Below are 576,716 nucleotides of genomic sequence, written 5' to 3' on the forward strand. Positions count from 1 at the left end.
AGGAAGGAATCCCTTCAAATTATGATCATTTTTTCATCTGTTGATAACAAATAAGGTGCCCATGGCCTTCCAGGAAACATTGTATCTGTAAATCTGACTGTGTATGTATCAAATGGGTAAATGATACATTATTAAGCAGGATGGACACGTTCACATCGGCATGACACCATTGTTGTATTTCCAAACGTATTCGCTGAGTTTGGTACCCATAAGACCATCTGAGTATCTATGCAAATACAATGGCCTGCTTAAACAGAAGATACATTTCTCCAGTATGTTCAGTAACTTTCAACAATGTATTCTGCAGCTTAATGCAGAACAGGCAGCAGTCACAATACTTTCATCCAAAGGCAATCACCTATACTGGGCATCTTTGAAAGTGATGTGTCACTGACAGCAAAACCTGGGTGTGGAGTTTCCATGTTCCAGGAATTTGTGAGTGCTATCCCCTACTCTTGTCTTGTTGACAATAATGAAGCCATGTAAATAGATGCAGAGCCCATTTAAATTCTGGTCAACTGCTTCCATGTTCAAGGGCTCCTTCAAACCATTGTCCAAGAAAACACTCGCAATGAGCAGGTAATTTATCTCGATTCCAAATACGAGAAGGAAGTGGCTGAGCAAGTGTACTTGCGTAGCACACACATTTCACTTCCTTCTGATTCAGATATAATTGGGAATTCATTCCTTAAAGTGTATATACCTTTTTAATAAGATTGTCAAATAATTGTAAAATCCAGTTTGTGTATCTGAGTGCTGTATAGACTAATTCACCATTCTGATAGATCATTCAGTAAAGAAAGACTGATTTTATTTTCTGTAAACTAGAATCTGCATACCTCAGATTTAATGAGTGGCTTTCAATCTATACTTATCTGAAAGGACATCAGTATAAATGGTTGTGCTATCCTTTCTTTGGAGACACAGAATTTTAGTTTAATTCTGTGTGTTGCTCTGTTTAGGATAAGTAATGAGACCTGGGCCGTGGCAACCTGCGGTATGTTTGCTGGTGTGGCAACATTCCTGATTCCTTGCAAAGTTACAGCAAGATTCATGTTGGAGTATTTTTGCTTAGCTTGGTCAAAAGTTCAGTGTCTTGTAACAGTAGGGCTTTTAAACTGTTGCAATGAGGATAGAAAATATTTGCACAGCAATTAATTATTGGCTTGTTTCAAAGTCCTGCCAGATTATGCCTGAAAACTGCTACTTTTACATTAACAAAATATAGTCTATGGATTTTAAACAAAGAAATTCAGTTATGCAGTGTACTTTGTGTCATTTTGAAAGTTTGCAAGAATTTCAATTTTTCAATAATATATGGAGAAGAAATATTTTTTTGACTGCCACAAAGAACAGTGCAAAGGGAAGGGATTGAACAAATTTTACTTTAATAATTCTCTCTTTTCTTCCTCAACTTTCCTACTTCTGCAAAGTATATGGTATTGGTAGATGCAAATGCAAGATCCAAAAGTGTCAGTTTTGTCTGAAGTAAAATCACACACGGTAGAATTTATTGTGAAATGTCTCATTGTTAGTGTGGCTTTGAGCTGACAAATGTCTAACTTCCTGCAGGGAATGTAACATAAAGCAAACCAGAACTGGGACCAAAAATCAACTCGTAGCTGTTGAGTCCAAAGAATTATTTCTTTGATGATCATCTAATTTGCAAAATGTGCCAGACTTGAAAGAATTATACGTTGCACTAGCAGCAGAAAGTCAGTGGATGGGATTTTCTGGCCACGCTCACCCCAAAACCGGAAAATCCCGCCCAAAGTCAACGGACCTTTCCATGGTCCGCCCATCGCCCGCTCCGATTCCTGCGGCGAGCAGAATGGGAAAATTCACCCCATTAGATATAAAATATTTATTGGGTTCATGTTTCTTGAGCTTCTTTAGATTAATTCTTATTAATGTAATTACTTTATAATTATAGAATCCCTACAGTGCAGAAGGAGATCATTCAGCCCATTGAGTCTGTACCGACTCTCTCTGACAAAGTACTCACCTTACCCAGGACCTTTCCCCCACCCTATCCCCATCACTCCACACATTTCCCATGGCTAATCCATCTAAACTACACAAGGATATAATTAATGGTATCTGTTTATAGTTTATGTTGGCCTGAGTGTTATGCAATTTGTATAGTTTTGCAGAGTTTCATAATCTACTTTTTAATTATCTAACCTTGCTGACACCATATTATAACTCAGTTATTCATTGAAGGTCAAACTTCATCACAAGAATCATGGGCTGATTTTCTGCCTGGGTTCGAGGTAAGTCTTCTCCCTGGGACCCAGACCTTCACTGATTTCAACAGGTCAGGCTCATTTGAATTATTTTGAATGGGCATTCAGATGCCCATCTCTATCAGGGAGCACACCTTGAGGAACAAAGGGACATTACCACTACAGGCAATGGAATCTGGAAAGAAAGACTTGCATTTGTATCATGATTTTTTACTACCACCAGACATTACAAAGCAATTTAGCAAAGTTTTTGAAGTATTGTAACTACTGTAACAAAGGAAATGCAGCAGCCAATTGTGCACACAACAAACTCCCACAAATAGTAATGTGATAACAACTAAATAATCTGTTTATTGAGATACTAATTGACTGAAATATACACATTAGCCAGGACACTGGGATCTCTCCCTGCTCTTCTTCCAAATAGTGCCAGGGGTAATCTTTTACATCCACCAGAGCAGGCTTATGGGGCTCCAGTTAACTTCTTGTCTGAAAGACAGCACCTTCCACAGTGCAGTACTCTTTCAGCATTGCACTGAAGACTCAGCCTGGAACCTCGTAATTCAGAGATGAAACTGCTACCAATTGTTGCCACATAACCTAGTAAACTGTCGCTGCAGCAGCCTGGAAGTTATTTTTCACTGACTATATTCCACTGACAAATTGAAATTTTAATTCATTTTTGGCTTTAATAGTGTTCATTTTTGTAATTATATCATTTTTAAAAATTGTAATTTGCCTGCCTTAATTCCAACAAAGCTACTGAATGCCTTGGGTCTCTTGATGAATGACAGCAGCTCCCAGCCCAGTTTTTCTGCTGCTATTTGTGGGCATGTCCCATAGTCAACGTAACCCCTGAGGAAGAACTACTTTGGCTATGACTGCTTACATTTCAGAAATGGGGAGTGTTGGTTGTTCTGTTATATGAAAAACCTTTAAGTAACCACCCAGATAACAGGTGCTCCAAATGGAAATTGTATTTATGAGAAAGAAGTTAAACTTACGGGCACCTCTTTTGTGCATAAAAAGAAATTAATCTTACACCCAATCTGGACTAGAATCGAGTCACTGTCATATTGGCTCAGGTGATTTTTAATCGCCCAGGGCACCATCTGAAACGAGCATTTGGCAACTTAACCATGCAATTTAGGATTCTAAACTGATTGTATCTGAACTTTTCGGGTTCTAGAAAGGGATGAAGCTTGTACCACCCATGTGCCACCAAATTGTACTGGGTCTCGAGTGGCCTAATTAATGGTTCCGAAAGGAACTACTGGAAGCAACTCAAAAAGGCCCAAATTTGTCCGTTTTTATTGCTGTGGATCACTCAGCAATTAACTTGTATTTGGCCTCAGTCTCTGTCCTTTTATACCACTAAGATTTTTAGCCTTGAAGTGTCAGGTAAAGTTTTTCATATAAGAAAATGTTTTGCGCTTTGTATGAAGTAACACTCCAGTATTTTTCCCCTCTGAAATTTTAACTTAATGCAGGTGCATCTTTTATACACCAAGCTGATTGGTTTTGCAATTGCCCTTGTGGAATAATGATATAGTATAATATTGGGGAGGCGATAATATAGTGGTGTTGTTTAGTAATCCAGAGACTCAATGTGATCAGGACCTGGGTTCAAATTCTGCCATGGCAGATAGTGAAGTTTGAATTCAATAAAACTCTGGAATGAAAAGTCTACTGATGACCATGAAACCATTGCTGATTGTCATTAAAAACTCATCTGATTCACTAATGTTCTTTAGAGAATGAAATCTGCCATCCTTACCTGGTCTGGCCTATTTGTAACTCCAGACCCACAATGTGGTTGACTCTTAAATGGCCTATCAAGCCATTCAGTCCAAGGGCTAAGGCATTCAGGATGAACAATAAATGCTGGCCTGGCCAGTGACACCAATACCCCATGTAAGAATAATTTTTTTAAATCCCCAGTCTATCCAGCCTCCTTTTGCACCCAAAATGTTGAAACTAAACTAAATAATAAAACAAATTATAGTGTTATAGCATTCTGCATAAAGAGATGTTTGTGAGATGTGCAAAGTATTTGGGTCTTAATGACAATTTTCATTGTTTGTGAGGAGACAGTGACAAACTGTGAGCAAGTCATTGGCCGAAAGTCTCCCGTCTTGCCCTCCGTGGTGATTGTAGTGGATGAGACAGAAAATACGGCAGACTATTTAAAGGTCCATTGAGCTCAGGTGGGAATTTCCAGTCTTGGGGCGCAGGCAGCCGGAGAATCCACCCATTATTACCCACATTAATAGTGTTCGTTAGACATTAATTAGTGTCATTGCCTACTAATACATGATATGATTGCAACATTAATAAAAATGACCTCTCCAGCTACAAAGGTTCTTCTCCCTTCTTCCTGTTCATTAAGGAATGGCCTGTTTAGAACAAAGAAAATTACAGCACAGGAACAGGCCCTTCGGGCCCTCCAAGCCTGCACCGACCATGCTGCCCAACTTAACTAAAACCCCCTACCCTTCTGGGGACCATATCCCTCTATTCCCATCTCGTTCACGTACTTGTCAAGACGCCCCTTAAAAGTCACTACCGTATCCGCTTCCACTACTTCCCCCGGCAATGAGTTCCAGGCAACCACCACTCTCTGTGTAAAAAAAAATCTGCCTCGTACATCTCTTTTAAACCTTGCTCCTCACACCTTAAACCTATGCCCCCTAGTAATTGACTCTTCCACCTGGGAAAAAGCTTCTGACTATCCACTCTGTCCATGCCTCTCATAATCTTGTAGACTTCTATCAGCTCTCCCCTCAAACTCCGTCACTCCAGTGAGAACAAACCAAGTTTCTCCAACCTCTCCTCATAGCTAATGCCCTCCATACCAGGCAACATCCTGGTAAATCTTTTCTGTACCCTCTCCAAAGCCTCCACATCCTTCTGGTAGTGTGACGACTAGAATTGAACACTATATTCCAAGTGCGGCCTAACTAAGGTTCTATAAAGCTGCAACATGACTTGCCAATTTTTAAACTCAATGCTCCGGCCGATGAAGGCAAGCATGCCATATGCCTTCTTGACTACCTTCTCCACCAGCATTGCCACTTTCAGTGACCTGTGTACCTGTACACCCAGATCTCTTTGCCTATCAATACTCTTGAGGGTTCTGCCATTTACTGTATATTTCCTATCTGTATTAGACCTTCCAAAATGCATTACCTCACATTTGTCCGGATTAAACTCCATCTGCCATCTCTCCGCCCAAGTCTCCAACTGATCTATATCCTGTTGTATCCTCTGATGGTCCTCATCGCTATCAGCAAATCCACCAACCTTTGTGTCGTCCGCAAACTTAATAATCAATACAGTTACATTTTCCTCCAAATCATTTATATATATTACAAATAGCAGTTTAATCCTGAAGTTTCTTCTTAAAACCAATAATATGTATTAATCCAAGATTCAAAGGTAGAAATCGGGAAAGGAGTTGCAACTTCATTTAAACCTTACAAAGAGCAATACTACAGAGAGTAACATATTTCTGTAAAATCGCATACCGGTGTAATATGACTTTGTACATATTCTGGTTGAATAATAATGCTAATTATTTTCTAGTTATGGGATTGCTGGAAGTGGAGTCAATGTAACAGGGGATATAGTGAAGAAGCTCGATGTACTTACCAATGACATGATGGTCAACATGTTAAAATCCTCCTTCAGTACATGTGTGCTTGTGTCTGAAGAAGAAAAAAATGCCATCATTGTGGACCCAGACCAACAGGTCAGTTGTTAGGCTACCATACCTATTGTAAAAGGCAACATTTTGCCTTAAAATTGGAATTCATGTATTTTTGGGTAAGTACTACTGTAATATAAAATACATGATTAAGAAATGCATAGGGTGGAAGAGGAATCAATTCTGTTATATTGACAATCCTATTATTAATTTTCAGGGGAAGTATATTGTCTGCTTTGATCCACTAGATGGCTCTTCCAATATTGACTGCCTTGTTTCCATTGGAACAATTTTTGCCATCTATAAAAAGGTAACATTTTACTTATTGTAGAATTCTTTACCGTTAACCTTTTTAAAAAGATAAAGGTCAAGTTTAACTGGGAATTCTGTTTTATTTCTGAAAGATTAAACTTATTTTCCTCTGGACTGGTTTGATTTATTGCAGTGGTGTAGGGTGAGGGGTTCACACTTTCAAACTCAGAGTAGTGGTAACCCCAGGAAAACACTTGATCAACTGAGTACACAACATCAACTGTAATTATTGGCCAGAATAATCTGCATCTTGTTTTTTTTCCTTCATTTGCTTGGAACATTCAGGCCATTCTAGCCAACTAGACAATTTGTTACCAATGTTGTTTACCTGCTACTACTTTTAAGGGTAAAAATTCTAATCAATAAAATTTAAGTCAACGGGGTAGTGGTAATATGAAAGCATCTAGAGGAATGCAACATGAGTGCATTAATGTTAAAACATGGATTTTGCTGATTAGAATTACGTGACATCTTCTACCAAACTACCAATGTCAGGGTCAGTATGACTCAATCACTGTCATTGACATAAAAGGTTTTGAAATGGGGGCTTAGTCCACGTTCTGTTATTTCAGTTCTTTCTCAAATCCAACCCTTTAGCTTCTTTAATGAATGATCCTAATCGGTGTCTTATCCCCCATTAATGTATTGCAGGAAACATAAATTGTCAAGAAATATTGTTCAGTCAGCCTTCTATTCTATTCCATTCCATCCTTTATATTCTAATGAATATGACCAAGGCCCTTATTACTTTCTCATGCTCTTGAGGATGATATATTTTACTTTTCAGTTGGGTGGTTAGCACTGCTGCCTCATAGCACCAAGGACCCAGGTTTGATTCCCAGCTCGGGTCACTGTGCGGAGTCTGCATGTTCTCCCATGTCTGCGTGAGTTTCCTCTGGGTGATCTGATTTCTCTCTCTTCTGTGACATGAACTTTACTTCTTTTGTTTTGAAGGGGATTGCAGCATTCCTCAATGGGGAATCCCAGTGTGAGCTGTAGTGGTGTTATCAAGTTGTCTGAGCAGCCAATCACATTAAAGAATTCTCATCTAACCAGAAAATGAAAAACACCAATCATCAAATCACTTTATAGAGAGCGAAATAAGGATTGAGACATTCACATGGGGTTAAAGTAGAAGCTGAAATATATATTTTTAAATGACCATTAATTAATCATAATTGGTACATTTAATAATGCTCCAAAAGTATGGAATTATATTTTCAATGCCAGTTTGGCCTGTAGCAGATATTACTTGGATCACTATTTAAAAACTTATTTGCACCTCATTAAACAAAGTTTATCTTTTTAACAAGGTTTTTAACGGTGATATGGAACAGAAAAGGAATTCTTTTCAGATCAATTGGTTGCAGCTTCTGGGAGATGAGGTCCACAGCGCACCATGTGGCAGAGCAGTGTATGACAGATCACAACTGCCTCACCTCTGCTTATAGTTTGCTGTCAAAAACACTGCAGATTCCAAGCCAACTTAATGTTTATACTGTAACTTGTAGCATTTTAGTTCACCTTTGCAATAATTCAATCTAATAACCACCCTTCTTTTCTATATTCAGACTTCGAGTGGCAAGCCAAGCGAAAAGGATGCTTTGCAGCCAGGACGTAACATCGTAGCAGCTGGTTATGCTTTGTATGGCAGTGCCACAATGCTGGTATTATCCACAGGAAATGGAGTGAACTGCTTCATGCTGGATCCAGTAAGATCTTGTAATGTTCATTTTTATTGTCAAAAGCCACTGCATTATAAATTAATTTTGGTGATGACTGTCAAATTTTCTTGTGACTTGTAAACTAGCAAACTCTGTACTCAATAGCATTCTCCCCTCCAATTCATGCAATCACATTTAGTCCATTACGTTTTCGTATTTCAACAAGGAGAGATTGGTGTATAATCACTGACCGATTGGCATTCCTCTGAGGTTTTACAGCATTATAAATCAGTACTAACAAAGATTTCTGGACTTCAAGGAAAGTTCTAATTTTCATATTGATATTGAGGAAGATCCATAAAGATCATGGACTGCTGAGCCCATAGTCTGCCTGCAGCCAGTAAATGACAGGCCTATGTTGATGTTGTTGGAGACAGCCATTGAGGTTTACTGGTGGTAGCTTCATGTCTCTGGCGGCAACTTGAGGAGGACAAACCAGCTTGTGGCTCTCTGCATTTTATTCATGTTATAACACTGGTTTCCAGGTGAGGCCAAAAGCATGTAATTATAAATTCAAAGTTAAATTTTTTTTAAAGTCTGCATTTTAAACAATTATATTCTCATTTACATATATACTATCTTTAAAAGAATGATTTTTGTTATTAAGGCCTGAATGGTTACCCACACGAAATTCACGATAGGTGGTGATTGTTACTCTGCCACTGTTCCTCCAACAGCACTGGGATGTAGGGCCCAGATTTTCAGAGTCGCGGAGACTTCAAGGATTTTCCAAAATGGCAGGTGGTCTTGGATCGAGAAGGCCCTTCCCTATTTCTGATTTAACCCATTTTTCATATGTCAGTAGGGGAAAGGGAGAGAAGCGTAACTCTCACGTGAGGGAAACCTGAACTAGATCCCACTTACTAGAGCAAGGGTCTTATCCCACGTTGTGGGCATTGTGAATCTGCAGAGAAGTCTCAAATGTTCTTAAAGAGCAGATAAGATCTATAGAACTGTCAAGCTGGGAAGATATTTAAATGCCCAGCCTTTTAAAAATTGAAAAAACTGACAGCTAGTGTGTTATAGTTGAAAAAGATTGTTCCAGCAGTTTCAATAGCTGTTGTAGACATTACTCTAAGTGCTAGCATTACAACATTATTAATGTTTAGCTGCTTTTCACAACAGATTATCACAGTAATTATCATTATCCTAAGATCAAAGTTTGATTGACAGCTCAAATAGGTTATTCAAGGATTAGCGGTCTCTGATTTAGGATTATGAATACAACTACTTGTTTTTAGAAGAGATTAAGTTATTGAGGGAATTTAACTGTTTTGAATAACGTTCATGATTTTGTTTTATAAAGTAAAGCAAATAATAAATATTTAGAACCTTTATTTAATCTTAACATGGCTCCTTAAGTCTGACCATGGATGGTTAATATGTATGGTGGAAAGATAAAGAGTGGGGGATATGGGTTTGCATGAATTGTCATGCATGGGCATGGGGAGTGAGTGGAGTGATGGTGAGAGAGCATGTGAGGGGTGAGAGATAGAGAATCTGATGTTGAAGGAAACAATTGGAATAATGTACCAGAGAAACTAGGTGAACCTTTTAAACAGCCTGCTTCATCACTCCGTAGCCCCTGTGGCCACTTCTGTTCTGCATCCTGGGGTTCTCTATCTTACACCATCCCCCACCCCCACCGCATCACACACCCCAACCCTAGAGGATCCATCATCTGAGGCAGAGAGCAGTGAATCCCACTACCTAATTCAGGAGCAAAAATCTAGGCTTAGATGTTGCCGCTGCCTTCTGTGCCATTCTCTGATATGCAGGCAAACTAATTATTTAGGTTTAGCTTGCCTTGAAAACTACAGGACATGACTACAAAAATTCTGCGAATGAAATTTATAAATCCAAATTTGCCATCTGTCGTTGTCAACTGTCCAAATTAAAATGCTGTCAAAGTACATCATAAGTTCACGAATATTGTGTAGTATAAATGCTTTGCAATGAAGTGTTACTAAATTTTCGAATGTCAGTCCATCCTTAGCTTTAAATGGTATGTTTATCACTTGCACTGACTTCAATAATTTGTGTCATTAGGCTATTGGGGAATTCATTTTGGTGAACAAGAATGTAACCATGAAGAAGAAGGGGAATATTTACAGTATTAATGAAGGTTATGCAAAGTACTTTGACAATACAGTCACAGAGTACTTGGCAAAGAAGAAATACCCTGAGGTATGGTCAAGAATATCACCTTAATTTACAGAGAGTGAACAGCCTCCTTTGTTCTGGAAATCACTTTGCCTGTCTTTAACCCACAGGATGGTAACTCTCCCTACGGTGCAAGATATATTGGATCAATGGTTGCGGATGTGCATAGGACTCTAGTGTATGGAGGAATCTTCCTGTACCCAGCAAATTCAAAAAGTCCTAAAGGAAAGGTATGAAAGAAACCGTCCAAACTCTAGTTCTACCAAATTATCCGACAAAATGCTGAAATCTTCTGCACAAGTCTGGTCACTATCTCAGAAGTTAATTGTAGACTTTCAAAAGCATGTCTGTTTGCTATATCTCAGTAATTCACTCTTTGAATGGAATCTTGATGCAGGTGTATACTTATCATTCAAAATTGTGTGTTTGTAATGTTTTCAACAGAAAACTGTAATAGCTGTAGGGCTCGTAGTTGCCAACTGTGATGCCCAACATTGATAAATATACACCGATATAAAAGTAAAGTTACCATTGTCCCACATGACCAGAGGCTGCGCTCGTTTTTGAGGGGGAAAGCCGACTGGTGGTGATTTAACCTGAAGATCACCACACCTCAGACAAGGGGCAAGGTTGAGGAGATAAATAACCACCGATATAAGCTTTATAGTCTCATTGAGTGTTGATTTTCCTGGTAATTTAGGATTATTTCTTTAGAAACCAATCGTGAAACCTCTTGTGATACAAATATCTTCAGTTGCTCTATAGTGTGGATGAACAATGGCAGTTTACATTCATGGAATCTTATTGCTGAGCCAAAGCTAAATGAGATTGTGTGCATTACAAATGTGGATGCCTAGGAGTTAATATGCAAAGAAACTGAGCTTTATGTTCTCAATGTCAGATTTGAGTTGTTTGGGACTGCAGTTCTAATGCGATTGGAAAAGTAATTTGGAGACCTGGACAAATGAACTAGATGTGGAGATGCCGGCCAGGAGACAAATTCCACCGTGGTAACTGAGGAAGTAAAGGCTAGCATTGGCAATGATGACTATGTAACGACCGGATTGACATTAAAAACCCATCTGATTCACTAATATCCTTCAGGGAAGGAAAACTGCCAGCCTTACCAAGTCTGGATACAAGCAAATTACTGCGGATGCTGGAATCTAAGAAAATGCTGGAAAATCTCAGCAGGTCTGGCAGCATCTGTAAGGAGAGGAAAGAGCTGATGCTTTGAGTCCTCAGCTTTTTTCTCTCCTTACAGATGCTACCAGACCTGCTGAGAGTTTCCAGCATTTTCTCTTTTAGTTACCAAGTCTGGCCTGTATATGATTCCAGACCCTCAACAATGTGGTTGACTTTTAACTGTCCTCTGAAGTAAGCCATTCAGTTGTTAAATAGGCAGTTCATAACCACCTTCTCACTAGCAATTAGGGATAGGTAATTACTATTGATCTTGCCAGCAATGCCTGCATCTTAGTTTCTGTTAAAGTTAAAATGTAAATATATTTTAAGGGAACATTTAAAAACCTTCATTCTATTGAAATTTCTATGGGATCAGAATTTACTGTCAAAGTAACAGTGAGGCTGACAGTGCTCAATATTTATGCAGCAACTTCAGGTGAAAGTTGATATAAAGTTAAGTGAGAAAATTCGGAGATTGCTGTCCAAGTTGTGACATTCAACTGTAAGCTTCTTAAATTGACCTCTAATCTGCCTCACAAAAACATTCAACAACATGAAGTTCTTGAACTTGGGTGATAGATATGAAGCAAAATTACCACTTGGTGTTTATCCAATTCAGTCTAGGAACTGTTTTTAACAGCATAGAATCATAGGATTCCTACAGTGCAGAAGGAGGCCATTCAGCCCACCGAGCCTGCACTGACAACAATCCCACACAGACCCTAGTCCTGTAACCCCACTCTATTAATCCCCCGGCACTAAGGGACAATTTAACATGGTCAATCATCCTAACCCACTCATCTTTGGACTATGGGAGGAAATCAGAGCACCCAGAGGAAACCCACACAGACATGGGGAGAATGTGCAAACTTATACAGACAGTCACCTGAGGCCGGAATCGAACCTGGGTTCCTGGCACTGTGAGGCAGCAGTGCTAAACACTTTGCCACCATGCTGCCCATGGTAAATCTTAATTACTGTGAAACAACTTACCTGGAACTGAAAATTAGCTTTTACCTGTGGAGTCTCATTTCTACATTTTCAATTGTTGGAAATTTTAAAATAATTTTTGTTTAGAAACACAGAAAATTGGAACAAGAGTAGTCCATTCAGCCTTTTGAGCCTGCTCTGCCATTCCATATGATCATGATTGGTCCTCTATCTCAACACCATACTGCCGCGTTCTCCCCGTACCCTTTGAACTTTTATTGTCTCGAAATCTATTTCTTTCTTAAGTATATTCAGTGATTTAGCCTCCACAACCTTCTGTGGTAGAGAATTCCACAGGTTCATCACCTTCCAAGTGAAGAAGTTTCTGCTCATCTCGGATCTAAATGGGCTACCCCATATCCTGAATCTGTGACCCCTTGCTCTAGACTGCCCCACTCCCAGCCAGAGGAAACAATATCCCTGGATCCAGTCTGTCCAGCCCTGTCAGAAGTTTGTGTTTCAATTAGATCCCTTCTCATTCTTCTAAATTCCAGTGAAATCAGGCCCAGTTGACCTAATGCAACAATCCTGCCATCCCAGAAATCAGTCTGGTGGACCTTGCTGTGCTCCCTCAATGACAAGTATATCCTTTCTTAGACAAAGACTAAAATTGCACACAACATTCCAGATGTGGTCTCTCCAAGGCCCTCTCCAGCTGCAATACTTGTCCTTTCTGTCAATTCAATCTTTTTCTTCTGTACATTTAGAGTTCACTTTCCTTATAATATAGTGAGGACTAGTTTGCTCCTTTTCTGTGCTCTGTTCTGCTAACTGATCGCAGACCTGTGACGAGACACTAGGCTAGGGAGGGGATAAATCAGCTAGAGATTTTGGATCACCACTCAACAGTGACCTCTATTGGAAATAAATTTGTGCTCACTGTGTGACCATCAATGCCTTCTGTGCTCATTGAGCTGCACAAGTGGGATTGCTGATGATGCGAGGAGAGTTAACTCAACAAACATATATTGGAGGTTTTCACATGTCAAAACAATCTGCTGAATGTTTTCTTTACAGCTTCGACTTTTGTATGAAGGCAACCCCATGGCATACATTGTAGAACAAGCAGGAGGCATGGCTACAACGGGTACGGAGGCAGTGCTGGACATTCAACCGGAATCCATTCACCAGCGGGTACCAATTGTAATGGGATCCACAGACGATGTTCAAGAATACATTGACATTGTAAATAAATACAATTGTAAATAACTACAATGACAATGACAAACTCCGACCAAATACCTGGACCAAACATTGTTTTTTAGTGCAAAGAAAGATTTCAACTTGATAATCCAAATCGTATCAATCATAAATGTAATTTTAATTACTGAAGCTCTTGATGAGGTGTGTCTGGGATCAGCATTAATTTTTGTGTCTTTATGTAACTATCTGCACAAAGTCTGTACAACATACATTGATGAAGGAATCCAAATAAATACTAGGATTGGTAACTCTTCCAGTCCATCTTTTCCTTTGTGGCTATGTTCCTTGTTCATGTAGATTAGGTGAAAATATGTGTATTTAAACTTACAAGTTATTTATAAAATAATTAACAGTAACAGGATTTAGCTGCAGTGATATTTTAGTAGAAGGGAACAAAGAACAGTACAGCATAGGAAACAGGCCCTTCGGCCCTCCAAGCCTGTGCCGCTCCTTGGTCCAACTAGACCAATCGTTTGTATCCCTCCATTCCCAGGCTGCTCATGTGACTATCCAGGTAAGTCTTAAACTATGTCAGCTTGTCTGCCTCCACCACCCTACTTGACAGCGCATTCAAGGCCCCACCACACTCTGTGTAAAAAAGAAAAACCCTCTAATATCTGAGTTATACTTTGCCCGTCTCACCTTGAGCCCGTGACCCCTCGTGATCGTCACTTCTGATCTGGGAAAAAGCTTCCCACCGTTCACCCTATCTATCCCCTTCATAATCTTGTACACCTCTATTAGATCTCCCCTCATTCTCCGTCTTTCCAGGGAGAACAAGCCCAGTTTACCCAATCTCTCCTCATAGCTAAGACCCTCCATACCAGGCAACATCATGGTAAACCTTCTCTGCACTCTCTCTAACGCCTCCATGTTCTTCTGGTAGTGTGGCGACCAGAACTGGACGCAGTACTCCAAATGTGGCCTAACCAGCGTTCTATACAGCTGCATCATCAGACTCCAGCTTTTATACTCTATACCCCGTCCTATAAAGGCAAGCATACCATATGCCTTCTTCACCACCTTCTCCACCTGTGTTGCCACCTTCAAGGATTTGTGGACTTGCACACCTAGGTCCCTCTGTGTTTCTATACTCTTGATGGCTCTGCCATTTATTGTATAACTCCTCCCTACATTATTTCTTCCAAAATGCATCACTTCGCATTTATCTGGATTAAATTCCATCTGTCACCTCTCCGCCCAATTTTCCAGCCTATCTATATCTTGCTGTATTGCCCGACGATGCTCATCGCTATCCGCAAGTCCAGCCATCTTTGTGTCACCCGCAAACTTGCTGATAACACCAGTTACACCTTCTTCCAAATCATTTTTATTATATCACAAATAGCAGAGGTCCCAGTACAGAGCCCTGCGGAACACCACTGGTCACAGACCTCCAGCCGGAAAAAGACCCTTCGACCGCTACCCTCTGTCTCCTATGGCCAAGCCAATTCTCCACCCATCTAGCCACTTCTCTTTGTATCCCATGAGCCTTAACCTTTTTAACCAACCTGCCATGTGGGACCTTGTCAAATGTCTTACTGAAATCCATATAGACAACATCCACGGCCCTTCCTTCGTCAACCGTTTTTGTCACTTCCTCAAAAAATTCCACCAAATTTGTAAGGCACAACCTCCCTCTTACAAAACCATGTTGTCTGTCACTAATGAGATTGTTCTGTTCTAAATGCACATACATCCTATCTCTAAGAATCCTCTCCAACAACTTCCCTATCACGGACGTCAAGCTTACCGGCCTATAATTTCCCGGGTTATCCCTGCTACCCTTCTTAAACAATGGGACCACATTCGCTATCCTCCAATCCTCAGGGACCTCATCTGTGTCCAAAGAAGTGACAAAGATTTCCGTCAGAGGCCCAGCAATTTTATCTCTCGTCTCCCTGAGCAGCCTTGGATAGATTCCATCAGGCCCTGGTGATTTGTCAGTCTTTATATTCCCTAAAGAACCTAACACTTCCTCCCTTGTAATGGAGATTTTCTCTAATGGGTCAACACTCCCCTCTGAGACACTCCCAGTCAACACATCCCTCTCCTTTGTGAATACCGACGCAACGTATTCATTTAGGATCTTTGGGCTCCAAGCATAATTCCCCACTTTTGTCCCTGAGAGGTCCGATTTTTTTTCCCTGACACCCCTTTTGTTCCTAACGTATGAATAAAATGCCTTGGGATTCTCCTTAATCCTGTCTGCCAAGGACATTTCGAGACCCCTTTTTGCCCTTCTAATTCCTCGTTTGAGTTCTTTCCTACTTTCTTTGTATTCCTCCAGAGCTCCCTCCGTTTTTAGCTGCCTGGACCTAACATACGCCTCGCTTTTCTTTTTGACCAATCCCTCAATTTCCCTGGTTATCCACGGTTCTCGAATTCTACCCTTCCTATCCTTTTTTACAGGCACATGCCTATCCTGCAGCCCTAACAACTGTTCCTTAAAAGACTCCCACATGCCAGATGTGGATTTACCCTCAAACAGCCTCTCCCAATCAAGAGCTGCCAATTTCTGCCTAATCCCACTAAAGTTAGCCTTCCCCCAATCCAACACCTTACCCTTGGGACACCACTCATCCTTTTCCATCACTATCCTAAAGCTAACAGAATTGTGGTCACTATTTGCCACATGTTCCCCTACCGAAACTTTGAAGACCTGACCGGGCTCATTCCCCAGTACTAGGTCCAGTATAGCCCCCTCTCTAGTCGGGCTGTCTACATATTGTTCCAAAGAACCTTCCTGTACGCATTTTACAAATTCCTCCCCATTCAGACTCCCAGCCCTACGCGATTTCCAGTCTATACCAGGGAAATTGAAGACTTCTACTACAACAACTCTATTTTTCCTGCACCTATCCATTATCTCCTGACATATCCGTTCTTCCACTTCCCTTGGGCTGTTGGGGGGCCTGTAGTATACCCCCAACATAGTGACTGCGCCCTTCCTGTTTCTGAGCTCCACCCACAGTGACTCGTTGCATGACCCCTCTGAATTGTCCTCCCTCTGCACCGCTGTAATATGCTCTCCAACTAATACCGCTACTCCCCCACCGCTTTTGGTCCCTCCTCTGTCTACATGTTAACATTTATGAGATGCAAACCATGGACCGAATTTTTCTAGCCAGTAGAGGTGGCTTTGGAAATGACAAGTAAATCAGAAAAAATGCCCAACATTTCACCACTATCTTTGCCCTTTTCCCAGGTTTTGCAGTAGTGATGGCAACTCATTCGGTAGCAATGGTGTCACAAGTGGATAAATCTGATCCCAGTGTGGAACCCGGCTTAATAGATCCTAATTTTTATTCTTTGTTTAAAGACGTGGATGAACAGAGTTGCAGGACTGCCAACGAATTTTTAACAGAACAAAACATTTATTAAACAAGACGGTGGCACTTTGGTTAGCACTGCTGCTTCACAGCACCAGGGACCTGGGTTCGATTCCTGACTTGGGTCACTGTCTGTGAGTTTACATGTTCTCCCCGTGTTTGCATGGGTTTCCTCCTGGTGCTCCGGTTTCCTCCCACAAGTCCGAAAGATGTGCTGGTTGGGTGCATTGGCTATGCTAAATTTTCCCTCCGTGTACCCGAATAGGCACAGGAGTGTGGCAACTAGGGGATTTTCACAGTAACTTCATTGCAGTGTTAATGTAAGTCTACTTGTGACACTAATAAATAAAGACTACCCCTCAACCCAGCTATACCTTTTACAGATATATACATGTACAGATATATGTAAAGATAGCAGAAGTTACAAGAAATATCTTATTGTCTAATGCTGTCAGTAGAGACACAGTCTATGTAAATCAATAGGCAAACTGTGGTCAGACACACGGCATTCTGAAACCGCGTGGCAGACATAATCTAATACAACTGTGGATTTTTCATCAATTCCCCCAAGATGCTTGTCACGCTGAGCCAACTGGTCTCACTGTCTTTCACACTCAGGTTTCCAAACTCCAGTCTCGAAGAACATACTTTGGAATTTTCTCCCACACAATGCTTCCTGTCGGATGCTTTCACCAAGGACCTCCATCCAGGATTTCAACCACTCCATTCAGCATTCCTCTGCCCTGGATTGTCATGTGCATTCAAGCTTCGACACAGTCTGTCGGATACCCAACCATGCCAACAGAACACCACTGATTTACAGGCTGTATTAAGATGCCACTAACCTTAGGATTACCACAGGTGTCTGGCTTCCCGCTAACCGATGCTTCCAAGTCTTCACCTTGTGGTCCTGTCTTTAAATAGGAGCCTCCCTCTGCCCCTTGTAACTTCAGTGAACAGTAACTTATTCAGTTCTGGTTCTTTGTCCCCTTGACTTCAGTCTTCCTGGGACTTTCTCCTTTAGTTTCGGGGACTTGCTTCATGTCTCTCTGTATTGTCCTGCCTAATTTGGCAGTGGAAAGTTTCCTTCCTCTGGAATGCCTCGTTTCAACTGAAAATTCAAGTACTTCTGCTTTCAGTGTGAGCCTCTGTTTGCTAAGCAAGATATTGTTTTTATTTTCCCTGGTAATTGCTTTTAAGTTATAAAACCTTTAAACTGTACCAGTTTAAAGTGGGCTTGTAGGCACGCGTGTTTAACATGAAGCTAAATTCATGTTTTAACATGGTACATATCACTCACCTTAGCACACAAATACAAAAGACAAATTCCACTTACTTGAATTTGTACCTTATTTTTAATACACATAATACAAGTAAAAATTACTTGCACAATTTCTATTTTTTAACAGTGGGAATCCAATGAATCTATATGAACCAATCTGCACCAGTTTAACCAAAGCAATGCAATCTTGTGAGTGTCACAAGGGTCCCTAGCTGTGTCAGCAGCCAGAAATTTACAGGAGGCAGCTGCACAATAGGAGGTTCAGGCTGTAATTGATTTGAGGGATTTTAAATGTGCATTTGCCAAGAAAATGGCAAGGATGCTGTCTTCCCGAGTCAGAGCTTGGCATTGCACCAGGATCTCCTGGAAACTGATGTCTCCAACATTTTGAGAGCTGGTGTTGTGGCAGCTGCTCCTGTGATAAAGGTGGCATCTCTATTGACTGCTGCTTAGGCCATGGCAATGCTCCCATTGGAGAGGTACTGAAGGCTGCTAGTTACACAAACAATGGTCTGTGTGTGTTAAACCCATGCATCTGGAATCCGTCAATTGTCCCAAATTGGGTGGTGAATTTAAGATTAAACCAGCATTGCTGCATCAAACGGGGCCTGGACCCGGAAATAATCCCAGCTCTTAAAACATTACCAAATGCAGAAGATTCAAGTCAATGAGTCATTCATTGCTTGTGGGTAATTGCATCTGAAATTTGGTTGGAATGCTACAAGCGAAGAAAGTGCCAGGCTTCAACCAACAGGGGCTCCCGCTTGTGTAGAATTGTCCCGGCAGGAATGCATTACTTCAGAAGATGAAGAGGACGGAAAAGAATCTGGGGGTGATCTTGAGCCCATGTCCGCCATCTGCGAGAATGCAAGCAGGGGCACAAGATCTGGCAAAACCCAGAAATCGCAAATCTCACTGCACAACCTGATTTACATTTTAATATATTTACATTTGATTAAAGACCCCCCACCAGATATTGAGCCCCCGCCATATTTTCAAACCTCGTCAATGGGTTCACCTGGATGTTAACCTGATGTGGGGATCCCCCCAGGGCGTAAAGAAGAATATAGCCCTTGGGGGAGAGGGACATGGCCAGGCAGAAGCCTAGCAATGCCCCCTGGCACTGCCCTCTGGCACAGGTTAGCACTGCCAGGTGGGCACCATAAAGGGCTATGCTTAAGTGACACTCACTGAGATTTCCCCCATTGCCGTATTGGAAGAAGAAACACAAGATTAAATAATTTCAGGTTTTCCTTTGCATTATCCTTTAGTTGCTCCTTGTAATGTTTCCTTGCAGATGGACATATCACTCACCTAAATGCTATCAGCAGATTTAATTACAGTCTGTCACCGAAGAACTCTGGCATTTTCATACAGGGGAAATTCCTTTTATATGCCATAGTTTTCTATTGCACCCACGACCTTTCAAAAGAGCATAACATTACTAAGTTCTGTAGTCTGTTGAGAGTTCCACATCGAGACAATTATATCTATTTGCACCTTTAGTTTTTAAGCTCAAAGCAGCTGGTATACAAGTAGGCTCACATTAGCCCCTTCTGTACCGTGATGCAGTACAATTTTTGTGAGTCATAGCTTGCATGTTTAAAATCTACCTATTGGGCAGTGACAAATGAATTTCCATCAAAGGTCCTGAATCAAAGTCTAATTTGACAAAACATCCAAAACTTTGCCCTTTTACCAGCCACTGGAGATATTATAGGAGTCACGTCTGCTTAAATAGCATGCATGTACTGGCCTCTTATAGGCTTCAATCACATAGTCCATGCAGCTGTTCGATTTATTTGGCTCCCCGACCTGTACTTTAAATAGCCAGTCTGGTCACGCTGCGTCCACTCAACTTCACTAACTCCACTGTGAAAGAGCAAGAAATTCAGCCACAATGTCGGACCAAACACCTTTCGATACTGATGTCCAAACAATGACCCGATTTGTCATGGAACAAGGAAGAAAAGCAAAAGGGACGGGGGAATTCACGCAGCTGCTAAATTCTCTGTTAACAGCAATCAAGGCCATCTCCTGCGCTGTGAGAAAAGCAGGCCTTGCCCATTTGTGAGTTCAAGATATTTATTAGCTTCACAGATGTAGTGTGCCGCAAAGTTGACAATTGCGTGCAATTTGCTTTATGCAAGATTTGCTTTGGATCAGAATTATTTTAACAGGTTTTCTAGCATTTCTTTAATATTCACAACATGAGTTTAGTTGAAATTCTCATTGAAGTTTTTAAGAGTTGAAATCCTCCACTATAAATCTCTACTGCGTAACATGCTGTGTGGCTGTGCATCAAGCTGAAATTTTCCATGAAGACCCCTTTCCGTTACCATGCTTGTCCATCCCTGCAGAAAGGTTTAAAGGGGATGCATACTTAAAGAAATTACCTAGGGATGCCAAAAAAATTTAGCAGGTGCGTTGATATTATGTGTGTTTCTACTGACTGCTGTAGTTTAAAAGTAGAAACTTTGAACATGGGCTTATTGGATAGATATAATCTAACCCACCCTCCTGCTATCAACAGGAGCCAAACAAATAAGATCCCCTTCCTTCCCAGAATATTGCGGAGATTAATTGATTAGATATTGTAATGTCTAAATGCAGCACAGTGAACTGTAATATCTGTGTTCCAATTGTTTCTCAAAACTATGAAGAAAAATGAGTCACATCAGCGAGTCTATCTTTCAGTTAGTCACTTTGCAGCCCTTGTTTTTCCTGTTTTTGTTCATGGCAGCTGTTCATTATTCTTCCATTCACACCTCCTCTGCACACATCTTTTGTTTCTTTAACAAAAACAGAAAATGCTGGAAAATCTCAGCAGGTCTGACAGCATCTGTGGAGAGAGAATAGAGCCAATGTTTCGAATCAGGACTGACTCTATTCTCTCTCCACAAATGTTGTCAGACCTGCTGAGATTTTTCAGCATTTTCTGTTTTTGTTTCAGATTCCAGCATCTGCAGTATTTTGTTTCTTTATCATTCCCTGCAAATCAACTCTTGTCTTCTTCACTTTTACTGGCCTTCACTTTTGTCCTTTTTCCGACCCACCTCCATTTCACCTACTTAAAACCTATTACATTTCCAACTTTTACCATTGCTACGTATGCGTCCATATACTTTAGAGCTTCCCAAACGTTTCCAGCCGTGGAACCCTTCAACTTCCCAAGAATATTGACAGACCCCTGAGAAACCACGAAAAATGGATTGTTTTGCGTTATAGGTACAAAAATAAATTTGTAAAAGTCTTTTCTGTTTCTTATATATTTATTATAATTCAAAAGTCCTCTTAGTCAATAAAGTACTTAAGTCTAACCTTTTTGTCATTTTTAATGGGAGGAGTGATGGTGTTTCTTTTGCTCACAAATTGCTTTCCCTCCTGTCCTCCATGCCCACTGGCCCTCCCACCCACCATGCCCACTGCCCATCTCATCCTCCCTGGCAACTTCCTCTCCTGCCCTCCGTGGCTGCTTCTCCTCCTGCCCTCTGTGCCTGCTGCCCATCGCGTCCTCTGTGGCTGCTTCCTCTCCTGTCCTCCATGCCCACTGCCCATCCCATCCTCCATGGCCACTTCCCCTTCTGCCTCCATGGCCACTGCCCACCTCACCTTGCGACCCATTCTGCCACCTGGTCGCTTTCACTCTCACCCCATTGCTTAGGACTTTGAATACTGACTTTACTGCCATTTCCAGCTTGTCCAATCAGAGGCTGGGTTCACAATGCATTTGCTGCTGATAGGCCGACTAATGCACTTATTAGCTGACACAGTGTGAAAACCTTCTCCGATTGGACAAGCTAGAAGGTTAGCTGGACAGACCTACTGTGGAAGCCCGGGATGTCTCCTCTGGAACCCAAGGTTTCCGCGGAACACCGTTTGGGAAATACTGTTTTAAAGGTATAGTTTTTTAGTTTTAGAAATTGAATTTTAAATATGTTCAATGGGGAAATAAACCTGGTAAATATCTAGAGGCTGGCAACCACACAGATTTAAGTTTATACAGTTCAAAAAGTAGTTTGTGTTCACTTGATAAAGTTAGAGTAAAAGGGTAACAGTATTAAATGGCAGGCACTTTTACTTAGCTAAAGAACTGGAGACATGGCGGGGGGTGAAATCTTCAGCCCATGCTCGCCATCCGAGGGAATGACGCAGGGGCCCAAGATTCGGTGAAACCCCTTAGTGGGCACGGTTTACAACAAGTTCACCCAGACGTCTACCTGTCGTGGGGACTTCCTCAGGGGCGTAAAGGTGAGTATAGCCCCCGGGGGAGAGGGACATGGCCAGGCAGTATCCCCTGGTACTGCCCCTTGGTACAGGTTGGCACTGCTAGATTGGCACCATGCCAACCTGGCAGTGTCAATTGGCAATGCCCAGCTGGCAGTGCCAACCTTTGTCAAGGGACAGTGCCAGGGTCAGACTCCAGTGGGTACCAGATGGGGGGGATTAATTTATGAGGCGCGAAACACACCAACCTGTTTTTTGTGGCAGACCGTGGTAAGGTCTGGAGAGAAGACCGGTGTGTTTCTCAGGAGGGAAACATGCTGTTTTTTTCGCCGGAACCAACACTGCCATTTTTGGTAAGATGTCGCCCATGACGTTGGCAGTTATTCGAGGAAAGGGTAAGTTATTTATGTGGTTTCCCAGAATTAAGGAAATCTATGGAATTAAATTGTATTTCTACTGGGAGCAGGCAATGCGAGTCACGTTGCCATGTAGATGGGTAGAGTTTAGAGAAATTCTTCTGAGTTTATTTTGGTGAATCCAGTTAGGGCATTGTCAGCAGGCAGGACATGCTTTTTTCTGAATAACAACTTAGAAACTTTGGGTCTTAAAGCTCCTTAAAGATTGAGAGGTAAAGCCAAGTTTACATCCAAAATACAGTAAAATGTTCAATCTAGGTTCATGAAGGAGTTTTGAGGTTGGGAGTTGGTATTCAGTATAAGACAGACTTGGAAAGAGGAATAAGATTTGTTTAGGTGAAAGGTAAAGAAATAAATCTACAGTAATCTTCTCAATTAGAAGCAGTTCACCTTCGAGCAGTTTAAGCCTGGAGGTAATCAGCGTGGTTATGGTTTGAAACCACAACAGCCGGCAATCAGTGATGTTTCAAGTCACTGCAGAGGAGTCGCTAGAGCTGTGGAAACCAGGGTCACGAGGTTGGTAAAGTAATTGGAGGGTTGCTTAGCCGGAAACTAACGGAAGAACCCCTCTGAAATGTTGTACCTTGGTGATTAGCTAGAACGGTGAGAAGTCAGGGTGAATTCCATAAGGCAGAGATATACCTTGTGAGCTGGTCCCAGGAAAAGTGAATGGATCTTCAAGGTTTTGTAAAATAAGGGAAACTTGAGGGAAATAGAAAGAAGTTTATAGAGTAACTCTTTATAAGCTATAGTGCTTACTTTTCTTAATTCGTTTTGATATACAATAAAGCTGGTTTTTGTTTAAAAAGGTGAAATCTTGTGGTGGAATTCTGTTGGTCAATTGTCAGATTTCTTAATTAAATGTTAAAAGTTCCTAACTGGATCAGAACACAATTCTGACGTGAGGTCATCGACCCAAAATGTTAATTTGCTTATTTCTTTCCACTAACGCTGCCTTACATGTTGAGTATCATCAACATATTTCAGAAAGTTTAGTTGGACAAAGATTAAATAGAAAGATTGTGTTATTTTAGGTTTTTAAGGATGCAATTAGAATTGATATACAAAAGCCTTATCATTGAAACTTTAGCAGGGTGTTTATAAATACGCTACAAATTTAATATTGTAATCATAAACCTGACCCCAGTTTCTAATGTGCTTTTGGTAAGTAAGTAGATCATATTGACGTTTTATTGAGTTGGCACAGTGGTTAGCACTGTTGCCTTACAGCACCAAGGACCCGGGTTTGATTCCCAGCTTGGGTCACTGTCTGTGTGGAGTTTGCACGTTCTCCCTGTGTCTGCGTGGGTTTCCTCTGGGTGCTCCGGTTTCCTCCCACAGTCTGAAAGACGTGCTGGTTAGGTGCATTGACCCGAACAGGTGGTGTGGTGACTAGGGGAATTTCACAGTAACTTCATTGCAGTGTTAATGTAAGCCTTACTTGTGACTAATAAATCAACTTTACTTTTACTTTAGGTGGTTAGAGGATGGCTAATTGTGTTAATTTTGTGGCAGAGACACGTTTAGGTCACTCCTCAATTTCTGAATAGTAGCCCTTGTTCTGCTATTATCTCACACATGTGGACTACATTTTATACTGTGTGTAACTGCCATTACAAGCAATTATCACATTGTGGAACAAATGTAACCAATAATACAGTGTGATAATCTCTCTTCAACACAAACACTTTGCCCTGGCTGCTTGCCCGGGTGCCTTCCATCCATTCCTTGGATAATAAATGCAAAAGCCTTCTACATTTTTTTCTATCTAAGCTTGAGGTTGGATTTGCCTCAACTGATCTCTCCTACCTAACCTTATTTTTGTCTTGCAGCCTCTCCCTTGAGCCCTCAACAAACTCACTGCGTGGAAATTAATGTTCCCGCAAGGGGGGAGGAGGGGGGGGGGGGGGGGTGATGGGAAACAAGTATCATCGGGCAGGAATGTGCAGGGTGGAAACTCCGTGAGTCACATCCCCTGATTTACTCTTGGGGCCATAACTTCCTCGGAGTGGCTATCAAAAGCAGATTGCATCTCCACTCTGACTTATCAGCGTTTATATTCTGAAGTACCTGTCTGGTCAGGTTGGTTGGGTCAGAGGGGGCATCCGGTTAAGGGGGTGGGAATCCCGTGTGGGTGGGGAATACTGTGGGGGGTGGAGTGCTTAGCTAGGACGGTGGGGGTCGGGGTGTCCCATGTAGGGCTTGATCACGGTATTTAAGATAACCACGCTGAAGCGAGAAGTTCTTTTATTTCTTCTAACTCTTTCAGGGTAGCTATTAGTGTAACACTGGCAGAACCATCCGAAGTTAGTGATTTAAATCACTTTGTTGGATGGTTCCCAGTACAGCGCAATTGTCCAGGGGAACTTAATGTTTCTGGACAATTGCCGGGTAAACCCTTACCTGAGAACTTCCAGGAGGGTTTCCCCAGCGCATCTTTGGGATACATCCCAATTTTGACTCTGGGAAGTTATGGGGTTTTAGTCCTGATTCAGCACCCTGTCTTGTGCATGTTGACGCACGTACACAGAGACAGGATAGAAACATATTACTGCGGAAGCTGGAATCTGAAACCAAAAGAGAAATTGCTGGAAAATCTCAGCAAGTCTGGCAGCATCTGTAAGGAGAGGAAAGTGCTGACGTTTCGAGTCCAGATGACACTTTGTCACAGCTTTGACAACAGGTCATATGGACTCGAAATGTCAGCTCTTTTCTCTCGCCACAGATGCTGCCAGAGCTGCTGGGATTTTCCAGCATTTTCCCTTTTGGGTACACGGAGGCAGCCTATAGCAATAAGAACATTAAAAACAAGTACAAAAGAACAAAGCCCAAATGAAATGGATAGCAGCAATTAACTGAGAAGTAAACGACAATAAAAAGATAAATGGTGTATACATGAAGCAGGAAAAGGGCCACTGGGAAAATTTGTTTAGCTATCCAGCAGATGGCAGCAATGCACATTGAAATTACTGAATTTTGAAATCTGATTTACAGTAGAGAAAAATCAACTAGCCTTGCCCCTCCGTATGTCTGTAATCACTACCTGCCGCGTAAAGCTCCAAGATATCCATAATTTTGGTCTTTTGTGCACTCCCAATCATAATTGCTCCACCATTGTTGTCCATGCCTTCAGTTGCCTTGGGCCAAGCTTTGGAATACTATCCCTACCCTTTCTCCACCCACTCCACCTTGCTTTTATTTAAATGGATGCCGTTTGCTAAATGCTCAGATGTTCATCACATATTATTTTATTCAGGTATGGAATTGCAGGAACTGTGAATGTGACTGGAGATGAAGTCAAGAAATTGGATATCCTGTCTAATGACCTCGTCATTAATCTGCTAAAATCATCCTACAGTACTTCCGTGCTAGTGACAGAGGAGAATAAAGATGCTATCATTGTTGAGCCTGAGAAAAGGGTGAGTGTATAATGAATGTGGTCCATGAGTGGCTCCATAATTGCACTCTGTGTGGGCCTCTGCTGGTTCTCTCAATGATGTGGAGATGCCGGCGTTGGACTGGGGTAAACACAGTAAGAAGTTTAACAACACCAGGTTAAAGTCCAACAGGTTTATTTGGTAGCAAAAGCCACACAAGCTTTCGGAGCTCCAAGCCCCTTCTTCAGGTGAGTGGGAATTCTGTTCACAAACAGGGCATATAAAGACACAGACTCAATTTACATGAATAATGGTTGGAATGCGAATACTTACAACTAATCAAGTCTTTAAGATACAAACAACGTGAGTGGAGAGAGCATCAAGACAGGCTAAAAAGATGTGTATTGTCTCCAGACAAGACAGCCAGTGAAACTCTGCAGGTCCAGGCAAGCTGTGGGGGTTACAAATAGTGTGACATGAACCCAATATCCCGATTTGAGGCCGTCCTCGTGTGTGCGGAGCTTGGCTATCAGTTTCTGCTCAGCAACTCTGCGCCATCGTGTGTCGTGAAGGCCGCCTTGGAGAACGCTTACCTGAAGATCCAAGGCTGAATGCCTGTGACCGCTGAAGTGCTCCCCAACAGGAAGAGAACAGTCTTGCCTGGTGATTGTCGAGCGGTGTTCATTCATCCGATGTCGCAGCATCTGCATAGTTTCCCCAATGTACCATGCCTCGGGACATCCTTTCCTGCAGTGTATCAGGTAGACAACGTTGGCCGAGTTGCAAGAGTATGTACCGTGTACCTGGTGGATGGTGTTCTCACGTTGTTTGTATCTTCATATACCAAGTCTTCAATCTATGTATATCCACTCGTATCCTCTGACAATCCTCGGCACTATCAGCAAATCCACCAATCTTGGCATCATTCCCAAACTTACTAATCAGACCACCCACATCTTCCTCCTGATCATTTATATTTACTACAAACAACAGAGGTCCCAGCACTGATCCCTGCGGCACACTACTAGCTACAGATCTCCATTCTGAAAAACACCCTTGCACCACTATTCTCTGTCTTCTATGACCAAGACAGTTCTGTATCCATCTAACCAGCCCATCCTGAATCCCATGTGATTTTAGTTTTTGTACTATTCTGCCATGAGGGACCCTGTCAAATACCTTACTAAAGTCCATATAAGCGTCATCCACAGCCCTTCCCTCATCAATTATCTTTGTCACCTCTTTAAAACACTCAGTCAAGTTGGTGAGACATGTCCTCCCCTGTACAAAACCATGTTGCCGGTCACTAACCAGTCCATTTTTTCTCCAAATGTGCAGGAAAATAAGTGTTTGACTAAAAATATCTTGAAATGAATTCCACGATAACGATTTATATTGAATGGAAGAATGCCTGTAATTCTTCAGTGGATAAGTGCACTTTCCAATTGGCATGAGTCTGATGTTTGATTCCTGATGGATGTGGTGGTGGTGGGCGAGTCTCCAATTAGCTTTTGTGTCCCCACTATTCTACATATTTACATTTATCATTGTTAATTCTTAATGACAAATCCCAAATTTATAATGTGCTCAGGACAGTCAAGCCTTGATTAGTTTACTGGAGGGCTTGTTCATTAAAAATCTAGAGAATTTACTTCCATTATCTCAAAATGGCTGCCTCCCAGTTAAGGTATTGCAGCTGCATAACCCATGGCCCAGATCTTCCTGTCAGTGGTGAAGCTGTGGCTTACGTCAGTCAATGCATTGCAAATTATTTTCTGACTTGTTATGTTGGCTCCTATGGGAACTTGCTCAGCAGCAGTGTGGATCCAATGTCACACTGAGGAGGGAGGCCTGGAGGTGAGGTCCAGCTGAAGCAAAACCACACCTTTGTTGTTATCACGAACTGAAGTCACGCCCCTGAAGATCTGCCTTTGATTCTGTTTTTTCAAGTTTTTTTTAAAGATCTTAATTCCAGCTTGTCCCCATTCCCGATGCCACTGATTCCACTCCTGTCACCCCACCCAGTGCTGCCCTCTACCCCCAATGCCCCCTCTCCAGTGGCCCTGCCCCCCGCATCTCTTGACTCACCCGCACACCTCTCATTCTCCCCATTGCCACTCGCCACTGTGCTCGGGTCTGCCATCGTCAGAACCTAGGAGCCAGAATGCTGGGGACAGAGGAGGAGAGGTGACATGGCAGTGTTGGGGTTTAGTGAGGGGGGGTGGCAGGGGTTTGTCTGTCGGTGCAGGGGGGAGGGGAGTGTGAGGGAGATTCTGAGCCGGTATGGGGGGGGTTTCACATGGTGGTCAGTGTGTAGCAGTACCTCTGGATTTAATGGGCTATGTTCCTGGAACAGGCTTTACTCCTGCTGGGAACAGTGCTAATGGCTCAAATCTTCTGATCAGGAATAGAACCCCCTTTCTGATCAGACAAAAAATGTTTTTTTTATTCGTAATGTGGGTGCCACTGGCTGGGCCAGCATTTATTGCCCATCCCTAATTGCCCTTGAACTGAGCGAATTATTCAGCCATTTCAAAGTCAACCACATTGCTGTGGGTCTAGAGTCACATGTACCAGACCAGGTATGGGCGGCAAATCTCCTACCCTAAAGGACATTCGTATACCAGGTGGGTTTTAACAAGAATCAGCAATGGTTTCATGGTAATCGTTAGACCTTCAATCCAGATTTTTATTGAACTCAAATTTCACCATTTGCCTTGGTGGGATTCGAACCCAGGTCTCCAGAACTTTACTCTGGGTCTCTGGATTCTAGTCCAGTGACAATACCACTACATCTCTGCCTCCCCATAATACCCACTTACATTCCTCCCAATTCTTTTGGGTTAGGTGGGGGTGGGGGAGCCTGGGTGTAGGGGAAGTTAGGGAGTGAGGTCAGGTCACATTGGGTAGGGAGGGGGTCAGTTGGTAGTCGGGGTGTCAGTAGTGTCAGGGATATATGTAGTCAGTTGGTCTTGGGGGAGCAAGTCAAGTGGGGAAGTCAGGTCAGGATGGTCAGAGGGAATTGGGGGTTATGTGGCCATTGGGGATAGTCATGTCTGAGGGGAGTGCGTGTTCAGTTGTATAGTTACCCAGGAGTTGGACTAGCATTTCTATGTTACTTAAATGTTCTCAGGAAAGTAAATTGAAATGAACTCTAACTCAAGAATTGGTGACTTTTTCGGAATGGTTTGGAGAGCAGGGGAGTAACCGACCAGAAGTTCAAACATCCTGAGCAATTCTCACAAATTTAGTGCGGTGGGACTTCCGAGGCTCTCACAGCGCATGTGGGGTACATACATCTGGAGACCAGAAGATCTGATTTAATAGACCAGAAGATCTGGCCTATTAAATCAGAGTAGGTAAGTTCTGGATAAACATCCTACACTGACCCACTGCCATCTCTTGGTGGGACCATCAGTGTGAACTCCCACAGAAACATTCCTGGCCAATATGAAATTTGGGGTTTCCAGTGTAAGTCTAATTCTGTTGTGACCCTCAATAGCCACAAACGTCTCAGCGTTCGGCAGCAGTGAGAGGGAAAATCTGGCCCAATAATTATATTTTTAATACAGTACAGACATTGCTATGAAGAAGGAAAATTCCTCACGGTTATTTAAGATGTTTTAATTAGTCATTAGTTTAATCTGTCTCGAGTGTGAGGCAAAATAGAGCCTTAAAATACAGCAATAATTCACATTTTCTACTTAGGCTAACATGTACTGCAAAGCGCTTAACATTGGGAGAATTAAACAACAGACACCATTAAACTGGAGAGGGGAAATGGACCGTAGGGAGGGGAAACTCAAAGGCAAGGTTGAAAAGAAGGCTTTTGAATAACTTTTGAAAAGCAGTTTATGTACACATGGATATTAGTCAATTTAATTTATGTTTATTTCTTTGCAGGGTAAATATGTAGTTTGTTTTGATCCATTGGATGGTTCTTCTAACATCGATTGCTTGGTGTCTATCGGAACTATTTTTGGCATTTTCAGGAATGTAAGTGCTTCTCTTTGTTACACAGAAGTAAATCTGATTCATTAGTGGTACTCAGCTGGAACAGCTCAAGTTTGTGGTGATTTAATTATAATTGATATTGGCCGGAATTCTCTGGTCTTGTACGCCCCACTACCGCTGCCAGTGAGAATGCAGAATAGGCGCTCAGACCAGCGAATCCCAGCCGTGGGCGAGGTCAAAGAATTCCAGCCATTATTAAATTATTTAAGAGATTTGTTGCAAAAGTTTTATTTTTCACATATTTTTGTATTTCTTGATAACTAAAGCCCTCTTGTGTTCTGGGCCACTTAGTATATGAACAAAAGTCAACCCTGTTCTTTATAATTAGATTTAAGAAAAGCACTGTTGCTTTTTTATACAAGTAAAACATCTGTTTAGTCAGGCAAAGCTTTCTCCATGTCCTGCTTTCTTTCCTGCTTCTTTCCCAATATAAATGCGTTACCAGGTGTGCAGCTAATCCACATAGGCCAGGAGGATCCACCGTGGGCGCAGAGTTCAGTTATTTTGTGCACTGTTGTGTTAGTGCCACCATTTCAACAATCACGGGTCTCCGTATAGTTGGCAGCAATCCAAAAATAAACTTTTTAAAAACTTGACCATCCCAGCAGCTGACCTCAGCTAATCAAGTTTGAGAGCCAATCTGACTTCGGCAAGCATCCTGTGGCCATAAACTTTGAGGCAGGCACATTCTGTTAAAGTTTTGCTTTGGCAATCTTCCAAAGGCCTGAGAGCTCTTTAATCACTTCTGCACTCACGAGCCTGGGAAATTGTGCTGCCACTGCAATCCGGTCATTTCGGAGGCTGACCCTGATCCCCTCAGCTTTGACCCCTTTTGCTGCAACTTCTGAAGCATCTTCAAAAGGGGCAGCATTCCACTCCTGCCTTTCTCGATGGATGAATGCTGTTCCACAGGACACCTCCCTTTTAACTGCAGGAGCCTCTCTTTGCCTCTGAGGATATCCTGACTTCTTTCAGTGAACACCTGCACCTGCGGCAACCAGACCGGGAGCCCTTGAAAAAGCTTAGTAACATGGCCTCAAGCACTCACACAAGACCAACTTTCCAGGTTATGTGCTGAGGCACAATATATTTGTCTCATTTTTGATTTCTTGTGAGTTTTTTTCTGTCAACCCTCCATGTTAATCCAGGTAGGTATGGAGCAGACTGCTGCAGGGAAGTGTAACGCAGCTAATGTGTAGCAATGGCTTGATAATGACTGCTGAAGGGAAGGGTACCACAGCTAATGTACAGGAATGGCTGATAATGACAATCAGTTTGATAAAGCAGTGAGTTTTTGGTGTTATAGAGTCATAGAGGTTTACAGCATGGAAACAGGCCCTTCGGCCCAATTTGTCCATGCTGCCCTTTTTTTTTTAAACCCCTAAGCTAGTCCAAATTGCCCACATTTGGCCCATATCCCTCTATACCCATCTTACCCATGTAACTGTCTAAACGCTTTTTAAAAGACAACATTGTATCCGCCTCTACTACTACCTCTGGCAGCTTGTTCCAGACACCCACCACCCTCTGTCAAAAAATTGCCCCTCTGGACCCTTTTGTATCTCTCCCCTCTCACCTTTAAACCTATGCCCTTTAGTTTTAGACTCCCCTACCTTTGGGAAAAGATATTGACGATCTAGCTGATCTATGCCCCTCATTATTTTATAGACCTCTATAAGATCGCCCCTCAGCCTCCTATGCTCTAGAGGAAAAAGTCCCAGTTTGTCCAGCTATCACACCTGTCTTCTGAGCAGGTCTGGCAGCAGCTGTGGAGAGTGAAACAGAATGAATGTTTTGAGTCCATATGACTTCTAACTGAATAATCCTATTGGGCGCAAAACAGTAACTCTGTTTTTGTCTCTCACAAATGTTGGGAGGCTGGCTGCATTTTTCCAGCACTTCCTGTTTTTATTTCAGATTTCCAGAATCTGTAGTATTTTGCTTTTATTTTAAACCTTTCTTCTTCCATGTGGAAGATGGTGCTTATGGATCTCTGAGTGAGCTGGATCTAGGTTAGCTCAGAGTTGTGAACTCATTAGGAATAGTTTCGTTTATAGAAGATTAGGTGTTTCCAAACTTGTACATAAAACCAAAACCCATTATTTATTTAATAAACTAATCAGAATATAAACATATCGATCATACTTAATTTCCGAAGCTAAACTTGATTCGTAGCTTGTATTTGACACTGTGACCATTTTACTTAGTGTCATGTGTACCTCCGAACAGTCTTGTCCTGCAATATGTAATATTTATACTTTAATAGACATTTAGAGCAGTGAGTTCTAGGAAATATGTCTTCTACTGCCAGCTGTTTTTTAATTAATTCATGAGATGTGGGCATCATTGGCACGGCCAGCATTTACTGCCCATCCCTAATTGCCCTTGAACAGAGGGCATTTAAGAGTCAGCCACATTGCTGTGGATCTGGAGTCACATGTAGACCAAACTAGGTAAGGACAACAGATTTCCTTCCCTTAAAGGACATTAAGTTTCTTGGTCATCATTAGACTTCTAATTCCAAATTTTTATTGAATTCGAATTTCACCATTTGCCATGGTGGGACTTGAACCGGGATCCCCAGAGTGTTACCTTAGGTCTCTGGATTACTTAGTCTAGTGATAATACCTTTATGGTACTGCTTCATTTAAGAGCTCAGAATTTCTGTATCTTGCCACACAAATTGACCTACATTTCACACGTATATAGGTGTGCAGTGATGTGAAGGGAGATTACAACATTCAAACCTGCTTTGCCTATTGATAAATATTTTCCAGACAATAACATCCCAAACCTAAAAGGAAAACAAGCTTGTTCCCACATTACAGTGCAGAAGGAGGCCATTCAGCCCATCAAGTCTGCACCGACCATAACCCCACACAAGCCCTACCCCCATAATCCCATGCATTTACCCTAGCTAGTCTCCCTGACACTAAAGGGCAATGTAGCATGGCCAATCCACCTAACTCACACATTTGGACTGTGGTCGAAACCGGAGCGCCCGGATGAAACCCACGCAGACACAGGGAGAACGTGCAAACTCCACACAGACAGTGACCCAAGCCAGGAATCGAACCTAGGTCCCTGGCGCTGTGAGGCAGTAGTGCTAACCACTGTGCCACCACAAAGATCGGTAGGAAAGTAATTTGTGAAGAGGACATTAAAAGGCTACAAAAGGACAGGTATAGTGAATGGACAAAGATCTAGCAGATGGAGCATAATGCGGAAAAATAAAAAGTCCATTTAGGCAGGAAGAATAAAAGAGAAGTATAATATCTAAATGATGAGATATTGCAGAACTTTGAGGTGCAGAGGGATCTGGGTGTTTTGGTGCATGAGTCGCAGAAGGTTAGTGTGCAGGTATAAAAGTAATTGGATCTGGAGTACAGTGTGCAGTATTGTTCACCTAATTTAAGTAAGGATGTACATGTATTGGAAGCAGTTCAGAGATGATTTAGCAGACTGATACCTGGAATGGGTGGGCTCTTTTATGAGGAAAGGTTAGACAAGCTAGAATTGCATCCACTCGAGTTTAGAAGAGGAAGAAATGACTTGATTGAAATGTATAAGACCCTGAAGGGTCTTGACAGGGTAGATGTGGTGAGGATGTTTCCTCTTGTGACAGAATCTAAAATGAGGGGTTACTGTTTAAAAGTAAGGTGTCCCCATTTAAAATGGAGATGTGATAAAACTCTTTCCTTCAGAGGGTCATGAATCTCTGGACCTCTCTTCCTGAAAAGGCTATGGAATCAGAGTCTTTGGATATTTTTGAGTTCATGGCGGATATATTCTTGGTAAACAGGCAGTGATCAGCCATTTGGGGGGTTGGTGGGATGCAGATTTGAGGTTATGACCAGATCAGCCATGATCTTATTAAATGGCACAGCAGATTCAAGGGGCTGAATGGCCTACTCCTGCTCCTTGCTTTTATGTTCATATGTGGTGTAGGCACACCCACAATGCTGTTTAGGAAGGGAGTTCCAGGACATTTGACCCAGCAACAGCAAAGCAACAAAATCAGTTTAGTGTGACCTGGATAGTGTTTAGCTTCTTGAGAGTTGTTGGAGCTGCACTCATCCAGGGAAGTTGGTTAAGTCCAGAAGCTGGATAAGTTCATAAAAATAGCCCAGATTTTGCAAAGATAATGAAGGCAAAAAGTGTCAATGCCCCAATGAAACTGGCCACTTCTGGAGTCTGCACATGCATTGTGAAATACACAAATCCAGATGTTGTCAGTGATTCCACATTCCTCCTAGGGGAGAACTGTTGAAGTATCCCTCCCCCCAGGCTGCAATTAATGAATTCGGAATTATTTGACGGTGAGTACCACTGTTTCAACACCGACTCCAAAACCTACTTCAAAGCTGCCAACTCAGATGTTTGCAACCAGTAGCCACAAGGACTCTTCAACTTTACCCAGTGAGTAGCTAAACTTTAAAAGCTGGAAAGGGATTTGTTTCAATCCCAGAACTCAGCAGAGTTAGTTAATCTAATTATTTTCAGCCTCAGCAGCTCTTGTTTTAGGAGGGGATAAAATAATCCAGTGTTTCTGCTAACAATGCCCAGAAAGTCGTCTTTACAATGCATTCCTATGCATTTTGGTGGGAATTGGATTGGCTTTCTAGTCCTCTCAAATAGTGCATTGGCAAGGTTCGCAAGGTAATAACCTCATTTAGTGAGGGTTCAGGGGATGGTATTTGCAGAACTGTAAACCAGCAAGACTTCAGGGGAATGGTAAACACATGACAGGAGGAGGAGCAATGATGAGGAAAAATCTGAGTCAGCACAAGCTGGTGACAGGAAGCAGGAGTCATGGGCAATAAATGCTGGCCCGCCAGCGATGCCCATATCCCATGACTGAATTTTTAAAAAGTCATTATAACTGGGCAATTTCCACACAATTAGCAGTGGACTCTAGCTGAACATTTCTATTGTTTCATAATCATATGAGGGCTGATGTCAGCTATACCATTAGAGGCAGGAAGCTTGTAGAAGTCAGGCGCAGGCGATGAGGGAATATGATAGCGTTGATGTTGCTTTATGTTACTTTTGCAAATCTCTTACCGGCTAACTGAAGAATGTCAGTAGCAGAAGCCTGAGAATTGGTCTTCTCACCAAGGGAGAAACTGTGTTGTAAACGGCAAGACGCAAACAGATTTAAAAAAAAATTAAAATGGCACATTATTATAAAATCTGGAAGAATTTTTCGGAGGGACCCCTGAAGTCAGTGCTTTCCCTCCAAATAGGCCCTGGTGGAAAACACTGTCCTGGAGCAACCCTCAGTGAAATAGTTTGAGTTTCTGAGAGGGAAGCAGAACTGTACAGGACAACATGAACTTTGGTTTAAGGGCAAAGTCAACTTACTGTAAAAACAGCAGAACGTAACATACAGGGCCTGATTTTACCATTTTGAGTCTAAGTGCTGAATCTGGGCGTCAAATAGACCCGTGCCTGGAATCCTCTTTCCAGCGCATCCATTCGCGTTTTGCCGGCTCCGGTCCAATTCGCGCTGTGGGTGGGGCTTAGCACTGCCGGAACGATCGGAGCTCTGAACTGCGCATGCGCAGTTCGAAAAAAATTTGAAGCAGCGCACCCGGGCGTGAAAGAAAAAAGCAGAGAGAGCGGCTCGCTGATACAGACCATCTGGGGGGAGGGGGCGGGAGGAGAGGGGGTGCGACGTATCATCCTCTTGGGGGGGGCGGGGGGCGCTGCCACTCTGCGGCCGATCGGTGGGGAGGGAGGGGGCAGGGTGTTCCGCGGAACACTGAGGTGAATAATGACAGTCGTGGTGTTTGAAGTATGCGGCCACTCCGAAGAGGAGGGATTCGTTCCTCCGGTGGGGAGGAGGGATCGGCCGCAGAGTGGCAGTGGAACCCCCTGCCCCCCCCCCCCCCCCCCCCCCCCCCCGCCCCCCCCAAGGGGATGATCGGTCACACCCCCTTTCTCCCCCCCCCTCCCCCCCCAGAGGATGATACATCACACCCCCTCCCCCCCCGCCTCCCCCAGAGGAGGAGCTGGGTCAGAGAGTCGTTGCAGTCTCTGACCCCGCTCTTCGGAGGCTGCAGCGGCAACTTTGGACTTTTATTCGGCAGGTCGATTAGAGCGCGGATCCGCATCGGACCAGAAGACGGTAAAGTGGGATTTGGCGGTAGAGTTGGGCGTGCGGTTCATTAAGTCGATTTAAATGCATGCAAATGCATTTAAATCGTCGGACTGCCCGATTCGGGTGCGGGCTGGACCCGCGCCCGAATCGGGTGTCGGTAAAGCCGCGATCTGCTCGGAATTGGGTGCACATCGCGGTATAGGCCTGACGCCCAACTTTACCGCAATTGCGCACCCAAGTTTTGGTAAAATTGGGTCGACAGACTTGCTGCAAAATCAGCAAAAATATCATGAACAAAGATCTGAGAATGTGAAAGACTGCAGAGATCATTGAGGGAAGATTGTGTAAAGAGCAGGGACTCAGATTGAGGCACGGGAATGGAAGTCCATTTCCATTAGTTATTTAAAATAATAAAACATGATAAAGTAAATTAATTTACAACTTATTGAATGTAATTCATGTGCAGCTCTATGTTAGGGTCCCTTCAATTGGGTTTCTCCTCTGTTACCAAAACGGCTCTTATCAAAGTCACAGCTTACTGTGTAACTGTAACAAAGTTACACTTTCCCCCCTCGCGCTTCTGCCTTTGACAGGGTTCACCACACCATGGTCCTTCCATACCTCTCCATTGTCGTTCAGCTTGGTGGGACTTCTCTCTGGTCCCATCCTTTATATATCTAATTGTAACGAGAGAACCGTTTGCAATATCTTCTCTTCTTCCTCTCACACTGTTACCTTTGGTGTCCCCTGAGGATTGATCCTATTTCCCATCTATATGCTGCCCTTTGGAAACATCATCTAAAGACACAGCATCACTTTTCACATGTCTGCTTAATACACCCATCTCAGCCACTGGACTCCTGTTGAGAAATTATCAGACTTCATATCTGATATCCAGCACTGGATGAACAGAAATTAAATATTGGGAAGACTGAAGCCATTGTTTTTGGTTCCCTGCTCCAAACTTCAAACTCTAGCCACTGACATTATCCCTCTCCCTGGCAATAGCTTGAATTTAAGCCAGCCTGCTGCGCCCATAGTGTCACACTTGATCCCAAGATGAGTTTCTGACCTCATAACCATGCCATCACTAAGTCTGGTTATTTTCATCACCATAATGTCCCCAGCTTCACCTCTGTCTCAGCTCATCTGCTGCTGAACCCCTCACTCATGCCTTCATTACCTCGAGGCTTGATTATTCCAATGTACACCTGGCTGGTTTCCCACATTCTACTTGATTTAAAAATTCTCACTCTTGTTTTCAAATCTTCCATGGCCTCGCTCACCTCTCACTCACCCACCCTGATCTGTCATCTCCTCCAGCCTCAACCTCCTCCAAGATATTTGCATTCTTCCAATTCTGGTCTTTTGTGCATCCCCAATTTGAATTTCTCCAGTATTGGTGGCCGTGCCTTCAGTTGCCTAGGCCCCAAGCTCTGGAATACCCCCCCCTCACACCTCTCTATCCCACTCTCCCCTTCTAAAACACTCCTTAAAACCTACTGCTTCTGGTCATCTGACCTAAAAGCTCTTTATGTGGCTTGGTGCCATTCTTTGTTTTCTAATGCTCCTGTGAAGCATCGTGAGACATTTCATAATGATAAAGTCATTTTATAAATATAAGTTGTTACCATTGTTTCAGCAAGCAAAAGCAAGAGGAAATATTCACTATTTACCCAGTCAGTAAATTCCACTGTGTGAAACCAAAATCTGTTGAACCATAGTTTTACCTCAACCCCTCTAATTCTTTAAAAATGGTTCACTAGGATGGATAAGACAAACATTTCCTCAGTCTTTTCCCTGTGCAATCTTCCTTTAAACCCCTTAAAAAGAAGTGAGACCTTGTGGCGTAGTGTTAATGCCCAAACTCTGGTCCAGAAGCTCTGGTTTAAGTCCCATTGCAGGATTTAATAGCTATGGAAGGTATGTTCATAATGTGGCTCGATTCCCGGCTTGGGTCACTGTCTGTGTGGAGTTTGCACGTTCTCCCCATGTCTGCGTGTGTTTCCTCCGGGTGCTCCGGTTACCTCCCACAGTCTGAAAGACATGTTGGTTAGATGCATTGGCCATTCTAAATTCTCCCTCAGTGTACCCGAACAGGCACTGGAGTGCGGCGACTAGGGGATTTTCATTGCAATGTTAATGTAAGCCTACTTGTGACACTAATAAATAAACTTAACTTAAATCCTTCCAAGACACCTGATGGCAAGCAGTTGGAGTGGCAGGGTTTCCTGGTCAGGGATAGTGCAGAAGGCAATGGCAAACAACGACAGTACTTTGCCAAGCATAACCACAGACCAATCCAGCGGAAGCCCATGTTTGCTAACGCCCTCTTAGGGCATAGTACCTGATGGAGAGAAGGAAAAGGAAAAGAGAATCAACAGAACCTGCCACTGCTTCAATTCTCTCAGTATGTGCATGGAACTTTGAATGACAACGTTCAGAGAATCCCTGAGGAAGTTTGGGGAACTAGCATAAATTTTCTCTGCTAAATCAACATGAAAACACAGCAAACTAGGTGAGCGGGGACAGAAGTTGGAGCAATCTCAAATTATTCTGAGAGGTCACATGACACCAGGTTATAGTCCAACAGGCTTATTTGAAATCACAAGCTTTTGCAGTGCTCCTCCTTCGAAAGGTGGAGCTTGTGATTTCAAATAAACCTGTTGGACTATAACCTGGTGTCGTGTGACCTCTCATCTTGTCCCACCCCAGTCCAACACCGGCATCTCCACATCATGGTCAATTATTCTGGTTATCTGCCCCTTTTCACTTATCAAAATTTATATTTATCATGGGGTAGGATAGGATAACAATATGCAAATAGAGGAAATACATCACCCTCCCGAGCAATGATGTTGGGGGGAAATAGCTGTTTATTTGCCCATGGTTTCCCTTGTTGCTCAGGCCCTTGGGGGAGTGGCTGTGTAAAATGCATGATGTGGAGATGCCGGTGTTGGACTGGGGTGGGACAAGATGAGAGGTCACACGACACCAGGTTATAGTCCAACAGGTTTATTTGAAATCACAAGCTCCACCTTTCGAAGGAGGAGCTCTGCAAAAGCTTGTGATTTCAAATAAGCCTGTTGGACTATAACCTGGTGTCATGTGACCTCTCAGAAGGTTTTATTTCCTACAGCAGTTGATTGTAAAATGATTGATTTGCACAACAAGTCCTGGTCTGTTAAAATATGAGACAATTTATACAAATCTTCAGTTGGGCAATGTATCCAGTTGCACTGTGGGGAAGAACCAGTGAGCTTTCTGCTCCCATCAATGATACAGTCCGAAAAAATCATCCCTGAAAGTGTGAAGGGCCAAGTTGTGAATGGATAAATATCCCACTTGCTGCCCCAAGGAAAGATAAGTCCAGAAATTCAGTTAGAATTCTGAAGCTCTTTGTTAATACAATAGCTTGACAAATTTGGCATGGCATTACTAATAAAATTAAAAAATGACACAGAAAGGCATGTGATGCTCATGTAAGAATTATTAGTCTTGGTTATTCAGTCACTGCTCCTCATCCTTCGTTCACTGGTTTTCTGCAAAATGATTGCTTGTAGAATCGGTAGATACCATTATAACTGACCATTTGTTTTGCCTTTGACAGGATGCTGGCCTGGAGCCTTCTGAGCAACTTGCCCTTCAACCAGGGAGAACCATGGTGGCCGCTGGGTACGCACTCTATGGCAGTGCTACCCTCGTGGCACTCTCCACAGGACAAGGTGTCAATTTCTTCATGTTGGATCCAGTAAGTAGTTGATGTTATTCATAAAATGATCGCCATATCTGATCTGATGCACTCCCTGCAAGTAATTGTGCCAGTAGAATAAGCCAAAATGATATATAGCATCATAATTGTCTTTGCATCAATTTGATAATGGGTTTTAGGATAAGCATATCTGAATACAAGTTACTTGTGAGATTAAGACTTCAATTCTGGCCCTAACAGAACTTTAATAACAAATTTAGTGAAAGAACATTGCCTATTTTCAGGATGGGGTGCCAGTGTCATGGGGGCATGAAACAATATTTGGACCTTAAATCATCCATACAACCATTAACTGAAACAGGAACAACAAAATAAGATATACTTGGTTAAACCAGGAAGTTTTTTTTCTGTTTCACTCCCTTTGCATTCTGAAATGCTTCCCTTGCTGGTGCTCCCAGCATGTACTTTTTGCTGCCAAAAGTGCAGCTACTGCCTGGCCACCAGGAGACACACAAGGGCGCGCAAGGAAACCTCCAGCTGATATGTGGGTGGAGGTGGGCCTGTGACTGGATGCAAACTATCTCCTACCCAGGTAACTGATTGAGACTGAAACACATTAGACTGCTTGTTGTGGGATGCACTGGCACTATGTTATTCTCGTTCGGCACTTGGCCTCTTTGTGTTTTATAAGTTTATTAGGAGGGATCAAAACTTCCACTTGCCATTATTTCCAAACTGCTTACAGCATACTTCTTACTGAAACAAACAACAGTGGGATTTAAAATTTTTGACTCGCTGGGAATGGTGGGGGAGGGGGTGTCTGTCATCATGTGGGAAACTCTAAATTCAAGGTTTTTCTGGCATGCTGTGGTGTTTTGTGAGAGAGAGTGTTGCCCAGGAGTCAGCATCAAAACTCAGTTCCAAGTTAGACTCCGGATTAAATCTGTAATCGTATATAAATATGAGACATGCAGTCTTGTTTTAATATTTGAATTGCCAGTCTACTTCTTGGGAATGGCTTCGCTGACTGCCCATTCACCAAATCCTCTGTTAAGACCGGAAGTGGTTGCTTTATGCTGGGATTCAGATTTCCAGCTCTTTAACCTTCCATCCAATCCAAAACTGCCCATCTAGGAGTTAAATTTCCCCCTTACCTACCCTTCTGCCCCACACCTACCATCTCCTTAGGCAAATACCTAAAACTCACTTTAAAAGGCTGAAACAAAAAGTTTAAAGTTTATTTATTAGTGTCACAAATAGGTTTACATTAACACCGTAATGAAGTTACTGTGAAAATCCCCTAGTCGCCACACTCCAGTACCTGTTTGGGTACACTGAGGGAGAATTTAGCATGGCCAATGCACCTAACCTGCACATCTTTCGGATTGTGGGAGGAAACCGGAGCACCCGGAGGAAACCTACGCAGACACGGGGAGAATGTGCAGACTCCGCACAGATAGTGATCCAAGCAAGAAATCAAACCCAGGTCCCTGGCACTGTGTGGCAGCAGTGCTAACCACTGTGCCACCATGTCGCCCACTAAACAGTGAACATTTGACAAGGCAGTGGAGGATGCAGGTACCCTAGGAATGGAATCACAACCAAGAACTCAACACCTTTTGGGAAAGAAAGAGGGAAATGGATGAGATAAAAAGAATTGCATTTTAATAATCACTCTGCTCTCTGTAAATTTGTGGTTTACTTTGTCAGCTATGAGTGAGTATTAGCAGAGGCATTCTGACACCACATCCTCATTACCATTTCATCCCTGGTATTATAGATCTATTCAAACTGAACTCTAGAAATGTTAAAGTTATTAAAACATATAAAATTAATTAATTTGCTGAATTTCATGTGATAATTATTAGTTCTGTGAATCGTAAAATTAATTTAACATAAACACTTTTCAGGTTAATTGCAGTTATTCAAACCTAAATTAACACATTAAACCTCAATTGTAGCAATTACCACAAGCTGTAAGGCTATAATTCTAATCATCTAAAATTTGTATTGCTTGACCACTGTTATAATCATCTTTCTTTACGTAGGCTGTGGGTGAATTTATTCTTGTGGAAAGGGATGTTCAGATAAAGAAGAAGGGAAAAATCTACAGTCTGAATGAGGGTTATGCCAAATACTTCGATCCTGCACTCACGGAATATATCCAAAAGAAAAAGTTCCCTGAGGTATGAACTTCTATTATATTAAAACAGAATTTCGGTAATTTTATAAAAAATACAAAGCTAATAAATTCAAATCAGTGAGGTCTGCTCAGTGATTTGCATTAACATTCACTGCCTCAGGGCAAAAGATGTGTCATGTAAGCTTGAAAGTAACTCCTCTCGAATCAGGTATAGCATGGTTAGATTCAGAGGTTCCCTTACTCTGAAACTGGAAGGTTGACTTTCACTCTTAGTGCTTCCCACATATAGCTTGGCATGTCAGGAGTGCATATCGGGAACATGGGTACGCACCCCACAATTTCCTGTCATCAACTGGAAATCACAATCTATGCGATCAGCATACAAATCTCTGTGTTGAGAGAGCTAAGGGAAAAATTGTCCCCCTGCTGTCAAATCGAGGATAGTGATATGCAATGCACTCCATGCCTGTGTACGAAAACACATTTTATATGGGTACCTTACTTGGAGTGCCACAGGGTTCAGTCCTATTTACAGTCTATATGAATGACTTGGATTCAGGGTACTATGGCCAACTTTGCAGATAACACTAAAATAGGTGGGAAAGTACATTGCAACGAAGAAATAAGAAGTTTACTAATGGATTTGGATAGGTTAGGTAACTGGGCCAAAATGTGGCAGATGGAGTTTAGCGTGGAAAAGTGTGAGGTTATCCATTTTGATAGGAAAAATAGAAAGGCAACTTATTAACTAAATGGAGAGAAACTTCAGAGTGCTTCGATACAGAGGGATCTGGGTGTCCTCGTGCGTGAATCACAGAAAACTAGCAAGCAGGTACAGCAAATAATAAGGCAAATGGAATTATGGCATTTCTAGCGAAAGAAATAGAGTATAAAAGTAGGGAAGTGTAGCTACAACTGTACAAGGCATTTGTGAAGCTGTACCTGAAGTACTGTGTACAGTCTTGGTTCGCTTTAGGGTTGTAGTTGCATTGGAGCCAGTTCAGAGGAGGTTCACTAGATTGATTCCAGAGATAAAGGGTTTGTCTTATGAAGAGAGATTGAGCAGTTTAGGCCTATACTCTCTGGTATTTAGAAGAATGAGGGGAAATCTAATTGAGGTATATAATATGATAAAGGGGATTGACAAATGTAGATGTAGAGAGGATGTTTCCTCTTGTGGGGCGATCTAGAATGAGAGGTCGTAGTTAGGATAAGACGTAGCAGATTTAAAGTGGAGAAAGTGGAGTTCAGGTCAAGATAAGATCAGCCATGATCGTATTGAATGGCAGAGCAGACTCAAGGGGTTGAATTGCCTACTCCTCCTAGTTCTTATGTTCTTAATTGGGACCCAGATAGCGGAGCCGAAAACCAGAGCTGGATTTTCATGTAGTTGGGCCAATTCTAGAGGCCTTTAATTCCATTCTTGCAGACAGGGCGAAGGGATGAATCACACAGGCAGGAAACCCAAACTTAGCAGAGTCATTTGAACTTAATGCTGAATTCAAATAGATCCCATTTTCACTGTTCCAAGAACTTTAACCCACATTGTGTGAGTCATGAATTGATGGCAGAGACATAAATGTTCTTAAAGTGGATAAAGTCTGTTTATGTGTCATAATCTGAAGTTATTTAAATTCCCAGCCCTTTAAACATGAAAAATGAAGTTGCGCCTGTCAGTTAGAGAAAAGAAACAAATATCAGTTATTGACATTGACATTGTTATTGACATTGATTGACAAGCTATCTGATGTAGCTTAGAAGAAAACATTATCATCTGTTCCTGCAGTTTTAATGGACTTTATTGTTAATACAACTGAGCCTATTATGCGTGTTTGACTGAGTTTCAAGCTCCAAAACCACTTACCTCAGTCTGGGACTGAGTTAACAATCTGATTGACAGTTTTAAGAGGCTACTAAAGGATTAACAATCTTTGATGTAGTTACTGAATAGAAGCTTGTTTTTTACAACAGATTGACTACTTGAGGGGATTTAAAATCTTTGAGTGGGTTTCATGAATTAAGAGTATTGAGTGAGAGCTCTCAGATTGTTAGAATTTTTAAAAATTTCCACATGGTTCCAGAGGTCTGCTAATAGTGGATACTGGTAAGTGGCATGGGGATATGAGGTGGCATGGGGATATGAGGTGGCATCGGGATATGAGGTGGCGTAGGTGGGGGCTGAGGGGTAAATACCAGAAAGCCCAACAATCTTTTATCAAACTGGGCCGAAGTCTCAGAGAACTGAAGCAGGCCATCACTGTAGCTGCTTCTGAACTGCTTCCAGAGGCGACCGGCTCAATGTAATCACACCTCTGTTCCTGCCCTCCCAGAGTGAATGTTGTCTTTTCCAGGGCAACTTTTCAGACGGGTAACAAATGGCCTCTGCATTGAAGAACTGGAAAGTGTGGCCACTATTACTGCTATTGTTTACCATCCCTCATTTGTTTCAACTTTTGCCCTATAAAATTTAACTTAAAATAATTTCATAGCTTTAGGATGAATGTGTGATGGTGTTGTCTCAAGATACAGACAGATGTTGAGGTAATCAGAGAAACCTCACTGGGAATGACTCCTATTGATAATTCCTCCAAAAGATGAAGAACTGCAATAGGTTCGCTTTGATAATGTGTATGTGTAAGAACTGCATAATCAAAAATTATGCCTTGTATTTTGATCTGAGAAATTATGTCAATTCTTGTACAACTGAATTCTTATAATAAATTATTAAAAGTTATATGCAGGTGACAACTTGTTGAGTGCTGGCCACATGTGGGTGGCACATTGGTTGGTGCTGCTGCCTCACAGCACCAGGGTTCAATTCCCGGTTTGGGTCACTGTCTGTGTGGAGTTTGCACGTTCTCCCCATGTCTGCGTGGGTTTCCTTCGGGTGCTCCAGTTTCCTCCCACAGTCTGAAGATGTGCGGGTTAGGCTGATTGGCCATGCTAAATTGACCCTTGTGTCAGGGGGATTAGCAGGGTAAATACGTGGGGTTACAGGGATAGGGGCTGGGTGGGATTGTGGTTGGTGCAGACCCGATGGGCTGAATGGCCTCCTTCTCCACTGTAGGGATTCTATGATTCTAAAAAAAACACATCCTGGGGTGGTCTGTCTGTTACATACACCCATTTTAATTATGAACAGGATTGGGCCACTCAACCCCTTGAGCTTGCTCCACCATTCAATAAGATCATGGTTGATCTACTTGTCACCTCAACCCCACATTCCTGCCTACCCTTGATAACCTTTCACCCCCTTGTTAATCAAGAATCCATCTAGCTCTGCCTTAAAAATATTCAAAGATTCTGCTTCCATTGCCTTTTCAGTAAGAGAGCTCCAAAGATTCCCGAACCCTCTGAGAGAGAGAAATTCTCCCCACCTCGGTCTTAAATGACTGACCCTTTAATTTTAAATAGTGACCCCCTAAAACTAGATTCTCCGGCAAGGGAATTACCCTCTCCACATCCATCCTGTTAATCCCACTCAGGATCTTAAGGTTTCGATCAAATCGCCTCTTGTCCTTTTAAATTCTAGTGGATACCTAACATCTCCAACCTTTCCTCATAAGACAACCCACCCATTCCTGATATTAGTGCAGTAAACCCTCTCTGAACTGCTTCTAACACATTTACATCTTTCCTTACACAATACTCCAGATGTGGTCTCAACAATGCACTATATGACTGAAGCATAACCTCCCAATTTTTATAATCAATTCCCCTCACAATAAATCATAACATTCTATTAGCTTTCTTAATTACTTGCTGCACCTTTTGAGATTCATGCACTAAAACACCCAGATCCCTCTCTACCTCGGAGCTCTGCAATCTCTCACCATTTAGATAATAAGCTTCTTTTATATTCTTCCAACCAAATGGAAAATTTCACATTTTCCCACAATATACTCTGCCAGATTTTTGCCCACTCACTTAACCTATCTATGTCCCTTTGTGGCCTCCTTATTTCTTCTTCACAATGTACTTTCTTACCTATCTTTGTGTCATCAACAAATTTAGCAACCATAATTTGAGTCCCTTCATCCAAGTCATTTGTATAAATTGTAAAAGGTTCAGGCCCCAACGCTGATCCCTATGGCACACTGTGTATCACATCCTGTCAACCTAAAAAATACTCAATTATGCTCGCTCTCTGTTTCCTGTTAGCTAGCCAATTTTCAATCCATGTAAACATGTTATCCCCTAAACCATGAACTTTTGTTTTCTGCGATAACCTTTGATATAGCACCTCATCAAATGCCTTCTGGAAAACTAAGTGCAGTACATCCACCAGTTCCTCTTTATCCACAGCACATGACTTCTTCAAAGAACTCCAATATATTGTTAAACATTATTTCCCTTTCACAAAACCATGTTGACTCTGCCAGATTGCCTTGAATTTTTCCAAGTGCTCTACTATGACATCTTTAACAATGGCTTCTAACATTGTCCCAATGACAGATGTTAGGCTAACTGGCCTGTAATTTCCTGCTATCTGTCTCCCTCCCTTTTTTGAATAAAGGAGTTACATCTGCTATCTTCCAATCTAATCGAATCTTTCCCAAATCTATGAAATTTTGGAAAATTAAAATCAACTTATCAAATATCTCCCTAGCCACTTCTATCAAGACCTTAAGGTGAAGTCCATTCAGACCCGGGTATTGTCAGCCCACAGACCCAAGAATTTGCACAATACCACTTACCTCCTTGTGGATTGCTATGTTCCTGAGTTTCACCCGCCCTTTCATTTCCTGATTTACAGCTATTTCTGGGATTTTACTTTTGTCCTCTATAATGAAGACCCAATCAAAATGCCTGTTCAATTCATTTGTCATAGCCCTACTTCTCATTATCAATTCCCTGGAGACACTTTTTATGAGACCAACACTTATTTTGTTAACTTTTTAAAAATTTAAGTATCTATAGAAACTGTTATTATCCATCTTTATATTATTAGCTAGCTTTCTCTTTTCCCGCCGTAACAATCTATTTGTCATTCTTTGGTGTTCTTTATATTCTTTCCAATCTTCTGACTTGCCACCCATCCTTGCACAAACATATGCTTTTTCTTTAAATTTAATACTGTCTCTAACCTTTTAAGTTCACCATTTCTTTCTCATTAGAATGTGCATTCTGAAATGTCCCTTTAAATGTTTGTGACTGAACCTCCATTCTTCTACCCCTTAAGCACATTTGCCAGTTCACTTTAGCTAGCTCTGCTTTATTGCCCTCATAATTGCACTTATTTAAGTTTAAAATACTAGAATTGGACGCACACTTCTCTCCCTCAGACTGAATGTAAAATTCAATCATATTATGATCATCGCTACTGTTGTACTTTCAACCAGTTTACTTACTCCAAGGTTTTACCCCGGTGCCCTTATTTGCAAGGTGGACAAAGGACAAACACAAGTAAAGGTTCAACAAGTTTATTAATAATAACACTATTAACCCTTAAATTACCCACATAAAACAAGAGGATACCCCAGATTCAAGTATACTACCCGTAAAGGTGGTTTGGTTAAACTGCAGGCCCGATTCTCTGAGTCCCTCTGGTCTGTCGTCACGAAGGTGAGTCTCGATGGCCGCTTCTTCCTTCCTTCCTTCTCTGGTCAGTCTTCCGAATGGTCACGGCCGCCTCCCCTGTCGAGTCTTCGCTGCAGTGTGCCTCTGAGTGTGTCCCTTTATCCCCAGCCTGCTTGCCTTTCCAGAAACTTCTCTGGCTTCTGGCCAATGAGGTCCCAGGAGGGGGTTCCAATACCCAGTGGGTTTCTTGATGTCTGCCTGACAGGACACCAGGGTCCGCCCCCCAGGTGTCCACCTCCATGTTGTTGAACTTGTTATCAGGTAAGGTATCTACAGGATCTCTTGGTGACAGAAAGTCTAGCCCGATCTGGGCTTCTAACAATAGACCAATGCATTTCAATGAGGTGCCATGATCTCCTGCTAAGTCTCAAGTAGAGTGTAACGACCTTTGATGGGTGGTTGATGGGTCAGGCCCAGACACGCTTGTGTATTGTACAATTGGCCTGCCTGAGGTGTGACTGTGTTTGATTTCAAAATGCCCAATTCTTTAATTTAGGATATCCAATTTTATCAGCCTTAAAACTAGGCCCTGTTTATATCACCACACTACCTAGGTGTGCCTTCACTTGGAGGTTATCAATTAACCTAACCTCATTTCACAATACCTGGTCAAGTATAACGTGCTCTCTGGTTTGCTCCAAAACATTCTATGAACTCCTCATCTACGCTACCTTTGCCCATCTGATTTTTCCAATCTATATATTGATTAAAATCCCCCATGATCATTGCTGCACCTTTCTGACAAGCTCTCATTACCTCTTCTTTTACACTCTGTACTAATGTGTAGTTGCAATTAGGGGGCCTGTACATCACTCCCACACGTGACTTCTTGCCTTTATCATTGCTCATGTTAACTTCATGTTACAGGTGTTAGTAACTATAATATGCTTTTGTTATCTTGGCAAAATGGCAATCATTCTGCGCAAGCAATGTCCATAAATATGAAGGATCTGTTATTTTTTATCTTGACCATTCACTGAACAGGTAGTCTGGATTTCCATTCCATGTCTCATGGGAGAGTGCAACGAGAAATGGTGGGATTTTGGAAACCCAGAAGAACAAGTTTCAGAATGGTCTGCAGTTTTTCATTGTGGGTTCTTTTCAAAAACATTCAGGGAGCCTGAGGTCTTTTGGGTGAGAAGCTTGCTTCAGAAGGCCACAGTCTACAAGAGCTGATTAGTGGGGGAATGAGAGAGATCACTGATGGTGGAAGGGAGTTCCCAATTGAAGGATTGATCCCAATCACTGGAGCGGTCCTCATCGGGGTCATGTAGAGTTCCAGATTGTGGAAAAGGGATCCAGAAATGACGTGTCTCCAGATCATGGAGAAAGGTCTGATAGTGGTCAGGGATGTCAAATGTGGTCAGGGTGGGGAGCAGATGGTCATCAGGGTCACCATATCTGCATCTTTTTGTAGTAATGATGTGGAGATGCCGGTGTTGGACTGGGGTAAACACAGTAAGAAGTCTCACTATACCAAGTTGAAGTCCGACAGGTTTATTTGGTAGCAAAAGCCACTAGCTTTCGTAGCGCTGCTCCTTCGTCAGGTAAGTGGGAGTTCTGTTCACAAACAGGGCATATAAAAACACAAACTCAATTTACAAAATAATGGCTGGAATGCCACATTCCAACCATTATTTTGTAAATTGAGTTTGTGGACAGAACTCCCACTTACCTGACGAAGGAGCAGCGCTCCGAAAGCTAGTGGCTTTTGATACCAAATAAACCTGTTGGACTTTAATCTGGTGTTGTGAGACTTCTTATTCTTTTGGTAGTATACAGCCAAGTCGTTTAGGTGAGCATGTCCTTTAATTTTTTTTTGCGGCCGCGCAACTTAAAGGGGAAAACTTGTGCTTGCCTGGCAGGGGAATTCAAATGGCCAGCAGCTGTATCTAGGCCAAGTAGTGCTGTTGAGAGCAGTGACCACTGCTGGGACAACATCCCATCTCCAATGGCGATTGTCAGTGCAGCTAGATACAAAATGAAACAAAGTGGGGAGAGGATGAAGGGGGCTTGGGAGGGCGGGGGGGGGGGAAGGGGGGGGGGGTAAAATGACGCAGAGTGAAGGGAAGGAAAATGTGGGAGTGGGTAGACCATGGATGGATCCTTAGAATTTCCTGTGGGCTTGGGGAGGTAACTCCAAGCAGGGAAAGTTGCCACGCTGTACTCCTGGCATGGTTCCTTTCCGCATGTTAAACCCTAGTGGCAGTGGGAATTGGCCTTTAAGTGAACATCAATTGGCCACTTATGGGCCTCAATTGGCCCAAAGGCAAGCAGGCCCCAGATACCTATGTTCGCTGACATAATCATGACGGGTTCAGTCGGTGGCAGGAATGGAGCCCCATGACATGGTGCCAAATTTTAATGCCTTCCTCCCCCCACCTGACCCAGGTAGCCATAAAACCCAGTCCCTAGTAAAGAAAAATATTTTAAAATCATACACAAAATGCTTCTGCAAAAATAGCTTTCAGTGTTGTTATCAGATTAAGAAAAGGAGTATCTTCCATCTTCAGTATGGCTTTCTAAAAACCCGCTGAAAGTAAGAAACATAGTAAAGAAAAATATTTTTAAAAATCAGGGATGAAATATTTTTGTCATAGCTTTCAGCTACCAATCTAAGAAGTGGGTGTTTCTCAGAAAAAAACACTATTTATTCCATCAATATCTCAAAAAAAGTTCAATTTTATCAAATTGTCTCCAAATCAAAAATTACAACTTCCAAAAAAGGTAAAGTAAAAATATTTGCCATTCTTTACATCTTCTTTCATGTATGAGAATGAGTTCTTATCACTTTCCTATGGTTTAGTCTAGTATCACAATGTTCATTTATTGAACATGATCATAAGACTAGGAGTTAGTTTGACATGACCTAATTCTCTGTTTTTCACTCTCATCCAGAGGAAAGTGGTTAAACCAACATTTACAAATAAGTTATTCACATTGCTCTCTTTTATTACATTAAAATGTTGCATTCATTTAAATACTTCTGAAATGCAATTGTTTATGCCAACTTAATGACAACTCATGCCAAACCATGATTCCCCCATCCCCATAGTCCTTTATATCCCATGCCAACTCATTGCAACCAACTTTGCCCTTATACTCTCCATGCCAACTTGCCCAGACCTTAGGAGCCATACTGAGGTGAAATAAAATGAGAAGCATCTCCTAACAGGTTTTTCCTTAAATTTACTATTTCCACGAGTCATGTTATGATGAACCATGAGCTTTGATGCCAAAAATTGCTTCTGGTCAAAGCTTTAAATATTTTTTGATTTGATTTATTATTGTCACATGTATTAACATAGTGAAAAGTATTGTTTCTTGTGCGCTATACAGACAAAACATACCGTTCATAGAGAAGGAAACTAGAGAGTGCAGAATGTAGTGTTACAGTCATAGCTAGGGTGTAGAGAAAGATCAGCTTAATGCAAGGTAAGTCCATTCAAAAGTCTGACAGCAGCAGGGAAGAAGCTGTTCTTGAGTCGGTTGGTATGTGACCTCAGACTTTCGTATCTTTTTCCCGAAGAAAGAAGGTGGAAGAGAGAATGTCCGGGGGGCGTGGGGTCCTTAATTATGCTGGCTGCTTTGGCGAGGCAGCGGGAAGTGTAGACAGAGTCAGTGGATGGGAGGCTGGTTTGGGTGATGGATTGGGCTACATTCACCATCTTTTGTAGTTTTTTGCGGTCTTGGGCAGATTGTGCGGCTGTCTCCATGAACCACAGATTTGTAAAGTGAATCCCACCCCTGCTCCTTCCACCAGTGAACAGGATAGGTGCTGGGTTCGAGGACTGGACTTCCAGAATGGGAGTTCCAGCACCCATTTGGCTAAGGTTCCGAGCCTTTCCACTCCCATGAGAACTCAGCCAAAGCCTCTAGAATGGGACATCCAATCACAACCTTCTGACTCAGAGACACGAGTGATACACTGATTTTGTGTGGATATTAGTGAGGCAATTACTGGACCAAGCCCAAAGTGATTCGCTGATTTGCAAAGCTTACCAACTCTCACTATATCTTGGTTCATGCCGTTGCCAGTACCTATTGCATAATACTGTGGAAGCTGAGTGACACCTTGATTGCTCCTTAGCTTAGGTTCCATAATCTGATGGAGGTGGACATAAAATGGGGCTTTGGTATGCCAAGCTTCCATAAGAGAAACAGAAACCATCAAACATTTTCACTGAATACTTGTTCTCCACTCTCAATTACTAAATGTTGATATTGAATGTTGTTGAGCTACTTGTGGAAGTGCAGTGATAATCGGTGGCCTGTCACATATTCTGTATGTTAATATCCACTCGGGTAGAGTGTAAACCTGGATATGATTGTTTGCATCCACAGTTTAGGTTTCTAATATTGGTAACAACAGATGATTATTAAGTTCTAATTATTCAGCTAACCAAAGCAAATATCTGCAGAAAGAAAATAGATCCGATCAATTTCCATCAGGCTTTTAAAAGTATTCAGAAGAACCCCCCACTTATGCCCAAGTTACTTTTTATTCTGTGGTTTTAAACCATGTGGACCAGAACGATCCCAGGATAATCATTCATCTGTGTTAGGTTAATGTTAATTGAAACACTCCAATTGGCCTGAACATCCATAGCTAGCTAGGGAGTGAGTTCGCATAGTTTCCATTACTGATCACCATCCTTTGATTTGATTTAATTTATTATTGTCACATGTATTAGTATACAGTGAAAAGTATCGTTTCTTGCACGCTATACAGACAAAGCATACCGTACATTGGGAAGGAAGGGTGATTGCAATGCCGGGGGAAGGCCAGAAGGGGAGAGGACCTTCAGAGTGAGGCACCCCATCTGAGATGGGAAAAAAAATGTGTAAATGTCACTTTCCCACACCTGCACATGCCAGCCTAAAAATTGAGGCTGAGTGGGTAAGGCCACTTGAGGGCCTTAATAGGTGAATGGGCAGGTTTGTGAGCTTCAAAAAGCCTGCATGTTTTGCTTATTATTTTCTGTTATGTGGAAATATCTTTTCAACACAAGTCAGTCCACCTGAAGATTTCTTTGCCTCCATAATTCTGTTCAAATGTAATAAAAATACAGGGTTATTGATAAGGTGAAGGAAGAGGGAAATGGACTATTTCAGCCTTATGAGTTTGGCCTGCAATTTTTGACCGAAGAACATATTGATTTTACACCAGTTTTACATCAACATCACAACCAATAGGGATGCAAAGGAACTTCCCCTGTCTCTCCCTCCACAGTGTTACTACACTTATTTAAAAATCCCATATAAATCACTTTGAGGAAGTTCTGGGACTCATTGTTTAGGTTCCTAAATTAGGGTCGTTTGGATGAGATACTGAAGAGAGTTCAGCACTTGTGAATTGGTTCCTGAAAAGTTATTGTGTTTTGATGAAAATTGGGAGGTTACAGGATGGGAACTTAACTAAGTGGAATTTACAGTGTATTTCACTGTTTTTTGGACTAGTTACATTGATCTACATTATCTGTTCTCTGTGCAGGATGGCAGTGCTCCGTACAGTTCAAGATATGTCGGCTCTATGGTGGCAGATGTTCATCGTACATTGAAGTATGGAGGAATCTTCATGTATCCTGCAAACAAGAAAAGCCCAAATGGAAAGGTATGTTTTCACCTGCTGTGATTGCATGTTCTCATGTCTACACTTTATTTGGCTTGTAAACACCTCACAATCATTATATCATAAGTAAGCAGAAATCTGCCTCTTTGTGGTGTTTGTGTGGTAGAGGGTGTCCAGTTGATAAATGCAGTGTAAGGTGTTACTGAATGAGGAAGATAGTTTCAGTTGCTGGCCTGTGCTGAGCTATTTGACCTTAAGCAGGATATCATCATCATGGAAAAATATATGTTTTGGCCTCAACTGCTTTCTGTGGTAGAGAATTCCACAGGCTGGGTGAGGAAATTTCTCCTCATCTCAGTCCTAAATAGTTTATCCTGTATTCTTAAACTGTGACGCCTGGTTCTCATCAAGGGAGTGATCAGAAGCAGGAATCCTGGCTGAAAATGTCCCTCCACAACTAGGATACTGTGCCGATTATACTACAGTAAGAGGTTTAACAACACCAGGTCAAAGTCCAACAGGTTTATTTGGTAGCAAAAGCCACACAAGCTTTCGGAGCTCTAAGTCCCTTCTTCAGGTGAGTGGGAATTCTGTTCACAAACAGAGCATATAAAGACACAAACTCAATTTACATGAATAATGGTTGGAATGCGAATACTTACAACTAATCAAGTCTTTAAGAAACAAAACAGCTTAAAGACTTGATTAGTTGTAAGTATTCGCATTCTAACCATTATTCATGTAAATTGAGTTTGTGTCTTTATATGCTCTGTTTGTGAACAGAATTCCCACTCACCTGAAGAAGGGGCTTGCAGCTCCGAAAGCTTGTGTGGCTTTTGCTACCAAATAAACCTGTTGGACTTTAACCTGGTGTTGTTAAACTTCTTACTGTGTTTACCCCAGTCCAACGCCGGCATCTCCACATCCCGATTATACTATCCCTACTGCTGCCTGTCAGAGATGAGTCAACTCAGCACAGATCATGAACCAGCAGCCTTTCTGATCTGTGTGGTTCCTTACAGCATTAGATGGTTAGCTACTGGAACAGCTAGTGCTAGTGTTATACTGTTGTTATAATTCTTATTCCAAACCTTATTCAAACTGCCAATGGCAGCCCTGCCTTTGTTGGCAGATGCCTATTATAAGCCAGTGCCACTGCTACTGTTGCTCCAGCAACAGAGAGCTATCTCTGGAAGGATGGAGGAATGTAATGTGAATGTAACATTCAGCTGTTGCTATTGTTATTACAGAGCCACTTCAACCTGCTACTGATAGTAACTCTGACTTTACCAACAATGCTGTTATAAAAGAGCTGGATACATTACATCAGGAAGCCATGAACAACTAGAGAAGGTGGTTTGCCTGAGGTTTCTGTGGAGGCAACTGTACAAGAAAAAAACGAAGTTTGTCAAAGACAACGTTGCTGTGGTTGAATTTGGGTTCTGTGATGTGAACGTAGATTTATTTTTATTAGGTAAATAGTATCAAGGAACAAAGTAAGTAAATGAAATTGATGTATAGACATGCAGGCTTGATAGACTGAATGGCCTCTCCTTTTCCCATGCACCCAGGGAATGAGTAGGTTGCCACTTACTAGGAGTAATCTGTCCTTCTACTGATGTAAATTACGTGCCTCCAGCTTGCTGCCAATTATCATAAATATTGATGTCAGTATTCTGGTAAATATTTTTATAATTATTTTAAGTATCTTATTTTTTAACCACAGCTTCGTCTTCTGTATGAGGGCAATCCAATGGCCTTCATAATGGAACAGGCAGGTGGAAAAGCCACCACAGGAACCCAGCTGGTACTTGACGTGAAACCAGAATCCATTCATCAACGGATACCGCTCATCATGGGATCACCTGATGATGTTGACGAATACCTTTCCTTTGTAAAGAAACATCAAGCTAGTGCGTGAACTCTCACACCCTCTGTAACTTGCCAAATGAATTACTGTAAAAGAAGCAATGTTAACAGATAAATGTATGGGATTTAAGTAAAGAGGATTGTGATCAGTAGAAGATTGTAAACTGTATGAAAGACCCATTTGAAGTAGATGTCAGTGCGTATTGCAACATTATCATTCTTGCTTGATTAGATTCTACATTTTGTTTTAATTCTCATTTTTGTGAAATCAGTTTTTTAATGACTCATATGAAATTGATAATGAGAGAATGATCAGATATTTGCTTCTAAAATTATTTCACCATCTCCTTGTATGTGCGTTTTAGTAAAATGAAGTAAGAATTACAGTAATGCCATTTTTATTAGTGACAAATCTTTAAGAATCTGGGGCTTGAAATTGGTCTCCAGCGGTCAGGCAAAAGGAACAAAGGCAAGTTCACATCAATGAAGAAGAATCTCGGGCAGGATGTAAACCAATTCACTATCTGTCAAAGACCAATTTCACCCTTGTAGGCATTCAAGCTAGAACTATTTAAAAAAAATAAATACAAAAGGCCCTGATTTTTACCGGCACGGCCGCCCCGAACTCGGGACAGGCGAGGCTGCATTCCCCATTGGTCTCGGGCGTGATCTTACGAACCTCGGGCAGGCGGCTGGTAAAATTCTGGCCAAAATCATTACAAGGAACAAAGGAGTTTAAGAGCTTCTCCACACTTCATGCAAAACGTCCCCACTACCCTCACTGTCCATTCTAACATAAATATGAGGTTGAAGAAATTGTCCCCTAGAATATTTAATAAAGTAAATTGTTTCAAAATATACTTTGTTTAAACTGCTGCAGCAGTTTATAGTTTTCCTGCATAACGGTGAGTTTAGCCAGAGGCAATTTACATCAATGACTTAGATAAGGGGAAACGAGGGCGGGGTAGCTAAATTTGCAGGTGACACAAAGATAGATGGGAAAGTATGTCATGAAGAAGATGTATGGAATTTGCAGATGGATATAAATGGGTTGAGTGAGTGGGCAAAAATATTGCCGAGGTGCAGCATGTAATCGGTCACAGAAAGTTAGAATGCAGGTACAGCATGTAATTAGGAAGGCTAATGGAACATTATCCTTTATGTTCAAGTCCTGTCATAATAAAGGTAAGGATGTTATGCTTCAATTGTGCAGCACATTGCTGAGATCGCATTTTGAATACTGTGTGCAGTTTTGGTCTCCTTGTTTGTGGAAGGATACAAATACAGTTTAAAAGAGATTTACTTGATTGATTCCTGAAATGAGCAAGATGTCCTTTTGAGGAGAGGTTGGACAGGCTGGGCTTGTCTCCTCTAGAGTTTAGAAGAGTGAGGGGATGACTTGATTTATTTGTAAGATCCTGAATGGTATTGACAAGATGGACATGGAAAGGTGATTTCCTCATGTGGATGAGTCCAGAACTAGAACAAAATTAGTGGTCGCCTTTTTAGGGCAGAGATTACAGGATTTCTTTCTCACAGAGGGTTGCGCAACTTTGGAACTCTCTACCTCCAGAAGGTGGTGGAAGCGAGGATCACTGAATACCTTTCAGGCAGACGTAGATTTTTGTTAGGCAAGAGAATCAAAGGCTATTGGGGGTAGATGGGAATGTGCAACTCAACACAAACTGATCAGCCATGACCTTATTGAATAGCAGAGCAGGCAGAGGCCTACCTCTGCTCCAACATTGTATGTTCGCATGCTACCTAACCCCTCACATGTAACCACCCTGAGTTCAAGTAAATTAATAGAATGCTAATAACCAGCAAGATTAAAAGACTTAGATGGACTAGGAAGGCCATATTTCTGATTTTAGCTCATCAATCTAGAATCCATACCACAATACCCAATCATTTTTATGGCATCTGTCACTAAAGCTTGTACAAAGAACAAATAGCTGGTTCACCCACTATCAGCTGTGCTTATAAGTATAAATGTTCTGTGTTTGAGTGACAGTGAAGGCCCACCATTTAGGTGTTGTGAACTGCCCGCAGGTTTACCAGTTGATAATGTGGAGCTGTATCTGTCATCATTACTACCAACAAAACTAACCAGCTAAAAACATTTAGATTGGAATAGAATGCCATTGTTACATCAGTACACTGTTGCATATGCAGAAATCGGACCTTCATATTTCCAATCCATGTTCTTTAAGTCTATAGGAATTTTAAAAAATATATATTTTCTTCATGAAATTTATAAAGGTACATTGCATAAGTTCAAATTTGACATTGCATAAAGAGCAGTGCTGTTAAATTTCTGAAACAAAGATGAAAATGTAAATGCCTCTCACCACATTAATGTTTAAAAGTCCACATTTACAACATGCATCTCATGCCAAAGATTCTCTGGTTCATACAGCATGAGGGGTTTTACATGGATTCCAGATCCTCAGTATGCTATGGTATGAGACTGTGGCATTTCCCCATTGAGCCTTTACGGTGGCTGTCTGAATATTAATGCATTTCTTAGCACATAGCTCTGGACCTTGGAATATATCAGTCAGTAACACTGTCATATTCAGCTCTTTGTACTGGAAGACCAAAAAGCTTTGGTGGACCAAAGAGCATCTATCATTGAGTCAATGGTCCTCCAGCAGCCTTTGATGTTTGTTCCAGTGTGCGTTCCTGGGAACAGCTCATGTCGAGTTCAGTGTTATGGAGTTTCTTGTGAACTTTGACAAAACTATTGCATTTCTTCTCAGAGCTACTTTGCAAAGGCACATTCCAGAAGTGTAAGGGAGGGGAGCATCACAGCCACCTTGAGGGCAGTATACAGTGGCACTCAGACTCCAGATATGTAGGAAGAATCTGATACAGAGGGCCCTTCTCACTATCAACCAAGCTATTTCATGGTGGTCAGTTGAAAATTCTGGAGATGAGGCATTTGACAGTCGGGGAAATCTCCGACAGGATCCACAATCTCCTGTTTCTATAGGGTCGCTGGGAGATAACGTGACTACAGCTTCAGGGACTTGTGGGCAAAGATGTTTTTTTCTGAACAAACATTACTATCAGGGATGGGTGGTAAGGCACAGTCCAACTCACTGGAAATGGCAAAGTGGGCAGACCCATCCTTTGCAACACAGGACAGATAAAACATTAGCAAGTGGTGATACTTGTTTGTGTATTGAGGAGCTCTGCAGTTTGATATTGCCACACACAAAAATGGCCATCAGGATAGGGTGACATTTGCTGCCTTTACCTACATTTGTACATGGGGTTCCTGTGGAAACGGTTCAATTCAATTTCCAGTTGAAATGACCACTGTGGTTCAGGAACAGACCTACACCACATGAGCAACACATGACCTGCACTTGATGACCAGGTCCTTACCCACAATGGAGAGGGATTGTCGCTCTGGGATGCTCAGTTTCTTTTTGACCTTGGCTATATGCTCCTTAAAGTTTTTGGCACACTCTTTGGTCCCTCTGAACCACATCCCTTGCTCCTAACAGGTAAGTCTGACCTGCTGTGAAGGGAACAAAGGATAGGCCAGCTCAGTTCCCAAAGAACGTGGCCTTGCTCTTGCTGCAATTTACTTTCGTTCCCAAGTTTAAACTGGTTGCAGAACAAACAGTGGATCTGAGCAGAAGATGGCAACACTGTCCATGTACAATAAGGCTTTGTCCTGAGTGCCTCCACTGCCTGCGATAATCACCACTCTAATACTCATGTCTTTCTGTATGGACTCAGCCAAAGGTTTGATACAGCACATGAACAAGGCAGAAGAGAGAGGACAGTCTTGCCTGACTCCAGAGTGCAGTGGTAAATGGAATAAAATAAAGAGAAAGTGACACATAGAGATCAGTATAACATTACGCTCTTGAAGCCACAAAGTAAAAACAGCTTTAACATTTTGACCTCTGCAACCAGCAGGGAGTTTACACTTGTGAACCCTATTCTACTTTGAAGCAGAGCTTTTGTGGGATGGGAAGGAAGGATGAATGGAAAAACAACAGGCAGGGAAAAAAAAGGAACTTGCAGGTCCTCAACAGATCTTTTCAAGATAATAGAATATCCTAAAGCACTTTACAGACAATGAAGGGCTCGGTAAGGTTCTTTTCAAAGCCAAAGGGCCCAGGTTTTTTTCAAACTTTTTGCATTATTAAATTCTCTGACTCCAGGAACCATTCATATGTATGTTCTATGAAAAGGGCCTGAAACTTTCCTTTTTGTCTCAGTAACCAGAACTGAATAGAGTACACACTGTGGCCACGATCCAGGGGCTGGGCTGTGCTAGTCACGGGCGCAATTCCTATAACGGCCATTACATTTTGCGAATGGCCCAAAACGGGATTGGTTAGAGTGAGATTTCAATTTGGTATCTTCCCCACCTCTGCTCCATTGACACGATCAGGTTCGCATGCAGGAAGGGCGTGAGCCTAATTAGCATATTTAAAAATAAATGTGATTATTTTTAATGTCACTACTTCTGCCCTCGCCATATCCTCTCATCCAGCTGTGGCATCAGCCAGGCGCAAAACACCACTGCTTTTCATAAACTAAAACCAGCCGTGATGACCACACCGGGGGGCACAGAAGTGTAACCTCAGGCTGGTGAGGGACATGGCCGGGCCCCCTAGCAATGCCACTTAAAGTGGGAGATGCCCCATTGCACATTTGGGGGAGGAAATGTGCCTTTAAAGATGGCACCCCGATCTCTGTAGAGCTGACCCTGCCGGCTCTATCAGGCTCCGTCCCACCAGAGTGACGGCACACAATGCTAGAAAATTTGGAGTGAAAATTCGCCTGTGCTTCTGGAGAGATACGTACCAGTTTTCAGTCTGAACCTGACACTGATTCTGGGAAAATTACACCCTGTGCCTTTTACTGAGAAGTGTTTCAGAATGGCACCTTCGGAATTATATTCCACTGATTTATAAAATCAGATCTTTTGTTAAGAACGAAGATTAGTGTTTGATATGACACTTGCTGTTTCTAGTGGTTGAGGTGTCTAGAACAAGAGGCAATTAGAACAGAAAACAAGGGCAAGTTCTCAGTTGCAAGGACGTAATTCATGTCCAAGGTTAGTGATTGAGGCAGAATATCGAGACAAGGTGACTGTTTCTGCTATGTACCATCTCTGTATCGTTGAGTTCTTTTCAAGCAGCAAGCCACAATATCCAAGGCGATGGGTGCCTAGCTTTATTTTTGCAAAAATGTAAATAAGAGTCTGTGAACTCGTGATGATCTGGATGTTGTACATTATGGCATTTGCTACTGATACTGTCAGCTGCTCATATTACAGTTTATCATGCTGCTGTAAAATTAAACTGTAACTGTATATTATTTTTGCTCTTAAAAGTTTAGCACGAGTAACTACAAGCGGTGAGATGCACCCAGCACAATAAACGAATGTGCAATTCTTAAAGGGGCACAGGAGCAGAGGGACCTGGGTGTATATATTTTAAATTCATTTGTAGGACACAGGCGTCACTGGCTGACCAGCGTTTATTGCCCATCCCTGCCAGAGGGCAGTTGAGAGTCAACCACATTGCTGTGGCTCTGGAGTCACATGTAGGCTGGATCAGTTATGGTCAGATTTCCCTAAAGGACATTACTGAACCAGGTGGGTTTTTCTGACAATCAACAATGGTTGCACGGTCATTAGTAGATTATTTCCAGATCAGAGCAACCGGAGGAAACCCACACAGACACGGGGAGAACGTGCAAACTCTACACAGACAGTGACCCAAGTCGGGAATTGAACCCAGGTCCCCGGTGCTGAGGCAGTAGTGTGAACTATTGTGCTACCGGCAAAGCTCAGTGAAGTCCCTCTTCTGCACCCATATTGCAATCAGCTCATCTTTCCTACCCCACATCCTCCCCCAAAAACAACCCTTTTCCTAATCTGTCTTCTCCACATATTCCCTCCCTCCACATTTAGTCCCAACCATCCCCCAACGTCACCATGTAATGATAGAAATATAAAAGAGCGAAGGTCAAGGATTCTAGAGACAGCAGTCATTAAAACCTAGCTACAAGGTGCTAACGGCTTGTTGACTTCATCACAATTGCAAGGGCGACTGTAATTAAAATAAATGGCAATTGGGAGTACATAACTCAGTCAGCTTCACACAAAAACTAATGGTCAGGAATGTAGAGACTTGATAAACTGATGAAATGTTGGGGGGGGAGGGGGAGGAGGGAAGAACATCTCAGATTAGAAATAAACTTGTGCTAGTCCAGAAAAAAACCTCAAAAAAGTGCAAGTTTCATAGCTGATGCATTCTATAGCTAGTGCAATTAAAAGCATTTGAAAAGGAATAATATTGGAAAACAAAGGATATTTAGGGTATTCTAACTGGAATAGATTTCATGGTAAACAACAATGTATACAATTAGACAAGCTGCCGAACTACAGATCAGCTGTTCTGTACCACTGCAACAGAAAACCTGGACTAGATGTAACAAAGCAACAGTATTGATTTGGAGAGCAAAGATTTGAAAGTGAGTGACAATAGTTCATGCACAAAAACGGTTTTGTTACGGATCAAAAATCCCACTGGTTGTATTTATTACTCCATAAGCACGAACAGTACATTAGAGTCATGATAAGGTGTGGATTTAAGTATTTGATATAGAGCAAAGTAGACATAAAAGTGACATTTTATTGCGCATTGCACAGCAATTACACAGTTTAATACCAATAAAGCAAGACACTCAGGTAAGTGGAAACATTTCTTATTATGGTAGAAGAAAAATTTGGCATCAAGTATTTCATAAAACAGCTTACTTAAAAAGTATTGTAACATGTATTACTTTAAAATAGTTCATGGCTAACAATATTTATGATGTTGCTTAGAACAAAACAACATTATGTAGTTACAACTACGAGGCCATTCAAACTAGTCTTAGATCAATTGTGATTTTGCTAGTTTGACAACAGAACTCCAATAGCAGTACTCGAGCAACTTCTGATAAAAAGGAAAACTTAGTCCTGTGGGGAAATAACAGAACCTGTCCAGAGGCACCATGTCAGCCATAGTACCTTGGTACACTTCAAATTATTTGAATTAGGGTATTCAATATTTATACTAGAGGGTAACTAGATGCTGTGGCAATCCCACAATTGTTGTGTCTACCTCTGGCCATCAGTACATATCCTTGGTCACCCCACTGGTCACTCCAGCTAAGAAAAAAAGACAATAGTATTAAAAGATGTTCACACAAGAGACGAGTTAAATTTGAAACTTATAGTCAATAAGTGCACCTGTTTTTAACAATCCAATATTTCTTTCCATCCACATCTTCTCTTTCAAAGCCATATCCTACTACTAGCACACCATGGTCCAGATCTGTGGAGCTACAGTCAGCTTCATAGTAGATACCTTTAAATAAAACAAATGGTTTGACAGAAACTAATCACTCATGGAAGACCATATACAGTGTTCAGCGTCAGTTTCCATTCCCACTGACCATTTTGCCTTAAAACTTTGTTTAAAAGTTAATCCAGCTGTCCCAATTGTCAGGCATTGGTGAGTCCACATCTGGGGTATTGTGTACAGTATTTGTTTCCTTTTCAAGGAAATATGTAGTTATGTGAAATAGTTCACAGGTTTACTAAATACCAGGAATGGGCAAGTTAGCTCATGAGGTTGCCAAGGTTCTGTTTCTATTCAGTAGAGTTTAGAAGAGCAAGAGATGACTTGATCAAAACCTTTAAAATCCTGAGGGTGGATGTGCAGAGGTTGTTTCCTCTTGTCAGAGAATCTAGAACTAGGGGTCACTATTTTCTCTCAGTGGGTTCTGTGCTTGGAGCTTTTCCTAAGGGGGGGGGGGGGGGGGGGAGTGGCGGCTGCGAATCTGGCCGCAGTAGAGGGAGAGACAAACAACCCACTCGGTCACCCGATGCCTGGACCTGTTAATGGCACGTTTGGCTAGGCCCAAGAACAGGCTCACGAGGAGATCACGAAAATGATCAGTGAAGCAGCTGTAACAGGTCTCAAATGAAAAGGTACCAGGGATTCCTGATCAGCTACAACACACCTCACCATTCATCAGCCCCACCAAGTTGCAGAGGAGCTGTATCTTATCACAACGTGAAAAATGAGATGCAGGATAGGATGTTTACATACCACTGCCAACCTGGGTGTGTGTGTCTTTATTGCCTAGCCATTCATTGGATATCAAGGAAAGTGTCATTCCCACATTAAGAAAAGCCCCATTCCTGCCCCAAAAATTGCCCAAGAAATATCAACCGATTGTCTCATCTCTGAATTTGATCTGCTTCCTTCCCAAAAACCTTCATCTTTGGCATACAAACATCAAAGTGCGCAGAATACAAAGTTTTTGACTTTTAAAGGACTCCATTATCTAAACAGATTAGTCACATTTAGCAATGCAGAACAAAAAGCAAAATGGGAAAAAAAAAGAAAAACCCCAACTTTTCTATTTGGAGTCCAAGTTAAATTAGAGTCTGCTTGCTCCCTCCCCACAGTAGGCCACTTAAAATCTAGAATGTGTAAAAGGCATACTGATACTGGCAAGTTTCTCCCATTGGTGCATCCAATTTGCGAATCCTCACCCCAAAAACCAGCAGTGCAGATACAGTACGCTACAGGTTCAGCTGCAGCCTACTTGATAACAAAATACAAGAGAGACGCCATGAAATTGTGTCTCTCTTTAGATGCTGTGCGTTTCCAGCATTGTTTTTATTTCAGATTTCTTGTACCTGCAGTATTTGTGTGTGGTAGGTAACAAATCCTGGATGCATAGGATCTAGGTGATGTCTTTCAGCATCATCGACAAATGACAAATACTCAAATTCTTACCAGATTCATAGAATTGGAATGACTGGTGGCTAGCATCAATGGCAACAGAAACTGGTCCAACAGAAGCAACAGCTTTCATCATGGCTCTCTCTTTACCACTGGGAATATCTACAAACCCAGTATCATTAGCTGAATTGTATGTGGGATCATAGTGACAAGGATGATCATCCTGGAATAGAAAAACAAATTCAGTGCTTCAAAGGGCAGTCGTTTACAATGTTTTTTAAAAAAGAAAAATCACTGAACCTAGCTACTAAGCAACACAAAACTCCTTTAGAAAATTTCCCCTTCACCCGTTATAGAAAAGGACTATTACTTGGCCATCATGCTGTCATATATCCTAGTCTGAACTGTTGAAGATATAGAAGCTAACAGCAATACAAGTTATTACTACCAAATTAGTTCATTTTGGCAGCCACAATTGAAGAGAGCAGGGCTCTATTTTCATAGAACGTTACAGCACAGCCACTTCGGCCCTCGATGTTGCGCCGACCTGTGAAACCAATCTAAAGACCATCTAACCTACACTATTCCAATATCATCCATATGTTTAGCCAATGACCATTTAAATGCCCTTAATGTTGGAGAGTCCACTACTGTTGCAGGCAGGGCAACATGTCCTTACTACTCTGAGTAAAGAACCTACCTCTGACATCTGTCCTATATCTATCATGATGTGGAGATGCCGGCGTTGGACTGGGGTAAACACAGTAAGAAGTTTAACAACACCAGGTTAAAGTCCAACAGGTTTATTTGGTAGCAAAAGCCACACAAGCTTTCGAGGCTCTGAGCCCCTGGCTGTCTTGTCTGGAGACAATACACATCTTTTTAGCCTGTCTTGATGCTCTCTCCACTCCCATTGTTTTGTTTCTTAAAGACTGGATTAGTTGTAAGTATTCGCATTCCAACCATTATTCATGTAAATTGAGTCTGTGTCTTATAAGTTCTGTTTGTGAACAGAATTCCCACTCACCTGAAGAAGGGGCTCAGAGCCTCGAAAGCTTGTGTGGCTTTTGCTACCAAATAAACCTGTTGGACTTTAACCTGGTGTTGTTAAACTTCTTACTATATCTATCACCCCTCAACTTAAAGCTATGTCCCCTCGTGCTAGCCATCACCATCCGAGGAAAAAGGCCCTCACTGTCCACCCCATCTAATCCTCTGATCATCTTGTATGCCTCTATTAAGTCACCTCTTAACCTTCTTCTCTCTAACAAAAACAGCCTCAAGTCCCTCAGCCTTTCCTCAAGACCTTCCCACCATACCAGGCAACATCCTGGTAAATCTCCTCTGCACCCTTTCCAATGCTTCCACATCCTTCCTATAATGCGGCGACCAGAACTGTACGCAATACTCCAAGTGCGGCCGCACCAGAGTTTTGTACAGCTGCAATATGACCTCCTGGCTCCAAAACTCAATACCTCTACCAATAAAAGCTAACACTGTACGCCTTCTCAACAACCCTGTCAACCTGGGTGCCAACTTTCAGGGATCTATGCACATGGACACTGAGATCTCTCTGCTCATCCACACTACCAAGTATCTTACCATTAGCCCAGTACTCTGTATTCCTGTTACTCCTTCCAAAGTGAATCACCTCTCACTTTTCCACATTAAACTCCATTTGCCACCTCTCAGCCCAGCTCTGCAGCTTATCCATGTCCCTCTGTAACCTGCAACATCCTTCTGCACTGTCCACAACTCCACCGACTTTAGTGTCATCCGCAAATTTACTAACCCACCCTTCTACGCCCTCATCCAGGTCATTTATAAAAATGACAAACAGCAGTGGCCCCAAAACAGATACTTGCGGTACACCACTAGTAACTGAACTCCAGGATGAACATTTCCCATCAACCACCGCCCTCTGTTTTCTTACAGCTAGCCAATTTCTGATCCAAACCGCTAAATCACCCTCAATCCCATGCCTCCGTATCTTCTGCAATAGCTTACCATGGGGAACCTTATCAAACGCTTTACTGAAATCCATATACACCACATCAACTGCTTTACCCTCATCTACCTCTTTGGTCACCTTCTCAAATAACTCAATAAGCTTTGTGAGGCACGACCTACCCTTCACAAAACCGTATTGACTATCCCTAATCAAATTATTCCTTTCCAGATGATTATAAATCCTATCTCTTATAATCCTTTCCAAAACTTTGCCCACAACAGAAGCAAGGCTCACTGGTCTATAATTACCAGGGTTGTCTCTACTCCTTCTTGAACAAGGGGACAACATTTGCTATCCTCCAGTCTTCTGGCACTATTCCTGTAGACAGTGATGACAAAGATCAAAGCCAAAGGCTCTGCAATCTCCTCCCTAGCCTCCCAGAGAATCCTAGGATAAATCCCATCTGGCCCAGGGGACTTATCTATTTTCACACTTTCCAGAACTGCTGACACCTCCTCCTTATGAACCTCAATCCCGTCTAGTCTAATAGCCTATATCTCAGTATCCTCCTCGACAACATAGTCAGTATTCACACAGGACAAAGACAAAAAATATTCATTTAGCAACTCTCCTATCTCTTTGGACTCCACGCACAACTTTCCACTACTGTCCTTGACTGGCTCTAATCTTACCCTAGTCATTCTTTTATTCCTGACATACCTATAGAAAGCTTTAGGGTTTTCCTTGATCCTACCTGCCAAAGACTTCTTATGTCCCCTCCTGGCTCTTAACTCTCTTTAGGTCCTTCCTGGCTAACTTGTAACTCTCAAGCACCCTAACTGAGCCTTCATGTCTCATCTTTACATAAGTCTCCTTCTTCCTCTTCACAAGAGATTCAACTTCTTTAGTAAACCATGGTTCCCTCGCTCGACCACTTCCTCCCTGCCTGACAGGTACATACTTATCAAGGACACACAGTAGCTGTTCCTTGAACAAGCTCCACATTTCAATTGTGCCCATCCCCTGCAGTTTCCTTCCACATCCTAAATCATGCCTAATCGCATCATAATTTCCTTTCCCCCAGCTATAATTCTTGCCCTGCGGTATATACCTATCCCTTTCCATCGCTAAAGTAAACGTAACCGAATTGTGGTCACTATCACCAAAGTGTTCACCTACCTCCAAATCTAACCTGGCCTGGTTCATTACCCAGTACCAAATCCAATGTGGCCTCGCCTCTTGTTGGCCTATCTACATACTGTGTCGGTATTTTCACATCATGTTTATCTGAAGGAAGCAGCTAGTACACTTGGCGATTCACAGAAATGCTAGATCAAGTTGCCAGTAAATAGTTGTGCAATTAGTCATCAGACCTACAAAGTATTATAGTTTGTTAAGTATCCTTTGTCACAAGTGTTATGTACAATAATTTCAAAGAGCTAACACCAAATCTCTCCGCCAATATAGGTGTGCTAATAAATAGCATTTAAAGTAGAAAAGTTGCCTGGCTTAGTGACCATTCCAATGTTCAGTCAAACTCAATACTGTCAAGCACACTTGCAAAAAGCCAGCTGAATGATTACAACACAGGAGGCTCAAATAAATAATCCAAGTACTTAGTGGCAAGAGAATTAAAAAAACTTCCACAAGTGTTTTTTCAAATGATAAGTTTTAACACGATGAGACACGATAAGTCAATTGTCCTCTTTTTAGGACTTAATTACAAAGACATGTTTCAGAGTTGTCACCTCATCAGGTGCAAGAACTTAAAAAGCACTTTTTGGGAATGAATGTCATGAGTTATTTTGTTTAGATACTTCATTGTTTCGCTTCTTGTTCTGCATTGCTAAATGTGATTAATCTGTTTAGATAACGGAGTCCTTTAAAAGATTTGTTGTATTGTCATGCATCTTGCAATGAAGCAAAACATGTGGCAAGAATAATTTTTCATTGCATAAAAATAAATGGTCTTGTCATCTCCCAAATCCATGCCCATTTTACCCAGCAATCTATGTTTGGACCCCCCCCCCCCCAAGCAACAAATCAGATTCCCACCTCTGCCATGGTAGCAGTGGTTAGCACTGCTGCCTCACAGCTCCAACGACCTGGGTTTGATTCCCGGCTTGGGTCACTGTCTGCACATTCTCCCCATGTCTGCGTGGGTTTCCTCCCACACTCAGTGGGTGTGTTTGGGGCAATTTAGCATAGCAAATCAACCTTAGTATTCTGGGATGCGTAGGTTAATGGGTTTAGCAGGGTAATTATGTGGGGTGACGAGGATAGGGCCTGGGTGGGATTGTTGTTGCAGATCTGATGGGTCCAATGGCCTCATTCTGCACTGGATTTTATGATAACTCAAATGTGGCAAAAATAAACACCATCTATCCATCTCAACCTGATCTACTGTGGTTATAGGTGAAACATCTTAAATTTAAATACTTATTTTCAAATCCCTCATGGGTCTCCTCCTCCCCATCTCCAATGCCCTCCAACTTCAGGCCCCTCTCTGATATCTGCACTCTAATTCTGGCCTCTATGAATCATTCCTTCACTTGCTGGGACCCAAGCACTGGAATACATTCTCTATTTCCCTTTAAGGCACTTCACTTCTAAAAGAAAACTATCCATTTGGCCAAGCTTCTGGCTATCTGACCACATCTGAAGTTGCTTGCTGTCATACAGTTTTGTAATGCTCCTTTTGAAACACCTTAGGATGTCTCATTAAGGTAAAAGGTGCTTTGCAAATGCAGGTTGTTGTAGTAGTAATAAGAGTGTGGGGCAAGGAGGAAAATGAAGATAAAAATACACCGTCAAAATCTGGAAATAAGTTAGTAAATTACCGTTCCAAGATAAGGATAGGAGTCCTCAGAATCAATTCCACCATTATCTTGCACGTACTGGAATGCCTGGTCCATCAGCCCACCATCGCATCCTTCATTTCCTTCAGGTTTTGAACAGTCTACAAGATTCTGCTCACTAAGCGAGACCAGCTTACCAGTCTTTCTAAAGTGTTGACCTTCAAGGGCTCCAGTGGTACTAAATGCCCAACATGAGCCACATTGTCCCTGTGAAAAAGAATGCATTATTATATTGCTTTCAGTTGGTAGGAATTATTGTATTTGGACGGATTATTTACAATTATATACCTGGTCTTTAACTGGGGTGACATATCCATCTTCACGCCAATCAACCTTCCTGGGTACCTCTAGAAAGTTGGGCTCCAAAAAGAGAGAGCCTCGAGTCTTCTTTACAGCTGGTTTCATCTTGTATCCATTCATAATCTGTCTAAATTCTTCATTTGTCTACAAATACAAAGTGTTAATTATGTTAAGAAATCTCAAGCTAACATGAGTCAGCAGTTATTGTTCAGGAAAGCTTTGCATGCACTAGGAGTTCCTAAAGTGAACTTATTTAACAGACAAAGAGCACACTTCACTTAAAAATCCTAAGCCTTTACAGGTCACTCACTCTACACAGCTGTGTTTCCTGTTCAAAAAGTTTGTTACAGAATAATTGGATTATTTTAACACTGCTACACTAACCATCTGATTTATTTTCAGATGCGCAAGTAGGGATCAGGCCACAATGAACATTTCCAACAGAATGTTTAACCCACCATGTCTCCAAAGTGGTTCATTCCCATTTTGAATGAATGCTTCCCAAGAGAGTGTTCCAAGTTGTGAAGTTCAATTTTTCGAAGGTTCTTTTCCCACACCATTCGCCTCCAACCTTCTTCTTTCTGAAAAGACACGCTTTTAAAATACCATAACCTGTATTTATATAACAGCCTTAACAGATGCTTCACAGGAATAAAGCAAAAGTTCCATACAAAGCCACAGGAGGAGATATAAAAAGGCAGATGGACAAAGATAGAGTCAAAGAAGTAGGTTTCATGGAGGAATGCAAGGTAAAGGCATATAAGGGAGTTCTAAAACTTTAAAAAGCCAGTGATGGGAGTTATTAGAACAAAGAACAGTACAGCACAGAAACAGGCCCTTCAGGCCTGTGCCAATCATGATGCCTTAACTAAACTAAAAAAACCTTATTTGGTCCATATCCCTCTATGTACCCATTCAGATGCCTCTTAAGTGTTGCTAATGTGTCTGCTTCCACCACCTCCTCTGGCAGCGCGTTCCAGCACCCACCATTCTGTGTGTGAAAACCTTTCCCCGCTGGAATTGACACTTCCATCTTGAGAAAAAGCCTCCGACTGCCTCAATTTTGTAGACCCCTCTCAGGGCTCCCCTCAGCCTCTGTCTTTCCAGTGAAAACAATTCTAGTTTATTCAACGTCTCCTCATAGGCAACACCCGCAAGACCAGACAACATCCCTGGTGAATCTTCTTTGCACTCTCTCCAAAGCTTCCACGTCCTTCTGGTAGTCTGGTGATCAGAACTGCACACAATACTCCAAATGCAGCCTGATAGCACTGCTGCGTCACAGCATCAGGGACCCGGGTTCGATTCCCATCTCGGATGACTGGAATTTATACGTTCCCCCTGCCCCCAACCGTGCCTGCGCGGGTTTCCTCCAGGTGCTCCGGTTTGCTCCCACAGTCCGAAAGACGTGCTGGTTAGGTGCTTTGGCTATGGGTGGGCGTGGTTCAGTTGTATGGAGAATTAGAAAATCAAAGTTAAAAGAGAGGGTAGAAGTGCAGGTTAATGGGGCCGAGAGCTCAAGAGGTTAGTAAAGTTTCCAGACCACGCAAGAGAACAGAATATTGAAGGTGGCAGGAATCTAACTTAGGCAGAGCAAAAAAAGTGACAAGTATGAGAGGGAGGTGGTCAATGCAGGACTGAGGGTGTTGTACCTAAATGCACGCAGAATACAGACCAAGGTAAATGAGCTTGTTGCGCACATTGAAATTGGCCAGTACCATGTTGTGGGCATCAGAGACGTGACTGCAAGGGGATCAGGGTTGGGATCTAAATATCCAAGCATGTGTCCCTTATCAGAAGGGCAGGCAGATGGAAAAAGGGGGTGCGGTTGCATTGTTAGTAAGGAATGAAGTTAAATCGATAGCAAGTGATATAGGATCAGAAGGCACAGAACCTTCTAGTAGAGTTGAGGAATCGCAAAGGTAAAAAGACCCTGATGGGAGTTATGTACAGGCTCCCTAGCAGTAGTCAGGATGTGGGGCAGAAAATAAATCAGGAGATAGAAAAGGCGTATAAAAAAGGCAATATTACAATAATCATGGGGGACTTCAATATGCAGGTGGACTGGGAGTATCAGGTAGGTAGTGGATCCCAAGAAAAGGAATTTGTGGAATGTCTAAGAGATGTTTTTTGGAGCAGCTTGTGACAAAGCCTATTCGGGAACTGGCAATTCTGGATTTGGTGATGTGTAATGAGGCAGACTTGATTGGGGAATTTAAGGTGAAGGAACCCTTAGGGAGCAGTGACCACAATATGATAGAATTTACCCTGCAGTTTGAGTGGGCGAAGCTGGAGTCAGATGTAACGGTATTACAATTAAATAAAGGTAACTACAAAGACATGGAGGAAGGAGCTGGCCAGAGTTGATTGGAAAGGGAGCCTAGCAGGGAAGACAGTGGAAGAGCAATGGCAGGAGTTTTTGAGACTTATTTGGGAGGCACAACAGAAATTCATCCCAAGGAGGAGGAAACATGTGAAGGGGAGGACAAGGCATCCATGGCTGACGAGGGAAGTCAAGGACAGCATAAAAAGCAAATAGAAAAAACATACAAAGTGGCAAGCCTTTAAAAGCGAGCAGAGGACATCTAAAAAAAGCAATAAGGGGGCAGATGATGAAATAGGAGTGTAAGCTAGTAATATAAAAGATAGGAAGAGTTTTTTTCAATATATAAAAAGGTAGGAGGAGCAAAGATAGCTGTTGGACCACTGGAAAAATGAGGCTGGAGAAGTAATAATAGGAAACAAAGCAATGGCAGAGGAACTGAATAGTTAATTTGCATCGGTCTTCACAGTGGAAGGCACCAGTGGGATGCCAGAGCTCCAGGAGAGTCAGGGACCACAGGTGAGTGTAGTGGCCATCATTGAGAAGGTACTGGGGAAATTGAAAGGTCTGAAGGTGGATAAATCACCTGGACTGGATGGACTACACCCCAGGGTTCTAAAAGAGATAGCTGAGGAAATTGTGGAGGCATTGGTGGTGATCTTTCAGGAATCACTGGAGGCAGGGAGGCTAGAGGACTGGAAAGTAGCAAATGTAACACCGCTGTTTGAGGAGGGGAGGCAGGCAGCAGACGGGAAATTGTAGGCCAGTTAGCCTGACTTCAGGTCATTGGCAAGATTTTAGAGTCCATTATTAAAGATGAGATTGCAGAGTACTTAGAAGTGCATGATAAAATAGGTTTTGTCAAGGGGAGGTCATGTCTGACCAATCTGTTAGCGTTCTTTGAGGTAACAAGAAAGTTAGATAAAGGAGAGCTTGTGGACGTGATTTATTTAGATTTCTAGAAGGCCTTTGACAAGGTGCCGCATAGGAGACTGTTAAATAAGTTAAGTGCCCATAGTGTTAAGGGCAAGATCCTAGCATGGATAGAGGATTGGTTGACTAGCAGAAGGCAGAGAGAATGGGAATAAAGGAGTCTCAGGATGGCAGCTGGCGACTAATGGTGTGCCTCAGGAGTCAGTGCTGGGACCACAACTTTTCACAATATACATTAACGATTTGGAGGAAGACACTGTTGCTAAGTTTACAGATGATACAGATATGTAAAGGGACAGGTAGTATTGAGAAAGCGGGGGGGGGCTGCAGAAGGACTTGGACAGATTAGGAGAGTGGGCAAAGAAGTGGAGATGGAATACAATGTGGAAAAGTGTGAGGTTATGCATTTTGGAAGGAAGAATGGAGGCATAGACTAAATGGGAAAATGCTTAGGAAATCAGAAACACAAAGGGACTTGCGAGTCATTGTTCAAGATTCTCTTAAGGTTAACGTGCAGGTTCAGTCAGCAGTTAGGAAGGCAAATGCAATATTAACATTCATGTCGAGAGGGCTAGAATACAAGAGCAGGGATGTACTTCTCAGGCTGTATAAGGCTCTGGTCAGACCCCATTTGGAGTATTGTGAGCAGCTTTGGGCTCCATATCTAAAGGAAGGATGTGCTGGCCTTGGAAAGGATCCAGAGGAGGTCCACAAGAACGATCCCTGGAATGAAGAGTTGTCATATGAGGAACGGTTGAGGACTCGGGGTCTGTACTCGGAGCTTAGAAGGATAAGGGGGGGGATCTTATTGAAACTTACAGGATACTGCGAGGCCTGGATAGAGTGGACATGGAGAGGGTGTTTCCACTCCGAATAGAAATCATAGAAACCCTACAGCACAGAAAGAGGCCATTCGGCCCATCGAGTCTGCACCGACCACAATCCCACCCACCCCCATATCCCTATATATTTTACCCACTAATCCCTCTAACCTACGCATCCCAGGACACTAAGGGGCAATTTTAGCATGGCCAATCAACCTAACCCGCACATCTTTGGACTGTGGGAGGAAACCGGAGCACCCGGAGGAAACCCACGCAGACACGAGAAGAATGTGCAAACTCCACACAGACAGTGACCCAAGCCGGGAATCGAACTCGGGTCCCTGGAGCTGTGAAGCAGCAGTGCTAACCACTGTGCTACCGTGCCACCCTAGTAGGAAACTAGAACCAGAGGGCACAACCTCAGGCTAAAAGGGACAATCCTTTAAAACAGAGGAGAATTTCTTCAGCCAGAGAATGATTTTGATTTGATTTATTGTCACATGTATTAACATAGTGAAAAGTATTGTTTCTTGTGCGTTTTACGGACAAACATACTGTTCATAGAGAAGGAAATGAGAGAGTGCAGAATGTAGTGTTACAGTCATAGCTAGGGTGTAGAGAAAGATCAACTTAATGCAAGTTAAGTCCATTCAAAAGTCTGACAGCAGCAGGGAAGAAGCTGTTCTGAGTTGGTTGGTGAATGGTAAATCTGTGGAACTCTGCCGCAGAAGGCTGTGGAGGCCAGGTCATTGAGTGCCTTTAAGACAGAGATGGATTGGTTCTTGATTAATAAGGGGATCAGGGGTTATGAGGAAAAAGGCAGGAGAATGGGGGGGATGAGAAAAATATCAGCTGAGATTGAATGGCGGAGCAGACTCGATGGGCCGAGTGGCCTAATTCTGCTCCTATGTCTTATGGTCTTAAGCACGCCCAGATCCCTCTGTATGTTAATGTTCCCAAGGGTTCCACCTAATTCACACCCAAATTTGATCCTCCAAAATGCATCACATTGCATTTGTCCGGATAAACTCCATCTGCCATTTCAGTGCCCAAGACTCCAGTCTACATCTTGTTGTATCCTCTAACAATTCTTGGCACTATCAACAACTCCACCAATGTATATGTCATCCACAAACTTAATAATCAGATCTGATCCCCACCCCGATCATTCATATACACTACAAGTGGTCCCAGCACAGATCCCTGCAGAACACCAATAGCTACACATCTCCATTCTGATCCATAGCCCTTCCTCAATTATCTTTGTCACTTCTTCAAAAAAAACTCACCAAGTTGGTGTGATATGGCCTTCTCCATAGAAAACCATGCTGCCCGTCACTAACTAGTCCATTTCCTTCCAATGTGCATTTATCTTACCGCTCAGTAGCTTCCCTGAAAGCTTCCCCACCACTGACCACTATTTTTCCTTGTCGAATAACGATATAAAGCACACTAAGGATTTCACCCACTTCCTGTGGTTCCACGCACAACTTCCCTCCATTGTTCTCGAGTGGACCTACTTTCCCTCTCGCTACCCCCTGCTCCTAATATACATAAAAAGCCTTTGATTCTCCTTGACCCGGTTTGCTAAAGACATTTCATGGTCCCTTTTGGGAACCATGGATGACAAGGAAAATTGTAAGCTTAGTCAAAAGGAAACATGATAGATCTAGGCATCTAAAAACTGATGAAGCCCTCAAGCATAGCAAAAGTAGGCAGGACCTTAAACGTGGAATGAGGGCGGCTACTCCCAGTTCCACTTTTAATAAAAAGTCATGAGGGGTCTGCAACGAGTAGATACAGAGAAGCTGTCCCTTTTGGTCAAAGAATGGAGAACAAAAGGAGTTTAAGTTCCTTCCTACTTTCACCATATTCCCTCAAGGGCTTTGTCAGTTTTTAGATGCCTAGACCGACCATATGCTTCCTTTTTCCTATTGACTAAGCTTACAATTTCCCTCATCATCCATGGTTCCCAAATTCTGCCATTTCTAGCCTTCATTTTTGTGGGGGCATGCCTGTCCTGCACTTCAAATCAACTGGCCTTTAAAAGTCTCCCACATGCCAGACATGGATTTGCCCTCAAATAGCCGCTCCCAATCCACATTCCCCAGTTCCTGTCTAATTTGAATGCAATTGGCCTTCGCCCAATTAAGCACCCTCACCTGAGGGCCACTCTTGAGCTTATCCATGACTACCTGAAATCTTATGGAATTATGGTCACTATGCCCAAAATGCTCTCCCAATGAAACATTGATCACCTGGCCCAGCTATTCCCCAATTCCAAGTCCAGTATGGCCCCCTCCCTGGTTGGGCTGTGAACATACTGTATCAAAAAGCCCTCCTGGACACATCTAACAAATTGCTCTCCATCCAAGGCCCTGGCAGTAAGGGAGTCCCAGTCAATATGGGGGAAGTTAAAGTCATCAACCACAACTGCCCTGCTTTTTCCCCCTCCACACCTTTTCAGTATCAGACTGCACAACTGTTCCCGTCTCCTGCAGGATACAGTACACTCCAAACATTTTGATTTCACCCTCCCTATTCCCGAGTTCCACCTATAATGCGTCACAAGATCCCTCCAAAATGTTTCATCCCTCACAGCTGTGATGTGCTCCCTGATCAGCACTGCAACTCCCCCACCCCTTCTGTCCCATTTAAACAACGATATCCCAGAAAGTTACGTTGCCAGTCCTGTCCCTCCTTTAACCATGTCTCCATAATTGCAGTAATATAATTCCATGCAGTAATCTAGGCTCTCAGTTCATCTGAGTTACCAGTTATACTTCTTGCATTGAACCAAACGCACCGCAGACCTCCAGTCCCGCTGAACCACGCAGCTTCCCTCTGTGCTATGTTTATCTCAGTCCCTACACTTACTGTCCTGAAATCCTTAGAATCAGGATGTTCATGAGGCTAGAAAGTATAAGGGTTGCAGAGCTGGGGAAGATTAGAAGAGAGAAAGGGAGGCATGGGGCCTGAGAGATTTGAAAACAATTAAAGATTGCTTGATCAGGAGTCAATGTAGATCTGCAAGTAAGGAGCTGTAGCAGGGGTGGAGTTAAAGCTGGAGGAGAGATGCAGACATAGTTAGAAGCTCATCTCAGGGTCACAGATGCCAACATAGTCTGGTTCAGCCTTAGATAGTTGCCAGGAGCTAGGGGTAAAGTGGTGGCAGTAGCAACCTCAGACAATGGCTTTGATTTTCCTCAATGCAATATTTAATTGGAGGATCTTTCTGCCTACCCATGATTGGACGTGGACAGTCAGTACTAACAGTAATGAGTTGAGGCAGATGGTGGTGACATAGAACCGTGTCTTTAGCATACATATTGAAACTAATGCTGTATTTCTTTTTGATGATGTCATGGGGGGGGGGGGGGGTGGGGGGAAAGAGAGAGAGAGAGAGAGAGAGAGAGAGAGAAAAACAACAGAAGCCATTGCAAGGGATTCCCTGGTTACAATCAAGATATGTTGAGATGCTGGCATTGGACTGGGGTGGGCACAGTAAGAAGTCTCAACACCAGGTTAAAGTCCAACAGGTTTATTTGGAATCGTGAGCTTTCATAGAAATCATAGAAACCCTACAGTGCAGAAGGAGGCCATTTGGCCCATCGAGTCTGCACCGACCACAATCACACCCAGGCCCTACCCCCACATATTTACCCGCTAATCCCGTTAACCTACGCATCGCAGGACTTTAAGGGGCAATTTTTTAAACCTGGCCAATAAACCTAACCCGCACATCTTTGGATTGCTGCTCCTTTATCAGGTGAAGCTCAACTCTGCAACCCTTATATTTTCTGCTGCAGCTCCTGATTCCAAATAAACCTGTTGGACTTTAACCTGGTGTTGTTAAAACTCTTACTGTACAATCAAGATACCCAAGAAAGGGACAAGTGAAAGCAGTCCCACCCAGCTGGGCGGCAATGGTGATGCTAGGAGGTCCACCATGCCAAAGGCTGTAAATTTGTTGAGAAAAACAAGGCAAGATAGTTTACCTTTGTCAGTCACAAGTAAGAAGTCTCACAATACCAATATGCAGAGGTCGAGCTTCACCTGATAAAGGAGCAGCACTCCAAAAGCTCACGATTCCAAATAAACCCGTTGGACTTTAACCTGGTGTTGAGACTTCTTACTGTGCCCACCCCAGTCCAATGCCAGCATCTCCACATCACAGTCACATGTGACCAACATAGGTGGAAACTCACCCAATAAGTATCAAATTAGACAACAATTTATCATAAGCACATTACCTGTGCATAGCTTTTGTGATGCCAACTCTTCCACTGATTCCAGGGTTCATTCAATTCCGGATCTAATCCTGGGGCTGCAAAGACTCCAACCAGGCAGAAAGAAATTGTATAGAAAATCTTCATCCTAGGAAAACAAGAGACAAAAGTTCAATCCATCCATGATTCAGACTGATGTAATCAGTTCACAGATTTTTCTCCAACACCCCGATAGAGAGAACTTTAAAACAACAGCATGTTACATTCCAATTATACGAGTCATACACTTTTATAAAACGAAAAGCACGCACTGAAGATCTGGCCAACGGCTGGATAAGAATCGGGGAACAATCGAGAATCAACCAATAAAAGGCAATAAAGGCGCTTTCCCTTGTTCTAGGCAGGGAATTCAATCGGTAAACATTTTCACAACAACGACGGTCAAACGAGTTGAGGGTCGGGGTTTCTCATTCCCGGATAATACGAATGAACAAATCCCATGAGTCATATAAAAGCTGTGCCTGGAAAGGGATGGGGTAGTATTTCATAAGGATTGTTGGAAATCCGCCCAAAATCCCATCGATCAGTCTATTATTCAAAGAGCGATTGCCAAACCCAAGACGTGTTTGCATCGTCAATGTACTAGCGTGCCGAGGGAGAAGGCTGCAAAACACTCCATTATATTCGTTCAGATCACAACAAGAGCCGAATCATTTCTACCTCAAATGTTTTGCTCAGCAGTAGTTTGAAGACAACATACTGACGACCACCAACCCCCCTTCAAAAGTAATGGATTTTTAAACAAGCAAATAGCTAATTCATGCTATTGCAACTGAAATGGAAAAAAAGGACTTTCTCACCTTCCTGAACAAACTGTAGAGCGTTAATGTGGAGACAATATCCAGCAGCAGTACAAAGGTCTACTCCCTTTCTCTGTGCTCCGGGGCCACCCTGCAAACGACTCGCGAGCGCCGCCTCTTCTTATAGAGCGCGTCACCCGCATTGATACACTCCCAACACTGATTGGCTGGTGTTGGGCCATCACGTGATACCATGTTGCAGTCACGAGCCGCAGGGATCACATGACAGAACTGAACTTGGAGGAGGGGGATCTTATCAGGAATGTTCCTGAGGGTGGGGAACAGTGCGGATGAGTCTACATGCTGAACAAGCATAAAAACGCAGATCCCATTCATAAATAGTTTTCAGCCATGAACTTTTGTGTTTGTTGCTTTCTTCCCACCTCTCAAGAGGTAAGATACATGCAACATGTGAGCCAGGCACAAAAAAGCCACTTGTGTTATCACGTCTAAGACAGATACAAAAAGCCTCTGGCCTCGGGTAGAGCCAATAGGGGCAATAGTTGTCTCATTATCTTAGCTCAGCATATGCAGAGGAAAGGGCGTGAGACTTGGTGAACTCTGACTCAGTATCATGTTCACTGGAATAAATCATATAGTCGTGTGCTTTTACATGTAGTATCAATCAATTAAACAATTTTTAATGTCTAAAGGTACACTACTAAAGTTATTACACAACAGCAAAATAGTTTTGATATGTAATTCCAGGATATTTAGAATCAAAATGTACATTTTTTATAATTGTAAAGTGATTTCAAAGCATAGAGAATAGGTAAAACCGAATAAAGTGGTTGTATTTTGTAGGATTTTAAATGCACAAATTTCAGCAGTAGCAGAATTCAATATTTGCAAAGGTTTCCATTCATACGGAGTTGAAAGTACCTTAGCAAAACACTAAATTAGAACATTCACACATCCTTTACAAATTTGAACATATCACTCCTGATCTCCAGCCAAGTAATGTGGTAAGTTTATCATTTTCAGATTTGAGCAGAACCTCCAAGTTTGGAATAAAGAAAATATTGAAAATAATACTATATTATTGCTGTATTATTACAGCAATAATATTGCTGTAAGTTAATTGTTAAAGATTTTGGTACAGTTATGCAACCTCAAAATCTTATAGTTCCCAGTAGCTTTTCTCGATCATCTGCATCACATATTTGGGAATGCAAGTTAATTACTATAATATTATTTTAATTTAACAATCTAAATTGTTAGTTCAAAGAAATCAATCAGATTGTAGGAACATTATTTTCCAATTCTCTCAGTGTACAGGTGTGGTGTTGGAAGACTGCTAATGTTGTACCATTGTCTAAAGGAAGAAATGGACAGTGTGAATAATGACAGGCCAGTCAATCTAACCTCAATGATGGACAAATTATTAGAGAAAAGACAACATAAATCATCATTTAGAAAGGGATGGATTAATCAGGTACAGTCAGCATAGATCTGTTAAGGGAAGATTGTTTCTGACTAAATTGATTTTTTGAAGAGATAAGGAGGGTCCATCAGAGCACCGAGTTTAATGTGCATGGATGTTGGCAGACTTTTGACAAACTGCAGACTAGTCAGAAAAGTAAAAACCTCAGGCAATTCAAGGAAAGTGGCAAGTTAGATCCAAAACTGGCTCGGTGGCTGAAAGCAAAGGATAATAATCAATGAGTGCTTCAGAAGGCTGTTTCTTTCTTCAAGGTCAGTACTCGGTCCCTTATGACTCATGGTATACATCAATGAGCTTGACAATGAGTTGGAGCATAATTAAGAGGTTTCCAGGTAATATGAAAATGTGATAGTTGATAGTGAAGAAGAGGATATCAATGGACTAGTCAAGTGGACAGAAAAGTGGCAAGTCGAATTCATTTTGGAGAAGTTTGAGGTAATGGATTTGGACAGGAAAAACAAGGCAAGGGAACACCCAATAAATGGTAGGATTCAAAGAAGTGTGGAGGAACAGAGGGACCTTGAATATCCACAGATTCCTGAAGGTAATAGGGTAGGTAGGTAAGGGGTTGCAAAGGTTCATGGGATATTTTCCTTCATTGTCCTTGACCTAGATTATATAAGAGCAGGATGACCAAGCTAGAACTATATAAAACATTAGTTCAACCACAGCTAGAATACTGCATACAGTTCTAGTCATCGCAGTATGGAAGGATATGATTTTTAAAAATTCATTTTTAAAAATTTATTCGTGGGACATAAGCATCGCTGGTTGGCCAGCATTTATTGCCCATCCCTAGTTGCCCAAGGTCAGTTGAGAGTCAATCACATTGCTGTGGTTCTGGAGACACATGCAGGTCAGACCAGGTAAGGATGTCAGATTTCCTTTCCTAAAGGATATTAGTGAACCAGATGGGTTTTTCTGACAATCGACAGTGGTTTCATGGTCATCAACAGGTTCCAGATATTTTTCATTGAATTCAAATTCCACCATCTGCCGTGGTGGGATTCAAACCTGCTGCCCAGAACATTAGCTGAGTTTCTGGATCAATAGTCTAGTGATAATACTACTAGGCCAGGACATTGTCTCACCCTCATACTTGAGAGATCATGGAAGAGAATTACGAGGTTTTGCCAGGAATGGAGAATTTTAGCTGTGAGGCAAGGTTGGATAGGCTGGAGTAATTTTCTTTGAAAGACAGGAGATTTGAGGGGATACTTAATCGTGAGAGACATTGGTAAGAGTTCATGGGAAAGACCTACTCTGGATGGTTTTGGTCAGACAACACTTTGAATATTGCATTCACTTCTGTTCACTGATAAACAATAAAGATGTTCAAATACTGGAGCCAGTGCAAAGAAGAGCCATGAGGTTGATCCCTTGTATTAGGGCCCTGGACAATGAGAAAAGACTGGAGGAACTAAAACCATTCAGCATGGAAAGGGGGGCAGCATCTGAGATTTGATCTTAGAAATCATAGAAACCCTACAGTGCAGAAGGAGGCCATTTGGCCCATCGAGTCTACACTGACCACAATCCCACCCAGGCCCTACCCCCACATATTTACCCACTAATCCCTCTAACCTACGCATTTTAGGATTCTAAGGGGCAATTTTTAACCTGGCCAATCAACCTAACCTGCACATCTTTGGACTGTGGGAGGAAACCGGAGCACCCGGAGGAAACCCACGCAGACACGAGGAGAATGTGCAAACTCCACACAGACAGTGACCCAAGACAGGGACCCTGGAGCTGTGAAGCAATAAGGTACACAAGAAAGGTACACAAGAAAAATACACAAGAACACAAGAAAAATAAGGGAAAGATAAATCCAGAATAAGTTTATTAAAGTTTATTTATTAATTAGTCACAAGTAAGGCTTATATTAACACTGCAATGAAGTTATGATGAAATTCCCCTAGTCGTCACAGTCCAGCGCCTGTTTGGGTCAATGCATCAAACCAGCACGTCTTTCAGAATGTGGGAGGAAACCAGAGCACCTGGAGGAAACCCACATAGAAACGGGGTGAACTTGCAAACGCCACACAGACAGTAACCCAAGCCGGAAATCGAGCCCGGGTCCCTGGCACTGTGAAGCAGCAGTGCTAACCACTGTGCTACGGTGCCACCCCAAACCTAAACTGTGGGAGTGGATCAAGGAGACAAAGATTCTAAGTAACTAAATCTGATGTTTAAGGAGTTGGCTTCATGCACAATGGCAGAGTACCCTGGTATTGTGCATGAAGCACGGTAGCACAGTGGTTAGCACTGCTGCTTCACAGCTCCAGGGTCCCGGGTTCGATTCCCGGCTCGGGTCACTGTCTGTGTGGAGTTTGCACATTCTCCTCGTGTCTGCGTGGGTTTCCTTCGGGTGCTCCGGTTTCCTCCCACAGTCCAAAGATGTGCGGGTTAGGTTGATTGGCCAGGTTAAAAATTGCCCCTGAGATGCGTACATTAGCGGGTAAAATATGTGGGGGTAGGGCCTGGGTGGGATTGTGGTCGGTGCAGACTCGATGGGCCGAATGGCCTCCTTCTGCACTGTAGGATTTCTATGATTTCAATGGGAGGATATTAGGTTATTCTGAATGGATGAATTAACATAGGCCTAATGCCCTTCCTTATCTGTAAATATGAGATCTTGTGAAGTGGTGACATGAAACAATCCAAAGCTGTTTGGTGAGGTCAATTTGATGTGTAGACCATCTGGAATAATAAAATAACTAAAATAAAAGGGAATCCCAAGGCCTTTTAAATGCATATAAATACCAACAGTGTGGTAAAAGAAAGAGTAGGGCCAATTAGGGATAAAAAGGAGGACTTGTACATGGAGGTTGGAGAAATAACAGAGGTGTTAAAATAGTAGTTTAGGTCTATCTTTACAAAGGAAGATAATGCTACCCAGGATGAGGTGAAAGAGGAGGCAACTGGTACACTTAAGCAATTTACAATTGAGAAGGTGGAGGTGTTAGAAAGGCTATCTTTACCTAAAATTGATAAAGTACCAAGACCAAGTGAGATGCATTCAAGGGAAGTAAGAGTAGAAATTGCAGACACACTCGTGATAATCTTCCAGTTTTCCTTGGACACAGGGTCTCCAGAGGACTAGAGAATTGTGAATCTTACACAAAAAATGGTGCAAGGTTAAAGCTGGCAACTTACATACCAGTAAGTTTGACTTCAGTGGTAGGGAAACCTCTGGAAACTGTATTTCAGGACAACAGCAATAGTCACATGTGCAGGATAATTAAGGAAAACCTTTAAGAGAAAATCACATATAATTAACTTGTTGATGTTTTTTGTGGAGGTAACAAAGAAGGTTGATAAGGGAAATGCTGTTTATGCATTTATGTTTATGCATTATGGTGTTTATGCATTTCCAAACACATAACAGACTTGTGAGCAAAATTCAATCTTGTGGAATAAAAGGGCAAGTAGGCAATTACTTGAGGAGAGATGTAGTTGCATTGGAAGCGGTTCAGAAGACGTTCACTAGATCGATTCCAAAGATGAGGGGTTTGTCTTACGAAGTGAGATTGGGCAGTTTAGGTCTATACTTCCTGGAGTTTAAAAGGATGAGCGGAGATCTAATTGAGGTGTATGAGATGATAAGGGGAATTGACAAAGTAGATGTGGAGAGCTATTTCCTCTTGTAGGGCAATCTAGAACAAGAGGTCATAGTTTTAGGATAAGGGGTGGCCAATTTAAAACAGAGATGAGGAGAAATTACTTCTCTCAAAGGGTTGTGAGTCTGTGGAGTTCACCACCCCAGAGTGTGGTGCATATCAAACTGAGTAAATTTAAGGAAGAGGTGGACTAATTTTTAATTAGTAAGGGTTTGAAGGGCAATGGTGAATGGGCGGGCAAGTGGAGTTGAGGCTGAGAATGAGATCAACTATGATCATATTAAATGGTGGAGCAAGCTTGAGGGGCTAAATTGCCTACTCCTCCTCCTAGTACTTATGATTATCATTCTTATGAATTGGATAAAACATTGGCTGAGTGACAGTAAAGAGAAAATAGTGATAAATGGTAGATTTTCAGATTGAAGGAAAGTTTGTAGTGGAGTTCCCCAGGGTTTTCTGTTGGGATCCTTACTCTTCCTGGTATGTATGAATGACTTGGACTGTAGTGTTCAGGGCATGGTTGTTAGAATTTGCAGATGATACAAAGATTGGAAACTGCGATGAGGATGGTTTTGAACTTCAAACGGACATGGACATGTTTGTAGATTGGGTAGACAAGTGGCAGATGAAAATCAAGTAACAGTTTAACAACACCAGGTTAAAGTCCAACAGGTTTATTTGGTAGCAAATACCATTAGCTTTTGGAGCGCTGCTCCTTTGTCAGATGGAGTGGAAATTTGCTCTCAAACAGGCCACAGAGACACAAAATCAAGTTACAGAATACTGATTAGAATGCAAATCTCTACAGCCAACCAGTTCTTAAAGATACAGACAATGTGAGTGGAGGAGGGAGCATTAAGCACAGGTTAAAGAGATGTGTATTGTCTCCAGACAGGACAGCCAGCAAGTCCAGGAGGCAAGCTGTGGGGGTTACTGATAGTGTGACATAAAGCCAACATCTCGGTTTAGGCCGTCCTCATGTGTGCGAACACAATGAGACAGCCAATGAATCGGAACAGCCGACAGAGAGTACAGACAAGATGAAAATCAATACAGAGAAGTGTGAGGTGATTCATTTTGACAGGAAGAATATGGAGAGGCAATACAAAATAAAGGGAGAAACTCTAAAGGAGGCTCAAAAATAGAGGGACCTCGATGTATATGTGTATAAGTCATTGAAGATGGCAGGGCACGCTGAGAGAGCAGTTAATAAAACATAAGGCTTTACTAATAGGAGAATTGAGTTTGAAAAGTAAAACGGATATGTTGAACTCTTATAAGGCACTATAGCTGGACCTCATCTGGAGTAGTGTGTTCAGTTCTGGGTGCCATACATGAGGAAGGATGTGAAAGCATTGAGAGAGTACAGAGGGCATCACAAGAATAATTCCAGGGATAAAAAACTGTAGCTATGAGAATTGATTCGAGGGATTGGGATAGTTTTCCTCAGAAAAAAGGCGGCTCAGAGCGAAGTTGATAGCAGTATTGAAGGTAACTTGAGGGTATACAGACAGGGTAAACAGCGAGAAACTATTCTTGTTCAAGACAGCATCAAGAACTAGAGGGCACACATTCAAAATACTTGACAAAAGGAGCACAAATGATATGATGAAAAGATTGGAGCCTTAAACAAATTTTCTGAGAGGGTGGTGGAAGCAGGTTTGATTGAGGTATTGTATTGCTATCTGAAAAGAAAGAATGTGCAAGATTATGGAGATAAGGCAGGGAAGTGGGACTAGGTAGAATGCTTTTTCAGAGAGCCACTGCAGACTCAATGGGCTGAATGGCCTCTGCCTGCATTGTAAACATTGTGTGAATAACCTGTATCTTCTTCTCACAAAATAAAAGTACATTAAAAGAGTAATATCCAAGACATGTATTGTAGATGTTAAGACATTTATTACATTTAGAATTTTACTTATGGTTTAGTTTAGATAAAAACAAAATCTGTTGTGCTTGTTTTCAACTGTACATTTGTATGAACAATTGGCATTTTGGGCATGAATTTCCATAGGGATGCTCCTGTTCTTCCACTAAGTTCAATGGAAACCCAGATACACCATTTTTAGGTTAATGTGTTTCTGCCAAAGTTTTTTTAAGTCTATTTATTAGTGTCACAAGTAGGCTTACATTAACAATGCAATGATGTTACTGTGAGTGTCTGCTTTTTGTGACAAAATAAAATAGCCTGGAAATGATGCAAGATTCCATTCATAAAAGAGAGTCATACAGAAATAGACCCTTCGGCCCAACTCGTCCATGCCGACCAGGTTTCCAAAACTGAACTGGTCCCAACTGCCTGCATTTGGCCCGTATCCCCCTAAACCTTTCCTATCCATGTACCTGTCCAAATGTCGTTTAAATGTTGTAATTGTCCGGCCTCTACCACATTCTCTGGCAACTCATTCCATATCTAGCACCACCCTTTGTGTGGAAAAGTTGTCCCTTTAAATCTTTCCCCTCTCACCGTAAACCTATGCCACCTAGTTATGGACTCCCCTACCCTGGGAAAAAGACCTTGGCTATTCATCTTATCGATGCCCTTCATGATTTTATAAATTTCTATAAGGCCACCCTTCATCTTGCTATGCTCCGGGGAAAAAGTCCTAGTGTATCCTGCTCGCCTTATAATTCAAACCTTCCAGTCCCAGTAACGTCCTTGTAAATTTCTTTTGCACCATTCCAGTTTAATAACATCCGTCCTATAGCAGGCCAACCAGAATTGTATGCAGTACTCCAAATGTGGCCTCACCAATGTCTTGTACAGTTGTAACATAACGCCCTAACTCCTGTACTCAATGCTCTGATCAATGAAGGCAAGTGTGCCAAATGCCTTCTTCACCACCCTGTCCACCTGTGACCCCAGAGCCCTACCATTAACTCTAAGTCCTGCCCTTTGTCTTACCAAAATGCAACACCTTGCATTTACCTGAATTAAACTCCATTCCTCGGTCTACTGGCCCAATTGGTCAAGACCCCATCGTAGTCTTAGATAACCTTCTTCACTATCTACGACACCACCAATTTTAGTTTCATCCACAAACTTACTAACCATGTTTCCTATATTCTCATCCAAATCATTAATATAAATGACAAAACAACAGTGGAACCAGCACCGATCCTTAAGGCACATTGCTGGTCACAGGCCTCCACTCTGAAAAAAAACCTCTACCACCACCCTCTGTCTCCTACTTGCAAGCCATTTTTGTATCCAATTGCCTAGTTCTCCCTGGATCCCACATGATCTAACTTTACTGACCTGTCTGCCATGCAGTAGCTTGTTGAAGGCCTTGCTAAAGTCCATGTAGACAATTTAGACTGCTATAGTTCAAACAGGGAAATTTAAACTTCAACAAGAATAAGGAAAGGCTTTTTAAACTCAGTCATTGTGCTAGCTGAGATCTTGTGAGTTGGCAAAGTGGCTCATGTCACATGATTCTTTATAATTCAGCTAACAGTAAATAACTGAAAATGAAGCAAGATTGCATTCGCTAAATAGTATCCACTCTAGTTAAAACAGGGAAATTGAAACTTAACAAGGATAAGGAAAGTTTTTTTTTACTCAGTCATTATGCCGGCTAAGGTCTTAATGTGAGTTGGCAGTGCAGCTGATGTGTCACATGGTTGTTTATAATTCAGTCAGCTGCAAATAACAGTTAAAGATGCCAAGAAAAGACTGCTCATGTGTTTCTCAACTGGACTATTAAACAAGCAGCAGCTTCCTAACATTACACAATATTTTGGATTGTTTCATTCTTAAAATCAGTTTCTATCTGTCACCTCGTCAGTGAAGACAGAAATACCATATATGCTTCAATTCCAGTCGAATCCAAACATTGTACCCACCAGAGAGACAAACAAGATGAGTGAGCGCTTTCGCTGCGGAGCTTGGTGCAATATCTGGTAATGGGCGACAGCTGGGAGACTGATAAATGAGCCACCTGGGCTACTCTGCTCACATTGGGCTGGAGGATTAAGATTTTTCAGAATTAAAAGGCAATTTGCTGGAAATTGATGGAAAATAAACCAGTGTGGTGTTGCCGTGTAACAGTGAGGCATTGCATATGCATGCTTTATATTAGCAGTTACAGTAGTCTGTGTCAAGACTGTGTTTTGGAGAATAGATCTTTTGTCAGCAATATTTTGAAAAATTAATCAAGGAAATGGGACATTTATATTAGAAAATTGCAACCAAGAATTGCTGACTTTGCTTCGAGGCGAGATGGGTGAAGGCTTTGACGCTAATAATAATACAACATGGAAACAGCCTGTCCATGTTTACAATCCGTGTGAACAAATGGCTCTCAGCTCCTGATAGGTTGCAGGCAGAAGGGATCAGAAACTCCTCTGGACTAGCCCAGCTATCCTCTGCTGTGTCATCAATGACCCTCCATCCATCATAAGGTCAGGAGTGGGGATGTTCGCTGATGACTGCACAATGTTCAGCACCATTCGTGGCTCCTCAGATATTGAAGTAGTCCATGTCCAAATGCAACAAGACTTGGACAATATCCAGGCTTGTCAGCAGGCAATGACCATCTCCAACAAGAGAGGATCTAACCATCACCCCATGACATTCAATGGCATTACCTTGGCAGAATCCCCCACTATCAACATCCTGGGGGTTACCATTGATCAGAAACTCCTCTGGACTAGCCAGTTAAATATTGTGGCTACCAAAGCAGGTCAAAGGCTAGGAATCCTGCACCTGCTTAGATAGGATGGACGTAGGGAAGTTGTTTCCATTAACAGGGGAGACTAGGACGCGGGGGCACAGCCTTAGAATAAAAGGGAGTCACTTTAGAACAGAGATGAGGAGAAATTTCTTCAGCCAGAGAGTGGTGGGTCTGTGGAATTCATTGCCACAGAGGGCTGTGGAGGCCGAGACGTTGAGCGTCTTCAAGACAGAAATTGATAAATTCTTGATTTCTCGAGGAATTAAGGGCTATGGGGAGAGAGCGGGTAAATGGAGTTGAAATCAACCATGATTGAATGGTGGAGTGGACTCGATGGGCCGAATGGCCTTACTTCCGCTCCTATGTCTTATGGTCTTATGGTCTTAACTCACGGAGTGCAATGAGGTGTAAATAGGAAGAACGGAAAAGGTTTCAAAAAGCAGTAGCGACCAAGAAGATGGAGGTTTTTGTGGACAAGAAAGAAGGTTTTGAAGTAGATGTGCCAAGGAATGGGGAGGAGTTAGAGGTTGGTAAGGATGCTGGTGATAGATGAATGAGATTAATTGTGGGATAGGAGACGTGCAGAGATCTGGGTTAATTTGAATTATGTGGAGCTAAGAAGCTTTGGAGTAGTGAAACATGGAGGTGCAAAAGACTTGGAGAAAGGTTTCAGTGTCTGGGGGGAGGTGGTTTATTGGGGCAGGGTGAAGAGAAATGGTGATAGAAAATTTAATTGTGTTTATTACACTCCAAGTTTTACAGCAATCTGGCCTCAGTGCAGTGTTCCATTGTCAGCTAACAGGTTGTTGTTCACCATTTGTGGTTTCTTCCACTCAGAGTTTTCAGTTCAAAGAAGCAGAGATAAAAGCTGTTTAAGAGGATAGTTGGCACGTGAACAGTTTAGGATTCAAGAATTTCTTCACATTCCAACCCCCTCCACCACCTTGTTTCACAAATTAAACAAATCAGCAACAAATCACTGATGTTAGCAACAGCACATTGATGCCAAGATCCAAACACAAAGCTCATGAGCTAGTGTTTAAAGTTGGTTCATTCGAGTTTGCATCTGTGACTACTATTCCGTTTTATTTAGTCTTCCTTAGTGCTATTACATATTATTCATAAAGTAAACAGTAAAATTTTAAAGGCGGTACACTAAATCTTTGAAGGCGGTAGGACTAGTTGAGAAGACAATTTTTAAGAAAAGGTGGTGGAATCCTTGACTTTATGAATAGAAGCGAAAGGCTGCATTTTCCAAAGTTTACCAACATCCAACTGCCAAGAACAGTTTGGATCCAGATTCCAGGGACTGTCGTGCACTGAACATCAGCATTTTGCAGAAGCTGACTAATTATTGGGTGGCCTCCATGATAGCTGTCCATATACAGAGAGCAGGCGGCGAGCAGTGGGTGGAAGATGGAAATGGTGGGCCCGGGGCTCCCATCTGGATTCAAAGTGCAAGCAGCCAAAGACATTCAGCTCTGAGGGAAGAGTCTTCCAAAGCAGTGATCTAGCAGTCTGTTAAAGACAGGGTAGCCCCATGCTTCAGTGACACATTCCCAGTTGGTGAGGGGATTTGAGCCAGTGGAAACATTTTGTTTCTGGTCAGCAGCAGCATGAGGCCCAGACAAAGGATACTTGGCTGGAGGTCAGAGGTCAGCAGCTGCAAAGTGGTTAACAGGACTTGGGTCTTGCAATGACCTTCTCCATTCTGGCGTTGGTGTGAAGCTAAGCCAAGTTGTCAGCAATGTCTTAAAGGGATGGAATGCCTCTGAGCAGGAGGCCCTCAAGGCCGGCTTTGTATAGGGTCACTGAGGAAATGAGTACCAATGCCAAACTGAGGGAAGGGATCAAAGCTAGGAAAAGTTGGAAGGATGTAATATAAGCACAGGGTCACTGCAATGATAGGATTTTCATTTCTGATTACTGAGTATGATGGGAAAATGGGAACTGTAGCTGAACCCCTCATCCTCACACTACAGGAGAAACAAGCAGACAACATCCACGAGAGGAGAAATTCAGGGGGTGGAGTGGCCATTCTGGCAACATTGACTGGCGTGGAGCAAGAGGAACTTGACGTTGTAAGGATGGCAGCAGTGCAGGCAATTGGCAATGGCAAGATTGGCATCTGACAAAGAGAGGGTAAAGGTTTATTGAATAAAGCATAAATCACCTTGGAGCAGCGTCTGATTCTGTGAAGTCATTTCCAGTAGTTACCACTTGATAATCTGATTAGAAAAACTGGAGTCAATGGGAATCATACCGAGCACAAAGGAAGATGGTTGGAGGTCAATCATCTCAGTTCCAGGACATCACTGCAGGAGTTCCTCAGGCGAATGTCCTAAGCCCAGCTATCCTCTGCTGTGTCATCAATGACCCTCCATCCATCATAAGGTCAGGAGTGGGGATGTTCGCTGATGACTGCACAATGTTCAGCACCATTCGTGGCTCCTCAGATATTGAAGTAGTCCATGTCCAAATGCAACAAGACCTGGACAATATCCAGGCTTGTCAGCAGGCAATGACCATCTCCAACAAGAGAGGATCTAACCATCACCCCATGACATTCAATGGCATTACCTTGGCAGAATCCCCCACTATCAACATCCTGGGGGTTACCATTGATCAGAAACTCCTCTGGACTAGCCAGTTAAATACTGTGGCTACCAAAGCAGGTCAAAGGCTAGGAATCCTGCACCTTGTGGCATAAGTCTGTCTTCCAGGAGTGTGCAGAACCCAAACACCATCAGCCTCAATAGGTGAAACCTTCAGCAGCATTGCTACTCTAACATGCTCAGGAAGTCCATCCTCCTGCTGTACACTTAATTCTGCAGATATAATCTTTTGGCCCCTCCTGCCCCTCAACTAATGTCTCTGCATTCATCTAAACCATGAGACTACCGATGTCGATGGGGCCACTTCTCCCCACAGCTTCAGCCCAACTCTAAGTCGGTGGCCCGAGTAAAATGTGGAGACTCAGGTATGAGGACCTTAGCTGCCAACTTTCCCCAAATGCACATTTCTCCAAGACCTTCTGTGTCAGTCAGCAATCACAATCTTGCAGCGCTGCTTAAACCACGGCCAGTCAATGGCTGTACATGAGTTTCTGGTTGCTGATGCTGATTTTATATGGAATTTTGAGTGGCTGCCTCGTCAGTCAAGGCGTTTCCACATTGCAGCCATATCATTTGCTTGGACGAGCTGCTAACACATCATAGGGTCCATGAGACTCTTATAAAATTGCTAGCCTACCTGCAAGTATCTCTTCATTACCTGATTATTGACCCTAATCACCTTGCCACTACTATCAGGTGGGAAAAAAGATGTGGAGATGCCGACGTTGGACTGGGGTAAACACAATAAGAAGTCTCACAACACCAGGTTAAAGTCCAACAGGTTTATTTGGTAGCAAAAGCCACTAGCTTTCGAAGAAGCAGCGCTTCGGAAGCTAGTGGCTTTTGCTACCAAATAAACCTGTTGGACTTTAACCTGGTGTGGTGAGACTTCTTACCAGGTCGGAAAGCTATATCCTACTGGAGAAGCCACCTCCAGAAAGATCATGGGGAAATAGATACAGGTCAGACAACCAAAATAATGCAGTGTGACGCAGAATTGTTAGCACACATTGCTCTCAAACCCACCTCCACCTCTGCAAAAAATTCAGCCCAAAGAGTACAAGAGCTGGGAAGTTATGATAAACCTTTATAAATACTGGTTAGGCTTCAACTCAACAAAGCTAATTGCACATATTAGTGGTGCAGTGGTTAAGGTCATTAACTCTGATTGAAGTTAAAGATTGAGGTTTGATCATGTGATGTCTGCAAATGTTATTTCTTTTATCTTCTGAAAGGTCAGTCTATCTTTGCCCATGGTTTTGGGCCTGCAAATATTGTGTGAATAGTTCTGAGATCAAGGTTGTTACCCATGAGCCGGGAAAGGCAAGAAACTGAAGCAATTCACAGAGCAGAAACCAGAAGTATGAAGAAATTTTGATTTCAACAGTAACTCACTGAAGTTGCATAGATAACTAATAGTAGTACTGGTAACACTCATATTCCCTTCATAACCAATAATAACAAAATCATTCTCTGATAGCCTATCAGTGACTGGAAATAACATCTGTAAATTATAGTAATTCTCTGATAGTCACCCTGAAACCATAGCCAGAGCTCCCTGCATTTCACAAGGTATGGTCTAACATATTAATTAGGAACAGAAACAGGCCAGTCGGCTCCCTATATGTTTCAATAAGATCACCTCTCATTCTTCTAAACTCCAGTGGACACAAACAGCCAGTCCAACCTTTCCTCATTAGATACACACCCCCATCCCAGGTATCAGTTGAGTGAACCTTCTCTGAACTGCTCCTAACACATATATAACCTTTCTTAAATGAGACACTATTCCAGCTGCAATAAAACTTTCCTACTTGATATTGCATTCCTCTTGCAATAAATGATAATATTCAATTTTCCTTCCTAATCAACTGCATACTAATGTTTTTGTGATTCATGTACCAGAACACCCAGCTCCCTCTGCACTCAAGAGTTCTGTAATCTCTCCATTTAAATATGCCGCTTTTCTATTCTTCCTGCCAAAGGGGACATATTCACATTTTCCCTTAAGTATACTTCATCTGCCAAATTTCTGTCAACTCACTTGACCTTTGTCCCTTTGCAGACTCAATTGCATCCTCTTCACAATTTATTTTCCTAACTGTCTTTGTGTCATCAGCAAATCTAGCAACCATACATGTTTGACTACCTTGTCAATGCCACTTTTAAGTGGCTAAATCTATCTTCCCTTCATCTAAGACTCTGATTTGACCACTGGCTCTGAATAAAGGTGAATCTGAATCTCAGTCGGAACTGATCTAGCTGCACTGGGACTTCACACATCGAAACTGGCTGATATTATCTGTCCTGAACCAAACTGAGCACAAAAGTCAGCAAGCTTAATATTTGGGGCACTTCTCACAAAGCACATCAGCTCAGCACCAACAAAATCACTCCGAGCTCAGACTTAATAAAGGAGGGTTTACATTGAATGATAGAAACAGTACAGGAGGAGGTCATTAAGCCTCCAATGGTGTCTGCAGAAACCCCATTCCCTCAGACCATCTCTTTATTTTTTTTAACAATCCTGGAGAAAAATCATCAGTGCATTAAAACAAAATGGGGGGTTAATTTTTTTTGAACATTTCTCTTTACTGATGTAAAATTATTGGAAATGGGAAAATAAGGTGGTTTGGTTGACAGTCAAGCATCAACCAATGGGATAATGAATCTTTTTAGTTTTCCAATTAATGTCAGAAGACTACGCATCACAAGGGTGGATGTGTCAGCTGACTAATGGCAAGCATGTGAGGGCAGGTCATGTGATGAAACCTCCAGGGATACATTTCATTGCAGCAGCTGGCAACATTAAGTTCAAAAATACTAATAAAAAGCAAAACAAAATTGTAAATACTGGAACTCAAAAACAAAAATCTGAGAGCACTCAGTAGATCAGTTAGCTTCTGTGTAAAGGTAGAAATGTTAACATTTTGGTTGCAACCTTTTTTTGTTTCCGCGATGCCTAATTTATTTTGAATACTGATTGCGTTACTGCCCTGAATAAAATACATCAAGTAAATCATTGTCTGCTCACTCAGATTGTTTGGTCATCAATTAATGCAGGAGATTAGGATCATTGACACCCAAAACATTTGATGGCTTGTGGATATCTCCACATTGTCTTTTTAAGGGAAAATACTTGGTTCCAATTATATGATGTTTGTAGAAACCTTTTTTTCATTTGTTTACCAAGTAGCACACATTCTGTAAACCACATTAGTAGCTCATCTAATTTTGTTAAAAAGATAAATGACCATTTTAAATTATTCATCCAACTCAGTCTGCCCCCATTGCTATAGTTTACTGGTTGCAGGAATTTAAATGATTCCAGGAATTTCTGTTTTTTTAAATTCAGACCTTTAAAGTCTAGCATCTTTGAGCTGGTTCCTGGTACTTACCTTATCAAATGCTTTAAATTAGTAGATCTCTATATCCAAAATGGTATCTGAATTCAAAATACTATTAAAGTGGTTATCACATAATCTGTGTAATGTATCCACGGTAAAGTTGTTGTTTGCAGACTTTATCCCAGGAAGTATGATTTCTCAATCAAAGTAAGCCTGGTTCTCAATCTTTCCAAGAGGGCTCTGAAATATTGGGAATTTTCATAGGTAGTCCAAACAAAATTTTCATTGATCGCTAGTTCTTGTTCTTCAGTTGGATTTGTGGAGTTGGATCACCAACATTGGGCAGCATGGTGGCACAGTGGTTAGCACTGCTGCCTCACAGCTCCAGGGACCTGGGTTTGATTCCTGGCTTGGGTCATTGTCTGAGTGGAGTTTGCACATTCTCCTCATGTCTGCATGGGTTTCCTCCCACAGTAAGAAGTTTAACAACACCAGGTTAAAGTCCAACAGGTTTATTTGGTAGCAAAAGCCACACAAGCTTTCGAGGCTCTGAGCCCCTTCTTCAGGTGAGTGGGAATTCTGTTCACAAACAGAACTTATAAGACACAGACTCAATTTACATGAGAAACTCGGCATCACCACCAGCAGCAACCAAGCCTCCCCCGGTACCACAGTAGGAAACAGTCCCACTGCAGGGAAGTCCATTGTCAACACATTATTCATGTAAATTGAGTCTGTGTCTTATAAGTTCTGTTTGTGAACAGAATTCCCACTCACCTGAAGAAGGGGCTCAGAGCCTCGAAAGCTTGTGTGGCTTTTGCTACCAAATAAACCTGTTGGACTTTAACCTGGTGTTGTTAAACTTCTTACTGTGTTTACCCCAGTCCAACGCCGGCATCTCCACATCATTTCCTCCCACAGTCCAAAGATGTGCAGGTTAGGTTGATTGGCTATGCTAAATTGACCGTTAGTGTCCCAGAATCATAGGTTAGAGGGACAGAGCCTGGGTGGGATTGCTTTCGGTGCAGCCTCGATAGGCCGAATGGCCTCCTTCTGCACTGTAGGGATTCTAATGATTCATCAGTTTGCTGCAGGTTGCAAAGTTTACAAATATAGACTTGGTGTACTGGGCCAAGCGTCTGCAATGTGGTTTTTGATTGGATTTATTGTCACATGTATAACATGCAGTGAAAAATCTTGTTTCTTCGCGCTATACAGACAAAGCATACCATACATAGAGAAGGAAAGGAGAGAGTGCAGAATGTAGTGTTACAGTCATAGCCAGGATGTAGAGAAAGATCAACTTAATGCAAGGTAAGTCCATTCAAAAGTCTGACAGCAGCAGGGAAGAAGCTATTCTTGAGTCAGTTGGTACGTGACTTTAGACTTCTGTATCTTTTTCCCCGACGGAAGAAGGTGGAAGAGAGAATGTCTGAGGTGCGTGGGGTCCTTAATTATGTTGGCTACTTTGCCGAGGCAGCGGGAAGTGTAGACAGTCAATGGATGGGAGGCTAGTTTGTGTGATGGATTGGGCTACATTCATGACCTTTTGTAGTTCCTTGCAGTCTTGGGCAGTGCAGGGGCCATACCAAGCTGTGATGCAACCCGAAAGAATGCTTTCTACGGTGCATCTGTAAAAGTTGGTGAGAGTTGTAGCTGACATGCCAAATTTCCTTCGTCTTCTGAGAAAGTAGACGCGTTGGTGGGCTTTCTTAACAATAGTGTCGGCATGGGGAACCAGGACAGGTTGGTGGTGATCTGGACACCTAAAACCTTGAAGCTCTTGATTCTTTCTACTTTGTCCCCGTTGATGTAGACATGTTCTCCTTTACGTTTCCTGAAGTCGATGGCAATCTCCTTTGTTTTGTTGCAAAGTTTACAAATATAGACTTAGTGTACTGGGCCAAGCGTCTGCGATGTGGTTTTTGTGGTTATCTCATTCCTGTACTCTGTCTCGTCATTGTTTGAGATCTGACCCACTACGGTGGTGTCGTCAGCAAACTTGAAAATCGAATTGGAGGGGAACTTGGCCACACAGTCATAGGTGCATAAGGAATATAGTAGGGGGCTGAGAACACAGCCTTGTGGGGCATCGGTGTTGAGGATGATCATGGAGGTGGTGTTGTTGCCCATCATTGATTGTGGTCTGTGAGTTAGGAGGTTCAGATTTGTGCAAGATCCCATTGCTACTGCCAGCAGAGTTTCAGGGTAACCAGTAGTAGGATGAGTGGTGGCCATTGGCCCAAGCACCAGCTGGGGACTGTCTCATTGCACACTGTCTGAGGCATAGCTAGCCCTGGGGGCACGGTAAAGCAGACACCAATTGTTAAATCCTAGATCAGCTGACTCCAGAGCAATGTTTGCACCTTTATACTGGGTTGGAATTGATATGCTAATAAACTAGATTACTCACTCCACATTTCCCAGAGTTTGTCTTTCAATTGCTGCTGCCATTTGCTTGAGGTGCCATTCAGACTGGCTTGCCGACCCTCCTCTGTCTGTTGGTTAGCAAATTGGTTGCACAGAGAAGCTCTTCTAGGCTCCAAAGCTGCCACTGGCTATTTTTTATGTTGCACTCAGCTTGACTGGTTCCTACAAAATAATATATTATCACTTTTAAAGAGGTATGCTGCTGTGTTAATTCTTGGGGAAACATGTCAACGACCATGAAGATAGTCTTCAAAAAGACATGGATAAATTGGTGGATTGAGCAGACAAGTAGCAGATAAAGTTCAATGCAGAGAAGTGTGAGGTGATTCATTTAGGCAGGAAGAATATGGAGAGGCAATATAAAATGAAGGGAGAAACTCTAAAGGAGGTGCAGGAACAGAGGGACCTCAGTATATATGTGTATAATCAAAAGTCATTTTGATTATACACATATATACTGTGAGAGAGCAGTATTTTGAGAGAGCAGTTAATAAAGTTAATAAAGTATTTCAGACTGCAACCTGCAGTTGATGCCAAAACATTCAATGTATTCAAGAGGTAGCTGGATATAGCACTTGGGGCAAATGGGATCAAAGGTTATGGGGTAAAAGCAGGATTAGGCTATTGAGTTGGATGATCAGCCATGATCTTAATGAATGGCGGAGCAGGTTCGAAGGGCCAAATGGCCTCCTCCTGCTCCCATGTTTCTATCTCAGGCTTTATTAATAGGGACAGAGAGTCTAAGAAGTTCATGTTGAAATTGTGTAAGATACTATAGATAGCCCTCATCTGGAGTACTGCATATGGCTCTGGGTGCCATGCTTGAGGATTAGAGAGAGTACCAAAGAGATTCACAAGATTTATTCCAGGGATGAAGATATGTAGCTATGAGGATAGATTGGAAAGATTAGGATTGTTTTCCTCGGAGAAAAGGCTGAAAAGAAAGTTGATAGAGGTATTTAAGATCCCGTGGGGTACGGACAGATTAAATAGAGCGAAACTGTTCCCACTCAAGAGAGCATCAACAACTAGAGGGCACACATTCAAAATAATTGGCAAAAGGAGTAAAAGTGACACGAGGAAAAGATTTTTCATCAAGAGGGCAGTTGGAGTCTTGAACAAAATTCCTGAGGGAGTGGTAGAGGTAGGTTCAATTGAGGTGTCCAAAAGGGAATTGGATTGCTGTCTGAAAAGAAGGAATGTGAAAGGTTTTGGGGATCAGGCAAGAGAAATCTGTGCTGGAAGTTCTTAATCAACCCATATCCTCTCCTCCCCCTCCACCCCCCACCCAAATTATCTAGAACTTTTCCCAGCATTGAAGTTAAACTGAGTGGCCTGTAATTGCTGGACTTACCTTTACATCCTTCTTTGAACAAGGGTGTAACATTAGCAATTCTTCATTTCTCTGGCACCATTCCAGAATGTAAGGAAGACTGAAAAATTATGGTCAGTGCCTCCAGTTTCCACTCGCACTTCCCTCAATATCCTTCGATGCATTGCATCTGATCCTGGAGCCTTATCAACTTGAGGTACAAACAGCCTATCCAAACCTCCTCCCCATCAGCATCAAACCCTTTGAGTGTCTGAATTACCTCCTCTCTCACAAGGTGTGGATAGCATCTTGTTCTTTGGTAAGGACAGATGCAAAGTATTCATTTAACAGCTCAGTGCACACTTGCCTTCATACATTGTTCTCCTTTCGATCCCTAATTGTATCCACTCCTCCTTTTACAAATTAGATGCCTGTAACATATTTTTGGATTATCATTTATATTAGCTGGTAATGTCTTTTCATACTCTCCCACTTTCTCTTTCTTGTTTTTGCTTGGGTTTTGGTTATCTTGTTCACGTGACATGTCATTGACACACTTTTTCTTCTTCCTCTGAATCTCTATATAATCCAGGAACCTTTTCTTTCTTTTCCCCCTGCCTGTTCACTTTGTGAGAAAATACTTTGCCTGTTCCTGAACTCTCTCTTCTCTAAAGGGTGCCCAGTGTTCAGATACCATTTTCCCTGCCAATCTTTGATTCCAATTGATCTGGGCCAGATCTGCTTTCACCCTCACTGAAGTCCTAGTTAATTATCTTACTTTGGATTGTTCCTGGTTTCCAAACCTTATGATATATTGATCGATCACCGTCCCCCGAATGTTCCACTCCTGACACTTACATCTACTTGGATCACCTGATTCCCAAGAACCAGTGCTAGAAGTGCCTCCTTCCTCTTTGGAGTGGAGACAGACGACTGTCAAATATTTTCCTGAAAACACTCTAGGAACTCCTGTTTCTCTCTTCCCTTTATACTCCTACTGTCCCAGTCTATACTCGGATTATCAAAGTCTCCCATTATAACTACTCTATACTTCTTACACCTCTCTCTAATTTCCTTTAAAGGATTTTTGAGCACTACACACTCTAGGTCTGCTTTCATAACCATATGCAAACTAAATGTAGTTGCATGTGACCAGTTAGTTTACAAATCAATTGGAAATCTATGTTGTACTTTGCAAAAAAACAGCAACTCATGATTTTTATACCAAACAACTTGAATTTTAAGTGTTTGTCTTGTGAAATGGTGGGGGTGACATATCTTTTCTACCCTAAATAGTAATTGTGAACTACTTGGTCATTAAGTCATAATTCCAAAGAGAAGAATCAATTGTTCGGATGTGATTACAATGCAGCAATATTTTAATATTGTTTCTCACCCCTCATGAAAGCAATCACTCCGTGCTGAGTTAGTTGTCAGTATTGCTTGGCCAGAGTACATGAGCTTTGACTGCGAGGGCAGATAGGGAGCTTTGTAGCGAAGCCCATTCTTACCCTGGATACTGTGCTCCTCCTTAATTCAGTTATCTACATCAATATTATATATTTTTTACATGATTAAAAATATTTCACTTAAAACACTGGGGTGTAACCCAAGAACTGTAAATCATTCTCTAATGGCACTATTCAATGAGGAGCTCTCCTCAGGCTCTGGGCAATATACATTCCTCAACTAACTGCACTAAAACAGATTATTTGCTTATTCATATCATTGCCCTTGTGAGAGACCTTAGTTGTTACATTTGCCTACAATATACTTCATTAGAGGCAAGTGCTTTTTGGAGCGGCATCTCGGCCTTTTGGCTGGGGTGCGGGTGGGATCGTGCCTTGGAGGAGGAGGACCTGCGCCTCCTCCAATCAGCTTGGCTCATGTAGATCAGGCCCAAGACAGGGGTTGCATACCCTGTCTTGTCAGCTTGGATGGGAAATGTCTCAACTTGTTGAGACTCTGAATTGGAATTGATTTGATTGAATTGGAAAAGTATATTTTAAAAAAAGTGCTTTGATTGGTAGAAATTTCACACCATTAATTTGACTTGTACATCTTGCCAAGACATCCTTTTAGGCAAATACAGAAAATGCTGGAAAATCTCAGCAGGTCTGACGGCATCTGTGGAGAGGGAAAAAGCCAGTGTGGAGTCTGGATAAACCTTCTTCAGAGCCCGAAACGTTGGCTCTATTCTCTCTCCACAGATGCTGTCAGACCTGCTGAGATTTTCCAGCACTTCCTGTTTTTGTTTCAGATTCCAGCATCCACCAATCTACCTGTTGCAGATGCATCTAGTGTTAGTAGTAATGACCACCCACAGTTCTTGAAGGGATGGAGTATGACAGGCGTGCAAAGGAGTGGAGGCAGAGTCAGAGGCAGTTGGGAACTGCAAAGAGGGGAGCAGGCTTCTGCAGTTAAACTTTGAAGAGGCCACATCTCCAAGTGCAAATGCAATTCTATGTTTGTACAAGTAATCTCTGCCAGGTTATTCTGTTCAACATTATGCAAATCCAGTCAGTGCAAGGTTCTCAGTATTTATATCCGAGTAGGAGTGCGAGGTGTTATTTCTGCTGTTTATTGCCGATGTTTGTTTGCTGCAATGGGATTGGAAATTTCCAGTTTCTCAGTAGCTATTTTATGGCTTTATCTTTTAACACCTTTTTATTGTCTCCCTAGATTATCCTTGTACATTTTCCACCAGTTTTTATAATACTACTAAAATTAGAGTCACTGCATTACCGGCCTTTAAAAAAAATTTTCATTAAATAATTCACATAGCATCCAGGTCCAATTCCAAAGGTGAATCCACACTATCTAATTTACTTTAACCTGTTGCTTTCTCACCGATAAACTGACCGTATATTTCCAGCATTGCCCGTTTTAATGTAAAGGGTTTTTAATAATTGAGTGCAGTATTTTATTGCCTATAGCCTTTGACGTGGTTGATTGGACCATTCTCAGCCAATACCCCATCTCCATCGTCCAACTGGGTGGGGCTCAACTCACCTGGTTCTACTCCAGTCACAGCCAGAGATTCACCTATAATGGCTTTTCTTCCTGTTTCCACACCAATGTCCACCAAAAATCTATACTTGGCCCCCTCTATTTCTCATTTATGTTCTGTCTCTTGGTGACAACATCTGAAACACGTCAGGTTTCATATGTATACTGATGGTATCTAGTTCAACTTCGCCAACTTTATTTTTCCACAGTCTCTAAATTGTCAAGCTCATCCATAAGCAGAAGTGTCCTCCAACTAAATATTGGGAAGACCAAAGTTCTCCTGATCCTTAACCACAGAAAACAACCAATTCTCTGGCAGCGGACTGAGGTTAAACTAGATTATTTGCAATCTGAGTGTTGGATATGACCCTGCAAAGAGCTTCTGACCATCAAGGGCACTTATTTCCATCTTTGTAACATTGCATTGACTCCAACCCTGTCTCAGTTCAGCTGTTGCTGAAATCCTCATCCATGTCTTTGATATCTCTAGACTTGGATTTTAAAACACTCTCCTGGTGGCCTCTCACCTTCCACCCTTTGTAAACTCATCAAACATACTGCTGCTTGTACCTGAACTTTTACCAAATCCTCTATGTTTCTTCACCTCTATAATGATTTACACTGGCTTCCAGTCTGACAATGGCTCAAGCCGAGTGTTCCTATACCTGCTTTCAAATCCCTCCCCATCTCTGTAACCTCCTCCAATCTTACAATCCTCCAAGATCTCCATGTTCTTCAATTTTGGCCTCTAGTGCATCTCCTTTCTTAATCATTCCATCATTGACAGCCATGTTTTCAGATGTAAAGGCCTCAACCTCTAGAATTCCCTACACCTCTCTGCCCTATCTCTCTCCTCATTTAAGTCACTCCCAAAGCTTCCCTCTTTCAACTAGCTTTTGGTCCTCTGCCTCATACCTCCTTATGTGATTCAGGGTCAAATCTTTTGTTTGGTAACGTTTCCATGAAACACCTTGGGATTTTTTTTAAACTACGTGAAAGGGACTAAATAATTGCAAGTATCATGAACAAATGCATAGGGAATGATCTCTGCAATGTAACGTTTCCATGAAACACCTTGGGATTTTAAAAAAACTATGTGAAAGGGACTAAATAATTGCAAGTATAATGAACAAATGCATAGGGAATGATCTCTGCAATGAAACAGGTAGGCCAAGGCTGATGTCTGCGGTCAACCTCCAGGCAGCTAACTGCTGAGGAGGATTTCAATTTTGAGCTACTGCCTCACCAGGTCCAGGAGATGGGGCGTAGGAAACTGGGGGAAGTGATCAGAATGGAGGAGGAGGAGGACAGCCCACTTTTGCATAGCCAACCTCAAACAGGTGCTGGATCTGGGACCTAACTGTCTTAGGAGCAAGCCTTAGTTACCCTTTTCTCATATATTGGACAGTGGACCTCTGGCACAAAATGAACAAATGTGCCCTCCTCTACAGGATGCTTAAGCTCTCATGTTCATAGCATCATAGAATAGAATCATAGATTCCCTACAGTGCAGGAGGCGGCCATTTGGCCCATCGAGTCTGCACCGACCACAATCCCACCCAGGCCCTATTCCCGTAACTCCGCTAATCCCCCTGACGCTAGGGTCAATTTTGCATGGCCAATCAACCTAACCCGTACATCTTTGAACTGTGGGAGGAAACCGGAGCACCTGCAGACACGGGGAGAAGGTGCAAACTCCACACAGATAGTGACCTGAAGCCGGAATTGAACCCGGGTCCCTGGAGCTGTGAGGCAGCAGCGCTAACCACTGTGCCACCGTGCCGCACCCGATATGTTGTGCCTGAAAAACATGTGCCACTGTATTACTCGGTTTTTAGCTTCCCACAGCATTAAAAAGTAACAAGTAACTTTCAAAATGCAAAAAGTAATTGGGTTTTTAAAAGCTTAATATTTCATAAGTTGTTTATTAAAAATACTTCATGTTATAATACTACACTAAAAAGCAAGTAGGTAACTGTGTAGATTATGTCGCAATGTTAAAATTACATGCTTCCTATCAGAGCAAAGGTCAAAAAATGGAAGAAATTCCCACCATTAAATTTCACTGTACATCACTATTTTATTGTCAATGCACATGAAACTACCACATAACGTTGTTCCCTTTTAAACTGTGGATAAACCACGTCAATATGAATAGAAGTTGACCAAAATTGAAAAATCTATACAAAAAGGAAGTACAAATGTCTTGTATGGTAAATGATATGCATGGTCCTCAAGAGGAGAGAAATGGGGAGGTAGAAGATTCTTATGCAAAGGTTTTAACAAATATTGGTCTACTTACAACAGGAAACCCTTTCCTGAAAAAGGCACTAGCATTTGGTTGTCGACGTTACATATCAAATTTAATATTGTCAATAGCAAACAAACATTCGCCTTTTCCCCACCATTATAGAAAATTGAGAGAGTAAATGGGTTGAGATGGTGAAAAACATGTTATAAAAAGTTCACATTCCTGCAGACAGCTTCTTTTGAACTTACTTCCACAAATGACATTACAAAGAGATGAAGATATTCCTTACAAATTGGATAACTTGCACACGGCAGCTTTGTAAAGTGTAACTGCATAAGTGGCAAATCCGCTTCAATTTAAGATCGCAACTATCTGTTTTTTTTTGTTAAAAACTTACTGCCTCTTACAGAAAGCAGTAAATAATCCATTGAAATGGTAAGTACCAAGGAATCGTGGTCTAATGTATGGAAGTAAAAATGTTAAGTGTATAACAGTACATTTTGCTATTGTCTCCTTGTTGAAGGAAGCAGGTTACACAGTTATCTTGAGCACTATCTGTACACAATGAATGCATTTTATTAAGTCAGGGATTCAGTTAAAATTGCACCTCTCACCAGCTTCACAGTACTTGTATTTTTTTTATCTTGAAACTACAGAGCTGATTGAATTATAAGATGTTCCCCCATTGCAACTGGATATGTAGGTTTCATGTCCATTGGTATCTAAATTAACTTTGAAAACAGCTGAGGCCTTTAAAAGAAAGTCTGCAGCATCCCGACGGCCCAGTCCTCTTAGTTTTGACATTAAAAGGCCCACAGAGTTCTCTGGTGAGGCTGCCCACTCAGTCAATACAGCACCAGTTGGACTTGTAGAAAGTTTCCCTTCTTTTAAAGTTCCGTTTTGAGCATTGAGTTTTGCAACAAGATCATCAAGTCCTAAGTTTGTAGCCAAAAGGCACCAGTCTTTGCCCATGGGATCCGGCAGGTCCAGTAGGCGGCTAAGTTTCCTTCTTGCAAGAAGATTCAGTTCGGATACTGGAATATCCATTCCTAGGTGACCTTGAGAATAGACATCGAGGCAACCAAAGCACAGAATGCTACTAAAACTCTCTTTGTAGCCCCCTATGGTATTGGTGAGTGAAGTCTCTTTTTGAGCTTGAGCTCTGAAGAAGTCTCTAGGCTGATAAACCATAACAAGTTCACTGTGCTCCCTAAGCTGCTGGGGGCTCAAGTAATGCTTGACAGTTAGAATTCCAGGCAAAGTAGTCGCCAATAGATTATCAATGACACTACAAATGGAATCCAGAAACATGAAACATCTTATTTTTTCAGTTTCTGATCCTCTCACTTGTACCTCCACACCCTGCCCATGGTTGACCAGCAACACCAAGACTTCCGTTCCCTTGTTGGATATTTTTGACCCATTGGTCCATAACCTTACATCTAGCTCTCCTTCGGAGTTCTGCTGATGTATCCATCTGCAGAGATTCACCTGCACTTTGTGGAAAATGCCACAAGGATATGGGGTGTGGTGTTCAACAGGCACAAAGCGGACCCCACCATAAACCATCATTTCATCATCTTCATCAGTCCAGGATCTGTGTAGACCATCCACTTTAATTAAAGCGGGAATATCTACCATTGATCCACTCGTTAAGTCCCGAGCACAGATGTCCATTGCGTCTAGAATTTGCAACAGCTCCTCCACATCCTTCTCGGATACCAGGCGCAGGATGTCATCTATTGTGTATCGACCCCTGTAGTGGTGCAAAGCCTTTTGATTCTCATTGGACAAAAGTCTTCCGAGTACATTGGTGCATAGCCACCGAGGATCCAGAAGCACCACATCTTGGATAGTTTCACTTTGTAAAATATTGATCTGTGTGGCAAAGGACATTGAGGGGAGATTATTAGTGGATTGGAAATAATTACTCTTAGCTTCAGTAATAAATCATTTCAATTATTTGGGTGTAACACTTATTTTCAGTTTAAATCTGTTACCAAGGAGCAAGGATGTATCTCAACCAAATCAATCGACTGGAGAAATGTATAATTTCAAGTATGTTAAGACAAGGTGATTTTATTCGAGTCACTACTGACATTGTACATAACTATTCACTTAAATTATGTAACACCGATTATACTTCAAAAGTAATTAATTGGATACAAACAACCTTGGGATACTCTGATGCAAAAGGCATTTTCTGAATGCAAAGTAATTCTTCATATTTTCTAAACTTTCCCTCTTTACGATTTTGTTTTAAACATTGTTTAATTAGCTTTCCCCAGAGATTCAATTGAGCAAAGTCGGCATCAAACAACCACAAAGACCTGAAGGTCCCGAGTTCCAGCACTAATACAAGGTGATGCTTTGTCCTCAGCATCTCTTGGGCTACAAAGACGGCAAGACAAAATTCCTGCCGGAAAATGACCCTTATGTAAACAGTAAGGAAACAATCAGACTGGTATGGGATTGGGATTACATTCCACTCCCCCCAACCCCAGAGCTCAGTCAGATCCCAACTTCCCCTACTGCGACTTGCATATGAAGCATATCTAATTTAAGATAATGAAAGATACCAAAGAGGAGTCAACATGCTTAGGTTCTGAGGGGGAAAAGGTGAAGGAAAAATTGAATAATTGATGCTTTCAACAAATGAGCGGTACCCACTCATACGCCAAGATGAAGCTTGCCTTTTTTAAAATGCACGGCCTGTTCAGAATAGTGTATAGAAGAAAAATCCATTAGAGAGAGACAATTGGTCATAAATGTTGAGGGGAACTATTCAGTATCAAGTGTGGTGAAAGGCTAGTCTGCCTTCTCACTTGGGTAAAACCATTTTTGAATGGTAATTATTGGGCTGAGGAGTTGGTGGGACCTCCCTCTTGTTAGGGGAGGCCATTCTAATGGCACCTCTGTTCCTTCTCCCTAATCCGATAATGTATAGCTATGCATTCATCTAGTGTTCAGTTTGCTTTTTCATAATAAAGGTAAGGAGACAGACCTCCACAAACTATCACTGCCAGTATGAGGATTGAACCTGCACCCTTGGCATTATTCGGCACTCTGGCATCCAGCCAATTGAGCTAACTGACCCCCACATTTGGAGCTTACCACCATAATAATCTCCAGATCATCAGTCACCGGCAAGCTGTTGTCTGAGTACCTTGCGATGCACCTGACAATTCAAGACAGCTGCATTCCTTCAAAGAGAAACTCTGTTCTTGTGGTTTGTGTTTTAGTTCAAGCTTGCAAACTACACCCTTCAATTTAATTTTGTTCCAAATAACAACATGCAACAGGAAGAGAGATACATAACCAAGGACATTTGTTACAAAACTGTATCAGTATTGCAAGAAGTGGGAGTTGTTTTTGCAATATATTATGCGATTATATACGCAAATCACCAAATGCGCAGCTGAATTTGATCAAAAGGCACTGGTCTCACTGAGACATTCAGATGATAAACTGTAAAACTGAAATCCTGGTGGTTTGTGACAAATCATTTGAATTCTTAAAAAATTACATTTTCTTTCGTGTAGGTTTTCTTTGGGCTCACAGGTGTTGAGTTTAGTAATCAAAAGGCAGGATACTCTATACACTAGACACCAGAGTTAAAAAAAAACTGCTGACCGATGTATTTCACCACAAAAGCAAATTGAATACTGCAACTTCATCACTAAATAAAGAGACAATTACATTTTAAGAAAGGGAAGAACTTACTTTTATACAGCCTTTTTTTGCTTCAGTCTGTGAAACACTTAGAAAATATAGTCAGTTATAATATTGGAAAATGCAGCGCCAATTTGCACATGTGAAGGTGTCACCCACAAATAATTTGTTTTTGTTAGTATTGATTTACCCAAATAAGAAATAAACGTTTTCCACAGCATCAGGAGAAATTTCTTTGAAAATTTACATCCAGTTGAGAGGGTAAACTACACCTTATGGTTTAATGTCTCATCTGAAAGTGACACCACTCAGTGGCTGCAGATTTAGCAGACGTATTGGTTATAATCTCCTAAAATTCCTTAGATTCTGGAAGAGTTCCAATGGATTGGAAAATAGCAAACGTAACACTTCTATTCAAGAAAGGAGGGAAACAGAAAACAGGATACTCTAGGCCAGTTAGGCCAACATTTGTCACAGGGAAATTGCAAGAAACCATTATTAAGGTGGTTATAGCAGGATGCTTAGGATCAGATAGTCAAAAAGGTTTCTTGAAAGCAAGATAGCGCTTCACCAACTTAATAGAGTTCTTTGAGGAACTAACAAGCATGATGGTTAAATAGGAAATTGCAGACGTGATATACTTGGATAGCTAAAAAGCATTCGAGAAGGTGCCACATCAAAGGTTACCACACAAAGTAAGAACTCAAGGTATGTAATGATAACATATTAGCATGGATAAAAGATTGATTAGCTACCGGAAAGCAGAGAGCAAGATTGGCGAGCTGTAACTTATGCAGTGCCACTGGGATCAGCGCTGCAGCCTCAACTATTTATAATCTATATCAATAACTTAGATGAAGGGACTGAATACATGGTAGTTAAATTTGCCAAGACATCAAGCTAGCAGGTTTAATGAATGGGCAAAAACTTGGCAGTTGGAGTATGATATGGGAAAATGTGAACTTGCCCATTTTGCCAGGCAGGTAGAATAGGGAAGTGGTTTAGTATTTAGAGGGAGAGAGACTGCAGAATTTGGTGGTACAGAGGGATCTGGGTGTCTTAGCACATGAATCAAAAAGTTAGTATGCAGGCAGAGCAGGTGAAGAGGAAGGTAATGGCATGCTAGCTCTATTGTAAGGGGAATGGAATATTAAAATAGGGAATTTCTACTGTTCTACTCCAGCTGTATAGAACCTTGGAAAGAATACATCTGGAGTATACAGTTTTGGTTTCCTTATTTGAAAAAGGATTTAATTGAGTTAGAAACTGTTCAAAGAATGTTCACTCAACTCATCCCTGGTATGAAGGACTTATCTTAGGAAGGAAGATTGAACAGGTCTTTACCCTTTGAAGTTTAGCACAATGAGGGGTGATCTTATTGAAACACTTAAGATCACGAGGGGATTAGTTAGGGTGGACACCAGGAAAATGCTTCCACTTATGAGACTAGAACAAGAGGACACAGTTTAAAAATAAGTCGTATCCCATCTTAGATGGAGATGATGAGAATTCTTTTCTCCCAGACAGTTATTAGTCTGTGGAACTTGCTTCCCCAGAAAGAAAGAGAGGCTGGGTCATATTTTCAAGCTGGAGTCAGATAGATTTTTGATAGACGAGGAAAGTGGAGTTGAAACCACAGTCAGATCAACCTTATCCTTATTGAATCAGAGGGCTGAATCCTGTTCCTAAATCCAACGTTCCAATGAAAATCTAGATTGTATGCTATTGTCCCTGGATTGGGGCTTGAACCCACGATCTTCTGATTCTGAGGTAATGATTTGGCTCTTTAGCTGCAAGTGACACCTTGGCTCAGTGGTAGCTCACTTCTGGAGTCAGAAGTTTGACTAATTCAGTGAGTAACTCAACATTTGACTGAATCCCTTCTTTTCTCCAGAATTTTACATCATCAAAAGAGGACGTTTACCGAGAAATTCATACTGATAAATGTGGTTTGCCTTGTGTCTTTCTTTAGCCCTGATTAAAGAATCATGCCATGTAGCCTTTATTTTAAATTGTGAATCATTTACATGAAACTCTAGCAATTATCTTCTCTCCTTTCCTGAAAGCACAGACTAATGCCTTCACAAGTTACAGCTGCAATTTAGTTCCTGGTCATATAATTCCTAGAGTGCAGAAGCAAGTCATTCGGCCCATCGAGCCTGTACTAACAACAATCCCACCCAGGCCCTGTAACCCCACATATTTACCCTGCTAATCCTGCTGACACTAAGGGGCAGCTTAGCATGGCCAATCAACCTAACCCGCACATCCTTGGACTGTGGGAGGAAACCGGAGCACCCGGAGGAAACCCACGCAGACACAGGAAGAACATGCAAACTCCACACAGAGAGTGACCCGAGGCTGGAATTGAACCCGGGTCCCTGGCGCTGCAAGGCAGCAGTGCTAACCATTGTGCCACCATGTCGCCCAAATAACTATTTACACAAGTGCCTAGAGGCTAACTTCATAGATCGCTAACTTAGCAGCCCAAATCTATTTTTAAAGGGAAAGGTTACAGCAGATTACTTTAGAAATAGTGGACTGTGCACTCAAGTCCACTATTGTGGAGCCCAAGATATTGGGTTACTGGATCAGTTTCAGAGGATTGACTAAAATCCAATCTCCCAAGAATAGGCTCATCATTTTGGAGAAAACTTGACTCCAAAGAGATTTTGCTCATCTACTCTCCAAAAAGATATATTTCTTAATTGGTCATTAAGCAATAGGCAAGTGAGAGTTTTAGCCTAATTAAGATAGTAGTTCTGTAGCATGTAATCAGTGCAATTCACCACAAAGTGTGGGTGCATTTCCACATTTCCCCTGGACCATAGCAGGAACATAAGTCCCAATGAGGGCAGTTCTTCTTTCAACTAATCTTTCTTATCTGTTCAATGATCGTAAAAATCCCAATGCATGGAAAACTTGTGATGGAAAAGGTGCGTCAAAACAGTCCTCCAAGTCTTGCCCTGTAATGACTAGGCAAGCAACATGTGAAACCTAGGACAAAGCCGTGCTGTTGTGTGGGCAGCATGGTGGCACAGTGGTTAGCACTGCTGCCTCACAGTGCCAGGGACCCGGGTTTAATTCCGGCTTGGGTCACTGTCTGTGTGGAGTCTGCATGTTCGCCCCATGTCTGTGTGAGTTTCCCCCGGGTGCTCCAGTTTCCTCCCACAATCCAAAGATGTGCGGGTTAGGTTGATTGGCCATGCTAAATTGCCCTTAGTGTGAGGGGGATTAGCAGCCTAAATATATGGGGTTGTGAGAGTGGGGCCTGGATGGGATTGTTGTCAGTGCAGGCTCGATGGGCTGAATGGCCTCCTTCTGCACTGTAGGGATTCTATAAAGCTATGAGGTGGAATGTACCTGGCATAGACAACATCAGGGTGGTTGGATCTTGGTAAGTTATTCTGCATCATGCAGAAGGCGAATATCCATCAAACAACAAGTGGAATACCTAGGGTCAGCACAATAGCTGCTGGAAAACATGAACTGGACATGAAACACATGACCTTACACTTGCATATCCAACTTTAATACAGCGTACTTTGCCCTTCGCTAACGTGAAGAACTGTACACATGCTAAAGCTGTCATGCACCAGAACTTCAGGCACAGATGCAAAGCAGGCTGACCCTTGCCTCCTATAATTAGTCATTTGAAGATTCCCTCTGGAGCTACACAGAACAATATTAATGGACTCTGTGGCACACAAATCTTACTAATTAAATTAACCCACTGTTCAGCACACGAGCTCCCCAGCTGAACATCATCTGTCAAAGGCACTGCTGCAATACTTTTAAAGTTTATTTATTAGTGTCACAAGTAGGTTTACATTAACACTGCAATGAAGTTACTGTGAAAATCCCATAGTCGCCACACTCCAGCTTCTGTTCGGGTACAGAGGGGGAATTTAGCATGGCCAATGTGGGTAACCAGCATGTCTTTGGAGTACCTGGAGGAAACCCACGCAGACACGGAGAACATGCAAACGTCGCAGAGACAGTGACCCAAGCTAGGAATTTAACCCTCGTCCCTGGTACTGTGAAGCAACCAGCATGTCTTCATACTGTGCCGCCCCCGATTCCAGAAATGACTGGAATCGGTATTGCAAAACTGTTCCTTCTGATGTCATCTAATACAATACTGATGAAGATATTAAATGTCATGGGTGACGGCAGGAAAGCTTACTCCACTTCTCATAAAAATACAGCTCAGCGATTGTGCAGACTGCCGTTCATGTATCTTAGGCTGGCGTGTGGATTTCAGATCAAATCTAAAATTTGATCATTCCTATGCCATAAAATTACTTTTCAGGTGATAATGAACCAATTTGAAAGCCTTATGAAAACTGATGAGAGGCCTACAAGTAGATTCCTCAAGCCTAGTAACAATGTTCCACGATCAAGCAAAAAGAATGACCTTTTCCACATATTCCTCACAAAAACAAAATTCATTCAGTTTCTCCTTGATTAGGCCAAATGAAAATATTTATTAAATAATGACTGAGAAAGCTTTTGGATTCAAGACCCTTCATTAGTTGTACCAAGTGAAGACGACTCTCTGCCAACTCAATATTAACTCAACTAAATTATAGCAATTATGCGCTGTCAAGTAATCTTTTATCCCATGAAACAAAACTGTAAAAAGAAACCTTTTTATTAAGAATTTCCATACTGAGCAGGCTTTAGGCCAATCCAACAACCTGCCTTGAAAACTCTGCTCATATACTGACAGCAGTGCCAAATTCTACCACAACAGCTGAGAAAACCTACATCATTCTAAATAAAACAATCCACAACATTCTAAAAAAAATTAATTCACCCCATCTCCTAATGTTAACAGATCCTTCAAAAAACTCCAGGATCCAGATTCGTATCTTCTCCAAAAACAAACCAGTTCTTTTTTGGACCATATCCTATCTGCGTACCAAGCTTCGTGGAAATCCGTCCATTAATTTTTGAGTTATATTATATACAGACGCAGTCTAATGGGCAAAAACTTTACCTCTATCCACCTTCAATGGCAGAGGTAATAAACTGCACCACTGTATACAGGTTCACATTCTCTGTTGGTTTGCTTATTCCATACTAATTTCATTCTGTGTGTTGAGTGTCACAACCTAATAAGCACATAAAATTGTAGTAAGATATAGGCTGCGATTCTCAAGGCTTGTTTGCCCTGGACACTAAATCCATTATGGCTGCAAACACTTGCAAGAGAACCATAACGGGATTTGCAGCGGCAAAGTATCAGTTTAAGATCCTCCCTGCGACCCCCCCCCTCCCCGCCAGCAACGGAATCAGTTTCATGCCCAGACAGGACTATTGAGTGCTGGGAGTGGGTGTGTGTGTGTGTGTGGAGCTTGGTTTGGGGGATGCTTCCCTTGTCTGCCAGAGGTCCCGATGTTCTCTTGGTTGGGGGCATGTTGCTTACTTTGAGATTGGGGTACCCTTTAAAAAGAGCAGCCCGATGTCTGGGGAGCCGGCCTTGCCACCAGAATGATAGTACAAAGCAAGCCCCCCTACTTATTATTTGACAAAGTGTCAGAAAATCTGGAATGAAACCTGGCTGTGTTTCTGTGGAGAAACATGCCAGTTTTCAGTCAGAACCTGACACTGACATTTTTTTAGGAAAATTCCACCCATAAAGTTAGACAACGATTAAATTATGAAATTAAAATATTACTCAAGCAGATTCTTCATTAGAAATCATAATTCTCATTTAAACAAAAATGTGTTTTCTTTATTGCTACGTGACAAAATAGTAAGGTCAACAATGTTATAAACAACATACAGCCTTTCAGAAAGAATGGTCAACATTAGATAGCAATCAATATTATCACATCTTTCTCCTTCACTAGCCCTGCTGTCCTGACTTGAGATCAATGGATATCATGTCCAGTGATTCCTACTTGGATTGTGTGTGGTGACAGGATTGGGCTCAATTGTAATATTCCCTAGTCATATGCTGCAATACATGAAGAATGGGCAAAGAGTACGTGTTTCATAGCATGAATCACGAATCACATGTCTTCAGATGAGGGAGAAAATACCTTCCAGCAACTGAGCTGTGAGGATATCTGGGCCGTTCCTGAAATTTTATACCTTGCCTGCATGCACACATGCAGTCAAAAGTTTTATATGGAAATATTATTTACCAGGCTTATGTAATTGCCACAGCACTGAAACCACCTAATCAAAATCGTAAAATACACCATCTGTGACTGCCAATAGCCCCCATCTTTCTCTCACCATCAACCACACCATCCTCGTCCAAAATCTTTCTACCAACGTCCTGATCGGTGAATCTGCCCTCTCTAGGTTTCACTTTTACCTGTCAATCGTAGACACAGCAATGACCTCTCCTCCTGCCTCCTTAGTGTTCGAGTTCTCGAAGGATCAGGGTAAGAAGTTAAAAGGATACAGACAGACTAAATGAGTATGTCAATGGAGTTCAATGTGGGGAATTATTAAGTCATCGACTTTGAATCCAAGAAAAACAAGTCAAAACATTTTCTCAACGGTGAGATTTTAGGAGCTCTGGAGCAGCAAAGGGATCTAGGTGTTCATGTATAGAAATCTCCAGTGGCTAGTGTACAGGTATTAAAAGCAAATCAAAAGAAGTGTATCATAAGAGCTGTAATGCTTCAGTTGTAGAGTCTTGGTCAGATCCCATCTGGAGTACTGCATTCAGCTTTGGAGACCACACCTCAGGAAAGATATACTGACCCGGAAAAACACCACAGTGCAGATACACAAGATGATGCCAGGGCTTGTTATGAGAAGAGGTTGCTTTCACTTGGTTTGTACTCTCTTGAGTTTCCAAGGTTATTGGTGATACTGCCAGAAACTTCAGCTCATTGAACTCTGGTGCCAGGATCCTTTTCCGCACCAAATCCCATCCTTCACATGTGCTCAATGATTAAATGGACTCCGGTCTTCTAACATCTCAAATTTTAAAATTTTTATCCTATTGTTTAATTCCTATTATGGTCTCGTCCTTCCCAATCTGTTACCTCCTCCTGCTCCACAACCTTCCGATGATTCTGCATTCCTTCAACTCTGGTCTTGTTTATACCTCAGTTCCTTTGCCCCACCATTTACGGCTGTGCCTTCAGCCATCTAGAACCTAGGCTCTGAAATTATCTCTCTCGCTTCATAGAATCCCAACAGTACAGAAGGAGGCCATTTGGCCCATTGAAGCCTGCACCAACAACAGCCCCACCCAGGCCCTATTCCCGTAACCCCAAACATTCACCCTGCTTGTCCCCCTGACACTAGGGTCAATTTAGCATAGCCAATCCACCTAACCCGCACATCTTTGGACTGTGGGAGGAAACCGGAACACCTGGAGAAAACCCACGCAGACATGGGGACAAAGTGCAAACTCCGCACAGACAGTGACCCGAGGCCGGAATCGTGAGGCAGCAGTGCTAACCACTGTGTCACCATGCCACCCTATTGCCTCACTTTCTGTGCCGAGTGTTTCATTTTTGTGGTTCTATGTGCTTAATACAGGCCATAGAAAAGTCACGATGCATATAAAACTAAATGTTGCAACATTCTTTGGTGCAATCTCAGACTCATCTCTTCATTCTGAAGTACGTAGAATTGTCATTTCAGTTCTAGTGAGGTAGCTTCAACTGGCTGCATGTTGTGCATGCATCAAGTGACATTGTGTTATGAGAATGCACAAGTAAAACGCCTACAGAGGCACATTGTTCAGAAATAAGAAAAAACAGTTTATAAGATGTAAACAATCACATTTTATTTACATTGGGGTCTGGGATCTCCAAGCTTCTCAGTAACCAGTGCAAACCAGCAACGTGCTGCTACTGCGCTTTAATAATCAACTCAAAACACTTACTTTTAATCTGTGAAACCCATGTTAAAATTCACTTACGATAATCCACAATTATATTTTTCTTGGTAAAACTAACTTTGTTAGACTAGGTATGGAAAAATATTTTGTGATACATCAAAATATATCAGTTACAATCCAAAGAATAACTAACTCTTGGGTTAGTCACTAACCCAACTAGCCCTGTTGGTGTTCATTGTCCACATAGGTAAACAGTTCTAACCATGCTTACCTAACCTGCTCCCATATCTCAATGTTCTGCTTTTGTTATTTACAGCAGTCACAGTGCAAGACTGATGGATTGCCAAGCGTCGTACGAGGTCAGCTGAGACTGACTAAAGATGCAGTTAATAATTAACTTCACAATTATTGCAACACTACTTTTCCTTTGAACTGGTCAGCATGCTGACACTCCCATTGTTCCAATGCAGAAAAAGAGCACAAGACAGTAGATCAGTCTTAAGACAATGACACATTCATTACTCAGGATACTGGGATATTTGGACCAGGTTTTATGAAATCAAAGTGACACAAAGCCCAGATTTTTCCACAAGAGCATTTTCAGCAATCCAAACTGTAAATGTAGTTGTCTAGCACACTCAGTTCACTGTCTGGTAAGCTCCCTGTATTTTGATTACAGATGCAACAGATTATATTTCATAATTTGATGGTAGTGAATGAGAAGCCCCCCCCCCGAGAGTCCACAAATACATCAATTGGATGGCAATTTTTTGCTTTAAATTTGCTTTGATGCAAATCTGAAGTATGGCACTCATCTAAAGTGCTCCTGAGCAGCCATCCGCCCTACACTGATAATGGAATTAGTCAACTTACTTCCAGTTAGAATATACAATGAATCTCACTATTCTCTCGCCCAAGGGCAGTTCATGTTTAATTGTTTGAGTGATTGTTGCATTTTAAATCATTCAAACAATCTATTGACTATAAACACACATTGTTGACAGGTCAGTAATGGTGTTGCGAAAATGGTAGGAATGCAGCAAAACCACAATTATCATCCTAGCCCTGAAAACAATTGAGCTTTGAAAATTAGTCTCCAACTGTTGTTAACATAGGATAATGGTAGAACCACCCAAAGACTAGGAAAATTATGTGGTACAAACAACCATAACCACGTGGGAATACAATAATGGAGACATGACTCCATAAAGGGCAGGAATAGATGAGAGGCGGCACGGTGGCACAGTGGTTAGCACTGCTGCTTCACAGCGCCAGGGACCACAGGGTTCCATTCCTGGCTTGGGTCACTGTCTGTGTGGAGTTTGCACATTCTCCCTGTGTCTGTGTGGGTTTCCTCTTGCAAAATCTCACTAACTGTCTTGGCTGGAGACAATACACATCTCTTTAACCTGTGCTTAACCCTCTCTCCACTCACATTGTCTGTATCTTTAAGACTTGATTACTTGTAAAGACTCGCATTCCAGCCATTATCTTGTAAATTGAGTTTGTGTCTATCTATGCCTGTTTGTGAACACAACTCCCATTCACCTGATGAAGGGGCAGTGCTCCGCAAGCTTGTGGCTTGTACTACCAAATAAACCTGTTGGACTTTAACCTGGTGTTGTGAGACTTCTTACTGGGTTTCCTCCCACAGTCTGAAAGACATGCTGGTTAGGTGCATTGACCCGACCAGGTGCCGGACTGTGGTGACCAGGGGAATTTCACAGCAACTTCATTGCAGTGTTAATGTAAGACTTACTTGTGACTAATAAATAAACTTTACTTTAAGCATTCCTGGATAGAGGATGTTCAGGAAAGATAGTTTAGGAAACACGGAGAAGAAAAGAAAGCAGGAGAGGTGGAAGTATTGATTAATATCATAGTGATAGAGTGGATGACCTGGAGAGGTCAAGGACAGAATATATTTGGTTAGATATACAATGAAGGTGCCATTACACTGTTGGATGTATTCCCAAGGCTACAGAATATTGGGAATGAAAAGGTCCGAGATCACATACCAACTGACTCAAGAACAGCTTCTTCCTCACTGCCATCGGCCTTCTGAATGGACTTACCTCGCACTAAGTTGATCTTTCTCTACACCCTAGCTATGACTGTAACACTACATTCTGCACTCTCTCGTTTCCTTCTCTATGGACAGTATGCTTTGTCTGTATAGCGTGAAAGAAACAATATTTTTCATTGTATGCTAATACATGTGACAATAATAAATCAAATCAAAATGGTGGAGAAAATTTAGAGAGAGGGAAAAGAACTAAAGAGTAGCGATAATGGGAAACTTCAATTAGGCTAATATGGACCGGAATAGTAACATTGTCAAGGGCAGAGAGTGGAAAATATTTCTGAGGCATGTTCAGAGAACTTTATTGATCAGTATGTTTCCAGCCCAATGAGGAAGGAGGCATTGCTAGATTGGATTCTGTGGAACAAGGTGGGTCTAGTGGATCAAGTGTCAGGAGGGGAACATTTTTGTGATCATTGTTTGAGGAGGGAGAATTCAAGTGCAGTCAGATTTGTCCCCGGTAAATTGGAATCAAAGATTGGCAGGCAAAACCGTAATGGAATAAAGGCTGCCCTTAAAGAGATGGTTTGAGTACAGGCAAGGTACATTCCAAAGAGGGGTAAAAGGTAGGGCAACAATGCCAAAGATCCCTGGATGGCAAGAGAGATAGAGGCCGTAATTTTACCGGAATCGGGGTGGGTACGGCTCGCAGAATGGAATTCTCCGTTGGCCTTGGGCGGGATTTTACGACCAGAGAGTAGGATGAAGGAGGTAAGGAACATGCATGACAGATGTCAGAATGATTGTTCAAGTGAAACATAGGCTGAAAATAGACAGTTTAGAAGGGAAGTGGAAAAAAAAGAAATTTGAAAGGCAAAAAGACAGTATGAGAAGATGCTGCAAGTTAACATGAAAAGGAATCCAAAAGTCTTCTATTGGCATATGAAAAGCAACAGGGTAAAGAGAGGGACTGGGGCTGATTAGGGACTCAAAAGGGGATGTACACATGGAGGCAGAGGCTAATGTGCTAAAGTGAGTATATTGTGTTTGTCTTTACCAAGGAAGAACATGCTGCCAACGTCACAGTCAAGCAGCAGGTAGCTAAGGCACTGCATGGACTAACATCGATAAAGAGGATCTATCAGATTTCATAAGATTGTTTCTACTTATGGTTGATAAGTCACCAGGATCAGATGGAATGCATCCAAGGAAGCTGAAGGAAGGAAGGGTGGAAATTGTGGTGGCACTGGCCAGTCATAATTTTTCAATCCTCATTAGATGCCAGGATGGTGCCAGAGGATTGCAGTATTGCTGTTCAAACGCTGTTTGAAAAATGATCCAAGGTTAAACTACAATCTAACCTTGAGGTTGGGAAAGTTTTTAGAAGCAATAAACTGATAGTCACTTGGACAAGTGTGGATTAATTAAGGAAAGCCAGCACTTCGTTAAAGGCAAATTGTTAAACACAATTAAAATGGCAACATGAACCAATTTCCTACACTTAATTTCACAAGCAGTATAAATAATGAAGACGGTGCAGTAGGTGTCATTTACAATCACAATGTAATTAGTGTAGTGAGAAATAAGCTATTTATCAAGCATGGAGAAACAACCATCAAGGTAGTTGTTTCTAGACTTAACTCCTTATAACTAACTAAAACACTTACCTCTCCCAAACTGTGCAATTGTTGAGCCACTTCCCTCAGGTCCTCTTCACTCACCAAGGGATTAATCTGGTCCTGAACATCATAAACAAATTGTTGCCATGACATAAACTGGTTGGGTCCATTTTGCTTTCTCCAGGAAGGCAGTGTTGAGATGATTTTCTCACAGAGGAATGTCATGGGTAGACAAGCCTAAGAGAGTTCAGGACATACATATGTTGTTTGGTTATTAGTTTACAGGATAATAGAAACATGTTAGCTGATTTTCCAAAACTATATTGTATTAACTATATCAAGATTATGACTTCTACATGGCCAATTAAGCTAGATATTAACATAACGTCTCCTAAATTGCATTTTCCCAATTTCACCCTCTTTTGAAGGTGATGGGGCACTACCCCATAGGCACTTTTGGACACTTCCTGAAGCCAAGTTATCATTTACTTCACAAGCCAGTGAATTTATCTGACTATTTTTCCGTTGACCCCAAGTGGGATTTTCTGGTTTCGGGGTGTGTGCGCCCGGAAAATTCCACCCACTGTTTTGCACTGAGTGACAATGAGGCTAACTATTATGATCACAGAGCACATCCCATTTCAGCCCAATCACAACACAGTTAACTCCTGCAGTACTCATGAACAGTGAGCAAGAACCTTGGGTGATGCTTCCATTCTCTAACCTAAGGGTACTGAGTCCAATTGTAATGTCCTGTGGTCACACCGGGAGAACACAGCTAACACTATGCACAAGCTCTTGTGTACAAACAATTATCTAAGTGTTGCATAAGCAGGGTAGATGTGGTTCAAATTTCTAAACGTGTTTCCACTGCAAACAGTTCCGTACTATAACTGGAGAAGGAGCATCCATATCAGCTGCTAGGGAAGCCAAAGGGAAGACAAAAGAAAATGAAAAGGTAGAAGGATGGAGATTAGAGTGAGATAAATGGAAAGAGATGTAAAAGAACCAGAAAACAACAGGAGGAAAAGAGAAACCAGGAGTAAACACAGAGTGCTATAAAATAAAATATCACAGTTGAACAAATTCTATATACAAGCAATAACAACACAAAACCGCGCAAGCTGTTTTATTGTTTCAATAATTGGTGTGCCCGCAATTGCGTCCACACAAGAAGAATAGAAGAAAAACCCACTGTAGGTGAACACTGCAAAAAAGTCCAAAATATATTCTTTGAACTCCACAGAATACTGTTGATTTTTAACTCGGGCATTGAGCAAATACATTCAGAAGATAAACAGACTAAAGCTGAAAGGTCTGGGGAAATTAGATACGATGTGGAGATGCCGGCGTTGGACTGGGGTAAACACAGTAAGAAGTTTAACAACACCAGGTTAAAGTCCAACAGGTTTATTTGGTAGCAAAAGCCACACAAGCTTTCGAGGCTCTGAGCCCCTTCTTCAGGTGAGTGGGAATTCTGTTCACAAACAGAACTTATAAGACACAGACTCAATTTACATGAATAATGGTTGGAATGCGAATACTTACAACTAATCCAGTCTTTAAGAAACAAAACAATGGGAGTGGAGAGAGCATCAAGACAGGCTAAAAAGATGTGTATTGTCTCCAGACAAGACAGCCAGTGAAACTCTGCAGGTCCACGCAACTGTGGGAGTTACAAATAGTGTGACATAAATTCTGATTCTAGGATCGCATGATAAAGACTCAGGAGGAAAAAAGCAGAAATATTTATGTGAAATAGTGTGACATAAACCCAATATCCCGGTTGAGGCCGTCCTTGTGTGTGCGGAACCTGGCTATCAGTTTCTGCTCCGCGACTCTGCGCTGTCGTGTGTCGCGAAGGCCGCCTTGGAGAACGCTTACCCGAATATCAGAGGCCGAATGCCCGTGACCGCTGAAGTGCTCCCCAACAGGAAGAGAACAGTCTTGCCTGGTGATTGTCGAGCGGTGTTCATTCATCCGTTGTCGCAGCGTCTGCATAGTTTCCCCAATGTACCATGCCTCATACACATCTTTTTAGCCTGTCTTGATGCTCTCTCCACTCCCATTGTTTTGTTTCTTAAAGACTGGATTAGTTGTAAGTATTCGCATTCCAACCATTATTCATGTAAATTGAGTCTGTGTCTTATAAGTTCTGTTTGTGAACAGAATTCCCACTCACCTGAAGAAGGGGCTCAGAGCCTCGAAAGCTTGTGTGGCTTTTGCTACCAAATAAACCTGTTGGACTTTAACCTGGTGTTGTTAAACTTCTTACTGAAATTAGATACAACAGTGTTGGTGTTTGAACACAGCCTTTGGAACACGCTGTTCTTGGTTTATAGCGCAATGTTCATATTCCTGTCATTGCAAACAGGATGCCAAAATGTACAGAAATGTAGGTACTGAGATAAGTGAAGACTGTGGTTTTGCACTCACGTTTGTTGTGATCGCACCAATCTGAACTAGCTTTCACACTGGCAACAGCAGGACATGTGAGATGCTGATTCCTGAAATTCAGATTAGCAATGCCAACAAAAATACCAACAGAAATTGTTGGCGTGTTCAGGAAGACGCCTGTGCTGACAGTGCACATCATCCATTATATGTCACAGTCTGCTACAACATTACTGTTTGTGCTTGCCTATCAGACGAAGAAGCTGTTTGGTCCAATGATATAAAGCGAGATTAGTCAGTGTGCACAGTATAACTCGAGCATTCAGCAACATTTCCCTTCAAGCACCCCTGCGTGGAGTAAGGATTTGTGCCACATAGTGTATTGAAGTAAAGCAAACGGGATAGCTTTGTGGAAAGGAAGGAGGCCACTTGGTCCTACACCCCAGTTCTGCCATTCACCAAGATCAGAGCAGATCTTCCACCTTAGTTACATCCCACATTTCATTAGTACTCAAAAATCTATTGACCTCGGTCTTGAACATGTTTGAAAGCCAAGGGTGGGATTTTATGGTCTCGCTAGTCCCGAGACCATAAAATCCCGCCTGAGGTCAACGAACCTTTCCATGGTCTGCCCCTCACCTGTTCCAATGCCTGTGGTAGGCGGGACAGTAAAATTCCAGCCAAAACATTCACAGTTCTCTGGGGTAGAGAATTCCAAACATTGACAACCCTTTGAGGAAGTTTCTCTTCATCTCAGTCCTAAACAGCCAATGCATCCTCTCAACATCCACCTTGTCAAGTCTCTTAAAGAATGTTACATGTTTTGATGAGATCATCATTCTTCTAAACTCTAGGGAATATACGTCATGTCAGCTCGATCTTGCTGTGATGGGCAATTAACTCCTTCATTCCAGGAATTAGTTGAGTGAACATTCATTGCACTCCCCTGAGGGTAAGTGCACCTTTCCTTCAGCTTTTACAAGAGAAAATTGCATTAAAAAACATTGCGTCCAAGGATAAAATGGTGCACGAGTTTGCAGAAATGTTTTCAATCATTTTCTGAGACTAAGAACATCCCAAAAATCAGGAAGACTTATAAGAATGAGTAAATCGGAAATTGTGACATGTGAACTTTATCTCCTGGATATTTTGTTACTCCTTTCCCAATCCATTTAATTAGACAGTCATCATGGCATAGGAGGCTATTTGGCCCATCAAGTCGATGTCAGCTCTCTATTCAGAGCAACCAGTCAGTCCCATTCCCCAGCTCTATCCCATAGCCCTGCAAGTTGTTTTTTCCCCCTCGGTGCTTATCCAACTTCCTTTTCAAACCTCTGATCGTGTTCTCTCTGCTTCCAGCATTCCCATAACCAATGAGTTCCAGGTCACTACCACGCGCTGCGTAAAAAGGCTTTTCCTCACGTCCTCCATGTACCTCTTTTTCAAAATTTAAAAACCTGTGTCCACACGCACGTCCTTGAAACATCAGCTCACGGGAACAGCTTTTCCTGGTCGACACTATCTAAACCTGCCATAAGCTTGTGCACCTCTTATTAAATGTCCCATTAATCTTTTTGATTCCAAGGAGAACAAACTCAGCTTCTTCAACTTAATCTTGTAGCTAAAATTGCTCAGCTGTGGAATTACTCTGGTAAATCTCCTCTGCACCCTCGCAAAGACCATCAAATCCTCCCTAAAGTGTGGAAAGCAGAACTGGATTCTAGTTGTGGCCTAACCAGGGTTTTATAATGTTCAGCATCATTTCCCTGCCTTTTTACTCAATACCTCTATTTGTTAAGCTTTAGGTTGCATATGCTTTGTTAATTACTGCCAATATGTCATGTCACCTTCAAAGATATATGTTCATGTGACTTTAGAACTGTGCTATTAAGTTTATATTGCTTCTCTCTATCCCTCTGCCAAAACTATCAAACTTATCTGCATTAAATTCCTTCTGCCACTTGTTTACTCATTCTGCTAACGTGTCCCGTTGCAGTTGATTGGTATCAGGTTAAGTAAATGGGCAAAAAGTTGCCAAATGGAATATAATGTGGGAAATGTGAAATGTTCATTTTGGAAGGGAGAACGAAAGAACAGAGTATTATTTAAATGGAGAAAAACTGCATAAAGTTGCAACACAAAGGAACTTGGGGGAACTTGCGCATGGATCACAGGAAGCTGGCACACAGGAAGGCTAATGGAATGTTGGCCCTTATTTCAAGGGGGTTGGAGTATAAGAGTAGGGAAGTCTTGCTTCAACTGTACAAGGTACTGGTGAAACCACATCTGGATGACTGTGAGCAGTTTTAGTTCCCTTATTGAAGGAAATATATCGGGTGGGATTCTACCAAAAAAATTCTAAGTGTCGAATTTGCGTAAAAACAAGTAAATCCTGCTGTTTTTTTCTGTGGGATTTTCAAAATGAATCTCCCATGCTCTGTACACTGCAGGAGAGGCTGGCAGCATTGCGCTGAGTGGGCCACTGCGCATACGGCGATCTGTCAGCGCCGGGATCAGCGCATGATAAGTGGCCTGCACTGCCGGCCTCCTGATCGCCGACCAGTCCCATGACCCCTACATCACTCCGACCCTCCCATGGCCTGATCGCTGGCCTCCCGGACGTGTCCTGGCTAGCCTCATCCACCCCAACCCACGGCAATCCCGATCTCCCGACCTCCTCCATAGTGCCGACCCCCAAAGCCCCCAGGGCAGGCCAACCCTCCACCCCGAAGGCCAGTTTCCCTCCCTCTGTCACTGCCAAGTGCACGGTGGCAGTGGGACACCCCCCACCCGCACCGATCTGACCCTCCAGTGGCCCCACCCCCCCCCCCCCAATAGGCCTGACCTCCTTGGCACTGCCCGATGCCCAGTGCCCATGGTGCACCTTGGGTATTGCCACTTTGCCCCGTGGGCAGTGCCAGGGGGCCAGGCTGTCAAGGCCAGGCTGGAAAAGCCCAGGGGCACCCCCCCTTACCCACGACCTCCTGGGGACTTCCAGGGCCCTCCTTCGTTCCAACGAGGTCAGGCCGCCAGCTCCCCGTTAGTGGGTAGTGGGGAGCTATTATAAACCCAGCTGGAGTGAAACCCCCTTGGGGAGTGGCCCGGGCCCACTAATGGTATTAAAATCTTCATTTGCATAATTTATACAGCTCCGCAACGATTTCTGACGCAGAGTTGACAATGTCGGAAATCCGGCGGCTGGAGACTCGTGAAGGCTGTGGTGCCCAGTGAGAAGCCCACTAAACAGCCTCCGCTCAAGTCACCCAGCCCACTGCGCCTCTAAAGCCGCTACATTGGGCTGGGAGAATCGACCCATTATTTCATTGGAGGCAGTTCAGAGAAGGTTCACTAGGATGATCCCCAGTATGGAGGAATTGTCTTATGAGGAAAGGTTAAATAGGTTGAGGCTCTACTCATTGGAATTTAGAAAAATGAGAGGTGATCTCATTGAAACATATCAGATTCTCAGGGGGTTTGACAGGGTAAATGCTGAGAGGATGTTTCCCCTTATGGAGTGTCTAAGACCAGAGGACATAATCTCAGAATAAGGGGGTGCCAATTTAAGACTGAGATGAGGAGGAATTTCTTCTCTCAGAGGATTGTATGTGTTTGGAACTCCTTGCCACAGAGAGACGTGTGGGCAGAGGCCTTCTTGTGTATATTTAAGGCTGAGATAGATTTTTGATCAGTAAGGGAATCAAGGGTTAAGGGGAAAGGGCAACAAAGTGAATGCCAGGAATGTCGGATCAGCCATGATCTTATTGAATGACGGAGCAGACTCAAGGGGCCAAATGGCCTATTCCTATCTCTTATGGTCTTATCCTCACTATTTGTCACTCCTCAGAGTTTGGTATTGTTTTGAAATTTTGCTCATGCTTCAACATCCAAGTCACCTGCATACATACAAAAAGCAATGGTCTCAGCTGAGCCTTGGGAAACACCACTGTCTACCGTCTGCCAATCAGAAAAACAACCACTTTTAACATGACTGTTTTCTGTCCTTAAGCCTTTTTGTAAGTCCAAACAGGGATTGATCCTCCAATTCCATGAACCTCAGTTTTGCATTTATGTAATACTTTATCCAATGCTTCCTTAAAAATTCATTTGGATCCGATTTCCCTCCTCCACCTTCTCCATAACTTCAAAAGAAATTCAATGATGAGTCAAACGTATTCTGCCTTTTACAAATTAGCGCCGTCTCTTCTTAATCAACTCAAACCTCTCCAAATGCCCGTTTATTCTTTGGTCAATTATTATTCCTTAAAACCTAACCTGCCACTGATGTTAAACTGATCAGTCTGTAGTTACTAGAAATCTCCTCGCCCCTTTCTTAAAACATTTTTAGGGGCCTGTTTCCATGCTGTAAACCTCAATGACTCCATTACTATTTCCCATTTATACAGTACACAGTACAGCTTACTTACAGAAAGAATGCAATTCCGTAACTCAAGCAGGTGATTTCGCAGCAGCTTCATGTCCTTAGATCCAGATGCACCAGCATCCAGCACAAATAATCTATCAGATATCTGCATATCGTTTCCAAACCTAGGAATGTACAAAGCAGTTATAAAAATGACAGCATTGGCATAGTACAATTTATCAGCAAATTTTAGAAGAAGGTTTCGTGCTACTGGCAGCAATACTGAAATAACAGGACCCCAGCTCCCACCCAGGACAATCAAATATAAATACACTTCGAACAAAATTACACAGCTAAGATGTTTAGTGCCACCACGACACAATGGCACAGTGGTTAGCATTGCGGCCTCAGAGTGCCAGGCACCTGGGTTTGATTCTAGCCTTGGGTGACTGTCTGTGTGGAGTTTGCACGTTCCCCCAATGTCTGCGTGGGTTTCCTCCAGGTGCTCCGAAGATGTGTAGGTTAGGTGGATTGGCCATGCCAAGTTGCCCCTTTGTGTCCAAAGATGTGTAGGTTAGGGGGATTAGTAGGGTAAATTAATGAAACTACGGGGATAGGATGGGGAAGGGGGGGGCTGGGTAAGATGCTGTCAGAGTTGATGGAGACTCGATGGGCCGAATGGCCTCCTTCTGCAATGTAGGGATTCTAATTAAATATGATAAATGTTTTAAAAAAGCAAAAACAAACTGGCTGTTAGTGAGAAACTCTGGATAGTAATTCTTGGATTCGAGCAGTCACAACGTTTTGTTCAAGACTAAATATTGTTACTGCCACCAGTCATCACTGAGATTGCTTTGATGGTGCTGGCCTGTTCCAAGCTTTTTCACCATGGCACCGTACCTCCAAAAGTGAAACAATTTCTCATTTTTATAATTAGTAGCGGCTCCAGTCATAGTTTATGCAGTTACCACCATAACAGTGGAGGTTTCCACTGGAAAAGTACGAACAAAAGGTTCTCATTGCCAATTCCAGGGAAATCATCTTCCTGTAGCAGGTCACTACTAAGCAACTTTTGCAGGCCATTCTCCAGTGATTATTATTACAGTTCTCAGAGCACTTCAAAGGAATTTGATTGTATGTATGGCGGCACGGTAGCACAGTGGTTAGCACTGCTGCTTCACAGCTCCAGGGTCCCAGGTTCGATTCCCGGCACGGGTCACTGTCTGTGTGGAGTTTGCACATTCTCCTCGTGTCTGCGTGGGTTTCCTCCGGGTGTTCCGGTTTCCTCCCACAGTCCAAAGATGTGCGGGTTAGGTTGATTGGTCAGGTTAAAAAAAAAAAAATTGCCCCTTAGAGTCCTGGGATGTGTAGGTTAGCGGGTAAATATGTGGGCGTAGGGCCTGGGTGGGATTGTGGTCGGTGCAGACTCGATGGGCCGAATGGCCTCCTTCTGCACTGTAGGGTTTCTATGATTTCTATGATTTCTTCTTTCTATGAATTACAGACACTTGAGTAGGCAAATGCAACAGATGCTTTGAGCACAGCAAGATTCCACAAAGAGCAGGCAGATAAATGAATATTTAATTTTTTTTGTGGTGTTGGTCCGGGGACAAAGGTTGATTTGGACACAAGGAGGAGAGTTGCTTGTGAACTCTTCTTCGAACAGTACCTGGGATCAGATGGGTGCTTCTGCTTATGCCTTCTCTTATAAATGCCGCCTCCAATAATACAGAACTCCCACAGTACTAATCGGAGTGCTGGCCTGGATTCTGTGCTCAAATCCTGCACTGGGGCTGAAACCTACAAATTTGCCGGTGAAAGTGACTGAACCAAGCTGGAAATCGATGGAGCACCAAAGGAAAGCGGAATCTTTAAAAGGCCGTTCAGACGACTTTGACTACTTACCTACTTTTTATTTCTTTTAGGAGGGTTAGATCTTTGTCATAATCAAATTCCCCTCCAAATGAACGGGGACAGTTTACAATATCTGCATGGGTGGCAACAAGAATAACCTGCAAAGGATTTTTCAGCTTTCCGCCAAATGCTATCGGGAAAAGAAATCACTGTCAGAATAAACATAAAGCAGATTGATCATTCATTTTACGTTTATTTCAAGTTCAACCCATTTTTTAATGCATCATGTGTACTATTCATTCCACACAGATGAGCTACCCACTGGAGCCACAGTGTAAGACTTTTACCAAGGAAACAGCGTTAGTTCCCAGTGACAGTATTTCCAAGTTGAGGTGAAAAGTTCAAGGTTTATCATCAAAGAAAGAATCGACATGTAAAAAGTAAATACTCTAGAGGTTTGGATTTTACCGTAACAAAATATTGGAACCTTTGAAAATGTTTGCCAGAGCTCAGCAGGGAAAAGAAAAAAGCAAAAAATGTTCAAATCCCAGTAAAATCAGTAGTACTGACACCGTGAATATGGGAGTTACATTTTAAGGTCTAGACGACCAGTTTTACTGTTACCTTTCATTTCCAAATTTCCCAAGGGCAGCTTTCAACTTTCCTTCAGTCGTTAGTACTTTTCAGCCAGGAAATATTTAGAAATCTCGATGTGAGGAACATGCGGATGTCTAAAGCCAGTGATATTTAAGGAGAAGTATATCATTTTATTAAACATTAAGGCCTGAATTTTACCGTGAATCGGAGCGGGCGAGGGGCAGACTATGGGGAGATCCATTGATCTCGGATGGGAGTTTACGGTTTTGGGACGGGCAAGGCTGTAAAATCCCACCCCAAGTGTCTAGACTTGTCTTACAGTCACCTCTGCACAGATTTTACAAAAAAAAGCATGAGTTTGTAGACACAATGGTTAAATGGTTGCAATTTAGTTTTGTTAATTGGAAATCTATTAATTTGAAGAACAAGCTAGGTGTAACTGATTAACAACATTACCAAAATAATGGCTGTGGTATAGAAAGACTCAAACTTTTCTGGCAATCTGGTCCATAAAGTCTCAGTCAATCAGTTCTCTTCATTATTAACTTTTCTATTTCAATTCCAAGGTTTGAAAGGATTGGAAGGATTGATAGGGTGGCACGGTGGTTAGCACTGCCACCTCACCGCCAGGGACTCGGGTTCAATTCTGGCCTTGGATCACTGCCCGTGTGGAGTTTGCACTTTCTCCCTGTGTTTGTGGGGGTTTCCTCTGGGTGATCCGGTTTCCTCCCACAGTGTGGGTTAGATGTGTGGGTATCATGATTGGCCATGATAAATTGACCCTAGAGTCAGGGGATTAGCAGGATAAATACGTGGGGTAAAGGGAATAGGGCCTGAGTGGGACTGTGGTCGGTACAGACTCAATGGGCCGAATGGCCTCTTCTGTGTTGTAAGAATTCTATGATTAATGCAAATTTGGAAACGGCAGTTGTAAATCCCAAAATGAGACGCATGTAAAATGATTCCCGGCTCGGGTCACTGTCTGTGTGGAGTTTGCACATTCTCCTCGTGTCTGCGTGGGTTTCCTCCGGGTGCTCCGGTTTCCTCCCACAGTCCAAAGACGTGCGGGTTAGGTTGATTGGCCAGGTTAAAAATTGCCCCTTAGAGTCCTGAGATGCGTAGGTTAGAGGGATTAGCAGGTAAAATATGTGGGGTAGGGCCTGGGTGGGATTGTGGTCGGTGCAGACTCGATGGGCCGAATGGCCTCCTTCTGCACTGTAGGGTTTCTATAAAATGTTGGTAATGATTTACATGTGTCTCACAAAGGCATAGAGCTTTGACACTATATGGCATATAACATGATTCATTTTAATGGCTCTTTAGTGCCATCTGCTGGGGATGGTATGAAATTTCTATGTTGGAACATAGATGTAATCAAACTGTGAATCCAGTTTACAGCTTGGCTCTATAGGTATTAGGTGATTAGAAAGAATATTTCTCCCCAACACGAATTTTTCTTTCGAAATGCTCTACCTCTCTGCTGTCCTGCTTGTCCCACACAGTCTACAACTTCCTGCAGTTTCAAGACAAATCCATCTTGTAAAATTACTACGCACTCTCTGTACGGCTGTAATCTCAGGCTGACTGGAGCCTGTGCCACATTCATTATCTGTGACCAACACTTCTACTTCTGCAAAATTACCTACCTGTGCCCTTCTTTCATCCCACTTGTTGCTGATACCCTTAACCAGTCTTTTTTATTAATTCATGGGATGTGGGTATTGTTAGCGAGGGTGAGGTGGTGGTGAGCTCCTTTCTTCAACTGCTGCAGTCCAGGTAGACGCATCATGGTGCTGTTCAGTAGGGAGTGCCAGGATTTGGACTGAAATCATAGAATCCCTACAGTGCAGGACGCGGCCATTCAGCCCATCGAGCCTGAACCAACCATAATCCCACCCAGGTCCTATCCCCGTAACCCCATGCATTTACCCTGCTAATCCTCCTGACACGAATGGTCAATTTAGCATGGCCAATCAACCTAACCTGCACATCTTTGGACTGTGGGAGGAAACTGGAGCACCCGGAGGAAACCCACGCAGATACGGGGAGAATGTACAAATTCCACGCAATCACCCGAGGCCGGAACTGAACCTGGGTCCCTGGCGCTGTGAGGCAACAGTGCTAACCACTGTGCCACCGTGCCGCTCCTGAACTAATAATGATATATTTCCAAATCAGGAGTGGATGTGAATTGGAGGGAAACTCTTGAGATATTGGCATTCTTATGCACCTGCTACCCTTGTCCATTTTAGATGGTAGCGTTTGTATGTTTGGAAAGAGCTGTTGAAGGAGCCTTGGCTAGTAGCCACAGTGCATCTTATAGATGGTACACACTGCTGTCACTGTGCGCAGATAGTGGAGGAAAACTAATTGGGTGCCAATCAAGCAGGCTGTTTTGTCCTGGATGGTGTTGAGCTTCATTTATCTCGGCTTATTGAAAGTATTCCATCACACTCCTGACTTGTGCCTAGTAGATGATGGACAGATTTTAGAAGATGAGTTATTCACCGCCGACCCTCTGAGCTCCTCTTGTAGTCAGTATTTATATGGCGGATCCTGTTAACTTTCCGGTTAATGGTGACCCACAGGATACTGATGGTGGGGGAATGCAGTGATGTTAATGCTATGAATGTCAAGGAGAGGTAGTGAGATTGTATCATTGGGGGTGTTAATTGTCGGTCACTTGTGTAGCATGAATATCACCTGACAGTTATCAGTCCCAAGTCTGAATGTTGGCCAAGTCATGTTTTATAGCAGCATCGACTGCTTGATTTTTGAAGGAATTGAAAATCCAACTGAACATCAGCGAACATTCCCACTTCTGACCTTATGCTGGATGGGGGAGGGGGATGTGGAGATGCCGGCGTTGGACTGGGGTAAACACAGTAAGAAGTTTAACAACACCAGGTTAAAGTCCAACAGGTTTATTTGGTAGCAAAAGCCACACAAGCTTTCGGAGCTCTTAGCCCCTTCTTAGCCAAGGGGCTAAGAGCTCCGAAAGCTTGTGTGGCTTTTGCTACCAAATAAACCTGTTGGACTTTAACCTGGTGTTGTTAAACTTCTTACTGGGGGAGGGGGCACAGCCATTCCCTTCAAGTTTGACTTCTCCAAAACTCACCATCCCAAGAACCACCTAAGTTAACTTCACTCAAAGATATATCGCTCACAACTTGTCCTGCAGTTCCATTCATTTATCTTCTTAGTCATAACCGACCTCCACTGCTGCTGACCTCCAAATCTACTGGAATCAGAATTCTTGTCCTCATTAACAAATCTCTCCCTGGATCTCCCCTGCTCATTCTTTCAACCTCTTTCAACAATGTCATCTAGTCATCTGCTGCAGGCCTCCTGTGGATCTCTTCCACCTGTCATTAGCATCATAAGTGTACTCACTCCAACTCTCTCCCTGAACTCTGTTTCACTTTGCTAACTCTCTACCCACTTTCAACAGTCTCTTACCTATCATTTCAACAATGCTTTTAAACAATTGTTTCTGTCTGATATTTGCACCTTCCCTGTGAAGTGGGGAGATAGACTCTCTGCATTAAAAGACATTATATAAATGCAAGTTGTTGCAGTTTATCCCTTGTAGGGGTTTTGGTCAGTTGCCCTCCAGTAGCCGATACAAGGAGTTATTATTCACATCAGGGTCGACACACCTCACCAGGGGAAGGAAGTATTGCAGCCAATGCCAATTCCCTGCCTATTCAATATCTACGTATTACTTATTTTGTTAGTCACAAGTGGACTTACATTCACACTGCAGTGAAGTTACTGTGAAAATCTCCTAGTTGCCACACTCCGGCGCCTGTTCGGGTTACACTGAGGGAGAATTTAGCATGGCCAATGCACCTAACCAGCACGTCTTTGGGACTGTGGGAGGAAACCGGAGTACCCTGAGGAAACCCATGCAGATACGGGGAGAATGTGCAGACCAAGCCGGGAATCAAACCCGGATCCCTGGCACTGTGAGGCAGCAGTGCTAACCACTGTACCACCCCATTCTGTCAACAGAGCTCACTGAATGGTGATTCGGAATATAAACCATGGCTGGCTTTGCCTCATCTATCAGAGTGCTACGTCCAACTGTAACATATCATTGAAGGGAGAAGTTCACACTGCAGCTAGATGGTATAAAGGGAGAGTTGGTTTTCTACAGAAATGAATTTGATGGGCCAAATAATGCTGTTACGGTAAATCCTTCATGTGAGGCTGGAAAAATGATCAAATATATTATTATTTCTCTATTTGGTCCATTCCCTTTCTTATTAATATAAAGGAAAAAGAAGACAGATGCTGGAAATCTGAAATAAAAACAGAAGATGCCGGGAAAAGCTCAGCAGGTCTGGGTTCTGATGAGTTATTTTAGATTTGAAATGTTAACTCTGTTCGGTTCTCCACAGATGCTGCCACACATGCTGAGGTTTTCCAGCGGTTTCTGCTTTAATGTCCTTTCTTAGTGTCCACACCGATTTATTACCAGTAGTTGGCTGCAAGAGGAAATCCTAATTGATTTCAATTTACTGCTGTTTCCCCTCTGGATGGGTCAAAGGACAATTACATTAAATGACAAACCATACCTATTTACACCATCACACTCTGATACAAGTTAAACATCCAATCAAGTACCATCAGCTTTTCCACTTCATATTTTTAAACCTTCACAATAGTGAAATAATTGACAAAAGAAGCAATGGCAATTTAAGAAAAACCTTATTATTTTCACAATGTGTGGTTAGGATTTGGAAAGCACTACTTGATAGGGTGGTGGATATAGATTCACTAGTAGCCTTCAAAAAGGTCATTGGTCAAATACTTGCAGGAGAAACATTGCAGGAATATGGGGAAAGAGCAGAAGCGTGGACCCAAATGGCTTCCTCTTTGTGTCTGTGCCTGCTCTCAATGGGCTGAATGGCCTTCCTCTGTGCAGTACTTTTCCATGATTTATTTTTATTCATTTGTGGAACATGGGCATCGCTGGCTGGCCAGCATTTAGTGTCCATTTCTAGTTGCCTTGGAGGGTATTTGAGAGTCAACCGCATTGCTATGGCTCTGGAGTTACATGTGGGCCAGGCCAGGTAAGGATGGCAGATTTCCTTCCCTAAAGGACATTCCGAAGGCCATTAAGCTTTGAATTCAGTGTAACTTTAGACAAAGACCATATGGCCAGCAACAGGACTACTTTACATCTTGAGAAGAGGTACACAAGTTTAACTTGAACGTAGCAAAGCAAAACACAAAGTTTTCCCTTGATACATTGACATTCCTTTCATAATTTAAATCCAGCTTTTGAAATCTGAAGAAACAAATAAAAAACTTCAAGTTTGCTGCTTCACAGGAATTATTTTTTTATTTATTGGAAAAGAGCCAAAATAGTGAAGGTTTTAAAAGATTTTATAGGGAGTAATTGCTGATATTTGTAACACTTATTCAGAATACATAAGATTTTCACAGTGTAGCTGTAGCAATGTCACAGCAGGGGAGGGCGATGAACCATGTCGCTGCTGAACTCTGTCAAATCGGCATAAATTCTCCCTCTCTCAGAAAAAGCTTGTGCTGAAAATTTGGTCGCGTTAATATCACACAACACGAGCATGTAAAATAGGAGCAGAGGTAGGCCATTTGGCCCCTCGAGCCTGCTCTGTCATTCAATAAAATGTTGAGTTCTACATTCCCATCTAGTCCCGACAACCTTTGATTTGTGTACAGTTCTAGTCACCCTATTATAGAAAGGATATTATTAAACTAGAAAGAGTGCAGAAAAGATTTACTAGGATGCTACCGGGACTTGATGGTTTGAGTTATAAGGAAAGGCTGGATAGACTGGGACTTCTTTCCTTGGAGTGTAGCTGACTTGGTGGGGATCTTATAGAGGTCTATAAAATAATGAGTGGCATAGACAAGGTAGATAGTCAATATCTTTTCCCAAAGGTAGCGGAGTCTAAAACTAGAGGACATAGGTTTAAGGTGAAGGGGAGAGATACAAAAGGATCCAGAGGGGCAATTTTTTCATGCAGAGGGTGGTGAGTGTCTGGAACGAGCTGCCAGAGGCAGTAGTAGAGGCGGGTACAATTTTGTCTTTTAAAAAGCAGTTAGACAGTTACATGGATAAGTTGGGTATAGAGGGATAAGGACTAAACGTGGGAAACTGGGACTAGCTTAGTAGTTTAAAAAAAAGGGTGGCATGGACAAGTTGGGTTGAAGGGCCTGTTTCCATGCTGTAAACCTCTTTGATCCTTGACAAACAAGAATTTATCAACCTCTGCCTGAAAAATATTCAGTGATCCCCGTTTCCACCACCTTCTGAGGTCGAGTTCCAAATTTGCACAACTCAGAGAAAAAAAATCTCCTTATCTTTGACCTATAAGGGTGGACCCTTAATTTTAAAACAGTGTCCTCTAGCTCTGAACTCACCCACAAGAGGAATTATCCTTTCCACATCTACCTTGTCAAGACCATTTAGGATCTTGTACTTCAATCAAGTCACCCCTCACTCTTCTAAACTCGAGTGGAAACCAGCCCAGTCTTTCCAACCTATCCTCAATGGACAACCAACTCATTCCAGGTATCAATCTAGTAAACCTCCTTTGAACCACCTCCTAAGCATTTACATCCTTCCTTCAATAAGGAGACCAAAACTGCACACACAATTCAAGATGCGGTCTCACCATTGCCCTGTATAACTGAAGCGTAACACCCTTACTTTTGTGCATCTGTGAGATCAGCAACATGAGGTGTATACATTTCGGGAGACCAATTATCACAAAGTGGCCACAGAACATTCAGCATTTGAAGTTATAACATTTGGAAAACTTTTTTTTAAACTCACTCATCAGTCCTACAAGTACATAAATTCATAGTGGAAATTTGTTAATAAAATCTTGAACAACATTGTTCAGACATAGGAATATGGGAAATAGGAGCAGGATTAGGCCATCTGGCTCCTCGAGCCTGCTTCAACCATTCAACTAAGGCGGCACGATGGCGCAGTGGTTAGCACTGCTGCCTCACAGCGCCAGGGACCCGGGTTCAATTCCGGCCTCGGGTCAGTGTGTGTGTGGAGTTTGCACAGTCTCCCAGTGTCTGCGTGGGTTTCCTCCTCCGGGTGCTCCGGTTTCCTCCCATAGTCCAAAGATGTGTGGGTTAGATTGGTTGGCCATCTAAATTAACCCTAGTGTCAGCAGGATAAATATGTGGGGTTACGGGATAGGGCTGGGTGGGATTGCGGTTGCTGCGCTCGCTGGGCCGAATGGCCTCCTTCTGCATTGTAGGGAGTCTAGATCATGGCTAATCGTCTACCTCAGTGTCATTTTCTCACACTATCTCGCATATCCCTTGTCGTCCTTATTATTTAGACATCTACTGATGTCTATCTTGAACATATTCAATAGGTGAGCTGCCATAGCCTTCTGGGATACAGAATTTGAAAGATTCACTGCCTCCTGAATGAAGAAATTCTTCCTCATCTCAGTCTTAAATGGTTAACAACCCCCACACCCTCCTGTTTTTCATACCAACGTGGATAACTTCATATTTTCCACATTGTATCACAGAATCACACAATTGTTACGGCACAGAAGGAGGCCATTCGGCCCATTGTGTTTGCACCAGCTCTCCAAATGAGCATTATGACTTGGTGCCATTCTCCTGTCGTTTCCCCATATCCTCGCACATTGTTTCCATTCAAATAATTATCTAATGCCCTCTTTAATGCCTCCATCACCTTTCCAGGCAGTGCGTTCCAGATCTGAAATACTCAGTGTGTGAAAAGGTTTTTTCTCAAATCACATTTGCTTCTTTTGCAAATCACTTTAAATCTGTGCTCTCTGGTTCATGATCCTTTTATGAGCGAGAACAGCATTTCCCATTCTAATCTGTCCAAACGCCCCACCACCACCCCCCATGATTTTGAACACCTCCATCAAATCTTCTCTTAGCCTTCTTCGCTCCAAGGAGTCCAACCTCTCCAATCTATCTTCATAACTGATGTTTCTCATCCCTGGAACATTTCTTGTAAATCTCTTCTGCACACTCTCAAATGCGTTCAGATCATTCCTATAGGGTGGTGCCCAGAACTGTACACAATATTCCAGCTGAAGTCTAACTAGTGTCCTTCAACATAACCTCCTTGCTCTTGTACTCTATGGCCGTATTAATAAAGCACAGGCTTTATTGCTTTATTTTCTGTTCTCTCCACCTGTCTTGTCAACTTCACTGATCTATGCACAGAGACACGCAGGTCCCTCTGCTCCTGCATCCACTTAAAAATTGTACCCCTTATTTTATATTGTCCCTCCATGTTCTTCCTACCAAATGCACCACTTCACACCTCTGCACTGAATTTCATCTGCCACCTAGCTGTCCACTCCACCAACTTGTCTGCATCCTTTTAAAGTTCTACACTGTCCTCTTCACAGTTTACAATACTTCCAAGTTTTGCATTATCCCCAAACTTCAAAATTGCAGCCTGTACACAAAAATTTAGATCATTAATATATATCAGGAAAAACAAGGGTCCCAATAGCGACCACTGGGGAAACTCCACTACCAACCACTCCACTTCCTCCAGCTGGAAAAATATCCATTGACCATTATTACCCTAGTAAGAAGTCTCACAACACCAGGTTAAAGTCCAACAGGTTTATCTGGAATCACGAGCATTCAGTGCGCTGCTCCTTCAACAGGTGAACGATGAACCTGAGCAGCGCTTCGAAAGCTCGTGATTCCAAATAAACCTGTTGGACTCTAACCTGGTGTTGAGAGACTTCTTACTGTGCCCACCCCAGTCCAACGCCGGCATCTCCACATCATTATTACCGTTTCCTATTACTTAGCCATTTTCTGTCCATGTTGCTACTGTCTCTTTTATCTCATGAGCTGTAACTTTTGACAGAAGTCTGTTGTGTGGCACTATATTGAATGCCATCTGCCAGAAAATGAAAAGCGGTGTATATTATCTCCGTGATATGTATATTATCTCCAACTTCAAAGTCTCTCTAGAGTAATTCCGTGTGAGTACTTTACAATTGGAAATTTTAAATTTAATTTTACCACCTGTGGTAATATTTACAAACTGATCCAACTGCTCTGCAAAAAAAAACACATCCTGTTTAGGTTCCCTCATCACTGAGGTTGGAGATATTTGTGGAGCCTCCACCTCCACTAAGTTGTTTAATTGCCCACGACCATTCAGAATTGAATGTGGCAGGACTGCAGAGCTTAGATCTGATCTATTGGTTGTGGAATCGCTTAATTTTGTCTATTATTTGCTGCTCTTGCTATTTGGCAAGCAAGCAGTCCTGTGTTGTTATTCACCAGGTTGATGCTTCACTTTTAGGTATGCCTGGTGTTGCTCCTGGCATGCCCTCTTACGCTTTTCATTGAACTAGGGTTGATCCCCTGGCTTAGTGGTAATGGTAGAGTGGGGATTATGCTAGGCCATGAGGTTACAGATTGTGATCGAGTCCAATTTTGCAGCAGCTGGTGGCCTACAGCGCCTCATGGATGCCCAGTCGAGTTGCTAGATCTGTTCAAAATCTATCCCATTCAGCACGATGGGAGTGCCACACAACACAGTGAAGGTCATCCCCAACTGAAGATGGGACTTTGTCTCAACAAAGATTCCGAGGTGGTCATTCCTACCAACACTGCCATGGGCAAATGTATCTGCAGCAGGCAGGTTGGCTAGGATGCGGCCAAGGATGTTTTTCCCTCTTGTTGGTTCCCTCACCAACTGTCACGGACCCAATCTAGCAGCTTAATCAGAAATGGTGTTACCAAGCCATTCTTGACGATGGGACTTTGAAGTCTCCACCCAGAGTACATTCTGAACATTTGCCACCCTCATTGCTTCCTCCAAGTGGTGGTCAACATGAAGGAATACTGATTCTTCAGCTGGGGGAGAGGGGGGGTGCGTGTGACATGTGGTAGTCAACAGGAGGTTTCATTCCCTATGTTTAACCTGATGCCATGCAACTCCTTGGAGTCTGGCGACGAAGTTGAGGACTTCCAGGGCAACTGCCTCCCGACTGTATATCACTGTGCCGACACCTCTGCTGGGTCAGTCCTTTTTTTCTCATTCTTTCAAACTCTTTCTTCTCAATCTCTCCCTCTACAACCCTCTCATCCTCAGAATCACGCTAATGAACCTTTATGCACCCTCTGTAAAGAAAATATTTCCTTCCAAAACTGTAAACAGTACTTAACAAATTGTATCATTGCAGCAGGACTTCTTTATACTTATAGTCAAATCCCATTGCAATAAAGGCCAACATACCATTTGTCTTCCTACTTGCTCATTGTACCTGCATGTTAACTCTGATTCTGGGGCATTGATACCCAAACCCTTTCAACACCAACATTTAATAGTTGCTCACTTTTTAAATTATAGATTCAGTGTAAAAAGGAGGCCGTTCAGTCCATCAAACCTGCATTGGCAACAATCCCATCCAGGCCCTATTCCCATAACCCCATGTATTTACCCTAATAATCTCCCTGACACTAAGGGATGATTTAGCATGGTCAACCCACCTAACCCACACATCTCTGGACTGTGGGAGGAAACCGGAGTACCCAGAGGAAACCCACGCAGACACAGGGAGAATGTGCAAATTTCACACAAAGTGACCCAAGGCCAGAATTGAACCCGGGTCCCTGGTGCTGCGAGACAGCAGTGCTAACCACTGTGCCACCGTGCTGCCCATTTTTGTTTTTCTACTCTTTAAACCAAAATGAATAAATGCATTATATTGCACCTACCATCTTCTGTCCAACTCACTTAATCTATCTAAATCCCTTTTCAGGTTCTTGTGCCCTGCTCACAGCTTACTTTGCTACCCAGCTTTGTATCAGCAGGTACATGACACTCGGTCCCTTCATCTAAGCTATCGCTGTAGATTGTGAATGGCTGGGAACTTGAACTCGAAACAGAAAATCTATATCGGTACAATTGCTTTTTTCCACATCAATGCAACTTCACTGCTAGCTGAGGGTCTTTTCATCCCTGTATCCTCTGAACTATAGATATTCCTCCAGCACCCAAGGAGACATGCTATCCGCCCAGTGGTTCTGCTAGTTTTCAGGTTAAAACATATTCAGTATATTTTAGGTGTACACAGCAAGGAGAAAAATAAACCTACTCTTACCTTTTATTGAAGACTGTATAAGGAAACATTAAGGAAATCAGTAGCTTATACACTTAACCAAAGTGTGATTTTAAAAAAAAATCTAAAGAAACTTCAAGGATAAGAAAAAACCATTTGACCATCATTAAAATGTATTTCTAGTTAACTAAACTTCCACCTAAAGATGTAAACGTATTTTGAATGGTTCTGATGCTTCCTTTCTCTACGATCATAATTGGCTAGTGAAAGTGTTCCTTGAATAGTGCATTGCTGAAAACTTACCTAAAGGCTCTTCTGCTGGGATAAGAGATTTGAGGGAATTGAGCCAAAAGGTCACTTGATTCAGTTGCGTTTCATACGGTTCCTCTAGACTGAAAAGCACCATGTGGATAGCAGTGGAATCATTTGCAGCAAAATAGTCATAACAGCAGTAATAAGCAGGATTGCCAGAGAACTCCCAGACGTTAAAATCACCAACACCTAAAAAAGATATTCAAATGCTTCAATTATTCTGAGATCGTCAATAAGTTTTAAAAAGACACATGGGTCTTACAATCCAACTTACTTTACTCTTTAAAATTGATGGAAAACAGGTTCCAGTAATCGGGCTCAGGTGTTGGGGTCCTTGCTATTTGATGTGTATATTAACGATTTAGATTTAAATGTGGGTGACATGATTGGGAAGTTTGCAGATGACACAAAAATTGGCTGTGTTAGTGAAGAGGATAAGTTATCAACTCCAGAATGATATCAATGGTTTGGCTGAGTGTGCAGAGAAGTGGCTAATGGAATTCGATCTGGAAAAGTGTGAGCTAATATATTTGGGGAGGGCAAGCAAAGCAATGGAATAATCAATAAACTGGAAGATATTGAGAGGAAGTGAGAGAACTTGGAGTATGTGTCCATGGGTCTTTGAAGGGGGCAGGGCAGGTGGACAAGGTAGTCAAAAAAGCACGTGGAATGCTTTTGTTCATTAGATCACGTATTGAATATAAAAGCAGGATGTAATGATGAAACGGTATAAAATGCTGGTTAGGCCACAGCTGGAGTTTTATGCACAGTTCTGGTCACCGCATTACAGGAAGGACATAACTGCTCTGGAAAGAGGGTAGAGGAGATTTTCAAGAATGTTGCCAGGGCTTGGAAATTACAGCTCTAGAAGAAATTGGATCGGCTAGAATTGCTTTCCTGAGAACAGAGGAGACGAAGGGGTGACCTTATTGCGGAGCACAAAATTATGAGGGGCCTAGATAGGGTTGACAAGACTAGTTTTCCCCTGGCTGAGGGGTCAGTTACCACGGAGCACAGATTTAAGGTGGTTGGTAGAAGGATTAGAGGGACATGAGGAAAAACCTTTTCACCCAGAGGGTGATGGTTGTCTGGAATTCACTGCCTAGGCTTGTGGTTGAAGCTGAAACACTTGATTCATTGGGGATGTGTTGGGAGCTGCAGTCTCTCTGGAGCTCTGGAACTTCCAGTACCTCCTTCCCAGCCTCTCCCTCTCACCTCAACTGTCCAATTACAGCTTCATCTCCTCCGTTATGCTTGCCGATCCGTCAAATCACATCGTTACAACCCCATTCTCTGTGCTCATTGGCCCTGTAATCACAGTCTCGCCAACCCTCTGGATCCTGTGTGCTCGTTGATCTTACAAACAGTTTGCTTCCCTTTCTCACTCTCTGTCATCGCTTGCTCTTTTTTCCTAGATTTGTGTGGGGTTGGGGCCTGGGGTGGGGTTGTGGTCGGTGCAGACTCAATGGGCTGAATGGCCTCTTTCTGCACTGTCGGGTCTCTATGATTTTGATGCTCAGCTTGTGGTCGATCTTCACTGAAAGGACCTGGCGCTCCCCTGTTCTGTACCTCAACAGCCTTCGGAAGAATGGAGATCTGAGTGTAAAAGATGGAGCAAAGAAATGGAAAAGCCGAGAGGGCTTCAGCTGACATATAGGGACAAGGAAATGGTGGAGAGAGAGAGAGCTTCCTCTCACACCACGGGGCACTTACACTGTACCTGGAAAAGGGAATTTTGAGAAATTGTGTTGGAACATGTATGTTCTCATTAAAACAACATTTTTACAAAGTACTTCCACATTTATATATTGTACAGTATTGTGTGTTGATTTTAATATGTAACCTTTAATGATTATGCATGGAATGTAACAGTGCTGCTTTACTGTTTTGGTTGGAATCTGGGGTCAAGTTAATTTTCAAGTGTTAAAATGGAATAACAGCGGAAAGTAGTTTGGAGGTGCCGAATTAAGCAGTGGTCTATGAACTCACATACAGGAAAGCACAGTGTTGAGAAACCATCAAGAAAAACTCATAAGGCAATTGTATGGACTGAAGCACTGGCATACTGTTTCCAAAGTTGATGTATTTGTTCATTCTCTTGAAGGTTCGGATTCTTGCTGGGATGGTTTGCCTGACCTCGGACAACATATTCAAGCAACTACTTTCCTGTGAGTTTTGATGACAATTGCCTGTAGGTTTACTTGATTGTTGATTACATCACACCCAAGCCATGACATATCTGTACCAGTTTTGCAAACATGCTTGCTTCCAACAGGGATCATTGCACAACCATCCTAAATAATGGTTGATTTCCCTCTCCCTAAACTATCTCTACCGACAATCACTGAAAGATCCCATGAGTTATGCTGGCTAAGGTCAGCTAACTCAGTCTGTGTGGGAATTAGTTTAGTTTCTTGCTGATTAAATGGTTTAGCTATTCACCATCAGGGGAGCATTTACTTAATAAATGCTACAACATTTTAAAATAAACTGTCACTGTAATTGCTGCACTTGCATCACAAATTGGTTTACTGTGGACTTGACAAGTGTTGAATTAACCTCAAATTAGTGATGTACTGCAAACGCAATTAATGCTTTCAAAATGCAGCTTCATCCATTCAATTTTATGCACCAACAATGCGGTTCAAAAGCTAAAAAGCAGGAGTTCAAAAAGAAGCCTCATTAAATAAGCATCTTTTGTATAAAAATTGCTTCACGTTCAATAGCAGGGGAGGTAAGCAGCCAGTTAAAGGATTATGAGTTCTGAGTCTTCCATTCTGGTGTAAAGTAGTCAGTTCTTACCATTAACATTAGCATGTTGTATGTCTATAGCTTTAGTGGACTGGTCATCAGTTGCATAATGTAGATTGTGCGCTGGTGAAACAAAAGCTTGCAGCACTCCTTTGGTTAGACTTGGTTCAAACATCATGCTGCGGCTCCTTACACTGACATTTTCACAGCCAGGGTATAGATTTGTAATACTCACTGAAACTGAAGAATGAGAGGTTCATCAAATAGGCTGTTTATAAATTTAATGTTTCTTAGTCCAAGGTCACAATCTAATAAAAGCAGCAAAATTTGTTAAATATTATCCACATTTTATTTAACCTTTAAAAAAAATATAAAGGATACTCTAGTGGCCCAGTGAATGAAAGGTACCAAGTTGGACTGAACTGATCTCAGCTGGAACAGCAGTTCAAGGGCTACACAATTGCCACATCAGCTTTCGGATAGGGAAAGGAGGAGTTGAACAGTCTGACAAAGCTCTTTCCCACAATCACTATCCAGTGACTCCGGAATTACTTTTTAAGTGTATTTACTGTTTACAAATATGACAGCCAATTTACATACAACAATGAGATGAATGACCAATCAATTTATTTGTTGGTGGAGTTCATTGAGGAATAAATAATAGCCAGGACGTATTATAAATAATGCTTTGGCGTATTGTTCATCCAAGTGAGGGAACCTCAGTTTATATATGTTTCATCTGAAAGGCAGAACCTCCAAAATTGCAACACCTTCTTAGAAACTGTAATAAAGGTTATATTCTGGACCTGAAATGGGCTTGAACTCACGGTCTTCTGATTCAGAGACAATAATGTACCAGTGATCCAATGCTGACACTTCAGTACAGTACCGAGCAGTGGCACTCCCAAGTTCCCTGTGATTTTAAATCACTGTTCCAAACCCACTCTGTGTTCACTATTGTTGTGTACCAACCATGGCTCAGCTTGTAGCATTCTCACCTCTGAGTCACAAGGTTCCTGTTTCAAGTCTCTATCCAACTCCATGGATAGAATTCTCCGGCTGCGCTGGTCTAAAAGTCAGAAATTCCCGCCTGACATTCTCCACAACCCGCCCACTAAAATTCCAGTGGCGGGCAGGATGGGAGAATTCCGGCTCAGGTCTTTAGCACAAATATCAAAGCTGAGACGCCAGAACATTACAGAGGGAATGCTGCACTGCCTTTTGCAGTGCCCTCTTGGGTGGCAGCAAGAGATCCCAAGGCACTTGTTACTGGAGGTGGAGCTGAGCTATCCCTGTTGTCCAGTCAATCAGCATGACAGAAGTAGAATACCTGGTCACTGTAACACTGCTTCTTGTGGGAGCTTGCTGAGTGCAAATTGACTGCTGCATTTCCTATAGCAGTGACTACACTTGCAAATTACTTAATTTGCTGTCAAGCACTTTGAGATGTCCTGTGGTTGTGAAAAGCGCTAAGTAAATGCGATACCTTTTTTTTTTGACTTCCTAATAATTCTAATCGAGCACAATGGAAGCTCTGGAAACATTTGAAATTTCAGACCTTAACTGGGGCAGGGGAGGCAATTTCCTTATGAAGGGTCTATTGGTGCCCAGGGGTTGGGACAGTGCCTGAATGACTCCTGGCATTTTCACAGAAATTTGGTCCCCTTACCCCAGTGGCAGGCTTGTAGACCCATATAAAACTGCTTTGGCAAATCTGCCTCCAAAGATGAGGGAAGCTGCTTTGGCAGGAAGAACACTGGGAACTGGCTCACAGAATAAAAATACTGCCAATATGGAAGTAATTCTCAAATGATACCCTCAGGCACTTTAGATTGCACATTTTATTAACATAAAATTAAGCTATTAGTGTAAAAAATATTATAAAATCTGTTACAGCAGACTGCAGCACAAATAATTAGCTTAAAACTGGAATCACGAGACTGCCTTTTTATTGGTGATATTTAGTTTGGTTTCTGACAGATTGGTGACGACAACCCAAAATCTGGTGGTGTTGCTGCCAATTCCATCCCCATGAACAGGTTTTAAAGTCTGTTGGTGGGATAAGGGTGTCAGACTGCAGCGTAAACAATGGGAATCGAGTAATAGATGCTCATGTCCTGCAATGCTAAATGACGTCAACTTATAAAAGCATCTTCTGACTCATCAAAACAGAGGTCTGTTGCTTCAATTAGCTCTGTCCTCTTCTCTGCTCCTCTCTTCTCCGGTATGGCACATTGTGTGAGCTAAAGATAATCGGGGCTCTGGTTAAAACCTCCTTGCTCATGGGTGGCATGGTGACACAGTGGTTAGCACTGGACCCAGGTTCAATTCCCGGCTTGGGTCACTGTCTGTGTGGAGTTTGCACATTCTTCCCGTGTTGCGTGGGTTTCCTCCCACAGTTCAAAGATGTGTGGGTTAGGTGGATTGGCATGCTAAATTGACCCTTTTGTGTTCAAAGATGTGCAGGTTAGGTGGATTAGCCAGCCATGTATGTGTGGGGTTACTTTTGATTTGATTTAATATTGTGAAATGTATTGATATATAGCAAAAAGTATTATTTCTTGCGCACTATACAGACAAAGCATACTATTCATAGGTAAGGAAAGGAGAGAGTGCAGAATGTAGTGCTACAGTTATAGGGTATAGAGAAAGATCAACTTAGTGCGAGGTAGACCCATTCAAAAGTCTGATGGCAGCAGAGGAAGAAGCTGCTCGAGTCAGTTGGTACATGTCCTTACGGTTATGGTTATGGGGATAGGGTGGAGGAAAGGGCCTGGGTAAGGTATTCTGACAGAGAGCGTTGGTGCAGACTCAATGGGCTGAATGGCCTCCTTCTGCACTGTAGGGCTTCGATGGCTCAGTGAGTTTACCCAGTTGGCTCATGAATCACAAAGACCAGGAAGATCCAGTTTCAAGGTTAGCCTGTGCTGAGTTGTTAACAGATTATTATGAACTCTGATGGTTTTAGAGGCTAAAAATCAGTCAGGGTTTCCCTTCCTTTCATCAACTCAAGTGCACTTGCATGCAGGTTGCGGAGGAAGGATTAGACTTGGTTGTGAAGTATTCTACAACTGAATCAGTTGTCAACACTGATCAACCAGACTCGCATGTGAGAATTGGCCATGTTGTTGAGATACTCGAGGGTAACTAATGGCGGGACATGATTCCACAGGCAGTGGGTGAACATCTGCAGAAAGGAAGGAAGGAAGGAAGGAAAGGAGTTAAGAGAATGAACAGAACAAAAATTGTTTGTAAAAAGGTATAATTCAAATCTGCCTCCCAGGCTTGCCTCCCTATGGCATAGGTCTATGTGGAATTGTACACAAATGTGCATGCGCCAGCATGCAGGGCGGCAGTTCAAGAATAATATTTCTTTGACATTCTTATGTGAGAAGTACTTTGAAGGAGTGTGTGGATCTGAGGCATGCGTAGATTTAGTTTTTTTTGATCCTCCTAGAAGTTTCCTCTCCCTGTTTTTGTGAACGGCACCAGTTTAACAGGATAAGGTCACCCAGCAGCTGTAATGCTCAGTGCCCACTTCCCAAGGCCAAATCAATCCCTCAGTCTAAGGACGACTGAATTCAATTTGCATTAATTATGCTTGTATCGGTCTTCATGGCTACTATATAAAGAATGATGGCTACCCAGCCATGGTTACGACATCAAGTAATCCAGCAAGTTGCAAATTCCCACTGTGTTAAATTGAGAACCTAAGAAATCTCATGCTCAAGTGTAAGAAAGCAATGCAACGCAGAGAGCCAGGCTCAGAGGGCCAGGCCCAGAGGGCCAGGCCCAGAGAGCCAGGCCCAGAGAGCCAGGCCCAGAGAGCCAGGCCCAGAGAGCCAGGCCCAGAGAGCCAGGCCCAGAGAGCCAGGCCCAGAGAGCCAGGCCCAGAGAGCCAGGTTCAGAGAGCGACGCAGAGAGCCAGGCCCAGAGAGCCAGGCCCAGAGAGCCAGGCCCAGAGGGCCAGGCCCAGAGAGCCAGGCCCAGAGAGCCAGGCCCAGAGAGCCAGGCCCAGAGAGCCAGGCCCAGAGAGCCAGGCCCAGAGAGCCAGGCCCAGAGAGCCAGGCCCAGAGAGCCAGGCCCAGAGAGCCAGGCCCAGAGAGCCAGGCCCAGAGAGCCAGGTCCAGAGAGCCAGGCCCAGAGAGCCAGGCCCAGAGAGCCAGGCCCAGAGAGCCAGGCTCAGAGAGCCAGGCTCAGAGAGCCAGGTTCAGAGAGCCAGGTTCAGAGAGCAACGCAGAGAGCCAGGCTCAGAGAGCAACGCAGAGAGCCAGGCTCAGAGAGCAACGCAGAGAGCCAGGCTCAGAGAGCAACGCAGAGAGCCAGGTTCAGAGCAATGCATTCAGAGAGCCAGGCTCAGAGTCTAGTTTTGTCAATGTTCACAGAAGCTATTCCCAGATGGAGGCAGGTAGTCTTACTGATTTTGACCACGTCTTCAGGCAAACCAGTCACTCTTCAGTCAGCTAACTGATAGGAAGCAGAAACAGCACTGAAAATTGACTTCAGATTGGATTTAGTCCTCCATTGAGGGATTGGACAATGTACAATACCAGTGGTTACAATGGGGGAAAGCCATGCAAACGCATGTCAGGAAGGTAGAAATTTATAAATAGACAAAAAAAATTATACTGAAGATTTTGATTTTCCGACAGGTACAACGGCATCATCAATTTACATCCCAAAATAGTAAAGTCTTGGCTGCATTGTTCAAGTTATTTAGCCGAGTGAAACAGACAATATTCACTTTCAGCCAGTCACCGGGAGACAGCTGTTTTGACAGGTTCCAAAATATGACATCTTATAGTTGCAGCTGGAGGGAGCAGTATAATTATAAAGCCACAATATAAATCACCGTCAGATTGACGTTAAGGATACCTGTTGGTTTTGATGATAATGGGGAAGGAGGATAACGAGTCGAGTTGGTAGATGACAACCTTGGTCTACGTCTCCTGAAAAAACTTCGCAGAAGCCCACACTTGAGAGATTCCACAAGCGTCGTTTTTCCCGTTCCCGAATTTCCAAACAGCTTGAGTTTTATTCGGGATTGGGAGTTCTGAGAAAGCCGAAGCTGCTGAATGAAAATTCCTCTGTATGTATCCTGAAGCAAAACAAAGCAACAAAATTAACTGAGGCTCACTGCCCGAGCGGGTGTCAGTGGGTGTGTCACCTGGGGCACTAAGGCGCTGAAAGGGGCTATTTTTAGCAACTGGTTAATGTGCTCATTTTAAATTCCCATGTGCATTATTTAAACAAAGTCAACAACTTTGTTAAAATAGCAGAGGAATTTGATACAAACGTCAACAACAGTGGATTCAGAAATTTCAATGTATAAATGTAGACCACAATAAATTAAACACAATCTGAAACCCTGCCGTTTATGCATCCATGTACATCGGCTCATAATGCAGTAACAGACAATGACATTTGGGTAAATCTGAAACGGATAAATATTTATAAGCAGTTCAGTATTCCTTCAGTAGGTGTCAGCAGAGAAGAACGAAAGCGTGCTTGAACTCAAGAGGTACACAAAACCTTATAACCTTTATTGTAGGTTTTGTGCATGGTAACTACCAATTAGCATGATGCATAAAAATACTTCATTTGGGGAAAAATAAGTGAGCTTTTTTAATGATGGTATTAGAATATATTAGGTGAAGCAGTGTGACTCTCTCGCACGCTCTGCAATAATATCCTCGGGGTCAATATAAACTCTGCCACTGGAGGGAGTGTATCCTCCTTTCCAAGTATGGGTGGGTTGTTTGCTCAGGCTTGTAAGGCACTTTAATCAGACTATATAAACCTGTCGGAAATCTGGAAGTTCCGAACTACCACTTTCAAATAAGTGCACAGAGCTACCTGCTGTTTTATAAAAACAGAACCTGCTGGAAATATTCAGCAAGTCTGGGAGCATCTGTGGAGAGAGAAACAAAAGTAAGATGTCAAGTCAAATATGACTTCTTCAAAACTGCCGGTAGAAGTGTGATGGGCTTTATGCCATTGAACACAGGGAGGGAGAGAAATAACAAAAGGAAAGGTCTGAGATAGGGTAGAGGGTGGGAGAGATTCAATAACAGGGATGTCTTAAGGCAAAGGAAGTTGTACTGTTGCAGTAAAGAAACAAACCATTTCATAGAAGCCTTACAGCACAGAAGGAGGCCATTCGGCCCATCAAGTCTGTACCGACCACAATCCGTCCCAGCCCCTATCGCCATAGCCCCACATATTTACCCTGCTAGTCCCCCTGACACTAGGGAGCAATTTAGCATGGCCAATCAACCTAACCCGCACACCTTTGGACTGTGGGAAGAAACTGGAGCACCCGGAGGAAACCCTCACAGACACGGGGAGAACGTGAAAACTCCATACAGACAGTGACCCGAGCCGGGAATCGAACCCTGCGGGAATCGAATCAGGTCCCTGGCGCTGTGAGGCAGCAGTGCTAATCACTGCGCCACCCTATTTGTCCAGAGTGAGTGTGAATTGCAGAATAATGGACAGCTCTGTCCAAAAGCAAAAATATAAATAACAAGATTTGGGCCAACATATGGCAAAAAAAAGAGACTATCAAAACGGGAGAACAGTTCATGGTCTGAAATTGTTGAACTCAACGTTGAGTCCAGAGACTGTGAAATAATCAGTAGGTGAGGTGCTGTTCCTGGAGCTTGTGTGAAACTCGATTAGAACACTGGGAAAGGCCGAGGACAGAAATGTAATAGAGAGATGAAGATGGTGAATTAAAACAGGAAGTAACATGAAGCTCAGGATTATACTTGCAGCAGAGGCGTTCCACAAAATGGTCAGCCAATCAGCATTTGATCTTCTCAATGTAGAGGAGACTGTGTTGTGCACAGCGAATACTAAACTGAATGTTCAAGTAAATCGCTACTTCACCTGCATGAAAAATTTGGGGCCCTGGATAGGGAGAGGGGGGGGGGAAAGAGATAAAAGGCAGGTTTTATACCTCCTGTGATTACTTGGGACGGTGCCAAGGGAAGAGCTCGGGGTTTTGGGTGTGAATGAGGAGTGGACCAGGGTGTTGCGGAGGGAACAGTCCCTTTGGAATTTGGACAGGGGAGGGGAGAGGAGAGAGAGAGAGATATGTTTGGTGGTGGCAGAAATGGTGGAAGCTGATGGATAGCGAGGACAATGGGAGGCCTTCCGTGGTTCTTAGAGGGAAGGAACAGAAATGTGGGAAATAGGTCAGACATGGTTGAGAGTGCAGTCAGCACAGTGAGGGGAGGTGGGGAGGGGGAGGGGGACAAGCCTCAGTTGAGAAACTGCTCCCTTTGCCTTTCGTTCCATGAAATATTTGTCAGTTAATCTCTCCCATTCTCTATCCTATCTCATATCTTCTATTTTGTTTTTCTTTCCCCTTCCAACAGCATAAAACTCATCACTTCTATCTTCCATTAGTCACATTTGATTCGAAACATTAATTTTGCTTCTCTCTCCACAGATACTGCCAGACCCGCTGAGCTTTTCCAGCACCTTGTTTTGATTTCAGTTTTCCAGCATCCAGAGTATTTTGCATTAATGTTTGTTGTTTCACTTCTCTTCAATGAATTACGGAGTGCTGCAAACAATAGAAGCAAAATATCCCACGGCACTTGTTGAAGAACAGCACGAGCTCTCCTGGCATTTTGGCCATCAACCCATATGTCTAAAACAGGATTTACTGACCACTTTAACTCATTGCTATTTGTGGGACATCGTGACTTCTTTGTCTACAGCACTGAACCTCAGTGACTACACTTCAAAAGCTCTTTACCAGCTGTGAACCACTTTGTCCTGCGAATATGAAAGGTACTGCATAAATGCAAATAATTTCTTTCCGTAAAGTGCTTCTCTAATATGAAGAGAAGCATAATCACTGGAACCACACTGGTCCATTAAACTAACAAGAAAATCCTCCAATTATTGAGAGCTCCCCAAGCTTTCCTGGTGTTTAGAAATGGTGTTTATTTCCAATAATTTGAGCTACAAGAACATGGTTATATTATATACTTTATCATATCACAGTTTTCAACTTATTGACCAGGTGATCAATAAGGTGGTTGTTTTTATTTTCCTGTTAAAACTTTGTATCAAGGAAGCCTATTAAAAATAGAAATGATGGGATTGGCGTTGTTGCAAGACTTGAGATAGGCATTGCAATTTGTGTTTTAGCCAAAATAAATTACTGAAAACTTGACAGAACTGGGATGACTCTCCGAGCCAGATATATGCGATCCAACAAAAAGGATCTTTGAGTGGGAATGTGGCCAATAACAGTTCTCATTAGCAGCTGATAAGGTAACCTGTGGAATTGCTGAATGTGCAGGTAAAAGGTGATTAGATAAACTCTCAGAACACTGCATTGTGATAGATGGAATTATACTAATGCTGCGTTTATATTGCAAAATTGACACTGTAATGTCACTGCTGTGACATTATTTATAACGAAGGGTTCCAGACTCGAAACGTTGGCTCGATTCCCTATCCACAGATGCTGTCAGACCTGCTGAGATTTTCCAGCATTTTCTGTGTTTTTCAGATTCCAGCATCCGCAGTCATTTGCCTTTAAGTTGTTCATATTTGGTTAGTTTGACAGTTCCGTCAGATCTACTTAAAAATCTATTTGCAGATGCATCATTGTTTAAATCACTATTCCAAGAGTTACTTCGCTACAAATGCACACTGGCTAAATAAGAGAAAACTCATTTTGGCTTGTTTTTGAACGAATGTGCTTGTGACTTCAACTGGTTGCACTGCATTGCTGCAGTGTTGGCCTACAATGGTTAAGTTGCTTCACATTTATGCTGGAAGCCGCAGTGCCAGCAATGTAGGTCAAAAACACCTATTTTGGAATGAGACTTCTATGAGATAGAAGTATCGAGGGATACGGAGCTAAAATGGATAAATGGAGTTGAGCTGTACATTAACTATGATCCAACTGAATGGCTGAGCAGCTTCGAGGCTGAATAGCCTACACCCGTTCTTATGTTTTGCTGGTGCATTCCACCTCTGGTAACACAAATTCAGCAGCACTTACGTTACTGATCGGCTGGAAACCTTACTGTTGCTGGAGATGGCCATGTATAAAAGTCTGTTTACTGGTATAGTGTTTACAGTAGTTATGGTCGTAGAGTAGTTATTCTCTTCACCCAGAAATCATCACAAGTACATAATGTTCAAACTGCATCAGGAACATTCCTTTCTGACAAATTTTAAACCTAACATTTGTAGCTTAATTGCCTGACCAATTCATGGCAGCACTGTGGGAGGAGAAAGCACAAGTTGCCAAAATTGTTGTTGGAAAGGTATTTTAACATATGTCCACTGTTAAGATCCCCCCCATTTATACAGACGCGTTACCTTTTTAAGCCTGGAAAGTAAGTTGGCAACTTGTTCATGCTGTTCTGCTCTAGCAAGATCTTCTGCGGTTCTTCCATCCTGTTAAACAACCAGCAATCAATCCAATTAGCATGGTTTCCGCTTAATTTCATATTTAACCTGTGAAAAGTCACACTTGGCAATCTGTGTATTTTAATTTCACACTCTTGCGCTGGAATATGAAAGTTAGCAAACTGTGTAACCAGACGCTCAGCCAAGAGCTGCTTAACAATTCACTCAGGGAGATTTTGAAATGAACCAGATTCACTACATTGATTGCATAATAATTAGTTCTTGCTATAATCACATTTAAATACTGGGTGAATTATATAAGTAAATGCCTACTGAAAACAAAGAGGAAGAAAAAAACTTCACAAAACATCTCCTCCGGCTCACATTACAAATTGGCAAGAATATTAGCGGTCTTACCTTGAACAGTAGTAATTTCAGGTGAAAAGTTTTCCAGTTTTCTATGCCACTTTCAGATAATTTGGCGTGGCACCAATAAACATGCTATCCTCAAACTCCAATTTTAAAAAACCTTGCCCTGTTCTTCCTTGAATCATTAAATCATACAGCACAGGTGGCAGCCATTTGGCCCATTGCGCCTGTGCTGACTCTTTGAAAGAGTTATCCAATTATTGCCACTTCCCCATCTCTTTCCCCAACACCTGACTGTTCCTTCACCTCCTAGTTCATGTTGCCTCTTGGCATTCTTCCTTCTAAATTGCATCACTTCACATTTCTCTGCATTAAATTTTATCGAACATTTCATGCAGTCCATCTCCAGTTCTATGGAGGAAACAGTCCTTCAGCACCTCACACAAAGGCCCAAATGTCAGCTTGGACACAGTACCGGACTAGTCAATTGTTCCAGCCAAATGTGGCCCTATCTCCACACACTGCTCACACAAATACATTTTGCAACAAGTCTGACTGGTTACTAGGAACCTCAGCTGATTTGTCTCCATACTCAACTAATGGCAGTTGTCTCAGTTTAACTTAACACATGCCAGGACCCGTTGATGTATGAATTAGTACCACACAAATTAGTGTCTTTTTCAGCTGGCATTCTCTGCAGTTGTGTTAATGTTTCAAAAACTTGTTGAAACAGGCAGCAGCCCTATCGTTGCACTCAGTTACAAATGTCTCTTGCCGCAGGTATTTCTATTTGGATTATATCACTCCTGAAACCTCTTCATACTTCAATTAGAATCACCACATGAGCAATCACTACTCCAAACTATAAATCATGGTAATTGTTTTTGTTAGAACACCAAAACTTCTAACAGGTTTAACAAATTGAATTCCTATACCATCACCTTAGGGAGACAGGTACCAAATTTATGCATTTCGCGACTGAAATTTAATTAGTTCCATTTCAAATTTTTGCAGAAAACAACATCAATAAGTATAAATGCCATAAGTTTACATGTGCATCACACTGACATCTTTGCATTGCTTTTATCCAATGTATTATTCTTGTTAGGAGGAAGAAGTGGAGAATGCTTTACAACCTTCCCAGCTCCATCCTTGCTCATGTCTTTTCACTCTTTGATTTTTATTTCTCTTGCTGTTCAGTGACTGGTTTTCAGCCAATTGTACATGACTAGTGTCAAATGATTTTATTGGAACAGGATCTAATGAGGATCATGCTTTGTTTGTGTTGTGTATAATTATAACGCAACTGCAGTACATTCGTCAATGTTTATTGGGTGGGGGGGAAAAGAGTTTAATATTTATTCCTCAAGTTAACTGAAAGCATTGCAATTGTGTTGAAAAAGGGCCGGTTTTAACTGGTGTACACGTATAGAAGATGATTTTCAGAACTGGTGCTACTAACATGAAGCCTTGCCTGCTGTCTGTATATATTAATTCGCGGGTGACCCTGCAGGATTTTCCATTTGTTATAAATAATGTAAACAAAATTCAGGGCCATGTTGCTGCATATTAACCAATATGTGTGATGAGGCATTTTGCCACGGCACAAACTCAAAACATTCATTTGTGCTGAACATACAGATAGTGGTGAAGAGGTCAAAGCTACTTCAACAAAGGCACAAATATTATACTTTACACATCGATTTTTTTTTTAAGGAGTTTAACCCGATTAGTTGTTTTATAGACTTCCTTCTAAATTACAATTATATTTCCATTGATTCTTATAAACAAAGTGTATAAAATACAAAATTCAGATTTTCTGTCACTGTGGTTACAAATCTTTTCAGAGCTCACTAGCATTTATAGCTGCACTGTTCAATACGAGACATAGGTTCTTGGTTCCTGTTAACAGTGTTACAATCCTATAAGGGACCGTTAGTGTTTAAAGAAGAAAGCTGAATGCCCAGCAATTTGCTGACAGAACTTCACGTTTTTTAAAAACAAAACAAAAGTTATTGTATTCATAAAGTAAAATTAAACCAAACAAACACCACCATCTTAACACTAACTTACCAAGACTTACGCTATAAACTCAGTTCTACCTTTCACTCCCCCCACCCCTCTCCCCCGCCCAAGCGTTCCCTGTTTTTAAAGAATCTTGAAGGTTCATTCACTTTTCCTGGAACCCACCCAAAAGGTATACCACAGCCCTCTGGAATTTAACCTCAATCCTCCTTAGTCATCCAGCAATTCCTCCTGGTAGATATTACATAGAAACCAGAGAAAAGTTACAGCATAGAAGGAGGCCATTCATCCCATCCTGTCCATGTCAGGCCATGGGGATCCTCCGATTAGCTTCCGGCTAAACAACCTTACAACTTTCTTTCAAGACCTCATAACTGTTGACTGTTCAGCTCCTGGTCCCGGCTTTGGGCTTACATAGATTGGCATTTCCCAGACCGTTCTCACATAGCTGGGAAAGAGCTGTCCAGAAGCCAACTCTTCAAGCTGATCACTTTCAGCCACAAGGCTGAGCAGATTTCTTCCACTCGCTGCAACCCACAGCCAATTTTCCAGCTGCCTTTCCCTCACATAATCCAAACTCAGCTGTCTGCTCCTATCAGCAAACACACACACACAGATTAAACAAAAGAACCTTCTCACAAAGGCTCTACCGTGTATCACTCATTTCTATGGCAACTTAAGGCCTGTTCGTAGGTGGAAGTGCAAATTAATCACTTTTTCATTCTAAAATTTTCCTGGATTCTTCTGGAAAATCAAATCAATAACCTGTATTTCTCTCAAAGACAGGACATACTTCTCAGACTTATTGGAACCACTACGAAGCAAAGAGCTGCTCTGCTGTTTATAATCTTATCTTTCTACCTCTGACCTCGCAAGTCAACATGGCCCCCAATCTTTTGATTACTAATTGCCTTAGGATTGTTTACTATTTAACTTGCATTGAAAAGTTCCAATTCCTAAACCAAAAGTTATATTACTAAAACTAAACAAGTTACATTCTAAAGCGCGTGAATCAAATTTTCACAACACAATAGTGTTACCAGCAAGAAATCATTTGTGAAAGTTTTGATAGTTATTAATAGACAATTACAAAATAATATTTAATAATGTGTAGAACTTCACCCCTTTCCGCAAATGACATCATTCCCTGATCAACAAACCGTCAAGGCCCTCGAAGTAGCAACCAAGAATAGGGCCTGAGTGGGATCGTGGTCGGTGCAGACTCAATGGGCCGAATGGCCTCCTTCTGCACTGTAGAGATTCTATGAAGAAGTGTATTTGTGAGATCACGGACTTACCTACCCAGCTTTCCTTACCATAAGATAAGAATCAGGAGAAGTAGATAATTCAGCCCATCAAGCCTGCTCTGCCAATCAATAAGATCATAGCTGGTCTGATTGTGGCCTTAACTCCACTTTCCTGTTAGAGCCCATAACCCCTGTATTTCGGTCTTCCTTCAAGCTTCCTTGTATTTCGGTCTATCTCTGCCTTGAACACATTCAGTCAGCCAGTCTCCACTGCTGTCTGAGAAATAGAGTTCCAAAGATGAACAACCCATCGAGGGACAAAATTCTTCCTCACCTCCATTTTAAGTTTGAGACTCTTTATTTTTAAACGATATCTCCTAGTTTTAGATTCATAGAACATAGAACATAGAACATTACAGCGCAGAACAGGCCCTTCGGCCCACGATGTTGCACCGACCAGTTAAAAAAAAAACTGTGACCCTCCAACCTAAACCAATTTCTTTTCGTCCATGAACCTATCTACGGATCTCTTAAACGCCCCCAAACTAGGCGCATTTACTACTGATGCTGGCAGGGCATTCCAATCCCTCACCACCCTCTGGGTAAAGAACCTACCCCTGACATCGGTTCTATAACTACCCCCCCTCAATTTAAAGCCATGCCCCCTCGTGCTGGATTTCTCCATCAGAGGAAAAAGGCTATCACTATCCACCCTATCTAAACCTCTAATCATCTTATATGTTTCAATAAGATCCCCTCTTAGCCGCCGCCTTTCCAGCGAAAACAATCCCAAATCCCTCAGCCTCTCCTCATAGGATCTCCCCTCCATACCAGGCAACATCCTGGTAAACCTCCTCTGCACCCTCTCCAAAGCCTCCACATCCTTCCTGTAATGTGGGGACCAGAACTGCACACAGTACTCCAAGTGCGGCCGCACCAGAGTTGTGTACAGTTGCAACATAACGCTACGACTCCTAAATTCAATCCCCCTACCAATAAACGCCAAGACACCATATGCCTTCTTAACAACCTTATCTACTTGATTCCCAACTTTCAGGGATCTATGCACACATACACCTAGATCCCTCTGCTCCTCCACACTATTCAAAGTCCTCCCGTTAGCCCTATACTCAACACATCTGTTATTCCTACCAAAGTGAATTACCTCACACTTCTCCGCATTAAACTCCATCCGCCACCTCTCGGCCCAACTTTGCAACCTGTCTAAGTCTTCCTGCAAACTACGACACCCTTCCTCACTGTCTACCACACCACCGACTTTGGTGTCATCAGCAAATTTGCTAATCCACCCAACTATACCCTCATCCAGATCATTAATAAATATTACAAACAGCAGTGGCCCCAAAACAGATCCCTGAGGTACACCACTTGTAACCGCACTCCATGATGAATATTTACTATCAACCACCACCCTCTGTTTCCTATCCGCTAGCCAATTCCTGATCCAATTTCCTAGATCACCCCCAATCCCATACATCTGCATTTTCTGCAGAAGCCTACCATGGTGAACCTTATCAAACGCCTTACTAAAATCCATATATACCACGTCCACTGCCTTGCCCCCATCCACCTCCTTGGTCACTTTCTCAAAAAACTCAATAAGGTTTCCACCAGGAAACATCCTCAACTGCATTTACTATAGAATCACAGAATCCCTACACTGCAGAAGAGGTCATTCGGCCCACATTGATTTTGCACTGACTCTCCATAACAGCATTCCAACCAGGCCTTCCCCTCCGCTCTATCCCTGTAACCCCATGAATTTACCATGGCTATTCCAACTGACACATCTTTGGACATTAAGGGGCAAGCTAGCATGGCCAATCCACCTAACCCACACATCTTTGGACTGAGACGTTGTCAACTTCTTCAGAATGTTATACATTTCAATAAGATCCCCTCTCATCCTTTTAAATTCCCATGAGTGTAGGCCCAATATGCTCAACCTTCCTCATAAGACAACCTCTGCATCTCAGGAATCGGCCTAAATCAACCTTCCAATGCGACTAAGCAAGAAGACCAAAACTGTTCACAGTTGTCCAGGTGTGGTGTCACCAAAGCCCCACACAGTTGTAGCAAGACTTCCTACTTTTATACTCCAACCCCTTTGCAATAGCCTGAAGTAAGTACCTAGACCTTTTCAGTATCTTTTCTGCTTAAGGTGATCCTGGAAACTTGACACCTGTGCTGTGCACCCCTTTCTGCATACAGTAAAATACTGCATCAGCTACAATTTGTTAACTCCAATCACAAGTTAACTGCTGAGAATAGAGGTGGACTTGGAGAAAATGAATTTCGGTCCCAGCAAGCAACACAAATTTCTAATTGTTTAATATGTGATCTTTTGGAACAATAGTCTGCTAGACACGTGGTTCCCATTCTCCACTCTCCATGTATCACCAGTTTCTTTTCTCCCTCCGAGACTGGTTAATGGTGCTATGAATGACATATGCTCGTTGCCACCACAGCCCATTATTTGACAGCGAGTGTCTGCAGGTTATTCACCTGCAGGTGCGCAGTCGTCTTTACAACATGTACAAACACACCTGCATCAGCTGCTGCTGTGTATCAATTGGCAGTGGGAACCTGGGACAAACTATCCTTCTTTAACCAGAGGCCAAAGCCAATTTGGTGTCACACCGTCACCCTGGCTGACATCCACACAAGAGGGATTGAGGCTGGGTTCATCCTGAGCTGTTGTGTGTAAACACAGTTACAGAATACTGCACTGACAGATTTCCGAGTGTTTGCTTTTCTCAGGACTCAGATTTGCTTTCGTTTTGCTAGTATTTCCTGCTTTAATTTTAAATCCACTGAATTGGCATGGCTTTTTATTCCTTTCTCATCTCTATTTGCTCACCTTTTCACTAGGTTCATCCTCCCCTATTCACAGGATACTACAATGCAGAAGAGACCCTTCGGCCCCTTGAGTCTGCACCAACGCATGAAATGCCCTGACTTGCCCACCTCATCCCACTTGCCAGCACTTGGCCCATAGCCTTGAATGTTATGCCAAGTACTCATCCAGGTACTTTTTAAAGGATGTGAGGCATCTCACCTCCACCATCCTCCCAGGCAGTGCATTCCAGACTGTCACCACCCTCTGCGGCGGCATGGGCGGCACGGTAGCACAGTGGTTAGCACTGCTGCTTCACAGCTCCAGGGACCCGGGTTCGATTCGTGGCTTGGGTGACTGTCTGTGTGGAGTTTGCACATTCTCCTCATGTCTGCGTGGGTTTCCTCCGGGTGCTCCGGTTCCTCCCACAGTCCAAAGATGTGCGGGTTAGGTTGATTGGCCACGCTAAAATTGCCCTTAGTGTCCTGGGATGCGAAAATGAGAGGGATTAGCGGGTAAAATATGTAGGGATATGGGGGTAGGGCCTGGGTGGGATTGTGGTCGGTGCAGACTCTATGGGCCGAATAGCCTCTTTCTGTACTGTAGGGTTTCTATGATTTCTGAGTAAAAAAGTTTTTCCTCAAATCCCCCTAAACCTCCCACCCCTCACTTTTAACTTGTGCCCCCTCATAGCTGACCCTTCAACTAAGGGGAACAGCTGCTCCTTATTCACACTGCCCATGCCCCTCAATACCTTGAACTCCTCAATCAGGTCGCTCCTCAGTCTTCTCTGCTCCAATGAAAACAACCTAAACCTACCCAACCTCTCTTCATAACTTAAATGTTCCATCCCAGGCAGCATCCTGGTGAATCTCCTCTGAACCCCCTCCACTGCGTTCACATCCTTCCTATAATGTGGCGACCAGAACTGCACACAGTACTCCAGCTGTAACCTCACCAAAGTGCTATACAACTCCATCATGACCTCTCTGCTTTTGTAATCAATACCCCGATTGATAAAGGCAAGTGTGCCATATGCCTTTTTCACCACCCTATTTACCTGCCTTACTGCGTTCAAAGATCTATGAACAAACACGCCAAGGTCCCCGTTTGTCGGAACTTCCAGCGTCAGACCTTTCATAGTATACTTCCTTGCCAAATTATTCCTTCCAAAGTGCATCATCTCTCACTTTTCAGGATTAAATTCCATCTGCCACTTATCCGCCCATTTGACCATCTCATCTATATCTTCCTGTAACCCAAGACACTCCGCCTCACTGTTAACCATCTGGCAAATCTTTGTGTCATCGGCAAACTTACTGATCCTACCACACCACACAGTCATCTATGTCATTTATATAAATGACGAACAATAGGGGGCTTAGCACGGATCCCTGTGGTACACCATGGTCACTGGCCTCCAGTCACTAAAGCTGTCACCACCCTCTGTCTCCTACTGCTCAGCCTATTATGAATCCACCTTGTCAGATCACCCTGTATCCCATGTGCATCAGCCTTCTTAATAAGTCTCCCACATGGGCCTTTGTCAAAGGCTTTGCTGAAATCCATGTAAACTACATCAACCACACTACCCTCATCCACACACACTTGGTTACACGCTCAAAAAATTCAATCAAATTTGTTAGACATGACCTCCCTCTGACAAAACTATCCCTGATCAAGGCTTGCCTCTCCAAATGGAGATAGATTCTCTCCTTCAGAATCTTCTCCAGTAGTTTCCCAACCACAGACGTGAGATTTGCTGGTCTGTATTTCCCTGGCTTGTCTCTACAACCTTTCTTAAATACTGGGACCACATCAGCTGTTCTGCAGTCCTCTAGCACCTCCCTGGTGGCCAGAGAGAAATTAAAAATTTGGGTCAGAGCCTCTACAGTTTCCTCCCTTGCCTCCCTCAACAGCCTGCGACACAATTCATCCGGACCTGGAGATTTGTCCACTTTTAAGCCCGCCAATACTTCCAATACCTTTCCACTCCCTATGATAATTTTCTCTAGAGCCTCACAGTTTCTCTTCCCAAGTTCCATAACTACCTCCTCATTCGCATGGGTGAAGACATGAGACATGACATTCCTCTTAACATATTGACATTTGCATTCTTTAGCCCTTTTCATGCCTCATAACCTCTATGATGATTTATATTATACCACAATAGTTTTTCATTAATAATTGCATAACAGTACAGAACTTGACTATTGCATCTAGAGAGGCATATTCCTGAAACTTTTCATAGAGTTGTACAGAGCAGCAAAGGTCCTTTGGCCCATCAAGTCTGCACCAACAATAACTACCATTAAAGTCATGCTAATCCCGTTTGATATTTGCACAAATGCAAGAATGCCAGATGCCAATCACAACAATTCATACTACAGGAGAAAAGGGTGCTAACTAGTTGGCATGTCGGCTCTGATTGGCCAAGACATTTCCATGCAGAAAGCAATGGGCAGCTATAGGTTTCCCAAGCTCCCAGTTAACTCAAAAAAGCAGCATGGCCTAAACATATTCATTTGTTTGCAGAGAATAAGTTCCTGCAAATGAATGAGTGTTGTTTCCAGCAAGTGTAAATGAGCCACATTATCAGCTCAACTGGCTATCTTAGTCTAGCTATTAGCACACTTGGAATTGTTCAACAAGTGCTGCCTAATTGCAGAATCACAATTAACAGTGGACATTTTGTTTTGGGTTTTGTAAGTGGGGGGTGGTTGAATATTATCCGTACTTTGTTAATTACGAGCAACCTCAGGAACATGCCATTATTTTTGTTCAGCCAATTGTCAGGACAAACAGCCTATGTATGTGGCATTGCACCAGTGCTGAAATTCATACACAGCGTTGCTCAGATGTGTGACAAACAGAATGTCTTTTTGCACTGATGACAGCATTCTGTTAGTGCTGTCGGTGGAAAATACTACTTGCGTAGCCACTGCATTGTAGCAGTGTGAAATGGCTTGCTTAACCTGTTGTTCAAATTTTTGAGACACTTTGTCTTTCCAGGGTAATCTGAGGAGATCAGGCACGTCAGGGCTGAAAGTGGCAGCCTCTGGCTCATGTGTGAGCTGTAGGGTACTATGATCAGATCCTGAGGCTATTTAACCTACTCCGCAAATGGCAAAAATGTTTTTCTTTTTAATTCTACTTTTCCAACATTGCTAAAATGCCTTTAGCTTTCAGTTCTAATGATAGGCTGTGTACCAGATAGATCAATAACCCAACTTTGTTTTGCTGGCTAATCTTGCTGCGGACTTCCAACATATCCGACGTATTGACAAAGAATTGGTATGGCAAGTAAGCTGTTAAAATAAAGGGCCTTAGTCTCAGCATGTAACCAAACAAGTCTAAATATACATTATAGCAAGGACGCAAGCAGTCTGTAATAATAGAAGAATCTGCAGCACCTGTAGATTTAAAGTATACTACAGAAGTTCATTAAAGCAATTACCATTTAAATGTGTCAAAAAATTTATAATTCCAATACTAGTCAATTAACCAACAAGAATCGGAAAATCTGTTGCAAGCACCATATAAAATGCACAAATCAATACAGTATATCACAAATCAACAATGAAATCACTCAGTTAAAAGTAAATAAGGAAGTTAAGGTTTCAGTCCAGTTGGTAAGTGTGGTTCAAAAAACATTAGGTGGATCCCTGGCCGATGCTGAATTGTCTGTCCATCAGGGGAGTGCTATAGTTTCCATCACCTCTCTCTGGACTGTAGAGTAAAATAATAGGCAAGGTTCCCATTCCTATTCAATATCTAGTGATCACTGTGAAGGGATGTGCATGCGCTTATATCAGTACAGCTACTACTGTATATAAAATTAGGCCATTAATTTACAGCTGCTATTGATGGACTCAGAGGGATAGATAGAAGCAAAGTACATGTCAATCAACTTACCGAACTAACAGCTTCTACATTAGCACCAGCAAGGCAGAGGTGGCGGACGACATCAAGGCTCCCGGTGTTAGCAGCTAAGTGCAAAGGTGTTCTTCCATACTGTATCAAGAGAAAAACATACTTAATGCGGGTAAGACACCAATACACTTTTTCTGGAAATGGGAAATGTTTACATTGCTTAGCCACTCCCTTTCTATCCTCCTAGACCTGCAGACCAGACATGCTTCAACTAGACTTGGCTCGGAAGACGGGGTGACAATCAGCTGGGGCTTCCTTCATTGACGCTATCCATGTGTAGAGGCTGGTTGAGGTATCCCTGTGGTCCAACAGTCCACCAACACTCACGGCCCAGCCTCACTCTCGAATGGTCAGGTTCAGTTAATGGAAGGGCACTGACATTTGTGGAGTGGCATTCAGTCACTTGACAAGAAAAGGAGCCATGGCAAAAAGGAGGGAAACAAAGATGTGCCCAGCTGCGACTTATTTTCATATATTCAACCCTTGATAAATTGGGCTAATCAGAAATAGTGCACCTGTAGATGCACAAAAGCCGCTAAAAAAAAGGCCAACAACATTTTGGGTTTCATAAAAAGGGATAGAGTACAGAAAAAGTAATGGTCATTTTTGAAAAATTAGTTATTCAGTAGTTAAAAGTACTGCGTGGAGTTCTGGGAAATCTATGTTGGAAAACACAAAATCAGCTCACTAAGATGATGTCAGTGATGGGAAACTATAATTATGAGAGACTTGATACTAGACTATTTACACAGCAGTAAATAAAGGCTAAAGGAGGTCAGTGATAAGTGGTCATTAATGCAAGATTGTCAATGAGAGAGTGGAGAGAGGGGTTAACAGAAATCTCTTTATACAGAAGATGGAACAGTACAAGACTGATTGAATAACAGACCATTACATTTTAAGGGACAATTGGATAAATGTTTCAAGCAAAGACGATAGGATGCGAGGTCAGTGGGGATAAAGTTGCATTACTTTTGCAAAGAGCTGGCAGAGATATAATGGGCCGAATGGAAGTGTTGTAAACTTTTATGGTTCAATTACTCTTTGGAACAAAACTTAATCACTAAAAACTGAAGGTACAAAAGTAACATCATTATCTTTGTGTTTAAGATGTAAAATAACTCCAGCGAACGTTAACTACTGTTTACTACAGCAAAGTCATTTAATGCTTTGTGTATTCAGGCATTAGAACACATCGTAAAGTCAGGCCTGATGTTACACCTATGGCTTTTACAACTGTTTGGAGAAAAACACATCCAAACAAGTTGTAGACCAAACATCTGTCACAGAGTCATGTAAGAGGTGAATGAGCAGTTGGGAGAGGGACATCACCTGAGGGAGACAACCAGAATGAGAACATTTGGGTATTTGGAGCAAAATAATGTCGAGAGGAGGCGATGGCCTAGTGGTATTATCGTTAGACTAGTAATCCAGAAACTCAGCTAACGCTCTGGGGACCTGGGTTTGAATCCCGCCACAGCAGATAGTGGAATTTGAATTCAATGGGCTACAGGTGGAATAGTGTGTAGCTCTGGTTGCCAGACCAAAAGGAGGATCTGACTGCCCTTGAAAAGATGCAGAGAGAATTCACCAGGATGTTGCCTGGCCTGGAGTGTTTCAGCTATGAAGAGAGGTTGGTTAGGCTGGAGTTATTTTCCTTACTGCAGAGAAGGCAGAGGGGGGACCTAATTGAGGTGTACACAATTACGAGGGACATTGGTAGAGTAGATAGGAAGAAACATTTCCTCTTATTAGACAGATCAATAACCAGGGGACATAGATTTAAGAGATTTAGAGGGGATTTGAGGGAAAATGTTTTCACCCACAAGGTTGTGGGAATCTGGAACTCTCAGCCAGAAAGAATCCTACAGTGCAGAAGGAGGCCATTTGGCCCATTGAGTCTGCACCCACCACAATCCCACTCAGACCTTATCCCCATAACCCCATGCATTTACCCTAGCTAGCCCCCCTGACACTAAGGGGTAATCCACCTAACCCACACATCTTTGGACTGTGGGAGGAAACCCACGCAGACAAGGGGAGAATGTACAAACGCCACACAGACAGTGACCCAAGCCGGGAATCGAACCCGGGTCCCTGGTGCTGAGAGACAGCAATGCTAACCACCGTGCCGATGTGTTAAAAAGCATTTAGATGAGCACTTGAAACAGGATAACATACAAGGCTGCAGACCAAGTGCTGAGAAATAGGATTAGAATAGATAGGTGCTTGATGGCCGGTGCAGACACAATGGGCCAAAGGGCCGCTTTCTGTGCTGTAAAACTCTGACGTCTTGACAGTACGAAAGGATAGCACTCTTGTCTAACAAAAATCTATCAATCTCAGGTTTGAAATTTTCAATTGACCCAACTTCAATAAACATTTGGGAGAGATTTCCAGATTTTCACCACTCTGTGTGAAGGAGTGCCTTCTAACATCAGCACTGAAAGGCTTAATTCTAATTTTAAGGGTCATGTTAAACTCAAAATGCGAACTCTGTTTCTCTCTCCATCGTGGCTGCCAGACCTGTTGGTTTTTTCCAGTTTTTCGGTTTTTATTTCTAATTTTAAGATTCTGGACTCCTGGACTCTCTTGTCAGAAGAAATAGTTTCTCCTCACCTGTTCTATCAAATTATTTTAATTACATTAAACAAACACCCCTAAATGTTCTATACAAGCCTAATCTATGCAACCTGTGACTGATTCCTGTGATTAGGGGCTTACAAATGAGAAGCAACTAGATCTACATACCTTAAGAGTTAAGAAGAATGAGAGGCGGCTTCATTGAAACAGACAACATTCCTAACAGACCTGATATGGCAGAGGCTGGGAAGTTGATTTTGGGAGAGGGCGCCTACTGGCTGAAGAATCTGGGACGAGGGGGTCACAGTCTCAGAATAAAGAGTCAGCCATTTATAACCAAGATGAGGAGAAATGTCCTTACTTAAAAGGTTCCGAGTCTGTGGAATTTTCTACCCAAGGGAGCAGCGGATATTCAGTTGTTCAGTATATTTAAGACCGAAATCGATAGATTTTGGAGTTGAGGTAGATAATAAACCATAATCATACTTAATGGCAAAACAGGCTTGAAATGGTCTACTCCTGCTCCTATTTCTTATATCCTGACCTATCCTCATTATTTAACCCTTATATCAGTCTGGCGGTGGGCAACATGGCAGAGTCTCTGTATCCTTAATTTATAGGTCTTAACCATGCAATCACCTACATATGAGCAGGCAATTTGCCCAAACAAAATAAGTCTGCAGGATATAGTGGGGTGATGATGGACCAGACTGTATCTTGAGGTCACCTTAAGATCTGACAAAAAAAACCCAATCAGGAACTAAGGTGAAGTGTCATATGCTGACCAAGGGTAAAATAATAAGATTCCATGATTCTGTCAGAACCGTTTATATACCATTTAACAAAATTAGGATCACTTTATGTTATGTGGAGGTGGGTGACCGAAAAGTAGAAAATCTTATTCTCAGAACCTAGTTAACAGCAGCTTGCATTTATACAGCCACGTTGAGTCGTAAAATACACCAAGGTGCTTCAGGAATGTTATTAAACAAAAAGCAGAGGGATATCATGACATGTGACAAATCGGTATATTTAAGAAATGGCATAAGGAGGAGACAGTAACAGAGAGGAAGAGGGGAAGAGCCGAGGGCCGAGAGACAATGGCATGACTGGGAATGGTGGAGTGAAGAAAACTGGGAATGCAGGAGTCCCTATTGGGAGGAGCACAGAAATCTCAGCGAGTTGTAGGATGGTATTTATCACAGAATAAGGCCTGCAGAATAAGGTTCCAGGCTGCTGCTGCGCAGTTTAGCGTGAACACAGTGCTGTTAAGGATTAAAGGAGAAAGGATTTCTATTGCTGCCTGCATCCAATGCCAAACATGCCTGATCAAATGGGTTTTGCCCATCCAGTGACGAATAGATTTTCCTTTGTGAAGGATGTTCATCATAAGAAGGCTCAGTTAGCAGTACAAGATTTTCTCCCACAAGAAGCTGCAAGACTTATCTGGTTAGGAATAAAATAGCAAAATCTCGTAGTAATGACAATGTATTGTACAATTGCCATAGAATCCCTACGGTGCAAAAGGAGGCCATTCAGCCCATCGAGTCTGCACTGACTCTCCGAAAGAGCAACTTACCCAGGCCACTCCCTCTGCCCTAACCCTGCAACTACCATGACCAATCCACCTAACCTGCACATCTTTGGACTGTGGGAGGAAACCGGAACTTCTGGAGAAAACCCATGCAGACACGGGGAACATACAAACACCACACAGTTATCTAAGGCTGGAATCAAACCCAGGTCCCTGGCGCTGTGAGGCAGCAGTGCTAACCACTGTGCCACCGTGCCCCCCTCTCATAATTTGTGCTATTATAGTATAAATTCACAGAAGGGATGCACAAATACAAAACAAGGCGCACATTAAAATAGAAAAACTTTAAAGGTGATAGTATTACCTTATTAGTTACATCTAGGTTGCAGTTTGCATCACACAGGGCCATAACGATAGCTATGTTGCCGTCCTTGCAGGCTACATGCAGAGCTGAATTACCATGTAGATCCTGTACGTCGATGAAACATCCTTGGCTTAGTAGGTACTTCACCACTTCTATTTGACATCTTCGCACTGCTAAATGCAAGGCTGTGTGACCATCCTAAAAAAAAATTAAATATAAGCATATACTTCTCTGTGACAAAACACATTGGGGTAAAAATTACTGTTTGTCGTGTAATTTTTGAGATGCAAAATGAGTGCAAAGAATTTTGATTTAGCAGTGGGATGACCTGTGTCCAATTTGAGGAGACCCTGGTCCTACCAACAGATTTTAAAATGCCTTAAAAAAAAAGCACAGTAAGAAGTCTCACCACACCAGGTTAAAGTCCAACAGGTTTATTTGGTAGCATAAGCCACAAGCTTTCGGAGCGCTGCTCCTTCATCAGGTGAGCGGGAGTTCTGTTCACAAACAGGGCATATAAAGACACAAACTAATAATGGTTGGAATGCGAGTCTTTACAGATAATCAAGTCTTAAAGGTACAGACAATGTGAGTGGAGAGAGGTTAAGCACAGGTTAAAGAAATATGTCTCCAGCCAGGACAGTTAGTGAGATTTTGCAAGCCCAGGCACGTCGTGGGGGTTACAGGTAGTGTGACATGAACCCAAGATCCCGGTTGAGGCCGTTCTCATGTGTGCGGAACTTGGCTATCAGTTTCTGCTCAGTGATTCTGCATTGTGTCTTATGAAGGCCGCCTTGGAGAACGCTTATCCGAAGATTAGAGGCTGAGTGCCCGTGACTACTGAAGTGTTCCCCAACAGGAAGAGAACATTCCTGCCTGGTGATTGTCGAGCGGTGTTCATTCATCCATTGTCGCAGCGTCTGCATGATCTCCCCAATGTACCATGCCTCGGGACATCCTTTCCTGCAGCGTATCAGGTAGACAACGTTGGCCAAGTTGCAAGAGTATGTACCGTGTACCTGGTGGATGGTGTTCTCATGTGAGATGATGGCCTCCATGTCGATGATCCGGCATGTGTTGCAGAGGTTGCTGTGGCAGGGTTGTGTGGTGTCGTGGTCACTGTTCTCCTGAAGGCTGGGTAGTTTGCTGCGGACAATGGTCTGTTTGAGGTTGTGCGGTTGTTTGAAGGCAAGAAGTGGGGTGTGGGGATGGCCCTGGCGAGATGTTCATCTTCATCGATGACATGTTGAAGGCTCTGGAAAAGATGTCGTAGCTTCTCCGCTCCGGGGAAGTACTGGACGACGAAGGTTACTCTGTCTGCCGTGTCCCGTGTTTGTCTTCTGAGGAGGTCGGTGCAGTTTTTCGCTGTGGCGCATTGGAACTGTCGATCGATGAGTCGAGCGCCATATCCTGTTCTTATGAGGGCATCTTTCAATGTCTGGAGGTGTTTGTTAAATCTCACTAACTGTCCTGGCTGGAGACAACACACATCTCTTTAACCTGTGCTTAACCCTCTCTCCACTCACATTGTCTGTACCTTTAAGACTTGATTACCTGTAAAGACTCGCATTCCAACCATTATTTTGTAAATTGAGTTTGTGTCTTTATATGTCCTGTTTGGGAACAGAAATCCCACTCACCTGATGAAGGAGCAGTGCTCCGAAAGCTTGTGGCTTTTGCTACCAAATAAACCTGTTGGACTTTAACCTGGTGTTGTGAGACTTCTTACTGTGTTTACCCCAGTCCAACGCTGGCATCTCCACATCTTTAAAAAAAAGCACCAGACCCCTTTGATATGCAAATTAGGGCAGTGACATTGATTCAAGAATCTTTTTGACAAACCTGTTACCTTGCAAGTGGAGTAGCAGACAAGTTTGCACCATTCACGATTCTTGAGTGGCTCCTGCCTACAAGGTGAATTCTTTCCCTGTATCCTGCAAGAGTCTTCCCTCAGCTCAGTAGAGGACGTGCCTCCACATCCTCAGTTTTGTGTTTAAAAATGGACTCGGAACAATTTTACCCAACGTGAAGTCGTAAATAGTTAGTAAAAGGATAATTCTAACATAGAAAAATGTCTCTTGTTCGGGAAAGATCTAGGAAGAACCCAAATGGCAGCCTAACTCCCATCAACTCCAGCTCTCAAGCAGCTTACAGTTAATGATGCACTTGATAGAAGTTTAAGAAACTTGCTACAAAGAATGCTCTGAACATGGCAGCTGCGTGTGAGGAAACAAGTCACGCCATTGGAACGCCACATCATATTCAGCATTAGATGATTATTTTAACTGATGTGCCATTTGCTAAAACCATGGGAATTAATTTCATACAATTGGGAAATTCTGAAGCAAAAGCAAGAATCATAGAAACCCTATGGTGCAGAAAGAGGCCATTCGGCCCATCGAGTCTGCACCGACCACAATCCCACCCAGGCCTTGCCCTCTTATCCCTACATATTTACCCACTAATCCCTCTAACCTACGCATCTCAGGACACTAAGGGGCAATTTTAGCATGGCCAATCATCCTAACTCACACATCTTTGGACTGTGGGAGGAAACCGGAGCACCCGGAGGAAACCCACGCAGACACGAGGAGAATGTGCAAACTCCACACAGACAGTGACCCAAGCCGAGAACGTCTTGCAAACATAACCCAAGTGTTACTTTAGAAACTTAGTGGAAATAGCAATTGGGAAGCAAATTCAGGCTCAATTTTCAAATAAAGATCCTATGTCTGTGTCTCTAATCTCCGTGCGGAATCTTTGTGATTTAATTTCATTTTTCGTCCTCGAGGACAAAGACTTCAAAGCATCCATATGCACCAGTTTCCCTTCCCAACTTACTCCATTTCTTTTTCCAGCTCAGTAACTTTTCTTCCCTCCAACCCCCTTTGCAGATTTCTCCTGATGATGGGTCATGGTTCCAGAGTTTTTGCTTTGCTTTCTGCCCAAGCTCCAGCTATTAGCAACAGGAATGCTGGCTGATTTTCCACACCGTGACCAGATCTGCTACAACCAATTGTAGCACTACGACTCCAGCACATGGAGATCAGCACAGATCAGTGATTAAATTTAGCATCTTGCTGATTTGACAGCGTGAACTAGTCAAAAGCAGCGATATATCATCTGGGCTCGGATTCCAGCTGCCTGCTCCATCTGTCATAGATGAGGTTCGACGGAAAGTACCGGTGGCCATACGTGTGCATATTCACACGCACATTGGGAAGGAGTCAGTAGTCTCACAGCGGAACCTGGTCATATCCTAATGCAACTTCTGCTTTGCAAGGATTGTTACCAAGTTCTTCTCCATCTATGTGGTTCACAGCCATAGCTTGCTTTTATATCTTAAGGTGTCACATGCACGTTTGGAAGAAAGGAAACATGGTTACATTTTAAATTACATTTACAACAAGTCTTTTCTTTTTCACTGCTGCAGTAAACATCGCAAGGATTTGTTTTAATTCCTCCATCTGAAGCGTGACAAAGAATCTAAAACTGTCCTCTTGGTTCCTCAGTGGTTTGATGACCTGTACTTGCTCACTGGGTGTGAAGGTTTCAAAATCCAAATGTCCTATTTGGCAAACTAAGACTTCTGCAATTTTTAAGTCATTTCTGCTTACTTTGGAAGCTGTGGCAATTAATGTCATGTGCTTTCAACCCATATACATACATTTGTGTGGAATAGAACAAAGAACAATACAGCACAGGAACAGGCCCTTCGGCCCTCCAAGCCTGCGCCGCTCATGTGCGCATTAGACCATTCTTTTGTATCCCTCTATTCCCAGTCTGTTCATGTGGCTATCTGGATAAGTCTTAAACGGTTCCAGCGTGTCCGCCTCAATCACCTTGCTTGGCAGTGCATTCCAGGCCCCCACCACCCTGTGTAAAATACGTCCCCCTGACATCTGTGTTGAACCTTGCCCCCCCCTCACCTTGAACCCGTGACCCCTTGTGTTCGTCACCTCCGACCTGGGAAAAAGCTTCCCACTGTTCACTCTGTCTATGCCCTTCAGAATTTTATACACCTCTATTAGGTCGCCCCTCATCCTCCGTCTTTCCAGGGAGAACAACCCCAGTTTACCCAATCTCTCCTCATAGCTAAGACCCTCCATACCAGGCAACATGCCAGTAAACCTTCTCTGTACTCTCTCCAAAGCCTCCACGTCCTTCTGGTAGTGTGGCGACCAGAACTGGACGCAGTATTCCAAATGTGGCCTAACCATCGTTCTATACAGCTGCAACATCATATGCCAACTTTTATATTCTATGCCCCGTCCAATAAAGGCAAGCATGCCATATGCCTTCTTCACCACCCTCTCCACCTGTGTTGCCACCTTTAAGGATCTGTGGACTTGTACACCCAGGTCCCTCTGTGTGTCTATACTCCTGATGGTTCTGCCATTTATTGTATAGCTCCCCCTTACATGAGATCTACTGAAATGCATCACTTCGCATTTATCTGGATTAAATTCTACCTGCCATTTCTCCGCCCAATGTTCCAGCCTATCTATATCCTGCTGTATTCTCTGACAATGTTCATCACTATCCGCAACTCCAGCAATCTTCGTGTCGTCCGCAAACTTACTGATCACACCAGCTACATCTTCCTCCAAATCACTTATATATATCACAAACAGCAGAGGTCCCAGTACAGAGCCCTGCGGAACACCACTAGTCACAGACCTCCAACCGGAAAAAGACCCCTCCACTGCTACCCTCTGTCTTCTATGGCTAAGCTAGTTCTCCATCCATCTAGCTAGCTCACCTTTTATCCCATGAGATTTAACCTTTTGCACCAGCCTGCCATGCGGGACCTTGTCAAACGCTTTACTAAAATCCATATAGACGACATCCACTGCCCTTCTCTCGTCAATCGTTTTTGTCACCTCCTCAAAAAACTCAACCAAATTTGTGAGGCATGACCTCCCTCATACAAAACCATGCTGTCTATCGCTAATGAGATTATTCAGTTCTAAATGCGCATATATCCTATCTCTAAGAATCTTCTCCAACAACTTCCCTACCACGGACGTCAAGCTCACCGGCCTATAATTACCCAGGTTATCCTTGCTACCCTTCTTAAATAACGGGACCACATTTGCTATCCTCCAAACCCCTGGGACCTCACCTGTGTCCAGTGAAGAGACAAAGATTTCTGTTAGAGGCCCAGCAATTGCATCTCTCGCCTCCCTGAGGAGTCTAGGATAGGTGCCATCTGGCCCTGGGGATTTGTCTGTCTTAATGTTTCCTAAAAAACATAACACTTCCTAGAATAACTCAATGTTTGCAGAAATGTCAAATTCAGTGCATTGTGTTACACTTGCATTGTCCATTTTCTGAAAATCTGGCACATTCTCAATCATCGCTAGCTACTTCGTGATGTTAGCAGAGAGCAGAACCAAAGCATGCTCTTACAATGTCAGTTATTCACTTTGGATTGCAGGATATCAGCATCTACCACCACTCCATGTATTTTTGTAGTAATTTTGCCTTCGCCCTGTAAATGTAAATCCACTTTTTTGCGCATTTACATTCTGCTGCTGGAATGAGCCCCTGATTTAACAATGTAAACATGGGAACCTGCACTATGGTTGCTAGTCTCCAGCTAAACAAGTGTCAATGTAAATGTGCTTATCATCCTTAAGCAGAAATTTCGCTTGAAGTAATCATAATTGCATCTTAATCATCCGGGAAAAATAGGTCTGTTCTCACAGAATGATATCCAGCACGGGAAATGACTCATGTGCTTAAATCCTGCATGTGTCAAGAACAGAGCAACGTGACTAATGTTGTAATATCACTTTTGCAAGATATAGGGCTATTGGGATACTGAAAAAAAGAGCATTATAAGCTCGCAGTCACTTGTGGCAATGGAGATCTTTCCTGGCTTTGCTGCTAAAATAGCAATTATACATAATTAAGATTCCAATCAACTAGCTCCAAAGCCAGCAGAAAAGCATATAGATAGACACATCAAGTACACAGTGCACGTGCGAATCAAACATCCCTGAAAGGAAATGATTTGCAATATTGTGAAGCTGGAAATTTGAACATATTCCAATCTTACCGTGTCAACTTCATCCACGTCGGCATTGTGTTCTATCAGACACTCCACAATATCCACATAGCCTCTTGCTGCTGCTGTCAGGAGGGGAGTCTCTCCTTCTTTGTTTTTCACGTGAACAGAGCAGTCAGCTTCACAGAGTGCTTTGGCCACAGCATAGTAACCATGCCAAGCTGCACAATGCAAAGGAGTCTCTTGGTCCTAGAACAATGAAAAATAAAAAGGGTTAAAATTTTAAAAATAATGAACATATTAACAAAAATAAAATATTAAGAGGTAACACAACTACAAATGCTGCACCAGAGTGCCGGGATGATGCAACTGTGCAATTGAATTGGGCTGTCTAGTATAGGGGCAGAAACTGAAGCGCTACCTGGGGCTCCTGTAATGCAACCAGCACCTCTGACTTGTTCACATGTTACAGTGCCAACTAACGGGCTGGCTGAATGACTAGAAAATGAAGTAGTCTGTTAAACGTCTAGTATAAATTGTCGATTGCATTGAACCTCATTGCATTGGGGCAGCACGGCGGCACAGTGGTTAGCACTGCTGCCTCACAGTGTCAGCCAGGGACCTGGGTTCGATTCCCGGCTTGGGTCACTGTCTGTGCGGAGTTTGCACGTTCTCCCTGTGTCTGCATGGATTTCCCCCGGGTGCTTCACTTTCCTCCCACAGTCTGAAAGACATGCTGGATAGGTGCATTGGCCATGCTAAATTCTCCCTCGGTGTACCCGAACAGGTGCTGGAGTGTGGCAACTAGAGGATTTTCACAGTAACTTCATTGCAGTGTTAATATAAGTCTACTTGTATCACTAATAAATAACTTAAAAAACCTCTCCAGTACAGTATTGCAAGTTCATCAATCTTATTCAAGTATTGATATGAGAAATTTTCTAAGGCAATGAATCGACATTTATTTTTTATTCGTTTATGGAATGTGGGCATCGCTGGCTGGGCCAGCATTTTTTGTCCATCCGTGAGGGCACTTAAGAGTTAATCACATTGTGGGTCAGGGGTCACATGTAGGCCAGACCAGGTAAGGCTGGCAGATTTCCTTCCCTAAAGGACATTAGTGAACCAGCTGGGTTAATGCAACAATCGACAGTGGTTTCATGGTCATCATTAGATTTTAAATTCCAGATTTTCGTTGAATTCAAATCTCACCATCTGCTGTGGTGGGATTTGAACCCGGGTCCCCAGAGTAATACCCTAGGTCTCTGGATTACTTGTCCAGTACTGCCTCCCCAAAATGTACTCGCCAACTGTGTGAATGCAGCCAAAGTTAGTTATAATCAGATCATATCTAAATAGCAGAAACAATTGAGTACTTCAGGTCCTAAAACGCAGAGAAATAAACAGATTAAAGCAACTATAGCTCAGATTTTGTGATCACAAATGATGGCATTTGCCAATGACCTTGAAGGAAACTGCTCACAAAGATTTAGTATGGATTTCCCCTTTTTTGATGTTACTCTTAACTTGGTGTCAATTCAAGGGGATCTCCAGTCATCCAGCAATGTCATCAGACAAGGTAAACAGCCAATCACAGTGAAGTGTCCTCACAGACAACAAATCAGGAAGTAAGATGCACTGAATATCCTTCAGATTTAATTAAATTTTACAGAGAACAAAATAAATAATCACATGCAAAAGGAATCAAGGTACAAACTGAAACATCATGTACGTTCTAAAAGGTATTAAAAACTTGGAATTCACCACAATTAAAATTATTTTCCACAATTATAAAATTAGTCTTTCAGGGTCAGTGAGGCTGTTAGCAGAATTATGAATTCAATAATGTGTTTCATGGAACCAAGCAGTCTGACTGGTTGACAAATTGGTTTAATATACAAAATCTTGCAATGCTATTAAGTAGCACTGATTCACCGTTTTCAGAAGTGAGATGTGATTGTTCTTAAATAGATGCCAGAATGTTCCTAATCACACAAGCAATCCAAGCAATGGATTTAACAGTTGGTTGTTGTGTTGGTGGAATTCTGGGTGGATCAGTTACGGTGAGCTGAAAAGGCCCAGACTGCCCACCTGTATCCGATGGTGATATTGTACTGTCAAGTTTCTGATTTATTTTCAAAGAATGGGAAAATAACAGCGTGAACGAGCTCCTCCAGTGACTGAACTAGCAACTGCATGGTGTGATGCGTGGCTCCAGAGTTCTAGGTTGGATTCTGGCTCTCTGTTCAGATAGCTGCTCTCAGCCAAGGCCACTGCAATGGGAAGAACATATCACCCAGAATCTCCTCTCCTTTTATGTATCTAGTGACCCTTTCTCACGTGCGAGTATGTGGATATTGCTCAGGGACAGAATCAGGTTTGGGTGTGGTGGTCCCTACAGGCCAACAGCCTGCTGACAAACGTTAAGGGGGTTGCACACAAATACACCATTCCTGATATTTCAGCACCAAGAGTAATTAGGGGAAGGAAACAACCTCCAACAAGAACATTCATTCACACTGTTACTGAATGACACACTGAAAAATTTCTGCAAGATTATTTAACCTGCTCTTACATATCTGAGCTGCAACTGCTCATAATTAATATGATTGTGAACTCTGAAACTGCAATAGCAAAGTACAGAGCCTTTATGTTCTGTTAAGTGTTCCATAAATGTTGAGGGCCTCTGCTGACATTTATCATTCTTTATTTTTATTTCCCATGGGCTAAATAATCAGCACTGGCTAAATCTGCATTGTTCAAACCCTATCAGTGGATGTCTTTATGGTTACAGGCAAATTAATATCACATATCACTTTTAGAGGGCTCTATCCCCTTACTGATACTGCTGTAAATCAACTTGTGGACTTCTAACAGGATTGCTTGGCGCAAGTTTAAGCATACTTGAATCATCGACTGCAAGTAGTTTGAAGGGAAAGTAATTTTGTATTATTTCTATAAAAGGCCAACCACCGTTTGTCATTTATAATACCTCATTTTGACACTGTTCTCTTCATTGATGTTGGAAGCTTCACACAATTTTGTCATTGAGAGATGTATGGAAAGTTTCCAGGCTGTTCTGCATCCGTCCTAACAGGAAACTATTGCCCTTAGGTTTAATCCCTCTCTTGTACCGTACACCCAAGATTGAGAACATGTATAGGGAATCATGGGTGTGAATAAGGTTCCTACCAGTCAACGATAGAACACATTTAGTGTTGCTGCAGCAGAGAGCATACTACATACAGAAAAACATACATACATAATGGAGGATGGTGGGATCTGGAACTCTCTGTCCGAAAAGGGTGGTATAAATGCTCATTGCATTTACAAAAAACACTTGGATATGCACCAAAAGGTCGGAACTAACAGGACTACGGACCAAGAGCTGGAAAGTGGGATTAGGCTAGATATCTCATTTGACAGGCAGGAACACGACTGCTCTCCTTTTGTACCATAAATCTATATATTTTTTGTACATCCCTTGTAGATGTTAAGTGCATTCTTTGCTAAAAAACACAAAATAGTGTACATTCTAACACAAGGTATTGAATTCATTTCCTGTAAACAAGTAACATTGGTGGGAATTCGCCTAACAGGTAGCATGAATAATCGAAAAGCAGAATACTGATATGGTGGAAGATTGTCATTCCCAACATTTGTCCTCTTCCCATCCAAATGTAGGATAGGTAACACTTGCCCTTTTACCTCCTATTGCTAATCATTCAAGGCCCAAAACACTCCTATGTGAAGCAGCGAGTTATGGGTTCCATGGATGTTGACGTACAAGTTGGCCTTTGAAGCCTCGAAAAATCCCTCCAAAAATTGCGTTCGACTTATTCACCAAGTACAAAAGTGAACTGTCTGCCAGATTGGGTGTGGGTGGTCGCAATTTTGAAATGCCATCAGTATCCAGTGCAAAGTGGGTGTGAATTAAACTCCCACATATAGAATCACAGAATCCCTATAGTGCAGGAGGAGGCCATTTCGCCCATCGGGTCTACACCGACTCTCTGAAAGAGCATCTTACCGAGGCCCAGAGCCCTACCCTGTCCCCGTAACCCCATGGCTAAGCCATCCAATCTACACATCTTTGTACTGTAGGAGGAAACCGGAGGACCCAGACAAAACCTACACGGACACAGGGAAAAGATGCAAACTCCACACACACAGTTACGCAAGGCCGGAAACAAACCTGGGTCCCTGGCACAGTGAGGCAGCAGTGCTAACCACTGGTATCTCCACAACACGGCCTGTATTGTCTACTTGATACCTTCAACCCAATTATAAAGGTACTGGTGAGTAAAATATACATTTGTGGATTGAAGAATGGAGACCGATTGCTAACGGGAGTACAGTATACTCTTTCAGAAAAGCAGGAGATTGGCAACTTGTACACTTAATGTATACAAAAAATATGATTTTTGGGACCAAAAAAAAGCAGTGTCTTTGTATATCGCAATTTAGGTATAAAGTGGTCTTCTCCACTATAGGGAGAGCAAGCGTAGACTAGGTGACAATTTTGTGGAGCACCTCTGTTCTGTCTGCAAGCATGACCCCAAACTTCTGGTGGCCTGTCATTATAATTCACATCTTTCTCACAGGCTGGTTGAGTACAGAAGAACTCAGTATGTAGTGTCCAACATTAGATGTGACTCCGCGATTGGACAGCACTTGGTAAACAATCCTGAGTGTGCTAAGAATTACACTAACAACCAATTTAAGATTATCAGTGGAGCTCGCAAGGCAGTTCATTTATGCTTGCTAGAAGCTATATACATTCATATGCTTGGGTCTGTCCTCGGCAAACAGGAAGATTATATCCAGACATTATGCTTTTTTTCCAATCAAACAAAGCATAAGGGACAAACTATTGTTTGGTGCATTCTCCATGGCAACATCATCACTGGAGTCCACTTGACAACCAAACAGCACTCTTTTCCCATGTAGTAGAAGTTGCTGTTCACCAAGTTTTGTATCATCAGCGAACTTGGAAATATTATATTTGGTCCCCACATCCAAATCATCGATATATATTGTGAATAGCTGAAGTCTAAGCACTGATCCTTGCAGTATCCCACTGGTAACAACCTGGGAATGACCCGTTTGTTCTTATCCTCTGCTTTCTGTCCTTTAAGCAACCCTCAATCCATGCCAGTATATTACACCCAACCCCACATGTTCTAATTTTGCTTATTAACCTCATCGAAAGCTTCTGAAAATCCAAATATACTACATCCACTGGTTCTCCCTTATCTAGCCTGCAAAGTGACATCCTTCAACAAGTTTGTCAAACATGATTTACCTTTCATAAATCCATTTTGACTCTGCCCATTCCTACCATCATTTTCTAAATACCCAGTTATCTCATCTTTTCTAATATTTTCCCTACTATAGATGCCAGGCTAACAGTGCTGTTGTTCCCTATTTTCTCTCTCCGTCCTTTCTTAAAGAGTCAGATTCTATTTGCTACCCTTCAATACACAGAATTTTGAAAGGTGGTCACCAGTGCATCCGCTATCTCTACAGCCATCTCGTTCAACACTCTGGCATGTTGATCGTCAGATCCAGGGATTTATCAAGTTTAGTCCTAGTCCATATTCACTGTGATCATCACTTACCTGATTACGTGTAAGTACCAGTACAACAGATGACTCAAAAAATCCAAACTGAATTGTTTGGTAACGGTATTGAATTGTGATTTAATTGAAATGTAAATTTTATAAGCCTTACCCTATCTTGAAGGTTTGGGTTAATCCCAACGTTGCAGAGGTACTGTACCACTTCCACATTACCATAGCGAGCTGCCACATGGAGGGCAGTTTCACCAGACTGCAGTGAAATAAACAAAACTAAGATTTCAAAACACTCCACACAAATTAAAATGCATTATAAACAAATCTCAACTCTGAATAATAATATAAAGGACACATTTTACAAGGGCACTTACAGTCTTGCTTTCAGAATGCAAAGCATTTCAAAGCATCCCAGTATTTAGCTACTAAAACATTAAAGCAGAAACAGAATATCTTTGGACAAGTGAAAAATTAGTTCAGCAGTCATCCGGCATTTTTTATTGAATGTAGTTTAAAGTGCAGGAAGTCAAAATGAAGATCGGAAAGATCCTAAAATGTAGGGAGGGAGTGTGGGGGATATAGGTAGGGGAGGGGAAAGCAGAGAAGAGCAGAAAATTGGGTATCCTGGAGAATGTTTTCGCACAGGAAAACAGACCTTCCGACAGGAGGTGACTGGCTGATTGGTGAAGTCTTGATATGAAAACCTAAACAAGTGCAACAGTTTGTGCAAGTGGGTTTGTAAATACATTTCTACAGGGTGAATAATTCGCAATTATTTGAGATCACCGTCCTACCTTGGCATATATTTTGTATATATGCAGTTTCGTATTGTCCACATTTTGAATTTAACTTTGTGTAACTCAACTGACAGACAGGCAGGAAAATCTCCAGTTACAGTAAAGGTGATGGCTTTGGTGCTTAAGAATATCAGTGCAGCCGAAACTGAAATGTTCAACTCAGAGGCAAATCTGGATTTTGGTTTAAACATCTGCATTTTGTTCGTTACCACATGTCCCATCATTTGTTCAGTGGTTTGTAAATATATTTTTCCCCCGACTATTTCTTCGCATTCCTTTGTTGAGATAAGCAAAGCACGAAACAGCTAACCACCTCCCACAAAAGGGTCAATTTTCCTAAGAGAAAATATTTTCCAAGATACAATGGCCTTGACAGCTTTCTATTCGATCTCCACTCCCGTTGCAACAAAAGCAGAAAAACAAAATGCCAAGCTTTAACAAACCATAACGGATATTGATGTATTGAATGTGCTAACTCAGCTAGTAAACAACATCTCACCATGACAACAGGAGATTTCAATTTTTTTTAAAAATCTGGAAATAAAAAGTGGACAACAGTAAAACTAGCCAAAGCCATCAGATTGTCATACAAACTGATGTTGGAGAGGAAACCTTACCATCCTTACTCAGTCTGGCCTATCTGGCCAATAACAAACTGGACAAATATAAAAAAACCACAATGCTTCTTGATAGCTTCAGCATTATACCTCTTCGCTTTACTCCACCTTCCTGACAACACAAGCATGGCCCCAAATTGCTCCTTTCTCCTGATCAGTAACTTAACCCTATCCCTTCTGCTAAACCTCTTCCCTCCCCAGATTCATTATTAGAAACACATCTCCCCTACGCTACAAAACTGATCCCATTCGGAGCTAACTGCACACTACCAGCCCATTGCTCTTATATACACTGTTCGGCTTTCTATCTCCTCCGCAGTATCTTCTTGCCATCAACCTGCTCCGTCAGATTAGCTTTAAGCTGTATTGTGGATGTACTAATTAGAGGCAACCACAATGATTTACAGTCTGGTTCTATGAATATAAAGGATTTAAAAAGGCACTAATACTCATCTATTTAAAAGACTAAAGCAGAAATAGAATACTTGTGGACAAGAAATTAAAGCATTTGGAATCCTCAAATTTATAAACAGCAGCACTGATTGCAAAATAAGTAGTCTCACAACACCAGGTTAAAGTCCAACAGGTTTATTTGGTAGCACGCGCTTTCGGAGTGTTGCCCCTTCATCAGCTCGGAAAGCTCGTGCTATCAAATAAACCTGTTGGACTTTAACCTGGTGCTGTGAGACTACTTACTGTGCCTACCCCAGTCCAACGCCGGCAACTCCACATCTTGATTGCAAAAGTAAGGAAACTGTGCAAAACCTTTACAAAACTCGGGTTAGGCCCCAACAGGAGTATTGTGGCCAATGCTGAGCACAACACAACAGAGAGGATATTCATGGCCTCAGAGAGGATGGAGATTCACTCAAATGGTACCAGGGATGAAAGACTTCAATTATGTGGAGGAACCAGAGAAACTGGGGCTGTTCTCCTCAGCTTGAGGGGAGATTTGATAGAAGTGCTCAAAATCACGAAGGGTAAATAACAAGGAACTGCGTATAGTGACAGTAACCAGAGGACACAGATTTATTGTCACTGATAAAAGGATCAGAGGTGACATGAGCAAACATAATAAGCTGGCATGATCTAGAATGCACCGCCTGAAAGGATGGCGAAAGCAGTACAATAAAAACACTCCAAAGGGAGCTGGATAAATGACTGAAGTGGGAAAACCTGCAAGGCAATGGGGAAAGAGTAGAGCTGCTGGACTTATTGTAAGTTTCACTGGGACTAACATGTTAGAAGTGACAGCATTATCCTGATGGGCTGATTAGTCTCCTGTGTTGTATTTTTCTAATTCTAAGAATAATGCAGAATCACTTTATCCATCAATTAAGATCAATCTTGCCTCCCAACCCAGATAAAGGCGGATATGTTCAAGGCACAATGATTATGACGAAGAATCACAAGAAAGAACGAGGAACATACATTTATATATTCCCATCAACGTAGAAAAATATTCCAAGGCACTTAACAGTGACATGCGGGAAATAGCCACCGAGACACTGGAGCAGATATTATTATGGAAAGATGACCAGCAGTTTGATTAAACATGTGGGTTTTAAGGAGAGTCTTAAAGGAGTAAAACATAGAAAGATTATGGAGGAAATTCCAGACAACGTGGGGAGATGGCAGTTGAACACAGAGTTATCAGTAATGGAGCGGAGGAAGGAGACATGCACGAGAGACTGACTCAGGAACAGAATGATTGAAGGCTGAAAGCTTGGAGAGTTGCAGGAAATTAGTTCAATCAGACCATTTAGAAATTTAAAGAGACCCATGAAAAATGGGATCTGAAACAAAATTGAAGTTATTGGGGATGTGGGAGTCAATGCGTGCAGCCAGATGGGGATGATGGGATGGGTGAGTGGGACTTGGTGAAAGATAGAACATAAGTGCAGAGTTTCGGATAAATTAGATTTCAATGGCATATGGAGGATGAGGATGCAAAAGAAGCACTGGAACGATTGAATCTGAAGGTGGCAAAGTCATGGACAGGGTGGATGGGACTGAGGTGGTAACATGGATGAGGGTACAAGGTGAAAAATAACTTGAGGTTGAACAGAATGCTGAGATTATGAAGAATTGGACTCATCCTGGAACAGTGGCTGTGGAGGGAGAAGGAGTCAATGACAAGGAGTGGAGTTTGTCACGGGCAAAAAAAAAAAAATCAATGGTTTAAGTCTTCATTGGCAGAGTTTTAGAGTCCTGCCAGCAGGTTTGTAGGCAGTGGGGAGATGCCGCTTTAAAATTCCTCATCACCCTCTCCCAACCTGTTCCCTATCTATTTGGGCAGGTGAGGCCTAGGGCGGCCTGTCAGCCCTTGCCCCAAATGAGACCCTCAAGCAGCCAATCATGAGTTACCAATAGGCTGCTTCCAGCCCAGTCTCAATTTTCAGCCTGCCAGGAGTTCAGGGGCAGGAAGGATGCTCACTGGCCACCCAGCACGAGCCTCGGGTATGTAGGGCCTTCCTTAAGGACCCCCTTTTCAGACCTAGTCCCCTCCCCAGCCCCAACCTCTCCATCACGCTTCTCTCCCCACTTGCCAGGTCTCCGGGACTGGGGACTGGTTGTAGTCCTCGTCCTGGCCACTGCTGCCACTGGCGTTGCTGAGACTTCAGAGCTACTGGCCAATCAGATTGACTGGCACCACTGAGGCTGGACTTTGCCCGAGTGGGGGATGGAAATCTCATCTCCAGCCAATTAACATTCCTTGGAGGAAATGCTTCCTCCGTGAACTCAAGTGGCAAGGTGAGAAATCCTGCCAACTGAAAATCCCTACCCCACAACCTTTAGCTGGATGAAGTTGAGACTCATCCAAAATTGGATGCCAGGCAAGTAGTCTGACAGCATATAGGCAGTGGAGGGACTACAAAGGGCAAGAAGAGCTGGGTGACTGTATATCGGGATTGCAACCCCTCATTCTTAGATAATCACCAAGGAACAGGATGTACATTACAGTGGGAGAGCCATGGATAAATCCTTGATAAACTTCCAGAGTGACGGTTTAGAGGTAAGGACAGGTATCATTACTGAAGGTGTTCTGCCCACTATCAGAGGGTTAGTGTGGAACTAAATGATGGTAGTCAAAGCTAGGCAAGAGGATGGCATTGTTGAACATTTCGGTGGTTACGTCACAATAAATATTGACTCACAGCTAACTATGAAACATATTTGTTACCCAGCAGTAATTTTTAAAATCTGAGATTGCAATGGAGATGCTGCCAAAGCTGGCTATTTCCCTGAAATCACAACTTATACTTTTTCAGTTGAATTTTATGATTCTAAGTACTTTGCAAATTTGATTGAACCAACAGGCAAGACAAAAGTTCTAGAGCCCCTCGCCACCAATTCAATCACAAAAAATATAACTCCTTCCAAATAAACCCATTTCTAAATAATCTAATTTAAGACTATTTGCTTATATCACGAAGATAACATTAGCATTAATTTTACATTTTGCTTACCTTATCTTGTACACTCAGTGGACATTCTTTCTGATGTAAGAACTTTAATGTTTCAGTATGGCCATGTCTTGCTGCCCAATAAAGTGCATTTGAGCCAGACTAGGGGCAAATGAGATTAATTCTGTGAAAAGCCATCTCAAGCGCGTGACGCACAAAGAACATCATAGTTTTCACCTAACCGTTTGAAGTGAACTTTATTGGTCTCAATAACAACCATCTGAATTCCCAGGCAATTAAATAAACATTTATTTGAACATGTCTGCATAAACAGCAGCTTTTTAAAAAAACTTAAAATTGCAGTAGCTTTTGGAAAATTATATGGATACCAAATGGCCACTTTTATTTTCTATAGCTTATGACAAAATGAGACTTTCCAGTTAAATAACGCATATACGCGACGAATATCCATTACATATGGCAATTCAGTGACAAGAAATCAAATATTTTCAGTTATAAACATTGCTTTTGGAGCAGTTCAGTACAAACCTTGTCCTGTACGTCAATCCTTGCTCCCTTCAGGATGAGCAAGTTCAGAATCTGGATGTTTCCACAGCCAGCTGCAATCATCAGGGGTGGTGTTCCATGCTGCAAGAAGATTAAATAAATTCAAGAACCGTGGTGGGAAATGGAAACTCAAGTGTCTTAATTTTCCTCTTTTGTTTAAATTGAATACTTATTGAAGGATGCTCAGCTCTCAGCTCAAGGGCCAATTGTGCAATCCATGGCAACTACATCTGCAGTAAGTGTCTGCAGCTCGAGGAGCTTTCATTTAGAGTGGATGAGCTGGAGTCTGAGCTTCAACACTGCGATATATCCACAAGGCAGTCACAACTCTTAGGCTAGGTAAATCACGTGAGGGACAGGAGGGTAGTGGCACAGTGGTTAGCACTGCTGCCTCACAGCTCCAGGGAGCCGGGTTCAATTCCAGCTTTGGGTGACTGTGTGGAGTTTGCACGTTCTCCCCTTGTCTGCGTGGGTTTTTTCCAGGTGCTCCGGTTTCCTCCCACAGTCCAAAGATGCGCAGGTTAGGTGGATTGGCCAGGCTAAATTGCACCTTAGCAATGGTAAATGTGGCATTACAGGGATGGGGTGGGGGAAAGGCCCTGGGTAGGGTACTCTGTCAGAGAGTTGGTGCAGACGCGATGGGAAAAAGGGAGTGGGATTAGGAGAGTTGCTTTGGCAAAGCCAGCATGGGGAGAATGGGCCGAATGGCCTCCTGTTGTGTTGCATCTATTCTATGATTGATCCTATGAAATTTGCGTTTACTTCATATGTGTGACATTACAAAATTAGGTGAAATAATTCACCTCTGTTAAAACAAGTTTGAAAGACTGTTGCGCTTTTCATTATATCTTATGGGCGGCACTTTGGCACAGTGGTTAGCACTGCTGCATCACAGTGCCAGGGACCCGGGTTCGATTCCTGGTTTGGGTCACCGTGCAGAGTTTGCACGTTCTCCCCGTGGGTTTCCTCTGGGTGCTCCAGTTTCCTCCCACAGTCCAAAGATGTGCAGGTTAGGTGGCCATGCTAAATTGCCGCTTAGTGTCAGGGGGACTTGCTAGGGTAACTGCATGGGGTTATGGGGATAGGGCCTGGGTGGGATTGCGGTCGGTGCAGACTTGATGGATCGAATGGCCTCCCTCTTCACTGTAGGATTCTATGATTCACTGTAGGATTTATATGAGAACAATCATGAACATGATTGGAAAGTCACACATCTGTCTGCTTAGTCCACTGCTCAAATATTGGTTTAATTTTATGCTACTGAGCAGTCATCAAACACCTAGAAGATAAATGCTTTTTAAAAAAAAATATTGAGACAAATATAAAATTGTTCTTATAAAATAATGTTCTTATTAATAAAGCACCTTAGAGCCCAGTATACAGGAAACAGCAGATTGAAAATCTAAAGCAGCTTGAGCAAGGACTTGTGCTCTCACCATTTCCTACTTTGAACTCTCACGAAACTCGACCTTATGATGGATGTCTTTGTGGGGGTGGGGGAGGATTAAGAGAGACCACTAATTTTGTAAAATTTCCCTCCTGCAATACTAAGGATTTATTTGTTTCAATCTGCTCAATTGCCTGACGATAACAATCCACTAGAAACTCGACATCTACAGCAGACAGGGTTTCCTCTGTCAGCAATATAAAATTTGCCCTATGCTTTATGTTAATGAATCAGTCAACTGACATCATTGTACCAATTTTGATTACCTTGATAACATGAAATTACTTACAACTATCATTATCACGCTTCAGAAGACATACATATCTTGGTTATGCAAGTGTACAAGGTGATATAATTTTGTGTAACATATACTGTAATATGGTGACTTTAATTCATCATCTTGCATAGTCTGCCTATTATTCAATTGTTGGATTATGTGAGGGTGAACATATTAGCCATTCGTTATTCTGAAATCTAGGCAGGAAATAATTCTCAATTCATTAACAAAACATACTAAAGGATGCAAAAAAGGTTACCTTGTTAGGCTGGTTTATGTCATAATTGGCAAGGGATCCAAGAAGGTGCTGTAGACCGGGAACATTATCATCATTGATGGCGTGAATAATTGCTTTCATTACAAAAGAATCCTCTTCATCCTTATTAAAAGAAGACAAAAAATAAACTAATCACTTTTGGAAGTTAACCAACAAATGGCTGGTCAAAGACTACTGAACATATGGATAGGAGGAGGAAAGACTATTTACGCTATTTTCAAAAATAGTATAATTTATACATAGGTAAAACACTGTCAACTATTCTGAATTCTCCGGAAATCTTGTTTTAAATTTTATTTTAAAATAGTGCATTTTAAGTAATGGTGACAGAACTACGTCCAGCTATAGCTCTTGGGAGCTACACTGAAATTAAAATTCAAGAGCTCTAGAGGTTGATTAGTAAGTTAATTCAGTGAGCAGTTACACCATACAGACAAGGCTGTATTCAACCCTGCTTCATGCTGAACTAGCTGATATCAGCCAAGGCAATAGTTAGGCCACAACAATTTTTTTTTTGATTCGTTCATGGGACGTGGGCGTCACTGGCTGGGTCAGCATTTATTACCCATCTGAGCGCATTTAAGAGTCAACTGCAATACTGTGGAATTATATGTAGGCCAGGCCAGGCAAGGATGGCAGATTTCCTTCCTTAAAGGACATTAGCGAGCCAGATGGGTTTTGATAACAATCAACAATGGTTTCATGGTCATCAGCAGATTCTTAATTCCAGATATTTTTTATTGAATTCAAATTTCATCATCCGCTGTGGTGGGTTTCAAAAACCTGGGTCCTCAGAACATTACTCTTGGTCTCTGGATTACGACTCCAGTGACAATTCCACTAGGTCACCGCCTCTCCCAACAACAAGGTAATGTTGCAAGGTTCTTCATGGAGTATAATCAGACAAAATAATCAACACTCAGATGAAAATTGTGATCAAAGGGGAGAGTTTTAAGAAATGGAATAGCAGACTGGCTCCTTTCTTTGTCCTGACTGTGCACAGAACAGGCTGCAATGTAATCAGTTAAAATAGCCCTGTTGAATGACAGAAGATGAGGAGCACACAGGGAGTCAATACCACAGTAGGAATCCTCCCCTTTGGAGGAGAAAATTGGTGCAAATCTAAAATTAAAGAGTGATTATCTTTTTAAAAAATTCTTCTTCCATCCCTTTTTACGTGAAGGTTCAGACTTGATAGTGCTTACCAAGTGAGCCACAGTGCAACAGTAAGCTACTTTATTATGAGGGAAGGGGTTACGATGGCCAAGTTTTACTCAGTCCACAGCCAGCATGTATTTATACAAACACACACAACTCTTCCAATTTCTCACCATCAGGAATGGACATAAAATTCTTTAGCTGTTGAGTGGATTTTTATTCAGATACTTACCAAAGTGTCCTCACTTCTAGCAACACTCATGTTGCTCCGAGAAAGGAATGATCTCGATAGCCGTTGACACAAGGATATTAACCGTACTGATTGCTAAAGAAAATATATTTTAATAAAATAACTTGCAGTTAAGTGTAAATGTCCAGCTCACAAAATATCTAATAGTTTGTAATTAAGCAATGATACGTAGAACAAATTTTAAATTAATTAAATGTTTCAGAAAGGGTCATATTTACTTGTCTAACCTCATTCATAGGGATTAAAATAACTTTCTTTTCTATTTGGATGAATTTAACAGCTATATGATATAATTATTTAATGATCTGGTCACCAGTATCCTTTAAAATTAGGAACATTTTCCCATATGTATAAACAACAATTTATCTGTATATGTGAACATTTTTACTGATGCCTTGCCAGAAATGGTCTGTCTGAGTAGGGAACTACACTCTGTGGAGAGACACGAGTAATAAACTAAAGGTACTTCAGCAATTCCATTATTTGATCTGTATGCTGATTCAGAATGATAGATCAATAATTCCTTAAAACCGCATCTTCAATTAAATTCTCAACACTGCCAGTTTAAAAAAATCCTCTGAAGAGAAAACTGGAAAAAGCATAAAAGTAGCAGAACTGATGACAATTCTCAGTGACATAAAATGACTTAGAGATTCAAAGAAATTGCAGATACAGCAAAGTAAAAACTAATTCCAAATAACCTGCTAAGAGCGTCAAAGCTAAAAAGGTCACAAAAACAGAAAATGCTGGGAAATCTCGGCAGATCTGACAGCATCTGTGGAGACTGGATACTGTCAGATCTGCTGAGATTTTCCAGCATTTTCTGTTTTTGTTTTAGATTCCAACATCCGCAGTAATTTGCTTTTATCTTGAAGCTAAAAAGGTGATGTAGTCGATTAATAATGTCTTTCTACTTTTGAGACATGAGTTTTTAATTCGCTTAGATCGATTGGATGACCAAAAAAACCTTTGTACAATTGTGGGTTATATGTTAACCACAACACATACCAATACCTAAGTGAGTACAGCCCCCAGTTGAAGTGTCGCTTTTATTCAGCAAGTGCATGCATTAAATTGGTAACCGCAGTCAGAAATTCAATGGTTGTTGGCAGGATGCAGCAGAGCTGTCTGAGGTTGGACTCAATAGTAGATTGCGAGGGGGAGACTTGAGGAAGCTTGACTAATACTTGACCCATGATGATCAGAGCTCTGAACTGGGAAACAGTATCCATTCTCCAGCAATGAAATTGTCCCTCAATGAAAGTAAAACATGACAATTCTCAAGCAGAAGTTCATGGGTAGACAAGATGGATCAAACTTCATTCAAGAATCCTTTGATGCATTTCTACACTTTAAAACTGAATCATGTTTGTTGACCAGGGCTCGTCTACTCTCCAGTTAAAGTCCATCATAGTTTCTGGTCTTGTACCTTACTGACAATCACTCAAACTGTTTAATAACTTCTTCAATATCTTTTTACTTGAATATATCATTTTATTTTGCCATTCTTAACTTGAATTGATGACCTCTCGATTCTGAATTTAACACAGACCAGAAAAAGCTATCCTAATTCACATTCTTCAGGCCCCTCAATGTTAAATACTTCTATTAAAGTATCACACAGCCTTTTTGAGGTAAAGTCTCTTCAAACCTCGACCCTCGAAGGGAAAATATTACAGAAGTGACCATACTTCAAAACATCTTCACTGTCAATGAAGCACTTTAGGATATGCCAGGGGTATGAAAGGGGTTAGATAAGCACAGGTTAGAATCATAGAAACCCTACAGTGCAGAAGGAGGCCATTTGGCCCATTGAGTCTGCACCGACAATAATCCCATCCAGGCCCTATCCCCATAATCCCTCGTATTTACCCCGTTAATCCCGCTAACCTATGCATCCCGGGACACTAAGGGGCAATTTAGCATGGCCAATCAACCTAACCCGCACATCTTTGGAGTCTGGGTGGAAACCGGAGCACCCGGAGGAAACCCACACAGACATGGGGAGAATGTGCAAACACCACCCAAACAGTGACCCAAGCCGGGAATCGAACCCAGGTCGTTGAAGCTGTGAGGCAGCAATACTAACCACTGTGCCGCCCATGTTATTAAGTTTCACTTACAAAAGTAAGTGTTTAATATTGTCTCGTTCTTTATTGTATAAATTTCAGCTTCTAAAACAACTTCTCCTCCTGCCCCAGCAAAATGGACACATTTAAACTATCTTCCTTCACTCAAAATCGTTTCCCTTTCTGATCGTACAATAATGAACCCACTGACTGGACACAGATTTCTCTGTCAATTAATGTTGAATTCTGAAGCCCACAAACCTTTAACTGATTGTAAAGTCACCTAATGAAGTTAAGCAAGTCAATATTGAACGCTGTTACAAATCCTCATACCTTCCATTTTCTGCGGGCTGCAAACTTTTTGAACTTTTCCATATTTACAGCAGACGCTTTTCTGCTGAGAGCTTGCTGACTGTCCTTTGGCTGAAATGTCACAAAAACAAATGTTACTAAAGACATCCTGGCTTCTGTGAGTCAAAACTGAAACGCACATACACGTTAGTATTGTAATTTCAGCACAGCATTGACATACATCTGGGTGGGCACTGTAACTATTTTTGGCCAGTTAGAACAGCAAAGGTGTGGACATAGCGAACAGTGGCCAATGCCATTCCTCTGCTGACCTTGCAGAATCCACACAAGATTCCCTTCCCTCCTTTCTGTAGCTCATGAAGCCGGGACTAGGAAAACCCATCCCCTGATAAGAGCTGGAGTTCCAAGCACAGTTGACACACTTAGTTCAGGAGTTTAAGGTTCCAGCAAATGACTGTCATGTTTTCTTGATAAATATAATTGTTCCAAGCAAAACTACCAAAATATTTGATTTTTTTTTAACCCCAGAATCTGGCCAAATCATATCATCTCTTCACAAATTATCTGAACATGCACTTAAAGTTTAAGTATATGTTGATAATGTGATTTAATTTTGGGTTATCTCACCAAGACATGAAACAGATACCATTTGATTAATACTTGAGAAGGCATTGTTTTTAATGCAATTAAACAACTGGCTGACACTCAGATGCAACTCACGTTGCAAAGTCTCAAAAAAAAGTTTTTAAATAGAGGAAATAAGATATTGAAAGGTCCTTGATTAGAAATGTATAATTGCACTTGATTAATTAGCTTCCGCGGGTGGGCCCTCCCGTGGCGTGTTTTCCGGGGCAAGGCAGCCTGGCCAGTGGTGGGATCTTCTAGTCCCGCCGATGTCCATGGGATTTTGCGTGGCTTGCACCCTCCACCACAGGGGAACTGGAAGATGTCGCTGGCAGGAAGGGCTGGAAAATTCCACCCCCAGATTTCTTACATGAATGCGCCCAAATGCAATATTGTGAATGGATAAACATGAGCTAAAGGTTAATTCCTAACCCAGGGGAAAAATGATTTCAGATTAAAATAGCGGTTCATGAGATTTGTTTTGTGTAGAAACCAGACAAATGAATAAGGTCAAGGATTTCTTTAAATTTAGGTGACCCAATTGATTCAAACAAAGGGGCCTGAAGTGTATGCACTTTTCCGCATTTATATTTTTACACTGAAGTCTTTGATAAACATAGACAAGCACACCTTGATCCATGGATGCTGTAAACTATCTTGAATAGTCATTCTTTTCCTATTAAAGACACATTACAAAAGTAAAATATACAATTAAAAACACTGCAGCAATCAAATAGAAAACAAATCCCTACTACCTACACGAGCATCTCAATCTACTGTTTTCCAGGCTGCCTTGAGGGTCCTTTAGTTTATTTTACAAGATCATTTCAAATTTAGCATTAAGCATTGTGTGTATAAGCATGACCTGAAAATAGGACATAAGTCAACAGAATAAAATTGTTGTTCACAGAATAATGGTTAAATATAGCAACAATTTAATGCTTTTTTCCCTTCATCCATCTTTAGTTTTTTTCTTTCTGAGGGTGGAGTGGTTGAAAACATGAATTTCCATTATTGTAAATCTATAACTTGGTGGAGCATTGGCCTGAATGCAACAGCTCATTTCTAACATTGTGTAATCTGGCTGTGGAATCTCCAGATGTTCTAGTTATGCCACCTTGAGAATGCAGGTAAGTGAATCAGTGCAGCCTTTGAATAAGTTGAGCTCAGTTTCCAGTTCAGCAAAATAAACATATACATGAAGGTTATGTGAAGTTTTGTATTATAAAATCACAGTGCACTGTACTTATTCTAAATACTGCAAGTTTAAACGCACATACAGGGCTTCTGGTATGTGAATATAAAAGTGAGGTGAATTCCAGGATTTTCATCAAAATGGTCGCTCTAAACTATGCTACAATTTATACATGGGGGAAAGAACAGTTGTTTATTCAATAATGCCAGCCACAAAGCCAGATTACAAAGTGATCGATATGACTTTATTTTGTCAAAATTACCAAGCAAAAGAATTTTACCCTGTCCAATTGTAACCTCTCATTTTCTCGGATTCAATGTCAGGCTCCCCGAAGAAGTTCATCAAATCAATATCATTCACATTTATTGCATGAAGTTTGCAAAGAAAATCAATAAAAGTTGAGAAGGAAAATTTCACTGTTTTGTCCCTAATTAAACATAACTACCAACACTGTATAGGTGGTACAAGTAAGATTATTATTAACCATTAGATTTTTAAAAATGTATTAATTCACCAACATCAAATTATCTTTCCTCTTTTTAAGATGGCAAGTCTTCATGATTTTGGGCACATCAAATGGGATAAAATTGTTCTCCACATGCTAGACTAGACAATAAGTGCTGGCAGACTTGGATCATGGAAACATTACAACTGTTTTTTTTTTGAAAACCGGAACTTGCACATGATTTCGGAACTGCAATCAAGAACGGGAACCTTGACTAATCTTTTCCTTCAAAGCCCAGTGGTGCGGATGCCAAATGCAGCACCGACCATTCCTCAGCAGGTATCAGCTAACTTGGCACACTGGCATTCTGCCTGGTCAATACGGTACAGCATCATATGCAACGTAACACATTTACCCACAGAACTATCTGTGACGATACTGTGCCTTTAAGAAATATATTTTAATCAGGTTTCTCTGCAGTATGTTTCTCACAGTCCCTGGCATTTTATCAGTGCCGTCCTGTCTACCGGCATCCTGTACTGTTGTTGCAGCATTCCAATGGCTAGAATGTTGGTTTTAATCTGAACTAATGCTGCTCTGTGGTTTTCCCCTGGGATTTTGCGAAGTGGGGCTTGATTGGGATGATTGGCAGGTATGGTCATGTGACGGGGAAGTTGGGTTTTTACACAGAATATTCAGGCTTAGGGGGAGCAGTCTCTCTCTTGTCCCCTCTCTGAGGTTGGAGACTGGAATCTATCAGGAGATAGGTTTCTTTCTTGGAGATTCTGCTGTATGAGAGTGGGTGCTTTGGAAGCTGCAGAAAGAGAAAAAGAGAGAGGGGTATCCCTTTCTGTCTCTGAAGTTGGAGACTGGGAGCTGCCGGAGGCTGGATTTGCTTCTCTGAGGTTTTGCTGTTCGGAGGACGTATCCTTCTCTGAAAATTGCTGCCTGGACTTCTGTCCAGAAGTGTTAAAAAGCTGAAAATCCAGCATCACCTGAGCATACTTGTGTTTGCGCTAACCAAGTCTGAAGAAGGGTGTATAACTGTAGGATATTGTTTTACATTGGAACAACTGAGATAACTAGCTGTTAACCTGACGAAGGAGCAATGCTCCGAAGGCTTGTGATTTCAAATAAACCTGTTCGACTATTACCTGGTGTCGTGTGACCTGTCATTTAGCTGTTATACTGTGTCATGTTTAAGTCTTGTAATTGTTAAAAGTTATGCCAATTCTTTTTGTTGTAGTCCAACTGTGTTCTTAAATAAACTTTGTTTGATAAAAGCTTCCTAGTGGGTCACTTGAATCATACCTGGAGTGAAACAGCTTATGCTCACCAATACCAAAATCAAATGTAAAACTCAGGGTCTCAGCTAACTTCACAAATCACCTTGGAGTTTCAGGCCTCGGTCTTAACACATCACACAGCGAAGCAATTAGCATCTTCAATGTTCATATATTTTTTTAAATTCAGAATGCATCTACAATTAAAATACAATAAAGTAACATTTTTAAAAAGTATATGGAAGACCTACTTGGGATCTTTCACAAGGAGCTTCCGGATAAAGTCTTTCGCCAAGCCACTTGTATTCTTGAAAAACTCCTCATCAAATTCATAATTCACAGCTGAAACATTGGCCAATGTTTCTTGTTTAGTGTCACCCAAGAAAGGTGATGCACCACTCAAACTAATTAAAATAAAATGTTGAAAGTTTTAGAATATGTATTAGGTGATAAATGCTGTAGATAAAACACACTAAAAAGTAAACTAAATGGGTGAATTGCTTTTCTTGTGAGCCACCACTGTAAAGGTTTGAACCCAACTCCACAAGACAGGAAATCATTCTGCACCATTTTGCTATTTGTGTAGAGGCTTCGTTTCTGAGTGACACAAGTTTAACTCTGTATCCCAAACAGAAATCCTACATGATTAGCACAAGAAATATAATTGTCAATGTTTCATAGAACCCTACAGTGCAGAAGGAGGCCATTCGGCCCATCAAGTCTGCAACGACCACAATCCCACCCAGATCCTATTCCCATAACCCCACGCATTTACCCTAGTGAGTTCCCCTGAGACTAAGTGGCAATTTATCATGGCCAATCCACCTAACCTGCACATCCTTGGACTGAGGGGGGAAACCGGAGCCCCTGCAGGAAACCCACGCAGACACGGGGAGAATGTGCAAACTCCACACAGACAGTGACCCAAGCCAGGAATCGAACCCAGGTCCCTGGTGCTGTGAGACAGCAGTGCTAACCACTGTGCTACCGTGCCGTCCATTGATGAAGAGAACATTTCTTTTATTTTATCATGAAACCAATTGTTGACATTTCCTGTAAAAGGCTCTTTATGAGATCAATTCCACCTGGTCTAGTTCTCGTACGCTCGCATCTCGCTTAGTCGTTCAAAAACATGGCATAATCTATATTGCAACTGTGTTTTATATTTTGCTTCATATTTATGTGTCCCCAAAAGCAGCATTCACTTCAATTCAAAATACCAGATCTTGTACATTCATTTGAATTAGCCCAAATCAGAAATAGACAGTGCAATCATGCAAACCTGCTTAGAAATGGCAACACTGCCAGCTAAACTTTTTCTTTTACATTATAGAAACACTCCTACAGGACAGAAAAATATTTCACAGTATTGATAAGCCAAGAAGATTTTTTTATCTTTTTTTCCCCAGCTGTTGTCCTCCTTCCTGAAGGCACCGATTTCTCATTCCTTACTGGAGTACAGTTCACAACACTGGGGGTTCCTGGTATCTTGCCCAAGTGGTAATTCTTCATCTGTGAGTCTAGACAGCAAACGCTGGCTGACTGCCGAAATGTGGGAAGCACCACAGCTGACCAGATGGTCACTCTTGGGTAGCTTCCAGCAAGGATCGCTGAGTAAATAATCAGCCGCCAGAAGCAGGGCCGAGTTTCCTTCACTAATCCAGGGAAGAATTTCCTTCACTAATTCATGGCATTGTGACCAACAGCAACATTCTTGAGATCACCTGGCCAAGATTAAAACAACCAGAGAACTGAATCTGGGACCTCCTTAATCTGTACAGCTCAGTTACTCACAGCCCGAACCAGCTGATCATGCAAAAGGAAAAGTATGGCACAATATATTTTATACTTTTGTTTAGTTACCCGAGAAAGCAGTTTTAACCTCCTGCGTAAAATAAATTGTTTTTACATGGGACACAAATGCACCATAGAATTATTGCGGTTGAGCTGTGAAAACGTTCATTACTTGATTCATTTCTAAACTGCCTTCAATGCACGGACTTCAAAACGTTTGTGCCGAGCTCGAACTCCAGCCATATTCTTGCGGTACCAGTCTCCTGCCCCAGCTCACAACCTCCTTTCTTCCCAGAATTTGGGCTCCTCGGTCTCTCTCGCTTTCCCCATGTTTCCAGTAGCATGGCCTTCAGCAACTGTGATCTTATTTTCTGGAATTTTTCACCTTGTCTTCATATTCAAAATTCATCTCTGGCCTCACTTTCGGTTACTTTTCCCTTACCTTTCTCCCAAATCTTGCTGAGTGACTCAATTCTGTCCCCCCCCACCTCCTCCTGCACACTGAAATTTTTACATTAAAAAGGTGCAATACAAACTCATGTTATGTACTGCAGACTATGATCAGCCATCCAGTTAAAAATTCCATTAATTTATTGCTCTAGGTCACCAGCACACAGAGATCCACGGGAAAAAGCGTTGGCAGGGAACTGTTTTCAGGCCTCTGCTGCTGCGATTCGTATAGGCTTCACGCTTTAAAAGATCACATAATCTTTCCATTATGCTTTGGCTTCTCTCCATACTTTCCTCCCTTAAATAATAGTGAAAACTGTAGCTCATGAAAAAGGACAGCGCGGTGGCACAGTGGTTAGCACTGCTGCCTCACAGCATCAGGGACCCAGGTTCGATTCCCGGCTTGGGTCACTGTCTGTGTGGAGTTTGCACGTTCTCCCCGTGTCTGCGTGGGTTTCCTCTGGGTGCTCCAGTTTCTTCCCACAGTCCAAAGGTGGGTTAGATTGATTGTCCATGATAAATTGACCCTGGTGTCACGGGGGTTAGCAGGTAAATATGTGGAGTTACGGGAATAGGGCTTGGGTGGAATTGTGGTCGGTGCAGGCTCGATGGGCTGAACGGCCTCCTTCTGCACTGTAGGGATTCTCCGATTCTAGCAACTCAGCCCATAACTTAATTAGAAGCAACGCTGAATCACCCATTGCACTACCGGACTGCAGATCTGCAGCACTTATCACAGTTTTAAAAGGAATTATAGTTACCACAAAATTTAATTATACTTGGGCACTTCTGTTTACTTAGCTCTTTAACCAATTACATAGGGAAAAAATCCATAACCCAATCACAAGTTTGGAGTGGGTCTTTAGAGAATTCCAATGAATTATATACACATTTCCGAAAACTATTCCTAGAATGCGACGTTAGGGCAATTTCAGATACTTCAAGGTGCTGACATTATCTCATCTCCAGCTATGTCGCTGTGTCAGAGTTTTGAGTGCAGCATGGTGGTTTTTGCAGGTACTTTCCTCATGACAATACACTAACAACTGCGAGAAAAGGAACATCTTGTTTAAAAATGTAATACTTACAGAATGTAGGTTATGACACCAATGCTCCTGAAACACATGAAACAACAATGCTTATAGGTTTCTGCAAATTGTTTAAAAACTACATCCAAAGGCTCTGCTGACATAGTTTCTCTGCACTCACCACATATCAGCCTCGAGACCAAGGGGTTCATAGTTCACGATCTCAGGAGCTTAAAAATAAAAGAAAACTCACAAGATCTAAAATATTGCACGTTACGGTCAACAGGATTTATTTTTCATTCTATATCGAGTCTCACTGCTGCCATTTCTCATTTGGCTGGCAGGGTGGGACTATCCTACAATCAGCAGAATTCTCATCAAATGGGGCGGCACGGTGGCACAGTGGTTAGCACTGCTGCCTCACTGCGCCAGGGACCCGGGTTCAATTCCTGGCTTGGATCACTGCCTGTGCAGAGTCTGCACGTTCTCCCCGTGTCGGCGTGGGTTTCCTCCCACATTCTGAAAGACGTGCTGGTTAGGTGCATTGACCTGAACAGGCGCCGGAGTGTGGCGACTAGGGGAATTTCACAGTAACTTCATTGCAGTGTTAAAGTAAGCCTTACTTGTGATTAATAAATAAACTTTAGTTGACAAGTGCATTTGTGTTCCTCGCCTCTCCCCCTCTACCCTCCCAACCCTGAGATTATTGAAATTTCCCTTTTGACAGAGCTGTCCTCACAAATCTTTCAAAGTCAGGTCCATAGAATCTCTACAGTGCGGAAGGCGGCCATTCGGTCCATCAAGTGTGCACCGACTCGCCGAAGGAGTGTCCCACCCAGGCCCACTCCCCAACCCTAAACTCACAAAATTATAGAAATTTAAGATAAATATTGCATCAAATACAAAATTACTTTTTAAAAAAAAAACCCTTTGGAAACATATGTGCTTCTGTAAGAAAATTCAGTTTTAAAATTAGCTTGGGGGAAAATTATGAAACAATGGCCCTTCCCAAATTTCTTCTTCCTTTCATGAAGATTTTGAACATAGTTTTTACAGCATAGAAAGAGGCTATTCAGGCCAACAGGTCCACGTATTAATGCTCCATACAAGTCCTCTCACTACTAAACCAAACAACGCATCCTTCTATTCTACGCTCTTTCATATGTTTACCGGGTTTTCCCTGGAATACATCTCATGGTAGTCATCTCAGCTACTCCTATTTCAAGTTTCACACTCCAAACCATTCTCTGGATATAAAATTCTCCTGAAGCCCCCCCATCAGATTTATTAGTGAGGACCTAATATTTCTGATCCTGATCTCCAAAGGTCTTCAATACATTTATCCCATCAATTCTTTTCATCTTGAAGATCTCTCCTCAATCTCATTCCTGGAGTAAACAGTCCCAGCCTGTTCCATTTTTCCTAAGAGTCATAACCATTCATTTCTGGTATCATTCTGGGAAATCACAGAATCCCTACAGTGCAGAAGGAGGCCATTCAGCCCATCGAGTTTACACTGACAACAATCCCACCCAGCCCCTATCCCTGTAACTCCACATATTTACTCTGCAAGTCCACCTGACACTAAGAGGCAATTTAGCATGGCCAATCAGCCTATCCTGCACATCTTTGGACTGTGGGAGGAAACCAGAGCACCCGGAAGAAACCCACGCAGACACAGGGAAAATGTGCAAGCTCCACACAGACAGTGACCCAAGGCTGGATTTGAATCCGGGTCCCTGGTGCTGTGAGGCAGCAATTCTAACCACTATGTCACCGTGCCACCCCAAATCTCCTGTTTCATCTTCTCTAGCACAGTCTTTGTATTATTTTCATAATAAGATGACCAGAATTGTTCACAGTATTCCAAATGTAGCCTTATAAGGTTCTGTACAAGTTTAACATAACTTTTCTGCCTTATTATTCTATCCCACTATAAACGAACCCAAGTGATTTGTTTTTTAAAAAAAATAGTCTTATGAACCGGTGTCATTACTTTTGGTGAAGTGTGGATCTGTACCCCAGATTCCTTTGCTCCCCGACTTAATTTAGAAATTATTTGCTATCGAGTATCTGGCCTCCTTCTTCGTCGTACCAAAGTGTACCATCTCTTACTTGCTTTGTGGGACTGATGCTAAACAACTCAAACAGTATCTTGGTCACTGGTTGTCATCCATGGGTGAGTTCAGACAGTGAATTACATCAGGCCAATCATGGAAATTTCCTGTTCTTGTTCAATGTTTTTCATTCCCTTGCTAGCTTAAGGGCATGAAGGCCAAGTATGGCTCCACCACTGCCATTTTCAATCTGCGACTAGTCTTTTTTCTTCTCTAAACTCTATGCAGAGGAATGGCTTTAAACAATGGCATGGAGCTCATCAACTACTATCTATGGCATTTCATCTTGGGGTTTTAACAAGCTACAGGAGACTAAATCTAGACAGAAATTATCGGTGCTCATAATTGCCTCCAAGTCAAGTACAAATATAACAAAGTGTGAAGGAAGACGCATCATATAACAGGCAGAATGCACAGAAATATGCACGTACAACCTGACAACTAAACTCTGTGGCAGAATGCAGAAGAGCATGCTCACTGTAATAAATTGAGCACACTTGGTCCCACAGATGGTTAACAATGTCCACCCAAACTTGAATGGTTAATGTTGGTAGGGCTTTGGTCATATCCCTGCATTCTGGGCAGCAGGCTGGGAGGACAGAGTCCATTTCTTTCCTGCTCAAAACCAGTGCAACTCTCACTATTAGCTGCAAAGAGATGGAGGCATTGTTACCAGCCTCACCCTGTTGAACCTAAGGTTTTAACCTTCAGCTAAACTATGCTGATCCCCAATCAGTAGGTTGTTCTCAGCATTTGCCAGCGCCATCAACCCCACTGAAGAATATAATCGTCCTGCAAACACATTGTGGTAAAACTGTACAGCAGTCCCACAAAATACATGTACATTTACCGCAAAGAAAATGAAAAAATAGCGGTCTACAACCAGTGAAGAGCCAGTATTCAAAACTATAAATAACCAAGTTGATTACAGATGTCTTAAAAGGTACCTACCTACAAACTCTGGAGTGCCAAAGATGTTTTTAAATTCATTCCCAAAATCTATTTCGTGAGCCAAACCAAAGTCAATGAGCTTAATCCGAGCTTTGGGGGACTTCTTATCAAGCAACATAATATTTTCAGGCTGCAGGAAAGATAAAGGTTGTGCAAGGAATTCAAACATTAAGTTGTTTCCATTAATGAAGCAGAACACAAGCAGCGTGATAGAATGATATTAAAAAATGCATTATGAAAGCTTGGTATTCGACATAATATTAATTTATTTCAAGTTAACAGTTTATTCAAATGTGAACAGAAAGGTTAAATAAATTGTTTATCAGTTCTTAACTGACTAACACTACTTCTAAAATAAATTGACTGCTTTTTGCAAGATACTTTTTTTTTTTAACAACTCTCAGAAGTAATGTGCTACCATCACATGTACTCAGTTGTAAAATCCATCTGGCTGATCAGCACATGTAAAGGATGCACTGAATTTTTTCTTGCAGATTTTTCCACAGCCTTTTCCTGCATTAAACATGATAACAGTTTCTGGGTACGGTTCTCGCAATGGCAGCAGTAGCTTTCCGTTACTTCACTCAATCCACTATCTTTACACACAAGAGTCAGACAGAATCGCCATTGTATTGCTCTATGGGGGGGATAGTGGCATCAGTGTTGCCCAATTCAGTCCTCATCTTGCATCCACATAATGCACTTCAGCATGGTTCATTGGGCAACAGAAAGAGTCACCCCCTCCATTGATCAAAACCACTAAGCCAAATTGTGTGCTATCACTGCTCTGACTGAAACACTCACTCGACACAGGTTAAATCTGGACCTCCCAAGTAGAGCAAGACTCAGTACTATACACGACAATACCTCTTTTTGCAACATATAGCACAGGATCGCACAACTTGTTGAAAGGTTACAACCTGACAAATGCATTCTTCTCCTTCAGATCTTTGTTAACCAAATTGGGACTTGGTAACACCCAGTGGCCATTCAGCCACTCAAACCTGTTCTGCCATTCAATTAATCAAGGTTGATATGTACCATATGCATTTCCATTATGGTGCAATTTCCTTTAGTTCTTCAGCATTTTGCACATCTGTTTTCTTTAAACCTGTTTTGGCTGAAGTTGACTTTGGGTTTTTTGACAGAATACATGTAATTTTGGCAAAAATGCAATAAACGGATAAAAGGTCTGCAGCAGCAGCAGAATTACTCATTCTGAACATTTAGATTGTTAATACGTACAGGTGTATGGCTTCCTGCACATTTCAAATTAACAACAGGCTGAAATGAGGATGTATTTTCTCCCAAATTACAAGCTTGTTTCTTTAAATTCAAAATCCGCAGCAGATTATTGATTTTGTTTTACAACCATGGTTTGAGCTAATTTCTTTTACTTTTAATAATTTACTATTCAACAACAATAGTATCAAACTTTAGAACTGTACAGATTGTACAGTATGATTACCAAATAAATTTGGTTCTTGGATAAACTGACCACTTCTTTATTCCTTCCCTCAGCAATTTGTGCAGCGCGAAGCGGCAGCTTGTACAGTAGAAGCAGCTTGTTCAGTAGAAGTGGTAAAACACTCTCGCTTGTACTTCCTAGATACTCAATGGCAGGATGCACCATGTGACTAGTGGAAAAACAAACATTTCCAGAGCAACAGTTCCATATTGATTTAGGTGATTTGGCTGCAGTTCAGAACACACACAAACAAATTTGCACAATATCCTTTTACACACACATTAGTCTTACAGCACACGCCTTTTATTTTCCAGTAATCTAACTGGAAACACATACAATAGTTCCCATTACTCAATCATGTCATTATATTCTCATGCCTGTGCTATTTCTCCATCGGTTTTCTAATGGCATCAGTATAATTACCACAATTTGATCGATAACCGAAATAAAAACATTCTGACAAATTGGACAATCTACAAAATATACCTTTCAAAAGAACTGGGACAAGTGGGGTTCTCATGTTTTACCTTTCAAAAGAACTGGGACAAGTGGGGTTCTCATGTTTTACAAGGACTGTCCAAACCACAACTGCCTTTTGATTTGCTCATACATGGGTTACTTTTTTTTTAAAAAGTAAAGAATTAAATACATTTTGAAGCAGAAATATCATTAATATGAAATCTCCAGACACACCAGCTGATGCAATACAGGGGTGCCATCCAGTATTCCTGGATGTTTGATCATAAAACATTTGATCACATCTTACATGCCCACTTAGCAAATATTAAAAGGTTGAGGCCCCTGTAATTGGCCATCCTTACTCATGGTTTTGTGCCAGCAATTATTGGTACATATGAACAGAAGTAGGCCATTTTGCCCTTCAAATCTATTTGCTTTCTCATTCAATTAGATCATGGCTGCACGACATCACAACTACATTTATCTGTCTTTGCTCCATCTTTCTTGATATCCTTTCTTACCAAAAAACCGCATCATGTGCAATCTTGAAACTGTTAATTGACTCAGCAGCCACAGCCTTTTCGAAGAGTGAGTTCCACATTTCCACTGCCCTTTGAGGGGAAAAAAGTGCTTCCTGATTTCCTTCACTGTTCTAGATTCCCTCACCAAAAGTAGTTGTTTCACTGTTTCTAGCCTATTTGAGTTGCAATCATTTTAGATCACCACTCAGCTATCTGAACTGAGGGGAACATAAGCCAAGTTTGTGCAACCTGTCCCCAAAATTTAAATTTTTAAACCTTGTTACAGAATCATAGAACCATACTGTGCAGAAGAGGCCCTTTGGCCCATCGAGTATGCGCTGACATCTGAAAAACACCTGACCTCTCACCTAATCCCATCTGCCAGCACTTGGTCCATAGCCCTGAATGTTATGATGTGCCAAGTGCTCATCCTGGTACATTTTAAAGGACGTGAAGCAACCCGCCTCTATCACCCTTCCAGGATGCACTTTCCAGACCATCACCACCTTCTGGGTAAAGCAGCTTTTCCTCACATCCCCCCTAAACCTCCTGCCCCTCAAATTGAACCTATGTTCCCTCGTGACTGACCCTTCAACCAACAGGAACAGCTGCTCCTTATCCATTCTGTCCATGCCCCCATAATCTTGTACACCTCCATCAGGTCGCCCCTCAGTCTTCCCTGCTCCAATGAAAACAACCCAAGTCTACCCAACCTCACTTCATAACTTAAATGTTCCATCCCAGGCAAGATCCTGGTGAACATGTATAGTACCCCTTTCAAGGTCAATATATCCTCTGAGTTTCAACATTTAAATCTGAACTCTGTAATCCAAAGAGGGTCTGACCAAGACTCTGTACAAGTGAAGCATAATTATGCATTCCAAACATCCATTAGATAAATAGCTTACATAACTTTGCAATTTTTAGTAAATTTATGGCAGGAAGTTTGGCAATTGGAACGTTGGAAATTGGAAGGCAAATAAATTGCCGAAGTGCAAACCACAGGTGCGAAGCTCTAATTTTCTCCCGAGTTGCCAGCAGCAGTGACTTCATGGATTTAAAGCACATTGATTAGAAAGGTAAAGTTGCCATAGTCCCAGATCACCATAAGCCGTTCTCCCTTTTGAGCTGATTTAACCCGAGGATCACCACACCTCAGGCGAGGGGCAAGTTTGGAAACGCAGGGCCCTCATGAATAACCTCAGCCGGTACGGGAATTGAATCCACACTGCTGGAGTCCCTCTGCATCACAAACCAGCCTCCCAAGCAACTGACGGGACTACACAGGTAAACACATTTCACACTTTGCCAATAGTAACACCACTGATGTAACATTGAACCAGCCATTCAAGGGTAAAATAAATTTGCTTACATGTTTGTTGTAAACCTAAAGGAAATCATAGATTCATGAATCAGTGCAGAAGGGGGCCATGTGGCCCATCGAGCCTGCACCGACAATGATCCCACTCAGGCCCCATCTCTGTAACCCCATATATTTATCCTGCTAATCTCCCTGACACTAATGGACAATTTATTATGGCCAATCCACCTAACTCACATCTTTGGACAGTGGGAGGAAACCGGAGCACCCAGACAAAACCCCCGCAGACACAGGGAGAATGTGCAAAATCTATACAGACAGTGACCCAAGCCGGGAGTTGAACCCAGGTCCCTGGCGCTCTGAGGCAGCAGTGCTAACCATTGTGCCACCATGCCGCCCAAATGGTCGAACCAATTTCATACTGACAAATTAAAAGTTACTAGCTACTCATGAAGCAAATTAATATTGTGGGTCTAAACTCATAAAAACCATGTTAAGACTGCAAGAAACCTGTTCTGCTTTAATTACAGCAAAATAAATTATTTCCATCCACTAGTCTGTGCTGGATTTGAACCCAGATCGGATGTGAACTTACCAGAGTTGGCAAGCTTACAAGAGTGTTGCGTAAGCCTTCTTTCAGGCATTTATATTCCTTCATTTTAAATTACATTGTTATTAAAACTATTAGTGGGCAGAACCTGGAGAAAGGGATGACTGGGGAAAGAGGTGAGGGTAAAACTCAACCATCTCCGATTATTGTGAGCGAAAATGATCTATAGAACAAAATATCACTGATATTCATCCATCTTCCACAGCTGATGAAACATTTTTCTGTGGAGTTTCTCTCTCACATGGAAAACCATTTCCTGAAAGCGATACAGAAAATTAAATACTAAAAAAAAGGAAGCTTGATACCCTGAACCAATTTGTTTTATCTGCAATACATTTATGTATTTTGCTCTTTGAGGTTTTTTAACTGCAATTTAAATATATTCCTAGTAAAGAAGTGAGCTCATCCTTAACAAGTGGAATGTTTTTAATTCTACTGATTTTGTGTTAAAGAATTTAAGACCAAAAATTGTATTTACCCACAATCATCCTTGTAAATAAGTAAAAGAGAGATTAATTGAGAAAGCACACCACCGTATTTCACAGACCTTCATAATGATCTGGTATACCTAGCTACCAGATAAATCTGCCTGTCTCCCCATCTGATAGTACAAAGACAACATGAACCAACGGTAATATGCAAATGGAAGCTCCCTGCACGGAGAGCTATAAAAGAAAAAACTTCACTACTACAGGACCATGAGCCACTCACTCTTATAGGCTTAAAATGGGGAACCAGAAAAATATCATTTTGTAGTTTATGGCAACAGAAAGTTTTATGCAGATATTTAACAATCGCGTCCCTACTTTAATAACTCTACATGTCCCAACTACTGTGTCGCAACACCAAGAGCAGTTGAATTACTATTTTGAGATTCAAACATGATTACATGTAATTTTTATTCTTTACACATTGTATAAAATTAATTCTTCTTACTTGTCCTTTACTAAGGAGTTATCACAGAAATTCACCAACATCACATGTTAGTTTTACCTTAAGGTCAAAATGGGCAATGCACTTGGAATGGAGGTAGTGGACACCATTGAGGATCTGTTTGAGAAATTCTGTGGCTTCTTCTTCTGTCAAGGACTCTTTTTCAGCCAGAAAATCGAATAGCTCTCCTCCAGACACGCTGCAGTTTATTGAAGAAGAATAACTTCAATAGTATTGGTACCAACATGCTTAAAACAATTTGCTCAAATATAACTCAATTTTAAGCTCACTCAAATTAAATGCTCCATCTAAACACATGGAATTAATGCGAACTGCCGTTTGTCATGTGTGACGCTGATAGATTTGATAACACGGGCCAACAACCAATGTGGTGCAACTTACCTCGCATCATTTAACCTTTCAGCATTTTGACAAGTGGCTTTCGTTTGTCTGGTTAAAACATTTAAATTGCACAAATCGAATTTTAAAACCTCAACTTCAAAAAGGTTTTTAATAACTTACAGCCACCTCGTGGCAATTAGTTTTATTTACAATATCTAACATACTTGCTTCATCCGAGAATACTAAAGAATGTAAAATTTTGCCTGGGCAGCATTCAAAAGCCAAATAAATTATTGGCGAAGTTATAAAAACAGGTTCGCTGGGAGATTGCTCGGAGATTCCAATCAGTCACAGAACCAAACTGGGAGGGGAGCATAAGACACAGGCCGAGATTTTCTGTCCTCGTTCGTGGCTGGGATTTTCCGGACAGGCTGAAAGAGGTTTGGCTGAAACGCCAGGTTTTTCGTTCTCGCTCGTAATGGGTCCCGCCATGGACGAGACCAGAGAATTTGGCCAACAAGCTGAAATTACTTCCAAGTAGTGCTAAATGGAAAATGTTCCATCTGGGATTAAATAAGCAGTGGAATTTCACAGGGATTTGTTCTGGGCTCTCATTTAAACTATCAGTGAATTATGTGGGGCAGGGTGCCTGCAGTAGCTTAATATAAGCTTGGTAATACAATACCGTGTGGGTCTGTAAGGAGCACGAATAAAGTCAATTATCTTTACAGATAGACAGGCTGGTTATTTACTTGCGCTGAGATAGGCAAATGTATTTTAAACTGAATAAATGTAAGGTAATGATGTACATGTAACAGTAGACAAAGGATCACAAGTGACAAAAGCTTAAAATGAAAATGTATTGGGAGTGATCACTGATTATGCTCAGAGTACTTGGCTATGGCAAAACATATTAGACAATGGAGTGTAACTGCATATCATGTCAGAATAAGTTATATAGACATGGGGAGGCCATTTCTGGGATATGATATGAAGCTTTTGTCATCATAAATGAAGCAGATGAATAGAAAGGGTTTACTGAAGAGAGATTCTAGGCTAAGAGTTCTAAAGTTCTGAAGATATGCTCAAGCATTTCCAGCAGGCAAAAGGACTGAGGACAGAAGTGCTGCAAGTCTGCAAGATGATTCAAAGTTAGTTTGGTAGCAATTGGCACCAGTTGGTATCTGTTGCAGTGGAATTGAAGGATATAGACTTATTAAGCACACAGCTTCATTTATTTTTGACCAAGGGGAATGAACTTAACATCTCTTTAAAAAAAAGAGGAACATGCAGTGTCAGATGAAGTCTGTAAGAGAATAAATCAAAATATGGTTCCTGGATACAATGAAATTGATTGGTAGAATGTGGTTTTTCTCACTCTGAATTTTCTTAGGCTCTTATGAAGCTCTGAAATCTATTTCAATTGACAGTTTTGATTAATTGCAAATTTACCTTTACATTTCTTTTTACAACAGCTTAGCTTCTAAGGGAAGAACAAGATACCATCAGGCTAGCAGTCTAATTCTCAGTTTAACGATTTACGCTGGGAACTAGTACAGCACTCCATGAGAGTCCAATGCTATGTAAAGAAACTCATGTATCACATTTACAGTGAATAACTGCTATATTAGCTTGAATTAGCTCGTGGTTTGAACCAGATCTTTCAAGTGAAGTAATGTGCCTCATCTAGATTTGCTGTTTTATTTGTGTCTGTTTATTATTACCTATGCAAAAATATGTGGTCTTCTTTGATTACAGATGCAATTACGTTGCTATGCAGGCTTGGATGACTTAACTAACCCAGTAAAACATTGATTAATGTGGTTGGACAGTTCGATCTCCTCTTGGTCCTTTGTACAATTCTCGAGGACAAAGGGGCTGATATGTCAACAGCCAGATACAGAGAACAAAATGGCTTCTGAATTTGTGCTGTGTTCTCATGAGGTTATTTCCTCCTGATTAATTTCAATGGATGTCAAGACTCTACAAATTATATATTGGTTGGTAGAGAAATAAGCACTCTGCAGTACTGAATAAAAGCAGGGGAATAACATCTCAATGACACAATGTCAAAAGATTCTGTCTTCATCGTGATTAAATAGAAAAATCAAGCTCTCCATCAGGAAACAGGTTTTATTTCAATTGTTTATGATCCACTTGCTTCAAAAACTGAATAAAGGAAATTGGCACAGGCAGACGCTCACTTACTCACAATGCAGACATGTACTGTTAAATATTGTTGATTCTTTCTGTGGTTTCGAGAGGTTATGCACATCCTCCACTTGGAGTAGATGCACTGGAAACAATTATGTTCGGAATGTTTATGGGTGGTTTGCAGAGATCTCAAGTCAACTCAAACACTGCTTTACTATTATTTGAAATATCACAATTAATTTAGTCAATGTGCATCATAATATCGCACATCACAAAAGGGCGGCCGATGCTCCAACTTTGCTGTCACTCGTTCTCATGAGGTAAAGTAACAGGTTCCTTCATTATGCACACAAGCTGTGCCACCACCTGCACATTTTACATCAATTAGCTCAGATGAATTACGATCCATGATGCTCTCAGCAACGCTTGGGAAATACATTTGTCCACTCAAACGAGAAATGGTTTTTCAGCACACTTCCACACTGAGTGTGTTCAATATGCAAGGATTTACTTACAGTTCAAGAATAAGGATCACGTCAGTTTTGTTTTCATAGACATCACGCAGAGTTATGATATTTGGGTGCTGAATCTCCTTTAAGATGCTGACTTCTCTTTCGATGTCTTCACGGCTCACTCCACGGCGGCTGGACTTTGAGCGACGCTTTTTGATAAATTTCGCTGCGTATCCCATTCCAGAGCTTTTCTCTGTGCATTTTTTTACTATCGCAAATTGTCCACTGGAAAGAAAAGTCAGAGGTAGAATTACAAACACTGTACAGGAAACTCAGTAGCTGGCAGTAAAAGAAAGGTGAAGGCACTGAAAAATACTGCAAAAACAATAGGATTTTAAATTTAAGCATCCCTATGTACTCTATGAACTGTATGTTTTATCTGTAACAGCTTGCAAGAAACTGGGCCTGATTCTCCCACCGCGACCCGCAACCTTTCTGGCAAGTCTGGTCGGGAGAATCGCGTCGGTGGTCTTTTTTACAGGACTTGCGCATGCGCCAGGAACACATGCGCGTCTTCCAGACTCAGGGAACAGTCGGAGTCCAGACCACACTGGAAACTGGCGGGAAGAGGGGCAAGTCATTTGAATCTTTTTAAAATTTGGTTTAAATATGTTTTGCATGTCATTATCGGGAACTTGCCAGTCCCGATAGAATCTCCCACCCCGCCAGGAGTACTTCATTCCAGTGGGGTTTAGAGTAGCTCCCCACGTTTGGGGAACTAGCAGGAGACCCTGTCGGAATTAAGGGGGGGGCAATCGGGGCCCCCTGGGCATGGGCACCCTGGCAGTGCCAACCTGTGCCTCCTGGCACTGCCCAAGGGGCAAAGTGCCCATGCTCAGGGGGCACTGGGCAGTGCCAAGGGGCTGGAGACTATTGTGGGTGGGGCCTAGGGGCAATTGGTGAGGGTGGGGGGATCCCGCTGCCACTCTGCATGGGGATCGGTCTGGGCTGGAGGGAGGCCAGTGATCAGGGCTGGCCCGAGAATTGTTGTGGGGGCCGCGATCGGGCCGTGGGGGGGGCTGGAGGGGCAGCACTGCACAGATCCCAGGCTGGCCAGTGACCGAGCTGGCCAGCAAATGGGGAGACTGGCAGATCGGGACCACTGCGCATGCGCAGAGTTCCGGAACTGTCAGACTCCACCGCGAATAGGCCCCACGGCCCCGGGTTTTAATGAGATTCACGACTGGGACCTCAGCACTGCAGAGAGTGCAGAGATTAGAGTGTGAAGCTGCACTGAAAAAAACAGTCGTGACCTAGAACAGTTTTCCCACCAATTCAGCACTTACATAGAACATAGAAAGCCACAGCACAAACAGGCCCTTCGGCCCACAAGTTGCGCCGATCACATCCCCACCTCTAGGCCTATCTATAGCCCTCAATCCCATTAAATCCCATGTACTCATCCAGAAGTCTCTTAAAAGACCCCAACGAGTTTGCCTCCACCACCACCGACGTCAGCCGATTCCACTCACCCACCACCCTCTGAGTGAAAAACTTACCCCTGACATCTCCTCTGTACCTACCCCCCAGCACCTTAAACCTGTGTCCTCTCGTAGCAACCATTTCAGCCCTTGGAAATAGCCTCTGAGAGTCTACCCTATCCAGACCTTTCAACATCTTGTAAACCTCTATCAGGTCACCTCTCATCCTTCGTCTCTCCAGGGAGAAGAGACCAAGCTCCCTCAACCTATCCTCATAAGGCATGCCCCCCAATCCAGGCAACATCCTTGTAAATCTCCTCTGCACCCTTTCAATGGCTTCAACATCTTTCCTGTAATGAGGTGACCAGAACTGCGCGCAGTACTCCAAGTGGGGTCTAACCAGGGTCCTATAAAGCTGCAGCATTATCTCCCGACTCCTAAACTCAATCCCTCGATTAATGAAGGCCAGTACGCCGTACGCCTTCTTGACCGCATCCTCCACCTGCGAGGCCGATTTAAGAGTCCTATGGACCCGGACCCCAAGGTCCTTCTGATCCTCTACACTGCTAAGAATGGTACCCTTCATATTATACTGCTGCTTCATCCCATTGGATCTGCCAAAATGGATCACCACACACTTATCCGGGTTGAAGTCCATCTGCCACTTCTCCGCCCAGTCTTGCATTCTATCTATGTCTCGCTGCAACTTCTGACATCCCTCCAAACTATCCACAACACCACCTACCTTGGTGTCGTCAGCAAACTTACCAACCCATCCCTCCACTTCCTCATCCAGGTCATTTATGAAAATGACAAACAGCAAGGGTCCCAGAACAGATCCCTGGGGCACTCCACTGGTCACTGACCTCCATGCAGAGAAAGACCCCTCCACAGCCACTCTCTGCCTTCTGCAGGCAAGCCAGTTCTGGATCCACAAGGCAACAGCCCCTTGGATCCCATGCCCTCTCACTTTCTCAAGAAGTCTTGCATGGGGGACCTTATCGAACGCCTTGCTGAAGTCCATATAGACCACATCCACCGCTCTTCCTTCGTCAATGTGTTTGGTCACATTTTCAAAGAACTCAACCAGGCTCGTAAGGCACGACCTGCCCTTGACAAAGCCGTGCTGACTACTTTTGATCATACTAAACTTCTCTAGATGATCATAAATCCTGTCTCTCAGGATCCTCTCCATCAACTTACCAACCACTGAGGTTAGACTCACCGGTCGGTAATTTCCCGGGCTGTCCCTGTTCCCTTTCTTGAATATAGGGACCACATCTGCAATCCTCCAATCCTCCGGAACCTCTCCCGTCTCCATCGACGATGCAAAGATCATCGCCAAAGGCTCCGCAATCTCCTCCCTCGCCTCCCACAGTAACCTGGGGTACATCCCATCCGGTCCCGGCGACTTACCAACCTTGATGCCATTCAATAGTTCCAACACATCCTCTTTCTTTATGTCCACATGCTCGATCCTTTCTGTCCACCGCAAACCAGCAGTACAACCACCCAGATCCCTTTCCACCGTGAATACCGAGGTAAAGTATTCATTAAGCACCTCCGCCATTTCTAACGGTTCCGCACAAACTTTTCCCCCTTCACCTTTTAAGGGTCCTATGCCTTCACATCTCATCCTTTTACTCTTGACATATTTGTAGAAAGCCTTGGGATTCTCCTTAATCTTACCCGCCAAGGCCTTCTCATGACCCCTTCTCGCTCTCCTAATTTCCTTCTTAAGCTCCTTCCTACATCCCGTATACTCCTCTAAATCCTTAACACCTCCTAGCTCCCTGAACCTTCTGTACGCCTCTCTTTTCTTATTCACCAGGTTCATCACAACCTTCGTGCACCACGGTTCCCGTACCCTACCAACACCCCCCTGTCTCATCGGAACGTTGTCATGCAGAGCTCCAGACAAACATTCCTTGAAAATCCTCCACTTTCCTTCGGTACTTTTCCCCAAGAATGCCTCCTTCCAATTTACCCGTCTAATTTCCTCCCTGATGACACTGTATTTCCCTTTACTCCAGAGAAACACTTTCCTAGCCTGCCTGATCCTATCTCTTTCCAATGCTATCGTGAAGGAGATAGAATTATGATCGCTATCCCCAAGATGCTCACCCACCGAGAGATCCTCCACCTGTCCAGGTTCATTAGCCAGTACCAGATCAAGTACAGCCTCTCCTCTAGTAGGCTTATCCACATACTGTGTCAGGAAACTCTCCTGGACACACCTAACAAACTCCTCTCCATCCAAACCCCTAGCCCTAGGGATATTCCAATCTATGTTTGGGAAATTAAAATCTCCCATCACGACAACTCTGTTATTCCTACATCTCTCCAGGATCTGTTTCCCCATCTGCTCCTCAACATCTCTGTTACTATTGGGCGGCCTATAGAAAACACCCAGCAACGTTACCGACCCCTTCCTGTTCCTAACCTCCACCCACAGAGACTCCGTAGTCAATCCCTCCACGGCGTCCACCTTCTCTACAGCCGTGACACTATCCCTGATCAACAGTGCCACTCCCCCCCCTCTCTTGCCTCCCTCCCTGTCCTTCCTGAAACATCTAAAACCCGGCACCTGAAGCACCCAGTCCTGTCCCTGAGACATCCAAGTCTCCGTAATGGCCACCACATCACAATTCGAAGCAGCAATCCACGCTCTAAGCTCATCCACTTTATTCACAACACTCCTGGCATTAAAATAGACACATCTCAGACCTTCAGCCTGAGCACTTCCCTTCTCCATCACTCGTCTAACCTCCCTCTTACCCTGTTTACATTCCTTATCTATTTGCGAGCTAACCTCCTCGCTCTCAGTCCCCTCATTCCGATTCCCTCCCCCCAACCTTTCTAGTTTAAAGTCTCTCCAGTAGCCTTAGCCAACCTTCCCGCCAGGATATTGGTCCCCCTGGGATTCAAGTGCCACCCGTCTTTTTTAAACAGGGAGAATCGCCTCCCAATATTTTTCACTGTATCCCAAAGCATGTGACAATAATAAATCAATCAATTCAATACTGCAGATGCTGGAATCTGAAACAAGAACAAAGGATGCTGGAAAAATCTCAAGTTGGTCTGGCAGCATCTATCAGGAGAGGAAACAGAGTTAACGTTTCGAATCCTTTGACTCTTCCTCAGGGTTTTAAATTTGTGTGAGAATGGCCTGATTTTGGGTCACTCAGTTTATTTCCTGCAGGTCCTCAGTCCAAAAAACACAAACAATCCTTTCTTTATAATTCAGTATTTGGTACTGGAGGTAGTAGATGGTTAAGCAGGTTCTTTTAAACGCATTACACGGACTTAAACTAGGCATATTACTGTAATAAAGCTCCTTGTGTATTTGAATATGTATGAGCAATTTAACCCTGTAAAATCTTCTCATTTTGTTGCTTAGTATAAAGGAGAAAAGTTGAAATAAATGATGCAATCTACCCATTTGTCTTATTTTCTCCATCTCATTTTAAGGTAAACCTATTTTGTAAAGACCGGAAGCTTATTTTAAAATAAGTCATGTGTCAGAACTATGACACAATCAATCAGTGAATATTTCTGAGGATGGCCTTTCTCATCTACAGTGCACAGAATGCAGTTCCACTCAGCTGGGACAACTTGCACACAGTACACAAGGGTTAAAGCACATTTTAAACAATCCATGTTCATGGTGATTTCAGTTTTCAAAGGCAGGCAGCATGCCTTAATTATTATCGTCCGGTGGCTCTGACATCCACCATTATGAAGTGCTTTGAAAGGTTAGTCATGGCACGAATCAACTCCTGCCTCCCAGATTGCCTGTATCCACTACAGTTCGCCCATCGCCACAACAGGTCCACAGCAGACGCCATCTCCCTGACGCTACACTCAACCCCAGAACACTTAGATAACAAAGACACCTATGCCAGACTCCTATTTATCGACTACAGTTCAGCCTTCAACACCAATATTCCTACGAAACTCATCTCCAAACTCAGTGGCCTGGGGCTCGGCTCCTCCCTCTGCGACTGGATCCTGAACTTCCTAACCAACAGACCGCAATCAGTAAGGATAGGCAACAACACCTCCTCCACGATCATCCTCAACACTGGTGCCCCACAAGGCTGTGTCCTCAGCCCCTTACTATACTCCTTATACACCTTTGACTGTGGTCAAATTTCCCTCCAACTCAATTTTCAAGTTTGCTGATGACACCACTGTAGTGGGCCAGATCTCAAACAATGATGAGACAGAGTACAGGAAAGAGATAGAGAATCTGGTGCAATGGTGTGACGACAATAATTTCTCCCTCAATATCAACAAAATGAAGGAGATAGTCATCGACTTCAGGAAGTGTAGTGGAGGACATGCCCGTCCGTCTACATCAATGGGGACGAAGTGGAAATGGTCAAGAGCTTCAAGCTTTTAGGTGTCCAGATCACCAACAACCTGTCCTGCTCCCCCCATGCCGATACTATAGTTTAGAAAGTCCAGCAATGCCTCTACTTTCTCACAAGACTAAGGAAATTTGGCATGTCCGCTATGACTCCCACCAACTTTTACAGATGCACCATAAAAAGCATTATTTCTGGTTGTATCACAGCTTAGTATGGTTCTTGCTCTATCCAAGACTGCAAGGAACTACATACCCGGCATTCTCTCTTCCACCTTCTTCTGTCGGGAGAAAGATACAAAGGTCTGACGACACGTACCAACTGACTCAAGAACAGCTTCTTCCCTGCTGTCATCAGACCTTTGAATGGAACTACCTTATATTAAGCTGATCTTTCTCTACTTTGACAAAGGGTCATCGGACGCGAAACATCAGCTCTTTTCTCTCCTTACAGATGCCAGACCTGCTGAGATTTTCCAGCATTTTCTCTTTTGGGATCTTTCTCTACATCCTAGCTATGATTATAACACTACATTCCGCATTCTCTTCTTTCCCCCTCTACGTTTGGTATGCTTTGTCTGTATAGCGCGCAAGAAACAATATTTTCACTGTACACTAATACATGTGACAGTAATAAATCAAATCAAATCTTATGGAATTGCTTCTTGACTGTTGAAGTAATTCAGTAAAATGTCATGGCAGAGGTCATGAGATACATGGCTGCTGCCATCCAGAGTAAGAAGTCTCACAACACCAGGTTAAAGTCCAACAGGTTTATTTGGTAGCACGCGCTTTCGGAGCACTGCCCCTTCTTCACATCATTGCTGCCATCCAGACAGACGAGTGTCATCATGGAACACGTGACAATAGTGGAATACATGTGACAATAATAAATCAAATCAAATCAATTGGGCTGGAAACAAAATAAAACTGCAGGTGATGGAAATCAACGCCAGAAACACTCAACAGGTCAGGCAAGCAGCTGTGATAAACAGCAACCAATTTGACATTTGGGATGTGGATCTTTTGTGAAAACGGGAAGATATCAGTAATAAACTTGGTTAAAAAGAAATAGAGCAAAGCTAAGTAGGAATGGTGGAAATATAGTACAAACAGCTCAGTAAGGAAATAGAATGACTTGTGAAGTGCTTAAGTCAAAAATAGGAGATGGCTAAATGGTTGAAGTGATAATAGCATGAGCCAATAAGAGGCATTATTTTTCAGAAAGGTATATACAAGACATAGAATGTGTGAATGGTTATAAAAGATGGGCGTTGACACAGAAAGCTGAACATTAAAAACCAAGAAAATGGAACAGGCTCCGAGAGACAAAGGAATTACTCGACCTAAAAAGATCAAATCCATCCAGTCTCCCTTATCCATCCTGGTAGTTACACGATAGAATAATATTACCATTCTTCACGAATTAATGGAATCAATCCCCATCAATTGGTCTACAACAAACTCAGAAATAACACATGGAAAACACAGGTAGTGGAGAGCTTTGTGAATCAGAGGTCCAGGATTAGCCTTTCCTTTCCAAACATGCTAAACATATCATGCCTCAAATTACACAACTGCTGATATCCCACAAATGCTACTTTTTGAAAGAATTCTATTTAATTTGTGTTTGAACGAATCAATACTAACTGCGTCGACTGTCTCCCTCGGGAGTCTGTTCCACTGAAAGCTTGTTCCCATAGGCTGGTTTTGAATTTATTCCACCCTGAAGCAGGGGCAGCACCTTCAGATTCCATTGCTTGGAACGAGGTGAAAAAACATACCATGAAGCCTGGTAGAAAATAATTTCAATTGGCATCAAGGGTTCATTCAGACCAGCTCACCAACATAGTGCTCCAGCAGAGTGTCCCTCCACCCTGAACGCATTTATCTCCTTACCCCACCTCTCAGAATGCTGTCACATATTCCACATTGGTAGCCCAAGTTGTCAATATATCCCTAAACTTGTTTGCAAAATTAAAGCCTCTTTAAAGAGGCAAGTAGCAGCGTCAATACAAAATGGCAAAGGAACAGAAAACAGAGACTAATGGGGTGAACAGTTCTTTTACTGACAGGGATATGAAAAGCATGGAAGTTTCCATTTCAGATTGTCCTACCAACTAACAAGGACTAAATTAAATGACATGATTACCAACTGTAGGTTAAAGACTGTAATTTGTTGTCTAAAGGTTTCAATTTATTTATTCGTCACAAGTAGGCTTACATTAACACTGCAATGAAGTTACTGTGAAAACCCCCTAGTTGCCACACTCTGGTGCCTGTTCGGGTACATGGAGGGAGAATTTAGCATGGCTAGTGGACTTAACCAGCAGGTCTTTTGGACTGTGGGAGGAAACCGGAGCACCCGGAGGAAACCCACACAGACACAGGGAGAACATGCAGACTCCACACAGACAATGACCCAAGCCAGGAATCGAACCTGGGTTCCTGGCGCTATGAGGCACTAGTGCTAACCATTGTGCCAGATAAACTTTAAAGTCCTCACCTTTTAAAGAGAGGAGTTAAAAGAGGTTAAAATTTAGTGCTTCTGGGAAAAAAAATCAAAGTAGATAAACTTTATTGTTGCCCAGTGACAGTGGTCAAATGACATCAACACAGAGAAAAGACTGGAACAAAAAAAAAGAGTTCAGTGTATGTCAGGGAGAGGGGTCAGGAATTTTAAGCTCTCTGATAAGAAAAACTACAAGGAATTCTCTGAAAGAAAACGGCTTGCAACTGTGCCAGCCCCAAGCGAGAAGCCTGTGTGTCAAGCTTATGGTAACTCTTCACTGGTTTATGTGCCTGTAAAGACATTGCTGGGATAAAAGGACAGTCTGAATTTGAAGCATCTTCTTGTGTTTGTATTGAGAATCGAAAATGTGGCAATCAGAGGGGACCTTAGCTCATACATGTGGACAAAATAGAATTATTTCACAAAGTAGTCACCTCATCTGCAAGTAGCCATCTGAACTTGGAAGAGGCCATACAGTCAGGTGTGAATGCCTCATGTCAGTTTGGAGGAAGCAACATGTAAATTGCTGCCAAATTCAGAAGAATTGTGTCTGGGCCATGGACAGTGACACATGAAGGAGTCAATAGGTGGGTATTGCATCGCCTATGCTCGCATGAGACTGTGTCATGGGAAAGGAGGTAGGGCAGGTGTTGAAAGAGTGAACCAGGATATCAAGGAATGAATAGTTCCTTTGGAAAGTGGAAGGCAGGGGAGGTTGTGTTTGATTCTGTTGGAGGTGATGAATGATGAAAGGGTGAGTTATATAGCAATACTGGCAGAGAGGGTTGGTGATTTTCTATTCCCCCTGCACTATTGAGAACACCGCACATGATAAACAATGAATGAATTACATAAACTGGTGAATTAAATACAGGTAGCAATCTATGCTTAGCACATGAGCTCAATATAAAACGATCAGACTGGTTGTCAAAACTCTAATTATTGAGGTTTAATGTTTCAATAAGGTATCTAGAATGAGCCAGTAAAATGATCACCCTCGGGCAATCTGCTGAGTGATTGAATACCAATTCTGAGGCCGCTATTGCAATCTAAGTGGTCAAACAAAATAGTACATCATTGACTGTAAAGCGCTTTGAGGTATCTGGGGATTGTGAAAAGAGCTATATAAATGCAAGTCTTCTGTTTCTTTGTCTGATTACAGTGACATTAGGGCAGAGGTTCGACAATCAGCAGTTGAACATTTTGGTTGCGTACCAGATTATGGTCCGACGTAGTGTTGGCAGAACTCACTCACGCTCTAATTTCCTGATACTTCGGCATCGTATGTGGAAGGTGTGTTAATCTTCAGAAAATTCAGGCGCATATTATGAATAAATATTTGAGAGACAGCTAACCTATTTTATAGTGCATGTTTAATTGTACAGGAATAAGCAAATCATTGCTTGGCTGGCCATTTTAAACATAGTAAGAAGTCTCACAACATCAGGTTAAAGTCCAACAGGTTTATTTGGTAGCAAATACCATAAGCTTTCGGAGCACTGCTCTTTCGTCGAAGGAGACAATTTTTACTTAAGTCGGAGATCGGGGTGCCCTTTAAAAACAGCATCACGATCTTGTGATCCTGGCCTTGCTGGCGTTTTTAGGCCCCACCCCTCCAGCTGACTGTGTGAATCTCGCTCTCCTTTTAAAATGCACAGGACGTTTAATACTGTGAGAAACGCTGGCTGGCAAGCCTGTGAGCAACGCTCTGTGCATTTCTGGGAAGATTCCACCCAAAATCAGAAATTAAAGCAAAGTAATGGGTCACATCTGAAGAGAGGAAAGACGCCCTTTCAGGAAAGACCTTATGGCAAAAGCTTTAAGGGTCTTTACCTGTGACGTCATTGTGTCTTCATTTGTCTGTTTTCTGAACTTTATGCCTGTAAATTTCAGCAAAAAGCCTCTGGTGATACCCGACTGTGCTTGAATTGAACAGATATAAAAGTAGTCGTAACAGACCTGCTGTTGAAATTAAATGTCATATATCCTAATACAGTAAAACATTTCCACTCCAGAGATCACCCCGACGTGAAAATAATTACATACACTGTGTGTAATGACTTCAATCAGGCCATTGGAGTATGAAATCCCTGATAACGAATCCAATTGATGGGCCAATCAGGGAGTCTTTGCCTTGGACTTATCCGGGAATGTCAGTTTCTTTGACACCCCCGGAGATAGACTGCTGACTGCTGGCACTCTGTGTACTGCTGTTAGAGTTTATAAATAAAGGGATTTTGGCGAAGGGACTCCTCCAGGAGACTTATTACACTATGCAACCATCAATCGTTGCTTTCACACTAATGCGGCAGCTAAATAATGTCGCCGAGTGCAGCTTCCTTTCAAAACTTAATAAGGCAAATTAAGTACAGGGTTTATTGGAGTACTAGTCAGAAAGAATTATGTACCAACAACGTACTGATCAAATGGTGAAATCAATTCGGCAGCAAGGCAGGCAGGTTTGCCTGACGGCAAGTGAAATAAATGGATGTGTTAGAAAGGAGAAGAGTGACCAGGATCATTACAGCTTTGGGGACTTAAGTTATGAACAATAAAATGGCTTCAGCCATTGGGAGGGGCAAGGTGGCACAGTGGTTAGCACAGCTGGCTCACAGCACCAGGGACCTGGGTTCGATTCCCGGCTTGGGTCACTGGCTGTGCAGAGTGCGCATGTCCTCTGTGTGTCTGCGTGGGTTTCCTCCAGGTGCTCTGGTTTCCTCCCACAGTCCGAAAGATGTGCTAGTTAGGTGTATTGGCCGTGCTGAATTCTCCCTCAGTATACCTGAACAGATGCCAGAATGTGGCGACTAGGGGATTTTCACAGTAACTTTATGTAAGCCTACTTGCGACACAAATAACAAATCACTAGGGAAAAGACTGGGTGTAAAGAGAAGAGGGATGGAATATACAGGAGAGAAATACCAAACTATTTTAGATAATGTGTAAAGGTCTACAGTATACAAATTCAAAAGTTTACACACTTCAAATAAGCTTGGAGATAAGAAATCCCAACCACCACCACCGCCCCCATCCCTCAGCGCCCCCCATTGAGTTCAATTCTGAATGGGGCAATCACAATCTGTAACCTCAGGGCCCAGCATATCCATCACCCTACCATTACCACCAAGTCAAGGGATCGACTCTGGCTCAATGAAGTGTGTAGGAGGACACGACAGGTGCAGCAGCAGGCATACCTAAAAATGTAGTGCCAATCTGGTGAAGTTACAACACAGGACTACTTGTGTGCCAAAAAGTGAAAACAGCAGGTGATAGACAGAGCAAAGCAATCCCACACCAACAGATGAGATCTAAGTTCTGCAGTCCTGCCACATCCAGCCGTGAATGATGGTGGACAATTAAGCAACTCACTGAAGGAGGAGGCTCTTAAATGATGGAGGAGCCCAGCACATTAGTGCAAAAGATATGGCTGAAGCATTTACAACAATCTTCAGCCAGAAGTGCCAAGTGGATGAACGATCTTGGCCTCCTCTGGAGGTCCCCAGCATCATAGTTGTCAGACTCCAGCCAAATAATAACTACCTACAGTAGAACTTGTCATTGTTGCATGCTGTGTGCGTGAATATGGATTGTAAAAGTTGAGGCATGGGTTTTTTACCTTTTTAAATATTTTTTTATATCTTTAGCTGGGTGTTTTTTTTAAAAGATGTGGAGATGCCGGCGTTGGACTGGGGTGGGCACAGTAAGAGTTTTAACAACACCAGGTTAAAGTCCAACAGGTTTATCTCCAAGGATCTCCAAGAAGATCGCGCATATCGACACAGACATCAAGTTTCTACAAACATGCAAGAAAGCAGACAAGATACCGAAAGGACTACGGATCACGAACCCACTCAGGTCAACCTATAAACAGACATGGTGTTTGCTACCAAATAAACCTGTTGGACTTTAACCTGGTGTTGTTAAAACTCTTACTTTTTTAAAAAAACCCAGTAATAAGTAATCCCTTTTTATTTGAAACTGATGAAAGCCAGCTAGATTTGTTTCTTTGCAATCAGCATGGTAAATGGTGAAGATCAGTCATTGAGTATAGATCCTCATCCTTCCAAATTCATAAAAAAGTTGCTAGTCAGACTTGGTGCGGTAAACTTGGGAAGTAATATTTACCCCTCCTCATACGGCCATCACACAAAGCTGCTTCCCTCAGGAATTAAGGCAACAATGACAAATCATCAGAGCAACACTGGTTCGGTTTAGAAATCATTAACTGAAGTTATATCCTTAGAATGTGCAATGAACTTTCTCCCTGTATAATATTACAAGAGCTAATGTGTCTCGCCCATTTGATAGCTCCACTGTAAGACCAAGTATACAATTAGAGCTAACACTTTATTACAGTATAGAGGTAGAAGTGCTATCTTTAGGTCCTGCCCCCTCAAGGCCCACCAATCCTGTCCAATACATTTTACATCATTTGGAGCTGCAAAATAAACTAAATAGTACATTTTAAAGGGGAGACAGGAAGAGAGATACGGTGGGTACGTTCACAATACTTAAAGGTGTAATAAAAGTTGAAAAGACCTTTAAAGTCAAGTATCTCATGAGAGTTTATAAAACAAGACACAGGAGTACTAAAGCAAGGGAGTTATTTCAAATCTTTATAAACACTGGTTAAGCCTCAGTTGAAGAATTGTGGCCAATTCTAGGCACCAAAATTAGACTCTCACCAACTTTACAGATTTATCATAGAAAGCATTCTTTCTGGTTGTATTACGGCTTGGTACAGCTCCTGCTCTGCCCAAGACCGCAAGAAAGTACCAAAGGCTGTGAATGTAGCCCAGTCCATCACGCAAACCAGCCTCCCATCCATTGACTCTGTCTACACTTCCCACTGCCTTGGAAAAGCAGCCAGCATAACCAAGGACCCCACGCATCCCGGACATTCTCTCTTCCACCTTTTTCTGTCGGGAAAAGGATATTAAAGTCTGAGGTCACATACCAACCGACTCAAGAACAGCTTCTTCCCTGCTGCCATCAGACTTTTGAATGGACCTACCTCGCACGAAGATGATCTTTCTCTACACCCTAGCTATGACTGTAACACTACAGTCTGCACTCTCTCCTTTCCTTCTCTATGAACAGTACGCTTTGTGTAGCATGCAAGAGCCAATACTTCTCACTCTATACATGTGACAATAACAAATCAAATGAAAGATTTACTAGAATGGTACCAGATATGAAAGATTCCAGTTACATGGAGACTCTGGGTTTATTCTCCTTACTGCATGGAAAATCAATGGGGGATTTGATAAAAGTGCTCAAAGTCATGAAGGGTTTTGATGAAAGGAGGAAACAGTCTATAGTGGCAGAAGGATTGGCAATCTGAGAGCAAAGATTTAAGACAATTGGCAACAGAACGAGGGATAGGATGAAGGTTTTTTTAAAAATAAACAGAGCAAGTTGATTTGGAATTCACAGCCTGATGGAATGGTGGAAACAGATTCCATGGCAACTTCCAAAAAAAGATAAATACTTGGGAGAGAAATCTGGAAGCCTATGGGAAATGTAGGTGAGTGGGGCTAACTGGATGGCTCGTTCAAACAACCAGCACAGGTATCCTTTTGTGCTGTGTCATTCTATGATTCAAGCTAATTTCCCTCTTCAAACATTTCTAAACCTACCCATGCAAAACGTATACTGAATTTTGTTCCAATAACAGAACTGCTAGATAATTGGGTGCAACTGGAACTCAAATTCATGCCCCACCCCTCTCCTAGTGTGATTATTTGGGTTTTAGCTTTGACAGAAATGAATACAATCCCATAACATTACCATGAATGTCAATACAAGGTTTGACTTATTCAGTGGCCTTGGCTTCTAATGGGGCTGTATTTAAACTATGCATAAGTTGTGAGCTTTGCAGGTTGATATATATTAATGCCACAATGATAGACAAAGGTTTTACATGTTTCAATGATTGGTACTTTGAGACATCACATTCAAGTGCATATATGAACAACGGGACACTTGAGCTATTCTGATTCTGCATGACAGCAAGCTTGCCTTTACTGCGAAGAAAGCTGTGCGAAATGTTCATACCTGTCAACAATGATCACAACAGCTGTGCTGGTGGTGAATAGACTGTTAGAGTCTCCAAGTGACAGGTGTTAGGAATGGCAGTTTTGGGGATGGTTATACTTTAAATTCTCTATTTAATTTGAAGATGGAATGGAGTTGGGATCCAAATTATAGCTCATTAGCATTTTGACCTGGATACAAGGCCCATGTAGCTCATGTTGTCATGGAGATTGGCTTTGTAGGATTGGGTTGCAAGTTTTTCTTAAAGGATTGCTGAACCTCTCAGACAGCACCAGTCTGCAAGAATCCGAGAGCGAGCGCGAGAGCAAGTGCAAGCAGCAGCTAATCTCTATTGCTCACCAGGTGCGAGTTAGGAGTGAATGCACAAATTGAAGACACCAAGTTTGTGAGGATTTAAACGAGGCTGGAAGATTTGCCTGGCTTTGACTAGAGGGAGGGTAACCCTTACCATGGATGGGATTTGAAGCTATCAGACTGGAAAAATAAAAAGGCAGCAAGCCATTGGAGCTAAGAATAGCTTTGGACCAGTTCCTGGAGAACGATAAGTCCAATTAAAGGACAGCGTAAAGTAAAACATGGAGAGAGATTTTCCGTCATTTAAAAAAAACAAAGGGTGGATCTTTTCTGTAGTTTTGAATACTGGTTGCCTACTGAAGAGCATTTAGACAATGTGCCTTTACATTTATTACATTAAAGATCTTTGAAATCTTGACATGTGACCCTTCCCATCAGCCACTGTGGGAATTTAAATGCCAAACTTCCTACGGGAGGGAAAATAGCAAGTGTAACCCCACTATTTAAGAAGGGAGGGAGAGGGAAAATGGATAACTACTGATGTCAGCAATAGACTATTATAAAGGATGTGGACATTTAGAAATGAATGGTACAATTGGGATTTATGAAAGTTAAGGATGCTAATTGTAGCACAGGTAAAGGAGAGCCAGTGGATGTGGTGTATTTGGATTTTCAGGAGGCTTTTGAAAAGATCCCATACAGGAGATTAATAGAATGGATTGAGAATTGGTTAGCAAATAAAAAAACAAAGAGTAAATGATCATTCTTATGATAGCAGACTGTTACTATTGGGGTACTATAAGGATACGTGCTAGGTCCATAGGTCACAATTTATGTCAATGATTTAGAAGTGGGGACCATTATAATATTTCCAAATTTTCTAATTATACCAAACAGGATGGAATCAAAAGTTGTGAAGCATATGCAAGGAGGCTTCAAGAGGACTTGGATAGGTGAATGATCTAGGACGTGGCAGATGGAAAAAATGTGAAGGTATTCACTTTGGTCGACGAAATAAAAACAGAATATTTCTTAACTAGCAACAGGTTGGAAAGTGCGGGTGTTTAAAGGGACCTGGGCGTCCTTGTTCATGCATCACAAAGTTAGCATACAGGTGCAGCGAGCAATTAGGAAGTCAAATTGTACGTTGATCTTCACTGCAAGGGGATTCGAGCAGTAAAGGTGTTTTGCTGCAGTCGCACAGAGCCTTAGTGAGCTGCATCTGGAGTACTGTGTACAGTTATGGTCTCCTTATCTAAGGAAGGATATATTTACCATTGAAGGAGTGCAATGGAGGTTCACCAGATTAATCTCTGGGATGGCAGGGTTGTCTTATGAAGAGAAATTGAAGAGATTGGGTCACTATGTCTTAAGAATTTTGAAGAATGAGGGGTGACTTCATTGAAACTTACAAAATCCTTACAGGGCATGACACGGATTCTTCGCCTGGCTGGTGAGCCTAAAACCAGAGGATATAGTCTCAGAATAAGGGCAGGTCATTTAAAACTGAGATGAGGAGGAATTTCTTCACTCAGAAGGTGGCGAACCTTTGGAATTCTCTATCCTAGAGGTTGTGGAAGCTCAATCATTCACTATATTCAAGACAGAAATCGATAGATTTCTGGAGACATTGATGGGTGTGGAGATAGCGCAGGAAAGTGGCGGGAGACACTGAGGTAGATGATCAGCTTGACCTAATTGAATGGCAAAGCTGGCGCAACAGCCTGAATGACCTTTCCCTGTTCCTATGTTCTTATTTTTTAAAAACGCTATCAGTCTCCATGGGGATACTAACAAAATCAATTTGCAATACGGTGGCACAGTGATTAGCATTGCTGCCTCACAGCTCCAGGGACCGGGTTCAATTCTGGCCTTGTGTGACAGTCTGTGCGGAGCTTGTACATTCTCCCTGTGTCTGTGTGGGTTTCCTCCGGGTGCCCTGGTTTCCTCCCACAGTCCAAAGATGTGTGTTGATGAAGGTAGGGCAGTCGATGTCATATACATGGATTTTAGTAAGGCGTTTGATAAGGTCCCCCATGGTCAGCTTATGATGAAAGTAAGGAGGTGTGGGATAGAGGGAAAGTTGGCAGATTGGATAGGTAACTGGCTATCTGATCGAAGACAGAGGGTGGTGGTGGATGGAAAATTTTTGGATTGGAGGCAGGTTGCTAGCGGAGTGCCGCAGGGATCAGTGCTTGGTCCTCTGCTCTTTGTGATTTTTATTAATGACTTAGAGGAGGGGGCTGAAGGGTGGATCAGTAAATTTGCTGATGACACCAAGATTGGTGGAGTAGTGGATGAGGTGGAGGGCTGTTGTAGGCTGCAAAGAGACATAGATAGGATGCAAAGCTGGGCTGAAAAATGGCAAATGGAGTTTAACCCTGATAAATGTGAGGTGATTCATTTTGGTAGGACAAATTTAAATGTGGATTACAGGGTCAAAGGTAGGGTTCTGAAGACTGTGGAGGAACAGAGAGATCTTGGGGTCCATATCCACAGATCTCTAAAGGTTGCCACTCAAGTGGATAGAGCTGTGAAGAAGGCCTATAGTGTGTTAGCTTTTATTAACAGGGGGTTGGAGTTTAAGAGCCGTGGGGTTATGCTGCAACTGTACAGGACCTTGGTGAGACCACATTTGGAATAGTGTGCGCAGTGCTGGTCACCTCACTATAAGGAGGATGTGGAAGTGCTGGAAAGAGTGCAGAGGAGATTTACCAGGATGCTGCCTGGTTTGGAGGGTAGGTCTTATGAGGAAAGGTTGAGGGAGCTAGGGCTGTTCTCTCTGGAGCGGAGGAGGCTGAGGGGAGACTTAATAGAGGTTTATAAAATGATGCAGGGGATAGATAGAGTGAACGTTCAAAGACTATTTCCTCGGGTGGATGGACCTATTACAAGGGGGCATAACTATGGGGTTCGTGGTGGGAGATATAGGAAGGATATCAGAGGTAGGTTCTTTACGCAGAGAGTGGTTGGGGTGTGGAATGGACTGTCTGCAGTGATAGTGGAGTCAGACACTTTAGGAACATTTAAGCGGTTATTGCATAGGCACATGGAGCACACCAGGATGATAGGGAGTGGGATAGCTTGATCTTGGTTTCAGATAAAGCTCGGCACAACATCGTGGGCAGAAGGGCCTGTTCTGTGCTGTACTGTTCTATGTTCTATGTGCAGGTTAGGTGGATTGTCCATGTTAAATTGCCTCTTAGTGTCCCAAGATGTACAGGTTAGATGGATTAGCCATGATAAATGAGCGGGTTACAGGGATAGGGCGGGGGAGAGGGCCCGGGTGAGATACTCTAGTCGGTGCAGACTCAATAGGCCAAATGGCTTGTTCTGCACTGTAGGGATTCTATGAATAATTACAGTGCAGTGATTGCACAGATCCTAAGCAGATCTGGATTGTTTCCCCCATTTCAGATTTATGAATTGAACCATATAGTTCAAAAAGACCAAAAATTCATCCACACATGTCCTTTTATACTTCCTCAAAATGTTAAAAACTGGGAAGTACAAACCACGAATAACTTGTTTATGACAAGTAATATACATTTATCACGGACTAAGTATAAAAGTAGAAGCTGAACACGCAATGTTGCGTGTAATAATGGTCAACTTCAGATACTTAATAAAAAATGAAATTAATAATTTTCTTATTAAATCCTCTTCAATCAGAACCTCGATCACCAGGTTAGAACATTTCATGAACCAATACATTTGTAATACAAAAATGTGTTAAGATATGCCACCCAATGGCACAGTGGCAAGCACTGCCGCCTCACAGCGCCAGGGACTCCGGTTCGATTCTTGGCTTGGGTCACTGTTCATGCGGAATCTGCACGTTCTCCCAGTGTCTGCATGGGTTTCCTCTGGGTGCTCCAGTTTCCTCCCACAATCCAAAGATGTGCAGGTTAGGTGCATTGGCCATGCTAACTTCTCCCTTAGCGTACTCGAACAGGCGGCGGAGTGTGGCCAATGGGGGATTTTCACACTAACTTCATTGCAGTGTTAATGGAAGCCTACTTTACTAAATAAACCTACTTAAAAGGAGCAACTGCTGTTCAATTCAGTCTAAACAGACAGGGTTAACCCGAATGCCACACCTTGGCTTTGTTCACTAATTCATGCTAATTTTCACCATATTGAGTCTGCAGTACAACATGTACAAATATTAGGGGTAATTAATATACCAGTCTCTCCAAAATTGTCAGTAAAATGGGGGGAAGAGATCATTGCTACAGACCATAAACTAATCCATTATGCAGCATAATTGCTTGCCTTATGAAATCTTGGCTTGTGCAAGTCTTATTAGAAAAATCAGCGATGTTTTTTCAATGAAGATCTTCTACAGGTTGCGATATCAGGGCATGGCTTTCTTTCAGTCTTAACTTTAGACTTTACAGCAACTCTCTTCTAAAACAAATTATTTTCAACATAACCTACGGCATCAATGCTTTAAAGGACATAGATGTTTCTATTCCATTAAAAATAGTCAAATTTGAAACTGCTGATTTAGTTTTGGTACTTCCAATGTTATCGTCCCATCTTGCCAAGGTACTTGTGTGGTCTTGGCATTAACACAAACAGCTTCCTCTTTTTGAAGTTGCAATGTAAGATACCTGAGCTGAATTATTATAGTCCATCATTTGAGTCATGTTCACACTGGCGTTTTTTCAGTATAGATTCAAGGCAGCTGGTGTCTATGAACCGCCTGCCCAAATTTACACTATCAATTGACGCTCGATGATGACGACTTATACAGATTTCTTTGGGTCCACGACTCTGTTCCTGAGTCAAAGGAACCAGTTCCTGGGTGGCAATCTCATGGAATCTGAACTGCACAAACATCAATAAGAAGTCTCACAACACCAACTTAAAGTCCAACAGGTTTATGTGACATCACGAGCTTTTGGAGCACTGCTCCATCATCAGCTGATGAAGGAGCAGAGTTCCGAAAGCACATGACACCAAATAAACCTGTTGGACTTTAACCTGGTGTTGAGAGACTTCTTACTGTGCCCACCCCAGTCCAACGCCGGCATCTCCACATCATGCACAAACATCAGAAAAGCAGTTCTGGTTTCACCTTCCCTCACAAACGTTTTCCCCTTCCATAACCCCTTCCTGCACAAGGCTTCTGATTGCCACAATGAATCCTTTTATGTCCTTCAGCTGTGGAGTTGGGATACTGTACGCACAAGTCCAGGACAGGAGAAATAGCCACAATTGTACGTTACTTGTAAAGCTCAGAGGATCCGCAAACCAGAATCTTAAGATTCCAGGATTAAAAAGGCAACTGAACCTGGCTTAAAAAATGACCAGTTTCAACAGGTTGCTCACAATCTGTTCTCTGCTGACATTCAGAGTGTTGATGTGCAACAAAACAGGTCCAACTTGTATTGCACCATGGTACATGAACAGCACTGTACTGCAGTGATGTAATAATGACTGAGTATAGTCCGTAGACTTTGCTGAGACATCCTCAAAAAACTAGCTCACAGAAAATGCCTGAAAACCTGTGAAAGAAACTTTAAAATCACGATTCTGAACACATACTGGAGGTCTAAGGCAAAAGTGCTTTATTTCACTTGATCACTCACTCCCCATTTCGAATTCCAAATATTCTGCTCATTTCAGTTTTTAAATCTCTCACCTGGAACCTTTTCACCCACGCACAGTGAATAACAAAATTTTCCGACTTTATAGAAACAGGGCAAAGAATGAAATGGCTTTAAATTAGGAACACTCCTTTCCCTACAGGAATTCTCATGTTTTGACATCTTCTTGGCATACAGATTCACAGGGATCAATACCATCCACTAATTCCCAGAAATAATTATTACTGTACTTGCAATGTGGGCCTCGACAGTGACAGTTAGGAGGTTATTCTTTTGAGAGCATCATAGCTGAGCCCAGTCCCATCAAAAGGCATCCACACACTCGTATTAAAGCAGAACAGTGTCAGAACCGAATTGAGTCTCAAATGCTTCTGGTCTCTGAGACTCAACTGTTCTACATAGCTTTCTTCTTCAGTCCAAAGATGTGCAGGTTAGGTGGACTCAGAATAGTATCCCTATCGTACAGAAGGAGGCCATTCGACCCAACGAGTCTCTGTCAACCACAATTCCACCCAGACCTCATTCCCATAACCCCACACATTTACCCTGCTAATCCCCCCACACTAGGGTCAATTTAGCATGGCCAATCAACCTAACCCACACATCTTTGGACCGTGGGAGGAAACCAGAGCACCCCGAGGAAACCCATGCAGACATGGGGAGAAAGTGCAAACTCCACACAGCCACCCGAGGCCTGAATTGAACCCAGGTCACTGGCGCTGTGATGCAGCAGTGCTAACCACTGTGCCGCCCTGGATTGAACATGGTAAATTTCCCCTTTGCGTCCCAAATTGTGTAGATTAGATGGGATTAGCCATAGTAAAATGCAAGTGGGATTACAGGGATAGGGCAGGGGAGAAGGTCTGGGTAAGGTACTCTGTCAGAGAGTCAGTGCAGATTCAATTGGCAGAATGGCCTCTTTTGCACTGTAGAGATTCTATAATTCTTTTTATCTAACCGAAGGCAGGGACTTGCCGATTATTCGGCAAACCACAGCATAGTTCCATGATTCTTCATGATGGGTAGGTTGAGGAAGCAGACCCCGAACATTGGAACCGGGATCAAACCCCACACTGTTGGTATTAATCTGATCCATAGGCTAGCCATTGATTTGATTTATTGTCACATGTACTGGGATACAGTGAAAAACATTGTTTCTTGTGCACTATACAAAGCATACCGTTCATAGAGAACGCAGGGGAGAAGGAGAGGAAAGGGTGCAGAATATAGTGTTAGAATCATAGTTAGGGTGTAGAGAAAGATCAGCTTAATATATGGTAGGTCCATTCAAAAGTCTGATGGCAGCAGGGAAGAAGCTGTTCTTGAGTTGGTTGGTACGTGTCCTCAACTTTTGTATCTTTTTCCTGATGGAAGGTGGTGAAAGAGAGTATGTCCAGGGTGCACGGGTCCTTGATTATGCTGGCTGCTTTTCTGATGCAGTGGGAAGTGTAGCCATCTAACCTACCGAGCTAACTGGCCCTCCCCTATGTCGCTTACAATGAGTAAAATAACATCAGAATCAAACATATCGAAGGACAACTGGCCTTCAGAAAGGTACATGTCTTAGAAATGGGCTTTTTGGAACTTGACACTATCCCTTATTGAAAGATTAATTCCTGGTCCCTTTTTGAAAAATATTTTCCCTTTCAATCTGTAATAAAGTCTGTTATGATCACTTAGCATCGGAAAAATAAACTTACACTGAGCAAACGTTTTACATGAACAAGATGATTTTGATTCTTTTTTTCTAATATTGCATGTTATAGTTCTCCTCTGTGCAGTCAGGATAATTTACAAGCTTGATATCAACTAGACATGAAAGTGATCTTTTGGCCCCATCTTCCTTCTCAGAAAACATTTACATTTTGTCATCAAAGCAGAATGAAAACAGCTCTGTAGGTAAAACAAATGCTGAAGCTTTGAAAGTGTCGACAGAGGCAGTTCAGTTACACAATTAGTGTACAATGTAAAATAATTATTTTCTGTTATCCACACCTAACACAGATAAATAAAAGTTCGAAATGCAGTTAATCCAGTATGTTATGATCTACATTGTAAATAAACAGTAAGATAAAAACAAATTACTACAGTTGCTGGAATGTGAAACAAAAACAGAAAATGCTGGAAAATCTCAGCAGGTCTAACAGCATCCGTGGAGAGAAAACAGAGCTAATGTTTCGAGTCTGGATGACTCGGGCAGCACAGTGGCTAGCACTGCTGCCTCACAGTGCCAGGGAGCCGGGTTCGATTCCCGGCTTGGGTCACTGTTTGTGCGGAGTCTGCACGTTCTCCCTGTGACTGCACGGGTTTCCTCCCGCAGTCCAAAAGGATGCGCTGGTTAGGTGCACTCGCCATGCTAAATCCTCCCTCAGTGTACCCAAACAGGTGCTGGAATGTGGCAACTAGGGGATTTTCACAGCAGCTTCATTGCAGTGTTAAGCCTACTTGTGACACTAATAAATAAACTTTAAACTCTTCGTCAGAGCTCTGATTTGATTTATTCTTGTCACATGTATTAACATACAGGGAAAAGTATTGTTTCTTGCGCGCTATACAGACAAAGCATATTGTGCACAGAGAAGGAAATGAGAGAGTGCAGAATGCGTTACAGTCATAGCTAGGTGCAGAGAAAGATCAACTTAATGCAAGGTAAGGCCATTCAAAAGTCTGACAGCAGCAGGGAAGAAGCTGTTCTCGAGTCGGTTGGTACATGACCTGACTTTTGTATCTTTTTCCCGAAGGAAGAAGGTGGAAGAGAGAATGTCCGGGATGCGTGGGGTCCTTAATTATGCTGGCTGCTTTCCCGTTGCAGCAGGAAGTGTAGACAGAGTCAATGGATGGGAGGCTGGTTTGCATGATGGATTGGACTACATTCACGATCTTTTGTAGTTCCTTGCGGTCTTGGGCAGAGCAGGAGCCATACTAAACTGTGATACAACCAGAAAGGATGCTTTCTATGGTGCATCTGTAAAAGTTGATGAGAGTCATAGCAGACATGCCAAATTTCCTTAGTCTTCTGAGAAAGTAGAGGCATTGGTGGGCTTTCTTAACTATAGAGTCGGCATGGGGGAACCAGGACAGGTTGTTGGTGATCGGGACACCTAAAAACTCGAACCATTAGTTCTGTTCTCATCCACAGATACTGTCAGACCCGCTTAGTTTTCCAGCACTTTGTTTTTGTTGCGAATAAACAATGTTGAATTACTAAACTGTCTGCAGCAAAAAGTATATATTTGTTTAGGTAGGTTAGTCACTGACTGCACTTTATTTATTGTGTCTATATGCTATCATAGTAGATTTGTTATTGCAACATGGGACTGCATACAAGCTATAACTGGGTTATAGACTGGGCTAGGTAAACCAAATCAGACCAGAGCTCTGCAGTCCTGTCACATCCAGTTGTGAATTCTAACGACTAACCAGAGGAGGCGGCTTCACAAATATCCCCATCCTCAATGATAGAGGAGACCAGCAAGTCTGAAAGACGTGCTGGCTAGATGCATTGGCTATGCTAAATTCTCCCTCAGTGTACCCGAACAGGCACTAGAGTACGGCGACTAGGGGATTTTCACATTGCAGTGTTAATGTAAGCCTATTTGTCACACTAATAAATAAACTTTAAAAAACAGTGCAAAAGTCAAGGCTGAAGCTTTCAGCCAAAAGAGCTAAGTGAATGATCCATCTTGGCCTACTCCCAAGGACCAGTGTCACTGAAGTCAGTCTTCAGCTAATTCAATTCATCTGATATCAGGAAGTGGCTTAGTGCACTGGATGCAACAAAGGGTACGGGCCCCGATAACATCCCAGCTGTAGTGTTGAAGACTTGTGTTCAGGAGCATCACTGTAGAACATTGATCTGACCAACCAATGATAGTACAACCAAAAGAGAAAGTGCTGGAAAATCTCAGCAGGCCTGGCAGCATCTGTAAGGAGAGAAAAGAGCTGACGTTTCGAGTCCAGACGACCCTTTGTCAAAATTTGAGCTTTGAGAAAGGGTCATCTGGACTTAAACGTCAGCTCTTTTCTCTCCTTACAGATGCTGCCAGGCCTGCTGAGATTGTCCAGCATTTTCTCTTTTGGTTTCAGATTCCAGCATCCTCAGTAATTTGCTTTTCTCCAATGATAGTACAAGGTGCTGAAGGGAATTAAAATATCTTATTGAAAATCTCACTGTTAAAACAAAAACATGATGAACAGCAAAAATTAGAAAAAAAAATCACCTTATTAACATGATAAATTACATCCAGGTTATTATGGTTAAGAAATAGAGAGCCTCTCACAGGTACAAAACTTAGTTGACCAATTAAGAGAAATGTCTACGTAGCTATGATTCACAAACTGAGGAGTGCAATCATAAAAAAATTGCAACAAGGTGCAACGCGTGCCTCAGATAGTTGTTTCTACGATAAAGATAACGGTTTTTGAAAAAATACTTTGTGGAACCCAGTTTGAATCTAGGGCTTTGAGAGTGCAAAGAAACTTAAAAGGTGTGGGAGAGGTAGGGAGAGAGAATTTACCATGAATTATGCAGATCAACAATACATTTGGGTAAAATCACCCCAAAAATCAAAAATTCAAGCCACCAAAATAATTCATTTAAAATTTAAATTCTTCTTTGCTGTCGACTTTACACATGCTGTTCAAGAATAAAATATGAACCTCAAATAACAATGGCTCAGAACAAATTAATTGGTTATTAAGTGCTTTGGACACCCAGGGGAAGTGAAAAGTGCTTTATAAATAAGTCTGTCAAGCAGCAGATTGAGCTAATCAAGTGACTTCAATCGAAAATTGGTTGCTGTCACGGGCACTCAAGTCCAGGGAGCGGACATCATTCCAACTGAAGCAAAATTAAATGTTTTTGTTTCAATTCAGCTGCAAAAAGGCAGGTGCTTGTACTGCAGTTACGGCAATGTGGATATAGCAAACTCTACAGGGCTGAAAAGTTGAAATAATAAGTGCCTGACATGAAACTAGTGAAAGGTTGCTGTGAGCTGAAAGCTGTTATTACTGTGGGAGTGTGTTTATTTTCAAATTGAAATGTGCTTACAATGGAATATTCACTGCAAAGCAGAATGAAGTACAAAGAACTGTTCTGATTGAGTCATTTTTTAAAAAAGAATTCTAAGAACTGATTCTTCTGTGTGCATATCAACATTTCTTTCAGAAATTGGCAAGTAACAAGTGTTGAACAGAACCAGCTTGTAGCCTTGATTGAACTAAAAAAAAACTATTGACAAAGTCAAAGTTTTTTTGGCCGCACACAACAGAAGCATCTTTTTAGAAAGTGGAAAGTTTTCATTAAGAAATTTGTATGATTCAAGGTCGGCAGTGATGCGGAGCAGACAATTTAAGGTGCAACAATTGGATCTTGTATTTTACATTAAATGCATAAATTGATCAATGGCTTATTTGCTAAACATGAACTTTGATCCTGGAATTAATTATGATGTAAACAGAACTATGTGCAGTTAAGGCAGTTGTTTTTTCATCTGTCTTCTTTTGTACCTTATTCTATCAATAACTGTCACAGAAAATGTATTTTACAAACAAGACTGCACATATCAGCTAGTCTATCTACAAGTTGAGCCCAACTGCTAAATGATCAAACAGTAACCAGTGAACATCTAATCTAGTTGTCTACAGAATAAAACAGGATACTACTTCAGTCTAAACTTATTTCACTTAAGGTGTAGCTTTGGAATGAACAGAAAAATAAGGCACCAGTTAGGCCTGTTCAACTTAATTGTTCTTTGTATTTGTGAATAATGTTCTCATCTTTATTCAACGGAGATTTTTCAGTAGACGATCAAGTCTCATGTCTATTACACTAATGCCCGATATGACCTTCTACTGTTCTGCAGAGTGAATTTTTCACATAGCGTTCAGAATGTAGTAGTTTCTCCCATAATCCATACTAAACCAATGCTCCAGATTTAGAATTAGACATTTTAAGTTTAGAACGAAAGGAGCACAGATACAAGGAACCATTCCACGCCAACTCCTTTAGCACAGTGAACCATCACATATTTAGAAACGCAAACGTTTCAATGGGTGCAAAACATAACTGACCAATAAAAACTACCAAGGATTGCCTGGAGGTTTTTCAAAAACAGGACACATTTATAAAAGGTACAGTTGCCTTTTGAAAAGTAACCAAATTTGGGGGTATTTATTGACTTAAGTTTTAAATTGATGCAAGGCTACTGACAAATTTTCTCAAGCTGTGAAATGCTAGGGTTTCTGTTTCTAACCTCTGTCCAGTGATCAATACCAGGTACAGCAGCATGGTGCTTATGTTACTAATGATCCAGATACGCGAGTTCAGAAAACACCACAGTAGCTGGGGAATTTAAGTTCCATTAATTAAATAAATCTGGAATTAGAAAGCTAGCATCAGTAATAATGATCACATAACTATCAGATTATCATTACAAAACCTATCTGCTACACTAATGTCCTTCAGGTATGGAAATCTATCTGGTCTACACGTGACTCCAGATTCACAGCAAAGTTGTTGACTCAACTGTCCTCTGAAATGGCCTAGCAAAACACTCAGTTGCCAAGAAAGCTGCTCATTACCATCTTTCTCAAGGGTGATTAATAATGGACAATAAAGGCTGGCTCTCTCCTGCCTCCTGGTAACCTGACACCCAGCATCCAGGTTATTAGAAAACATGGCTGAACAGAGTCACATAATCAATAGGAGAAATCACAGCCAGCGGATATGAGAAAAATATTTTGTATCTCAAAAGTCTTTGGTGCTTAAATTTATTTGGGAGCAGATTCAGCTATATTCTGAGATTTGAGGGTTTAAAAAGGTATTTCAAAAATTGTAATTTGAAAAGCAGCATCAGGTGTTCATCCATGGCAAAAATAAAATTCTGGCCTCGTAAAATAATGTGCGTTATCAGCTCATCTGGCATTCAATCCACTGAATACTGAATCCAGGCTTAAACTAAAACAAAACGAGTAGGCATATTTGATGAGATTTAAAAATGCCTGGCACACTGCCATGGCAGTGAAGGAAAGCAGTAAAGTAAGCTATGAGAAATTTAGCATGCCTTTTGGAACTTGGAAGACTCTTTAGAATAGTTGCAAATGTACAGCAGTGTATCAGTCACTGTAACTAAGCAACAAGTTAATTATGCCATAATTTTACCTTCTATCCAGTCAATAGTTTCATTAGATTGATTCAGGACCAAGTATCACTGATCACTACCACAGCACATTTTAAAATCTGCACATTTGTTTTTTCAAATTGAATATTTCCACCTGATCATTAAGCGCAGCTTCCAAAATGCACATGGCATATTTTCCCCAAGTGAAAATCTTGATACCCACCCCATTAAAGGCTTCTTCCATTACCCTGAATATTCAACATCAATCATTTTAATACAAGAAGCAACTTTCCTGTTAACTAGGAAATGCATGCGAAGGCTACCTTCCCAAGGTCAAACAGGATTTTCAACAGCTTTAGGTAAACCAATGCAAATCAAACTGGATGTTGAAAACTTGCTGTTTCCTAGACAACCGCTGGTTCAGTACAACATGCAAAAAGGACAATTGTGTTTACTGCACCACGAGGTCAAATTACAGGTCAGATGCGTGAGAAGAAAATTTGAAAAAGTACTTAAAGATATTTTTATAAATCCAAATCCTGGGAAAACAACTGTAGGCCATGGCCATTACCAAAACCTTTATTTCATTACTTCCAAGTTGTGGAAATTACGATGTGATAATTTGAGATGTTTAAACAGGATTTTTAAAAACTCAATACTAATTTGAATTACCCAAAATTTAAGCACTTTTCTGTAGATTTGCTTCATATTACTAATTTAGGCAATTAATTTACCTTCTTAATTTTGGGTTATATTTTGTGCTCTCAAAACTTTTTTGAATGAAGCTAGCTGTATAATTGTGTTTCTTTCTGATACAAGAATAAATAAAAAGTAATGGAAACATTTAGGTTTAAATCAGCAAGGCAACTTTAGAAGAAACTAGAATAATATCTTTAAGCAAGTCTAACATGAAAAGGAGTTGACTAATCAAGACAGAAACTCCTCCCTCACAGAATATTCTCTTTCAGTACAAAAGAGGGGAGTGGTTCCATGCATTGCAACGCAACTGTAGTTTATGTAAGTTTTATAGGGCTGATCCGCCTTTCTACAGCTTACTGTTGATTACAGCATTAATCCATCACCAGAACAGATTCCCGCTAATTGTTCAAAATGCTGCGCTAATCTGATAAAGGTGTGCCCCAGTGGTGGCTTTATACTGATGTGGAGATGCCGGCGTTGGACTGGGGTAAACACAGTAAGAAGTTTAACAACACCAGGTTAAGGTCCAAAAGGTTTATTTGGTAGCAAAAGCCACACAAGCTTTCGGAGCCCCAAGCCCCTTCTTCAGGCAATGAAGAAGAGGCTTGGGGCTCCGAAAGCTTGTGTGGCTTTTGCTACCAAATAAACCTGTTGGACCTGAACCTGGTGTTGTTAAACTTCTTACTGGCTTTATACTGTCCAGAGATTCAAAAGGAGCAGAACATATTTAAACTCCTCTTGGCTATATATACAGATGGCAAAGTTAAAAATGAACCTCAGATCATGAATATTTCATGAAGTAATGCAATCTGCATGTAAATAAGTAAACTAACTTGCTTTATTAACCAACAATTCAAACCCCAGGAAAGGCAATATTCCTAACAATAACATTACTGGGTCGTGCTTTAGATGTGTGCACAAGTGAATTGTTTTCAAATGATCGAACATTAAATTAATTTTTAAAATTTTTCTTTATTTAAAATTATCTTTTTTGATGGCTATATCAATGTGGCAAGAAGTGTTCTTATGGGCTTTTGTTAAAGTAGAATTTGTACTCTCCAGTTTGTTTAATAGTCATGGTGGGATCACATATAGGGCGTAAACAAATTAACACTGCATTATATAATTGCTGTTCTTAATATTAACGATCCATGCTGCCTATATATCGGACAATCAGATGCCAACAATGAGTGTATCATTTTACTAGGACCTTTCTGTGATTGTTTGGTGATAAGAGGAAAAATATCATGAATGATTTGGAGGAGATGGGGTGTTAAAGTGGGAAGTGGGGAGTAAGAGGCTTGGAAACAGGAGAAACGCCAGGGCCCAAGACTTCTCTTCCTGGCTCTGCATGCAGCCAAGAGATCAAGATGAGGTTGTGGGAGTGGGATTAGGTAAAAGTGTGAAAAGCACCATGATACTTAACTTTAATCAGCCTTTTAATTTACTGCCGCAAAACAGAAGAAATGTATGGATGTTAAATAGCAATTTTACTAGCAGCTGAAGCAATGTGAAAGGCTTTATCTGAAAGTCATTTCAGGTGAACTCAAATACCTGCAAAAACATTGCGAACTCTGTCAAGGTTACTTTCCTTGTGACTGATGCTTTATGAAGCATAATGTACAAATTGTGGCTGGCAATAAGCAGTTAATGAACATAAATTTCAAAAAGACCCAACTGACAGTCGTTTAGGTCCAAACAGACATTGGGCAGAGATTATTTAAACTAACTGCAACTTGTCTTTTGCAGTACATGCGCTCACTGTTCTTCAAACTTCAATTATCACCAACAAAAGTATTCAAAATGCCCATAGATAACACTGTGAAAATCAAGATACAGCAGGGAACAAACACATGCACAAAAAAAACATTTCATCACTGCAGGTCTTCCAGTGCTTGTGATGCTAACTGCTGTATAATACACACATCAAAGATGACCCTGGATCCGCACATCTAGAAAAAAAGTGAGAGGGTTGAAGAAGAATAGGGAGCTTGGTAAAGGCTGTTTGGGATGGGTGGGTGGGTGGGGGGAGAAAGAAAATCAAGGAGGGCATTGGAGCAATTGTTAGAGATGACCTTGGTTCAGGACATCAGGATACAGAATTGGTTTGGGTGGAGATGAGGAACAGTAGGGGAAGGAATAGGAATGGTCTACAGGCATCCCAACTTTAACAACAATGTAGGCTAAAGTGTACAAGTAGTAGTATTGGGTGCTTCTGATAAAGGGATGGCAATAATCACAGGTGATTTTAATCTACAGACAAACTGGAAGAAATCAGATTGGCAGCAGTAGCCTGGGTGAGGAATTTACATAATACTTTCAAGAGTTTCTTAGAGCAGCACATTCTGGAACCATCAAGGACAGCAGGGTTTATCAAACTTGGTATTGATAATGTGACAGGATTAATTGAAGACTTAGAGTAAAGGCACCCCGAGGTAGTAGCAACCATAATATGACTGAATTTTACAAACAGTATGAAAGGGAGAAGAGTGGGTCTAAGACTAATATTTTGAACTTAAATAAGGGCAACTATATGGGCATGAAAGCTAAGCTACCTGAAGTGAATTGGGACATTAGGCTAAGGAATAGGTCAATAGAGGAGCAGTGGCGGACTTTTAAGGGGATATTTCAGAATGCTCAGAATAAGTATATTCCTAATATAAAGAAAAATTCTAAAGGGAGGATCCACCATCCATGGTTAATTAAAGAAGTTAAGGATAGTACCAAACTTAAGGAAAAAGCATACAACTGCACAAATTTGAGTGGCCAATGATGATTGGTCAGAATAAAAGAATGACAGAAAATGCTTAAATGGTTAACCAGGCGAAATAAATTAAAGTACGTAAGGAAGCTAGCTAGAAATGCGAAAATAGGTAGCAAGAGTGTCTACATGTATTTAAAAAGGAAAAGGAATAAGTAATGCAAGTGTTGGTCCTCTAGAGTGACAATGGGGAGTTAGCAGTATTTAAGAAGGAAATAGCGGATGAAATGAACAAGTATTTTGCTTCTGTTCTTACTATAGAGGATATTAAGACATTCCACTAACAGCTGTAAATCAGGAGGTGGGCGGGAGAGAGGACCTTGTTAAAATTACAATCACTGGAAAGCTGTACTGAGCAAACTGATGGAACTGCAGTCTTGATGAACTTCATCTTAGAATCTTAAAAGAGCTGGCTGATGCAGTAGTAGATTTGTTGGTATTAATTTTCCAAATTTGTCACATTCTTGGAAGGCTCCATCAGGCTGGAAAGTAGCAAATATACCCCTCAATTCAACGAGGGAAGGAACAGAAACAGAAAATGCTGGAAAGTCTCAGCACTTGTGGAAAGAGAAGGGAGCTCATGATTTGAGTCTGGATGAGCCTTAGAGCGGCCTCTTCAGTAATTTGCTTCTAAAGAAGGGAAGGAGACAGGAAACCATAGACCAGTTAGCTTGACATCTGTCGTGGGGAAGGTGTTGGATTCGATCATTAAGCAAGTTATAGCTTGGCACTTTAAAAAATTCAAGGTAATCAGGAAGAGTCGGGGGGGTTTTGTGGAAGGGCAATCCTGTTTAACCAATTTATTGGAGTTCTTTGAAGGAGTAACAGGCACTGTGGATAAAGGGGAGCCTGTGGACATATTGTACTAGGATTTCTAGAAGGCATTTGATAAGGTGACACAGCAAAGGTTATCCCGGGAAATAGAAGGTAACATGTTACCATGGATAGAAGATTGACTGGCTGGCAGAAAACAGACAGCATAAACGTGATGACTGAAGTTCCACAGGAGTCTTTCTGTTATCTAAGGCACTGTACAAAGCAAATTTACAAACACATTAAGTGTAAGAAGATGGTGACAACTCTTAGTTTTTTTAAGTTTATTTATATTATCACAATTATAACACTGCAATGAAGTTACTGTGAAAATCCCCTCGTTGCCACACTCCGGTGCCTGTTCCGATACACTGAGGGAGAAGTCAGCATGGCCAATGCATCTAACCAGCACGGCATGTCTTTTGGACCGTGGGAGGAAACTGGAGCAAGCCGGAATCGAACCTGGGTCCCTGGTGCTGTGAGGCAGCAGTGTTAACCAGTGTGCCACCGTGCTGCTGACGTCTGTGCTACGGCCTCAACATTTTACAATTGATATCAATGACTTGGACGAGGGGAGTGAAGGCATTGCAGCTAAATTTGCAGATGACACAAAGCTAGGTAGAATGCTATGAAAAGGATATAAGGAGGTTGCAGATGGATACAGATTAGTTGGGTGAGTGGACAAAAATCTGGCAGGTGGAGTATAATGTGAGAAAATGTGAAATGTTTACATTGGCAGGAATAGAAAAGCAGAGTACGTAGAGAGAGAGCAGCTGCAGAATTCAGAGGTGCAGAGGGACCTGCTGTCCTTGACATCGACATAGGCTCTGAAAACGACAGCGGCAAACCTGTCGATCCTGCAACATCCTCTTTACTAACATCTGGGGGCTGTCCACAGACTAGCCAGTCATACCTCACAGATAAAGACGACACTATCCACCGATGGCACATTAGGGACGCAGTTCCCCAGGGAATCCTCAACATTGGCTCCAGACTCATGGCACCAAGATAAACATGGGCGAGGAAACCTGCTGATTACTGTGTGCCCCACTCCTCCACTGCTCCTCAGCTGAGGAGTCAGTACTCCTCCGTGTTGAATGTCACTTGGAGTTAGCACTGAGGGTGCAGAATGTACCCTGGCTCAGGGACTTCAATGTTCATTAACAAGAGTGGCTTGGTAGCACCACTACTGACTGAGTCTGAAGGGAAATAGCTGCTGGACTGGGTCTGGAGCAGATGGTGAGGGGACCAACAAGAGGGAAAAACATCATTGACCTCATCCTCACCAACCTTAGACGTATCTGTTCTTGACAGCATCGGTAGGAATGACCACTACACAGTCCTTGTGGAGATAGAGTCCCGTATTCACACACTGTTAAAACTCTCCATCGTGCTAAATGGGATAGATTTCAAACAGGTCTAGAAACTCAAGACTGGGCAACCAAGGGGTGTTGTGGGTCATCAGCAGCAGAAGAATTGTACTCAAAAGCTAAGCAATTTCACAAACTATGGATAAGATCTAAGCTCTGCAGTCTTGCCACATCCAGTATGAATGGTGGTGGACAATTAAACAACTCACAGGAGGCGGTGGCTCCGCAAATATCCCCATCCTCAATAATGGAGGAACCAGCACGTCAGTCCAAAAGATAAGGCTGAAGCATTCACAGCAATCTTCAGCCAGAAGTACCGAATGGATGATCCCTATTGGGTCAATCCAGAGGTCCCCAGCGTCACAGATGCCAGTTTCCAGCCAATTTGAATAATTCCACGTGGTATCAAGAAATGGCTGAAGACACTGGATACGGCAAAGGCTACAGGCCCTGACAATATTCCGGCAATAGTACTGAAGACTTGCACTCCAGAACTTGTCGTACTCCGAGCTAGGCTGTTCCAGTAGAACTACAACACCCGGCATCTTCCTGGACAATTGTCTAGGTACGTCCTGTACACAAAAAGCAGGACCAATCCAACCCAGCCAATCCGTTTACTCTCAATTATTAGTAAAGTGACAGAAGGGGGTCATTAGCAATGTTATCAAGAAACACTTACTTAGCAATAACCTGCTCGCTGATGTTCAGTTTGGGTTTCGCGAGGACCACTCAGGTCCTGAACTCATTACAGCCTTGATTCAAATGTGGGCTAAAGAGCTGAACTCCAGAGGTGACGCCCTTAACATCAAGGCAGAATGTGGCATCAAGGAGCCCTAGCAAAACTGAAATCAATGGAAATCAGTTGAAAAACTCTGCTGGTTGAAGTCATGCCTAGCACAAAGGAAGATGGTTGTGGTTTTTGGAGGTCAATCATCTCAGTTTCAGGATATCGCTACAAGAGTTCCTCAGGCCTGTGTCCTCAGCCTAACCATCTTCAGCTGCTTCATCAATGGCCTTCCTTCCATCATGAGGTCACCAGTGAGAATGTTCACTGATGGTTGCACATGTTCGCAATTTCTCAGCGACTGAAGCAGTCCATGTCCAAATGTAACCAGACTTGGACAGTATCCAGGCTTGAGCTGACAAGTGACAAGCAACATTCACATCACACAAGTGCCAAGCAATAACCATCTCAAACAAGAGAGAATCTAACGATGTCCCCTTGACATTCAATGGAATTACCATTGCAGAATCCCCTACTTTCTGCATCCTGGAAGTTACCACCAGAAACGGAACTGGATTAGCCATAGAAATACTGTGGCGAGAACAGTAGGTCAGAATCCTGCGGCAAGTAACTCACCTCCTGACTCCCCAAAATCCGTTTACCATCTCCCAAGACAAAAATCAAGAATGCAAGGAATAATCTCCACTTGCCTGGATGTGTGCAGCTCCAACAGCACTCAAGAAGTCAACCCCATACAGAACAAAGCAGCCTGTTGATTGGCAACTCTCCCACAAACATCCACTCCCAACAATCAGTGGCAGCTGTGTGTACCATTTACAAGATACACTATAGGAACTCACCAAGCCTCCTTTAGCAGCACCTTCTAAACCCATGGCAACCATCTCGAAGGACAAGGGCAACAGATACAAGGAACACCACCACCTGAAAGTTCCCCTCCAAGTCACTCACCATCCTGACTTGGAAATATATCGTCGTTCCTTCACTGTCGCTGGATCAAAAGATGTAAGTGCGTTTGTTGCAGTTCAGAGGTGGTTTACTAGTTTGATAACTGGAATGAGTGGATTGTTTTATGAGGATAGATTAGACAAATTGGGCTTGTTTTCACTGGAGTTCAGAAGAGTGAGGGGTCACTTGATTGAAGTATATAGGATCCTGAACCGTACTGACAAGGTGGATGTAGAAACAATGTTTCCTCATGTGGGCATGTCCAAAACCAGGGCACACCGTTTTAAAATGTCCTTTATGGACAAAATGGAGGAGAAATCTTTTCTTTGGAACTCTGCCTCAGAATCTGGCTTGGGGGCAGGGTCATTGAATATTTTGAGGCTGAGGAAGCTAAATTCCCTTGCTTGGCAAGAATCTAAGATTATCAGAGGTAGATGGGAATGTGGAATTCGAAACACAAACAAATCAGCCCTGATCTTATTGAATGGCGGAGCAGGCGCGAGGGGTCTAATTCTGCTCCTATTTTGTATGTTCATATACAGAAGTTTTTTAAATTATCAAAGGAGTTTGATATTTAAACATAGAGCGGATGTCTCTATTTGTGTGTGTGTGTGTGTGTGTGTGTGTGTGTGTGGAGGGGGGGGGGGGGATTGTCCAAAACTAATGACGATACATACAAGATAATCATTAGTAAATCCAATAAGGTACTTAGGAGAAACTGGTTTGTCCAGAAAGTGGTTAGAACATGCAACTTGCTGTCAGAAGATTAACTGAGATAATAAATACAGATGCATTCAGGGAATGCTAGATAAATTTACGAAGGAAAAGAAGGTTTTGCTCAAAAGATTTTGGTGGGAGGAGGCTCAATTGAAGCATAAACGCCAGTGTGGAGCTGCTGGGCTGAGCAGATTGTTTCTGTGCTGTGTATTCTATTTAATATTAATGGGCAGATTTTTGCCCATTAAGTAAAGAATCCTTCAATTGACATCTTGCTTTTAGGCAAGCATTGATACCAACACCATGAATATCAAATTGTGAATTTTAAATTTAGATTCGAGAGGGTTTACAAGTTGCAATATTGCCAGTTTCACATTGTACAAAATGTAACTGCTCGTTCTGAATTGTCTCGCCTGATAAGTCAGTAACAGTCACGGATTTTGCACACAGTATCAGCAGAAATAAACCAAGAAGTGAATGTGCATCAAGGTTTAGTTTCTTTATATTTAGATTTCACTTGAATATCGTTTGTCATCATTCACAGCTTCATGCCTAATCTCCATCCCCACCCTCTCCTGAAAACAAGCACTCGTCAAACCAAAACTGTCTACATTTTTCAGCTGTGACGGATACGCTCAAAGAATTTTGCTGTCCCACTTGATCTTGGCCCACTATCTTTTTTCTAGTTCCTCCAATGTAACCACACACCAGGGAAAAAAAAAGTCCAGGATATAAAATTGAACTATCAAAAGCTACAGCATCAAAAGGAATATAGAAAGCTTACACAATGTTAGGAGAACTAGCAATGCAATTTCATAGAATCCCTGCAGTGCAGAAGGAGGCCATTCAGCCCATCGAGTCTGCACCGACCACAATCCCACCCAGACCCTATTCCCGTAACCCCTCATATTTACTCTGCGAATCCCCCTGACACTAAGGTTAATTTAGCACGGCCATTCAACCTAACATCTTTGGACTGTGGGAGGAAACCGGAGCACCCGGAGAAAACCCACAAGGACACAGGGAGAATGTGCAAACTCCACATAGACAGTGATCCAAGCCCGGAATCGAACCCGGGTCCCTGGTGCTGTAACCTTTTGGTTACTTTTCATTGTTAACCTGATCAGGTCAAATAATTTTGAGCTGTAAATATAAAGCACCAAGGAAAGCAATCTCTGTATTACTAGTAGTTAAATAAACTTCTGCTGTCCACCATTAGGATTAAATTGGGCGTGTAGGTTTTATTTTTTTTTAAAATCACATTTTCTAATGTCAGTGTATAGACCAAAAATGAAAATGCCAAACCTGTTCCCCGAGCTATTCACTAAGATTAGATGAAAAGAGAAATGGGCAAAGACACTAATTATAGTGTGTAAACTATACACCCAGGTGTAACAATCACTCCTCAATGTTTAACACAGATCGAGCATGTACTTACAAAGCCACCGAAGAAACAACCAAATCACAAATAATAGCCATTATTCAAATTTGGGTTTCATTACCTGTAATATCTACTCACCGCCCCCTCACCCACAATGTCAAGCCATCCTTAAGCAGGAACTGTATTTTGCTTAGCTACATTTATACTTTGTAAATACTGGATTGCCGGGTATACTGTACAAATACATCTCCAAATCTTTACTTAGAAATGTTGCAATCATTTTCAGACAGTGCTGATCTTTATTCTGCTATTAACACCTACTCTGGACCAATGCTTTATGTCTATTACCACTCCCTTTTCCTTTTGTTCCATGACATTTGTTTTTAAATCGTTCACACCCTCTAATCTATTCAAGACCGTCCCTTTGTTCTACCTCATCCTCCCTCTTCATACCCATCACAATTCTATCTCCCTCCAGCCATCTAGCTCCAAAAGAGTGTTCATATTGCACTGGAAATTTTAACTTTGTTTCTCTCTCGGCAGAGATATTGCTAGACCAGCCAGGTTTTTCCAGCACTTTTGCACTCCCACATTCCACCTCCTGGAAACTTGAGTTCATCCAAAACTCGGCAGCCTGTGTCGCACCTAGTCCTGTTCCCCTATCACTCCTGCGTTCACTAACCTATCCTGGCTCTTAGGATAAAAACAAATTACTGCAGGTGCTGGAATCTGAAAGCAAAAGAGAAAATGCTGGAAAATCTCAGCAGGTCTGGCAGCATCTGTAAGGAGAGAAAAGAGCTGCGCTTCGAGTCCAGATGACACTTTTTCCAAAGCTTTGACAAAGGGTCATCTGGACTCAAAACATCAGCTCTCCGTACAGATGCTGCCAGACCTGCAGAGATTATCCAGCATTTTCTCTTTTGGTTACACTGGCTCCTAGTCAAGAAATGGAGTCCAAAATTCCCAGCACTGTTTTTAAATGCCTTCATGGCCGTTGCCCCATCCTATTACTGTAATCTCCTCCAGCACCACAATCCTCCAGAATATCTGCACTGCTTTAATTTTGGCCTCTTGTGCATTCCCAATAATTGCTCTACCGCTGGTGTCTGCGCTTTCAATTGCCTTGGCCCCAAGTTCGGGAATTTCCTCCCTACAGCTCTCTGTCCACTCTACCGCACTTTTCTCCTTTAAGACACTCCTTAAAATCGACCTCTTTGACCAAGCTTTTGGTCACCTGACCTAATATCGCCTTATGTGACTCGGTGTCAAATTTTGTTTTGTAATGTTTGAGAAGTACTGTACAGTTCAATACATTAAAGGTGCTAAGCAAGTTGTTGTTGAAAATATTTACTAGTTAATGGATTTATTGATCGACTAGTGCTGGGGCTGCTACGTGACACTTGTTTTATGCTTGCAAAATGGTCAGTAGTTATTCAACCAAGGCAGGCAGCCTAATGTTAACTGTCTTTCCTTCTTTTCCCAAAAATGCCTGGGAGGACAGTGGCAATGTGGATTCAAAATTGGTTGAAGAGCAGAAAGCAGAGTAATGGCAAATGGTTGTTTTTCAGACCAGAGGGAAGCATACAGTGGTACTTCCTGGGGTCAATATTATGACTACAGTTTTTGATATATATTAATGACCTAGACTTGAATATAAAGGACATAATTTCAAAGTTTGCAGATGATACGAAATTCAGAAATGCAGTAAGTAACAATAAACCACAGGGGGACATAGACTGGGGAAACAAGAGATATGGCATATAAAATTTAACAGAAAATTATGAAGTGATTCATTTAAAATTGAAATGACAATGTAACTGCACAGTACAATGTTAAATATGGGTGCAGGAACAGGGAGACCGTACTCTTATTAATTAATAACTGGAAATTAAGTGCAATTTGTTTTTCCACTATCAAGTCAAAGACAGTTAGTTTGACCTGAACCAGGACTTAAACCCCAGCATTACTGGCACCCACCAGAGTGTGTGGGTGTAAAAAGGAAGCTCTCCTTTGGTGACTCTATAATTGCTGCTAATTATTTATGATTCACCGGCTGCTGCTCCTTACTAAATAAATTCAGGAAATCTGCAATTTTGATGCCGATGGTGATAACCTCAATAAACAGTCCCGTCTTGGTTCATCTCTCTCTACGAGACTGGCCTGCCCCATCATGTCTGGAGTACAATGTGATCTCCCATTGTGACACCACCAGATACCAATATGTAAATTTGTTTTGCATTGCCTTTTCAAAACAACAAGCAAATTGGCTACAGCTATCCCAGAAGTGCAAGCTGGGTCAGGAAGGCGGTGGTGGACTGAGACAACAGATGACCTCGAGGAATCCACAGCACCTTCTTGTGGATTCCTCGAGAACGTTCCATTTCCCTGGCATTGAGTACAAAAACATGTGATTGATACTAAACCATTATAAGACACTGGTTATGCCTCAACTAGATTATGGTTCAATTGTGTGCACTACAATTTAGAAAAAATGTCAAAACTTGAAATGCAAAAAGAGATGGACTTGAACTTACCCAAATGAAATACATCTATTATGTGGAGAGACAAGAGTAACTGGGGCTACTTTCCTTAGAGTAAAGAGGTTGAAAGCAGATTTTAGAGATGTTCAAAATCGTGAACAGTTCTGACAACAAATGAGAAAGGGTTTCTAGTGTCAGAAAGGTCAGTAGCTGGAGATTTAAGGCGACTGGCAAAATAACCAGGTGACGGGAGGAAAAAAAAATATTTTTAAGTTGAAGGAGTTGGTGTGATCTGGACTGCAGTGCCTCTAAGAATGGTGGACTAAGATTTAACAGTAACTTTCAGAAGCAAATTGAGTTAGCAATAAAAAAGAAATAACATATAGGCATAATGGGCGGCACGGTAGCACAGTGGTTAGCACTGCTGCTTCACAGCTCCAGGGACCTGTGTTCAATTCCCGGCTTGGGTCACTGTCTGTGTGGGGTTTGCACATTCTCCTCATGTCTGCGTGGGTTTCCTCCGGGAGCTCCGGTTTCCTCCCACAGTCCAAAGATGTGCGGGTTAGCTTGATTGGCTATGCTAAAAATTGCCCCTTAGTGTCCTGAGATGCGTAGGTTAGTGGGTAAATATGTAGGGATATGGGGGTAGGGCATGGGTGGGATTGTGGTCGGTGCAGACTCAATGGTCGAATGGCCTCTTTCTGTACTGTAGGGTTTCTATGCTTCTATGATAACTCTTGGAGACAGAGCAAGGGAGTGGAAGTAATTAGGTAGCTCTACATACCAAAGAGCTGGCAGAGGTGTGATGGGCCGAATGACCTCCTCCTATGATCCCATGTACAAACCTTGACCCTGCCCTTTTATTTCTGTCAGCACTAGCAAGCAATCTGCAAAGTTCCTCCTCCCTCTGTACAATAAATGTTCTCCTATAATTATTGCCATTCACTGATGGGTCCATTGAATAAAATCGTGGAATTGTTACAACACAATCCATTGCCCAAACCAGCTAGGCAAGTTTTTTCTTTCTTACAACCTTGAAATTGTGAACTTGGAGAGATGGAAGAGTGATTTCATAATCAGTCAGTCACCTAATTGTTAGAGGGGTGGCAGGGGCGGGGTGGTGGTGATGGATGTTAATTTTGAGAAAGGGATCCCTCTCAAGCTCTCCCAGCTTTCACTGTTATTGATTCAATAAAATAAACATTTGCCAGAATTCTCTCTGTGGGGTTTCACCCCACTATCATTTCCTCAGTTGCAATGACCCAAGGATAGAGGTGGCGATCTCTCTGAACTCTCCAGCTCAGTTGCCTATTTAATCATTTTACTGTGCCGCCTGCTTCCAGGTTTATGGCTCACTTTGTAATTCTTGATTCTCTTTTGCCATAAAGGTTAGTTTCAGAACTTAATTTAAACTGAGATTTTGTCCTATTCAAAGCTTGAGATCCCTTCATCTTAATAAACTGGATTAATTTAGAAAGGATTTCCTTCTTTGTTGGCTCCTGCTCCTCGCATTACTTTCAATGCTGTTGCAGTTGCAAGTAAAGGACAGAATGACTGAGGGGGTGATTCTCATCCCAAGGTGTTTCCTCCTTGATAGATCATTAGGGAGTTTCCGATGTAATGGATTGAGAGTGAGAGGAGAACCTGATATTCTCTGGCTGTGACGGGATAGATAAGAACCGGTCAGATACACCCAGCTGGATGGAAGTGAAGAGTCATTGTGGTCAAATGTGGCCAACCAGGTTAATGGCTGCAGACTGGTCAAGAAGGACAAAGAGCATAATTTACCTTTGTCGTAGTCACGTAAGATACCAACTATGACTCTGATAGAAGCTTGCTTTGCTACAATAGCAGGAGGGGAAACCTAGCGGAGGGATTTAAACACAGAGTTCTGGGAAAGGTGGGCATGGATTTGGGAAGCAGTAACGTGTTCAAAATTGGAGAGGAAAGGGAGTTGAAGATGGGGCAGTAGTTAGCACATGAGGAGAGGTTATTTTTTGATGAGGGCATGATAACAGTCGATTTGAAGGAGAAGGTGACTGCAACAGAGGAGAGAGATCTGTTAATAATATCACCTGAAATGGGCAGCAGTTTTAAAAAAAAATAATTTCCAGAATGTGGTCTTTGGTGATGCCAGCATTTATTGCCCATCCCTAATTGCCCTCGAGAAGGTGGTAGTGAGCTGCCTTCTTGAACTGCTGCTTAGTGCAAATAAATGTGAGGAGAAGGAGTGGGTTGCCCAGCCAAGGTGAGCTCGGAGATAGTGGATAGGAAATAAACCTAATTTTTTTTTTTACAGGTGGCATAATGGTTAGCACTGCTGCCTCTCAGCGCCAGGGATTCGGGTTTGATTCCCAGCTTGGGTCACTGTCTGTGCGGAGTTTGCATGTTTTCCCCGTGTCTGCGTTCGTTTCCTCCGGGTGCTCCGGTTTCCTCCCACAGTCCAAAAGATGTGCTGGTTAGGTGCATTGGCCATGCTCAATTCTTCCTCAGTGTACCTGAACAGGTGCCAGAGTGTGGCGACTAGGGGATTTTCACTGTAATTTCACTGCAGTGTTAATGTAAGCCTACTTGTGACACTAATAAATAAACTTTACACCAGAGAATAATGCAAGTTCATGGCTAGCACAGGGGCAGCCGTGCAGGAGGTTTAGCTCTCGGCAGGAAAGGTAAGTGGCAGATGCAGCTGACCCATTGATCTCAGTGAAACAGAAAGTCGTGAGCTCTTCATGTTTGTGGAGGCAAGAGTGGACGAGATGAGGGACAAAGATTTTGCAGTCGGGAAGTCACAGGTTACTCCAACATGAACCTGGAATAGTGAACTGCTTTGGCAGACAAGAACAAAATCCAATAGTGCTTTATGGGGCCCGGCCAGATCTAGCAGTGAATGGTTAGTTTTCTGCAATATCTTTCAAGTCAGCATCCCTCAATTGCTAAACTGAAGGCTAGTAAGGGGGAATGGCCAGGGTGAGAGCGCATAATGGTTTTAGTGGGGCTCCAGCATTAACGGTGGAGGTGAGGGTGTGGTTGAATAGATTGACAGTGGTAGAAATGCCTTGGCGAACAGAGGGTCAAAGGCTAGACTGCTGGCATTTTGAAACTGCAGTTGTTCAGTAAATTGGGAGAGATTTTCTTTCCAGTGCTAGAGAAACATACCCTTTAATCTTCCTTCTATCGTGTGTGGCCAGTACTTTTAAGTGCACACGCCCTTTAATTTATGTTGTGCAGCTGCACGTCTGCAGGAATTTAAAGAGTCTAACTTACACGCCGCCTGAGTGGGATGTGGGTGAGGAATAGCGATACAAACAAGTGAACAAAGATGGTCTTATCTATGACTGATATTATCGAGTATCAAGGCCACGCGAAAAGGCAAGGTGGAGGAGGTGGCTGTGAATATGGGCTGGGGAGCTTAAGGGAGGATAGCAGGGAGGGTAGAGGGAGAGTGAAGATAGCGAACTCAAAGGAGAGAATCCATCATGCTCTGAGATAAAAACTAAAATCACCGAGATGAGACGTTGTTTGATGCAGAGGCTAAGGAAGGGAAGCAGCGAAAATACTTCAGACAGAAAACATTTTTTTCAAAAAGGTACTCGAGTGGATGGTAGGGAAGGAGGATTACAAATGAGAGGGTTGAACCAAAGAAAGAAGCTCAATGCAGAAGTGCCAGAGGAGTAAACGATTGGACAGGTCAAGGGGAGATTTGGGGAAAGTGGTGGAAGCCAGACGGAGGCACTACATTTAGGGGGAAGGTGTCATCGTCTGTCCGCCAGATTTCAGTCAAGGCTATTGAGTCGATGTAAGAATCCACAAGAAGCTCATGGATGGAAAGGGCCTTGTTCACAATGGTAAAGAGATGGAGAGATGATAGCCGATCCACAGACAGCATTCAGACTGTCAATACTGATTGGGGGGTGGCAGTGAAACATGAAGGCGATTGGCCAAATTGGCCACAGCAGGCAGGACAGGCAGGGGTGTTTGGCAGGAGGGTAGGATGGGGGCAGTTGGAGTTGCAGGAGGGTAGGATGGGGGCAGTTGGAGTTGCAGGAGGGTAGGATGGGGGCAGTTGGAGTTGCAGGAGGGTACAATGGGGCAGTTGGAGTTGCAGGAGGGTAGGATGGGGGCAGTTGGAGTTGCAGGAGGGTAGGATGGGGGCAGTTGGAGTTGCAGGAGGGTACGATGGGGCAGTTGGAGTTCCAGGAGGGTAGGATGGGGCAGTTAGAGTTGCAGGAGGGTAGGATGGGGCAGTTGGAGTTGCAGGAGGGTAGGATGGGGGCAGTAGGAGTTGCAGGAGGGTAGGATGGGGAAGTTGGAGTTGCAGGAGGGTAGGACGGGGGCAGTAGGAGTTGCAGGAGGGTAGGATGGGGGCAGTTGGAGTTGCAGGAGAGTAGGATGGGGGCAGTTGGAGTTGCAGGAGGGTAGGATGGGGCAGTTGGAGTTGCAGGAGGGTAGGATGGGGGCAGTAGGAGTTGCAGGAGGGTAGGATGGGGGCAGTTGGAGTTGCAGGAGAGTAGGATGGGGGCAGTAGGAGTTGCAGGAGGGTAGGATGGGGGCAGTTGGAGTTGCAGGAGAGTAGGATGGGGGCAGTTGGAGTTGCAGGAGGGTAGGACGGGGGCAGTAGGAGTTGCAGGAGGGTAGGATGGGGGCAGTTGGAGTTGCAGGAGAGTAGGATGGGGGCAGTTGGAGTTGCAGGAGGGTAGGATGGGGCAGTTGGAGTTGCAGGAGGGTAGGATGGGGGCAGTTGGAGTTGCAGGAGGGTAGGATGGGGGCAGTTGGAGTTGCATGAGGGTAGGATGGGGGCAGTTGGAGTTGCAGGAGGGTAGGATGGAGGGCAGTTGGGAGTTGCAGGAGGGTAGGATGGGGGCAGTTGGAGTTGCAGGAGGGTAGGATGGGGCAGTTGGAGTTGCAGGAGGGTAGGATGGGGGCAGTTGGAGTTGCAGGAGGGTAGGATGGGGGCAGTTGGAGTTGCATGAGGGTAGGATGGGGGCAGTTGGAGTTGCAGGAGGGTAGGATGGAGGGCAGTTGGGAGTTGCAGGAGGGTAGGATGGGGACAGTTGGAGTTGCAGGAGAGTAGGATGGGGGCAGTAGGAGTTGCAGGAGGGTAGGATGGGGGCAGTTGGAGTTGCAGGAGAGTAGGATGGGGGCAGTTGGAGTTGCAGGAGGGTAGGACGGGGGCAGTAGGAGTTGCAGGAGAGTGGGATGGGGGCAGTTGGAGTTGCAGGAGGGTACGATGGGGCAGTTGGAGTTGCAGGAGAGTAGGATGGGGCAGTTGGAGTTGTAGGTGGGTAGGATGGGGCAGTTGGAGTTGCAGGAGGGTAGGATGGGGGCAGTTGGAGTTGCAGGAGGGTACGATGGGGCAGTTGGAGTTGCAGGAGGGTACGATGGGGCAGTTGGAGTTGCAGGAGGGTACGATGGGGCAGTTGGAGTTGCAGGAGGGTACGATGGGGCAGTTGGAGTTGCAGGAGGGTACGATGGGGCAGTTGGAGTTGCAGGAGGGTAGGATGGGGGCAGTTGGAGTTGCAGGAGGGTAGGATGGGGCAGTTGGAGTTGCAGGAGGGTAGGATGGGGGCAGTTGGAGTTGCAGGAGGGTAGGATGGGGGCAGTTGGAGTTGCAGGAGGGTAGGATGGGGGCAGTTGGAGTTGCAGGAGGGTACGGTGGGGCAGTTGGAGTTGCAGGAGGGTACGATGGGGCAGTTGGAGTTGCAGGAGGGTAGGATGGGGCAGTTGGAGTTGCAGGAGGGTAGGATGGGGCAGTTGGAGTTGCAGGAGGGTAGGATGGGGCAGTTGGAGTTGCAGGAGGGTACGATGGGGCAGTTGGAGTTGCAGGAGGGTACGATGGGGCAGTTGGAGTTGCAGGAGGGTAGGATGGGGCAGTTGGAGTTGCAGGAGAGTAGGATGGGGGCAGTTGGAGTTGCAGCTCGTGTGGGGGCAGTGATGAATGCCTCAGGTCCTTTGGAAGGTGCCAAAAGAGGCACGGGGGGGGAAGTTGTAGCTGTACGTAGACAACAATGGCAGGAGAGTAGGAAGGTCGAGGAATGCTGTTGGGTAACAAAAACAAATTAACAAAAGGAATTGTCTATCAATTTGGCAACGCGATGTCATTAAATATTAGTGGAAGTTGACATGCACATTGTTTGCAGCTATTACTGAAGGAGAAAAGCCACCCTATTCAGTACTGAACTGTAGTTAACCCCTGGCTCGAGGCAGTTACAACATTTGATTAATGACAAGTTACGTCGTCAACAGACTTGAACTATACTTATCCCCGACTGCAGAAAACAATTCCTGTACATTTGAAGATTAAAATGAACCAGATTTTGAAAGCAAATTATTGAAGTTGAAGAAATATTAGATTTTAACTTTTAATGCAAACAGCCCTTCTAAAGTTGAAGAGAAAGCATTTTTCCCTCATAGCTGTTGTGCAGGCTGAACATCCTCACTTAGAACTGGGAGGTGCAGTGTTTTTCCCCTCTCGCTCTGATCATGTCCTGGCACTGTGGATTCCAGGGAGGAAAAGGGAAGAATAATTTCCACTATCAACTTAACAGGCCAGATCCATTTCTTTGTCTTGAGCGGAAATCCCAACCAGAAATGAATGGTGTTACTCCAGCAGCTGATAATTAGAGATATTCAGGATCAAACACGCGTTGCTGACTGCATTATTCCACCTAAAACCTGGATTCAAATTCAGCCTAGAGTGCCAAGATGGAAGTCTCAAACTTAGGAACCTTTCAGTTTAGCCTTTTCAACCTGGATCCTTGCTGAATGCAGGTCGACAACACAGACAGCAAATAGCACAACTGTCAGTCTTACTCAGAGACCGATGGGTGAAGGTAAAAATTGGAAGTGACACAATGAGGTGACCTGCGTTCTGAATTGAGCCACGCTGACGTTTCATCCTGCAACCTGCACAACGTCTGACCTTGAATTCATTTGATACTAAAAAGTAGACAATGCCTCCATCCCCCAGCATTAGCTTCTCTTTATTAATTAGCACAACTCATAAGAACGAAGAAATAGGAGTAGCAGCCCCTCGATCCTGCTGCACCATTCAATACGATAGTGGCTGATCTTTTGGTTAGGCTACACTTACCCACTCCCTTCTCATATCTCTCGAGTCCCTGAGAGACGTGTGGGGCTTGCACCCTCAGTGCTTTGCCTGCAGTGTCAACAATCACAGTCATCCTTGAAAGGGAGCTGCTCAGGAAAAGGTAATTAGATGTTTGTTTTGAAAAAAAGATTTTTTGATGAGGCCAATTGGAGACTCAACGCCAGCCCGCTTGCATTCCTAAGTTCTGTTGCTGTGTTACCCATTTTTTTCAAATGTGTGGTAATTTTCAATATTTCCACACAATCGCTTACACTCGGTCTTTAATGCAGAACAAGTCCTGCGCAGTATCTTCCAGGCTACTGTCTGGCCACATGGGATCAGTTTAATGGGGTCATTGCTGCCAAGAAGCCCCATTAAGTAGGCCAGCTGAGTGTATAAGCTGACCATCTGACATTAGCAGACTGCAGCAGGCACAGCTCTAACTTTCAGGTTATTGTTTCTTCTTAGATTTCTCCCAACAAAGGAACTAGTTTCACCCCAGCAGCTTTCTGTAACCTCACGTCCAACAGTGGTGATGTCACTTCCGCCCAAGTCTCCTGTAATTTGTCCAGCCAGAGTTGGCAAACCTATCAAAATAATGGGGTAGGGAATTCTAACGAGTCAAAACAATTTGAAAGAAGAGGAGTTCTAAATGATTGCTGCCTTATCCTGAGACTGTGTCCTTATGTTTTAGATTCCCAGCCCGGGGACACAATCTCTCAATATCTACCCCGTCAAACCCTTAAAAAATCTTGTCTCTTTCCATGTGATCGCCTCTCATTCTTCTAAACTCGAGATATTACAAGTCTGGTTTTCTCAGCCACTCGACACAGGACAATTCCCTCATCCCAGGAACCAATCCAATGAACCCAATTCCCAAAGTAGAGGTACGCGGATGTATATGTCTGTTGCTGCCCAGCCTTACCTTGGGAACAGCTCTTGACATCCAGAGGTGGATAGAACGAATGGGTTTTTCCGAAGTTTGTTATAGGGTAAAGATTGAAAATGTACTGAACATTTTACCAAATTAATCTGAACTTGAGGCAAACGAGAGACTAAAGGTTCTTTACTGACTTAGGACTGCCATTTTTGGCATGGATCAGATGACCTCACCCCCAAGACAAAGCCAAAATAAGACGTTAAAAATAGTTTTCTTTTACCAAACTTAATTATGACATAATTACATTGTGAAAGCATGTTCTAAAAGCACAATGAAGTATTCACTATAACTGGCACAGAATAGAGTAACTTCCTGAGAATTAACATAGAGATTTATTTTAAATTGAGCCCTAAATTGATGGCCAAGACACCCAGTACAAAGACTGCTTTATTAAAAAAAGAAAATAAATGAAAATTTAATTCATGTCCACAGGTTGAAAATGAACTGGTGTTGACTTTTTCATTCCCAAACTATAATTTTCCAACTAAAGAATGGTTAATGACACTAAGAAAAAACAGAAATGAAGGCCTATTCTGCAGTGGAAATTGTACGTTAAGGATGATGTAACACACTTCAAAATATCCTGGCTTCAGCAAAGACCTGGTGTTTGAAATGAATGGGTTGGAAGTAAAGTCTGGCTGGATGAAATTCTAACCAATTTCTAACCCTAATGCCAAAAATACACTCAAGTGCTTGCTCTTAGCTGCTTTGGTATAATGTTGGTCAATCAATGGGGCTGTTATTTGCATTTCATGCCAGACATTTTGTTTTAATGTTGTTTTGCATCGGGTGTGATGCAGGGTCACGTGTCCCAATTGGCACCATTTTGGGGCTGCCTCCCGCACTCTCTGACCCTTCCTCTTGCCACCTCTCCAGCTTGCAGCAGCACAGTGGCACAATGGTTAGCCCTGCTGCCTCAGTGCCAGGGACCAATTCCCGGTTTGGTTCACTGTCCGTGCGGAGTCTGCACATTCTCCCCGTGTCTGCGTGGGTTTCCTTTGGGTGCTCTGGTTTCCTCCCACAGCCCGAAGGACGTGCTAGTTAGGTGCACTGGCCATGCTAAATTCTCCTTCAGTGTACCCGAACAGGAGCTGGAGTGTGGCATCTGGATGATTTTCACAGTAACTTCATTGCAGTGTAAATTAGTCACAAGCCTACTTGTGACTAATAAATAAATCAACTAAAAAAAAAACTTATCTCCGCAATTGACTGCTCACCTCCAGAGACCTTGCTCTCAGCTTGGTTTCGGGAGAGGGAAGCAGCGAGCGGGAGAGACAGGTGACTGGATGGATTGGGGAGCATGCTGTGCAGTGAACGGGAGGTACGGCCTGCACAACTGGCATTTGGGGCGGGGGGGGCGGGGGGGGGGGGGGGGGGGGGAGAGAACTGGCTAATAGGAGTGGTAAATAAAAAGAGCACATTTCTTTAAAAATAAAATTATATTTTATTTCATTTACAAATAATGCAATTTAGCAATTTACTGCATTTAAACTTCCCCACCTCTGAAAAAAGTTTTGGGAAAAGCTGTTTCCTTAAAAGTTCCTTGGAAGAACTGATTAGCCTTCATTAACATTTCAGGCACTGTACACTTTTCCCATCATCTGGAGGAACAACTGGAACAGGGAAAGAGGCAGTGGAGGATGGGAATGTGGGTGGGAACTTCATTGCTAATTGGTCAGGATATTGTATTTTTAATAGGTTAATATTCATGCTGCTGATTGGTCAGCACATGTTAACATCCATATTAAGTCTATGCATCAACTCGGGCAGAGTGGCAGCAGGAGGGGGGGGGGGCCACCGGCGGGGTGAAGAAGCTGCACTGCTACCGCCGCGGCACCGTGGCCCTGTGGGAGATCCACCACGACCAAAACCTGCTGATCCGCAAGTTGGCCTCCTAACGCCTGGTGTAGGAGATTGTCCAGGACTCCCATCAACCTGCACTCTCAGAGCCTGGCCCTCAAGGCCCTGCAGGAGACCAGCGAGGCTTACAGCGGGGACGGTTCGAGGACACCGACCTGTGCGCCATTCACGCCAAGCAGGTCACCATCATGCCCAACGACGTCCACCTGGCCCGGCTGATCAGGGCCTGAATCCTCTTGTCGCTGCACAAAAATATTTCAGTGGATTCCCTTTACAGATTAACACACCCCCACCAACCATTCGCCCTGTAACAACTACTTCCACTAAGGCAAGAGTCAGCTCCTATACATCAGTTCCAGCTTACACAAATTAGCCAAGTCAGCAGACACGCAGCTTTACTCCAGCCTGCATACCCACAGGGATGAATAATTTCTACCACTTGGTGGATTTCCAATGTTGGCATCTTAGAAGTCTACCAGTTTAAATAAATGTTCTGATCTTCGGGTTAGCCCACTATAGGGGGTTAAACAAAAACAATCCCAATTCAGCTGACAGTGAGTGAGTACTAACTGCAGCATTGCGACTGGAGGGACTGTGGGAGACTCAGAGTTGATTTGATCTATTGTCACATGTATCAGTATACAGTGAAAAGTATTGTTTCTTGCGCGCTTGTACTGACAAAGCATACTGTACATAGAGAAGGAAAGGAGAGTGTGCAGAATATAGTGTTACAGTCATAGCTAGGGTGTTGAGAAAGACCAACTTAATATAAAGTAGGTCCATTCAAAAGTCTGATGGCAGCAGGGAAGTTGTCGGTTGGCACGTAACCTCAAATTTATGTATCTTTTTCCCAAAAGAAGAAGGTGGAAGAGAGAAAGTCCATTGTGCTGCTCCTCCGATCTCAGATTCGGTCGCTCCCTGATCACTGCTCCAGCTCTTCCAGTCAGGAGTGCCCCCTCCCTCCCAGCTCTTCCAGAGACAGGACCTATGATTAGAGGAACAGCAAGGGCAGGAGGTAGGGAATGTGCGATAACCGAAGGAAGAGGAGCAGTTATTCCCGCTGGTCCCACTGTTTCCATGCAGCAGGCTTTCGGCAGCACCACCAATCACTCGGAGTAGATGCTTGATGACCAGCCTGACCCGTTCAAAATCCTCTGGAGCACTGAAGATCCGAAACCCAGAGTGGGGCTGGGGGGGATGGGTAGCTGCACCAGAGAGAGGGGCTGGGAAGGGGGAGGGCCCTGTCCCAGGGTGACCATTACTCCGATAAAAGCAAAATACTGCGGATGCTGCAATCTGAAACAAAAACAGAAAATGCTAGAAATTCTCAGCAGGTCTGACAGCATCTGTGGAGAGAGAACAGAGCCAAAGGTTCGAGTCTGGATGACACTTCATCAGCTCTGACAAAGGGTCATCCAGACTCAAAACATTGGCTCTATTCTCTCTCCATAGATGCTGTCAGACCTGCTGAGAATTTCCAGCATTTTCTGCTTTTGTTGTGACCATTACTCTGGATGCACAAGGCTCTCTGTGTTCGAGTGGGAACCCAGCCTGAGGTTGTAATGGCAACACCCGGTGACTCTTCTCCCAGTTTAAGGGGATACCATATGATGCAAGAGCAGGTGCAGGCTATTCGGCCCATCAAGTGTGCGCCGTTATTCAATGAGATCATGACTGATCTGATATAATCCTTAACTCCACTTTCCCACATGGGATACTACGTTGTGTCTTGTGAGCATGGCACTGCGATTGCCCTAGTGAGATTTAAAATTGTACGCGAGAGATAATACTCGATAGGAAACTATGACTGCCGGCATTGCCATGGCGTTGTACCACAACGACACTTGAATATGTCGGTGATTGGATGAATCTTGATCGCAGCTTAGTTCTGTGAGTTCAACAAAGATAAGCAACTGAAGCTGGGAAATTCCTGACTCATGGCATCACTGGATTGTTTACTAAGCCTTTGGGATGTTGACTGCTATGTTTAAGTAAATAAACCTGTGGCAGTGGTGGATGGGGAGGCAACACCATGCAGAAATTCATTTGGTCTGTTGCTGATATAAACAGCTTCTTATCCCTGTCTGATTTCATCAGCAGGTAGTTGGAATTTGAGATGAATCTGATCTTAGGTTATTATTGTAAATTGGGAACTGGGAATTGTATTTAGAATTCAAACTTGAGAAAATATACCGAGGTACTAAGGAAGAATGGCATCCTGAACTCCTCATGTGAACTGCTGCGAATGATTGAGACTGAATTACTTTGTCTTAGAGGTGACGAACGGAGAATTTTCAGATGGCAACCTCAGCTCATTTTTAACACCTTGCTGCCTTACTGAAACTTTGTATGGTGTGTATAATCTCAAGCTCTGTATGAAATTCATCCTCTATTACAGGCTTGCCCAATCCTTGGGCCACATCTGGCCTGTCATGCCAAACCCCAGGTGTTCAACATGCTGGCAGGTGGAATGGAGTGGAAGATTCTGGAATGAGCTGCTCCTCCGATCTCAAGCCATTTTTCTCCTGTGTTTGCTATCTGCAGGAAGTGTGGGACAGAACTTGTCTCACACACATTTTCAAATGATTGCTTTGATATTGCTTCATTTTTGCTCAGCAAGCTAGTTCTTCATACCTCAACACTTTGTAATTCATGTTGTGCCAAACTTCATCTTTCCAAATTTTGCTCATCAGCCCCTCCAGTGAGAAAAGAATTGAAATGTAGTCCTTGCATGAGAAGGTTCAATAAACCTGCCCTTTCACACGTACTCACTGCATGAAAAGCTGAAATGCTGAGGTCACTTTGATGAATTGATACAGATGCTTTGGTCCAGTCCTGATGGCAACAGAAGGTAAACAGAGGAAAAACTAATGTTTCTACTCACACGCAGTCTAATAATTTCTCACATTTGCAATGCGATAGAAGCATTTGCATTTCACCACAGATCATAAAAAATGCGATAATTTTTTGGCCCCTCGTGCTGGAGTTACTTTGCTGCTTTGCATTATAATGAGCATGTGATTCCTCGTCACCCAAAACGTTCAGACTCTGCGTCTTTGGCCACTCATCCCCAAAAAACCATCATGCAATAAACCAAGAATTGACAACATACATTGAGATTGGGGACAAGTCTGCATTGGGGAAAACAGTCTGCAGCCTACATACTAAACTCAAAGAACATTAAACATACTTCAGACACAGTGAACAGGACAAGTCAGCTATCGGCAAAAACACTCAGCTTAATAATTACCACATCCAATGGCTCACCTCTAAGTTTATCTCACATATCACATACTGGCTTGCAAGACATGTCAGGAAGGAGGCTCTTAAAATCTGCTAACATCACAAAATACCCCAAGACAGTGACCTTCTCATCGGTGCCATCAGACTAGCCTTAAAAGTTATAACTATTTACTAGTCACAAGTAGGCTTATATTAACACTGCAATGAAGTTATTGTGAAAATTCCCTAGTCACCACACTCCGGTGCCTATTCGGGTACACTGAGGGAGAATTTAGCATGGCCAATGCACTTAACCAGCACATCTTTGGACAGTGGGAGGAAACCGGAGCACCCGGAGGAAACCCACGCAGACACGAGAGAACATGCAGACTCAGCACAGACAGTGACCCGAGACTGGAATTGAACTCGGGTCCCTGGTGCTGTGAGGCAGCAATGCTAAACACTGTGCCGCCACATACTACCATCCATACTATACAGTTGATCAATCAGCAGCCAGAATGCTAACATGTGACGACCAATCAGCAGTAAGAATTATCAAGTGGTCGATTACAAACACATTAGCCTGACCAATCAGCAGTAAGATCCACCACATTCCCTTCCTCCACTATCTGTATCTTTCACGTGATTCAGTTGTTCCACTGGGTGACGGGTAGAGAGGGTACACTGCCTGAAACGTCAACACCTATCTGTTCTTCCAGGGAGCTTTTATGGTAACAACTGCTCTTATACAGAGCAAAATGTTTGACGATGTAATTGTAAATTTGCCTGCCTCATTCTTACCGCTCTCACCATGAAAACCTTCCAACAGCTCCTAACTATGCTCGGCTGCAGAAAAAGCCAAAAGGCAGTCACTGAAAGACAACACACACAAATCCCATCTTTCTTTCAAATGTAGATAGTTTGAAGTGAATCAGAATGCCACTTGATGCCAGCAACAAATTGTTAAACTACACCTAATGAAATCAGTCACATTCCGTGCAGACAGTTATCAATGGCAGCCATTGTTCTGTGGGCAACTACAAATTGCAAGGTTCAGGAGAAAGTTTCTGGCCAATCTGTCAATCAAACCATTAGACTGCACAGCCTGATCACATCGAAAAAAACATGGAGGAACTGTGAAATTAAAACTATTAAAATAGAAAATGAGCCCTACCCCTATGTTTTGCACATGTTGGTAGTCTCATTTCCTCTTATTTTATAAACAAAGCCATCATCGCCTACCCACTTTGACAATTGTACAGAAGCAATTTTATAAATTGAAAATATAATTGCAGGAAAATGTAAGATGCATGGAGGTAATTAACTGTGCAGGTCACAAACTGGAATTGAGCGAAGACAGAAACCCAAGCCCATAAATATCTGCTCTATCCCCTGAAAATCCTGGCACTTCAGATCCAAGCATCCCTGTTCATTGTTTGTCTCAGGATGAATGCAAAATTCTTACCTGCCTGGGTAGAAGCACACTTCAGTTTGCAACTTGGAAATAGCACTTACCAATGAGGTTTAGAACTGGAACAGTTTAAGGCACTGTATTATTTTGAACGCAAATCTAAACTTACATATAAGCATACACACTTTTGATGTATTGATCGAAGGTTTTAACGATCAATTCAACAATGAAAAATATAACTGCTGCTGTTTATAGGCTGTATTTGTCACACATTCACAGTAAATAGCAAATAATCTTAGTCAATAAACAACATGTTGTTAATTTTATACATTTTATATCAAACAGCAGACTGACATTTATCACCCGAGATCAGTTTTGCCTCACTGAATCTTTACAGTGCAGGAGGAGGCCATTCAGCCTATTGAGCCTGCACTGGCTCTCTGAAAAAGCATTCTACCCAGTCCCACTCCCCTGCCTTATCACTGTAACCTTGCACATCTCTCTTTTCAGACAGCAATCCAACTCCCTTTAGAATACCTCGATCAAATCTGCCTCCATCATCCTCTCTCAAAATTTGTTCCGGATTCTAACCACACACTGGGTCAAAACATTTTGCACATCACTTCTACTCCTTTTGCCCAAGAATTTGAATCTGTGCCCTCGACTTTGAGTGACTGTGCGGAGTTTGCATGGTTCTGCTCGTGTCTGCGTGGGTTTCCTCCCACCGTCCAAAGATGTGCAGGTTAGGTTGATTGGCCATGCTAAATTGCCCCTTAGTGTCAGGAGGTTAGGAGGGTAAATAAGTGGGGTTATGGGGATAGAGTCTCAGTGGGATTGTGATTGGTGCATCCTCGATGGGCTGAATGGCCTCTTTCTGCACTGTAGGGATTCTAGGCAGCTCCCTATGATGTTAGGAGCACACCAACTGCACCATCAATAGCACCCATCCCATTTCCTTCTAACTTGAACAGGGCCATTCACGTCTCTACTTGAAGCTTCTCTGTATCGTATGATTGAGATCAGGAATTCAATAAAGGATTGAATAAATCCTAGAAAGCTTTCAGTTCCCCACATACAATCCTGCTGAGTATTGAGCTGTCTTGGTTGAGATCAATTGACACAGCACAGATAGAGATGTGCCCTGATCCAAACAGCATAGTTGAACACTAGGGCTGGAATTTCTACAGCCCCCATGCCCCCAATAGGCTTTCCCACGGTGGAGGCGGCTCTTCCAGTCCTGCCAAAGGCATTTTGCGTGGCTTGCCTGTCCCACTGCGAGGGTCGACTTCAGCAAGACTGGAAGATCCCGCCAAAGGGACACAAAATCCCACCCTATGCATCCAGTAAGACATCAGGGAGCTTAGATGTTTTTAGTTAAACATGGGACCTCTCTTCTGTGTACTTCAGACCAGAATAGACTAAAGGTAGCAGGACAAATCTCTCGCATTGCCCAAAGTGAAACTGGAAAATACTGTTGTGATTAGGGTGACACAGCGGTCCTGCTGCCACACAGCACGAGGAACCTGGGTTTGATTCCCGGCTTTGGTGACTGTCTGTGTGGAGTTGAGTTTGCATATTCTCTCCACAGGTTTCCTCCGGGTGCTCCGGTTTCCTCCCACACTCCAAAGATGTGTGGGATTAGGTGGATTGGCCATGCTGAATTGCTCCTTAGTGTCAGGGGATTAGCTGGATAAATAAATGGGGTTACGGGAATAGGGCCTGGGCAGAATTGCTATTGGTGAAGGCTTGATGGGCCGAATGGCCTCTTGCTGCACTGTAGGGATTCTATGATTCAACCACTAAAAGCGTTAGATATTTGTTTGTGATAAAGGGCAGGGAATTACTAAAACTACAATCCACTTGGTCAGGAAGAGAGAGAGGAGTGCATACATCTAGAAAACTGGTTTTCATCCATTACTTACAAGGTCAGCTGTGGGTAATTAAAAGGAAAAATTGCAAATTTTCTTATTAGATTGGAAGATTCAAACTGGAAACTTCATTTTCGGAACGAAGCGATAGCAGTTGGCTCCCAAATCATGGAATAAATGACCCGAAAGCCTATTCCGAGATCCCCTGTGTATTGTGTCGAGCACTGCATCAAGGAAAATATTTGGGAGGTGTGATGTATTTTAACTTTGCATCCAGTTGAATACGTTAACTCCAGGAGCACAGTAATAAACCAAAGGCGTTTTTGCAACAATTTAGTAATTCCATGATCATTATTACTCCCACTGAATTTTTAACCCAAATTAATCAATTAAAATTAAAATTCTCCCAGCTGCTATGGCAGGATTTGAGCCCATGTGAAATGATTCATTTTTTTAGGAAGGGGAGGAAAGGAAAAACAAAAGGGTGCAACGAATGGGCACAGATTTAAGATCGTTCATAAAATAAGCAATAGTGAGGGGAGAAAATACTGTTGATGCAGCGAATGGTTAGGGTTTGGAGTGCGCTGCTTATGAGTGTGGTGGAGACAGGTTCAATCAAGGCATTCAAGAAGGAATTGGATGATTTTTTGAACGGAAACAAGGTACAGGATCATGGGGTGGGGGGTGTTAAATATAAAATCCCAAAGCAACTACGTGTACAGTACTCTTCTATTACAACTCATCTTTTCTCTTTCCTTCCTTGTTGCAGCTGATAATTTGCAGATCTGCTTCTTTTCACCCTATAATTCAACTCCAAGGGGACATTACCCTAGCCCAGAGGTCAGGCTAATTATAGCACTCCTAACTGGTGTCCTAACTGAGATTTACTAACTCTGCAGAGAATTCAACATGGGCTCTCTCTGCTTTGCCGTGGCTTTGAACACATTTTTATATATATAAGCAGCATTCTTCACGGCTGGTCAGCTTCCCTCAAATAAACCAAATATTACAGCAATTCTTTGTGCCTGCTATTAGCCAAACCGCGTTGCAATTTTCTTCTACTACCACAAGAGCAGAAGCAAAGCTATCTTCAAATTCCAAGGGCAATAAACGAAACGTCTCGTGGGTAAAGTCTCATTTAGGGAGCTGCAAAATGCAGCTTGTGCAATTATTCTGACCCAGCGTCTGAGCAGGTGGTGATGGAACTGCACTGAGTGAAACCCGAATGTCAACTCAGCGGGTCAGAATCTGTGATTGCAGCAGACTTGGCAGCAACTAAATGTGACTGCGTAGTGGGTATAATGTGCACCAGCATGATGTGCAATCGCAATCCTGTTCAAAAGGACAACGTACAAATGTAAAAAAAAAACCAGACAATGTTATCATCAGTGGAAATAAGGAAATGGTGGATTAATACTCAGCGTCAGTATTTGCAGCAGAGAGAGAGGTCAGCATGCCAGAAATCCCAAGGAAGCGAACACCGAATCAGGTATAGTGACTCACTAAAATTAATGCAAGCAAAATCAACAGCATTAATGAAAATATTGGCACTAAAGAGTGGTAAATCCCCAGACCAAGTGTTTCACATTCCAGGGGTTTAAAGACAGTAGGTGAGAGCATTGCAAATGCTCCAACTATGGATCTTCCAAAACATCGTTCACTTCAAGACCATTCCTTTAAATTGGAAAACTGTACATGGTGGATGGCAGGAGAGAAATGGTAAAATAGAGTATCCTGGATAGCTTTCCCCACCCAAGCACTCTGCTGTAAATCCTTTAGTGACAAAGTTAGCAACTAGCCAGCAGTGCACCAAGGATACAGCCTAGGCCTGTCGATGTCAGAGAAGTATGTGGCCATGAATTTAAGTGAGGTACGAGGAAAACTAATAGTGGCGTCACCCATTTTGATAACTCCGACCTGAATACACTGAGGAGGAAATTGATTGCTGTTATTACAGCCCATTTCCTCAACTCAATGCTAAAACCCATATAGCCTTGCTAAAAAATCTCTTTTTACAACTTCCCCAGCCCCCCAACCACCCCACACCAAATCCTTCTCCCCATCTCAGACACAAGCCCCTTCAGGGCAGTTACACTTCTGGGCAGTACAGTGGTTAGCACTGCTGGCTCACAGTGCCAGGGGCCCGGGTTCGATTCCCGGCTTGAGTCACTGTGCGGAGTCTGCATGTTCTCCCAGTGTTTCATCTGGGTGATCCGGTTTCCTCCCACAGTCTGGTTAGGTGCAATGGCCATGGTAAATTCTCTCAGTGTACCCAAACAGGCGCCAGAGTGTGGTGACTAGGGGATTTTCACAGTAACTTCATTGCAGTGTTAATGTTAGCCTACTTGTGACAATAATAAACAAACTTTAAACAAGGACAAAACTGCTGCTTTCCTCCCAAACGCACGCTGCTGGGACCAACCAACTCACAGACCCTCCTGAAAATGTTGAGAATCTCTCTTCTAGAAGGCTTCAAATGACTACCATTATCTGACTTGATAAACTTTGCCTCAAGGAGCACAATTGCCCCAAGACCTCAGAGAATCTGAGCTTCTTCTGTAAACCCTGTGGTGTCTGTACTGCCCCTGATCACCTTATGTATACGTGCTGATCCCACCATAGCACATCATCACTTATGTGGATGATGATGGGCTTCCGCTTCTGATGTATTATCAAATATATTCAAACGTGTCTCCCATCCTGATCTCGTCAGTGCAAAATGTAAGCAAAAGCTGCATCAACACAAAAATTCTCTGCCAAATGTTTTCTGGGGGAACCAGACCCAGCTGTAATACCTGAACTTTAATTCAGATGGAGCAACCACAAGTTAAAATCCTCATTTGAACCTCAATCTTACCTCATTGTGCAACAGGAATCCCATGCTGCATATGCCCAATTTAAGGTAAAAAGAAGTCAATGTCTCATAAGGATATTAACTGCTGCGATCAGTATCCGCCCACCTGCACCATGAATGATTTCAAAAGGAAACATTGGATGGGCACTGGAGGGAAGTAAACTTTCAGGGCTAGAATGGGGGAATGGAATTGCTCTCCATAGAGTCAGCATGGATTTGATGGGTTCAATGGCCTTCTTCTGCAACCCTATAGCTTACAAATTAAGATCACAACATGCGCGTGTAAATGCTTCCATTAGACCCGCAAATCAGTGCTGCTGGAGCTGGAGGAGTTGCAATGTCAAATTTAGATTTTTTTAAAAAACCTACCCACTCATTTCTAACCATGCATTCACAACCTGTTCTCGAGATCAAAATTCAACTCTACATTACCCAATGGAATCATCAATAGTAATCTCTGCAATCCTCACGAGAAACTGACTGGAAAAAAAATTTGATACTACGTCTGAAAATTTATTGCAGCAATATATCTTTTCCATTGCAATATCATTGCAGATATATATTCAAATATTCAGTCACACTGAAGTAGATTCTCTAGCTTCATGACAAGCTCAGCTATAACACAAAATACAGCAACGGTAGTGAATTATTAATGACTTTTACTTAAGACAACGCAGAGGCATAACAATAAAGTAGTGAAACATGCTCTCTCCTGAAAGAGAAAAAATTCTAATTCTGGGAATAAATTTTCCATTTCGTTCGATATTTGAACTGACATAACTGATATGGAGTGGAGAGGGGGACAAGGGCGAGGGGGGAGTGGAGAGGGGGACAAGGGCGAGGGGGGAGTGGAGAGGGGGACAAGGGCGAGGGGGGAGTGGAGAGGGGGACAAGGGCGAGGGGGGAGTGGAGAGGGGGACAAGGGCGAGGGGGGAGTGGAGAGGGGGACAAGGGCGAGGGGGGAGTGGAGAGGGGGACAAGGGCGAGGGGGGAGTGGAGAGGGGGACAAGGGCGAGGGGGGAGTGGAGAGGGGGACAAGGGCGAGGGGGGAGTGGAGAGGGGGACAAGGGCGAGGGGGGAGTGGAGAGGGGGACAAGGGCGAGGGGGGAGTGGAGAGGGGGACAAGGGCGAGGGGGGAGTGGAGAGGGGGACAAGGGCGAGGGGGGAGTGGAGAGGGGGACAAGGGCGAGGGGGGAGTGGAGAGGGGGACAAGGGCGAGGGGGGAGTGGAGAGGGGGACAAGGGCGAGGGGGGAGTGGAGAGGGGGACAAGGGCGAGGGGGGAGTGGAGAGGGGGACAAGGGCGAGGGGGGAGTGGAGAGGGGGACAAGGGCGAGGGGGGAGTGGAGAGGGGGACAAGGGCGAGGGGGGAGTGGAGAGGGGGACAAGGGCGAGGGGGGAGTGGAGAGGGGGACAAGGGCGAGGGGGGAGTGGAGAGGGGGACAAGGGCGAGGGGGGAGTGGAGAGGGGGACAAGGGCGAGGGGGGAGTGGAGAGGGGGACAAGGGCGAGGGGGGAGTGGAGAGGGGGACAAGGGCGAGGGGGGAGTGGAGAGGGGGACAAGGGCGAGGGGGGAGTGGAGAGGGGGACAAGGGCGAGGGGGGAGTGGAGAGGGGGACAAGGGCGAGGGGGGAGTGGAGAGGGGGACAAGGGCGAGGGGGGAGTGGAGAGGGGGACAAGGGCGAGGGGGGAGTGGAGAGGGGGACAAGGGCGAGGGGGGAGTGGAGAGGGGGACAAGGGCGAGGGGGGAGTGGAGAGGGGGACAAGGGCGAGGGGGGAGTGGAGAGGGGGACAAGGGCGAGGGGGGAGTGGAGAGGGGGACAAGGGCGAGGGGGGAGTGGAGAGGGGGACAAGGGCGAGGGGGGAGTGGAGAGGGGGACATGGGCGAGGGGGGAGTGGAGAGGGGGACAAGGGCGAGGGGGGAGTGGAGAGGGGGACAAGGGCGAGGGGGGAGTGGAGAGGGGGACAAGGGCGAGGGGGGAGTGGAGAGGGGGACAAGGGCGAGGGGGGAGTGGAGAGGGGGACAAGGGCGAGGGGGGAGTGGAGAGGGGGACAAGGGCGAGGGGGGAGTGGAGAGGGGGACAAGGGCGAGGGGGGAGTGGAGAGGGGGACAAGGGCGAGGGGGGAGTGGAGAGGGGGGGACAAGGGCGAGGGGGGAGTGGAGAGGGGGGGGACAAGGGCGAGGGGGGAGTGGAGAGGGGGGGACAAGGGTGAGGGGGAGTGGAGAGGGGGGGACAAGGGCGAGGGGGGAGTGGAGAGGGGGGACAAGGGCGAGGGGGGAGTGGAGAGGGGGGGACAAGGGCGAGGGGGGAGTGGAGAAGGGGGGACAAGGGCGAGGGGGGAGTGGAGAGGGGGGACAAGGGCGAGTGGGGAGTGGAGAGGGGGGGACAAGGGCGAGGGGGGAGTGGAGAAGGGGGGACAAGGGCGAGGGGGGAGTGGAGAAGGGGGACAAGGGTGAGGGGGGAGTGGAGAGGGGGACAAGGGCGAGGGGGGAGTGGAGAGGGGGACAAGGGCGAGGGGGGAGTGGAGAGGGGGACAAGGGCGAGGGGGGAGTGGAGAGGGGGACAAGGGCGAGGGGGGAGTGGAGAGGGGGACAAGGGCGAGGGGGGAGTGGAGAGGGGGACAAGGGCGAGGGGGGAGTGGAGAGGGGGACAAGGGCGAGGGGGGAGTGGAGAGGGGGACAAGGGCGAGGGGGGAGTGGAGAGGGGGACAAGGGCGAGGGGGGAGTGGAGAGTGGGACAAGGGCGAGGGGGGAGTGGAGAGGGGGACAAGGGCGAGGGGGGAGTGGAGAGGGGGACAAGGGCGAGGGGGGAGTGGAGAGGGGGACAAGGGCGAGGGGGGAGTGGAGAGGGGGACAAGGGCGAGGGGGGAGTGGAGAGGGGGACAAGGGCGAGGGGGGAGTGGAGAGGGGGACAAGGGCGAGGGGGGAGTGGAGAGGGGGACAAGGGCGAGGGGGGAGTGGAGAGGGGGACAAGGGCGAGGGGGGAGTGGAGAGGGGGACAAGGGCGAGGGGGGAGTGGAGAGGGGGACAAGGGCGAGGGGGGAGTGGAGAGGGGGACAAGGGCGAGGGGGGAGTGGAGAGGGGGACAAGGGCGAGGGGGGAGTGGAGAGGGGGACAAGGGCGAGGGGGGAGTGGAGAGGGGGACATGGGCGAGGGGGGAGTGGAGAGGGGGACAAGGGCGAGGGGGGAGTGGAGAGGGGGGGACAAGGGCGTGGGGGGAGTGGAGAGGGGGGGGACAAGGGCGAGGGGGGAGTGGAGAGGGGGGGACAAGGGTTAGGGGGAGTGGAGAGGGGGGGACAAGGGTTAGGGGGAGTGGAGAGGGGGGGACAAGGGCGAGGGGGGAGTGGAGAGGGGGGACAAGGGCGAGGGGGGAGTGGAGAGGGGGGGACAAGGGCGAGGGGGGAGTGGAGAAGGGGGGACAAGGGCGAGGGGGGAGTGGAGAGGGGGGACAAGGGCGAGTGGGGAGTGGAGAGGGGGGGACAAGGGCGAGGGGGGAGTGGAGAAGGGGGGACAAGGGCGAGGGGGGAGTGGAGAAGGGGGGACAAGGGCGAGGGGGGAGTGGAGAGGGGGGGACAAGGGCGAGGGGGGAGTGGAGAGGGGGGACAAGGGCAAGGGGGGAGTGGAGAGGGGGGACAAGGGCGAGGGGGGACAAGGGCGAGGGGGGACAAGGGCGAGGGGGGAGTGGAGAGGGGGGACAAGGGCGAGGGGGGAGTGGAGAGGGGGGGACAAGGGCGAGGGGGGAGTGGAGAGGGGGGACAAGGGCGAGGGGGGAGTGGAGAGGGGGGGACAAGGGCGAGGGGGGAGTGGAGAGGGGGGACAAGAGCGAGGGGGGAGTGGAGAGGGGGGGACAAGGGCGAGGGGGGAGTGGAGAAGGGGGGACAAGGGCGAGGGGGGAGTGGAGAGGGGGGGACAAGGGCGAGGAGAGAGTGGAGAAGGGGGGACAAGGGCGAGGGGGGAGTGGAGAGGGGGGGACAAGGGCGAGGGGGTAGTGGAGAGGGGGGACAAGGGCGAGGGGGGAGTGGAGAGGGGGGACAAGGGCGAGGGGGGAGTGGAGAGGGGGGACAAGGGCGAGGGGGGAGTGGAGAGGGGGGGACAAGGGCGAGGGGGGAGTGGAGAAGGGGGGACAAGGGCGAGGGGAGAGTGGAGAAGGGGGGACAAGGGCGAGGGGAGAGTGGAGAAGGGCGGACAAGGGCGAGGGGGGAGTGGAGAGGGGGGACAAGGGCGAGGGGGGAGTGGAGAGGGGGGGACAAGGGCGAGGGGGGAGTGGAGAGGGGGGCAAGGGCGAGGGGGGAGTGGAGAGGGGGGACAAGGGCGAGGGGGGAGTGGAGAAGGGGGGACAAGGGCAAGGGGGGAGTGGAGAAGGGGGGACAAGGGCAAGGGGGGAGTGGAGAGGGGGGGACAAGGGCGAGGGGGAGAACGGCTAAGGGGGGTGGAGAGAAGAATGTCAGAAGAAAAAGGACAAGTCAGGTATTTCATAGACTCAAAAAACAAAATCGCAAAGTGAAATTTGCCCTGCAAGTTATAACTGTGATGTTAAATATTGCTAGACATTCTGCAGCTGAAGTGTAGCTATCCTTTTATCTGTAGTTAAATATTACAAAGACAAAGATAGTCGGTTAAACTATTCGATGAAAAGAGGCCATTTGGCCCACATGACTTTGCCAGCTCTTTGTTGAAGCAATCTAAAATGAGTTCCATTGTCCTTCTCTCTCTTGTGGAGTATCTGCTGAACATTAAAACTGTATTGTTTAGTAAAAAAAATGACGGTGGAAATACAGTTATTTTCCACAGGGATGGTAATATTTTCTGTTAATTTGCAAATGTTCAAAATGATTCCAAAGCAGTTGTTCACGAGTCTCGCCACATCTAGCTTCTCTAACAAAATATCTTCATTTCTGAGCAAACGCTGGTAATCAAGTCTAACCAATAATCCTATTCTGGCAGGAATTCCACAGCTTGCAACTTTGCAGAGTTAGTGTTGGATAAAATCTAAAGCTAGCAAGTAAAGCGCTGAAAAGAGCTAATTGCAATTCCAGTTCATGAAATCCGCCACCAGAAAATACAGCATTGATGGAACCGGAAGATCTGGCTACACAAAATGAGAAAGAGTCAGGGAGCGCCGAAAATTCACTCCTTAAAAGTGGTAGCAAGGAACAGCAATGGGGAACTGGGAATCTGGAAAGAGAATTGCTAGTTTGAAGTGTATGGAATCCTGCACCACGAGGCAGCAGCATCCATCCACAAACCACTGTATTGTGAAGCGAAAGCGTCAGGCGAGGAACTTACTGCTTCAAATGAAACTGAGCTGTAAATAAGGCAAATTATGAGATTTTCAGAATAAAAGTGTTTTGACCATTCAACTGCAAAAACTAGCCACATCTACAGGGGGGGGGGGGCTCATCCTCGTATCATTCTGCACTGCTTTCAGCTCAACTCTTGTACATTGGGAGAAATGGGCATGCAGGTAATTCCAATACAAGTAGGGAATTGGTAATGGTAAGACATGATTTCCTAAATCACCTTGATCTTAGAGGTCAGTGTGTTTATTACCACCATTCTAAATACATGGACAAACTAGGAGTTAATGCAATAAAATAGGTTGAGATTGCAACTTTTTGAAATAAAGCAGCTTGGATATTAACTATCGCAGCTGAAAGCACAAGAGGCCAAAATGGCAACATTTATCTCCCATTCTTTTGTAGGCGGAAATAGGAAATCTTTAGCCATTACCCAGTAGGAGCTTGAAACAGGGGGTTGACATAAATGGGTCTTTTTCTAGTTGGCAGGATGTGATGATGATTGGTGTGCTGGGGTCTCAACATTTTACAATTTATATAAATGACTTGGATGAAAGACGGAAGGTATGGTTGCTAATGGCACAAAGATAGGTGGAAAGTAAAGTTTAAAGAGGACGTAAGGAGGCTACACAGGGACATAAAGTGATTGAGCAAAAATATGGCAAATGAAGTATTGTGGGCAAATGTGAAATAATCCATTTTGGCAGTAAAAATAAAAACTTATCATCTAAATGGTGAGCGATTGCAGAGCTCTGGGGCACAGAGGGATCTGGGTGTTCTAGTGCATGAATCACAAAGGAGTAGTATATAGGTGCAGCAAGTAATTAGAAAAGCTGATAACATTCTATCATTCATTGTGAGGGGAATCGATTTAAAAGTAGCGCAGTTAAGCTTCAGTTGTACAGGGCATTGGTGAGACCACATCTGGAGTACTATTTACAGTATTAATCTATTTGAGGAAAGATGTAAATGCATTAAAAACAGTTCAGAGAAGGTTTACTGGACTAGTACCAGGAATGGGCAGGTTGTCTTATGAAGAGTTGTTGGAGAGGTTTGTATCGACTAGAGTTTAAAAGGTTAAAAAGTGACTTGATCGAAACCTTTAAAATCTGGAGGGCTACTGACAGAGTGAGCGTGGAGAGGATGTTTCCTCTTGTCGGAGAATCTAGGACTGGGGGGGGGGGGGGGGGGGGGGGGGGGTCACTTCTTAAAAATAATGGGTCACTCATTTAAGACAGAGATGGAGAGAAATGTTTTCTCTCCGAGGGTCGTGGGTCTCTGGAACTCGCTTCCTCAAAAGGCAGTGGAAGTAGAGTTTTTTGAATATTTTTAAGGCAGAGCTGGATAATTTCTTGATTAACAAGGGGGTGAAATGTTACCGGGGTCAGCAGGAATGCGGGGCTGAAGTTACAATCAGATCAGCCATGATCTTATTGAATAGCAGTGCAGGTTCAAGGGGCCGAATGGCCTGCTCCTAATTCATATGACAATGCAAAACAACTAGACACATTCAATGCCAAAGAAATTATGAACTCCCCAGTACTGAATCACGAGCAGAAGGTCAGAATTTGAATAAATCCTACTGCCGTATCAGTTAAATAAATACACTTAAAGTTGGGAATATCCAGTAGTTGATGCCCTAAAAAAGGTACACACACTGGTTGGTGCCTAGTTCTGCTGAATGCAGATAGACCTTTACAAAGTTACAGTAGATAGGATGCAAAATGTCCATCATTTTATAACTATAGTGCTTACAAAGTGGAGGGAGCTTTCAAACTTTTCGTTCAACAATAGCAGCTAATTGAATAGAATACACACTGTAATAGAATTACCAGGGATAAAGAAGAATAAGAACGATCAGTGCTACGATCTATGGAAACAAGCCAAAACTAGTGTTCAGTACAACACCAAATCAAAAGAAGTGCAATAGATAAACACCACAAAACCATTTTAAATCCAATACTCGGAGGAAATAACAGTTGGTGAAAATAGGTATAAAAAGTTAGGAGATCAGGATCTTAAAGGAGGTATAAAAGAGATTTACTAGGATGATAGTGCAGACAAGGGGCTTTAGTTATGTGCAGAAACTAGAGAATGTGGATTGCTTGAGTTGATGATTTATCACTGGAGAGATCAGGATATTTCTTAAAATGCAGAGAATTGCTAAGAAACGCAATGCCCCAACCAGAAACCGAAGTGTAACAGAATCCATAACAGTCTTTAAAATGGGAAGTGGATAATTATTTAAAAAGGGAAACTTTCAGAAGGCCAGGGGACTTACTTTCAGAATCAGTTCAGGTGCAAACGGCCCAATGGCCACTTCCCATTCCGTCTGTTCCTAATAGTTGGTGTGGCATCTTGGGGAAGTTTATCCAGGCTTAGTTTTGTAAAATAAAGATCAATTTAGCGAACAGGTTTTAAACTCGGGCAAATGCAATAACTCTTGGTGCAGAACTGAAATCTTGGCTTATTAGTTCTAGGTCACAGACAATCTTGTAAAAGTAATCAGCTGGCAGAAATGAATATTACAAAAACACAGAACCAAAAGGGGAAATTAAAATTCTACTTGATCAGCAGAAAAAGAACAGGAGAGCAGAAAAAATTAATTAGCTCCATTTCTCACTGATTCTCCATTTTAAAACCTTAATGTTAATGGTGGATGAGGATTTCACCAGCCTCTATGAAATGTAGATCAGATTCTGTTATACATGGGCTTCAATGCCATTTTAACTTGCTCCAAAGCAGGGCTTCTGCCTCAACTGCGCAGCCAGGAAAAAGTACAGGTAATCCAGTGAGACCCCTCAAGGGCCCTTAGTGGGGCTGAGTGTTCTTCTCAGGGTTTCCCTAGTTGGAACATTTGCTGCCCCAAGCCTTCGACAAAACCCTTTTCAGAGCCTAGAGACCCTCAGAACACTCCTCCTCTTGGACTCAGCCTCCTGCTGGAAGGCAGCTTCCGGTACTGATCAAAGTCTCGAGTTCTGACCCCCTTCCCTTGCTAACCATCGATCACTTTCCACACACTATGAGCTACCACCTGACTGGCATTAAAAGGAGGCCCAGAAATCAAAATCTGCTGGTCCTCTGATGAAGATTCCTACGTGGAATTACCATCCATTTCCATGAGAAATCTGTGCAATAAACAGTCCTTTGCTAGTACTGGATGAACTTATTGCTGAAAAAAATGACTGTTGAAGCTTTTTGTCTTGCATTCATCTGGACAGTTCGTAAGAAAATACCAACGGTAAAGGGAATAACAATTTATACTGCATGAGAAGGGAATGTTGATTGGTTGGCAATTGGATTCTGATTAGATGGCAGGTGGATTCTGATTGGTAGAAATGTTCCCATGGAGAATGCAGCAGAAAACAGTTAACTGTCAAGCTTTTTGTTCAAATTCAAACAAGACAGGTCCACTCTGATTGGTCAAGGCATTGCCACAGAGAAACCACCAGGGAATGACGACCACTGCTGCCACCACCCCCCTGCCCTACCCCAAAGCTTTTGTTTAGTTGAAAAAGGAGCAATGTGTAGACATGCTCCTTCCCTCTCTGCAAGAGACAGGGCCGTGTGTGTGAATAGATGTAGTTTCTAGCATGTGTAATTGAGTCACACTGCAAGCCCAACTGATAATCTTAAAATCAGTTTTCAGTGTAATCCTTAGCACAATGAGGATTGTTTAGTAAGTGTTGTCCAATCGTGGATGTGGGACACAATGTTTTGAGTGGGCTAATGGCTACCTTAAATAGATCATTGCTTACTCTGTATCATACAACTCATGAATGGGCCTAAGACTGCCCCATTCAGTCCTGAAAAGTGCCCACTCTATCTCAGATTAAAGATGGCTTCAGAAAAATCTGAGCAACAGGTGAAGATAGCTGTTTCACACTCCTACTATGCAGTAGCAACACGAGTGGTATTCTCCACAAACAGGATGCTGCCGTCAAGCCAAAACGATATTCTATTCACCACACAAATCAAGAATGTGGTTTATGAATTTCAGTGCCAGTGTGATGCCAGGTATGTAGGCCGTATGTCCCAACCAATGGAACATGTCAAAAAGCACATCCTTTCAACTGTACTGGTCGTGCTCGCAAAACTCAAAATATAGTATTGAACATTAGATCTGATTTTGCGACTGGACAACACTTGCTAACAATCCTGATTGTGCTAGAATTATACTGAAAACCAATTTATAATGATTAATTTGAACAAAAAGCTTGGCAGTTGACAGTTTCCTGCTGCATTCCCCATATCAACACCTTTGCCCGAGTCCCCTCGCCAACCAATCAGCACTCTCTTCTCATGTAAAATACATTGTTGTTTCCTTTACTCTTGGTACTTTCTTGCAAGATGGCCCGCTGAGTCGAAGATGAAAAGCTTTAATATCATGCTTCCTTTCAGCAATACTCGTGATGTGACGACAAAGATAATTAAGTTTAGTGTATTTGAGCCAAAGCAGTAAAATGGATATCCACGTGAGGAAAAGAGATGATTCGTTGTAGGTTAGACACAGGAAGATGATTACTTGGAGACAATAACTGAAGCAGGTGAGGAACTGCAATTGGGGTGTTTTATTAGTGAGACAATCGGTACAGCAAATCCTTAGCGACTTGACTGGGAAGTCCATGTCACTGATTAAGGAGCAAGAGAAAACTTATTACATATAGTACTGAAGGGACAAGTGGAAGGATTTAATTAGAAAAAAAGTTCTGGGGCAGTAACAGCATTTGTTTTTAAATTAATTAAAGGATTTGGATGTTGCTGGCAAGGCCGGCATTGATTACCAATTCCTTGCTGTATGTTGCTTAACCAGGAGGCAATGTAGGTCAGTGAGCACAAGGAGTGATGGATAAACAAGTGAGCAAAGACAGAGACAATGTTTTGGATAACAAAGTTTACGGCGGGTAATGGGAGGCCAGCCAGGAGTGCATTAGAATAGTCCAGCATAGAGGCAAAGAAGGCATGAATAATAGTTCCAGTAGCAGATGAGCTGAGACAGAGGCAGCGTCAGGCAATGTTATGGAGGTAGAAAAAAAAGCATTCTTAGTGATGGCACAAATGTGTGATCAGGAGCTCATCTCGGGGTCAAATATGACACCAAGGTTGTGAACAGTCTCGTTCAGACTCAGACAGACAGTTGCCAGATTGAAGGATGAAGCCAGTGACTAGAGAACAGGTTTTTTTGTAGCGGAGGTCTTAGTCTTCCCAATACTTCATTGGAGGAAATTTCTTATACGATACTGGATATTGGGTAAGCATTCTGAGAGTCTAGAGAGGAGAGATTGACAGGGGTGGTGGTGGGGTGTTGTCAGCTTACACATGGAAATTAATGCTGTGTTTTTGGGTGATATTAACTAGGGCAGCATGCAGCTGAGAAGTATGACGGGGCCAAGGATGGTAGAGCAGGAAGAGAAGCCATTACAATTCATTGTCTGGCTACCATCAGACAGATAAGCACGGAACCAGCTGAGTATAGTATCACCCAGGTGGATGCCGATGGAGAGGCGTTGGAGGCAGATGGTGTGGTGAACCATGTCAAAAGCTGGTGACAGGTCAAGAGAGGCAATTTAGCTTTTTCCTGAGTTTATTTTTATGCAATTGCCACTGTGAAATCATCAGCAAACATCCCTAGTTCTGGCATTATGATGGAAGGCGGCCAATGAAGCAGCTGAAATTGATTGAACGGAGGATACTGCCATGAGGAACTCCTGCAAGAAGTCTCGGGACTAAGACAATTGGCCTCCAACAACTATCTTCCTGTATGCTAGGTATATCCCAACCAGTAGAGGGTCCCCCCTATTCCCATTGATTTCAGCTTCAGCAGAGTTCTTTGATGCCAGACTCGTTGAATTATTGCCTTGACGACAAGGTAATCATTCTCACCTCACTTCACAAAATCATCTTCTTTGGCTATGTTTGGCTAAGGTTGTAATTAGATCTGGACCCGAGTGATCCTGACAAAATCCAGGCTTAACACCGGTGACTGGGTGATTGGTAAAGAGGTGCCACTGTCAACGACACCTTCCATCACTTTACAGATGATCGAGAACAGAGCAACAAATTAGTCATTGGCTGAATTGGATTTGTACTGCTTTTTCTAAACAGGATACACCTGGACAATTGCCCATTTTGTTGGGTAGATGCCAGTGTTGTATATACACAAGAACAGTTTGGCTAGCGGCCCAGCTGTTTCTGGACAAGTCTTCAGCAATACAGCAGGGATGCTGTCAGGGATCATTGCTTTTGCTATATCCAGTCTGCTGAGCCATTTTTTGACAACACATGAAATGAACTGAATTGGTTGAAGATTAGCATCTGTGATGGCGGACCCTTAGGAGGAGATCAAGATGTCTATATTTTGAGAAAATGTGGGGCAGAATTTTCCCAAATAATGGTGAAGTGTCAGGGTCACCACCCCCCTCCCCCGTTGTGCCAGTGCCCCTGCCAGGGGGCAACATCCAGCCTTGGCCCTCAATCCTTGGGGCCAAGCACCACCACACCCCCGGCATGGTCAGCACGACTGGTTTCGCTTTGGAAAATCAGTAGTGGTTCATGCCTCCAGGGTGGGAGGATTCATTGTGAGCAGACACTATGGCGCAAAGACGTTTAATTCGATTTAAATTTCTTAAAATTCATGGGAATCAGGTTCACACCCATTTGAGCACGAACCTGATCACATCACCAGCAGAGGATGGGGAAGATCTCAAACAGAGATCACACCGGCGCAAATCCCGTTTTGGCCCTCGGTCATGAGATTTAGCAGCCTAATGGGTTTTCCACTCAGGGTGATTGGGTCCGCTAAATCCTACCGGTGGTATCTGGTCTGTAATGAGGTTAACAATGCTCTGTGTATACCTCAGAGACTTGTAGGGAAGTAATGAACCTTGATCCCTTCTCCAAGTGAACTTTATATAAAAACTGTGGGTTAGAACACTAGTACTAAACTCGTTATTTTATAAGTTATTAAGATTCTGTGAATAAACTGCAGTATTTATTTTGATCTGTGATGTCACACCTTTGTGACTAAAAGAAACAAACAAACATGAATGGTGAAACGGTGACAGTAAATTAAAATCAAGGCGGTATTTGGTTAATTCATTGCAAAGTGAACGTGACACGCGCTGTCTACAAATGCAGACTTAAAAAGCACAAATAAAGTCATTCTGCTCCAGAGCTTCGGGATGCAGTGCCAATAAAAGGAGGTGTGTCCGTCCATCCCATCTTGATTATGACGATTTGTTACAAGTCAACTGTATCAAAGTACAATGTACATCACATGGTTTTTTTTAAAAAACCTTTTATGTCAACTCAAGATCAGATAGCATCTTGCGGAGTACGGTATTCATTTTCATTATGGCAAAAGGCTGATAAAATGAAGAAGGAGCCATGGGATTCAGTCTTACACCAGCGAAAGCTTTAAAATTTATTTTGTCCTTGGTAAAAGTGTGTATGTTTTCAGGACAAGACAGCAAACAACCCACAAAACTATGTGCCATACATGATTTTGAGAATGCTGCCAGTTCCAAGACCCTACCCCAATTTGCCTGGCATTAGTCAAGGGAAAATGCTGTACACGGAGTAATTATTTAGGTGGTAGCATTGCACTGAGAAAATCATATGATTGGGTAGTGTCAACATGGATGTGTGTCTAACAAATCTATCAGGTTTTTTTTGAGGCACTAACTAGCACAGCAGGGGGAAACTGAGGGCAGCACAGTGGCAGGCACTGCTGCGTTTCGGAGCCAGGGACCCGGGTTCGATTCTGGCCTTGGGCGACTGTCTGTGTACATGTCCTCCCCGGGTCATCAATTCGTCACTCACTGAGTGAAGAAATTCCTCCTCATCTCAATCCGATATGTAAATTATTCTGAGACTGTGCCCCCTGTTCCTAGACACCCCGCCCCAAACGGAGGAAAAATCCTTCCGGCATCTACCCTGTCTGGCCCTGTATTGCTTCAATGAGGTCAGCTCTCATTCTTGAAAGAATGAAAATCAAAAAACCGCAGATGATGAAAATCGGTAATAAAAACAGAAAATTCTGGAATCAATGAGGTCAGGATGCATCCGTTTGGAACGTTTGAAGCCAATGACTTTCTTTCAGAACTGGAAAGTGCTGGTGATGGAGAGGCAGAGGGCGAGAGGGGAGGGAGAAGCTTGAGGTCTGTGACAGGATGGAGGGAAGGGGTGATTAAATTACAAAAGGAATGGTGATCCGAAAGGAGGTGATAGTGGAACAAGCATATAATCATTAGGTGAGTTCAAAACGACTTGCAAATGGTTACAGAATGTCTAAGAGAAAATGGGAGCAGTAATTATAGAGTTCACGTTAAACAGGGAAGGCTTTGAAAGTCACCAAGAGCAATGTGGCGCCGCTACTCGAGCTGGTGTTGAGCTTTGTTGTGGTTGGGGAAACGGGGGAGGGGGGGGGTAAGATCATGAAGTTGAAGGAAATGGCCAATGAAAAGATTGATGACAAACAAAATAAAATCTTCCAGATGGCCTCCTGTGCCATTAGCAATAAAGTATCACTTCCACAAATCTATTTTCATATAGCAGTTTAGATTTTTTTTAAAAAACATGACATTAAAGAAACCCAAGCTTGTTCTTAAAGTGCCAGCATTTCAAAACAAAAATGTTTTGTTAAACAATTTTGCTTGAAAAGGAATTGCATGTGTTTCATGATGATGTCACCCGGAATATGGGAATGAATTTTGGTATAATTTACGTCATTCTGTCTCCGATAGACTTTCCACAAAACCTGCACTCCTTTAAATATAAATACATCACAGCCTAGATCCAAGATTTGAAATGGAAATCACTACACCAAATAAAAGGAAATAGATGGACCATGTTCTATAAAACATGGATGGAAATGGACAGAGACAAGTATCTGCTGTATCCCGGCGACGACAAAACACAAGGTAGTCATCCACACAAACTACAAAGACCATTTGGTTTATAATCAACAATCTTTCTTCCCAGGGACAACCCCACAACGGAACAAGCTGTCAAAGGAAGTAGTCACAGTCCCATTACTTGAAATCTTCAAGACACATCTTTAGATTGTTCCCATTTAAAAGTTTGCATTACCAAATGCTACCATTTCAGCAGGGTTTAGTGGGCGCTACCCATATAAATACAAATATTAGTCCGTAATGCTGTCACAACTAAAGCAGAAGCAGCAAAATTGTTATTTCCTTTTGCCGAAATGATCTTCCAGCGAGCACATTGGTCAGGAGAGTTGGCAAGTGAGAAGAAACAGGACAAGTGGAGTTGTTTTCACTCTTATTTGCCTGGATGAATGCTGCTCCGAATAACACTCCTTGCAGTGGTATTGAGAATGTGCTCCAGAACTAGCCACGCCCCTGGTCAAGCTGTTCTCGTACAGCTACAATACTGGCATCTACCCGACAATGAGGCAAATTCTTCAGGAATGTCTTGTACGTGAAAAGTAGAATGATTTAAATGTGACCAATTTTCACCCCGGTCTACTCTCGATCATCAACAAAGTGGTGGAAGGTGTGATGGACAGTGCTGCCCTCAGAAATGTCACCATTCTCCACTTACTCTATGAGGATATGCAAGCTGTGATCGTCACCAACAAAACCGCCACAGTCCCTATCTCAGTGAAAACTGGGGCTAAACAAGTATCATACCAACTCTTTTCTCTGTCTTCCTCACCAAATTATCTTGTCAGGAGCACGCGTCGGAGAGAGCGCACAAACCTTCGAACGGCTAATCTACTCAACCTTCAAGCACCAGCTGCCCCAAGCATGGTAGTGTTGACAGATCACACATTGAACTTATCCGGCACATCAGAACACATCAAATCAGAGTGGAAGCAAGTCATCCTCCTCCATTTGTGTTCTGCCAGGGCCACTCGACTCATTGATACAATCATGCACAAAATAGCTGAAATCAATAGATTAGAGGAGAGTCACTGCACTTAAGATCAATGTATCATTTGATTGAACCAGGCATTAAGGACCCCTAGCAAAATTGAAGGCAATGGGAATTGACAGTGGAGGGGGAACTCTCCATTGGTTGAAGTCACACTTAGCACATAGAAAGGTGGTTATGATTGTTGAAGACCAACCATGTCAGCCTAAAACGTCACTGTAGTTGTTCCTCAGGATAGTGCCCTAGGCCCAACTATCTTCAGCTGCTTCATCAATAACCTTCCCACCATAAGATCCAAGGTGGGGATATTCTCTGTTAATTCTTTTTTAATTCATTCGTGGGACATGGGCGTCACTGGCTGGCTTGCAACTATTGCCCATCCCTAGTTGCCCTTGTTCAGAGGGCAGTTGAGAGTCAACCACATTGCTGTGGCTCTGGAGTCACATGTGGGCCAGACCAGGTAAGGGTGGCAGATTTCCTTCCCCAAGGGATATTAGTGAACTAGATGGGTTCACAATGCTCAGTATGATTTGCACTACTAAGAAGATGATCACATCCATATGTAGCAAGACTTGAATGACATTCAGGCTAGCTGATGAATAGGAGGCAAAATTTGCATCACAGAAGATGCAGGTATGCCACATGGACTGCAGTAGTTCAAGGCAGCATTCACTACCCCCTTCTAAAGGGTTAATAGCGATGGGCAACAAATGCTGCCCTTAGCAGCAACCCCCAATAAGGAACTGAGCTGGCCAAGTCCTAATGGATGTTGCTGGGGAATAAATAAATTTAACACCATGACAATGTCAATTGCCCCAGCAGCTATAGCTCTTGGCAGGCCAGGGTTTGGGGGTTGCAATTAAGAGGAAGAATTCTAGATGTCACGAGCATTTGAGAGAGAAGATAATCATACCGTAATGGCCTAATTTTAATGTTATTATGTCCTCGTGTTCAGAAATGCCTCAGAGGAACCAGCCTTATTTGTTCTATTGAATCCCTTCTTAATTTTAAACATCCCTATTAGATCACCCCTCAACTTTCCAAATTCAAGAGACACAATCTGTGCAACCCCTGTTCACTTATTTGAACCAACAGGTTCCATTATTCTGGCGAATCAGCAGTGACCCTTGCAAGGCCAATACATCTCTCCAGAGATAAGAACAAAAAATACGGAAAACACTCAATAAGTCACGCAGCATCCGTGAAGAGAGGAATGGAGTTAATGTTTCAGGTCAGAGTCTGATGAAAGATCACAACCTGAACGGTTAATTCTGTTTGAAAGTTAGAATCTTTGATTACTTCAGGCTCTCTTGGATCACGAGTCGTGGTCGTCATGGGTCCAGCCATGTATGAAAGAGCTGAATGTTGGAAGAGAGACAACTCTGTCACATGGCCAGGAGTGAGAATAAGCAGCAGCCCACAGTGGCGTACAGCAGGAACTTGACAACATCCAGGCTTAGGTACACCTGTAATACTCAGACATCAAACAGGACTGAAGTGCTCATTTGATCAGGGCCCCTGCCACTAATTTCAACATCAAACAAAAATCTGGAAATTGGGAATCAAGGGAATGGGTCAGAGAGCTGTTGCAGGGTTAAGGGGTCAAATGGCTTTTTGTGCTAAAAGGTTCTCCAAAACTATGACTGACCACATTTAACACTGTACCCTGCTTTTTATGGGAACTAATAGATTTACAGTTATGTTATAATGTGTCAGATAAAACAAGTCCCTCATCAGTTTCACTAACAAGAGTGCCAGACATTCAGTAATGCACACCAGTTTGGTGTGAATATTGCAGCAGAGATCAGTCCTGGGTACTTATGAAGTAAGAAGTTTAACAACACCAGGTTAAAGTCCAACAGGTTTATTTGGTAGCAAAAGCCACACAAGCTTTCGAGGCTCTGAGCCCCTTCTTCAGGTGAGTGGGAATTCTGTTCACAAACAGAACTTATAAGACACAGACTCAATTTACATGGTTGGAATGCGAATACTTACAACTAATCCAGTCTTTAAGAAACAAAACAATGGGAGTGGAGAGAGCATCAAGACAGGCTAAAAAGATGTGTATTGTCTCCAGACAAGACAGCCAGTGAAACTCTGCAGGTCCACGCAACTGTGGGAGTTACAAATAGTGTGACATAAATTCTGATTCTAGGATCGCATGATAAAGACTCAGGAGGAAAAAAGCAGAAATATTTATGTGAAATAGTGTGACATAAACCCAATATCCCGGTTGAGGCCGTCCTTGTGTGTGCGGAACCTGGCTATCAGTTTCTGCTCCGGAGCAGAAACTGATAGCCAGGTTCCGCACACACAAGGACGGCCTCAACCGGGATATTGGGTTTATGTCACACTATTTCACATAAATATTTCTGCTTTTTTCCTCCTGAGTCTTTATCATGCGATCCTAGAATCAGAATTTATGTCACACTATTTGTAACTCCCACAGTTGCGTGGACCTGCAGAGTTTCACTGGCTGTCTTGTCTGGAGACAATACACATCTTTTTAGCCTGTCTTGATGCTCTCTCCACTCCCATTGTTTTGTTTCTTAAAGACTGGATTAGTTGTAAGTATTCGCATTCCAACCATGTAAATTGAGTCTGTGTCTTATAAGTTCTGTTTGTGAACAGAATTCCCACTCACCTGAAGAAGGGGCTCAGAGCCTCGAAAGCTTGTGTGGCTTTTGCTACCAAATAAACCTGTTGGACTTTAACCTGGTGTTGTTAAACTTCTTACTGTGTTTACCCCAGTCCAACGCCGGCATCTCCACATCATGACTACTTATGAAGAACAGAATAAAGCAATCAATAATGAGTTGTTAATTGGGTGGCAGCCACTGGAGTGGAGAGTGAAGAAAGGGAAAGAGGGCCATGGCTTGGCGAAGCATTTCTCTTACCTTTCCCCCACCTAAATATCATTCACCTCATTCCACAAAGACCACTGCAGTTTACTTATCGAATACTTTCTACCTTTACTACGCAATTGACAGTGGGTTGGGGAAGAAAAGTTCATTCCTCCTCATTAAGATGTTTCACTCCTTAATTTATTGACCCTGTTAGGGTGAAATGTGTTTGTGTGTGTTGGCAACCCACTTCACCCAAATGGCTCTCCTCCATATATGACACTAAACAGCAAATTTTGGCTGAGTCACATCTCTCAGGCACACCCAACCCTAATCTTCATCAACGTCCACACATGGATACTTCCTGTAAACGCCACTGCTGGAACCCTGGCCAATCCTCCTCCCCATCATAACAAAATAGAGAACACAAAGGCCACTTGCACTATTCTGAACTCTCCCCATTGTGATTAGCCAATAGTATTGAATAGGGTTTGAAGCTGGGATCTTCCAGATGTGCACAATGCCTCAAGGCAACTGGATCTTCAGCAGAGCTGCTGCACAGAATAATTCTTGAAAGGGCCATTACTTTGGAAATGTGTTTTGTAAACCTTTCATGATTACCAATTCTAGGTTTGATTTTAACTGAAATTTATAGCACAGAAGACGACCATTTGGTCCAATGTCCCTGTGCCAGTTCTAAGAAGGACCTGTCGCACTTAGTCTCACAGTGCTGCTTTTATCCGCAGCCTTGTAGTTCTTCATAGTCAAGGAGGCGATGGCCCAGTGGTATTATCGCTAGATGATTAATCCAGGAACTCAACTAATGTTCTGGAGACCCGAGTTTGAATCCTGCCATGGCAGATGGTAGAATTTGAATTCAATAAAAATACCTGGAATTAAGATGACCATGAAACCATTGTCAGAAAAAACCATCTGGTTCACCAATGTCCTTTAGGGAAGGAAATCTGCCCACCTTATTTGGCCTGGCCTACATGCGACTCCAGAGCCACGGCAATGTGGTTGAGTCTCAACTGCCTTCTGAAATGGCCGAGCAAGCCACTAAATTCAAAGGCATAGGGATGGGCAATAAATGCTGGCCAGCCAGCGATGCCCATGTCCCACGATGGAATAAAAAAAAAACCTGTCCAACCTCTTTTTAAAATTCATGGAATCGGCTACCACCACTTTTTCAGGCAGTGTCTCCCAGATTCTGACAACTCTCGGAATAGCTGTTATTGCTATGCAATAATATGTAATTTCCCCTCAATTTAAAATCACTGGGGGGGAAAAATTCTATGACCTCTGGTTTTTGACCCCATTTTCTCTATCTGTTTCAGTCAAAACTGCTCATCATTTTGAAAACATCCATTAAGTAGGCCCTCAGCCTTCTCTGCACCGTGGAGAACTGTCCGAACCTTTCCAGCTTCTCCTCATCACTGAGGTTCTTCACTCCCTGGTAACATCCTGGTAAACTTCCTCTGAAACCCAATTGCGGTGAAGTTGTCTGCAATGTTCCACCTGAGACCCAACTAGGAATTTATAAAGTTCTACAATGAACTCTTTGTTTTTGCATAATTTAGTCAAATAATTTAAGCTTTCCTGAAGCTGAGAACAATGAAGCACAAAAGGAAAGGGGTGAAGATGCCTCACCTACTTCTAAACTTATAAGACTTGGGCGGCACAGTGGCTAGCACTGCAGTCTTACAGCGCACGGGACCCGGGTTCGATTCTCGGCTTGGGTGACTGTGTGGAGTCTGCATGTTCTCCCTGTTTCTGTGTGGGTTTCCTCTGGGTGCTCCGGTTTCGTTCCATAGTTCAAAGATGTGTGGGTTAGGTGGAATGACCATGCTAAATTACCCCTTAGTGTCAAGGGGTCTAGCTAGGGTAAATGGGGATAGGGCCTGTGTGGGATTGTGGTCGGTGCAGACTCGATAGGCCGAATGGCTTCCTTCTGCACTGTAGGATTCTATGATTCGATGACTCATTATCTCTGACTAATTGATAAGAAGATAATAAAAGCAGGAAGATCATAAAAGCAAAGACTGACCACAATTATATATCAAGGTGGGATCCGCATCACAGTTTAAAGCCAAGCCTAACGTACTCACACATTTATTCAGTCCATTCACAATTCCTCAAATAATGGAGCAAATAAGTGATATTCATACCACCCAAGTATTAGGCAGTGGCCACCACTGACAAGAAAGGGTCCACCTTCTCATGACATTCAATAGCATCACCATCACTGAATCCTCCAGCCACAATATCCTGAGGGTTGCCATTGACCTGAAAATTAACTAGAGCAGCCAGATAAAGGCAGTGACAACAACAGGAGGTCAGAGGCTGTGAAGCTTCTCCACCATCTACAAGACATAAGTCAAAGATCACTCTCCATCCAACAATATTAAAGAAGATAGACAACATCCAGGAAAAAGCAGTGCGCTTTGATCAATAGCCTGTACGCAACATTAATCATCCACTCCCGCCACCACCAGCAAAGGCAAACTCGCCAATCTCTTTGACAGCATGTCCAACACCTAGAAGGACAGGGGCAGCAGGTGCATGGATGCATCATTAATTTCAGGTTTCCCTACAAGTCTCACACCATCCAGACTTGAACATATATCAGCATTCCTTCATCACTGCCAGGCCAAAATCCTGGAACTCCCTACATTGTGGGAGTATCTCTAACAAATGAACTGCAACAGCTCAAGGTGGCAGCTCACCATCATATTCTTAAAGGTCACCTACCTAGGGATGGACAATGAATGCTGGCTTTTTAGTGATGCCAACATAACATGAATAAATACTTAAAAATTATACAAAATCCTTATTAACTTGACCAAAAAAGGATCACAGTGCAAGGAGTTTGCAAATCTGAATGTACTTTCTCTCCTAACTCACATGACATGATTAATTCCTCACTTTTACTGCTCGAGCCTTTTAAAATAAACCCAAAAATGAAGAATCTTTATTCCTCATACCAGATGTCTATTTGAATCTCTACAGAACAAAGGATTATCAAAACAAATTAGAAGTTAAATGTGTTCTTCTAGAGTCAGTTCAAAGAAAGATTCATGTTTGTAAAGTTCCAAGGACAGAGATACAACATTGCCACTGAGAAAGTTCCAGACCTTTGAAAATTCATTCCAATTGTTATGGCAAGCCAATAAGCAGCTTCAAGTCCTGTGTTACCTATAATTCAATTTGGAAACAGAAATATCCTGCAGTATCTTAAATCAACCAACCAATCCAATGTGGTTTATTCAACAAGGGAAACATATTATTCCCACATTAAAGTTTTTTATTAATGTCACAAGTAGGCTTACATTAACACTGCAATGAAGTTACTGTAAAAATCACCTAGTCGCCACAATCTGGCACCTGTTTGGGTACACTGAGGGAGAATTTAGCGTGGTCAATGCACCTAACCAGCACGTCTTTCAGACAGAGGGGGAACTGGAGCACCCGGAAACCCACACAGACACAGGGAGAATGTGCAGACTCCACACAGACAGACAGTGACCCAGGCGGGGAATTGAACCCAGCTCCCTGGCGCTGTGAGGCAGCAGTGTTAACCACTGTGCTGCCCCACTTACTTAGCCAACTTAATCAATAAAAGCTTGCATCTATCATAGGCTAAATAAGCATTAATTTTATATTTACTATTCACATAGAAGCGCCAAAGTACCTACAAAATAAAATATCAATTGAAGAGTTTCTTTCAGTCAATTTTCTTCCTGCCTTTTCCATCGATGCCATCAATTTCTGCTGGATTGTGGTAACATGGATACTAGTTCGTGTTAAGAATCCCACCCAAATGACTACTTTTCATGTGTCAGGCTCAACTGCAAGTGCCAACAGGCTATTTGGCGAGATTGCCACTATTCACGTGCAAGAACAGAGCAAGTCAATTCAGGTGCAATCTGTGTCACAAAGTTAATGTTTCAGGTCGATAACCTTCCATCTGATGCAAGGCCAAAGATCATCGACTTGAAAGGTGATTTCTTTCTCTCTCCACAGATCCTGCCTGATCTGCTGAGTATTTCCAACATTCACTGTTTTTAATTGATTTCCAGCATCCGCAGTATTTTGCTCACTACTCATATTAGTTTATCAATTTCAACACACATGCAGAACAAATACAAAATCAGGCACAAACCGCATTTCATTAGGATTACATTTGAAATAAAGCTATTCTCCTTTCCATCAACAAGCGATTTCATTGAATTGTGCTTGCGAAAAAAGTTTTAAAATTGGATTGTTATATGTATCGCATTTCTAATTTCAATAAATAGAAATAGTTCAAAACTATTGCTCTCTTACTCTCACCGCCATCCTTAGAAAACAACTAAGCACGAAAGGAAACCTCACCCACTTTTAATCTGACAAAGATCAAAGAAGTACAAAGCTGTTGGTTAACATCATTACCGTAAAGATGGATAAACATAGTTTAACTCCAACAACCTAATATAATCACCAACATGATGTACTGAATTATGGTGTACTGAATTATGGTGTACAAAATTCTATGAATCTCTAAATAAGTTGTACGATGCAATGGGTTTTTTTACACCCCAGCTTTTGCTTTCAAAGTAACAGTTATGCTAATGTAGTCACGCTATTTATGCGAGAATGTCACAGCAACTTTTACCCAAGGTAGACAGACACATGATTAAAGTTAAAAAAAAGTCTGAAGGTTGTGGTTGAGTGGAACTGCTCTGTTCTCTTCACTCTCTGACCGAGCACTGAAATCTTGTAGGCAGGTCGGACTAAGCTTTCCACTGAAAGTTAAATATTGCCCATTCCAGTTTCAGTGCCCTTTTTATGAAAGGGTACTTATAGGAAAGTAAAACATTTTCTAAACCTGTCTTTGTTTTCTCTCTCTCTCAAACCAATCATTGAATTCACCCAATTTAATTTATATACTTCCATTCCTGTCCTTGCGTATTTAATTTCACAAATCTTCAATCTGATTAAGGATATACACAGTATTTTGTCCTGTTCAATCAGGTTCCACATGCCGGACTCGAAACGTTAACTCTGCTTCTCTCTCCAGAGATGCTGCCAGACCTGCTGAGTTTTTCCAGCATTTTCCGATCTTATTTTTGGTTTCTTTTGTTGTGGCATTTTCAGCTCATACTTTCAGAGATTTGCTGCACAAAAACATTTAAAACCTCAATCGCAGATACCACCAGATGCACTGATATAATAAATTATGGCTCCATTATTTCCAACTTCGCTTTACTGGTTGTTATGGATTTTGGTCTTTTATTTCTCTTCCCACCCGAGGGGCAGATGAAGCACATGCATGGCAGCACGGTGGCACAGCACAGCGCCAGGGACTCGAGTTCGATTCCAGCCTCGGGTGACTGTGTGCAGTTTGCACGTTCTCCCTGTGCCTGCGTGGGTTTCCTCCGGGTGCTCCGGTTTCCTCCCGCAGTCCAAAGATGTGCAGGTTAGGTTGATTGGCCATGCTAAATTGCCCCTAGTGTCAGGGTGATCAACAGGGTAAATACATGGGGTTATGGGGATAGGGCTTGGGTGGGATTGTTGGCGATGTAGGCTCGATGGGCTGAATGGCCTCCTTCTACATTGTAGGGATTCTATGATTACATCCATTTGCGTTGCTAGTTTTTTTCCTGGAACAGGGTGCTAATCTGTCAACAAAGGCTATAGTTTGAGGGGCACCACCCCACATCAAGCATGACTGACCAGGAGATTCTCCCACTCTTGCCCCTGGCATACTGGAAGGATTTACACATTTGGCAAATCCGCTAGGAATCTCACCAACTTTTACAGATGTACCATAGAAAGCATTCTTTCTGGTTGCACCACAGCTTGGTATGACTCCTGCTCCGTCCAAGACCACAACAAACTACAAAAGGTCGTGAACGAAGCCCAGTCCATCAGACAAACTAGCCTCCCATCCATTGACTCTGTCTACACTCCCCGCTGCCTTGGAAAAGCAGCCAGCATAATCAAGGACCCCACACACCCAAGACATACTGTCTGCCACCTTCTTCCATTGGGAAAAAGATACAAAAGTCTGAGAGCACATATCAACTGACTCAAGAACAGCTTCTTCCCTGCTGCCATCAGACTTTTGAGTGGACCTATCTTGGACTAAGTTCATCTTTCTCTACACCCTAGATATGACTAACACTATATTCTGTACTTTCTCCTTTCCTTCTCTGCGAATGGTATGCTTTGTTTGTATAGTGCACAAGAAACAATACTTTTCACTGTATACTAATACATGTGACAATAATAAATCAAATTAATAACCAACATGTGTAGCCACATTATGAGCGCATCTTCTGTGGCCATCAAGTCTTGGAATTGGACGTGAAGCTGGAACTTTTAGCTCAGAGGCATAAACACTGCCCACTGTGCCACAAGACCTGAATTGGGTCTACATGTGCAAAATAAAGTTCTAAGAAGGCAATTTCATACTTTTGTCCTTACTGGTTGAACACGTATGGATAATGGTTTTGGATAACCATGATAGCAGGAAGCTGTGCCAGTATCATAAAAATGTATACTTTGTGTATGCCAGGTGCTGTTAAGAACCTTGAAACAGTTCAACACAAACAGTAAAGTGGCCACATGCTAATCTTTATTAAAGGAACCTCAAATCTGCAGGTTCTTTCATGTCTAACACAATCCATATATCACTTCCTGCGCTATTGATTTCTCCATTTTCTTAGCATGTTATGAAGTGAAAAGGAATCACTCCCAATGGCGCCTTAAGCACTCTTCCATCATGCCCAGCACTTTCCCAGCAAGCATAGGAGACACAGGACCTGCCCCTTTATTTTCTCCTGTCCAGGGCCCCAAATATACTTTCCAGATTAAACAACAATTTATTCATATTTCTTCAAATGCATTCATTACTCGTGTGTTATCCTCTATCTCGGGGAGGCCAAACAATCACTGTGCTGAATACCTTCAATCCACAAGCTTGATCCTGAACTTCCAGTCACTTACCAAATGAATTCTCTACCCCACACTCACTCTAATATCTCTCCAACGTTGGCTACCTACACTGGCTCAAATAGATGCTCAACACAGGTTCAAGGCACTGTTCATCTTTCTATTGGTCACTTTACAGTCATCGGCCATCAGCCTTATATCTCACCCACTGCTTCCATCATCTCAGACTGCAGGTGATGGTAACAGAGGTTAGTTGCATCAGAGCTATTAGGGGGGTGGAGGCCTGTGGACCAGTGCTTCTCATCACTACTGCCCTTCACAACCAATTGTAAACCTACTCCTTTATTCTTCCCCTTCCCCAGCTGTTTACTTGCTTGAAAACTAATCATTTTCTAATGTCTTCCAGTTCTGATGAAAGGTTATTAACTTGAAAATTAACTGTTTTTCTCTCTCCGCAGAGGCAGCCTGTGTGGGCTGAATGCTATCTGGTATTTTCTGTTTTTACAAAAAATAACTTTAAAATTTGAGGCCATTAGTCGATCAAACAATTCACAAATTTATTGCAATTTGGTCAGTATCAGTAAGTTTTGGTATGAGCAGAATTTGTTTGACACTGAAGGCAGGATCTCTTTCAAAAGTGATCACGTATTTGACTATGACAAGTAGTATTTGAAGCAGTGAACAAATTGTCGGATGGCCAGAAAGATCTTTCTTCAGAAGTGAAGAGGCTGTTAATATTTCATGAACGTCAATATATTATGCAACATGCACATGTTGCTACGAGTGAGTTGGATGGAATGGTTAAAATAAAGGATTTGCAACCTAGATTGAGTATATGAGGCCCCCTCCTTCCCATCCTTAGGCCTGACTCACTCCCAGAACTCAAGACCAAATAAAGTGCTTCAAATGCTTGACCTTCACTACTTCCAGTGGTCATGTCAAGAAACAGGGATGATTCTTTGCATTCCTCTCACAAGCATCATACAATCAAATGTACAGTGCCCACCAAAGTGATGTTTGTGATTCAATGTGTCATATGCTGTGGATACTAAAACCAAAAAGGTGACCCACACATAGCTTGCTTTTTAAAAAAAAATTCAGCAACTGTGTCTGTGATTCATTGGCAGCTACATCCACAATCTCATCACTACAGTAATTACCTATTAACAAGGTGCAAATAGCTGACTGAAACTTCTTGAACATTCGACCTTATCAGTACAACATTCTGGATTAGTACAATACAAGGGATTAAGAAATGTAAACATCTGATAGAACCTTCAGGCAGTTTCAATTTTCACCAGTTTCAGCAGAGCCTTAAGAATAGGTAAGTGCTTACCAAACTGTCAAAAATAGTAGGTTCTCTGAATATCAAAAAAGGCACCTTTTTAAATCAAAAATGTTTCAGACCAAGTCATTTTCGGATTTTGGAATTTACTAGATTATAGTTGACTTTGAAAGTTTATTTTATTAATGACACTCTATTCGACTGGCAAACGGTTAGCGCCATTTATCCAACATCGGTGGAGTCTGTGCCAAGTCTGAGCAGTTTAACTGGTTGGGACCACACTAGACTTCATAAATGTCCATGCACTTTGAGAAACTAATAAGAAATAAAGCAAAACCAAAGGGAACGTTTAAAACATTTCAGACAACATTTAGAAGCCCGATGTGGTCTACATCTTTCCTATAAGTGAAAGTCAAACAATAAACCGATGTACAATGCAGAACAAAATATATACAGGCATTGACAAAGGAAAGAAGAGAGAGAAAAACTCTTTAAAACCTACATTTTTGGCAAAACTTTTGGTATCTGGCCTAATAATGCCTTATCATAGAATCCGTACAGAGCAAAAGGAGGCCATGTGACCCATTGGGTCTGCACCAACTCTTCGACAGAGTATCTAACACAGGCTCTCTGCCCCGCGTAACACCGCACATTTACCATGGCTAATCCATCTAACCTGCATATCTTTGGACTGTGGCAGTAAACCAGAGCAACCAGAGGAAACCCACACAGACACAGGGACAACAATTTTGACCTATTTTGTTTTATAATGATCCTGTGAAGCGCCTTGGGGACATTTTACTACAATAAAGGCACTGTGCATAAACTAAGCTGTTGTCTTTGCAATATAGATTTTTTACCAGTTTTATTGATCAATTGTCTGTTTGGTGATAGAACTCTGCCTCAGTCAAAATTTTGTAAGATCAAACATCACTGCAAGAGTTCAACATGTAATCTAAGACTATATTTCAATGACTGAGGGGCTGTGTTTCAGATAAGACCCTGTTTACATGTATAATGTGATGATACTGTGCTATTGATATATTTTATGTTTCTGTAGAGTGTTTAAAGTTCAGTGATTTTTTTCTCAAAGCAGTTGGTATGTCTGGAGGGAAAGCAGCAGCTGCTGTAAAGCAGGATACCTACTCATTTTAGCCCTGTAATGCTTGCTTAGAATAGTTTTGTTCACAAATGAGAAAGGATCCCTGGGGTTTTTTTGATTAAAGTAATGGAAGGTGAGTTAGGTATACAGGGTCATATAGTCATGTGACCCTTGTAGCCGAGAAAAAACAGCTTTGTGTGTTCAGTTGCTGGAGGAGGTTGTTTAAAGATAGAAGTCAACAAGCAGCTCTCTCCATCTCTGAAAAGTCTCTCTGGAACTTCCACGGCTATTACCACAATTTAAAGTAAGAATAACTGCATTTGCTAAGTGTATTTAAAGTGGGTCAAGTCTATAGGAAGACGGTTGCTTATTTGGAACTGAAATAGTGATAAGTTAGAGTTCTTTCTTTTCATGTTTAAAGATTGCTCAACGGTTAAGGGTTAAACTCTAATTTTGCTAGAGTTATAGTTAAATTGTGTTATGAATAAAGCTTGTTTTGATAAAAAGATTCCTAATGTCAGTGGAATCTTTCCTGGGGCAAAGCATCCTTTCCTTATATTTACGTCAAAATAGAAAAATCGTTGCAGTCCAATCTGGCCTCATAATATACCCTGGGGTTTGGATCCAGCACCCTAACAACAGATATCCATAAAATATTGCAGGCCAATGTTCAATCACCACAACCACAAGTTTAACTGGTCATTCACCTCATTGTTGTTTGTGGGACCCTTGCTACCTTTTATCTTCCTGTACATCTGATCTTTGTACAAATGACTGACTGTCACATTTAAACCAAATGTGGGATAATAAATAGCATTATTTTAAATCTCACAGAAAAGCTTGCTGCTGGAATCATTTAAATTGGGACAATCAGCCCGAGGGCAAGAAAATGCAAAACTTTGCATACAAATCATATTGATCACAGACATTAAGCAAACGCATAAACTTTGTCCATGACAGCTGTATAAATGTAAATGATTTAATTCTCGTCAGATTTGACTTGAAGGAATTCCAGATTGTAAGTGATCTGGATGGCAGAGAGAGTGCACACGGACATGATAGGCTGAATGGCCGTCTTCTGCGTTGTAACCATTCTACGAAATTCAACACAAAATATCCTTTTCCTTTCAGTATTGTGGAGAGACTTAAATGGAATGCCATGCTAAATAATTTTAGATTTAGCAAAAACAACCCAAAGGAGGTGTGATTCTGAATTTAAAGTATCTGGAAAACAGCCCACTGGCATAATTTCCCCAGCCCCACAGCTTTACCCTCTCCTGAAGGCACTCACTGTTGCTCAGGGTGGTTTCAGGTGCTAGCAGCCTTCCAGTGAATTTTTTTTTTCCAGCAGCTTTAGACAGGATATGTCATTCAATCCAAGGATGCAGCAATCAAGTCCAATTTGAACTCCAGCTCATAATAACAACAGATTTACAACTTCAAGCAGGAAGCATTGTGGATTTTTTCCACTTCCTAGCTCTGGAATGTTGACACCAACTGGAGCATCGTCTGGAGGCAAGTTAACATGTACACAAACATGCAAATTAAGAGCAGGCCATTTAGCCCCTTGAACCTGCTCCACAATTCTAAAAAAAAGGGATAAGGGGACCTGGGGAACAGGTGGGGAGGTGAATTTGAGACCAGGGAGAGATCAGCCATAATCTGATTGAATGGCGGAGCGGGCTCCAGGGGCTGAATTTGCCTACTTCTGCTCCTAATTCCTGTTACTATAAGATCAACTCCATTTTCCTTTCACCCCCTCCCCTTTGATTCACTTGTCAATCAAGAATCAATCTAACGCAGACTTAGACTTAAAAATATTACACAACCCAGCCTCCACTTCTCTCTGGGTTGTGTGTTACACCATTATGAGAATCCCATCTGTTTGATCCAAGTGTAGGAGCATCTTAAAGAATTACCAGCAGAGCACAAGTTTACGGGAGCACTGAAGATTATTTTAATAATGCTTGCTATAATCCACTGTATAAGCATGAATATTTGTATATACTGGAATTTACATTAACAAAAAAAAGAATCCAGATTTAGTTTTGTTTAACCCAGCTAAATTAATCTTCTCCAGAATCTGGGTTCTTGTTCTCGCAAAATAATTATCTGAATGACTAACTGAGCTGACAAAACCTCCATTCAATCAAGATACCAACCTTAAATGAGTAATAACTAGGTTACAAATTGGTGACCCTCCAGTCTAAATCAGTGCTCATCTGCTAACAATGCATTCCACTCCATATGTCCCTTAGCCAGATTAATTATACAATTACTACAGAATACTATGGTAATTAGGGTGTTTGAAACGCTCACTGAAAAGCAGATACTTAGACTAACAATTTGCTAAAACATCCACGAGGATCGCTACAATTTTTAAGGATGCGTTATAGCGAGGAGATCTTCCGAGAGCTCAGTAAGCAAACTCCCAGGTTTAATCCCTGTTCTGCCCCAATTCAGGTGCTGTACTAACAGCAGAGTAGGCAATATAATTTGTCTGAGCGCAACCTAGATCATGGAGGAGAGGGGGTTGGGAAGGGAATGGGTAGGCTACCAGTATCTACTCCATTCGCTCCTCCTTCACCTTCCAGAACAAATAGCCACCAACTTTGTCACAACAGGAAAAGGTGAAAATAGTCAAACAAAATATCATAAAAACTATCTGGACCTGAAACAGTTATGAGATACATTGTTAACAACAGTGGCTTCGGTCATCTGAAAATATGCATTTGATTAATTTCAAGATTGAAAATGATTAAGAGGTATCAATGGAATGTGAATAGATGGTAATTACCTAGAACACAGACAGGAGGACCAGCAATTAACATTTCACTCAGCTTTGTACTTATCAGCATTTTTTGGTTTAACAATTTCTCTCTTTTAGTGAAATGGTACGGTAGGGGAAGAGAAGAAACAAGCAAGAATTACAAAAAGGTGAGAGTTTTACAGAACCATAGTTAACCATTTTCTAGACTTCAAGAACTAGCGATATTAAAGATGTACTTTAATTTAAGAAGGTCACAAACCAAATGATTGTGAAATTGCTAGTCCTATACTAACGTTTCCAATTTACAACGTGTGGCCGAAGCAGAACATTCCTTCCTGGGTTCTTGAGTTTTCAATTTTGATGTCCATTAAAGCAAACCCTGGTTATAAAAAAATGTTACTAGGACAGACATCATCTAATTAAGCAGTGAAAATTAAGGGGATGAAACAAAATGATTTTACATTTACACAGAGTCACAGTGTGTCACAATCAATTAATTGCTTTTGAAGTGTAATCAATGTTGTAATGTAGGAAAATGTGACAGCCAATCTGAAACAGCAAGGTCCCACAAACAGCAATGAGATAGTCATAGAGGTATACAGCACAGAAAAAGGCCCTTCGGCCCGTCACATCTGTGCTAGTCAAAAATAAACAAGGTTGAGGGTGGGGGGTGGGTTTGACAAACAAGGTTGGGGGGGGGGGGAGGGAGAAACGACAATTCCTTGTGGGTAAGTCTACAGCAGAGCCGTGGGGGGGGGGGGGCGGCGGCATTCGAAAAGGAAATGGGGAGAGTACAAGTCCAACATGTATCCTATAGGGGGAAATGTAAGACCAATAACTCCAGGGAACCCTGGATGTCTAGGACAATTCAGGACTGGATGAGGAAGAAGAGAAAGGCTTTTAGCAACTCCAAAGGGAGCAATTCAACTGCAGCCCAAGAGGAATATAGAAAGTGCAAGAGGGAACTCAAGAAAGCAATTAGAAGAGCAAAAAGGGGGCATGGAAAAGGACTTACAAACAGGATGAGAGAGAATCCCAAGATATTTTATAAATACATTAAAAGGGAAGAGGTTAACCAGGGAAAGAGTAGGGCCCATCAGAGACCAAGGGGGATAATCTGTGTGTGAAGCCACAGGATATTGGAAGGGTGTTAAGTGAATACTTCTCATCAGTCTTCAATCAGGAAAAGGAGAATGTAGGTACAGAATTCAAGAAAAGGGACTGTGAGGAACTTGCACAGTTTGACATAGGAAATGTGGAGGTATTGGAGGCTCTAACAGGCTTAAAAATGGACAAATCCCCTGGCCCGGATGAATTGCATCCCCGGTTGTTGTGGGAGATGAGGCAGGAAATTGCAGGGGTTCTGACACAAAGTTTTATTCCGCTCTGGCCACAGGGGAAGGGCTGGTGGACTGCAAGACAATAAATGTGGTTCCACTTTTCAGGAAGGGTGGTAGAAATGAACCAGGAAATTACAGACCGGTGAGTCTCACGTCAGTGGTAGGGAAACTATAGGAGAAAATTCTGAAAAACAGAATTAATACCCACTTGGAAAGGCATGGGTTGATTAGGGATAGTCAGCATGACTTTGTCAGAGGGAGGTCATGCCGAACAAATTTGATTGAGTTTTTCAAAAATGTGATCAAGTGTATGGATGAGGGAAGTTCGATTACATTTATATGGATTTTAGCAAAGCTTTTGACAAGGTCCTGCATGGGAGACTGATTGAGAAGGTTAAAGCACGTGGAATTCAGGAAACTTGGCGAGATGGATCAGAAACTGGCTGAGTAATAGGACACAAAGGGTAGTGGTAGAAGTCTGTTCAAGTGACTGGTGGCTAGTGTCCAGCAGTGTACCACAAGGATCAGTACTGGCAGATAATATTTAACCCTGATAAATGTAAGGTGGTGCACTTTGGAAGAAGAAACAAGACGAGGGAGTATTTAATGAATGGCAGGACGCTGGGAAGCTTAGAGGAACAGAGGGATCCTGGGGTAATTATTCACAGATCCCTGAAGTTGGCAGAGCATGTGAATAGAATAGTTAAAAAGGCATATGGGACACTTGCTTTTATCAGTCATGGCATAGAGTATAAGAGCAAGGAGATAATGTTGGAGTTGTACGGAGTGTTGGTTCAGCTACAGCTGGAGGACTGTGCGTAGTTCTGGTCACCTCAGTATAGGAAGGATGTGATAACACTCGAGAGGGCACAGAGGAGGTTCACCAAAATATTGCCTGAGATCAAGCATTTGAGCTACAAGGAGAAACTAGATAGGCTTGGATTGTTTTCTTTAGAGCAGAGAAGGCTGGACACGCGGGCGGGGGGAGGGGGGAGACATGATTAAGGTGTAAAAGATTATGAGGGGTAGGGACAGGGTGAGTAGGGACAGGGTGAGTAGGGAGCAGCTATTCCCCTTGTTTGAGGGATCAATCATGAGGGGGGCATAGTTTTAGGGTAAGGAGCAGGAAATTCGAGAAAAAAATTCACTCAGAGTGTGGTGGGAATCTGGAATGCACTGCCTGGGAAGTTGTGGAGGCTGGAAACCTTACAACCTTTAAAAAAAAATTGAATGAGCACTTGAAATATCATAACATTCAAGTATATGGGACAAGTGCAGGAAAATGGGATTAGCGCACTTTTAGTGGTAGTTATTGTCGGTGCAGACTCGATGGGCCGAAGGGCCTTTTCTGCGCTGTATGACTTAATCTATTGTAATCCCATTTTCCAGCACTTGACCCATAGCCTTGAATGCCTTGGCATTGCCAGTGCGCCTCTAAATACATCTTAAATGTTATGAGGGTCTCTACCTCCACCACCCTTCCAGGCAGTGAGTTCCAGACTCCCACCACACTTTGAAAGAAATAGCCAGATAATCAGTTTTAATGATGCTGGTTGAAGCATAAATATTGACCAATACATTGAGGAGATCTCCCCTTCTCTTCTTCAATTGGTGTAATAAGATCTTTTACATTGACTTGAGGAGGGTTTTGGTTTAAGTTCTGGATGGGCTAAAGCCCGTAACTATCTTAAGTCCCTCAAGAACTGAAATATAAAGCACAAGTAGGTTTGGGCGATAGTCTGATGCCCGAATCCATTCCAAAAGGCTGTAATGTTACTGTTTCTGCTTAAAAGAATTGCAAAATTCTGTTTAAGGAAATCAACGAGACGAATCAGCATGATGTACTGAAAAGTAATGTGTGAGCTCAAGGGCTGGATTAATTCTGGGCACCTTCATACAGGTCAGAGCAAAAAGGTCGCAACAATACCGCACCATCTGATTTTCCTGATCAGTTAACTGAGACTTAATGAACTTCAATCCATTCCCATTGCTCAAAGATAAAAATAAATTGATGTGAGCTTGGTTTCCGACCAAGTATTTTCAAACCAAATGTTGCTTGTGATACGCTTCTAAATAAGGAGCAACAGTTTGTTTTCACTCGTTTTCCAAGCAGAGGGTTTCAGGAATTAAACTGAACTTGAAACTACAGACAATCATCTCTGTTAAGGTGGAGCAAGATGTGACCAAATTATAATTTAGCACCTTCTCCAAAAGAGGAAAAAATAAAAGACACCCCTCCCCGCCGAGGCTTTTTTATTCATTTATGGGACATGGGAGTCGCTGGCTGGCCGGCATTTATTGCCCATCCCTATCGCCCTCGGAGGGCAGTTGAGAGTCAATCACATTGCTCTGGCTCTGGAGTCACATGTAGGCCAGACCAGGTAAGGGTGGCAGATTTCTTTCCTGAAAGGACATTAGTGAACCAAATGGGTTTTTACGACAATCGACAATGGTTTCATGGCCATCAGTAGATTCTTAATTCCAGATATTTTTTATTGAATTCAAATTCCACCATCTGCCATGACGGGATTCGAACCCGGGTCCCCAGAACATTAGCTGAGTTTCTGGACTGATAGTCTAGTGATAATATCACTTGGTCATTGCCTCCCCAGAGCTGAATTTTCCTGGTTCTGCACCTGGACATGTTGAATCTCCCTGGATGCAGCAAACATAGAAACATTTTGAGGCTCATAGGTGTGCAACCTTTCACACGCAATTTCTCTCTACTCTACCGAGCCGATTCAACATGGTTAGAAGCAAGTCCAAAAGCAAAATACTGGAATCGAAACTAAAACAAACTGCTGCAAAAACTCAGCAGGTCTGGCAGTGCGAGAAAAAGAGAGTCAAGGTCTGAAAAGGAGTTATTTTGGATTCAAAACATTAATTTGGTTTCTCCCACCACAGATGCTGCCAGACTGACTGAGTTTTTCCAGCAGTTTCTGTTTTAATTCCAGGAAAATCTAACCCCCCCCACCACCAAATCTTTAAAGTATTGGTGTTCAGTAATTATTCATTTTAAGGAATCAGACGTCTGACCTCAAATCATTCAAGGAGAATGTATTTCAAGTTCATGAGGTCTACTTTTACACACCTTTTAAAAATCAGATATAAATCCTTCCTTTCTGCCAATTTACGCCCATCCCTTGTTTGTTCTCATGAAGATACCATCGGCTAGGACACAAATTCACTGGTATTGAAAACCCCAAATGGATATTTTACAATGTGGCATAGCAGAAAAAAGACTTGCATTTATATAGTATGTGTTAGGGCCACAGGACATCCCAAAACACTTCACAGCCAATGAACCTTTGAAATTGAGTTACTGTTGTGCAGGAAATGCAGCAGCCAATTTACACACAGCAAGTTCCCATAAACAGTAATGTGAAAATGATTAGGTAATTTACTTTTATCAGAGCCAAGACACCAGGAATAACTCCCATACTCTTCTTTGATATAATGCCACGGGACCTATGAATGTCCACGAGAGGGCAGATAGTTACTCAGTTTAATGTCTCATCCAAAAGACAGCAACTCCAACAGGGTCGCACTCCCTCAGTACTGCAATGGGTGCCAGCTTAGATTGTGTGCTCGAGTCTCTGGTATACCACTTCAATGCAGAACCTTCTGATTCAGAGGTGAGAGTGCAACCAACTGTGCCATGGCTTACACATAAAGCCAATTTGCCAGACTCAAACATGGAGCAGAAACTAATGTGCTGAAATAAAGAGGCATTTATTCAGTAATTAGATTCTGCATGACTGTCACAGAATTTCAATCATATTATTTATGTGCTGCTGTGAAGATGGAGAAAATGCAGTATTTTGTGGAAAATCAAGTGTACAATCTGGTCATTAAAACCCAAGTATGGAAGTGTTTACTTATACACTCAATAATTGTTTTTAAATCTTAAATTATGCACTTTTATCTCTCTCCCTTTCACTCTGACCTCTTTCTACACTTTTCTTTGGCTGGATGGGTGGGGGGGGGGGGGGGGGGTGGTGGGGGGGGAGGAGAGAGAGAGAGAGAGAGTTGATCAGTGATCTTCCACTGGGAAGTACCCCTTAACTTTCCCTCCTTACAGGGAGGAGCTTGGCCTTAACTCCATCCCTCCCTGCAAGAACATGGTCGAGATCAAGAACTCAGTGTGGATAAACTTTAGACAGAAACACATGACGCCAGTGCCCTGTTTTTAGAAAGCGCATTACTTTAAATGAAAATTAATCTCCTAGTAAAGTATGCAACAGTTCATTGTAAACCCATAACACAAAAGGTCACCTTCAGATTATGTTTATAACAAAAACTTGAGGTGTTTTACCTATAACTCAACTCGAAGTATTGGGAGGAATGGTGACACAATAAACCTGGCTCTATCGTTTTTTTCACTAGTAATAAAAAAAATGCTTGTGGCATAATGCAGAGCCGCAAAGCAGTTTATGTTGCTAGGGTAGTGTAGGCAGGAGGGGGTGTCATTCTCTTTAGAATGTCTCCTGGTGATCAATGTATTCCCCTGACAGCTGCCTGCGTCAATCTGAACTCTTCCTTCTGGTGGCTTATTCTGCCGCACCATGTTTGCCTTTTTCCTCCAGGGTTTCCAGTTCCATTTCTAAAGGGAAAGGTCATGCAGTGCACAGGAAGCCACCACAATGTGTGAAACCTACTCTGGATCACACCACAGCAACTTATATGATCTCCTGCGGCAAAACATCCACAGGAAGCCAACTGAAAAGAGACGTCTGATAATTTTCTGAAGATTAATATTGGAAACCTGTTTATGAACATGACATTTTCCCAACCACCCATTATTCCTTCCACTAAATGGCAGCATATCAGAATACAAATGCATTGAGCACAGATTTTGATGAGTGTTTTAACAAGTAAGGGCTAACATGAACCCCACTGCTATCTGTCAGAAAAGCTCAGCATTAAGAGACCAGGAAAGTGCCTGTTTCACATCCAATTCACTACTACATTTGGTAAACTATTAGTCGAACAAATGGGAACAACGTAAAAATAGTTTCCGCAAAAACACTTGAGAGCTGTTTTAAAGGAAAAATGTGTTGCAGTACACGAACTGACGCTTTATTTCAAACAGAGACTCCAATTTGGAGTGACTGGTGCAGTGCACTAAAATGTAAGCTGTCCAAGAGGTGAGACATATTACACACAGTGCTAAACTGATTCCTCACAGGCTGCTGGGCTGGGGATGGCTGAAGCCATTGCACAAAATTTCTAATCACAGGTTTCACTTTCCAGTTAATGTGACCTGAACTCTAGATACGAATCGCAATAATCCTAATCAGTGCAAAATAATATCTTCACCCTTAGCTGTAAAACAACATGCTTGCGTTCAAGTAAATTAGTGAACTAAATAATAGTAATATATTGACATGCTACAGCACGCACACACTAACAAAAACTTGTATTTACAAAGTACTTTTAACATAGTAAAATGTTCTAAACTGTTTCACAGGTGTCTTACCAAACAAAATTTGACACCTAGCCACATAAGATCATGTTAGGGAAGGAGACTGAAAACCTGGATGTTAAGGAGAGCCTCATAGGAGAGAAAGAAAAAGGAGATTTAGAGGTAATTGCAAAGCTTAGGGTCTTCATAGCCAGGGAGACTAGAGCTAAAGGTGTGGGAACAGGAAGGGAAGCCACTGAATTGATTCTTTGGCTATACTGAATAAATGAAAATGGAACCATGTGAGAGCAGCCCAAACCAGCTGGTCAACAGTGGAGGGACACTGGTGGAGGAGCAGCCATGTCAAAGGTTGCCCTCTTTTTAGGTCAAACCAAATAAACAAACTCAGATTAAGTCAGGACAAAGTAAAAGGGGCAGCTCCCCAAAAAGGAGGGGGAACAGCCCGAACAGAAATCAAAGTACAAAGGAAACTTAAAAACATCTTTTTTTTCTTAATTGGGAAGGACAAACACAGATTGGGGAGGCAACAACATATGTAAGGATTTGAAAGAAAAGAGGGATTGGAGATGAAGTGATAGCTTGCCCTCTTTTTAGGTCAAACCAAATAAACAAACTCAGATTAAGTCGGGACAAAGTAAAAGGGGCAGCTCCCCAAAAAGGAGGGGGAACAGCCCGAACAGAAATCAAAGTACAAAGGAAACTTAAAAACATCAAATTAAAATGTGATTATGAGGGTCGATAACGCACCCCAACCCCTGCGGTGCCCAACGGGCGCGGAAGATGTCAACCGTGCCCGTGGACACCGCATGCTCCCTCTCCAGGGACACCCGGCCACGAACGTAGCCGCGGTAGAGGGGAAGACAGTCAGGATGGACGGCCCCCTCGATCGCCCGCTGCCTGGACCGGTAAATGGCGCGTTTCGCCAGACCCAGGAGCAGGTTCACGAGGAAGTCGCCATCCCGACCCTCCCCCCTCCGCACCGGGTGTCCGTAGATCAGGAGCATGGGACTGAAGTGCAAACAAAACATCAATAAAAGGTTCTTTAGGAAAACATAAAGGGAGGAGTCTGCTTAGTTTCCGAGATCAGACGAGATCGGGCGTTTTCAGACTAGTATGGCCGTAGGCTTTTTTTTCTTTTAGGGATGGAGAGATGGAAGTGTGGCTTTTTGAGGCAGGAATGATAGTAGCAGATCTGAAGCATGCAAACAGAAGACAGAGAATCATGACCAATATCAGCTAACACAATAAACAGGAAAGGAACTTGCATGCTCAGCAGTTTGATGGGAATAGGGTCCAGGGATTGGAAAGTGGGTTTTCCAAACAAAATAAGCTTGGAGATGGCATGAGGGGAACACAGGTGGAAAAAAAAGAGAAAAATATGATTTCAGGACTAGGGCAGGGGTCAACCTGAGAGGCAGAGAAACAGAAGGAATCAGCAAAAGCGGTTTTTGGAACAGTGTCAAGTCCATGAACACCTCACAGTTGATGTTAGAGGAGGCGGTTTGTCATAGAGAGAAAAAGCTAGGAGTTATATTTGCAATCCAAATCCAGGCCAATCTTGGAATCCACAGTTTAGATAAGAGTGCAGCTAGGGATGAGCCTGCTCTTTAAAAACTCACTTTTGTCATGCAGTTTTTCATTTTTTGTGTTAACATACTGGCGTGCTAATACATACTATTACACGTGCTAATACATACTATTTCTGTTCAAGCATCCCCAGATAACCAAGATTTGGCTAAACCCCACAAATCTTCCAAATGCTTATACAGAACTTTCAACCCCTCAACACTGACTAAGGAAACATTTAACCAACTCTATTCAAAGTCAATTAGGTCCTTCCAAGAGAAACGTCACCACAAATAAATTAGATCAGTATAAATATCATCTCCATTGGGTTATCAGGACGATGAAATAAATCAACCAAATGAGAACTATGATAATGCTGCAAGCCATACGTCTCACATCCAGCTTGGCCATTACCGAACTGCCACTATCATGAGTAGAACATGATACACCAACACAAGCACATTTATTAGAAATTAAAGCAAGAAATAAGATTCTGGCTTTTGTCAGTTGAAAGGGAATTAAACTGGGCATAATTTCAGCCACACACCTTCACAGCCCCCACTCCCCCTGACAAAATGGATCCATTACCTGACAGAGGACACAGAAATGGAAACGATTCTATCCATTGTTCCAGCCCCACACGCCCCTCTCTCTCTCACACACACACAAGATTCCCTGATCCCAATATCCGTGCTGTGAAATTGCAAACACTCACCTCCCCAGATCCTCGCCGATTTCGTAGTAATCGTCCACATTTTCCTGCTTGAACACGGTCATGGTAACTGGTTACTGCATCCCGGCGCACAATCAGCCCTGGAAAGGTTACCAATTTCAGCATCTATCATCAGGGAGAGACCCTCCCTGCTCCCTCGCCACAAGAAAGTGCATCCCTGCCCTGTGCAAAAAAAAGTTAAAATGACTCTTTTACACCAGAACTTGTTTTTTCCCCCCCTCTTTTAACCAAATGAAACCAAGGGCGTTCCTCAACATTTTTTTTAAAAACAAAAAAAATATGGTTGTTGCATTAGGCTGTCTGAAACTGTGTGTCACTCGGAATAAAGCCACATTTCTCACGGTGCACGGTTTAAAGAATCGTGTTTATACCTTCAAAACAATGCCACAACCACAACAAAAAAATCACGTCTATTGTAATCCAACACAAAGTCATCGACACCCAATCTTGGAGAGGGGACTGGCTGCTGATTCCTCAGCACAACAAGCACAGTAACAGCAGCTGGACAGGAGGGAGAGTCAGATAGATTCTACAACAGCAACACACATCGCTTCAAGAAGAATACAAGCAGCAGGACCTGCCCTCCCAACACCAGTCAACTACAATTCAAACCCAATTTCATAGGTATTATATATATGCATTTAATTAAAACTCAAGCTTGATGATCTTACCCCACTCCCTGTCAAATGTTAACCACCGTCCCCCCCCTGCCAGTTGCTTTGGGAGGATTGCAGAGGTTGCTGGCTCACTGGAAGACACACACACACACACGGTGTGTGCTTTGCTGGAGCCGCGGCCTTGCGCCCCAGAATCAGCCCAGACCGCCAAACCTTAGCGACATGAATGTGGGCGAAAGCCGCAGTGAGCAGCCCCGCTTTCCGCAGCGAGAGCGGCCGCTGCACCGGGAGCGCTGGCAGAAGAGGAAGAAATGCAACATCCACCTCCCCTCCCTCTCTCACCCCGAGGCGAAGGGCGGCGTTTGAGAATGAAACATGGAAGTTTGCAGCCTCTGCTCACCCCGGAACTGGCCGCCTGGCTCCCGGGGAACGGCTCCAGCTTTCCGGCACCAAACGCACACACACACAGCTTGCCCTGGTTACCGGAGAGACACAGCCAATACAACAGGCTGCTCACTCACTCCATTCACTCACACCCACACAGACAGCTCCCCCCTCAGGATTTACATTTATTCCACACACCACACACAAAACAACATTGTTTTTTAAAAATTTAATTTGCACTCTACTCACAATTTGCTTCTGCAAAGGAGCCACCCTGGAGAAAGTGGACAGGATGTCCAGCTCCCTTAGGTGTCAGTGATGCACTGAAACTTACAACCAGTCAACCTCACCACTTCCCTCTCACTGTGGCGTTTGCACATTTCCCCCCTTGGACGTATTGCTCTGTTCTTTCAGAATCGCCTTTCCTCTCTCTCTCTGAATGTGTCCACCCTCTCAGCCCAGCCCCAATGCTATTTACTTTTCTGCTTTCGTCTCTTTGCAAACATGAAATCCACTCGCAGGAATCTGCAGAATTTTTAGAAATCAGTTGGGAGGCAGATTTTTGATTGTTTCAATTGAAATCCCTCCCACAAAAAGGGTAGAGGTTGCTGTCGGTGGCGTTATGTCCAAACGCTTGTAACTCCCAAATTCCTCTTTGCAATTTAAAGCGGAATTAACCCGGTTAACGCTTCCAGCATTACATCTTTTACTTTTCATGTGAATACAATACCATTAGGTTCGGAAAATTTATGGAAAAGAGCAAGGGGGAAAAAAATCAGATGTCAAAATACTCAACAGGAGGAGGACTAATTTCAGTGATTTGAAAAGGGATCTGGCCTGGCGGATTGGAATCAAAGATTAGAGGGCAAAGCTAAGTGAACACTCGGATTGGCATCCAACCAGTTTAGGTACAGACTGGACGCATTTTGCAAAGCTGGAGATCCATGGATGATTAAATATATTGAAATGAATCTAAAACAAAAAAGGAGGCTTATAATAAAGTAAGGTTCATAGTTCAGAAGAGAACCAAGCTGAAAGCCAAAGGAGGAGAACTGGAATAGTGGATGTGGAGCGAAGAGAATGTTTGATTTGATTTATTATTCTCACATGTATTGGGATACAATGAAAAGTATTGTTTCTTGCAGGCTATACAGACAAAACATACTGTTCATAAAGAAGGAAATGGGACAGTGCAGAATGTAGTGTTACGGCCATAGCTAGGGTGTAGAGAAAGATCAACTTAATGCAAGGTAGGTCCATTCAAAAGTCTGATGGTGGCAGGGAAGAAGCTGTTCTTGAGTTGGTTGGTACATGACCTCAGACGTTTGTATCTTTTTACTGACAGAAGAAGGTGGAAGAGAGAATGTCCGGGGTGCGTGGGGTCCTTAATTATGCTGGCTGCTTTTCCAAGGCAGCGGGAAGTGTAGACCGAGTCAATGGATGGGAGGCTGGTTTGCCTGATGGATTGGGCTACATTCACGACCTTTTGTAGTTTCTTGTGGTCTTGGGCAGAGCAGGAGCCATAAAGTAGCCAGTAACATAAAAAAGAATCCGGAAGGATTTCATCAACGTTTTTTTGAATATGAGACCTTACAAGGCAGTAATGTTTCAAAATGTCCCCTGTAAGGTGAAAACAGAGTGTCCTGGATAGAGAATCAAAGAAGTAATATTCAATATCCTTTTTAGCTCCTCATGGGTTGAATATTGATTCTTCAAGTAGTCTTTTAGAGTTGCATCTTCCTTGTGTGTTGTTTCTGCCTGCCACTTTGGCTGGCTGAATATCTGGTTGAGTTTTCCCAACTCCTGCTTTGATTTGCCTACTCTGGAATTGAGGGTCAGTATCTCCCCCGGTATCTTTGTGTTACCTCTGAAATCTGTTCAGATCTCAAACAGCACGGTTCATTGAAGACGTCAGGTTGTTGTGCATTTTCAAAGGTATATACTCAGCTTGAATCTTGCACTGCAAATCTTCCAGTTCAGCTCTCATACAAATAGTTTCCTGTAGAACAGGAAACAAGATGTCCCATGCTGCATCTAGGGGAGATGTTCAGTCTTCTGGACTCATGTATCTGTAACAGGCCCTCCACAAACAGAAGTAAACACACTCAATAGGGAGATGGGACAGATAATTAGAAAAAAAGGAGGAAATGGTAGAATAAGAAATTGTTGCTCCATACATATAATTAGTTCTTATCATGATGTTGTCCATAGCTGGGGCATTGCACATGGGTGGTTTTATGTGTGTGCCTGTGTGATTGTAAGATATGCATCAGTTAGCGGCCCTCACTCCTCACATTCCCTCATCCCCCCCCCCCCCACAGTTCCCGTGCCCTATCCATGACAACTTATGCTACCTTATTCCCTCCACCCATCTCCATAACCCTTCATACATTCCATGTGAACTTTTGCCCCATCCCATCCCCATGGCCTTTTATATCCCCTATGCCAATTTATTGCCAACTCATGCCAATCCATGCCCCCACCCACCACCATTTGTCATTACACTCACCATGCCAACTCACCTAGAATCCACGATAGGTAGAGTTCAGGACCCATGCTGAGACTAAATAAAGTTCTTAAGTGTCTACGGATGAATTCACTATTTCAAAATAGGACTCTCATTGATTAAAACCCCATCCATTATGCTTAACTTCCTTTAATCCCCTATGAAAATAACAAACAAACATCCCACTACAAAGAGTTTATAACCACTTGGCGCTGCCAATCAAACTGTGAACTCACAGGTGTGATATGATAGGTTGTGAAATCAGTGATGCAGCACTAATCCTATATGATAAGCCCTCAGGTTTATGGCAACGGACAGAGATAAATAGCAAGCACTCATTCTTTAACACTGTAGACAATATTTTAGTATTTAAAGGACAAGACATTTAAATACCTTGACAACTTGACGATTATTTTGACAATTCTCTAGATAATTCCAATGAGCTTGACTGATCCAAAGAGTTTATGCACTTTTTACACACATTCATGTCTACCTTTAATAACCCCAAAGGGTACCTTACCACTCCAAAAGGTATCCCTGGAACACATCCAAAAAGACACATATTGTCTTCAAAAGGGTATCCTACTAGCCAAAGCACTCCAGCAGCTTTAGGCCTTTTCCTAATAGGTCTAACACGTACAAGTCATATTTTGAACTTCCCACAAGCAAAATTAGATCTGACTGGGGCATCCACATTGTAACATGCTCAGTTATCTACCTGAGCCACGAATTTGAACATTAGAACCTGCCCCCATTCCCCTCCCCCAACCCCTGCAAACATGGCAGAGGCTGCATCTGGTCCTCCACCACCACTTCAACAGAGTTAGATAGCTTATCCACCTGTGTGAAAACTCTGGCCCAAATCTCCATTCTTTATGAGTCCTAGCTTCATTGGAGTTGCTGTATTCATTCTGCAAAGTGGTTCACTGTTATCAACCACCAGGAGCGCTTAACTGACACCTGGACTTTTGTTTTGGGTGTTATTATTAATGGCAGCATAATCCCTCACCACATCTGGAAAATGCTGGTGTTAAGTGTTTGTGCTTAATGGTATAATTCACTTCAATAAATGATTAACAAACTCAAAAGCTATAAAAATGTTTTGTAAGTTGTTGTGAGGAACAGCAGACCAGCTTATGTATTTCATATGAATGTAGAAATCTGAAATGTGAATGGACAATCAATACAGCAATGAATGTGCCATCACGTTATACTGTGCTGACCTGAAATAGTCCGACCCTGAGGTTTCAGCTCCTTTATTCAGGGTCCATTTTGGAGCACTGAATTCACTGAGTTTGTTTTGTGAGCAAAATGGTAGTTTTGTGCCAAGAACAAGTTTGCTTGTCAAACATGCAGTGTAAACAAGGTAAGTCTCTCCTCTGTTCCTGCTACATTGTGTCTTTGCCTTCTTTGCATGCATTTCACTTTCCTGTTTGTGCATCTTTAACTTGAAGAAGGTCCAAGGGCTGCACTGTTGTTCCAACCTATTTTCTTTCATAATGTGTACCTTAAAACTACTCATGTTACCACTTACAACCACCACATTAATGTAACAAAAATATAACAGCTCTGACCAAGGGTCACCCAGCTCTGTTCTTTTTCCGCAGGTGCTGAGAATTTCCAGCATTTTGTTTTCGTTTCAGACTCCAGCATCTACAGTGTTTTGTTTTTATTTTACATAAATACAACAATCTGTGTTCCATTTCAGTTATCTCCTTTTGTTGGTGCTTCATTCATCAGGTTTGAGTATGAATTTACAGGAAATGGTGAGATTAACATTTAATCCAGTTTCTAGTCAGCCACATTTAGGAATGTCGTTAGAAGCATTCTAAGGAGGAGAAACAGATTCCTACCCTCCCCCACACTTTCCCTCCTCTTCTTCTGAACAGACTGATTTATGTGAGCTTCATCGACATCAGTCACTCTATGGTTTCTTGCTGAAGTTACCATTCTTTATGTACAAACCTTGACGGTGAGTGTCCACTTGGTAATTGATCATGGAAGGAAGGGGAACAATTTATGTCCTGCCTTGCCCTCACCTGACACATGCACCTCTGGCACGTATCAGTGTCCAGTGCAAGCTCAGAGAGATGCAAGATACATGGTTGAATCAGAAAGCAGACAAACTTCAGTGATATGCAGACCACAAAGACTGGAAGAGACTCTATGATGCTTTGAAATCTCTACTTGTCCATTGCCATCCTTATTGCCGATGGATCAACATTGTTCACAGAAAAAGCCCAATTCTAGAAAGATGGACAGAGCACTTAAACCATATTCTCAGTCAGCCTTCATCCATTAATGAAGAAGCATACAACAGGCTGCCACAGGTTGCCATCATCTCCTCTCTGAATGACCTCCCGTACTGTAAGTAACAACAAAAGCAATCCATCTCTTGCTATCTCCAGGATCTGTTGCTATCCCAGCTGAGGTTTAAAAGGCTGGTGGTCAACGTCTGGTGAAGAAACTCACTGAACTCTTTCAGTTTATTTGGGAGCAAGGAACCATTCCGCAAGAATACAAAAAGCCGTCTCCACTATCGACCTGTACAAGCAGGAGAGAACCCACCAATCTTCCGACAATCATTGAGGAATATCATTCCTCTCCACTGAAGATAAAACCTTTGCCAATATCCTTCTGCTGAGTGCTATAGCCTGACCAGGATCTGCTGCCAGAGAGTCAATGCGGTTTCAGAAAACGTTGAGAAATCACTGATATGGTGTTTGCTGTTAGAAAGCTCCAGGAGAAATGCCCAAGAACAGGACATGGACCTCAACACCACATTTGTTGACCTGACTAAGGCCTCTGACACAGTCAGTCTGAGAAATTTCATCACATGGGGAACAAGGAAATGGCAGAGGAGTTAAACAGATATTTTGCATCAGTCTTTAGGGTGGAAGATACTTCAAACATCCCATTAATACTAAAGAGTATGGGGGAGAAATTAAATAACAGCACCATCACTAAAGAAGTAGGATTAGATAAACTAATTGGGCTAAAGGGACATAAGTCCCCCAGCCCTGATGGTTCACATCATAGGATCCTGAAAACAGTAGCTACAGAGATAGTAGATGCATTGGCTGTAATTTTCCAAAAATCCTTGGATTCTGGGGAAGTACTGGAGAATTAGAAAACTGCCATTGCGACACCCTTATTCAAAAAGGGAGGCAGGCAAAAAGTAAGTAACTATAGGCCGATTAGCCGAACATCTATTGTTTCAAAAATGCTGGAATCAATTATTAAGGAAGTCATAGAATCTCCAGAATGCAGAAGGAGGCCATTTGGTCCATCGAGCCTGCACTGACACTCCGAACACAATCCTACCCAGGCCGTATCCCCGTAACCCCATGTACTTACCCCACTAATCTCCTGCGAATTTAGCATGGCCAATTAATCTAACCTGCACATCTTTGGACTGTGGGAGGAAACCAGACACAGGGAGAACGTGCAAACTCCACACAGACAGTCATCCAAGGCTGGAACTGAACCTGGGTCCCTGGAGCTGTGAGGCAGCAGCACATTTGAAAAATCATAATCTAATCAAGCAGAGTCAGCATTGCTTCATAAAAGGGAAATCATGACTAAATTATTGGAGTTTTTCAAGGAAGTCTTAACCAGAGTGGATAGAGGGGAAACAGCAGATGTGTTGCATTTGGATTTCCAGGAGGCATTTGACAAGATACCTCTCAAAAGGTTAAGTCATAAGATAAGAGCCCATGGTGTTGCAGGTAGTATATTAACATGGATAGAGAATTGGCTAATGGGCAGGAAACAGCGAGTGGGGATAAGGGGTTCTTTTTCAGGTTGATGACGTGTAACTAGTGGGGTTCCACAGGGATCTGTGGGCTGAGGGATCTGGGTGTCTTTGTTCATGAATCGCAGAAAGTTGGTATGTAGATGCAGCACGTAATAAAAAAGGCGAATGGAATGTTAGCATTCATTGCAAAAGGACTGGAGTATAAAAGCAGAGAAGTGTTGTTACAATTGTGTAGAGTGTTGGTGAGACCACATCTGGAGCATTGTATCCAGTTTTGGTCTCCTTGTTTGAGGAAGGGTTGGTGGCATTGGAGGCAGTTACCAGATTGATTCGGGGAATGAAAAGGGTTGACAAATGAGGAGAGATTAAACAGTTTGGGCTTATACTCCTTGGAGTTTAAAAGGATGAGAGGGGATCTGATCAAGGTATATAAATTTTTTTAAGGGATTGATAAAGTAAACGTAGATCAAATGTTTCCCCTTGTGAGGCAATCTAGAACAAGAGGTCACAGGTATAGTTCGAGAGAGGTGGTAGGTTTAAAACTGAGATGAGGAGGAACAACTTCTCACAGAGAGTGGTGAATCTGTGGAACTTGCTGCCCCATAGCGTGGTGGAGTCTGAATCTTTGAATGGTTTCAAGAAGGAGATAGATATACTTCTGATTTTAAAAAAAGGGTTAAAGGGATACAGGGAACAGGTAAGGAGGTGGATTTGAAACCAGAAAGAGATCAACCATGATCTGATTGAATGGCAGAGCAGGCTCCAGGGACTGAATTGCCCACTTTTCCTCCTAATTCCTATGTTCCTAATGCTCTGGACACCCAGGTTCAAATCTCGCCACGGCAGGTGATGAAATTTGAATTCAATAAAAAATATCAGGAATTAAGAATCTACTGATGACCATTAAACCATTGTCGTTTGTCGGAAAAACCCATCTGGTTCACTAATGTCCTTTAGAGAAGGAAATCGGCTGTCCTTACTTGGTCTGGCCTACATGTGACTCCAGAGCCACAACAATGTGGTTGACTCTCAACTGCCCTCCAAGGGCAACTAGTGATGGGCAATAAATGCTGGCCAGCCAGCGACACCCATGTCCCACGAATAAATAAAAAAAACAGCAGCAGAGAAGACGTAAGTAGAGAAAACTCTGAGCCAGCAATGCTTCCAAACTCAGTTGTCTGCAGAATCCTCTCCTATCTGCAGTGAAATCTTCCAGACACAAATTGGCCTTAACAGTCACCTACATACCCACCAGAATATCTATAAACCTTCCAGATGATAAACGTCATCATCTATGCATTGAAGGTTGAATAAGACTGGATGAAAGTGAGGAGTGGTGAGCACAACTTGATTTCATTCCCACTTTAAAAAAAAATATTATTTATAAGATGTGGGCATTGCTGGCTAGGCCAGCAGTTATTGCTCATATCTCATGGGTGGCACATTGGCATAGTGGTTGGCACTGCTGCCTCACAGCATCAGGAACCCAGGTTTGATTCCCTGCTTGGGTCACTATCTGTGCGGAGTCTGCACGTTCTCCCCGTGTCTGCGTGGGTTTCCTTCAGGTACTCCAGTTTCCTCCCACAGTCCGAAAGTTGGAATGCACCAAGGAATGCTAAATTCTCCCTTAGTGTACCCAAACAGGCGACGGAGTGTGGGGACGAGGAAATTTTCACAGTAACTTCATTGCAGTGTTAATGTAAGCCCACTAATAAATCTACTTAAACTTAATTGCCCTTGAGAAGGTGGTGGTGAGCTGACTTCTTGAATAGCTCCAATCCATGTGGTGGAGGTACACCCACTATGCTGTTAGAGAGGAAGTTCCAGGATTTTAACTCAGCGGCAGTAAAAGAAGAGCAATATATTTCAAAGTCAGGATGGTGTGAGACTTGGAGGGGGTGTTTCAGGTGGTGGAGTTCCCATGCAGCTGTTGCCCTGTCCTAGGGGATTTGGACGATGTTGTTGAAGGAGCCTTGGTGAGTTGCTGCACTGCATTGTATATACACTAGTATACCTTGGTACCACTGTGCATCAGTGGTGGAGGCAGTGAATGCTTAAGGTGGTGGATGAGCTGCCAATCATATGGGTAGCTTTGTCCAGGATAGTGTCAAGCTTCTTGAGTGTTGTTGGAACTGCATTCATGCAGGTAAGTGAAAAATATTCCATCACACTCCTGACTTGCACCTCAAAATGGTGGACAGGCTTTGAGGAGTCAGGAGGTGAGTTACTCTTCACAGAGTTCCCAGTTCTGACCTGTTCTTGTAGCCACAGTATTTATATGGCTAGTCCAGTTCAATAGTAATCCCCAGGATGTTGATTGTGGGGGATTCAGCAATGTAAATGCCATTGAATGGCATAGAGAGATGGTTAGATTTTCTCTTGTTGAAGAAGGTCAATGTCTGACATTTCTGTGGCACAAATGTTACTTATTAGTTATCAGTCCAGGTCTCGCTACATGTGAACATGGACTGCTTCAGTATTCATGGATGGTGCTGAACATTGTGCAGTCATCAACAAACATCCCCACTTTTGACCTAATGATGAAGGGAAGGTCATTGGTGGAGCATCTGAAAATGGTTGGGCCTAGGACACTACCCTGAGGAACTCCTGCAGTGATGTCCCAGGAGTGAGAAGGTTGTCCTGCAGCAATGACAACCATCTTCCTTTGTGCTAGCTATGACTCCCAACCAGTGGAGAGTATTCCATCTGATTCCCATTGACTTTAGTTTTGCTAGGGCCCCTTGATGCCAAACATGGTCAAATGTTTCCTTGATGTCAAGGGCAATCACTCTCATCTCACCTATTGAGTTCAGCTCTTTTGTCCATGTTTGGATGAAGGCTGTATTGAGGTCAGGAGCTGAATGGCACTGGTAAACCCAAATTGAACATCAGTGAGCACGTTAGGTACCACTTGATAGCCCTGTCAATGACACCTTCTATCATTTTGTTGATGATTGAGAATAGATTGAAGAGGTGTTAATTTGCCAGGTTGGATTTGTCCTGCTTTTTTGTGGACAGACCATTCCTGGACAACACTCCACATTGTTGAGTTGATGCAAGTGTTGTAGCTGTATTGGAACAGTTTTGCTAGGAGAGTGGCTAGTTCTGGAGCACAAGTCTTCGGGACTGTTGCATTGTCCAGCATTGGTGCTGTGGGAAATTGCATTGTCCCCACTGCTCCTCTGCTGTGATTAGCAGGCACAACACAGGACAAAGTTGCAAAATTATCGAGGGAAATTACTTAAAAATGTGTAACTTCCGGTAATATAACTAACTGAATAGTAAACCAGAATCCAAAGACTTGGCTGTATTACAGCCTTTGCTAAAATGTAATGTCTCCTGCAGTGTTTTATCTACTCAGTATTTACACATTCTTCTTATGTAAATTTGCCAGAGGTTTAAGTCCTGCAGAGTAGTGATATGCCTCGGAATTCTGAAGTTTGTCAGCAAACAATTGCCTCAAGTTTAGAATGCTCACGAAAGAATGCAGAACAATATGCTGACAGATCACGTTATCTAGTCTCTGATTACAGGCAAATATTCTTGTTCCAGTCATTGTCAATGAACGCAATTCTAATTAAAATGGAACTGGGGATAGTATTTATTCCTGGTTTTGCTGAATCTAGAGTAAATGCAGTGGGTGTGGTTCTATAGGTTTTCAAAAAATTTAAGATAACACATTAATATTTCCTACACTACAACAGTGACTACACTTCACTGTAGCTGAGAAGATTGAGGGGGACATTTGATAAAAATTACAAGATTATGGAAGGTTATGCTAGGCTCCATAGTGCTAGGTTATTTCCATTGATCAGTGAATGGCCACAAGCAGGAACAAATTTAAAATAACCACTATAAGAATGAAAGGGGAGGTTAGAAAAAATGTCATTCCACTGAAGGTAGTTAGAATGTGGAATTGTCTGTCAGAAACCACAGTTGAAGTAGAGCCTATAGTTTTTGAAAGGGATTAGATATTTATTTGAAAAAGAAGTTTGGTAGATTAAAGGATACAGAAAATGAATGGAGAGTATAATAGCTTGATCTGTTGGGAGACTACTGGTTATAGAACGGTGTTGCTTAAAGGAGTCTTCATAATCTTCAGTAGGTTAACTGTAAGTCTTTGTAACAAGTATAACTATTTATACATGTACAGTGGCAGATGGAGTTTAATTTAGACAAATGTGAGGTAATGCATTTTGGTAGATTGAACCAGGGCAGGACTTACTCAGTTAATGGTAGGGCGTTGGGGAGATTTACAGAACAAAGAGATCTAGGGGTACATGTTCATAGCTCCTTGAAAGTGGAGTCACAGGTGGACAGAGTGGTGAAGAAGGCATTCGGCATGCTTGGCTTCATCAGTCAGAACATTGAATTCAGGAATTGGGACGTCTTGTTAAAGTTGTACAAGACATTGGTAAGGCCACACTTGGAATACTGTGTGCAATTCTGGTCACCCTATTATAGAAAGGATATTATTAAACTAGAAAGAGTGCAGAAAACAGTAGAAACTGTTCTGGTTCTTCAGCAATTCCTTCTCCTGAGCCACGTATTATGATCCCAGTTGAGTGAAACCTGGCTTGATAGATCCTAATTCATTTTTAGAAACTGTGGAGGTAAGTTACTAAACAAATTCACAGGAGTCTGTTGATGAACCTTTAGCACACAAAATAAAACATTTATTAAACAAGAAAAATTAACTATATTACACCAGACATAAAAGTTGGAAAGATCTCAATACAAGCTCAAGTAAATGATGTTAATACTCATTATTCCTTCACCTTCTTTGCAAACATATATAAATTTGGGAAGACAAAACAATTTACCATATCTGACTTATAATCTAATATTCAGTGTAAATATGCTGTACATGTGAACTAACAGGTGAACTGTGGACTGACACACCACACTTGAAAATAAATGACAGATGCGACCAAAGCAGATTCTATGAATTTCTCAACAAGCCACCCAGAAACTTATCACACCGTGAACAAATTAGTCTTACTGAAACTCTGTCTTTCTCACAAGAGTTTCCACTCTCCACATTTGAAAATTGGCTGGGAATTGCCTCCCAGATCCAGATGTCATTGTCACTTAGATGGCTTCAACCATGATTCACTCCCCCAGGGTTTCAATCTCACCTTCTGAGATTTTCTTTCTCCTGAATATCCATGTACACTTAAGCATCACCTTCAGAAAGGTACCTTTGCCTGCATCATGGATTCACCAAGCTTCATCTGTCCTCTCTTGAACCCACTTTGCTTCATGTCTGCTCCCCACAGCTCTCTTTAATTCAGAGCCCACTGCGCTGATCTTTTTTCTCAACTTTACTTAACAAGATCTGTTTCTGATCTCAGTCCTTGTCCCTTACCTGGGAATTTCATCCGGAACCTGCTTCTACCCATTCCCTGGTTTGGGATCTTGTTCTTTGTTTGGAACTTTCTCCCTGTCACCTTCCCTGTGCCCTGTTCCCTGGAACACCCTCTCAGCAATGACGCTCATCATCAGGTCACCTGATCTGCAATTTCAGACTTTCATTTTTCTTCATTTGTTTAGTGCAGAAGTCCCAAAGCTCTCTGGGATTTGTAGTTCCCAAACTCTGAGGTAAGTATTCGAACTTTGCAACACAGGTAATTCTCACAATGTTTACTCGAGACAACTGGGATGGGATTTCACAGCCTCACTTGTCCCAAAAACGTAAAATCCCGCCCAAGGTCAATGGACCTTCCCATGGTCCGCCCCTCGCCCGCTCCAATTCCCGTGGTGGGCGGGACAGTAAAATTCCGGCCCTGATGTTTGATGTTCATCAAGTTTTATAAGAAGGCTTTGAAGAATTTGATAAATTTGTTTGTGCAAGTTCATCACTTAAGCATTTCAAATTCTCTTTCAAGTGTTCTGCTCCCTGTGAGCAACACTCCAGTATTCTCATCAGTTCTTGCTTTTCCTTACAAACTCTTCATTCATACTTGAAAGCTGACTCTCTACTCTGGCAGAGCATAATTTCTCTGCGCAATTCTTCAAGCTCACATTTCTGCAATTGTACTTCTGCCAGTTTTAGAACATAGAACATAGAACATTACAGCGCAGAACAGGCCCTTCGGCCCACGATGTTGCACCGACCAGTTAAAAAAAAAAAACTGTGACCCTCCAACCTAAACCAATTTCTTTTCGTCCATGAACCTATCTACGGATCTCTTAAACGCCCCCAAACTAGGCGCATTTACTACTGATGCTGGCAGGGCATTCCAATCCCTCACCACCCTCTGGGTAAAGAACCTACCCCTGACATCGGTTCTATAACTACCCCCCCTCAATTTAAAGCCATGCCCCCTCGTGCTGGATTTCTCCATCAGAGGAAAAAGGCTATCACTATCCACCCTATCTAAACCTCTAATCATCTTATATGTTTCAATAAGATCCCCTCTTAGCCGCCGCCTTTCCAGCGAAAACAATCCCAAATCCCTCAGCCTCTCCTCATAGGATCTCCCCTCCATACCAGGCAACATCCTTGGTTTGAAATACCTCACACTCTTGAGTGAGAACTTCTACCATCGCTTGCCATTCTATGTTCTTCATCCTCATATTTTGTAAATCCTTTAAGAAATGGAATGTCTTTCCATGGTTTCTTCCAAATGTGCAACTGTTTCCTTCAGTATTGAAGTTTCTTTCTTTGATCTCGGGGCTTCCTCCCAGAATATTGACCATCCCTAAGTCTTCTCTGAAAGCTGGTTCATCTGTTCTTTCAGAGTGGCATTAAATTCATTTTGTTTCACTTTGTAACATTCCAGAGGAACAAACTCTGATCTGAACGATCCTTGTAGCATGTGAGCGTCCTTCAAGAGGTTGACCTTTTTGTTGTAAATCTCAATTACTCCATTTGAGTTTATTTGTGATTTACCTGAGTTTCAGTCAGTTTATTCCACTGTTGTGCCATTCTGCTGCTCGTGGTAGTCTATATAGTGTCATGCTACTGAAATATTGTGTTGTTTTTGTTTCTGATCTTGAAGGACAATTAGCTGTTCTTTCAACTGTTTATTTTCTTGTTCAGCTTTTGTCTTTTCACTCTGTGGTTCAGTGTATTGCTCTGTCACTACTGATAGTTCTAGTGCAGCCTTTTCTGTAGTAGCGTTCAATGTCTTTTTTAATTCCTCATGTTTCTCCAGGGGTACGTATTGGTTCTTCAAAGACACTTTCAAGGCTGCCACTTCTTTGAGTACCTTTTCTGCCTGCTGTTGTGACTGGCTGTACATTTGGCTGAATGTGTTTTTGTGGTTTTTTTCTTAGTCTTCAGCATCTTGCCTTGTTTCAGCATTTTAGCAAAGTTGAGAGTTTTTGATCCCCTGTTGCCCCCCATGTTGGTTACAAAATTGTATCTCTTAAAGTCCTCATAGTCTTCAGTAGGTTAACTGTAAATCTTAGTTAACAATTAGAACTATTCATACATGTACAGGAAAGGGTACAGGCAGGGAGCTATTTCTATGCTTCGGCCTTAATCCGTCTCTACTCAATACCACACTGAGCCCTGGATCTGGGTCATTACCACCTTCTATCATTCTAGACAGTACTGTACTCAGTCCCACATTAATGCTGTATGTGCCAGACCTTATACTACACGACCAATGAAGAAAAACACTGACCCTGACTTGATGGGCCCATTAGTCTGTTTCTGTGATGTAACATTCTATAAACTACCTATGTTGTCTATAAAATCAATTAAATAATAAAGCCCCGACCAGTGATCTGAAAACACAGAGTACATGATGGTAAGCAGTTAAGGGGCATGTACTTATTAAGTTATGAAATGCATAAACACAATTCATTGTCAAAGGGACACCTCCACCTGCTCAAATCAGTTGTGCGAGGGAAGATTTTCCTTTTCAATTTTCACTGCATCTGGGAAAAATGGGAGCGAGACATGTTACATCTGGGCCAGAATTCGCTGGCGGTTCATGCCAGCAGGATTCTCTGGTCCCGCTGCAGTGAACGTAGATTTGGCTGAACACCAAATTCTCCTCCCTCCCCTGAAGCGACGGTGGGGTGCAAACGGCTGGAAAATTCAGCCCTGGTTTCCCTCCCTCTCCCTCAGAATTTCCTGCTGCTACCCAAATGAGTTTTACTGGGGTTGCTCCTGTAGGCCAATAAAGTGGAACGTTCTAAAATTCGGGGAGTTTCCTGCATTCGTCTTTTCTACACTTGTGATTATTGGGTGCCCTTGAAGGGCCTTGGTGCAAATATCTGCCCCAGGAGCCTCTCCTCAAGGACTGGAGGTTCTATGGGAAAGAGGCGGTGGTTCAGAGAGCTGATGGAAGACTTTCCTGGAAAAGTCTGAATGTTATTTTCAATAAATCCTTTCAGGATAATTTGAAACACCCAAAGCCATCTGATTTCTACTCTCCTGCCCTGAGCCAAGGTTTCCGACATAGGAGGTCAGGAGCACAGTTGCAAAGCCTCAGGCCTACCGTATACTCACATTTCCTTCTCGAATTATAGGTGTGTGGCCCATCCATTGTGGGGGGGGGGGGGGGAGAGCTAGAATTCTTTCAATCCTCTAAGTGGTCTGAGAGGAAAGAATACGTGCCGTCGCTTCCTTTCAAACTGTGTACCCGAGGTGTACTTATACCTGTCAATCATCCCACAGGGTGACTATGGAGGAAAATGTACTCTAAGAACTCTGTGGCTGTAGACATTGTGGTGAACCATCGTTGGTTCCCACTGGGTAGTGCTGAGCTAGGGGCTGGCCAGGACTACAAGGATGTACATATGTTACTGTTGGATTGTGCTATTGTTGCTGTTGGGTTAGGGTGGGGTTGTTACACCTTTGTATGATAGTGTTGTGGCACATCCCAGTCGGGCTCCGCCTCCTGGGAGAGGTATAAGAGTCCCTGCTCTGGCCGGGACCCCTTCAGCTGGGATAGTGTACATAAGTTCTGATAGCTTCATTAATAGTAAATAAAAGCCTTCATTTACTGAGCTTCGAGCCTCGTGTCTAAATTGATGTGCATCAATTTTATTTACTATTATTAAACTCTCGACGGAGAAAAAAAAGAAGAGAGAGTATGGAGCAAATTCTCAAGCCAGAACGTCTGACGCTAGATCCACGTGCGGTGGGCGCTTCTAACACCTTCGGCCACTGGCTGAAGTGTTTCGAAGATTATCTGGCAGCCTCCGCAGCGGTCACTACAGATGATGACAGACTCCGGGTCCTCCATGCGAGGGTAAGCGACACAGTCTACCTCGCGATCCGTGCGGCCACTAATTACCCTAAGGCCCTCGAGCTTCTAAAGAAGCGCTATACAAAACCACCTAACGAGATACACGCTCATTACCTCCTAGCAACTCGACAACGGCAGTCTGGCGAAACGATGGAGGACTATGCCAATGAGCTCTTACAGCTAGCCAGGGGCTGTGACTGCAAAGCTGTGTCGGCTGAGCAGAGCATGTACGACCTCGCCCGAGATGCGTTTGTGGCTGGGGTCGGATCGTCGTACATTCGACTTAAACTGTTGGAAAAGGGTAACCTTAATCTTATCCAGGCCATCGAGTTAGCAGAGATGCTCGAGTCGGCTTCAAAGAGCTTAGTCTTATATCCAGAGGACCACGTGGAGACAACGTGGCAGGAGCAGTCGCAAATCCCTCCTCGCCCCTCGGGTTCGAAATGCTGTGTAATGGCGTGCTCCCATTCGGGCCAGACGACGGCTGCAGCCCCGTGCGGCCCGCGGTGCTACTTCTGTGGAGGAGCAAAACATACCCGGCAAAAGTGTCCCGCTAAAGCGGTATTGTGCACCGCATGCGGTAAAAAAGGGCATTATGCAAAAGTGTGCCGATCGAAACCCAGGAACGGCAGTGCGGCCTGCGATTCTTCGGAGCTTGGATCATCATCATCATCGAAGTCGTCGTGGGGTTCGTCCACGTGCGAGGCCAGGACGACGCCATTACGGTCGACAGAGTCGGAGGAGTATGACCACCAGAGGTCACGGAGTTTGGCGCCCTCACCCACGTGCGATTCATGGGGGCAGCCATGTTGGTCGACACTGATCACGAATGACCAGCAGGGGTCCTCCGCATCGATTTCAGCTGCCTGCAGTGGCGTTCATGAACCAACAGTGGCGTCGATCATCCTGGACCAGGCCAAGCCTCATAGACTCGATCGTTCAATGATGAATATCCAGGTAAACAATCATGTGCTTTATTGTCTGTTTGACAGCGGGAGCACTGAGAGCTTTATCCACCCTGACACTGTGAAGTGGTGTGGACTCCAGATTCAACCTGCCAAACAGACAATCTCTATGGCATCAAGGTCCCGGTCTGTTGCCGTGCTAGGGAGTTGCGTGGTAACCTTGAAAGTACAAGGCACAGTTTACGAGCGCTTCAAGCTCCTTGTGTTGCCGTATCTTTGCGCGCCAATACTTCTCGGACTAAACTTCATGGTCCACTTGAGGAGTGTAATCCTACAGTACGGTGGGCCACTCCCTTCACTGGCAGTGGGAAAGCAGCAGCAGCCTCCAAATTGCCCAACGCAATTGCCTGCAACCTCTCGACGCTAAAGATCACCACTCCCTCCTTGTTTCAGAATCTGGTACCAGGCTGCAAGCCCATCGCTACTTAAAGTAGGCGTTACAGCACTGAGGATCGGATCTTCATTAGATCTGAGGTTCAGCGGCTCCTCAAAGAAGGGATCATACAACCCAGTGTTAGTCCGTGGAGAGCACAGGTTGTGGTGGTCAAGAGCGGGAACAAACCCCGGATGGTCATTGACTACAGTCAGACCATTAACCGATATACACAGCTGGATGCGTATCCTCTCCCGCGCATATCTGATATGGTCAATCGGATTGCGCAGTACCGGGTGTTCTCCACCATAGACCTCAAGTCCGCCTACCACCAACTCTCCATTCGCCCAGAGGACCGACAATACTCGGCTTTTGAGGCGGATGGTCGCTTGTATCATTTTCTCAGGGTTCCCTTTGGTGTCACCAATGGGGTCTCGGTCTTCCAGCGTGCTATGGACCGAATGGTGGACCAGAACGGGCTGCGGGCTACCTTCCCGTACCTGGATAATGTCACCATCTGCGGCCATGACCAGCAGGACCACGACACAAACCTGCTGAACTTCTTACACACTGCATCTCGCCTGAACTTGACCTACAACAGGGAGAAGTGTGTGTTTCGTACGCGCCGTTTAGCCATCCTAGGATACGTGGTGGAAAACGGGGTCATTGGCCCTGATCCAGACCGTATGCGCCCCCTTGCTGAACTTCCCCTGCCTGCTAGTGCAAAAGCACTGAGAAGATGCCTAGGCTTCTTCTCTTATTATGCGCAGTGGGTTCCCAACTACGCGGACAAAGCCCGTCCGCTTATTAAGTCCACGACTTTTCCCCTAACGCCAGAGGCCCAATTGGCCTTCAAGAAATTGAAAGACGACATCGCGAAAGCTACGATGCACGCGGTAGACAAGTCCATCCCCTTTCAGGTGGAAAGCGATGCATCTGATTTCGCCCTGGCCGCCACATTTAACCAGGCGGGCAGGCCCGTCGCATTTTTTTCCCGCACCCTCCAAGGCCCCGAAATTCGGCATTCAGCGGTGGAAAAGGAGGCCCAGGCCATTGTGGAGGCCGTCAGACACTGGCGCCATTACTTGGCGGGAAAACGGTTCACCCTGATCACAGACCAGCGGTCCGTGGCGTTCATGTTTAACAACACGCAGAGGGGCAAGATCAAGAATGACAAGATCTTGCGGTGGAGAATTGAACTCTCCACCTATAATTACGATATCATGTATCGTCCAGGGAAACTCAATGAGCCCTCGGATGCCCTCTTGTGTGGAACATGCACTAGTATTCAGGAGGATCGTTTGAATGCCCTCCATAATGATCTGTGCCATCCTGGGGTCACTCGGCTCTACCACTTTGTAAAAGCCCGCAACCTGCCTTACTCGGTGGAGGACGTCAGGTCGGTGACAAGGAGCTGTCAGATTTGCGCGGAATGCAAACCGCACTTTTACCGACCTGACCGGGCACATTTGGTTAAGGCCACTCGTCCCTTCGAGAGACTGAGTGTTGATTTTAAGGGCCCCCTTCCCTCAACAGATCGGAACGTGTACTTTCTAAACATCATCGATGAGTACTCCCTGTTCTCTTTTGTTGTTCCCTGCTCGGATACATCCGCTGCCACGGTGATCAAGGCATTCCGTGATCTTTTTACCCTGTTCGGGTACCCCAGCTACATCCATAGCGATAGGGGCTCGTCGTTCATGAGCGATGACTTGAGGCAATTCCTGCTCTCATACGGGATTGCCTCTAGTAGGACCACGAGTTACAACCCTAGGGGTAATGGACAGGTGGAACGAGAGAATGCTACAGTCTGGAAGGCTGTCTTACTGGCGTTGAAATCCAAAGGTCTTCCAGTCTCCCGTTGGCAAGAGGTGCTCTCTGATGCGCTCCACTCTATTCGCTCCCTCCTGTGTACGGCAACCAATGCTACTCCCCACGAGAGGATGTTCTCATTCCCTCGGAAGTCTTCCTCGGGGATCTCTTTACCGTCTTGGTTGACGTACTCAGGACCCGTCTTCCTGCGGCGACATGTAAGCGCCCGCAAGTCCGACCCCTTGGTTGAACAGGTCCATCTCCTCCACGCCAACCCTCAGTATGCCTATGTGGCATACCCTGACGGGCGAGAGGACACGGTCTCGATCCGAGACCTGGCGCCAGCAGGGGACGTAGCAACCCCTGTCGCTCCCATACCCCCAGTAACAAACCCATTATCTCTCATTTCTTCCCCGGACACGGCGCGGGCAGCATCGGGATCATTGCTTAACCATTTTACTCCCATGTACAGCTTGCCTGAGCCCAGAAGATGGTCGCCACCGCAGGGCGTGTCAGGATCCCCTGGACTACCGTCACCTCAGGGTCAACCGGCCTGTGAGTCCGTGGAAGAACAGCTGGACGCCGTTTTGGGGAGAACGCCACCGCAAGTGCCTACTCCGGTGTCACCGCCGGTATTGAGGAGGTCACAACGACGGTGCGGTCCCCCTGACCGTCTGAACTTATAGACTGCTGACATTTTATTCTGGTTTTTGTACCCCGCCGGCCTTTGTTTTCAAAGGAGGGGTGAATGTGGTGAACCATCGTTGGTTCCCACTGGATAGTGCTGAGCCAGGGGCTGGCCAGGACTACAAGGATGTACATATGTTACTGTTGGATTGTGCTATTGTTGCTGTTGGGTTAGGGTGGGGTTGTTACACCTTTGTATGATAGTGTTGTGGCACATCCCAGTCGGGCTCCGCCTCCTGGGAGAGGTATAAGAGTCCCTGCTCTGGCCGGGACCCCTTCAGTCTGGGATAGTGTACATAAGTTCTGATAGCTTCATTAATAGTAAATAAAAGCCTTCATTTACTGAGCTTCGAGCCTCGTGTCTAAATTGATGTGCATCAGACATACCAAAGATTTGCGGCAGGATTTTCCAGCCACACTCGCCTCAAGATCAAAAAAATCCCACCTGAGGTCAACTGACCTTTGCATGGTCCACCCCTGCCCGCCACGATTCCTGTGGCAGGCAGGACGGGAAAACGCCCCCCTTTTAGACTGAAAGGAAATCAGATTGACAAAATGTTGTACATTTCACTAAATTAGGTATTGCAATCCTTAATTTTGTTTGGCTTTTTACATTCCAGAGTAATGTATTGTTAATGAATGCAAGTTAGGGAAAGATAAATCTTTCAAACATTGCTATGTTATATATTTTGTTTTAGTGACAGTCGTTTTTGATATATGGCTATATCAGGGATGAAACTTGTCAAAGGGAGGTTTATTGAGGCAAAATTAAATTGGTTTCTGATGGAACAACATATAAATTTTGCATGATGCAGTCCATTTGCACGGGTTCAATTTAACCTTTGTTCTGCTTAGGTAATTATTAACACGGATCAGGACAAATCAAGGTTAGCGACAGCATTAGCATTTTGGTACAAGTATCAGGAGAAAATGTTTACATACTTTCCTGAACATTACTCTTAAAATATTTCAGCTTTGTCCTTCTCTTCCTTAACTGGTATAAAATCTCTCTGTGTTTCTCTTGTTCTTGTCCCACTAAGCTATTGATTAATGACGACATCATCATAGAACAGATATATTCAACGGAATACAAATGCTTAAAATTCTTGAACATAAATGCTCATGATACAGGATTAAAGAATTATAGGAATGCAGAGCACAGAAGGAAGCCATTCAGCCCATCACTTGTACTGTCTCTTTGAAAGAGCAGTCGTGATCATTTCCACACCCTGATTCTTTGTCTGTAATCCTCATCCCAAAGTAGCTGTCTCCTTTTAATTTTTTTTTATACATCAGCTTCCACCATCTGTACAACACCATCTATAACCCTGCACTCACTGTGTATGACAAAAGAGATCAGAGAAATGCCGAAATAAAACAGATGCTGGAGATCTGAAATAAAAACACAAAGTGCTGGAAAAACGCAGCTGCTCCGACAGCATCTGTGGAGAAGGAAGCAGAGTTAATGTTTTTTCAGCACTTTCTGTTTTTGTTTCAAAGAGAACGTTCCAGATCCCAACAGCACTCTCAGGATTGCCAATGGCTAGCTGGTCGATTCTCACAGCAATGGACTCTGTCTTGGGACAGGATCAAACAACCAATTGAAGGGAGGCCAGTGTCAAACCCACTCTGAGGAGATTCAGCACCAGGTCATCTAGAACTTCTTATCACTTCATAATTTATATTATGTTCATTCAAAATGAAGGTTTCAGAATGTGAGTGCCCTTACATGCAGGAATAAAAGCATATTTGAAGTCATTCTGTCTGCTCCTGGGGCCTACTTGCCACTGGGTTCAGCAACTGTTTAGCAGTTAACAGAATCTATCTTTCTTAAACTCTACATCCTCCACCTGTACCAAAATGCGATGTTTACATTAAGTAAACTTTCCTCTCCACAAACTTCTCCTCACATCTGCTCTGCTTTCGAATCCAATGCCGCTGAAAGTCCTTCATGAATGGCTGGGACAGAAGTGGGAGTTGGACTGAAGGCAGTCACATTGGGCTTGATTTTGCAGCCACAAATCGGGCAAGCTTACATATTAAATAATATAAAGAGGCAGAAAGTTACAGCAAGAATCAAATGTACAGAATATGCAACAAGATTGTTGCAGATGAGAAAGGCCCTTTGGCTCAACTAAGTTCATCCACTCAAAAAGATTCTAAAGTTCCCCCACTGAAAAGTTCAATTATTCCCTGAATCCTGAATGATCATGGCATAGGAGGTGGTTCTTTGGTCCTGTTGCGTCCATGCTGGTTCTCTGTAAGAACAATTTATACAGTCCCTGCCTTTTCCCCGTAGCCCTGCATAGTTCTGAAAGCACTGATGGTGGCTGCCTCCATCATAACCTCAGAGAATACATCTCAGATCCTAACCACTCACTACACAAATAAACGTTTCCTCATGTCGTTGTTGCTTCTTTTGCCAACAGACTTAAATTGCTATCCTCTGGTTCTCGACATTTCTCACGTTGGGAGGAAGTTTATCCCTTTCTGCTCTGTCTCCAGACCCTTAAAATTTTTGAACACTTCTGTCAGAACTCTTCTCAATTTTTTCAAAGGACAACAACCCCCAGCTTCACCAATCAATCCACATAACAGGAAATTCCTCATTCCTGGAACTATTTTCTTCTCTATCCTCTCTAAAACCTTCAATATCTTTCCTAAAGTGCAGTGCCCAGAATTGACAAATACACAGTTGAAGCTGAACCAGATTTCCATGAAGATTCATCCTTGCTTATGCACTCTGTGCCAATAGTTATAAAGTACAGGACCCTGTATACCTTTTTAACCACTTCTTCAATGTGCCTTGCCACTTTCAATCATTTGTGCGCATATATCGTAAGGTCTCACTGTTCCTGCACCCCCTTTAGAATTGTATCCTTTATTTTGTATTGCCTCTCTTCATTCTCCTGAACAAAATGTACCACTTCACACTTCTCTGCATTAAGTTTTATCTACCACATGACCAGCCTACCTATGTCTTCTTGAAATTAATCACTATCCTCCTCACAGTTTACAAAACAGGTTTTGTATCATTAACACATTTTTAAATTGTGCCCTGCACACCCAAGTCTAGGTCTATATTTCAAGGAAAGCAGTGACCCCAATACTAACCCCTGGGGAGCCCCACAATAGACCTTCCTCTAGCCTGAAAACATCCATTCACCACTATTCTCTGCTTCCTGTCATTCAGCCAAATTCACATCCATGCTGCCTCTTTCCCTTTCATTCCATGGGGTTGAAATTTGTTGGCAAGTCTATTCTGTGACACTTTATCAAGTGCCTTTTGCAAGCCCATGTACACCACATAACAGCAAAACACTCATCAACCATCTCTGTTACATCATCAAAGAGGAAACCCACACAGACACGGGGAGAATGTGCAAACTCCGCACAGACAGTCACCCTAGGCCAGAATCGAACCAGGGTCCCTGGCGCTGTGAGGCAGCAGTGCTAACCACCGTGCTACCATGTGCAGCCACTACTTGGTTTTAATTTAAAAAAATGCTCCTGGATTGTTGTTAGAGCTACACTCACCCAGGCAAGTGGAGAATATTCCATCACACTCCAGACTTGTAGTGGAGGGGGGGGGGAGGGGGGGTGTGTGTGATGGGCTGGGAGAAGGGCCATATCTGGGGGGTGTGGGTGGGTGATCAGCTGGGGAGGAGAGGGGTATTGGGGTGATATCAGGATGGGTGGGGGGGGGGGCAATTGCCAGGGAGGTCAGTGATCGGGTGGGGGGGTTTGGGGGGGTGCACAGGTTGGGGGGGGGGGGGGGGGGCGGTGGTGCTGACAGGTCGCTCTGTTCTGTTGCACAGAACACTGAGAGATCGGAGTATATGCGATAGCACCCTCTAGCTGTGAGCAGCCAGAGTGTGGCAACTGCGATTTTCACAGTAACATCATTGGGGTGACACGGTGGCAAAATGCTTAGCACTACTGCCTCACAGCGGCAGCTCCTGGGTTTGATTCCAGCCTTGGGTGACTGTCTGGGTGGAGTTTGCACGCTCTCCCCGTGTCTGCGTGGATTTCCTCCGGATGCTCTGGTTTCCTTCCATAGTGTGGAGATGCCGGCGTTGGACTTGGGTAAACACAGTAAGAAGTTTAACAACACCAGGTTAAAGTCCAACAGGTTTATTTGGTAGCAAAAGCCACACAAGCTTTCGGAGCTCCAAGCCCATCTCTGCACACCTGAAGAAGGGGCTTGGAGCTCCTAAAGCTTGTGTGGCTTTTGCTACCAAATAAACCTGTTGGACTTTAACCTGGTGTTTGTAAACTTCTTACTGTTCCTTCCATAGTCCAAAGATGTGCGGGTTAGGTGGATTGGCCATGCTAAATTGGCCCTTAGAGTCCAAAGATGTATAGGTTAAGGGGATTAGACATGGTAAATGCATAGGGGCCTGGGTAAGATGCTCTGTCAGAGAGTCAGTGCAGGCTCAGTGAGTCAAATGGCCTCCTTCTGCACTGTAGGGATTCTATGGTTCAGCACTGTCAGGAACAATGAAAAAGTAGGATGAAATAGGGGGGAAGCACTCGTGCGAAGTTGGGAGGCAGTGATAACAAGCCAAGATCGTTCAGCAGCAAGATCAAAGGTATAGTTACTTGATCTGGTAATGGGCTATTCTGGGAATATGTGGCAGGAGATCTGCTGAATGAGGTAGGAAAGATGATTCACAATTTCATGAGATTCAACCTGATCCTGGTGGGAATAGCAGCATTGGAAAACTTGTGAGGAAATAAAGAATTAATAGTGAGTAAGGAGGAAGATAAATGAAGGTGGGATCATTGCAGTCCATTTAACTCCTGGGTACATGTCCATACTGATCTACATTGCAGGGTGGCTACAACAGAATGTTATGGAGCAAATGCTCCCCCTACTGCTAGTTCACAGCATTACAACACAAGAACTGAACTAAGCATAACGCGGAAGTAATGTTTCAAAGGCATTCCCACCCCTTTCATTTCAGGACAAAATAATATGTGTAAACTTATATGCTCCATTTTTCTTTATTATTGATCAAAGTTATTATGAAAATAAATGCCCAACCAAATCAGTAGTAATTGATAGAATTCTTTCTTCCTCACATAATACCACTTGTCATCCATTAGCACTGGTGGAACTCACCTTTGATGATGTGCTGGAGTGGCTACGGATAAGTTGTTCAATAACCTTATAAATTCCTTCCCGTCCCCTACTTCCTGCAGAGAAATGCTGACATTCCGAGAGTGGCCCAGTTCAAATTGTGCAACTGCTATGTGAGAAAAATTGAGTGGAAACCAGCACTCATGATACACCCCTGGATTATTACAGAGAGCACTCTGCTATGACCAGTAGAGGAGGAATTTCAAATCGATTTCAACAGCTGAGATGACACAATTAGATTTGCATTATTTTGTTTCTTTCCATAAATAAAAAAGTGACCACTATGACAAGCTGGCCTCTCATTGACATTATTTTGTGTGATGTCATCATTGTGTGTGACTTGTCATTGACAGGCCATCATAGTCAAATAACCTGTTATCTCTTCTTTAAAACAAATAGCCAAACTCAGCGGGGTGGAATTTCGACTAGTTAAAGCAGTGCAATCCAGTGGAATAAAAGCCCATGGCGCAGGGGGTAACATATTGGCTTGAATAGAAGATTGGCTGGCTAACAGCAAACAAGTTGGCATAAATGGATCTTTTTCAGGTTGGGAGGATGTGAGGAGTGGTGTGCCACAAGGATCAGCGCTGGGGCCTCAACTTTATACAATTTATACAAATGACTTTGATGCAGGGACTGAAAGTATGGCTGCTAAATTTGCTGACGATAGAAAGATAGGTTCGGCGAATGGGCAGAGATCTGACAAACAGAGTATAATGTGAATAGATGGCCAGCATGGACATGATGGGCTGAAGGGTCTCTTTCCATGCTGTAAAATTTTATGACTCTATGAAATGTGAAATTGTCTGTTTTGGCAGGAAGAATTAAAAAACAAACTGATAATCTAAATGGTGAGAGATTGCAGAGCTCTGCGATGCAGAGGGTTCTGGGGTGTCCTAATGCATGAATCACTATTGGCTAGTATACAGGTACAGCAAGTAATCAGGAAAGCTGATAGAATGCTATAATTTATTGTGAGGGGAAATGATTACAAAAGTAGGGAGGTTATTCTTCAGTTGTACAGGGCAGTGGTGAGACCACATCTGTAGTACTGTGCAGCATTGGTCTCCTTATTTAAGAAAAAATGTAAATGAGTTAGAAACAGTTCAGAGAACGTTTACTAGAACAATACAAGAATGGGTGGGTTATGTTATGAAGAAAGGCTGGACACGTTCGCCTTGCATCTACTGGAATTTAGAAAAGTAAGAAGTGACTCGATTGAACCCTTTAAGATCTCGAGGGGTCTTGACAGGGTGGATGTGGAGAGGATGTTTCCTCCTGTCAGAGAATCTAGAACCAGGGGGTCACTGTTTAAAAATAAGGGGAGGGGGAATTTTCCTGTCCTACGGGAATCGTAGCGGGCTAGGGCGGACCATGCAAAGGTCCATTGACCTCGGGCGGAATTTTCCGGTTTTGGGACCAGCACAGCCGGAAAAAGCCACCCAAGGTGTCACTCGTTTAAGACTGAGATGAGGAGAAATGTTTTCTCTCGGAGGGTTCGGGGGTTTTTGGAGCTCTCTTCCTCAAAAGGCAGTGGAAGCAGAATCTTTAAATATTTTAAAGGCAGAGTTAGATACATTCTTGACAAACAAGGGGGTGAAAGGTTATCAGGGCAGACAGGAATGTGGGGTTGAGGTTACAATCAGATTAGCCATGATCTTATTGAGGGGCAGAGCAGGTTCGATTGGCCAAGTGGCCCATTCCTGCTCCTAATTCCTGAAATCAAGCAAACCAGTGCAACGGATAAGGGAATTTTAAATGTCAGTGTGTTATGCCGAAAGTCAGCTAATTACACTCACATTTTCTGCAATCTTTCATGTTGGTTTAAGGTTCATTTTGCCCAAGCTAGCCCTCATTCAAAAAATTAGCTGGGTGAAAATTGCAAGATATGGTCAGTTGCTCTGGTCTCTTCAAATTGCACTCATTTTCTAAAGTTTGACGGCATGTTTTAAAAGTTTTTCCATATCAAAGATATTGGGGCGGTTCTCCCAAAAAAATTCTAAGTGTCAAATTCGCGTAAAAATTGGAGTAAATCCCGTTGGGTTTTTTTAGCGAGATTTTCAAAATGAATCTTCCACACTCTGTGCACTGCAGAGTGTACGAACATGAATCATGTGAAAAATCAGTGGGTGGGGCTATTCCTGATGGAGAGGCTGGCAGCATAGCGCTGAACGGGCCATAAGCATGTGCCAATCTGTCTGCGCTGAGATAGATGCATGCACAGTAGCTCCCCACTTCCGGCCTCGTCACCGGCTGTATGACCACCCCACACCCCAACTGCTGGCTCTCAGAACGTGTCCGGGCCGGCCTCTCCCTCCTCCCAACAACTGCCTCCATCCCCCCCACCCCCGGCAGTCCCGATCTCCCAGTGCCCAGTGGGCAGCGCCAAGATACCAGGCTGGCAAAGCCCAGGGGGCACCCCTTACCCCAGACCCTCTGGGGGGGTCTTGCTGGCCCCCCTTCACTCCAGTGGGGTCCGGGATGCCAGTTCCCCGCAAGTGGGGAGCTGTTACAAACCCTGCTGGAGTGAAACACTCCTGATGGAGGGGGGTGGGGGGAGGGGGGGGGGTGCGGGCAGGAAGGCTACTGGGCCTGGAGAGAGATGCACGGAGGCTATGGCGTCCAGCGGAGAGCATGGCCTCTGCTTGGGTCTCCCGGCTGGGATAATCGCCCCCATTTACTTTATAAGAAGCTGACAAGTATACAACAATTAAACTACTGAACAGTTCAGTATAGTTTTTTTTCAAATCATTCACATTGATTTTAAATCAGCTTACTCAAAGGTGGATGTCTGGAAGCCTCCAATATAATTTTATTTTGCTAATAAACCCAATTTCAGCTTCATTAATTAAACTGCATTAGCTTATCTCACATCAATACAGCCAGAAATGTGTCTGAATGGAAAAAATGCCATCTCATCATACTGTCCACTTGTGCTGGTTCATAGACTATTTTAAATTTTTGATTAAATTAATTTTGTCACATAACCTCACCAGTCCCATTTCGAGCAGATTCTGGATGCAATTTCCCAAGTGGAAATGTTACTACATCATCCTTTTCTTTGTTATTACCTGGAAATCAAGTGGAACAAAGAGGGAAATTTTAAGTGCTGTAAACGTGTTATGTACTCTTTCCTTTAAAGAACAGCTGTGTCATTAATTTTCGCCACTGGTAACCACGGAATACACTAAATCTCTAAGTTGCTTCATTCAAATTTTCAAATAATGCAGAAAATACTCAGCAGGGTCTGGCAGCATCTGATAATCCTTTTTTTCAGATTCTGAACTGAAATGTTAACTGGGTTTCTCTCTCCACAGCCTGACCTGCTCAGCATTTCCTGTTGGTATTTCAGATTTCCAACATCGATAATATTTTTTGTTATTATGTCTAATGATGCAATTTCTTTGGCAGCAAGCTCCCACTTTCCATTGATGATTATGTTCCTTAATTCTAATTATTGTATTTTTCTAATATCCTAGTACAGATAGTAACTTTAATTTAACAATAGGCCTCAATTTTAAGCCCGCTTGTTTGGCAGAAACTGGATGGGAAATCGTAGACCAGAAGTGGCTCATAGGCAGCCAAGCCTTTAAACAAAATGTAGGTGTCCTTGTGAGACAGCAGCAGCAGGAGTAGGTTCACTGTTTTCTCTCAGACTGGTTGTTCACAGAGCATTTTGGGACTTACACACTGGGTTCACACCCATTCCCTCAGCTGCCAGTGCCCAATAGATAAAAAGAATCATAGCACTTGTGAGACAAGGGATTAATATGTAGCTAAAACCTCTTTATCCTCCCACCCGTTCACACATATAACTGTTACCCTTAAACTGGCCATTGAACATTAATCCAAAGTGAGAACAAGAATTAAAAGTAATTATGTTAATTATTTTTTGAAAATATTTGGTTACAAACAAAATTATTAGAATTACTTAAAATCTAGACAGTTATTTAACAAAAACTTCCACTCTGTTTAACATTGTTATTCCTCACATTTCATTCTGAAAAGTCTAACTGCCTGGACATCCTTCTAGCATCGATATCAAATGGCCTGCAATATCTGTTTTCTAAATTGAGTTGGAGGATGTAGACCTTGCTGGCAAGAGCACCTTTGAGAAGGTGGTGGTGGCTACTCTTTTTGAATATTGTGGTCTGTGTGGTGAGAAGGTATTCTCACATTGCTGGGTCATAGATAGTTCCTGAATTTTGAGCCAGTAATGGCGAAGGGACGGTGGTATATTTCCATATTGGGGGAGGTTATGTGGCTTGGAGGGGAAATTGGAGATAATAATGTTGGAGATGATAAGCTCTTGTTGCCTTTGTCATTCCATGTGGTTTTTTTAACAGAGGGTTGGCAGCTGCTGAACTGCAGCTCAAGAGTATTCCATCAGATACATATCTTGTGCTTTGTAGATGGTGGACGAGCTATGGAGAGTCAGGAGAGAGTCACTCTTTTGAGAATATCCAACCTCTGACCTACGCTTGTAGCTATGATATTTATCAGGTTTAGATATGTGTATGATCAATGCTCTCCCTCAGGATTTTGATGGTGGGGGATTGAGTGATGATAATATTCAATATTGATGGGAAACATTTATTGAAGGTGGTTACTGCTTGTCACTTGAGCATCACAAATGTTACTTGCCACTCATTAGCCTAAGTCTAGGTGTTGTTGAGGTTTTGATGAGTGTGGGCACAGCCTCTGTTAAGTGAGGAATTGCAATTGTTGGTGAACATTGCAATCACTATGACCAACTCCACTTTTGAAGCTATAGAATACCTACAGTGCAGAAGGAGGCCATTTGGCCCATCGAGTCTGCACTGGCTCTCTGAAACAGCATTGTACCCAGGCCCACCTTTCCCGTCCTGTCCCTGTAACCCCACGCATTGAACTTCTGATTGAGAGGAACGCATTGATAAAGCCGCTGAACTGAGACCTGAGGAATTTATAATATGTGTAGTGAGGTTTCATATTTCACATACTCAACATTGCAACATCATAATCTATTCTTTACAGCAAATATTCCCTTCAGAAAGTTTGTTTTGAGGCAACATCTATCATGAAGTAGTGAACTAATTAATGCTCATGTTATCTTGAGTACCTAGTTATATTTAAATTATCAACTCCCACTGGAGGGGAGTTCATTATCTGCAATGGCATATTTTCTACATTAAAGAGGTATTTAAATACCTTGGTCTTTGATAATGGCAGGAAGACAAAGGTAATTTAAGGGATTTATATTTGTATTGTTGAATATTAGAAATTAGGTATAGATTTAAGTGGGTTTAATTTAGTGGTTCTGTGTAAGAAGAGTAAAACTCTAGTTAGATTCATGTCAGGCAAAGGTTAAGAAAACAAGTCTAGAGATCTAAAGGACAGCAAGTTGAGGAAACTAGAAAAGTGAAGAGAAGTTTCTAAGAAGTCTGAAGTTAAAGGAATAGAGGAAACAGAGATGAAAGCAGTATGGGCATCGCTGGCTGGCCAGCATTTATTGCCCATCCCTAGTTGTCCTTGAGAAAGTGGTGGTGAGCTGCCTTCCTGAATCGCTGCAGTCCACATGCTGTGGGTTGACCCACAATGTTGTTAGGGAGGGAATTCCAGGATTTTGACCCAGCGACTGTGAAGGAAAGGCAATTTATTTCCAAGTGATGAGAGGCCAGAAAGATATCTGAAGTCGTTCTAAGATTTGTGATATTTTACTACATTTTTTGAGACATCATTTGAAATAATTGTGAAAATTGGTGGCTGGATCTCGGAGTTTGTGTAAAAGCATTTAAGACAAAGGAAGCCTAAAATGAGAGGTGGAAAAGCTGCAGCTCAATTCCTGTTAAAACTGTGGAGAAGAAGATATATTTGAAAGGATAGTTGGAAAACCTGGAGCTGGATTATTATTGAAAATAGCTGATGAAAAATATTGTTTGAAAGAAGATTTTAAAGTGTGCCTGTTTGAAAGTGGAGCTTGGAAACACTCATGTGACAATCATCTGAGGGGAATTTGAGGAGAAATCCATGAAACATTGATTGAGTGGCATCTGTCATTTGGTTTCAAAGTGGGGCGTTACCCTTGACTTCTGTGTATATTTGTGTAGATATGCGGGAAGTGAATGAGTATTATATTATAATCAAGCTTTGCACGTTTAATATTTGTTTTTTCCTTATTGTAAAAATTAATTAGCAATCCTGCGATTCTGTTCCTAAAAAAATGTAAAGGTTATGGGGGCAATTTTCCCCAGAAAATCAAAATGTCCAATTTGTTTCTTTGGGCAAGCTGAGTTTCATGAATTTACGGCACTCTGTGCAATACCGAGGTGATTCACACTCCATCCCCATCTGGCCAGGCCGCCCCTCATGAGGGACCACCCCCTCATGCCGTGTCCAGTGTCTGGTGGACAATGCCAGGGTACCAGGCTGTTTCCCCCTGCCTCCGACCTTCCGGGGGGCCTCAATGGCCTCAGGTCCCACTAGTGAGGCCAACATGTCTGGTCCCTTTTGCTGAGGACTGTCTGTGATCTCCGCTGGTGTGGACTTCCACCGGTGAGGTCAGAAACCTAAGTGAGCCTGGACAATAGCATTCCAGGCTCACTGAACAGATTTAAATCAGCCACTGAATAATGTAATTAGTCTCACGCTGGAGAACAGTGCCAGAATGATTATGCCAATAAAAGTGGCCTGAGAAGATTGCAACTCCAGGTGCAATTCCCATTTTTAGCCTCCCGCTTACATTTCCGGTCCCGCTGCGCTACTTGACCAGCATAACGGGGCAGGAAAATTGCGCCATGATCTTTTGAGCCAGGGTTCCATTCTTCCTGTTCAATAGTAACACCAACTGGGATTGTAACAATAATTACCAGTTTATGTGATATAACCAGAATAGAATGTACAATCCTGTGAGATGTGTTTTATGTCTGTTATTGGGGTAGACCCAAATCCCGGGGATATAATCTATTCTCTACCTCAAACAGATATCTCTGGGCGGCATGGTGGCACAGTGTTTGGCGTTGCTGCCTCACAGCACCAGGGACCCCGGTTCGATTCCCGACTTGGGTCATTGTCTGTGTGGAGTTTGCACATTCTCCCGTGTCTGCGTGAGTTTCCTCCAGGTGCTCCGGTTTTCTCCCACAGTCCAAAGACGTGCTGGTTAGGTGCATTGGCCATGTTAAATTCTCCCTCAGTGTACCCGAACAGACACCAGAGTGTGGCGACTAGGGGATTTTCACAGTAACTTCATTGCAGTGTTAATGTAAGCCTACTTGTGACACTAATAAATAAAATAAATATCTGCAAAGGAGAACTCCAGAGTATTAGTTTACATGATACAAGGTAAATTGTGTATGATTTACGATACTATTAGAGCGATGTTAATGCTATTTGGGTGAATTGCCAACACTGACTATTTTGAGAATTTATTGATTCTTTTTCATTATTATTTTAATGTGCGGGATTTGCAGAGAAAGAATGGAGAAGGAGAAAAGCGAAGGTTCTCCCTTCTGGTGGAAATCATAGTGAATCTTACACATTCAAATAATACATTATTAATCACATTAATAATAAATGAGTCATTTAAACATTGGCAAAGCTGGAATTGAACTCCTGCATCTTACTGATGTCTGGATTTTTTCAAAATCCTGTTTGTCTTCTCTAACTGAAGTGTTCACTCTTTCTCCACATTTAAAGTAAACAGCAACTTGTCACAAATAGATCTTGAAACACAGCCCTGTTCAACAGTAAGCAACCTGTCTGTGGGCTTGTCTGAGCAGTTACAGATCTATAATTGCAAAGGAATGAAAATGTACTGTTCATCTCATCTTGCTTACACTGTCACGTCGACTCATCCTCAAAACTTTCCATGCCAAACCAAAAATAAATCACTTTCTCCGTTGTTGGCTTCCCCAGATTCAAAATTCACTCTGTTAGATGACAGTCTGTCATATAAATGAACCGTTGAAGTCGTTTATCTTTAAGTTTTATTTTTCTTCAGTGTCCTCGAAAACAAGAGCTTCATCATACCCATGTGGCACACATGACATCAGTGCTATGCCTTCACTTCAAGTAGATTGTGGTTTCAGTAGTAACGTTGATGGATGCAGGATGGCGCATGCTTGTCTTGTATATTTTATCCTGTTTTTCAGAGCTTTAACATAAATGTAAACATTGAAGACTGCACGGAAGTAGTGCCCATAGCAGCAGATATAATTGGGGAAATCCTTACAGGTAAGGGGAGATGGGTTCCGGTGCCTACGAAGAGTTAAATCCCCTAAATGTGATGTGAGGTTGAGATTCCAATAACATCCAACCTCACTTCTGGGTTTCACCCCAGTGGTTTGGAAGGTGAGCGGTAACCCCCATAGAAAGTCAGGTAAGTGATCAGCGATAGCATTATCTGTGATTAGTATGCTGGGAGAAGCAAGGACATGGGAGATGCCAAGGTCAAAGGCCTTGAATATGTGTTGGGCAGTTTCAATGGAGTGAGTGATTAAGGGATGATTGGTGGGCAGTGAACTCAGAGGAGGGAGAGCACGGTAAATTGAGATGCAGGTTGAAGTACTGTTAACAAAATTATCAGGGTTGGTTTGATGAAAATGATGATGGCTTAAAAAGGTTACTTGATGAAAATTATTGCCTATATTTAGCATGGATAAAGCACAAGCCATTATCTAAATAGCAGCAAACTTATGGTAAACAAGAGCAGACCAACTAAAGAGGATATGTGACTCATGGTGGATTATGGGACAAAAGGGCAGATGAATTGCAGTTCTCCTCTCACCAGAATGACAGAAAGACTTCTAAAAGATTAGTTTATATATAATAATCCCCAGGGAAGAAGCTGATGCCTGGTTCTGTGGCCAACCACTCACTCAGGACAAAACGCCAAAATGCCTTCGCACTCTTCTTGCTACCGTGTTGAACCCACATTGATGACAGGTCTTTGCTTATGGCCACAAGAAGCTTGCTGGACATGAAGCAGAGGCTAGGGGAGAATATCATAGAATCATCGAATCCCTATAGTGCAGAAGGAAGCCATTCGGCCCATAGAACCTGCACTTACAACAATCCCACCCAAGCCCTTTCCCCATATCCCCACATATTTGCCTTGCTAATCCTCCGACACTAAGGGGCAATTTTGCAGAGACAATCAACCTAACCTGCTCACTAAATCCACATCGACTCCCAGTTAAGTAATGCCTCGATTTGAAATATTTGCATCCTTCTTTTCAAATCCCTCCATAGCCCCACACCTTCCTATCTCTGTGATCTCCTTCGGCGCCACAACACTCCAAGGTAACTGTGCTCCTCCGTTTCTGGTCTCTTAACCATCCCCAATTTTAATAATTCCACCATTGGCGACCTTCAGCTGCCAAGGCTCTGCTTTCCAGAATTTCCTCCCTAAACCTCAATCCCTCTTTTTCTTCCTTTAAGATTGCCCTTAAAGTCTCTTTATCCAAACCTTTAGTCGTCTGCCCTAATATCTTCTTATGTGATTTAGTGCCAAAGTTTGTTTAAAGGAGCTGAATAAATACAGATTGCGGTTGTTGATCCTGTTTGCGATTGAGTGCCCTCCCCGGTTGGAAGTGCAAATGCATGGACGTGGTGAGAAAGCAGGTTTAGGCTCAGCTGTGACACACCCCAGGATATAATAGCATTTCAGTACACTGTGAAGTGGCATTTGTGAATAATAGGTACTTGGGTCTAGTGCTGGAGGATAACTCATACCTCTTCAACTTTAGGACAGTGGAGAAAGATTGTGAGAAAAAACGCCTGTGATTACAGCAATCAATCCTTGATAAACTGAAGAAATATCAGTGGAGGCAATAGTGAGTTTTTGTTATGAGAGTATTATGCTCTACAAAGCATAGTATAGCAATGACCAAATGAGGCAGCAGGTATTTCATATAATCCAAGATCAGATTTTTAAAAATATTTTCCTTTTCCTTTGTGTAAAATATTTGCAAATTGCCTGACAAAGAGGATTTCCTACACAATACTAATCGAAACTGATAGAATACACATTCAGAATGGACAGGATTTCACAGATAGTCTAACTATGGCACAGATATCAGGCTGGCAAGTTAGAACAAGTCTATTTTTGTTACTGAAACCTCCTGACATTAAGTATCTATCCATCTATTGATCTACCTATCATCCCAGATCTCAAAAGTGTCCACGTGACCACTCATCATTAAAATAACTGCGTCTGTTAGTTTAATGATATTGAATGCTTAAAAGATCTTCTTGTCTGTGTATGAAGCAGTCAAAACTATTTCCATTCACTATGAAGCAGCAAAGAGCAAGTCCACCAAAATATACAGACAAATCATTTCATGCACTAACCAAACAAGGTGCAATTAGCAATTACTAATCGAACCGAAGCAATCAAGTTGTTGAAATCATTTCTTTACATTGTTTTTGACTATTTTTCCTCCTTTAGACCTGTGCAGGAAAATCTCATATTCTGTTTGTGGTGTGTGATGAGTCAGTTGATCTCAAACATGGCGATGTTAGGAGCAGTATGAATGGTCACAGTTCCTGTTCCTGCTTGCTCTTCAGTGAATGTGACAAATATACATCTTTGGACATCAGGTGGGGCCAGGATTATATCCTCCAGAGACTAATGGCCTCCAGACACTTGGGTCTGGATTTTCCATGTTGCACCAGTGGAGGATTGGGGCAGAGCGTGTACTCGAGCACCACAAGAGAGGAGCAAAAAAGCCCAGGAGATCTTTAGATGGAAATTTTCTTTATGTCCTGGATTAGAATCTGAGCCATTGGAGATGTGCCCACTATTAAGCCCTATCCTTCTAAAAGGTGCATTAGTCTACCTTCTGCTGCTGTCCTGGGTTTACTTCCATCCCTGTCAGGCTCATGATACAGGCAATGCCAACAGTGGAAGATAGGAAAATTGGCTTAACCTTACCTCTAACTTTTGCTTATGCTGTAGCATGGTAAATGGGAAAGGTAGGCTTCTGTATTGGAGTGGGAGCAGGAAACTTAACATGCAGGCGGAAATGCAGCAGTAGGCCTTTCGTTTAAACTTGCTAGATTTTTCCTTCATTGTATTGCTGATTGTCAAATGATTTGATGGCGTAATACAAACCCCGCTATTAAAGCTGAGGTATCAGGGATTGTCCATTAAATCAGTGTCTTGAAGAATGGAGCTGGTAAGAAATTTGGAGAGAGGAGGAGAAAGAAATAGAAGCGAGAGTGGTTGAGTGTAAAAATATAGTACTTTCACTGATTTAACTGTTGTTAGGTTAATACAAATATTAACAACACTTGTCTCTGAATCCTTGAGAAGAATACCAGTGACTGGTTGGAAATTTTCATTGTATTATGTTGAAAGATACAACATGCACCACAGAAATGCAGATAAGTTACTAAATGAAAACAGGTCATTTGACCCAACCAATCCATGTTGATGTTTATCCTCCCCTGGAGCAAATAGATCTAATCATATTTACCCTGTCCGTTACCATACCTGTTCATCACCTTTTCCTACATTTACCCTATTCAATCTAATCTTGAATTCTGCCTTAGTTTCTGGTTCAACCCGTAACCTTGGAAGTGCATTCACAATTGTTCACTCATTATGTAAAGAAGTTTCCCTTGCTCTATGTTCTAAATCTCTAGGTTTAATTGTTTTTGTGTCTGTGGCTCCCTGTTTTACTTCACTCTGCTACTAGAAACGGTCCTGTTCTATCTATCCTGTCCCAGCCTTTCAGAGTTTTAAACATATTATCCTTTAACGTCTATCATTCCATTAAACAAATGCTTTTTTTTCTTTATATTTTTATTTCTTCCTCCAAGTCACCATCCAAATAAATCTGAGTTGAATCTTCAGTGTGAAACCCAATACCGCACACTATACTCTAACTAGGGCTTTATTAAGGCTTTGCGTGTGCTGTAAGTGACCCCTTGGTTTTTATATGCTCCACTGATTATTCCATTAGCTTCTTTTTAACAGCCTTATCGAGTTAAGGTGCTGACTTTAATGACCTATGAACCTGAATGTATCCCAAATCAATCTGCTCTTCCACAGCACTGAGTCTACTTCCACTAAGATTTTTTTTAACAAAATATATTGCCTCTGACTTAATAATATTGAATTCCTGCTAACACTTTTTAGCCCATTCCCTAATCTTAGTAATATCTATTTGCAATTCCCTTTGATCTTGGAAACAACTAATCACACCTCCCATTTTGGTAATATCTGCAAATTTCAACACCACTCCCCCTTGGCCTATATCCAAATCATTGATGTACACAGTGAACAGAAGTAACCCCAGGCTGAACCCTGAGGAACTCCAGTACCCACTTCCTAACATTCCAGGAAACTGTCCTTTACTCCTTCCTAACCAATTTTAAATTCAGTTTATTTTCCTTTCTTTAATTCTATACCCATTAATCTTCTCCAGCAATCTCCTATAGGGAACCTTGTCAAAAGATTTCTTAAAGTCAATGCATACTACAACCATTGCATTTCCTCTATCTCTCATAACTGTCATCCCCACAAAAAAGTCTATGAGCTTTGACAAGTACAATTTGCCACTTTAAATTCCTGCTTCTAACTATTTTCCCTTTGTACGTTTCAATTGCATCCATAATTGTTTAAGTATAAACTAGTCTAGCCATCTAGCTCTGTATCTCCTTAGTACATTGACCTTTATCTGGTCTTCTGGCAGACATCCACACTCAATAAAGCCCTGAAATATAATTTCCTGGACCCTGGTAATTTCCTCCCTTATGTCCCTCAGGATTCTAGGGTGTATCCTGTTGAGACTTGGTACTTTATATTCCTTTAGCTTATTAAAATTATCTAAAAACTTTTGTGCTATCCACCGTAGCATTATTAATCTTACTCTCAAAATAATCTTACAATTAGCAGAGAATAAAACAAACCCGTTATTGTGGGAATCTGATTGTTCATTATAATCATGTGACAGAAATCACAGTGCTGGAGGCTCAGTGTGGTTCTACAATTTATAACAAAGAAGGACACTTTTAATGTGCAGTAGTTGTTTTTATTCTTAATATACAATTAAGCGTACAGAACATGGTTGGAAAGGAAATGTGAAAGTGATTCCCTTATTCTGTGCCCCAACTGTGTATCAAGATGAGCATCTTGAGAACTTGCAAGTATTCAGCCTGTGATTTTCTGCCTAATCCCAGGCTGGAATGTACAATTCCTCACAATCTGCTTCTGGTGGAAGTACTAGATCATCGAATCAGCTCTTGGAAAAGTGCAGTCGTATTCTTGGTTCATGTTCATGACTTGAAAGTGCTCAAATAAAAATACGATAAAAATAGGGACTTGGATTTTCTCTGCGGGCTTCTGAGCCACAAGGCTCAAATGGGGAAGTCAGAAACCTGCACTGTGTGGGAAACAGTCACTAAATGTGATTTTCCCCAGAGTGACTAGTTAATAACCAGTGGACGCATTTGCCATCCAATGAAGGACAGCCGGCGGGCGGGCTCTCGAAGCCCAAGGACCAATCAAAGGCCTTCCAGCTAGAAGCAGATTACATGGCAGGTAAGTAAGGGCGAAGGTTCTTCGAAATCCCAGTCAGCTTTCTTCAATAAGACTTAAATAGCCATTAGCAAACAGTATCAGCTATCTGCTGTGTGTTAGTACACAGTTGCAACCCCCACATCCCGCCTCCGGGAAAATCACCAAAGGCAGAATGGAGTCAGAGAACTGACATGTGGGGCTGGCAGTGTTATTCTTAGGGCCACTCACCTCTGTTCCCAGCTGCGGCGGATTCTAAAAATCCAGCCCAATGTTTTGGATATGTCTTTATTGGGGAAAGCCTGGAGATCTTGCTGTAGGTGGTGGTGCTCAGGAACATGGGTATGTTTGGGGCAGAAGATAACTCATCTAGTTAGCTACAGTGCAGCAAGCATGGAAAGATATCCGCAATGGAATGGATGCTCTGTGCCACATGAGTGTTCGCAGAGGAAATCCTCACCCATGGTCAGCAAAATGTGGCCATTATATCATTTTGGCAGGGATGAGCAATTATAGAATCATAGAATCCCTACAGTACAGGTGGAGGCCATTCGGTCCATCGAGTCTGTACCAACCACAATCCCACCCAGGCCCTATTCCCCTATCCCCACACATTTATCCTGCTAATCCCCCTGACACTAGGGGCAATTTAGCCAATCAACCTAACCCGCACATCTTTGGAGTGTGGGAGGAAACCGGAGCACCCGGAGGAAACCCATACAAACACGGGGAGAACGTGCAAACTCCACACAGACAATCTTCTGAGGTCGGAATTGAACCTGGGTCCCTGGTGCTGTGAAGCAGCAGAGCTAGCCACTATGCCACCCAATTTGTTTAAAGTTTAAAGTTTATTTATTTATTAGTCACAAGAAGGCTTACATTCGCACTACAATGAAGTTACTGTGAAAATCCCCTAGTCGCCACACTCTGGTGCCTGTTCGGGTACACTGAGGGCGAATTTAGCATGGCCAATTCACCTGACCTGCGCATCTTTGGACTGTGGGAGGTAACTGGAGAACCCAGAGGAAACCCACGCAGACAGACGGAGAATATGCAAACTCCACACAGACAGTGACCCAAGCCAGGAATTGAAGCCGGGTCCCTGGCGCTGTGAGGCAGCAGTGCTAACCACTGTGCCGCCTCTAAAAATCAATGTCAGGCTTGGGATTTGAACGCACTCCTCCAGAGGAGACTGCGACCTGAACGCAGCACCTTAGACATCTTGACATCCCTTTGGCTTAAATTTGGACGATAAAGTTCAACATTTAAATAATTTTAAGCAAGATTTCTTGAGGACAAATCAATATTTTAGCAGACTAAACCTGAATCCAGTTGGGCCTATGGTTGTTTCTGTAAAAACTGCTGAAATATGATTCAAAAATATAATCTCACCCCATCTTCCCACACCCTTTCCTTGATTGGAGCTAATTATTTAACAACATATTTGTTGAAAGATTATTTAAGCTAACATGTATTTAATCTAAAGAAGTACACAGTCCCTAATCTGAATAAATTATTCATAAATTGAAATTCATCTTTTAAAGTTAATTTGCAATCAGGGACAAAGTTTAATTTATGTTAAAAATAACATTCAGCTGACTGAATTTCAGAGTAGATATTGGCCGTGTTCCACTGACTGGTAAATTTCAGCTTGTGAGAGATGGAACTTGATGGGCCACAGTCCCAGCCCTTGTACTGGCCTCATGTTCACTGGTGCCCTACAGTGCTGATCCCATCGGAGCATGTAGTGTCTGGGGAAACAGTACAAAATTAGCACTAAGCTATACCTCAATTTCCCCATTAGCTTCAGGAGACACAATCTAGGGGAGCACTGACACATCTCAGTGGAAGCAGGGGCACAGTCATTGTTGCCTTTCCCCACAGTAAACCCATCTGGAAATACCAGACCATAATAACCTCCTTACCAAAGTGACTGTCTGAATGTTACAGACATAATCCAGGCCTTAACTCCCAACACGACTCAAACATCTGGTGTCCTTGAGACCAGTCAACCTTTTCCTATAATTTATGATACAATTTATCCCTGGACAGTGTGTTAGGTGCTCCTTGTTTTTGGACATCACCCCGCTCCCCACCCACACAGTTGTGGGGCTGTTGGTGTTCAGCTTTTCAGCTTGTAACAGACTTTGTTCCCTTCAAGTAGCCAGACCAAGTTTCGGAGTTTAAAGCTGTATATTACTAGCTATAGCAAGGGCACTAGTATGCCAGCTAGTGGCGAGCCAGAGCCCTGAATTACAGAATTGCACAAACAGATATACTTCCAGATTTGATTACAAGTAATTAGCATATACCAATTAGAGGATGCACATTTGTGTAGGAGTTATCTATGTCCACTCATAACTATTGGTTAGGGCTTTATCATGCATAGGATACAAATGTTAAAGACCAATCACAATACGTACACGTCTTCTTAATTATAATATCCAATCAGTGTAAAGATTTGAACATGCTAGCTGATTTAATTTATCATCATTACATTCCAGATTGTGTCTGGGTTTGTAAATATCAATTATCTCTCCCGTGTCTAAATGTCTGATTTAATGAATTTTCTCAGACTAAGACCGCAATCTTACTGGCTTGTCCCGCCGGTCAATCGACAAAGGCGAGCTGGTAAAATCGGGTGAGAGGCAAAAAAATCAGGTTGATGCCTGGTTTGTCGCCTCTCGCAATGTTACTGGCATTGATTTGCCGGCAAAATCGGATTTCAATATTAATGACATGCTTTGCAGGATGCAATCGTCTGGGCTCACTTGAACTTACCTCCTTCCTGGCCGAGGTCATCACCGGCAAGGATCATGCATGGTCCCCACTTGTGGGGACCAAATGTGATGGCTTCGCTGGTGGAACCGGAGGCTGTTGAAGCCCCTTAGGTAGTCAGGGGCAGGGCCCAGCAGTGCCCATTGGGCAGCGCCTACCTGGCAACCTGACACTGTCCACTGGGTACCCTGGCACTGCCTACTGGGTACAATGACTGGGGGGTAGGGGGAGACTGGCACAGGGAGCGACCTGCAGCAGGTCCCAATGTCCATTGGGGGAGTGAGGGGGTGGCAGGTTATCTCCCAATACACTGGAAGATTAGGGCGCCTGCGCAATGGTGCCTTTCGAGCTCAGAAGCCAGCTTCACGCGCGAGATTAGGTTCTGCTCTGCCCACTACTGGCGAGAATCACATCCTGGCATTTGTTTTGACTAAGTGCCATATGACTGTTTTTTTAAACTCGTCCAAAAAAAAGAATCTGAAACTCTCATTTTCTCATTCATTCAGCACTTAGAATTTTTTTCATAAACATCTGCTCTAAAGAGTCTTTGTTAGATAAACGGATCTATATTCTGGGGTTGCCTGCCTTGTATCTAGGCCTTGATGCTTATCTGGGTCCGCTTTAATTAAGACCTGTGGTTTTTCTCATTGCAACTTATGTGATGTTTAAACTTTGTGATTATTAACGCTTTCACATACTATGTCACTGACTTTAGAAGGGGTGGGCAGAAGTTCAACCCCTCACAAGCCTTGTGGAATACCAAAAACATGGTATATCTGGGCCAAAATGGATTCCTGTCAGAAAAGCCAAGTAATTTTGTCCTTACTACATTTCAATGAGGCAGATACAGAGATCTCTGACAACATTAAATTTATACTCACACTGGCCGATACATTTTCCACCCAAGACTGCTTTTTAAAACTATTTATAGAGTGTGGGTGTCACGGGCAAGGCCGGCACCTATTGTTCCCTTTGAGCAGGTGCTGCTGTGATGCCTTGTTGAACTTGTCAGCTGGGATTTGAACTCTTGTCTCATAACCATTAATCCAGGCCTCTAGACCGCTAGTTAAGAATGTAACTGCTATGCTGCTGTACCCCTTATTGTCCTGTCTATACCGAGCATAATGCATGGGTTTTAAGTACAGACATGGACCTTGTAGACATCATCATACACATGGCAGGCTAATCTCAGGATCAACATTAAAAAAAACTTAGTGCTGAATTAGCCACTCTATAAAAGGGCACCACAGTGGTTAGCACTGCTGCTTCACAGCACCAGGGACCTGGGTTCAATTCCAGCCTTGGGTGACTATGTGGAGTTTGCATATTCTCCCTGTATTTGCATGTGTTTCCATTGGGTGCGCTAGTTTCCTCCCACAGTCCAAAGATGTGTGGGTTAGGTGGATTGGCCATGCTAAATTGCCCCTTACTGTCCAAAGATGTGTAGGTTAGGGGAATTAGCTGTGGTAAAATGGGTGGAGTTACAGAGACAGGGCAGGGGGATGGGCCTGGATAAGACGCTCTTCCGGAGAGTTGATGCTGACTTGATGGGCTGAATGGCCTCCTTTTGCACTGTAAGGAATCTATGAAAATCACTCCCTCTTACTGAAGGGGCAAAGTTAAAATTAGTTCTTAAAGAATCAAATTCATCACATTCAAAGGCTTGTGAAAGTCACGTTTGTCAGGATGGAAACAACACTAGCAAACTTCAGCTCGCCAAGCCTTTTTCGACAGCACCCTCTACCAGCTAGAAGGACAGGGACAGCAGATGTGTAGGAACAACAGCACCTGCAAGTTCCCCTCCAAGTCACACACCATCCTGACTTGGAAATATGTTGCCGTTCCTTCACTGTCACTGGGTCAAAATCCTGGAACTCCCTTCCTAACAGTATTGTGGATATACCTGCACCACATGGACTGCAGAGGTTCAGTGTGGCTCACTAGCACTTTCTCAACAGCAATTAGGGATGGACAACAGCAAAATGCTGACCCAGCCAACAACTCGACCCCAGCAGCCCATCTGGAACTATGATGACTTTACTTTTACACCCCGTAAAATAATTTTTAGAAGTTGAATATTTAGGACTTAAGTTTAATTTGATGAAAACAGCAGTTGCTGCAGGTTTTGCTCAGTGATGAACACCTAGCAAGCGATGCTAAGATATCTCATTATTGAAGAAAAGACCACTCTGAGACACACCAGCATTAAATCAAATAAACTGCACCATAAAAATTATAATTTCATGAAGGCTCGCTACCGTAAAACGTATCAGAACTGGTATAATTGAGCATTCAAAATATCACAGCCCTAAAGAAAACAAAGTAATAAAGGTCTTGCAATGACACCCTATAAACTTTGACTATTATATAGACAGACAGTTACATTACTGCCTTTACAACTAATGTCAAATAAAAACAGAAAGTGCTAGAAACATTCTCCCCGTGTCTGCGTGGGTTTCCTCCGGGTGCTCCAGTTTTCTCCCACAATCCAAAGATGTGCGGGTTCCAACTATGCCCCTTAGTGTCAGGAGGGGTTAGCAGGGTAAATATGTGGGGTTACAGAAATAGGGCCTGGGTGGGATTGTGGTCGGTGCAGACTCAACGTGCCAAATAGCCTCCTTCTGCACTGTAGGGATTCTATGATTCTATGAAAACTAGGAGGTCTGGCATCATTTGTGGAGTGAGAAATAAAGGCCAGGATTTTTGCTTCATTCCCGGGTTAAGTGCACAGAGATGGGAGAATTCCCAGCTCTGTGAATCTGACCTTTAAAAATGGCTGCCTTGGATGTCAGATGTTCGGTCTGGGGGTGCAGTCTGGTTTGAAGTTGAGGCGGATGACCCAGGTGAACTGAGGAGGCTGCTGGGTGCGGCACTGGGCTGGGTGGAAGCCCTTACTTGGGCATTTGATACTGTGTCCAACATTTTAAAATAAAGGTTAAAACATGAAACCTCCCTCCAGTCCTCACCACCAACCCCTACGCACCCCCCATGTCCTATCTATGCCAGCTTATGCCCTATACTCATCACCATATTCTTCTATACTTTTCATTCCAACTATGCCCCTCAACCCACTCCATGGCCTTTCATACCTTCCATGTCGACCCATGTCCCTCTACCCACCCTGCATGGCCTTTATAGCCCATATGTCACTTAGTGCCAACACATGCCAACCCATGCCTTCCACCCACCACCCTTTTCTCTTACATCTATCATACCAACTCATACAGTATCCACCAGATCCACCATCTACAGACCTCAGGACCCATATAGAAATGAGATAAAATAACGTTCTATAAAGTACATTTCTAAGTGCTGACTTCACTGTTTTGAAGGAACACTCTCATTCTTAAAAACCCATTTACTACATTTACATTCCTTCAACTAAATGAAACCTTATTACAACAAACATTTTGTTCAAGTGCACAATTCTTATAATGCAAAAATTGCAATTCATAGTCCTACTTCAAAGAGTCAATAACCGCTTGTTGCTGCCAATCAAACAGTGAAATTGCAGATACCCTACCATAATAATGGATGGTTGTGAATCAGTCATGCAGGATTCATTCAGTAATGGAAGCCTCAGGTTTATGTCAACAGACAGAGTGAAATAGCAAGTATTTTTGTTTAACATTCCATACATGTTTTCAAAGAACTAAAGGGATAGACTTTTAAAATCCTTGACAGCTCACTTTGACAGGAGATTCTGAAGGTCCGTTTGGGAGGACATCTTACCAGCTCCTTGTGACACTTTTATCAGGTCCCTTTGACAGGTGCTTCTAACAGTTTTGACTGCCTGCATTTCCCGCTGCCTCGGAAAAGCAGCCAGCATAATCAAAGGCCCCACGCACCCTGGACATACTCTCTTCCACTTTCTTCCATCAGGAAAAAGATTCAAAAGTCTGAGACCACTTACCAACCGACTCAAGAACAGTGTCTTCCCTGCTGTCATCAGACTTTTGAATGAACCTATTTTATATTAAGTTGATCTTTCTCTACACCCTAGCTATGACTGTAACACTACATTTTGCACTCTCTCCTTTCCTTCTCCCCTATGTACTCTATGAATGGTATGCTTTGTCTGCATAGCATGCAAAAAAAAATACTTTTCATTGTTTACCAATACATGTGATATAATAAATCAAATCAAAATCTGTTGTTTTGACAGGTCTGTTGACAGTTCCAATGAGTTTGACTGTAATGAGTTAATACATATTTATATCTACTTTTAATAATTCCAAAGGGCACTTAACCTACCCCAAAGGTGTCCCAGGATTTTTCAAAGAGGTGCCTTACCTCTCTTAAGAGGTACCCGAGCTATCCAAATGAATCCACAATATTTAGACCTGCTCTTTCTGGGCCTAGTCTGCACAGTTTGGGTTTCACACTCCAGTATTATCAAAATTCCACTTCAGTGGAGTAGCTGATGTGTTAAATGGCCAGCAGCCTCTGTAAAATGTACCGATGTGTGTTACACCCTCTCCCATTCACACCCCTGCAAATATGGGAATTACCATGTTTGGGACGGAACTTATGATCGTTGGCCACTTTCACCATTTTTGCTACGACAGAGAGGCTGTCCATTGTTGTGAAAATCTGGGCCAAAATGAACATTTTGAGTGGAATATTACACTTCTTCAGTTAATGTCAGATTGGTTACAGAGGTCAAAAACAAGTGGACAAAATGAGGAAAGAGCAGATGGATGCAGATCAATGAACTAAGGAGCTGGAGAAATAAAACCTTTTCTGAAGACGTACTTTGTATGGATTCAGTCAAGTTAAAGCAGTCTTTGCCAGCACATACAGCATATGAGCAATGCTGTAATTGATAAACTGGGAAATACCATATTTTGGTCAGGGAGGTCTTGACTATGAAAATGGGAACTCAAAGCTGTGCTTCTTTACAGATCTATAATCTGTAATGCTTCTTCTGAGGAATTCAACCCAATCATTTTGTAAAACCAAAATGTGTGCAATGCATCCACTGTTTACCCACACCTTTTCTTCATTCTTCCATGGGACGTGGGTGTCACTGGAAAGGCCAGTATTTGTTGCCCATCCCTAATTGCCCTTGAACTAAGTGGCTTGCTAAGCCATTTGAGAAGATAGTTAAGAGTCAACCGCATTGCTGTAGATCTGGAGTCACATGTAGACATGTAATGTCCCTTCTCTAAAGGACATTAATGAAATGGATGTTTTTTTCCGACAATAGATGATAGATTAATAGTCATCATTACTGAGACCAGTTTTCAGTCCAAGGCATTTTTTTATTAACTGAATTTAAATTCAAAAGCTATGGTGGGGTTTGAACCTCAATACGCAGAGCATTAGCCGGGGCCTCTGGATTATTAGTCAAGTTAGCACTACATCATAATTATTTAATATTATTATTAGGTTACTGATTAAACCGAATTGAAGATATATTCCAAACTTAAATTGTTACCTCGCATTATATACAGATGTACTTCCCAGTCTAAATGACTATGTCCATACTAGAATGGTCTAATTACAACATAGTATACTGAGTGGGTTCAGATTCTCTATTTGTCATGGGAGAATCTGGATTTCTAATAGACAACTTCAACATTTTTAAGGGAAGCATGCCCTCAGACTACCCAGAAATGCACCATGAACTGATGCCTTCAGCATTGGTTCTCCACCCCAGTCTTTCCTGTGCGATTGTTTTCTTTCCCTCCAATAAAGGAATATGGGATTTCTAAAATTATGAAGCTGGATTCATAGAAATTTGTCAAGAAGAAGCAAACTTCTGTGCTTCTGTGCCAAATCTGTGCCAAAAAGGTATTATTATGGCTAATTCCATTTTTTAGCTCATGGCTGTAGTCCTGTAGATTACAGCACTTCAAAAACAAAGTTGCGTTTATACAATGTCTTTCATGAGCTCAGGATTTCACAAAACACATTACGGCCAATGGAGTACTATTGGAATGTAGTCACTGTTATAATGTAGGAAACGGGACGGCTAATGTGTGCACAGCAAGCTCCAGCCACCATCCATCTGATAACAGAATCATAGAAAGTTTAAGGCTCAGAAAGAGGCCACTTGGCCCATCCTGTTTGTGCCGGCTGAAGAACGAGTCAACCAGTCTAATCTCACTTTCCAGCATTTGGCCTGTAGCCGGCAGACTACAGCAATTCAGGTGAATATCCTTTGAAATGAGTTGAGCATTTCTGCTTCTGCTTCCCTTTCATACAGTGAGTTCCAGACCCCTGTCACCCACTGGGTGAAAATCCTTTTCCTAATCTTCCCTCTAACCCTTCCACCAATCATTTTAAATCTATGTCCACAGTCACTGACTCTCTGCTAAGGTAAATGGGCCCTTCCTATCATTTGCACCCAGATCCCTCACAGTTTTGTACACATTTTCCCTCAGCCACTTCTGTTCCAAGGAAAATAACCCCAGCCTATCCAGTCTTTCCTCATATAGCTGAAATTTTCTTGTCCTGGCAACATTCTCGTAAATCAGCACCGTACCCTCTCTAATTACATCCTTTGGGTAATGAGGTGAGCAGAGCCGCTCACAGAACTCATGATGTAGTCTAACTGGTAATTTGCTTTTTGTGGTGTCAACTGAGGGATAAAAAATGACCAAGCCATCAGGGAGAAATCCCTTGCTTTGTTTTTCAAACAGTGACTTAGGGTGTGATCTTACGATCTTGTCCCGCCTGTCGTAAGATAGAGTGAGAGGCCATCCCTGGGACCCCCGCAATGCTGGTCCTCTCAACCCCCCACAGCCTGATCGCTGGTCTCCCGGACATGTGCGAATCAGTGTCCCTCTCTCCTGGCCCGCTTCGATCTCCCACACCCTAACTCCACACGATCCATTCCCTCCCAACGGCCTTCCCAACTCCCCCCCCCGCAGTCCCAAACCCCCTACAGTCCCGACCCCCCCCCCACCCCCCACAGTCCTGACACCCCCCACCCCAATGGCCAGCCCGGATCGCAGGCTTCCCTCCATCCCCACCAAGCCAGACTGCGGAGTGGCAGCGGGACCCCCCACCGATCGTCCCCCAGAGGCCTTGCCCCCATTAGGCCCCGCTCCCTTTGCACTGCTCCATGCCAAGGTGCCCTTTGGGCATTGCCACTTTGCCCCTTGGGCAGTGCTGGGGACCCAGGCTGGCACTGCCAAGGTGACAATGCCCAGGGGGCACCCCCCACCACTCGACCCCCTGGGGGTCCTGTTTACCCCCCATTCACTCCAGCGGGGTCAGGCAACCAGCTCCCCACCAGTTACGATGGCTATAGTAATCCCCGCTGGAGTGAAGGGGGATGGGAGAATCGCCCCCAAAACATCCCAAGATACTTCACAGGAGCATTATAAAATAAGTATGACACAGATCCACATAAGGAGATATTGGGCCATAACCTCCAAGCTCCAGGGCATCATATTTGGGGTATGAAGAGACGCACACCCGCTTCAAGGGACTACACTCCCCGCCCAACAGGAACTCCCTTCTCCCCGAACATGTCTGACTACAACCCCACCCGCCACCCCCAGGCCTGACTGCTGATGTCCCCACCCCCACCCCAAGGCCTAATTTGAAATCCCCCCCTCCCACATGTCCTGAACCGACATCCCCCTTCCCCATGGTCTGATCAGAACTGAAAACTATCCCCCTTCAATCCCACCCACTTATCTCACACACTTACTTATTCCCTGGCTTGACAAGGGCCTTTAAACCTGGCTGGATCTTTAAACTTACCTGGTTTATGGCAGCCAGTGCCGTATAATGATTACATTTTGTCTCAACTAAATGATCGATACTTTCCTCACAAGGAAATACAACTGATATTCAAGAGACATTCACATTGAAGTGTCTTGGATTCCGTGATCCTCTCAACAAGAAGCTGAAGATAAATGAATCAAATCCTACACAGGGAATATCAGGTGAAGCTAGCTTAAAAATCTCCAGAATCAATATTTTTAATAATGATAGTAATGCTTAATGTAATATGGAACAATAGACGATTACAGCTACATTAGAAGCTTGATTCACCCATAGTACCCTTTCCCAGAGCAAAATCAAAGTTAATCCCATTACCCTGTTGACCTCCCTAAAGTCACAAATCTCCCTTTCCTTTCAATATTTATATCTCCTCTTCCTTTACAAAAGGTAGTCATTTTTATCTCAACTGCACCCTCTGTCAAAACATTCCATACTTTATTAGTTCTCTGTAAGATTGGGCATGGTGCATAAAGTGGAATGGGTGAAGCGACATTGGACATTTAAACATAATTCTTTCTATGGCATGTCGGCAAGTCCAGCATTTGTTGCACATCTCTAATCGCCCTTGAACTGCGTGACAGTTAAGAGTCACAACTGCATTGCTGTGGTTCTGAAGTCACATGTAGGCCAGACCAGGTAAGGATGGCAGCTTTCCTTCCCTAAAGGATGTTAATGAACCAGGTGAATCTTTACAACAATCGACAATGGTTTCATTTTCATCCTTAGACTTTTTAAACTCTAGATTTTTATTGAATTCAAATTTCACCATCTGCTGTGGTGGGATTTGAACCCAGGTCCCCAGAGCATTATCCTGGGTCTCTGGATTACAAATCCAGTGAAAATGCCACTATGCCACTGTCTCCCTTGCACATATAAATATTAATCAGTGATGATTATTGAATGTAAGTATAAAAAGTGAGTAGAACTACTTGCTGTTTTAGCGTGAATCTTGTCAACTGCAGAAATAGCTGTTGCTGGTACTGATCACAAGGTGGCAGTGCTATCTGCAAATTAAAAATTCTTTCTGGATCACCTAAAACCTTGAGAGAAAACAATAATTCTTTAATTATCAAATAAAACAGTTGTGTGTGTTTTACTCCTGCAATAGTATGCAACATAAAAGTTACATTTCATTTGCTTTCATTCAGCAAAGCCAGGTCAGGTTTACTTTTTTTTTCAATTGTCGTGTTTATTTGGTGTCAGTAAAGATGGTCTTGTCAGTCAGTAAAGCAGCCTGCAATGTACGTTTAAACCTGATGCCTCATCAGCAATTTAATACAACAGAACTGCAAGTTGTAAAAAACTACTGATGTGTGGCTTTGACCACCACCGTTACTTGCCTGTATGTGGACGTTTGTGCAATTTCATATGTTGTAATGACATTTTTGAACTTGCTTAAATGACTTTTATGCAGCAATTGTTGTAGACCACAGGATATTGGTCCGAAGAAAAACAACGTCGAAACATTGGATACTGTTACATTAGCTGTCGTACGCACTTACGTGGATGTCTGTAAACTCCATTTTTTCAACAGGCTATTCCCAGCACGTTGGCACAGTGGTTAGTGCTGCTGCCTCACAGCTCCAAGGACCTGGGTTCAATTCCCGGCTTGGGTCACTGTCTGTTTTGAGTCTGCATGTTCTCCCTGTGTGTGTGCGGGTTTCCTCCGGGTTCTCCGGTTTTCTCCCACAGTCTGAAAGACATGCTGGTTAGGTGCATTGGCCATGCTAAATTCTCCCACAGTGCACCCAAACAGGCGCCAGAGTGTGGCGATTAGGGGATTTCACAGTAACTTCATTGCAGTGTTAATGTAAGCTTACTTGTGATACTAAGAAATAAACTAAACAGAAGATAATATTGTTCATTACAAAGTTGGGTCTGCCCGAGATACCATCTCAGTAGCTCTTGTAAGGAGATCCTATACCTTGTTTTGTGTCAAGAGTAGACTCTCACAACCCAATATTTACTTACATGACAGTGGAACCCAAGGCCATAGCAATATTTGTGATCTGATCTTAATATTCATGTCCTTTTTTTATCCGCCATCATTTACCTCTCAAATCTTCTTAAAGTTGGATGTCAGAACTATAAGGCAAGATATGAATCATTAAGTTATCATAGCAATTATATCTTTCAAAGCCATTGAAGAGGGTATGACATTATATTGTGTTTATAATAAACACAAACAAAAAAAGCTTGCGAAACACCTTTCCAGAAAGTATAACAAGTATAAGTTCTATTTATGTTCAAAACACTACGAGTTATCTTCCCATGAATTATTAATAATGATGTAATCTCAGTTTATGAAGCGAAATACTTTGCCCAAAACACTGTAGTCTCTTGGCAGTAGACTTATTATCAACATATTCTGAACACAATGGAAGAAGTATTGGAGTTGTAAATGGAAACAAATCATTCATTTAAGAAATTAATCTGCAAATCATTTATTTTTTAAATTTGCCTTAATTTATTAGTGTCACAAGTCAGTTTACATTAACACTGCAATGAAGTTACTGTGAAAATCCTCGAGTCACCACACTCCATGCCATTGTGCCACCCACACTGTTCCCACCTGTTCGGGTACACTGAGGGAGAATTTAGCACGGCCAATGATTCTATGAATGCACCTAACCAGCACGTCTTTCAGACTGTGGGAGGAAACTGGAGCACCCAGGGGAAATCCACGCAGACACGGGGAGAACATGCAGACTCCGCACAGACAGTGACCCAAGACGGGAGTCGAACCTGGGTCTCTAGCGCTGTGAGGCAGTAGGGCTAACCACTGCGCCACCATGCTACCTAGTGTAGAGAATTCGATAAGACTACATACAAAAGAAAACACTTTGAATGGTCAAAGTTATGATTGTTCAAAATTAGTCATATCGGGCCCGATTTTACCATCGTGTTGTGCCTGTTTTCGGGCGTGAAAACTTGATAAAGTCGGGCGTGAGGTGAATAGCACAATCTGCGCCCGCCTCTGTGCCGGTTCCCCCTTTACCAAGGCCCGAAAATGGTTGCGATCGGGACCGTGCCCGAAACGGGCGCAACGGCCATTTAAATGCATTTGCATGCATTTAAATTGATTTAATGAGCTGCACACCCAACCTTACCGGCACTTCCCCTTTACCACCGTGTTCGCCCATCAGAATCGGCGCGAAACAGACATGCTCCACAAAAGTCCAATTCGGACACCCCAGATAGTGAGGAAGTAGGTGCTGAGCTTTCGACAGCTCTCTGCTTGAGATCGGTGTGAGGGGGGAGTGGGGGTCCGCAGCCACTCTGCCTGAGATCAGTGAGGGGGAAGAGGGGTCCGCTGCCATTCTGCCTGAGATCAGTGAGGGAGAAGGGGGGGTCCACTGCCACTTTGCCTGAGATCAGTGGGGGGGGGGTGGGGGGAGGGGTGTCCACTGCCATTCTGCCTGAGATCAGTGAGGGAGAAGGGGGGGTCCACTGCCACTTTGCCTGAGATCAGTTGGGGGGGGCGGGGGGAGGGGTGTCCGCTGCCATTCTGCCTGTGATCAGTGGGGGGGAAGGATTTTCCGCTGCCACTCTGCCTGAGATCAGTGGGGGGGGGGGAAGGGGTGTCCGCTGCAATTCTGCCTGAGATCGGAGGGGGGGAAGGGGCGAGGGGGCCGTGATCGGTCTGGGTGGCAGGGGGATGGGGGTATAAGGGGGTCAGTAATGTTGTGGGGGGGGCAATGTCTATGGGGGGCAGGGGGAGGCATTATGCAACCCAGGAGGGATGTGGCAGGGAGCCGCATTCTATCATCTTTTTTCTGCGCATGCGCAGTTAGAGGCGCCGATTGGAGCTGCAGGGTTTCGGGCGCGTTAAGCCCCGCCCACAAATTTCTGCAGCGCGATTCGGAATCGCTGATGTTTATTTCAGGCAGAGTGCGTATGGGGGCACCTGAGAATGGGTCTAAAAGTCGGGTCTGAAACACTCCCAGTTTCAAGTCCGCCCAGCACTTAGAATCAAAATGGTAAAATAGGGCCCATCATTTTTATTTATCTTGTCATACCATGGCAGCTTTTAAAAGAACATTATTCTATAATTTAAGTTTTAATTCCAATTTTCAGTATTTTGTAGTTAGAAAGATGCCATTATAAATGGGCCATTAGTAGGTGAGGGGTAACAGCTTTAAGTTCCTAACCAGATGGTAGAAATCCTATTGCCTGTCACTTACATCAGCTTACCACAGCTGGAATAAGATTTGACATGGGCTGTAGGTGAGGCATTTCGCAATAACAGAACACTTTACCTCATAGAAAAATATAACATTGGTTTATTTACTTAAAGAATTTGGCATTGTCTAAGTTCTTAATATGTGGTGTCTAGTTGGCGACCAATCCTAGTTATTACTATCACTTAGGAAGCAGTAGAAAATTACAGAACATTGGCTGATTCTATTCTATACATGAAGCATGGAACCCTAGTGCCAATTATATAATAAGACATTCCTTCCCCTCTTCAACAGCAATTGGTTAGGCTGTGGGATACTGGTGTTAGAACACTCGTTGTACAACGGGTTGACGATTTTGTCTTTGTTTCAAAGCAGTTTGCTGCTTTATGTTGCAAGTCTAATGAAATACCCTAGTTTTAGAAGTGCATTCTTTGGTGACCTCAGTAACAGGAATAGTCTGTACATGTCCAAGAGCAATCCAGGAGAGGAACAGAAACCTACAGTTTCCAGAGTACTTCTTCTAATACTCTGGACATGATGAACTCATACTCACACACAATTGTGATATGAAAAATATCCCATGCATTTGTGATAATTGCTGGAAACCTCCGACTTCGTTCGCAGCTGGGCTTCTCCAGTGCCGCTACAGGGAATGGAGTTTTGGCTGAGCGCCGAATTCTCCGTTCTGGCTGGCAGAGGGAGCAGGGTGAATGAGATCGGGGAATTCTCCCTGCTCCCCTCCATTCCCATCAAAACTCTTTGACAATCAGGGACCTTACAGCACAGTGGCACATTTGCAACTTGTTTGATTCATTTTTTCCATTTGGTACATTGGTCGGTGATGTGTTTGGAAATGTATTTACATCTGAGCTTTAGTATGACTGAGGGAGCAAGCACAGCATTCATACTGACTCAGTGTCTGCTGTCTGTAAGAAATAATACTTTGGGCAGAAATGATCCATTTATTCATTTTTACAACATAAAACGGCACTTTGTATCCTTATCATTGCAGGAGCTACTTCAAAAAGGTGCATGAGAAACATTATGTGTGCACCGAGTGCTTTACCTTTAGGAAAATATAATGTTCACTCTACTTACTTAAATAATTTGACATTGTTCTTACATGAGGATCTAGTATACCCACCAATTCTAAGTTATGGCTTAGAAAATAGTCGCAAGCCACAGTTGATCTGGTGCTGCTGTTATCCTAATGGTCTCCCTGCCTCCAGACCAAAGTGATGGTGAGCCTCTCATGCCCAACAGGCTGTTGAGAACCGGTGAAATGGGATACTCGACAGATTGGCAGCAACCTACACAACAGCCTTTGCTCTGGCCCCTGAACACTGAGAATTGCAGCTTCACTTTGCAATTGAATTTATTTGAATTTTCTAAATTCCAGGATAATCAATGTCTGCTAACCAGGAACAAGCCTTATCACCAGGAGAGATTGACCTTGGTCTCCACACAGACTGCTTCCTGCTGGCCCGTCAAAGCAATGGTTTGAAATCAAAATTTCCCACTGGCAGAACTCAGGGGCTGAATTCTAATTTCCTGCTGGTTTCCTGATGCTATTCCCGGCACTGCCGAATTTCACCAGTGCAGGGAGAGAGCCCAGAACTTGCCTGATCCATTCACCTTTTCAATGAAGCTGGTTGAAGAGCTCATTGCGAACGTGCTCAGATTTTCAAGGGCTGCACACAGGGTCTGCAGCGAACCAGGTGCATGGGGACAGACAGACAGTGCGGAAACAGTCATGGCCAACCCAACGGATGTGGTGGGCCTCATGAAAGGGTGAATGGCTCAGAGGGACAAGGGCCTTGGCGCACAGGTGCCATTGGGTCAGTGCAGATTTCAGGGAGAATGGTCAGTAAGTGCTTGGCAGTGAAGGGGTTATTATCCTTTTGCTATAATGGAGCTGTAAGAGGAGGAAGCAAGGCTTCCATCACAATTCAGGGGAACCATATTAGCACAAGGAAGGCAGCGGTTGGCAGCCTGACTCTCAGACTTTGTGTCCAGTGCGATGAGGAGAAATAACCTCTGCAGGAAGATCACAGCCCCAGAAGTCTGAAAGGCCAGGGAGAGGGAAAAGGGACTGGTACAAAGGCAATAGAGGCCATGCCCTCAACACAGGATCTACTGTCGAAGATGGAGCTACCTTGGGATGACTGAGAACCAGTGCGACAGGAGACTGAGGCTGTCCAAGCAGATGGTCACAGAGACCTATACCCTTGTCAGTGAAGACATTGCACCTAACAGCAGTGTTTCCATGTCCAGCCAATCAATCAGAATCATTCTGGCCTTGAACTTCTTTCCTTCTGGCTCCTTCTAAAGATCAGCTATGGACCTTGTTGGCAGCTTGTAAATGGCAGCACATTGTTGTATCTTGCAGGTTATTAGTGCCCTATTTGTCAGCATTCAGTTTCAGACAGCTGGAGCCCTGCAGGCACAGAGCACAGTGGGTTTTGCCTCCAATGCTGGATTCCTCAAGCTGGAAGACATCATTAATTGCTCTCATGCGGTCATCAAGACATTGACTGAGTAAATAGTGGGATTTAGCACCAGGAAAGGTTCCCATTCCCTCGACATCCAATTAGCCTGTGACCACAACAAGTACTCTCCCCATGAACTCACTTTCCTGGCAGCTAGCTGCTATGACTCCTGAACCCTCCAACAATCCAGGGTGCCGCAGCTCTTCATTTCATGTCCAGAACTGTGTGGATGGATTCTAGGGCAGAGTGGTACCCATTGAAGACAAGGCTACTGCCCCTCTTTATGTGACTCTGAGATGGAGTCAGAGAGGTACTACAATCAAAGCCATTTGCTCATAAGGTCCACCACTGAGCAAACCACTGGGCCTCTGAAGATTCCAGTGCCTGGACCAGCCTGCAGCAAGGTACACTCCAGCATGGGTCTTGGTTAGTGTGGGGGTTTTCTGAGCTCTTCACAGGCCATTCAGTGAGTTGTGGATCTTGAACAGGTTAAGGCCTTGGAAGGACACAGCTCAATGGAGGAAGAAGAGGAAGAAGAGGATGTGGAAGAGGATGACACAGGACACCAAGCTGGCTGGAGCTAGTACAAGGACTTGAGGATCTTGTCATTATGCCATTAACATCAGGGATCGAATGATTCAAGCCTGTTTCAATGGAGTCTCTCAGAGCCAGGACGATAAGGCATGGTGCGGAACTCACTTTGAGCTGTTTGTGAGAACACTTCCATTGAAGATGTAGCCTGGAGCAGCTCAACTCTTACTGCCATTGATTAATGCACATCTGTCCAGAGGTTTCACTGTTACCATTTACACCCCCTTACTCCTCTTGTACTGTCCCACCATTAATAAAAGGACGTTGCCCATGTGTTAATATTTATCTATACAATGTCTGCACAACACAAACTGTACACTTACAAGTGAAAGAGATCCCAATAACTCACTCAGTGCTCTGCCCAATGTGGTTGCCTCTGCCCAATGTGGTCAGCCACTTCTATCTGGTTCTCCCCTTATAGGGTCGGATGAGGCAGAGGCAGCTTACTTACTTATCTCGGCTTGCGACTGAAATGTATGCACCAGTCGTCTATGTCAAGGTGACGCCAGTGGAGGCACATCCAGCAGCTGTTCCACCAGGATCATTGCAGGAGCAGCCTCCAACATTGTACTGCACAAATGGCCCCTTCATCAGAGGGGCCAAAGAGATCACAAGCGATGGCAGCCTCATCCACCTCGATGACTGCCTCAACCCTTGGCTGGCACTCAAGATAGCTAGAGGAGGCCAGCAGCTGAACTGCAACTGGTATCCCTTACAGACAGCCCTGTGCCATCAGCTCCAACCGATCAAGGTTACAGAGTGTGACATACATCCTGTGAAGGTCAATGTTCACTTCCTGTTTGCACTCCAAGTGCTGCTGCATATGGCTGTCCGTGAGATTGGCCATTCTCTCAACGGAGCTCCAGCGTTCAAAGCCCTGAGCCATTGTAGCACACATGAGCTGGATGGACTCTTCTATTCTCCACCCATGACTGCTCACTGCCTCAGGGAACTCTGACATGTGGACACATCTGTTGCTGCTGGCCAAGACAGAATCTCCTTCCCTGCGACTCCCAAGGCCCTGCATCTGTGCCCAGCTGAGCATGGCTATGACTGTCCACCACCTCTGAGGGATATCACCTACTACCTTTGATACCAGCTCCAGCTCACCAGTGTTGAGTTCATCACCTAATGCCACTCTATCTTGCCTCTTGTGAGTACCCACTGAGGCACTTGTAGAGTGTCATTGTGCTTCGTCTGAGCTTTGATATATCTGCGCTTGGCAAAATGAGGGATTTAGTCTAATTGCCTCGACACCTGGGCCCATGGGAGACAGAAAAAGATATCAGGAGAACCAGACTTGGAGAACAGAACCCTCTGTGTGGGCTGAATCTCCCTAAGCCAGCACAGTTTTTGGTATGAAAACAGAAAATGCTGGAAAAACTCAGCAGGTCTGGCAGCATCTGTGGTGAGAGAAAATAGAGTTAACATTTTGAGTCCATATGGCTCTTGTTCAGGAGTAAAGAGAGGGAGAAGCGTGATGGATTTTATTCTGTATAAGAGGGGATGGAACAGATGGAGCAGAGAGGAAGATCAGCGAAATGTGGGAGCTTTGATACGTTGCCAGATGAGGTGGAAGGCAATGCACGCTCTCAGTGTCTACATTGATATCTCTAATCGCCATCTCCATTACGGGTGCCCATTTCACATTGCCCATAACTTCCTCGTGGTCAGCGGCCCTGGCAATCCCCGTGGCTCTCTCTCACATGGCAGTGATAACGTGCAGACATGGAACCCTTCCTCCAGTCTGGGCCCCCTCTTGGCCATGATGTGCCTGTTTGTCCTGTGAGAACACAAGGGGGTGCATTGAGGTACTGCTGACCTCTACAGCCTATAACCTCTATAGTTTATATAGGCTGCAGTTTTCAGCGCTGGCGGACAGCAGGCATGGTGGCACAGTGGCTGCCTCACAATGCCAGGAACCTGGGTTTGATTCCAGCCTTGGGTGACTGTGTGGAATTTGCACCCTCTCCGTGTCTGCGTGGGTTTCCTCCGGGTGCTCCGGTTTCCTCTCACAGTCCAAAGATGTGCGAGTTAGGTGCATTGGCCATGCTAAATTGCCCCTTAGTGTCCCAGGATGCATAGGTTAGAGGGATTAGCTGCGTGGGGTTGCAGGGATAGGGTCTGAGTGGGATTGTTGTCGGTGCAGACTCGAAGGGCCGAATGGCCTCCTTCTGCACTGTAGGGTTTCTATGATTCTATGAGGTTCTCAACAGCACTGTGTGACTGAGCTACTCTGAGGAGTCAGCAAGTGCCCTGGCCACACACTCCTCTCATATTCAAAGACAAAGTGCCCAGTATGTGCACACTGGGTGCATCTGTTTTGCTTAAAAAAAATTAAAATTAAGAAATAAATTCTCTACAAAATCTTTAAAATCTATCTTTTACTTCCTTTCCTGGTTCTCTGTCTATTCTGGAGCAGAAGGAATTTGGAAAAACTGGGTTGCTGCTGCTGGCTGAAATATAGCTTTTCAAACTCACTGTTTTTAGTTAATTGGAAACAGTTCTGGCCGATTGGCAGCAGTTAGATCAGTGTCAGAACCTGACAGCAACTAGCTGTATAAACTCATCCACTGTGCACCAATATTTAAAAGACATTCACCAGACTCCCCTGACAGATGATGCACTGCACAATATATCACTGAGCTGCAGCAACAAGACATGTTCTCAGTTTGATCCTTGCTTTCTGCTGAGTCCATCAATCACAACTCTTGGTACACATGACTGAGAATTCTTTGATGATGATGTGAGTGCTACACTTTTCAACTCTTTGCCAACACCTTTGTCTTGTGCTTCTGGCAAAATGGTAGCTTTTGTGAGCACACATTGGATGGAATTTTCTGCTCCCGTCAGTGGCAGGCGTAATGACGGGCAAGAAGGGAAAATATCGCAGGAGCGCAAAAGTCAGGGTTAAGTCGGTGTGAAAACAGGGTCACGATCGTCCTCTCCGGGCTTCAATGGCGGCGTGTTTCCCACTGCACCTTGTCAGGAATGCAATTTAAGTATCACGAATGCTGATTATGAAGGCATCTTGCTGGAGTCATGTTCACTACACAGGATCAGAAGGCCCTATCATTCACAACCAGAGATAAGGGACTTCACTCATGACCTTGAGGTATGTTTGCCTACCTTACATTGAATATCATTCTCGGCTCACCGGCTCGATGCCAGGCTACGCAGGCAAGAGCACAACAATTTCAGGACATTTTCAGAGCAAAGGCTCTACATATCAGCCCAGCGGTAAGGTAGTGAGGGGGCAGAGGGGAGGCGGGGGTGGCAGGGGCGAAAAGACAGAGGCAAGAGAAGGGGCTGGAGGAAAAATGCCTGACTCAGGGTGGGAATTACTGGAGGTGGGTGCACTCAGACATGTCATTGAGTGGGGGGTGCTGGAAACATCCTCAGGCCCAGAATGGAAAGTGGATCCAGCAGAAGCCTAAAAGTGAGCCAGGGCCAGAAAGTGTGGAGAGCTGAGTAAAGAAGGGGTTTCAAAGGCTGTCCTATCCCACCTCAGGGAGGGAGAGGGCATGTCAGTCCATTGTCAGTAGCACCCAGCAAGGTGCGCAGGGCCTGGTCACCACCTCATGCATGTTGCTCTGGGTGCTTTCGAGTATAATATTGGGTTGCAGATGGCACAATCACAGGCTATAGAACGGGAATAGTAAGTGTAGGAGCAGGCACTTGATGTTATCATCGGGGGGCTTGGCTCTATGTGTCACCATGCAATGGGCCTCAAGATGGGGAGGGATAAGAACCACGTGGGGCATTAGCACATCCACCTCAAATGATTCATGGGTAAAACAGGATTATCACCACAATGACAATGAGATCAAGGATTACAGGAGGAGCACTGAGATTTGTTGGAGGGAGGGACATTGGGAGGGATTTCCACAGTCACACAGGGAAGGGTTGAATCTGTTCTAGTAATAGAATCTCAGCACCATTGCAAACTGAACCCATGGTGCAGTAGAAAATGATAACACTCTGGTAGGGAAGGACCTTAGGGTTTCTGGGAGGAGTGGATCACTGTATTGGCGTGCCGACCTTAAGGGGCACCTAAAGCTACCAAAGACTTGTGCTCCAGGACTTGCCGTGCCCCTAGCCAAGCTGTTCCAGTACAGCCAGAACACTGGCATCTACCCAGCAATGTGGAAAATTGCCCAGGTGTGTCCTGTACACAAAAAACACGTCAAATCCAACCTGACCAATTACCCTCATCAGCCTACCCTCGATGATCAGTAAAGTGATGGAAAGGGTCACCAGCAGTGCTATCCAGCAGCACTTGTTTAGCAATAACCTGCTCACTGATGCTCAGTTTGGGTGTCTCCAGGTCACTGTCTGTGGAGAGTCATCCTGCAAATATTTGATGAGTTTGTGAAAGTATGAGAGTGTTTTGACTTACCTTGGCGGAACAGATAACATCATTCATTTTTGGACTCATGTGTTGGACTCATGTTGAACACTGGGTTACGGGAATGGGGCCTGGGTGGGATTGTGGTCAGTGCAGACTCGATGGGCCGAATGGCCTCCTTCTGCACTGTAGGGATTCTAAGATGGCCTTGTGGCTTTTTCCACCAAATCATACTTTCGTCTACCTACTACTCACTTGGCACTTCCTTTTCCTTTGAGCATTTCACTTTGTTCCACTCCTCTTATCCCTTGTTTAAAATCTGTAATCTCTCGGGTACATCTAAGTACATAAAAATGTTCTCACCGATTATCTTCACTTCTTCCTTCCTTCAGCCTCTGCATTGAGCAACTTCTCATCTTCAGTGACTGTAACTTCCAGTTCAACACATCATGCCCCCTAATTTGAGTTCACTGCTCTTCTATCCTCCCTAAATTCCCCAATCATCATATTCACAGCCACCCCCTTGAGCTTGCCAGCTTGGGTGGCTTCGCTACTCCTATTGTGTCAATCACAGATAAGGTAACCTCTGTTCACTTCCTTGAATCACCCTCCACTCAGCATCCACTACATCTCCCAACATTACTTCATTCTGTGTCCTACCCTGGAAAAAAACCTCTCTCCAAATTCATTTACAACCGCACTTTCCAAATCTCAAATGGGGCCCATTCTCCAAAACATTTCTGCAGCAACTGATATACTCAATTACCAGCTCACTTTGATCTTTCATAGCCTAGTTCCCTTTAAAATCATGTCCTCGCTCATCCTGGCCATTCGTCTGGCACAGTTTCATTTCTGCTGCCTTGAGCCCGAGGGATGTAGACTTGAATTGATATTGTGGACAACAGGTTTAGCCATCCACTGCCAGATCCGGCTGGACAGCATAAAGCACTATCAAGTCCGGCTCTCGCCTGCGAAAAACTGTTTGCTATTCTGGATCATTCTGGAATGCTAAAATAATCCCTGGTGTAATTTTTAACTACAAAAAAGCATCTTCATAATCGCCTCTCACCTGTCTCCACCACCCTCATGTTAAGTATGGGGAGCTCATGAAGGAGAGAGGGGACAGTACTTGTCTTTATTAACATAGGGAACCTCTAATTAGCTGTTACTGCCACATGCTTTCCTTCTACAAGCCCACCAGACCTAATTTCCTCTAAAGCTCCCCGCTGCCCTAGCCTAGAAGCTGCAACTTCTCTAATGTTTTCCTATTTCTCCTCATGTTGCCTATGGGACCCAGTTCCTGCTCCCTCAACCCAATTCTCGCTAAACTGCTGGCCACCCAACTTCCCTTCCTGGCTCTCATGGTGGCTGATAGTTTCAACAGTCCTCTCTCTCCTCAGGTGCTGTCCTTCTCTCCCTCAAATTGGCTGTCATCATCCCTTTCCTCAAAAATGACAACCCTTGGTCCCTCTGTCCTTACATCCCATCGCCACAATCCCATTCCTCTTCAAAGTCCTTGAACATGCTGTTGCCTCTCAAATTTTGGGGATGGTGGGACTGATGTATGAGGACAGATTGACTAGGTTAGGATTGTTTTCATTCGAGTTCATACGAATGAGGGGAGGACCTCACAGAGACTTATAAAATTGTAACAGGACTAGTCAGGGTGGATGCAGGGAGGATGTTCCCGATGGTGGGGGTGTCCAGAGCCAGGGGTCACAGTCTGAGGATTCGGGGTAGACCATTTAGGACGAAGATTAGGAGACATTTCTTCACCTAAAGAGTGGGGAGCTTGTGGAATTCATAATCACAGGAAGTAGTTGATGCCAAAACATTGAATGTATTCAAGAGGCAGCTAGATATAGCACTTGGGGTGAATGGGATCAAATGTTATGGGGAGAAAGCAGGATTAGGTATTGATTGGACGATCAGCCATGATCGTGATGAATGGCGGAGCAGGCTCGAAGGGCCAAATGGCCTCCTCCTGCTCCTATCTTCTATGTTTCTATATAAATCTGTGTTCGCTTTTCCTGGAACTCTGTTTGAATCCCTCTAATCGGGTTTCCTGCCAGTGCACTGATTCTTGCAAACTCATATCCAAGGTGAATGTGACAAAGGTAAACTATCCCTTCCCACCCTTCTCAACCTGTCTACAGCCTTTGAATCGATTGGCCACACCATTCTCTTCTAATACCTCACACTGCCAACTAGCACTTGTCTCATTCCATTCTTACCTATAAAGTCAGAGCCAAATAATCACTTAGAATGACTTCACTTCTCACTCCTGCACCAAGACCTTTGATGCCTTCCAAGGATCTACCCTTGGTTTGCTTGTTTTTCTTGTCTACACGCTTCCCCTCACCAATATCAAATGAAAATACAGTGTCAGTTTCCACATTGCAGCCAGCTCTCATCACCACCTCTTTCTACTTCGCCACTGTCTCTAAATCATAACTGCTTATCCGACATTCAATATTGGATGAGCAAAAATTTCCTCCAACTAAATATTGGGAAGACCAAATCCATTGTCTTCAGTCCATACCGCAAGCTCTGTTTCCTAGCCACAGAAAACATTGGAAATACTCACAGGTCCGGATGAACCATGATGAGTAAAAAAGAGTTAATGTTTCATCAGAACTGAAATAGTTAAAGATCTAATGGGTTTTATGCAAGTTCAGAGGCAGAGTACAGTGGCAGCACGGTGGCACAGTGGTTAGCACTGCTGTCTCACAGTGTTGGAGACTCAGGTTCAATTCCTGGCTTGGGTGACTGTCTGCATGGAGTCTGTGCATTCTCCCCGTGTCTAAAAGGCTGCATTTGGTCTCTCCAGTGTTGAGGTGTCTGCATGGTGAGCTGTGGATACACTATACAGTAGATAGCTTATTGCCAGAAAAGGAAATAGAGAAGTTGAGGAAGGGAGAGTTGAAGAAAAACCATGTGAAGGTGAGGGAGGGCTGGAAATCCAAGCAAAGTTGAGAGATCAGGAAAATCACCAAAGCAATCACATCAATGTACTGGAGTGGGATGAGAGAAGGGACTTTAGAAGGACTGGAAAGAAAAATGTTCCACATATCTCACAGAAAGTCTAGGAGCCATATATGGTCCCACGGCAACAACATTTATTTAGAGGTAGTGAGTTGAGTTAAAGAAGATGTTCAAGGTGAGAACCAGTTCAGTTAGCGGGAGAAGGATGCTGCTGGATGGAGACTTCTCTGTTCTAGGTAGCAATGGGGAGCATCAGCCCATCCAGGTTACGGAAATCGGTCTATGGGGATCAGACATCCATGGTGAAAAGCAAACTATTAAAGTGGGGAGGACATTGGAAGAGTCACAGATGCAGTCTGGAAGAGTATGTGCACTTTTGCAGCCTTTCATGAGGCTGGTGAAATAATGTGCTGATGGCTCAAAAGCTTATCCCTGGGAGGCCACCTCTCAGCTGCCATTGGCCTCCCATTTCAGCTGGAGGCTAGTTTGACATGGGAAGAATCTTAACGTCAACAACCTGCCCTCAAATGGCTAATTAGTTGGATTAATTGCCTGTCCACTGCTAATGGGCAGGTGGCAGTCCTCCCCAAGAAGCCGTCTCCAGAAAAATCGAAACATCTGGGAACCAATTCACCTGCCTACGTCTCTATGAAAACCTCCAGTCTGATGGGTCCACCAGGGAAGTCTGTTTTTTGGACCTGAAGAAGGAGATACCATGAAGTTGGAGGCCATGGAGAGAAGATCTCCAAAGGAGATTAAGCCACTGACAGCCTCAGAAAGATTGTTTGATGTTTGGTGCTTCGGGGTGGTGGTGGTGGGGTTGCGGGGGTGGGAGGGGTGGGGGAGCATGGGGGTGTGTGTGGGGGGGGGGGTGGGATGTGGTGGGGGGAGGGGGAGAGGTGGTATCAGAGAGTTGGCATTTAGCCTTCATTTCCGTTCAGTAACTTACAGAGTCTCTCACTCCCTCCACTTTGCTGGAATCACGTTCTATTTTTGCCATCCCTTGGTGTAAATTTGGACCCTAAAAGATTAATAGATCTTTCACCTTGTGAGGTGAGGTTTTAACATCTACATATCATGGTTTTATTGATACATTTCTCAAAATGGCTAATCTTTCAAAGTCTTTAGAAGCATTGGCTGTTAAATTGTGTTTGTTAATATTCAAAATAAACTGTTGCATTAAACAGACAATATTTTGATTTAGGGCTTTTGAACAAAAGCCTTAAAGTAACAAAGAAAATTTATTCAGGACAGATGTTTCTCATTGAGCTATACAAGCAGATCATTGCAGAATATTGGGATTCTCCAAGTGACATGGCTAACTCAAACCTTAGCCTAACTGTATGATATTAGAGGATTATTTTATGAAGCTCCGCCCCAGAGCTCAGACTGTCTAGCTGCAAGTGCGTATTGGAAAATTGGAGTTTTAATATTGAGAGTCGGATTCAGTAACAAGCAGAGTCTTACAAAAATATGTCCTGTTCCCTGACAACCTTAACAAGCACAGATTAGCTGCTTAATTGATTCAGTACTAATTTGAACTTACCTAGTCATGCAAGTCTGCAAATGATTCCAGTTCCAGTAAATGTGATTGATTCTAAATGCTCTCTGATGTGGTCTAGCTAAACACTCACTTGTAAACCAACAGCAGAATTTTCCTGACCCCCAACGCTATCTTCCCCTGTGGCAGGATTATTGGTGGGTGAGCAGGGGACAATACAGAGGGAGATGAAAGGTTAGTTTCTCACCAGTGTAAAGTGACAGCGGTAACATGTGCTCCAGCCTGTCATGCCATGTTGTCATTCCCACCAAAGGATGGCATTCCATTAAGCAGATGCAGATGAAGTCCTGACAAGAATCGACCCTCCCTGTCCAATTTTTCACGCCGCCAGTGGGTTTTCAAGATGGTCCAGAACATGCTTGGACCAACGTAGACTGCAAATGTCAGATTTACCTTCAAAAAGGCTTGGGGTAACCCGTGACGATCAGAAGGGAAGATAGTGGCCTCCAGCGACCAGACCCTGAAGCACCATGTGCAGTGGTGGAGCATTGACAATGTGGCTCTTCTGATCTCAGAACCTTCCAGGAGGTGGATCTTCTGACTTCATCCATTGGTCAGTTGATGTCTGGGTGCCACATTTAAGAGGTGGGCCACCCATCCCACCCTGCCATGCTAAATGTGACATCAACACTCTACCCTCACCAATCACTCCCACTGCAACTCACCAAACATCTTTTGGCAGCATCGTTGAGCCCACGACCTCTAACAGCAAGGAAGACAAGAACAGTATTATCACTGGCCATCTTGACTGAGAGGGAATTCTCCAGCTGTTCACACCGGCAGGATTCCCTGGTTCTGCTGGCAGCACACTCCCGCCTGTGGACCTCCCGTGGCACGAGGTGGCTTCAAGGAGAAATCCCATTGACAGCAGCGGGATCGGAGAATCCCGCCACCAGCGAGCAGTGCGCTGCCTCCCAGCGCCAAGAAACACGCGGCTGGGAGGCTGGAGAATTCCGCCTATTATTTCTTCATTTTCGCTGGATCCATACCTTGGCATTTCCTAGCGAATAGCATTACAGGATAACCCTCACCCCACAACCTCAATGATTCAAGGTCTAATTCCACACTCTCAGGGAAACTTGGGATGAGTAATAAAGATGTGGAGATGCCGGCGTTGGACTGGGGTAAACACCGTAAGAAGTCTCACAACACCAGGTTAAAGTCCAACAGGTTTATTTGGTAGCAAATACCATTTGCTACCAAATAAACCTGTTGGACTTTAACCTGGTGTTGTGAGACTTCTTACTATGAGTAATAAAGGCAGCCTTGGGCACCTACAATCCAAGAACCAATAAAATCAACAATCTGCATTTCCAATCACTAAACAACATCGCAGGAATCACAGATAAATGCAAATGTAGAAATTTTAATTGATGATTTAAAATAAGTTGTTCATGACAATAAGTATTTTTGAACTTGACGTTTTAGACTGGGACAGACTGCTGTACCTCGACCTATGAAACAGATGAAGTTAATAATACGTTTTTCATGCTAGTTAAGCAAATACAAGCAAACACTGGAGGGGGAGCATCCCCATCCCCTCAAAGTCTAACAGAAGAAAACCTTGTTTCTTAGTGACAGCACCATATGGACCTAAATGTGTTCCGTTTGTGGTGGATGATGGGCGGAGAGGGAATGCGACTGGATCTGAGCGTTTCTTTGAAATGTTTCTGTGAATATCACATTGCTAATGTCCTTGGAGAGTTTTGCCCCTTATGGACCTACATGCTTAGTCATCAAACTTATGATTCAAGCATAATATCTAAGGATGGATGTGCATAACCATTGCAAATGATTATGTTTTATATAATTATATTTCCCCATTGCTGGTCCTACTCTGCAATATTAATAAACCTTGTCTGCTTAATAATTCTTCCATTTTGACAACTACATTTGATCTAAATTTACTAAAAAGGAAGCTAATAATCATTTAGCTGGAACTAACGTAATACATTCATAATTATTTTACAATTTATAATTGTTGAGCCGTTTGTGATTATCTTTGAACTTCCTTTGAGATAATATTACTCAATTTTGTTCAATGGCTTTTGTCTGCTATTTTAAGACTTTAAAATTGTCTTATTAATGCATATCATTATTGCATCCTCTCGCCATTCCATGTTGTTTAGTTGCTGGCCCTGCTGTGGGTGGTCTCTGGAAGTATTAGCTATACTGTGACTTCAATGATTCCTACAGGCACAACAGAAACACCTGTTCATGCTTTGCTTAGCCTCTGTGCCTCTTGTTTCCCCAGAACCATGGCTGCAAATGTTTAATTAGTTGGTTCGCCAGGTTTATCCAGTTCACTCACATCCCATTGCCACAGATGGAGTTGTCAATGTATAAGTTCTGTTGAGCTGGCTTGACAGTAATTCAGTTCAATATCCACAGCGCCAGGGACCCGGGTTCGATTCCAGCCTTGAGTCACTGTCTGGTGGAGTTTGCACATTCTCCCTGTATCTGAGTGGGTTTACTCCGGGTGCTCCGGTTTCCTCCCACACTCCAAAGATGTGTGGGTTAGGTGGATTGGCCATGCTAAATTGCCCCTTAGTGTCAGGGGGACTAGCCAGGGTAAATGCATGGGGTTATGTGGATAGGGCCTGGGTGGGATTGTGGTCGGTGCAGACCCAATGGGCCAAATGGCCTCCTTCTGCATTGTAGGGATTCTATGATTCTATGAATATTTGGGTGTACCTGCCTAAAATCTGAAGTCTAATGAACCATCAGTTAAATGTCTTTAATTCTCTTTTCATTTATTTATGCATTGTCAGCCTAAGCAAAAGACATAATATAAAATTGTAATTAGAAACAGCTACTACCAGAAGTCCAAATTGTAGGACTGTTACCCTTCCATTGGAACTCTCCAAAATGAAGGATGCTGCTGTTAATTCTCAAATAACTCATTGCTTTGAAAGTTCTTGCTGAATCTATAATCTCTGGCTTTGGTATGGCAATTTCATTGATTAGCTGATTAGCTCTGATTCTCTAAAAAGGTGCTCCTAAGTACTTTGTAAATCATTTGTTATCGGTTAGGTTTTTTTCGAAAGCCTTTCTGCACTTAGAATCATAGGATCATCGTATCCTACAGTGCAGAAGGAGGCCATTCAGCCCATTGAGCCTGCACCGACCACAATCTCACCAGGCCCTATCCCCATAACCCCAGGCATTTACCCTAGCTAGTCTCCTTGACACTAAGGGGCAATTTTTTTTTAGCATGGCCACTCTACTTAACCCGCATATCCTTGGACTGTGGGAGGAAACCGGAGCACCTGGAGGAAATCCACGCAGACACGGGGAGAATGTGCAAACTCCACACAGACAGTGACCCGAGGCCGGGAATCGAACCGGGGTCCCTGGCAGCTGTGCTAACCACTGTGCCACCGAGCTGCCCCCACTTCAGAATAAGCTACTGTTATATGGGCACCAATCAAAACAATGTTCATGGTCATCCACTTTCTTTGCAAATCATTCCATCTGTGCTCTAAGTGATGGTTCATCTACTGACTCTTCCTTCATTAATGTTCTCCAGTATCCTGTCATTCTCTTTCTTGTTCATAATAATGACTTTCCCAATCTTTTCACCTTGATTCCATTCTGCATTCATTAACTTCCTTCAGATCACACACCTCAGCACACAAAGGGAGAAAAATTGAATTAAGGCCAAAAATGGAGAAGAGAATAGTCTTGCATGAATAATTTGTGCCAATTCATTGCATTGGAGACAGCTGCAAAACTTTGCTCATTATAATGATTACAGCATTCAGCCAGTGTCAAGTGTGCTTTTGCATAGTTGCACGTACGAGGAGGGGTGGGAAAATATGAAGCTGTTAGCATGGTTTCCATCTACCCTGGACCACTGTGGCACCAGCCCTTCTTAAAGTGAACGTGCATTTTGGTTCTGAAGATGCTGGAATTGGATACAGAAGTGACTTGTAATGAGGAATACAAAGAAATGGCATTCACGACAGAATGTGGACTCTAATGTTCCCTGATGCAGCACCAATGCCTTGGCACAGGTGATGGACAGGAAGAGAGATGTCCTCTATCTGTAGAGACCAGTGGCCCTCAGCCAAACTCTGAGAAGGCAATGGGAGCAGTTAGCTGTCACAGTCAATGCCAAGATGATAAACCCAAGGAACTGGATGTCATGCCAAAAAAGCTCAATGACCTCACATGAATGGTCAAGCTTGGTGGATACATATTCAAATATCGTATCGAACCACTATACCAGTGCTCAATGCACACACCCCCATCGTTCACCTACCAATAAGCTCCATTAATCACAATGCATACCTCACATTCATATGCACTTGTTTTGCAAGCACCTGTTGTAGAGATTTTGTTCAATTTAATACCAGATCATACATGTCTTGGAATGGTATCTATACAGTAATCCAACTCAATGAATATAACAAAAGGGGAGAAATTTTCCAGCCGTTTGTGCTGGGGGGTTTCTCTGGTCCTGCTGCAGTGAATGGAGATTTGGCTCTGTTTGCAGCAGTGGCAGGGCATGAATAGCCAGAAAATTCAGGCCATACTGTTCAATTGTTACGAATCACGCTGACGCTGAATATGAGGGTATCCCAAAAACCAGAAAGATAACTTGGAACCGTGGTTCATAGTGGTGTATGTATTTCTTTGGTATTATGTAAGGAACTATGTATAACCCTGTGAGGAAACAGTACAGTCATTGTGTGAACAATTAATAAAGAACAATTATTAACTTAAAAGAAAAAGAAAAACACATGACAAGAAGGACTATAATACTCTATGACACTTAAGGATACTGATAGCTATACACACATAATTTAACATGAAACTATCCCTTGGTCCCCAAAACTACCTACGTTTTACCTGAGTTCTGAGACAGCCATTTCCCAAACAACATCCAATACTCTATGAGCTAAATCCAGCAAATAATTGCCACAACCAGGTTAAAAGTAAAGTAAAGTGTATTTATTAGTCACAAGTAGGCTAACATTCACACTGTAATGAAGTTACTGTGAAAAACCCCCAGTCACCACACTCTGGCGCCTGCTTGGGTACACTAAGGGGCAATTTAGCACGGCCAATGTACCTAACCAGCACGTCTGTTTGACTGTGGGAGGAAACCGGAGCACCCAGAGGAAACCCATGCAGACACAGGGAGAATGTGCAAACTCCACGCAGACAGTGACCCAAGCCGGGAATCAAACCCAGGTCCCTGGCGCTGTGAGGCAGCGGTGCTAACCACTGTGCCGCCCTGTCTGGGAAATAGTTCATTGGTTCAGCGAAGGTGGAAAATGGCTGCTTCTCTCAGGACACAATAGCTGCAACTTGCTGTAGTTCTAAAGTTAGTTGTCTCTCTTCCTTGTCTTCCTGTTTTTCTGTAGTTATAGCCTACAGTCTGTAGTATACAGTTATACTATTTCTTTCCCTTTGATTTTATCCCCATGTGGAGTCAGCTTTTGGCAGTTATTGTGCCAATTTTCTTCTCTTCCATTTCTCTAGCCCCGTTGTTTTCTCTAGTCACAAATGTAAAGCACTTATTTCCCACTGTTAGACTAATTCACATCTCATCAATTCTCCATCCATCTGCCTCTAATTGGCACCTTTTTAAAACTTAAAAAAAAATCTTAGTTTTCCCCAATCCTTAACACAATGATTTGAACATTAACTGTGAAATTGTTACATCTTGGTCTTTAAAATTTAGAAAAATATATGATCAGCTCTCCATTTTATATTAATGAAGAATATTTATTAACTTAAATATTTATTAACTTGTTAATAATGTCCATCTTGGTGAGATTTTGCTTCCCATTGTGATATAGGCATGATCATTTTTAGACATTTGTTTATAATGAGGACCAGAAGTTATGATGCCTATAATGGACATAGGGTTATAGGAGCAGGGTTTGTCCATTTAGCACCTCAAACCTGTTCTGCCATTTCATGGCTTATCTGTGATCTAATTCCATGTAACCTCCTTTACCCCTATTCCTTATTACCTTTGGTTAATAAAAATCCATTAATTTCAGTTTTAAAATTACCAATTGAACTAGCGACAATTGTTATTTGGAATGAGAGAGTTCCAAATTTGTACCGTCCTTTGTGGGTAGAAATGTTTCTCAGTTTCACTTCCACAAGGTCTGGCTCTAATTTTTAGACTCGACCCCTTGGTTCCAGAATCCCCAACTAACCACAATCTCTATCCACCTATGTATAAAATTTGTTATTCTAACAAAAGCCAATTTTGATTTTTAATACTTTTCCAACATTTGTATTATGTGTGTGTGGTAACCTTTGCAAACATTTGAACCCACCAATGCTTCCTTCCAGCATCATTTTAAATAACAATTTAGTGGCACAAATTCAGTAAGTATGCGATTGCCACTGTTTTGAATGGAGCATTTTTGGAGGTTCCAGCACTGGTTCCAGGAAATTTTCACATGGAGGACAATCAAGTATAAATCACACATACCACAATTTCCTGAACATCTGTGCTAGAATAATGCTGTAAGCAGTAGATGCTATGAGGTTCCAGGAAATTCCAGCTCAATATTTACTTTGGACCATTTAAAGATACAAGGGAGATCAATTTGCAATGAGTTACATAAGAACATAAGAAATACCAGCAGACCATTGGGCCCTTTAAGCTTCCTCTGCCAGTCAATAAGATCACGACTAATCTGATGTGACCTTAACTCCACTTTCCTGTCTGTCCCCCATGACCTTTCACTCCCTTGTCAATCAAAGATCTTTCCAACTCAGCATTGAATATATTCGATGAGCCAGCTTCCACTGCTTGCTGGGGAAAGTATTCCAAACATTAATGACCTTCTGAGAGAAGAAATTCCTCTTCATCTCCATCTTAAGTGGGAGACCCCTTACTTCTAAACTGTATCCCCAGTTCTAGATTCTCCCACGATAGGAAACATCCTCCCAGCATTTACCCTATCAAGCCTCCTCAGAACCTTATATGTTTCAATACAATTGCCTCTCATCCTTTTAGAGTCCAATGAGTTTAGGCCTAACCTGCTTAATCTTTCCTTATAAGACAACCCTTTCATCCCAGTGTCACGGTGACCTTGATGGCTACAGGTAGGGGGCTACCACAGGGGCTGTGAGGCATCTGGTTATAGTCACCAGGGGACAAATGTCCAAGACTATCTGCCTGGATAGGCACAATCTCTTACAGCATTGGTGTCCTGTCATTTGCAAGTAGCTGACTCTTGGGCAGTGCACCTGATGTCTTGGATGCACTCGATGTCTTCACCTTGCAGTCCCTCACTGTGCTCCTCTAGCCTCCTCCTGACCAGGAGAATAGCTCTGCTGAAGCTCCTCCTCATTCTCATTTCAACTCACTCGCCAGGGCTCCATAAATCCAAGTGATGCCCACGTGATGCCAACAGCTTGATTTGACTTATTGTCACATGTATTAGTATACAGTGAAAAGTATTGTTTCTTGTGTGCTATACAGACAAAGCATACTGTTCATAGAGGAGGAAAGGAGAGAGTGCAGAATATAATGTTATAGTTATAGCAATAGTGTAGCGAAAGCTTTTCTGAGACAGCGGGCAGTGTAGATGGAGTCAATGGATCAGAGGCTCGTTTGTGCGATGGATTGGGCTGCATTCGCAACCTTTTGTAGTTTCTTGCGGTCTTGGGCAGAGCAGGAGCCATACCAAGCTGTGATACAACCAGATAGAATGCTTGATATCCCATTCAAAAATCCAAATACTCACTGCTTACAAACACAAGCCACTAAGCACCAGCAGAAGCAACTCTGTGCCAACGGTTGAGCAGCTGAGCATCATTCTTTATTTCTTAAGTGAGTTGAGAATCTCATTGCATTTCATAGGCAGTGATCCAGTGATACCCTCCAGTAAAGCAATTTCCTATCCGTGCCCACATTCATTCTCGACTCCTCCGGCATTTGAGAATCCAACCTCAAATCTCTCCAGGCTCTATGAGCAAACTTGGCACTTGGTCAGACACCCATGTGCACCAATCCCACCTTGACTTAAGACCAGGGAGCCTGTTTGATCCATTTATAAACCTGTGGACCTAAATATGTGATAATAAATATGAAGTGATGTTTTATTCGGTGTATTAATAACAAAGCATAGTCTATTATGACATCTCAGGCCTGGACACTGAATATGTCAAATGTTCATTTAAAAATATTTATTTGCTGAAAGTCTACCATTGTACAAATTCGTTGCTAACACTTCCGTAATTCTTAAGTATTGGCATGAATGAACTTATGTTCATTGTCATTCTGGTCCAAATCTTCTGATGACGTAACCCTGTGTCGCCATCCTGAGAAAGACCGGACACATGCACGTGTTGTGATTGCCCTGGAAATTTAAACTACTAATGGGCTGATTTGAGATTCCTGCTTTGCTCCGTGACTGTCTCCAACCCTGAGCCCAGGGTCAGTGACTTGAGCCAGATATGTGGGACTCACCAGGATACTTAGCCAGGGAATGTTATGCTAGTTAATACCTGGTCAAACTCACAGATTAGCTAGTGTAACTCAAATGGGCACCGTAACCAACCCCCCGCTTCCCCCCAACAACACCCAACCCGACCTGACCTGACTCTCTCCCACTACCCTCCCCTGACCTGACTACCCTCCAAACCAACCACTCCCTGACTCAAATACCGCCGACTGATTGTTACCCCTCACCCAACTGCCTCCAGACCTGATAGCCCACCCAACTACCTCCGCCCCCCCCCTCTGTCTCAACCCTCAAAACCTGACTATCCCACCCGGAATCCTCGAGGCCCCGGCTAAAAATGGGCAGTTCCATTATGGCGCAGAAACCTTTGTGGGCAGTGGCATTTCACCCATCATTGCAGCTGAGCAGAAGACACGAGCCCATCTTATGTCTTTTCAAATGGGTAAACAGCATCAGGCAAATTAACAGTCCACTGGAGTGAATTTATGGATTCATAGTCAATTTTCCATCAGAATAAACCAGCTTAATCCTGCCGTCTGTGAAGAGCGAGGTCTAATTAAAGCATGAGCTATCAATGAAGGATTATAACTATTAAGGAGTCGCGTACGTGAACCCAAATATTATTAGTCTGAGCTGCCTGCTTCACTGTCTTCACAGGAGATGTGATGCGATAGCAGATCCCTTTCATGTTCATGAGCACTGACCAAATAATTTATTATTAAATACTTCAGAGTTCTTACAGAATGAAAATTGAGATAAACCATTGCAAAATTGCAAAGAGCGGCAGATTCTTACTGATAACGTTTTATTAATGTTGCACCATAAATGGATGCTATTTGTGGACACCAAAGATGCTGATGTCGACAATAATAGTTGAAAGTGAGGAAGTCACCCAGTAAGCATTTAAATGGTGCACCTTGTGACAGAGCTCTCACCTCAGTTACTAAATGAGATTACAATTTTGGGATCAGTACTGGTCTCTGTAATTCTTTCAGATGCCAGCAGATCTCTCATGGCATTGCACAGAAGGAGTTGAAGGATGTCGTAGAATCATAAAATCACTACAACGCAGAAGGAGGCCATTTGGCCCATTGAGTCTGCATCAACAACAATGCCACCCAGGCCCTATCCCTGTAACCCCACATATTTACCCCGCTTATCCCACTAACCTACGCATCCCAGGACATTAAGCGGCAATTTAGCACGGCCAATGCACCTAACCCGCACACCTTCGGACTGTGGGAAGAAACTGGAGCACCCGGAGGAAACGCATGCAAACACAGGGAGAATGTGCAAACTCCACACAGGCAGTGACCCGAGCCGGGAATCGAACCCAGATTTCTGGAGCTGCCCTGTGATGACCAAAACTCTAAGTACTACTCCAGAAAAGGATAAACATTGCCTTGTTAAAACAACACTTCATACACAAGATATGCGGAAATATACTGTGTAATGTATGTTATAAGGGCTACTGATGTGTGGTAATTGATTTAATGAAATTTCCAATTGCCTCTTCATTACAGATGTGTCATCTCCACATTTTTGAAGACTTAGAAGAATCATCAAGTCTCTTTGGTCCCCTTTAACAAAGACTTCTCTTTCTCTTGGCACTGCAGATGGGTGTTTTGCTGCAGTGAGGCTGCATTTTGCTCCCTGGAAGTGGTGACGGCAATCAGTCTCAAGGGTACCTTGGAGCTCTCGGGAGCGCTGACCAAGAAAAGACTAAGTCGTGTAGAGGAAGGTAGCTGGTTACAAATTAGCAACTCACCGGAGCAGAAATCTGGGGCAGAAACTATACATTGGAGAGATGATAGAACACAACAGCTTGTTCTTCCTGAGGTCTATTAATTGCGATAACCCACAAGAGGCCCATGGAGAATCACTGCTTGATCTCCCTGTGGAGCTCTTTGTGGTCCCCTGGTAACAGGCAGTGCCATGCCCAGCTGAAACTCATTACCTGAGCTTGTTAAAAGGCAGGCCCAGGACTGGGCCTGCTGAACTGCAGCCCCAGGCAGGGACTAGTTTGTGTACATCACAGTAGTTTGTATTCTGTAATAAACTATGTTCCTTTCTAGTCGGGCTTCCAAGTCATTACAGTAATCAAACCAACTGGCCTGAACACAAAACCATGCAGACCAAAAAGATATAGGTTGTATTCGTGACTCACTTGCTGCTTTATGTCACACAGCATCATGAGTTATAATTGATGTCTTTAGTTTTTGGGTTAGAGAGTAGAAAAAACAGTAAGGCCTCCTGCTCCTTATTGCTATCTGGTGATCTGTGTTGGATATTGCAAATCTGATTCCTGCCATAATAACTCTACAATCTCATGCATGAAGACTAATGACTTAGGGCAATTTTACCATTGCGTTGCACCTGTTTTTGGGCATGAAAACTTGGTAAAGTCGGGCGTGAGGCGAGTAGCCTGATCCGTATCTGCCTCCGCGCCAGTTCCCCCTTTACCAAGGCCCAAAAATGGCCACGATCGGGACCGCGCCCGAAACGGGCGCAATGTCCATTTAAATGCATTTGCTTGCATTTAAATTGACTTAATGGGCAGCACGTCCAAACCTTATCGGCACTTCCCCTTTTACCACCAAGTTCACCCATCCAGAATTGGCACGAAACAGACATGCTCCACAAAAGTCCAATTCGGGCGCTTCAGTTAGTGAGGAGGTAGGTGCCTGGTGTCTCTGCTTGAGATCGGTGGAGGGGGGAAAGGGGGGTCCACTGCCACTCTGTCTGTGATCAGTGGGGGGAAGGGGGGTCTGCTGCCCCTTTGCCTGAGATCAGCGAGAGGGAAGGGGGGGGGTCTGCTGCCACTCTGCCTGTGATCAGTGAGGGGGAAAGGGGGGTCCGCTGCCACTCTGCCTGAGATTGGTGGGGGGAGAGGTGAAAATCTTCTGGGGTAGATGTGGACTTCGTGTGACAGTGTAAAACTGATGATAGATAATTGAATAGCCCATTTAATATCTTTCCTGATTTTTATTGCCATCAAAGTCAATAGAAATAAAAGTCAGGAAAGATGTAAAAGAGGTTTACATAATCACATTTAGTCAAAATCTACCCTGTGAGTTTCTTGAATCTATTTAGTTGCCTGCTTCAAAGTCCTTCCCTGGTAACTGATTTCATAAATGTAGTTCTCTGTCTGATAAAAGTTAGTAAGAAGTTTAACAACACCAGGTTAAAGTCCAACAGGTTTATTTGGTAGCAAAAGCCACTAGCTTTCGGAGCCTTAAGCCCCTTCTTCAGGTGAGTGGGAATTCTGCCCAGCTTCTCTTCTTACTCCTAAATTGTTCATTTGTAAACTTATCTCCTCCCTTCAGAATTTCCCTTTCTCAATAGCGAGGGCAGAATTCTCCCAGTTTGGGATGAAGTGCCCACGCCAGCAGGAAAACAAGAATGTTTCCCGTTGGTGCTGGCAGTGTTTGTCAGGTGAGATTACCCACGGGAAATATGTTAATGAGGTCATTTTGAGCTCCCTGCCGGACAGACCTGCTCTTCAAAGACTGGGCCATCATTTTTAAATGGCTCTCCAATCTCCTCACTCAGAGGCAGGACCCCCTCTCCACAAAAACTGAAATGGTTCCGCCTCCTCCCCACTGACCAGGGAAGCACCGCCAACCCTTCACCAAAGAGCCCTCACCCCTCCGTTGGAATCCTGATTTTTGGCCAATACCCCATTCATCGAGGCATCAGGATTCCTGCTGGCTGTCTGAGCAGGTCGAAGAGTCAGCCCCTTATTTTTATCCACTCAATGCTGTATTGTAATTTGATGGGCGTGAATTTCATCTCCACACTGCTGGACACCTCGGGCAGGATTCTACGGCCATTCACGCCAGCGGGATTATCTGGTCCCGCTGCAGTAAATGGAGAACTGGCTTCATTCTCGCTGGCAGTGGCGGCAGGGCGTGAATGGCCGGAAAATTCCAGCTGCAGTGTCATTGGTGGAATAGGGTGCCTGCATGAGCATCCACAGCGAGCGCCGGAGGACTGTGAAAAACTGCTACTGAAATCATACAACCCAACTAGCTGATGTGACGCTAGGATACCTAATTTAAAACCACATAGGTAGGCAATGAATTTGTGAGCTTCTCGATCTGCAGACAGTAAGCTGTAAAACAGACACTGCACTCCTGTTATTGAAAGGCCCAGGAACCCAACTTGTAGTGTAAGGTAATTTTGGAGAACTCGGGCATTGTAAAGTGGCTGGAAGTACTCCGGGGTGTTTTTGGAGGTGTGGAGGTGAGGTTTGTAATTTTCAATCTCACAGAGATGCTACGAGGCTGTAACAAGAAGTGGCCTTGCTTCCGTGTCTGCAGCACGTCAGAGAGACTGTATGGAGGCTGTACTAGGGTAAACTCCGTGCAATCTCTTCACCACAGCTATCTCTTTACAAATACATATAAATTCGGAAAGATAAAACAATTTACCATATCTATCTTAGCATCTAATTCAGGGTAAGTACGCAGTACATGTGAACCAACTGTGAACTGTGGACAGACACACCACACTTCAAAGTAAATAACTGATGCGACCACAGCGGATTCTATGGATTTTTCAACAACCCACCCTGATGCTTGTTAAACTGTGAGCCAATCAGTCTCATTGAAATGATGGAGGCGATCTTACCGGCTTGTCACGCCAATCGGCATGGCAGGCTGGTAAGGTCACGAGAGAGGCGAAAAATCAGGTTCGTGCCCAGTTTCTCACCTCTCATGATCTTACCAGCCCTGGGTTGCTGGTGTGATCAGCCTTGCATCTGGAAAGGGAATGAGGCTGATTTTAATTTTTAAATATGTTTTAAAATATTCATAATTAGCCTGAGACGGGGAGCAATCGGCTGGGGGTAGGGGGTTTGGGGCGATATCCGGGAGTGGGGGCGGGGTGGTGGGAAACTGACAGATCTCTCTGTGTTCTGTTACACAGAACACTGAGAGATCTGCGCATGTGTAATAGCACCCTCTAGAGTGAGCAGCCGGCTTTCCAGTGAGAATAGACTTCCACTACATTTTGCCTCTTTTTTTGCACTAAGTGGCATAAGATAGCATCTGAAAGCTCACTGAAAAAATGGGCTTGGTTCTCTCCTGTTTTTACACTTGTTTGGCATTTGGAATTTTTTTGGTAAAATTGCCCCCATTGTCTTTCTCACCAAGGTTTCCATTCTCCATGTTTGGAGAACTCACCTTGCAATTCTCTCCAAAAATTGCTTCTGTGGTTAAGGTAAGTATCGGAGTTTGTCACGGTGTAGCGAGAGAATTTCAGAGCTTGAGGCCTAGGCCACTGAAGGCATGGCCAATAACGGCAGACAAATTCATGCCACGAGGCCAGAATTAGATGGCTTCAACAAGAATCCTCCTCCAGCATTTCAATCTTGTCTTATGAGCTTCTTTCCTCAGGATCTTCATGTATATTCAAACAACACCTTCCAGACCAGCCAGGTCAAGTAGAACCCCAAGTGCACCGAGAGACCCATTGTAAGGAGTCACCAACAGTCGGCTGAGTCCTCAGATCTTCTGGGCTTCTCTCGAGCCCACTTTGCTTCAAGTCTGCTCCCTGCAGCTGTGTCATTCATTTGGAGCCTATTTCTTTGCTCCTTACTTTTAACTTTATGTATCTGGATCTGTTTGAGATTCCTGTCCTTGTCCTTTAACTCAAGACTTCCTTCTGGCATCTCATTCTGTTCCACTCCCTCATTTGGGACCTTCATCTTGGCTTGGGGTCTTCTTGGTTTGGGACATTCTTCCTGTCCCTGTCCCTGTGCCCTGCTCCCAGGCCATCTTCTCTACAATGGCACTTCTCTCCAGGTCACCTGGCCTGCAGCTTTACGCTGTTTCACTTTCCTTTCTCTTTTTCTTCTGTGTATGTGCACAGGACACAGAACCTAAAACCCACTAATGCTCAGATGCGGCCAATGCATAGCGTGAAATCAATGAACTGCACACATGTGGCCATATCCTGGCCAGCACAGGCTGCTTGAGGCCTCTGGGAAACTCTAGCTCCTGGACTCTAAACACCCGATCTCCAATTGCCGATTAAGGTAAGTATTGGAGTTCGTCACGGTGTAGCGAGAGAATTTCAGAGCTTGAGGCCTAGGCCACTGAAGGCATGGCCAATAACGGCAGAAAAATTCATGCCACGAGGCCAGAATTAGAATAGCACAGACATCTTGGACTGTTGTGAGACCGGAGGTGAATACGGAGATAGGGAGGGAGAAGGCCACGGAGGGATTTGAAAACAAGGATGAGAATTTTAAAATCAAGATATTGCTTGACCAGGAGTCAATGTAGATCAGCAAGAACAGAGTGATCGGGGAATGGGACGTGGTGCAGAGTTTTGGATACCTCAAGTTTACAGAGGGTAGAATGTGGGAGTCCAGCCAGGAGTGTGTTGGAATAGTCAAGAGTCAATAGTCTAGAGGACACCTGGAGTTGACTTCTCTGACCACCTGCACTCACTCCCTTTTGAGGGTTGCCCTTGAGGACCTCTTGGTTCCCAGCTGAATTATGGCATCTGTCATCCTGCCTGCCTCCAGTGTCAGATTCATCAGCCTAGATCCTTTTCTCTGCCCCGTGTTCCATTGGAAGTTCTCCAATCTCATTACCATGATTGAGTGTGGGGCCAATGGGATTCACCGCTGCCTTCTTCCTCATTCTGCTGGCTACTCAGCAAGGGGCTGAGCAATTTTGTACCCAAAAGACAAGGCAGACATATTTTTGATCTAATGGGACAGCAAAGGAACAATGCATTAGGTTGCCCTTAGAATGTTCCTTCAAATCTTTTATGGGTGATAGTGCTTTGTACAGGTTAGCTGCACTTTTGTTTTCAATTTATTAATGAGTCATGCATTCTTGTGTGAAAGATTCAATAACACATTGTGAGGATCAGTTGGGAATGAACTTGTTTCTCACTGTTTTTCTTACCTTGGGGAACCAACCAATGTTTGCCACTACCGATGCCAGTGTTTTTTGAAATTGTTCTAACCTTGGCTAACACCATTTATATATTCTTTTCAGATTCAGGCTGTGAGTTAATGGCACGCACATTGACATTGTCGACACGATATCACTAGAACAGCAGGAGACCTCCCTTTTTGAAAAAAAATGTGGAACCAGGTTTAAGGGAGAATGCTCATTGAGTTAATAAAGCTATGCAGTTATTTTTCATCTTCAAAGACATACTGCTTATAGTACATTTCAGATTAGAGATCAAACAGTTTCTTTCTGAAGCATTGACCTTGAGGCTAAAGTTCACAGAACTCAAATTTTTTCTCAGAGAGAACTCTGCTGGGATACTGCTGACTTACTATGCTCCAAATCATCGGCATTTCCTACCTCCAATGTGTCTGTTAAATTATATACAACTGATAAATCAGAAACCAGCTTTTACTAACTATAAGGCAATTAAACTACTTAGCTTCATACACCATCAAACTGTCTCTTGGCATTACAGCATCTTAAAACGGGGATACAGAAGCTTGACAGTTTGAACAGTGCATGATCAGTCCTCTCTTTTTATATAACCTGGGGAGACTTTTGATACATTTGTTATTCAAATAATCAGAAGTTTTCACGTTGAAGAGTGCTCACTACATTTTGAATTGAATATTGAAAAATAAATATAAAATAAGTTGCTGTTGTGATTTTTACACATGAAATGTGCAATATATTGAGGAAAAATGTTTACTCTTCTGCTGTTAACAAAACCATACTTCGGAATGTTAAGATCTATTGATACAATAATTGTTCGTAATTTGAGATCTCAAGGACATTCAGAAGTTCTGCTGCTAAACTTTTATGAGTGGGATCTGATGAGTGGGAATGAAGGAATTATTGCATGTCTTTGGAACACATACTGCTGAAGTTGACAGATGTACCATACAAATGCAAGTATGCACTGCCTATATAAGTTGGAATCTGAACTGAGTATGTAGCTTAAGGGATAATGCTGAAGCACCTGGAACACACAAGACCTGTTTGGCTATTTGTATGAAGATCTTTCTGTATGTGCTCGCAAAAGTCAATTGAGCAGTAAACGTGGCTTATTCAAAAATGAAATACAGCGTCATTGAACTGAAACATTAAACATGGCTTACTGTTGCCCAAGGAATAATATGACGATTAACGTATTTGCTTCCACCAATAAATTAGTAATTGAATGAAATTATTATTGTAGCATACTTTTAAGTCGCTGAACTTGCCAAACTTTGGACTAATAAGCTTGTCATTGTAGATCAATCAATCCTGCTTGCGAGATATTGTGTAAGTAGTCCTGACAATAAGCACCGATGCCTTTAAGGAAAATCTAGATAAACATATGAGGAAGAAAGGAATGGAAGAATATGTTGATAGGGTTCGATGAAGGAGGATGGGAGGAGGCTTGTGTGGAGTTATTGAGCTGAATGGTCTGTTTCTGTGCTGTACGTGCTGTATAGGTTCACAAAATTGATGTATGAGGAGAGATTAAATAGTTTGGGTTTATACTCGCTGGAGTTTAGAAGGACGAGAGGGGATCTGATCGAGGTATATAAACTTTTAAAAGGGATTTATAAAATAAATGTAGACCAGATGTTTCCTCTTGTGGGGCAATCATTAACAAGAGGTCGCAGGTATAGGTTGAGAGGTGGTAGATTTAAAACTGAGATGAGGAGGAACTATTTCTCGCAGAGGGTGGTGAATTTGTGGAACTCACTGCCCCATAGCGCGGTGGAGTCTGAATCGTTGAATGGTGTGAAGAAGGCGATAGATATATTGCTGATAAAAAAAGGGATAAGGGAATATGGGGAACAGGTGGGGGGGTAGATTTGAGACCAAGGAGAGATCAGCAATGATCTGATTGAAAGGTGGAACACGCTTGAAAGGCTGAATTTGCTTACTTTGCTCCTAATTCCTATGTTCCTATGTCATTCAGTATAAAATGGCAGCTATAGCTAATCTTCTTCCATTCTCTGCTTAAAGGCAGGTCCCTGTCAAATATTTGCCGAACCACAGCAAAATGCTATGAATTTATACTACAGGTAGGGCCAGTCAACTCAGCCAGAACAAAGATCAAGCACCATGCTGTTGGCACTAATCTGATTCACACACTAGCCGTCCAGCCAACGGAGCTAAATGGCCCCATCTTTAGCTGGTAGTGTCAAGAAATTAAGGGCCCTATTTTACCATTTTGATTCTAAATGCAGGGCGGACTTGAAACTGGGAGTGTTTCAGATCTGACTTTTAGACCCATTCTCAGGTGCCCCCACATGCACTCTGGGGGCAGCGATTCCGAATCACGCTGGAGAAGCCCGTGGTGGGGCTTATCGTGCCCGAAATCCTGCAGCTCCGATCGGTGCCTTCAACTGCGCATGTGCAGAAAAAAAATGATAGAATGCTGCTCCCCTGCCACATCCCTCCTGAGCCAGATAATGCCTCCTTCTGGCCACCACAGACATTGCCCCACCCCCACAACATTACTGATCATCTATCCCCCCACCCCTTCTGCCACCCAGACTAATCGCGGGTCCCTCCCCACTTTCTACCTACCGATCTTAGGCAGAGTGATCCATCCTCCTCCTTCTCTCCACTGATCTCAGGCAGAGTGGCAGCGGACCCACCTTCCCCCCCACCATCCCCCCCACCGATCTCAAGCAGAGTGGCAGCGGATCCCCTTTCACCCCCCACTGATCTTGGGCATAGTGGCAGTGGATCCCTCATTCCCCCAGCCACATATTTCCCAGAATCAAAGCTCCTTGAAAAGTTGAGAGGCTGCAGCACTGCGATTTGCAAGGGCTTTGTGCACATCCTTCACTGGCAGAGTGCTGAGTGCACTAGGACCCAGCAGCACCCATATAACCCGAGGTCAATGCTGAGATCTGGGTCCCTGCTGCAAATCGGACATTGGAGACCATGCTGAGCAATAGCCCTCCACCACCCCCCCCCCCCCCCCCACACACTTGCAGAGCCCCCATCAACCCAAGAAAGAAAATGGCTGCAACGAAAGGACCCCTGTAAGCAGCAGAGAGCCTTTGGACACTAGGCACTTACCTCCTCACTAACCCCACTGATGGAGAGTCCGAATCAGACCTATATGGAGCATGTCTGTTTCACACTGATTACGGATGGGCGATCATGGTGGTAAAGGGGGAAGTGACAGTAAAGTTGGGTGTGCAGCCCATTAAGTCAATTTAAATGCATTTAAATGGCCGCCGTGCCGGTTTCGGGTGTAGTCCCAATTGTGGCCATTTTCGGGTCTTGGTAGAGGGAGAACCAGCGCGGAGTGGGAGCAGATCACGCTACTTGCCTCACGACTGACTTCACCAAGTTTTCGCACCTGAAAACGGGCACAACTTGATGGTAAAATCAGGCTCTAAGAATTAAGTGCAGAGAAGTGAAGCTAATCATCAATAATCTGCTATTGAGGTGGGTTTCCATTTCTGAAATCACTACAAATCCAATAAACCAGGTTTGCAGAATGGCCTGGGAAGGGGTAATGCATTTCTCAACCTGAAATAAACTTTACAAGATGTGGGATAAAGATATGAATACACCAAAATGACTACGCAAGAAAGGGTTACTGTTTTTAACCAGACTTACGAACTCAATGGAGGAATGCCTATAATGCTGGAAATCCTGACATTTGTGAAGGAAATAATGGCAGAATGTCTTGCTGCGGCCTCTGTGGAAAGTTTTGCTGGCTGTGAGATAGGAGCACTGATTAAGGCAAAGACATCAAAGTGCTTGTAAATGTATGGGCAAATAGTCAAGTATGCTGCTTAAGGCACATCACCTTGCCCTTGAGGTAGTAAGCTGCCTTCTTGAACCATTGCAGTCCATCTGTTCTGGCTAAATTGTATAGTGCTGCTGGGAAGAAAGTTAGAATGGAATCCCTATAGTACGGAAGGAGGCCATTTGGCCCATCAAGTCTGTACTGACCACAATCCCACCCAGACCCTATTCCCATAACCCCACACATTTACCCTGCTAATCCCCCTGACACGAGGGTCAATTTAGCATGGCCAACCAACCTAACCCGCACATGCAGACACGGGGAGAAAGTGAAAACTCCACACATTTTGGGGTTGGCTGAGGAGGGAAAATGGGCCAGGAGGTTGGGAGGACTCCCCAACCCTTCTTTAAATCATGCCATGGAATCCTTTATACTCAACTGAGAGAAAAGTTGTACTGCAAGATTAAAATACAGTAGATACTGAAAATCTGAAATAGAAGTAGAAAATGCTGGAAATACTCAACAAATCTGGCAGCATCTGTAGAACAGATGTTAATGCTTCAGGTTGGTGATGTTTCATCAGGTAAGTTAAGGTCTCATTTTAACATCTCATCCAAAAGATATCATTCCTGCGAGACGCAGCATTCCCTCATGATTCTAATGAAGTGTTAACATAGATAAAATGCTCAAATCCATGATCGAATGGTGGAGTAGACTCGATGGGCCGAATGGCCTAATTCTGCACCTATATCTTATGAACTTATGAAATCCCGGAGTGGACCTTATGCACCAAATAATTTAATTAAGAGATAAGAGTGCTACCACTGAATAGCATGAAAAGTTGGGGTTAAGGGAGCCAAAACACTGATGTCAATTACAAGAGGGTGCTCCAACTTTCATTCTTTTCTTCCTCCCTCAAGTCCCCTATACAATATAATTCCACAGGCACCAGCATTGCTTCAGCTGAAATGTCGTTTTTTCACATTGTGAAAATATCTTGTTGGTTGTTGAATAGAATGTTTGCAGCAGATACATTCGATTATACCTATTGATAATAAAATGAGTGATAATGTTTCGCTATGTTATAATAAAATTTTGTATTTGTATCAATAAACAGATAAAACAGTGATATAGGATGTAAAGGAAGAATTCTTCAACTTAATGCTATGGATAATTTGTCCCTTCCAAAACCATTATTACTGGGTACCTCAACATATTCAGGCCAGCAAAAGAATACAATATGTCACTGTCCATGCTGGCTTTCTCAGCTATTTCAGAGGGCAGTTAAGAGTCAACCACATTGCTGTGGATCTGGAGTAACAAGAATGGCATGGGCAGCAAGGTGGCAGAGTGATTAGCACTGCTGCTTTACACCGCCAGGGACTCAGGTTCAATTCCGGCCTTGGTCGCTGTGTGGAGTTTGCACTTTTTTCCCATGTCTGCATGTGCGGGTTAGGTTGGTTGGCCATGCTAAATTGACCCGAGTGTCGGGGGATTAGCAGGGTAATTGTGTGGGGTTATGGGAATAGGGTCTGGGTGGGATTGTGGTCAGTACAGACTTGATGGGCTGAATGGCCTTCTTCCGTACTGTAAGGATTCTATTCTAACTTTCTTCCCAGCAGCACCAAACAGTTTAGCCAGAACAGATGGACTGCAATGGTTCAAGAAGGCAGCTTACCACCTTAAGGGCAATTAGGGGTGGGCCACAAATGCCTTGTTACCACTGCATCCCATGTAAGAATCCAAAAAAATCAATTCAAATAAGATGCTTCAGGATAGAATAGATAGCCATTTTAATGAGCAAAGATCTTTTAAATTTCTAACCATTTGCCATTTAAAACTGAAATTAATAGGCCATAAATCCAAAATAATAAAAAAGCAAATTACTATTCTTAATGCAATATAAGACTTCATTTTAAAACAACTAAGCTGCAAATTTCAGCTGCTCTGTGCCCAGTTTTCTGGTGCTACAACTGTTATTTTTTTCTCCCAAATAGCATCCACAGCCTGCATGCACTCTTCATGTGACCTTTGTGGGGTGGCATTTTGGTGAGTGTCCACTGGAAGTAGCAAGCTTCAATCAGAATATGACACTGATTTGTCACCAACACTGCCATTTGGAGCTCAATGTTGCAGCTAATGCTGCCTATTAACCTCGTACAACTGTACACAAGTTCAGCAGCTGGAGGGATTCCCCCACCAGTGCAATTTCATGGGAGCACCAACTACATACAAGCTAATTACTGATCAATTTCTACTGTTTCTTGCTGCAATGGTAGAAGTGTTTGCTGGTTTCCAGAGCTGTTTACATTTGCTAAAGTCTACAGTGAGTGGTTTGCACTCTCAGAAGGACTTCGCCTTAACTTCAAGGATTCTGCAGAATTCACTTGCTCCCTGACATGGATGCCATAGATTGCATTGCCATTGGGCTGCAGCACGACTGGGAGACTGAACAGAGACAACACAGAGCAGGACGAGCTGCTGGAAAGGGGCGGAGGAGGGTTGGGTGGCGGGGAGGACTTTGGGAAGGAGGCTATGTTTTCCAAGGGTGGTCATGAAATAATTACCTTCCCTAAATCTCAGCAAGGTACAGTGAGCTGAGAATTGGATTAGATCTGTTAATAGGTGTGGGATTACAGTGCATGATTACTTCACACCGTGTTAGAGTGAGGGAGATGGGGACGCAAAAATAAGCCTCGCAAGATGGCCATGAACAACTCTGACCCTAGAATTCCAACTGCACCATCTCAGCTGGCGGACAGGCAGTATTGGGAGGATGAACTCTGTCATCCTGAAAGAGGAGATCAGGTTTGTGCTTCTTGGTGCCTCAGCAGTGTTGGTGGACAGATTGCTCAAATGCTGTGAATTCCTGCAAGCCTCCTTGAATACTGGTATCAGTGTTCACCTGTGCATTTAAAAACATGGGGCACAATCTTACCGGTCGTTCACACGTTCCCACTGCAGCGAAGTCGAAGAATTTGGCGTCCAGCCAAACCTCTGTTTATTGCAGCGGGATGGGAAAATCCCAGCTGCGGGGCCAGGTCGGAGAATCCGGCCCATGGTATTAGTTGGAGCACTAAGTTCCAAAATGGCAGCTTTCCTGAAAGTCTTTTATAACCCTCCTCGCTGTTTGCCAACTTTAATGCTGTCAGTAGGTTTTTATATCATTCTCCATATGGCTAAGTCAAGGTCACACTGATCATTGACAAAAATCTAGCACTAACATCTGGAATATAGCACTTCCAACCATTTTCCCAATTGAGTATTAGCTCTTTGTCTCCGATCCATGTCAGTACATCTCCTTTTATAGCCAAGATTAATTCAGAGATTGAAATGTTTTAAACCAGATTTGAACCAACAATTGGATGAACGTCGTTTGCTTTTACTGTCTGTAGGTTTTCTACTTGAAGTAAGTTTGATCTGCCTCAATTCAATTTCTGGATAGGCATGAGCTGACAGCATAACACTACCTTCAATTTAGAATGAATGAATATGTGGCTGATCTAGGAAATGGAGACATTCACTTATGTTACAGGCCTTTTAGTGAAATTGGAACAAAGGCACATTACAATGGTGGAGTCAGTCTTCATCAGACTATACTATTCATGATCTTGGAGCACTTGACACCATCAGCAATGTGCTTGAGATGGAAAGCATCTCATTCGCCACACCAACACTCATCATCTTAGAATGGAAAATATTGTATAAACCTACTCTCATTGTTCACTTGGTAGTGGTAGCATGTTCTTTCAGGCATTCAGACAGAAGTTCCCAGTTCGAATTCCTGGACTTAAAGTGAGCAGGCGTACAGCTGCTCTGCCCCATCTCAACCTGAGATCTGTCATAGAGCTACAATTTTGCCACCTGACAATTGCCTCGGGCTCGATGTAATCTTGCCTGTAACACCCAACGTTTGGACTCCTGATTGAGTTACACACTGAAACCTCAGGAGAAGGGAGCTGTTGATTATTTTGCTTTGTTCATGACTTTGTACTCCAGCTGCTCAAGACAAGTTCAGTTAGTATGCCCCACAAGCTGTGATAGCCGACACTGTGCTGGGTGAGCTGGTACATTACGCTTGGGAGGAATCAAGGAGCAGGCTGGGGGTTCTGTCTTTATACAGATGTGGTTAGGTTGCTTCCGTATTTGGGTCTGACAAAATACTTTCCTATAAGGCACTGAGCCCTGCAATGATTAATAAAGCTTCAGATGGTATATTTGGAGATAGTAATATTTAGTCAGACTGTTTAAGCAGAGAACTTAACCATATGAACAGATTGTAAACAGGTCCCATGCACTGAACCAAAACAGTGGCTTCAGACTCAATTATAGAAAAAATATTTTTTATTAAATAAACACAATCTTGAATTACTAAACTTATTGGTGTTATAAAAATATACAACCTTTTATAAAGACAAATGATAGCTTATGTGATATCAAATTGTAGAAATCTGACAGGTTTTTTGATAAAACTTGAGCTGTGACTCAGTTGCTAGCACTCTTGCCTCTGAAGCAGGTTTAAGTTGCAAGCTGGGGACTTCAGCACAAGAATCAAGGCTGACATTCCAATGCCGTACTGAGGGGGTGCTCCACAATTAGAGGTGCTCTCTTCTGGATGAAATATCAAACCGAGACCACATCTTCCCTATCAGGTGGACATCGAAAAATCAAAGAGCGCTATTTCAAAGAAGGGAGCTACTCTGGAGTTCTGGCCAATACTTAACCCTGCATCAAAATCGCAAAAACAGATTTTCTGGTCACCATCACATCGCTGTTTATGGGATTTTGCTGTGATATTATTGTGTAAATTGGCTGTTATGTTTCCCACATTACAACAGTGTCTACACTTCAGAAGTACTTCATTGGCTGTAAAGCATTCTGTGATCATGAAAGGTGCTATATAAATGCAAGTCATTCTTTTATTTACTGTTTGCTCAGATAATTGATACGACTCTAAGTCTGCAGTTTAATGATCAGTCCAAAGACTGAATTGCAATGTGATTAAAACATTTAAAAATAGACAAGGTAATCATGTTAAAAGCATGGAATCATGTATTATGGACAGGAGGGGGATTAATTTAAATGGCCCCGATTTCTCCTCTCACTACCTGTCTGTAAACAGAAAGGTATTTTGATTTGCTTCCCCCTTTAGAAGCAATGGTGTATTTCCCAACCCTTCTGTTTTGGTGTGATCCAATCTTTTATGAATAACCCCATGGCAAACTCGAGATAGGATGAACTCAAAGGGTTAGTTTATTTGCACACTCAAATGTGGGAGGAGGGTTGTGACATAGCACCCTGCGCACTCATACAGCAAAAGAGTGATAGAGAAAATAAATATTTCCAGGGCAATCACCACAGAGAAAAGAATTAATGTTTCATGTGGGTCCAGAGTCCAGAAGCAAAGTTCAATGAAGTAATCCTTTACAGATGTTGGAAGACTGAAAACTAATGCGGTATAATTAACTTTTTTGGTGGAGTTGACTTCACATGATAAGATAGGCATATAGAGATTAATCAGTTTTGTAGGTGATGGTACAGAACTTCCATCAGAAACAGTGTAGATAGAAGACAGATTTTCAGCTAAGGTAGAGCCCTTTTTCTGTGCTGCTGTTAGTGAATGATAAAACTGCAGACTGAGCTTTGTGGTTCCACAAGGTAATATTACTTATTCCACAAGCTAGGCCCATGCCACAGGACTCCCACCTCTTTACTCTGGCTTTGACAAAGGTTGTGTATACCTTTGTCTTTGCCCCGGAGATTGTTAAATGTTCCAATCATTGAGACTTGAAAGGAAGATTGTGGCATTTTCCTCACAGACAATTAAACTCGGGCTGGCTAACTTGGGTAATGAAATGCAGATGGTCTTTACATAACTCTATTTGAATTTGGTCTTTGCAGGACATGCTGTTTCATTAGTGTCTCTTCACATATAACTAGGTGAAAGTTTCTTCAAAAACGCCAGGGAACTCCTTTTGTTCAGGGGTCCCAGAGAGATGTGGGCTGGAATTTTACATCCCGCCCACCACGGGAATTGGAGCAGGCGAGGAGTGGACCATGGAAGGGTCTATTGACCTCAGGCGGGATTCTATGGTTTTGAAACGAGTGAACCCATAAAATCCCGCCCATAGATTCAGCCATTTTTAAAAGTTTTTGTCCGTTTTTAAGATTTTAGAAATAGCCATGAAGATATCAATATGTATCTTATAAAAAATATACAGGGTGAGGTCTTAGACTCCTCACAATGTGTTAATAAAATAGACAAATTCAGTTGGTAACAGGGAAGTGGTGGATAGGATATTAAAAGAAGGAATATTGAATTACAATTATATTAAAATCACAAACCAATGTATATATTACCGGCATTGAAGTACATAGAGATTTTAATCATTTAAGTACTTTGTTGAGGATTTGAACCATGTACAGAATAAACAAAGAACAAAGAACAGTACAGCACAGGAACAGGCCCTTCGGCCACCAAGCCTGCGTCATTCACTTTGTCCTATCGAGACCAACCGCCTATATCCCTCTATTCCCCACCTGTTTATGTGTCTATCCAGATAAGTCTTGAATGACGCTAACGTGTCTGCCTCAACCACCTCACTTGGCAGTGCATTCCAGGCCCCCACCACCTTCTGTGTAAAAAAACTTCCCTCGCACATCTCTACTAAACCTTTCCCTCCTTACCTTGAACTTGTGCCCCCTTGCAATTGTCATTTCTGCCCGGGGAAAAAGCTTCCAATTGTTCACCTTATCTATGCCCCTCAAAATTTTATAAACTTCTATCAGGTCGCCCCCAGCCTTTGTCTTTCCAGGAAGAACATTCCCAGTTTATTCAACCTGTCCTCATATCCAATACTCTCCATAGCAGACAACATCCTGGTAAATCTTTTCTGTACTCCCTCCAAAGCCTCCACATCTTCCTGGTAGTGTCGCAACCAGAATTGGACACAGTATTCCAATTGTGGCCTAACCAACATTTTATACAACTGTAACATAATTTGCCGACTTTTAAACTTGATGCCCCGGCCAATGAAGGCATATGCTTCTTCACTATCTTTTACATCTGAGCTGCCAGAATATGCCTTGGTATCTTTTCTTTCCTATATCTCATGGGTTTGAATTTGGTTGAACCTCCGAGTTGCCTTGATGCTTTGGGTGTGGTGGTGTAACCAGTTCTGAAATTGGGTAGATTGCAAAGGGGACTTTCTGAAATAGCACAAACATTAGCTCCTCTTGTATGTTGATTTTTCAAGCTTTGTGACATGATGTATGTTATTATACAACAGGTACTGAGGACCTAAGATTAATCTTAGTGCACCCTTCTGTACTCTTTCGAAATAGTGAGCTTCTGTTATAATGAAGTCACAATAAATTGTTTATGTATGGCAATAAGGAATTGGGAAGTCTGAATGAATCATTACACCTAGTACCCAAGACAAGAAAAGGTATGCACACTTTCCATTATCACTTTATCAGTTCGGATGTCAGCTCTGATAGTGCCTCAGTTGTGTTCTTAAAGTGCTTCATGCAAATTTACGGTTCGATTCCTGGTCTGTAAAGTGTTTGCTGATCTTGGCTGGGGTGACAATAAGGTGGTCGAGTTGGCCTCAATATCCCTAGGCTGAAGAGGGAATAGTCTGTTAGAATTGCTTCTGTAGATCATTATCTACTGACCCACTGGGAATGTCAGATGGGGACAGGATCATATTGACTAGAATGCTCCTCAGGGTTTATGCCTTTTAACACTCATTATCTGTTTCACATATGAAGAATAGCTATTTGGAGAAGATGATAAAGTGGAAGAGAACTGACAAACAAGTTGTACCAATTCATGCCAATGAATATTAAATTGTTACTTTTGAATATTAGAATGGTGCGTTATAATGTTTAGATGGTGACAATGTTTCAGTTGGTGAGAAATTACTTGGGACTAATATTAATCAAAGCTTCATTTATATTGTGTAAACGTGAACCTTAAGGGATGTTTTGACCAGCCTTTGATTTGTTTATTTAATGGACAATTGGTGTGGTTGATAACAAACAGTACACACTATGCCACTGATGCATAGTGACACTCCCTTTGAAGCTAACAACTGGCTCACATCCATTGCAAGGGGTGCAATGGCATTTGCACATAAATTACAGCAAACACTATTAACCTTGCTGCTATTTTAAAAACACACTTTGGGCAAAACAATTTTCAGTTGATTTACCTCAAAATAATATCACCAAAATGTAGTATTTACAATTAACTATGTAAAAATGAACTTAGTCTATAATATTTGATCCTTTAAAAAAAAATTCGACTAATAAAACAATCAATTTGTTTTTCCCAAATTACATTTGGGTGTTTTTTTTCTTTTCACACCAGCCTGCAGTGAAAATGGTAGAAAAAATTCCTTTCACCGTTTCATTTTTCATTTCTGTCATCTCTTTAGAAGAAGTGCTTAGTCAAAATCAGTTAAGCTTGTCCCATCCATCACCAGTGGCTGTAATGAAGCAAAGCATGGACATGCTAGGAATTGAAGACTGGAATTTTTATTTCACTTAAGTGACAACAAAGAGTACACACACAAAAAAATGATTACAGCACCCAGAACTCCACATTTGCAACAACGTAGAATTCCAGGATGGATTGAGTAATGCACAAATTTACCCTGGGAATCAAATGCTTTGATGAGTTATGTAACAGCAAGTAGCCGCTGTATAATCTTTACGGCTTGTGTTTACCGTGATTGTTAAATTTATGTTACAAACAAATGTTTATTGTCTCAAACAGTCTTGATGTCAACAACCTACAATTATGAAATGATTTTAGAATTTCTCCATTTCATAGAAATAATAATTTGGATTTACATAGCACCTGAGGGAGTGTATTAACCTAATACCAAATTCTTGAAAATTGTTATTGTTAGTTTCAGATATTAATTTAATCATACCTTTCCCAATAATTATGTGAATTCATTAGCCTTTTTTTCCCAACCAGAATGTTTGAACTTTTAATTATTAGATGATTTACTTTTAATACCATATTGGAGTTGATGAATCTCAGGGAATTTGAAAGCATACACTAAGGCAACATGCTTTAAAATGGTTGGCCTAAGCAAATGCCTAAAACGCCTGCCATGAGATGAATTTGCCTTTCTTGCCCTTTTGATGTCGATATTTTGCACTGCAAATTGCCCGGAGTGGGAGATGGAAATGGCATGATGCTCTACACAGGGCATCTTGAAATTGTGTGATCAGGGTAAACAGCTCTGTATCTCCTCAACCCATCATATTGAAAGATTGTGAAATTAACAGCACAAGAATTGAGGAGGAAGCGTAAATTAGAATGGGTGAATTCAATGTCAAATGAGGTATAGAAAGAAACATATCAAAAGAAAGATTGAAATAAGAGAGAGAAAGTAGCAAAAGAAAACAGTAAAAATAAATCCACATTTATTTTAATTTCTTTAAAAAAAACTAACAAAAATTAAGTCCCAATGGAATGAGATTCCATCATGGAAATAATTAATTTCCAGTGCCTGAAAGGTTGACTGGCAGTAATTAACACTTATCACATTGTTATAAGGATAATTAGATTTGAAATGACTTGATGGTATGACTTGATGGTATGGAGGGTCTTAGCTATGAGGAGAGATTGGGTAGACTGGGGTTGTTCTCCTTGGAAAGACGGAGAATGAGGGGAGATCTAATAGAGGTGTACAAGATTATGAAGGGTATAGATAGGGTGAACAGTGGGAAGCTTTTTCCCAGGTCGGAGGTGACGATCACGAGGGGTCACGGGCTCAAGGTGAGAGGGGCGAAGTATAACTCAGATATCAGAGGGATGTTTTTTACACAGAGGGTGGTGGGGGCCTGGAATGCGCTGCCAAGTAGGGTGGTGGAGGCAGGCACGCTGACATCGTTTAAGACTTACCTGGATAGTCACATGAGCAGCCTGGGAATGGAGGGATACAAACGATTGGTCTAGTTGGACCAAGGAGCGGCACAGGCTTGGAGGGCCGAAGGGCCTGTTTCCTGTGCTGTACTGTTCTTTGTTCTTTGTTCTTTGATTAAACTTTCTGTAATGTGCTTACTGCTTATGCACAGTGCCCAAATTTAGCTTTGTTCAATGCATTTGAATGGGGAGCTAATCAACGAGATGCTGCTTTGTGTGAAGCTAACATCATAGAGGTGCATCTCTGACAGCAACTTTTTGATTTCTGCATTTAAATATGCATTTGCTTTTGTCTGAAATTGCTTGATATTTGCAAATAAATAACAGTAAATTAGCCTTGACAACAAATTTTGGGCAATAATCTTATACCAGCTGACTATTGTTATTTGGTTTATGACAAAATGCCTAACGGGTACAATAGCATAATATTTGTGTTACTGGATCCAGTAACCCAGATGCCTGGATGAATGACATGGAGACAAGAGATAAAATCTCACTATTGCTGTTTAGGGAATATAAATTAATTTAATTAAATAATTCTGGAAAAACATCTAGCATCATTGACAGTGACCATGAAACTACCTGATGGTCGGGGAAGGAAACCTGCTGTCCTTACTGTCTCTGGCCGCTATGTGACTCTGGAAACAGTGATACATTCCCAAGTCAAGATGGTCCTTCATCATTGCTGGGTTAAAATCCTCAAACTCCTCACCTAACAACGTTGTGAGACTACCTTCAGCACAAATCTTTCCGTCCCACCCACCACGGGAATTGTAGTGGGCGGGACAGGACCATGCAAAGGTCCGTTGACCTCGGGCGATATTTTCCGGTCTTGGGGCGAGCACGGCCGGAAAATCTTGCACCCACCACCTTTTCACCACCTTGTCCATTAGAGATGGACAATAAACGTTTGCCTTGCCTGCAACAGCCATTTAACGTGATTGAATTTTAAAAATTGATTTATGGAAGTTTTAAAAAGATTCTTCCAGAGCAGAGAATTTTTAAAAAATGTTCTTCCTTTTCTTTCATTAAGATGCTGGCCCTTGACAGTTGAGTGTCAGTGGGGTATTTCACCTCAGGGAGAATCAGTACCAAGCCTCATCCTGCTGTTGCCTGATGTCTAACAATACTTGTAATAAAGTTGCAAGGAAAAAAAGATGATTGATCTGATTGATGAATATCATCTATTTTAGGGTCATTTTGGAATTGTTCAGATAGTTGAATACAACTGTTTGTTGGGATACATTTTTAGTATAGAAATTTAAAACGCTCCTTTGGTTTGCTTTTGATGAACAAATATATAGTCAATTGTGTATAAAACAATCAAGCATTTGGTATTTTAGGTTTTCTGAGGCAGTGAGGGCAAATGATTATTATTCTTTTAAGTAATATGTTATTTAACAAAGAAATATTGTTCAGATGTACACCGCAAGAGTTTTTCTACTATCTCCATGCTTAACATTATACATTAAATTTTTGGTCATCTCTTTGACCAGTCACAACATTTTGCTATCGTTACTGCAATAATTTGTACCATTAAAGATCATCTCTTACCTCTATCCGGAGGCGCAATAAGGTCAGTATAGGTTTAAGCTCTTAATCATGGCAGCGATGTCCATGTATGGGCTCTGAGAAAGGCAATTGATGACATTTCTTTGATATGCTTCAACATATCAGGCACAGGCTTATTTATCTGTAAACTCTCTCGACAGGACATATTGTAGGAATAATGACTGTTTTAGCAGAGGTGGCTAAACCTGGGGGCAAAATTTACCTCTGGTGTCAAAGGTTGATGGTTGAAGATTAAGTTTGATAAGAGGATTTGTAACACCTGGCTTGAGAAATATGGAGTATTTGATGTCAGATAATAGGCTGCAAAACATTGATGATCTGTGATAAGAAAAATATAACCAAAAATCAAAATTAAATCCAAATTAATTTAGTATATTAGACTGAAAAAGATTTTTGAAAGGCTGATGACTTTCTGAAAATAGAGTGCTCACTAACTAACACTTTCTTTTTTGTATTATTTTGGGTAAAGATTAATGACAAAGAAATAGCCTGAGGGAACTTATTTTAGTATCCTACATTTTGCCCCTACCTCGAGGGTTGAATGTGTGCTATGACCCTTGGCATCTGAATAGCTGAAGATTGTTGCACTCCTTAATCACCTTGAAGGCAGGTTAAGTGGGTTGTTTTAGTGCTCCTTTGTGCTTTGAGCTCATGATATCATTGAGCACAGCTGGCCCATAAGAGAAGGTTAGCATCAGTTCAAACTGCATGAAGAAATGCTATTGCACTCTCTGCTATAATTTATGTGTAAGTTCAAATGTGGAAATTCACAGTACCTAGAATTGAGGGGAAAGTTAGTGTCTTCTGGAATTACCAGATAAGTGAAGCCTCTAGATGCAAACTATTTGGTTCAAAGACTTATTAACTGTGACCCAATTAATTGTCCTACCTTTTCATCTCCACTACTGAAGATGCTGCCTGACATTTGCGTCTGGTTCCGTATTTTTGATAATTAATCCAAATGAACATCCTTCCTGTGCAAGTCCAGAGAATGACTAGAAGGTCGTTTAAGCATAGAATCACTACAGTACAGAAGGAGGCCATTCGGTCCATTGATTCTGTACTGACCACACAAGGAAGGTGTAAAATCCGAGGCCAGTTCTGCCCGTAACTGATATTTACATGCGGATATTACTAGCAGAGATTACTTGATAACAATGAGGCATCCTGGCTGATAGTTTTCCTCCCACAAGTGACTTCTCAATCTGTGGTCAGCTAATTCAGCATAGATCAAGGATTCATCTTGGGGACATTCCTGCCCTCTATGGCTGTGTTCCAGATCAGACTGTTCATGTATCTATTCATTTTTCTACTCGTCCAAAAAGGGCGACTTTGCCTTTAAAACTTGAAAATTCAATTCGAAACCAACCAGAAAAAGAAAATAATGATAGGTCACACGACACACAAATATACTTCAGTGAGCAATGTGAGTGAATTTGAATGGAGTTTTTCACAGCAGGTCTTTCCTGCCTATTTCGTGAATGTAGCCTCACAATAGAACTTGATCCCATACCAGTTCACCCTTTGAAAAGAAAAGGAAATTTATCAGACTATAGTTGGGAATTTTAATAATGTCTCTAGTGCTTAATTATTCAGTTTCAAAGTAAATAAATGTTAACTTAAAAAAAGTACTGCCATTTTGGTACTTTATTTTGGCTTACGCTTGCTTATTTTAAAATGCTTTCAGCTGTAAGATGTTAAACAAAGTTTTGTCCAGACATTCATTTATGGCAGAACGGAAAAAGAAAAGTCCCAAGAATGTGCAGTCAGATCATCAGATAGTAAGACGGCAGGGATTCTTGAACTCATTCAAGTAATTTTGAATGAGAATCTGTCTTAGCTGCATGCAATATCTAACTGTTCATTTTTTGTCGCCTGAATAATGTATATCCAGAGGCTGCAACAAAAACTGCACATGACTGGCATTCCTATCATTTACGTCACTTGTGTTGTGCAGCAGGTCAAATGGTTAGGAAAATTAATGCCTATTTAATTAATGATCAGGCTAGTTATACTTCAGTGCTAAATACAGAATTTTATTACATTAAAGGATATACAATCCGCGAGTCAATGAAACATCCATGGTTCTACATCTGTTGAGAATGAAAATGGCTCGTGTTCACTTCGATGTTTATCTTTTCCTTCATGGAGAGAGCACGTTACATCTAGGTGCCTAGTCACTGCTCATTTCTTTTAGAGGGAAACATAAATTATCATTGTAAAATATCTCCAGAATATATATTTCACATTTTTCTTAATTGTTGTAAAAACACCAGCAATCTGATCCACACAAACTCTGAGGAAATTTTCCACATTCCAGGCATTACTGAGGTCTCTTGGGTTCAGGCATCTTGTAACATATCAACATGTCCCCTCCCCCACCCGGTCTCTAATCAGCCTAGGAGTCTGGTTGTTTTTGTTTCGGAGCTAAAACTCAAATCTTACCCAATATAGAACACTGGCCCGAAGACTGACATCCAGCTACAATAAGTGGGAATTTAGCCTCTCTTATAACATTAAACATTCATTTGCTTTTTAACAGTTGTCCACTCAGTTCTGTGAACCTTTCAAGGCTTTAGCGAGGTTCCGTTTTAGACAGACTTAGCTCAGGCTGAAAACTAGCAATAGTTGACCATCACTGGGATAAAGCTGGCAGTTCAAAAATAGCTCTGAATATATTCAACCAAAACAAATATTACTCTGTCTTGCTTTCTTCAGCTCACACCAACCTGAGGCTCTATTTTCTCATGTAGCTGCCAACTACATCTCTTTCCACAATGCTTCCACATTCACTCCAACATCAAATGTAACAAATCTCTCAGAATCCTTGGCAAGATAAAGACCATCCATGTACCTGCCTTTAATATCTTGCCTTCCCCTCAGCACCTACTCTTTACCTCTCCATACACTCTAACCCTGGTCTTCTGACTCTCTGACTTGCCGTATCCCTTCATGCCCACTTTACATCAATCTCTCCTATGAGACCTACCTGGTGCTCCTTTGATTCCATCCTCACTTACCATTTAACCTCTCCTTCAGGTCCCCATGCAACTGACTTTGTCCCTTTATGGAAGGTCCTCCTCTGCACCATCTTTCAAAACCATCTTTGAAAATCATCACCATTCTCCCCTTCTCAAAAAATGCACCTTCAAATTATGGCGACCTGGGAAAATCACATCCCATCTCAAATTCTAGCCACTCTGCCTGGCATATATCCCCATTTTCCCCTCCCAAATTTAGGAATTTCAGGCCTATATTTAATTAATTCAATTAATTGCTTGTTTCATAGCTGTATGTTAAATTTGTTTGGCTATTAAAGGTGCTTCAAGTCCTAATATAGTATTATCCTGCCACTTTTGAAGACAAGTGAGATCTCATGAGGTTAAGGAATCACAAGCTGAATTAAAGTAAGCAAGGCTTCTCTGTTATCCTGGGCCCTTGACTTTGATTTCAGGGATGAAGGGAGTAAGGATGCACATTTTAAACAGTATCTGAAACATGAAAGTCAAATATCAAGAATATGAAGAGTGAAGTTTAGCTCAAAGGTTGCACTCTTGTCTATGAGAAGAGTTCCCTGCTGGTGGGTTTGTAGGCGATGGGGCTGGATGTGGCGGGGGGTGAGGGGGCAGGGATGTGGTTGTTGCTGGTGGGGCGGGGAGCCTGTAAAATTCCCTGGGTGGCATTCCTGCTGTGGATGGCCCACTCACCCTCACTCCAGTGAGACCAATTATTGGCCACTTAAGAACCGTTTCTTTCCTACCCTCAATTTTGAGAATGGAGGGAGGGGTTCAGGAGCAGGGGGACGTTCGGCAGGTCATCCAATTTGGGCCTTTGGTGGGGAGGGGTGGGACGTCTCCTTCAGGGCTCTCTTTCCACATCAGGTGGCATCCCCAATAACTGCCCTCTCCTGCCATGGCCCCTCTACCCATATTCTCCCTACCCCCAACCAATGGGCTTCACCTTCCTTTCCCACCATGAGATTATGTATCAGAAGAGCGTTTGGCATACCAAGGGTTAATGTGGGATTGGAGAACAGTATCGCCCACAATGTGATGGAAAAGGTCACATGACAGTAGATGGCTTTGGTCTATCCATCTTACTTGGACTCTCCTGTCCCAGCAGGACATCATCACCTGGCATCTGATCAGATTGGCTCCCCTTCTGAGATTTGTGTAAAACTTTGTAGGGCCCTTTATCTCACTGTCATTTTCTTGAACCTCCTGATTAACACTGATATCCCTCAACTCTGGCATCTCAGTGAATATTTTGCACCTAAATAGCAGCTCAGCTGGAGTCTTTCCTGTTGTGGTGTGTGGAGCTGCCCTGTACATGGTCACATCTGATAACAATGCCTCCTTCCAATCTTTGCCCTCAGCCTGAGTAATCCTCACCTGGTTCTTTAAGGGTTGGCTTTGTCATCACTTCCCTATTTGCCTGAGGTCATTTAGGGGTCACTTCGTGATGGGAACATAGAACATAGAACATAGAACATTACAGCGCAGAACAGGCCCTTCGGCCCACGATGTTGCACCGACCAGTTAAAAAAAAAACTGTGACCCTCCAACCTAAACCAATTTCTTTTCGTCCATGAACCTATCTACGGATCTCTTAAACGCCCCCAAACTAGGCGCATTTACTACTGATGCTGGCAGGGCATTCCAATCCCTCACCACCCTCTGGGTAAAGAACCTACCCCTGACATCGGTTCTATAACTACCCCCCCTCAATTTAAAGCCATGCCCCCTCGTGCTGGATTTCTCCATCAGAGGAAAAAGGCTATCACTATCCACCCTATCTAAACCTCTAATCATCTTATATGTTTCAATAAGATCCCCTCTTAGCCGCCGCCTTTCCAGCGAAAACAATTCCTGTGACTTGCCTGTAAAGGTCTGTGAAATGAATTGTGGCCGATTATCTGAACACAGAGTGACTGGTAGTTTGTGCCTTGCAAATATTTCAGTCAATGCAGACACGTTCCTGCTGTTTAAACTTCACCACAACATACACACAGTAATAGCTACAGTCATCAATCACCACTATGGACTCTCCTGATGGAAGTGGGCCTAAGGAGTCAACTGCTGCATCCTCCCATGGTCCAGCAGTAACAGTGTGCTGCGCACTGATTCTGGTCGATTGGATCGGCTGACATTGGCATCCATGACATGTTTGAAAACCTGCTCTCACCTTTCTCCAGCGCTAGTCACCATTCTTTGGTTTGTAAGTTTTGCCAAGTACCAACCACTCCAAGTGATCCTCATGAACTAGCATCACCAGTCTCGGCCAAAACATTTGTGGCATTCGAAGTCTGCAGATTCTGAGAACACACTTCTGAAATGTTCACAGTTCACCTTTATAGTGATATACACCTTCAATGAGCAATCCTCCCAGTTTCCAACTTGGATTCTCTGTCTGGTGTCCAATTCTGGATCTTTGTCTGACTCCCATTCGATCTCTAACGTTTCATTGATGTTGGGTGTAGCGTGAACTGCCAGAAACCACACAAAGATTATGCTTCTTTCTCTGGTAAGGAACTGTGTGTTTGACCATCCCTCAGTAACTGTGACAATGGGTCAGCATTATTCGTCCTTCCAGCAATGGGAACCACCTTGTACTTGTACTGCTGGAGTGTCAAAACTGTGACTTGTGGTTTGGATCTGGGAGACTATATTATCTCTGATGGCTTGTGATCTGTCACTAACCCAAACTCAATGCCAATCAAATATACATAGAGGGTGGAATTTTCCTGCCCTGCCCTGCCCGCCACTGGAATCGTAGCAGGCGGGATACGGACCATGCAAAGGTCTGTTGATCTCGGGCGGGATTTTCCAGTCTTGGGGGAGTGCAGCCGGAAAATCCCACCCAGAATCTTTTGCATGCCCACACCAATCCGAGGGTCTCTTTCACAATCTGAGAATATCACCTCTCCATATCTATCAGAGATCTGTTTGCATTGGCAATGGTTCTCAGGCAATGGTTCTCAGGGAGGGCTGTGACAAGTGGCGTTCCTCAGGGATCAGTGCTGGGACCTTTGCTGTTTGTAATATATATAAATGATTTGGAGGAAAATGTAACTGGTTTGATTAGCAAGTTTGCAGACGACACAAAGGTTGGTGGATTTGCCGATTGCGATGAGGACCATCAGAGGATACAGCAGGATATATATCAGTTGGAGACTTGGGCAGAGAGATGGCAGATGGAATTTAATCTGGACAACTGTGAGGTAATGCATTTTGTAAGGTCTAATACAGATAGGAAATATACAGTAAATGGCAGAACCCTTACGAGTATTGATAGGCAAAGGCATCTGGGTGTACAGGTACACAGGTCACTGAAAGTGGCAATGCAGGTGGAGAAGGTAGTCAAGAAGGCATATGGCATGCTTGCCTTCATCGGCCGGGGCATTGAGTTTAAAAATTGGCATGTCATGTTGCAGCTTTATAGAATCTTAGTTAGGCCGCACTTGGAATATAGTGTTCAATTCTGGTCGCCACACTACCAGAAGGATGTGAAGGCTTTGGAGAGGGTACAGAAAAGATTTACCAGGATGTTGCCTGGTATGGAGGGCATTAGCTATGAGGAGAGGTTGGAGAAACTTGATTTGTTCTCACTGGAACGATGGAGGTTGAGAGGTGACCTGACAGAAGTCTACAAGATTATGCGAGGCATGGTCAGAGTGGATAGTCAGAAGGTTTTTCCCAGGGTGGAAGAGTCAATTACTAGGGGGCACAGGTTTAAGGTGCGAGGGGCAAGATTTAAAGGAGATGTACAAGGCAGATTTTTTACACAGAGAGTGGTGGGTGCCTGGAACTCGTTGTCGGGGGAGGTAGTGGAAGCGGATACGGTAGTGACTTTTAAGGGGCGTCTTGACAAATACATGTATAGGATGGGAATAGAGCGATATGGTCCCCGGTAGGGTAGGGAGTTTTAGTTAAGTCGGGAAGCATGGTCGGTGCAGGCTTGGAGGGCCGAAGGGCCTGTTCCTGTGCTGTAATTTTCTTTGTTCCTTGTTCTTTGTTTCAGCATGTATTTGTGCTGGCACTACTCCTAATCCTACTGGCCCAGCATCCGCCGTGACTTTTGTTGGTGTTCTTGGATCACAGTGTCTGAGGGTCCGAGCACTTGTCATGAAGTCTTCCAGAGATTTGAATACAGAATTCCATTCTTCATCAATTCTGAGCCATTCGTTCTTCCTGGTCAACTTTCCAAATGGATCAGCCAGGATAGGGAAGTTTGGGGTAATACACCTGGCACAAAAATTCACAGTTTCCAGAAAACGTCTCACATTGCTGGTATTTTGTGGTTCCCATACCTCTGCTATTGCTTCTACCTTGTCTTTGGCTGGGTTGATTCCTCCACTCATGAGTTTATGCTCCATGAACATGAACTCCGTCATGCCAAACAAGCTGTCCTCTGCATTTATCATAAGTCCTGCTGATTGCTGTAAAGCCAATACTAATGTTATAGACGGGAAGGGCATTAATTTAAATATCACTAATGTCTTCTCACCACCTGTCATAAACAGAAAGGTGTTTTGATTTGTTTCTCTCTTTCTAAGTGGTGGTGTATTTCCTTGGTTTTGGTGTGATCCAATTTTTAGCAATAACCCCACAGCAAACGCGAGATAGGATGAACTCAAAGGGTTAGTTTATTTGCACACACCCAAAATACGGGAGGAAGGTGAAACGCTGCCTCCACATTCAGACAGTAAAGAGGGGGATGGAGAAAGGAAGACTTTACAGGACGGAGACCACAGAAAAAATAAATATTGGTTGACTTGTGTTCCAAATTCCAGAATTAAAGTTCAATGAGATATTCCTTCATGGAGGTCGGTGCGCTGAAAACCAATGTTGTAGAATGCACTTTTCCGATAGTATTGACATCACACGATGAGATGGGCACACAGAGATGAATCAGTCATGTAGGCAAATGCTACAGAACCTCCATCAGAAGCCGTGTAGATGGGGCAAATCGTTCAATCTGGGCAGAATTTATTTTCTGTGAGGCTGCCAGTTAGATGGTAAACAGCAGACAGATAAATCTTTAGTGCCTCATTGATGCCAAATAACAATCTCCTGTGTTGGTAAAGTCCACAATGAGTGACAAACATTATCACCTTCTGTGAATCAGGATGAAGCTACAGCTAGTGGTCTCCCCACTTTAAGTCTAATTTGGAAAATACTTGCTTATTGGTAACTCTTGAAAGACTTTGTCTACAGTTGAAATTGGATGACATTCTCTCATTACCGTTTCATTCACCCTGTCACGTATCAACATGGAGTCTGATGTCATCAATTGGTTCTGACATGACCAAAACTGACCTCACCAACAGTGTTGGTCCTGGAATTGGCTCAATGATGTCCTGCTCAATCAGTTCCTTCACCTTTGCCTCAACTTTCCCTCTCAGACCAAAAGGTGTCTGTTACCAGCTGAGCTACAGGCATCACGTTCTCATTAGTGGTTAATCTCACTTGGTGGTTGTGAAACTTCTCAATTGCTTGAAGCACTGGTCTAAACTCTTCACTAAGCCTCACACAGCATTGCACACAATTCACTTTCAATCTGATGTGTAGCAGCTCCAACACTTGAGAAGTTTCTCTGCCCAGAAGAGGCTCACCATCCTCCTCAATCTCTACAAATTCTGCCTCCACGTTCTCATCCACATTCTCATGCCCACAATAAAACATCCAACAGTTTGAAGTGGGATTTGGAGGTGTAAGAATAGAGCTTTTTGACACATTTTCGAGATGTGAACTTGATTCTCTTTGTATTCAGTTCCTCCCAGAGTGCTCTGTCGATGCCATTACTGTCACTGCCTGAATCTACAATGATGCTCACTTCAGTATCACCAACAATTCATGGAATTTTCTCGTGGTTGCTCCCATTGCCAAAAGACATGTCCTCATGATTACTATTTGCGTCCTCACTTTCGGCACCTTCTGCAACTCATCTCACAATTGTACTATTTTCATCTCTCTTTCCTTGATATGTTTTGCCAGGCTTCCTACTCTGTTCAACTTTGTTTCTGCACTTCTTGGCAAAATGGCCTTTGCCACACTGTCTGCCTATCTTTCCTTTGGCAGGGCAACAGGCACCTCTTCTTTAGTTCCCCAAGTTGCTACATCTGAAACAGTCTCTCAGACTTTTGCTGTTCACATTTACACACACCTGGAGTCCGTTGTGCCACTCCATTAACCTCAGCGTTTGTCGTGTCAGTGGCAGATGTGGGACCGAGTTTCATGCTGTGAAATTGTCTACCCACTGCTTCCAATGCAGCTGCTATTTTCAAAGTGTCATCCAACATGAAGTCACCTCCTCTTCCCAGCAGGTCACAGCTCAACCTATCCGACTCGCAATGTTGGACCACCTGATCCATTATCTGGTTATTCAGATCAGTCGCAGCATAACTGCTTCCATCTGATGCCTGCCTCAAATAGGTCACAAATTGGGTGACTGTTTCCCCCTCTTTCTGTCTCATTTGATGGAAAATATACCTTTGGAATGTGGCATTTGGTGTGGCCTTCAAAACTTTCACTGTACGCTCATAATCCACCTTTTCTCCTGGGTCAGGAAAGCTCCTGAAAATTTCCCTCACCGAAGGACTGAACAACAATAAGGCCTGTCGCTGTGCTTCCTGTGCCAGTGTCGCCCTGTCCAAAAACAGATCGTGACTGGCAGCATGTGCTTCAAACCCTTCCAGCCACGCTTTCCATTTCCCGCTGATAGTCCTGGCATCACCCATCAGATCAAATGGCTCAGTTCCCCAGAGTGCAGACAAATCTGCTCCAGCAAATGTCTTGACACAATCCTAAACATCTCCATCATTACCCTCCTCACTCATGTCACATCTCAGGCTGGAAGAACAACACTCAAAGTCACAGATTTAACTGCAAGTTTGACAGGTTTGATCTGCCATGCTGGCGAACTCCTCAACATGCGCTACCTGACCCTTCAACACCCAGGTTACACTCTTGCCAGGTAGAAGCCTCACTTCTATTTCTGCCTCTTTAAATCCCTCACCCACACTCAGCAATATCAGGATTCTGTTTTCCCCACTGGCCGGCTCACTCCCGATGCAGCCCATCTTATGGGAGCTCACCTTGCATCTTTAATAAGTCAGGAAAGTGTGTCAGAGCAGGGGCCGATACAGAAATGTGAGCAGAAATATCCCAGATCCCGATTACCTCATCAAAACTCCCAAGTATTTCCACTCCTTAGCAAAATTCCATCAGAAGAGGAGGATTTAGATTATTGGCTGCATCTGGAAAAATAAACCATTTTAAATTCACATAAAACAGTTAACATGAGAGTTAGATTAATCTTCTGGACAATGGAAGTTTATGTTTGGCATGGGCATTGTGGAGGACCAATGAAAGAAATCATACAGTGTTCTCACTCGTGACTGATTTCTAGTGTGTGTGTGTGTGTGTGTGTGTGTCCGCTCGCGCTTGGGTAAACCTGCATAAAGCCTCGTCATCAAAGTTTGTGCTATTGCCATCTTTATGAAGGAGGTCATAAAGATGGCCTCCTTCACCTGTATCAGTAGCGCTTGACTGAAGGCATCAGGAGCGCGCTGCCCTGCACGGTTCTCACCCAGTCCGAGTTGGAAGGTCAGACAAAGCAGAATGGAAAACATTTAAAGATAAGGAAGTAGGAGGGATTGGCAAACCGACTCTGATTGCCACTTTGCCAAAGTTCAAGCCCACCTCCCCTGAGGTTGAATCTTAAAATTAGAGCTAGTCCATTCAGGATATCAAAAGGCAATTTTTTCCACACAAAAGGTAGTAGAAATCTGACATTTCCTCCTCCAATAGGTTGTACCAATTAGAGCTTTAAAGGTTGAGACCAATGGAATGTTGTTAAGTGCATCGAGAGATATGGTGCATGATAAATAGAGTCGAGCTTCAGATCAGCAATGATATCATCGAATGGCAATGCAGGCTCAAGGCGTTTGATTGGTCCAGTCTTGCGTTCCTTAACTGCTTTATAAATAATTCTTTGGTATTTTTCTTTTACAAATGAGTCCTAACGGCAAAATCTGTTTTAAAATCCTGACTTGCTCAGGGTCCCAATGCTCGAGGAATGAGCCTGCTTGTTTCTTCTACTCGTGACATTGGAAAACAAAAGGCGGTCCAAGAACCATTGACTTTCGCAGATTGAATTTGTGTTTATTTATTGAAATGCACAATCTGACACAAAGCAAATCATGCCGCAGAGGCAGGCCGCGCAGCTATTGTCTTAACACAACACAATTGTAAATTCTTAGTTGAATGTTTTTCTTTTCCCTCAGATAGACAGATCATATATTTATGGTTGATTAATTTTCCACCCATGCTAACATATTTTTTGGATGGATTACATCGAAGTTGAGATGTGGCGCCACTGAAGCCAACAGTAATCAGCAGTTTCTCACAAACAATTGCTGGCAGCAGTAACATGGTGCTGTTGGAGAAATTGCCAACAGTACTGTGTCCTTTGGATAGTCAAAGCTGACACTGTAACTGTATCACCTACAGCTCCATGTGTACAGCTCCATGTGTACAGCTCCATGTGTACAGTTCCATGTGTTGAGTAACATGATGGATTGCAAAGTGGGGGATAGATTCTTACTCCGGATGGTTGTGGGGGGGGGGGGGGGGGGGGGGGGGGGGGTGGGGGGGGGGGGGGGGGGCAAGTGCCAGCAGGTTCTTGATTGGTAAGGGGATCAAATGTTACAGGGAAAAGGCAGAAGAATGGGGTTTATAGAATCATAGAATCATAGAAACCCTACAGTGCAGAAAGAGGCCATTCGGCCCATCGCGTCTGCACCGACCACAATCCTACATATTTACCCACTAATCCCTCTAACCTACGCATCTCAGGACACTAAGGAGCAATTTTAGCATAGCCAATCAACCTAACCCACACGTCTTTGGACTGTGGGAGGAAACCGGAGCACCCGGAGGAAACCCATGCAGACACGAGGAGAATGGGCAAACTCCACACAGACAGTGACCCAAGCTGGGAATTGAACCCAAGTCCCTGGAGCTGTGAAGCAGCAGTGCTAACCACTGTGCTACCGTGCCATCCCACGTTTGATATGTTTGATATGTCTGATATGTTTAGAAACGTATCAGCTATGATTGAATGGCAGAGCGGACGCAATGGGCCGAATGGCCTAATATTGCTCCTACATCTTATGGAATTATGGACTGATGAGGAGGGCCATTCCAATTTAAGGCCGTATCTTATTAAAATATGGTTGGGAGGCTGAGGGTCAGGTATTGATACCCTGGGGCAGCTCTCCAGTTCTGAACTATCATGATAATGGCTGGATAAACGACCAAACCCGACCTGGTCCTGAGGAAGATAGGCTTTAGCACTGGGGATCCATTCTTGGCAGAGCTCATGAGGACCCAGTATAGTAGCAGCTCAGGCTGTATTTGTTGGACCAAAACAAATAAAAAACCTAACTGCAGAACTCTTCTTTGACTGGACTGCCAGCTGAAACAGTGTGGAATGAGCACACTCTGCTCAGTCACTGGCATCCCATATCATTGCACGATGATTTGCATATTAAAAGGGCTGACTACCTGAGTCAGGCATGCACTCATCCGGCTTTAGGCCTCAGAGAAGATCATGGTCGCCACACTGTCAGGAGGAACAGAGCGGCAAGTCAGACTCCACCATTATTGCAGCATAATTGTCCCGTTGGGCAGTAGGCCTCAGAATCTCCCATAAAATAAATGTTGATGATAAGAGTGGAGATTTTTAATGCCTTTGTATAACATTCCGATGTCTTCTGTTTTAACAGAGGCTTTAGGCTGTTTATTTTATTCTAAAGTTGTTTATATAGAGCTAGAATTTACTAATGGCAACAATGGCAAATGAAAATACAATGCAATTGAATGATTTATCTTTGTCCACTATTTAAAGCCCCTTTATTTAAAATGTATTCAAACCTCTGGAAAATTAACATTCAGATGAATGACATTAATTATTTCTCCACTCATGTCCCCAGCATTCATTTCTACATTCAGCTTAAACTTTCAGTCCCACCTCCACTGACACACTGTGGTGAACCATCGTTGGTTCACCACTGGGGGTTGTTATTATGTTACTGTTGGGCTAGGGTGTTGTTACTGTGGGGGTTGTACAATGTTGTTGGGTTAGGGTGTTTACCTGTTATAAGTGTTATCATGGCACATTCCAGTGGGGTCCCGCCTCCGGTGGCGAGGTATAAGACCCTCTGCTCCGGCAGGACCCCTTCAGTCTGAACTGGTGTATTCGTGTTAGTAGTTCCATTGTTACACAATAAAAGCCTTCAATATCGAAGCCTTGGTTCCACGTGCTTAATTGTCGCGCATCAATTTTATTGTGTAACAGAAAACTCACAGCTGTACAAAAAAAAGAGTATGGAACAGATCTTAAAACCGGATCGTCTGACACTGGACCCACGTGCGGTCGGTGCCGCTAACACATTCGACCATTGGTGGAAGTGTTTCGAGGACTACCTGGCAGCCTCGGTAGCTATCACTACAGACAGTGATAAACTCCAGGTCCTCCACGCAAGGGTAAGCGACACGATTTATCTCGCCATTCGTGCAGCTCCCACTTACCCGGGTGCCGTCGAGCTCCTAAAAAAACGATACACGAAGCCACCCAACGAGATACACGCTCGTTACCTCCTCGCTACACGACGTCGGCAGTCGGGCGAAACCATGGAGGACTACGCCAATGAGCTCCTGCAGCTTGCCAGGGGTTGCGATTGTAAAGACGTATCAGCCGAACAATATATGTACGACCTCGCCCGAGACGCGTTCGTAGCAGGGGTAGGGTCCTCGTACATCAGGCTTAAATTGCTGGAAAAGGGGAAACTCGACTTGACCCAAGCAATGGAGATGGCTGTGATGCTGGAAGCGGCGTCGAAGAGCTTGGCGCTGTACCCCGAGGACCACGTGCAGTCAACGTGGCTGGAGCAAGCTCAGCTCCCTCCTCGCCCCGCTAACCCGCGCTCCCAGATCGATCCGACGACGGCGGCAGCTCCAGGTGGCCAGCGATGCTATTTTTGTGGTGGGGCCAAGCATCCACGGCAACAGTGTCCGGCAAGAACGGCAATCTGCAGCCAGTGCGGTAAAAAAGGCCACTACGGCAAAGTCTGCAGGTCCAAGCCTAAAAACGGCAGTGCAGCTTGTAACCCTCCAGAACGGAGACAATCTCCTTCGGCGTCGCAGTACCCACGAGGTCCGACCACGTGCGAACCCAGGACGGCGCCATCGTGGCTGACGGAGGAGGAGGAAGACCACCAGGAGTCGCTGCGTTTGGCGCCCTCACCCACGTGCGATTCATGGGGGCGGCCATCATGGTCCACGACGACTAGGAGCGACCAGCAGGGGTCCTCAGCATCAACATCGGCAGCATGCAGTGATGCCCAGGGGCCAACGGTGGCGTCGATCTCCCTGGACCAGACCAGGCACTACAGACTTGAAAATTCCATGATGGATATAAAGGTTAGTGGTCGAACTGTGAATTGTCTGTTTGACAGTGGGAGCACCGAAAGTTTCATACACCCTGAAACTGCTAAAAGGTGTGGACTCCGGGTTCTCCCTGCCAAGCAGACAATTTCCATGGCATCCCGGTCTGTACCGATCCAAGGACGATGTATGGTAACTCTTGAGGTACAGGGCACAATTTACGAGCAATACAGGCTCCTTGTGTTACCTTACCTTTGTGCGCCAATTCTCCTCGGACTAAACTTTATGGTCCACATGAAGAGTGTGATCCTACGGTACGGTGGGCCACTCCCTTCACTGGCAGTAGGGAATCAGCCGCAGCCTCCAAATTGCCCAAAGCGCCCCGCATGCAATCTATCCACCCTGAAAATCACTACACCATCCCTTTTTAAAAATCTGGTACCTGGCTGCAAGCCCATCGCTACTAAAAGTAGGCGTTACAGCGCTGAGGACCGGATCTTTATTAGATCTGAGGTTCAGCGGCTCCTCAAGGAAGGGATCATACAGGCCAGTGCTAGTCCGTGGAGGGCGCAGGTCGTGGTAGTCAAAAGCGGGAACAAACCTCAGATGGTCATCGACTATAGTCAGACCATTAATCGTTATACGCAGCTGGATGCGTATCCTCTCCCGCGCATTTCTGATATGGTCAATCAGATTGCGCAGTACCGAGTGTTTTCTACCATAGACCTTAAGTCCGCCTACCATCAACTCCCCATCCGCCCAGAGGACCGACAATATACGGCTTTTGAGGCGGATGGTCGTCTATACCAATTCCTCAGGGTTCCATTTGGTGTCACCAATGGGGTCTCGGTCTTCCAGCGTGCTATGGACCGAATGGTGGACCAGAACGGGTTGCGGGCTACCTTCCCGTACCTGGATAACGTCACCATCTGCGGCCATGACCAGCAGGACCACGACACGAATCTCCAACATTTTCTGCGCACTGCATCTCGCCTGAATCTGACCTATAACAGGGAGAAGTGCGTATTCCGTACGCGCAGGTTATCCATCCTCGGATACGTGGTGGAAAACGGGGTCATTGGCCCTGATCCAGACCGTATGCGCCCACTTACTGAACTTCCCTTGCCCGCTAGCACGAAAGCACTGAGGAGATGCCTCGGGTTTTTTTCATATTATGCACAGTGGGTCCCCAACTACGCGGACAAAGCTCGTCCGCTCATTAAGTCCACGACCTTCCCACTTACGCCGGAGGCCCAATTGGCCTTCAAGGTTTTGAAAAGCGACATCTCGAAAGCCACGATGCACGCGGTGGATGAATCCATCCCTTTCCAGGTGGAGAGTGATGCATCTGATTTCGCCCTAGCCGCCACACTAAACCAGGCAGGCAGGCCCGTCGCGTTCTTTTCCCGCACCCTTCAAGGCCCCGAAATTCGGCACTCAGCGGTGGAGAAGGAGGCTCAGGCCATTGTGGAGGCAGTCAGACACTGGCGCCATTACTTGGCAGGGAAGCGGTTCACCCTGATCACGGATCAACGATCCGTGGCGTTTATGTTCAGCAACACGCAGAGGGGCAAGATCAAGAACGATAAGATCTTGCGGTGGAGAATTGAGCTCTCCACCTATAATTACGATATTATGTATCGTCCAGGGAAGCTCAATGAGCCCCCTCGGATGCCCTCTCGCGCGGAACATGCGCCATCATGCAGGAGGACCGCTTGAAGGCTCTCCACAATGATCTGTGTCATCCTGGAGTCACCAGACTCTACCACTTCGTCAAAGCCCGCAACCTGCCCTACTCGGTGGAGGATGTCAGGTCAGTGACGAGAAGCTGTCGGATTTGCGCAGAATGCAAACCACACTTTTATCGACCAGACCGGGCACAATTGGTCAAGGCCACTCGCCCTTTTGAGAGGCTGAGTGTGGATTTTAAGGGCCCCCTTCCCTCAACGGACCGGAATGTCTATTTCCTCAACATAATAGACGAGTATTCCCGGTTTCCGTTTGTTGTCCCCTGTGCGGACACGTCGACTGCCACCGTCATCAAGGCATTCAGTGAGCTTTTTACCCTGTTCGGGTACCCCTGCTACATTCATAGCGACAGGGGCTCGTCGTTCATGAGCAACGACTTGAGGCAATTCCTGCTCTCATTTGGGATTGCCTCTAGTAGAACCACGAGCTACAACCCTAGGGGTAACGGACAGGTGGAAAGGGAGAATGCTACAGTCTGGAAGGCTGTCCTACTGGCACTGAAATCCAGGGGCCTTCCAGTCTCCCGTTGGCAGGAGGTCCTTCCAAATGCGCTCCATTCTATCCGCTCCCTCCTGTGTACGGCAACCAATGCTACTCCCCACGAGAGGGTGTTCTCATTCCCTCGGAAGTCGTCCTCGGGAACCTCATTGCCAGCCTGGTTGACGTACCCAGGACCCGTCCTTCTGCGGCGACATGTGAGGGCTCGCAGGTCCGACCCCTTGGTCGAACCGGTCCAACTCCTCCACGCCAACCCTCAGTATGCCTATGTGGCATATCCTGACGGGCGAGAGGACACTGTCTCCATTAGAGACCTGGCGCCCGCAGGGGACGTAGCAACTCCTGTCGCTCCTATTCCCCCAGTCACGAATCCACTACTCCTCATTGCTTCCCCAGACATGGCGCGGTCAGCACCGGGACCAGTGCATAACACTTTTACTCCCATGTACAGCTTGCCTGAGACTCGGAGATCGGCGCCACCATCATCACCACCACCACCACCACCAAAGGTTCCAGGATCCCCTGCACCATCGCCTCACCAGGGCCAGCCGGCCCGGGAGTCCTTGAGGGGACAGCCAGACGTTGTTTTGGAAAGAACGCCGCCGCAAGCACCTGCTCCGGTTTCGCAACCGGTGTTGAGGAGATCACAGCGTCGGTGCGGTCCTCCAGACCGTCTGGACTTGTGAATTCTGTTTATATGACCTGTTTTTTCCTTGCACCCCGCCACCTTTTGTTCTTAAAGGAGGGGTGAATGTGGTGAACCATCGTTGGTTCACCACTGGGGGTTGTTATTATGTTACTGTTGGGCTAGGGTGTTGTTACTGTGGGGGTTGTACAATGTTGTTGGGTTAGGGTGTTTACCTGTTATAAGTGTTATCATGGCACATTCCAGTGGGGTCCCGCCTCCGGTGGCGAGGTATAAGACCCTCTGCTCCGGCAGGACCCCTTCAGTCTGAACTGGTATATTCGTGTTAGTAGTTCCATTGTTACACAATAAAAGCCTTCAATATCGAAGCCTTGGTTCCACGTGCTTAATTGTCGCGCATCACACACAGTGGCAGCAGTGTGCACTATCTATAAGGTGCACTGCTGCAACTTACCATGACTCCTTCATCAGAACCTTCCAAGCTTGCAAGGTCCACCAGTCGGAAAAACAAGTGCAACTGCTGCATGGGAACACCTCCAACTTCATGTTCCGCTCCAAGCCACGCACTTGGAAATATCTTGCCGATTCTTCATTGTTGCTGGGTCAAAAACCTGGAACTCCATCCCTAACAGCACTGTGGGTGTCCCTACACCACATGGACCACAGCAGTTCAAGAAGGCAGTTCACCATCTTTTCAATGGCAATTAGTGATGGGTAATAAATGCAGGCCTTACCAAGAATAAGTAACAAAAATAAGTCTCCTGGGTCACCGAAGCACTGCTTTCAAGTTCATCCCTTCATTTGAGTCATTAGCATGGATTGCTAGTGTTTATCTTTGATATGGCTGCCCCTGGGAAATGGTGAAAAGCGCAGAGTAAGAAAATCTGATGAGATCCCAAGTCTTGTCCACCTCACCCACCGCTAAGTCTTAAATACGGCAGGCAACAGTACTGGCGGCATCGGGAAATCCTGGGTGGGCAGTGGGTGACTGCCTTGCCAGAATGTTCTGCCATTCTCCATCATAGAAGAAAATCCCCTGCAATGTTTGAAAATTCCCAAATTCCTTTTACCCATATCAGCAGCTGAAAGAGGAAAATGCCCTCTTGTCGGTCTGGACTGGATTTCTCCTGGTTGCAAATGAACTAACTTGCTCCAATATTGAGGCCCCTTATTCTATAAAACATCAGTAGAATACATGGTGAAAAATAAGACACCAGAAGTGATTTACAGGCATAATCTGAGTTTTGGGTTCAGATGACAGTTGTAAACCTCATGAGTTTTGGCTTTATAGTTTATGTTGTTATCTGAATCCTTTAACTAGCTTACTGTCTTGAAATGCCCGCTGGTATACATTATTCTCTATACAATGCACGAGTAATGGTAACCAGTGTGTCTGTCGTGATCCCTATTTCTGGATTATTCTGAGATTTCAATAAAAATTATTTTATGCGTATGAAATATTCTGACTGAAGGATTTTTTGATAAATCAATTGCTTTCTGATTAGAATCCATGGCCATAATTTTACCGTCTCGCCTGCCACAGATTCGGAGTGGGCGGGGGGTGGACAATGGAAAGGTCCGTTGACCTTGGGTGGGTGTTTTACAGTTTCGGGACAAGCGAAGCCGTAAAATCCCACCCGGTATATCATCCTGCTGCCCAAAACACAGGGCACTGTGCTCCCTGTCCCCTTGCTAAAGAATCGGAGGGACAGCCCGTCCAGCAGAAGAACAGCTGCCCACTGCCATTTAATGACCAATGAATAGACTAGAGGTGAGACTTCCTGAAAATCCCACCTCAATGAGAGCTACTGGTGGATCAGATACCAACAGCTCTCCAGTACTGGCAGTACCAACTGAAGTGCTGGGGTTGGCGGCAGAGGGTGTGTGGAGGGGTGGGGGGTGGGGGAGGGCGGGGGGTGGGGGTGGGGAGCGATGGTGTGTAGGGGCGATGATACTTTATGGTGGGGGGGATCCCTCTGATTGGCCCAGGAGTTCAATTAAGGAAGAACCCCCTCCACCCCACACCCACCATCCTCCACCCTCCACCACCCCCATCCCCCATCCCCTCACCTCAGTTAAATGCTCCCACCTGCCTCATTTCCTACTCTTGGGAGCTGTACAAGATTCTGCCCTATGATCTATGACAGATTCTCAGGTTTTGGCCAATTATTCACGTGTGAAGACATTATAAATATGTCAAAACGTCTCCCGGTGTTCTCATGTTCCATCAGAAAGCATTAGTTAATGACCAAAAGCTTGGATGATTTGTTTTCCTCTTCCTGTAACTGATGCCCACTCTAACATCTCCAGTGCTACTTTGCCGAAGAGCAGCTAAGTCAACACAGATCCTGAATCAAACCTGGAAGTTAAGATATATTTAACTCAGGGCCCATTGCTAATGGGACATTTATCCACGATGCCACAAGGGAAGATCCTTTTACTTTATTCTTTCATGGGATGTGGGCAATGCCATTTGTTCCTCATTCCTAATTTCCCATTGAACTGAGTGGCTGGCTAGTCCATTTCAGAGGGCATTTAAGAGTCATCCACATTTCTGTGGATCTGGAGTCACATGTCAGCCAGACCAGGTAAGGACAGCAGATTTCCTTCCCTAAAGCATATAAATGAACCAGATAGGTTTTTACAACAAACAATGATAGATTGTCATGGTCATCATTACTGAGACTAGCTTAGTGTTCAAATGTATTAACTGATTTGAATTTTAATCTTTCGGTGGGATTTGAATCTGTTGTCCAGAGGGCATTACTTGGGCATCTGAATCATTAGTCAAGTGACACTTCTTAAAAATGTATTCATTCACAGGATGTGGGTGTTTCTGGCTCGCCCAACATTCATTGCCCTTCCCTAATTGCCCTTGAGAAAGTGGTGGTGAGCCACCTTATTAAACTGATGCAGTCTAAGTGTTGTAGATGCACCCACAGTGCTGTTAGGAAAGGAGTTTCAGAATTTTGATCCAGCGACAGTGAAGGAATGGTGATATAATTCCAAGTCAGGATGGTGAGTAACTTGGAGGGGGACTTGCAGATGGTGTTTCCTATTACTACTGTGCCATCATTCCCCTCCCCCCCCCGCCCCCAGATAAAATAGTTTGCATTCAGTAAATTCTGGGCTGTAATTCAATTGCTTCTCAGGTATTATAAAGAAGAATCTGCAGTTCCAAATCATTAGTTATCAAATTTGTGAGAAATTTATCATCTTGAACCTTTTGGTAGAATTAATGAAAATATTTGTGGTAAATGCAAAAAGTTGTTTTTTAAGGATTTTGATGTTCAGGTGTGCAGGCAATGCAGCGATTACATGTCCAACAGCATGTCGGAAGCCTGGATGTATTTGAGGAATGTCCGGCAGTGATACATTAACCAATGCATTAACATATGACTTCTGAGTTTTCCAACTTTTAACATCAGCAGGTGGGATGACACCTGCAAGTCACCATTTCAACACCACCAATTAAAGGATCATTCCAAATATTGTACTTTTGGAGGTTGAGCAGGAGGGAGAAAGAAGTGTTGCCACGGAATGTAGATGATCGAAGCTTCATTCTGCATTAGCAATGTTTCCCTGGACATGATTCTGGGGGCTGCGAGAATCCACAGGGATCCATAGCAACAGGTAGAAGAAGCTGATTGGGGACCTGCATGGTTGGAGGTAACACAAGGTGAAAGCAATTACACATTTACCCCCATTTTGATCAGTGTTTTGTGGGAAGCGGGTGTCGCTGACTCGGCCAGTATTTATTGCCATCCCTAATTGTCCTTGAGAAAGTGGTGGTGAACTGCCTTCTTGAACCGCTACAGTCAATTTGATGGAGGTACACCCTCAGTGCTGTTAGGGAGGGAGTGCCAGGATTTTGATCCAGTGACAGTGAAGGAACAGCAATATGTTTCCAAGTCAGGATGACGAGTGATTTTGAGGGGAACTTCCAGGTAGTGGTGTTTCCATGTGTCTGCTGCCATTATTCTTCTAGGCGGGAGAGGTTGCAGATTTGGAAGCTACTATCGAAGGAGCCTTGGTGAGTTGCCGAAGTATGATCAAATGTATAATGATTGTCTTTAAAAATTCTTATCTTGACAATTTTAATTCATGCCTTTTAACTCCAATGGATTCCACAAGTGGTGGTCCAGGCTGCTGGACGAGTAATATTTTTGTGGGGAGAGACGGTGGCTTAGTGACAATGTCAAGGTCTAAGCCCTGTTGCTGCCCAGCACAACACAACACAACAAGACCATTGTGGATACTCAGCTGGTGTGAGTTGAAGCATGAATCCAGGTCTGACAAAGTACCTGAAGCATATCTTCAACATGTCTACGACTTGTCTGAAGGTACATCAGTTGGTGATATTGCATTCATTGTATCACAATCCTTGGAGCTCTGCGCAGAGTAATCTGACACATGTTTAGTGGATATCCCTTGTCTTTGACTAGCCAGTCAGTAACTCTGCTTCGAGATGTGAAGGGATTAGGGATAGTGTGCTGCCTCAGGGCAAAAACATCATGACAGCTGATCAAGAATCTTGTGCACATCTGCATGAAGATCAGTTTGTGGTTACATACAATTTGTACACTGTGATGCGCGATAAATCACACGGGAGGCAGGATGTACCCGGGAAATAAAGGCTTTTATTGCCAATAATAACGGAGCTACTATATACAATATACAATCCCAGACTAAAGGGTCACCAGGCAGAGCAGTGACCTTTATACCTCTCCCGGAAGGCGGAGCCAACTGGGGTGTACCATAGGACTACATTAACAGGTAGAACAGCCCAACCCTAACCCCAACAGTAACATATCTACAGACTCATAGTGCTGGCCAAACCATGGCTCAGCACTCCTGGTGGTAACCAACAATGGTTCACCACACAGTGATAGAGTGGAAACCTTTGTCACTGATAAACACTTCTGGGGGATCAGGGGGTGCCTCCATTGACATTTGTTGATTTGATTTGTTTTGATTTATTATTGTCACATGTATAAGTACACTATGAAAAGTATTGTTTCTTACGCGCTATACAGACAAAACATACTGTTCATAGAGAAGGAAATGAGAGAGTGCAGAATGTAATGTTACAGCCATAGCTAGGGTGTAAAGAAAGATCAACTTAATGCAAGTCTGACAGCACCAGGGAAGAAGCTGTTCTTGAGTCGGTTGGTACATGACCTCAGACTTTTGTATCTTTTTCCTGATGGAAGAAGGTGGAAGGCAGAATGTCCAGGGTGCATGGGGTCCTTAATTATGCTGGCTGTTTTGCTGAGGCAGCAGGAAGTGTAGACAGAGTCAATGGATGGGAGGCTGGTTTGCGCAATGGATTGGGCTACATTCACGACCTTTTGTAGTTTCTTGTGGTCTTGGGCAGAGCAGGAGCCATACCAAGCTGTGATACAACCAGAAAGAATGCTTTCTACGGTGCATCTGTAAAAGTTGCTGAGAGTCATAGCTGACATGCCAAATTTCCTTAGTCTTCTGAGAAAGTGGAGGTGTTGGTGGGCTTTCTTAACTATAGTGTCATCATGGGGGGAAACAGGACAAGTTGTTGGTGATCTGGACACCTAAAAACTTGAAGCTCTCGACCCTTTCTATTTCATCCCCCTTGATGTAGACAGGGGCATGTTTTCCTTTACGCTTCCTGAAGTCGATGATAATCTCCTTCATTTTGTTGACATTGAGGGAGAGATTATTGTTGCCGCACCATTTCACCAGATTATCTATCTCATTTCTGTACTCTGTCTCATCATTGTTTGAGATCCGACCCACTACGGTGGTGTCGTCAGCACACTTGAAAATCGAATTGGAGGGGAATTTGGCCGCACAGTCATAGGTGTATAAGGAGTATAGTAGGGGGCTGAGAACACAGCATTGTGGGGCACCAGTGTTGAGGATGATCGTGGAGGAGGTGTTGTTACCTATCCTTACTGAATGTGGTCTGTGAGTTAGAAAGTTCAGGATCCAGTCATAGAGGGAGGTGCCGAGGCCCAGGCCACGGAGTTTGGAGATGAGTTTCGTGGGAATAATAATGGTGGAGGCTGAGCTGTAGTCAATAAATAGGAGTCTGACATAGGTGTCCTTGTTATCTAGGTTTTCCAGGGTTGAGTGCAGGGCCAGGGAAATGGCGTCTGCTGTGGACCTGTTGCGGCGGTAGGCAAACTGTAGTGGATCCAGGTAGTCTGGGAAGCTGGAATTGGTTTGTGCCATGACTAACCTTTCGAAGCACTTCATAATAATGGATGTCAGAGCCACCGGTCGATAATCATTAAGGCACGCTGTTTGGTTTTTCTTAGGTACCGGGATGATGGTCGTCTTCTTGAAGCAGATAAGGACCTCAGATTGTTGTAAAGAGAGGTTGAAGATGTCTGTGAGTACCCCCGCCAGCTGATCATGTGCAGGATCTGAGTGCACGTCTGGGTACCCCATCCGGGCCAGTTGCTTTCCGTGGGTTGACCTTCAAGAAAGCTGCTCTGATATCTGCAATGGTGACCCCAGATACAGGTTCATCCAAGGCTTCCAGGGTGGAGGGCATGCTCTCGCTGACCTCTTGCGTAGAATGCATTGAGCTCATCAGGGAGGAGTGCGTTGGAGCCGGCGATTTTACATGCCTTCATCTTGTAGCCTGTTATGTCTTGCAGACCTTGCCATAGTCGACGGGGGTTGGTGTGACTAGCCTGGGACTCTAGCTTGGTCCGGTATTGTCTTTTGGCATCTTTGATGGATCTCCTTAGATCATATCTGGCTTTCTTGTACTGGTTAGTGTCGCCTGACTTGAATGCCTCAGACCTGGACTTCAGTAAGTAATGGATATTCCTGCTTATCCATGGTTTCTGGTTGGGGAACACACGGATTTGCTTCTTTGGCACACAGTCTTCTACACACTACTAATGTGTGCAGTCAGTGATGTCCTGCCAGAGCCACAAATCCAAATGTCCTCCTTTAAGGTCCAAAGTAAAACCAGTGTAAACAGCACCCATGCTCCATTGGATAGGTCAAAGCTCCAAAGTGCAGATCAGAACTCTGAACTTCCAAATTCTAGCTGATACCTCTAAAGTGTGGAAAGTAACCTCTCCACACAATATGGTGAACAAACTTCCACACAAACAGGCAGGAAATCAGCTGTAGGTGCTGGGTATTATTGGCAATAATGTCCTGTCATGTCTTCATCCTCCTCATTGACATTGTGTACTGGCCTTGCTTTCTCAGTCGAGTTCCAGAAAGCCTAGGAAACCAGTAGACTCAAAGTGAAACTGCTGAATCTATGTCAATATAACTGTAATTGAGCGATTAAAATATTGACATTGACATTGAAGGGGCTGCGTGCATTCAGCCTGACACGTTGGGTGGAAGTCATTTTCAAAACATGCTCACATTTATTTTTCAGGATTTCCCGAATCCAAATCCACATAATCACCCTCTTTAACATTCTCCCCCAAATCGTCCCAAGCAAATTCTTGCTTCAATTTTATAAACACAAGCTCAACTTGGCCTGGCACTTTCAGAGAAGAGAAAACAAAATCAACACTGGACATTAAGCATGTGTTATTTTACAGATGTGTTAAAAGCAGCGGCTGCCTGTGTGAAAAAGAACAGTTACTGGATCCAGATTCTGGCATCTACCCAAGGTCCAGTAACCCCAAGCCCCAACTATTAATACTCCTTCTCTTGTTGCATCTCAAACTGTGCCACTCACAAATGTTCTGGTCAGGGCCAAAATAACACTGACAAATACACTGTAGCTAACATGAAAAGAATGAGATGGCTGGATACTCTTATCCATTCTGAGTTTATCTGAACTTCCCTTCAGTTTAGTTTGTCTGAGTGGTGAAAGTATGGGTCTGCTGTGTTAACATTTAAGATTCATAAGTGCAAGAAAAAGAAACAGATCAGTTTTATAAGGGCTGTCCTTGGACTGACAGTTGGGCTATTATCCCTTTTTAACTATTTTCAAAAGTTCAAACAATACCATGTTTCATTCTATTTTACTGATGTAAGCTATACTTGCACATCTAAATCAGAATCATATCACATAACCTTCCCCTCACTTCACTTCACTTCACTTAGCTAAAGTTTAGTGACTTCTTGCATCTCCAATATGGTGGTGACCATGGGATTTGAGGAAAAACTTTTTTACCCAGAGGTTGGTGACGGTCTGCATTGTAATACTCTGTGATCTGTGATATCTCTGTGATTATGCAGTTATCATGTCAGCAAGATCCAAGTCTCACTCCAGGACTTGTGCACAAATGTCAAATGGCGCGATCTTACCTGCCGTCCACGCCACGCTCCTGCTGCAGGGAGGTCGGAGAATTTGGCACCCGGACAAATCTCTGTTCACTGTGGCGGGATGGGAAAATCCTGCCGGCGTAAATGGTGGTAAGATTATCCTGCTGGCATGAACGGCGGTAAGATTCCAGCCAAAATTGTTACTCCATCCGCATTATCAGCGGTGCTGCCTTTCAGATCAGATATTAAAGCAGGTGGACATAAATGATCCAATGACACGGTCTTGAAGAAGAGCAAGGAAGTAATCCTCAGTGTCCTGATCAATATTTATCCCTCAATCAAGATCCCAAGAACAGATAACCTGGCCATTATCACATTGCTGTTTGTGGAAGCTTGCTGTGTGCAAATTCATTGCCACATTTTCTACATTACAACAGCGATTATACTCCCAAAGTTTTTTTTGTCTGTGTAACGCACTTTAGGAATCCAGTGATCATGGATGATTCTATATAAATGTAAGTCCTTCTGAAGAATCACTGGACTCGTTGGGGCAGATAATTAGGGCCATTACTGAAGTGACAATCACGGTCGGATTTCCACTCTGCTTTCAGTTACTTGCACTGGAATGCAGCTGCATCTCTCTCGTCTGACAGTCCGATTTGGGCCGGTTGAGGAAAATGCAGTGCAGCAAGATCCCGAGGCCTTCAGTCAAGTACAGGAGAGTCAGGGATAAAGGAAGCTATATCCTCCTTTTCACTGCACAAGCTGCTGTAAAACAGCTAGGTTTAAAGTCCCACATACCAAGGCGAGGCAGGGGAAGGTAATTGTGTAGTAGGGGTAGGTGTCAGGAGGGTGTAAGGAAGAGAGCTGGTGGTCAATAGGTGCAGGGTTGGGTGCACAGTAGGGGCAGGATTGGGTGCGCAGTGGGGGCAGGGTTAGGTGCACAGTAGGGGCAGGATTGGGTGCGCAGTGGGGGCAGGGTTGGGTGCGCAGTGGGGGCAGGGTTGGGTGTGCAGTGGGGGCAGGGTTGGGTGCGCAGTAGGGGCAGGGTTGGGTGCGCAGTGGGGGCAGGGTTGGGTGCACAGTGGGGGCAGGGTTGGGTGCGCAGTGGGGGCATGGTTGGGTGCACAGTGGGGGCAGGGTTGGGTGTGCAGTGGGGGCAGGGTTGGGTGCGCAGTGGGGGCAGGGTTGGGTGCGCAGTGGGGGCAGGGTTGGGTGCGCAGTGGGGGCATGGTTGGGTGCACAGTGGGGGCAGGGTTGGGTGCGCAGTGGGGGCAGGGTTGGGTGCGCAGTGGGGGCAGGGTTGTGTGCGCAGTGGGTCCAGGGTTGAGTGTGCAGTGGGGGCATGGTTGGGTGCACAGTGGGGGCAGGTTTGGGTGCGCAGTGGGGGCAGAGTTGGGTGCGCAATGGGGGCAGCATTGGGTGAGTGATGGGGGCAGGTTTGGGTGTGCGGTGGGTGCAGGGTTGGGTGCACAGTGGGGGCAGGTTTGGGTGTGCAGTGGGTGCAGGGTTGAGTGCGCAGTGGGTGCAGGGTTGGGTGCGCAGTGGGTGCAGGGTTGGGTGCACAGTGGGTGCAGGGTTGGGTGCGCAGTGGGTGCAGGGTTGGGTGCACAGTGGGGGCAGGGTTGGGTGCACAGTGGGGGCAGGGTTGGGTGCGCAGTGGGGGCAGCGTTGGGTGTGCAGTGGGAGGAAGTTTGAACTTTCTGGGCAATTGCCACGCAACCCTTACTTGGGAACCTCGGGGGGGGGGGGGGGGGGGATGGGGGATGGGAAACCCACCCATCCCGCTCTCTCCTTCTCCCCCTTCGTATTACTCCCCCCCTTCCAGCTCATCCTTGTGGTATGTCTTCGGTTCAAATCCCCAGAGACTGGAAGTTATGGGCTTTGCTTTGTGAGAATAGTGTAAAAATAGTAACAACAATCTGGTTGCCTGTTTTACCTCTTTACAGATTTTTACTTCATTGATTTCCAATACAAGAGTTGTAAAAGATTTTTCCTCACCCATTTTATACTACTCAAGTTATCCCAAAATTATCCCTGAATCTAGAAGAAGAATTCACACTATGGTCACATGACTGGATAAGGGCAAAGGTTGGACTTCAGCTGGTCAGCTTCAGGTGTTTGTCATTATCCCAAATTTGCAGAGCAGCAGTGGAATTCTCTTCATCTCCCAGAGTCAGAAGGAAGTCATCTGAAGCTTAAATTTGGTTTTCTAATGTGATATGGAATATGTTCCATATTTTATACTGGCAGAATATATGAGACATAAAGACATATAGCAGCAATGAGTGCATAAAGTCACTCTCTCATTGGATCAACTAGTTTGCTCAGACTGGTAGATTTATCGATCATCAGGGCTGCTGGTCTAGCATCCTAGAGCTGTTACAGAAGGAGGTCTTCCAGCCTGTTAAGCCTGTGCTGGTTCTCTGTCGGAGAATCTCAGCTAGTCCCACTCCTCCACCCTTTTTCCTTGCCAATGTTTTCCCTTCAGGTGCTTACCAATCCCCTTTTGAAAGCCCCGATTGCATCTACTTCCACCACACTCCCAGATAGGGCACTCCAGATCCTATAGAATAATGTTTTCCTCATGTTTGGATTGGCTCTATTGCCAATCACCTTAAATCGAAATTCACTGGTTCTCAAATCAATTAGCCAATGGGAACAGTTCCTCTCTGTCTCGACAGCTCATGATCTTGAACGCTACCATCACATTCCCTATCAATATTCTCGTTGTAAAGGAGCACACCGCAGTGTTCCCACTCTATCCACATAACTGAGGTCCCTCACAAATGGAACCATTCTTGTAAATCTAGTCTGCACTCTCTCTTAAGCCTTCACAACCTATAAAATGCAGTGCCCAGGAGTGGACACAATACCCTGGTTGAGGCTGAAAGAGAGTTTTATCAAGATTTATCTTAAGTATTATTGAGCCATGTGACAAGTGCCAGTCACTCACTTGTCAACTGCTATAAAACATGTGACAGGACTGGGCGATTCTGAAATTTGTCACTCCCAGCAGAAAACTGTGTCCAGCCATTAATTTTACATTCATTAAAATGCTTGGATAGAAAATCACGCTCGGAATTGTTCAAGATGTCCTCCAATGGATGGTGTTCCTCCCTCAACTTGCTGGATAATAAATCACCCCGTAATGACACTGACAGTTTAGGTGGTCATTTGCTTGTTTTGTGCAAGAATGTTGCTAGCTTTTTATTATGTGAGCTAACTGTCTTTTTAAAAAATTAGACTTGATTTACCCAGTTTAGACTCTGGGTTTTGCTGTTTATCTCAAATGCTGGATATAAGTTCTGGGCAAGTGGTTGGTTTGATTCCAAATCAAAAAACTGGAACAAGGGGCTTTAGTATGAAACTAAATCCCATCTGATTTAGGTAGGATTACTTTGAAAACCTTGGACTAAAACCATTCTATTGCTCATTACATTTTTTAATTAAACCAAGAACTCAGAGCTGTACATTGACTTCCATGAGGAAATCACTGTTTTACAGCCATGAGGCTAGCACCAAGACTATTGAACTGAATCAATTTGATTATCAGATCCAACACTGATTTTCTTCTCTCTCGCATAAATCTGGCTTGGGACTTTGGTTCAGATATGTGTTCTTAAGCTGCACCACATTAAATACAATGCCAATCTTATACACCGGAAACCTCCAACCTCGTCCGCGGCTGGGATTCTCTGGAGCCGCTGCAATGAATGGAGTTTTGGCTAAGTACTAAATTCTCCATTCTTGCTGGCAGTGGGGCAGGTATGGATGAGATCGAAAAATCCTGCTCTTAAACTCTGTTTACAATAACTACAAGAGAGCTAATTCTTGTTAACATAGTGTAACAAGGCAACCTTAATACTGTCATATTTTAAGAATATGGTTTTTCCCACAATTTTCTCCATTTTTCCCATCCTCCTTCCCTGAAGGTGGTGACTCACATGGGTTATCTTACCCAAGTGAGGATTATTCATCGAGGAATGTTGAGAGTGATGGTTCCATTTTGGAGGATGGTATAATCCTGACATAACATAATGGCTTCATACATGCATATTCTGCAATGTCAGCAGTAGGAACTATGGCTGACTATACCCCGCCTATCCTGGCTGGCTATTCCAACCCCTCCCCAACACCCCCCCCAATCCTGGCTGACTATTCCCTCCCTATCTTGGCTGACCATTCCCTATCCTGGCTGACTATTCCCTCCCTATCCTGGCTGACTATTCCCCCTTATCCTGGCTGACTATACCCTCCCTATCCTTTAAAGGCTTTGTGCCAATTTTAGTTGTCTCCCACCAATCCCAGGCTGAGATCGTGTAAGTCAGCACCGATTGGGAATCAAACCCAGGACCTTCTTGGTCCAAAGTGTTTCATCTCACAATGTTACCCACATGGCAAAATCCAGGCGGGTGGGCAATTAAAAGCAAACCATAGAATCATCATGGGATCCCAATAGTGCAGAAGGAGGCCATTTGGCCCATCGAGCTTGCAACGCCAACAATCCCACCCAGGCCCTATCCCTGTAACCCCACATCTTTATCCTGATAATCCCCCAACATTATGGGGCAATTTAGCCAATCAACCTAACCTGCACAGCTTTGGAGTCTGTTGTCTACCCGCTCAGATCTTAACAAGTCATAATGTTAACCTGCAGGGTTTTGCAGGCAGATAAAATGCCTATCTCAAGAAGGTAGAAGCTTCAGAAATGTCTTTAAATTGGGGCCCAATGATGTCAGTATTGTGATTTTGTAATTACATCATTTTTGTCAGGAAAAAACAGATCTGTAATTGCTGGTTTAAAGACAGCAGAGGCTCCACCTTTCACCCCCACTGCTCCCTTTCCCCCTCCCCCGCACCAGTTGCACCAGTTTCTTCTCATCCTGAGACCATCTGACACTCTTCCCCATCACTGGAAGCCATAGGGCAGCTAAGGAAGGTAAAACCTTCAAAAGTCTCCAGCTGGTATGTGGTCTCTTCATGTCCATCCTGGGTGGGAAGTGGACGAGAAGCGGCTACAATTTGTGAATCTCCTTGTTGCTTCTGCTGGACAGGAATCAATTTGCCAGAGCAATTAACCATCGGAAACCCAGTCCACAGCAAAATCTAACCCTGTGTTTTCCTGCACATTACTGCAACATGTCACAGAGTTGTCGCACAAGATTCCGACAATATAAATCGCCTAGGCTTTGCTAACATGGTTCATAATTAAATCAGGTCGGAAAATGGGAAGGTAGATCTATGGGAAGGTGGGAGTCAGGAAACTGCAGTCAAAATACAATTGAAATTATTCTGGTTAGATTGTGCTTCAAGTTAGTGCTAAAATGTACTTGCATAAATCTTCCATGAACCAATGCAGTCAGGTTATCTAATGGAACATAATAGTTTCTCACTTATCTTTCCATTAATTATTATTTCTCAATGCATTTAAAAGTGCAGGTAACATGATGAAGTTTTATTAATATAGCTGAAAGTGAGTTTTTAATAAGGGGGTCCAGTCCTCTATCCAACATCACTGAAAATCACGTATAAAAATCACATTGAACCATTGACTCGTTTCATGGTTGTATCCTAGTCGATTCTTAGTAAATTAAATTAATTAAAACCTTTTAAAATGTGCCCCTGGCTGCCTGTGTGCCTTGGAATGTGAGCACAATTAATTGTTGTTGTTGTTCATCCATCTTCGTCGATGAGGACCTCGACACCATTAGTCATTATGAGGCTGGATGCGGTGTGTCTGAAGATGACTGATCAGGCCAATTCGGGCACGGAATGTCCTGGCACATATTGGGCAAACTTGTGTAGGCGCTGTAGTTGTTGCGCTGGTGGCTCTGGACTTGCGCAGCTCGCGCTTAAGTTGTGCTTCAGCATTGCACCTTGCTTCATAAGCCCTTGTGGATGAGGCAATGCCAGGTAGGGCAGTTTTGTGCCAGCGTTTCCCAGGTGGTCGTGTCTATGTCAAGCGACTTCAGGGAGGCCTTGAGTGTGTCTTTGTAACGTTTCTTCTGCCCTCCATGCGAGCGTCTTCCAGCAGAGAGTTCCCCAAAAAGGAGCTGCTTGGGTATGCGCTCGTCCGGCATACGGATGACATGACTTGCCCACCGGGTCTGTGCTCTCATCAGCAGTGTGTGGACTGATAGTAGACTTGCTCTAGAGAGAACTTCGGTGTCTGGTACTTTGTCTTGCCATCTGATGCGTAATATTCTGCGAAGACAAGTCATGTGGAAATAATTGAGCTGTCTTGCATGCCTCCGATACACAGTCCACGTTTCACATACAAGAGGGTAGTGAGTACCACGGCGCTGTAGACCTTCAGTTTTGTTGGTGGGCTGATTCCTCGACATTCCCATCCAGTGGAACGCAGTCTATCGAAAGCAGAACTTGCCTTTGCTATTCTGCAGTTAACTTCTGTATCAATAGTCACTGCTCGGGAGAGGGTGCTGCCAAGATAAGTGAACTGGTCCACTGCCTGTAGTTTCTGCCCTTAGATTGTGATTATGGGTTCTGTGTACGGTGCATGAGGAGCAGGCTGGTGCATGACTTCAGTCTTTTTAATGTTGATGGTGAGACCAAAGTTGTCACAAGCCGTGGGAAATTTGCCCGTACTGACTTGCATCTCTGGCTCTGAGCCAGTATATAGGGCGCAGTCATCGGCAAAGATGAAGTTTCTCAGAACAGTCTCCTTTACTTTGGTAATAGCTTGAAGTCTCCTCAGGTTGAAGAGCTTCCCATCCACTCTGTACTTAAGGCTGATTCCAGCAACACTGTCCTGGAAGGCATCATTCAGCATGGCAGTAAACATCATGCTGAACAGTGTGAGTGCGAGCACACAGCCCTGTTTGACACCATTGGTGACTGGGAATGCCTCAGAGGATTCTCCGCCGTCCAGTACTCTGGCCATCATGGAACTGGCGTACCATCTGAATGAATTTGGGGGGGGCAGCCGAACTTTGACATGATCCTCCACAGGCCTTGTCGGCTGACAGCGTTGAAGGCTTTCGCGAGGTCAACAAAGATTGTGTAGAGCTCGCAATTCTGCTCCTGACACTTCTCCTGAAGTTGGCGTGCGGCAAAAATCATGTCAATAGTCCCGCGACCTTTGCGGAAGCCACACTGTGACTCTGGAAGCAGGCCCAGCTCCAGATGAGTGACCAGACGATTTAGCAGGACTCTTGCGAGGGTTTTTCCTGCGATGGAGAGCAGCGAGATTCCTCGATGGTTGGCGCATACTTGCCGATTGCCCTTCCTCTTGTAGAGGTGTACGATGGAAGTATCTTTAAGTTCCTGAGGAATGGATCCTTGCTTCCAAAAGGACTGGAACAACTCGGTGAGCTTCTCGATAAGTACAGGACCAGCAGCATTGTAGATCTCTGCAGGTATGGCGTCTGCCCCTGGGGCTTGGCCACTAGATAGCTGGCTAACAGCTTTCGTGACTTCGGCTACTATTGGTGGGTCATCCATGACGCTGTTGATATCGACCTGGGAAATCCTGTCTATCGCCTCATCGTTAATAGATGATGGTCGGTTGAGGATGGCAATTAATTGTACCAGCCTAATAACTTACAATTTTGAATCGGAGATTTAGCCAGTGTTGTGGATGAACTCGAATTTGGACAAATTGTTTCTTGAACCAATGCAAAAGATCGCAGAAAATACAAAAGGAAGTAGCTTCGGACATAACGCAGTTACATTTAAAATTTCACGGTCTTTCGTACTAGTCTGACTGATGCAAAATTTCCTTTCCATTCCAGCAGATCTCTTCCCTCCGTCAAACTATTCTCCACAAACTTATTTTGTTTAAATTATCCACAAAGGTATTTTGTGTGAATAAGTTCATTTTGTCGGTTGGAATCAAAAGGAGTAATAAATTGCGCAGATAGGACTGAATAGCCACAATATTCATTTAAATAATAGTATCAATTTACTACAGAGAAACTGTGATTATTATCTTTCCATCATTATTAGATAAATGATTTTTTAATGTTTGGATAAAGATGGCCTGAATGAGGGCTGCAGTGTTTCTGAGGGGGGACCTTTGGAGTGTTCAGTAGATTAAGGGTAAGCAAACTATATGTGACATAAGTAAACACAGAATAATGAATCGCATGTGTTTATATACATGAATGAGAGTTTACAAAAAGAATTTCCTGATGCAAGGATAGCTTCAATGTGTTTGTGTGTGGTCTGCTCCAGCCATAGCTCTATGAATATCAAGCCCAATATATATCTCTTGGAGGAGAAACTGTGCTTAGAATTGTTCAGTTTCGGAATTAGTACAGAATTAAGCAAAGTTGCCACGACCACTTGGTGTGACAATGTTCCTCTAATGCCAAATAAACTACAGCAGGTTGGGAACTCATCAACTCCGATACATACACTCCTCATGCTATTATTCATTTTCTCTTTTTCAATTGACTCTGACGAGTTCTTACCTGTGATCATGAATTGAGTTTTGTTCATTGTATGAAATAATGGCTTTGGTCGAGATTTTCTGGTGTCCCCTGTCCCACCCACCCCCAATGTCAGAAATTGTCACGGGTGGGATGGAAAATTTGATGGACCAGTCAAAAGTCCATTAACTGTGGGCAGGAATTTCCATTCCCGCAGCGAGATGGACTCGAAAATAAATCAAGTACAGCTTTAATCAGTCCCAGATTTGATAACGAGATCTTCCTCACCAACTTTGGCCTCTTCTTTCCTGAAGGCACTGACTCCTTGCTGGAGTACAGATTTGCCAGTATGGGGCACTCTCTGACTTCACACCCAACTGGACGTTACCTACAGGAACAAAGGTAGGCCATTCAGCCCCTCACACTTTACCCACCACTCCATTAGAGCATTGGTGATCTGTATTTTAGGCCCATCTGCCAGTCTTGTTTCCACAACCTATATTACCCTAACCTAACATAGATTGATCAATTTCAGTATTGAAATTTTTGGTTAACTTAGTCATGACAGCTTTCTGAGGGAGAGAGTTCCAAATATTCACTATTGTTTGTGTAAATAAATGGGAGAGGGCAGTTGACGGGGGTGAGGGGAAATTTTAATGCAATCCCCAGTGAGAAAAGAGGTCCCATGAAGGAAGCAGCCTCTCCTGCTTTACTACCTGAAGCCTGAGCATGGCGATCTACTGGGCTTCCACCTGTCACCAGCCTCCTCCTGCCAGCCAGAAACTTGCAGCCGATGTGGGAAGTGGCCCTTTAATGGCCAATTAATTGCACAGCCCCTGCACCTGCAAACCCCCTTGTCAGGGAACACACAATTCGGCCCAGGGTTCAGAAGGGCTTTTTGACTGGGCAAGACATCACTTCATGGGTTGTTGGATATTAATGAGTATTCCCTCTTCTTAACCAGGGCGGCACGGTAGCACAGTGGTTAGCAAGGGCGGCACGGTAGCACAGTGGTTAGCACTGCTGCTTCACAGCTCAAGAGACCTGGGTTCGATTCCCGGCTTGGGTCACTGTCTGTGTGGAGTTTGCACATTCTCCTCGTGTCTGCGTGGGTTTCCTCCGGGTGCTCCGGTTTCCTCCCACAGTCCAAAGATGTGCGGGTTAGGTTGATTGGCCATGCTAAAAATTGCCCTTAGTGTCCTGAGATGCGTAGGTTAGAGGGATTAGTGGGTGGATATGGGGCTAGGGCCTGGGTGGGATTGTGGTTGGTGCAGACTCGATGGGCCGAATGGCCTCTTTCTGTACTGTAGGGTTTCTATGATTTCTATGATTTCTATGATTAACCTAGGGACACTGGGGAAGTTATGGCAAAGCCACCGCCATCTGGCATGAGAGTGAGCTTTCATTTGTCCTTGGCAAGATCTTTGATGCTTGGTGAACTGGGTTAAGGTGCAGGAACTTCATATGCCAAATCTCCTATGGCATCCAGTGTTTTGTCAGTGGTGAGGGGAGGCATATTATCCCATCAAGGCAGAATGTAAGGATGTTGAGAGATTTCAGGATGATGCGAATCCCAAGAGGTTGACTTTTCTTTTTGGATGATGTCTTACAAAAGGGGCAACAAAATGTGTAACAATATACTGCCTCACATGATTCCAATACCCTCACCAGCCCAACCCTTGGGCTTTCTGTACTGCCCTTGAGCCCACTAGAGGCATTTAAATTGCAAAACCTTCCATCACCTGTAGTGGGGTTGGCAGAGGATGCAGGAATGGACAGAATCTTGACATTAAAGATATCCAAAGTTGTGCAGGTTAGGTGGATTAGCCATGCTAAATTGCCCCTTAGTGCCCCTTCGGTGGATTATCCATGGTAAAGCATGGTGTTACGGGGATGTGGGGGTGCTGGCCTGGGTAAGAAGCGCTGTTAGAAAGTCAGTGTAGATTTAATGGGCTGAATGGTCTTCTTCTGCACTGTTGTGATTCTATAGACATTAACAACAATGTGCAGTGTCCTATGAATTTTTGGAATATATCATCACTATTTTCAAAGTGAATGAGTTTCTTGTGGATCTAATTCTCTGAGCACTTGTCCTCCTCTTCAAATTATAGACATACAAAGACAGTTGTAATAACAGCAGACCACTTGCCGAGCTATTAAAATGTATCAGTTTCCCAAGGAACACAATGCAGGCAATTACAAATGTTAAAGTGTGTTATACTGTACTCCACAGTTTGACAGTTCTATTTTAGAAGGATGACCATATTGAATAAAGAGACCGCATTCAATTATTTGTAAGAGAAGCTTTTTGTTTGTTCTAATGGTAGCATGTTAAATTACAGATGTGAACAGCATGGTGATATGTAACAGACCTTCATGGAAGCAAAAGCAGGGCTGAAGAGTTCTGAGCAACAAATATTTTCATCATTCCAGACTCCACATCAGGCCTATGCTGATGGAAGTGAATGAATCTCTGCAGTAAACTCCAACAGCTTCAGACACCAACAGCCCTTTTCCCATTTTCCAGTGTAAATATGGTGGCTGGCAGAGGAAAGTTGAAAAGAAATTTCCCATCTATTGGCTACTTGAGGCCTGCTCAGCACAACTCTCGAGTGGGCCTCAAATTTAGTAGCCAGCTTAATTGTTACAGCTAGACTCCTTGCTGGACCTTCCAACCCTCACGCATTGTGTGCAGCTCACCAGTGTAATGGAAACAAGGCATGATCAGGCATGGCTCTTACTGCACAGCCACAGAGAATGGCCAAGACACTTTTCTACTGTTTTGGGCAAAAGGTCAAACTCGCCCCCATGGGTGTTAAGGAGCAATTTATTTTGATGGAGGTGTAATATATGTATATATTTATTGTGTGTTGTGGTTTGGGGTGCAGACTGCCCCTTTAAGTGTGTGGGTCAGGTGACCCCTGGGCAATTAGCTGCTCCCAGGGTGAGATTCTGTTGGACAGTCTTAGACCTGACTGTGAATCAGTGCACAGCTTAAATAAACAGCTCCCAGCGTTATCAAGCCTACCTTGTGATTCTTTCTGCACCCTCGGTCCATAGTGGCATACATTTGTGTGGAGTTGTCTGTGCGGAGTCTGCACATTCTCCCCATGTCTATGTGGGTTTCTCCCGGGTGCAGTTTCCTCCCACAATCCAAAGATGTGAGGGTTAGGTTGATTGGCCATGTTAAGTTGACCCTAGGGCGGAATTTTACTGGCACGTCCGCCCGAGGCCAACAGAGAATGCCATTCTCCGAGCCTTGCCGGAATCATGGCAGGCATGGCGGTAAAATTCCAGCCCTAGTGTCAGGGGGATTAGCGGGGTAAATATGTGGGCTATGGGAATAGGGCCTAGGTGGGATTGTGGTTGGTGCAGACTCGATGGGCCAAACGGCCTCCTTCTGCACTGTAGGGATTCTATGAATCTACATAATAGCTGGATTTAGAGTTATTCTGGAACAAAATATAAGTTGGTGTGATTGCCGGGTAGATTCTCCTTTGTTCTGTTCTCTACCTGAGCTAAGAGTACTGAGCAAAAGCAAAATTCATTTCCCCTAAAGGGCAATCCATCAGCCGTGAATACAAAATTCACTCAAGGGTCAAGAAAAAAAGAAATGTACAGAGAAGTGGCTTAAAAATAAAAGAAGAAATACCAGTTGCTGAAAATGAATTAAAATTAAAATTTTCAAAATTCCACATCATGATTGCTGGTCTAGGAAGGAGAACTAACTCCTTGATGTCATGGAGCAGTTAATTGCCATTTAGAAATCCGACTGATGACAATAGATAGCCAGGTGGAGCAATCTAACTACATGAACGTGCCAAGGACTTTGATAAACAATATTATCATTAACTATCTTGTCACGTAGTTACTGTATGTTACACCATACAAGCATTTTCTAAGTAGTAATTTCATGAAAAATGCTATATTCTGATTTGTAATTAATGGCACTATGATATTTTCAGACGATTCAATGACTTCACGCTGCAAACTGTGAACTGACATATACTCATGCTCTAACCACCAGTATTCCAGGTTCTACCTCGCTTGGGGTATTGAGAGAAACTATTGGTACTTGGTACCCGTCCCAGTGAATCGCTATGGTTTGCACATTCCATTCCTGACTATAAGATCGTAAGACAACTAAAAGTGTGAAAGTAGCAATCTGGCCATGGTAAAGTCACCTGAGACGCCAGACAGCAACTTATTCTGTGAGTTGCAGTTTAGAGTTCCCCTTTCAATATTCATTCAGAAGCTCTCAGATACAAATCCATTAGGTTTCATTTGTGGGCCCGAGACTGAAAGAGGTTTTAGCAATTTTGTATTCAAGTTACCTGATGGTGCCTAATACATCATTGGAGTGTGACTGTGAGATTTTAATTATATCTCTGCCTCGTTGGGCCGGTTGCTTGTCTTGAATGCAAAAAACTGATGAGTTAACATTGTGGGCAATCAGCGGACATGACTTGACCCCCTGTTCCTACAAAGCTGGCTGGGTTAAAATTACACCATAGAAATCTGAAAAAAAGGACAAAACTTGCTGGAAATATATGGCAAGTCAATCAGCATCATAATGAGAAAGTAAATTACCGGTTTGATGAGGCCCTTCAGACATGTTGTGAGGAGGAGTCCCAGCCAAACAGATTCTGATTGTAAAAACAGAAAATGCTGAAATATCTCAGCAGGTCTGACAGCATCTGTGGAGAGAGAATAGAGCCAACCTTTCAAGTCTGGATGACCCTTCGTCAGAGCGGATTCTGATTGTCATGTTTTCGATATGTTTTGCAATTAGTTTAGAAAGATTAAATTGTCTTACACACAGAATAAATGCCATGGTCGGGGGAAGGGGGGGATAGAGGAGGAGCCAACCTGGAGGAGCCTAACTCCACTTAGCCTGCTCACCCTGCTTCAACATTTTGGGTGATAGCCCTTTAATTAATATATGAGGTAGGAGTTACATCTGTCACTAGGAGGTACTCTGAGGCCAGCAGCTCTGCACACTGACAGAGCCAAAAGGAGAAATGGCCATGACTGGAACTGCAGGTAGGCTAAGTGGGTTTTGTTCAGTGATGGACTTGGAAAGTCAGCTAAATACAAGGTCCCACTGGGGCCAGGCTGACAGGCCCGGTGTGTGGGGTAGTGGGGAATGTGTTGGGCAGGGTGGGAGGAGCGGGGGGAGGGGGTGAGTAGGTAGGGTGAACTTGGGGAGGGGCCTCCGATTGGCACCTGCGACAAGGCAAGAGGGACGCTCCTCTCCATTTCAACAGCCTGCATAATAAACATGCCAGGCTGCACATTGAGTGCTGGCCACTCACACCGCCCAGTGGTGGGATGAGGCTCTTAACTGGGCATTAATTGTCCAAATAAGAGTTTCAATTGGGCACAGGCAGACAACTCACCTGATGCCTAACTGGCCTCTTGTAAAATTGTGGTGGGGCAGGCAGGAGGGCTGGCAGTGGGCATGCTCACGATGGCATGGCACCCTAATTTAAGGGTCCACCCATCAATATCTTCCCATGGGTGGCCTCTGAAAGCAGCTCTTTTGTAATTGCGCAAGGTTTATTAAAAGGTGTTTTTAATTCTAAACCCAGTCAACAAAACAAAACCTCTTATAAGTAAAACCTTAGGCATTCACTAACTTCAAAATTCCTGAGTTATGAGGCTTTCTTATTTAAGAAATATTGTATTCTACTGCTGAGAGCTCCAGCATTATATAAAAAAACAAGGCTAACAGCAAAGCTATGAAAAACTGCAAGGGAAACAAACCTGTGGTTACATTTAGCTTGGAGCTAGGTGATTAAACGCATAATGACTATTTTAAATGGCAAAAGTTGTTCAAAAAAAAATCATCGCAAATTATACGTCTGAGTGTTGGGTTAATTAATCTCTACCCCACTGAATAAACATGGCCTGGATAGTATTGGGAGTAAATATCATTTGTAATAGTTAAGTTGTCCAGTTTTAAAAACATGTTTTGTGAAAAGAGCTAATGGATCATTTGTGGTCAAAGCTTCCTTCAAATGATCTGCTAAACCCAATGATGCTTTACAAACCTATAATCAGTTCAGCACCAATGGTCAACTCAAAACCAACAGCCACATGCAGAAATAAATGTAGACAGCTGCAAAGAAGCAGACATGAGGAAAGTGTTAGTTCACCTGAGGCATTCTCTATTGTTAAAGAAGACAGTTTTTAACATGTGTCTTCTAGTCCTGCATTTATACGGGCTCGGATACTCATTACATTAGAATTAGTGTATCATTTTCTTTCTTTCCCCTCCAGTTTTAACCCCTCTCATTCTAAACATGCGAGGGTTGTAGTTTTCCATAAATTTCCGCAATGGCGTGGTACCTCAAGCAGCCATTCCTCATGTGTGCACTTGGACACTGGGTGGTACGAAGCTTTCAGAGAGCTCAGGGGTTGCCATATTAAATGTTAATCAAGTGAAAAATTATTTTTTTGAAATAGAAAAAAAAGTTCAAATAGTTTGTGTACATCTGAACATGCAAAAACACCAGACTGTTAAATAAAACAGTTGGTCCATTTAGTCTGTTCCATATTATTGTGATGCCTTACACATCCCATTAAAAATCTAATCGTTCAAGGTACTCCTGGGAGTGGTGAACAAGCAGATCAATGATCAGTGAACCAGTACTGACTGCAAAAGCTGCCAAATTATTTAAGAAAATTACTTATTTTCCTTCTTTTGTTCTATATAAGTATGAAATGGGCAAATGTTATTTATGTGCATCTTTTTTATTTACTGAAATTAAATAAAGGCAAATCTTTTGACTATGTTTCAATTTTAAAATATGACAGTATTTATTCATTGTGTTCGGGTAATGGCGCACCAGTTTCATGATATTGACTAGTTAACAACTGCTAATTGCATAATTCATGAAGGAACGAGCTCACACAGTGCAAGTTCCAAAAATGCACCACTTAAGTTAGTTTAAGCTTTTATCTTTAAGCTCATTATGATTTAAGAATTAAGGTAGCATTTATTTTCTTTTACAAATTAAGTAAAGTAAGCATACAGTTATTGAATGGGAGTTGTCTTTTCTCTTACCTACTATTGTAAATAATCTTGTTGTCTTGCACAATAATTTAACCTCATCTTCATGAATTTACAATTGGCAAAGATTTGTAAATCAGGATCGCGCTTGGCAGGCAATCTGGTATTTGTCATTTTCTCCTGCCCACTGTCTCTGATATCCGTGTACATGATGTTCCTTCTTCTCCTTTCACCTACAGTATCACTCTCTCTGTCCCCTCCAAGTCCCTTTTGCCAATGGCTTTGATCACTGTACTTCATTGTTTCTTGTTTTATCTTTCCTCCCCTTTCTCCAGGAGCTCTGCTATCGGTGGGCTGCCTCTCCTGCACCTTGTCTGATAGCTTTTATCTTGATGCTTGATCACTCCTGCTCATTTTGGGCGGCACAATGGCACAGCAGTTAGCACTGTTGCCTCACAGTGCCAGGTTCAATTCCGGCCTTGGGTGACTATGTAGAGTTTGCACGTTCTTCCTGTGTCTGCATGGGTTTTCTCGGGGAGCTCCAGTTTCCTCCGAGTGTCCAAAAGACGTGTTGGTTAGGTGCATTGGCCTTGCTAAATTCTCCCTCAGTGTACCCAAACAGGTGCCGGAGTGTGGCAACTAGGGGATTCGCACAGTAATGTCATTGCAGTGTTAATGTAAGTGTACTTGTGACACTAATAAATAAACTTTAAACTTTAAAAGTCATCCTTTCTGTGATCGAGCCTCAACAATTCCTGATTCTCTGTCCCTTCTTTTCTTTTCCTTTTAGGATGGTTCTGATGTCTCTGATATTTTCTATCCCTTTGCATTGTTACTGATTTCAAAATCCTTTTCTCCATTGTTTCCTTCCCTAGTAATTCCAGTGCCAGCAACTTTTCCAGCAGGCTTTCCTCTCTTTGCAGCCATCTCTCCCCACCCTGCCCTGACAGCTGAAATCTTTATTGTGACCATGGTTCTTTCCCTCCCCCACTCCAGCTTAGATCTTTACTGCAACCATTTTTCTGCTCAACAACAGCACATTCCAGTCAAAGGGAAACATACTTAGTTTTCCACGCAGACTGCCTCTGTACAATATTCCCAACAGAACTGTAATGTATCGAATCACTTCTCCTTCAATTCCATTACACACAATTGTCAAATAGTATGATACCTGAATGTATCATTATGTCCCGAGTCTTCGTGATACAGAGATGGAATGGAGATTTAAAAAGTATATGTAAAATAGACATCATGGAATATTATCGGTATTACTGAACATTATTATCACTGGCATCAACAGAACAAAATAAATTAACTTCCCATGGTTTTTGCTATTTCTTGGCTGAGAATAATGTGAATTAGTCTGTAATATAAGTGTACTACTTAGTCATTCGTCATATTTTAATGACAGCCATTTCCCAGCTGTGTAAAACGCTTTCACTACCCCCAGACTCGGTGCTGATTACTCACAGTACCACATCTGGAATTCATCCACACTATAATGAAATGTGAACCATTTTGAACTATGGCCTGCAGACAGAATTCAATAATACCCCCTCCCAACCCTGTACTATGTTAATGGAGATGGCAAGATAATGAGAATATTAGTGAGCGAGCGAAAGTGTTTCTGCATTTATGAGACTGTAGTTGAATCCCCATTTCTGAAAGTGTCACTCGTTATATTTTGAAAGTGTTATGGCATTGCATACAATAGTTAATTGGGTACAATATCTGAAAGGCACATCCAGACACATACCAAAAATAACTTTGTTATCCTTTCAAGATTTCATGCCACAGGGGCATATAGCTGTAATCGATTAGGAGAAGTCACCAAAGCCATGAGAAGACATTTTAAAATGTTGACTCAAAAACCTGTACTTCAGTACCTCATAATCTCAGAATTGGTAGCTATTTTTCAATCCACTTCATAGTTTGTAAATATGTTTTTATGAAATGTCTAAGTCCATGTTACTTTCTACAGCTAGTTACATGAATGAAATGTATTCCTCTGAACACCAAGTATCATACTAGACAATGTAAACCACAGAATATAGACTGAAGTCTAGACTCCAAGGCAGCAGGTAAACTAGGTTAATACAGTATTGCGCATCAGGCATTATGCATGAGGAGAGTTCAGTGCCAGAAATCTGAAATGTTTGCATTACACAGAGTTTTGGAAAGCCTTACAGCCATCATCCCTAATAGGCCCTATTATGGAATTGAGTTGTGCAAGTTTAAATGAAGCCAACTGTTTCTTTGTACTGGATCCATTTGGCAGAAAGGGATTTAAAATAGTGAACAATTTAGTAAGATTAAGGGGGTGCAACAGATTGCCATCACTTCATCATGATAACCCTTAGAATACCAATTCTTGTAGAAAGTCTTGTAGAGAAGGACAGGATTGGGTTTAAGAGCGATCTTTCACTCTTGAAAATATCTTGAGGAAACATTTACAAAGTCTTCTCATGGCTGTGGTGACTTCTACCAACGGATTACAGCTGAGAATCTTTCTGACACTCACTGTCAATACTTACACATAAAAGGTCCTAGAGGGGCAATTGCTATCTTTGGAAACCTACAAGAGAGGATAGGAGGAGAGAACAATCAATGAAAAGATAGGAAGATCTGCAGACACCTGGGACTTGAGCATGAATCCAAAAGGATCAAAGGAATGAAAGTTTCTTCTCGTGTTTTTACAGTTTATTTATTAGTGTCACAAGTAGGCTAACATTAACACTGCAATGAAGTTACTGTGAAAATCCCCGAGTCACCACACTCCAGCACCTGTTGGGGTACACTGAGGGAGAATTTAGTATGGCCAATGCACCTAACCAGCATGTCTTTTGGATGGTGGGAGGAAATCAGAGCACCCGGAGGAAACCTACGCAGACACGGGGTGAATGTGCAAACTCCACACAGACAATGACCCAAGCCAGGAATTGAACGAATGGTTCCTGGCGCAGCAGGGACCTGGGTTCGATTCCCGGCTTTGGTCACTGTCTGTGTGGAGTTTGCACATTCTAAAAATTACAAAGAAAGATTTTGTCCTCCATCCTCCCAGAGCAAAGCTTCACTCAGCGGGAGGAGAAATTAGAAAAACCAGGAATGATCCATGATTTCCATCCTTTCAAGATGGATGGAGACTCATGGAGTATGCAGTCTCAAATTTCCAAAATGCTGTGTGTGGGAGTCTCTGACCTAAACTTGGTACCAGTTTGAAATAAGTTTGACTTGCCTTGGCCCGTTTTCGAGTTTGTGTAAGCTCAAGGAATGAAATTGTCTCTATTTCAATATTAAGTGACACTAAATTAGGGATTAACATGGGGGCCTAATTTCCTTAGCCCTCCCCAAACTGGGCCAAATGAGCACACAGCCACAAGTTGCCATAATAACAAAGTGCTGGAAAAGCTCAGCGAGTCCAATATGACTCTTCTTCACAATTCAAAATGGCGGGTGGGATTTCCCTGCTCCGACACTGGCAAGCATCATTGTGGACAGGTCTGGAAAATTTGGAAAGCCATTAAAAGACAATGGCTCTCCAAATTTTCCCATCCTTTGCAATGCTTACCAGTGTTGGGGCTGGAAAATCCTGCCTGTTAAATCTGGTCAGGATTTTCCAGCCCCCTGGCAGTGGAGGCGGCTCACCATTGGCAACTGGCTGGAACTTCTGGATGGTCCCGTTGAAGTCAATGCTAGTTGTGTTGCTCACAGGCTGTGCCACTGGGAAACCCGCCTCGGGGGTCATCTTTGACTGGACTCGAAGATCCCGTGAGCAGGCAGGACTGGCCTCTGTTTCAGTCTTCACAGATGCTGTCAGACCTGTTGAATTTTTCCAGCATTTTCCATTTTTATTTCAGATCACCAGCATCCATGGTGTTTTGCTTTTATACAAGTTGCCAGAAGGGGTTTTATTAGCTCAAGCCAAGTGAGCTGTGGGAATCAATGATCCACTTTGATACACGTTACCTGTTGGGTGTGACAAATTTCAACCTGTTCTGTGGTCCCAAAATAGTGATGGGCGAAGACATGGTGAGAGAGGAACAATCAGGAGTGGGTGAGTGCAGATCCTTCTGCTTCATCCCACTCCATAAAAAGTTTTCAGGTTTGTGGGCATTTTCTGAGTGGCCTCCTGAGGTTCACGGAATCACAGAATACTACAGTGCAGTAGAGGCCCTTCAGCCCATCGAGTCTACACTGATGCATGAAATGCCCTGACCTGCCCACCTAATCCCACTTGCCAGCACTTGGCCCATAGCCTTGAATGTTATGGCATGCCAAGTATTCATCCAGGTACTTTTTAAAGGATGTGAGGCATCCACCTCCATCATCCTCCCAGGCAGTGCATTCTAGACCGTCATCACCCTCTGAGTAAAAAAGTTTTTCAAATGCCCCCTCAATCTCCCACCCCTCACTTTTAACTTGTGTCCCCTCGTAACTGACCCTTCAACTAAGGAGAACAGCTGCTCACTATCCACCCTGTCCATGCCCCTCATAATCTTGAACAGGTCTCCCCTCAGTCTTCTCTGCTGCTTCAGGTTCCTGAAAGAAATGCTGGCTAAGTTGCTCACAACTTAGAAAGGTCAATCACAAGCTGCAATTGGAGAAAACACATTTAGATATGTGTGTCTGAAAAGGATACAGGAATCTCATTTCAATATTAACATGAAGGCTGCACTGGTGGCTGCCATTAAAAGCCTTGATCAATTTAGTACTGGATTAAACTGCACAGATTGGGCATGGACTCATAAAACAGACACAAAACCATTCAATTTAGACCCAAGAGGGCCACAGTGGTAACTGGCTGGGAAATAGAAAGATTCCTCTGGTGGAGACGAGAATGTAGATCTGAGGTCAGCTCATGACATGCAGGCAGTCCCCAAACTTATCACACAATTTGTTCCTGAAAACTGCATCTTTAAGTCAAAACTAAGTAAGTTGGAACTGATCTTTCCATAAGAATAATGCTATAAGTCGGGGATTGGTTCCTTAACCAAGGCTTGGTAACCTACTTTCACCAAAATAACCCAGAATTTTGCACTCAGTCAATTATAAAAAAGTAACATCGCAATATATTAATGTAATAAAATATGAATTTTGAAAGGTTTGGAAACACAAAGGGTGGAATTTTGGCAAATTTTGGCAGGGAAAGCAGAGGGTAAGCCGTTGCTGTATTTTTAAACTCTGCTGAAATGAAGAGGTGGGACCTACAACATCGCACTGGCGGGGCCAGGCTCCGAATGAGCTGGCCGAGCCAGAAACAAGGTTTTAAAAGATTGGGGCACCCTTTTTAAAGGGTGACTCAATTTAGAAATTAAAAATGGAGAGACTCCCCACAACAGACCCCCCCTACCCCCATGGAACCTCCCACCCCAATGAACCTCCCCCCCCTCCACCCCATGGATTGCCACTCTATGAAAACCTCCCCCTGAGAGAACGTCCCCTGGCTCTGCTTCGGCAGGGTGAGAAGGCAGTGCCCTGGGCTAGTACCTGGGGCAGTGCCAGCAGGCACTGCCAGGGGCAATACCAGGTTACTACCCAGGCATGACCCTCTTCCTCGAGGGGCTGTACTCCCCTGTGCGCCCCTGGTGGATTCTGCTCGGCAGGTGCACGTTGTGGGGGGGCCTGTCATTAATGCCGTCAGCATGCCCTCATCTTAACATGGAGGCAATCGGGCATCAAGTCCTGATAATGATATTTAAATTGATGCAAATGACCATCCTGACTTTTAAAGTTAGGATTCCAGTTATGTCATTGGCAGGGGTCAGGGGGGGAAGGGAAAATTGATTGGGGAAATTCTGTCAGCATAAAATCTGCTTTGGGACTCCCGTGCTATTCTCCGCCACCTCCTGCTCGCCCCCCCCCCCCCGCCATAACACAGTCAAAACAGAGTGTCAATTTATAAACGTCGTAAGTGTCTTTCATCAAAACTCGAATGTCGTAAAGTGGAGGACTGCCTGTATTGGAGTAGAGTAAGGAAAATTAGACTTAAATTTGGTCATGATAGTTTACCTGATGCGGATTTATATACCAGTGAGGAAAAATAGCTCCATTCCTCAGAGCTGACAAATTAATAGGTACACAAAAATCAACAAAAACAATAATGCAATGTAGGGGAGGCGATGGCCTAGTGGTATTATCGCTCAACTATTAATCCAGGAACTCTGCTAATATCCTGGGGACCTGGGTTCAAATCCTGTCATGGCAGGTGGTGGAATTTGAATTCAAATTATCATGGAGCTTAATAGGATGGAGGGTTATAGGTAGGTCTAGAAGGTAGGGATGTGTTCGGCACAACTTGTGGGCTGAAGGCTGTAGTTTTTCTATGTTTCAAACTTAAAGAAATGGTTTGTTCACAATATGCTGGTAATTAAAACAAATGCATTTTTGATTTTGGCTTTGCACTGTTGCATTCAAATAGAATTCACACATAAACAAAAACAATTATAGTCCCTTTACCTGCCTACTTATAAACATCTAAAATGATAATTATTGCCTGTGCTAAGTAGACATAAATTATTGTGGGAAAAGTTTGAGAAGACAATATCCTCAGGTTAAAGTGATGTTGCAGCAGAACTGGTAAATAACAAGCCTGAACGTGTAACTCCTTAATCACACTCATCTCTGTTTGCTTTATCATATTTGCAAAGTTAGGAGACTGGTACATCAAAATAACCTGAATGTGTCATCAATCTGACATTCATTTATAAACATAACCCGACAGTTGGAGAAGATACAGGAGAATTGCAGCAATTATGAGGTGAATTACCCACTTTCTCAGGAATTTTTCTGAGTTCAAGAAGCAATGATTAGTAATGGAAAATTGGCAAGAATCCCTTTGGAGATTTGTGGAATTGTGCAGAACTGGCTGTGGAGATTGAAAATGTTTTTAAATTAGTGCCTAAATGTTCCCTTTAAAATGTTATTGCTGTGTGCAATAAATTATTTTTTCTTTTAGAAAATGTGGGGTCCTTTTTCTTAAATTCCAGACAACCAGTTAATGAAGGATAGGACTGGAACCAAATATTACATTTTCAGCCTTACACATTACCAGCATACACCTCCTAACCCAACCATTAGTTTCAGCCTGTGTCTATTGACAGGAGCATAAGTGAATTCCCAGTTAATACCCACCACCTGCATACAATTAAACACAATTGTTATACAATTAACAGATTCCCTTTTCTCTCCTTAGATAAAAAATAATGTTTTCTATGTACAACCAAAATAAATTAAATCAAAAATATCCATGTTCTGTGCAAAGCATGAAATAGAAACCCCTTCTCTAGGACCTATAGCTAATATTTTTGTACATGCGTTCCTTTTTATAAAACAATCTGGCAGTTTATGACTTACATCCACCCCTTTAACTTCAGAACTTTCTCTTCCTCTCAGTATTTACTTGAAGCCAGCAAGGAAATCCATAACCATTTCTCCCCACACATTTTCCACAATTAACAATTATCTACATCACATTCAATTTGCACACTGTCTTCAATATGCCAGTTGTACGGAATTTATAAGGTAGGGGATGATATTAAAAAGGAAATTTGAGACACATGTAATAATGGTGCTACAGTAATCATGGGTGACTTTGATCTACATATAGATTTGGTAAACCAAATTAACAACAATTCTGTGGGATTTTTATAGAATCCCTACAGTGCAGAGAGAGACCATCCGGCCCATCGAGTCTGCACCCACTCTCCAAAAGAACATCCCACATAGTGCCTCCCCTCTGCCTTATCCCCATAACATAGCGCATTTACCATGACTAATTCACCTAACCTACGCTCAGCCAAAACTCCATTCACTGCAGTGGGACTGGAGAATCCCAGCCATGGGCGAGGTTGGAGAATCCCAGCCATGGCTTTTATATTAATTGATCTATATTCCCATGAATATATAGGCAAAAGAGCTCAAAAGGTTTTCAAAATGACCTTGCCAGTTATGAGAGAGTCCACTCGAACATTTGCATTTCCCAGTTACTCATAAAAACTCCTAAAAACTAGCCTTGCTTTAGCCTTCTATGTTGCATCTGCAAGGACTTTTTAAATGCAAACATACCTATGTGATTTTTAAAATTCATTTGTGGGGCATGGGCATCGCTGGCTGGCTTCTCCTTACCTGATACCTCACTATAAACTCCAAACGCCCTCCAAATACCTAAATCCCTATATTTTACCTCTTATTAATTCATCCTCAAGTTCATTGGCAGCCACCAAAACTTCATGACCATGAGGACTCTGCATTTGATTCTGTTCTGAGACTGTGCTATAGCTATTGTCTAATCTACTCAAGCTATAGCCTCTTTGCACTTTTACGACTATAGAACTACCGCTGAGAGATCCCCATCTTACACCATTAAACATTATTTCAGTTGTTCATGATAGTGAATGCAGAAATCAGGAAAATATTGATACTTGCAGCGTGCTGTCTTATTCTCCACACTTTCATGTAACACGACATTCTGCACTCTCTCATTTCCTTCTCTCTGAACAGTATACTTTGTCTCTGATTTTGATTTGATTTGATTTATTATTGTCACATGTATTGAGATACAGTGAAAAGTATTGTTTCTTGAGCGCTATACAGACAAAGCATACCATTCATAGAGAAGGAAACAAAAGAGTGCAGAATGTAGTGTTACAGTCATAGTTAGGGTGTAGAGAAAGATCGACTTAATGCAAGGTAGGTCCATTCAAAGGTCTGATGGCAGCAGGGAAGAAGCTGTTCTTGAGTTGGTTGGTATGTGACCTCAGACTTTTGTATCTTTTTCCTGATGGGAGAAGGTGGAAGACAGAATGTCCAGTGTGTGTGGAGTTCTTGATTATGCTGGCTGATTTGCTGAGGCAGCAGGAAGTGTAGACAGAATCAATAGGTAGGAGGCTGGTTTGCGTGATGGATTGGGCTATGCTCATGACCTTTTGTAGTTTCTTGTGGTTTCGGGCAGAGCAGGAGCCATGCCAAGCTGTGATACAACCAGAAAGAATGCTTTCTATGGTGCATCTGTAAAAGTTGGTGAGAGTCGTAGCTGACATGCCAAATTTCCTTAGTCTTCTGAGAAAGTAGCGGTGTTGGTTAACTATAGTGTCGGCATGGGGCGACCAGGACAGGTTGTTGGTGATCTGGGCACCTAAAAACTTGAAGCTCTCGACCCTTTCTACTTTGTCCCCGTTGACGTAGGCAGGGGCATGTTCTCCTCTTCGCTTCCTGAAGTCGATGACAATCTCCTTCATTTTGTTGACATCGAGGGAGAGATTATTGTCGCTGCACCAGTTCACCAGATTCTCTATCTCATTCCTGTACTCTGTCTCATCATTGTTTGAGATCTGACCCACTATGGTGGTGTCATCAGCAAACATGAAAATCGAGTCGGAGGGGAATTTGGCCACACAGTCATAGGTGTATAAGGAGTATAGTAAGGGGCTGAAGATACAGCCTTGTGGGGCACCGGTGTTGAGGATGATCATGGAGGAGGCGTTATTACCTATCCTTATTGATTGTGGTCTGTGGGTTAGGAAGTTCAGGATCCAGTCACAGAGGGAGGAGCCAAGACCCTGGCCACGGAGTTTGGAAATGAGTTTCATGAGAATAATGGCGTTGAAGGTTGAGCTGTAGTCAATAAGTAGGAGTTGGACATAGGTGTCTTTATTATCTAGGTGTTCCAGGGTTGAGTGCAGGGCCAGGGAGATGGCGTCTGTTGTGGACCTCTTGCATTAGTAGGTGAACAGTAGTGGATCCAGGTAGTCTGGGAGGCTGGAATTGATTCGCCATGGCTAACCTTTCGAAGCACTTCATAATGATGGATGTCAGAACCACCGGACAATAGACATTAAAGCTGCTTGGCTTTTCTTAGGTACTGGGATAATGGTCGTCTTCTTGAAGCAGATAGGGACCTCAGATTGTTGTAAAGAGAGGTTGAAGATTTCTGCGAAAACCCCCACCAGCTGATCCACGCAGGATCTGAGCGCTTGTCCGGTTACCCCATCCGGGCCAGTCACTTTCTGTGGGTTGGCTTCGAGAAAGCTGCTCTGGCATCTGCATTGGTGATCTCGGATACAGGTTCATCCGAGGCTTCCGGGGTGGAGGGCGTGCTCCTGCCGACCTCTTGCTCAAAATTGGCGTAAAATGCATTGAGCTCATCAGGGAGGGGTGCATTGGTGCTGGCGATTTTACATGCCTTTATCTTGTAGCCTGTCATGTCTTGCAGACCTTGCCATAGTCAGCGGGGGTCCGTGTGGCTAGTCTGGGACTCTAGCTTGGTCCGGTACTATCTTTTGGCAGCTTTGATGGATCTCCTTAGATCATATCTGACTTTCTTGTATAGGTCAGGGTCGCCTGACTTGAACGCTTCAGACCTGGACTTAAGCAAGCAGTGGATATCCCTGTTCATCCCTGGTTTCTGGTTGGGAAACATGCAGAGTTGCTTCTTTGCACACAGTCTTGTACACACTTACGAATCAAGTCAGTTACTGTAGTGGCGTACTCGTTCAGACTGGTTGCAGAGTTTTTAAATACTGACCAGTCCACTGACTCTAAGCAGCCCCGTAGGAGATCATCCGATTCCTCAGACCAATGTTGCACAACTTTCTTTGACGGATTTTCCCGCTTCAGTTTTTGCTTGTAAGCTGGGAGCAGGAGCACAGCCTTGTGGTCCGATTTGCCAAAGTGTGGGTGGGCGATAGAGCTGTAGGAATGTTTGATATTTGTGTCACAACACCAGGTTAAAGTCCTGGAGTCTCAGGCTCCTTCTTCAGGTGCCTGAGACTCTGAAAGCTTGTGCTGCCAAATAAACCTGTTGGACTTTAATCTGGTGTTCTGATACTTCTTACTGTGCTTACCCCAGTCCAATACTGGCATCCCCACATCATGATATTTGTGTAGCAGTGGTCTAGATGTTTGGGCCTCTGGTGGAACAGGAGATGTATTAGTGGTAACTTGGTAGTACGCTTTTGAGCTTGGCCTGATTTAGGTCCTTGGCCACAATGAACAAGGCCTCGGGATGTTTCGTCTCAAGGCTATTTGTAGTGGTACATATTTCGTCCAGCGCGATCTTCACGTCCACATAGGGTGGGATGTAAACTGCTGTCAGGTTAATGGAGGTGAACTCCCGCGGAAGGTAATAGGGCCGGCATTTTAGTTTCATTTTAGTTTCTGTATAGTGCGCAAGAAACTTTTCACTGTATTCTAATACATGTGACAATAATAAATCAAATCATCCCATTCTGTCAATGCATGGCATTTACTTCTTGGCTATTCAACCAATATGTAAACTTGCCAGTAGCTTTTCTTGCGCACCCACAATTGTCACATCCTTCCATTCATTTCAGTTGTGGTAATCATGACCATCATGTTAATGTTTTCATACATGTCTTGAACTTGTCATCAGAAAATTCCCCTCTATTATCCCTCGCATTATCTATCAGAATCATTGCCAGAGCCCCAGGTTTGATCCCTATCTATTTGTTCATCATTTTATCCAGAATAATCCTTTTGACCTTATTAAGTATTATTGTAGCAAGATTAAATTTGGTCACCAGGTCTACAAAATGTAGAATGAAAATATTTCTGTCTTCACCTTTAGTTCCATGGCAAATACCTTGATAAAGTCACATGTCAATGCAAAATTTACAATCGGACGTGGCAGCTCCAAAACCTTTTATAGATTTCGCACTTCCCGCTAATCTTTTATTAGCCTTGTTATACTTATCATCAACCATACCTGCATCCTTTAGCAGGCATTTTAACCTCTGACAGGCAGAATGACTTATATGTAACTCTAAGACAATTTATTTCTTTACTCACTGATTCTTGTCAGCTATTAATACTTGTCTAACACCCTGATGAGAAACAAGGGGATGAAATAATATCATGACTTGGTAAACTGCAGACCCATTGACACATTCATTACATGATTAAAATTCCTTGTGATCAGTGTAATTTGCTTGGATACATCACTATCTTCATCAGAATTCGATTTGTCAAGTGTCATTTCGAGGACCTCACCTCTCCACTTTGATACTTGAACTCACACCTGAGGCAGCTGTTAAGTGTTCTTTGAGCATTCCTGGGATTCATTCGCCTATTTTTGCTTTGTGCTCCTTGTCAAATTTCATTTGTGCCTTTTTTTGTTGAAGTCTTAGTTGAGTCTTATATCCCTTAACCTTGCGTCGATCCTCTCTACTAGAACCTGGATTTCCCACTCCTGTTCACGTCAGGCTGGTTCAGCAATGGGAGAAAAAAACATCATGAGAAGTGCAAAGTCGCATTTTACATTGGAGTTGATGTATGAAACAATTGTCCCCCCCACCACCTCGTAATCTTCAGGGTGCGTTTCCCGGCAGTTAACCACTGAAATACTCACCTGATTGTCCCTTTGTTACAGAAATAATGGCTCTGCATTTGCTAAGATTTTTGCAGTATGTCTTTGTCACCAGCATGGCACTGGGGCCTGAAAGTGAGGCCAGTCCAACTTTCATTGATATGTGCCCTACATTTACTCTGTTGATATTTCCAGTCAGATCTGGGGTCTTCAGACCCCAGAGGCCACTCACCTGATGAAGGAGCAGCACTCTGAAAGCTCATGATTCCAAATAAACCAGTTGAACTTTAACCTGGCATTGTGAGACTTCTTACTATGCCCACCCGAGTCCAATGCCGGCATCTCCACATCATGCTTTATCTCTGACGCTGAAAATTAGTTCCATCACACTTGATTCATTGTAAGTGTCTGGGTTCCTGTAGCATTGATGTATGCATTGTCTGAAGACCCCAGTTCTGACTGGAAATATCAACAGAGTAAATGTAGGGCACATATCAATGAAAGTTGGACTGGCCTCACTTTCAGGCCTCAGTGCCATGCTGGTGACAAAGACATACTGCAAAAATAAATGGTTTCCTTTTTAATCTTCCTTCCAAAATGACAACTTCCCATTTTCCCATCCTATGCTCCAATTGCCAGATCTTTTCCCACTCATTTAACCTATCTATATCTCTTATGTTCTCTTCACAACTTATTTTCTGACCTATCTTTGTATCATCAGCAAATTTATCAACCATACCTTATGGTCCCTTTTTTCCCAAGTGATTTATATAAATCATAAAAAGTTGAGATCTCAGTATTGATCCCTGTGGCTTGCCACTCGTTACATCTTGCCAAGCCGAAAATGACTCATTTATACCTACTCTCTGTTTCCTGTTAGCTAGCTAATCTTCTATTGATGCCAATATGTTACCACCTACAACATAAGATTGCATTTTCTGTTGCGCTCAGAGATTACTTGATGACCAAATCCTGCATGAAGGAAAAGAGTTGAACTCTACCAGAGCAAGACCGGGTTCTACAGGACTTTGAAGCTGCACATGTTATGGGGACTTTCAGTAAATCCATGAGATCCATCTATGTTGCACTGGCCATTTAAAGTGTAATTTATAGTTTCAACAGACTACAATTTGTCTGTTAATTCATGCTTAATTTATGTTCATTTTGGTTTGATTGTTAAAGGTAACCTTGTTACCAGTTTCTTCCATTAGGGTCACTTGGTAAACTTGGTTCTTTTAGGCTTTTCATCTCCAAAAGGATCAGAACAATCTTTAATGCTAATTTGCAAACCCACCACTGAAAATTCCGCTATTCATTGCATTAGAAAAACTATACTTACCTTGATGAACTTGGAGGTTGGGAACTTCAACTTCCAATGGACTTTGGACATTCTGTGCAATCAGAGGCTGGGAGCGGGGTTAACATGTGCGGTTCTGCAATATATCAACTGTCCCGATTCTGGTCAGGCCCAGCACAACTGTACCTAAAGAAAAAAGGAAAAAAAGGCGTGAAAACCTGGAGCAGGGTGCCATGTAATCTAAATGTCCAGGCAGGGGACAGACAGAGGGGACAGGGAGAGGGGAGAGGGAGAGTTCCAAAAGGTAAATCCCAGCTAGGGGACAGAAATAGGTTCCAGTTAAATTAAAGGATAAGAAAGGAGCAAAGAAACTGGCTCTAAATATGAAGAGGCTGTGGGAAGCAGACTTTAAGTGGAAAAGGCAATCGAAGGTTGGTGACTACATGCTGTGGGCCATTGGAGCCAAGGTACCCCTTTGGAGCAGTGCTGTTCTGCTTGTTGTGGCCGTGCCTGTAATTTGATGTTTGGGCGAGGAATCCTGGGGAGTGGAATCTCAGGAGACAAGATTGAAACACTTTGAGGTGGCTGTTGCTGAAGTCATCAGAGTCTGATGATTGAAGAGGGTTCAGGAGAGACCCTGAAGATCCAAAAAAGAAGTGGCACGTTGGTGACTCCATGTAGTGGCCACTGGGGTAAAGGTAGAGCTTTGCAGAAGTTGTGCTTTGCTTGGCATGACTGAAGAGGTGAAGCTTTGCTTGTGAATTGTGGTTTGAGTGCAGACTTGGGAATCCAATGAAATGGGATTTTGGGAGATGAGATTGAAACCCAGCGAGATGGGCCGTTGTTGATGCCGTCCAAGTTGGGGGTAGTTTTGGAGAGAATTCCAAGGTGAGATCTTCAAAGGTGAAGATAGGAAACCCACATGAGAGAGATTAAGTTTCAGTGAGATTGGGTGACTCACAGTGCTACTGATATCTGAGTGGGTTGTTGAGAAATCCCTGGAATCTATTTTCACAATAAATCTTCATTTATTATGCAGAGTGGTGTGTTCGGCCTATTGATTCATATGTACCTCATATAACCTCCTATACTGTTAGCGTATCAGATAGATATTATAAAATCTTTCTAACATTGTATAGTAAAGTTTATTTTTGCTTGTTCAAAACCTATGGAATCTTGTTGCTTTCTTCACTGAGCCAGTGTCTTAAATCGTAAACTTTGTCTACTTTAAATGAAACGTCATCTAAACTAGATTTTACCAACAATTTTGGGGTCTGGCCTCAGATTATAACAATTAATATACCTGCTCTCCATGAAAAGGTGGAGCTCATAAAAATTCCCTGAATTTATACCAATTCTTAATGTATTGTCATCTTAAACCTAAATTTTAAGTGCAGCAGGACCCAAAGCCATATTTCTGGTATTTTATCCCGATTATTTTACACATTTTGTTTTCTTTTTTCCTCACCGCTTCAATGGTGAGTTAGACAGTGAAGTGTCTTCACTGAAAGGCTCTGAGTTCAGTAGTGCAACTCAGATAGTAACTTTTGGAATTCGGCATTTCATCAGAAACCACCCCTCTCCGGAAGTCGCCGAACCATTTACACATTTAATAATGGCAAGAACCATTAGTCTCACTGTCACTGTCACAGCAAAATCTGGGACAACATTGGATTACACTGACCCCAGTTCAATGTAGCAATTCAGATCAATTGACGTCCCACTCAGATCGCAACATCTTCAATTCCAATCCACCCTTCTCATTGCAGGGAAAGGAGGAGCAGGGGTGTGCCCCACCATGAAGGTTTAGGCCTATCCTGATCTGAACGCTTACCCTTCTCTCCCTCTTTCTACCATAATTACCCTCCCCAGAACTCCAGTTCCCACAACTGCCTGGGTGTCAAAATTTACCAGAATTTATGAAAGTTGGCAATGGTTTCTCAGTCACTTCCCGCCAGGCAGTATATTTGTGAGACCCATCAGTGAAAATTCCCACAATGTTATTCTGCAGCAACTGTAACCAACATGTTTCTGCCAGAAATCCACTGGCAGTTAAAGTCCCCCTCTTCTCCCGAGCCTGTATTTAGATTTCAACACATAACTTGCCTTGTGCCCAATTGTCTGTAAAAGGAAATCCACCTTAAATATACTTCGCAATCTTCATGTTTTTCTCACTGGATCTTGTTTGAGTTATGAGCCTTTCGAACTTCTAATCTGATTTTTCTTTATGTTGTTGGTTTCCTTGGATATCCCATAATATTCCAGTCAGATAAAAGTTCGCATAAAGACAGGGAAGCCATAGTTTGAAAACTCATTTTCATAGCAGAGAGTTTAAAAATATTTTCACAGTAGAGAGTTCTGACTGTGTACGTAACATCACTCCCATGAAGATGTGTTCAATAATTATATCCACTACTCAGCTTCTGTGCATAATCTTCCTTGATAATGTAAGGCAACCATGAAATATTTCAGTGGTTAAGTGAGATCAACTGGAAGAGTATTTAAAAGAGACAGAGTTAGAGAGGGTAGCCTGGTCAATAGAGATTTAATGCTTGGCTCTATGTAGTCCTGGCCTTCCTGATAATCCTGAAGCAATTTCCCATTCACCTTCGTATTAGAAACTGTTTAAAGTTCCATAATTGAGCTGTGTAAAAATTATCCTCAAGTTTGTTGTTTCTAATCATGTTAAATAGTGCAGTATAAAGTGATTAAAAACACTGTTCAAATGGCCATGTGTGTATGTTTTTGAACTTTAATTTATATTTTGTGAAAAATATTAAACAATTCCTTTTAAGTCTGTTTTTACTGGTTGTTAGCCAGTCCAAATGGTTATGCTATCATAACAAATGCATTTCCTGTATTTGAGATTTTTGGTGCACATAAACCCACTTCTACCACTGATTCAGTCCAAAGGCTGCGTTTTGTCAGACCATTAACCCAATTTGAATGCAGACTAACCAGATGTGGGCTTTCTTGAGCAAATTATTGGTTCTTGTCCTTAAGTGCTTCCAGCTTCCCAGGATTCCCCAGGAATAACATCACATTTTTCCTAAACCATTAGTTATCACATTTTTTTCTTTAATTGCTGCTCTAGCAATAATCACCAACACGGGGACGATGTCGAATAACCCGAAGAAGCCTGCAGGAAACAAATATTTAGAGTTCCTTAGCCCTGAAAGATTTTCAGTGACATTATTATATTCCAGAAAATGGCAAAATTTGATTCACTGCTACGTAAAAGAATTCAGACAGACTAGATCCAGATTTGATCTCTGATCTGTGTACATTACTTGAGCTTAGCCAGGGCTCTGAAAGGGATATCACAACTTGCCCCAGCATCCATGGGCTAAGTAGGAGGAAAAGTAATCCAGGTGACTTGAGCCTAATCACTGCCTAATGTCTCCTGTTGGACACTGATTGAAGACAAGATACTGTGAATGCTGAGGATCTGAAATACAAACAGAAAGTCCTGGAAAAATTCAGCAGATCTGTCAGCATCTGTGGAGAGAGCAACAGAGTTAATGTTTCGTGTCCAATGTGATTTCTTCAGAAGTGAAGAGACATAGGAATGTGATGGGTTGCTGTTGAAACGAGGCTGGTGGAGCAAAAGGGAAGATCAGGAATAGGTTAGAGGGTATGGAAGATTAAATGACTAAGATGTCATGGACCAAAAGGCAAAGGGAGTGGTAATGATAGTATTAAAGAAACAAGGCATTGGCCTGGAGGAGGAGTTCATAGCAGGATAAAGGTCAGCACTGTCCGAAAGCAAAAACTTGAGAACAAGATACAGACTGGCACTTGGCAAAATATTACATCTATAGAGAAGATCACATCATGAGCACTGGTCTCAGGAGAAAAAAGGGGACAATTCCTGCAAAAAACATTTCCGACGCTGATGTTTGTTGCTGGATTTGGAATATTTGAGCACTGCTAGCTGTCCTTTTTTGGGTATATATTATGAAAACATTTTGCTGGAATTTTAAAAAATTCTCCCAAGGCCACCCTTGATTAATCTTTTGAAGGTCTGTAAAATTATGTTTCACAACATTTTCATCAGCAGTGCTTTGCTGAGATTTGCAGGCTGTTCCTGAATAGGTATTTGTATTATTGGTATATTTATTATGAGCTTAAAAATGGATAGTATCCACTCAGACAAAAGTATATAACTGCAACATTTGCTGAATAGTGGCATTAGTTGTTCCAGTCGGGTCTGGGCCACGGCAAGACACCAGTGAACTTACGAGGGGAAAATTAGTGTGCCCCCACTTGGGTGCGTTTTGGGTGGGGGCATGGAAAATTGGGTGGATACCCACCCTACCACTTTCCTGCCCACCCCTGAACTCACAATACAGGCAGCCCACCCACCATACTCATAAAGTAATCAGGGTCCATTAGGCCTGTTATCAAGCCAATTGACCCTGATAACGCACTCCCCAAATTATATAATATTTGGTGTGGGCAGTTGCAATGGACCAGGCAGCCTGATTTTTAGTAAAATTCTCAAAGGGTGGGACGAAAGGAGTTTCTTCTTCAGGGGCTGCCCTTTGCCAATTGGTGGATGCCACCCTTAAGGTTGAAGCACTCCCCCTTCCTTCCAACCCAGCTGCAGCCATACACCCATCCCCTGCCCCTCTGCCACTTTTCCTGGCCTGCCCAAACCATCCCTGCCCAAGATCCCAGACTTAACCACTTCAGGGATTCAAGGATCTTCCTCCATCTTCTCACGTGCCCTTGGCACTGCTGGGATTGATGGAGCTGCTGGCCAATCCAATTGGGCGACAGCTGTAGTGGGCAGGATATCCTCCCCAGTGAGAGGCAGATGTTCCACCTGGCCCTCATTTAGCCTGCCCACTGCGCTTTATGGCTTTTTAAAATTTGTTTGCAGGATGTGGGCGTCACTGGCTGGACCAGCATTTATTGCCCATCCCTAGCTGCCCTCCATTTCAGAGGGTATTTGAGAGTCAACCACATTGTTGTGGATCTGGAGTCACATATAGGCCAGACCAGGTAAGGATGGCATATTCCTTTCCCTGAAGAACATTAATGAACCAGATGTGTCTTTACGACAATCAACAATGGTTTCATGGTCATCAGTGGATTCTTAATTCCAGATTTTTTTTATTGAATTCAAATTTCACCATCTTCCATTGCGAGATATGAACCTGGGTCCCCAGAGCATTACTCTGGGTCTCTGGATTACTAGTCCAGTGATGACAATACCACTAGGCCACTGCCTCCCCTGCGAGATGGGTCAACTTAGAACATATATACTGACTTTGCTTCCGGGGGGGGTAGGGAGCAATCTCTGTCCCACCCAACAACCACCTTCCCATCCCTGTGTTATTCAGCCCCATGAGTCTGCGTCCAGAAAGACCAGCTTCCCCTCTTTTGTGTCAATGTGTGACAAATTGAACTTGAGTGTCAATGGGTTTTGACCGAGGCCTCTTTCTCCATGGCAACCAAAGCACATGGGCCTTTTTCTGGCAGAGCTCAGCATGTTTTCACCATCCCCATTCCAGGACATTCAGTTCTATTTTAAATTAAAGGAGACAGTTTAAAACATAACCACCTTAGAAAATCTCAATTTCACAACAGTATGCCAAGTTAATTCACTTTGGAGGGCACCCTAGAAAAGTTGAACTCTGACCTCACCTGTTGTGCATCCACCTGCACTTCCCACCACAGTTCATTGGATAGTGGTCAAGAAACCTGATTGATTTCCTAATCCGAGCCTGGAGTTACTGAGTCCAATTACTTGAGGTTGTGTTTGTAACAACATCCATGCTATTAATGGCTTGCATGCACTCAACAGTTAAACATAGAACATTCCTTTGTATATTTTTGACTAAATTGGTACTGGTAGAATATTTTTCATGTCATTTCATAACTATCCCAAGAGAATGTTGCTGATGTATAACTCGTCAATATGGCAGCAGTTAGAAACAATTAATAGAACATGATTTATTGAAATGCCATTATGAAGTTTTGATTAATAATAGCATTTATTTAATGAAAATAACAATCCAGTCAGAACATTCACTAAATGCCAAACATGTAATGAACGACTTGCATTACAATTGCCCCCGTCTTTATACAGCGAATAATTCTATTGTGTTTCCAGTGGGTCTTCTAAAAAACATGAACTCTGGCATAAGTTCAACATAACATTGCTTTAAAATTCCCTTAATTTCTGAGAAAAGTCAGGCAACATTGCACAGATTTCATTGCAAGTTGCACTCAAAAAGACTCTTGAAAGATTGCAGGTCATTCCAAATGTGTATATTTAAAGGTGTACTTTACCCTGCTCGGTGCAAGACACACATAACTCTTCCGTGTAAATCCTTTCTCCCTCCATTCCCCAAGAACAGATTAAACAGATTCAAAAGAATGTAAAAAAGGGTTGTTCACCTAAAAAGTTAGCCGATGTTCTATTTTCTCTGTTCAGTTGGGAGATTATTGGCCTGAAATGTTCTCTGATTCTCTCTCCACATACGCTTCCTGACTTTCCTGAGTATTCCCAGCCTTTTCCGACTTCACGTTGAATGTGGGCACAGTAAGAAATCTCACAACACCAGGTTAAAGCCCAACAGGTTTATTTGGAATCACAAGCTTTCGGAGAGCGCTGCTGCTTCATCAGGTGAGTCACTCACCTGATGAAGGAGCAGTGCTCCGAAAGCTTGTGATACCAATAAACCTGTTGGACTTTAACCTGGTGTTGTGAGACTTCTTACTGTGCTTACCCCAGTCCAACGCTGGCATCTCCACATCATGTTGAATGTGTACATTTATGAAACTGCTTTTATGTGGATTTCACTCTTTCTCATAAAATTCTGAGCTGAAGATTATTTTGAAAATTAAATAAAATCTACTGTGCTACAGCTGAATTCCGATACCAATATAGAAGCGTTGAATAAGTTGATACACCAATTTGGAAAACAAATTTGACAATGTTGCACCTATTTTACAGGCATAAAATGGGCGCCAATGCGCCAATGTAATGGGTGAGTGTCACACGGATACTTGCTGCCTGTCAGTTAGGTACGTAAGAACTGTCAACGGCCCTTGGCTGAAATGGGCATTGGGCTCAGTTGATTTTGGGACTGCTTACCTCTGTCTCTAGCGTGTTGCTTCTGCTGCTTAAAAAGCATGTCGTCTTGTGTTGTAGCTTCACCTGGTTAGTGCTGCATTTTCAGATTTGTGTAGTGCTGCTCCTGGCATGTCTTCCACAATCCTTTATGAAACAAGTTTGATTGTGAGGTTTGATGGAGATACTGCACCATGCAATTACAGATTGTAAAGGAATACAATTCTGCTGCTGCTGATGGCCTAAAGTGTCTTGTGGATGCTCAGTTTTGAGTTGCTAGATCTGTCATTATATGCAGATTTCCCATTTAGCATGGTAGTGGAAGGTGAAACACAACATAAAGATGAGTTTTGGTCTCCACAAGGACTGTGCAGTGTGATGCGTGATATAACACACGAGAGGCGTGATGTACTCGGGAAATAAAGGCTTTTATTGCCAACAATAACAGAGCTACCATATACAGTACACGATCCCAGACTAAAGGGTCACCAGGCAGAGCAGTGACCTTTATACCTCTCCCAGGAGGCGGAGCCGACTGGGGTGTACCATAACAACTATATTAACAGGTAAAACAGCCCAACCCTAACCCCAACAGTAACATATATACAGACTCATAGTACTGGCCAGACCCTGGCTCAGCACTACCTGGTGGGAACCAACAATGGTTCACCACATTCACCTCTCCTTTGAAAACAAAGGCGGGCGGGGTACAAAACACAGAACAATTGTTCATTTGTCTATAAGTTCAAACGGTCTGGGGGACCGCACCGTCGTTGTGACCTCCTCAACACCGGCGATGACACCGGTTCAGGCAATCGCGGTGACGTTCTCTCCAAGGCGGTGTCCAACGTCTCCTCCAGTGCCTCACGGGCCAGTAGACCCTGAGGTGGTGACAATCTGCTGAACTCGGGCACGCCTTGAAGTGGCGACCATCTCCTGGACTCAGGCAAGCTGTACACGGGAGTAAGAGGGTTAAATGGTGGTCCTGCTGGTCATGGCCGCAGATGGTGACGTTATCCAGGTACGGGAAGGTAGCCCGCAGCCCGTTCTGGTCCACCATTCGGTCCATAGCACACTGGAAGACCGAGACCCCATTCGTGACACCAAAAGGAACCCTTAAAAAATGGTACAGGCAACCATCCGCCTCAAAGGCTGTGTATTGGCGGTCCTCTGGGCGAATGGGGAGCTGGTGGTAAGCAGATTTTAAGTCGATGGTGGAGAACATCCGGTACTGCGCAATCTGATTGACCATGTCAGATATGCGCGGGAGGGGATACGCATCCAGCTGCGTGTATCTGTTAATGGTCTGACTATAGTCTATGACCATCCGGGGTTTGTTCCCATTCTTAACCACCACGACTTGCGCTCTCCAAGGACTAGCGCTAGGTTGGATGATCCCTTCCTTGAGGAGCTGCTGAACTTCAGATCGAATGAAGATCCGATCCTCAGCGCTGTAACGCCTGCTCTTTGTTGCGATGGGCTTGCAGCCTGGCACGAGATTCTGGAATAGGGAGGGTGTGGTGATCCTAAGTGTTGAGAGACTACATGTGGAGCGCGTTGGGCAATTTAGAGGCTGTGGGTCTCCCACTGAAAGCGGAGGGAGTGGCCCACCGTACTGTAGGGTTACACTCTTCAAGTGGACCATAAAGTCTAGTCCTAGGAGTATTGGCGCGCAAAGGTGTGGTAACACAAGGAGCTTGAAGTTCTCGTAAACCGTGCCCTGCACCGTCAGATTGACCACGCAGCTCCCTAGCACGGTGACAGACCGGGACCTTGACGCCATCGAAATTGTCTGCCTGACAGTTAGAATCTGGAGACCACACCGCTTCACGGTGTCTGGGTGAATGAAGCTCTCCGTGCTCCCGCTGTCAAACAAACAATAAATCGGGCGTTTGTTTACCTGTATGTCCATCATGGACTTGTCGAGTCTGTGAGGCTTGGCCTGGTCCAGGATGATCGCGCCACCGTTGGTTTGTGGGTGCAACTGCAGGCAGCTGAGATGGTTGATGACGACCCCTGCTGGTCATTCGCGGTCGGTGCCGACCAAAATGGCTGCCCCCATAGGTCGCAGTGGACGATGGCGCCAAAACCTGCGGCCCCTGCAGGTCGCACGTGTCTTGCGACTCTGTCGTTCGGAATGGCGACGTCCTGGAATCGCATGTGGCAGAAGACCTTGAAGATGCAGAAGACAAGGAGGCTGGCTCCGGGGAGTCACACGCCGCACTGCTGTTCTTGGATGGAAGTTTGGACCGGCATACCTTGGAATAGTGCCCCTTCTTGCCGCAGGCGGAGCACAACACTGCTTTAGCTGGACATCGTTGCCGAGGGTGTTTCACCCCCCCACAGAAGTAACACCGTGGGCCACCTGGAGCTGCTGCCATCGTCAGGTCCGAGGCTGGGAACGCAATCGTGCAGTTTTTCGGTCCCGCTGAATGAAGTGGGGTCTGTGACTGCCCCGCCCCACTGTCTCCACGTGGTCGTCGGGGTACATCGCCAGACTTTTGGAGGCTGTTTCTAGAGCGTCAGCTAACTCTATGGATTTAGAGAGATCGAGGTTACCTTGCTCCAACAGCCGAAGGCGGATGTACGACGAGCCGATTCCCGCCACGAACGCATCTCGAGCTAGGTCGTTCATGTACTGGTCTGCCGACACTGCCTTGCAGTTGCAGGCTCTGGCTAGCTGTTGAAGCTCGCACGCGTACTGTTCCGTCGTTTCGCCGGGCTGCCGCCGTCGAGTGGCTAGAAGGTATCTGTGGTGAACCATCGTTGGTTCCCACTGGATAGTGCTGAGCCAGGGGCTGGCCAGGACTACAAGGATGTACATATGTTACTGTTGGGTTGTGCTATTGTTGCTGTTGGGTTAGGGTGGGGTTGTTACACCTTTGTACTGTAGTGTTGTGGCACATCCCAGTCGGGCTCCGCCTCCTGGGAGTGGTATAAGAGTCCCTGCTCTGGCCGGGACCCCTTCAGTCTGGGATAGTGTAAATAAGTTCTGGTAGCTTCGTTAACAGTAAATAAAAGCCTTTCATTTACTGAGCTTCAAGCCTCGTGTCTGAATAGCGCATCAATTTTATTTACTGTCGTTAAACTCTCGTCGGAAAAAAAAAGAGAGAGTATGGAGCAAATTCTGAAGCCGGAACGCCTTACGCTAGATCCACATGCGGTGGGCGCTTCTAACACCTTCGACCACTGGCTGAAGTGTTTCGAAGACTACCTGTCAGCCTCCGCAGCGGTCACCACAGATGATGACAGACCTCCATGCGAGGGTAAGCGACACTGTCTACCTCGCGATCCGTGCGGCCACTAATTACCCTAAGGCCCTCGAGCTTCTAAAGAAGCGCTATACCAAACCACCTAACGAGATACACGCTCGTTACCTCCTAGCCACTCGATGACGGCAGTCTGGCGAAACGATGGAGGACTATGCCAATGAGCTCCTACAGCTAGCCAGGGGCTGTGACTGCAAAGCTGTGTCGGCTGAGCAGAGCATGTACGACCTCGCCCGAGATGCGTTTGTGGCCGGGGTCGGATCGTCGTACATCCGACTTAAACTGTTGGAGAAGGGTAACCTTAATCTTACCCAGGCCATCGAGTTAGCAGAAATGCTCGAGTCGCCTTCCAAGAGCTTAGTTTTATATCTGGAGGACCACGTGGAGACAACGTGGCAGGAGCAGTCGCAAATCCCTCCTCGTCCCTCGGGTTCGAAATGCTGTGTAATGGCGTGCTCCCATTCGGGCCAGACGACAGCTGCAGCCCCGTGCGGCCCGCGGTGCTACTTCTGTGGAGGAGCGAAGCATACCCGGCAAAAGTGTCCTGCTAAAGCTGTATTGTGCACTGCATGCGATAAAAAAGGGCATTATTCAAAAGTGTGCCGATCTAAATCCAGGAATGGCAGTGCGGCCTGCGATTCTTCAGAGCTTGGGTCTTCATCGTCGAAGTCGTCGCAGGGTTCATCCACGTGCGAGACCAGGACGACGCCATTACGGTCGACGGAGTCGGAGGAGTATGACCACCAGGGGTCGCTGAGTTTGGCGCCCTCACCCACGTGCGATTCATGGGGGCAGCCATGTTGCTCGACACTGACCACGAACGACCAGCAGGGGTCCTCCGCATCGATTTCAGCTGCCTGCAGTGGCGCTCATGAACCAACGGTGGCGTCGATCATCCTGGACCAGGCCAAGCCTCATAGACTCGACAGATCTATGATGAATATCCAGGTAAATAACCACGTGATTTATTGTCTGTTTGACAGCGGGAGCACTGAGAGCTTTATCCACCCAGACACTGTGAAGTGGTGTGGACTCCAGATTCAACCTGCCAAACAGACAATCTCTATGGCATCAAGGTCCCGGTCTGTTGCCGTGCTAGGGAGTTGCGTGGTAACCTTGAAAGTACAAGGCACAGTTTACAAGCGCTTCAAGCTCCTTGTGTTGCCGTATCTTTGCGCGCCAATTCTTCTCGGACTAAACTTCATGGTCCACTTGAGGAGTGTAATCCTACAGTACGGTGGGCCACTCCCTTCACTGGCAGTGGGAAAACAGCAGCAGCCTCCAAATTGCCCAACGCGCCCCGCCTGCAGCCTCTCGACGCTGAAGATCACCACACCCTCCTTGTTTCAGAATCTTGTGCCAGGCTGCAAGCCCATCGCGACTAAAGGTAGGCGTTACAGCACTGAGGATCAGATCTTCATTAGATCTGAGGTTCAGCGGCTCCTCAAAGAAAGGATCATACAACCCAGTGTTAGTCCGTGGAGAGCACAGGTCGTGGTGGTCAAGAGCGGGAACAAACCCCGGATGGTCATTGACTACAGTCAGACCATTAACCGATATACGCAGCTGGATGCGTATCCTCTCCCGCGCATATCTGATATGGTCAATCAGATTGCGCAGTACCGGGTGTTCTCCACCATAGACCTCAAGTCTGCCTACCACCAACTCCCCATTCGCCCAGAGGACCGACAATACACGGCTTTTGAGGCGGATGGTCGCTTGTATCATTTTCTCAGGGTTCCCTTTGGTGTCACCAATGGGGTCTCGGTCTTCCAGCATGCTATGGACTGAATGGTGGACCAGAACGGGCTGCGGGCTACCTTCCCGTACCTGGATAATGTCACCATCTGCGGCCATGACCAGCAGGACCACGACACAAACCTCCTGAACTTCTTACGCACTGCATCTCGCCTGAACTTGACCTACAACAGGGAGAAGTGTGTGTTTCGTACGCGCCGTTTAGCCATCCTAGGATACGTGGTGGAAAATGGGGTCATTGACCCTGATCCAGACCGTATGCGCCCCCTTGCTGAACTTCCCTTACCTACTAGTGCAAAAGCACTGAGAAGATGCTTAGGCTTCTTCTCTTATTATGCGCAGTGGGTTCCCAACTACGCGGACAAAGCCCGTCCGCTCATTAAGTCCACGACTTTTCCCTTAACGCCAGAGGCCCGATTGGCCTTCGATAGATTGAAAGCCGACATCGCGAAAGCTACGATGCACGCGGTAGACGAGTCCATCCCCTTTCAGGTGGAAAGCGATGCATCTGATTTCGCCCTGGCCGCCACACTAAACCAGGCGGGCAGGCCCGTCGCATTTTTTTCCCGCACCCTCCAAGGCCCCGTAATTCGGCATTCAGCGGTGGAAAAGGAGGCCCAGGCCATTGTGGAGGCCGTCAGGCACTGGCGCCATTACTTGGCGGGAAAACAGTTCACCCTGATCACGGACCAGCGGTCCGTGGCGTTTATGTTTAACAACACGCAGAGGGGCAAGATCAAGAATGACAAGATCTTGCGGTGGAGAATTGAACTCTCCACCTATAACTACGATATCATGTATCGTCCAGGGAAACTCAATGAGCCCTCGGATGCCCTCTCGCGTGGAACATGCGCTAGTATTCAGGAGGACCGTTTGCACGCCCTCCATAATGACCTGTGCCATCCTGGGGTCACTCGGCTCTACCACTTTGTAAAAGCCCGCAACCTGCCTTACTCGGTGGAGGACGTCAGGTCGGTAACAAGGAGCTGTTGGGTGTGCGCGGAATGCAAACCGCACTTTTACCGACCTGACCGGGCACATTTAGTCAAGGCCACTCGTCCCTTCGAGAGACTGAGTGTTGATTTTAAGGGCCCCCTTCCCTCAACAGATCGGAACGTGTACTTCCTCAATATCATTGATGAGTACTCTCGGTTCCCTTTTGTTGTTCCCTGCTCTGATACATCCGCTGCCACGGTGATCAAGGCATTCCGTGATCTTTTTACCCTGTTCGGGTACCCCAGCTACATCCATAGCGATAGGGGCTCGTCGTTCATGAGCGATGACTTGAGGCAATTCCTGCTCTCCTACGGGATTGCCTCTCGTAGGACCACGAGCTACAACCTTAGGGGTAATGGACAGGTGGAACGCAAGAATGCTACAGTCTGGAAGGCTGTCTTACTGGCGTTGAAGTCCAAAGGTCTTCCAGTCTCCCGTTGGCAAGAGGTGCTCCCTGATGCGCTCCATTCTATTCGCTCCCTCCTGTGTACGGCAACCAATGCTACTCCCCACGAGAGGATGTTCTCATTCCCTCGGAAGTCTTCCTCGGGGACCTCATTACCGTCTTGGTTGACGTATTCAGGACCCGTCCTTCTGCGGCGACATGTAAGGGCCCGCATGTCCGACCCGTTGATCGAACAGGTCCATCTCCTCCACGCCAACCCTCAGTATGCCTATGTGGCATACCCTGACGGGCGAGAGGACACGGTCTCGATCCGAGACCTGGTGCCAGCAGGGGACGTAGCAACCCCTGTCGCTCCCATACCCCCAGTAACAAACCCATTATCTCTTATTTCTTCCCCGGACACGGCGCGGGCAGCATCGGGACCATTGCTTAATTGTTTTACTCCCATGTACAGCTTGCCTGAGCCCAGAAGATCGTCGCCACCGCAGGGCGTGTCAGGATCCCCTGGACTACCGTCACCTCAGGGTCAACCGGCCTGTGAGTCCGTGGAAGAACAGCTGGACGCCGTTTTGGGGAGAACGCCACCGCAAGTGCCTACTCCGGTGTCACCGCCGGTATTGAGGAGGTCACAACGACGGTGCGGTCCCACTGACCATCTGAACTTATAGACTGCTGATACTTTATTCTGTCTTTTTGTACCCCGCCGGCCTTTGTTTTCAAAGGAGGGGTGAATGTGGTGAACCATCGTTGGTTCCCACTGGATAGTGCTGAGCCAGGGGCTGGCCAGGACTACAAGGATGTACATACGTTACTGTTGGGTTGTGCTATTGTTGCTGTTGGGTTAGGGTGGGGTTATTACACCTTTGTACTGTAGTGTTGTGGCACATCCCAGTCGGGCTCCGCCTCCTGGGAGAGGTATAAGAGTCCCTGCTCTGGCCGGGACCCCTTCAGTCTGGGATAGTGTATGTAAGTTCTGGTAGCTTCGTTAACAGTAAATAAAAGCCTTTCATTTACTGAGCTTCAAGCCTCGTGTCTGAATAGTGCATCAGTATCGAGCATGCATCTCATTCGGCGGTTTGTTGTATCGCTTCTTGAGAAGCTCGAGGGCCCCTTTGTAGTCGGTGACCCCACGGATCCCTAGGTATACAGCGTCGCTTACCCTCGCGTGGAGGACCCGGAGTCTGTCGGCATCGTTGTTGACCGCTGTGGAGGCGTCGAGGTAATCCTGGAAACACTTCAACCAGTGGTCGAAAGTGTTCGACGCTCCCGCCGCACGTGGGTCCAACGTAAGCCGTTCGGGTTTAAGCATTTGCTCCATGTTTTCTTTGTTGTTTTTTTTTCAAAAAAAAGAATTTACTTGTTGGCAATAAAATTGATGTGTGATATAACACACGAGAGGCGTGATGTACTCGGGAAATAAAGGCTTTTATTGCCAACAATAACAGAGCTACTATATACAGTATACGATCCCAGACTAAAGGGTCACCAGGCAGAGCAGTGACCTTTATACCTCTCCCAGGAGGCGGAGCCGACTGGGGTGTACCATAACAACTATATTAACAGGTAAAACAGCCCAACCCTAACCCCAACAGTAACATATATACAGACTCATAGTACTGGCCAGACCATGGCTCAGCACTACCTGGTGGGGACCAACAGTGATATCCCATCTCATGGACAGATGTATTTGTTTCAGGAAGATTGGTGAGGATGAAATACGGTAGGTTATTTCCTTGTATTGGTTCTTTCGCCGCCTGCCTTAAGGACAAAATGGCAGGACTGTCCCTTCAGCACTCGGCCAGATCAATCAGTGGTGGTGCCACTGAGTTATGTTTGGTGATGGATATTGAAGTCCTGAGTATATTCTGTGCCCTTGCTGCCCTCTCTGCTTCTTCCAAGTGGTGTTAGACCTGAAGGAGCACTGATTCAGCAGCTGAGGGAGGGTGGTATGTGGGAATCAGGTGGAGGTTTCCTTCCCACGTTTGACCTGATGCCTTGAGGCTTCATCGTTGTTGAGAGTCCCTGGGCCACTCTCACAGGACTGTATATCATTGTGCTCAGTGAAGGTGAGGAACAATTGCTGAAAGATGTGATTCTGTATATGACTATGTCAGCTGTTGCTGATCTAGCCCATGGTTTTCCTAATATTGGCACCAGTCCCTTTGACAACTTTACAGGGTCAACTCGGCTTGGTCAAAGCGTCCCATCCTGTTTTATGCTTCTTATGCTTTTTGCAGTCATTTGATACAACTGAATGGTTTGCCCTGCCTTTTCTGAGGGCAGTTAAGAGTCAACCACATTGTCACAAGATTGGAGTCACAATAGGGCGGCACGGTGGCACAGTGCTTAGCACTGCTGCCTCGCAGTGCCAGGGACCTGAATTCAATTCCGGTCTCGGGTCACTGCGTGGAGTTTACACGCTCACCCCGTGTCTGTGTGGATTTCCTCCGGATGCTCCGGTTTCCTTCTAGAGTCCAAAGATGTGCAGGGTAGGTGGATTGGCCATGATAAATTGCCCCTTAGTGTCAGGGGGATTAGCAGGGTAAATACATGGGGTTATAGGGATAGGGCCTGGATGGGATTGTTGTCGGTTCAGGCTTGTTGGGCCGAGTGGCCTCCTTCTGCACTGTGGAGAATCTATTATTCTATGGAATAACTGACCTACCAGAAAAACGGCTCAAATTCTGATGTTAGTGGTAGTGAGCTACATGGGAATGCCCAGCAAGGCATCTGCAGTTTGCTGATTTGATGTAAATAAGACAGAAGGTGGGCCGCAGTCCTATTTGTTCCATTGCAGAAATTTTTCCCTACACTGGTAACATAGGCAGGTGGGTGCAAACCAATTTGTTGGCCGATGCTTTTCTGTCTAGAGCAGGAATAACATCCAGCAAACATTATTTAGACTATCTTGAAGTAGGTCTTGGCTACATATGCAAGAGACCTTCATACAGTGCTCTGGGAAATAGCACATTGTCATCGAGGGTGTAAAATGTCGCTCCAGTGTGTCCAGCTTCCTCTCACTCATTTTCAAACTTTTCTGCACCCTCACTTGGGGAAAGGAAAAATACATTAAAACATCTCACTTAATATGGACATAAAAGGGAAATTCACCTTCAAGACAGCAAAGCCAGAACTCAAACCGTACCATTCATTCAGTTTAAAATATGTCCAAGGTTTTGGCTTTTGTTATGGTTTTACCCTGTTGAAAATTCCAATTGAGAGCAGGAATGTGCTACTTTAATGATTCACAAAAATGTAAAAGGTGCAAATTAAAATTGAAGCTGTTTCTGTTGGAACCAACCACCACTTCTTTTGAAAGTAAACATTCTTTGAAGTTTTAATTTGCGAAGTAATTTGTACTTGGGCATTTGCCAAGGTTTCTCCATCAAATATTTGTATCCAGCCCTATTTGTAATAGGACTGGTTTGATGCCCCCCAGCAACAGCTCAGGTAGAAGACTTGTTCTCAATCCACCATGAATCTAATTACTGGCAAAGCCAAACTGGCTCAGAGTCTCAACCTCAATATGATGGCAGACATAACCCCCCCACTCTGGCCCCATCCCCTTGGCACTGCCCTGGCACACTGGCGGTGTCCAACTGGCACTGCCAGGGCGTCCGGTGGCAACTGCTGGGGTGTCTGGTGGACACTACCCGGCCATGCACCCGACCGCCTGGGGGCTTCAATGCCCTCTGAGCCCCCTGGTTGGCCATCGACCAGGTCTCCACAGGTGGAGACCAATTGTGATTCAGTGCCGGTGTGATTTCCCACTGGAGAGGTGGGAGAATTCCAGGAGGGGGGAGGATCACGTACTGAGCTCGCTAATGAGATTGAAATCCAGTCAATCTCATGCTAATCAGCCTCAAGCCCAGAAAGAGCGCAATAGAAAGGGACCGGGATGATTACAAACCGTTTGGTGCCAGGCATGGAACCGATTTTTAGGCCCGCACACTATTTTCCAGGATTGGCACGACCCGTGCCGGGAGCTGCAAGAGATCGGAGCGGCGTTTTTAAAGGGAGCCCCGATGTAAAAAATAGCATGGAAACAGAACTACCCCCGCCCCACCACCACAAAATCCTCCCACCACCATCGCGGAAACCCCTCTGGTACTATTCCCCAGCACTTCCTTTTAACCTTTTGTTATCCCAAGCAGGATAATAGAGGGGGAAATCCCAGCTGCTTAAAAGCCGTTTTGGGAGTCCCTTCCGATTCTCAGCCGCCTCCTCCATTCCCGCCCATCGAAAACAGGGGCAGAAAATGCCCCCCCTCTGTTTCTGTCCCCACAGATGTTGCCTGACCTGCTGGGAATTTCCAGCTTTTTCTGTTTTGTTTTCAGATTTCCATTATCTGTGCTATTTTGTTTTCATTTGCTCAGAGCAGAATCTGCCTCCTGCCATTGTCTGTGTGATGATAATTGTTGGAGGCCAGTTGGAAATTGAGTGGAGATGGAAGGATTAGCAATAACTCTTTGACTCCATCTAAATGTGCTGGAGTGACTTGCGGTGGACCTTGATGCGCGATATAACACACGAGAGGCGTGATGTACTTGGGAAATAAAGGCTTTTATTGCCAACAATAACAGAGCTACTATATACAGTATACGATCCCAGACTAAAGGGTCACCAGGCAGAGCAGTGACCTTTATACCTCTCCCAGGAGGCGGAGCCAACTGGGGTGTACCATAGGACTATATTAATAGGTAGAACAGCCCAACCCTAACCCCAACAGTAACATATCTACAGACTCATAGTACTGGCCAGACCGTGGCTCAGCACTACCTGGTGGGAACCAACAATGGTTCACCACATTCACCCCTCCTTTGAAAACAAAGGCCGGCGGGGTACAAAACACAGAACAATTGTTCATCAGTCTATAAGTTCAAGCGGTCTGGGGGACCGCACCGTCGCTGTGACCTCCTCAACACCGGCGATGACACCGGTCCAGGCAATCGTGGTGACGTTCTCTCCAAGGCGGTGTCCAGCGACTCCTCCAGTTCCTCACGGGCCGGTAGACCACGAGGTGGTGACAATCCGCTGAACTCGGGCACGCCTTGAAGTGGCGACAATCTCCTGGACTCAGGCAAGCTGTACACGGGAGTAAGAGGGTTAAGTGGTGGTCCCGATACTGCCCGCGCCGTGTCAGGAGGGGAAATAATGGTTGGGGGGTCCCTAACAGGAGGTGTGGGAGCGACAGGGGTTTCCAAGCCCCCTGCTGGCGCCAGATCTCGAATCGAGACCGTGTCCTCTCGCCCGTCAGGATATGCCACGTAGGCATACTGAGGGTTGGCGTGGAGGAGATGGACCTGTTCAACCAAAGGGTCGGACTTGCGGGTCCTAACATGCCGCCGCAGGAGGACAGGTCCTGAGTACGTCAACCAAGACGGTAATGAGGTACCCGAGGAAGACTTCCTAGGGAATGAAAACATTCTCTCATGAGGAGTAGCATTGGTTGCCGTACACAGGAGTGAGCGTATGGAGTGGAGCGCATCAGGGAGTACCTCTTGCCAACGGGAGACTGGAAGACCTTTAGACCTCAACGCCAGTAAGACAGCCTTCCAGACTGTCGCATTCTCTCGTTCGACCTGTCCGTTACCCCTTGGGTTGTAGCTCGTGGTTCTACTAGAGGCAATCCCATATGAGAGCAGGTATTGCCTCAAGTCATCGCTCATGAACGACGAGCCCCTATCGCTGTGGATATAATAGGAGTAACCGAACAGGGTGAAAAGATCACGAAATGCCTTGATAACCGTGGCAGCGGTCATATCAGAACAGGGAATGACAAAAGGGAATCGTGAGTACTCATCAACCACATTGAGGAAGTACACGTTCCGATCTGTCGAGGGAAGGGGGCCCTTAAAATCCACACTCAGTCTTTCGAAGGGACGAGTGGCTTTAACGAGGTGTGCCCTGTCAGGTCGGTAGAAGTGCGGTTTGCATTCCGCGCATACCCGGCAGCTTCTGGTTATGGACCTGACATTCTCCACCGAGTAGGGTAGATTCCGGGCTTTTATGAAGTGGAAGAGCCGAGTGACTCCCGGATGGCAGAGGTCGTTGTGGAGAGCCTGCAATCGATTCTCCTGCATACTAGCGCATGTTCCACGCGACAGGGCATCCGAGGGCTCGTTGAGCTTCCCTGGACGGTACATGATATCATAATTGTAGGTGGAGAGTTCGATTCTCCACCTCAAGATTTTATCATTCTTGATCTTACCCCGTAACGTGTTGTTGAACATGAACGCCACGGACCGCTGGTCCGTGAGCAGAGTGAACCGTTTTCCCGCCAAGTAATGGCGCCAATGCCGAACGGCCTCCACAATGGCCTGGGCCTCCTTTTCCACCGCCGAATGTCGAATTTCAGGGCCTTGAGGGCACGAGAGAAAAAGGCGACGGGCCTGACGCCTGGTTAAGTGTGGCGGCCAGGGCGAAATCAGATGCATCACTCTCCACCTGGAAGGGGATGGACTCATCGACAGCGTGCATCGTGGCTTTCGCGATGTCGGCTTTTATTCTTGCAAAGGCTAAGCGAGCCTCTGTTGCTAGGGGAAAAGAGGTAGACTTGATGAGCGGACGGGCTTTGTCCGCGTAATTGGGAACCCACTGTGCATAGTATGAGAAGAAGCCTAAGCATCTTCTCAGTGCTTTGACGCTAGTGGGCAGGGGAAGTTCGAGGAGAGGACGCATACGGTCTGGATCAGGGCCAAGGACCCCGTTTTCCACCACGTATCCGAGGATAGCTAGGCGGCGTGTGCGAAATACACACTTCTCCCTGTTGTAGGTCAGATTCAGGCGAGATGCAGCGCGTAAGAATCTAAGAAGGTTGGCATCGTGGTCCTGCTGGTCATGGCCGCAGATGGTGATGTTATCCAGGTACGGGAAGGTAGCCCGCAGCCCGTTCTGGTCCACCATTCGGTCCATAGCACGCTGGAAGACCGAGACCCCATTCGTGACACCAAAAGGAACCCTTAAAAAGTGGTACAGGCGACCATCCGCCTCAAAGGCCGTGTATTGTCGGTCCTCTGGGCGAATGGGGAGCTGGTGATAAGCAGATTTTAAGTCGATGGTGGAGAACACCCGGTACTGCGCAATCTGGTTGACCATGTCAGATATGCGCGGGAGGGGATACGCATCCAGCTGCGTGTATCTGTTAATGGTCTGACTATAGTCTATGACCATCCGGGGTTTGTTCCCATTCTTAACCACCACGACTTGCGCTCTCCAAGGACTAGCGCTAGGTTGGATGATCCCTTCCTTGAGGAGCCGTTGAACTTCAGATCGAATGAAGATCCGATCCTCAGCGCTGCAACGCCTGCTCTTTGTTGCGATGGGCTGGCACGAGATTCTGGAATAGGGAGGGTGTGGTAATCCTAAGCGTTGAGAGACTACATGTGGAGCGCGTTGGGCAATTTAGAGGCTGCGGGTCTCCCACTGAAAGCGGAGGGAGTGGCCCATCGTACTGCAGGGTTACACTCTTCAAGTGGACCATAAAATCTAGTCCTAGGAGTATTGGCGCGCAAAGGTGCGGTAACACAAGGAGCCTGAAGTTCTCGTAAACCGTGCCCTGCACTGTCAGAGTGACCACGCAGCTCCCTAGCACGGTGACAGACCGGGACCTTGACGCCATCGAAATTGTCTGCTTGACAGTCCGAATCTGGAGACCACACCGCTTCACGGTGTCCGGGTGAATGAAGCTCTCCGTGCTCCCGCTGTCAAACAAACAATAAATCGGGCGTCTGTTTACCTGTCCATCATGGACTTGTCGAGTCTGTGAGGCTTGGCCTGGTCCAGGATGATCGAAGCCACCGTTGGTTTGTGGGTGCAACTGCAGGCAGCTGAGATGGTTGATGACGACCCCTGCTGGTCATTTGCGGTCGGTGCCGACCAAAATGGCTGCCCCCATAGTTCGCACGTGGACGATGGCGCCAAAACCTGCGGCCCCTGCAGGTCGCACGTGTCTTGCGACTCCGTCGTCTGGAATGGCGACGTCCTGGAATCGCACGTGGTAGAAGACCTTGAAGACGCAGAAGACAAGAAGGCCGGCTCCGGGGAGTCACACGCCACACTGCTGTTCTTGGATGGAAGTTTGGACCGGCATACTTTCGAATAATGCCCCTTCTTGCCGCAGGCGGAGCACAGCACCGCTTTAGCTGGACATCGCTGCCGAGGGTGTTTCACCCCCCCACAGAAGTAACACCGCGGGCCACCTGGAACTGCTGCCGTCGTCAGGTCCGAGTCTGGGAACACAATCGCGCAGTTTTTCGGTCCCGCTGAATGAGGGGTTAGGGTTGTCTGTGACTGCCCCTGCCACACTGTCTCCACGTGGTCGTCGGGGTACATCGCCAGACTTTTGGAGGCTGTTTCTAGAGCGTCAGCTAACTCTATGGTTTTAGTGGGATCGAGGTTACCTTGCTCCAACAGCCGGAGGCGGATGTACGACGAGCCGATTCCCGCCACGAACGCATCTCGAGCTAGGTCGTTCATGTTCTGGTCTGCCGACACTGACTTGCAGTTGCAGGCTCTGGCTAGCTGCTGAAGCTCGCATGCGTACTGTTCCGTCGTTTCGCCGGGCTGCCGCCGTCGAGTGGCTAGAAGGTATCGAGCATGGATCTCATTCGGCAGTTTGTTGTATCGCTTCTTGAGAAGCTCGAGGGCCCCTTTGTAGTCGGTGGCCCCACGGATCGCTAGGTATACAGCGTCGCTTACCCTTGCGTGGAGGACCCGGAGTCTGTCGGCGTCGTCGGTGACCGCTGTGGAGGCGTTGAGGTAATCCTGGAAACACTTCAACCAGTGGTCGAAAGTGTTCGATGCTCCCGCCGCACGTGGGTCCAACGTAAGCCGTTCAGGTTTAAGCATTTGCTCCATATTTTCTTTTGTCGTTTTTTTTTTCAAAAAAAAGAATTTACTTGTTGGCAATAAAATTGATGCGCGATATAACACACGAGAGGCTGGATGTACTTGGGAAATAAAGGCTTTTATTGCCAACAATAACAGAGCTACTATATACAGTATACGATCCCAGACTAAAGGGTCACCAGGCAGAGCAGTGACCTTTATACCTCTCCCAGGAGGCGGAGCCAACTGGGATGTACCATAGGACTATATTAACAGGTAGAACAGCACAACCCTAACCCCATCAGCAACATATCTACAGAGTCATAGTACTGGCCAGACCATTGTTCAGCACTACCTGGTGGGAACCAACAATGGTTCACCACAGACCTAAAAGAGAAATGTCAGCTTCCTGGGACAGGAAAACAGAACACAGTTTCCTATCCCAAAAGAGTGGCTTAATTAGAGAAGATTCCAGATACAGTGTAAATGGATCCTGGGTGGAATTTTGTACTCCTGCCAATAGCAGGATTATGTTGGGCAGGGGCATTCAATTTGACGTGTGGAAAAGTCAGTTTCCTGCTGCTGGGGAATTAATTTGGAATTCCATACTCATATTCCATACTGTAGGATCATAGAATCCTACACTGCAGAAGGAGGGCATTTAGCCCATCAAGTCTCCACTGACAACAATCCCATTAGGCCCTCTCCCCATAACACCACATATTTACCCTGCTAACCCCCTGACACTAAGGGGTAATTTAGCATGGCCAATCAACCTAACCCACACATCTTTGGACTGTGGGAGGTAACCAGAGCACTCGAGGGAAATCCACGCAGACACGGGGAGAAGGTGCAAACTCCAACAGACAGTGACCCGAGGTCAGAATTGAACCCGCGTCTCTGGAGCTATGATGCAGCAGTGCTAACCACTGTGTCACGGGGATGACAGACTCCATTAGGCCAAACCCCCAGCAGGAAGCACAGCTTTGCAAGAGGAGGCGAAATAAAGAGGCAAAAAATAATACAGTGAATCCCACCCGTAAGAGTAAGAGAGAGCTAATTAAAAGAGCAAACCTAATTTAAAATAGTTTAATTTATTATTTCTCTTCCTGTGAGTAAGTGGCTGGCCTCGACCTGGCAAGGGTCCACAGAAATTACATAGAGAAGTGCAGACACAGACCTGCGTGCCATCACTCTCAGGCCCAGAGCCTGTGAGCAAGACTTCATGCAACTGTGTCTCTCAGCAAAATGTTAGTAACACTGTAATAAATAACAGACAGCTCATAATACCAGTGGAACAAAGACCTATTGTGCTCCTATATAAACAAAGTTTAGAACGTAATAATGTGATCTTCTTTCTTCTTCTCTTCCCTCAGCATTTTGAATAGTATGGAACTGTATAATAAAGCTGTACTGCTGCTGGTGTTTGCATAGCCAGCTGAATAGGCCCCTTAAATGGCAACAGATTGGCTTCAGACTGAATACTCACTGACTGTTAGATGAAATTTTATGACCTGCTACCACAAGGGACAATCCTTAAATAAGCAAAATTTGCTAAATTGGTTGGGAGAAAGCTGGAACATTTATCAAGTACAATGCCACTTTTCAAGATTCATTTATTCACAGGTCAAAATTAGACATCTACAGATGGCCAGATGCTGTTTTCTTAGAGAGGGCAATTCTGCTGGATTTACCTTTCACATAACTGTTAGTGTTTTATAAATGTAAAACAAACAAGTGTTAAACACGTGTAGAGGATAGTCATTTAGATATGGGAGTAAATTCTTGAACAAATTAGCTCCAGAGAAATGTTTTTAAAAGGGTGCATAACAACAGGAGCCATAATTATGAAAAAAACTGAGTTATATAAATGGGTGTCACAGATTTGAGTCATTGTTTGACTCTAAATCAACCAAGCGCATCATTCTGTTAAGGAAATTTGTGTATTTTATTGCTGTACATGTCTGGGTTCCTTTGTATAATAGGTCATGTCCAACGAAACACATTTTGATGAATGAGAAAAAGTAGTTTAAATGCCATCTGTTCAAATTGAGAATAAGTCTAAATGTTAAAGTAAATGAAGCTGGCACTACTGCATTAATTTGAATCAAATTAACTCTAACTATTAGCAATGAACAGGAAGGCTTGGATTTTTGCTCCAGGTAATAGGAGTCCGGAGTTTACCTGGCTTACTGCACCCACATCGGGTGGGATGGGGATACCAGATAGAGTCGGGCTCGTCACCCACGTACAGAGAAAGGAGGCAGCCACAGAGGCTGCTGAGGCAGGCTGTTTAAAAGGCCCGTCCCAGTTCTCTGGGACTTGGTCCTCGATGTTTTCTTAAACATTAGGCCTTCAAGCCCTGCCCCTTCACATTCTCTTACCCCTCCATTGACTCCACATGCATATGCGTGCCAACCCATCCTCATGGACCCCTCATAGCTCTATGACTGCTGCTTCACAGCACCATGGACCTGAGTTCAATTCTGGCCTTGAGTGGCTGGCTGTGTGGAGTTTGCACGTTCTCCCCGTGTCTTGGATGGATTTCTTCCGGGTGCTCCGGTTTCCTCCCACAGTCCAAAGATGTGCAGGTTAGGTGGATTGGCCGTGCTAAATTGCCCTTTAGTGTCCCAAGATGTATAGGTTAGATGGATTAACAATGGTAAATATGTGAGATTACGGGGATAGGGTGGGGAGAAAGGGTCTGGGTAAGATACACTGTCAGAGAGTGTCAGTACAGACTTGATGGGCCGAATGGCCTCCCTTTCTAGGGATTCTAAGATTCTATGACAACCCTTATCGCCACCCACCCCCAATGACTCCTCATATCCTCGTTGCAAACCTACATCCCTTAACCAACACCAAATAACCCCTGATATCGTCATGCCAATTTAGTGCTAACTCATGACACCCCACCAACCATTTTTTGACTTTATACCTTCTATACCAACTCACCAAATATCCACAATGGGCAGGGTGCAGATTCCAAACTGTGTTGAAACAAAATAAAGTTCTAAATACCGATTCCAGAGTTCACCAAATTTAAAAATCACATTCACAAAAGCCCATTCAAAATAATTAAATTCCATCAAGTACTTAATCCCTTATCAAAATGAACAGATTAGCATTAATAACCTATATCAAAGACAACTAATCCTTCAATAATCTCTTTTAACTGCTCATCAAACAGTGAGTTTACAATCCCCCACTGTGTTAAAGATAGGTTAGAACCATAGAACCATAGAAAATTACAGCTCAGAAACAGGCCTTTTAGCCCTTCTTGTCTGTGCCGAACCATTTTTTGCCTAGTCCCACTGACCTGCACTTGGACCATATCCCTCCACACCCCTCTCATCCATGAACCCGTCCAAGTTTTTCTTAAATGTTAAAAGTGACCCCGCATTTACCACTTTATCCGGCAGCTCATTCCACACTCCCACCACTCTCTGCGTGAAGAAGCCCCCCCTGATATTCCCTTTAAACTTTTCTCCTTTCACCCTTAACCCATGCCCTCTGGTTTTTTTCTCCCCTAGCCTCAGCGGAAAAAGCCTGCTTGCATTCACTCTATCTATACCCATCAAAATCTTATACACCTCTATCAAACCTCCCCTCAATCTTCTACGCTCCAGGGAATAAAGTCCCAACCTATTCAATCTCTCTCTGTAACTCAGCTTCTCAAGTCCCGGCAACATCCTTGTGAACCTTCTCTGCACTCTTTCAATCTTATTTACATCCTTCCTGTAACTAGGTGACCAAAACTGTACACAATACTCCAAATTCGGCCTCACCAATGCCTTATATAACCTTACCATAACACTCCAACTTTTATACTCGATACTCCGATTTATAAAGGCCAATGTACCAAAGGCACTCTTTACGACCCTATCCACATGTGACGTCACTTTTAGGGAATTCTGTACCTGTATTCCCAGATCCCTCTGTTCAACTGCACTCTTCAGAGTCCTACCATTTACCCTGTACGTTCTACTTTGGTTTGTCCTTCCAATGTGCAATATCTCACACTTGTCTGCGTTAAATTCCATTTGCCATTTTTCAGCCCATTTTTCTAGTTGGTCCAAATCCCTCTGCAAGCTTTGAAAACCTTCCTCACTGTCCACTACACCTCCAATCTTTGTATCATCAGCAAACTTGCTGATCCAATTGACCACATTATCATCCAGATCATTGATATAGATGACAAACAACACTGGACCCAACACCGATCCCTGCAGCACACCACTAGTCACAGGCCTCCACTCAGAGAGGCAATCCTCCACAACCACTCTCTGGCTTCTTCCATTGAGCCAGTGTCTAATCCAATTTACTACCTCCCCATGTATACCTAGCGACTGAACCTTCCTAACTAACCTCCCATGAGGGACCTTGTCAAAGGCCTTGCTGAAATCCAGGTAGACAACATCCACCGCCTTCCCTTCATCCACTTTCCTGGTAACCTCCTCGAAAAACTCTAATAGATTGGTCAAACATGACCTACCACGCACAAAGCCATGTTGACTCTCCCTAATAAGTCCCTGTCTATCCAAATATTTGTAGATCCTATCCCTTATCACACCTTCCAATAACTTGCCCACCACCGACGTCAAACTTACTGGCCTATAATTTCCCGGATTTCTTTTGGAACCTTTTTTAAGCAACGGAACAACATGAGCCACCCTCCAATCATCCGGCACCTCCCCCGTGAATACTGACATTTTAAATATGTCTGCCAGGGCCCCTGCAAGTTCAACACTAGCTTCCCTCAAGGTCCGTGGGAATACTCTGTCCGGTCCTGGGGATTTATCCACTCTGATTTGCCTCAAGACAGTGAGCACCTCCTCCCCTTTAATCTGTAAAGGTTCCATGACCTCCCTACCTGTTTGCCCTATTTCCGTAGACTCCATGCCCGTTTCCTCAGTAAATACGGATGCAAAAAAACCATTTAGTATCTCCCCCATCTCTTTTGGTTCCATACACAGTCTACCACTCTGGTCTTCAAGAGGACCAATTTTATCCCTCACTATCCTTTTGCTCCTAACATACCTATAGAAGCTCTTTGGATTTTCCTTCACTCTGTCTGCCAAAGCAACCTCATGTCTTCTTTTAGCCCTCCTGATTTCCCTCTTAAGTAGCTTCTTGCACTTTTTATACTCCTCGAGCATCTGATGTGTTCCTTGCTGCCTGTACATTTCATACAACTCCCTCTTCCTCTTAATCAGTGTTACAAACTCCCTCGAGAACCAAGGTTCCTTATTCCGATTTACTTTGCCTTTAATCCTGACAGGAACATACAAACCCTGCACTCGCAAAATTTCTCCTTTGAAGTCCTCCGACTTTCCATTTACATCCTTACCTGAGAACAGCCTGTGCCAATCAACAGTTCCCAGATCCTTTCTCATTTCATCAAATTTGGCCTTTTTCCAGTTCAGAACTTCAACCCGAGGACCAGATCTATCCTTATCCATGATCAGGTTGAAACTAATAGCATTATGATCACTGGATCCAAAGTGTTCCCTCACACTCACATCCATCACCTGCCCTAACTCATTTCCCAATAGGAGATCCAATATCGCATCCTCTCTAGTTGGCACCTCTATGTACTGATGTAGAAAATTCTCCTGAACACATTTTACAAACTCTACCCCATCTAAACCTTTAACAGTATGCGAGTCCCAATCTACATGTGGAAAATTAAAGTCCCCTACTATCACAACTTTGTGTTTCTTGCAGTTGTCAGCTATCTCGCCGCTGATTTGCTCCTCCAATTTTCGCTGACTATTGGGTGGTCTATAATACAACCCCATTAATGTGGTCATACCTTTCTTGTTTCTCAGCTCCACCCATAGGGCCTCTGTAGACAAGCTCCCTAATCTATCCTGCCTGAGTACCGCTGTAACATTTTCCCTGACCAACAATGCCACCCCCCCACCTTTTATCACTCTGCCTCTATCCCGCCTGAAACATTGGAACCCTGGAACATTGAGCTGCCAGTCCTGCCCCTCCTGTAGCCAAGTTTCACTAATGGCTATAATGTCATATTTCCATGTGTCTATCCACGCCTTCAGCTCATCTGCCTTCCCCACAATACTCCTGGCATTGAAATAGACACACCTCAAAAGATTATTTCCACCACTCTACCCTTCCATTTGTGATTTTGCTTGAACTGACCTGTCTTTTTACCCCTGCTCCACTATCTGCTCTGGCACTCTGGTTCCCATCCCCCTGCAAATCTAGTTTAAACGCTCCCCAATAACACTAGCAAATCTCCCTGCAAGTATATTGGTCCCCTTGTAGTTTAGGTGTAACCCGTCTCTCTTGTACAGGTCCCACCTGCCCCAGAAGAGGTCCCAATGATCCAAGAATTGGAAACCCTGCCCCCTGCACCAGTTCCTCAGCCACGTGTTCATCCGCCCAAGCATCCTACTCCTGCCCTCACTGGCATGTGGCTCAGGTAGCAATCCTGAGATTACTACCCTCGGGGTCCTGCTTTTTAACTTCCTTCCAAGCTCTTTGTACTCACTCTTTAGGACCTCCTCACTCTTCCTTCCCACGTCATTGGTACCGATGTGTACCACGGCATCTGGCTGATCACCTTCCCACTTTAGAACGCTGTGCACGCGATCAGAGACATCGCTGACCTTGGCACCTGGGAGGCAACAAACCATGCGGGAGTCTCTGTCCCGACCACAGAACCTCCTGTCTGTACCTCTGACCATTGAGTCCCCTATCACTACTGCTCTCCTCTTCTTCATCCCACCTTTTTGCGCTGTAGAACTGGACTCAGTATCAGAGTTCCGGCTGTCGCAGCTTGTCCCAGGTAAAGCATCTCCCACAACAGTATCCAATTCAGTATACCTGTTGTGGAGGGGTATGGCCACAGGGGAACCCTGCTCTGCCTGTCCTTTCACACTGCCATTTCCTCTCCTCACAGTAACCCAATTTCCTGTGCTCTGCTGCTTAGGTGCAACTATCTCCCTAAAGCTACTGTCTATATACTTCTCATTCTACCGAATTAGATGGAGGTCATCAAGCTCCTTCTCCAGTTCCCTAACACGCTTTGCTAGCAGCTGCAGCTGAATGCATCTTTTGCAGGTGCTGTCGTCAGGGATACCAGAGGTCTCCCTGATCTCCCACATCCTGCAAGAGGAGCATTCCAACATCTTGCCTGGCATTTTTTTTTCTCTGGGGAAATACAGGAATAAACGTTCTGAAAAAGAAAAAAAAAGCCTATCCTCCAATCCTCAGGGACCTCGCAGGTTGAAAAAGAAAAAAAAAAACAGGTTGTGGAAAGCAGTCAAATATTAATAATGCTATAATGATAGCATTTAAGGTTATGTCAACAAACAGCTATTGAAACTACTGGAACAGATTTTTGTCAACCCTCACAGACAGAGGCAAGCAGTTTTTTTTTCAATTTTTAAAGGACCATCCATTCAAAATAACTTGACCATCTTGATGGTTCTGCAGACATTATCCACACTTCAAGAGCATTTATGACTTCTTTAAAGATTTGTAATTCCCACACTATTGGATAAGAACTTTGCTCCAGTGAAAATGAGGTCTGCTTGAACTCAGTACTGAGTTGAAACAACGCTGCTGAGTTTGGGTTTCCCACATGAGAGTCAGTACTGCCATCATTCCCCCCTCCTGGAGCAAAATGGAATATATCAAAAATTGGGGTGGGACTTTCAGATCTAGGTCACACCCGCCATTTTGCAAGGTCTCCAAAGTCTCAATGACTCCATGAAAATCCAGGCTAACGTGTTTACCTGACAGTCACCTTTGAATCATTATTTTATTTCATTTAAAAAGTATTTTGGCTATGTGCATTCCTTAATCAATGTGATGGGTTTATCTTTATGACTTTTATGTGAAGGATGCCTGTGATTATATATGGAACACATTTTGGGCTCCTAACCTTAACTTCCAAATGAGAGTCAGAATTACAGAATGGAAAACATCACTGTCATCACAGGAAACTTGTTTTTATTTGTATAAATAGCAGAGATTGTGTGTGGTCAAGAAATAAAGTGAAGTGTAGAAGTAGGATGATCTTTTGAGATTCCCTACAATAACCCTAAGATCTAGGGATCACAGCTAAAAATCTGTATCCCAGGAAATCCTTTGTTGGAATTATGCCTGCAAGGAACCTCCATTAACGACCCTAACAAACCTTTTGGAGTCAAGGGAGGTTACTTAAGTGATCTGTAAATGGAGGAAGAACACATCACCAGATGTACACCTAGAGTATGAACCAAATAAAAAGTAGTATGGGTTCCTGGATGTGTAGAAGTGTGTGAAGATGATTTTCCACCCCCCACCCCCCTCCCATCTTCACTAGCATGAAACAACACAGAATTATGCTATAAAGTCCCTGTCTATTTTTATTACATAAAAGGTATTTTCTTTGGGGGTCTCAGTCTCCATCAGGGTCTGAAGATCCAGATTGTTTGCATTTTTCTCCTGTTGAGATATTTTTGGTCCAACCAAAAGCACTCCTGCCAACCACATGCCAAATCTTAATGGAGGCCTAATGTTCAGGGTCCCTTCTCTGACAGTGCTCACTTATATGTCATATGTCAGGCTGCCTTTTGCTTCAGGGACAAAGGAGGGGAATTATGCTTAGAACCCAAGGGAATAGGGGAGATCCTAAATGAATACTTTGCATCGGTATTCACGAAGGAGAGGGACGTGTTAACCGGGAGTGTCTCGGAGGGAGGTGTTGACCCGTTAGAGAAAATCGCCATTACAAGGGAGGAAGTGTTAGGTTTTTCACGGAACATTAAAGCCCCAGGGCCTGATGGCATCTATCCTAGACTGCTCAAGGAGACGAGAGATGAAATTGCTGGGCCTCTGATGGAAATCTTTGTCGCTTCTTTGGACACAGGTGAGGTCCCTGAGGATTGGAGGATAGCGAATGTGGTCCCGTTGTTTAAGAAGGGAAGCAGGGATAGCCCGGGAAATTATAGGTCGGTGAGCTTGACGTCCATGGTAGGGAAGTTGTTGGAGAGGATTCTTAGAGACAGGATGTATGTGCATTTAGAACAGAACAATCTCATTAGTGACAGACAGCATGGTTTTGTCAGAGGGAAGTTGTGCCTTACAAATTTGGTGGCGTTTTTTGAGGAAGTGACAAAAACGGTTGACGAAGGAAGGGCCGTGGATGTCGTCTATATGGATTACAGTAAGGCATTTGACAAAGTCCCACATGGCAGGTTGGTTAAGAAGGTTAAGGCTCATGGGATACAAGGAGAAGTGGCTAGATGGGTAGAGAACTGGCTTGGCCATGGGAAGAGTTTTAACAACACCAGGTTAAAGTCCAACAGGTTTATTTGGTAGCAAATACCATTAGGTAAGGCTACCAAATAAACCTGTTGGACTTTAATCTGGTGTTGTTAAAACTCTTACTGTGTTCACCCCAGTCCAACGCCTGCATCTCCACATCTTGGCCATAGGAGACAGAGGGTAGCGGTTGAAGGGTCTTTTTCCGGCTGGAGGTCTGTGACCAGTGGTGTTCCGCAGGGCTCTGTACTGGGACCTCTGCTATTTGTGATATATATAAATGATTTGGAAGAAGGTGTAATTGGTGTGATCAGCAAGTTTGCGGATGACACAAAGATGGCTGGACTTGCGGATAGCGATGAGCATTGTCGGGCAATACAGCAGGATATAGATAGGCTGGAAAATTGGGCGGAGAGGTGGCAGATGGAATTTAATCTGGATAAATGCGAAGTGATGCATTTTGGAAGAAATAATGTAGGGAGGAGTTATACAATAAATGGCAGAGTCATCAAGAGTATAGAAATACAGAGGGACCTAGGTGTGCAAGTCCACAAATCCTTGAAGGTGGCAACACAGGTGGAGAAGGTGGTGAAGAAGGCATATGGTATGCTTGCCTTTATAGGATGGGGTATAGAGTATAAAAGCTGGAGTCTGATGATGCAGCTGTATAGAACGCTGGTTAGGCCACATTTGGAGTACTGCGTCCAGTTCTGGTCGCCGCACTACCAGAAGGACGTGGAGGCGTTAGAGAGAGTGCAGAGAAGGTTTACCAGGATGTTGCCTGGTGTGGAGGGTCTTAGCTATGAGGAGAGATTGGGTAAACTGGGGTTGTTCTCCCTGGAAAGACGGAGAATGAGGAGAGATCTAACAGAGGTGTACAAGATTATGAAGGGGATAGATAGGTGAACAGTGGGAAGCTTTTTCCCAGATCAGAAGTGACGATCACGAGGAGTCATGGGCTCAAGGTGAGAGGGACGAAGTATAACTCAGATATTAGAGGGATGTTTTTTACACAGAGGGTGGTGGGGGCCTGGAATGCGCTGCCAAGTAGGGTGGTGGAGGCAGACACGCTGACATCGTTTAAGACTTACCTGGATAGTCACATGAGCAGCCTGGGAATGGAGGGATACAAACGATTGGTCTAGTTGGACCAAGGAGCGGCACAGGCTTGGAGGGCCGAAGGGCCTGTTTCCTGTGCTGTACTGTTCTTTGTTCTTTTCTTTATTTTAGAATGACTAGCTTAGGGGTTTAAAAAAAAAGGTGGCATGGACAAGTTGGGCCGAAGGGCTTGTTTCCATGCTGTAAACCTCTATGACTCTAATTGTAATCTTTGGTGTGGGTGGATGCTACTGAAGAAATATTGGCGCTACGCTGGGGCCTGGTGTATTGGGGCCCAGTCCGAGGTGCCAGCAGTCAGGTGTAGGTCCTGCCAAGGTTAAAGCTGGAGTACACCAGAATGACCACAGATTTTCAAGTCCAATATCCTATCCAACTTCAGAAGAGAACCTTCTATTCAAACAACATGAGTGTGCCAATTCCCAGATCACCCAATCTTTTTGCCTTCTGAAGGTCATTGCCAATGAGCTACTTTACTGGCAGCTCTGCACAGTGATTCTTGGCCCACTAAGTCCTGGCTAGCCCTTAATGTGCACTCAGAAATGCTCTTCAAAGTGTGAAAATATTTTTTGTGGTAGGGGTTTTTTTAAAATTGCAGGGGTATAATATGAATCTAGAACAATCTCCTATATGATTGCATTACTTTACAAAATGATAGTACCAAGCAAATTGAAGAACTTCATTGAATTAGGAAAAGTGCTTCATAGTACAGAGACAGACTGGAAAAACGGACTTTTGTAATGTATTTAAGAGACTTGCTGTCTCCCGTGTTATGAAGATCTGAATAGTTACCGATCATCCCGGAGAGATTCCTCCGAAGGTTTATCCAGTGAATAACTGAGCCATTCAGACCAGAAAGACCTGGGATTTGTACTGTTATCTGGGTCAACTGATTGCATTAGTGGCGAGAAAGAGATGCCAGAATTGACCTGAAAACAGTGGTTAGAAGGAGAAAAAAAGAGAAAAGTATTTGCTGAGACCAGCTAACTTTTCTTTTACTGTACAGTTTTATTTGTTGTTTATTATATTTGGCGTTATCACTTACCACCATTAGGGACTATTGAGGTGTTTTGAATGATTCTATGCATTTTTATGAATCTTTCAAAACTTTGTTCACTTTACATGCAAGTGTGATTCAAGCTTACTTGTTCGTTTTTAGGATTACATGGGCAGATTTGTTTTGCCAGAGCTAGAAGAGTATCTTTAAATTTCTTCCTTGAGAAGAATAAGCAAACTAACATTTCTGCAATTATATCTTGATTTTTATTTCATTAGCTAAAGTTTAATTTTATTTGTTAGTGTCACAAATAGACTTACCTTAACACTGCAATGAAGTTACTGTGAAAATCCCCTAGTTACCACACTCCGGCATCTGAGGGAGAATTTAGCATTTCCAATGCACCCAAACAGCACAGTCTTTCGGACTATGGGAGGAAACCGGAGCACCCGGAGGAAACCCATGCAGACATGGGGAGAACGTGCAGACTCCACACAGGCAGCGATCCAACCCGGGAATCGAACATGGGTCCCTGGCGCTGTGAGGCAGCAGTGCTAACAACTGTGCTACTGTGCTGCCCATAGCAGCATCACTAGTACTGGGCATAATGCTATCTTAATACTCTCAGTAGCACTTCCCAGCTATCAATATTAGCTATGTTTTTAAACGTATTTTGTGTTACCACTGCCTGATGACTATGCGGTGGGAATGAGTTGCTCGAGGGCAGTATAAGCGTGGCTGTTATGGGGCCCAGTTCTGGCACCTGAACTAAGTGGTCAATTTGCATCCATAAGCCTCAGCAATGAGTTTTGGCTGATTTTTAAAATTCTTGTTGGTATTGCTGGCACGGCCAGCATTTTCATTGTCCATCCCTAATTTCCCTTGAGGAGACGGTGGTGAGCTGCCTTCTTAAACCCTGCAGTACTTGTGGTGTAGATACACCCACAGTGCTGTTAGCAAGGGATCTCGCCCCACTGGCAGGAAAGGAATGACGACGATATAGTTCCAAGTCAGGATGGTATGTGGCCTGGAGGGGAAGTTGCATGTGGTGGTGTTCCCATGCATCTACTGCCCTTTTCCTTCTAGGTGGTACAGGTTTGAAGGTCCTGACGAAGGAACCTTGGTGAATTACTGCAGTGCATCAACTGGCAGAATGCTTTAGTAGTGGAGCAAATGGATGATGAAGGTGGTGGATGAGGTGTCAATCAAGCAAACTGCTTTGTCCTGGTTGATGTTCGAGCTGCACTCATCCAGGCAAGTGGAGTGTATTCCATTACACTTCTTACTTTTGCTTTGTAGGTGATGGACAGGCCTTAGTGAGTCAGTTGATGAGTTACTCTCTGCAGAATTCCCAGCCTCTGACCTTCTCCTGTAGCCACAATATTTATATGGCCAGTCCAGTTTAGTTGTTGACCCATGATAACCCCCAGGATGTCGATAGTCGGGGATTCAGTAATGGTAATGCCATTGGATGCAAAGGGCGATGGTTGGATTCATTTTTGTTGGAGATGTCATTGCCTGACTCTCGAGTGACACAAATGTTACTTGTCACTTTTCAATCCAAACTTCAATATTGTCCAGATCTTGCTGCATTTGGACATGGGCTGCTTCAGCATCCGAGGAATCGCGAATGATGCTGAACATCGTGCAATCGGTCAGTGAACATGCCCATGTTTGATCTTACGATGGAAGGAAGGTCATTGATGAAGCAGGTTGAAGATGGTTGGACCAAAGGTACTGCCCTGAGGAACTCCTGCAGAGGTGTCCTGGGATTGAAATGATTCCCCTCCAACAACCACAACCATCTTCCTCTGTGCCAGGTATGACTTCAATCAGCAGATTCCCATTGACATCAGTTTTGTTTGGGCTCATTGATACCACACTCAGTCAAATTCTGCCTTGATGTCAAGAACAGTCACTCTCACCTCACCTCTTGATTTCGGCGCTTTTGTCCATGTTTGAATCAAGGCTGTAATGTGGTCCGAAGCTGAATTGTCTTAGCGAATCCAAACTGAGTGTCAGTGAGTAGGTTATTGCTGAGTAAGTGCTGCATGGTAGCACTGTTGATGACCCCCTTTCATCACTTTGCTGATGATCAACAGCAGACTGATGGGGCAGCAATTGGCCAGGTTGGATTTGTCCTGCTTTTTGTGGACAGGACATACCTGGGCGGTTTTCCACATTACCAGGTAGATGCTCATGTTGTAGCTGTACTGGAACAGTTTGGCTAAAGGCACTTGATACCGCAAAGACAATGGGCTCTGACAATATTCCAGTGATAGTACTGAAAACTTGTGCTCCAGAACTAGCTATGCCTTTAGCCACTTCTTGATATCACGTGGAGTGAATCGAAATAGCTGAGGACTGGCATCTGTGATGCTGGGGACAACAGGAGGAGATCAAGATGGACCATTCACTTGGCGCTTCTGGCTGAAGATTGCTGCAAACATTTATATGTTTTTAATATTTATTATTTAACTAAAGGAGTCACCAAAGTCTAGCCCAATCCTATTTTACAGCCACATCCACACAAGTTTCAGCCAAGGTCAGAGCACGACAATTCAGAGGTATTTAAGGGGCTGGCCCAGTTCAGTTTCTGGCTAATGGTAATCCTGATGATGTTAATGATAGGGGATTCAGCAGGGATTCAGTGATGGAAATGCCATTGAATGCCATGATTTGATGGTTAGGTTCCCTCTTCTTGGAGATTCTCATTGCCTGGTATTAGTGTAATATGTACTTTATTTGCTGCTCGGCAGTCCAAGCCTGAATGTTGATCACTCATACTGCATGTGCGTATGGACTGCTTCAGTATCTGAAGACTCACAGCTGGTATTGAACATTGTGCAATCATCAGTGAGCATTCACACTTCGATGGTTGGGTCTAGGACACTAACCGAGGAACTCTTGCAGCAATGTCTTGGAACTGAGATGATTGGCCTCCAACAACCATAATCATCTTCCTTTGTGCCAGGTATGGCTCCAGCCATTGGAGAGTGTTCCCCCTGTTTCCCATTGACTTTGGTTTTGCCATGGTTCTTTGATGCCACACTCGGTTCAATTCTGCCTTGATGTCCAGGGCAGTTACTTTTCCGTCATCATTTGAGTTCAGTTCAGTTTTGGACCAAGGTTGTAATGAAGTCAGGAGCCAAGTGGCCCTGGTGGAATGCAAACTGGACAGCATATTGCTGAGTAAGTGCTGCTTAATTGCACTGATGACATTGCCTCAGCCGCCAGACATTGGTGCCTCCTTCTTGAATGGACAGATCCAGACAGCACCCCTCTAAGGAATTCACACCTTCCATTGTTCATGGTTACTCCAAACTCAAAATCAATCAATTTCCAGAGTTTATAGCCTGGATTTTCATTGAGTTGAGATGACTCGGGAATCTGTTGAAAATTGCAGACAAGTCCCAATGCCAGAATTCACAAATCCATTCCTGGGTTGCAGGATTTACAGGAGTGCATTTTAAGGGTGGCGATGCAGTGAGATGAGGTTGGTTTATGTAGACTTTGTCTGGTTGGCAGGTGGTGGCCAATGGCTTCCAGATAAACAGGCTTCGAAGAAGATGAGGCATTAGTTCCTAAAGTGTCGTGACAGAGTGCATGTGGAAAGGATGTTTCCTCTTGTGAGTGAATATCAAACTTGGGGTCACTGTTTAAAAATGAGGGGGCAATTATTCAGGACAGAGATGAGAATTTTCTCTCTTGGAGAATGATGAGCTTTTGTAACCCTCTTCTTCTAAATGTGGTGGAAGCGGAGACTGTGAACATTTTTCAGACAGAGTTAGATGGACTTTTGATAATAGCAAGGAGTGAAAAGTTGTCAGGGTAGGTGGGAATATGACGTTCAGGTGGCAATCAGATCACCCATGATCTAACTGAAAGACAAAACAGGCTCCAGTGACCGAGTAACCTACTCATGCCCCTAATTCATATATTTGTTTGTTTGTAATGGGCTGATATGTCAACCTGGAGTCTTGCTTTTCGATGCTTGCATGTTGGGATAAATCAGGAGACTTGTGAGAGTGGAAATGTAATAAAAATATAAAGGCTATAAGTGTCATGTGTTATTGCAGCTTAACAAACAATTTCTGTGCTTCTGTCCAAAATTTATTGTTCACCCCTGAGGAGCAAAATGGTACCTGTTGGGACCTCTGCAAGTATAACCAGTTCCAGTGTCTCTCCCTGTATTATAGTCCACGCTGGGGGAGCCATATTGACTGTTGGTCTTCTGGGGCCGGATTGTCTGACCTTGTCTGCAGCTGGGATTCTCTTGTCCCGCCACAGTGAATGGAGATTTGGATGAGCATCAAATTCTCTGCTCTCGCTGGCAGCAGCAGAAGGGTGTGAATGGCTGGAAAATTCAGGCCTTGGTTTCATGGTTTATAATGTGTTCTTACAATGAAGTGTGAGCTTCCACAAGGATGAGGGCAGAACTCTGTTGTCCTTGTAACTGCTAATGGAAATTTCCAGAAACATTGACCAATCTAGTGGATCATGTGATCAGTAGTATCCATTTTTGGTTGAGTGAAATCAATTTTCAACTAAGGAAAGAAATGTTTGATTTCAGTTTATGATCCCTTTTATGTCTTAGGGAATGTCAACAGTGTACAGGCATAGACATGGAAGTGCCATAACTTGATATTAAGGGCATAAGTGACCAGGGAAGGGTGGGTGGGCAGCATAGCTTGGCATTCTATCATGAAGGGCCATGTGGATGGGAGGGAGAATTTGGCATAGAGGCATGGGGGGCCATATATTGTATATTGAATACAGGAGTTGGAATGTCTTGTTGAGGTTGTACAAGACATTGGTAAGGCCACACTTGGAATACTGTGTGCAATTCTGGTCACCCTATTATAGAAAGGATATTATTAAACTAGAAAGAGTGCAGAAAAGATTTACTAGGATGCTACCGGGGCTTGATGGATTGAGTATAAGGGGGGGCTGGATAGACTGGGACTTTTTTCTCTGGAGCGTAGGAGGCTGAGGGGTGACCTTATAGAGGTCTATAAAATAATGAAGGGCACAGATCAGCTCGATGGTCAATATCTTTTCCCAAAGATAGGGGAGTCTAAAACTAGCGGGCATAGGTTTAAGGTGAGAGGGGAGAGATACAAAAGTGTCCGGAGGGGCAATTTTTTCACACACAGGGTGGTGAGTGTCTGGAACAAGCTGCCAGAGGTAGGAGCAGAGGCGGGTACAATTTTGTCTTTTAAAAAGCATTTAGACAGTTACATGGGTACCATGGTTATAGAGGGATATGGGCCAAATGCGGGCAATTGGGATTAGTTTAGGGGTTTTAAAAAAAAAGGGCGGCATGGACAAGTTGGGCCGAAGGGCCTGTTTCCATGCTGTAAACCTCTGACTCTATATGTGGCAGGTGGTGCGGTGTGGGTTGGTATTGATGGGGCATGGGGAGTGTGTAAGGGGGTGTGAAAGTTGCGGGCTGGGGGGTCTTTCTGTTTCTATTTTAACTGGGATGAAGCCTGATAGCATAATGGTAGGTCATTTAAACTGAGTGCCTCAGCACCCAATAAGATCTGTGGCTTCCTCTGACCTCTTTCCCAGGTCAGCTGGACAGACTGCAGTCCACACCTTCCTCCAGGCAACAAAGATCCTGGGGGTGATCTTACCATTGTGCCCCACCGGCCAATAGGCGGGACGAGCAGGTAGGATCGCAAGAGAGCCTAGAAATCCGACTTCTTGCCTCTCGTGATTTTACAGGCACTGGATATCCAGTGCGATCAGCCTCACTGCTGAAAAGGGCGTGAGGCTGAATATAGTATTCAAACATAATAAAATGCTCATTTAAATAGAATTAGCAAGCCTGGGATGGAATCATCCAAGCTCACTAGCCTCTGTGGCCCCACCAGGGATGGTTCTCTACGGTGAGGATGGCCTCACTAGTAGAACTGCCATTGAGGCCCCCCCTAGGAGGTCAGGGACAGAGGGGTTTCCCCTTGGGCAGTGCCAGCCTGGCACCCTGGCACTGGCTACCGGGAACCCTGGCACTGTCAGATTGGCACACTGGCAGTGCCGGGGGGCAGGGCCTGAGGTGGGCAGGGCCAAATGAGCAGGCTGGGCCTGACCAGGGCAGGCCATTCAGTGGGGGTTGGGTGGGTGGGGGGACTGCTGCCATTCTGCAACAGCGATCAGTCGGTGGGTGGGGGGGGAGGGGCTGGTGGTTTCGGCCATGATCGGATTGGGGGGGGCGGGGTTGCAATCGTTCTGGGGGGTGGGGCTTGCGATTGGCTGCTGGGCCCCGTGATAGCTGAGGAGGGCTGGGTTTAGGCCACAGAAGCCGGCTGATAGCAGCAGAGACACTGGCAGGTTTCTGTGCTCCAAGAGCACAGAAACCTGCACATGCGCAATGGCACCCTCTGCTGTAATCAAAGTTTATTTATTAGTCACAAGTAGGTTTACATTAACACTGCAATGAAGTTACTGTGAAAATCCCTTAGTCACCACACTCCAGCGCCTGTTAGGGTACACTGAGGGAGAATTTAGCACTGTCAATGCACCTAACCAGCACGTATTTTGGACTATGGGAGGAAACTGGAGCACTCAGACGAAACCCATGCAGACATGTGGAGAACGTGCAGACTCCACACAGGGAGTGACCCAAGCCATGAATCGAACCCAGGTCTCTGGTGCTGTGAGACAGCAGTGCTAGTCACTGTGCCACCGTGCCACACACCCAGTAATCAGCCAGCTTTCGGGCGATTTAGACTCTGTGCACTCCCCCTACTGGTAAATTTCAAGCTTGTCAAGATTTTTCTCATAAAGCGTGTAAAATTCAACTTTTAAGTCACCCAAAAAAAGGTGCTATTTTCTCCCGTTTTCATCCACGTTCGGGGCTTAAAATCGTTTTGGTAAGATCGCATTTGCGAATGCATTTTCCTGACATGGACAGGCTAAGTTGGGAATTTTCCAAATTCCCACTACCCACCTTGGTGATGAAAATCCAGGCCCAAGTCTCCAATTTGCCAATTTAACCAAAAGAGAACTGCAGGAAACCAGTTAACTACAAGCAGATGTGAAAGAGCCATCATCTATCTCCCATTGTGTAGCAAAGCTTCAGACTTCCAAACCATTCTGCTTGGACAATATCAGCATTGGTCATGTGACAGAAACCAGCCTGATCTAGCAAGTCGTGTCGTTTGAAGATCCTGAGGGACCTGGGCAGTCTACAGAGAACACCACAAGAAACACCAGCTGCTGAAAAAGTCTGAGTTATGTTTATGAACCTGGAGGCTGTAAAATCTTAAAGTCTCCCAGCCTTATTTGTTTTCTCTCAAGTCCACAAGTATAGAGGCTTGACCTCCTATTAAAGAAGCTAAAATAACGCAACTATGTGTTCGGTTGGGTCCCCTTCGTGGGAACCCTGCAATAATCCTGATATCCGACTCCAGCTATTTTAATCCCATCTAAAATAGCATTCAAGAGTGGAAACGGGTCCTTTCTTTAATGGGTCCACAATGACTGCCCCCCTTTAAAGTTGAGCCAAACACATGAAATATTAACTTTTCTTTTTTTTAACTACTTGTACAAGTGCACTATTCTCTTAATCTGTATCTTTCTTGTGTGTGTGTTCGAATGACTTTTGGGGTGAATGTGTTAATCAAAAATTCTCTTCATTAAAACCCATGAAAGCTTGTTATCCAAACTGACCACACACTTAAGGGGACTAACGCACACACACACACCTTACTTTCCAAAAACACATTGATTATGGACAGTAAAGTGTATAAAAGTTTCAGTTTTCTCTCAATCCTGTCCTTAACACTATTTCTGTTAAATGTGGCAGTCCTTTTAAAAATTGTTCAGTTATCAGTAAATAATGTAAGGGCAAAATAGCATCAGAGCATAAGTACAGTTTTGAAGAAGAGTTGAAACATTAACTCTGTTTCTCTCTCCACAGATGCCAGCAGCCCTGCTGAGATTTTCCAGCATTTTCCATTTTTGGATTAAATAACAATACATTTGCAATGTAGTTTTGATATCCTGAATGCTATCAGAGAACAATATACTTGTTGAACGAGTGAAATAGTAATTTTAATGCTTTTACTCATTATCTTGTACTGGTTTCAGTCACATGACTAATACTGATATGACTATCTGCACTGTGAATTAATCTGTTAAGTGTTTGACATAAATTTCTGTGCAACTCTTGCAACTGGATCAATATCAGTTATACCCACATTTATGTCAAAATGTGTGCTGAATTTTATGAAAAGTGAAACTGGGAAGAATTTTAGAAATCATGAGGAACCATTAAAAATCACTGCGCTGCCTATATTTATCTCTCTGCCTGTCTACTGTTGGAGTGTGTTCACTTAACAGAAGATTCCAAACGCTGAAGAACATGTCTGCACAGCTAAACATGAGAACATTTGCTAGAGCCCTGGTAATGAAAGAGTTAAGTATAAGATTAAAATGACTGCAAAATTTCCCTGTTCTTCAAAGCTTATCATGAAAAGCATCTATCCCAAGTTAGCACAGTCATGCTTTAACCTCTCTCTTTTAATGATACTTCCTGAGAGGGTCCGCTGAATGGGAAGGAGCACTGCTGCCTACAACTTAATTGCTTGATCATTTGTATATAGCTAATAAATAGGACTCATGCTGTGATGTGGTTTCTTCAAAAAAACTATCAAATTTACAGATTACACTGTGTAAACATTTTCCTAACTCTGGGAACCTGAACCCTTGTCTAGTACTAACAGAAATCCTATAAAAATAATCCTTTTGTGTACACGAGCAATGATAACAAGTCTTTGACAGGACTGCCCTCATGATGAGCAGAAAGCTTTTATGCAGTTGCTGGTATTGAGCGACATTCAATGTAAGGTGAATGTCTCAATAATAATGCAACTATTCTCCTAAGTGCTGTGGAAGAGACATTAACTGATATGAACAGTATTCAGACGTTTGCTAATTTCTCTTTTTCTTCTGACTTTTAGCAGTTAATAAAACGCATCGTGTGTTCGACAGTGAAAGTTAAAGTTGTCCAGAATATTTATGATTCAGTTCTGCTGCTAGTGTCTATTTGAGTTCTTGGTGTTGGTCGCTCCTTTAAACTGTCTGGTTATTTGCTTTTCAGCCAAAGTTGATGCCACTGCCCTATATGTGGGAGCACATAATGAAATGAGAAAACCTCCTTGTGTTCTGGACTAAATCACTGTGTTTTAAGCCTGCATATTCCATTAATCTCTCTGAAGGCAGGTTAAGTTAACAATAGCGAGGCATCATTTGGTTTAGAGGTGCTTTATTCAACATACAGGACACTGGGTATGATGAAGGTCACTTGATAGAATTGGCTTAACTTCTGTTCATGTACCATTACAAATATAAAGAACATGTGCACAGCCTCTTTTGGGGAGGGGACCCTTATATAACATAAAAAGATAGATTTGCTCTGCTATCTGCCATGCTAACAGTGCCAAGGACTTTTTCATTCTCACAGTCTTTCTGCAATCTCCTTACCACAGCCTGATAAGAGCTCCTTTTCTTTTTGCGCCGACAGAAATCAAAATGCTGAAGAACATAATAAATAAGAGCAGGAGTTAACCATTTAGTCCTTCGAGCCTGTTCCCCATTCAATAAGATCATGGCTGATCTGATTGTGGCCTTAGCTCCACATTCCTGCCTGCATTCCCATATCCTTGTAGATCAAAAATCAGTCTGACTTAGTCAATGATCCCAGCCTCCACTACTCACTGGGATAGAAGTTATTAAAAAGAGTAGTGATCCTCCGAGAGAAGAAATTCCTCCTCATCCCTGGTTTAAATGGGAGACTCCTTATTTCAAAACTGTGCCCTCTAGTCCTAGATTCCTACACCAGGGGAAACATCCTCTCAGCATCTACCCTGCCAAACCCCCTCAGAATCTCACACGTTTTCATGAGATCACCTTTCATTCATCTAAACTTTAAAAATAAGTATATACTCAACCTGCTGAACCTTTCCTCGTGTGGATCAGATCCTGAGTGGACTAAGCGTAGTCCTGCGCTCGCTGGATGACATCCTAATCACTGGAAAAGGCAAAGAGGAATACCTTCGAAACTTGGATGCCTCTCTTCAGAGATTGGAAGACTGAGAGTCTGTAGGGAAAAGTGTTAGTTCTCCCAGTCCTTCATTGAGTATTTTGGACATGTGATTGACGCCACGAGCAATGTGCCTGTATCTACGCTTGTGCTTAGTGCAGAGGAAGGATGTGACGCAGATGCATCTGGTTACTGATCACCCTCAGAGCTCAAGAGAGGGTCTTCAGAATCCCACTGGGGTCGTGATGATGTTTCCTTCGAGGGAGGACAAAAAAATATCAGTATTGAATGGCATTATGAAATCAGAGTGCATGCAGTCTGGTTGCTTCTCAGAATGGATATCTGGCTGAGCAAAGACTGATGAATATAAGGGCAATGGGTTAAGTGATTTCACATGTCAGTCTTACAACCGCTGCTCTACATCTCTCATAACGTCCACCAATCTCTATCCTCTTACCCTCATTCGAGACCCCTGCCTCTCCGTGACCAGTGGGCATGGCTTCACGCTCGCAGGCCACCTCCAGTGCTTGCTCCTCTGCCTGACTTGGGAGAAGAAGGTCTGACCTCGTTCCTGCACATCGTAGCTTCTCCTCTCGAGTAAGGACATGTGCTTTCAATCGTCCCCTTCGACATGCCAGAACATATGAGTCTTCCCCCAGATACATAGGTTCTGGTGCCCTTCACATTGTCTCACCTCACCTTTACATACATGCCAACCATGATCAATCAAGGTACAGGAATATGTAACACTTTACGCTCTGCATTTCACACCAATGAGTACCAACAAGTGCTGCCACCCACAAAGATGTCTATCCAAGGTTCCAACTGGAATCAGTACTCACCCTGGCAGAGAACAGAAGGTCACTGAACCTCTTCCTACACTACGTACAATATCATGCCCACTGACCAGGCCTGCCACCTCCATCCAGGTCTCCTTAGCCGCATGATGTGGATTTCCCTTACTGTCCCATGGCAGCAAGAGATCGCATCTGCCTCCAGCAAAACTTGCAGGCAATCATTGGAAAAGCAAAGGGCAGACTGGCTCCTGGCATTTCTGTCCTGCCTGGCATGGAATCTGGGTGCAGATTATGTTCTCGAGACAGCAACAACACAAGAGTTGAAGTGATCTGTCAAAAATCCATTTCCAAAGCTGGTTCTCTGAGGCTCCTGAGTGATGTCTTCCAGCCTTCAGGGAGCTCCATTTAAATCCCCCGCCCACACCCTTAATGCAACCAAAACCTGCCCTCTTCCTGCTGCTGCCTCAGTGCTGAGCCTGACTCAGTGTACATCTCATACTGGCCAGCAGTTCATCGGCCAGGCAGCGTGAAATTGATGTCAGGAGTCGTTTGCAGGTGGAAGCAGATTTCACATCTGCTTCCGGTCCCATCGATCCTGCTCGCTCGACAAGCTAAAAATTCAGGCCTGTGTGTCGGTTGACTGTTCTTTGTGCTGTGTGTTATTAGTCAAGTGCATGTGGTTACAGAAAAGGGGAAAATAAAAACGAACAGTAAGCTTGTGGCTGCAGAGACATTTTTAAAGCATTTGTAAATAAAGCTCCTGTTCAGACATAGAAACTGATGTGTCATTGCTTAGGCACTGAACACAAGAATTGGTGACGAGAATGGGAATAGTTTAAGTTTACCACCTCCAGCATCTTTCCTTCCTTTGCTGGGAGATCCACCAATGCCGTGGGATTGATGGATTTTGGGTTCAAAACCTACTTGCTCACTACGAGATGGACAATCCAGATGTAGCTGTTATACAGAAGAAGGTGATACTTGTAGGTTATCCTGGGGCAGAAGGCCAGTGAATATTCGAGCAGTTCACAGAAGACATACAGGAATAGTTTGCTAACTGGAACCAGAGAGTAGGGATAAATGGGCCTTGGGATAGCAAGCTGTAACAAATAGAGTGCCATAGGGATCAGTGCTGGGGCCTCAACTATTTACAATCGATACCAATGATTTGGATGAAGGGACTGAATGTATGGTAATTAAATTTGCTGATGACATTAAGATAGGTGGAAAAGTAAGTTGTCAAGAGGAGGTAGAGTCTGTGAAGGGACATATAGGCAGGTTAAGTGAATGGGCAAACATTTGGCAGATCGAGTATAAGGTGGGAAAATGTGAACTTATCCACTTTGGTAGGAAGAACAGGAAAACCGTATATTGTTTAAATAGAGAGAGATTGCAGAACTCAGTGGAATAGAGGGATCTGGGTGTCCTGGTCCATGAATCACAAAATGTTAGTATGCAGGTGCAAGTGATTAGGAAGGTGTATATCATAAGGGGAATGGAATATAAAAATAGAGAGGTTTTACTGCAGCTGTGTACAGGGACTTGATGAGACCATATCTGGAATATAGCTTACAGTTGGCCTCCTTATTTGAAAATGAATAAAAGTGTGTTAGAAGCAGTTCAGATAAGGTTCACTCAACTCATTCCTGGGATGAGGGGCTTATCTTAAGAGGAAAGTTGGGCCTATCCCCATTGGGGTTTAGAAGAATGAGAGGTGATCTTACTGATCCTAAGATATAAGATCCTAAACAGAATTGATAGGGTAGATACTGGAAGGATGTTTCCCCTTGTGGGAGAGACTTGAACTTGGGGACACAGTTTAAGAATAAGAGGTCTACTGTTTAAGTTGGAGATGAGGAGAACCTTTTTCCCTCGGAGTGTCATTAGGTGGAATTCTCTTCCCCAAAAAACAGTGGAGGCTGGGTTGTTGAATTTATTCAAAGCAGAGTTAAATAAATTTTTGAGGTCAAGGGAGTCAAGTGTTATGGGAGGCAGACAGCAAAGTAGAGTTGAGACACAACCAGATCAGCCATGGTCCAATTGACTGGTGGAGCAGGCTCAGAGGGCTGAATGGCCTACTCCTGCTCCTAAATCCTCTCTTCCTATGTTCCTACATCTATCTTTGATATGGCAATAAGTGTTCTTGAATAATACTTCAGAAAATTGTGCTAACCAAATGATATATATGTTCTGCCAGAGATGCCAGGAATTTCATCATGGTCAGATACCCTAAAGAATGTGCCCAAATTGTGGCCCAAATCAATACCCATTGATTCCCAACATCATATCCGGGTTTAGGCAGAGTGTAACTTGTGCTTAAAGTGGAACCTCATCAAAAAGGTATGCAGGTTGTCAAAAAAAGACTTCCCCAGATCAATACATGGAGGAATCTCTTTGTGAAGTGAGGTACAGAAGGTGTATACCATTACACATGGTAAAGCACCTGGTGTTTTTGAGGAGTGTTCAGTTGAGGTTGTGGGCATCTCAGTGTCACACTCAATGATGCTGCTTCAAAAATATATATATTGAGTGACAAACTCTACCATCATTATTTTTCACAACTTTCTCTCACTCTTGCAATGGACACTCTTCAAGCTTACAATGAGTCAGTTATTACAATCACCAGAGAATTGAGCAAATTATTGGAGCTGTGGCCTGACAAATTCCTGGGTCCTGATAGACTTCATCCTAGAGTCTTGAAAGACGTGGCTCGTCAAATAGTTGATGCATTGATTTTAATTTCCCAAAATTCTCTATATTCAGGGAAGGTTTAAACTGGATAATAGCAAATATTATTCCTTTATTCAAAAGGAGAGGGAGACAGAATGGAAGAACAGACCAGTTCGCTTAACATCTGTTACAGGGAAAATGTTAGAAGCTATTATTGAGGATGTTGTAGCAGAGCACTTAGAAACGTTTAAGGCAAATGGGCAGAGTCAGCACAGTTTTGTGAAAGGGAAATCATATTGAATCAATTAATTGGCATTCTTTGAAGGAGTCAGTTAGATTTAGGATAGTTATGGAAAAGGATAAGGATAAGGATGGGCTTGGAATAAATGTTCTTAACTGGGGAAAAGTTAAACTGGGGAAGGCTAATTTTACCAAGATAAGATAGATTTTATCAATATTAGATCAATATTAGTAGAGACCAGCCTCCTATCCATTGACTCTATCTACACTTCCTGCTGCCTCGGCAAAGCAGCCAGCATAATTAAAGACCCCACGCACCCCGGACATTCTTTCTTCCACCTTCTTCCGTCGGGAAAAAGATACAAAGTCAGGTCACGTACCAACCGACACAAGAACAGCTTCTTCCCTGCTGCCATTAGACTTTTGAATGGACCTACCTTGCATTAAGTTGATCTTTCTCTACGCCCTAGCTATAACTGTAACACTAAAATCTGCACTCTCGTTTCCTTATCTATGAATGGTATGCTTTGTTTGTATAGCGTGCAAGAAACAATACTTTTCACTGTATACTAATACATTTGATAATAATAAATCAAATCAAATCAAATCAAATGATGCTGGGAAAATTGGTGGCATTGAAGGCGGATAAATCCCAGGGCCTGATAATCTACACCCCAGAGTACTTAAGGAAGTAGCTCCAGAAATAGTGGATGCATTGGTGGTCATCTTCCAGGATTCTATAGACTCTGGAACAGTCCCTGCAGATTGGAGGGTAGCCAATGTCACTCCAATATTCAAAAAGGGAGGTAGAGAGAAAATAGGCAATTATAGAGCAGTAAGCTTAACATCGGTAGTGGGGAAAATTTTCGAATCTATTATCAAGGACTTTATAGCAAAGTATTTAGGAAGCAGTGGCAGATTCAGACAGAGTCAGCATGGATTTATGAAGGAGAAATCATGCTTGACAAATCTGTTGGAATTCTTTGAAGATGTAACTAGTAGAGTTGACAAGGGTGAGCCAGTCGATGTGGTATATTTGGACTTTCAGAAAGTGTTTGACAAAGTCCTGCATATCGTGCAAGATTAAAGCGCATGGGATTGGCGGAAGTGTATAGAGATGGATAGAAAACTGGACGGCAGAGAGGAAACAAAGAGTAGGAATTAATGGGTGCTTTTCAAATTAGCAGGCAGTAACTAGTGGGGTGCCACAGGGATCGGTGCTGGGACCCCAGCTATTCACAATGTATACTAATGATTTGGACGAGGGAACAAAATGTAACATCTCAAAATTTGCAGATGATACCAAGTTGGGTGGGAGGGTGAATGGTGGTGAGGATGCAGAGATCCTTCAGAATGATCTGGACACGTTGGGTGAGTGGGTAAATCAATGGCAGATGCAGTATAATTTGGATAAATGTGAGGTTATTCACTTTGGGAGCAAAAACAAGAAGGCAGATTACTACCTGAATGGCTGCAACTTGGGAGAGGGGAGTGTGCAGCGGGACCTGGGTGTGGGTGGGGCCTATTCCTGCTGGGAAGGCCAGCAGCATAGCGCTGAGCGGACCACTGCGCATGCGCTAATCTCGGGGCTGACAGATCGGCGCATGCGCAGTGGCCCACTCAGCGCTATGCTGCCGGCCTCCCCAGCGGGAATAAGCCCCACCCACTGATTTTCAGTGTGAATCTCTCTGAGGGAGTCTGCAGTGCTAAGAGTGGGAGAGATTAATTTTGAAAATCCCGCCAAAAAAACCAGCAGGAGTTTCTCCAGTTTTTCTGTGAATTCGGCACTAAGAATTTATCTCAAGTATAAAAATGACTTTGAGGAACAGTGGATGTAAATGACCTTCTATGTTAATGTATGCACTTGAATTTTGTAATGCTTAATAAGATAAAAGTAATAAGAAAAGGTTTGAGAAATGAACTGTCTTTCAAATTAAGACATTTCATTTTTAAAAAAGGGAACATGTCAGTGATCTGCCTAGAAACAGTAACAATGGGGTGTGGAATGGACTGCCTGCAGTGATAGTGGAGTCAGACACTTTAGGAACATTTAAGCGGTTATTGGATAGGCACATGGAGCACACCAGGATGATAGGGAGTGGGATAGCTTGATCTTGGTTTCAGATAAAGCTCGGCACAACATCGTGGGCCGAAGGGCCTGTTCTGTGCTGTACGGTTCTATGTTCTATAATTTTAAAAAGCCTGAAAGCTAGAAATCTGCCTAACAACAGTACCAGCCAGACTTTCCAGGGGTAGGTGATCTCTAAAAGGGATCAGGGCATTCCGAAGTCATCAAAATATCTAAAGATGATCAGGTGTGAATTTCTCCAGTAGTAGAAACAGATTCCATAGCTGACTGCTGTAGAAATGCCCAGCAGAAACACTTTACCTCAATGACTGGGTGATTCAGGGCTATAGAAATGCTAAGCTCCAGAAAAGGAAAGAATTCAAGATAGATAAACAGCTGACTCTTGGGTCTGAAATAACAAAAGAGGAAACAGTATAACTGTTATTCTTCCTCAGAAGCAGACAGTCCACCCCTCACAGCCAGAAGCCTATCCGCATCTCACAGCCAGGAGGATAGGACCCACTTCACAGCCAAGGGGTCCTGTAACATCTTTTACTTCTCAAAGATGCTCTTGTGTTGCAAGTAAGGCTTAGAGCCAAGGCATTTCAGAAAACCTTTGAAAAGGTGGTTGAAATATCTTCACTGGACTAAGAAAATACATTTCTTAGACTTTATCATCAACGCTACATTGAGTGGTAACTATAAACTGGATTTGATTCATGCAGTTATTTAATTTGGATTCTATTTGGGAAAGGGAAGTCTGAGTGAGTTCAAGGATCATATTTTGGAACAAGGGGGAATTTCTACATAAGCTGTGTGTGTTTAGTTATTCATGTACTTAAGTGTCTTAGAGCATTCTAGTCCTTTTCGTTCCGTATTTTTCTTTTCCTTAAAGTGTTCTATTTTTTATTTTGTTCTTTGACAATTGCTATACAATGACTGGGCTGGTTCCTCACTGGGTTTTATGTGACTTCTCACAATATTTAAAAAAACCCACCATGAACTGGTGTTTCAAGTTGGGACATCCTTGCAGGTAACATCAGTGTAGTTCATGATGGTAGACCCTTGCTTTCCTAACACAACACAAAGTGGACCATGTGTTGTTTGATAGTGAGCAGTGATTATGAGGAAACATTTCTGTTCCTGGTGAAGGACTACAATGTTAATCATCCACCTCATTGAGTTGATGACAAAGAACCATAACCTCAAATTTGTTGACCTCAATGCAGTCAACGCAGTGATCTTCATATCTCATGGACTGTCCTTGTACTTAGAGAAAACAGATGCGTTGTACTCAAAGGAATTATTCAATGTACATATATTTGTTATTTAGGATAATTTAATTTGAAATAAGGTCCTTTCAATTTACAAGAGGGAAAAGACGTAGTATTGAACTGTTCAAATGTTCGATTTGCTTGATTGTGTGTGCCTGGTGACTGTTCTCAGTGCTGTGTGTGATTAGTCAAGCCTGGGTATGATTGCAGAGAAAGAGGAACAGTAAGCTTGTGGCTGCAGAGACATTTTGAAAACATTTGTAAATAAAGCTCCCGTTCAGACATAGAAACTGATGTGTCATTGCTGTGGCATGAAACAGAGATTTGTGGTCATTTTTATTGATGCCAGTTTTTCTTTTCTTTCCAGAAATTCTCCGAATTCCTATGGTAGGATTTGTATTCAGGATCTCTGGATAATGAGCTGATTTTCGGGATTAGTAATCCAGTAATGTAACCACTGCGTTACCAGTCAATAAAAATGGGTGATATCCTGCATGATTACTGAAAACTGGAGTCAGAAGGTTGATCTCTAATGTTGGATCACAGTTTGGGCTCTGGCCCCCAGCACAGCATGTGTGTGTTAATCCAGGGTCAACCATGGTTCATTGGTAGCACCCTCAATCTGTGTCAGAGCTTGGGTGTTTAAATTCCACTTCGGGACTTGAGTACAAAAATGAAGGCTATCATCCAATGGAGTCCTGAGGGAGTGCTGCATTGTTGGAGATGCTGTATTTAGGAAGCATTGTTAAACTAACACTCCATTTGTCTTGCCAGCTGGGTGTAAAAGATCTTAAAACGCTATTTTGAAGGGAAGTTATCCCTGGTGTCCTGGCCAATATTTATCTCTCAACCAATATCACAAAATGTGCTGTATGCAAATTGGCTGCTGCATTTCCTACAACAGTGCCTATCATCCAAAAGTACATTGGCTGTAAAGTGCTTTGGAATATCCTGAGGTTGTGAAAGGTGTTATATAAATGGAATTCTTTCTTTTTTAACACAATTTCTCAGACTGATTGTGTATTATAGTTTTTAAAACTCACCGTCTGCCTTCCCACAGCAGCAGTGAGCTGTACCTTGGAGGTCGGGGGCCGGGGTGAGGGGAATTCAGGGGGAGTTCCATGAGTGATGATTTATTGGTGGTAAAGAATGCTGGAATTTACAGCAACAGTTGTGGTATCTCTCAGGCCATGTCTTGGTGACAGTCTCCTCCTCACATCGCTCCATCTCCCTCTGCACTGATCACTATTGTTTTTCTCTCTGGGTTCTGTAACAAAGCTGTCACTGATGCCATGTGCAAAGCACTGCTTTTCCTAATTTGTGATTAATATCTGCTTTCAGCACCGATCAGAAACATTGGCTGGAATTCTCCCAAAAAAATTCTAAGTGTCAAAATTGCGTGAAAACTGGAGTAATTCACGCTGTTTTTTTTCAGTGGGAGCTCAGAGAAGAATCTCCCACACTCTGTGCACTACAGAGGCCACCAGTGTAAATATCATTAAAAACTAAGGATGGGGTATATCCCCGCTGGAGAGGCTGAAATAAGTATGCTGAGCAGGCCACTGCGCATGCGCCAATCTGTCAGTGCCCAGATAGGCACATGCACAGAGGCCCTGCACTCCTGGCTTCCCGATCACTGGCCAAGCCTGTGACCCCCACAACGTCTGTTCTCTGCTCCCTCCATGCCCCGATCGCTGGCCCCCTGACCAGTCCCGAGCCCAGACCCCACCTTCCCCCCTCCCGCCCTGCCCTGATCTTCAGCACATCCCCCACAGTTACCCCCCACAACCCTGACCCCGACCCGCAGTGCTGACCCCTCCCCCCAGCCAATCCCACCCCAGCCGGTCCTGATTGCTGGCCTCCCTCCTTTCCCCACTGATCCCAACTGTAGAGTGGCAGTGGGACTTCCCACCCTCACCGATCAACCCCTCGGCTCCCCATATGCCCCACCCCCTTGGCACTGCCCCATGCCCAATGGGCAGTGCCAAGGTGCACCCTGGGCATTGGCACTTTGCCTCTTGGACAGTGCCAGGTGGCACAGGCTGGCACTGCCAGGATGCCCATGGGTGCTCACCCTCCTGGGGGGCCCGATTGCCCCTCCCTTCACTCCAGCAGGGTTGGCCACTAGTTCCCCGAAAGTGGGGAGCTACTGTAAACCCCGCTGGAGTGAAGTACTCCTGGCTGGGGGGAGGGGGAGAGTGGGTAGCGGGCCCAGAGATTTCAGTCCCAGGCCCGCTAATGAAATTTAAGTCACATGTAAAATAACATTTAAATGACTTCCGCGCCTCCCTGCCGATTTCCGGCGCTAGGAGACACTATTGCGGCGGGAATGCATGCGCGAATCCTGGGCATCGCCCACAGCAGGATTCTCCCAGCCTGCTGTGCTAAACAATTAGTGCAGCAGGATGGGAGAATCGTGAACAATGTGCCTGATGTGCGATATAACTCACGAGGCTAGAGGTACTCGAGGAAATAAAGGCTTTTATTGACTACAACAATAGAGCTACCATATATAATACACGATCCCAGACTAAAGGGTCCCAGACAGAGCAGTGACCTTTATACCTCTCCCAGGAGGCGGAGCCCGACTGGGGTGTACCATAAGAACTATATTACAGGTAGAACAGCCCAACCCTAACCCCAACAGTAACATGTAGAACAGCCCAACCCTAACCCCAACAGTAACATATATACAGACTCAGAGTACTGGCCAGACCCTGGCTCAGCACTACCTGGTGGGAACCAACGATGGTTCACCACATTCACCCCTCCTTTGAAAACAAAGGCCGGCGGGGTACAAAAACAGAGAACAGTTGCTCATCAGTCTATAAGTTCAGACGGTCTGGGGGACCGCACCGTCGTTGTGACCTCCTCAACACCGGCGATGACACCGGTGTAGGCACTCGCGGTGGCGTTCTCCCCAAGGCGGTGTCCAACGGCTCCTCCAATGTCTCACGGGCCGGTAGACCCCGAGGTGGTGACAATCCGCTGAACTCGGGCACGCCTTGAAGTGGCGACCATCTCCTGGACTCAGGCAAGCTGTACACGGGAGTAAAAGGGTTAAGTGATGGTCCCGATGCTGCCCGCGCCGTGTCAGGAGGGGAAACAATAGTTGGGGGGTCTCTAACAGGAGGTATGGGAGCGACAGGGGTTTCCAAGCCCCCTGCTGGCGCCAGGCCTCGAATCGAGACCGTGTCCTCTCGCCCGTCAGGGTATGCCACATAGGCATACTGAGGGTTGGCGTGGAGGAGATGGACCTGTTCAACCAAAGGGTCGGACTTGCGGGTTCGCCGCAATGTCGCCGCAGGAGGACAGGTCCTGAGTACGTCAACCAAGACGGTAATGAGGTCCCAGAGGAAGACTTCCGAGGGAATGAAAACAGTCTCTCATGGGGAGTAGCCTTGGTTGCCGTACACAGGAGTGAGCGTATGGAGTGGAGCGCATCAGGGAGCACCTCTTGCCAATGGGAGACTGGAAGGCCTTTAGACTTCAACGCCAGTAAGACAGCCTTCCAGACTGTAGCATTCTCACGTTCAACCTGTCCGTTACCCCTAGGGTTGTAGCTCGTGGTTCTACTAGAGGCAATCCCGTATGAGAGCAGGTATTGCCTTAAGTCATCGCTCATGAACGACGAGCCCCTATTGCTGTGGATGTAACAGGGGTAACCGGACAGGGTGAAAAGATCACGAAATGCCTTGATAACCGTGGCAGCGGTCATATCAGAACAGGGAATGACAAAAGGGAATCGTGAGTACTCATCAACCACATTGAGGAAGTACACGTTCCGATCTGTCGAGGGAAGGGGGCCCTTAAAATCCACACTCAGTCTTTCGAAGGGACGAGTGGCCTTAACGAGTTGTGCCCTGTCAGGTCGGTAAAAGTGCGGTTTGCATTCCGCGCATACCCGGCAGCTTCTGGTTATGGACCTGACATCCTCCACCGAGTAGGGTAGGTTCCGGGCTTTTATGAAGTGGAAGAGCCGAGTGACCCCCGGATGGCAGAGGTCATTGTGGAGAGCCTGCAATTGATTCTCCTGCATACTAGCGCATGTTCCACGCGACAGGGCATCCGAGGGCTCGTTGAGTTTCCCTGGACGATACATGATGTCGTAATTATAGGTGGAGAGTTCGATTCTCCACCTCAAGATCTTATCGTTCTTGATCTTGCCCCGTAACGTGTTATTGAACATGAACGCCACGGACCGCTGGTCCGTGAGCAGAGTGAACCGTTTTCCCGCCAAGTAATGGCGCCAATGCCGGACGGCCTCCACAATGGCCTGGGCCTCCTTTTCCACCGCCAAATGTCGAATTCCGGGGCCTTGGAGGGTGCGAGAGAAAAAGGCGATGGGCCTGCCCGCCTGGTTAAGTGTGGTGGCCAGGGCGAAATCCGATGCATCACTCTCCACCTGGAAGGGGATGGACTCATCAATGGCGTGCATCGTGGCTTTCGCGATGTCGGCTTTTAGTTTTTCAAAGGCCAAACGAGCCTCTGGTGCTAGGGGAAAAGAGGTAGACTTGATGAGCGGACGGGCTTTGTCCGCGTAATTGGGAACCCACTGTGCGTAGTAAGAGAAGAAGCCTAAGCATCTTCTCAGTGCTTTTACGCTAGTGGGCAGGGGAAGTTCAAGGAGGGGACGCATACGGTCTGGATCAGGGCCAATGACCCCGTTTTCCACCACGTATCTGAGGATAGCTAGGCGGCGCTTGCGAAATACACACTTCTCCCTGTTGTAGGTCAGGTTCAGGCGAGATGCAGTGCGTAGGAATCTAAGAGGTTTGGTATCGTGGTCCTGCTGGTCATGGCCGCAGATGGTGATGTTATCCAGGTACGGGAAGGTAGCCCGCAGTCCGTTCTGGTACACCATTCGGTCCATAGCACGCTGGAAGACCGAGACCCCATTCGTGACACCAAAAGGAACCCTTAGAAAATGGTACAAGCGACCATCCGCCTCAAAAGCCGTGTATTGTCGGTCCTCTGGGCGAATGGGGAGCTGGTGGTAGGCAGACTTTAGGTCGATGGTGGAGAACACCCGGTACTGCGCAATCTGGTTGACCACGTCAGATATGCGCGGGAGGGGATACGCACCCAGCTGCGTGTATCTGTTAATGGTCTGACTATAGTCTATGACCATCCGGGGTTTGTTCCCACTCTTGACCACCACGACCTGCGCTCTCCAAGGACTAGCGCTAGGTTGTATGATCCCTTCCTTGAGGAGCCGCTGAACCTCAGATCGAATGAAGATCCGATCCTCAGCGCTGTAACGCCTACTCTTAGTCGCGATGGGCTTGCAGCCTGGCACGGGATTCTGGAATAAGGAAGGTGTGGTAATCTTAAGTGTCGAGAGGCTACAGGTGGAGCGCGTTGGGCAATTTAGAGGCTGCGAGTCTCCCACTGAAAGCGGAGGGAGTGGCCCACCGTACTGTAGGGTTACACTCTTCAAGTGGACCATGAAATTTAGTCCTAGGAGTATTGGCGCGCAAAGGTGCGGCAACACCAGGAGCTTGAAGCTCTCGTAAACCGTGCCCTGCACCGTCAGATTTACCACGCAACTCCCTAGCACGGTGACAGACCGAGACCTTGACGCCATCGAAATTGTCTGCTTGACAGGCTGGACCTGGAGGCCACACCGCTTCACGGCGTCTGGGTGAATGAAGCTCTCCGTGCTCCCGCTGTCAAACAGACAATAAATCGTGCGTTTGTTTACCTGTATGTCCATCATGGACTTGTCGAGTCTGTGAGGCTTTGCCTGGTCCAGGATGATCGACGCCACCGTTGGTTCGTGGGCGTCACTGCAGGCAGCTGAAATGGATGATGACGACCCCTGCTGGTCATTCGCGGTCGGTGCCGACCAAAATGGCTGCTCCCATAGTTCGCACGTGGGCGATGGCGCCAAAATCAGCGGCCCCTGGTGGTCGCGCGTCTCTTGCGACTCCGTCGTCTGGAATGGCGACATCCTGGCCTCGCACATAGAAGAAGTCCTTGACGATGCCGACGACGAGGAAACCGGCTCCGGGGAGTCACACGCCACACTGCTGTTCCTGGATGGAAGTTTGGATCGACATACCTTCGAATAATGCCCCTTCTTGCCGCAGGCGGAGCACAACACCGCTTTAGCGGGACATCGCTGCCGAGTGTGCTTCACTCCCCCACAGAAGTAACACCGCGGGCCGCCTGGAGCTGCTGCCGTCGTCAGGCCCGAGGGTGGGAACGCAATCACGCAGCTTTTCGGTCCCGCTGGATGAAGTGGGGTCTGTGACTGCCCCTGCCACGCTGTCTCCACGTGGTCGTCGGGATACATCGCCAGACTTTTGGAGGCCGTTTCTAGCGCATCCGCTAGCTCTATGGACTTAGTGAGATCGAGATTACCTTGCTCCAACAGCCGAAGGCGGATATAAGACGAGCCGATTCCCGCCACAAATGCATCTCGAGCGAGGTTGTTCATGTTCTGGTCTGCCGACACTGCTTTGCAGTTACAGCCCCTGGCTAGCTGTAGGAGCTCGCACGCGTACTGTTCCGTCATTTCGCCGGGCTGCCGCCGTCGAGTGGCTAAAAGATATCGAGCATGCATCTCGTTCGGCGGTTTAATGTAGCGCTTCTTAAGAAGCTCGAGGGCCCCTTTGTAGTCGGTGGCCCCACGGATCGCTAAATATACAGCGTCGCTTACCCTCGCGTGGAGGACCCGGAGTCTGTCGGCGTCGGTGGTGACCGCTGCGGAGGCTTCGAGGTAATCCTGAAAACATTTCAACCAGTGGTTGAAGGTGTTCGAGGCGCCCGCCGCACGTAGGTCCAGCATAAGCCGTTCGGGTTTAAGCATTTGCTCCATGTTCTCTGTGTCGTTTTCTTTTTTGTTAACGAAGAGAGTTCAATTGTAGTCAATAAAATTGATGCGCGATATAACTCACGAGGCTAGAGGTACTCGAGGAAATAAAGGCTTTTATTGACTACAACAATAGAGCTACCATATATAATACACGATCCCAGACTAAAGGGTCCCAGACAGAGCAGTGACCTTTATACCTCTCCCAGGAGGCTGAGCCCGACTGGGATGTACTATAAGAACTATATTACAGGTAGAACAGCCCAACCCTAACCCCAACAGTAACATGTAGAACAGCCCAACCCTAACCCCAACAGTAACATATATACAGACTCATAGTACTGGCCAGACCCTGGCTCAGCACTACCTGGTGGGAACCAACGATGGTTCACCACAGTGCCACTCTGACAGAAAATTGCACAGTGTGAAGAACTTTTGTGAGATTTAACACAGATGCCGGAATTCTACCACTCCACCCATCACAGAATCGGAGCGGGCGAGGGGCGGACAACGGAAATGTCCATTGACTCGGGTGGGAATGTCCGGTCTCACTCGCGCTAGGCTGTAAAATCTCGCCTGAATGTTGATTGCTAAAGGAAAGTCACTTGTCCTTGTCACAGAGGCATTCTCAATGGGGCCTGATAGTTGTTAATCTAAATTCAACAATGCAATATTTGGATAATTAAGATGCTGTTTTTTTTCAAATGCTCAATCATCAAATATCCCTTAGGCAATATCGCCATATTAAAAATAAAAACGCTCACTTATCTCAACAGTGATATTGGGAACTGGCTGTGTGCAATTTGAGATAGTAATTCAAAGCTACCTACTTCACTGTGGGATATACTTTAGAAAGGTGTTATATCAATGCGATCTTTTCTTTTCTGTTAAATGTTTTGACAAAATATCTGTTTCTAACCAAAGACTAGTGTGTGGTACACTAGAGAGTCTCAAATCCGACTGTCCAAATCCCAGAGTTGTCTGAAAACTGGACATTTTTAGATGCATCAATTTTAATTGTGAAAATAAAGAAAAAAACCTACCCTCACAATTCAGCAAAGACCTGCATGGACATGATCTGGCACCCAACTAGTTATCCATTCACCGCTGGCATGCCAATCTATTTCCGAACTCTGACCAACCTTTGACCCCACCAGACCGAGCTTGACCTGAACCGCCATGGCAACCCCAACCCCAACCTGAAATTCAGCAAGACCTGAAATCCAGCACAGCCTCTGTCCCAAGGTTGTTGGTTGTATTTGTATTGGACCAAGCTTAAGTTCTTTTCAGTGCTGACCAAGTTGATCTCAATCAGGGCAACAGTTGAATGCTGCAGTTCATCTGGTGTCTCACAGGAAAGGGGAGAGAGATTAGTTGAAGTTTCTGCTCTTGGTTAAGATTCAGGGACTCCCTACTCTAATGTAGTTGTCAGTGGATATTAGTTCAGGGCAAAAATGGCCTAAATTGTGATTCTGTCACCATTGAATAGGCTGCTGGTACTTATTGTTTAGACTTGCGCGGGATCAAGGCTATTGGGCAATGGTACTGGAGCACTGCCTGTGGAAGGGTATCACTGATATTCTGCTTCAGTGTGATTACAGTAAGAAGTCTCACAACACCAGGTTAAAATCCAACAGGTTTATTTGGTAGCACAAGCTTTTGGAGCACTGCCCCTTCATCATGTGAGTCAGGTCACTCACCTGATGAAAGAGCAGTGCTCTGAAAGCTTGTGCTATCAAATAAACCTGTTGGACTTTAACCTGGTGTTGTGAGACTTTTTACTGTGCTTACCCCAGTCCAATGCCGGCATCTCCACATCAGTGTGATTTGGACAGGCTGAGTGAGTGGGCAATGCATGGCAGATGCAGTATACTGTGGATAAATGTGAGGTTATCCACTTTGGTAACAAAAACAAGAAGGCAGCTTATTATCTGAATGGCTGTAAATTGAGAGAGGGGAATGTACAACAAGAACTGGTACACCAGTCACTGAAAGTAAGCATGCAGATGCAGCAGGGGTAAAGATGGTAAACGGTATGTTGTTCTTCATAGCAAGAGGATTCGAGTACAGAAGCAAAGATGTCTTGCTCCAACTTACAGGGTCTTGGTAAGACCACACCTGGAATATTGTGTGCAGTTTTGGTCTTCTTATCTGAGGAAGGATGTTCTTGCTGTAGGGGGAGTGCAGCAAAGGTTTACCAGACTGATTCCTGGGATAGCGGGACTGATGTATGAAGAGAGATTGAGTTGGTTAGGATTATGTTCGTTGGAGTTCAGAAGAATGAGGAGGGATCTCATCGAAATCTAGAAAATTCTAACAGGACCATACACGGTAGATGCAGGAAGGATGTTCCTGATGGTGGGAAGTTCAGAACCAGGGGTCATCATCTAAGGATACGGGGTAAACCTTTTAGGACTAAGATGGGGAGAAATTTCTTCACCCAGAGAGTTTGAGCCTGTGGAATTCGTTACCACAGAAAGAAGTTGAGGCCAAAACATTGTGGGGGAGATATTACCACAACAATTCTAAATGCCAAACAAGTGTAGAAACGTGAGAAATTTGCATCATTTTTTGGGCAAATTAAATCGAACCTTACCACACTCTGGCAAAAAAATCTTGACAAACTGGAAATTCATCAGTAGGGGAATGGGTGGGGCCTAAATTGCCAGAAAGCCGGCTGATAGCAGCAGAGGGTGCAATTGCGCATATGCAGGTTTCTGTGCTCTCAGAGCACAGAGACCTGTCACTGCTTCTGCTGCTATCAGCAGACTTTGTGGGCCAGCACCACCCGCCCCCCCACTACCACTGCAGCCGATCATGGTGCTCTCCCCCATCCAGAGTGATCGTGACCCCCCTCCCACCCGCACCCCACCCCCCCCCCCCCCATCCTCCCCACCACTACCTGGAACAATCGCCGCCTGGAATGAGCACAACACCCTCCCCCTCCACTGACCACTACTGCAGAGCAGCAGCAATCCCCTCTCCCCATTCACGATCATTACTGCGGAGTGTGATGTGGTTGCCCCTGCCCCACCGTCCGGCCCGCCCTAGTCTGGCCCTGCCTCCTCAATTAGCTCCGCCCCTCAGGCCCCATCCCCTTGGCACTCCAGGTGCCTGGTGGGCACTGCCAGGGTGCCATGCTGGCAATGCAGGGTGCCTGGTGGGCAGTGCCTCCTTGGTGGGCCTCAATGGCCTCTGGTTCTACCAGCGAGGCCATCACGTCTGGTCCCCACTGATGAGATCCTTCGCCAGGAGGCAAGTAAGACCAGACGTTTCCGTCCTAGGCTCACTAATCCTATTCAAATCAGGTTTAAAATAAATCAAAATATTATAATCAGCCTCGCGCCCGAAGGCTGATCGTGCCAGATATCCGCTGCCAGTAGGATCGCGAGAGGATTTCTTGGCTCTCTCGCTATCTTACCGCTTCACCCTACCCATCAACCAGTGGGGCGCAATTGCATGATAACTCCCTGTATGGTTTCAAGTAGGAGTTGGATATAGGTCCTGCTGCTAAGGGATCAAAGGATACGGGGGGGAAGGGGATCAGGCTGTTGAGTTGAGTGACCAGCCATGATCATACTGAACGGTGGAGCAGGCTCAAGGGGCTGGATGGCCTCCTCCTGCTCCTACTTTCTATGTTTCAATAGCATTAGGATACAGGGGTACATAAATGACAGAAGAAGGTAGTTAGTGTCAATGCTCTTAACGTGAATGTGTTAAAAAAATATTTGACATGACATCATACAGACACAAGCACACAAACTCTATCTGTAACCAGAAGAATCTCCATAGCTTATCTGATAAGATCGACCCATCATAAGGAATACAGTATCTAAAGGTAGAAAATGAAAACATTCCACATTTGTTTTTATTTATTTTAGGAAGCTTGGCTCTACCCGCAGCCGTGGCCACACCTGTACCTGGAGGGGAACTTGATAGATTTCACTGAGGAATGGCGGAGATGACTCTGCAGCCAGTTTGACAAGCAGGGCCTGAGAGCCTGATTGGCAAGGAATTTGCAGCATAGCCTGTAGGAAGTAGCAGTCTGTCACACAGCCCTGACACACAGGCCTCTGCTGACAATACTCATTCTGTCTGATTCACTTCCTACTCTAACCCCTACAACACTCTGCAACCCCCCCACTCACCCACCATCCCTCCTCCCCTCCCCCTCCTCTAGACAGGTATTTCCTGAGGGAGGGGCCCGATGGCAGCTGAGAGGATTCAAGTTTCCTCAACTCCCCTCTCCCAGTGTTGCTTTGCTGAGATCCCTACAAGATAATGAACGAGGCAACGATATAGAAACTCTCCTGCTTGGTGCCCATGTCAAGAGGGAGGCTGCTGTTACACAATCAGAGACTCATGCTGGTTGTGTGCTCACTGCAGAGATTGCTAAAACAAGAGGTAGTCTCTGAAGAATGCTGCCTGCCTGCAATACGGGTTAACAGCTGCTGCTCGGATGCTGTTACACATCTCCCAGTGGAAAGTTGCTGAAGGTATTAAGAGTGACAGCTGCTCGTCTCATTAACCTGCTTTCTTCATTGGAAAAGAATCAAACAAACCAAAGAGAAAGACTTTGCTGTTGTGTCTCAGAGAGATGTCAGTTTAATGGCTGAATAAACTGGACCATTGAACTGACAAATAGTTTCTGACACTACCACACTTCATAGTATCTCGAAGACTATGGGCTAATTGCACTTCATATTTGACAACATACCTTTTCAGATATTGAATGAAATATTCCCTTGATACAATCTTGCCGTCAACGTTTAAACTCTGCACAGGAAAGTAGACTTTTTCCCTTTGTGAACGCGAATCATAGGATCCCTACAGTGCAGAAGGAGGCCATTCGGCCCATCGAGTCTGCACTGACCATAATTCCGCCCAGGCCCTATTCCGTTAACCCCACTTGTTTACCCTGCTAACCCCCCGACACTAAAGGACAATTTCTAGCACCAACACTATCACACCATTTGCATTCAGATTTCAGCCACAACTTAAAGTTGTCAAGTGATCCTGACGGCTCAGTTAGTGAATAAATTATCCTGTTCGAAAGTGAGTCATTCCAGTCCGGCAGCTCCCAGATTGAATCCCTCCTTCTGTAGATGATCTCAGCCAAAGCGACATTGGGGGAAAGGGGTGGTGGTGGGGTGAGGGAGCTGTACGGTTGTATCACAGGCTCAAAAGGGGAAACGCAGGCGAAGGTTCTTACTTCCTATTGCAATCCAGTGACTCCTCACAGAAGTGCGCAAGTCTGAATGTTGAGGTTCCAGCTCAGCTGTGATGGCACATATAGCTGAATAGCCTACTTGCATTCCTTGACTCAGACATGAAGCGTTACCTTGGTGAGGTAACAGGGGGTGACGGGTAGAACTGGGGCCCGATCCCAGAACAAATCAGCACTGACAGACCAGCATGGGATACAATTGAAGGAGCTTGGTTAATGACTGATTTACAGACCAGACCAATTTTTATAAATACTGTGCTGCAGAACACAGGTGCATGGCGTCCTGAGGCTGTGCTCTATGGTGACATCATTATTTGTTTCAATGCTGCTATTATTTAAAATTATGCTATTAGAATTCAGGTGCCCGAGAGCTTGAGGCCATATTTTGTTATGTAATGTAGGCCAGATGGATTCAGGCAGGAAGCAACAATCAATTTACACTGTTCTTTGTAGCAAAGTCCTTCGTTATCTTGCCAGATTGTTGTTTTGACACCGGTTAGCATTTTAAAGCTGTGAGACTTCAAAATGGTGGAGGTTCAAGATTAAGAAGCATTTTGATAAACTCTTTCCACTGCTCTGTGAATCTCCAACTTGAGGGCGTTCATGTAAAATCACCATGAAGGGAGAGGTAGAGGGAGATCATGTTTCAGGCAGAGCGTTGATAGGTCTTGCAGTGCTTTACCAGAAACAGTGGTAACCGTGATGGGAATAGAATCTTTAATGGTTTTAAAAAACAAAAGTAGACAAATATTTCTAAAAAGAATTAAAAGAGAAAGGGTACATATTTTAGAGAGTTGATAGAAGCGTGATTGACTGAATATGTTGCAAGAATGAACAGAAATAATAGAATTTAAGATACTTGTCAGGCTAAACTTAATTGGGATAAAAGATGGGTTGCTAATTAATTTCTAATTGCTGAGCAGTCCTATTGCAAAGCTTATTTTCTGTTAGTCTTTAGAACTGTTAATTAGCCATGTGGATGTAGAAGGACATAAGGTGATTGGATCTGATAAATCTAGTCCCACCCATATTGTTACGAGACACTCCCAAAGGAGAATAAATTACTGAGAAGGTCACGTTATTACAGTTCGGCAGTTAGATTATGAAAGAGTCGTTTACTTTGAGAAATTGCAGCAGAGTTAAATTTGAAAAGAACTTTACACTTCTGCCTGCCTTTATTGCAGTCTTTGAAATGTTGGAAGATTTTGCATCTGATGTAATCAGAGCTGAACATCAAAAGGGACCAACATCTTGAATTGGCATCTTTGCAGTAAATCAAAATGGTGGCAGCTGCAGGCCTGAGTCTCACCTCCACACTGGGCTGGATCTGCAGCAACACAAAATGTGGCGCGTATTTTTACTTTTTCTCTTTTGTTAAATTGACACGGTAGACATACTTATCAAGTGCTCAGTGGTCAGTGACAAAACAGTGTAAAGAAACTGCCAGGGGCAGGTTTTATCCTTCTCTGCGATACTGAACTTTACAGAGTTAGTCAACAAGACAATACTGCCACTTTGAAGAGGCACTGTCCACATGATAAAAAGTTTAGCCAACTAATTTTGTTGGCATGAGGAAAGCAGTAGCAAATGTATGTAACATCCTGAGGAAGTGATGTGGTGACATCTGCCTACGCGATTTATGTCACTGATCACAAATTTATTTTTAAGAAGTATTGTTTTTCAAGTTGTCCAATGCTGAGTTAGTTCATTTTAGCTGGGGAACCATTGAAGACATTGCAATTGATCTCAGTGTCCCAGGGCTAGACAGGAAAAACAGCTGAGTGTCTCTTTGTGACCACTGCTCAGTGATTTCTGTTAAAAAGTGAGTGTGGATATTGGTTAACAGCAGGGCTGAATTTTCATTGATTCATAGAATCCCTACAGTGCAGAAAGAGGCCATTTGGCCCATCGAGCCTGCACCGACAACAATCCCACCCAGGCCCTATCCCCATAAGTCCACATATTTACCCTACTAGTTCCCCTGACACTAAGGGGCAATTTAATGTAGCCAATCAACCTAACCCGCACATCTTTGGACTGGGAGGAAACCTGAACATCTGGAGAAACCCACATAGACATGGGGAGAATGTGCAGACTCCACACAGATAGTCACCCGAGGCCGGAATCGAACCCAGGTCCCTGGTGCTGTGAGGCGCCAGTGCTAACCATTGTGCCACCGTGCCACCCTTTGCTGCAATGGATTATACAACTGAATAATCATTGCTTTGGTTTCAAAGAAAATAACCATTTAGTTGATCTACAAAAGGGATATTTACACCATTGGTACTGCCTTAAGCCAGTAGTAGAAAAATATTTGAAAATTAAGAGGAATAAGTTAAGTTAAAAATGGCTCAAATTTTCCAGTCTCCAGATCATTGGAGACCAGGGGTGGTATCTTCCTGTCCTGCCCACCATGGGAATCGTAGTGGGCAGGACAGGGCCATGCAAAGGTCCATTGACCTCGGGCAGGATATTCCGGCCTTGAGGCGAACACGGCTGGAAAACCCTGCCCCAGCTGTATGACTGAAGATGCGCGACGGGACCCTGTGGAAGTCCTGACATGTGGACTTACATGGAAAATGCTTGGGAAGTTTCACCTTCCGATGGACATTTCCCCAGCATCCTCTGTGAATGTCCCGACTCTGAACTAGAATCAATAACATACTTTATAACCTTTAAAAAGTATTTTAATCAGCACTGAAACATCATAATGTTCAAGGATATGGGACAAGTGCTTGAAAATGGGATTAGCATGAGTTTAGTGGTAGTTATTGTTGGTGCAGATTTGATTTTTTTCTGCACCATACGACTCTGAGACCTACCCATTCATCTCTTCGCCCATAAACTTACCCATCCACTAACATTCATTCACTAACTTTCATCCACTAATATTTAAATTAGAGATTTAAACTTTGCATATGGCAGCCAGTGCCATAAATAGGGTGTGTGCCCTATCTACCCCCGCCTCTATTCTGCTTTGACAGCATTTCCTGATGGATGATACAATCCACATTTCTGTGGAAATAGGGCTCGGAAGATCTGGGTGAAAATGTGCAGCGGCATCAAGTAGGGGAAAGTTTTGATGGAAGCTTCAATCCGATGATCATTGGTGCTGCTTGGCAGATCCTGGCCCATGTCTCCAAAACAAAGACACTGCACCTTTAATTGTGGTAATCCATTAATATATCTTTGGATTGAAGACTAAGCTTTTAAAAACTAATAATAATTCAACTCACTGCCTACCACCATTTTTGGTAACATTGAGTGGATTTTGTTTAGAGCATGACATTTCTGGACTGCAAACCAGAGACTTAGAATGTATACAAACCACCCTGAAGAGTCTGTCTATTCTGGCTCCAATGGAAGTACACAAAATGCAATAAATACTTCATGATATTCATAACTTACCAGGTTCTGTACAGGGCTCCAAATAATGATTTGTAACTTTTTCAAACTTTTAATCTAAAGAAGACACGGAGGATATTTTGCAGTTGGAATGACAACTTTCATTTCAAAATCTCTTTTAATGTTTCAGAGAATTACAGAGAATCTACTGCACAAAGCAGGCAGTTCGATCCACTGGTCTATGCCAGAATCTATATTCCACACCAGCTCTGACTATATCATTGCATGTCTTGCTTTTTGCATTGTCTTGGCTCCAACAGAAGAATGACCACATGTGTAAGGTGTCCTGTACCTCTTGGGGGCTGTGGAAGTGTACCGAACCAAGAACCAATGGGCTGCATTTTACAAGGGTGGGGATGGGGATGGGGGTGGTGTTGGCAGGCAGTGGGGGGAAGGGGTAATAAAGTCAGCTGGATTCCAACACACCTCATGCCAGCTCCCGGCTATCCCCACAGTCATAATATGCTGCAGGTGGCCTAAATTGATGAACAATGGGACTCCTGCCCCCTACTTGGGAAGAACTCCCTCCCCGGGTGCTGCCAGCCAATTTGATTGGCCAGCAGCACCAACGCTTTTGGCAGTGGCAGAGGTAAGTAGTGGGTGCTGCCAGGACTGCAGGAAGAAGATCAAGGAGGAACATGACGACCCAAAAAGTTATGCCTGGGGCTTTAGGGTAGGGAGGGATCACAGGAGGTGAGGAGAGGTGGGGTAGGGGACTGGTTTCTGTCAGGCATTGCAGAAGGAATGGGGGCTGATACTAATTTTAAGAGCAGATGTAATTACTTGGAAAGAGTGGATAGGGTCTGTGGAACTGACAAGCAAGTTATTTAAAGCTCTTGCCTTTTTACTTTTGCTAAAGAACAGCTTACTGTGTCTGAGTTAGGTGTCACTGTGGCACAGTGGTTAGCACTGCTGCCTCACAGCACCAGGAACCCGGGTTCGATTCCCGGCTTGGGTCATTGTCTGTGCAGAGTTTGCACGTTTTCTCCGTGTCTGTGTGGGTTTCCTCCGGGTGCTCGGGTTTCCCCCCACAGTCCCAAAGACGTGCTGGTTAGGTGCATTGGCCATGCTAAATTTTCCCTTAGTATAAACGAATAGGCACCAGAGTGTGGCGACTAATGGATTTTCACAGTAACTTCAATGCAGTGCTAATGTAAGCCTATTTGTGACACTGATAAATAAACTTTAAACTTAAAACAAAATTGTGCTTGTAGTTTCAATAACTATTTGTTGTCATAGCCCTAAGTGCTATTATTAAAGCCTTATTACAGTTTGACTACTTCCACAACCCATCATTATCACATTGATGCGCTGTAAGTGCACAGTTTTACTGATAGCTCCAGGAAGTTATTAAAGGATTAATTGTCTTTGATGTGGGGCTAATGAATAGAAATGTTTGTTTTTACAAGGGATGACGTGCTTGAGGGAATTCAAATATATTGAATGGTGTTTTGAAAATGAGAGTTTTAAAAAATATAATGAAGTCTGTATGCTTAGAACGTTATTTCATTTCAGCATGGCTTCTGAGGTTGACCCATGATGAATATTAGGTGAGTTAGCATGGAGGGTGTATGGGAAAAGGTGGGGAGGGGGTCATGAGTTAACATAAGTTGGCACAAAGTTGGCAGAAGAGCTCTAATTGACCATGATGATGAGTGGGGGTTCATGGGATAGTATGGTGGGTATGAAGGGCAATTAGTTGTGGGGAAGCATGGGTTGGCATGAATTGGCATGGATGGGACATGGAGTGGTAGGGATGAGAGGGGGAGAAAAGATAAGTCTAAGAGAAATGAAGCAGGTCTTCTAACTGGCCTGCCTCAGCACTCATCAACCACTGTGGCTGCTTCCAATCTGCATCCAATGTGTGAGCCTGACTCCAGCACCACTTCCGAGAACAAAGACTCCCACAATTTGAGGCATCTTTTCCCCAAGCTGGAAAATTTCCCGAACCTGTGCACTTAGCTCAGAAGCAAAAATCCAGGCCTGTGTTTGTGTTGGTACAAATATAACAATTTCCATGATAATGATTATGGCCGGAGATTTGTGGCCGTTCATGCCCTGCCGCCACTGTTAGTGTGGATGGAGAATTGGGTGCTCAGCCAAATCTCCGTTTACTGCAGCAGGACCAGAAAGTCCCACCAGCATGAACAGCCGGAGAATTCCGGCCAAACTAATTGACAAAGGAATTGCTTATCAATTGCTAATGTAACAAGTGGGAGACTATTTGTGAAGGCCTGTTCCTTTAAAAGCAAGATGGCAGTTTGTTTTAGTGTTAGTAGAGGTCAGAAAGAACTTATTATATGGCTGCAGTTTCCAGATGTGGGATAAAATTATTCCATATGGTGAAGCTGCCCTATTATTAGGTCACTTAATGTTCTAACTTCATGAATAAAATATAACCTTTCTTCAAACACTTGTGGAATTTACCAATATTGAAGGGCACTTCTTAACTAATATCTGAATGAGACATTTCTACCACTTACCTGTCAGGAAGCTAGCACACGCCCTTTTGATTGAACATAGATACCTTAGATTTGACAACAGTACTAGCTTCATTCAAAAATAGTAGGGCCATTATTTCTCTATATTTAGCTCTTTCATCACATTGGCTAATTTTTGACCTTCCTAATGCATGTTAAAAATGTCAGAAGAACGGCACTATTGTGGATAGACAAAGGGGACCATAGAACAGCTCTACCCTGCGTAATTATGGTGCATCTTAAAGTCAGATAATACATGAAGTCTGGGAACATCATTCAGTTCACCAGAGAGCTGGAGAAGAATGGAATCACTATATGTGTACATTGATACAAATCTGCTCTGATAGACTGTCCCTCTTTCCAATCTGACTGAAACAAGGTAGAAAAAGGCCTTCAGTTCTCAAGTACTTTAATAAAAATGTGTCAAAATTGTCATTGCAAAACTGCAACATTTCAACAAAAGAAAATAAAAGTTTAGAAAAAAAGTTGAAACTTCATTTGAGTTAAAACTATATTTAATCCTTTAAACACCTGGTGAAACGTTTCACAGTCATCCACTAATCCGTGTGGATTATAGTTGGTTCAAGATGGGTAATTTCAGTAAGACGCAGAAGACAAATGCATAATTGCATCATTATCAATGATAGAAAAACACCTTTTTATCAAACAGCTTTAGAATTAGCATGAGTGCTAGGAGCTAACAGTACATTCGCTGTGTAAAGAGTCGTAAATCCAAGTTTGCAAATGACAGTTAGCTCGGAGGGACTGTAGCATACATTTGGGAGTAGGAAGTAGCAAAGATGGATTAATTGAGTGATCAAAACTATGGCAAATTGAGATCAATGTGGGCAAGTGTGAGGCCAACCACTTTGGATCTTGCAGAGCATTTTCAAATGGTAACTGTAGATGAGCAAAAAGATTTGGGAGTCCAAGCCACTGAAAGCTAATAAATAGGCACAAAAGCAATCTAAAAGACTAATAGAATATTAGTCATCATCTCAAGGGGACTAGATTACAAGAGGAGGGAGTTGTACTTCAGTTTGTCAGACTCCATCTGGTGTACTGCATTAAATTTTGTGTACCGCATTTCAGGAAGGATATATTACCTTTTGAGTGGGTACCAGAGCAGAATTTTGCATAACATTGATTGACAATCCTTGGGGACAGAAAATAGAGAAGTGATCTAATGGGTGATCTAATTGAGGTGTTTAAAATGTTAAAATAATTTAATGGGGTACCAATTTCCTCTTGTGTTGAGTCTAGAATAAAGGGGGATAATGTTAAAATTATAACTAGGCCATTGAGGGGCAAAATCAGAAAACATTTTTCACTCAAGGATAGTATTTGATTTGATTTATTATTGTCACATGTATTAGTATACAATGAGAAGTATTGTTTCTTGCGCGCTATACAGACAAAGCATACCGTACATAGAGAAGGAAAGGAGAGAGTGCAAAACTTAGTGTTACAGTCATAGCTGGGTGTAGAGAAAGATCAACTTAATACGAGGTAGGTCCATTCAAAAGTCCAATAGTAGCAGGGAAGAAGCTGAGTTGGTTCAATTTTGGCCTCGGGTGACTGTGTGGAGTTTGCAGGTTCTCCTCGTATCTGCGTGGGTTTCCTCCAGTGCTCCAGTTTCCTCCCACACTGTAAATATGTGCAGATTAGGTGGATTGGCCATGCTAAATTGACCACTATTGTCAGGAGGATTAGCAAATTAAATATTGGGGTTACAGGGATAGGGCCTGGTGGGATTGGTGTTGGTGCAGGCTCAATAGGCCGCATAGCCTCTTTCTGCACTGTAGGGATTCAATGATTCTATGATAGTCTGTCATGGGGTGCCACTCTGCATTAAGTATGGCTGACCAGCAGACTCTCCCACTCTTACCGCCTGCCCATCGGTATTTTGAAAGGATTTACATGCAACTTGTTTGGTCATGTTATGAGCACAGTTTTCATGGACATCATGTACTGGAGTGGGATTTGAACCTGGAGCTTCAGGCCCACAGGCAGGGATGCTACCCATTGCACTACCTTTATAGAAGGGGTACGGAAAAACAAGTTCACAAGAATAAACAAAATCCCAAAGTACTTGTTTACTTTGGAAAACTCAATTTTAAGGTTGTGGCTTGATTGAGTCTGTTGATCATTTTTGACATTCATCTTGCAATATTTCTACAAACATTAATTTGAATTGTGCAAAGATTTGTTACATACTGGTTAAAAAAATACAACTGCAACTGATTATTGTTCTGCTGTTAATTGTCTTCAAATCGAATCTGTCTTGGGCAGCAAACACAGCACCTTCTTTTAATCAGTTGTTTCCTTTTTAATTTCCTTCCAGTATCTTTCCAATTCCTACATGTTTTGATCTCATTTTAAAAAATAAGAGTTCAGGGTGTGATTTGTGAACCACGGGATTCTCGGAATGTGATCAGTGTAGATGTTTTTAAAAATACATTGCGGGTCATTTGTGTTGCTATTAATGTTCCCTCAGCTGACCCCAATGTGTTAGGTTGTCAATGGTGGTTGGCTGTATTCCTAGAGATTTAACCTCATGACCTCCCACCTCAAAATGAACACAAGCAGCAGTGGGATAAGGCCCTTAAGAGCTCATTCATTGCCCACATAAGGGCCTCAATTGGGAACAGGATGGGAAGGCCTGTGGGCTGACTTGCGGTGGAGATAGGAAAGTGGTGATGCCACACCTACCACCCTCTCACCAAATCAAATGCCACCCTCCCTCCCAAACTCACCATCGGAAAGGGCACAATATTTCACCTCTGGAAATTTATCTTCAATTCCTGGAGATTCAAGGACCATCCTGGATGGCTGGAAACGCTCTCATTCTCAAGCAGTCTCTCAAAGCGAAGAGAATGTTTGATACTTAGCCTGTGCACAAGCCTTTTGTTGTGGGGTGCCGTTGCACAGCAGCTACCACATAGCTCTGACTGACTAGGAAACTCTCATGCTACCTCACATAGTAGTATCAGAAGGATTCACAGGTTGACGATCAACTTGCCTGGCCGCATCATACAAGCACTTTCCATCGCCATTTTAGTCATTTTTTTCTTTATTCATTTGTGGGACATGGGCATCACTGGCTGGACCAGCATTTATTGCCCATCCCTAGTTGCCCTTGAACTGAGTCGCTTGCTACGTCATTTCAGAGAGTAGTTGAGAGTCAGCCACATTGCTGTGGCTCTGCAGTCATGTGTAGGCCAGACCAGGTAAGGATGGCAGATTTCCTTCCCTAAAAGACATTTGTGAACCAAATGGGTTTTTCTGACAATCGATAATGGTTTTGCGGTCATCAGTAGATTCTTAATTTCAGACATCTTTTATTGAATTCAAATTCCACCATCTGCCATGGTGGGATTCAAATTAGGTTCCTCAGAACATGAGCTGCATTTATGGATTAATAGTCTAGCGATAATACCACTACCTGGGGTAGGACTGGAACCTGCAGCTTCTGGCTGAGAGATAGGAATGATACCTACTGTGCCACAAGACCTCATGATTAGCAACTCTATAGTTCTGATGTAAACCAAAGCTCTGACATGTATTGCCAACAAGTGAGAGTGAAAATTGGAAAATTACTTTTGTCTATCAAAGAAAGGATGAAATTCTACTTGGAAAGGAGCAGGAACAGGCCAGGCTCCTCGGTGAATTAATAGACCAGTAGAACCAGACAAAGCTTCTGACATTGATTTCAGTTTGAGTGTATCCCAAGCAGCTTTCTGTCTTGTACTTTTTTTTCTATCTGAGGATATTTACATTGACACTTAATGCAGTTTTGGCCTCCTGACCTAAACTAGAGTGCACTTTGAAACTATTGCACAGACAGAGTGCAGCAAAGATTCACCAGCCTGATCCCTGGGATGGCAGGATTGTCAAATGGGGCGAGATTGGATCAACTGGGACTGTGTCCACTGGAGTTCAGAAGAATGAGAGCAAATCTAATGGAAATGTATAAAATTCTGACAGGGCTGGACAAACTGGATGCAGTGAGAGGGAGGTCATGCCTCACTAACCTGGTGGAGTTTTTTGAAGAAGTGACTAGAATGGTTGACGAGGGAAGGGCCGTGGATGTCGTCTATATGGACTTTAGTAAAGCGTTTGACAAAGTCCCTCATGGTAGGCTGGTGCAAAAGGTTGGATCTCATGGGATAAAGGGGGAGGTGGCTAGATGGGTGGAGAACTGGCTTGATCACAGAAGACAGAGGGTGGTAGTGGAAGGGTCTTTTTCCGGCTGGATGCCTGTGGCTAGTGGTGTTCCGCAGGGCTCTGTATTGGGACCTCTGCTGTTTGTGATTTATATAAACGATCTGGAAGAAGGTGTAACTGGGGTGATCAGTAAGTTTGCGGACGACACAAAATTGGCAGGACTTGCAGATAGTGAGGAGCATTGTCAGAAGCTACAGAAGGATATAGATAGGCTGGAAATTTGGGCAAAGAAATGGCAGATGGAGTTCAATCCTGATAAATGCGAAGTGATGCATTTTGGTAGAAATAATGTAGGGAGGAGCTATACGATAAATGGCAGAACCATAAAGGGTGTAGAGACGCAGAGGGACCTGGGTGTGCAAGTCCACAGATCCTTGAAGGTGACGTCACAGGTGGAGAAGGTGGTGAAGAAGGCATATGGCATGCTTGCCTTTATAGGACGGGGCATAGAGTATAAAAGTTGGGGTCTGATGTTGCAGATGTATAGAACGTTGGTTCGGCCGCATTTGGAATACTGCGTCCAGTTCTGGTTGCCACACTACCAGAAGGACGTGGAGGCTTTGGAGAGAGTACAGAGGAGGTTTACCAGGATGTTGCCTGGTATGGAGGGGCTTAGTTATGAGGAGAGTTTATGAGGGTAAACTGGGGTTGTTCTCCCTGGAAAGACGAAGGATGAGGGGAGACTTAATAGAGGTGTATAAAATTATGAAAGGCATAGATAGGGTGAACGGTGGGAAGCTTTTCCCCAGGTCGGTGGTGACGTTCACGAGCGGTCATAGGTTCAAGGTGAAGGGGGGGAGGTTTAACACAGATATCAGAAGGACATATTTTACACAGAGGGTGGTGGGGGCCTAGAATGCGCTGCCAGGCAAGGTGGTGGAGGCGGACACACTGGGAACATTTAACACTTATCTAGATAGCCACATGAACGGAGTGGGAATGGAGGGATACAAAAGAATGGTCTAGTTTGGACCAGGGAGCGGCACGGGCTTGGAGGGCCGAAGGGCCTGTTCCTGTGCTGTATTGTTCTTTGTTCTTTGTTCAGTGTTGGCCATTTACGACTGATATGAAGAGAAATGTCTTCACTGAGAGAATGGTGAACCTGCAGAATTCTCTGCCACAGAAGATTGTGGAGGACAAATCACTGAATATATTTCAGAAAGAAATAGATAGATTTCTAGACACTAAAGGCTTCTAGGGGTACAGGGAGAGCATGGAAGTACGGTGTTGAGATAGAGGATCGGTATATTGAATGATGGAACAGGCCCGAATAGCCACATGACCTAGTCCTGCTCTTATTTTCCATGTTTCTATGTTTCTGTGTAAATAGATGCTGGATAAAAAAACCCCACTATCCTCAATATGGCAACCCTCTGAGTTGCTCCAACCTTTTCCATTTGAATTAATTCTTCATATCGTTTTCAGTTTGATAAGCCATTTACTCATCTTCTACGCTTCAAATCCATGCATGTTTATTATTGGACACAAGCAATGTTAGCAAACTATTGTAAGTCAATTCAAAATAGTTACAAAGAGACGTTTCTCTCACCAGAATGGCATGGTGCTAATGGTTCTCAACATTCTTGTACTGGGCTATTTGCATAGTGATTCACAGGCCTGGGTGCAGATTGTGCCATGGTGATGGAACATTGTTTGAAAGTTGTATTTAACGAGCTGTAAGCCAGGAATTTCTTCAGAACTGTTCTTGCTCTGTTGGTGTAAGCTCGCTGGAAATAGAGGGGATATAGCAATGCAACAGGAGCAGCTCTAAGGAAATCCCTAGCCGGAGATGCCGAGAGGGATGAATGACACTGAGATGCCAAATATTTTGAAAGCCTCACAAAGTATCTTAACTCATTGGACACCTTGGCCAATACAGGAAGTGGCAGACAGAAATGGAACAATTCTGTAAGCAAGTGACAGAGTAACCCAACATCTGAGTCCCTGTTGAATGGCAACTGAAGTGAAAGTGGTGCTGCATGAGTTGGTTGCAAAGGAGTTTTCCCTCTCTGTACTCCATGATCCCACATTCAGAATTCTACATTAAAAAGTTCTTGGAAAATGGTAGAGGAAGGCTTGATGCCACAAGTGTTTGGCACTGTGTTTGGCACTGTCAAAACACAACATTATATATTCCATCACTGTGACATTGGTGGGAGGGTGCTGGAATATGCGGGAAATCTGGATGCACCAGGTGTCAGCCTTGTACCCAGTTTTCTCAATCCTGAAAGGAGAAGATGCTGCAATGGCACAGTAAAGGAAGAAGTGGTGGAGAAACTGGATTGGATATAAGCAGAGAAAGAGGAGATACTTCAAAGGTTTTCAGTTCTCAAACTAGGAAAGTCATCAGCATGAGTGGTCTCCTTCTTAGGTTGCTGAGGGAAGTAATTGAAATAGAAATTGCAAAGGCTGAGGCCACTCTTCTAGATTTTTAATGCAGTGTGTTATTATGGTCTGGAATGCACTGCATCAAAAGATGGTGCAAGCTGATTCAATAGCAACCTTCACAAGAGAATTGGATAAATACTTGAAGGGGGAAAAGTGACAAGACTATGGAGAAAGAACGGAGGTATGGGATTAAATGAATAGCCCTTCCAAAGAGCCTGCACAAGCATGATGGACTGAATGACCTCCTCTTTACAGTATCTATGTTTCTATAATGCCAGAATGGCTTTGAGGGGTAAAGCTTCTGCCTGTCCCCAAGATATAAAGGGGTGAACTGGTGGCAAGGAAACACTACATTGGGAATTTCTGTGCGCTGGACCACAGAAAGATCTAGCGTATGTTTGGCAGGGGTGTGCCTGATCAGATCAATCATACATCTCCAACTGCCAGTGGAAATGGTGGCCAGCTGTGACCTTCTTCAGGATCCATGCTACAAAATGTACTTATTTTTATTTTTAATGTAGCTCTCTTTGCGAGGAAGCCATGAGCACTTCTTACAAGACACTTCCAGATGGCAGTGAGCATGGGCAGCACTCCAAAACTGGTTGTTTTGTCTCTCAGTATTCCTGGTGGAGTGAGCACTTGCCATGAGTAATACAGGAAAAATCCTGATTCCTGCAAGTCCACTCGAGTCAGCAGTGGGATTGAGTGTTTGTGGGATTAGGTGTTCATTGGTTACGGTTCAGGATGAGGTATTTAGTGCCTAATATGACAAAATACAATTCTATTTTGCTCAGCGACCTGCTCTGATACTTGTCCAAATGAATTACTTAATCAGCGAGCACTTTTCAGTGAAATTTGTGTTTAAGATGGTATGGATATTATAAAGTAGTAATAATTTCTTGAAATGACATTTACCACCCACAGCAATATACCACACAAAATAACATTGCAATATATTAGCACAGGTTCCATTGCTCGGAGACTCAGCACTTAAGGGGCTGGATTGTGTGATATTAAACAAGTGGTTTCAATGTAAACACGAATCTGGAGAAATGTGAAGCAAGCTGCCAACTAGCTTTCATCCATTTTACACAATTGCATAAAGTCAAAACCTATCCCAAGGAGATAAAGGTAAATTGTGGACTTAATAAAATCTTTTGTTTCAAAAATGGAATACATATGGATGCTTTGTGGGTACGTGGTTGGGAAGGTGCATCATGGGACAACAAGTCCCTGACAGCAAGAGCTGAACACCACAGAATGTGATTCCCATGATCCATTGCAGTCTCAGGATCCAGCGAGCAGGAATGGAAAAAGATTGCAATAGATAGATAGGCACTATAAACAGACAGAAGACAGCCTGTTGACATAAAGCAAATACCACTCTCATGCAAGAGTATGTTTTAAAAATATGCTCCTTTTATGGCAATATGTTCAAATGTAAGAGCAAAGTCCATAAATTCTGGACTATATATAGGAAGTTAGGTTATTCATTTGTTCTTAACGCAATCAGTCTTATTAAGGTCTCAAGGAGTTGAGGGTAATATATTGTCAATATATGGAAGATTGGGTAAAGGACAGAAATCAGAGAACAGGACTCGATGGCCGGAATTTTACCAGCATGCCCGCCCCTGGAGGCTCGGAGAATGTCGGCCTCGGGCGGGATCGTACAAACCTCGGGTGGATGTGCCGGTAAAATTCTGCCCAATGTGTCATTTTCAGCCTGGGAGTCTGTTACTAAACAGGTGCTGCAATGATTAGTGCTGGGGCATCAACCATTAACAATCTATATTCATGAGGAGACCGCGAGTAACATACCCAAGTTTGCTAATGATATAAAGCTAGCTGAAAAATGAGGTTGTGAGGTGAACACAAGGGGCAGAAAGATTCTTGAGCATCGGGATCATTTCCAGATCCCAAATCCCGTGGTTTCTGAGTCCCAATCACCTGCGCCATCTTCCTGGATGTGGCCAATTAACAGGCTGTCTCGACATGGCGGGCAGGGTCTGCTAGTGGGAAGGCCAATCAGAGTGCTCTAGATTGTTGCCAGCTGCCAAGTCACATTGGGATACGTGGACACTGCCAGTTTGGGTGGGAGACTTTGAGAGAGCCCTTTGAAGGCTTCAAAAATTGGTAAAAAGTAAATATGTCCACAGCTGCCAGGCCCTCATTGTGGAGGGGAACTCCTGCAAAGGATGGCCTGTGGCTGCAGTTGTGGCCTTTTAGGACCCTTGGCAATGTCCAATGTTGGGCAGGGAAAGTGGCGTTGGACCTACCAAAGCCAATGACCGCCATATTATGCAGCACTTAGTGCAAAAATTAAGCAGGCACAGGTTTCACATCGTATCACTGACCTTTGATTTGCCTACCCAGCCACAATCTCAGGGCTTCAATAATCCGGGCACCATATTTAAAGGCTGTCCCAGCACTTAGCTTGTTATCCTCAAGGAATAGAAAGCCCCTGGGAACTGATGGCTGCCAAAGCCAAGAAACATACTGTCCCTATATGCAGCAATTCCTCTCTCAAGCACCTGCCAGAGGCAGTGGAGGCTCGCTGCGATGTCCGCTACCCATACTGTGAAGAAAGACCACCAAGCAAAGACACCAACCCAGCATGGAGTTGGTGGCAGAGGTGATCAGCGCCAACACCCTAAGGAGAGTCACTCAGTGCCAAAAGAGGATGATTGATCTCCATTCTGCCAAGTAAATTCACCATTCTCATCACTCTCAACTCATATACACTCACAGACTCATCACACATCCACAGGGAGCTCACTCACTGCCAACCCAAGAGACACCACCACTCACCCTCCCACACACATCTTCATCTCTGTGGGTCATGTCCTCATCCAGTCCGTGGCCTCATTGCCATTCACACATACCAGGCATCCTTATTATCTGGCTTGGCAGGTGTCCTGCTTACACTCTCTCCATCTGTCTTTATGCAGGATAAGCTGGCACACAACAAAAAGGAAGAGGTCCCAGACTGGTAGAGGGATGGCCGAACTAACAGACTTTGTGGAAAGAACGATCCAACTGAGCGGTGAGGATGTGGACCGTTCCTCTGCTGATGGTGAGGTCAGTAACACTCAACCAAGTGAGTATCCAGCACTGTAACATCCATCAGGCAACACTGCTGTAAGTCATGTCTCCTGTTTCTAAAGGCCCCTGCTATGCACTAATGACTTCTCCTTTCTATTTCAGACACATCCGGGAAGCAGCCCCGGGAGTCCACCAGTCAGGTCCTCGACTCCAGCTCTACATCTCGAGGATGGTGGCACTGCTGCGCAGCAGGACCCTGAAAGCAGGGACACCCAGGCAGAGGAATCGCAGACACAGACATTGAAGACTTGTCACAGCACTGTCCCCACCCTCCATATACATAGAGACGCACACCCCAGTGGGGCTTAGTTCTAGAGTAGTCTCAGGGTTACAATCGGGCAAGCACTTTGCACCATTGGATCGACAGCAAGTGGTGGCAGGGATGTCCCAGGGGGCCGGCACTCGGAGGATTTCTGGAGGCCTGTATTCTGCTGAATCCCAATCAGATGACGAGCCTCTGGAGTTGGTCATGCTTTAGGTTCTGGAGCTGCGTAGAAAAGCTCGGAAACATTGGGAAGGGTTGTCTGTCGCGCTGCTCGGATTGCAAGACATGATGGAAGAGTCAGCCTGCCTTCAGACCAAGCGATAGCACAGACAGGCCAATATACCAAGGTCAGCACTGGTGGGCGGAGTCCACCATTGAGATATTAGCCCAGGATATCTGTCCTGCGCTGCTGTGGGAGCTGCACTGCATGGCTGAGGCTCTTGTTGGCATCCATCAGTGTCAGAAGGTAGCGGGGCTTCTCAAGCTCACTCCAGCTTCCCCTCCCTCTCTAGGAGGAAGTCAGGGGTCCTCGAGGAGGATCAACAGGTGTGCACCCTGAGGCCATTTACCTCGGTGACTTTGGGAGTGTCTCGCCCATCCAAATCCCCTCTTCCTGTGATTCCTTGAGCTCCAGCTCTACATCTCGAGGATGGTGGCACTGCTGCATAGCAGGACCCTGAATGCAGGCGGAGGCCCCCAGATCTCAGCCCTCAAGAGGATGCCCACCGGGGTTATCACAGGTAACAAAGCATGGCAGTCGTGCAGGCTGCCTCCACCTCTGCTGTGGATGTCAGGGATGCACCAAGACGTAGTGGCAGGATTAGAAAGATCTAGAAGATGTAGTTGCACAGGGTAGGCATGGGTGTTAATCAATTGAACATAATGTTCACTGGAGTCAATAAACTCCAATGTCACCCCCTCTTTGGCTCCTTGTGATGAGCTGTGTAGCTCTCGGTCTGGAGTGAAAGCTTGGTTCCTGTGCCAGACAAAGGCAGGTGTCTCAGTCCGGGTCTCCCCCCTGTGCTGTGTACAACCTTCCCAGCATACTGATAGCGCAGCTTCACACTCATTTGATACATCAGACATGCCTGCTCGATGGGATTTATGTCAGAATGTCCTGGGCCAGCATCACAGTGCTCAGTCATTTCCCTGTGTGCCCTCTGCACCACTGAGCTGTGACTGGCACCCCATCCCATCAGCTTATATCTCCGATGACACTGAGGTCCTGAAGGGTTCAGCTCATGATGGATGATCGGAAGAAGTTAAATTTTCCCCTCTGAGTCGCCATTGTATATGATTCTGGTCATTGAGAGCAAGTGAGCTGCCATCAGCCATACAGCAGTCAGTCATTCACACAAGCTCTGTGAGGATCTATGGAGAGTCCCTACTGCAAGTCCTGGAATGTTGGGACTATCTGCTGTGTCTCCATGACAGCAGCCTTATCACAGAGAGTGTGTGCTGCCATCAGTCAAACAGGACAGCAATGCTCACAGAGGCCATGTGACAATTATGGGATGTCCTCCCAGCATGTCATCATCATCCTCCATGAATCTAGCAGCAATGAGGGGGTCCCGAGTACATTGGCCTCATCTGGACATCGTGATGGCCTCACCATCACATCCTCACCATCGAGGACCTCGTTAGCCTCATCCTTATCAACGTCCTCCTCAGCTCCTGTGCAGCTTCTTCATCTCCTCCTCAGGCAGTTCATTCCCAGTTGCAGCAGCAGGTTGTTGTGCAGGGCGCAGCAAGTAACCACAATGCGTGACACCCTCTTCAGATTGCATTCCATGGCTCCAGCAGAGCAGTCCAGGCACCAGAACCCCACCTTCAGCATCACTATGGCCTGCTCCACCAAACTGCGAGTTGCAGCAAGAGCTTCATTGTATCTTTCCTCGGCTGCACTCTGTGACCTCCACACAGGGGTCATCAGCCACATCCTCAGTGGGTAGCCCCTGCCCTGAGGAGCCAACCGTGCAGCCTCTGAGGACCTTAAAAGATGTCAGGGATCTGAGAGCAGCTGAGAATGTAGGAATATAGGACACTCTCTGGGAATTGAGTCCACACCTGCAAGATCCTTCGGTATGGATGCAGACTAGCTGAATATTCACCGAGTATATTCTGTCGAACCATGGCAGTCATTGGAGTTGGAAGTCTGTGCATGAGTAGAGTTGAAATCATTGGCACTCTCAGACATTAGTGCTGCTTGAGAGGGAACAATTGCTTGATTAGCCTAACTCCAAGTATGTCAACTGAGCTCAAGCTAAGCGGTCTCAGCTGCACCAGAGTGCTCATCTTTGACATGTTTTTCCATTCAAATGCTGTTGTCTTCATTAGGGTGGCACGGTGGCACAGTGGTTAGCACTGCTGCCTCACAGTGCCAGGGACTTGGGTTCAATTCCGGCCTCGGGTCACTGTCTGTGTGGAGTTTGCATGTTCTCCCCATGTCTGCATGGGTTTCCTCCGGGTGCTCTGCTTTCCTCCCACAGTCTGAAGATGTGCGAGTTAGGTTGATTGGCCATGATAAATTGACCCTAGTGTCAGGGAAACTAGCAGGATAAATGTGTGGGGTTACGAGAATAGGGTCTGGGTGGGATTATGGTGATGCAAATTCAATGGGCTGAATGGCCTCCTTCTGCACTGTAGGGATTCTATGGATCCCCCCTCCTTATGCAAACCACGCCATCCCCATCCCCCTCATCGCCCATGAATTTGCATGCAATCTTCAGTCTGACACCTGTACTTATTTAAAACCTGTCGTATCTGTAACTTCTTTTCACTTTTGAAGAATTGACCAGGAATTTCACTCTGTGTTTCTCTCTCCACAGATGCAACCTGACCAACCGTGTGTTTCCAACACCTTTTGGTCGGGATTTTCCACTCCTGTTCACAGTGGGTGTGTTCGGCACCCAGGCTGCTAAATATCACGAGATGGCCCAAGACGTGTTTCCCAGCGGTGTAAATGCAGGATGTGATCATCTCCTCCCCCTGTCAATGGAACTTCTCGCCGTCCAACATCAGGAACATAATTATAATAAGTTGGCCTGTAACCATGCGCTGAGGTTCTCCTGCCTCTGTTCACCCGTGCACAGTTCCCCATGATCTGGCACCACAAGGGGGCTACAAAGAAGCTGCTGTGGAGACTCGCCTGTGACACCCCCTGATCTGAGGAGCTGCTTCTTGGAATTGGGATCTGTGAGCATCTCACTAGGTTGAGTGTACTCGCCTCTACGTTCCCCTCAGAGATCAGGACCCCAGATGCACGCCTTTTGAAACCAGTTACACATCATGCCGTTCTGAGACCACGCCGATATGGGATTTAAATTCGACGTGGAGGAATGATTCTGGCGTGTGGCCACTATAATGAAAGGCCAACTTATTATAATTATGTTCCTGATGTTGGACGGCGAGAAGTTCCACTGACAGGGGGAGGAGATGATCACATCCTGCATTTACACCGCTGGGAAACACGTCTTGGGCCATCTCGTGATATTTAGCAGCCTGGGTGCCGAACACGCCCACTGTGAACAGGAGTGGAAAATCCCGACCAAAAGGTGTTGGAAACACACGGTTGGTCAGGTAGGATCTGTGGAGAGAGAAACACAGAGTGAAATTCCTGGTCAATTCTTCAAAAGTGAAAAGAAGTTACAGATACGACAGGTTTTAAATAAGTACAGAGGCAGGGAAAGGGAAGATGGGAGGAGGTAGCAAATTGAAGTTGTTGGAGGGTAAGAGAGATTAATTGACAATGAAATGATGTTGCAAGGCAAAAGGGAATGGCAATGGGACAAGTAAGGAGATGAAAGATTTGTCTAGATGGGGTGTTAAGAGGAATAATGGAATCATCACCAATGGCTGAGATCCGAAAAGATAAATGAAGGCAGTCGTTGTGATCTGAAATTGTTAGACTCAGTGCTGAATCTGAAAGGGTGCAAATTGCTTCATCAAAAAATAAGGTGCAGCTTCCTCAGCTTAAGTTGAGCTTTTTGGAAAAGTTTGAGAGTCAGAGTATATAATGTCCAGAATTGGATTAGGACTGAGAATTAAAATGCTATGTTTATTTGAGGAGAGGTATTTTGTTTATTTGATTTCTTAATGGGAGAAAAATGAATAAAATTATTATATAATACTACGTATGGCCTCAGTTAAATAAGCTATTAGCCTCAGCCATAGCAACCAACTAGAATCCATCACTAAAGATGGAACTGATTTAAACATTTCTCTGGCTTTCATTCTTTTTAGGAGGTGCAACACAAAACTGGCTAGTTTTAACTGATTTGAACAATGTGGTTTTGTTACGTCAGTGTTTTATCCGTGGTGAGAATGAATGATTATGCGGAGGAGTTCTCTGTGCAATCAATTCACCAATCAGCCAAACACTGCAGATACCACCCAGCTTCTCAACCATCCTGTAGCCACGGAATATATGATAGGTAGCAGTCACTAAAGCTGATGAAAATAAGTTGCCTAAAATGACAATGCCCCAAATTATTTTCCCTTTCTTTGTTACTTTTTCTTCCAATTAAATTAATACTGACATTTTGTAAAGCTGAAAAGAAAATTACTTTCCACTGCCAATTCCTCTGGGAGGGCTAGAAAATAAATTTTCAGACAGCTTTTCACGCTTTTAACATTGGATTGGATTGGGAATGTAGTTCAACTCAGCTGACATAGCTGTGGGTTGTGAAAGCCGTTTGCCAGACTGGAAAGTGTTAGTCAACATTGCTTGTAAAGTTTATATGTACCTCCCCCAAAATGTGCCGGCACAGACTGTCTTCACTTTCTCCCTAGATATGAATGAATGTTGTGCAACATTGGCAAAAAGACAATTCACCCTTGTTTAGTGCTGTCTTGGGGATTCCCAATCCTGTAAAAATTAAGGTAGAAACTTTGGTGAAAATTTAGTCAAGAAGTCAGATTTCTGTTCAGTGTGATCATTAATAATGGTGAGTGCAATATTTTATATCAGCAAGTGAATCTTTTCCTTTCTTTCTTTTCCAATCAAATATTGAGCATTTTACTCCTGGTGACAACAATATTAATGAGTTTAGATATCAAAATGCCACCACCGTATTTAAAGATGTGATAGCACACAGAAGATTTCTGCCCAAAGTGTCTGTTCACATGTAACATTGGAGAAAGCATTTCCTGCTCTAACTGACCCCATAGACATAATTTTACACTTACCCTTTGTCTCTATTCACTGCATGATACAACTAGGTGGAGAGTGTACAACTGTGTCGGACACACATTCTGCCCAATTCTACCTGAGTTTTGAAGTTGAGCTTCTATAACTGGTGTAGGACTCTGATTTGTGTACTTAAATTGCCTGTTTCAGGCTGCTTGTCCATTTAAGTTGCGTGAATGTTGTCTCAGGTCAGCCTTAGGTTTTGAGAAGGCAATTGAACTGAATTTCTTCTACCTTTATAATGAGACCTAGTGCCTACTGTCACTTGTACGTGGCCCTGTAATCACAGCAGTGCCCACATCCAGCCTGCATCCTGCATATCTGAAGTTGGCTTTGCAGATGCAATTGGTGTTGCCACATAATAAGTGGCAGACAGTCGTGCAGGTAAAACTTCTAACATCCAAAACCATACGTATGGTGTCCGTAAGTTCCCAATTTCTTCCTGGTACTACACCATCCTCTGTTGGAGCCCTTGTGAACCTCCATTTCTGACTAACTAGTTTGTTACAAAATGCAACCAGTCTATTCCTTTATCACTATTGCTCATCCATGCTTCCTCCTCAACTTTACTATGGGTGGAGTGAGAGGTCACGTCAGGAGGTCCGTCCAGTGGCTGGAAAACTGATGAAAATCTTACCACAGCCATTTTCAGGATACTGATAGAATTAAGTCCGAATCGACTTCTTGCCTTCCTGCTGTGGGGCTTCCTGACCACTGTGAGGGGAATTTTCCCCCAGTAAATCCTATTGCGGAGCTGCCAGCCAATCGGAGGTCAGCAATTCTTCAGTACCAGCAGCGCCACCACACATCTGGTAATGCAGGGGAGCCGAGGCAGAGGATCAGTGATGGATTTGCTGGGGCCAACAGGGGAGCCATGGGAAAGAGGAGGAGGGGTGTCTTACTCCCAGATCCTCTGTTCTGGCAAGGAGTGTCAGGCAAGAAGGGACTGCTGCCACCAGGTCCCTGGCCTACCTGCCAGGGTATTCTTGATAATAGACGCCATGTGGCATAGCCTCTGCCAACTGCTGGTTAACTGTCTGTGGCAGCAGAATGAAGCCTATGGAGGCCTCAATTGGTCTCCATGCAGGAAGACCGTCCTCGAGCCTCCCCACCCAGATTTCAGCATAGGGAGGAGGACAGTGGCAGCATCTTCACCCTGCATTTCCCACCCAATTACATGGTCCCTTTGCCTCTGAAACCACCTCTGGGTGGGGCATTAAATTCTACCCGATGAAAATATCCCACAGTGTTTTTATCTTTATGTGTAGCCTGCTTCAAAAGCAGCTGGTGACGGCTGCTTCACAGCTAAATAGTACTCTTCCAATATGTTGCAAATTCTCTGTGAGAGAATCTTTGGCCACAATCTAATGACCCTGTTGATCCTGGGCGCAAATCCTATAATGGCTGATAAATCATGGATTTGCGCTGGTGAAATTTCAGTTTGGTATCTCTCTCCACCACCCCCCCCCCCCCCGCCTCCAACCCCCCACACCAGCAACACCCCCCCCCCCGCCCCCTGCCCCGGATGGGGCAGCACGGTGGCACAGTGGTTAGCACTGCTGCTTCATAGCGCCAGGGACCCGGGTTCGATTCCCAGCTTGGCTTACTGTCTGCGTGGAGTCTGCACATTCTCCCCGTGTCTGTGTGGGTTTCCAGGTGGCTGGGGGGGCGAGGGTGCTCCGGTTTCTTCCCACAGTCCGAAAGACATGCTGGTTAGGTGCATTGGCCACAGTAAATTCTCCCTCAGTGTACCCAAAAAGGTACCAGAGTGTGGTGACAAGGGGGTTTTCACAGTAACTTCATTGCAGTGTTAAGGTAAGCCTACTTGTGACATTAATTAATAGACTTAAAAAAATGATGCAATCAGGCTTATGCCCAAGATGGGCGCTAGCCTGATTAGCATGTTTTGAAATAAATTTGAATATAATTATAGGGCCTAAGGCCACTAATTCTGCCTTCACGATATTGTCCCACCCTGCCAGCACGAATCACTACTGGTTTTCAAAAATAGAAACAAGTCGTGACGACCATGCCAGGGCACACACCTGGGTGGTGAGGGACATGGCTGGGCAGTGCCTTTGGTCGTATCCCTGGCACTCTGGCACTGCCAATTTTGCACTGTCAGGTTGGCACTGCCAAGTTGGCACCGTCAGTGACAAGTCCTCTGGGAAGTGCCACTGGGGGGTTCCCCTTATGTATGGTGAGGGGGGGGAAGGCTGATGCCTTTGAAGTAGGGGAGGTGGCTGTGGGGGGCAGGCGGTGCCTGTTTTGGTGGTGAGGGGGAGATGGGGGAGAGTGCCCCCCATACTTGAATGGTGGTGGGGTGGGTGTGGGTGTCACCCTGATGCTTGTGGAGGGGGAGGGGGTGGGGGGGGGGGGATGGTGGGGGAAGTATATTTTAAATACAGATTGGGACACCCTTTAAAGAAGGCACCCCGAGCTCTGTGGAGTTAATCTTGCCAGCTCCATTACGCTCTGCCCCACCAGAGTGACAGCGTAACTAAGTTTTTAGCACTAAGTGCCAGAAAATCTGGTCTGAAACCCCCACTGTGTTTCTGGAGACATAGACGCCAGTTTTATAGCCAGAGCCTGACACCCTGACAAATGTTGGGAAAATTCTGCCCTCTATCCCTAAGAGGTAGGTTCTCCTAGCTTTCTGAAGAGAGAGGATGAGATGTTTTGCAGTGAAGTTTTGTCTTCACCACACGAGTGATTATCCAGCAGAGTGGCTAGTCTCCTCCTTACAGAGGTTGCCCAATATTTAGTTCACTGGAATCACTAGAATGAAAATCAGGTGACTTTTGTAATCCACTCCTTCGGATTACCTTCCAAATGATAAGTGAATACATAGATATACCTATCCATTTGGGAACTGTACTTTGACAATCATTGTGTATGGTCATGTTTTTATAACATGAGATATGTCAAAGAATATAAATTATTGTATCCAGCAATAGCTTGTAAATCTCTGAAATTTTAAAGACTACTGTTCTCCCTGCAGAATAATTTGATCATGTTTTCCACAATTATAGTGAGGTTTTGCATGTTGAATGGTTCACAAGCTGTTCTACGCTGTGCTCTCCAATTATGTGCCAATTCTATCTTTAAACATAAGATCATGATTGGGTTTGAGACAAGGTGATTTGGTTTGTTTCCTATCATGGCGTGGATAAAGTAAGTTTCACAAGCGTGTTATTTTGGACATGCCATCCGTTATGAGAAGCATTGCACCAACAACATTTTCTTTCCAAGAATCATACATTTCAAAACCACACATTCCAGTGATTTCATCAACGGGTCAAAAATATCACATAAACAAAACCAAACGTCTCTTCTACCAGAAACAAATACATTTGCCAACTCTTACATATCGTCCCTTGGCAGTCAAATGTGATTCCACTGAGGTCATGCTAAAGAATTGCTTGCATCCTCAGTATATTAATTATAGAGCTCTGGATGAGCAACATTCCATCTAACATTATAATTTATCTGTTTTATAATGAGGGAATTAGGTATTAAGATTGCTTACTCTGAATGTTGTCACATTTAATATCCTTCACCGACAATGTTCTCATCTGTGTTGTCTCTTTCCAAGAGCTACTCACTATCCCACTCACCACTTTTCCCTATAGTCCTAGTCAGTATCTTTCCCACAAGTTAGTGACCTGTAGAATACACCCAGTGGTATTGCTATTTCTTGCTCTACAGCAATCTGTCTAACCCAAACTTTGTGCATCTTGTTTTTCCTCTCCTGGGTCCATTCCCCCTGTCAAGTTAGTTTAAACCCACTCAAAGAGCACTACAAACCATCCTGCAATGACATGGCCCAGGCTCTGTTCAGGTCAACCTGCACAAGTCTGACCTCTCCTATAAACGATTCCAAATTCAGAAAAGTAAAGCCCTCCCTCCATTAGCATTTCAGCATTTCTCCAGCCACATATTCACCCCTCCCACCCACCTCTCCTCAGGGCGCTCTATAACCACTCAGTGATATAATTGAGCCTGGTACCAGAGAAGTAACACACCATCATAGGCACATGTGTGTGGTCACAGAAATGCCTAACTGCTCCCCTATCTCTAGAATCCCCAGCACTCTTGCTTTCCAGTCTCCTATCCTGGTCCCCGGTGCAGCTGAACCAATCATGGTGCTGAGGACTTGGCTCTGGCTGTAGCCCCCAAGGCAGCTTTGACATACAGTTAACAGTGGTCATATAACCGGCTCCTTTTTGAAAATGGCCCAAGTGTCAACCATTTTCAGGTACTAGGCTGTTATAAAGTTGGGTTGCCATGAAGCAAATAGGACACCGATTGCCATTTTAAGTCAGACCATAAGACCATAAGACACAGGAGCAGAATTAGTCCACTGGGCCCATCGAGTCTGCTCTGCCATTCAACCATGGCTGATATTTTTCTCATCCCCATTCTCCTGTCTTTTTCCCATAACTCCCGATCCCCTTATTCACCAAAAACCTATCTATCTATGTCTTAAAGACACTCAATGACCTGGCCTCCACAGCCTTCTGTGGCAGAGTTCCACAAATTCACCACTCTCTGGCTGAAGAAATTCCTCCTCGTCTCTGCTTTAAAGAATCGTCCCTTTAGCCTGAGGCTGTGTCCTCTGGTTCTAGTTTTTCCTACTCGTGGAAACATCCTCTCCACGTCCACTCTATCCAGGCCTTTTAGTATCCTGTAAGTTTCAATAAGATCCCCCGTCATCCTTCTAAACTCCAACGAGTACAGACCCAGAGTCCTCAACCGTTCCTCATACGACAAGCTCTTCATTCCAGGGATCATTCTTGTGAACCTCCTCTGAACCCTTTCCAAGGCCAGCACATCCTTCCTTAGATGTGGGGCCCAAAATTGCTCACAATGCTCCAAATGGGATCTGACCAGAGCCTTATGCAGCCTCAGAAGCACATCCCTGTTCTTGTATTCTAGCCCTCTCGACATGAATGCTAACATTACATTTGCCTTCCTAAGCCGACTGAACCTGCATGTTAACCGTAAGAGAATCTTGAGCAATGACTCCAAGTCCCTTTGTGTTTCTGATTTCCGAAGCATTTTCCCATTTAGAAAATAGTCTATGCCTCAGATAGATGTGCCAGATAGATGCCACAGAATTATATTAACAACCTTTATCTGGAACATTCTCAAATTAATTTTGGAAGTTCAGAATTGTTCTTGATTGCAAGATAATTCAAAATAACCTTCCAGAACTTTCCAAAACATTTTATTTTAAATATTAAAGAATTTCAGACTTGACGAAAGGAACATCAACCTTTCACTACAGCATGGTAGAATTATTGCTCTTAACCCCGTAATGGAGCAATTTGCTTTTCCTGTGACTCATTAATTAGAACTGTCTTTCACAACTGTGTCACTCGCCGTCTGAAGCAGAAAAACAATGAGAATATCTATAAGTAGGAATCAATGTCTGACCACAATAAATACAGAGCAGAACCTGACTCCTGATCACTGTAACCTTATGAGAACGACAAACTGTTGTAACATTTGAGTCACAACAATTGGCTATTTTGTTGTTAATTTAGATGCCGAAGAAAAATAAAAAATACTTTGTCTTAAAAATGAAGCAATTCTTTCATTACTCAGCACAATGAGGAGGCAGTGTCACAGGCACTGGACTAGTAATCTGGACTAGTGTGTTCAAATCCCATCATGGCAGGTGGTGAAACTTGAATTCAATCAAAATCTGGAATTAAAAGTCTAATGATGACCATGTCGGCTGAAATTAAAACCCATCTGGTTCACTAATGACCTTTAGTAGAGGAAATCTGCCACCTTAGCCTGGTCTGGCCTACATATGACTCCGGATTCACAGCAATATGGTTGACTCTCAAATGTCCTCTGAGATGGAGGGTCGTTAGGGATGGGTAATAAATACAGGTCTTTTACATCATTGAGAAGGTGATCTTTTGAAGTGCATCTGATAAACTGCTGTTAGTGAATAAGTGAGAAGTTTAACAACACCAGGTTAAAGTCCAACAGGTTTATTTGGTAGCAAAAGCCACACAAGCTTTTGGAGCTCCAAGCCCCTTCTTCAGATAAGTGGGAATTCTGTTCACAAACAGGGCATATAAAGACACAGACTCAATTTACATGAATAATGGTTGGAATGCGAATACTTACAGCTAATCAAGTCTTTAAGATACAAAGAATGTGAGTGGAGAGAGCATCAAGACAGGCTAAAAAGATGTATATTGTCTCCAGACAGGACAGCCAGTGAAACTCTGCAGGTCCAGGCAAGCTGTGGGGGTTACAAATAGTGTGGCATGAACCCAATATCCCGGTTGAGGCCGTCCTCGTGTGTGCGGAACTTGGCTATCAGTTTCTGCTCAGCGACTCTGCGCCGTCGTGTGTCGTGAAGGCCGCCTTGGAGAACGCTTACCCGAATATCAGAGGCCGAATGCCCGTGACCGCATCTCCACATCGTTAGTGAATAAGGACATGGCTGCTTTTTCCTCTCTGCCCTACCCCATGCTTTCTCAGTATAAGTACGACCCCATGCTGCTGGGCATAAGCCCATTCTCCCCACTAGATCGGAATCCATTTTAATTTGCAGATTCAGGTTCTGCATAGGCCCAACACTCTCACCAATGTTCTGGTATTCTGGTATTTACACTTATCTTAGTGTCAGAGGAATCATTGTGCGGGAATGGGCACAGCTGGAAGCAAATGAGGAGAATTGTTTCAAAGCTGTCTCACGATAAACCAAAAACAAAATAGATATAATGTAGATCATCACAGAGCCACTGTGGGTAACTTTGATACTGGATAATTATGTAAAACGGGCCACTTGGAAATATATCACTGTTCCTTCACTGTTTCTGGATAAAAATCCTGGAATTCTATTCCTAACAGCACTGTGGGTATACCTACACCTCAGGGACTGCAGTGAGTCGAGAAGGCAGCTCTTCACCATCTTCTGAAGGGCAACTAGGGATGGGCAATAAATGTTGGCCTACCCAGCGACCCCTACATCCGTAAAATGAATATAAAAAAAGAACCTTTTTAGATCTGTGTGAAGTGGCTCAGCGTGCGATCTTAAAAGGAAGCCCGCGAAAGAAAGGTTGAGGCGATATGATGGCACAATTTTCATAGGACAAATTAGTCTGACAGCTCACTGCAATGGCAAGATGGAAGGTCTTGAGGTCCAGATCCAAGTTTACGGATGATACAAAGCTAGGAATGTGGGCAGGAATGAGATTATTCACTGCCATTGGAAGAATAGAAAATAAAATAATTTTTAAGTGGTGAGAAACTATTAAATGTTGGCGTTCAGAGAGATCTGGATGTCCTTTTAGATCAACAATAGCAAGTTAACTTGCAGGTATAGCAAGCTAACAGGAAAGCAAATGATTTGTTGGCTCTTCTTGCCGGGGGTTGGGGGGAATGATAGATGTTGGAGTACAATTGTAAGAAACTTTTGCTGCCATTGTGTAATGACTTCAATCAGGCCATTGAGGTTGGCCTATTGGAATGTGAACTCCCTGATTAAGGAGTCAATTGATGGGCCAATCTTTTTCTTGTATTTAACCAGGAGTGTCAGTTCCTCTGGCACTCCTGAAGGTAGACTGTTGACTGATAGCACTCTGTGTACTGCTGTTGGCATTGTAAATAATGGGATTTTGGTGAAGGGTCTGCCTCCGAAGACTTATTACACATTGTACAGTGCTTTGGTAAGACTACATGTGAGGCACTGTGTACAGTTTTGGTCTCCATATCTAAAGAAGAATATACTTACCTAAGAAACAGAGTTACAAAGGGTCACGAGAATGTTACCTGGGATGTAAAGCCTGTCCTATGAGGAGAGATTGAGTAGAATGAAATAAAAGGAATTCTTGCTGAGAAGTATTTGCCCTTTTGTTTGTTTTTCAGTGGGGTGATGTTCAAATCTGCTCAAAGCATGTTGAGATTGTTTTTTAATCACAAAACTCTTGATAGCTGGCCTCTGCTGGAAAGTGCATTTGTGTGAGTCTCACCGTGGGGCAGATCATCACTTGACTCCAATGTCTCTCCCTTCAAAGGCTAACATCTTACCAACACTCATCATTCAAATATATATCCAAGGAATGGCCTCTGGAATAAAGCAGGGAAAGTTGGAGAGCGATCCATGGATCGGGACATCAGCTTTACAGGAGAAATTTGAAATTAAAAAAGTTCATCTTTCCATTGATTTTATTTTAAATAGTGAATGAATTAAAAAGAGAAATGCCTCTTTAATGTCATGAGTTCTGGCTTGCTTTACCTCGACAGCAAAATAACAATGAGCTATTATCTTCAAGTATTTAATCTATTCTTTCTTAGATATGGACTGCTCTTTATCGTACTTCCATCGCATACAGTTTTTAAAATGTACCCACTTGTTGCCAATAATCCTTTAGGTTGTTGGCATCCACATTCAATGGTTTTCAAAGCCTTTTCTTTTTTATTGTGCAGTGTATATACTCATCCATACATGAGAACTCAGCTTTTCCAAAAGACCAGCAGCAGAAAGGATAGATAAAACAGAGTGGATCTGAATCACTGCAACTGAACAATGTTCGCAAAGAGGGCAATTTGATCTAGCAAAGCTTCACTTCCTCTCCTACTCTGTCACAGAATGGTGTAAGGCGGGCAGGAGAGAGCCTTAAGAGAGGTAGGCATTTTTATGAATACCTGCTCAGTTATCAAAATAAACATTGAACACAATTTGACTGTGCTAAACCTTAGTCCCGAGGAAAGAGTTTTAAATGTCAATGTGAAAGAATATTAGGGACAGACAGCCAGAATGGTTGTTTCGTAAAATCCTGCTGCTAGCCTCATTGTTGACTTTAACAATATTACTCCTTTTTAATTCATAAATGACTTCTAGTATATGGCGGGTTAGCTTGTAGAGATGTCACATTCAGTTACCTCTTAAGGGCTAGTGGCTGTCCATTCTGCATCAGGGACATTGCTGCCATGGGGGAGAGTCACCGGATATGAAGAACAAGAGACACTAGGAGGCAACACACAGTTGGAATGGGAGCTATGGACCCAGACAACCGCTTTGGGCAGCTTCTTAACAGATTCAGCACACAGGTTTCCAGCCCCCTCAGGCATCTTACAGTCCAAATTAATGACAGTTACTCTGGGATAGTAGCATTCATGTTTTTAGAGATCAATGTCACCAACTCTTCATCCAAGTGCATTTCTGAAGCTGACAAATACAATTTTGAGTATTGCTGAAGCTTTTTGTCTCATACTCATCAGGACAAATGCAAGATTGCCAAATTTCAAACAGTCACCACAACTTATACATTGTCATTCATCAATAACCTTTCTTCCATCGTAAGGTCAGAAGTAGGGATGTTCGATGATGATTGCACAATGTTCAGCACTATTTGTAATTCGCCAGATATTAAAGCAGTCCACATCTCAATGCAACAAGACCCAGACAATATCTAGGCTTGGGTTAACAAATGGAGGTAATATTTGTGCTACACAAGAACCAGGCAATGACCATCTCCAACAAAAGAGGATCTAACCATCGCCCCTTGACATTCACTAGTGCGAAGTTACCATCTGTGGGATTATGACTGAACGCCCCTAAGTCAGAATCCCTCCTAAAATGGCATTACCGTCACTAAATTCCCCACTATCAATATCCTGGGGCTATCATTGTCTAGAAACTGAAATGGACTGGCTATAAAAACACAGTGGCTACCAGAGCAGGTCAAAAGCTTGGAAGCCTGCAGGAAGTAATTCACCTCCTGACCCCCAAAGTCTGTCCACCATCTACAAGACACAATTCAGGAGTATGATGGAATACTCTACACTTCCCTAAGTAAGTGCAGCTTCAACAACACTCAAGAAGCTCATAGAACATAGAACAGTACAACACAGTACAGGTCCTTCGGCCCACGATGTTGTGCCAAACCTTTTCCGAAACCAAGATCAAGCTATCCCACTCCCTATCATCCTGGTGTGCTCCATGTGCCTATCCAATAACCGCTTGAAAGTTCCTAAAGTGTCCGACTCCACTATCACAGCAGGCAGTCCAACCACTCTCACACCCCAACCACTCTCTGAGTAAAGAACCTACCTCGTACATCCCTCCTATATCTCCCACCACGAACCTTATAGTTATGCCCCCTAGTAACAGCTACATCCACCCGAGGAAATAGTCTCTGAACGTCCACTCTATCTATCCCCCTCATCATCTTATAAACCTCTATTAAGTCGCCTCTCAACCTCCTCTGCTCTAAAGAGAACAGCCCTAGCTCCCTCAACCTTTCCTCATAAGACCTACCCTCCAAACCAGGCAGCATCCTGGTAAATCTCCTTTGCACTCTTTCCAGCGCTTCCACATCCTTCTTATAGTGAGGTGACCAGAACTGCACACAATATTCCAAATGTGGTCCCACCAAGGTCCTGTACAGTTGCAGCATAACCCCACGGCTCTTAAACTCCAACCCCCTGTTAATAAATGCTAACACACTATATTCCTTCTTCACGGCTCTATCCACTTGAGTGGCAACCTGCAGAGATCTGTGGATATGAACCCCAAGATCTCTCTGTTCCTCCACATTCCTCAGAATCCTACCTTTGACCCTGTAATCCGCATTCAAATTTGTCCTACCAAAATGAATCACCTCGCACTTATCAGAGTTAAACTCCATTTGCCATTTTTCGGCCCAGCTCTGCATCCTGTCAATGTCTCTTTGCAGCCTACAACATCCCTCCACCTCACCCACTACTCCACCAATCTTGGTGTCATCCGCAAATTTACTGATCCACCCTTCAACCCCCTCCTCCAAGTCATTTATAAAAATCACAAATAGCAGAGGACCCAGCACTCATCCTTGTGGTACACCGCTGGTAACTGGTCTCCAGTCTGAAAATTTTCCATCCACCACCACCCTCTGTCTTCTATGAGATAGCCAGTTATTTATCCAATTGGCCAAATTTCCCTCTATCCCACACCTCCTTACTTTCTTCATGAGCCGACCATGGGGGACCTTATCAAACGCCTTACTAAAATCCATGTATATGACATCAACTGCTCTACCTTCATCGACACACTTAGTTACCTCCTCAAAAAATTCAATCAAATTTGTGAGGCAAGACTTACCCTTCACGAATCTGTGTTGACTATCCCGGATTAAGCTGCATCTTTCTAAACGGTCGTAATCCTATCCCTCAGGAGCTTTTCCATTAACTTGCCGACCACCGAAGTAAGACTAACTGGCCTATAATTACCAGGATCATTCCTATTTCCTTTCTTGAACAGAGGAGCAACATTTGCCACTGTCCAGTCCTCTGGCACTATCCCCGTGGACAGTGAGGACCCAAATATCAAAGCCAAAGGCTCTGCAATCTCATCCCTTGCCTCCCAAAGAATCCTAGGATATATCTCATCTGGCCCAGGGGACTTATCGACCTTCAGGTTTTTCAAAATTGCTAATACATCTTCCCTCAGAACATCTGCCTCCTCCAGCCTATCATAAGACCATAAGACCATAAGACATAGGAGCGGAAGTAAGGCCATTCGGCCCATCGAGTCCACTCCACCATTCAATCATGGTTGATTTCAACTCCATTTACCCGCTCTCTCCCCATAGCCCTTAATTCCTCGAGAAATCAAGAATTTATCAATTTCTGTCTTGAAGACGCTCAACTTCTCGGCCTCCACAGCCCTCTGTGGCAATGAATTCCACAGACCCACCACTCTCTGGCTGAAGAAATTTCTCCTCATCTCTGTTCTAAAGTGACTCCCTTTTATTCTAAGGCTGTGCCCCCGCGTCCTAGTCTCCCCTGTTAATGGAAACAACTTCCCTACGTCCATCCTATCTAAGCCGTTCATTATCTTGTAAGTTTCTATCAGATCTCCCCTCAACCTCCTAAACTCCAATGAATATAATCCCACGATCCTCAGACGTTCATCGTATGTCAGGCCTACCATTCCTGGGATCATCCGTGTGAATCTCCGCTGGACCCGCTCCAGTGCCAGTATGTCCTTCCTGAGGTGTGGGGCCCAAAATTGCTCACAGTACTCCAAATGCGGCCTAACCAGTGCTTTATAAAGCCTCAGAAGTACATCCCTGCTTTTGTATTCCAAGCCTCTTGAGATAAATGCCAACATTACATTTGCTTTCTTAATTACGGACTCAACCTGCAAGTTTACCTGTCAGCCTGTATCACACTCTCATCCTCAAAAACATGGCTCCTCTCCTTGTGAACACTGAAGAAAATTATTCATTCATCCCCTCTCCTATCTCTTCTTGAAGCTCAATGCCATCCATGGCAAAGCAGCCTGCTTGATTCCATGAGCATTCAACCCTTCCGCCACCGATGAATAGTGGCAGCCATTTGTACAATCTACAAGATGCACTGCAGGAACTCACCAAGGTTCTTTGGGGAGCAACTTCCAAACCCACGACCACTACCTTTTAAAAGGACAAGGGCAGCAGATACCTGGGAACACCACCAGCTGGAGGTTCCCGACCAAGTCACTTACCATCCTAACTTTGAAATATATCGCTGTTTCTTCACTGTCACTGGGTCAAAATCCTGGAACTCCCTCCCTCACAGCACTGTGGCTATACCTCAGGGACTGCAGCAGTTCAAGAAGGCAGCTCACCAGTCTCTGAAGGGCAACTAGGGATCAGCAATAAATGCTTGCCTAGCCAGAGATGCCCATATCCCGTAAGCTGAATCTTAAACATATTTCAGAGAAGCTAGAAGAAATCAAATGGCTGAATTTTGGATGTTAAACCTGATTTAATTTTCTCCTTCTTAACCCAGGGAAAATAGAGGCAACTTACAACACCTTCAACAGTTAGCACAAACTACGAGCCACACTTCTATTTGTGTTGCTCTGTTCCACATTAGAAAGTACATTTTTCAATAGCTTGTTATTGTTATGGCTCAAGTCAGAAACTCCAATGTGTTTTATGGAGCCCACCTGGAACATAAGTTTTGCACCTTGAATTTGGCTTGGATAAGCACGAGCTGTTTCACCTCAGGTATGATTCAAATGACCCACTAGGGAGCTTTTATCAAACAAAGTCTATTTAAGAATATAGTTAACATGCATAGTAAGAATATTAGCAATAACTTTTATCAGTTACAAACAAAACAACCACAATAATGTATAACCCTTAACAAAGATATCAAAGATGTTCTAATCAAACCAATCCCATAAACAAAACCCTTCCACAGGGTTTAACATAACAAAGACTAATGCTCACGTGATACTGGAATTGAGTCCTTTGGATGAATGCTGCAGTCCTTCTGATATATTCAGAACAGTTTGAAATCAGAACAGCTTCCCAGAACACCAGGGAGAGACACTGGTCAAGCCACCAACAACAGATTTTCTACTGTTTTCAGCTAACCAGCAGAACTTCCAAAACCTAGGGAGAGAGAGAGAGAGACTGCTTTCAGTCTGATGTCCACTCCCTTCTAAACTAAAACATACAGTTCAGAACTGAGAATGTAAGAGCTCTTGTCACCTGACCTGCAAACATTCTTCCTCCTGACAATGCAGGGTCATAAAACTAATTCCCAAAGTAAAAATAAACAAACGCCATTCAAACCACTAAAGGAGCAATAAAAGGGCTCCTAATAGACAACCCAATGCCACAATGAAAGCTGAGAGCTACAGAGAACATGATTGAAACAATACTCTTAAAGGTACACTAACGTCACACTGTTTTCTGGAATATCAGTGAAACACCCATGATTGTAAGTAACCAGACGGCACAAGGATAACTCTGCCTGGACAACTGGTCAAATATGTAATTTATCACTGCAAATACTGACAGATAGAAACCATTGTTTGAATTGCTCTTCAATTATTGGACACACTGCCACTACTTCAATGAATTTACAGTTTTGTGCAAAAATAAAACTGACAAATAAATTATAGAGCACCTCGAAAGAAATAACTTTGTATAAACAACCAAAGTAGTTTTCTGAGCCAATTAGTGAAGTGGCCTGAATGCCTTTTTTGGCTACAATCTTGGTGTCATTTATTGTAAGCAATTGTTCCTGAAGTTTCACCTATCACTCAGGAAATAAAAACACACATTCTCAAATCTGTATGTAATTGACACTGAGATCACCATATGTACAAGTAAATCTCAAATCAGCTCTGGAAACTCCTTTTAAATGTTGCTTTTTGACATCTATTATTTATGATGCTCTTCATCTCCGATAAGGTTTCTGGTTGTTTGTTAAAATGGAATGGGTTTTATGAGGACTCCATGTAAGGATTATTTTATGAGGACTATTTCAAAACAGAGGGTAACTCCCTCTCACAGGACATTCCCATGTACATTTGTGAATCCTGCCTCTGCCCCTTTTCATGGAGAAGAATATTCCTGCTCATCTCACTGAGGGCTACCCGAATGCCCAGAATGTGATGCCCCCTAAACAACAAGAGAAGCACCATGGGGCTGAACACCTAGACAGTTTTGTGCTAAAATAAAACTGACGAATAAATTATAGAGCACCTCTTTTGTCATCCACACCTTCAAAAAAGGTGTGGTGTGTAGCTTAGGTACAATGAGTCCTTGCAAGGTATCAATGGTTGTATTGAAAGATTTTCCAACTTATATTTGTGCCTTGCTGGATAGACCCTACAAGAAATGAATGCACTTGCGGTTGCCTCTTTCCTGATACGAACAAACTTCTTCCTTATTTGCAGACAGGTATGAGACAGCTAAATGACTGCACTGACTCAATGAATGCTCTCCATCCAAGCAGTTGCCCTTGCTTGGGCGTCAGTCATCTTCCTTTGCTTTATCTCTAGATCTTCAATTTTAAAGGGAGCAGTTTTGTCACATTTCTTGACTAAATTGTCAATTCAGTGATCAATTCAGTTAAGTATTGAAGGAGTATTGTCTCGTAGGAGTGCGTATTTTAGATAAGGACCCCATCTACAGTAAACCAAATGAGAATACGGTGAATGTCTAAGGGGAGTCAAAAACTTCCAAGGTACTATTCAAATAATATCAGGGAATTTGCCTGACACTTTGATTAATGTACCTTCCTGGCCCAACGACACCCAAAAAATGTAGTTAATTGATCTTATATCTCATTTGTTCTTTGTGGGTGCTGTTGTTGATATAACAACAATGACTACACTGCTTCACAATGCGAAGTAAAGTGGGACACTCTATCATTGTATTTGGACCCACGATTTTCCAAAGACTGTATTACGAGAAAGATTTAAACTCTTTCCACATTTTTTCATTACTGTCTATTCCCTTGTGTTTTTGATGGTGAAACAGAGAAGACGCAAGAGGAAACAGTACAAGCTAAATGCACCGGATACTCTGTCTATGCTGTACAGCTCTGTACATCTGGAAAAGCACGCAGAATGAAACCTCGTGGGAGCCACAAAAATTGTGAAGGTTCTGAGAATTACATCCAATGGCAAATTTGACAACCTTCAGATGAAAATCAGTATAGCAGATTGCAAAATGAGCGAAAGCAGAAGATGAAGAACCTCACTGAATGTTAAAAATTTTGATAACATTAAATGAATTGTTTAATTTTCCTTGCATTCAGTTTTCTGGTCTTAACCAAAAGAAATCTCGTGATGATAAACAGTCAATGCTTTTCCCTTATGAGTTATGCCAACTCCCATAGGCTTTAACACAGTGAAGTGAATAGCTGCGGTTATATTTTTAAAAAAATCTATGAAATAAACAAGAAATTGTTCGATGAACAGTTACTTGGTGCAACTAACAAGCAGACTTACCTATAGATATAGAAGCCAACATGGCTGAATGGGCCAAATATCCAGCGCCTGTTTCATATGTGAACTGAACTCCCAATAGTGCTGTTCAGGCATACCTCATACATGGTGGCCATTATTAACATGTAGTGAAGTCTAAGTGAGTAATTGGTGCCAAAGTCACTTCCCCAATGCATTATCTAATGTCATGTGCAGTATACACACAACTGGCCTCAGCATCTTTTAGCATGTCTTCTGTTCCCGGTGTACACGGTAACTATAGGTGCTGCGTAATACCTTATTTGTCCCTCAAGATAAGCTATAACATTGTACAAGAATGAGCATTGAATTACAAGTTTAGTGGGAATCAATCTTCAATTATTCTAATATATTTCTAAGGGTAATGTGCACAATTTTAGAATTCCTTGTCTCCAGCTGCATCTTATAAAAAGAGAAAGCAAGTTCCAAAACATATGCTTTTCTATTTAGAATGGTTCAAAGGAACTCCTGGTGTTGTTTTAGGGTGTCAGCATAAACTGGGACTGTCTAATTAGATTGCCAGGGTGACAGCAAAAGAGTTCCATTTTACACAGTCTCCATCAGCTGAGGCACAAGGAAAGCATTCAAGCTCGGAAAGTGCTGCACAGAAGTATCATAAATTTGGCCCCAAATGTCAGAAGAATTAAGAGGAAAGACTGGAAAAAACTTCAACCTTGAAAACAGACATGTGAGAAGGATGCTTATGATGACATACAAGATATTGGGACCAATTTTTGTCATTCTTGCTCTATTGTTTGATGCGAATGGGGCTATTTCAGGATGAAAACGATTAAAAAGAAACTGTTGAAGGCCCATCCATGGTAAGTTTCTGACAGGATATGATGTAGATAGACAAAGATCCCGCCTGAAACTGACACAGGCCTGATTAATATATTCAAATGTGGATTTGCACCATGGACTTTTGATCGGTATGACTTATCTTCCTTCTCCCCTGTCAGCTTGCTGCTGCTTTCCACCAGAAAATGGCCGAACAGCGGCTTGGTGGGATTCAGATGAAGCCCAGCAGTTACAATTTTCCAGTTCTCTGAATCTTTAGTGCAAACACAAATGGTTTCAGGCCCATCTCTGAAACTCATAGTATTGCCGTATGCCTTAAGGTAACATCCGCAATGCCATTCTCTGGGGACACGACCCATAATAAGCATTCCTTAGTTTTACCAACTTTCTGTTGGTATCTGACCTCCAATCTCATTCTCTCCCACAATCTTTCCCATCTGGCCCACACAGTTTGTTGTGCCTTCTCTTCATATGCACTTCAGGTTGGTAGAATGTTGCTGCTTTCCACAGTTGGACTGTATTCATTGTAGACCAGTTTTTCCTTTGGAGGGGGAGAAGGCAACAATAAGTGCATTTGACTGGCATAGGCACAGATGAGCACATGCGTGCTGTGATGAAGAGATAGAGAAATGCACTGTTCATTGCAATCAAATGTCACAAAGACTTGAAGACTGGGAGGCAATGTGAGTTCAGAGCACGATTTTTGAATAAAGAAGGTGTTTGGATATTTCCAGAGGTCGCCTTTTGTACTAATGAGTTCTCCTGGCATCCAGCTGCTTAGAGAGAGAAAGAGTATGATAGGTAAAGGGCTGACTGATAGTAAATGGGTGGTATAGGTTGTGTGTTGCCATGATTTACCTTGGCCATACTTGTGAAGTCATTAAACATCTTCCTGGTTGTTCTTAAGCTGATGACTTGGAAACAAATACCTGAGCCAAGCAGCCATGTTCACTGAGAATATTACTAACCAACTAACAAACAACAAAGAGAGACTAAGAAAGCGATAAAGAAAGGAAGGATAGACTATGAAGCTAGGCTAGCAATTAATATAAAAAATGATAGTAAAAGTTTTTATAAATATATAAAAAGGAATAGAGTGGCTAGAGTGAATGTTGTGGACCCTTGGAGGACGAGAGGGGGGAGTTAATAGTGGGAAATGAGGATATGGCTGAGTCTTTAAATAAGTTTTTTGTGTCGGTCTTCACGGTGGAGGACACAAATAGTTTGCCAAATATTAACGATAGAGGGTTGGCAGCAGGAGAAATACTTAATACAATTAATGTTACCAGAGAGGCAGTGCTGGGTAGACTAATGGGACTGAAGGTGGACAAGTCCCCGGGTCCGGATGGAATGCATCCCAGGGTATTGAAAGAAATGTCAGAGGTAATAGTGGATGCGTTAGTGATTATTTATCAAAACTCGTTGCATTCTGGGGTAGTGCCGGTTGATTGGAAAACGGCTAATGTTACGCCGCTGTTTAAAAAAGGAAGGAGACAAAAGGCGGGTAACTATAGGCCGGTCAGCTTAACGTCTGTAGTAGGGAAAATGCTGGAATCCATTATTAAAGAGGAGATAGCAGGGCATCTGGATAGAAATGGTTCGATCAATCAGACGCAGCATGGATTCATGAGGGGAAAGTCGTGCTTGACGAACATGTTGGATTTTTATGAAGATGTGACGAGGGCGGTTGATGGAGGAGAACCGGTGGATGCGGTGTTTTTGGATTTCCAAAAGGCGTTTGATAAGGTGCCCCATAAAAGGCTGCTGAAGAAGATTAGGGCACACGGAGTTGGGGGTAGTGTGTTAAAGTGGATTGGGGACTGGCTATCCGACAGGAAGCAAAGAGTCGGAATAAATGGGTGTTTTTCCGGTTGGAGGAAGGTAACTAGTGGCGTGCCGCAGGGATCGGTACTCGGGCCGCAACTATTTACCATTTATATAGATGATCTGGAGGAGGGGACGGAGTGTAGGGTAACGAAGTTTGCAGACGACACAAAGATAAGTGGAAAAGTGAATCGTGTGGAGGACGGAGAAGATCTGCAGAGAGATTTGGACAGGCTGAGTGAGTGGGCGAGGATATGGCAAATGGAGTATAATGTTGATAAATGCGAGGTTATACACTTTGGAGGAAATAATAACAAATGGGATTACTATCTCAATGGAAACAAATTAAAACATGCTACCGTGCAAAGGGACTTGGGGGTCCTTGTGCATGAGACGCAAAAGCCCAGTCTGCAGGTACAACAGGTGATCAAGAAGGCAAATGGGATGTTGGCCTATATCGCGAGGGGGATAGAATATAAAAGCAGGGATGTCTTGATGCACCTGTACAGGGCATTGGTGAGGCCGCAGCTGGAATACTGTGTACAGTATTGGTCCCCTTATATGAGGAAGGATATATTGGCATTGGAGGGAGTGCAGAGAAGGTTCACCAGGTTGATACCGGAGATGAGGGGTTTGGATTATGAGGAGAGGCTGAGGAGATTGGGTTTGTACTCGTTGGAGTTTAGAAGGATGAGGGGGGATCTTATGGAGACTTATAAGATAATGCGGGGGCTGGATAGGGTGGAGGCGGAGAGATTCTTTCCACTTAGTAAGGAAGTTAAAACTAGAGGACACAGCCTCAAAATAAAGGGGGGTCGGTTTAAGACAGAGTTGAGGAGGAACTTCTTCTCCCAGAGGGTGGTGAATCTCTGGAATTCTCTGCCCACTGAGGTGGTGGAGGCTACCTCGCTGAATATGTTTAAAGCGCGGATGGATGGATTCCTGATCGGTAAGGGAATTAAGGGTTATGGGGATCAGGCGGGTAAGTGGTACTGATCCACGTCAGATCAGCCATGATCTTATTGAATGGCGGGGCAGGCTCGAGGGGCTAGATGGCCTACTCCTGCTCCTATTTCTTATGTTCTTATGTTCTTATAACAAAAGCATCCGGTACAATCTGAATCTTCAGTTTGTAAACAAATCTAAATATAGTTGCACAGCATTAGAGTCCATAATGTTAATTTTAAAATTCTGTTCCAGATGTTCAGCTGAAGTCCTTATTTAATCAGGTCTTTTTGATTTTGTTGCATTATGAGCTGCACTTGTTGGGAGGGAAGCTAAGAATGTTCAGCATCTGAAGCAACTTGGAGTCTTCTTTGAATTCCTTAATTCTAATGGACCCAATGCACTTGATGTTCCATATTAACTGTAAGTCACTCTGAAGTAAGCATATCTAATGACCATTACAGCCATTCTTTGTTTGTTTCTCTCCTGCAGTTCCAAGTTATAATCAGCTGTGTAAGTGGATAATCACAATTTTTATTTCAACTTTTCTAACCGGAAAATGTTTCGAAGACAATTATTTGCATCTGTTTGGTGATTTTACAGTCTGCACGGCAGATTAAGCTATCGGAGAGTGCATTTGATTGCTGGCAGTTTTATGTCTGTCTTTGAGTGCCATTTTAATTTTAATCTGCCTTCAGCTAATTGCAGCATGACAGTTCAATCTGTTATTCCAACCAGGTAAGAAGGCACTTTCTTTAAAATCCGAAGACAAAACGCAAATTGAATCCCTTCACCTGCATTGCTTTTGCTCATTTGGGTCTAGTGAGATTCCTGATAAGAAAAAAGCAAAACATTATTTTGTCGGTTATGCTGGTACTTTTACTAATGCTTGACATTTGCCTTTAAGTGTTAAAAATTGCTGGTGCTAGTTAATCATTTGCAAAAACCCAATATTTTTGTGTTACATTTCCACTAAACTGGGATATCCACTGATATCCTGCTCATACTCGTGACTCATTTTCTCATGATCATCTTGGTGCATTAACCTATTTGATCCATATGGAACAATCAAGTGGGTCATAAATGTAAACTTCCGCAGCAGGATTTTCCATCTGGAGTCGAGACATTGAAATCAGCGTCGAATGGATCCCACACTATGGGTGGAATTTAACCCAGCCTGTCACGGCGGGAAACATGGCTGTTGGCCCGGTTAAATCCTGCAGGAGGCCGGGCGACAGTACACTGGCGCCTGGAAAACCGTCAACGATGAAGTTGGAGACAAGAAGGGAGTCGATGTGTACAACTCATCTGCCTGTAGCAGGGTGTCAGTTAGGCTTATTAATGTGCTGCCTGACATCAATTATCCCTGAAGCAATGGAATTTAGTAGTGGCTTAGGGATTAAATATGAGTGGCACAAAGCTCTCCTGTGCCTCCCCTATTGGGCTTTGGCCTGCAACCTTTCAGAGGATCCCTCGTTCACATGCACTCAGTGCCCAATCGAGGCACCTAGCATCAGGAAAGGAGAAGCTGGTGAAAGCCACACCACTGCCCTTGCCTCTGATCGCCTGTCCCCGCCCTCTCTGACGACCTCTTTCCCACAAAACTCATCCTGCCACACTCACCTGCATCCAGGGAACTAGCGATGATCCCTGTTAAAGTCTTTTGAGCATCCCCAATAGCAACCGCTGCTCACAGTGGCACTGTCAGCAATGGAGAACCCATGGTCCTAATTCCCAGGTAAGACCCAGTGATTGCCAGTTAAGTGCCTGCCAACAAGTGGGCAAGACCCCCACCAACCACATTAAATATAAAGCCATGTTCGGAAAGGTAACAGGATTGGCCCATTAGTAGTTAGAGGGCAAGCTCACTATGCAATTAATGATGATCAGGGATGGTCCTGAGCCTGGAGGGTTAATGGGAGGCATTCCAGTGATGACACATCGGCAGCTCCCTCAATTGAGGTAAATCCTGCCATTTCCTACATAGAGAAATGAGGGTGCCTCAAGATGGAGGCACTTTCTGAAGACTGGGTCATAACATTTAAATATACAAAGACTAATTGGCCAAGATCATGGAGAGGTAACCCCTCAACTGGAAAGCCAGTGGCTGCAGTTGTGACCCAAAATCCATGGCTGTACATGGGGTTGGGGTCCTAGCAGGATGAAACACAGCACCCTCTCTGCTTGGAGGCTGCCTTTGGTTAGCTGATTGTGTTTTGGCTACAGTGTGGAGCCTGCCTGCTTGCCAACTGGAACATTACAGTCTTTGTTGGAAAGAGGCCTTCATAGGCCCCTCAATTACTTTAACTGGCTGTATTTACCTTCTCAAACATGGCTCAGCAGTGAGATGGTGCCAGCAAAATGTTTTACCGTCAACCAGTTAATTCTGAACCTGATACTGAACCTGATCAGGCACTTACCAAAAGAGTCTTGGGGAGTATAGATCTTTTTTTACTGAACATTTATCTTCATCTATTGTTATCATTATGCAACTTAATACAGAAAACATGATGAATTGATAGAGTAGACAGTTTTAATCCGAATCACAATTTGCACTAGGTGACTTGGAGTCCAGAATTGAATTTCTAAATCGCACTTATTCTCCTGAATGCAATTAAATAAGGAGAGGGTAGATTTATAACCTGTGCTGCTAAATCTACATAAACAAATGCATTTCTCAAAACCACTGTCATGCAAGCCCACATAGTTCTGCCAGACTTTGAGCAAGATTCAGCGAGTGGTGCAGAATGGAGGGGGTGGGGAGGAAGCTATCGACTGCAGTTCAAAAGTTGCAAAGTGGTTTTCTGAAGAGGTGCACAATGCTCTGGTTGAATTCAGCCTTCGTACCCACAGCGTACATTTCTAATAGGTGGCGTAGATTTCTGATCCCTGATGAGTAAAGGAAGTACAAAATTACATAAATTCTCACAGGAGAGTCAGACAGCTTAAAGCTGTATTTCAGAGCCGGGCTCATGTTACAACAATTGCCAAGGGCAGATTGTGTTTAAAAAACTGGCACGTAAATTTGCCTTGTGCAGAGGAAAGCAGCGCTGTCTAATTGGCACTCAGATATGTGATTCGAATTCTTAGAACTGTTTTATTGCATTTTAATTACAGCTTGCTGGAATTAAAAGGGTGGGAAATTACCACTTTTTTTTCCCCAAAATATTAAATTGCAAATGTGATCATCAAAGGGGATAAAAGTTTAACAATACTGCGAATCTTTGGCGTGAAAATGTTATCATAGAGAGAGGCTGCACCCTTGCCAGCAGCAGTGAAAAGAGAGAGCTGAGTTTGCTTTTATCTTACCTCTTCATGAACTGGGCCAAAATGGCTACTTTCTGTTTTTTGCCGTGGAGTGTGATTTAAAATTACTTCCTGATGGATTACCTGCTGGTGACCTTCGGGCAAACTGCGATTAATTTTACCAAAGCCATCTGGGGGCCCCATCAGCGGCCAAAAATTATGACCTTGGCATTGTTGCCTGAAACCGGACACCGTGGAGCTAAGCTGCAAAATACCAGCATGGAGGCTTTTGTTTAGGATTCTAAGCAAGTTTTAAATTAGGTAGGACTGGAAAAAATGACTCATTTGAAGCTTTTTATTCCCCCCTCCCCTCCTTCTTGAAAGATTAATCCAGCATGCGTTCAGAGAACAACATCTTGTCTTAATAACAGCAGGAGAAAAAAAATCAATTAATTGAGTAATGAATTGCAAATGTGGTAGATGATGTCTTGTATTTCACGAAAATAAATAAGATTTATTCTTCTGCGAAGAGATTTTGATTCTGGAGACAATCTTTACAATTAGCTCCTACCGATCCCCATGTGATACGCCGTAAAATAACAACGCTCTGTCACAATCAAGTTTTTCTATCTTGCATCAGCAAAGACAAGGATTAAATCTAATGAGCCCCTGTTGAGGCCACAGGTGTCAGCCCGTCCTGCCAATTGGAAACTTTTGCTTCCAATCCGGATCAAATCGTGCAACAGCAACGAACACTTGATCGCGGGAATGGAATCTCTTATTCCCTCTTTCCTTTTGTCCTTTAGCAGCCGGAGATAGAAGTTGAAATTTAAAATTTGACTGTGGACAAGTCAAACCAATGGGGATTGCCGCATTCCCATTTTGATGTGCTGCTTGGAACTGCCTGTAAACTGGTTATTGTGTTTAGCACTCATTACCAGCAGCACGTTAACCCCAGCTTTACTTCATTTTCCTTTGGCATTGAAACCTGAGTCGTGGTTCCAATGGTTTTACGACCAGAACTCGTAACTCCATGGCTGAGTCAAGGCTGCAGGACACAAACTTTCCTACCAGTCATTAAACTCGATTTCACATATCGGATTGCACGATCCAGGACTTTATTTCAAACCGGCTCCCTCCTGTTTGTTGATTCGTTCAAAATTATTGGAAGAAGTAATTTTGGAATACTGTGTGGAATCTGCACATTCTCCCCGTGTCTGCGTGGGTTTCCTCTGGGTGCTCCAGTTTCCTCCCACAGTCCAAAGATGTGCGGGTTAGGTGGATTGGCCATGATAAATTGCCCTTAGTGCCAGGAGAACTAGCTAGGGTAAATGCATGGGGTTATGGGGATAGGGACTTGATGGGATTGTGATCGATGCAGACTCAATGGGCTGAATGACCTCTTTTTGCACTGTATGATTCTATGATAATTCTTCCTATGAAATTGCTAATCACAATGTAATTCATATTTGAACTTATATTTACTTTTCCTGTTGCGTTTGAATAGCCAGAGTGTATGGTACATTCTCAATCAATTATAGTCCCTTCTAAACTTTTCAACATCCTACCCCTATTGATTGTAACTTTATTTCTCAGTGGAACAGGCCTACAGGTGAGGTGTAAATCTATAGCCGTACAAAGTGAATAATTGCATTCCTGATGAAGCAGTTTTTCCAAAGGTGGAGGGCATTTCAATCAAGTGTTGCTCGGCTGTGCTACTACAGACGTACAGCATTTAGATAGCTACCCATTCCCTCCTGACTTTGTCCAGGATTCTAAACTGATTCAAACAAGGAGCAAGGGAAGTGATTTTTGGATGTCAGTCACAATGAAGTGAGTATTTGGTGGGTAAGATCTTTGTCTTTTTGATACTGGTCATCTTAAAGCTGGAGCTGGTTGGTACAATGGACAGTAAGAAGTCTCACAACGCCAAGGTCTCTGTTCCACGGAATTTCCTAGTGTCTTCCCATTCATTAAGTACTTCCTTGTCAAATTACTCTTTCCAAAGTGTATCAGCTCACACTTTTCAGGGTTAAATTCCATCTTCCACTTATCTGTCCATTTGACCATTCCATCTATATCTTCTTGTAGCTCAAGACATTCCGCCTCACTGTTAACCACCCGGCCAATCTTTGTGTCATCCACAAACTTACTAATCCTACCCCCCACATAGTCATCAATGTCATTTATATAAATGACGAATAATAGGGGGCCAACACAGATCCCTGTGGTATGCCACTGTACACTGGCTTCCAGTCATTAAAGCAGCCTTCTGTCATCACCCTCTGTCTCCTACAACTGAGCCAATTTTGAATCCATTTTATCCAATTACCCTGTATCCCATGTGAATTTAACTTCTTTACAAGTCTCCCATGTGGGACCTTGTCAACGGCTTTGCTGAAATCCATATAAACTGCACCGACTGCACTACCCTTGTCTATATATCTGATCACCTCCTCAAAATATTCAATCAAATTTGTTAGGCATGACCTCCCTGTAAAAGTAAAGAACAAAGAACAAAGAACAAAGAACAATACAGCACAGGAACAGGCCCTTCGGCCCCCCAAGCCCGCGCCGCTCCCCGGTCCAGGATTGAATCCTGAATCCAGGATCCCCACCCAATTTTCCAGCCTATCTACATACCAATATCCTATCCACCGAGCTGTCCCTCACAGCTACGATGCTTTGTTCATTACAACCTATTAACTTACCCCCACCCCCCCATTCCAGACCATGTGATCTCCAGGGAGAGGCGAAAACCCAGAGTGAAAAACCCCAGGGCCAATATGGGGAAAAAAAATCTGGGAAATTCCTCTCCGACCCCCTGAGGCGATCGAAACGAGTCCAGGAGATCACAATGGCCCCGATCGGAAAATGCTTCCCAACCCTAGTCATTTCCACTTCCACGAACACCATATGAATCCCCTGCCCCCGAGACAGGTTCCCAACTATCCGCAGTCTCACTCTGTACTGGCACCAGCAAGATGATCGTAGAATGAAGCCTTGAAACGAGAAACCAGGAACAATTAGCCCGCGCCGCTCCCTGGTCCAAACTAGATCACTCTTTTGTATCCCTCCATTCCCACTCCGTTCATATAGCTGTCTAGATAAGTCTTAAACGTTCCCAGTGTGTCCGCCTCCACCACCTTGCCCGGCAACACATTCCAGGCCACCACGACCCTCTGTGTGAAATATGTCCTTCTGATATCTGTGTTAAACCTCCCCCCCTTCACCTTGAACCTATGACCCCTCGTGAACGTCACCACCGACCCGGGGAAAAGCTTCCCACCGTTCACCCTATCTATGCCTTTCATAATTTTATACACCTCTATTAAGTCTCCCCTCATCCTCCGTCTTTCCAAGGAGAACAACCCCAGTTTCCCCAATCTCTCCTCATAACCAAGCCCCTCCATACCAGGCAACATCCTGGTAAACCTCCTCTGTACTCTCTCCAAAGCCTCCACGTCCTTCTGGTAGTGTGGCGACCAGAACTGGGCGCAGTATTCCAAATGCGGCCGAACCAACGTTCTATACATCTGCAACATCAGACCCCAACTTTTATACTCTATGCCCCGTCCTATAAAGGCAAGCATGCCATATGCCTTCTTCACCACCTTCTCCACCTGTGACGTCACCTTCAAAGATCTGTGGACTTGCACACCCAGGTCCCTCTGCGTCTCTACACCCTTTATGGTTCTTCCATTTATCGTGTAGCTCCTCCCTACATTATTCCCACCAAAATGCATCACTTCGCATTTATCAGGATTGAACTCCATCTGCCATTTCCTTGCCCAAATTTCCAGCCTATCTATATCTTTCTGTAGCCTCTGACAATGTTCCTCACTATCTGCAAGTCCTGCCAGTTTTGTGTCGTCCGCAAACTTACTGATCACCCCAGTTACTCCTTCTTCCAGATCATTTATATAAATCACAAACAGCAGAGGTCCCAATACAGAGCCCTGCGGTACACCACTAGTCACAGGCCTCCAGCCGGAAAAAGACCCTTCCACTACCACCCTCTGTCTTCTATGACCAAGCCAGTTCTCCACCCATCTAGCCACCTCCCCCTTTATCCCATGGGATCCAACCTTTTTCACTAGCCTACCATGAGGGACTTTGTCAAACGCTTTACTAAAGTCCATATAGACAACATCCACGGCCCTTCCTTCGTCAACCATTTTGGTCACTTCTTCAAAAAACACCACCAGGTTCGTGAGGCATGACCTCCCTCTCACAAAACCATGTTGACTATCGTTAATGAGTTTATTCCTTTCTAAATGCGCATACATCCTATCTTTAAGAATCTTCTCCAACAACTTCCCCACCACGGACGTCAAGCTCACCGGCCTATAATTACCCGGGTTATCCTTCCTACCCTTCTTAAATAACGGGACCACATTGGCTATCCTCCAATCCTCCAATTAAATTAGTAACGAGTAAGACTTATATCAACACTGCAATGAAGTTACTGTGAAATTCCACTAGTCCCAATACTCTAGCGTCTGTTCGGGTCAATGCACCTTGCCGGCACATCTTTCAGATTGTGGGAGGAAACCGGAGCACCCAGAGGAAACCCACACAGACACAGGAGAATGTGCAAACTCCACACAGGCAGTGACCCAAGCCAGGAATCAAACCCGGGTCCCTGGCGCTGTGAGGCAGCAGTGCTAACCACTGTGCCACCATGCTGCCCTACAAAGCGATACTGACTATCCCTGATCAAGCTTTTCCTCTGCAAGTGGAGATAGATGCTCTCCTTCAGAATTTTCTCCAATAGTTTCCCTACACTACCTCTTTATCCTCTACCCCCAGAAGACCAAGATCAATGGACCTTCATTTAACAGGATGAAAAATAATGGCTGCTCCCAAGGGTGTAGACTTCACTCTGACACATAGATCACTGAAGCTATCATGAGCCTTCTGTCTCCTCCTTTCCCACATTGACAGAACCATCAGTACACGAGCAGTGCATCACTTCTCTTGCTCATCTTCGCCAGTCTCCTTGGCATGTTGTTTATGGCGAGGCCAGCAGATGCTGCATGCTCAGCCATGTCACATTGCATTGAGAATACAAATCACTCCACACATATTGCCGCCCAATAAAGACTGTCCACTAACACACAGCCACATTGTCACACACACAAGTGAGATGTCCCTCAATCCCCTTCATTCAACAACAAGTGCCAAACATGACATGTGACAATGCAATAACCCTTTGAAGGAGGCCGTCCCAACAAATGTTCATAATGTACATAATGATCAAGTGAACAAAATATATTGTGATATATAAATGTGCAAAATATAACAGTATCTCAACATCCATTCCACTATTGTGCCCTCAATAATATTACTCTCAATATTTTGCTGATGCCCACCTAGCCTCGGTGCAACCCAGCATCAGCAGTTGATGAGGAAGCACGCTGCTGAGAGCAATGTCTCTTTGTCTGAAATGACCCTAGCAGATGTCATCTGGTGGTCCAAGGACTTGAGGGGCTGGGCCAACTGGGGTTCTCCTGTATGAGGGGAGGGGTACTCTTCCTGGCCTAGCTTACTTGGACACTCTGGGCTCACTGGCAGAGGGGATGAGGAGCACCTGCTCATGTAGGGAATGCCCTGGGAGGATGCCCTCCCACCCCCTCAATTTGGTTGGCTGGCATTCCTGCTCTCTCTCAGTGCACAAAGCCACCTCCCTGTTTCCCTGAGGTGAAGGGGCACTGGGAGGGAGATCCAGTTGTCTTGTTCCCCTTTCACCGTGTCACTGCTGTGCTGACCCCGTGGCGAGAATGATAGAATGCAACTCCTCGAGCATATGGGTTGTGTAATAAACCTGGTTCCCCACAATGGTCACCAAACTCTCCGTGGAGGAAGTTATTCACTCTTAATCCAGAGCTATGGCAAAAGTCACGGCTTGGCCGGACTCCTCTGTCATCCGCGCGAGATTCTGCATCGTCTCTGAAACCACCACCAGATGATCCCCTGCCTGTCTCTGCATCTCCAGCTGTCTTACTGTGGCTGAGACCAGAGGCTCTTCATCAGACTAGGGCTCAGCATGGGCCTGATCCCAAACAGTCCTCCTTCCACTGTTCAGGAACCTCAGTTAACACAGCTTCCCTCAGCTGCTGGGATGTGTCTGTGAAGTGGTCGCCAGCATGTGCCCCATATTATATACAAGTATCCTCTGAAACTCAAGTGAGTGTAATTGAGCCCATGGACAATGAGGGAGACTAGGTGACAGTGCTTTCCCTGAGTGTTGTTGGCCTTCATCCTCAGAGGTGGCGCAGTCTGTTTCTACTTTGAGCTTTCGCCTTCTCAGCCTGTGGCAATGAGCCGCAGTAGACAAGAAAGACATTAAGGAGAAATTTAGTCCACAATTTCATGTGTGTCTCTCTAATGTACCAATGTCTCAATATCAGATTGGAGACATTTGCACCCTGCTGGCGAGTCCAACCTTACCATCTGAGTCATGGAGCTAGATATTAACCTCTATCCAACAAAGGGTCAGGGCTTTAAAAATGTTAAAATGGGGGAATGTGTCCCCATTGCCATTGTTATGCTTGTGGGTTCTGCAAAGCAGGATGGGAGACTTCATTAACATATTTAAATAATGAGGTGGAGATGTCAGCATAGGACTGGGTTGGACCAAGTAAGAAGCCTCACAACACCAGGTTAAAGTCCAACAGGTTGGAGTTTAACCATATTTAAATAAGGCTCCCTTTGTAACTGGGAGAACAATTTATATCCCACAGTTGCAAATGGGTATTACATGGACCAGGAAGCCCAGTGGCAAAAGGGAGGTGGGCACTGCCACTCCACAAGGTTAACTGCCTTTTCCAGCTCTCCTTGTGGGCCGGGAGGAGCTGGAGTTGGCGCACCAAGGAAGCCTCGGCCTCCACCACCACCACCGATCATGGCCTCTTGTTCCCACCTGCCAGAACTGCTGGCCTGCACTTCCCCAAGCCACAATGCCTTTTTCTCCATGGTGCCAATTATGGCCAGTCCCAACCATCTCAATTGCCCGGGATTGTTCCTGGGTTTGGACTCCTGCTGCTGATTTCCCTCCCCAGCAGACAGCCAGTTCGTCAATGTGGCTGGCTGCCAGGTGGAAAATGGAAGAGATAAACTATGATGATGTCTTGACATCAAATACTGGGGTATCTGGGCTATTTCCAGGCTCCCTTGCACCCTCCCCATGAATATCAAGAAGATGACTTTTGTTTACTAACCAGCTGAAGTGTTTTAAAGTGCAATTGCCATGCCCCAGAAACGTGTTGTTCAGCCAGAGAAAGTCAGATCCAATTACTGATGTTGTTAGTGTAATTATTCATATTAAATTTCCAGTCACCTTATTCGCAAATGGCAAATTCCCAAGACTGGCAAGCACCATGATTGAGGCTAATAGGTAAGGATGACAAAAGGACAAAATACCTGCAGACGCAGGAATATTTCTTTTCGCTGCAGGCTATTTTGGAGAATTAGCATCATGGTGATACTCGATTCCAGAAGTCAAACAGGAATCAAGTTGTCAAAAATCTGAGCTCAGAAATGACTGAGCTAATTTGCATGCACTGAAAAGTTGCCATTTTGAGAAAAATATGTCTCACAAGTAGTTTTTACGCTGGTCTCAATTCAGATACATGTCAATATGGCAGTTGATGGATAAACTCAAGCCAAACTATACTATTGTACTAAACTACAATAATTTCCATTTATATTGGGCCCTATTTTATCTTTTCGATTCTAAGTGCTGGGCGGACTTGAATCTGTGAGTGTTTCAGACTTTTAGATCTGTTCTCAGGTGCCCCCATACACACTGCCTGAAAAAATATTAGTGATTCTGAATCGTGCTGCACAAGCTTATGGGTGGGGCTTAACGTGGCCATTTTCGTGTCTTGATAAAAGGGGAACCGGTGCAGAGGCGGGCGCAGATCGCACTACTCGCCTCACGCCCGACTTTACCAAGTTTTCGTGCCCAAAAACAGGCACAACGTGAATGGTAAAATCGGGCCCATTGCGTCATTAATGTGCTAAAATGTCCCAATGCACCTAACAGGGATTAGCAATCAGACAAAAAGTGATAGCAAGCTAAACAAGGAGATATTAGGAAAGGTGTCCAAATGCCTGGTCTAAGAGGTCAATTATAAAAATTATCTTGAAAGAGACAGAGATTCAGCAAGGAAATTGCAGAGTTTAATATAGACATCAGAAGGCACAGGCAGCAATGGTGGGGTGTGGGGTGAGGGGAAGGTGGATTTACAGAAGGTCAGAGTTGGAAGACTGCAGAGCTATTTCAGTGTCACAGAGTCGGCAGAGTTTACAGTTATGGAGGGGCCAAGCTATGGAATGATCTGAATACTAGAGTGAGAATTTTAAAATGTTGGTCATTGATAATGTTGGCATTGGTAAGCGGGAGTCAATGTAGGTTTGCGGGCATAGGGGCTTGGGCATCAATGGGACTTGTTGTGGGTGAGGATACGGGCAGTAGAGTTTTGGATGAGCTCAAGTTTATGGAGAATGGAAGATGGAAGATCATTTGACTGGTTCCAGTTTAAAGGTAACAAAAGCATGGATGTGGATTTCAGCAGCAGAAATGCTGTGAGACAGAAATGGAAAGAAATGTTGTTGTGGAGATGGAAGCAGGCGGCCTTTGTGATGGAAAAGTTACATGAGTTTTGCGTCTGACAGCATCTAAAGCCAATTATTTGTTATGGAGGAAAACATGCTTTCTCCTGGTTTTGGGTAAAAAGGAAATTCACCCTTCAAACAGCTTAACATGAGTGTGTAGCTTGAGGAAAAGATCTTGAAGTTTCTGCAGTTGTGAATCTTTACCGATAAATATTTTTTAGCCCTTTTTGCTTGGGCTTAAAATTGAAACAAATATAAAGAAACCTTGATGCGCTATCAATAAGGCGAAAGACTACTTGTATGTCAATACAACAGTAGGCTTTTATTCACAACAGAATCAGGAGCACATCCCAACAAATAACCAACCTGGACTGAACAAGGGGGAGGAGACAGCCACCTTTATACTAGGTGCCGAGGGGAGGAACCAAACCGGGAGGGGATGTGTTCAGGCACGACAAACACACAACGGTGGTCCATATAGGACAAAGGCACAACTGAGGTCCACCACATTCACCCCTTCCTTTAAAAAAAAACAACACGGGGGTGAAGTGGAAACAATATCACAAGTCCAGACGAACCGGTGGCTTGATCCGCCGTCGCGATCGTCGTAGTGCAGGTCGCAGAGTCGTCCGAGCAGGGAGCGATGTCAGCCCAGGCTCCATGCACTGAGCGTCGAGAGAAGGTGCCAGGTGGTGTGAGGCGGACCCATCCGTCGTCCCGTCCAACAGTCGGGTACTGCGTGGCGACAGCACCGGCGACTCAAGCGAGCTGTACATAGGGGCGAGAGGAGTGAGCTGTGGCCCTGGTGGCGTATGGGGAACAGTGGAAACCGGAGCTGGGGGGTGGGGGGCCGCAACAGGCTCTGGGCGCACTACATTGGAGACTGGGACTGAAGGGGAGAGGGGCGTAGCTGTCTCCGAGTGGACAACACCGGGAACAGTGGGGCGGAAGGACATGGTGGCCTCAGGGGCACCCGCGGGTGCCAAGTCACGGACAGAGACCATGTCCTCCCGCCCATCAGGGTACACTACATAAGCGTATTGAGGATTAGCGTGGAGCAATTGGACCTCTTCGACCAAGGATCTGCCTTATGGGTCCGGACATGCTTCCAAAGCAGAACGGGCCCCAGGGACATCAGCCAACCCGGGAGCGAAGTACCCGAAGAGGACTTTCTGGGAAACGAGAACATCCGCTCGTGAGGGGTCGTATTGGTCACTGTGCACAAGAGTGACCTAATTGAATGTAATACGTCCGGGAGGACGTCTTGCCAACGGCTGACTGGAAAGCCCCTACACCGTAGCACTAATAGAACAGCCTTCCAGACGGTTGCGTTCTCCCGCTCTACTTGACCATTACCCCTGGGGTTATAGCTAGTGGTGTGGCTGGAGGCAACGCCTTTGGCGAGCAGGTACTGCCTCAGCTCGCCACTCATGAAAGAGGACCCACGGTCATTATGAACATAGGATGGGAAGCTGAACAGGGTGAAGAGCGTATTCAGGGTCCGAATCACTGTAGCCGTGGTCATGTCCGGGCAAAGGGAGGCAAAAGGGAAACGCGAGTATTCATCAATGATATTCAGGAAATAAACATTGCGGTTAGAGGAGGGGAGGGGGCCTTTAAAATCAATGCTAAGGCGCTCGAACGCGCGAGCGGCCTTTACGAGGTGCGCCCTACTTGGCCGGTAGAACTGCGGTTTGCACTCAGCGCAGACCCTGCATTGCCTGGTAATCGTCCGGACTTCCTTGAGGGAGTAGGGCAGGTTACGGGCTTTGACAAAGTGGAAAAATCTGGTGACACCCGGGTGACAGAGATCGTTATGGAGGGACTGTAGCTGGTCCAGTTGGGCGCTGGCACATGATCCACGGGACAGGGCATCTGGGGGCTCATTGAGCTTCCCCGGCCGGTACATGATGTCATATCTGTAGGTGGAGAGCTCAATCCTCCACCGCAAGATCTTGTCATTCTTAACCTTGCCCTTTTGCCTGGTGTTAAACAGGAAGGCAACTGACCGCTGGTCCGTAATTAGGGTGAACCGTTGGCCCGCAAGATAATGGTGCCAGTGCCGGACGGCTTCCACAATGGCCTGGGCCTCCTTCTCGACCGAGGAGTGTCGAATCTCAGGGCCTTGTAAGGTCCGGGAAAAGAAGGCCACCGGATGGCCCTTCTGGTTAAGGGTGGCGGCTAGAGCAAAGTCAGACGCATCACTTTCCACTTGGAATGGGATGGATTCGTCCACAGCATGCATTGCGGCCTTCGCGATGTCCGCTTTGATGTCGTCGAAGGCCCGACGGGCCTCCTCCGCCAGGGGAAAAGAGGTCGATTTTAGAAGCGGACAGGCTTTATCCGCGTAACGGGGAACCCATTGGGCATAGTAGGAGAAGAAGCCCAGGCATCTCCTCAGTGCTTTGAAAGTAGTAGGGAGGGGGAGCTGCATATGGGCTGGGTCGGGACCAAGGACACCATTTTCTATCACGTACCCAAGGATGGCGAGGCGGCGTGTCCGAAAAATACACTTCGCCTCATTATATGTCAGGTTCAGGAGAGTGGCCGTACGGAGGAATTTTTGTAGGTTGGCATCATGGTCCTGCAAGTCATGGCCGCAGATGGTGACGTTATCCAGATACGGGAAAGTGGCCCGTAGCCTGTGCTGGTCCACCATTTGATCCATGGCCCGCTGAAAGACTGAGACTCCATTGGTGACACCAAAGGGGACTCGGAGGAACTGGTAGAGGTGACCGTCCACCTCAAAGGGCAGTATATGGGCTGTCCTCCGAGCGGATAGGGAGCTGGTGGTAAGCCGATTTTAAATCGATCATAGAGAAAACCCTATAGTGCGCGATGCGGTTGACTATGTCCGCGATGCGCGGAAGAGGGTATGCAACTAGTTGCGTATACCTGTTTATGGTCTGGCTGTAGTCAATCACCATGCGGTGTTTCTCCCCCGATTTAACTACGACCACTTGCGCCCTCCAGGGGCTGGTGCTGGCCTGGATAATCCCTTCCTTGAGCAAACGTTGTACTTCGGACCGAATGAAGGCCCGGGCTTCCGCAATATAGCGCCTACTTTTGGTGGCTATAGGCCTGCAATCCGGGGTGAGATTATCGAATAAAAGGGGGGGTAATCATGAGGGTCGAGAGACTGCAGGTGGTGCATGGGGGGCGCTGCAGTGATGGCGCCTTGCAGACAGAGAGCGGGGGATAAGGGCCATCATACTGCAGGGTGACGCTCCTATGATGGGTGAGGAAATCTAACCCCAGCAGTACAGCTGCGCAGAGTCGCGGCAGCACGAGGAGCCGAAAACGCTCGTAGACTGTGCCCTGTACCGACAGCGTCACCAAACAGCACCCGAGGACCTCCACCGAGTGGGAATTCGAAGCCATGGAGATAGTCTGGCTCCAGGGCCGCATGGGAAGGGCATATCGACGCACTATGCGAGGGTGTATAAAACTCTCTGTGCTCCCGCAGTCGAACAGGCAGTTTTCTGCATGGTTATTTACCTTGATCTCCATTATTGACCTGGAGAGTTGGTGAGGCTGCGACTGGTCCAGGCAAATTGATGCCACCGTTGAATCCAGGAGGAATCCATCTTCGTCCGCGTCTGATGACGTCACGGATAAAGCTTCCTGCTCGGTGCGTCTTGATGACCGCATCAAAGATGGCGACTCCCGCACATCCGGTGACCGCATCAAAGATGGCAACTCCCGCACTTCCGGCGACCACATCAAAGATGGCGTCTCCCGCACTTCCGGTGACCGCATCAAAGATGGCGACTCCCGCACTTCTGGCGACCGCATTAAAGATGGCGATTCGCGCGCAGCCGCCGACTGCATCAAAGATGGCTGTGCCCGCGGAACACACGTAGCGCCACGAGACTTCGGGATCGGCTTCGCCCGGCAGGCTTTAATGAAGTGGCCTAGCTTACCGCATCCAGAGCAGATTGCATCCTTCGCTGGGCAGCGACGCCGAGGAGGCTTGGATAGGCCACAAAAGTAGCATTTGGGCCCCACTGGAACAGCCGTCGTGGTGGAACCGTGGATGGAACGGGATGCGGGGTAGGCCCCGAGATTGCGAGAGGCCGCTTCTAGCGATTCAGCCATTGTGGCTGTTTTCCCGAGATCCAGGCCACCCTGTTCAAGCAGGTGCTGCCGAATGTAATTAGACTCAACACCCGCAATGTAGGCGTCCCGAAAGATACTGTAGACTGCATTGCTTACCCGGGCGCGGAGCACGCGGAGCTTAGCTCCGTCGGAGTCGACGGCCGCAGCGGCGTCGATGAATGCTTCAAAGCAGTCCAGCCAATGGTCAGATTTATCAGAGACTCCGACCTCTTGAAGGTCTAATGTTAACTTGTCAGGTTTTAGAAGCTGCTCCATGTTGGTCAACTGTTGTGAATAAAATTGATGCGCTATCAATAAGGCGAAAGACTACCTGTGTGCCAATACAACAGTAGGCTTTTATTCACAACAGAATCAGGAGCACATCCCAACAAATAACCAACCTGGACTGAACAAGGGGGAGGAGACAGCCACCTTTATACTAGGTGCCGAGGGGAGGAACCGAACTGGGAGGGGATGTGTCCAGGCATGACAAACACACAACGGTGGTCCATATAGGACAAAGGCACAACTGAGGTCCACCACAAACCTCACCCTGGCTTAAAGGGGAATAAGGGGCATTTAGGTTTTTACTAAAATGTAGCAAGACAAAATAGCTTGATTTTTAACCCATTCACTGGTTACCATGGTGCATGACTGAGAATTCCAATGATATTAATGTAAAATAACAATCAGGGTGTCTTTAATTCTGCCTCTCTGCTGAAACCGGGCAGGTGGCTGCTTAACATTGCCAGGGAGGTTTACACACTGATGTCCCCCTCCTACCAGAACTGGCAGGATCCTTCTTTAAAGATGCTGAAGGAGCTCTGATGGTGTCATTGAGGTCCATCTGCTATTTTAACTCATCACCTCTGAGGAAACCATAATGCTTTCCTGCAGGTAAGTGGGTGGAAGAGTTGAGGCTACTTTCCATGCAGAATGGTTTTGCAGGAGGAACCATCAGGAAAGTTTAGACCTCCAAGGCTCCCACCCCCCAATCACAAGGACTCCACTGTGTAACTCCCCTGAGTGCTGGGGACTGTCTTTACAGTCCACACTCGTCCTGCCTCCTGACACTCAGCTTGCACCCACCATCCAGCTGTTTCTCCCCACAAGTCATTGGATGGACAATTGACAGGAGTGTTACAGATGAGGCTCATGAGCTGGAATTATGTGCTGGGGTCAGAGAATTTGTCAGTTGCCTCCACTCTCGCCTCCCAATTTCTACCCCAAGTTAAATTCAGACTAGAATTTACAAAAATTAAAACAGATGTGGTGCCGATAGAGGCTAGCTCATTTTGCCTCCTAGTTTAACGGTTTGCAGTGTGCAGGCAGTGCTAAGCAGACTGTTGAGTAGCTGCACACCTAAGCAGGGGGCTAACATGAATTAAGGCCAGCCTGTGCAGCTCAAAGCCAGCCTATAGGAGGTCTTGCAGCTCAGTGGTAGTGTCCCTACCTCTGGGCCAGAGGTCCTGGGTTCAATTCCCAGAAGAAATACAGGAGGCAATGTCTGAAGCAGCATATCTAAAAATGTGGTGTCAACCTGGTGAAGCTACAACACAGGACTACTTGCATGCAAAACTGTGGAAGCAGCATGCAAAAGTCAGAGCTCAGTGATCCCACAACCAACAGATCAGATCTAAGATCTCAAGTCCTGCCAAATTCCAGTCATGGTAAGTGGACAATTAAAAACTAACAGGAGGAGGAGGCTTCACAAATATCCCCATCCTCAATAATGGAGGAGCTCAGCACAGCAGTGGAAAAGACAAGGCTGAAGCAGTTGCAACAATCTTCAGTCTTGAAATGAGGACTGGATGATCCATCTCCACCTCTTCCGGAGGTCCCAGCATCACAGATGCCAGTCTCCAACCAATTTGGTTCACTCCATGTGATATCAAGAAACGGCTGAATGAACTGGATACTGCAAAGGCAATGGGCCCTGACAACATAGTAATGTGCTCCAGAATTAGCTGCACCCCAAGCCAACTCCATGTACAGCTACAACATGGCATTTACTGAATATTGTGGAAAATTGTCCAGGTATGTCCTATCCACAAAAGGCAGGACAAGCCCAAGCCAGCCAATTACCGCCTCATCAATCAATCTCAGCAAAGTAATGGAAGGTGTTGTCGACAGTGCTATCAAGCAACACTTA

General features: G+C 43.8%; 4 protein-coding genes across 5 annotated transcripts in view; 2 read left to right on the forward strand and 2 right to left on the reverse strand.

The window, feature by feature from the left end:
* LOC144494895 (fructose-1,6-bisphosphatase 1-like) overlaps window positions 1-13,802 on the forward strand; it is an 18,522-nt gene extending 4,720 nt beyond the window's left edge. Inside the window, exons 2-7 of the mRNA XM_078214410.1 lie at window positions 5,832-5,997; window positions 6,170-6,262; window positions 7,836-7,976; window positions 10,038-10,175; window positions 10,262-10,381; window positions 13,344-13,802. Coding sequence (XP_078070536.1) covers window positions 5,832-5,997; window positions 6,170-6,262; window positions 7,836-7,976; window positions 10,038-10,175; window positions 10,262-10,381; window positions 13,344-13,535 — 850 coding nt within the window. The 3' untranslated portion in view covers window positions 13,536-13,802. The remainder of the gene's footprint in view (window positions 1-5,831; window positions 5,998-6,169; window positions 6,263-7,835; window positions 7,977-10,037; window positions 10,176-10,261; window positions 10,382-13,343) is intronic.
* Window positions 13,803-19,906: 6,104 nt separating this feature from the next.
* Window positions 19,907-55,546, forward strand: LOC144494896 (fructose-1,6-bisphosphatase isozyme 2-like). The gene is made up of 7 exons (XM_078214412.1): window positions 19,907-20,213; window positions 26,043-26,205; window positions 30,067-30,159; window positions 39,891-40,031; window positions 42,041-42,178; window positions 53,210-53,329; window positions 55,014-55,546. Exons 1-7 carry the CDS (start codon window positions 20,044-20,046, stop codon window positions 55,206-55,208), a joined length of 1,020 nt encoding a protein of 339 aa, XP_078070538.1. The 5' UTR covers window positions 19,907-20,043; the 3' UTR covers window positions 55,209-55,546.
* A 6,261-nt stretch (window positions 55,547-61,807) lies between these two features.
* On the reverse strand, window positions 61,808-78,375 carry ctsla (cathepsin La). Its single transcript, XM_078214413.1, has 8 exons — window positions 78,215-78,375; window positions 77,379-77,502; window positions 69,504-69,626; window positions 69,034-69,189; window positions 68,728-68,952; window positions 63,991-64,159; window positions 62,430-62,547; window positions 61,808-62,348 (listed from the first exon to the last, which is right to left on the reverse strand). Exons 2-8 carry the CDS (start codon window positions 77,499-77,501, stop codon window positions 62,249-62,251), a joined length of 1,014 nt encoding a protein of 337 aa, XP_078070539.1. The 5' UTR covers window position 77,502; window positions 78,215-78,375; the 3' UTR covers window positions 61,808-62,248.
* Window positions 78,376-102,561: 24,186 nt separating this feature from the next.
* dapk1 (death-associated protein kinase 1) lies at window positions 102,562-305,567 on the reverse strand. 2 transcript variants are annotated; one of them, XM_078214417.1, is made up of 26 exons: window positions 305,449-305,567; window positions 304,414-304,593; window positions 206,698-206,919; window positions 203,747-203,885; window positions 198,375-198,504; window positions 195,488-195,536; window positions 195,367-195,393; window positions 192,286-192,438; window positions 189,742-189,787; window positions 188,509-188,598; window positions 186,089-186,181; window positions 184,681-184,800; window positions 182,680-182,778; window positions 182,194-182,292; window positions 177,467-177,565; window positions 171,785-171,982; window positions 165,721-165,918; window positions 161,222-161,320; window positions 150,779-150,856; window positions 146,300-146,522; window positions 141,476-141,664; window positions 138,665-138,862; window positions 126,714-126,852; window positions 124,873-124,993; window positions 118,103-118,291; window positions 102,562-104,799 (listed from the first exon to the last, which is right to left on the reverse strand). In XM_078214417.1, the coding sequence occupies exons 2-26, from the start codon at window positions 304,473-304,475 to the stop codon at window positions 103,561-103,563; spliced, it is 4,299 nt and encodes a 1,432-aa protein (XP_078070543.1). In that variant the 5' UTR covers window positions 304,476-304,593; window positions 305,449-305,567; the 3' UTR covers window positions 102,562-103,560. The 2 variants fall into 2 exon arrangements, with proteins under 2 accessions (XP_078070543.1, XP_078070544.1); XM_078214418.1 differs by having other exon boundaries at window positions 305,391-305,499.
* Between the last annotated feature and the right edge of the window lie 271,149 nt (window positions 305,568-576,716).

Source organism: Mustelus asterias, chromosome 6, assembly GCF_964213995.1.
Source record: "Mustelus asterias chromosome 6, sMusAst1.hap1.1, whole genome shotgun sequence".
Taxonomy (NCBI): Eukaryota; Metazoa; Chordata; class Chondrichthyes; order Carcharhiniformes; family Triakidae; genus Mustelus; species Mustelus asterias.

Excerpts from the sequence above, each read along its gene's own strand:
- LOC144494896 (XM_078214412.1), top strand. The coding sequence starts at position 20,044 with ATGTCGGACCAAACACCTTTCGATACTGATGTCCAAACAATGACCCGA. Across the intron at positions 30,160-39,890 it reads TTTTTGGCATTTTCAGGAAT|GATGCTGGCCTGGAGCCTTC; the intron begins GTAAGTGCTTCT and ends TGCCTTTGACAG. Across the intron at positions 42,179-53,209 it reads AAAAGAAAAAGTTCCCTGAG|GATGGCAGTGCTCCGTACAG; the intron begins GTATGAACTTCT and ends TTCTCTGTGCAG.
- ctsla (XM_078214413.1), bottom strand. The coding sequence starts at position 77,501 with ATGAAGATTTTCTATACAATTTCTTTCTGCCTGGTTGGAGTCTTTGCA. Across the intron at positions 69,627-77,378 it reads ATCACAAAAGCTATGCACAG|AAAGAAGAAGGTTGGAGGCG; the intron begins GTAATGTGCTTA and ends GTGTCTTTTCAG. Across the intron at positions 62,548-63,990 it reads ATTCCAATTCTATGAATCTG|GTATCTACTATGAAGCTGAC; the intron begins GTAAGAATTTGA and ends TTTTATTTAAAG.
- dapk1 (XM_078214417.1), bottom strand. The coding sequence starts at position 304,475 with ATGACCGTGTTCAAGCAGGAAAATGTGGACGATTACTACGAAATCGGC. Across the intron at positions 195,394-195,487 it reads GGTCTCGAGGCTGATATGTG|GAGCATTGGTGTCATAACCT; the intron begins GTGAGTGCAGAG and ends CATGTGTTTCAG. Across the intron at positions 141,665-146,299 it reads ATTATCATCAAAACCAACAG|TTTCAGTGAGTATTACAAAT; the intron begins GTATCCTTAACG and ends CTCATTCTTCAG.